General features: G+C 46.8%; 21 protein-coding genes and 1 long non-coding RNA gene across 70 annotated transcripts; 12 read left to right on the top strand and 10 right to left on the bottom strand.

Annotated features, from left to right (window-relative positions):
- The first annotated feature begins 4,257 nt into the window (after positions 1-4,257).
- CAMK2A (calcium/calmodulin dependent protein kinase II alpha) lies at positions 4,258-35,498 on the top strand. Of its 3 annotated transcripts, none has more exons than XM_008501838.2 (19): positions 4,258-4,368; positions 9,917-10,011; positions 12,499-12,558; positions 15,735-15,789; positions 16,100-16,165; positions 17,321-17,393; positions 17,774-17,876; positions 18,354-18,437; positions 18,930-19,024; positions 19,403-19,525; positions 20,229-20,312; positions 21,592-21,634; positions 23,163-23,203; positions 26,824-26,856; positions 27,945-27,993; positions 29,107-29,182; positions 29,975-30,069; positions 30,413-30,650; positions 30,854-35,498. In XM_008501838.2, exons 1-18 carry the CDS (start codon positions 4,307-4,309, stop codon positions 30,643-30,645), a joined length of 1,470 nt encoding a protein of 489 aa, XP_008500060.1. In that variant the 5' UTR covers positions 4,258-4,306; the 3' UTR covers positions 30,646-30,650; positions 30,854-35,498. The 3 variants fall into 3 exon arrangements, with proteins under 3 accessions (XP_008500060.1, XP_008500069.1, XP_030315324.1); XM_030459464.1 differs by having other exon boundaries at positions 4,307-4,368; positions 30,413-30,641; XM_008501847.2 differs by lacking the exon at positions 26,824-26,856.
- A 3,109-nt stretch (positions 35,499-38,607) lies between these two features.
- SLC6A7 (solute carrier family 6 member 7) lies at positions 38,608-49,974 on the bottom strand. Its single transcript, XM_008501858.2, has 14 exons — positions 49,907-49,974; positions 44,989-45,169; positions 44,477-44,608; positions 43,664-43,898; positions 43,070-43,208; positions 42,653-42,787; positions 41,884-41,987; positions 41,178-41,302; positions 40,729-40,841; positions 40,515-40,646; positions 40,045-40,144; positions 39,600-39,700; positions 39,210-39,377; positions 38,608-38,814 (listed from the first exon to the last, which is right to left on the bottom strand). The coding sequence occupies exons 1-14, from the start codon at positions 49,937-49,939 to the stop codon at positions 38,608-38,610; spliced, it is 1,905 nt and encodes a 634-aa protein (XP_008500080.2). The 5' UTR covers positions 49,940-49,974.
- A 5,554-nt stretch (positions 49,975-55,528) lies between these two features.
- On the bottom strand, positions 55,529-65,755 carry CDX1 (caudal type homeobox 1). The gene is made up of 3 exons (XM_008501869.1): positions 65,329-65,755; positions 55,980-56,125; positions 55,529-55,785 (listed from the first exon to the last, which is right to left on the bottom strand). Exons 1-3 carry the CDS (start codon positions 65,753-65,755, stop codon positions 55,579-55,581), a joined length of 780 nt encoding a protein of 259 aa, XP_008500091.1. The 3' UTR covers positions 55,529-55,578.
- Positions 65,756-73,058: 7,303 nt separating this feature from the next.
- PDGFRB (platelet derived growth factor receptor beta) lies at positions 73,059-104,468 on the top strand. Its single transcript, XM_008502211.2, has 23 exons — positions 73,059-73,444; positions 85,900-85,977; positions 86,588-86,884; positions 87,282-87,551; positions 87,837-87,964; positions 88,244-88,418; positions 88,904-89,096; positions 89,284-89,399; positions 89,930-90,056; positions 90,604-90,815; positions 91,542-91,636; positions 91,917-92,049; positions 92,460-92,564; positions 92,675-92,785; positions 93,156-93,309; positions 94,315-94,481; positions 94,598-94,716; positions 95,819-95,941; positions 97,072-97,183; positions 97,472-97,571; positions 97,660-97,765; positions 98,268-98,506; positions 99,204-104,468. The coding sequence occupies exons 2-23, from the start codon at positions 85,917-85,919 to the stop codon at positions 99,352-99,354; spliced, it is 3,294 nt and encodes a 1,097-aa protein (XP_008500433.2). The 5' UTR covers positions 73,059-73,444; positions 85,900-85,916; the 3' UTR covers positions 99,355-104,468.
- Positions 104,469-107,140: 2,672 nt separating this feature from the next.
- On the top strand, positions 107,141-126,106 carry CSF1R (colony stimulating factor 1 receptor). Of its 2 annotated transcripts, none has more exons than XM_008501879.2 (21): positions 107,141-107,296; positions 111,734-111,979; positions 112,782-113,066; positions 113,597-113,733; positions 114,409-114,568; positions 115,556-115,745; positions 116,447-116,562; positions 116,671-116,791; positions 117,153-117,343; positions 117,711-117,823; positions 119,852-119,978; positions 120,468-120,572; positions 120,881-120,991; positions 121,242-121,404; positions 121,942-122,039; positions 122,157-122,275; positions 122,995-123,117; positions 123,241-123,352; positions 123,608-123,707; positions 124,288-124,393; positions 124,736-126,104. In XM_008501879.2, the coding sequence occupies exons 1-21, from the start codon at positions 107,248-107,250 to the stop codon at positions 124,865-124,867; spliced, it is 2,904 nt and encodes a 967-aa protein (XP_008500101.1). In that variant the 5' UTR covers positions 107,141-107,247; the 3' UTR covers positions 124,868-126,104. The 2 variants fall into 2 exon arrangements, with proteins under 2 accessions (XP_008500101.1, XP_030315109.1); XM_030459249.1 differs by having other exon boundaries at positions 107,165-107,296; positions 125,443-126,106.
- Positions 126,107-126,847: 741 nt separating this feature from the next.
- HMGXB3 (HMG-box containing 3) lies at positions 126,848-146,398 on the bottom strand. 3 transcript variants are annotated; one of them, XM_030459147.1, is made up of 20 exons: positions 146,122-146,398; positions 145,337-145,484; positions 144,687-144,861; positions 143,703-144,257; positions 143,099-143,197; positions 141,513-141,644; positions 139,431-139,843; positions 138,897-139,072; positions 138,023-138,120; positions 137,389-137,490; positions 136,776-136,925; positions 134,845-135,146; positions 133,740-133,867; positions 133,006-133,137; positions 132,574-132,758; positions 131,761-131,980; positions 130,548-130,681; positions 130,042-130,158; positions 129,424-129,633; positions 126,850-128,831 (listed from the first exon to the last, which is right to left on the bottom strand). In XM_030459147.1, exons 1-20 carry the CDS (start codon positions 146,228-146,230, stop codon positions 128,361-128,363), a joined length of 4,056 nt encoding a protein of 1,351 aa, XP_030315007.1. In that variant the 5' UTR covers positions 146,231-146,398; the 3' UTR covers positions 126,850-128,360. The 3 variants fall into 3 exon arrangements, with proteins under 3 accessions (XP_030315009.1, XP_030315007.1, XP_030315008.1); XM_030459148.1 differs by having other exon boundaries at positions 128,361-128,831; positions 137,389-137,487; positions 146,122-146,306; XM_030459149.1 differs by lacking the exon at positions 137,389-137,490 and having other exon boundaries at positions 126,848-128,831; positions 146,122-146,363.
- A 17,649-nt stretch (positions 146,399-164,047) lies between these two features.
- Positions 164,048-171,475, bottom strand: LOC103535797 (neuropeptide Y receptor type 2). 2 transcript variants are annotated; one of them, XM_008501901.2, is made up of 2 exons: positions 171,356-171,475; positions 164,048-165,333 (listed from the first exon to the last, which is right to left on the bottom strand). In XM_008501901.2, the coding sequence occupies exon 2, from the start codon at positions 165,293-165,295 to the stop codon at positions 164,132-164,134; it is 1,164 nt and encodes a 387-aa protein (XP_008500123.1). In that variant the 5' UTR covers positions 165,296-165,333; positions 171,356-171,475; the 3' UTR covers positions 164,048-164,131. The 2 variants fall into 2 exon arrangements, 1 of the variants encoding a protein (XP_008500123.1); XR_003988127.1 differs by lacking the exon at positions 164,048-165,333 and adding an exon at positions 168,554-168,679.
- A 10,767-nt stretch (positions 171,476-182,242) lies between these two features.
- Positions 182,243-187,539, top strand: LOC103536093 (nuclear factor 7, brain-like). The gene is given in 9 exon segments (XM_030459044.1): positions 182,243-182,277; positions 182,651-182,752; positions 183,013-183,290; positions 183,855-183,950; positions 185,039-185,272; positions 185,520-185,539; positions 186,290-186,405; positions 186,506-186,858; positions 186,860-187,539. Coding segments are annotated over 7 exon segments (1,284 nt in total). The 5' UTR covers positions 182,243-182,277; positions 182,651-182,752; positions 183,013-183,017; the 3' UTR covers positions 187,052-187,539.
- A 3,523-nt stretch (positions 187,540-191,062) lies between these two features.
- FLT4 (fms related tyrosine kinase 4) lies at positions 191,063-247,370 on the top strand. Its single transcript, XM_030458984.1, is given in 32 exon segments — positions 191,063-191,197; positions 211,789-211,885; positions 217,676-217,906; positions 217,908-217,940; positions 220,490-220,497; positions 221,694-221,806; positions 222,670-222,832; positions 223,082-223,221; positions 223,904-224,072; positions 224,847-224,964; positions 225,576-225,727; positions 226,463-226,625; positions 228,113-228,257; positions 230,775-230,883; positions 231,847-232,206; positions 232,454-232,600; positions 233,253-233,384; positions 233,659-233,765; positions 234,067-234,202; positions 235,005-235,109; positions 236,566-236,679; positions 236,921-237,009; positions 237,314-237,461; positions 237,940-238,034; positions 238,353-238,475; positions 238,898-239,009; positions 239,358-239,457; positions 239,650-239,755; positions 240,676-240,815; positions 241,486-241,606; positions 242,371-242,456; positions 243,795-247,370. Coding segments are annotated over 32 exon segments (4,140 nt in total). The 5' UTR covers positions 191,063-191,139; the 3' UTR covers positions 244,015-247,370.
- On the bottom strand, positions 237,124-239,358 carry LOC115599051. 2 transcript variants are annotated; one of them, XR_003988110.1, is made up of 2 exons: positions 238,957-239,358; positions 237,124-238,388 (listed from the first exon to the last, which is right to left on the bottom strand). It is a non-coding gene; the product is annotated as an uncharacterized LOC115599051 (long non-coding RNA). The 2 variants fall into 2 exon arrangements; XR_003988111.1 differs by having other exon boundaries at positions 237,124-238,152.
- Positions 247,371-250,072: 2,702 nt separating the features above from the next.
- RNF130 (ring finger protein 130) lies at positions 250,073-299,676 on the top strand. 4 transcript variants are annotated; one of them, XM_030458883.1, is made up of 9 exons: positions 250,084-250,649; positions 250,718-251,005; positions 259,088-259,282; positions 270,070-270,320; positions 273,701-273,772; positions 275,542-275,624; positions 281,586-281,682; positions 282,690-282,894; positions 293,298-299,676. In XM_030458883.1, exons 1-9 carry the CDS (start codon positions 250,577-250,579, stop codon positions 293,405-293,407), a joined length of 1,374 nt encoding a protein of 457 aa, XP_030314743.1. In that variant the 5' UTR covers positions 250,084-250,576; the 3' UTR covers positions 293,408-299,676. The 4 variants fall into 4 exon arrangements, with proteins under 4 accessions (XP_030314739.1, XP_030314743.1, XP_030314742.1 ...); XM_030458882.1 differs by lacking the exon at positions 293,298-299,676 and adding exons at positions 284,926-285,019; positions 287,669-287,858 and having other exon boundaries at positions 250,559-251,005; XM_030458879.1 differs by having other exon boundaries at positions 250,073-251,005.
- Positions 299,677-300,926: 1,250 nt separating this feature from the next.
- On the top strand, positions 300,927-322,058 carry TBC1D9B (TBC1 domain family member 9B). Of its 3 annotated transcripts, none has more exons than XM_030458812.1 (22): positions 300,927-301,131; positions 303,202-303,312; positions 304,850-304,968; positions 306,003-306,231; positions 306,838-307,096; positions 307,734-307,941; positions 308,065-308,277; positions 308,447-308,608; positions 309,224-309,374; positions 309,774-309,988; positions 310,617-310,734; positions 311,366-311,651; positions 312,152-312,281; positions 313,461-313,559; positions 314,375-314,443; positions 315,784-316,024; positions 316,392-316,457; positions 316,612-316,683; positions 317,098-317,148; positions 318,192-318,239; positions 318,660-318,766; positions 319,691-322,058. In XM_030458812.1, the coding sequence occupies exons 1-22, from the start codon at positions 301,014-301,016 to the stop codon at positions 320,375-320,377; spliced, it is 3,759 nt and encodes a 1,252-aa protein (XP_030314672.1). In that variant the 5' UTR covers positions 300,927-301,013; the 3' UTR covers positions 320,378-322,058. The 3 variants fall into 3 exon arrangements, with proteins under 3 accessions (XP_030314672.1, XP_030314673.1, XP_030314674.1); XM_030458813.1 differs by having other exon boundaries at positions 300,970-301,131; positions 317,116-317,148; XM_030458814.1 differs by lacking the exon at positions 317,098-317,148 and having other exon boundaries at positions 300,970-301,131.
- A 599-nt stretch (positions 322,059-322,657) lies between these two features.
- MRNIP (MRN complex interacting protein) lies at positions 322,658-326,711 on the top strand. Its single transcript, XM_030458942.1, has 7 exons — positions 322,658-322,717; positions 322,795-322,854; positions 323,357-323,454; positions 324,494-324,563; positions 324,833-324,969; positions 325,234-325,321; positions 325,819-326,711. The coding sequence occupies exons 1-7, from the start codon at positions 322,658-322,660 to the stop codon at positions 326,401-326,403; spliced, it is 1,098 nt and encodes a 365-aa protein (XP_030314802.1). The 3' UTR covers positions 326,404-326,711.
- Positions 326,712-327,004: 293 nt separating this feature from the next.
- Positions 327,005-331,550, bottom strand: SQSTM1 (sequestosome 1). Of its 3 annotated transcripts, none has more exons than XM_030458938.1 (8): positions 331,254-331,550; positions 330,988-331,083; positions 329,948-330,177; positions 329,680-329,836; positions 329,151-329,240; positions 328,396-328,637; positions 327,931-328,138; positions 327,005-327,321 (listed from the first exon to the last, which is right to left on the bottom strand). In XM_030458938.1, the coding sequence occupies exons 1-8, from the start codon at positions 331,429-331,431 to the stop codon at positions 327,164-327,166; spliced, it is 1,359 nt and encodes a 452-aa protein (XP_030314798.1). In that variant the 5' UTR covers positions 331,432-331,550; the 3' UTR covers positions 327,005-327,163. The 3 variants fall into 3 exon arrangements, with proteins under 3 accessions (XP_030314798.1, XP_030314800.1, XP_030314801.1); XM_030458940.1 differs by having other exon boundaries at positions 329,151-329,237; positions 331,254-331,523; XM_030458941.1 differs by lacking the exon at positions 329,151-329,240 and having other exon boundaries at positions 331,254-331,523.
- Positions 331,551-339,406: 7,856 nt separating this feature from the next.
- On the top strand, positions 339,407-387,634 carry MGAT4B (alpha-1,3-mannosyl-glycoprotein 4-beta-N-acetylglucosaminyltransferase B). 2 transcript variants are annotated; one of them, XM_030459189.1, is made up of 15 exons: positions 339,407-339,678; positions 371,945-372,124; positions 372,810-372,950; positions 373,794-373,927; positions 376,462-376,508; positions 379,032-379,145; positions 379,380-379,455; positions 379,793-379,907; positions 380,647-380,777; positions 383,653-383,757; positions 384,201-384,394; positions 384,769-384,847; positions 385,244-385,331; positions 386,431-386,543; positions 386,654-387,634. In XM_030459189.1, exons 1-15 carry the CDS (start codon positions 339,582-339,584, stop codon positions 386,675-386,677), a joined length of 1,638 nt encoding a protein of 545 aa, XP_030315049.1. In that variant the 5' UTR covers positions 339,407-339,581; the 3' UTR covers positions 386,678-387,634. The 2 variants fall into 2 exon arrangements, with proteins under 2 accessions (XP_030315049.1, XP_030315048.1); XM_030459188.1 differs by having other exon boundaries at positions 383,650-383,757.
- A 9,496-nt stretch (positions 387,635-397,130) lies between these two features.
- Positions 397,131-420,896, bottom strand: MAML1 (mastermind like transcriptional coactivator 1). 2 transcript variants are annotated; one of them, XM_030459045.1, is made up of 5 exons: positions 420,437-420,805; positions 409,157-410,560; positions 406,665-406,934; positions 402,851-402,965; positions 397,131-401,563 (listed from the first exon to the last, which is right to left on the bottom strand). In XM_030459045.1, the coding sequence occupies exons 1-5, from the start codon at positions 420,803-420,805 to the stop codon at positions 400,569-400,571; spliced, it is 3,153 nt and encodes a 1,050-aa protein (XP_030314905.1). In that variant the 3' UTR covers positions 397,131-400,568. The 2 variants fall into 2 exon arrangements, with proteins under 2 accessions (XP_030314905.1, XP_030314906.1); XM_030459046.1 differs by having other exon boundaries at positions 400,569-401,563; positions 409,157-410,557; positions 420,437-420,896.
- A 1,939-nt stretch (positions 420,897-422,835) lies between these two features.
- Positions 422,836-442,294, bottom strand: CANX (calnexin). Of its 4 annotated transcripts, none has more exons than XM_030458810.1 (15): positions 442,235-442,294; positions 433,743-433,931; positions 433,166-433,239; positions 432,642-432,700; positions 432,137-432,278; positions 430,847-430,928; positions 429,830-430,022; positions 428,751-428,940; positions 427,918-428,031; positions 427,397-427,553; positions 426,862-427,077; positions 426,326-426,445; positions 426,082-426,220; positions 425,864-425,955; positions 422,836-425,334 (listed from the first exon to the last, which is right to left on the bottom strand). In XM_030458810.1, the coding sequence occupies exons 2-15, from the start codon at positions 433,926-433,928 to the stop codon at positions 425,281-425,283; spliced, it is 1,818 nt and encodes a 605-aa protein (XP_030314670.1). In that variant the 5' UTR covers positions 433,929-433,931; positions 442,235-442,294; the 3' UTR covers positions 422,836-425,280. The 4 variants fall into 4 exon arrangements, with proteins under 4 accessions (XP_030314670.1, XP_030314669.1, XP_030314668.1 ...); XM_030458809.1 differs by lacking the exon at positions 442,235-442,294 and adding an exon at positions 442,187-442,234 and having other exon boundaries at positions 423,953-425,334; XM_030458808.1 differs by lacking the exon at positions 442,235-442,294 and adding an exon at positions 442,074-442,172 and having other exon boundaries at positions 423,953-425,334.
- On the top strand, positions 441,833-442,528 carry LOC115599118 (proline-rich protein 2-like). The gene has a single exon (XM_030459416.1). The coding sequence runs from the start codon at positions 441,833-441,835 to the stop codon at positions 442,526-442,528; it is 696 nt and encodes a 231-aa protein (XP_030315276.1).
- A 17,240-nt stretch (positions 442,529-459,768) lies between these two features.
- LTC4S (leukotriene C4 synthase) lies at positions 459,769-463,786 on the top strand. Its single transcript, XM_008502290.2, has 5 exons — positions 459,769-459,826; positions 460,641-460,740; positions 462,560-462,630; positions 462,854-462,935; positions 463,309-463,786. Exons 1-5 carry the CDS (start codon positions 459,769-459,771, stop codon positions 463,433-463,435), a joined length of 438 nt encoding a protein of 145 aa, XP_008500512.1. The 3' UTR covers positions 463,436-463,786.
- An 8,745-nt stretch (positions 463,787-472,531) lies between these two features.
- Positions 472,532-490,621, top strand: HNRNPH1 (heterogeneous nuclear ribonucleoprotein H1). 28 transcript variants are annotated; one of them, XM_030458905.1, is made up of 16 exons: positions 472,535-472,640; positions 473,245-473,355; positions 481,025-481,084; positions 482,057-482,194; positions 483,458-483,613; positions 483,799-483,942; positions 485,483-485,621; positions 486,619-486,797; positions 487,020-487,091; positions 487,165-487,304; positions 487,481-487,616; positions 487,777-487,860; positions 487,986-488,036; positions 488,417-488,470; positions 489,132-489,224; positions 489,813-490,621. In XM_030458905.1, exons 2-16 carry the CDS (start codon positions 473,307-473,309, stop codon positions 489,935-489,937), a joined length of 1,620 nt encoding a protein of 539 aa, XP_030314765.1. In that variant the 5' UTR covers positions 472,535-472,640; positions 473,245-473,306; the 3' UTR covers positions 489,938-490,621. The 28 variants fall into 28 exon arrangements, with proteins under 28 accessions (XP_030314773.1, XP_030314765.1, XP_030314785.1 ...); XM_030458923.1 differs by lacking the exon at positions 472,535-472,640 and adding an exon at positions 481,752-481,846 and having other exon boundaries at positions 473,054-473,355; XM_030458913.1 differs by lacking the exon at positions 488,417-488,470 and having other exon boundaries at positions 472,532-472,640; positions 487,171-487,304; positions 489,813-490,619.
- Positions 474,169-480,294, bottom strand: LOC103535854 (deoxycytidine kinase). The gene is made up of 7 exons (XM_008501962.2): positions 480,060-480,294; positions 479,144-479,259; positions 478,494-478,687; positions 478,085-478,232; positions 477,467-477,582; positions 475,863-475,962; positions 474,169-474,430 (listed from the first exon to the last, which is right to left on the bottom strand). Exons 1-7 carry the CDS (start codon positions 480,157-480,159, stop codon positions 474,407-474,409), a joined length of 798 nt encoding a protein of 265 aa, XP_008500184.1. The 5' UTR covers positions 480,160-480,294; the 3' UTR covers positions 474,169-474,406.
- Positions 490,622-491,808: 1,187 nt separating the features above from the next.
- RUFY1 (RUN and FYVE domain containing 1) lies at positions 491,809-506,398 on the bottom strand. Of its 3 annotated transcripts, none has more exons than XM_030459114.1 (18): positions 506,161-506,388; positions 502,752-502,925; positions 502,324-502,441; positions 501,590-501,691; positions 501,109-501,232; positions 500,173-500,231; positions 499,385-499,450; positions 498,889-498,958; positions 497,842-497,943; positions 497,289-497,405; positions 496,719-496,886; positions 496,012-496,109; positions 495,416-495,535; positions 494,873-495,002; positions 493,927-494,021; positions 493,458-493,506; positions 493,195-493,272; positions 491,809-492,554 (listed from the first exon to the last, which is right to left on the bottom strand). In XM_030459114.1, the coding sequence occupies exons 2-18, from the start codon at positions 502,906-502,908 to the stop codon at positions 492,411-492,413; spliced, it is 1,797 nt and encodes a 598-aa protein (XP_030314974.1). In that variant the 5' UTR covers positions 502,909-502,925; positions 506,161-506,388; the 3' UTR covers positions 491,809-492,410. The 3 variants fall into 3 exon arrangements, with proteins under 3 accessions (XP_030314974.1, XP_030314975.1, XP_008500213.1); XM_030459115.1 differs by lacking the exon at positions 506,161-506,388 and adding an exon at positions 503,293-503,336 and having other exon boundaries at positions 491,810-492,554; XM_008501991.2 differs by having other exon boundaries at positions 492,267-492,554; positions 506,112-506,398.
- Between the last annotated feature and the right edge of the window lie 56,212 nt (positions 506,399-562,610).

The following is a 562,610-nucleotide window of genomic DNA, read 5'->3' as shown; positions in this document are numbered from 1 at the left end:
CCAGTGAAGCAAGAGCGTGGGGCTGGTCATGGGGGGGGGGTGTGTGACAAGGCTCGGGAAACAGCTGTAGTTTTCATATTTATATAAACGCATCCAAGTTTAGTTATTTTATTTTTTTTTCTTCAAAAATGGAAATTTCCATGAAAACATGTTTGATTTTTCTCCTTTCACTTTTACTAATATCCCCATGAAAAGGTCCGTCTGGTCTTGCTTAATTTCCAGTTTCCTGAGCAGCTGGGATGATGCTGGGTTTGCACAGCCATAGCCCTAGTGTTGAATCTGTGTTCCTCTTTTTTTTTTTTTTTTTTCCCCCAATTAAAAAGGTTGCATTTTGGATTTTTTACAAAAAGAAACAGTTGAAGGAAAGTCTTAATACTTGCCAACAAAGAAGCAGGAGCATCTCTGGGTGCTGAAGACAGCACTTGCCCTTCATGGCTGTATTTGAACATTGGTCTGGGGAGGGGCTGGCTCCCCACCCCACCACTGCTCATTAATGGTCTCTGTGGGAAAATATGCAGCAATGTGCCCAGATCCTGTGTTTTCACACCACTCAAGCTCCTTGGGAGTTCCTGTAAGCTTTGTATTCTAAGGGGTTAATGTGGCTGGTGAGATGCCCAAGCCTGGAGCTCCCTGTCCAGCCCAGAAGAGGTGTTTGCTGAGTGCTCTCCCTCCCAACCTCCCTTCCAAGAACCACGCTAGACCAGGGCTTCTCCAGACCCTGGCTAAGGAGCTGGATGTGAGATGGGGTCCTGCAGACAGGATGGAGCAGGGGGATGCAATGGGGGCCAGCGAGGCTCTGAGCTGGGGGAAAGAGAAAGAAGGGTGGGATGGAGTGGGTGCCCCTGCTCTCTGGGGATGATCCAGCTGGACCTGCCAGATGGAGGAAGTCGGAATTAGCTGGATATTGTTGGGATGGAAATGGGGATGGGGATGTGTGGTCTTGTAGAGTTTTCTCCCCACCCAGAGCTAACATGCAATGGCTCCATGGAGCCACATGGCACCTACTGGGGATCCCCAAGTACTCATGGCCAGGAGGGTCCCTGCCTACAGACCCTGGTGTTGGGGGTAGGGTGTCCTTGGGGACAGCCTGTCCCAGCGAGAAGGATTTTTGCATGGCTTCAGGATCGAGTGCTGGGACCCCTAGGGACAGGGCACCTTTGCAAACACAACCCTAAATGTAAATCAGCTCTTCTCACCACGATATTTTTAAACCTTCCCTAAAAATAACCGCAAAATCAACTTCCCAGAGGACAGCAACTGAGCAGCCCCCAGACCCCAGCTTGCGTGTGAAAACTATCCCGGTAATTTTGGGATCTCAGCACTAGGTAATTCGCAGCCCCCCTGCTTTTGCATGCCTGGCACTGCCGCCAGCTCGCCGGGGCACCGTGCGAGCCCTGTCCCCTGGAGGTGAGGGGAGGGGGGGTATCAAGCCGCAGCCCCCCGGGGACACTCTGGTCCTCCCCTAGCCCCGTGGGGCAGCTTCCCGTCTAGTGGGGGGTTTGGCATCAGACCTCATCCTGGGCCAGTCCCATGCTAGGATGGAGAAACGAAATATCTGCAGGCAGAGCTGCAGCAAGTGTGGGGAGAGCAGGAGGCATGAGTGGGGAGGAAGCCGGGTGACAGAGAGGAGCCACCGGGATGAAGGTCTCCATCAGGCGGCCACATCCGAGCACGGCAGCAGGAGAACAGCTAGGTCTCCAAAGCTCTGCAGGACGAACCTCGGAGTGGCCGGGAGCAGAGACAGCGGCTGGGAGAGACATGCAGAGAGGATCCTGACGCCATTGGGAGCGGGCTGGGGCTGTTACCCTCCCCGGGGACCGGTGGGAGAGCCCCCAGCCCAGAGGGGGAAGGTCCCAGGCACCCCTTGAGTTGTCCCCAGGCTGCTGAGACCGGAGCCTCTCAGCGGTTCCCGCTCGGGAAAACATCATCGGGAAAGCAGAACGTATTCAGCACCCAGAAGCCCGACACCCCCACACCCTCAGAGAGGGAAAAATGCCGAGGAAAAGGAAAAAACCAAACACCTGAATAGAGAGCAGAGCGGGGGGGAGAAACCCTTCCTGGAGAGCAGAGCCTGTGCCAGGCAGCAGAAACCTGGAGGGGAGGAAGGGCCCCCTCGGGGCTTTTGTCACTGTCCCCTGTTCCAGACGAGGGGTGTAGGGGTCTGGGTTCATCGGGGGCTCTGCAGGGAGGAAGGGACGGGTCTCTCCAAGCACGCCGAGTCACGCGTGTGGGGCTGAATGAGTGGGGGCGGGCAAGAGGAGGGGGCAGGTCACACTGCAGCACCCACGGGGACACGTTCCTTAGCGCAGGCAGCTGTATGGGTCTCTTTGGATCCCCGGTGTGGGGAGCTCCCGCCTGAAGGGCTCTTCTTCTTCTAACCCTTCGGTTACGAGGGGCTGCGGGGGTCTGGCAGCAACAAGCCGGAGGAGGAGAGCCCTCCCCCGAGCATCCGGCTGCTCCGGCCCCCGCCGCAGCCTCCTGTCCTCCGGCACGGCCCCGGGGGCGGTGAGTGAAGCCCCCGTTTTGCGTGGGGGTGGGATGAGGAGGAGAGGTGCAGAGGCAGAGATGTTTTGGGGGGACCAACATATCCCCAAAGTAGAGCTGGTGCGTGTGCATTGCCTGCCTGATGGCACGGCCAGGCTGGGTCTGGAGGCCACCAGCCCTTGGGGACAGTGTCTCTGTCCCTGTGCCCGTGGGTGGTAGCTGGGTCCTTTCTCTGTCACCAGAGCAACAGGGTCACCTCTTGCTGGGCCATGCAGGAGCAGAAGGCTGGATGTGGGGACACAAGGTAGGGATGAAGGTGGTGCAATTAATGGAAAAGCCATTAGACCTTTCTCCTCCTCCTCCTCTTCTTCCTCACTCCACCACTTGCTGTCCTCCTCCACTTCCACCTCCTTTCTTCTCTCCCTCTCTCTGCTCCTCCTCCCTCTTCTCTCAAAGATTTTCCCCTATTTTTGTCTGGTTAGAGCCTTTTCTTTTCCTTTTAACCCTTCCATGGCAGCCTGGAAGGGAACTCAATCCATCTCAGCTGCCAAAGGCAATGCCCTCCTGGCTGGTGGTAGGAGTCCCTTTTCCAGGGGGCCATGGGCCCCTGCTGCTGCAAAACCATCCAGAAACGGGGCAAAAGCTTAGAAGAAAGCTCAGAAAGCAGGAGGTTGCAAAGGATGGAGGAGAGGGTGCTGTCTGCCCAGTGTGTGCTGCCAGGGGTCCTGGCAGCAAGGTGTGCTCAGAGGGAAGGCACTCACCTGTGCTCTTGTACTTCATCACTCCACTTTTATTGCCCTTTTTTTTGTTTGTTTGTTTTGTTTTTGGTGCTTTTTTATGTTTAACACAACAGAGGGGTGGCTTAACAGCAAAAAGCCCAAGGAGGAGGGGGGTAGGTCTTTCTCCTACTCCCACCTTGAAATCCCTCCTTTCCACCCTGGCTTGGGCACTGCAGAGACACAGCAGCTGAGGACACACCACTTTTTCTCCCCTTTAGCTCTACCAAGCTGCTTGCCCCATGCCAGGGGGGGGACCCATGGAGTCTGCTCCCCTGGCAGCCCTGAAGGGGACCCAGGGGGGAGAGGAGGGAGTAGGGAGCAGCTTCAGCCCTTCCATGTAGGGCAATCAGGCCCAGCCCCCCACGAGAGCTGGGCAGGTGATGGGACAATCTGGGGACCTGGGGACCTGCCATGGTTTCTCTACCTTCTCCTGACACACTTATGCTCCATCTGCTCCAACTCTCCACATTGTGTCCCCCTGTCCTGCAGCCCCCCAGGACCCAAGGGATGCTACTGCAGGCACGAACAGGGCCTGGATTTTGGGGAAAGTGGGGGGGGAAGCAGTTGCCAGGGTGACAGCATCCTCCTGCAACATGGAAACTACGGTTTCCATGGAAACCCTTTTTGCCCCAGTTATTCTACCACAGCCACATCCTTTCATTTTTCTTTAATATTTGCTTTTTAGCCTTCACCCCACTCCACAGCAGGCAGGTGACCCCTGGACAGCCCCCAGGGCTGGTTCCCCAGCAGGGCCCTGGTCCCCATGGGCGGGTGGAGGGTTTGGGAAGCAGTTGCCCTGGCAACAGAAACAGGGCGTTTCTGGCAGCGGTGGTCGCCATGGGGACGGGGATGCTGACGAAGGCTTGAGAAGGCTGAGAAGACAAATTGCCCTCATCATTATCTCCGGGCTTGTCAATCAAACATATTCCCTTATTTACCTCGGCGAGGAGAGAGTGCCGGGAGCACACGGAGAGGGAGTGAGCGAGAGGAGAGTTGCTTGCCCCAAACTCCGCACTGGGAGGGAGCATTTCCAGCCCTTTGGGATGGCCACCATCACCTGCAATCGCTTCACCGAGGAGTACCAGCTCTTTGAGGAACTGGGCAAGTAAGTTGGAGACGGGGCTGGGATGCTCAGAGCCGTGCCCGGATGGGGAAGAGTCTCTGCGTTGCTGGGAATCACCGGAGGTGGGAAAGGACACAGGCACAGGGGAATGGTGGTGGGGGATCGGGCTATGTCACACCCAGCCCAGCCCTGCCCGTTTCATCCTGTTAGGTGATGGGTGCTCAGGTCACCCCCAGGGTGCTGGAGCTGCTTAGGGACCGAGGGGGCTGCCCCTTCCACGGAAAAGCCGCTCCCGAAAGGGGATGCTGCCGGGTCCCGCGGGAACTTCTCCAGCCAGGAGGAGGGGTGGGAGAGCCGAGGAGGAAAGCCGAAGCAGTGGGTACCCCTCACGTTTTGTTTTTTTTAGGGAATTTTTGTGTGTGGATTCACTGGGGCTTAGCTAGTTCTGTGGGAGACCCAGCCTGCCTGGGGGAACCCCGGAGGCTCTTGGACAGATCCGGCTGTCTCCCACCTCTGTCCCTGTCCCAGCACGGGTTCCCCAGGGCTAAAGCCACAGCTCTTCCTGACCCGGCTCTCAGCCCGGCAGGTCCGTGTGTCACTGCGTGTCACACCGTGCGTGTGTGTGTGTGACTGTGCGTGTGTGCGAGTGTGTGTGTCTGAGTGTGAGTGTGTGTGTGTTTCTGAGTGTGTGTGAGTGTGAGTGTGAGTGTGTGTGTGTGTGCCAGCAGCTCTGCCCATGTACAGTGAGGTGGTCCTGGAGGGCACTGAGCACCTCGGGGGTTGCAGGGGAGTTGGAGTTCAGGTCCTCCATGCAGGGCACAAGGACAATCCATGTCTCACCAAGCATGTGGCTGTGAAACGAGTGCAGAAGTGTGCCTGGTTTTCTTACTGTGCCTTTTTTTAATTAATTTTTTTCGGAGCTGGTGTGTAAATCCAGGGTGCGTGTCTGAATTCCCCTCGGCTCAGTTTGGCGGGACGGTGGGCTTGAGGTGCTGAGCTGGGTGGTTGTGCCTGTGTGCCTGGTGGGAAGCTGTGTCCACCAGCTGGATCCAGCTGGATCCAGCCCCACAGACCCACTTTGCTCAGGTGAAGGGCAGCCTGCACCAAAACCTACCCCTGAACCCATGGGCATGCAGAACAGGGGCAGGGGAGAGAGGAGAGGACAAAGAGGAAAAAATTGAGAGGATTTTGTGCCAGACTGAATGCCATTAATATTCCCCATCCCGATGCGGGGAGCAGGTTGCTGCTCCAAAGTGCAGCTCCTTGGTGGTGAGCAGACCCTCAGTCCCAGGACGTGCCCATCCATCCCCTCAGAGCTGGGGAACTGTGAGGGGCTGGTGGGGAGCAGCAGGTTAGAAAGCAGGTCCTGGAAGTTGGGACAGTGCCAGCCAGCATGGTGGGTTGTGGGGACGGGCACCCTCCAGGGTGCTGGTGGCAACATGGAGTTTGGGACATGCTTTTTCCAGAGATTTCTTGGCTTCTCTGGGCTCTGCGGCTCTGCGGTGGTGGCAGGGTGTGGGCAGGGTGTGGGCAGGAGAGACAGCAGCTGCTGGGTGCCTGCTGGAGGCTGTTGGGCCCTGGCTGGGCAGAGAGGGCTGTGGGGATGTGGAGTGGAGCTCACAGGCCAGGTGTGATGGGGGAAGACCAGGAGGGCTCACGGAGATGGTTGGGGTGTGATACTTTGCTAGATGGGTACTGACATTGCAGAGTGAGCACCCAGACCTGAGGGCTGCCCACATCACCTGGCATCTTGATGTAAAACCACCCCAACAGATGCATTTTATGAATAAAGGAGAAAAGCTGGCACAGTGGCTTGCTAGCTCCCTGAGAACACCAGCTCACCAGACTCCCTTAGGATGCTGCAGGGGCATCCCAGCTCAGCAGGCAGCTCCAGGCAGCATCCCCAGCTCGGAGCATCCCACAGGTCCGGGGACACAAGTACCACCACAGGACTGAGGTGTGTTCCTGTGTTCAGAGCTTCACCGGACTAGTCACAGCGCCATGGAGCTGGTTGGGGATTTTCCACTGGGATGGTTTCCAGCACATCCTGGCACATTCAAAAATCAATGGTTTCCCAGGGGGAAATTTCTGCTTCGTGGGCTTAGAGAGGGAAAGCAGGAGGAAGCGCCGCACCTCTGCTGTGCTGCGGCAGCCGCTCGCGTTGAGCAGCTGCATCCCTCCTCCAGAGAGATGTGAGGCAGGGTGGGCACCCCAGCTGTCTCCCACCCAGACCCCGAAGGGGAGCAGCATCCTGCAGGGGCTCGGAGCAGAAAGGCTCTGTCTTGAGGTTGGTGTTGCCAGGGGACACACATGTGGGGTGTCCCCGAGCCTGGCTGGCAGGAGGGAGGTGCTTAGTGCCAGGCTGCTGCACCCACCCTGCTCCTTTGCCATCTCTTCAGCTGCCACCCACCCTGTCACCTAGGCAAGATGTAGGTGTAGGATGCCACACACCTCATGGTAGCACCATGCTGGGGGGGCAGAGATGGGTCTGCAGAGCATGCCCCATGAAGCATGAGCCCTTGGCACATCTCTGCACCTCCCAGGCATGGAGAGAGGGACATGGAGCTGTAGAAAGCCTGGGCTGTAGCAGCCCCCAGAGAGTGAGGGGGTGCTCTGATCCCCCTCATGCTTGCAGGAGGGGATGGGGTGAAGGGCAGTGGGGGGGAAATACAGGAGAAGATCCTGCCCATGGCCCCTGGAGTAGGACAAACAAGAAGTGCAGCTCCATTGGTGTCTCCAAATCTGCCCCCACGTCAGGTTCAGGGAGAATCTGGAGAAAACAAGGGTGCTGAGAGGTAGGATAAGCCCCTCCACTCCCTGAGCTGCGGGAGGGCTTATTAAAAAGGAAAAAAAAATATATGGAGGAACAAAAAATCCCCAGCCCACACTCTTCTCTCTAGAAAGGAGATAAAATGCCTTGGAGGAGGAGGAGGTGTTGAAGAGAGGGAGGGTGGCAGGAGTGCAGCCAGGAGCTGGAAGGGAAGGTGTGAAAAAGGGAGAAGTGGAGCATCCCGGTGGAAGAGCCACAGCTCAGGGTGGCAGCAGGAGGCCTTGGGGACCAGGCATGAGGTCATGCGTGTCCTGGAAAACCAGGGCACAAGGGCTGCAGGGCTGGGAGCCAGCAGTGCCGGGAGCTAGCAGTGCCAGGTCTAGAGCTGGAGGGACAGGGCTGGCTGCTGATCACCCTGAAATGGCAGCCATAGGAGGGGGACATGGACATGGTTCCTGGCCCTGAGGTGATATACACATCCAGGGCTTAAACTAGGACAGGCTGTCTCATCTGGGATGAATGCTCCATCTCCAAGCTAGGCAGAGATGGGGAACCCCCTCTTCCCCTCGGGGTGGGGTCAGCTCCATCTGAAGAGCCTGTGCCCCAGCAGGGAAGGGAGCCCTGCCATGGCCCATGGCTGAGGAACAGGACTTATCTCCTCCCAAAGGGATTTCTTGCACCAAAATTGGTTGAGGTCCCTGACTGGCACTCCCTGTGCTGCTGTGTGAGCCCCCAGTGCAGGAAAGGTGACTATATCTGTGGGGAATGAGATTCTGGATATATATGAAGTTAGAGGCTGATTTTCGTACCCAGCCTAAGAAGATCTCACATGGGGCTGGGAAGAGCAGGACCAGCCTGGCATGGGGAACAGAACCTGGCTGATGTGAAGTGTCCAGAGGAGTCAAACAGCCAGCACTGGGGGTCCCAGCCAGTAGAGACTCCCTGAAGGACCCAACTGGGACTGGGACAAGACTACGGAGAGTGTGCTGTACCTCTGGGTGTCCTACTCTGCACACAGCGCCCCATGTCCCCACCACTCTCTAAGTTCAAGGGGTCTTGTCTGTGTTTCACAGAGCATTATGGACATCAGCTTTCTGTTAAAGAGGTCTGGAGGAGACAGAGGTCACAAATGCAGCTGGGGGTGTGAAATGCCATGCTCTGCCAGTGCAGTGAAATCCATCCCTGGCTGTCACATCCCACTTCCCATGGCTCCCTCTTCCCTGGTGTTCAGTTTAACTCCAATAAATGGATGAGCAAATGGCTGTGGGCACTGGGACCCAGCATGGCCCGGGCTCTGGGACACCTCCATCCCTCCAACCCCACATCAGGTCCTGCAGCAAAACCCTGCAGCTGGGGTGGAGACCCTGAGCTGGGGCAGTGGGCACGGGGGCTTCTCTGCTTGCTGTGCTCATCCCTTCAGGCTTTTTCCTGAGCTGCAAAAGAAGAACATCTCTTTAGGGGAAAAAATAATAAAGAGGAAACTGGGGTGGAAGAGACCCACAGGAGCCAGCAGGCAATGAGGTATTCCTGGCGGGATGCAGCACCACGGGGCTGGCGATGGCTCCAGCCTCTCTCACCCACAGCAAGCAGGACACGAAGAATTTCCCCCACCCACCCTTTTCCAGTTAATTCCCTCCAGATTACAGGGTTGTTCGCAGCTGGGCTCCTCCAGCAGCCAGGATTCACTGACTGGCAGGCCAGGGAAGGCCGGGAAGTGCTGGGATGCGGTTCCCCCGCTCCCGCCTGCCACGTGCCGGGAGCGATGCTCCGTGCGGCGGCGCTGGGTGCGTGGGCTGCTGGCTCCGCCGGGGCTCCAGCCCCATCCCTCCGCACCCCGCTGCTCGCATGTTCTCCTAAAGATCACATGCAAACCCAAATTGCCCGTCTCTGCCCGCCCCCACCAGTAAAATCAATTATCCGCCGCCTCTCGCCAGCCCGTGGCCTTTTATTCCTCGGCAGGGAGCCGGAGAGGGGCGATGAGGAGCCGGGGGAAGGTGGGGCAGGGGGTGGGATTGCTTTTGATAGTTGTTATTTTAGCGACTGGAAGGATTTGGCAGGAAAGGGAACCTGGTACAAAGGTTGTGCTCAGCAGGGCTGGAGTGTGCGGGTGTTGTGTGCAGTGCTGCAGCTCCCAGCATCACGTCTGCTGGTGCAACGAGCTGGTGGGGCTCATGGTGCAGGGGCAGAGGGGCTTCTCTGGAGCACCCCATGCCTCAAGAGACCCCTGTGTGTTGGTTCATGCGTGTGCAGGCCACAGCATCATCAGTCCCTGCCCTACTCTGGTCCATGCTTGCATGGTCTCCTCTGCTGCCAGAGGTTTGCAGCTGGCAGGGACCTACCCATGGCTGGTGCTTTCACCTGCTTCTGCAAAGTGCAGCTGGGATTGCAAGGTCTGGAGTGTGCAAAGACACATACACAGACCAAAGGCAAATGGTTGAGGTCTGCATGGCAGCTGCAGCCAACCTCGTGTCCCTCAGGAGCCAACCCCCCCCCCTCGCTGCCATTTGCTCCTGGGGGACAGGTAGGACAGAGCCTGGGAGGGAGGGGAGGAAAGTCAGGATGCCCATAGGTATCCCAGAGGAGCACAGGGAATCCTGAATTCATCCCCAGCTCTACGTGTGTCTGCACCTACCATTGCCCAAGGACAGAGGTGCAAGGAAGATCACTAAGAGCCTTCCACATTTTCTCCAAGCCTCTTCTGCAGCCAGCACCCATCCCCATCCCTGTGGCTGCCCCTCACCCCACGGGCACATCAAGGGTGAGCTGTGCCCTTGCCAAGCTGAGCCCCTGACCCTTCCCTCTGGCTTCTTGCCTTCCCAGGGGTGCTTTCTCCATCGTTCGGAGATGTGTGAAGGTGTTGGCAGGACAGGAGTATGCAGCCAAGATCATCAACACCAAGAAGCTCTCTGCTCGAGGTAGGTGCTGGGTTCCAGGATCCCAACCTGCCTGGGGAGGTGTAAGTAGCCCCTGGGACTCTTGCCCCCCAACCTTCACACTATGTTGTGGAAAAACCATGGTTACAACTTTGCAGCAAGTCAAACTGCTGCTAGCCTTGGGTACCAGATAACACAGTTATTTTGGTAGCATCCTCTCCCCAAGAGGGCCCTTGCTGACCTCCTGTCCCCACTCTGAGGGGCTGTGGGGTGTCCTTGCACATCTACTTAATTCAGTGAAATAGGAAGGCCCTTGGGGTGATGTAGATGGTCCCTCATCCCTTGCTGCCATCTAATTAATCGCTCCGATGAAGCACTGGCTGCTTTGCTGCTGGAAGAGGCTCTGGCAGATTTGTCCTGGCTGCTCCTCAGACAGGGATGAGCTGATCGGCACAGAAAAGCTTCATCCAACCCTTGCCCCAGAGGCAAAGATTCCTCTGCCCCCAGGCATCTGCAGAGGAGCCGTAATGAGGAAGATGGTGAGGAGTACCTCTTGGAGCACAGGACGGGTGCCGGGAGCCAGCACCCTGATGGGAGAGTTTAATTAACTCCCTCCCTCGGTTTCTCTCCCTGACACTACTGATCACCTCCGAAGGCAAAAAACGACAGGCAGAAAACAGCGATAAACTCCTTTCTGACCTTAGCCCGGTGCATTGCAACCTTCCTCCCGCAGCGCTCCCCCTCTTTGGGATGCATCCATCCCCATCCTCCGGGGCCGCAGCCGGGGGGGGGGCTGCGGGCAGGGATGCGGTGCTGGCTTCGGCCCCTTCCCGCACATCCCAGCTGGCAGCAAACGCCTCCCGGTTTGCAGGGCTGCAGGATGGAGCATATTGAGCCGCCTTCCTCTGCTCCCTCCTGCCTCCGCTTGCCTGCTCTGGCAGTTTGTCCCTCTCCACCCTCTTCTCGTCAAACCCTCCCCAGTTCTGAAGTGCTAGTGCAGGGGGGTGGCTTCACCCCGGCTGGGAGCAGTCCCCAAAGGGACACAGCCCCTTGCCACAAGCCAAGGACAGGACGGCAGGGGGGAAAGGGGCCAAGGGGAAGGTGAAAGGAGCTGCAAAACATCCCCGTGGGCTGATCCACATCCTCCTGCCTGCCGAGACAGGGAGCTGGTAGGAGAGAAACCGGAATTTTTGTGCTAGGTGGTTGCACAGCTAATACCACAGACTGTCGGGGGGGCAGTGGCTGGGGGGGGCTCAGCCAGGGAGCAGGAACCTGCTCCATAACTGGGATCTTATTCCCCTCTCTTTCCTGGGATCTCTGGCCTCTTCTAAGCAAGCACAGGAGCTTTGCTGGACACCAGCAATTCCAGGCTGCTCCATGGGCCTCCAGCTTGCAGGTGGGGAAACTGAGGCAGACAGTGATCACTGATCAGTGACCTCCTGTGCCAAGCTCCACAGGCATGGGACAGGAGATATTGAACCCTGGGGAAGGCTCCAGCCCCAGCAGGGAATGGGCTTCATATCCTTCATGTCTCAGTGGTGGGAGACACCCAAGTTTGGTTTGATGCAGAGCGAGACTCTGGGGTGCGAAGCTGCAAAGTAAGAGCGATAATGCTGAGAGACAAGCAGCCCCAATTATATCCTCTCTCCTCCCGGCTGCTGGGTTCCTGCTATAGCACAAACTGCCTCCAGACATGGCATTTCCATGCAGGGTGGCTGCATGAAGTATCAGGAGGGAGAAATGTGCAGAGACAGAGAAAAAAAATTATTTGAAAAAATTCATTCTGGACTGTTCCAGCACGGAGGCTTTTCTGGCTCAGCTCAACTTGCTTTGCCCAAAGCTCCATTGTTTCACATCCCCGAGCCTGAGGAAATCCAGAATGAGCAACCTGTGCTGTCTGCTGGGAGACAGGTGCCAGAGTGAAGCACATTTTCAGGTCCAGGGTTTTGCAATGTAGGAGAGTATAAAACTGACATGAAACTGCTGGTTTGGAAAGGGAGCAGAGCAGATAGCCCTGTTTCAGCTTGACATCTCCTGCTTGTCAGCTCTTGTTCAAATTGTACCCATGTGGGGCTAGAAATATCCTTGCTGATGGCTTGTGCTTGGCTGAATAAGAGAAAATGGAGCAGGTGCTGCTGGCAGTGATAACCCAGTCAGCAATGAGGCACTTGGGAGGTAACTGAGGTTGTTCAGCAAAGAGAAAGGAGAGATGAGGGAGAGGAATCATCCAAAGTCCAGGACTGCCCATGGCATCAGTGCCTGGGGGCTGCATCCATGCTGGAATACTGTCCATCAAGCCCTGATGCTGAATATGTCCCCAGACACTTTAGCCAAAAAAACCAAACCAAACTAAAAAAAAAATCCCCAAACAAAGAAACAGAAAAAAAAGATAGGTTTGCTCCTTGCCAACTGGTCTTCTGTCCCTGCAGGTTTCCCATGCTGACAGCTCCTCTGAGAGAGCACAGCATGATTTGAGAGCATTTCATTCCCTTTCCCCAGACCCTAATTTAGGGCCATTGCCTCTTTCAGATCACCAGAAGCTGGAAAGAGAAGCCCGGATCTGCCGCCTCCTGAAGCACCCCAACATTGGTAAGCACACCCTGCTCCCCATAGCAAACCTGCCTGTGCCCCACGTTGGCTCTGCTGCCCTCCTGAGCCCTCGGTGGAGTTGGGGGGGTCCCCATCAATGATTCAGCCCTTCCCACAGCACCCTCATGGGCTCTTTGTCCTTCCCACCACCCCTGAGATAGAGGAGCTTGGTGGCAGCTCCACCCTATTGACTCTCAGTGCTGTCCCTCTTCTTCCTCAGCATCTTCAAATAGGGTCAGGGGGAGAAAAGCCACAGGCTGAGCACAGGGGGGATTGATCTAGGTCCTGCCTAACCCACTCGGCCGTAGCTCCCTCAGGGAGAAGATGGGCCCCAGCAGGATGCAAGGGACTATTTTTACTTCTCTCCTGTGTTCCCCTGCATGCTCCAAAAAGCGGCTGCAGCTTGGAGCAGCAGCAGCAGCAGCACAGGGCGTGTAGGAGGAGCGATGGCGGGGGGGAAGCAAAGACTTTCCCACCAACCGTCCATCTGAGAGTAGCCTCCTTCAGAAAAGCTGTTTCAGGAGAACTCCTGAGCCCCTGCAAAAGACAAAAATAGGCCAGAAAGAGAGAGAGAGGGGAGGAAAACTGCAGTAAAAAAATAATCCCAAACTGCAGCCTGAAGAGTGATGCTGATGCAGGCTGACAGTCCTCAGGGATGGTCTGGCAGCAGAAGTGGGGATGAAAACCCTCTCCCTTCCGCTGCACTCCAAGGTCTGTAGACCCTGATGGGATCCTGCTTCTCCAGCCTCCCCCGGCTGGAGCAGCAGCCAGGGCCTTTCCTCTGCAGCAAAATACACCTGGGCATTGCTGAGTCCTGAAGGAAAGATGCTGTTAAGTCCCTGAATAGTAAGAAATGCTAAAAACAGAGAAATCCACTCCAGGAAGATGCAGCTGGGCCATGCAGCCAGAGGTCTTCAGTCTCTCAGTTTGGCCCCAGCTTTTCCCTACTACTTCCTCCCTTTCCTCTCCATGACCAGCCCGTGGAGCTGGTGGGGTCTCTAAGGACAGAAACATCTCAGCTGCGCTGTGCCTTCTCCTCCTTCCCTGCAGCCTGGGCAGCTGTTTAACCTGCTGAGACTGCGGGCTTAGAGCAAACCTGCAGCACAGGCCTGGAAAGGGTTAATGAGAGGGGATGCGAATGTGCTATTTATACCCAGGAGGCTCTTCTCTCACCTCTCCCTACCCCCACTGCTCCTTCTGCCTGGAAACTTGGGCTGGCAGCAAGCAGCACAAGCAGTTAATTACCCACCCTGGAGCTGGAATGAGCTGTGTTGCTACAGCCCAGCCCTACGGAGTGGAGGAGGCACCACTGACTGCGAGGGGCATCGGGAAGGTGGGGAAAAAGCACTCCCCACCCACCCCTCCCTGGTAGAAGCGGCCCAAAGGCTTTGCTGACTCGGCACAGGAACCCCTGCGTGGGTGCTTGTGGGCAGGTCCGGGTCCCCACAACCCTGCAGCACATCCACGATACTGGATAAGGTACTCAGGAGAGCTGGAGTTTCCCAGAGCTTCGTGTTCTTGCAGGGGAATCTTGGGTTATCAGGAGAAGTGTTAACTCCAGGTAGCCTTCATCTTCTGACTGTCCTGGAGCTGTGTCTCGTTCCTGCCTGTGCTCTTGGTGCCGAGCTGGAGAGGTTTTTGCTGGTGCAGCCTTTTCTGGCTGCGGTTGGTAACAGATACTTGTAGGACCAGGCTATATTTAGGGCAGCTGTTCCTTCTTGCATCTTCTTGGCTCCTGTCAGCCACAGGTGTTGGGGCTTCCCCAAGCAGGGAATGTATCCACACCATCTGCTTGTGGTTCCACTGGATGCACCTCTGGAAGCTTTGGCTTCTCTGGGATCCCAGGCACAACCCCCCCCCCCGACCACTCTCAGGTGAGAAACAGGAGGAAATGTGTTTCTTCCAGCAGAGGAAAGCAGAAGCACTGGGGTTATGTGTCAGGGAAAATCGGAGAGTGGAAACTGGTGTAGGAGAGCAGGGGATGTCTATGGAGCCTGGCAGAGGAGAAAGGTAAAACCACTTGTGTCCATAGACAAGACCATGAGAAATACCCAAAGGAAAGGTGGTGCCTGGCTCAGCAGACCTCTTCTGCCCTGTGTCCTGCCTGAGGTGAGGCCATTCCACTGGCAGTTTGCCTTTGGCAGCTAATGGATCTGCCTGCTGAGCTTGGAGAGAGGGATAGGGCCAGGGCCAGGGGAGTGCCATTTGCCACTGGGAGATAAGAGTGATGCAGTGCAGCATCTGCACTCAACACTGAGGTTGTTATCTCCCCTGGGTCAGACCTAAGTCTGGAAGATGTTTCCATACAGCTGATTGAGCTGCTGTAAAGTGGGCTGGAAGCAAAAATTCCCACCAAATCATTCATCTGAAGGTTTCCTTTTCCCCCCCTGGTTTCCATAGTTTTCAAAGATGTTGAAAGTTATACTGGGCCTTAAATATTTATGGCTGCAAGGAAATCAGAACAAAATGGAATGTGGAAGATGCTGTCTTTGTATATCCTACATGTTTCTGAGCCTATCCCCTCACTGCACATCTACCTGCTAAGCTGTGAGCAGGGATTTGAGCCTGGAGAACCTGAATTCTGCTGCAGAGCAGCAGGTTGGTACCTGGCAAGATGTGCCCAAGGTGTGTGGGTGCCCCTCGGTGTGATGAGCAGGGCAAGATGCCAGCACTGCGGGCAAGGATGGGGAGAGCACTTCCTCTGATGGAAATTTATCCCCCAGTAATTCCTGGATATCTCTGACCCAAGACTCTCAAGGAGAAAAAGAAGGTCATAAGCAGAAAATTAAAAAAAGCCCTGTTTGTGCCAGGGCTGGCAGTACAGCAACCTGGCTGAGCTCTCCCTGCACCCAGACTCTTCTCCTGATGGGCAGAGGGTGGGCTGGGGGCACCTGCAGCCTGCCCAGTGCCCAAGATAGCCCAGCAGCTGTCTGGGACCTCATCCAGTCCCTAATTTGGATGTGACCTTTGAGCCTTGCACCACTGCTTGAGACTGAGGACATGGCTGGGGTCCCCTGTGGAGGAGGGACCCCCCTACCCATAGCAATGGGAAGAGGTGGAATAGCCCTGCTTTGCCCTTCTCTGGCTCCTGGTTGTGCCCAAAGGGCAGCAGAGGTGTTCTTTGGGAGTGGGATGGGAGCCAGGTGTACCCTATAACCCTTCTATCTCTGCTACAGTGAGGCTCCATGACAGCATCTCTGAAGAGGGCCACCACTACCTGATATTTGACCTGTGAGTAATGCTTAAATCTGTCTCCTAATCCACCAGCAGCTGCGTGCTTCTTTCCGGTGGTGACATACCCTGCAGTCCCCCCCCAGGCTGTCCCCCATCCTCCACCTCACCCAGGCCTGTCTCGGGCAGGGTTTGAACCCAGTTTGGGTCCCCCAGACTGGACAGAGGGCAAGTCCCTGCCCTGCACCCCCAACACTGCCCCAATTCACCAGCCTTTTGGGGGCATTTCCAGGGCTGAGGGGGCTGTAAATCAATTCTGACCCCTCATATGCTGCAGGGGCTGAGTGTGAGTCCCCCTGTTTTCTTGCAGGGTCACTGGTGGGGAGCTGTTTGAGGACATTGTGGCCAGGGAGTACTACAGTGAAGCAGATGCCAGGTAAGCGCAGAGACAGCAGGCCAGAGGGGACAGCAGTTGTTCCCTTTGAGCTGCTCCCTCCCAGGGTCCTAAACACCTGGCTTCCTGCAGTATAAGCTTCTTCCACACTGAGAGGTGTTCTACAGTATCTCTGCAGCACCTACTCCTAAACCAGATGTGTAGTGCAAAAAAACCCCCCAAAAACCAAAACAACTAAAACCCCCAAACAAACAGAAAACAACAAACAAAAAAACCCTCTTTTTAACTCCCTCAACTCCCAGGGCTGGTCCTACCTCCAGCAGAGGCAGGAGATGGGCCTCATTTCAGCCCCTCCTTTGGTCCTTGTAGCTTGGCCAGGAGACAGCATTTGCCTCATTTTATTGAGGGGACATGATTTGGCCCTCTCCAGTCTCCAGATATCACTGTGCCTCTTGGCTTTGCTGCTCGGAGTGAGGCATAGCCCATAGAAAGATCCCAGGGGATGATAAACTCTGTGCTGTCTCTGTCTGCATGGAAATATCCCCGATTCCTAGGCAGAAAGCAATCTCATTTAATGGGCTGCCTGCACTCAAGCCACTTACAACCCATCCACTTATTAGTGTCATACAAATAAAATAAAATACATGTAAATGAAGACCTTCTGCCTTCCACACAGCTGCTTTGGAGTAGAAGTGATCATTACCACAGTCTTTTTCCCTTGTTCTCTCATGCATGCAGAAGAGCTGGGCTTTAATGAACTGGATAGAAAGGGAACAGAGGCAGCAAGAGCCACTGGTGTTGGAGGAGGCTGAGTAGAAGGGGCTGAAGTGAGGTTAGCTCCATGTCTGAGGAGCACATCTGCTCTGCCTGGGTTTGGAGGCCAAATCTGGGCTGGTGTTGCATCTCCACTGCCAGTCTCCAGGTCCCCAGTGTTGCTTCCTTGCGGGTCCCCGTGGCCCCCATGCTCCTGCTCACCATGTCTGGGTGTTCAGCAGCTCTGGTGGGGTCTCACTGGGTCACAGCTGCTCTCCATGGGTCTGTGGATTTTGATGGAGGGGGATGCCAGCTGTGCTGTGGGGCTGCTGGTGGGAAGCACGATGAGGAGAAGGGTAAGGGAGGTGAAATGCAGCCAAGTAAAAGTGTCTAAGGAAATTGTCTCCCTGGACACTTCTGTGAGCTTGTTCCTCTATCCTGCAGCCACTGCATCCAGCAGATCCTGGAGGCTGTCCTGCACTGCCACCAGATGGGGGTGGTCCACCGGGATCTGAAGGTAGGAGCTGCAGGGGAAAGGCCTGTGGGAGGAGGTGGGGACCCCATCTGTGATGTAAAACTCTGTGAAGCAATGCTCAGTGTCCTCCAGGGCAGCTGAAACAGTGTAGAGGAATATTCTGTAGGGCTTCTGGAAAGCCATAGAGCCAGGAGCAGCACTGGGGTGAAACTGCACAAGGGAGAGGGGTTAGGGGGGTCCTAGTAGTCCATGGTCCCCTAGCCATCCAGGGACACCAGGATGTGCAGCAGGACAAAGCATTTGGGGAGCTCATCCAGAACCCTGAACTTCCTCCATCCTCTGCTGGGAAATGCCCAACAACAACAGAGCCCTGGGGGGGGGGGGGGTGTTCACTCCTCTCCAACCCACATCTCCTTCTGCAGCCTGAGAACCTGCTGCTGGCATCCAAGCTGAAGGGTGCTGCTGTCAAGCTGGCTGACTTTGGCCTTGCCATCGAGGTGGAGGGGGACCAGCAGGCATGGTTTGGTGAGTAGGACTGTCCTGGGATGGGGCATCCAGGAGGGACACACATCCCAGGGACCTGAACCCTGGGCTATGGGAGCACCCTGTCAGCACCAGCCTGGGAGGCTCAGAGGATGAGGAAGTTTATGGCTTAGCCATACCTCTGGAAACACCTGGTATTGATCCAGGACAGAGGATTCAGGGAGCCCTGGAAATGTCCTGGTGAGCTGGACAGACTGGTGGCAGGGAGAGGAGAGCCTCATACTAGTGCTGGTGCACATCAGAACACCAGAGTCTTCTGCACCATCTTGGGGTATGAATGGGGCAGAGAGCCACAGCTTGCTCTGCTGGCAGGATTTGCAGAGGTTTTTTGGAGGGAGGGTGCCTGTCCCACTGGCTCAGTGGGTGCCAGGGCTCTCGTGGTATCTTGCTGGGCACTGAGTGAGCTGTGTGGGGATGGGGGCTGCCTGCTCATGGTCTGTGACAGGGTGTCTGTCCCAGGTTTCGCTGGCACCCCGGGATACCTCTCCCCTGAGGTGCTCCGGAAGGATCCGTATGGCAAAGCTGTGGACCTGTGGGCTTGTGGTAAGTCCAGTGGGGACTGAGATGCTGGGAGTGGGCTGGGCTGCATGGGAGGAGGCTGTTAACCAAGCTTGGCCAAAGCCACAGTCACCAGACACATCTTGGGAAGGTCAGGGTCAAGGATTCATCCAAGAGGTGGCACATTACCCTGGCTGTCCCATTTTCCCAGCCCAGTGGGACCCTTCTCTGAATTATCAGTCCCCTTGCTATGCACCCAAAGCCCCCAGCCCTACAGGGCACCCAGCTTGAGGCAGTCTGTGGTGGCTGCCAGAGCCATGTGTCTGGTTCAGCCACCTCTCTCCCCAGCTGCTGAGCACATCAGCACAGAGCTGGATCCACCAGCAAGCCTTTTGCTATTTAATTAGGGAGCAAATCCTCCCATTTCCCCAGTTTCTCAATTTCTCTAGTTGAACTGTGCCAGTCCCCAGACTGGGTCTGCCCATAACTTCGGCAATGAACTGATCCCACTGATCCCACATCTCCTCTCCTGGGCAGGTGTTATTCTCTACATCCTACTGGTTGGATATCCACCCTTTTGGGATGAAGACCAGCACCGACTCTACCAGCAGATCAAGGCTGGGGCTTATGATGTGAGTAGGTTTGTCTTGCTCCCCCCTTTCACCATCTCCCCACTCTTCTGCTGTCCTCATGTTGCAGTCAGCTGCCTCAGAAGAGTAACCAGGGCAAGTTAAGACAGACCGGAGCAACTTTCTTTCCTTTGCTCTGGTCACTGGCATGTTTCAGGTCCACTTTGCAGGACAGATGGGTCCCATCCGGAACCTTCCACCTTTCTCCCTCAACCTCTATTCTTGAGTTTTCTAGCTTGCAGCTCTTTCCAGTTTCTACTGGTTCTCCAACCCCCTAGGTAGGAGTAAAATGTTGCAGGAGAACTAACGCAAGTCCAAAGGGACTTCTGCTCTTCCTGTTGCCCCCTGCCATCCCTCACCCCAGTCCCTTTGTTTTGGTAGTTCCCTTCTCCTGAGTGGGACACAGTCACTCCTGAAGCAAAAGATCTCATCAACAAGATGTTGACCATAAACCCGTCCAAGCGCATCACGGCAGCGGAGGCTCTGAAGCACCCCTGGATATCCGTGAGTTTGGTTCCACTCACCAGTTGGGGTCTAAGGTCTAGAGATATAGAGGGTCCTAAGGGGGAGGGAACATCTCACCTGGGGAAGCATGTGTTATTGAACATGCTTCTGGCTCTTTTCTCTATCCTGGGAAGATGTTATTCTGGCATGGGTCCTCCCATTGCTCTCAGAGCAGTCTCTTTCCTGAAGCTTTACAGCAGAGAAAAGGTTGGAGGGTGATTGCAAACAGTCTGCCAGAGTATCTGGTAATGGGAGGCACACCCATATTCCTCACCTTGGTTTCTTGGTGTTACACTGTGCTGTGGGAGCCTTTCCCTGCTGGAAGCAGGCTCGTGTTCATCCATCCATACGCCCATCAGCAGTGCCTGCACCCTACTGCTCCATCTGCCTGTTCTCGTTCTGAATCTGCTCCTAAAGGCAGGAGGAGTCCAAGAGCTTAACCCTGGGACTTCAGTCATGTGCAGGCACTGAGAACGCTGCTAAACATTGAGGGCTTAAGTTAGAGGGCAGCAAACCCACCTCCTTGCAACCCCCTCCCACCAGAGCAGATCCTGCTGTCTCCAGAGCTGCCTGTGAAAGTTTTATCTGCTGCTGTTGTTCATGGCTCTGGCCATGGCTCAGGCACATGTGGGTGTGCAAGAGCAGGGTCAGGGGAGACCCTTCCCCCTTGGCACCTGCTCTGAGTTGGTCTCTCTTCTCCCAGCACCGTGCCACCGTGGCATCATGCATGCACAGGCAGGAGACGGTGGATTGTCTGAAGAAGTTCAACGCTCGGAGGAAGCTGAAGGTAACTCTGATCATCTTCAAGCTGGCTGTGAAATGCATGATCAGGTCATTGGGGAGTGGGGAAGGACAGGTGGGGTGTCTGGATCAGGGTGTGGGGTGATAGTATTGGGGATCTGAGTCATGAAGACGGGAAGAGTCTGAGTGGAGTGGTGGCTGCATCTGGCTGGGGTTCTGAATGCTTAGGGGAAAGCCATGGTGTAGGAAAGCACCAAGTCCCACAGCAGTATCCACCCTGGACACTGGGGTGAGGACTTTCCCACTGGACTCAGTCAAGAAAACAACTCTTTGGGGCAGGATGTGGATCTGAGAAGCCCAGTTGAGACCCTTTTGCCTGATGACCCAGACATGTTGCAGCAATGGGACACAGTCATCTATAGATTGCAAAAAGCTCTGGCTCTCCCACTCTCCTCTTGGACACTGCTGTTTGCTACAGCCTGGCCCCCCTCTGAAACCTCCTGGGACATCCATCTCCTGGGTGCTGCTCAGCCCCAGCTGGCATCAGGGTGCCGGGAAGAGGCTCTGGAAATCCCAATGCTCCTCTGGAGCTGGAGACACAGGAGGTGCTGGTGCTGGTCTGCCCAGCCCTCAGAGCCGTCAGCGCTCCAGGCCTGAACACGATGTGACACAGAGCAGTGTAGCTGCAGGCTACTAATAAGATTATCAAGAAAAGAAACTGGCTATAAACTATTATTACTTTTCAGCTAGACAAGTAATCAAATTAGTTCAGGCGTATACTTCAAAATAGGAATCCATTTCTATAAGTAATTAGTCCAAAGTAATCTCATTATACGCTGAGCAGCTAGTTAGAATCAGCTGGAAAAGGAGAAGCATTTTTATGATGGTTATTTTGCAGTGGTGATCTTTGCGTGGCTCCTGTGAAAAATTCCTGCCCCACTCTTAGCTGGAATGGCTTTAATTGCAATTAAATCCAGTTCTGCTCCTGGTGGGTGCCCTGACCACCAGCTGCCAGCTTTGGTCAGCAGAGCCCTGCTACATGTCAGGCAGGGCAGAACAAGACCAAAATGCACTCGAGGGATATCTAATATCCCTTTAATCTTGGAGGGAAAGCAGTTTTGGAGAATGCAACCTAATGCCCTGGCACTGGAGATACAGAGTCAGGGTACTAAGGGCTGCTTTTGATGTCAGGAGAATATCAAGCCTGTGGGAAGGTGGCTGGAAGACAGGTGACAAGAAGGGCTTTCCTAGGGTTGGGGGGAATGATGGGGATGTGGGGGCTGGGGTCCAGCATGTCTTTTCCTTCTGCTTTCTGTGTCTTTCAGGGAGCTATCCTCACCACCATGCTGGCCACCAGGAATTTCTCTGGTAGGTGCTGTATCCAGGGCTCATCTCCTTGTCTTACAGTGGGCTCAGGGCAAACCCACAGGGTCCCTGCAGAGCCAGCTTTGCCTCGGGTGTTACAGTGGGGCTGAGGTTGCAGCCCGGTGCCTCTGGGGATGTGTGGCATTAGGTTTGTGGTCCAGGCAAGGGCATCTGACACCTCCTGCCAGCTGCAGGCTCCGGGTGCAAGAGAAAAGGTGTCTGGCTGAGGGACGGCCATGTCCAGAGGTTTAGATTTTTGGGGTTTGTATTCAATCAGCTATCTGGCTTGTGGCAGGGTGGGGATGTAGGTACTGGGGGCAGCCAGGGCTCCAGGCAGCTGGTTTTGTGTCCTCCTGGAGGTGTTTGTGGCTCAGGGAGAGCATCCTCTGCAGTAGGAAAGTGTCAGAAAGGTCTCTGGGTGCCACTGCAGCCAGATGGCAGCAGGTTCCCTCATGTCACTCTGCCTCTCCCTAATGGGAGTGAGCCTTCCAGCTGGGATTTCACAGGCAGGGATCCCGGGGGTTCACGGCATGGCACCAGAAATGAACCAGGTGACTGAGGGGCTCATCCGCTCACTGTCACCTCCCCAGCAGAGAGGACAGTCTGGCAGAGGTGCTACACTGGTGGGACCAGCCAAACCTGGCATGTTTGATGGGGCTGGTGGCAGCTGTTTGGCATTAGATGGGTGTTTCGGGGTGCTTCACCAAGGCACCCCAGGAATCGGGTGTAGCAGGAGGGACCTGGGGGCTGCTGGCCCAGCCAGGTGCCCCAGCCACAGCCAGGGTTGGTATCTAAAATGTCGCGGGGGCATCGTGCTGACAGATTTAGCATTTGTGAGCAGCGTGTGGTGGATGGAGGAGCCCGACAGCCCGGAGAGGACAGCGGGCATCAAAGGGCAGGAAATTCAAAAGTATCTCAGGCAGCGCTGCCGGTCCTGCCACAGCCCCTGCACTCCCGGCTGCTCCCCCTGCCCATGCTGGGCAGCAGGGTCCTGCGTGGGGCTGAGATTCTCTGATCCCGTCCGGCTCCGGGAGTGCAGGGGCGGCTTGCCGAGCCCTGGGGGGGCTGGGTCAGAGCCGGCAGTGCTGGGTGGGCACCGGGAAGGCGTCTGCTTTTCATCAGTGTCAGAATGTGGCCCGCAGCTGTCGGGCCGTCGGGCCGGCAGCACATGATCCCGGCAGCGTGGGGCTAAAATTAGAGGGCAGCGGGCGGGCAGCCCATTCCACAGAGCTCCGTCACCAGCGTCCCCCCGGCCGGAGCCGGACGGATCCAAAGGCCCCTCCAGGCTGCCCCCAGGACTCGGCGTGACAGGAGGAGACGGGTCGGGCTTTGGGCCCAGAGACACCGGGCAGAACGGGAAGGTGCCAACGAGGTCACCCCTGAGCTCCTGGGGGCTGGAGAGAGGACAAAACCCCCTGACCGGTGCTGTGGGGTCCCACGGCCCTGCTGCCCGGCACCATGCTGCTGATTCTCGGCCTCCTGGTCTTGGTGCCCTGCCTGGCTCTCTTAATCTCCTTCCTCCTCTCTCCAGGAGGCAAAAGTGGTGGCAACAAGAAGAATGACGGCGTGAAGGTAAGCCTCCTCTCCACGCTGCCTTCTCCACTGGGCTGGCAGTGGGGGGTCTCAGGGTCGTGCCAACCATCCCCGCCACACCCTGTTCTCTAAAGGGCAGCTGTTGGCACAGCTGTTGGCACAGCTGTTGGCCCACCTGTCCCCTTTTGTCCCCATGCCACCAGCTCGGCTCCTGCCAGGACAGGCAGCCCACGGGAGGCTTTGTGAGGGGAACGGGCTCATGCTGGAGGGGTGTGCAGGAGGAATTTGCTGCTATTTCATTGCCTGCACAACATGCTCTCCCCCTGGCTGAACTCAGGGAGGGCTTGAGGCTGAAGCAGAACAGGGGACAAGGGGAGGCAGATCTGGAGCCATGGCTTCAGCCTGTCACCAGCTGCCCAGCATTTTCTGCTCTGCCCAGCACGAGTCCCACTACCATGCGATCTGTGGCTGGTGGGGCTGGGTTTGCCCCCAGCTCCTGTCCCATCCTGTCCCCAAGGACTGGTGTGCTGCCAGGTGATACACCGGGTGCCTTCAACCCTCATGGCAGCACTGCTGGCCCCCTGTGCCCAGTGCAGGCAGGGCAAATGAAGTCGATGATGCTTGACAGAGCAAATATCATGGTGATGCTCTACAAACAAGCCAGTACTTGGCGGACCTTTGTTTCTGGGGCTGCTGAGCCCTCAGGTTCACCTGTCCCTCTGCAGTGGGGCTACAGCTCTTCACCAGGACAAGATGACTCCTGGAAGCTGCCAAACAGCTTCTCCTGCTGATTCTGCTGAGATGTGGCAGTTAGCCATGTGGTGGTTACTCATCTTCTTGCAGGAAGGGATGACCTGTGTGATGGTCCGTCTCTCTCCTTACCTGTTTCCTCCATGAAACAGGCAACAGTGTCAGGCAGAGCTTTGGTAGCCTGACTGCAGCATGGTCACTGTTCTTCCTGTACCACTTTCATTTGGCTGTTAGGCTGTCAGGAGAACAGGGTTTTGGAAGAGGAGAGCCCTCAGCTGGCTTCTTCCCTTCTCAGTCCAAATGGTTAGTGGAGTCAGAGGTCTGGGCTTGTCTTTTCTCCCACTCCTTCCAGACCCAGCAGCTGGAGCAAGCCAAGCTTGCAAGGCTTGAGGCATGAGGCCATGCACAACCCTCCAGACCTGGTCTCAGCTCCACAACAGAGCAATCTGGGAAAGCAGGGTTATTCTGCAATGTGAAGCTGATGGCCTGCACTGCTGTGACAGGACATTGCTTTGGGCCATGGTGTCAGGATACCACATGACTTCCAGGACAGGATTGCTAGTTTTGGACAAAACTGGCACAGAGGAAACAAGTCCTGTGGGAGTCAGAGCAACCCATGTGCCAGCCACTCCTGGCCTGTCCTCTGCTGTTCTGAGGTCCTGGCTGCTTCTGGGAGTCACCAGAGAAGTGGCACCACAGGTAGAGCTGACTCAGTACGAGTTGCTGGAGCATGGGTAAGAGCAATTGGGAGATGTGTTTTTAAGCAGTAAAAGGAGAGACTGGTGGATGAAGGGGCTTCATCAGACATGGTCCTGAATCTAATTTTCTAGCAGAAAGGGACAGCCTTGAATTTCCTCTTTAGCATTGCAGGATGCTGTGGGGAGAGAAGACATTTGCCAGCACAAGTAGAGGAGAAGACAAAGTAGAGTCAAGCTCACTGGGAAGCAGTCATCTCTTTCCATCTTGCTGGAACAGTGAGGCGTGAACCTGGAAACCTTCCTTGAGTGTTTGGGAAGGTGGGAAGGGAACTGTCCTGCCTGTTCAGAGCAGGACCATAAGTTCAGGCCACATGGTGTGCTTCATTGTTGGAAAAATTGCCCCAGTTTGGAGAAACCTGCTGGACTGACTGTCCAGCATGAGAGCAGGCAGGTGCCAGGCAGCCACCCCTGCTGTTCCTACCCAAAGCTATGCAGATAGGCAGCAGGTACCTGGTGCTGCCCCCAGCACAACCCTCTGGCATAGGGATGGTGCCAGTCTTCACCCAGAGGGCTTGAAACGCCCTCCCAAGGAGGTTCTTCCCCTACTGAAAACATTCACGGGACCAAGAATCCCCCTCCAGCTCTGCTCTGAGATCTCTGGGAGGGTCTTTTGGTCCCAGCAGCTTCGATACCTTCACTGCCCTGTGTAGTGTCACATCTCGTCACATTGTAAACTGATGGAATCACTGCCCCATGTCACATCCTGTCCCGTCCTAAATTACTGAGCTCACTGCCCCGTGTTGCATCCTGTTACTGTATGTCCAGACTCGATGCGGTCGCTGCTTTGTGTTGCATTCTGTTGCGTCTCAAATCTCCTCAGTTTACTGCCCCCCTCATATCTTTGGGTAGCAGGAGCCTCCAGCCTTTCCTGCAGACAGCCCAGCTCCTACGGCTCAGTTTCCCACGAGGCTCCTTCCAAAATCCTGAAGCTCCCTCTGCCCTTGTGGACTTCTCTTGGTTTGGTGAAGGAGGGATGAGGATTAATGCAGGACCTAGCTAGGGAGGGGAGAGCTGCACCAGCCCGGGGGGAAGCTCAGTGATGATGCTGGTGGGAACCAGTCAGGATGTGAAGGAGATGTGGAGGAGGAATGGACACCAGCAGCCCGGCCATGCCCCCTAGCTGGTCTCTCCATGGATTTTTCCAAGAAATATGCACTGTGTGTTTCCCTCTGCAGGGCAGGCAGAGCCAGTGCCTCCTTAAATACGGTGGCAAAACCCTTTGTTAACTGGTGCTGCAGGTTCTCCTTCCTGTATGCCAGTCTTCCCTGTCACCTGCTGGGATTCATCCCCTGGGAGCTGGAGGTGGAGAAAAGGCCAGCATGCATGTCCCCCTCTTTGCTGGCTAGGCAGAGATGGGGAGCAGAACACAGCAAGGAAGGAGAGTCCAGAATTAGTTTAGGATTGCGAGCAGAAACGTGTCTGTGGGGTCATCCAAGGCCCGTGTCACTGGGGTTGTTAAAGCCCAGGGGTAGTTGTCAAGGATGGAGATAAACATGTGCATGTGCAAGGTCTTGTCTTTGGAAGAGACTCAGCCTAATTTAAAGCACTGGAACAGTGCTCAGGACAGCTTTCCACCCAGTGTGTCTGCCATGTGGGGTCAGGTACGAGTAGCTGTGCTGGCTTTAAACCAGCTGGCTCAGCACTGCTCTAGGTCCAAAGCCAACAGTGTCTCCACACTATCAGCAACATAGGCAGATGCACCAGACCAGCTCCAAAGTCTGTGAACATCAGGATGGCATCCACCACAGTTCTGTACAGGTGGTGGAGCTGCCTTAGCTTTTCAGCATCCCACTCCTGTTCCTCTGAGCTTGCTGGCCTGGTCACAAAGCCACCAGAGTGGTCATCAGCTCCTAGAGGACTCCCTTTTGAACTAGCCAGATCCTTGGGATGAGCAACAACAGAGATTGAAGCAGGTCAAGAGAGAAAGGTGCCAGCAGGAAGGTGGGGAGGGAGCTGGCATGGCACCACCAGCACTGCAGCCAGCAGCACGTCTCTACAGCAGCACCAGATTGTCCCCCCCCAATGCCTTTCATTTGCTCCTCCATGAGGACCATGAAGGGTGGCTCAGGAGCTGCTGCCTCTCACGTGCCACTCTCTACCTTTCTCACTCTGTGTCTCTTCCTGTTCCATCTCTTCTCCTTGTTTTTCCAGAAAAGAAAGTCCAGTTCCAGCGTTCAGTTAATGGTGAGTGTCCTTCGTCTTCCTCAATGCTGATATTGCTGGGCCTCTCTACATGTTCCAGCTTCCCCCATTTTTGGAAGTTACCTCGGGGTAGGGAAGAAGGGACACCGGGGTTGGAGGGAACATCCTCAAAGCTGTATCACCCACAAACCCCATTAACAGGGTTGGTGCAGGCATTTGCTGGCCACCAGCTGGTGGGAAGCCAGCCCTGGTTCTTGCTGATGGGTTCTCATGCCGTTTCTCCCAGTTCTCCTGACTCAGGTCTGCAGGCTGCATCGGTCCAAGGAGCCTTGGAGAAACACCTTCCATGCCTCTGCGGGGACTGTATGGTCATGGGACACCTTGCCAACCTACATCGGGGTATTATGGGTAATACATAAGCAAGGCTCTGCTGGGAAGAGCTAGCAGAGCCATTGCTCTAGCTCCGCTAGCAGAGTCGCCTTGATGGGGCTCCTGGAGAGAGATGGGGGGTCAGTACCCCCCTCCCCCCAAATCTGTGTAGTGCTCAGCTGTTTCTTGGAAGAGCTGTGTCTCAGCCTTCGGTGGTCCGTGTGGGTCTTGGAAGCACTCTGTTTTATCGTACATTTCTCTCCCTACTCTGCGGTCAGTGTGGTCTCTCACTCCTGCACAGTCCCCTCTTTCTCATCCCAAGCTCCTCCTCGCTGTTTAATTTGTACATCTCTCTTCTTTATCGTACAGTCAACATGGTGTCTTCCACTCCCACACAGCCCCTTTCCCTGCCCCTCCAGCATCGCTCCTAGGAACCCACCAAACCCCCTGGACCTGCCCCATCTCTGTCCCCACAGGCATCGGTAGGAAAGGCAGCGCCGTTCCTACGGGACCCTCCCCAGCCCAGCTCTTGTGCCCTTGGCTACAAGGCGTGGAGGTCAGGAAGGGCTCTGCCAGCACTTGCCCTAGAGCCGTGGTTGAGGATGGGCTGGACCTGCTGGCATTTTCCTTGGTTTCTGTCCGTTGGCACAGTCGAGAGCTGTGGGGTCAGACTCGGGGGGCTGTCGGACACAGGAGCTCAGCCCAGCGTTGGGCCAAGACCCCTCTCACCTCCCCATCTCTCCTTTATGTTCTTTGCTCAGGAATCGTCGGAGAGCACCAACACCACCATCGAGGATGAAGACACCAAAGGTATTTGTGGGGCCACCTGAGAGGGTGGGCAGGCTCTTTCAGAGGGTCACCCTGGGGTCGTTAGTCCAAGATATTGACTACAGCAAAAATCATGACCACTGAGCTGTCTTGGGGCCCTTCAGAAGCATTTTTTATTAGGGTGAAACATCACAAGTTGTTCCACTGCTGGGTCACCACCACAAGCAGCTGGGGCACTGCTGGTGAGGAGAGGAGGCTCCCAAAAAATGGGGATGTTCCATAAAAACAGGCATGGAAATGGCAGAAATCTGCAGGGTAGTAGCCTGGCCTCCTGCTCTTCCAAAATAAACGTCCCTTTGGGAAAAGCCTCCAGGGGGAATCCCTGCCTCCCTCCTGCCAGAGCCAGCTTTCTAAGAATAACCCAGGGAATAATTTATCAGTGCTAATTTGTAAAGCCTCTCAACGAAGCCATCTCAGCACAAAGCAGGATGGGCTTTGGCCTGACATGAGACTTAATAGGACACTTGTCCTCCTGGGGAAGGGCTCCCTGGGAGTGGACACAGAGGCAGGCAGTGTTGGGGATCCCTCTCCTCCTTTCTGCATGACTCCCAGGAACATCCTCCCTCTCCTTTCATTAGCTACAATGAAAAAAAAAAAAAGTCAAGCACGATGCTGATTTGTATTTAAAGCAGAGGTTCATGAATAAGCCCAGAATTATCTCTGACAGCTCCTCCTGAATCCCAGGAAGCCAAACCCACTCTTGCAGCTCCATCTATTCCCAGCTGAGCCAGCAGCTCCCGGGATACCCAGCAGCAGCCACACAGTGCTGTGCCATTTGTGTCCTCCCTTCTTGTGTCTCCTGGGCTGGCTGCCCACGTTACCTGTTCTTCCTCACAGCTGATCTTGTGACAGCTTTTTGTGCTTCACTTTGGAAGCCTTTCCTCTCCAGAAGAGCCCTTCCCAACACCTCTCTCTCAAGTCACTCTCCTGCTTTTTCCTCTGCTCAGTTTCCAGTTTGCCTCCAATGTCCTGTTGTCTGTTTCAGTTGAGAAGTAGATGCACCAATGATAATGCAATGCCAGCACTTTGGGTGTGTTTTCTCTTTTTTTTTTTTTTAATTTTATTTTTTAATTATTTTTCTCTTTAACCCAACAGTACGGAAGCAAGAAATCATTAAAGTCACAGAGCAGCTGATTGAAGCAATAAGCAATGGGGACTTTGAGTCCTACACGTGAGTGTGCCCAGAGGGGTTTTGGGCTGGGGAAGGGGCTCAGCTCCCTGGAGCGGGTGCCCTCAGTGTTACAACACAGCCTGGGAGGTTTTACTGATGGCCCAGGGCATGGAGACCGTTTGAGAGAAGCAGGGGACATAAGTTTCCAAACCCAGTGCTTCTCTCACAGTGAGCTCACCACATCTCTCTGGTCTCTCTGTCATGGAAAAGGACATTTTCTGGTTTGCAGAGAGATGAATAACTGGAACTGTGATTTATGGTGGAAGGAGGAACGTTGCATCCATGGTATTCATTATATCCTGATTGCCCCAGGCTGCTTGGAAGCATAAGTGTGCTGAGCTGGTGCTCCTCAGAGTACACTACTTTTGTGTCCAAGGCCTGATTAATTAGTGATTTCTGAGAGAGTGCAGGTCTTCATCCCTGCCCCAGAGACTCGCAGCAGGGGTATTTTGATACAGAGCAGAGAATATGAATTTTTCCCTACTGATTTTCTTTCTTACAAAGAAGAAGGCAATTTTTTTGGAGGTTTAATTGGAGATAGTGAGCGATGGAGAATTCACCCCCCCTCACTGGGGTTCTGGCTGTACTATGTGGGCTGGAGATGATGTGCGGTGGGCTTCACATAGAGTGCAGGGATGGGGTCAGTCTTCTGCTTGAATTGCTGGTGCAGAGGCTTCTCAAATCCCAGGCTTGAGGAAGTGACCCTCAGCATGAGCTATTTGGGTTTTGCAGGCTCTCATGCTGGAAGCAGTGAGATAACAACTCTTTTCTCCCCTCTTCCCACCTCCCCAGGAAGATGTGTGACCCAGGGATGACTGCTTTTGAGCCTGAGGCACTGGGCAACCTTGTGGAGGGCCTGGATTTCCACCGATTCTACTTTGAAAACCGTAAGCAGCCCCCGTGCCTCCTGAGGGACTCTCCCCCCCTCCCATGGGCCCAGCTGTGTCTTGACCTCCATTCCCTTACTGGAGAGAGGAGGGCAAGGGTGGTTTATGGAGATCTGGAAGATCTAAGCAGGAGGTGAATCAAGCCTCTTGGGTCATCTGGGGCTGGGCTGTATGCAGAGGTGTTGCTTGATTAGGTGCTATCCATGTGGCTCCACCCTGAACCCACCCATCCAGACTTTACCCATGCCCTCCAAGCAGAGAGTTTTACCCAAACATCTCCCTTTCCCAAGCCGCTGCCAAAAGCCATTCAAACTCCTTCCCCCTCTACTTGTCCCTTCTCCAGTGTGGTCCCGGAACAGCAAGCCTGTGCACACAACAATCCTGAACCCCCACATCCACCTGATGGGAGACGAATCTGCCTGCATCGCCTACATCCGCATCACGCAGTACGTGGACGCGGGAGGGATCCCCCGCACCGCTCAGTCCGAGGAGACCCGCATCTGGCACCGCCGGGATGGCAAATGGCAAATTGTCCACTTCCACAGATCTGGGGCACCCTCTGTCCTACCGCAGTAAGCCCTGTGAGGCTCCAGGGATGGGACATGGGGATAGGGAGGGGACGGGGTGGGGTCCTTGTTGTGTGGAGGCCGCGAAGTGGGTGGGATCCTTCCCATAGGATCTGCGGTGGTGGGGAGATGGCTGTGAGGTGGTGCTGGGGAGAGGGGTGCTCTGCTGAAGGGATGGTCGAAGCAACTCTCTCTCTGCTTGGTTTGTGTTTTTGCAGCTGAAGTGTTGGTCCTGCCTGCGTGGGGTTTGTCACTGACTGACTACCAAGGGGAGACCTCCTCTGACATCTTCACCTACGGGACTTTGGCTGTTGGCTCTGCTGCTTGGTTCCCTGCTGGAATAACCCCTCGCTTCTCACCGTGCACACTCAACAGCCCAGCCAGTGCTGTGCAAGCATCCCATCAAACCCCCCATGCCTCCGGGGCCACGCAGCTGTGTCCCTTCCTCTGCATGAACCAACAAGAGAGAAACCATGAACCTAAACCCGAGCATCCGGCTGGCGAGATGATGTGTGCCAGGGTAAAGGCCTCTCCCCCCCAGCTGCATGATGTTGGGACTCCTCACTGCTCAGCACACCTCCTGATTTGGGCTTGGACTCATCATCCGCCTCCATCCTCACCTCTGCTGGGACCCCCCAGGGAAGAGGAGGGCAGGGGGGCTGTTTTGAGCTGCTCTGTGCCACACCCTCCCTGCACACCGGTGGATTTTGCTTTGCTGCTATCAAGGTCCCCATCTGCCCCCATGGCTCCTGCTCACTCCTAACACAAGCTCCTGCTCCCTGGCAGCCTTGGCTGGGGAACTGCAGTTCAAACTCCTTGCAGAGTCCATTTTCCACACACCCCTGGGTGAGGAGGGCAGTGTTTGGATGGGTGAGTAGAGGCTATCTCTTTATTTTCCCTTCCCAGGAGGGTGAGTAGGTTTGTGCCCTGGCTCTGGGCAGCTGCTGTGCTCAGGGGGATGCTCTCCCTCCTTCCTCCCTTCTGCTCTCGGAGCAGGGACTGGTGAAGCTAGGAGAAGAGAGGAGGAGAAAGGCAAGTGCTTCCCAGCACTGCATGGGCACATCTGGGAACTGGGGCTCTCCTGGCCATGCCATGCCATGCCCGTGGCATCACTCCTGCACCCTACTCCTCGCCACCATCACCCATCCTGGATCTATCACTCCAGCAATTTCTTCTGCCCCTCGCATGCAGCCCCAGCACTCCCCCATGCCCGGCTTCCAGGCTGGGATGGGGCCAGCCAAACTGGCCAGGAACTTGGGGCACAAACTTCCCTTGCCCACACGACTCCTTCCAGCAATGACAAGGAATGCAAGCTTTATAAAGTAACAAAACTCTGCAGAATCTGATTGTGCTTCGAAGAAAACAACCGAGCCTTTAGCTGTCTTCTACTTTGAGCGCATGCCTTTTTATAGGGAAAGGAAAACAACCTACTGTGTATTTCGTAACTTGATTTTGAGTATTTGCTGAAATGGATCTTTATGTAATAACTATAAACATTCAACTGTTCTAGGGCAGGGAGGGTGGGGGGATTTTCAGGGGTTGCTGTTTTTTGTCACGTTTACATTTGGTGAGGGGCTGTGCCGCCACGATGCTCCTGCCAGGGGCCCTGCAGGGGCTCATCTCACCCTGTCCTGCAGCAATGAGCAGGCAAAGGCACCCTCACCAGGTGCACCCACTCCCCAGGGTGCTTTCCTGCACCCCTTGGGTCTTCCTGCAAGGCAAACCCAGGTGGTGGCTCTTGTGGAGCCACCAGCACGTGGCTTTCAGGACAGAAGATGTGGCCGGGAAAGGGATTTTGGTCCTGCCATTTGCCATCAGGTAGAGGGCTGAGGATGGGTCTTTTCCTGGCAATTCTTCCATTTCTTGGTCTCTTTTTATCTGACTGGAACCTCTTTGCTCCTTGACATGAGACTCCTGCAGTGCTGCTGCCCTGAGGGACTTTCTAGCTGCACTCTCTTCATCTGCATGGCGTTTAACTTTCTAGGTGGTGTGTGTGTTGAAAAACAAAAGAAATGAACAAAAACTCGCTTGTTTTGGACATAAAAAAAAAGGGAAAAAAAAGAAAAAAAAGAAAAAAAAAAAGGAAATGTTTGAAATGTTTTCTCCGTGTAAATTCTGAGTGTGTATTTTGCCTTTTCTGTGGTTTTGAATGCTTTGCTCTCTGTCAAGGCAGGAAGGGCTGCTGTGTGAAACTTGGCCACATCCTTGCAGACTGCAAAAATATTCTCCCACTGGATGGAGGGGTAGAAATCCAAACTTTTGGGGCATGAGCAGGCCCTGAGAGGTGTTTTTGTGCATCCTGCTGTGCCAGCAGCATGATGGTTGCTTGCTGGCAGTGTGTGTAGGAGACAAGTCACACAGGTTCTATACAGGTGCAAACGTTTGTCCCTGTGCCCTTGGTGGACCTGTGCTGTTTGACTGTGGAGCTGCTTTGGCTTGCAAGAGATGTCCCTGAACCAGGGAAATCCGTGCAGGGAGAGGTTTTGCTTTTAAAGTAGAGTTGGGGTGTTTTTATAGATCTGTTTTTCTTCCTGTAGTTGTGTAGTGCTGAAGTTTTTTTCATTTTTTTAAAGGAAGGACTCAGCTCTTTCACAGTTCTCTCTCTCCCTCTTCAGAGCTGGCTTTGAAGCCAGCCATGGTGAGTGCCTCATCCAGCTCCCAGTGCCCAGGCTCTCTGGGTGTCAGGAGTATTTTGGGGGTCAGTATGAGATGGATGAGGAAGGAGAAGGTCCTGGCAGGAATCATGTGATTTCAACCTGATTTTGAAGCTGCTGATAGTTGCTGACCTCGTGAGGGTAAAGGTGCTCCAACAGCTGCTGCTGAAGGAAGGTCTGGGACAGGGAGTGCAGTGGGGTTTGCTGGGAATGATGGATGAGATGCTGGGGTAGATAAAATCTCTTTTCACTGAGAGCCCACTTTGGGCAGTCGCTGCTAGGGAGGAACATCTTGGTTTCCAGGGAGGCTTTGAGCTGTCTTCTCCTTTTGAGGCTTCCCTCCTGTCATCTCTCCAGGGCCACATGCCTCTGGAGGCAGCTGGATGTCCTTGCAGCACCTAAAATACTCCAAATCATTTCCAAGGAAGCAGAGTCTGGGGTTTCAACTCCTTTCCAGTCTTCCAGTCAAGCTGAAGCCTGACCCAACTTCCCAACTTGCCCGTGTTGGCAGCATTAAGCACCTGCACTTTAGGGGTCTGTTCTGCCTGGTTTCTTTTCCCTACCTTGCCCTGTTTCTCCAGAGCAAGTTCCTGTATTCCCAGGGCATCTCTGAGCAAGCACTGATAAACCACCCCCCTTTCTTTTCATAGCCATGGTGAACAGCTTCTGTTTCTGTCTTCCATCACATTTCCTGATTACTCCTAAATTTGCAAGAAAACTAAAAAAAAAATTAAAAAAAATTCTCCAATTGCCACCATCCTTCTTTGGCACACAGAACCAGGGATGCTGCCCCTTACATCTGCACTTTTAAGCTCTTGGCTCCATTCCTCACATACACTGACTGGCATCACCTCAACAATCCCACCACGGTTCCAGGACATGTTCCCAACAAGTAATATGGATGAAGCCACCTTGTTGGGATGGAGTTCACCACAGATCTGCTGTCCCCATCAGGCTGTGGCATGTTTAATTTCCTAGTACAGACACAGCCTGACCCCCTAGGTCTGTTGGGGTCAAACCAAATTCAGAAGTCCCTCAGACTGATCATCTCTTCCAACACAGGCATATCTGAGGGGAAGCACTGGCTGCAGCTCCCAGCTCTGCAGGTGAGCTCAGGAATCTCCTGTTTTCCCTTCCTGGCTGCCAGAGTCCAGCTCCAGCTGCAAGGTCATTGTTTCTCAGGTCTTGCTGGTGCAGCTACTCTGGAAGAAGAGGAGTCCTGTCCTCTGCTCTTTGCTGAAGGAGCAGGTGCTCTTCTCCTTACCCCAGTCAAGCACAGCCAAGAGAGTTGTCTTTCCCCACCCCGAGTAAATGCCCCATCTGCCAGGCACCAAACCCCCATCTGCTCCCAAACCTGCCTCCCGTTCATTTGGCTTCCACAAGACGATGTCCCCATGGAGCCCCCGAGGTTGGAGCAGGCAACAGCCACCATCTGCCTCCACTTTGAGCTCACTTCTGCAGCCCATGGCAGTGTCACTGGGGAGGAACATCAAACAGCAGTGCCATGTTTGGAAGGGCAGGACCCCCATGGACCAAGAGCTGTCTCATAACCATCTCCTCTGATCACCCCAGGAGCTGAGATAACCCTTCTTTCCCACTGCAGCACACATCTCATGCTGTGCACTGCTCTCTTGATGCAACCACTCTCCTCCTGATAACAGGGAAGTGTCCTGACTGCTATCCATGTCCAAAGGGTCAGGTCTCAGCTCACCCATACCAGACAGGGAAACCCAGGTAGGTGTGAACAGGCTGTGGGAACATCAGAGGAGGAACTGGTGGCCCCTCTCCCCAAAGGGCCACTAACCCTGCCCCTTGGCTGAAGGCCCTCTCACCCACAGGTTGAAGGGGTGGAGGAGAGGGGGCAGTGGAAGGGCTATATGGAGCAGCTCCTTCCTTCTTTGGGTTTTTGTCCCTTTTTTCTAACTGTTGCACAATTTCAGGGCTTTTGTAACATTTTTTTTTTTTTTTTTTGGACAACCGGGGAAAATATGTTAATGGATTAAGAAAAAGATGAGATATCTCATATATTATATATATATACTAAAATATATATATACATACAGGAAATATCTATGGAAATATTTATTTAAGATGATTGCAAAGGATATATTATGATTAAGAGTATACCAAGCTTTGTCACATAATAAAAATTCAGGCCCCGGGGAGGGGTAGCTGCCTGTCCCCTCGTGTCTGTCAGTCCCTGTGGTTGCAGCTGAACCTTTCTCTTCTCTTTTGTAAATGCACCCAAACTGTCAGCAGTGTGACCCTCTTGGATTCAGCTGGGGCTTGATGGGGTAGGGGTGGAGGTGGGAGAGGGGGGGGAGTAGGGACTGAATTAGAATTTTTTCCTTTGTTTTGTTTTTGAGGTTTTTTTGGCTGTGGCTGTGAACAGAGTGATCACTGCTCAGATGGGATGCTCTGTCTGGGGAGGGCAGCAGGGGGGGGCTGGGTGCGGGGTGGGTGCAGGAGGGAGGGCAAGTGTCAGTTTTATTCTTGGTGTTCAAGTGCAATAAATAGCTACCAACTTCTGAGCATGGAAACAGGTGATTCTCTGTCACTGCAGTGACTCAGGCCCGTCTGCCACCGCTTTGTCACCGTGCTCCTGTCCTCAAAAGCACCAAGGCTGGGATAGATCTTTGGGCAGTGGGTGCTTTCCTCCTTCCTGCAGGATGCTGGCACCCTGGGCAGGGGCTGTCCCTGGCCACCAGCATCACCGGGGCTTCAGGAGAGCTTAATGTCACCCCTAGACCTGGCTCACCCCAGCGTGTCCCTTTTCCCAGGGACAGGGGTCCCGCAAGCACCCGGGAGACCCCCTGAGCTGCCAGGGGTTTGGGGGGCAGGGGGATCACAGCCATCTTGGGCAGCCGGCAGAGATTTGGGGGAGCTGATGCTGCAGGAGACAGGACACAGAGCCCAGGATGGATTTGGGCGCTGTCAGTCTCGGACAGTTCAGGCAGGATGGTCCCCTGGGGACGGGCTATGACAATCCCTGCCCCGCACACCCCGGTGCCAGCCGCCGTCCCGCTGCTCCCGGGGGTGTCCCCATCGCCTCCCGCGCTGCCATGAGGCTCAGCCCCAGCAGGTGTCAGCACCAGACCGCTCCTGCCACCGCCGTCACCTCTGTCCTCGGTGTCCCCTCCCCGCTGGTAGCCTCCTTCCCATCGCTCTGCCGTAAAGCATCACTGGCAGCAACTGCCAGGGGAGAGCCCAGAGCACCCTGGGATTACAGCAGGGATTTGGGGAATGTGGCCAGGCTCCAGGCGGGTGGGAAGAGGGCAGAGACGTGCTGCCACTGGGTCAGCTCCAGCAGCCCCAGGCACCTCCATGTCTGTGCAGTGGGGAAGGTGTCAGGATCTCCAGGATGCTCAGGCACATTGTGATACGGCCAGCAGTGATATCATGAACTACCCGACTCCATCACACCTTGCAGATCCCCCCCGTGTGGCCCTCCCAGGGCCCACCCAGCCTGGGCTCCACAGCCAGCACCCACAGCAGTGGCTGGGAAACACCGTGACCTGCCGAGGCCTCCTGCTCAGTAAATAGTGTCAAGGTTAGAGCGAGGGATTCATTGGGGCCATAAATGTTTATGGCAGGCCCTCCTCGCTCCACAGCCGCCACGGCCTCAACTTTCCATCAGCGACACTTTTATGGCTGGGCTCTAATGATTAACCCAGGAGCCAGCAGCCAAAGGTGTTCTGCAGCATGGTGGTGCTGCCAGAGGCCCCTGGGCCCGGGGGAAGCTGGGGCTAGGGGATCCTCATCATCCCCAGGGGTTGCAACCAGAGTGGGGAGGATGTAGAATCACATCCTTCAGTGGTCCTGCAGGGAAAGGGAAGGGCAGAGCTGGCTAGGGAGGGAGCTCAGCATCCCCAGGCATGGAGAGGTGGGCAGGCAGGAGGAGAAGGTGTTGGAGCTGGTTCTATGCTCTCAGAGGGGCAAAGGCAATAATTAAATGTCCTCCACCACAGGGAAGGGATGTTAAGGAAATCCACAGCCTTGTGCCAGGATTCACCCTGGAAGCTCAGCTCACAAGAGCTGTCCCCAGGTCTGTGTGGCTGATGGAGTTAATAGCCCAGCACACTCTGGCCACACACATAATACAGACACAAACTCTGATTTTTCAGCTTATCCTGGGATTTTGGCTTTTCCCTGAAAAGCCCCTCTAGACATGCTCTTCTTGCATGCTGAAAACCACCCCCAATAACCCACACAGAGGCTGTGTCACACACTGCTTTTTAATGACAAGTACACGGGAAAAGGTGCACACAACACCAAAGTAATGGGGACTGGCAGCATTGAGTCCAAACAGCCCCATCCAGCAGCTCACTGCCCACCTTCCCCCCAACCAGCAGCATGGGCAGAAGATGGGGTGTCTGGGACACAGACCCCAGGCTGAGCTACCGCAAAATCAGATGCAGGTTTTGAAACCCAACCTTTCACCTTTCCCAGGGAAAAGCAGCACCCAGGGCTATGGAGATCCATCAGATTCCCCTGGGGGATGTACCCAGGTCTTCTGTGGCACTGGGGTCCAGCTAAGACCTGTCCCTAAGCTTCTGCACACATGGGGAAGAGGTCATCCAGCCTCATCCCTTCCTTCAGGTTGCCCCAGCCCTGCCAGGCACCACAGGGAAGAGCTGCACTCACCTACTGAGGTCCCTGGGGGATCTACAACCTTGGAAAAGCCTGAGCTGGTTTGTTTGCAAAGCCTTTTTTTTTTTTTTCCCTCTTCTAATTGTTTCCCTCTCTCACTTATTAGGTCAGGTTGCTTTATCAGGACACTGCTGTGTGCTGGTTTAGCTGGAGTACCTCTGCATGAGCAGAGCCCACCAGCACGTTCTGTCCTTGGGGGATGGAGGATATTACAGCCCTTTCTCACACGTTTGTGGATTACTGGAGTTAAACAAACATGAGCAGAGAACAGACTAACACCGAGGATCTCCTCCTTCTCCCCATCTCTTGCAGCCTGAGCATTTCACCAGCCTGAAATATCCCAGCAACCTCAGCATCCCTGTATGGGGAGGGCAGGGCTGGGGCCAAGGGTGGGATTTGGACAACCTGGACACTTGCACCAGACACTTGTCATACACACACAGACTTGTCACACAGCTTGTCACACTGAACAGGAACACCGCGGGAGCACCGGAACAGGCAGCAGCTCCGTCTTGGTGGGGCCAGGAGGGTGGTGAGGAGGCTGGCAAAAACCCACCCCAAGCCATCCTGAAGTGCTGCAGTGCAGTCTGTGCAAACTAGGGGGTGGGGTGTGTGTGTGTGTGTGTGAGTGTGAGCCCCTCCCACAGCCCGCGGGGCACCGGGTCCCCTCACATCATGGACTCTTCCTCCTCTATCTCCCGGTCCACCTCGATGGCTGTGTTCTCAAAGCTGGTGATGCCCCCGTATTTCCTCATGTGGACCATCAGTGGCTTAGGGGACTGGCTGCCTGCCAGGCTTGTCACGTACATGCCGGTCCGGTTCTCCTCCATGGAGGGGCCCCAGTCCATGGCGGGCCGGCTGGCTTGCTGGACTCGCTGCCGGGAGACAGGCAGAGGAAGCACAGGAACCCTGCACCTGAAAGCCCCCTTCCCCAGCAGCTCATCCCCTGCTCCCAGATGACAGCCCCAGGGACTGGAAAAGCTCCCCCTGAGGATGGGATGGCGCCCAAAGCTTGTCCTGGAGATTTTTGGGAAGTAGGAGGGGTGGGATGCCCTTGGGAAGTAGAGTGATACAGCACCTGCTTGGATGGAGATGCCCCAGGACACACATCCCTTACACCCCGTGGGCAGCAAGGAGGACTGGGGACACATATCCAGGAAAGAGAATCCAGAAATTGCAGGAGCAAAAGGCTCAGCAGGGGTTCATGGTCACCCACACTCACACACACTTGGGGTGTTCCCCAGCAATGCCAGGCCCCAAAAGCTCCTACCTCCCACAGTGTCCCTTCTTCTCGGAGCACAGCCACCACCATGCCCACAGGAATCATCAGGCAGGAGAGGACTCCCATGAGGATGCCCAAGACCTCAGCCCAGGTAGGGAAGCGGTAGCTGCCATACTCAGAGGGCTGGTACTTGACAATGTTGTACACCAGCAGAGCCTGCAGGATGGGAAGAAAGTGAGAACAGCCTGGAGCCTTCTGAAGGTGTCATGCTCCAAAAAAAAAAAAAAAAAAAAAAATAGGCCTGGAGATGATGGAGAACTCCCAGCAAAATAAAAATGGTGCCTGGGTTAATGCCAGCAGAGTGACTCATTGCAAGGAAGGCCACCCAGGGATGATGGGATCACTGCAGCTCTCCAGCATCTCACGTGGAGCAGTTACCATCATTGTGGCAGGAGACAGGACCATCCAGCAGGCTCTGAAGTAGAACCCTGGTTGGAAGCCCAACATCATGTGGACATCCCGGCAGAATCTTTTCATGCCTGAAAGGAATGAAGGAGTGGGACTCAGAAGCTATGATCACTTCCCCCCAGAGCCAGGTGCCTGTAACAGGCTGCTCTGAACCCACCAGAAGCAGTGGTTTGCACCTTCTACAGCAAAGGCCCTCCCCTCTTAGCTGGGAGATGGAGGAAGGAAGCCCAGCTGGTGCTGTCTGAAGGACCAGGCTCAGCACCCCAAATATCTTTGGGAAAGTGAATCCAGTGATAGCCAAGGAGAAACAAGTGGTTGAAGCAGAGGTGTTTCATGCTATGTTGTGAGGCTGTTGGCTCCCCTAGCCCCTAAACCCCTTTCATACAGACATCCTGCCCTTCCCTGTGTCCCTTACCATAGACACGTGTCACCACGAGGCAGGTGGTGATCACCACCACCATGAGACCAAAGCCAGCACAGTAGTCATCCAGTAGGACCAGCCAGTACATCCCACCCTGTGGAGGCAAAGTACAGTGGCCAGCATCTCCAGGACCATCACCACAATGAACCCCAACCCATGTCCTCCCATGTCCTGAGGACCCATCCTCTTAGCCTCTTTGTGAGCACTGGGGAAAACAAAGGTCAGGTACCCTGAGGAGACATCACTCGCCTTTTGGGGTGGGTGCAGGGGCAGGAATAATGCTGTGCCACTTCCCTTATCCCTCCATCCCAACTCCAGGAAGCCCAGGCTCATCCATCATCTCTCTTCCACTTCATTAACTGATGTGAACACACACATCTCTGCAAACTTGACCCCTGCCCTAAGCACTGCTTAATATGAGGCCTTGGTTGGTGCCTGTGACACATCCAGCCTCACACTCTTACCTCTGTGGTGAGGATGAGCCCCATCAAGAAGAGGGCAATGCAGATGACAGCTGAGAAAGAAGCTTTCTTTGGCCTCAGGTAGTAGGGAAATTCATCTGTCACTGCTGTGACAATGGTCTCCATGAAGGCAAACTGCACCCAAAGGAGAAGAGGGTCCCCTGAGCCCCCCAGGCTGCCTGGGCACCGTGGTGAGCTTGGTGGGCTCTGTCCTTACCTGGCTGTCCAGTCCCAAGGTTAACAGCATGAAGAAGAACAGGAAAGACCAGAATGGAGAAAGGGGGAGCATTGTCATGGCCTGGGGGTACACCACAAAAGCCAGGCCAGGGCCTAGGGGAGGCAAAGGACAGCAGGGTGAAAAGGAGGTGACAGTGCTGGCCACGGGGGGGTGGGTGGAGTGGCATCACAGCAGGGACCTGTTTGGGCTCTTGCAAGATGGTCAGGAAGGTGGAGAGGTGCAGGAGAACCAGCCTGCTCCTTGCTCAGACCTTTATTAGATATCACTTAGCTCTGTTCAAAGTCTGCATGGTAGGAAAATATCCCCCCCCTTCCCTCCCCCCTTCAGCCCTGATACTGACACCCCTGGATGTCTTCCATCTGGAAGAGATGCTCCACAGCACACCTGGGGCAGAGAGTGAAGGAGAAAAGGTCTTTGTTTGGCCTCACCTGCTTTTGCCACCTGGTTAACAGGTACCCCAAGCTCCTGGGACATGTATCCCAAAACAGAGAAGATTGCAAACCCTGCCAGGATGCTGGTGATGGCATTGCCCAGGGTCACTATGAAGGTGTCCCTGTGGAGAAGAGAAAAGACTCTCTGAACTTGCCCACTCCTTCCCAGCTCACACCAGTGCACAGTGGCCTTGCCAGCTCTGGGTGCCAAAGTAAAGTGACCCAGAGCAATTTTCCTCCAGGACATCTCTAGTTATGTACTTTCCGGGTGCAAAAGAGCACTTATCTCATGGCATGGGTTCTTCTGGTGTTCCTCCCAAGCTTGCTTTCCCCAGTTGAGGGGATCAGCCCAAATGTCCCATACTCAGACTCCCCTCTCTGCTGGTGACCTGCAGCCCATGCTCAGGATGGGACAAGCACACAGAACCATCCTCAAATACCCTCATCCTTCAGCCTGCATCCTGCAGCCCAAAATTTCTGTGTTAGGCACAGTGTCTTGATGCATAGGAGAATTTTCTGCCACAAATCCTTCTATCTTGCTTGAGCCCATGCACATAGCCAGGTATCTGTAAGGTGCTTGGGCAAGGAGCAGCACTGGGTGACCACTTGCACCCTGTGCTTCTGCCAGATTTGAACCCACCAGCTGAGCTTTTCATGGCCCCCCTTAGCCCATGATGTTCACAAAACAGCAACTGGCTCCCACCTGTAGATATTCTGATGGAAGGTGTTGTACGAGGCAAAGGTGAGGAGGCCCCCAAAGCCTACCCCAAGGGAGTAGAAAATCTGCAGGGCTGCCTCAATCCACACCTGGGGGAAGGAAACAGGTCTGAGGAGAGCAGGGGTTTGGAAAATTCCTCCAGAGGAACATGAAGTTGGAAATACACTTCTCCAGAGCCCCCAGCATGTCTTCCCCAGGCACCCAAAGCCCATGGGGTCTTTACCTTTCCTTGCTCACACACTCACCATGTTTAGTGGATCATCTGGGTAGAGGAAGGAAGGGCTAATAAGAGCATTTTAGATCCAGCCCAGCAAGGCATTAAACACCCTTGTAAAAGTGGGTGCTCTCTGCTACCAGCACTGCTGCCTCAAGGAACCTCCTCACTCAAAACACCAAAAATTCAGAGCAGACAGATCCACCACAGGCACCCAGCAGCACCCCCAGCCTGTCACAGGGGCTGGGCCAATTCTGCCCATGGTCCTGGTACCCAGGGGATATGGTGAGCACACCATCCCCTGCACAGCCAGACAGAAACAGTTATAGGGCTGGGACAGCTGGGAAGAGCAGTGTGGACAAGGTGTGGAGCAAAGACATTGTTGAAAGGCAAATACTTGTGATCCGGGAGGACTTTGAGTCAGTGAGTGTCCAGAGAAGGTCTGGGAACCATCAAGGGAACCACCTCTGCTGCATGCTGGGGGTGGATGGAGAAAGTTCATTTTTTTGTCTTGAACAAGTGGGATGAGATCCTGCTCACCTTGGAAGACAACAAGTGATCAAACTGGGGTGTGAGGTAAAACTGGATCCCCTTCCAGGCCCCCTCCAAAGTCACCCCACGAATGAGCAGCATCACCAGGATGAGGTATGGGAAGGTGGCAGTGAAGTACACGACCTGTGGGAGAGCAGAACCAGCTGGGAGAGCCAGGAAAGGGAGCACAGCAGGAATACTCCATCCCAGCCCTGCCCATGGGATGGGACATTGCATCATCTGGCATCTCCTTGCAGAGCTGAGGGGTCCTTGGTATGCAAGGGGACCATGGTGCCAACCCAGTCAGTGTCTGGGTGTGCAACCCCCCCCGGCATGGCTCATGTCCAGCTGGTGCTGTGTGTGGGTCTCAGTGTACCAGATGTGCAGAGAACCACAGGCAACCAAGAAAATGGGCCCAGCCCTTACCTTGCCTGAGGATTTGACTCCCTTCAGTATGCACAGATAGACAATAGTCCAAGAAAGGAGCAAGCACAGACACAAGTTCCAGCGGATCATCCCAGGATCCCCGATCCCAGAGCTTCCTTGGATGTGCAGGACGTACCGGCTGGGGAGAGAGGAGAAACCTCAGTGAGTGGCCACAGGGATTACCCATCTTCTTATAGATAGAAACCCTGAGCCCCAGCAAAACCCAACCTTGACAAAAATCTCAGCAATGAGAGAGCAGCGAGGGGCTGGTGGGCATTTGCCAGGGCAAGGGGAGCAGTTGGTGTGATTTCTCCAGCAGACACTGAGACCCCAGAGGGGATGGCTGCATCTTGAGAGAAAATTCCCAGCAGCTTCCAGGCATGGGATTGCATTTCATCCTAACATATCTCCAGATCACTTCCCACATCCTAGCAACATTCATCCCAATGGCTAAACTGAGATATCACCCACAGCTGACCACGAGAGCCCACCCACAGTGCCCGTGAGTCGCAGACCTTCCCCCTTCATCCCATCCCCATCCTCTCCCTGGTTGGAGGCCAACCATGTCCCCACAGCCTGCTCAGACCTCTTTACCTCCAGTATTCCTCACTGGGGCTGACGGTGTTGGTGATGTTGACGGGGAAGGTGTTGTTCCCCGCCTTGATGAGGTGGTGGTCCAGGCACAGGTCAGTGTTCCACCAGTTGCCGCAGTGCTGCCAGGGCAAGTCGCTTGTGAGAGATGCAAAGAGGTAGAAGAGAACATAAGCAATGATCATATTGTAGTAAATGGCCACCAGGGAGACGATGAGGATCGTGCCCATGCCAACGCCTGGAGGAAGGAGAGGGTAAAGAAGGAATGAGCCATCTCTCCAGAGAGGAACCAGCCAAAACCAGGGTTAGGCACTGGGTCTCAGCAGCCACGTGTTTAAGCAGTCAGAGGTTCACCTCAGGGGGAAGCCTCTTATTGCCATAACACTCTCCAGACATGTCTTCTCTGGACTGATGATCTATTGCACCACAGAGATGATTTTACTACAACTTAATATTGAGACTAGAAGTATTTGACTTGGCCATTTTGGTTTTTTAATGCTTTATTCTCACTTTGGTCTTTAAGTCATTGCCCAGCTTTGGTTCTGTATTTTGTACACTAGCTGGCTGAATACTTTTCATACAGTTTCTAGAGCTGGTCCTGACACCCAGACCCTTCAAAGACTGACAGATCTCATACACATCTTGCAGCTACTAAAAGAGTGGACCCAGAAGTCCAACCTGCTCCACCTTCCCCTAGGATTTAACTTTTGGTTCTAACAGGAGCTTTAAGCATCACAGGACACTGCTGCTGGCCTGTGTTCTCACAAAGCACTTCTTCCAGAGGCCCCACAGAAGCTCTGGACTTCACTCACGCACCTTTAAAGAGAGGGCTTATCTTCCAGACAGCAAGTGGCCCCAGGCTGGAGAACTGGCCAAGAGACAGCTCCATGAAGAAGATGGGGATCCCGCAGATGGCCAGCATGATGAAATAAGGAACCAAGAAAGCTCCTGCAAGAAGCAAGCAAAAAAATCCTGAATATAACACAGAGCAAACACCTAAAGCTCATCTGTGATGAGGAGTAAAGTGCATTCAACATCTGTAGCCCTGAGGGTTCTACACAAAAATCTGGAAGACAGCAAGGGGCAGCAGCTCACCAGTCCTGCAGGAGCAAGGGGCAGTGGTTCACCCAGTGCTGTGCTTTCTCCCCACCCCCAACTCTCAATGCCCTACAGAAAGTATGGGGGCAGGAGGAGGCTTCACCCCACAAAAATGAATGTTTCTTCCCAGCTCCAAGAAGTGAAAGGGATATCTATCTCTTCAGAAGCATATCCCACCAACCCTGTTCAGTGAGGGGCAGATGTGGTCATTTTAGAGGATTCCTGAGTACCTCCTCCATTGGTGTAAGCTCTGTAGGGGAACCTCCAGACATTTCCAAGGCCCACACAGTATCCGATGCAGGAGAGGAGGAAATCCAGCCGTCCTGTCCAGTTCCCTCTGTCTTCTGGGCACTCGGAGCCCACGTCCCCGTCCTGGCTGCTGGGGCTCACCAGGAGCTCTGGAGTCACGGGCTGAGCAAGAGAGCAGGGGATGGGAGAGGGAGGGCCCAGGAGGGAGTTAAAACAGGGGATAATGAACAGGAGGAGGGATGGACCATGGGAGCTCATGTGTAAATTTGTGACCATAAATCACAGCTCTGACACTCGTCCTTTGGGGACACCTGGTCCCAGCCACTCTCTGTGCACCACCCCAGTGAACAACCTACTCTGCTGCAGAGCAAAGGATGGGAAGAGATAAAATTCCAAATGGCCAGAGCTCCCTGGGAAAAGGCAGGATGGCCCTGATTCACTCTGGGTGGGAAGGTAAGACACATTTTCGCACGCCAGTTTCTCAAGAAATCCTTTCAAGGGGCTGATATAAACTTTCCTGATCTCCTGCAGTGCATAGACATGAAGAGAGCAGAGGAAGAACCACCACTGGTGTGCAAGGGAGTGCAACACCCCAGCCCCATGTGCCACCATGCTGGGCACTTCACTGCCATTAAATACTCCATGTGTTTTTCACACTTTTCCAACTCCCAGAAGCCTACACCAGTGGGGAGGTAGCATCTCACTCCCAGTTGTCCCTGCTGAGACAGCTCCTTCCAGCTTCCCTAATCTGCCCTGGATGAGAGAGGCACAGGCAGCTCTTCATCAGAGAGGGGGTTAACAGTGTGCTCAGAGCCTGCAGCAGACCCTGTCCTCAGGAGACCAGAGCTGGGAGGTGGCAGCAGAGCCCAGGGGAGGTGGCAGCCACCTCCTTGCCTCCTCCGCTCCGGCCAGGATGAAGGATGCTCCTGCTACTGGTTCCCATGGAGACAGGGAGATGGGCAGACGTGGCTGCAGCTCCCACCATTAGCAGGGTGCACCCCACTCCTCCACCTGCCAGCACCCCAATACTGCCAGCACGCTGTCCCCAAAGGCACTGAGGGCAGAAGCTGACCCATCCCCACCCTGCATGCAGACCCCTCGAGGGATGGGACCAGCTGGGACAAACCATTCCTAGAGTCAACCTGAAACAAACAGCCCCAGCAAAGGGGTTAGGCTAAAATCCACCACTAAAAGCCCATCCCTGGTGGATGCCAACATCGCAAGTTGAGGGTCAGAAGAAAAAGCGTCAAAACCACAAGCTGAAAAGTCAATATGTGACCCAAATATAACCCTGTTGCTATAAAACCGTTGCTACCTGGCAGCCATCCTGCAGCTCTTCAGCACAGCTCCCCAGCTTAGCAACTTCTCCAAACCGTGGTCGTGCCTGCTAATTAACCCAGCACAAACAGCAGGCATGGCCCACAGCAACCTGGATTTGTGGGTGATGGACAGACTGCTCTACAACAGCCATCCTCAACCTTTATTCACCAGCTACAACCTGTATTCACAAAGATCCCTGCCAGGTGGAGACAGGAGCTTTGGAATCATCACAATTCAATCTTCCCCCAAAAATAGTTCCCAGTCCATCACACTGTCTGGCAGCCTCTCACTTTTCAGGTTTGCATCATGAAAAAACAGCAAGCAGTGGAGCTGGGAGGTTATTAAAGCTTCCCAGCTAATTGCTGCACCTCTGCCTGAATCCTAAACAGCTGCAAGAAGGCACCAGTGGAGCTGTGTGATCTGATAAAGTGCAGGTGCCCACCCATCAGATGTAGCATGGAAATCATGTGGACACAGAAGCAACAAAAAGGGAAGAAAGGAAAGCCAGGCCTTTTCCAAACTGTACCTGGCCCAGTGCCCACCTCAGTCCCATTCTCCAAAGGCCATGGGATGTAATTTGTCACCCCTGATGGCTGTTTGCCTTATTAGTATCTTTAGCTGGAGCTCTGCAGTTTAAATCTGGGACCCCAGAACAGAAAGCAGAGACTGCTCAGGAGTCAGATAGTACCCAAGGGTGGTGACATTGTGGTCAGGGTGACACAAGGCGCAGGCAAGGGATGCTGCTGGAAAACCCACACAGAGGCTGCTCCATAACAGATACCCAAAAGTGCCCCCAATAATTGCATTCCCAAAAAATCACAGAAAACCTGCTCTATTTTCCTGACTTAAAACGAGCTGAAAAATGCAGCATTTAAAGATTCCAGCCTATTTTTGTGGCAAAGAGCAGTGAGCTGCACACCTCTTTGCTTCAGGCTGCTGGAAATCTCACATGCCAGCTCAATTCCAGCCCTTTTTTTTTTTTTTTTTTTTTTTTTTAGGATTAATGCTCCCTTTCAGCCTTTGTCATAATGGGAGTTTTCTTTTTCAGCAGCAGCTGAAGTGCTCTAGTGCTACGATATTGCTTCAGTGCTTTCCACCATCATCTGCCATCTTTCAACCCAGGCTCCTCTCTCTCAGTCATAAACAGACAGGGACTAACAGCTCCCTTGGCAACAGCATCCTCTTTGAACACAGCATCACTTTCCATTATTCACCAGAAGATGCTCCCAAAGAAGTCAGCAAAGCCAAGGTCAACCAGAAAAAAAAAGTACTTTAGTCTCTGCCAAGGAAATTGCCCTATGCTAATTATTTTTGGTAAACCAATTTACTTAAACCAGTAAAAAACCTCATCTGCATCCATAAAAAGCCAACTAGATTAAAGTTTTTTTTTTCACTGTATTTTCTCTCCACTCAAAGTGGTCTTGTGGGGTTATTTTGCCAGTGTTTTGTGCGTGGATCACAGGCTTTGATTGGGAGAAATGCCACTCCATGCCAGATTTCTCCCCTGTGGATCCGAGCCCCGTGTGAGCACAGCGTGTCTGCAAAGTCTGAGTCACTCCAGATTACCTCAAACTGCTCGTTAATCTCCTCGAGGAAAAAAAAAAAAAAAAAAAAAAAAAGCAGCAAATCAGCATAAAAATTAATTCAAATGCAATATCACATCAAAAATGAAGTAAATAAAGCCCCTTGAAAGGCTGTGCTAACCCAGGGTTCCCCCAGCACATGCCAGGAGAGGGAGCAAGTGATGCTGGAGCCTGCACAGGGGAGCTGGGAAATTGCTGAGGCTGAAACAAACTCGTTACAGTGATGTCCTGAGTGCAGGGAGCACACAGAGCTGCAGATGATTATGGTCTCTCATCTGAAAAACCTGGGGAAGGTTTTAGGCAGTGTGTGGCAGGCAGGGAAGGGCAGCAGCTCAGTCAGGAGGATGCTGCTTGCCAGCCTTGCCAGGTATGGGAAGGAACAGCCCAAATCCTGGCTCTCACTGCTAGCCCCATGGGCTTTGGTCCATTTCGACCAAATAAACCCCAAGCAAATAAACAAATAAAAGCCATCCTGGAAATACTATTCTGCAAAGCTCAACCTGAAATCCTTAGAGCCCAAGAAAGATCTCCTCTATTAAAAAGGAATTTCCATGTGTCTAAAACACATCTGAGGAGAAGGCTTAAAACCCCCCAGCTCACCAATGGGAAGCAGATCCTAGTGAGAGGGAGAGGAGGGTGTGGGGGTCCTGGGGTGGGTGGTGCATCCAGAGATGTGCAAACTCCTCCTGGGAAGCCCAGTGCCAGCATCAGGCATGGTGGTCCCAAGGTGATGGGTGACTGCAAGCACCAGGTTCACCATCTGGAGCTCAGCAAGAGTAGTTTTGGGTAATGAAAGACAGCAGTGCCCTGAGCAGCACTGGGAATGGAGAATCTAACTCTAGGGGCATCTGCTTTCCATTGCAGCTGACTGCTGTGGGACTGAAGGAATTCCTGAATAAGTGTTACACAGCAGAGGAATTCCAGTATCTCAGAAAGCCTTTGGAAGGAACAAAGACAACTTTTAATGGATCTTGCAGTCACAAAGTCATCTGAAAAAGCAATTCATAGGAAAGGGGGAGAGGGAAGGGCAAGATGATGCTTCCAAATGGCAGCAGAGAAAAGTAGGAAGCCCTAAGGCTGCCAGGGCCATCAGACAGCTGCTGGTTTCCACCAGGCCACTGCTGGCTCTTTTACGTCATGTCCTGCTATCCTCAGAATTTCCTGGCAGGGATGAACGTCTCCCAGGTTTTTGTTCATGTGAAGGCTGATGCAGGCTGGAGTTGCCCTGCCCTGTGTTTAGTGGGCACAGTTTGGCAGAGCTGAAGGGGCTCCCAGCCCTGGGTAGCTGACCAGGATAAGATGGGAAGGGCTGGCACACCAGCTGCATCAGCAGTGTGTCCCCATGCCACCCTCTGCCACCCCACTCCACCATATGGGATGGGTACAAGAAGGAGCTCAGTCCCCGAGGCAGGGGGGACAGGGGCTCAGAGAGCCTGGTGAGAGCAGGGCAGCAGAGGAGGGAACCCGGGATAGGAAAGCCTGAAAGGGTATAAAAAGGGCTCCAGAGCTCAGGGTCCAGCACCACCCAGATCCCTTCAAATCCTAGGGAGGGGACAATTGGAGCTGCAGGTGGGAAAGGCAATGCCCAGCTCCCTGTGCTTATCCTGGCGGGGGAGAACACCTCCTACCACCCGAAGACAGGGCAGTCCCCGGGGCCGGTGACAGCAGAGTTCCAGGGGGTGGTCAGGCTGCCCACGGGTGCCCCCCCACAGCCCGTCCAGACCCCCCCGTGAACCCCGCCAGCAGCCCCGGCTGGAGGGGGGGAGGGATGGGGGGAGCAGGCAGCTGATTGCATCCAGTCAGGAGCAGTCATTACAAAATGCCCCCCATCCCTCTCCCCACCATCCCGCTCCTGCCCCACGCACGCAGACTGCTCCCGGCAGTGCAAAATCTGCCGGGTGCATCCTGAGTGTCCCCGGGCAGGGGACAGCAGGGAGATGATGGCCACACCTTGTCCTCCCCGACTAGGGGGGGGACCCCGCTGCCCGGCTCTCACCTCCCGGAGATGCTGCTGCCGAATCTTCTTCATCCCAGAATCCTGTTGCTATGCGCTCCCCGCTCCGACTCTTTTTTTCCTCTCTTTTTCTCCGCCGAGAGGAAGGGAGGGAGAGGGGGGAGCGGGCGAAGCGATGCCAGGGAAGGAGGGGGTGCCCCTGCCCTGCTGAAGGGGGGGGACGGGGGGAGCAGGGCTGGAGGAAAGGTTTGCCTGGAGTTGAGGATGGCTGAGCGCTGAGGAGGGAGGGAGGCGGGGGCGGCTCTGGGCACGCTGGAGAAGGGCTGTCTGTCAAAGGCACCCCTGCCGAGGGGGGGTCCGGGACCTTGGTCCCCCCCTGCCAGGGCAGCAAGGAAAAACGGCTGCTGCCCTGCTCATGCCACGAATGCATCAGGTCTCTCTAGGGATGGAGCTGACTCTGTAGACACCCTGCTGCTGGGCACTCTGGAGGTCACCAAACAGGGGTGGCAGCGGTGCAAGGGCAGATGCCAGAAGCTCCTAGCATCTTTGTGTCTGGGTCTGAGCTGGTTTTCCTACTGCAGGATGTGGCTGGAGCCTGAGCAGTTGAGAAATGACATCTCCCTGTGCTGCCTGAGCCCAGTGCCCAGCCCAGGGGAGGGGGATGCTCAATGGTCATCAGTCCCTTTGGGAAGGACCAGGCAAAAACAATCCTTAGGCAGGCTTCAAGGTGAGCAGCAAATCGTGGAGCACAGGTCATATCTCAAGGGTTCAGACATCCCTGTTGAGTCAGAAGTGGGATTGTAACTCCCCAAGCCCCAGGGCCATGTGTGCATTTCCCTGTCATGACCAGACAAATGCCCAGTGAGGTGGCAGAGAGTTGACCTTGTAGCTTCAAAGTGGCAAATGTCCCCTGTGGGAACAAACCCAACATGCCCAGGGTCAGTGTGATACCAGCAGAGCTGCTGTTTTCCTCAGGACCCACATTAATGCCTCTTTACCTTGTTAATATCCTCTTGTCCTTTGCTTTCTCCCTGAATAGTCCATCTGGAGGGGTGTGTCCCTTCTCCTTGCAAATGCCCTGTGGTGCTCCAACCTGCCCCAGATCTGCAGGACTCAGGACTGAGCAGGCAGCAATGGGGACATAGAGAACTATTTCAAAGCTGGGACTGAGCAGACCCAGCCTGCCCTATGTGAGAGCAGATCCTCCTGACATTTAATGGCAGTCGTGCTCCTACAGCCCTCCAAGCATTCCTGAAATATTTTCCCGAAAGGAAACAGATCCTGAGGATAAAGATCCATTTCTGCAGAAGCCAACACGATGAAGTGGCTCAGTGTTTGCACAGTGGATTTTTCAGAGCTAACATTTACCCCAGGTTCCCAGTGGGAAAGGAGGAAGGAACAAACTATTATAACCCAAAAAACATCTTTTTTCACACATTCACAACTTCCTCAAACAAAACATCTTTGGGAATTTACACATCCAGGTTTTACTTGCCTTGGACTTACCCATCACTCCTCTGCCTGCTGCGAGGCTCGTGGGGAACATTGAGCCCAGGGCAGGGGACTGTGCCAGGCACTATCCCAGCCTCATCCTTCCTGGTTGGGGCAGGGATGCTTTGTTTGCCTTCCACGCCTGGATCACCCCTTTGCCAGCACGTGTGTCTCCATCCTGATGGGATGCCAGGCAGCACCAGTGCTGCCCACGCTGGGAGAAGGGAGGGCAGCACAGAAGCTGGGGACCATCCTTGCTCACCCTGCTGGGGCAGCCCACTCGTGTCCCAGCTGGGAAGAGGTGAGAAGGTGACAGGCAGAAAGATGGGACTGTGCCCAGATCCGCTCTGCCAGACACGCAGAAGGTGGCAGCAGCACCCTGGTTAGTCACCACCAGGCATTGTGCCATGCTGGAGGCTGCTGGGCCACCTGCTGTGTGGAGCCTTCTTCTGGTGATGATGGTTTCAAGATTTCTCCATGGAAGGGCGCAGACGGGTGGTGGGAGACAGCAGGAAGTGCAGGGGAAGGAACAGGAAGAAACTGCTTGCTGTTGTTTGTTGGGGACAGTCCCCAGGATCCCCTGGCTGTGGGGCTGTCCCCAAGAAGGACCAGGCTCCATGTGGGGCCATGCAACTCGGGAGGCAGCTGCTGCTGCAGGTGCTAAACTCATGTGCCTGTCACCTGCTGAGGGTGCAACTGTCAAGGTGACACGTGTCCAGGATGCTTGGATCAAAGGTCCCAAAGCTGGAGGGAACATGGGGTCCAACAGCTCCTTTCCTGGCACTGAGGGGACCCTGTGGGGCTCAGGCAGATGATGGCTGGAGGAAGTCAGGGGAGGACAAGGGAGTGGGGACACAGCAGATGCATTTCATCACCTGGCCAAGGGGCGTGTGTGTGTGTGTGTTGGGGGAAGGGGTGGCTGGGTGTGTGTGGGTGCATTTATTGCCTCTTCCCGCCAGCACCAGCTCCCTGTGCACACACGGACGCCAGGGACCCAGGGGCACAGCCCACAGCTTGCTGGACTTTTACCCTGTTGTGCAAACAGGCAGGCGCCAGATTAGTGTATCAGTTGGAATTTCATCCCTGTCACTGGCACCAGCAGCCTCTCCAGGCAGACTATGGAGCATCTTCCCTTCAGCCCAGCCCCTGACCCACTATGGGCACCTCAGCACAGCAGGTTAATTTGGGAGATGCACATTTCATTCCCCCCCCCAGGACTCTGTTCCACTTCAAACTTCCCCCTTCAGCAAGACCCTGCAGGCAATGGTGATGCCCTGGGCTGGGTCACCACAATCCCATTCCCTGTCAGGGCAGGAACTCCCCAGCCAATCCCCATGTGGCAATGACAAAATTGGATGTCCCAGGCAGGCAAAGTCCAGTGAAGGAGGAGGAGGCTGCATGTGGAAGAGCCAGGCCCCAGTGTGGGGCTCATGCAGAAAGGGACCTCAGTTTCCTCAGCTCACTGGGCAGGTGACCCATCCAGTCCCATCCCTTTTCGCACATGGCACCAGCTTGTTTGCCACCCTCAGCCTCTTTTAACTCCTGATCCCCCCTGTCCCCTTGCAGGGGTGCATGAGATGGTGATTCCATGCATGGGCAGCCCAGGCACTGTGCCAGGGAGAGCAGGGTCACCAGGGTGCAGCAGTAGGTGCAGCCACTGTTGCAAGATCAAGGAAAAAACCCTTGGCTCCATCCCTCTGTGCAATGCCACCTCATCCAGTCCCTGTTCCTCCATGTCCTCCACCCACAAGGACTTTATCCTGCATCAGATGTCCCTCTACCTGCCCTGTCAGGACACCTCAGCATAAATGTTCCACCTCTTCCCAGAAAATGTTTAGCATGTTTTGGGGCTGGAAGAGACATTTTGAGCAGGGACCCAAGGGCAGCCCCTTGCCCAGTGCCCTGCAGGACCAGGCTGGGATGGAGAGAGCAGAGTGCTGGGCACCAGTGCCAGCTGTCCCAGGCACTATCTCACATCCTCATTCTGTGTTTGCTCTTCTTGGACAAGGAGGATATTCAGCCCGTCAACAGCCATAAAATGAGATTAGAAGCCAGGAGGTGCCAATGGGAGGTGGCCACGTCCGTGGGCAACTGGCCTTGTTCTTTGGCCTCTGCCAGCCCAAACCCCAGCCTCACCCTTTCCTTGGCTGCCCCCAGGGATGTCACTTTGCAGTCACCCAGCACAGCCCATCCTCTTAGAGCAAAGGGATGGGATGTGGCTGTGCCACCACCAGCAGTGCCCCTGTGGGATGGGCACCTGCTGAAGGGGCAGGGCTGCTGCTGCCTTGAGACATCCATCTCCACTCTTTGCCATTATTTTTCTCTTCCCTATGCCAGCTGTGCTTGGGGACACCAGCACTGGTGTGACGCAAGAGCTGGCATCTGTCCCCTGCTGCAGCACCACAGGCTGGGAGGAGAGAGCAACAAACCTGGGATTCCTGCTGGCTTTTATTTTCACCAATGCCTAAAAAATAAAAATGAAAAAACAGTTCTGCCTTATATACACAAGCCCTGAGCCAAAGTCCCAAGCCAATGCAAACATTCATCCTCACCATCCAGCACAGCCAGCAGTGGTGGCTGAGGGAGGTGTCACTTGTCCCCATGGGAGGGAGACACAAACTCTACAAGGGCTGGAGCAGGGTTGTGGTTTCAGCAGGATGGCAGAACCATCCTGAAAAAGCTGCAGTGTGCCTGGGCACCTTGTTTCTCAGCCCAGGAGGGCTGGGAGCAATGGGAGGCTGGAGGTGGAGAGGGCACCCAAGGGATGAGAGGCACAAGTGGTGTTGGGTGTGATGTGGGGCCTCAGCTTGTTCTCTGCAGGTAGCAGAGCACATGTCTGCTACTCCATCTTCCTGGAGCTTGGGGGGACAGTGCTGGGAAAGGCTGTGTAAGGCTTGTGCTCCTTCATCCCTGTCTTGGTCTTCAGAAGCGACAGCCCAGGAGTACCCATGCAGAAGCTGCAGATCCTCCTGTGTCCCAGCTGTGCCCAACTGGCCTTTGGAAAAGCTGGAAGTGGGCTGTAAGTTAATGAAGTGGTCGGGACTCAGCAGGATGAAGGAATGTTTCAGCTGTGGTTCACTGAGAGGAAAAGAGGGATACAGGGCATACAGCAGGTGAGAGGTGGTGCAGTGCATAGAGGAGGGGGGAGATAGGGAAAACAAAACCTGGAGTCCTTTGGGTTTTGAAGAAAATGGGGGGAAAAAATATTTCTCTGTCTTCCTGGAAACCACGTCTCCACCACCTAACACCAAGGCAGGTGTCAGCCCTGCCCTGGCCTGGCAGAGCCCCTGCCCAACCTGGCAGTGCCCGTGTTGGCTGTGCCCCCTTGGAGCAGCACCCAAAGCTCCCCTGCTATCGGCCCTTCTGGATGGCCTGGGGCTGGTTCTTCCACCCCATCCTGATGACAAACCTCCTCGTTCTCCTCTTCCCTACAGGAAGGTGGTCTCAAGTCTCACCAGTGTGATCTGACTCCAGCCTGCCTGTGCCTGTCTCCCTTCTCCCTGTGCTCCAGGTGGAACATGGTGGCCATGGCTCCCTGGGGCTCTGGTGGCTGTAGGGGCAGAGCTGAGGGATCAGGGGCAGGTGCTACTGGGTGGCTGGGACATGTGGGGATTCTCACCAAGGACATGGTCCAGTTCTCCACCATCACTGTGGTTCAAAAGAGAACCCCCTGGCATCCCATGGCTGAGTCCTGCCTGGCTCCCACAGTCCAACTCGCTGTGTCCTTGGCACCTCCCTTCCTGGCACAGCAGTTCTATGAGACCAGCTTGAGTCCAGCCAGGTCTCTTCTCTAGTTCAGTCTTGTTCCAGCTGTCCCAAAAGGCAGCTAGATTGTCAGGAGGACCATGAAGGAGGAGTCCTACCAGCTTCACCTGAAGCACTGTAGGAAAACCATGCTCCTTCACCACCCCTTTCCTTCTGCTGACATTAGGACCTTGCTTTGGGCTACAAATACTAGAGACCAGACTGGTGAGTATTTCCTACAGGACAGCAACATCAGTACTACCTAACCTATGGGTTTTATGTAGGACCAAGCCCACCAGCCCCTCGGGGAGGTCTTGGTGCCACCTCACCCAGTGTCACTGACCGCCCCATCGGTTCATCTGGGGACCATTGTGTCTTTGGGAAGGGGCTGTGACTCCTTCATCCCTGTCCTGGTCTTGGACCATCTGGGCTGTGCTGCATAGTGCTTATCTCTTGGTGTCTGTAGCTGGTGAAGGGGGTTAAGGCATGAATTCCTCCTTGATTGTCAGCGGAGATGAGGAGACGAGGTTTGGGGCGCTATTGGTGCAGAGGCCTCCGATGGGTCCCGGTGTGCCAACAGCTGGAGGGGTGGGTGTGGTGGTGCTGGTGGGCTGGCTTTGCTGCTGCATCTTCTTCTTGTTCACCTTCCTCTCCTTCGCCCTCCGATTTTGAAACCAGATTTTCACCTGCAAAAAAGACAAGGATGGCAATGGAGAGATGGAGGGTGCACAAAGTCAGTGATGACAAACCTCCGGCATCCCAGAGTTTGGAAGAGAAGGGAGATCTGTGGAATGTGGTGAGACCACTGCTACCCACTTGGGCTGCAGCCCTTCCCTTTTCCAGCCAGGATGTGGTTTTCCCAGGACACCAGGGCACTGACCTGCCTCTCAGTAAGCCCCAGGGCCCCGGCCAGCTCGGCCTTGCGGCGGATGGTGATGTAGCGGCTGTAGTGAAATTCCTTCTCCAGCTCCAGGCGCTGGTGGTCTGTGTACACCACCCGGTATTTGTCTTTCGTCCTGGTCTTGCCTAGCAGAAAGAGCAGAGCAAGGGTGAGCTGAGATGCCCAGAAGACAACCAGCCCAATTTTCTTCTCCGTTGACTCCTTCATCATTGATACACATGGGGCTGTGGTGGCCCAGGCTGTGGCTGCGGGGGTGTAGGTGACACCTCGAGGAGGGACACCCATGCCTAGCAGTTTGCCGAGGAACCCTGGTGCTTTCCCCTGCAGAAGAGTCCATAAGCAGCAATAAACACAACTGTGAGTATTTGCTTCTCTACCCAAAATAACAAAATCCTGTTCCAGGGTGTCAGGAGGGATGGAGCTATGCTTTCAGCCAAGCAGCCATTGTCCTTCTGACAGGGAACCCAGTCATTTGTTTGCCTGGCAGACATGTCTGCTCATCTCCTCCTGAATTCCTGCAGTGAGAGCAGTTATGCCATGGGAAGGGGCAGGAGAAAGCCCAGAACAGTTCCACGCATTTCCCCTGGACTGCCCTGGGTGTACCAGCAAGGTCAGAATATTGCTGCTGATGTGGAGAAAGGGATTTCTAGTGACCCAGAAACCCATGTAACCTTGCTTGTAGTCTGGGATCTGCCTGCTGTTCTGTTCATCCATTCCCACTAAGGAGTCCTTGGCACATTGTCTAGTTTTGGCCAAATCAGATGGACATTGAGAAGTCTCAATAATATTATTAAATTCTGACCATCTTTGTAGAAGCAGGAGTTTGCTTGGCACAGAGCAAAACTGCTTCAGAGACTCCAGGGTGCACTCAATCCTAATCAGACTTCAGAGAATCTCCACAGAGCAAAAAGCCAAGCCCTGGGCTATAAACCTGTTGCTCAACCAATTCAGTTTTATCTTTCTCTCCCCTGCTTCCCCATTGCAGGGAGGTGGGGACTTTCCTAAGGTGAAGATATAAGTAAGAGAGGTGGGTCAGGGTGGGCACAGGGGGCATCTGCTCCTGCTGGGACTTGACCCCAGCACAGTGCAGGGCTGGAATTATGCCCACACCACATTCTACCCTTGTTCTTCCCAAGGGATCCCAGTCCTGGCCATGGCTTCCCTGCCCACCCCGAGATGTCCCTGTCCTTCCCAAGGGGTTCCTGCCTCCTCTCACCACCCTGGAGCTGAAGGGGCCATGGGTATGAGAAGAACTTCGGCATCCCAGCCCAGGAGGGACCTGTGTTGAATTTGCTGACACAGCAGTTCCTGTGAGAAACCAGGATCCCTCTGTCTGCTCCAGGCTCAGGGACTCCTACAAGTTTTTCTTCTTTCTCATAAACATTTTCCTTTTTTTAAAATTATTATTTGAAAGCTAAAACGTTTCTAAAGAGATAATTACTTTTAAATTATCTCATTTACAATATTGCTATTTGAATACCACTGCTTGGAGAAAAAAAACACATGGAAAGCAAAGGAACTGACAGATAAAGAGAAAGAAATATTAAAGAATAAAGAAATAAGGAGGTTTGTGAATACCACATCTGCCATGAATTTCAGCAGGAATTATTATTTCCTGCTGCAGCTGTAAATAGATCCATCACAGCTTGGTCTTTGTTATTCCCCCTTCAATGTTCATCCCTGATGAAGCCTCTGCTCTGCCTCAACTCTGGTTGTGCTGTCCCACCCCCATGAGAACTGGGCACATCTCTGCCCATAATCAGGTAGCGAAGACCCAAAACAGTGGGCACAACACCAAGCCAGAGATGGAAAGTTATTCATCTCAACTAATTGCTGTTTTCAGAGATGTTTGCTGAATTAGGGAATGTATTGTAGGTGATTCACCAGGAAAAGAAAAGGATCTGCAAGAAATACTATTGACAATGAATAATTCAGCTACCTTGAATGTGAATGCTGGCTTACACTTAACTCTCTCCTGGGGACTTTTTATGGCTTTGTGAAAGGAAAGAGGAAATTTGGGACCAGATAGCGTGGCTCCTTATGAGGAGCTCTTGTACCTACTGGAAAACCCCTGAGCTGTATCAGGAGCATGGGTGAGCAGAGGTATGGAGCTGCTCCTGCACCTTCAGCCAAGTCCATCAGAGGTGGATTGGGCTGTCCCAGGGCCAGATAGCCCAGAGATGCTGCTGCTGCTGCTGCTGCTGCTGCTGCTGCTGCTGCTGCTGCTGCTGCTGCTTGGGGTGCTGTGGATAGGGTGCCTGGTAATGCCCCTCCTTTTGCTTGGCCCCAAAAGACCAGGCAAAGGAAACTCTCAGTCAAAAGAACCTCTCTGGTAGGGCCAGTGGGAATGGTTTCAGCTTTGGGATCAAGGCAGGGCCTTTGGCTGCATGGGGAGAGGGTATCGTTACCACTGTTAATGTATAACCCTAATAACACTCACCTGAGTTGTGATTAGATAAGGGAATAGCTTTAATGTGCTGTGCAAACCCCAAAGGACGCACTCCTGAGTGTGCACGCACACGCACCCACACAGACAAGGGGGAGATGGGGTCCTGACCCCAGCATGGATCTGTTCCCAGTGGCTGGGGATGCCCTGGACCAGGTCAGGAGCCTGGCAGGGAAAGGAAAATCTAACCAGCTCCCTGTGCCCACAAGCCCAGGCTCTGCATTGTCCCGAGCATGGATGGGGAGGGGTAATGCCCCCTCTTCATCCCTGACCTGCCCAAAGGATGGCTTTCAATAAGAAACCCTGCCCCAAACACCCTAACAGATAGGCTACAGGGTAATGGGGTGTTTTGAGGATGGCATTGAGCAAATTTAGGAAATGCTGGATCAAACCAGGGAGGAAAGAGACTCTGGGCTGGCAGTGGCACCCTGGGCGGAGAAGGAAAACAGTGAAAAAGCAAGAGAGGTTTCATGGCCTTTGGGAGCTTATGTTTTCCCCAGTTCCACAAACAAATGCACCCAGCTCCATGTGTCCAGCACAGCTAAGAGGGGGCCAGGCCAGCTCTGCATGGAGCATCCTTATTCCCCACACCCAGCTCTCCCAGCCCCAGCAGGAGCAGCATGGCTGCCAGCAGCCAGGAGCATAAAACCTGCTGAGTTTTCTAAAGGTCTCCATTTCACAGGTCAGAGCAGCTCCAAATTGCAGCACCACAAACCCTGGCTGAGTAGGAAGCAGCCGTGCAGCCATCAGGGCTCCGATCGCCGGCCGCCGGGATGCCAGCCCAGCATGGTGCCGGCTGTCGCGCCCCGACGCAGAGGTCCCCGAGGCCTGGGGACACGGGCACCTCACACGCTGCTTCCCACGGGAGGTGCTGGCATGAGGGATGGCACCAGCTCCTCGCATGACTGGTACAAAAAGTCTGGGCGAGCTGCTCCCGGAGCCACCCTGTGCAGGCTCACCCTGCTGGCGATGCTCTGGCCGTGCCCTGGCTCCCTCTGAACAGCCTCATCTCCTGTCTGTCTGTCTGTCTGTCTGTACCAGGTGTGTTTCCACCCGTCTGATGAAACTACAGTATTTTACTGCTGGAAAGGTTCCCTCAGCAGTGAGCACTGGGGAGAGAACTTGATGGCACAGGAGTTAAAGTGCAGCCAGATGGGGTGCAAGGCTGTGCAGGATAAAGCTGCTTCATTCTGAATGAGCAGCGGCTGCTTGCAAAGAGGATAAAATCCTCTCATCCCAGAACTGTCAGTGGTCTGTCAGGATTTGACATTTTTCCCCAGGGAAAGCATCAAGGAAAAATTTCCCCCACCCTCAGTGTAACGCAGGCAATGCTACAGATGGAGAAACTGAGGCACAGAAACAGCTCCAAAGCAGTGTGGAGTTCCAGGGTCAGCACTGTGGGCTCTGATCACTGGTGGAACTCCCAGAACAGCTTGATCCCTGGTCCTTCTGCAGCTCCATGAGGGGAATTCTCCAACCCTGCAAAGAGGGGGGCAGCTGGCAGAGCAATACCGCAGGACAGAGACCCCAGGCTGAGGAGAGGGCTGTGCTCAGCTCCTAACAGGCAGGAGCCTCCAGGCTAGCTGTGGTCACCCCATCTGGCAGCCAGATGTGCTCCAGCTGCTCTGTGCAGAGGGGTCGATGCTCCCTCTGCTGAGGCAGCCGTGCTGTGCAGCAGTGGTGCTGATGCTCAGGACACACAGCCCAGCTCCTTCACTGTCCCCAAACTTATTGGACATGGGAACCCCAAAATCTGCACCAGCACAGGCTGAGCTGCCCGACATCCTCCCCCTGCCCCACACTCCCCTGCTCCCCACCTTTCCCCTCCATCTCCAGCAGCGGCCCCAAAGCACACAAGCTCCTCTGTGGCAGGGGAGGGGGATAAACCCAAGCTCCCCACCCTCCCCCAAGTGCTGGGAACCAGCAGGTCTGGGTTTTCACAAGCCCTCCCGTGCATGCTTCAGTATCATCAGCTATTTTTCCCCCCAGCCACAGGAAGCAGAGGAGTGATGGATTGAACGACCAGTGTGGGGAGAAGGACCAGAGCCATGTGGCTTGCTTCATCGCCTCCAGCAAGAAACCAACCCCTCCAGAGGGCAATCCTTCCCTAGATCCCTGCCGGGGATCATTCCTCTGCCAAAGGGCTTCAGAATTAGGCAACTGCCAGATGTCAAAATCTGGGTGAGAGGAGGCACCACCCCTGTAGACAATTTAATGTTTCTGTACTGTGGAGGGAAGGGGAGGCTGGATGAATCCTCACCCAATGGACCTTGCCAAGGCACCCCAGCTCTGCTCCAAGTTGGAGGAATGGGCATTGCCCAGCTGCTGCCTGGGGCTTAGGAGGGCTCAGCACATGGCACAGCCAGGCAGGGCAGCCTGGCAGCTGGGGAGGGACAGAAGCACACAAGGAAGGGCCAAATCAGGAGAGCACAGACTGGTGTGCTGGAGTACAGGCTGGTCCTGGCTGGGCTGCACTGACAGTGCAACAGGACAGGACCAGCTCTGCACCCACACCCACAGGTTGAAGGCACGCTTCCTGCAAGCCTCATCTTTCTCCCAGAAGGTCCAAGTCCCAGGGGGATGATTAGCAGGTTGCCAGCTAGGGCAGCAAGCTGGTGGTTCACCATCACAACCCCTTGTGCTTGGCAACACAACAGGAGATGCTCAACACCAGGGGCAGCAGCCTGGGGCAGGATGTTGGGGCAAGCATTTCCGGGTTCTGTAGTGATTCAACCTTTTATTTTGGCAACTGGCAGATTCCTTCAGTTGTTCCCCTGGTTTTACAAGCCCTGAGGCAAGTGCCACCAGCCAGGCTCCCGTGCCAGGTCAAAGACCATGGCAGCATGGAAGGGCAAGGAGTGCTGGGGCAGCACGTGGGCATCATGTGGGACATCACCTTCACACCAGCCCCACAGCATGAAGAAGGAGGAGGACAGCAAGAAAGTGGTGGTGCTGGCTGGGCACCAGGACTTCTCTCCCCTGTGCAGCCCTGTAAGGTTCAGCCCATCCTTCCTGAGGGGCAGCACAGGGCCCTTATCCAGGGGATCACAAAGCTAACACTGGAGTGGGTGTCCTTGAAGGGTCCCCTCTAGGAAACATCTGCCATTGGCCAGAGGTTTAGAGTATCCCTCTGCTAATCCCAGGGTATTAGCCAGCCAAGCCCATCACGTAGGTACCAGCAGCACTCCAGGGAAGCCCTTTTTGTTCAAGGAAAGTCAATTCTAGGGAAGTTTGAAAGGCCTGTACCTTGGCCAGCAAGCTGAGTGGTCAGCAAATCCCAGCTGGGGCCAGGAGCAGGCTGTGGGTTAATAATTCAAAGGGAGAAGTCTGGTGGGGCCCGATGCACACACACACCGAGTGACCTGGGGGAACAAAGGGGCTTATGGGGGGCAACCATGCCCTAAAGAGGTGTCCCACATACAGGGACTGACCAGGGAAGTGTACTGTCCTCCAGCCACCACCATCACCACAAACCTCATCTGTCTTCGGAAAATGTTCCTCTGAATCATTAATGGGGTTTTTACTCCTTCCTCCCACGTTCATGGACCCCTCTAGTGATGAATGGAGCTGGAAAACTGAGCTGGAAATACTGAAAACTGAGCTGGAAAACTGCACACCCAGTAAATCACCACTTACTCAGACTTGGATCCTCACTATTTGCTCTCCATCACCCCAAAACTTACAACACAAAGTCCCGAGAACATTCACCTCCTGAGAGATGGAACAGTAGCACTTTCACTTACAATATTTAGCACTGAAGCCTTAGCTTGATTAGTGACCTAAAAGCCAGACCCAAGGCAGTATCTGAGGATTTGCATAACTAATGAGCAGAGAGGGAACTTCAAAGTTCAGCCTGCCACTGTTTCCAGCCACCTTCCTGAGCTTTTTATAGAGCCAGGGTGCAATTCACAGGGAAGTTTGCAAATAATTGTGAATAAAGAGGAAGCGTGAGGCTCTGACACACTGCTCATGAAGATTTTTATGAGAAGAAAAAGAGGTGACATCAGAGAGAGATATGAAGCCTGGGGACATCTTCTAGCTTGGTTCCTTTTAACTCCCAATTTCCAGCACCCAGCCCTCCAGCTTCACAATCCCTTCTGCTGCAGGATTATCTTGGCTCACTTGGGTGAGCAACCCAGGTGAAACATGCATGTATTTAGCAACAGGTATATAAAATCATCCCCCTGTAAAGCCTTATTCCACAGTGAGTCACTGGGAGATTTCTCACTGATTTTTTGTTGGGCTCTGGATCCCATTTGCAGAAGCTCCCAGCACACATACATTCCCTGTGTAACATTTTATCTTCGTACCACACAGCTCTTTCCCAAAAGCTTTCCAACTGTGGCCAAGAGCTGTTTATACAAGGCAAGACAGAAAGGGAACCTTAATTTACAACCCTCTGAAGTATTATGATTTATAGCATTCGCAATAAAACTGTTGATGTTTATAGCAAAAAAAAAAAAAAAGTCTACGTATTCATTTCCTACTCCCACTGCCGTGGGATGGGTAGTTAATCAACCCAGACTGATTAAAGTCCAGCTTATTGATTTCAATAAAATGATTCACCTACGAATTTCACCCTCAGATACCTATGTCGAGCCCATCTCTGCCCTGCTCTCTGTCAGGCTTAATGGAGAAAGGCTCTTTTTTTCCTGTTTAAAGGGCACTCCACCATCTCCCAGCATGTGGTCTCACCACCGCTGAATCCAGCAGCCACTCAGCACCAACGGTGCTGGGCTTGGACCTGGCAGAAACACAAGGACAAGTCCTTAATCTGCAAGCACAGGGACCTCGCTGGTCACCCAGACAGGGGAATCACCACAAGAAAGGGGCTTTCAGCCCATGCCTGCACCACTAGGGCTGTGCCAGGGCAGCTCCTCCTCTGAGCACAAGGGGAACAAGGCTGATTTATTTGTCCCTTTGTATGTATTTAATCTAAGAGATACAAACTAAGCAACTAATGATAATTTTTTCAGAATTCAATCAACTCAATTGTCATCTAACTCAATCAGAGGCACTTTCAAGCCCCTTTTATCTCGGCCCCACCACTGGGTGTAAAACCCTGCCCTTGATCCAGAGGAGAGGTGTGCTGCTGTCTTTCTCCCCTCATTAGTTTTCCCTCCCACCTCTCTTCCTCTGAAGAAACCGAAACCTTCAGACCTACAAAACCTGCAGAAGTGGCTGGCCCCATCTGTGTGTGGTGTGATTACCCCCCTTCCACTGCAGGGCAGAGAGAAGCCCCCAGACCCAGCACACCAGTGGGTCTCCATCACTGAGTCCAGAGGGAGGCATTTTTCCTAAATGGGTACATCCAGTGCTTAAAATGGGCCAGAAAATACCAGCCTGCCTCTCCCCTCCACTTTCCAGACCAGGGCTGTTTGTTTCCCATTTTTCAGGATATTTTGCCTTCTTCCCACCACACGGGTCAGGTGAACACAAGGAGCTATTTTCTATGCTGGAAGACCCCTGGCACTTTTGCATAAGCCTCTTACACGAGGATCTCCACACGGGGCTTGGCCATCCCTGTGTGGAGATAGCAGTGAACCAGAAAAACCCTAACACGGTGGACACCTTGTAAAAAAGGATCCCTGTCCCCAGCGCGGGGATATATGAGCAGCGGTGGCCAAAAACTAGCCCGCGAGATGTCCCCAGAGCCACTCCTCCAGTGAGTTTGGTCCCGGCTCTGCGGAGCCCATGGCCGGGAAAGGGAAAGCGGTGGCGGGTCCGGGCAGAGGGTGCCTGCGGGCAGGGGGGGTTCAGGCTGGGCTGACAGCAATGACAGCCTGGAGGAGAAGATGAAAGGGTGCGGGCAGTGCAGGACAAAGGGCCCCGCACCTCACCTCGCTGCCAAAGGAACCGGCCACTATCTCCATGACAAAGCGAAGCCCTTGTCAATTTGGGCTGGCCCCAAGGGGAGACCTGCCCACCCCTTTGAAGTGAGCAGCAGGGCCCCCCCCTCCCACCCCTCCCAGCGCGGGCAGGGGCTGGGGTTACCCAGACGATTCCCCTCATCCCCAGGTCAGGAGTTCAGCAGGGACAGGACCCCGGGGACATGGGGACAGGAGGTGAGGACACCATAGATGCTCGAAGGCCGGGTCGGCGGGCAGGCACCGCTGCAGGGACACCTGCAAACACGGTGCACGGCACACACATGCCCTGCCCACGCACATGGGGCATGCTGCACATGGCATGCACTCACAAGCACCCTCCCTGTAGCACCCTCCCCAAATGCACCTTGCACACACACACACGTCGCACCTTGCACACACACCACAAGTGCATGCACAGACTGCACTGGCACGCACACCTTGCACACCCAGCACGCACGCACCACACCGTGCACCGTCCTCAACACGCTGCACTTCGCAGGCATATGCTGCACGTGCACATTGCCCCGTGCACACTCACCTATACAGCCAAGCCCCCCCATACACACACTGCTTAGGGCACCTTGCACACTCACAGAGCCCCTACAGCACCTCACGGGCATTAAACACACCTTACACACACACATCATGTGCAGCACCTTCCCTCCAGGTACAGACACTCGGCGCCTTCCTTGCACACAGAAACGCACCCATCCCACCGCAGCTGCACACAGGCTCATGGCTGCGGCCCTGTACACGCGAGACAGCCGTCCAGCACCCCTCGGGGGTGGGACAGTACCCCGCTAACCCCGGGGGTATCCGGCTCTGCCCGCCCTACCCAGCCTTCCACCTCGGCCACGGTGTCCCCTTGTTCTTTGGGAACAGGGCAGGCCAAGAGTGCTGTGCTTCTCCGCAGTTCTCTTGCCAGGACAAGGATCGGACCCCGCAGGACTTCAAGCCCTGGGATGGATCCCCTGCGGGGGTGGAGGGTGGAGGGCTTGGAGGGGATCCTTACCGCTGCTGCTGGTGCTGGGAATGCTGCGCCTCATCCACTCGTATGGGGTGCGCCTCTGGGCGTTCGGGGAGAGCTGAGGGACCGAGCTGCTGATGGGGGGAGGCAGGAGTCCAGAGCCCGGGGGCTGGATGGGGTTAAAATCTGGGGGGCTGAATCCAAATTGCCCTGGGCTGGCGGTGGCAGGCGGAGCGGGGGTCCCGTAGGAATGCCAATCCTCCTTGGCTGGGGTGTAGGGAGAGCCCCAGGCTGCCGCCGGCTGCCCGTGGTGAGGGTCGTTGTTAATCCCCGGCACATGGTGGTAGCTGGCGAAGTCCGAGTATTGGGGCGGCCCAGGCACGTAATTCTGGGGGTTGAGGTTGAGGCTGGGATGCCGGACGGGACTGGGATACATGTTGGTGTCCTTATCCAAAAGATAACCTACATACATCTTCCCGGGCCGGCTGGGCGCACATGCTGCGGGAGCCGCCGTGCCGCCGGACCGGGTTTGGGCCGGGGAGGGGAGAGGAGGCGGCCGCCCCTCCTGCGCTCACCTGAGCACCTCGGGGAGCTGCGTCCCGGGGCCAAGCACCTCCCTGCCCACAGGCTTTTATTGGGCCCAACCTCTCGCAGCATTTGCATTGAAAGGCAGGTTTGCATTTCAAAGTGCAGGAACCCCCCGGCGGGAGTGTGGGGGGCGAATTCAAACCTCCCAACCTGGTTGCAGGGGGGCTAAGGCGCCGGGTGATCCCGGGGACCACCAAGGACCCCACGTCCCCTCTGCTGTCACCACCTCATGGCTGTCCCCAAGAGACCCGCTGTGGTCCCTTTGGAGCAGCCAGTTTTGTGTCCCATGGCTGGTGTCACCCACACTGATGCCCCAAGGGAGCCCACCGGTCCCTGCATCCATCAGGGAGCAGGGTGCTTCGGGCTGAGTCCTTGTATTAAAGCCTGTCTGAGGGCAGGGGACAAGCTGTGTTGTGCCTGCAGTGTTGGGGGACACCCAACCCTTGCTCTGGGGTGATGGTTTCCTGTGGTCAGTGTCACAGTCAGCTTGATATGGAAAAGGGGGCTGGTGGGAAGGGAAAGCTCTGGGTACCCCTGCAGTTAGTCCATGCAGGGACAAACCCACCCCTCCAAGCCTGATAGCAAAACTCAGCTTGGTCCCAGCTGTCAGAGGGACAGACAGACAGATGGACAGAGACAGCTGTGTGTAAGGGGAAATAACCTCACCTTGGACCCAATGGGGAGTACCTGGGATCCAGCAGGGCTCCAAGGGGCTCATGACCCTGCAGAAAGAGAAGTTTCTTGTCTTTTTTTGCTCTTAAAGAAGCAAAAAAATCCCCATATGTTTTTTGATAGGGAAAATCGGTTTGTGCTTGAGTGCAAACGGGACCTTGGTAAAGCAGTGTCTGCCTGCAAGGTGGGAGACCAGACACACCTCCATTATGGAGGGGGATGAGGGACCAAGGACCAGCTCTGTGCCATCCAGGCCAGAAAATCCCATCAGCAGCAGTAGGGAGCCTCCTCCCCTCCTACCAACCTCTCCACACCAGTGTCACACGCTGGCTCTGTTGGTCACCACCATGCAGTCACATTCACCATTTGCAGGCTGGCTTTCTCTCCTCAAACCAAAGAACAGCACTGCAGAGGCTCCATGAGGGTGTTTTGTCACCTCCCCGAGGCCACCTCTGCCCTTTCAATCTACACCAGCCCCTTCTACACCAGCTGCAAACATGAGTGGGGTGAGGACTGGGAGGTCCTCAATCTCCAGGAACAGAAACAGCACAGAATGTGACAATGAGAAACAAAACAACCAAAAACCAAACCAAAACCAAAACCAGACAAACAAAAAGCAGGGCAAAAAGAAATTTAGAATTAAATTGAAAAGAGGGGAAAAAAACAAGAGCATTTCAGAGGTATTTCCTGATATGAACCTGGGAAGTGTTTCTGGTGTGCAAACAGAATCGTGGGGTTAAAAGAAAAATGTTAACAAAACCAGGACTCAAGGAGCTCAGTGCATTTGATGCACAACCATTTCTTGCTTCTCTCTCTGCATACAGCAGGTGTCCCCAGCCTTCTCTGGTGGGTTGGGGACAGGGCCCAGGGGCCCCACTCACTTCTACGCCGTCCCTCCCCACAGCATCCTGAGCTCTCCCGTGTTCCTGGAGGGACTGCCATGTCCCTTTGGCGGATTTTGTGAGAGCTCACCATACCCCCCTCGCAGCTGCCATTCCCACCCTGCAATGAAGCATTAGTCCTGGGTGCCTTGTCCCATTGCTCCAGTCCCAGTTCTGGCTGAAAATAGTCACAGATGCCCTGCTGGATCTGCAATTGCAAGGAGATGGGAGCTGGGATGGGATCAAAAAGGGGACAGTAAGACAGAAGGGATCCAGTTTGCAAAAAGGCAGCAGAGTAAAACCCCAGCAATGGTAAATCATCCCCAGAGTTGGCATTGCCTTGACTCTGCCTCCTGAGACCCAGTTCTGCCAGAGGTACCATGAGAGGTGAGCAATATACAGCATCCTCCCTGCTTCCCCAGCACCCTCAGCCCCTCAGCCAGCCTTGCTCCCTTCCTTGTGACAAAGGTGACTGTCTTGACTATCCCACAGGGTGACAATCTCATCTCACTCCACAGCACAGTTCAATTTATCTACCATATAACCCTATCCATTCTGCTTTTTCCCCCAAGGTCTCAGCACAGCCCGAGCTTTGTTTAAACAAAAGTGCCAAGGCCTTCTTCCTCCTCCCATCAGCAAAGAGACACTGGCTCAGAGTGTGTGTGGGGGGGGGGGGGGGGAAAGGAGAAGAAAAGCAGAAAATCCCCTCCTGAGCAGATGGCTGGAGGTGTGGAAGGACGCAGATGGCTTCTGGGTCCCACCCCAGGAGTGGCTGCATTTCAGGGACAGGGGATTCTGGGGTTATTCCTGGCTGTTTCAGTGACAGGAAGCCTGGGCCTCCCTTTCCCTTTTCCCAGCCCATGGACCCAAGGCCAAGGGCTCAGGTGGCTGCTGGGGATCAGGGGGTGCAGGGCTCTGGGGGCAGCACCCAGCACCTGCATCCTCTGCAGCAGGTGAAGGGCTGGGCTGGGTGCAGCATCAGCAGGTGCCTGTGGCAGTGCCGTGAGCTGTACCATGAGCTCCCTCAGCATGGGGAAAAGGTGTAGGGGAAGGCAATTGGTCCACAGAGATCCACCAAAGAGAACCTCCCTCTTTTCCTTTTCTTTGGCCAGTTTTATTGCTGGTGGGGATTATGAAGTTTATGCTGGGGAAGAGCCAGGTGAGGAGTTCTCCATGGGCTCCACAGGGAGCAACCCAGATGCTACTCTGGGGCTGAAGGATGCTGCTGGGGACCCTTGGTGCCACCTACACCTGTGTCCCAGTGGGTGAACTGATCAGAGGCTGCCAGAGCCTTCAGGGTCCCTAGCTGGATCAGAGAAGGTGGCAGTACCTCCACCATCCACTCCAGAGAAGCCCAGCACCACACCCAGCCTGGGTCATTCTAGTCCTCCAGACCTGAGATTTCTGCTGGAAACCAGGCAGATACAGAGGAGAGGGTGCACAGCCAGGAATCCCTCGCCGCTCCCTGGGGCTCGGCTCTGCTATCTGTGATCGAGTGATGCCATCTCCTGGATGCAGAAGGACTGGGGAAGGGAGGACTGGGAGGTCCCCAGGGCCGTGGTTCAAGCATCTATCACACAGATGGAGCAGGTTTGCAGAGGCAGCCATCTACTCCTCCCATGGAGGTGGCACTCACCCTGGGAAACCCAGCCCTGCCTTGTCCTCCAGCTTGCTGTGAACCCCACTATCAGCAGATGGTTTCATCGGGTCAGCTCACATTGGTGGAACTGCCTTGCAGATGACAAGCCCTTGGCCCAGCTCCATCTGCCCTGTTGCAAGCCTCCACGTGCCCTTGGCTTTCCCCAAATGCCTGGACCTCATCTCTGTTGACACTTTTGTCCCCAAGCTGAGAAGGGCTCTACAAGACTGGTCCCCAGAGAGATGGGTGCTGGACCTGGAGAGCCCAACTCAACGTGCTGCCAGCACTGCTGCACAGCCCCCTATCTCCTCTCCAGGGCTCGGGGGTGCTCTGTGGGATCCGGATCAGTTTTCCTGGCAAAATGCAAATGCCACAAGTCTTAGGACTCTCCTCAAGAAGGCGCTGGGAACAGGGACACCCGCTGGCATCTCTTGTTACTTTCCAGTGCTCTCACTGGGTCGGTGATGCGATTACCCCTGGGTGCTCGCCGTGCATCCCGTGGGTGCTGAGCAGGGCTTGTGATGGGAGATACCAGGTCCTCAAGGTGTCCGGGGCCTGGCGGGGAGCATCCTGGCCGTGCTTCACCCCTGCTCAGGCGCTGCATAAGCAAAGGGTTAACGATTCCCACAATTAAGTGGCTGCAGATGTGTGGGAAAGTCTGGGGCGACCGGACGGCATCGCTATTAGTATTCATCCAGGAGCCTGCCGCTGCCTCCCGGGCTCCGCCCAGCGCATTTAATACCGGGGCTCATCCCGGGGGTTAGGGAGAGTGCGTGGGGCGGGGGCAGAAAGGCCCCGAGGCGCAGAGAGGCAGTGGGCAAGCATCCTCCACTGCCTCCTGCAAGTGTCCCAGCCCAGGGATGGGCCAGCATCTGTAGGAACACAGCACTACATGGTGTGCAGCCACCTCCTGACACCACTCTCCCGCTGTGGTATCCATGACCTGCATCTGTGGTGCTGCAGGAGGCTCCCCAGCCCGAGGGGCTCCCCACCGTATGGTCACTCTGGAAGGAGCCCAGCACTTTCTGCCTTCCCTTTCTCCCTGAGCGCTGCTGTCACCCATCACCACCTTGGCAAAGTACAGGGTACGTGGCTCCTCTGGAGGCCAGGGCAGAGGTCTGGAAAAGGCTGGATAAAAAGCCTCTGTCTAGCTCTCCCCAGGGCCTAAGAGCTGGATCCAGGCAGGAGCAAGTGGTGGCAGCTGCCACACTGGATAAGTTTCCCAGATGTGATCCCGTGCTCCCCAGTACTCCTCTCTTGTGATCTGTGTCTTGACACCACATCAGAGAGATGCTGCAGTTCTTGGGCGGACTTGGAGTTGATAGACACCCAAAGGAACTGAAGCCAGGGGTTAATCTGGCTCTCATTAAACCTTTGGAGAAAATGGAAAAGTCAACATCTGCTTCTTCTTTCCTACCTGCCCCTCACCTGCTGGCACACGGGATCTGTCTCTGACTCCAGCCTGGCCATTCCCACCACTGTGTTGGGTCACCTGGCTCTGGTGTCCCCCGTTCACATCAGGCATGGGATATGGCCTTTTCCCTGTGGTCCCAGCTCCACCTGGGATGGGGCAGGATGTCTGAGCATTGCTTTGATTCCAGTGATGCAGAGCAGTCCAAATACTCTGGAGTGCCCCTACCTCAGTGGCTGCTGTCCTCACCAGAAACATTCCACTACGTGACCCCAGGCCCCCTCTAGCACTTGACAACACTGATTGAAGCTGGAATTCTCAGCCCAGAGCAGCTCTGGCAGCCCATACTGCAGCTGTCCCATCCCTGGGGGGATCACAAAGTCCTGCAAACACCTCAAGCGGGGGTGTAGGGACCAAAAATAGAGGTGAGCAATGAAGTGGGGGTGAGGCAGAGGTAGCTGAGTGGCTCTCCTCAGCCCACGCACTTGCACAAGCCAGTCCCTCCGGCTTCAGTGCTTCCTCCGAGCTGGCCTTTCCCAGGAGCTGCCTTAACCCTGATGTGCTGTTCCAAACAGAGTGCATGGCCTGGGATGCTCCCTGAGGACGTGCAGCGCCGGCCGCCGTGTGCTTGCTGGGATGCTGTGGGCTCCCCAGAGCTTCTCCCAGCATCCCAAAACAATGAACCCTGACCTTTGCAGACTTCTCCCAGGAGAGGGTTTTGTTTTTCCTGCTTCCAGACTAGAAGTGGGCATTGAGGTCTCCCATTTGTAGAGGGAGATGGGGGGGAATATGTACCACCTGGGGGATCAAGATGCTCTGCCCTCCAGCATGGTCTGCGCTAGCTTTTCCATCCCCTGCTCATCCCAGATAGCCCATTCCCAGTGCAAGGGAGCCATCAGGATAATACCAGTGGATCTCTCCCTCTCCTGCTTCATCGGGAGCAGTGGTGCTATCCTAGGAGGGGAAGACTGCTGGGAAATATCTCTGTTGAGCTATTCCCAGCAGCTTGGATATCCCCGTGCAAGGACTCATCAGACATGTCTTTATCCTTTGAGAAAAGTATCCGGAAGAGCCATGTGTGCAGCATGTCCCCTCTGCTGCCTGCCCCCCACATAAGCCGCTCTCCCGCTCACCAGCTCCTCTTCTGCACCAGAGACAAGTTGGGCTTTGGGAGTGCAAACAAAACACCCAGACAGGAGGTGATAAGCTGCAATCTCTCAGGCTCATCCACCCAGGGAATCATTAGCTGTGGCCATTGTGCAGGAGTTGGTAGAGGGAGGCAGGAGGGGATGAGTCTGCCTTGCAAACAAGCCAGGGACAGGGATTTCAGCGGCATTGTCTTTATGAGAAGGGCCTTTTTGTTCTTGGAAAGCAAAAAAAAAAAAAAAAAGTTAGAAAGGTATCTCCTCAGGGTAGTCTCCTTTTTCAGGATAGCTGGTGCACTTTTGCAGATTTAATTTGGTTGGAAACAGTGGCAAGAACAGAGGGTCCAAAAGACAGGTTTGATCCAGAGCTTCTGCACCTTCTTACAGCACAGAAGCAAACTGCAAAAAAATTCCCTTACTGACAGAAAATAATGTTTGTCCCATTGAGAGATTCTCAGACACATTATTTGAATTCATCAAGGTGTGGGGAAGATTTAAAGAAGGCTGAGCAGCTGGCATCCACCCCATCAGGGCAGGAGGAGTGCAGGACATCTGAGATGATGTCCTGGCCAAGGTGGGAACTCCTGCCTCCTCTCTCAGCTCTGTGCCCCCCAGCAGCCCAAGCAGCCCCTAGATTACAACCAAACCCACCCTCTGCCACAACACCTCAGTTGCTCAAGAGGCTTTGTTTTTCTTTTTTCCAAGGAAAGAAAACCCAAAAGGACAGAGAGGGTGTGGTGGTGGTCCCCAAGCAGCCGTGGCTGGCCGGGGGTCAGTGCGGTGGGAGGCAGCATGAGGGCACAGCACAGCCCAGGGAGGTGTCCAGGGGGAATACATGGAGTCAGTTCAGTACAGGCCTTCTTTAATAAAAACATGAGTCAGCTGCTGGCGTGGGCAGTGGATTTTCTAAACATCCCCTCATATCCTGAGAAAAGGGAAAAAAAAAATAAAGAAAACGGGAGGGGGGTTGCTTTAAGGGGAAAAGGAAAAAAAGAAAAGAAAAAAAAGGAAAAGAAAAAGAAAAAGAAAAAGAAAAGAAAACAGCAAAACAGGGAAAAAGGCCAGAATTGAAAGCAGACACAGGGAGAGAGCAGCTCCTTCCCTCCAGTTTAAGGAGGCGAGAGCCGGGCTCGTTTCTGCTCCTTTTGTTTCCCGTTAGCCAGGCCCTCACTGTCCCCCTCATCGGCAGCTTGCAGCAGAATTCCCCTCTCCTCGCAGCCTCTTTGCCTTCTCCTCCTTTTTTATTTTTTTTCCCCCCACATAGCGCTGCTCTGCGGGGCTTTACCAGAAAGTTTCACTCTGCGAAGGGTCCCTGCAGAGGGTGGAGGGAGGAAGTCGGAGGGACTCCGCTCCTCATTGGCGAGGCAGCCGCCCTCCTCCTCCTCTTCCCGAGGTCTCTTTTATTTATACACGCACACGCACACGCGTGCACATCCCTCCTCCCGGCCCTTTGCTCCACGCCGGCTCCCAGGCAGCCGGACCCCCTCCCAAGTGGGCTGGGGGCTACCCAGGGCACTGCTGAGATGCACTAAAGGAACTGAGCGAGGGCTTGGCTGCAGCACAGCCCTGGCACAGTCTCGCCTCTCCTTTTTGATTTGATTTTATTATTTTTTTTTCCCCCCCCTTCCTCCCCTCCATTTCTTTCATTCCCTCTCTTTCTCCTTTAAGTGGAAAAGCCCTGCCAGCTGGGGAAGGCTGGGAGGGCAGGGACAGCCTGAGCAGGCAGCAGATAAAGACTGCGGAGGAGGAGAAGAAGGAATTTCGGGACTGCCGGTGCCCGTGGGACGCGCGGCTCAGGCGCTCGCCTGGCGGGACCCTGCCCAAGGTAAGTCCTCACATTGCCAACCCGGGTTCCAGCTCATCTTCCTGCCCTGCTCCAGCTCCCAAGCCTCACTCTGGAGGTTGCACAAACCCCGAGGACCCTCTTCCCAAGCCGCCCTGGTTGCTCCGGATGGGGCTTTGCTCCCCTGCAAGAGATGCCACTCCAAAACACACCTCCAAGGTGTTTTTTTTCGTGGAGAGCAGCTGGGATCTGCTGCATCCTGTGTGAAAAGCTGTCCCATCAGCTCTCACCAGGGCCTGGGGTGGGATGGCTGCAGGAAGCCAGGGGGATGCTTCAGTTGTAGGGCAGGAGAGGGGACCCCATTGTGGGTATGGGATGGGTGAGAACCTGGTAAAACCTTTCTAGGCATGGATGTGGGCAACTCCTCAGGAGATGAGGGACTTCAACAAGTCTTGGAGTGAAGCTGTGTTGGCTCAGTTAGCCCTGACAGCCCAGGAACAGGGGGCTACATGACCTGTGGGGCTTTGGTGCTCATGCTGGGGCCATTGTAGGCTCAGAGCATCCTGCTCCTGCACTCACTTGCTGAAAGGGAAACTTTCAAAGCAGGACTTGGAGTGGGAAGGGTTGTTGTGCTGCTTACTCCAGACCATCCGGGGCTTCTGCTAAAGGAGTGGGCAATTAGCTATAAAAGTCATCAGTTTGGAGTGCAAACCCTGTTTGCAGGGGCTTGGCAGCCCCAAATCTTTTCAGAGGGTCTCACATCAATGACAGGGACAAGCAATGTGGTTCCCTGGTGCTCCCCAGGGTCCATTGAAGGTTGGTTGAAGGGTGACTTACCCCAGCACCCTATGGGACCAAGTGTCTGTGCACCTCATGCTCTCAGGAAAGGGGCAAATTTCAGTCAGGCAGCAGGACTCAGTAGCAAGGACTTGGCTCTGCCTAGCAGAGGGCTTGTGCTGGGCTGGCTTAGAGGGGGAGCCACCAGGTAGTCACTTCAGTTGTCAGACAGCCCTGGGCAAGGTCTGGCATGAGACTTGAAGTCACTCCTTGACTTGCTGTCACTATCCATGAGCAGTGTCCCCAGGCCCAATAGCACTCAGTCATAGAATCATAGAATTGGCTGGGTTGGAAGGGACCTCAGAGATCATCAATCCAGCCCTTGAACCACCGTTGCAGTTCCCAGCCCATGGCACTGAGTGCCACATCCAGTCTCTCTTTAAATATCTCCAGGGATGGAGAATCCACTACTTCCCTGGGCAGCCCATTCCAATGTCTGATCACCCTCTCCGTAAAGAAATTCTTTCTAATATCTAACCTAAACTTCCCCTGGCACAACTTAAGACCCTGCCCTCTTGTCTTGTTGAAAGTCGTCTGAGAAAAGAGCCCAACCCCCCCCTGGCTCCAACCTCCTTTCAGGGAGTTGTAGAGAGTGATGAGGTCTCCCCTGAGCCTCCTCTTCTCCAGGCTGAACACCCCCAGCTCCCTCAGCCTCTCCTCATAGGGTCTGTGCTCGAAAGCACATCCATCCATCAAGAGAATTTGTTGTCTGGGAGAAGCATCATGCCACAGCAACACACCTGCAGCATGCAAAGGGCTTTCCTAGCTCCCCCAAAACATCTACCCCTTCCTCCAGCTCAGCAGCATGGAGGGTCCTTGCTGAAGGAGCAGGCATAGGGACCAAAGCCACCCAGTTACCTGCCCTCTGCTCAGCTCCTGCATCCCTGCCTGGGGCTGGGGCTTCAGGGTACCCCAGATCTGAGTGAGGAGCATGGTCTGTACAGCTGTAATGCTGCACCCAGAGAGGACTTAGCTCGGGCTTGCTCTCCAAAATCCTGTGCATTTCCAGTGGGGTCCCACAGACCACAATGTGGTGCTGGGAAACCCACAGCTCTTCCCGTGGGATGTGGTTAATAGCACGTGGCTGGAGGCAGAGTGAGCAGGAGGGGTGGAGGGAGTGGGTCCTCCCTGGTGAGTGATGCTGAGCACTTCAGCAGGGATGCACACAGAGTGGAAAGGCTCAGAGGGAGCTGGGAGGGTGATGAGAAGCACAGGAGAGGTTACAGAGGACTGGGAGAGGGTTGATGGGGCTTGTTGGTCTCTGGGTGTCCTGGGGAGGTAGTTCACAGTCTTCACGCACGGGAAAGCTCACTGCGAAGGAAAACATCAGCTCTTATGGGAAATGCCTGTAGGTTTAAAGGCATGAGGCTGGGTGCCTTCAGCCTCACAGGTTTCAAAGGACGTGTTGGGCAAACCTCTGGCTGGGGAGACGTGGGCACTGCAGCAGGGTGGTGACCCTATGAGTTCTTTCAGCCTCATTTTTGATGGGTTAGTAATAGGATTTCCAAAGTGTTCTGACCACCACCGTTGTGAAGAGGAGAGCACCAAGCACCAGGGCTAAGGAAGATGAAATTGGTTTTGTGCACCAGAGGAAAGCTGAGGTTAGGAAATGCCCTCTATCTGTGAGAGTGATGTCAGGCAACAATTGACCTTGTCAGCTGGGCATTGCCCAAATGATGGATCAGTGTGACCTGTCACTGCTGGAGGGTGTGGGCAAGGACTTCTGTGGTCCCCACGGGCCCTCTGGCCCCATGTCTGATGCCATGCTGAAGCAGGATGAGATTGCAGGGGTGTTTGAACGGTCAGGCTCCAGTGAAGCCTTCTCCTGGGCTGCAGCAGCAAAGGGCAGGGAGAGGAGGAGCTATGAGGTGGCCAAATCCCTTGGGAGTGCAGCCATGTTCTGCCTTTGGCCCAGAGCTGGAGGGAGCCAGGGACTGCACGGGCTGGGGCTGGCTCGATGCATCCTATCCCTGCAAGGGAGGATCTGGGCCGAAGTCTTTGTGGGGTTTGTTTGTTTTTACTCTAGCCAAGGGAAAGTAATCCCCTGGAGAGGAGCTGCAAGGGGAGGGTATAGACTGGATATTGTTTCCTGAGAGGCTGGAGTGGCTCCAGGAGGCTCCTTCCGCTCCACCAGGCAAATTGGACATAACGAGGCTTGCTTTAGGGGTGCCTATTTCCCCTCCTCCTCTCCCCTGTTGCTTAATTAGGCTCCCTGAGACAAGTACACCTCTGCCCTGCTCCATTCCCACTGGGATGCCTCCTCCTGGAAGTGAAGAGCTTTCCCAGCACCACAAGGGACACGGAGCAGACCTGACAGGGACAGAGACACATCCTGGAGATGGACAGAGTGGTTCTGTGATGGAGTACGCTCTGAGCAAAGGGGTCCCAAAGCTCCATCACCCCCCAGCCTGACAGCAGGAGATGCACAGGGATGCACTGCCCCTCACACCCTCATCCCTGCTTTGTCCTCATCCCTGGGCACACAGCTGGGATGCAGGCAGTGCCACCTCTGCAACTGTAACCTCCTGCAGCCACCAACCTGCAGAGCCAGAGGACCCACGGTTTGGAGAGCCTGTGCTCTGGAGCAGGGAGCTTACAAAAGCTACCATGGAAAGGCTGCTGCCAGGTGTTGGTGCAGTGAGTGGGGTATGTCCTGCACCCATGGATGGATTTATCCTCTCCAGGCCATGGCTGCAGGGCTGCCTTCTTCTCTGTCTCCACTGACACCCATCCTGGGCTCAGCAAGAGCTAGCGTGCAACGAGGCTCACAGGAGGCTGTGGGGAGCAGAAGCAGGAGCTGGGAAAGGTTGGAGAGTGTAGGGATATAACCAGGGCTGTCAAACCCTGGGCTGCAAACCACGAGACAGATGGAGTAAGGTACCTGCTCCCCACTAAAGAAGGGAACTTCTCAGCATGGGCTGCACCAAGGCTGGGTGGGGGGACAAAGCTCCCCAAGCAAGGACTCTGCCCCTCAGTGTGAGGCCTAATCCTGCCCGTCCCTCTGCCTTCCCCCTCCTGGCTTCTCTACCACGCAAAAGAGGCTGTGACTGAAATCTTAATGCTACCGAGACACAGTAATTGGCACCAATTAAATTGCTACATTCATGTTTGAATTGCTTTAACTGGCGAGACACACTGTCTTATTTATACAAAAAAATATGTTTGCTTGTGGGTTTGTTTGAACCGGGGCCAGCAGAAAATACACCATTTTGAGCTCTGCTCTCTGAAAGCACATTCTCCACTGGCAAACTGGAAGTCACCTCGGTTTCAGCCGTTGCCCAGCGAATGGCTGCAGAACAGAAATCCTGCTTTTCTCAGGGCCAGCATGGCAAGAGGGGTCCCTTCCTCTCTCCCCGCAGGCAGCTGCCAAGTTTCCCTCTACAGCCTGGGACCTGTCTGGGAGGATATGGTCTGCTTCAGGAGCTCCTGGGGCGGGGAGCAGGGCTTGGTGCCCATTTTAAAGCTGTGCTGAGGGGGTGCTGGCAGCTGCCAGCCCCGGCACTGAGTCTTGCCTTGGCTTCTCCTCCAGAGGATCCATGGGGATTTAGGAGCAGGGGCTGTTTATGGAGCGTGGGTGCAAGAGGGAGCTCATTTTTGCTCCATGAGTGTGGGGAGAAGAACTGCTGGAGGTTATAAAGGACCCTGTGTGCAGGGTGGCGAGTGTGGCTGGGTAGAGCCCGTCGGTTATCCAAGAGGGAGGTGTCCCTCGTGCAATCTACTGATGCACAGGAGACAAGTGGGCTTTCTGCACCCCTCAAAGCTCTGTTGCTGCCCCCAGGTCTTGCCATTACAAAGAGGTGGCAGCCAGAGGATGTACAATACCCCAGGTGTCAGGAGGGGAGGCAGGGGGTGAGGGTGGCTGTCCCCAGCACTGCAGTTGGACTGTGTCTGAGGGACAGAGGAAGGGGCAGGATCAGCACCAAGAAGTGCACCAGCAGCTGCATTTTGCCCCCTCTGCAGCACCCAAAAGCAGCAGGGCCAAAAAATCAGACAGAGCCCCCTGTGCAAGCAGCCTCTGCCCTTGCACCCTCTCCCACCCTGGTCATGGTAACAGGGACCTCTTGGTGTCCTGCAGATGGGCAATGAGTGCTCTGACCACAGAGCTGGTGAGCATCTAATCCCAGCCACGAGAGCCTAAAACTCCAGAACAAAGCGATTAAGCTCGGGTCCCTCACAGGCAGCCCACAAGAGAAGAGCCAAAGCATCCGTGCAGATTATCTGCTCCTCGATGGACAGACCCATGTCTCAGAGAAATTTTCAGGGTAGGATCGGGTTGCTCATTCTCCACTGGGATGTGGGGCTGGTGAGACCACAACACTGGTTGTTCCTGGGGCTTTGCAAAGCCCCAGCATCCTGTTAGGGCTTAAGGTAGCTCTTTATCTCATCCTGCCTCCATCACTCTCCCCTTGCAGCTGATGATTAGTGGTTAATTAGAGCCTGTTGGGACCTTTGGCTCCAGCCCTGCCCTCACCATAGCAGCAACCCTCAAACTGTGACCATGAGCAGGTGATGGAAATGCCGACATGGTGGTGGGGGGGCTCTTTTAATCTGTTCTTATACCTTGAGTCCCTGGATGAAGGCAGACATGGCTTTCTGGCAGACATGGGGTGATGCCCAGCCAGGATGGTGTCCAGCCCTTGGTCCTGTATTCCCTGCATCCACTCTTCACTCTGCAGGAGGTGAGAAAAGGCAGATGGGCTCTGCTCAGAGAGGCCAGTCCCACATGCCTGGGAGCTGAGAGCTCTAAATGTGCTAGTCTGGGGGTGGAGGGAACAGAGGCTTTTCTACTTGGTCATAGGTGAGTGATGTAGAGAGCTGCATGGGTCCTGGCCTGTGGTTTGGGTGCCCTGCAGCCGTGTCCATAACTCACATTGGTTGTGAAGCAGCATGCTGTGTTCTGAAAATGTCTTTGTTGTCAGGGTTAGGGGCAATGTAGAAGTTGGGGAACAGTTGTGGGCAGCCTCATGGGCTCTTTGGCATGCTTTAGAGCATCCTGCTGGAGAAGGACACTAGAAAAGGCTAAAATTCTTCCATTTGTTCCCCCCCTCTTCTCCAGAGGACGGGTTGCATTGCAAGGGTTGACCCCAAGGCTGAAGCTCTGTTCTCCACACTCAGTGTGAGCATCCCCAGCAGTGCACAACCCCACACTCCAGGGCTGTGACTCCAAAACACTGGCCACCCCCCAGCACCACCATAGACTGGTCCCTGCATCACCATAACCCTGGCACCCACCATGGCCTTCGGGAGATCAAGGTGGTCAGGATTCTGCCAGGGTGAGGAGTGGGTGTTCAGCAAGGCACAGCCAGGCACTACATTGCCCTTGCCCGGCACGTGGCAGCCATTCCTCCCAACACCCCCTTCCCCAGCCCCAGCTCCTCGCTCAGGGTTTTCCCACAGCCTGGGCCAAGCTCCCAGGCTCTGGGGATCATCCCCACAGACCCTGGGGCTCAGCCTTTCCCCCCAAAGCGGAAGCGGGGGAGCATGCGCGGCCGGGAGGCCACGAATCCCAACACTCGGGGCTGGGGAATTATTTATAACGCTGGCCCCTCTCCAAACAGATGTTTCGTTTTATTTTGAACTTGCACTAAATAGGTCACTCGTTTCCTCCATCTCCCATGGGCTCAGAACAGAGGAGGGGATTAGGGGTGAGAGAGGAGGGCTTGCTGTGGTCCCACGTCCCCCCCCCCGTGCCAGCTCCTCACAGCGGTGTGCAGAGCCCATGGAGGGGGTTTGCTGGGTCACACGTGGGGACCCCCTGTGCTCGGAGAGGGAGGATGGCCCCAGCTGAAATAGGGCTGCTTGCCACCCCACCCCGTTCTTCACGTGGTTGACCCCAGGGCTGCTGAATCACACTGCTGGGGCTCAGCGTGGACTCGTCATCCTCCCCAGCAGCTTGCCCCCCTCCTCTGGGGTCATGGTCCTCATTTTCAGCTTTCTGACAGATGCTGTCAGAGCCCGTGATAGCTGGTGGCAGGCTGGCCTGGAGGAGGCTGGCTGTGGCAGCTCTTGTCCTGCCATCTGCTGTGGGACCAATGCCCTCATGGTCACACAACCACCTCCTCCAGGTGCCACCAAAGTCTGGGGTCCTGGGCTGGGGCTCTGGTGGTCTTAGCTCTGCTCTCTGCAGCAGAGACAGCCATCCCCATCTGTGGGCAGAGGCCCTGAGCTCATATTGCCCCAGAGGTGGCATCTGACCCTGCTTTGACTATCTCCTAGAGGGCTTGGGCCACAGCAGAGATTGTGGCTTTAATCACCTCTTCATAGACCAAGTTGTCCTGGCAAAACCTTTCAGAGGGTTCAGACCTTAGTGGCACTGCCTGTGAGTGCTTGCAAAACCTCATCTCTGCCCAACTAGAAGAAACCCCCAAACACAGGCATGTTGTGAACAGGCACCCAGGGCTCTCAGCAATCCACGGTCTCACCAGTGCCTGGGTACAGCCTCGGGACCCCTTGGCACTGGCAGGTGTCCATGTGAGGAGGGTTTTGCCCCCCTACCTTCATCCCTTGGGCAGGGATGGCTTGAGGGACCCCAGGGACTCCCCAACCCCTCTGCTCCTCAGCCTGGTTTCATATTTCATACCTCTGCGTTTTATCAGCAGCTGTTTATGGGTCTGGGGATGACAGGTTCCCCATGTGTGTGCCCTGCCTAATTCCAGCCATGTGCTGGGAAAAAGAAAAAGGGCTCTGTGATGATAATCTGGCCTGTGAGTAAACGCAGTGTCATGGGAGCCGAGGGACCCTGGAGGAGAGATGTTGCAACTCCGGACGGTTCCAGCCAAGGGAAAAAGGAAAAAAAAACAAAAAACCAACCAAGCTGCTCAGTTTTATTTAGATTAAAGGGTGGGAAAGAAGCAGTCGCAGAGGTTGGGGGGAGGGTGGCAGAGGAAAACAGGACAAGCCAAGGAGTTTTGTTGCCGGACAAGCAAGGCTTGGATTTCAGGGGTCACCAGCCTTTGCACAGGGAGCTTTTTGCCTTCAAAAACAGGGGACCATAACCCCCCTCCCTGGCCAGAAGAAGACCTTGCTCCCTGGCTGTGAAGAGCATTGATCCTGAGATCCATACGGGGCTTTTTTTTAATTGCATATGGGCACCCATGATCTCACTTAATGACTCAGATGCACTTAAACAAAGAAGAAATAAAGTGTATTTTACTTTCCCCTAATATGCACCAGATGTCCCTGGCCTGCCTGGCAGGATGGTGGGGCTGGAGAGCATTGTAGGAATGCCTGGAAATGCAGCCCCAGCAAGACAAGGGGCTAGAAATAGAAAGCCAGAAGAAGAGAAAGGACCAGCAGCTGTGTGAGAGGCCTGGCTTCCCCTCTTGACTCCTTCTTTTGCCATGGTTATGCTGGTGCCATCCAAGATGCCCTCATGGGCTGGGATGTCAGCCAGCACCTCTGTCTGGACATGGTTTAGTGGTGGAGTTGGCAGTGCTGGGTCAATGGTTGAACTTGATAATCTTAAAAGTCTTTTCCAACCCAAATCATTCTATGTTTCTATGGCCTGTGCATGCTTGGGGCAGTGAATCAAGAGGGTCTCCTTAGTATGGAGGCTGATCTGTGTAGGTCTCCCATGGTTTCAGGCAATTTCAGGGCTAGAAATGGCTCCATCCCACATGACCCATGCTTGGGGCCTGTGCTCATGCCAGCAGTGGCTGCCATGCACAGAAATGCTCTGTCATGAGCACTGCCCCTTTCACCTGCTGGGAGCAAGCACAAAGGAAGGGGGCTCAGAGGTCTGGCAGGGCAGGCCAAGCAAAGTCAAAGGAAGTTCTTGTCTCGTTACCCAAGAATAGTCAGACTGAGCCCACACAACATATTTTGGGCATTAGCAAAGGCATCTTTGGCTTACTAGGATCCTTAAACAAGAGACAGGTCTGGAGGGAGGGAGCAGTAATAAATCACTGAGGTGTGGGAATGCTTTAGCTCCTTAGCACAGAACTGTGAGGCAGGGAGTAGTGTCAGAGATGGCTGAAGGGTCTTCCCTAAACAAAAGTGGGACTAGCGGAGGCTGGATGAGGCTCTTCCTAGTATCCAAAATCCTGGGCATGGTCCTGCTCCTGCTGCTGAAGTTCCTGTCCAAGCCCATCAGCCACAGAGGCAACAGCCCCGCAGCCACCAGAGAGCAAGAGGGTGGGAGAGGAGGGGTAGGAGAAAGCTCAGATTTGGGACGCAGAAGAAATGAGAGCAAACTGCTCTGGAGAAGCTACAAAGTCATAAGATTGGGAATCATGAGACCTGAATCCTGGTCCTAGCCCAGCTGTGGTCTGGCTGCATGGCCTTGGCAGTGCTGTTTGACCTCCCTGCTCTGTCCTGTCTGTGCTGCAGGGCTCTGCGGGCTCTCAGACCCAGGTTGCCCTCTGCACAGTTCCTGCTGCTGCTCAGGGGTGTTGGGGTCCCCCATTTCTCCCATCACCCCACGCAAAAGTGCAAGGCTGGAGATGTGCAGAGAGGCTTCGGGGATGCCTGGCCCCAACCAGCTGTAGGATATCAGTGCAGCAGTGGGCTGGGACACCCGCCCAGCTCAGCCTGGCCTCTCCTGCACACAGGGCTGGCTGCTCAGGGTGTCCAAAGGAGGTTTTTGAGCCTTGGGTGCATTCCTGTGGCCACACGTGGGGTGTGCCAGCGGGCTGGTGTGATCCTGGTGGGGAGATAAGGACAGACAATGTGGCTGTGTCACCAGGCAGGGACAGTCGCCTAGATCTGTGTCTGGTTTGGACTCAAAACCTTCCCTCTGATGTCCACAATCCCACAGTGCCCAGCTCCAGGCGAGCTGGCAGCAGCATGGAGGCGAGCAGGGACACTGCATGCGACTCCCCTGTCCCATGGTGTGAGTCCCTGCGTGTCCCCAGGGACCTGAGCACCCAGCAGAGCACTGCCATCCCCCCGGGACGTGGGGCTGAGCGTGGGTGTTGGGGTTGCATCTCCCAGCCCGGCCTCCCTGTTAGCCAGCTGACCTCCTGTCTCCTCTTCCAGCCGAATTCCTCTTTTGGAATAATAAACAGTGCAGCTCTGGAGGACAGCCTGCCCTCGCCTCACGGTGCTGGAGAGGGGCAGAGGGAAAGTCACTGAGTGTGATGGAAGGGAGGAGAAGGATGCTGAGGGGTGTAACATAGGGATGGAGAGCTGGGACTTCAGCTGCAAGGTGGGAAGCTGCTGGGGATCTGCAGGGCTGAGTGGAGGGTGGAGGATGTGGGATTGTTGCAGGACCTCCCTGGTCTCCAGGCACATGCCAGAAGGAGTCCCACAGCTTGAAAATGCCGTGGGAAGGATGTAGGAGTCTGATGGGGACCGTGGCACCTTGCTGACCCATGAGGCTGGGAGGAGACAATGCAAGGCAGCTGAGCATTGTGTAGGTGCCTGTGTTTGTGTCCCCAGGTAGGATAACAGCCTGCTTTTCAGACCACGTCAGCTCCTCCTTGTCTGGCACTCACAGGGTTCATCTTGTTGCTCTCGCTGAGAACAAAAGTTGAGACTGAGGAGGGAAGCAAGAAGTGCTCTCAAGGCTGGCAGTGAGCTGGGTGTATTTGCAACCTTTGTGAAATGCCTGTGTGCACCCAAATGTGCAAGCACACGTGTGCCCCGTGACAGGGAGGAAGAAGTTTGTTGTTCTGCTAGCCAGGCTCTGCCTGCATCCTGCAGGGCAACAGAGATCGGTGTCTCCGAGCGTGCCTCTCGCCCTGGCCACAGCAGACAAACAAGGGAGAGGTCACCACTCTTTCTCTGAGAGACGTTGCCTCCCTCCCACTCTGCTCGGGAATCATCTCCAAGAGAAATGCCTTTCTGCAAAACCAGCAGCTTTATTAAAACCAGCTATGAACACAGGGGAGGCAGCCAGGGGCAGCTGGCGGAGGCTGCAGAGCTGTCACTGCTCGATGGAGCAACACCCACGCTCAGCCCAGCACCCACATCCAGCTCCATGGCAGAGCAGTGGTTTGTCCCATCAGTGGAGTGAGGGACCTGTCTGCGTGGGTACAGGAAGCCAAGGTCTCACCTGCAGCAGAGATAACAGAGACAGCCATGAGGCAGCTGGACCTTATCTGCTGGCCGGCAGATATTTGAGTGGGGTGAAAACAGCCTGGCTTGTGCATGCAGGCAAGGAGGGGTGAAAGGAGAGGATCCCAGCTGTCCTTACAACCTTGAACCTTGAATAATGGATGAATCACACACCTCTGTAAAGGAGAAGTAGGAAAAAAAGCTAATTGTTCTGACAGTGCCTCGGGGGACAGTGAGATTAGGTTGTCCATCCTTCTCCTCTCTCCTCAGGTTGGTGCTCTCTGAGGGTGGGAGCAGCGAGGTCACATTCATTTACAGCCTGAATTTCACCTCGGCCCTTTCATCCTACCCACCCCCAGCTCTTCCCAGTAAGAGCTCTCATCCCCTCTGGCAAATACAGAAGAGAGAAGGAGTCACAGAGGGGGGTGCTGGAGGGGAGAGAAGGAAGCTGCTGAATAATCTGGAGACCTGGAAGAATTTGCTGGTAGATCAGACTTTTGCTGAGCCAAAGCAAGAGAATAATAAAAACATCTGACAAGCGCACGTCATTTAAAAACCATTTCCTCCTTAACATCAAGCAGACCAGGAGGCCACTCCAGGGCCAAGAGACAGCAGAACTGCTGGGTAAGAGACAGTGCCTGGGGCCAGGTCAGCAAGCCCTGACTGCCACCAGCCATGCTTGTGCCTGGCAAGCAGCTCCCCAGGGCATCATCCTGGCATCACAGGGAATTCTCCTCAAACTCTGCCTTAGGAGCTGGTTCAAAAAGCCTCTTGTGCTGGGAGAGGGGAGGAGGCAGGAGCTTAGCCCTGGAGTTCTCAAGTCCAGCTCTGTTCTGGAGCATCCCCAAGGTCAGGACTACTGAACTCATTTCCACTCTGACTTTGTCCAGGCATAGAGGAAGCCTTTTCCCCATACTCTTCCACTTGTTAACCTCTTCATTTTGCTTTTTAGAAATACTGATCCCCCTCCTTGCAGGCGTGATGGGGAGGGTTATCTGTCACTATCACATGGGAGACAGATCTGAGTGCTCATAGTTCTCTCTGGACTTATCTGTTCTGGGCTCTCAGTTTGCACCAGGGAGGGATGAAATTGCTCTGTGGAAAGGAATTCTTGAGAAATGTTGATAAAAAGGATTTTTAACTCAAAAGTCCTCTTAAATATTCCCATAAAAATTGAAGAAACATGGGTTTCTTTTGGAGTTTCTTCAGTCTTGTTTCATTTCACTGAAGGAGCAGAAAATTTGGGAGGGTTGGAGGGGGATTTGCTTTCTATCAAGTTTTATCTCACTGGGACTGTGGAAAGGCAAAACTAAGGTTAAAAAAAGAGACAAACAGTAGAGCAGAGGGAGGGAGCAAAGCAGGGCTGTGCAGTGGGGGAGCGGCCCTTTGAGCAGAGATGAGCAAGAGTTGACACAACTGCTGGAGCTTCCAGCAAAATCCAGAGGGAGATGCCTTAGGAAAAGCTTCTACTGCAGATCCAGCATGAGGGGGAACCCACCACCCTACTGGGAGGGAAAGGCTGAACAGTGGAAAGAGATGGAAATTTTCTGAGGTGGAGAAGGGAGGCTGGGTCTTGGGTGGGGGCTTAGTAACCCCCCTGCCCAGGGTGGCTGAGGGGGCTGCTCTGCCAGCTGTCTGAGCTCATCCCACTGTGTTCTTGGCAGGATTTGGCTGCTAAACCATGGAGCTTGTCGTGCTGTGTCTCCCTCTGAAGGCACCTCTCAGGCTCCTCATCCTCACTGGTGAGTGCTGTGGTTGGGGAGGTGTGTACAGGATTGGGGTCTGCATGGGGATAATGCTCATTCCAGGGCAAGGGGGAGGAAAGGGGCAATGCTGTGGGGTGATACAGGGGTGCACAGCATGCTGCGGGCACATCTATGCCCATCTGCTCAAGCTAACACAGTCCTATGGTGGGGTGGTTGTAAAGTCCCCACCTTCTTTCAGAGCCATGTGGAAGGAGGAGACCTTTGCAGAGGCAGCAGTTACCTTGCAGTTACCTTGCAGGTTTGATGCAGGCAGACATGGTTACAGTATAAAACAAGGTTCTCCATCCAGCATTGCCACAGACAGCAAGAGCAACTCTGAATCTTACTAAATCCCATGATGTCTTTCTTCCTCTCCAGTAAGACTTCCAGGAGGTACAGCAAATGATGGGTGATCCACCAAGGTCTGGGTTGACAGGACATTTCTGAGATCCTGTGTTAGGCTACACTAATGAGGGAAAATTCAAGGTTACTTTTCCATAAAGGCTGATACTACAAACCAAATACATTTTCATGAGGCTGTGTTCCAGTTTGCTTCTCCTTGTATTGCAAACAAATCCAATCTGGTCTCATCTCCCTCTTCTTCCAGGTCTGCTGGAGGTAACGTCTGCGAGTAGTGGGCTGCACATCGAACCTGGAGACACTGAGCTTGTCCTCAGCCTTCACAGCACCTTTTCCCTCTTGTGCTATGGGAATGGTGCTTTGTCCTGGGAAAGGGATGGTCAGCCCCTCAGTGCCTCACTGGAGCACCAGGATGGTGTCTTCATGAGCAATCTCACCCTCAGGAATGTGACAGGTCGTCACACTGGGGAGTATGCATGCACCTACAGCCCTGACCAGGCTCCAGAGCCAATGGAGAGGAAAGCCCTGTACATCTATGTTCCAGGTAAGGGACAGCACAACCTTGTCTCTGCATTTCCATGGTGTTTAACATCCAGGAGAAAGAGGGTTTTGAATTATCGTTCTCTCTCCAAGCACCTGGCCTCCCAAAATCCTTCCCCACATTGCAGGAAAGCCCTCACGGCAGGTCATGTCCCTGTAGCATGTCTCTGGTATGCCAGATCATGGGACAGGACCATGTGTGGTGTGTTGGGACAAGTGGTGGGAGAGGTTTGGCAAGCCCAGAGTGTGACAGCTCTACTTTGCCATCCATGTCAAGTAAGGAAGAAGCATTCTACCATCTTGAAGAAAGACCCCTGTGTTGGAGCAGTACTGGAGGAACACAAAGCATCCCTGGTTCAGCTTCAAGCAGCTTTCTGTAACTAGTGTTCCCTCTCCCACAGATCCATCCCTTGTGTTCCTCCCCATAATCAACTCTGAAGAGCTCTTCATCTTCATCACGGGCTACACAGAGGCCATCATCCCATGCCGTGTGACCAACCCACAGATGCAGGTGACCCTCTATGAGAAAAAAGTGGAGAACCCTATCCCAGCTGTTTATGACCCACAACAGGGATTCAAAGGCTTCTTTGAGGATAAGACTTATTTCTGCCGGACAATTGTGGATGACCAGGAGGTGGATTCAGACACCTTCTACGTCTACAGGATCCAGGGTGAGCTGACATTGTCATAGCATTCCTTGGCACCTGCTGTGACTGTTCCTTCAGCCCAATGTCAGGGAGCAGCAAACTCTTCTCCTGTCACCTCAGCAATGTTCCTGATCAATTTGGAGGCTGGAGTCAGTCTTGTCTCCATTAGAGAATGAGTTCTGCTGAAGTATTAGCTCCATCCCTCAGGGAAAAGACTTTTTGATGGCCCATTCCACCCAGGATAAATGGACTGGGTGCCAACTCTTCCCTTCCTTCATGATTCATCCCTTTCTTTCACCTTTCCCACAGTCTCCTCTGTGAACGTCTCCATCAGCGCCGTGCAGACCATTGTGCGTCAGGGTGAAAATGTTACCCTGATGTGCACTGTGAGTGGCAACGAGCTGGTCAACTTCAACTGGGATTATCCCCGCAAGCAAGTGAGTACTTCATCCCCACAGGCTCTGGGCAGCAGCTCCAGCCTTCACACAGATGTCCTGTGGCAATCACTCACCCATCAGTGGCAGAAGCTGTGGGCCGGGATCCCTGGATTAAGGCTGCTCTCTCAGTGGCCTCTCTGCATGTTCTTTGTCCCTGTGGCAGCCAGACTGGGATCCTCTACCCCTTCCTCCTCCCTCCCTCTGAGCCTGGCTCCATAGCTCCAATGACAGAATGTGCTCTTGGCTTCTCAGACTGTATCTCCTGTCCCTGTTGTGCAGGCAGGTAAAACTGTGGAGCCGGTGACTGACTTCCTGCCTGGATCCACCCACGAGATCCGCTCCATCCTTGTCATCCAGAATGCAGAGCTGGAGGACAGCGGGACCTATGTCTGCAATGTCTCTGAGGGCTACCATGAGAAAACAGACCTGAAAGACATCACAGTCCATGTGATTGGTGCGTTGCTGCCTGTGTGCCCAGGGCTGGATGCCCCAGGGTGACACCATCTTCTCTCTGCACAGCCTCCAGCTCTACCCCCTCGTTGCCTTTAGTAACCACAACAAATAGCCTAACCCCTCTATGCCACCCCTGCCCACTTTTTTGCTTCAGAACATCCCAAATCCCCCACTATGGCTTTTGTGACCCTTTAAGACACTTGAGGGAATGGGTCCAGTCCCAAGGTGATGTGCCATCACCTCCCACCTGCATCTGTCCTTTTGTGTGAAGGAACCTGCCCCATCTCCACAACATAAGAACTTTTTCCCTGCATGCTGCACCCACATTCTGCTTGGATGCAACCCTGAAGCCTTTAGGAATGGTTCTGTAGCTGCTCCACCCCTTCTGGATGTTCAGAGTGTTTTGTTCCAGGTCCATGCTTGTCCAAAGGGCTGGAGAGGTCTCTTTTTATCTCTGACACCCTTGTCTCTCCTGTTCCATCTCAGAGCATGGCTTTGTGCGTTTCCACACCCACCTGCCCAGCACTGTGTATGCCGAGGTCCACAAGAGCCACACCATCCAGGTGGAGATGGAGGCCTACCCACAGCCAAGCATTGTGTGGCTGAAGAACAATCAGACACTGACCATGGAAAGCAGCAGTGAGTTCACCATCACCAGCAGGAACCTGTCAGAAACCAGGTAAGCAGTGCAGGGAAGGGGTAATTCACAAAACACACTGCAAATCACAGGCTGGACATGGGTTAAATGCCATTCCATGAGTGGATTTCAAGCATGGCTCAGTCGGGTGGGAGCTGGCTGCCCCAGAATGTTATCAGTCCCCAGGTACCTTTCCACACACATCAGTCATGGACTGTGTCTCCTCCAGGTACCAGACAGCTCTGGTGCTGGTGCGGGTGAAGCAGGAAGAAGGAGGATTTTACACCATCCGGGCTTCCAATGAGGATGATGAGCAGGAGCTGTCCTTCCACCTACAGATAAATGGTGAGGATGGGTGTGCTGACATGGGGTTGAGGAGTGTGGGGGCATTCTCAGGTGATGGCTCCAACCTTTACCACCCTAAGGCTGAAGCCCTGACTCCTCTGACTGGTCCTCCAGAGTGCTTTTGGTTAAAGGAAGAGCACTGAAGCAAGAAGCATGATAACCTGAATTATCTCACACATGGTGTCATAGTAAGGGGACAGGGAGGCAGTGCAGACACAAGCAGCTTGTCCTTCCTGCCCTGGCTCAAGATAGAGCAGAGAAAGGTGGGCAACTCGAATGTCCAGCACTCTCCCCTGTGCTCAAATCTGTTCTCTTAGCAACCTAAATGTGGACAGATCTTCTTCATGACCCCCTCAGACCATTCTGTTGTTGCTGTTAGGTTTCAAAAATAAAGCACAATTGTTGTGATGATTCCTACCTCACTATCTCCTCCTGCCCTGGCCGTGTTAGGGGTACAGTGCAATCATGTTCTGCTTCCATCCTGCAGTCAGGAAGCAGGATTGATTCCCATCATTGTCTCTTGGTTTTAGTGCCAGCCAAAGTGGTGGATCTCAAGGAGAACAGCAGTGCCAGCAGTGGGGAGCAGACTGTAACGTGCTCTGCTGAAGGTATGCCCCAGCCAGAGATCAGCTGGTCTACTTGTAGTGACATCAAATGGTGAGTAGAGTGAGGGAGCCCCTGGGAATGTCTGGACAGCATTTACTAGAATTAATTTATTAGAATTGATTATTTATTATAACTAATTATTCATTTAATAAAGTATAAATTATATTAATTATATATCATTTTAATTCTTATAAATTAATCATTACAATTATTATAATTAATATTTACAATTAAAATTTTATTATTTTATAATATGATTATATAAATAAAATATATAATAATATATAATAAAATATAATATAGTATATATTATGTAACATATAACATAATATATTGGTTTAAATTTTATCATATTTATATATTTCTATAAATATATATTATATAAATATAATATATATTTTTATATACTACATTATATATTTATATATTACATTATATAATAAATAAATGAATTAATATTAATTAATATTAATTAATATAATATATAATATTATATATCATTTTATATAGATATATAGATTATATATATATTTAGACATCCCCTGGTGGCACGTGGTCCCGGCAGCCCCTCAAGTGCCTTTCTCCTCTCCTGGTCCAGGTGCAGCACCAAGGGGCAGCCCACCCGGCTGCTGGGGAACGAGTCTGCAGAGATCAGTCTGCAGACCAACGCCACGTACCAGGAGGAGAGGAGGGTGTTCCGGGTGAACAGCACCCTGCAGCTCCACAGGGTGGACGAGCCCCTGCTCCTGAGGTGCACAGTGCAAAACTTCTTGGGCATCAACTCCCAGGACATCACGCTGGTCCCACACAGTGAGTGCTGGGTGTTTGAAGTGTGAGTGTTTGAAGGAGTGGTGGGGAGCTGGATTTTTCTCTCTATGGCTCCGTCTTGGAGGTGCTGGATGCCAGGACTGTCCCCTGATGGCTGCAGGGCTTGAGGGCAGGAAACCTGGGTATGAAGCCTCCTTCTGGGTTGATCAGGAAAAGCTGCTCCAGGAGGAATCTGGAGTCTTTATGTCCACTGGCCACCGCCACCCTCTTCCCACCACTGGAGGGGTCATCCCTCCAGAGAGTCAAGATGAGAGTTCCTGAGCAGGTCCCTGGTGTCTTGTTATTAGCCCGTGGGTCACTAGATGGTGCCACGGACTCAAACATCCGTGTGCTGCATATCCTAAATATGAGGGAGGATGCTCTAAGGCCAGGCACGGAGCTGCCATAACTGCCCCCTGCAAAACCCCCTGACTCCTTGCACCTTCCCATGGTCAAACCTCTCCCAAGGAGCCCTTCAGCAGTTGTAACAACCCATTGCCCATCGTCCCTGGGGTGCTGTCCCTGCAGGTGCTGGACAGGTCTGCTCCCTCCCAGAGGAGAGCTCAGGACTGTTGTCTGTCGGGGTGGTGTGCACCAGGAGGTGAACAAGGCTAGAGGAGGGAAAAAGGGTTCGGGGACCCCTCTGCGATGCTGTCCCCTCCTTTCCCCAGTGTGCTGAGGCCATGCAGAGGTGGAGGAGACTGAATGCTGTCCTTGTTATTGTTGTAGCCTTGCCATTCAAGGTGGTCATCATCTCTGTCATCCTGGCCTTGCTGATCCTCATTGTCATCTCCCTGATCATCCTGATCGTCCTGTGGCAGAAGGTAGGAGGGTGTTCCCAGACTGCCACGGTTGTTCCCCTGTGTTAGGGTGGTTGGGAGGAACAAAGCTTCTGCTGGCATGGGCTTGACAATGTTCCACCTGTGCCAAGGGCTATGAGCCTCCATCAGCCTCTGCATGCCCCTGGAATCTGTAGGCTAGGTGGGGAATGAGACAATGGCTTCAGGGACAAAAGACTCCCTAACAAAGCTCTTCCATATCCCCCATGCCCTCTCTTACCCTGAGCCTCTCAGATCACTCTCTTCCCTTTGCTGCCCTTTCCAGAAACCTCGCTATGAAATCCGCTGGAAGGTGATTGAGTCAGTCAGCTCTGATGGGCATGAGTACATCTACGTGGATCCCATGCAGCTCCCTTATGACTCCAGCTGGGAAGTACCCAGGGACAAGCTGGTGTTAGGTAAAAGTTCTGCAGATCCCACTGATGGACCCCTGGGGTCAAGTTGTCTGGGGGTAATAGGTTTGGCTTTAGGATTTCCAAAAGAGATATAACTCCCTGGAGATACAAGTGGTCCTGGGACAGCAGGACCATCTGGGACCATAGTAGGAAGCCAGCTGCCCTCTTTGGCATGAACCACTGGGTTATTCCTGGTTATCCTTTCTTGCAGCTGTCAGCTCCTTCCCTTCTCAGCTGTGTGGAAATCAGCTCCAGCCATAAACATCATAGCTCCCAACCATCTCTGTGCCCACCAAGATGACAGCAGAAAAGCTGGTGTGGTTTCAGACAGGGAACTTGTCTTTTCCAAGCTCCTCTCCTCACCTCTCCCTGAGGATCACTGCAAACCTTGTCTTCTCACTGTTTCTTTGCAGGACGCACTCTTGGCTCTGGTGCCTTTGGACGTGTGGTGGAGGCAACAGCCCATGGCCTGAGCCATTCACAGTCTACCATGAAAGTGGCAGTCAAAATGCTCAAGTGTGAGTTGCCTCCACACCATCCCTCTCCCCTATCCAAAAACTGCAAAGTAAACAGTGCCCATGAATCTCTGCTCCTTTCCCTGCTGCTCACACCAACTTCTCCCCAACAGCCACTGCCCGGAGCAGCGAGAAGCAAGCCCTCATGTCTGAGCTGAAGATCATGAGCCATCTGGGACCCCATCTCAACATTGTCAACTTGCTGGGGGCCTGCACCAAAGGAGGTAGCTGAGATTTGGTCACTTCATTTCCTCTTCCTGCTGCCCTGGGCTGTGCTGAGGAGAACTGTCCTCAGAGAGAATAACTCCAGTTTTCTGGTTCAGAATGATTCACCCTTCCCCTAGGAAAGCCTTGTGGAGCTCTGAAAGCCTTTCTTTTTCCAACCTGATTGAAAGAGGAGAAGTGTCTGTTAAGCCCCACCTCCCTTCCCAAACACAGATTTCCAGTTCCAAAAACACTCCGTGTCGGAAAGGCGGCTTTCTCCCTTGGCCCTGCCTAAGTGTCCTGCAATCTGGTGACGTCCCACTGGGATGAAATTTGCTTCCCTGGGGAGCAAGCAGGCCTGGGCTGATGGAGGGTGCTGTCTCCCACCAGGACCTATCTATATCATCACCGAGTACTGCCGCTACGGGGACCTGGTGGATTACCTGCACCGCAACAAGCACAGCTTCCTGCAGTCCTACGGGGACAAGGCCCGCAGGGAGGCAGAGCTCTATGGGAACACCCCCAAGGAGGATCATGTGCAGAGGTACCTGAGAAACAGCACTCTCCTCCTGCCTGGTGCTTACCCCATTCTAGCCCCCGTCAATGAGGGAGGATGGTACTGCTGGGAAGGATGCCTGCGTTTCCTCCTGATCAATAAAATAAATACCAGCCTGGCACTGGGACACAGCTGGGCACTCTATTCCCTTGTAAGACTGGCCCATGTGCCAATCAGCCACCTCCAGACAGATCCTGTCAGACAGGGAGTTACCAGAGGCAATCTGTGTGTCTCAGTCTGTGTGTCTCAAAGGCTGAGTTTGGTAGCACACATGCCAGCAATTCCCTGGCATCCTTAACTTTACTGGCATAACAATAGGTAGCATCGAATGCAGAGATTAGGGGTTTCTTAGCATGTCTTAACACTTGAAGACCTCAGCTCTGCATTTTCAGGGCAGGTGGCATTGCTACTGAATCTGCAGGAGAAGTTCTAGAAGGGGTACAGTTGCACAAGAGGTGCTACAAGGGAAACAGTCCTTCATCTGTCTGCCAGCTGTAAGGGATGGAGGCACTTCAGTGCAGAGAAACTGTCCCATGGGACGTTAGAAAGCAGCATTTCCTTCCAGCACATCAAACCAGTAGTAAAACAGAGCAGTGTTAGCACATCAGAACAAGCTATGCCATGCACTTGCTGCTTGAAGGGAGCTGAGATCCTCGTAAGCACTCAGCACAATCTCCCAAGCTCGAGTGCTGAGCCAAGCCTGTGCTCTGCCAGCCAAGGTGAGCAGGAGAAGTCTTCAGGAGAAGACAGGAGAATATGGCCGGGCTGTTTAAAGTTAGCACTGAGGATACCTGAGATGTTAGGTGGTGGAAGGAGGTCCCCAGTGCTGTTTGCACTTCTTTGCATGCATGATTCAGGGCTTCTTTCCCGGCTGTGTGGGACATTTCAGTGCTGGGGTTAAGGGCTCAGGAACTGCAGTCCCACAAATCATTGCTCCCTCCACTGTGTCTCCTCTCAACTGGATCTGAGCAACCTCTTTGCTTCCTCCCACAGTCACCTCTCCTTGTCTGTTGAGAGCGATGGAGGCTACATGGACATGAGCAAGGATGACTCCCTGGATTATGTGCCCATGTCTGACATGAAGGGTGAAGTCAAATATGCTGACATTGAGTCCTCTAACTATGGCACTCCCTATGAGCTGGACAGCTACTCCCCAGCAGGTACCAACTCAGCCGCAGTGGGAGGGAGAGGTGCTTGAGCGTTGGGCACTGGATGCTTTGCTTGCAGAGACAAATGTGCTGATTAATGCAAATATCCACCTCTGCTTGTCCTCCAGCTCCTGAAAGAACAGACCGGGTGACACTGATAAATGAGTCTCCACTCCTCAGCTACATGGACTTGGTGGGCTTCAGCTTCCAGGTGGCCAATGGGATGGAGTTCCTGGCTTCCAAAAATGTACGTATGCAGCTGGTCCATGATGCCTGCAGCAGTGCAGGGCAGCAATTCCCTGCTGTATCCTGTGGTCAGCTTCTGCTCACTGTCATGGAACACGTCCCTCTGTCCATGCCAACCTCCTCATGGGAGAAGTGGCCGTGCAGCTGAAGAGCTGCTGACCACTTCTCTTTTCAAACACAGCCCTGAGGATCAGCATGACTGTATTTGCACGTGAGAGCTACCCCTGGCTTAGATCAAGCTTCAGATCTCAAATTCCCTGTTGCTGAGCTTCTCCCAGACCATGTGCAGCACAGCTGTGGTGTTATCTCATCCCAGTTTACTGGGATGACCAAACAGTGTTAACTTCCCTGTGCTTGAGGCACTCCACAGCAGAGCTACTGCTCTCCACGGACACCTCTATTGCACCACATGCTCTGAGCCCTCAAGGCCTCATCAGAAGTGCTTGTTCAATGGAAATTAAGCCACCACAGAGGGCCCTGTTCTGTGATTTCCTGAAGTCTGGCTTCGCCCAAGGCAGGCAGTAATATAGCTTGACTGTGTGAAACATCACACAGGGCAGGGATGACATCAGTGATGTGCAGAGAGAAATTCCTGGCTCTCTGCCCCCAGCCAACCAATCTCATCCCCAAAAGTGTGTGGTCAGTGCTCCCTATGGAGCACAGAAGAGGAGCTTGCAGCTTCCTGCAGCTTCCCACAATCATGTTTTACATTGGGGTAATGTCACCATGCTCACTAGTAGTGTCTGGCAAAGTCTTGAACAAACCTCATGGCTGCCTATATGGAAAAATTCCAAAATGCTTTAAAAACAGGAGGCACAAGCTAGGCTGGTGTAACTGATGTCTTTAGACTGCTGGGTTGGATTGTCTACCAGAGCTGGAGACATCCCCTACTGGCTAGCCCACCAGCCCCCTGGCTTGGTCAGCAAAAATGTGGTAGCTCTGTGAGTGGCTTTGGGCCATGGCTGTCCCTAGAGGTGGAGAAGATGCCCTAAATTACATGAGGTGACTCCTGTCCCTGAAAATAAGCTAGTGGTGGACAGGGCTGCTTCCTTGGGCTGTCTTATGGCCACTTGCAGTGAGAGTGCCCTGCCTTCCCCCTGCAGTGTGTGCATCGTGACTTGGCTGCCAGGAACGTCCTCATCTGTGAGGGGAAGCTGGTGAAGATCTGTGACTTTGGCCTGGCAAGGGACATCATGAGGGATTCCAACTACATCTCCAAAGGCAGTGTGAGTACCAGGAGCCATGCAAGCCCCTTCTTCCTAGCTACCTGGGCCTGACACCCTACATGCTCCCCCTGCTCATCACTGTGCCCAGGGGTGGTGACAGGGCAGGAGACGGTGTCAATGCCAACCATCCTGTACCTGTGGAGTAGCAGAACTGCATGACCATAACTCCAGGCTCTTACAGAAGAACCTTGGGCAGTGGCAGCAAAACTGAGGGTTGGACCCTGTCCAGCCCATCACTGGCAGCAATGCCACATCCCCTCCCTGCACAGCAATGAGTCCAGTCCTGAGCTGCAGGTAGGAGGAATACAGGGTTAGGCACTTGGCAGTGCTGCTGTGAGTCAGTGGCCACCCTGGGAACAGGTTCACAGACATCAGTCCTAACCACCAGACCACAGGGTAAGAGGAAGTGTTATCCTGCAAGCAGCTACTTTCCAGAAAGATGTCTCCAAACTTTCGAGGCAGGAGAGGACAAGGCTGTAACTGAGCTTCCCCAGAACCTCCCCAGTGACTTCAACAACAGCATTTCCACTCCAGCCCCAGAGTTTTGGGAATGTGCAGCCCCTAGCAAAGTAGGCCATGTAATTCCCAGAGGCCATGTAATTCCCAGAGAAACTGAGGCTGGAGAAGCTGAGACTGAAATCAGGCCCCTCAAACCTTAATCTCTCTATTCATTTCTCTTCTGTTTTTCTCCCATTTGTATGGGATGGAGGACCAGGACTCAGTGTCTGGGCAAGGAGACCCTCCTGCAGAAGAGCTGGAGTTTTTCAGTCTGCCCTTGGCATATCTGCTTTTCCTTCCAAAACAGGAAATGAAACTGGGCCCCTTTGCAATCTTTCCTGGAGATTATTTTGGTAGTCATTGTGCAAGCAAATCCCAGGAACAGCACAGCCAGTGATGCACACACGCTGGTCAAATGTGGCTCATTTTTGTGTATCACTCTGAGGGAGTAGGAGCAGGAAAAAGCTGGATGTATCTTTTGTCTCTTTTTCAGTCATCCTATAGCTCTCTCCAGCCTGGTCTCAGTTTCCAAAGTCCAGATAGGCCTGGACTTTGGTCATGTTGTAGTGGAGTCATGTGGTGTGGTCATGTAGATGGAGCTGACTCTTCTTGTTCCATTTTTTTCATCTTAGACCTTCTTGCCCCTTAAGTGGATGGCTCCAGAGAGCATCTTCAACAACCTCTACACTACCCTGAGTGATGTTTGGTCCTTTGGGATTCTCCTTTGGGAGATATTCACTCTAGGTAAGTGCCCTGAAGATCACATTCGTGTTTGTAATTCTGATAGCATGTGGGCAGGATCCCTTCCCAGAGACAATAGAAATCCATTTCTAATCCCTACGTCCCAGCCTCACTAGTCAGAGCAGGACTTCATTTCCTGTCTCCTTCTTTCCCATGCTGACATTGCCATTTGGAAGTGAAATGAAACAGGAAAGGTAAAGAAAAAAGAAAATCTTGGTGTGAAATGCATGTTGGCATGTGGATGGCAGGGAATTCACCAGCCTGATTCCCCTGCTCTCCCTTTACATCCAGGAGGGACTCCCTACCCTGAACTGCCCATGAATGAACAGTTCTACAATGCCATCAAACGTGGCTATCGGATGTCCAAACCCACCCATGCCTCTGATGAAATGTAAGTTTGCCCTGGGCCTGTCCTACAGAAGCTTTTCTGCCTCTGTTCCCCCCACACTAACTCATCAGTGCTCTTTCTTTCCTCTTAGCTATGATATCATGCAGAAGTGCTGGGAGGAGAAGTTTGAGATCAGACCATCCTTCTCACAGCTGGTGGTGCTCATGGGAAACCTCTTGGTGGACTGCTACAGAAAGGTGTGCTCAAAGGACCCTGTGCTGGAGGGACAGCAGAGTGTCTGTGCTTTGTGGGTGATGCTGCAATGGTTAGGGCCTCAATCAGGGTTTGGAGACCAGTGATTAGTGCTGTTGTGCCAGAGAATTTTGCTGTAACTAAGGCTGCACTAGTTTGCACAGCCAAAGAACATGGTTTGGGCATCCTGGGCACATTGCTAAGACAATTGGCATCACCAACAGGCAGATGGTATCTCAGCAATTGCAGAAAACAGATCTGGTAGGAGATCAAAAGCCTGCCTCTGACTGTTTGGTATTTGGAGATGTGAAGCTGTGCCCCTGATCTACATCTCAGGAAAATGTTCATTGGTGTCTTTGGTGGAGTCAGGGTAACTGAACCCAGCTAGAAGATGCCATCACCTCTAGAAAAAGTCTAGCAGACAGGAAAAGCAAATATAACACAAGTGCCTTTTCTCCACTCATGAGACCTTTCCCATTTCTTTGCTAACCTGCCCTGCGAGAGCAGAGGTACCAGCAGGTGGATGAAGAGTTCATGAAGAGTGATCACCCCGCTGTTGTCCGCACAAGACCCACAATCCCTGGGCTGAACAACGCCAGGCTCAACCCCAGCTCCCCCCCCAGCAGCATCCTCTACACAGCCGTGCACCAGAACGGGGGCGAGAATGATTATATCATCCCTCTTCCTGACCCCAAACCTGAGGCAATCTGTGATCTCCCTCATGAAGCCTCCATCAGCCGGGCCAGGTGAAAACATCACTTCTGAATATTGTCCCTTCCCCTGACTGTCCTAATCTGAAAATGGGGGCCTCAAGGTGAAATGGGGATGTTCTGCTATGGGAGAGACCAGAGTGGGTTGGGTTCAGCAGGAGAGAAGGAGGGAAATATCATCCCCATCTGAGGTGCTGCAACCTTGTGTGAGCCTGCAGGGATGAAGATCATAGATTCATAGAATCATTGAATGGTTTGGGCTGGAAGGGACCTTAAAGATCATCTGGTTCCAACCTCCCTGCATGGGCAGGGACACCTTCCAGTAAACCAGATTGCCCAAGGCCCCATCCAACCTGGCCTTGAAGAATTCTAGGGATAGGGCTGCCACAACTTCCTTGGGCAACCCATTCTAGTGTCTGACCACTCTCACAGGAAAAAATTTCTTCCAAATGTCTAATCTACATCTCCCCTCTTCAAGTTTTAAACCATTTCCCCTTGTCCTCTCACTACAGAGGAGACAGAGGAGATGAAACAGAGGACCTGGGATGTGAGCTAAGACATGGTGTCATGTCATGTCCCTACACATCAGCAGGTGCAGATGGGGACAAGAGACTCCACTTAGAGAGAACACAGGGCACAAAGGAGCAGGAAACTGACACACTTGGGGAATCCTCTCTCACCAGGATACTAGGGACAAGGCACTCATTTTTCTCTCTTTCTTGTCTCCCTTCAGCTCTACACTGAATGAGGCCAACACATCATCTACAATATCCTGTGACAGCCCCTTGGGCCTTCGCCAGGACGAGGAACAGGAATCTGACCCACAGCTGGGCTGCCAGGAGCTGACCACAGGGCACCAAGAGGTGGAGGAGAGTTTCCTGTAGTCAGAGCTGGGCTAACTCTGGGCTAACTCTCTGCATCTCTGACCCAGGCATAGCAGAGGCCCATGCTTTGCACCTGTACCTTGGGACATCCCCACCTGCCCCAGTATTCCTCCTTCCCTCCCATCTCCCAGTGCTGGGTGGGGAATTAGACTTTTCCCTGTTGTCATCCCCTTTCCCCTTACAAAGAGGTGGCTCAGTGTGTCTGCAGCCTTCCAGATCACTGCCACATCCTCCTCAGTGACCAGACCACGGCAGGAAGGAGACATCTCAGACCAACATCTTCTTTTCAAGTGGAAGGCATGGACTGGATCTCCACAAGAGACACCACTTTCTGCATTGCTAAGATGATACTCCAGCCTCTTCCCCCTCCGTGGCAGTGAGTTTCATCTCCTCTGCACCAGCACTTCGCTGATGGTCTCAGCACCAACCACACTGTGCTTCTGTGAAATGCCACCAGAACAGATGATTTGCTTGGAGTGTGTAGAGAACCTGCTACACCAATCTTCAGGTGCTGGAGATCGAGAGTACTTTGGGTAGTTTCTCCTCCAAGCACAGCCAAGTCCTGGAGAGACCGGTCAGTGTCTCAGAGATCACCATTTTCCTTTCCTGACAGCTCCTCTACGGTGGATAGAGCATCACAAGCACTACAGGTACCCATGGCTCTGGGGCACAGCTCTGCACCCACCTAGAGGGGCTGTCACACCCTGAACATTTTTGTGCCCCAGGGGCAGGCCAGGAACTCAAACTGCTCTCACAATGACTGTTGTAATAGCAAAGAGGGCAGTCCAGTGTTGTTTGTGTCATCTGTGTCGACACTAAGCTAATTATTCTCCACTGAAGATTTAAAGGGAACAAATATATTAATCCACAAGCCAGGGCCAGTATAAGGAAGCAATATGGCTATTCATTAATCTACTGCCACTAAACCCAGCTAATCTGCTGGGAAATCATATAACCCTGCCAGCTGCAAAATCTTTGTGCCTTATCTCTGGGGAGCAAGGGCTCCCTTTTGATAGACTCTTCACCCTGACACCCTTTCTCAGGGTCTCACCAGTCCCTCCTGAGTCATAATAAGACTGTGGGGAGCAATAAGGATGCCAGAACACCAGCTCAGGGACATCTCAAAAGAGAGAGAGGGAGAGAGGCTGGGAAGCTGTTTGGTCACAGATTAACTGTATCTTACACCCTGCTGCTTTCTAGGGACCAGGCACAGCCACTTGCAGGCTGCCAGGGCCACGGATGAAGAAGTGTCATGGGGAACCAAGCAAAGCAAGAGAATCTGGGGAGGTTTCAATTTTCTTGGGAAGTGTTCTGAAGAATAAAAGGGCAGAGAACTTCCTCCTGCTTCTTGCCTCCTTCCTTGCTTCTCACAGGCAGGTCTGGGACTTTTTGTGCTCTCAGCTGCCACCTGAATGAGGGGACTCAGAGCAGGAGGAGCACCATGCTTATGAAATCAGTGGCAGACCCCACTTCTGCAGAGATGAAAGCTAGACCCCAAATGCTATAGCTCTGACACCATAGAAACTAGCAGGTTTTTTTCTGAAAGGGGAAATTTCATCTTGCACAGAGTCTCTTTGCTGCATGCCTCCCCCCCCCCCATAATTAACCACTTTGTTTCCCTCCTCATGCACATCTCTCTGTACATCTTACAAAAAACGCACAGGCAGGTCTACAAATTCAGAAATTCAGTCAGCATCTTGCTAGGGTTCTGACCCCTCAGAGCCACTGAGAATTTTTTATTTTTATTTTTTTTTAATATGAAACTTCTGCCAGAAACCCCCAGGAAAAAGCAGCTTCTGTTTTAAGTGGTTTTAATGCTGCCATTCTTCCAGCTGAAAGAGCAGAGGATGTTTTGTGGGCTGATGTCCTTGGTATAATGTGAACATAAGAAATAGCACTTTTATTGGCAGGAGGTGGAGTATATTTTCAGCCCGTGTGGTTCAGATTCCCCACCATCCATAGGAAACACACTGTGAATGACAACTGTTTTTCCATGCTCTGTTCCTCCTGCTTGTAATGAAGAGCCATCTTCTGTGGCCACAGCTAATGAAATTATCCTGGCTGTGTGGAGAAGCAGTAACTCATAAGATCTTTGGGCTCAGACCACTTTATTTTTCTGACATGTAAGGTGCTTGGTAGGATCCATGCCACTGCAATTTGAGCCCATAGGATGGCATCTCAGATCACCCCAATAACCCCTGTCTGCATCAGCTTCATTTTTAGTATGTCCTTCTCTACCAAAGGTGACCTGGAGTACCAAATACTCCAGGTAAGGTCAAATCTAGACCTTGCATAGGGCATTAACAGTTCTGGTCTGTTCTGGATTTGGCTTGCCTGGTGTAGCTTTGGATAATGTTGGCCTTTTCCCAGCCACAACATACTGGTGGTTTGGAGTCATCCTCTGACCAATCTAAGCACCTACGTCTTTCTGCTTTTCCAGCATTTCTAACCAAGATACTCCCTGTTGTTCCAGACATTGGATCATCAGCACATTTTGTTTAAAAAGCTGTTATTTTAGGGCTGGACTGACTAATAAAAATATTTAAAACTTCTAGCATCAAGTGAAACCCTGGAGAGCTACTTTTTACTGCCTCCATCCAGCCAAAAGATTTTCCCATCAATGAACTCATCCTCGCCATCCCTTTGGCCATTTGCTTATTAACTTCACAAATGCTGTACTAAACTCCATCTTGTACAGATTAATTACTAATCAAATTACTAATTTCTCCATATCATATAGTTTCCATTGTGCTAAAAGAGGAGCCCTGTTTCTTCTCCCTGCTGGGGGAATTCAGGTATCTTGTTGTATTAGCTGGACACTAGCTAGTCTTGGATGCCTACTACATTTTGTCCCATTTGTAGATCTATTGCAGTTATTCTTTGTATAAAAACCTGTTCTGGCTCCTGACAGGGTGCTAACCCCACCTCCCTCTTCCTTCTTAAAGTAGGTACACCAGAGTCTTTGTACAATGGTACCATTCTCCACTGCAGGGAGATGAGACCAAATATTTGGTTTTGGCCCTGTGACTGTAAAGACCAAGCTTTGCACTTTGTGGTACTTTCTTTTCCTTACTCAGCTCTTCCCATCCCATTTAACAAGGGCATGCACACCCACTGCAGTGGGTAGATCTTCTCAGCCAGGGACTGGCAGACAGCTGGGCAAAGCCAACATGTTTTGCTGAGCATCCCTGCAGCTGTCCTCAAAGAGAGGGCTTGGCAGGGCTGAAGCTTGCAGCAGCCCCCAGACAAGCTTTTTTCCCTTGGGAAACCAGCTCCAGCCCCTGGTCTCTCTCTCCCTTCTGCCAACAATCCAGTTCCTGAGTGGTCCAGAGCATGAGGACCAGGAGAAATGGTCAGTTGTTCTGGGCCCCTTAAATTTGGAGCCATAATTTCTTCAGTGAGACTGAAGGGAACAGCTCCCTCTGGGTTTTTAGTTCCAAACAATCAGTATTTTTGTTTGGATTGTGGTTTTGTGTTTAGAGGTGGACCCAAACTGAGCCCCCCCAAAAGGGACACATACCGAAGCTTGAGCCCATCTCTGGTGCAATATCTTTTATTTGTAACTATATTTTACTCTACAGAGCATTGCTATCATCACCAATATAAGCATAATCCTACTGCCAGTCACTATTTCATAGGTACCTAAGTGTATCCCAGAAACTGATGTGACACTCTAGTGTCTCTTTCCACATTGAAGTTGTTTCTCAGACTGATGTGTGCACAGGTTTTAATCCTTTGGTCCTTCTCGGTTTGAGCGTGTTATTGGTTTGTTTGTTTGGTTTTTTTTTAAGTGAGAGTGTCACCTTTAGTGTTTGTGTCGTGTGAAGAAATCTAGAGCACAGTGGACTTTACTTGTAACTAAATTGTCTCTGCTCACCTGCCAAGGGGACCGTGGCAGTGTCCCACGGGGACTGGAGGCAGAAGTGCCGTGCAGATGTGCAGCCAGGGGGAAGTCAGCCAGAAGTGAGAAATGGCTCTGCCCCTTCTTCCCAGACAGGGCTCTGGGCTGGGCTATAGGGTACTGGGCAGTGGGTTAGGGTCTGGCTGTGGGGAAGCTGGACCTATGTAAAGCTGGGCAGATCTGGAGAAGGGGATTTCACAGGCATCCCCCTGTGGGGGATTTTTCTGAAATGGGATGTCAGCTAATGCACTGAGGAGGCCAACCCCAGGCTCCAATGCTCAGGGGTGAGGAAGGCTCCACTCAGGATCAGTGTGTAGCTCAGATCCCAGGAACATTGTGGCCAGTCCACTCCCAGGATGTCCCATGTGGACAGGAGGGCTTTGGGTTGCCAAGCTGTGCTCCCACTTTGAGGGCATGAAAGTTGCCTCTTGGCAGCTCTCTTTTTGGTAGCCTTTGCCCTGGGTGGCTGCTGGAGGTCTTCATAGGGTGCTGGGCATCTCTTGGGCCAGGCACAGTCTTTCCCATAGCAGACCCCAACCCTGCCTGGATTCTGAGAAGTCAGAACTGACTGTAGTGATGGAGACACTGCTGTCTGCAAGACTTGCCCAGGGCAGGCCAGATATTGTTAAAAAATCAGGTTTCCTGGGCCAGCACATGGATAGCTGGGCTCCAAACATAATTCCCATGCTTCAGCCAAAGGGCTGGAGTCTCTGGGACATGCCAAGATGGATCCAGTTTGATTTTTGAAAAGGAAGATGAGCTGCTCCTGTGTAGCTCCAGCAGCATTTTTGAGAGATGACTCTTGCAGGGGTGGGAAGAGGCAGGGAAGGTAAGTTGTGCTGGGAGGCCTGCAGCATCCCATCTCTCCTGGCCATTCCTCCTTCATGGATTACACCAGGACTGCAAAATCTGCCCAAAGTGTGCCCTCTCCCACTCCTGCTGTCCTGGCTTGCTGGAATCATGCTACGACTCTGCAGCATCTCTGAACAGAAGCAGCACCTGTCTCCTTACTGTCTGTCAGAAACCGTCCTGAAGGTAGAGTTAAAAGCAGAGTTCAGACTAAGGTACCAAAGAGTTAACATTTTCCTAGGTTTACAGATGTATTTGTAGGATTTGTAATATGTCACATCTATAGCCATGAGATATTATTTTTATGCTGTAAACTTTTGCAAATACATTTTTAAAGAAAGAGTTTAAAAAATAAAGTTGTTTTTCTTTTTGCAAAGTTCCATCTCTTCTTTTTTATTTCTTTTTTTTTTTTTTTGCCTGGTTCTAGTTCCTCTCTCTCAGATGGGGTTGGGAATACAGCTTAACCATGTCGTGGGTGAAGGCTAAGCATGTTAATACTCTGTGCATGACCCCAGTGCTGAGCAAAAGCCAAGCTGGGAGCCAGGCAGAGAGAAGCACAGCAAGGCAACAGCTGAGCCAGAGACATGGTAAGGAAAAAGGGTCGTGAACAGGGCAGGATCTGCCCCATCTCTCTGGTCACTGACCAGGTTGTGCGTTTTGTTGCACTGGGAGGAGGTGGGCAGGAGGAAGGACTCTGGGAATAGTTCCTATGTGTATCCCCATTGCCTGATGTTTAGGCTCCAAACAAGGGCTTGATGTGCTCCTTGGGAACATCACTGGGTCTGAATTCAGATCAGGGTAGGGATGTGGGGGATGCCAGACAAAACAGTGCTGGGCTGAAGGGCATGGGGGATTTTTCCATGTAAGTTTAATAGTTCAGAGCAATGAGAGAGACTGGAGACTGCAGCAATGGGTCAGGAGTCCCAGCAGGAACCTTGTCCCACTGAGCATCCCCAGGAGGGCCCAGGCCAGCTTGGGGAGCTGTGTGCCCAGGCTATGACTTGTCACCTGTGGACCACTGCCATCAGAGATGCTCTGCAGGGGGCCTTCTCAAAGAGGCTGAGATATTGTTTCCCTTCTCTGTATTAAACCTGTCTGGTTTAATACTTGTTCACGCTGGTGAGTCAGTTCTCTCTGAGCTGGCATTCGTTCCTGGAAAAAGAAAAAAAAATTAAAAAGAAGAAGGAGGGAAACAAACATCCTTTAAAAAGCCCCTTTGGCTTAAAAGGAGGAAAGAATAATCAGCCAGACATCTCCTGTGGCTCAGCCACGTGCCAGCTCCCCATCTCTGGGAAGAAGCCCCCCAGCACACCACACTGCCTCTCCTTCATGTTCTTCTTCCCCACACTCTGCCAGGAAAAACTGCTGAGAGGAAATCTTCTCCAGCCAAACTCTACCTTTCCTTCTCTCTGGACTCCCTTATGCTCTCCAGTGATCCTTCTGGCCAAAACCAAGTGCTCCCTCCACATTCCCATGACTCTTAGTCATCTCCAGCAGCCAGTTGTGCTCTCATCTCCTGGTCTGAAGAACTGCCCTGCTCAGAGAAGTCATTTCCCCTCCTGTTTGCAGAGGGGTAAGGGGCTCTCCTCTGCCTGGCACCTTTGAGTTGGAAGTACGGATTGAACAGCCACCTCAGTGCAGACGTTTTGGAAAAGCCCATCTCTTCCTGCCCACATTTTGCAGCCCGTGTCCCTGCCACCTGCAGCCAGATCCAGCTAAGACAGAGCCCAACAGCTCACCCCAGGCTGAACCTTCCACCCCTGTGCTTCCCAGCACTGCCAAGGGATGGATGAACCTTCCCACCCCAGAGCTGTCGTGAGCCATCATCCACTTCTGCTGCAGCTGGGGTTATCTACAGATAGAGCAGAGAGCAAGGGGCACCCTGTGTCTGAGCTGTCCTGCAAACATTTTGCTGACTTGGGAGTCCCTGCTAGAGCTGTTTTGTTCAAAGTTCCCCTCACCCCCTGTTTTGGAAGAGGCACAGTCAGGGGAGGGTTAACAAAGTGCCTCATGAACGGCTCCCAGCTGCCTTCCATGATGTGAATTAGGACACAGCTTCAAAGGGCCTCCCCACCAGCTGAGGGGGGTGGGTGGGATTTTGGGGAGGAGTGGGTTTTGCTTGGGTCCTGTGGCTGCTGGATGGTGACAGAGCTGCTGTGAGCCCTGGGCTTGCAGGTACAGGGAGAGGAGCAGAGCTGGGATAACCCTGTGTCCCCACAGCTGGGGACAAGGAGGGGGCTGCAGGTGGGACCCAACTCCTCTCCGTGCTGGGGGAGGCAGCAGGGGTGAGTGATCCACAGCTGGGGGAGCTCAGCCTCTGCGCAGGCCTGGAGGAAGGCTTGAGGGAGATCCTGTGTGGCCACAGAACCTCTTTCTGCACCAGGGATCACCCTCTTGGTTAGAACACGGTCATTTGTCATCTTCAGAGGCTTCTTCCCACCTGGGAGCTGCCCTGAGCTGAATCAGCTCTGTGGGACCCTTGTGTGGAGTCGGCCATCTCCCTCTGCGGGCCCTCGGGACGTGCAGCCAGCAAGAGCCCCTGAGGTAAAACTTGTCCTGCTGAGGTAAAATGGAGTTCCCTGACACTGAGGCAGGTCCCAGCCTGGCTCTTTGTGTCCCCAAACAAGTGTGCAGCAGTCCTTGGGGGTTTGGGTGGCAGTAGCCAAGGTGGATCAGGCTTGTCTTGAGCGCTGGCATAATCCCTGCCCGTGGCAGGAGGTTGGAGCTGGATGATCTTTAAAGTCCTTCCCAGCCCAAACCATTCTGTGGTGCAGTAGCCTTTGACAGCCCTGAGGAGTGGTCTGGGGCTGAACCCCTCTCTGAGGAAGGGTCTGTGGTAGGAGGGGGGCTCCAAGAGTGGAGGGCCTTGCAGTGGGATGTGTGCATGGCCCCTTCTCAGTCAAAGGGGTTTGTCACCAGGGATGTCTCAAAGCATTGCTTTTTTTTTTTTTTTTTTTTTTCCCTTCCATTTCAAAAACAAACAAAAAAAAGGGAATTTCTTAACTTGTGGTCAACTCGGAAAGGAGAAGCTCCTGGTGAGGGAGCACTGGGGACAGTGCCCACAAGGAGAGGCACCCACTGGTCGAGAGGATCCTTCAGCTGCCTCCCTGCTCCAGGCTGGGGGCACCACAGACCCTGGGGACATGGGTCCTGCTCTCCTGCTGCTGCTCACCACAGCTGGCAGCTGGCAAGGTAAGTCCACTGGCCCACCAAAGCCTTATGGTGTCTCCATGTCACCCTGGGGTGGGTTTGGTGTGTCAGATGAGGGTTTCTTGGGTGTCTGTTGTCAGTGCTCCATCCCTTCTCGGGCAAGAAGGGGTGACAGCCTCAGTGGGGCTTGGGACAGGGCAATGCTGAAGTTGGACTGATGAACGCTTGGCTCTTGGTGGTGGAGGGTGAAGTTGGGCTTCACACTGTGTCTACCAAAAGCCTGCTGTGGGCTGGGGCAGTCCTGGGGCTACTTCAGGAGGCAGTCACCATTCCTGTGGGCAGGCTCAAGGAGCCTCAGCATGAGCAGGGAGCAGACAAGTGGACATGATTGCTCCATGGCACAGCAGGGAAGAGACACTGGTTTGGATTTTAGTGCAGGCTTGGCTGTAGCAGCTTCCTGAATACCATCCAGAATTGTTTGTCATTACAGAGGGAGGACAAGGGTGGAAAGGGGATGTGTTTCTAGTCTGTCCTGGCTCTGGAGTCAGTGGTACTTTGGTCTTGTTCTTTGGGCTGCCTGCAGCCCTGCCAGGATAAGGCCAAAGGATATGGAAAGCTGCATGTAAAGTAGGGAGATATGAAATAAAACCTTCCCACTGTTTGGGTCTGGGCAGGGGCTAGGACAAAGGAGAGGTTCAGCAGAAATTGTCTCTGAGAAGAACAGCCTCTGAAGTAAGTTTTTGTCCAAATTCAGCCAAAGGTGGAGATGCTCGGGCAGCAGGTGGGAGAGTCAGGAAGGTTGGCTGCATTGGCACCTTTCAGTGTGCCAGGCTCCAGATGTCCAAGTTGCTCTTTTCTGCTGCTCTGTTCTTTTACACTAGTGTTACACCTTGTGATGAAAACAGAACTGAGGCAGCCAAGGAGGGAAAAGTGAATATGCCTGGGTTTTGAGGCTGTGGAGATGACGAAGAGGCTATATCCCATCAACCTCAAGATAGAGTCACTAAGCCTGCTTTGAGGTTTGCAAGCAGACAGAAAACCAGTATTGCTAATCTTGCATGTTAAGTGCTGGCAGCATCTCAGATCTTACGTGATGCTTTCCTTCATTATTGTTTCATTATTTTTTCAAGTTGGCCATTTTCAATAGCTTTGAGCTGAAGCCTGACTCAGCTTCTCATTCCTTCTCCTACTTCTTGACTTGCAAGTGCATCTTCTGAGGGTATGCAGAGTTGAAGAGGTATAATCATTGTGATCTGGACTCCTGCTGGGAGAGTGACAGGGGCTCATATCCCCAAGCAGAGGAAGGATTTGAAACCTGATCAGCTCACATTAGTGTTCTTGGCCATCCTGAGACAGCTTCCTGGGGTTTCTTTTTTCTTCTTGTTTTGGATGAATCTAAATGTCTGAGGTGGAAGCCCCCGGTAGAGATTTAATAAGTATCTTTTTCCCTACCTCCTGCTCTCCCCAGATACTCTAGGTGATTCTGGGGAAAGTGTCCCAGAAACCAAGCTTCTTCTCTCCCATCGTTGAAGAGGGAGCAAGAGGAGCTCAGACCTGATGTGGGCACCTCCCTGGGCCGGATTTTGGCCCAGTTATACTCCAGGACCAAGTCAAGGTCCTGATGATTGTCTTCTGTGGTAAGGCTCTCAAGTCCCTTTCCCTTGCTCTCCTGCACTTCTCCTTCCTCACTATTTCCTAACCCTCAAAGGAAAGCAATGTTTTGGCTGGCATGGGAGAAGCAGGGACTGAGCCTGCAGCTGTAACTCTAGGTCATGGTTACACAACCCATGTGTGGTAAAACCTTTGGCCAGCAGTTACTGGCAAGGCTGCGGAAGCTGCTGGAGAGCAGCAGAGAGACATCCTTGGGCTTCGTGCAAGATTGCACCCTGGTCAGCAGGGAGAGAGCCTCTTCCAGCAGTCCTGCTTCCCCATTCTGGAAAAGGACCCACTGGTCTGACTCATCCACCAGCACACACAGAGTGGGTGCTTGGGTGGCCTTCACCTGGTATTGCCCTGCATTTAGTGTCTCTGCCCCATCTGTCCTCACCTAATTTTTGTGGTGGTTGTCATTGATTGGAGTCTCCAGTGATAGCCTGAAGGCTCCTGGATTCCTGACTGTTATGGAGAGCACCTACCCTCAGCTTTTTGTGGCCATAGCATCTCAGGAGTAACTGGAGGCTGATGACAAGAAGGACACAGAGTGACAGTGGCTCTTGTCTGTGTTGGTCTTGGTTTTGGCCATAGCAGGACCACATGACAACATAGTCTTTTCCTGCATCAGTTTGAATGAAGTTCTGAATCAAAGAGCTTGGCTCCCTTTCTGAATAGGGATGTGAAGGGGTAGCTAAAGCAGAGATTAGGTGAAGGAGGAGCATTCAGTGATAAAGAAGTAAAAACAATAGAAATGTGTCAAGCCCCTCTAGAAGACACAGCTTGGCAAAATAAGAGGAACGTTGTACCTCAGATATGTGGAAAATGTGTCTTTGCAAAGGATCCTGGGATATGTTTTTTCCATTCTGGAAATAAATGAGGCTTTTCTTCTTTCCACAGAAAGATAAAAGCATCATTAAAATACTCAAACCAAACAAACTAAACAAAAACACCACAAGGGAGATAAAATGTCAAATATACCATGCTCCAAAGCTCCCTGATCTCTTCTTCTTCCCACAGGGCCAGTAAGTTTGATCCAGGCCTTGTTTGGGTTTCCTCTGGGCAATTGCAGTGTTGTCATGCTCCACAATGCTCTTCCAGGCCCTTCTTGAGCCTGGTACTCTTGATCCTTCATTGCACAGAAGGAGGCATCAGCCCAAGACTACTTGAATGTTGCACAGGCTCTGGTGTTACAGTCCTGAGCACAGTTGGTAGCACAGGACACACATTTTAGGACATAGACTTCCTCACCAAATAAGCTGTGAACAGGGGTGGATGAGGATGGGTGTCTGCTTCTGCTGGCTGTGTTACAGGCACAGTGTCCAGGGCAGCACCTGGAAACAGGTTTGCTTTAAACTGCTTTTCCTTCTCATGACCATAAGCAGCCTTCTTTCTTCACCCTGCAGCAAGGGCTGGAACATCTGGCCACTTCTGCCCTTTCTCCTGATGGAGATGGAAGTGCAGCTGGAGTAATGGTGTTGCTTTGTCCTCTCCCACTTCCTGATGAGTTAGAGATTTTATGTTCATTTGGACAACAAATCTTTTAACTGAAGAGGTCCTGTGAGTCCAGACCAGTCTGCGTCAGAGTTTGAGGGATCACAAGGACAAACCCAGCCCTTGTTTCTGCTGCCACCACACAAGAGGAGCATAGCCTGCAGTTGCCTGGTGTACAAAGAGCAGCAAATTAAACTGGGCAGCTACTTTTATACTTAGTGCTATTTGAACCTGGGTGTGTGTCCCTTTAAGAGGTGAGAATGGGTTAGCAACTGGGAAGGAAAGCAGAAGTGGGAGAATAGCCCTGGAGAGGGGCCAGAGTGTAGTGCAGAGCCCCCTGCACACAGATAGCCATTTGCAATGTGTTTCCTGTCCTCCCAAAAGGCCTGGCATGGGGTGGTGGTACTGCTTCTTCCCCAGCCCTACAGTACTGATTCATTTCTCACTTCCCCCCACCCTAAATATAGGTGGTGACTCAAAGAACTTGCTGACGCAGCAAAATGGGAAAACTGTTTCCCTCTGACTCCATGGGCTGGAGCAGGACCCTGGTTCCCCTTTATTCAGCCAGCAAAGGAGCCACCTTCCAAGTAGGGTTGGCATCAGAAGTCCAGCTGGGGTGCAGTGCTAGTGTCACCATAGCCTGGTGCTCTGTACACAGATAACTGCAAACTGTGGGCTTTCATGAGCTGTTTAGCTTTTCTGTGCCTCAGTTTCCCACCCCCCAATATAAATAATGATGGCAACTTGCTTCATAATGTATTGATGGTATCTGCAAGGAAAACACACTGTTTGACTCAGGCACAAGCTCTTGTCATTCAAAATCCACTGCCCAGCAACCAAAAAGCCAGCCTGCCCAAAAGGTATGCACTGACCTCCTGCTCTACAGAACTTTTTCCTGTCTGTTCTAGGCCATCACAGCACCAAAGCAACAAAAAGATCCTCCTCCACTGGACTGGATTTCAACTTCACCAAATGGTGCTTAAGCTGAGTTCAGGTCCAGCTCTGCCATAACAGGAAAACTGTTGGAAGAGGCAAAGCCCAACAGGAATAATTTCCAAGCTATTATTTGGTCTAATCAGCTCCAGATTATTTTTTTCTGTATTGTGTTCATATGTGGGGTTCTGTCTCTTCTTTGAAATCCATTCCTTGGAGTATCAGGCCATATTGGTCAGGGATGGAGGATGGCTGGGGTAATGCAAGCCAAAGATCTAGTTTGAATCCCAAGCCCAGTCCCTTCCTGATGTTCAGCAACTCCATGCTCAGCAGTATGAACTCCAGCAGAGCATCATTAGAGATCAGGTTTGCATCCTCACTACTCCTTTTTTTCCTCTGTAGGCTTGGCATCCCCAGTGATCAGCCCTGACCTCCCTGCTCTGGTTGTCAATGTGGGTGATCCAGTGACCTTGCACTGCTCAGGAGAGTCTCAAGTGGAATGGAAAACACGAAAGGAGACATTCAGCAACCACACGAGCAGCACTCTCAGTATCCCCAAGGTCACTTACAGGGATACAGGCACCTATAAGTGTGTTTATGTCAACAGCAGTGACAATGGCATTGCAACCATGCATCTGTTTGTGCGAGGTAAGCAGTGGTTTCCCTCTTCCCATGTAGATGGCCTCTTTCCAGGGAGCACAGCCCTTACACAAGTCCTCTCTATGGCTGTGGTGCTAGGTGTGTTTGGGGGAGCTGTGCAGGCTCCCACTGAAACAGAGGCTCACCCACAACCATGCAAGCCCATATGGAACGGGGATAACAGCTGAATCACTGGGGTAGAGTGCAGAGCATCTGCATATCATGAATATCTGTCTGGCCTGGACCTCTCCCTCTGTTTACTTTGGGTTCTCTTCCTGCAAAAATAGGTATGAAAGTCTTTCCTGTGTTGTAATGAGCAGTGAGATCTGGGAATCAGAAAATGGTATTGTCAGATAAGGGAATGTCACATCAATCACATCTTCATGATGTGACCTGAACCCCAAACATTCTCTTGCCCCAAAAGAATTTATGCTGTGGTAGTTTCACCATGTGAGTTCACCCCTTCCCTTGTACCAGAGATACTATCCTGGGCAGGGAAGCTGTGGGGGCCTGGTGAATAAATCTGCCACTGTGGTGAAAAGTTTGATCAGAGGTAAGCATATTTCTCAGCCTTTCTTGCCCATGTACATCTGTGAGCTGATTGCTGTGCTCTCCTCAAATGCCTTGGCTGGAATTGGGCTTTGTCATGTGAGGGTTTGGAGTCTGAGTCAGGCTGGCCTTGAGCAGAGCTGCCCCAGCATCAACCTCCCACTGGGCAGCCATGCTGGAGACTTGGCTTTGCTGGAATGTGTTTCTCAGCTTTGATGCATTTTCTGATCCCATTCTCTGGCAATCCTTGTGTCCCCCCCAGATCCCAGTAACGTGTGGTACACCCCAACTTTCCGGATCTCTGTGACCAAAGGTGGTGATGCTGAGTTCCCCTGCCTCATCACAGCCCCTGAGTATGGATCCAATGTGACTCTCATAACAGATGATGCCTCTCCTCTCACACCTGGAACCAACTATTCTTTCAGTGCTGAGAAAGGAATAACACTACACAATGTGCACAGCAAGCAGAAGGGCTCTTACCGATGCCAAGCAGTGGTAAATGGAAAAATAGAGCAGTCATCAAGAATAAGACTGATTGTGGAAGAAGGTAAAGGACTGGGGTTGTGGCTGTCCTCAGGGAGACAGCAATAGCTCAGCTGGCCACAGTAGATAGTCAAGGAAAAGTTCGTTACCAGTGGTAGGAAAGATGTCCTGAATTTGCAGTCTTTAAAGGATTTTTAATGGAGGCAAAATTCCATCAGCTTCTCACAAATTGGCTGCTTCATGTGGGACTCCATGAGTTCACCAGTGTTCAAAACTTCAGGCACTATCACAGAACACAGAAAGAAGTCCCCCAATCTCCCTGATGTTCTGCAAGTCCCCAGGCCCTGATGCTCAGAATATGACCATGACAGAAGGTTCATGTTCCCTTGCAACCCACAGTGCTGCCTGCTGTGCTCTCCCCAAACTGTGCTGTTTCCCATAGATGTGTGCACCAAAAAAGAGTGATGATGCATAGAGAAGGAGAAAGCTGAGGGTAAAAAAGCTGAAGAGGATGGAAAGGAGAAGGTAGCATGGTCCTGGGGAGTCTCACATGGGGTCACAGGATTGAATCTTTCCCTGCTTGCCTTTGTGTAGCCCCGGAGAAGCCTGTGTCAGTGATGATGGACCCTATGGACCATGTGAGAATCGTGGGTGAACCTTTCACAGTCACTTGCAGAGTAATTGCTCCTTCCCACAAGTATGACATCAGATGGGTGACAGCAGCAAAGAGTGTAAGTTGTGTACCCTCATGAGGGGACAGAGCTTTCCTGGAAACTGGGAGGCATAAGGTGGTAAGAAGTCACTTGCAGCAAAACCTTGATCTGCCCAACCAAATCTGAGTATGGCCTTGGGATGACACAGAGCTGAGAAACACCTGCCCAGTGTCAGGATCTTGCTGCCAGAGAGAAGGGAAGTGTGTTGTTTCAGCTGAGTTCTTTGAACATGAGAAACAGCATCTTCAAAGAAAATGTTTCTCCACCCAGCTCTGACAGAGTTTATAAAGCTTCAGGACACAAGGTTCCACAGAATAAAGTTATGGGTAGAGAAAAAGAATGCGTTTCAAAATCTCTCTTGTGCTGACCTTTAACTGCTAGATGGTTAAATAAGGTTTGTCTTATTATATCTGATGCCTTCAGTAAGGAGCTGACATACAGGATGTGTTTGGATCTCACAGTATAAGGAAAATTTGCAGTTAGGAGGCCATGATCCTCAGTGCTGTGGAATACCTGCCCTGAACACCTGGGTTTAATGGGCCTCTTGGTCACCATACAGATGGCTTTCAGGGGCTCTATAACAAAGCTCAGTAGCCCAGAACAGGGAGGGGGGTGGGTGTTTTTGTTGTAAGTACTCAGCTCAATCCTTTTTCCTTTCAAGAATGTGCCTGATGTTCCCTCCCTGCCTGACAGGTCAGGACAACCAAAAAGCCCAGCTTTGAAAATGAGAACTACTACATCAGCGACACCCTGTCTGTCCCAGCAGTGACCATGGAAGACAGTGGGAAATACACTTGTATAGCTAACAACTCAGCAGGATTCAGGAGTGCCTCAACAATGCTGCAGGTAGTAGGTAAGTACTTCCCCAAAAGACCAGGAAAGGGTGGACTGAATCAAAGCCTTGAGTATTTGTGGCTTCTGCCTTCATATTTTTCCTAGTTTTGTTGCTGGCAGCATTCTCACTTGTGCCTGAAGGCTCAGATCTGAACTGTGGAGCTGCTACAAAAGGAACAAGTGTTCCTTTCATGTCTTGAGGGACTTTCCCCCTTTTTTTTTTTTTTTTTTTAATTCTGGGTGAAAAATTAGAAAGCTTTTATCAATTTCTGTGCTTATAAAGAGATTTAATGCAAAGAAAAAAATGGAGTAAAGTTATGTCAAAGACCAGGAAGGGCTGCCTAGAAGAAAGTGCAAGCCACAAGAGCAGAGTGTGGATCTTTGTCTCTTCCAGTAACAGATACACATAAGAGCACTCAGGTCTATTTTGTCCTTGTTTTTATCTGAAGATAGAAAATTCATCCTTGCATCTCCTAGGCACCCAAAGCTGCTGTATACCATAGCTCTGAAAGAGGGCTTGGGCTGAGTTGTTTCCAGGTGAGATACCAAGAACTTATCTGAGGGGTCTGACTTCTGCAGTCTTGGCCTCATCACCTAAGAAGAAATTCTTTACAGAGAGGGTAATCAGAAACTGGAATGGGCTGCCCAGGGAGGTGCTGGATTCTCCATTCATGGAGGTTTTTAAGAGGAGACTGAATGTCTGGTAACCATGGTGGCTGTGAATCAAGAGTTGGACTCTTCCAACCCAGATAATTCTGTGATTCTTTTAGGATGGGGCATGTAAAGCCTCTTTCCCATGAGAGTTTACTAAGATTTTCTAGCTCTCCTCAGACAGTTAATCCAAGCTGCTATGGCAAAGAAACTTAAAAGGACTCTTTTGGCAACACAATCTGTGTAATGCCTCATTCCTCCTGCCCTTCCCCATGATAGTCCATTTATAAAGCTGATTTGCGGTAGTTTTGGGTCTCTGGACATGCTGATGGTGATGCTCTCCTCCATCCTGCAGAGAATGGTTATGTGTACCTGACTCCACTGCAAGCCACCAGCCAGGAAGTCACTTTGGGAGAAAGTCTGGAGCTTCAGGTCTATATTGAGGCTTACCCAAAACTTCTTCTCTGGGGCTGGGAGCACACAAACCCCTTGAAGAACTCTAGGAATACCACATTCAAGGATCAAATGATCTCTGGAAACAACTGGTATGTGCTCTCTCTTCTACACTGGACATGGCATGTTTCCAATGATGGTTTCCTTGTGAGACAGGCAGACTCCATGCAATAGCCTGTGGGATCAGAGAAAAATGGTTTTACAGAGGGGAACTGTTCTGCCTTCAGCAAATTGAGGCCAAAAGGAGACGAAGGGGAAGAGAATAATTCAATTTGGTGGGGAGTTCAGGCAATTCCCCTTTCATTTTCTTAGAAACCCAAAATAATCCACGAGAGGAGGTGTGCTACTCAGCAAGCATGATGGCTTTAGGGCAAACTCCTTCTTGCTTTGGGTTCTGAGAAACGAGCTGGGGGCAGAGGGGTATGGGCACTAGGGGCCATGATTTGATGGGCAAAGAAATGGGAGGAATAACTCATTCTGTCACAGGCAGGAAGATCAGCCTCCTCCAGCCTTTCAAAGGCAGTGATTTAGACTTCAGACTTTCTGAGCATTTGCCCACCAGCAGCCTTTCAGAAGTGCTGTGCAGTTGGTGGCAAAAGGTCTTTCCTCTAAGATTAGAGGAAAGAGATCCTCCCTGCTTCTCCTGAAGTATCAAACAGCAGATTCTCCTTGTGGGCTGGGATTGGTGTTAAACCACTTCAGGCCACAGGGAGCAGCAGCCTTTCACTGAGCAGGCTGTGTGAGTGTTTGAGTGTGCTGAGCACAACTTTCTTCAAGGTGTGAATTCCCTCAGGTACAACAACACGCTCTTCCTGAACCGTCTGCAGGAAGGAGAGGGAGGTCTCTATACCTTTCATGCCCTCAACAGTGAGATGAATGCATCAGTTACCTTCAGTATCTCTGTGAAATGTAAGTATCACAGGGGTCCTAGGTGTTTTCTTGCTGCACACAGGGAAAGTAAATCAGAACACAACTGTTCCTCTGGTCATAGCACTCATTTATTTGCCTTCCTGACAGCTCCTCCAAGGGTCTGCAAAATCAAGGTGCCAGCCAATGACTCCAGCATCCTCCAGTGCATGGCCATTGGCTACCCTGCCCCACGTCTTGAGTGGTACCAGTGCCCCATCTACTCTGACAGGTAAGAAATGCCTGCAGAGGCTGAGCATCTTCAACATGGGTGCTTGCCCACAGGTCTGAGGCTCTGCAGAGCACAGGCTCACTGAGCTTTGGTCTGATGGGAGGAAATTGCAGCTGCCTGTGCAGCCCCATTCAAGGAGGGAACTGCTGCCACAACACAGCTGTAGTAGTTAAGGCTCTGTCTATACAGGACTTTAATGTTGAGGGAGAGAGATCTTTTTGCTGGGCACAGAGTACCATGTCTCAGAGCTGTATCCCTAATTTCCAGTGTCTCCTTTCTAGTCTGGTACAGGCACTTCTTCACTTATGAACAACTGTGCTACAGAGAAACACTCATTCTCTCCTCCTTGGTGTTTCTGCAGATACAATGAGGACTACAGGTTGCTACTGAATGACTCCAGTCCCCAGGTGGTGAACATGTTGCCCTTCCATGAGGTGGAAGTGGAGAGTGCCATCCCCTTCCAGGAGCTGGGTGACAATTTCACCTTCTGCTGTGTGGCCATTAACAGAGAGGGGAATGCTTCTGACATGTTTCATTCACTCACCATCACCAGTAAGATTCAAACTGGTAGCTGGGCAGAGTGCAGGGGAAATAGAGGGCTTTTGGTGGCTGATCTTCCTGTGTGTATATTCCTACTGTCTTGCAAGAGAGGTGGACTAGATTCCACAAGCTCTCTGTACTCCCAAGGAGACGGGAGGCTTTGGCATTTGCCAGTCCTAGGAACCATGTAGGAATTGCTGGCTGGGCAGAACTACCTCAGTTCCCAGCAGCTCTTGTGGGTGTCTCTGAGGTCACCACTGGGTTGTGTTGCATACAAGGGAAGCCTAAGTGAACAGCTTAAGAGAAACATTAAAAAATTCTTCTAGACATAGAATTGCAACAGGAATGCTTTACTCATCCCCATTTTTTCCTCCTCCAGGAAACATCATGGCCCCACCAAACAAGCTCTTCAGCCCCATTCTCTACACCTGCATAGGCACATCGGGCCTGCTGCTCCTTCTACTCCTCTTCCTCCTCTACAAGTACAACCAGGTCAGATTCCCTGATGGATAGCAAGGGCTGCAGGGCCTGCCCAGCCTCAGAGCCCACATTGCCTCTGCTGTCAGCCAGGGGCAGGAAGCAATCAGCTTGGACGCGCTAGGCAAGCCGTCTCTCTCACTTCCACTGCCTCCAACTTCCCCCAGGAGTTTCCTCCTGCAGGGCAAGGCTCATGTCCCCAGCTCTCCCACCCTGGTCCTTCAGCCTTGTAGCCCAGAGGTCACTGTGGCTGTTTCTCAGTGCCAGACAAAGGTGCTTATACTGTGCTGTTAATTGCAGCTGGCTCTGCTTTGCTCACCAGGAATCCACAAACCAAATTAAGGAGAAAAAGTGATTTACCACTTGCATCTACTCTTTATTCTCCCCTGTGCTTTATAAAAAGCTGTCTTTATGGGGTAACAGGGTGATTTTAGAAGGTGTTTATCTTCAGGATGACTTGGTCACTATTTTTATACAACAACTTGCCCTGTTTTCTCTGTGCATTTAACTTTCAGCATTTGAATTCCTTCTCAGTTGTTTCCACAAACTATACCAATCAGCAGTCACCTCTGCTTTGTCAGTGGGCCAAAATCTCCTGTTTTTTCAGCTCTTCTTTTGGCACTCTTCCTTTGACAGCCCATTACAGGCTGCAAATTTTGCAGTAGAGTTCTGGTATTGGTTGTCAGAAGATCCATCAGAACCCTCTCCCAAACAAGCATCTACAGCTTTGCAGGCAGAGATGAGCTCTCTTTGGCCAGTAGTCCAGAGAGAGGTGGATGGATGTGTAAGCAAATCTCTGAAGTAGCTTTCTAGGAAGACCTTGCAAGCCCAAGAGAAGAAAATTGTTTTTAAAACTAGTCTTACCTACCTCTGCCATGGGCTGCTTGAGTCATGGCAGACTGCTGCTCTGCTAGGCTGATTGTGGAGCAGAAAACAGCAGTGCTCAGAAAGCAGGCAAAAACAAATACAAAATGTGTGGCATTCTTTGAGGGACCTCCACCAGAAACTGTGCTCTTGGAGCATCCTATCTGGGCCTTTTTGGACAGCCTGCATGGGCACAGATGTTCAGCTCTCAGGAAAAGGAAATAGAAGCAGTGTGGGGGAGGAAACAAACAAACAGATGCTTTGCATCAAAACTGCAGAGCTGTTTGTCCTTTGTGTCTGTGCTAACCTAGTTTGGAATACCTACCCATACACTGCATCCTTCTCTGCAGCTATCCAGGGGAAGTGGTGAGGAGAAGCATTTCAGCACACATCTCCCTGTAGATGGGATGTGAGGTGATTCATCTCAGCCATGGTCACCCCACCCCTGCTTCCCTGTGTCTGCCTGGATGGACCTGAGACCATTTTTGCCACACTGGGGTTCCAGTCCTTGCTTCTCCTTGCACAGGAGCAAAAGCTGCAGACAGAGCTCTGCTGCTAAGCTACTTCACTGCCTTTCCATGTGTTTGTGCTCCCAGCCCTGGTCCTCTCAACATAAATGACAACACTCAGCACAAGCTGGCAGCTGCCTCTGCCCATGAGCTTCTGCACTGCTTCTCTCTGCCTTACCTGGTTACTTCTGCCAGGAGATTCAGGGAAAAGAATAAATGCTTACTTCTCTTTCTCCATTTCTTGTTTTCCCCTGTAAGGGAAGGGGGGCTGGACAATCTCTGCTGTTCTGCTGTGCTCAGCAACCCAAAGTACCAAGGAAGGAGACACAGTGGGGACATCATGTCCCTACTGACCAGCTGGGTACTGTCAGCCCCTGGTCTGGTGCTGGCTCTGCCATCCCAAGTGAGGGTAATAGTTGCTTTCAGTGAAAGAGGCAAGAGCATTCCCATCAGTCGTGGGTGACAGATTAGAAGGACTTTGTAACAGCAAAAGGCCCAGGCTATTCAGACAAAGGCTCTGTCACTCAGTCCAGGTTCAAAGGAAGAAATATTTGATGGGCCAAAAGCCAACTCTTCTCTCTTCCTGCAGGGTGAAAGCTGGAGTGCATGTGAGGACTGGGGACACTCAGGACTTGAGGGACATTGAATAACTGAAGTCTCTTCCTTACAGAAACCCAAATACCAGATACGGTGGAAGATCATTGAGGCCTGTGAAGGGAATAACTACATCTTTATTGATCCAACTCAGCTGCCATACAATGAAAAGTGGGAGTTTCCCAGGAATAACCTACAGTTTGGTAAGAGAACTTCCTTATTGCTTGCCTGGTGGCATACAGTTCATTGCAGATCTTAAACGCTCCAGTGAACAGAGACAAAGCAATTAAGTAATATCTAAAGCTGCATCCAGACATTACAGAAAGATCCTTAACCAGGCCTTGTTGCCCTTTTCCACACAGGGTGGCAAATGCTGGGATATAACCTCCACTGCTCTGAGAAAGGTTGAGAGGATCACAACCCTCCTTTTGCATCTGGGATCATTCCCAATGCATAGAGCTGGCAAGCCCATATTTGAATGGGGCCTTTTTCATACAGTCTTTGCTCACAGTAGAGTTCCCCACAGATGTTAACCAGTTCCTGACTAAGCAATGTGTTGTTTTATCTGGGCTCAGTAGCAATCCCCTCCCACCAGACATCCTCCTCAAGGCTGTGTGCAGGAGAACTGCAAAATTTCTTCCTACAAAGCATCTTGAGCATGCTTTTTTTTTTTTTTTTTTCCCTCTCTGCAGGAAAAACTCTTGGAGCAGGAGCTTTTGGAAAAGTGGTAGAAGCCACTGCTTTTGGCCTTGGCAAAGAAGATTCGGTCCTCAAAGTGGCTGTGAAAATGCTGAAGTGTAAGCCCAGAACAATGTACAAATGCTGAAATCCCCCAGGCTCCTTTGGGCAGGATATAGTGTGTGTTCACCAGATGTGATGGTGCTCCTAGGCTGCAATATCTACTTTTTTATGTTTCCATTACAAGCACTGGGTGCTGGAATCATGCTGCTGTCACATTTGTGGACATGTCTGGCCAAAGGCACAGACAAATGACAGTTTCTTTTCTGTCTCTCCTTCTTGTTCCATCATTGTCTACATTTTTTTCTGTCCTCTTTCCTCTCCCTCCCTCCTTCCTTCACACAGCCCCTCTCCTCTTGTCTTGCAGCATCAGCAGACACAGATGAGCAGGAGGCTCTCATGTCTGAGCTGAAGATCATGAGTCACTTGGGACACCACGAGAACATTGTTAATTTGCTGGGAGCATGTACCAATGGAGGTAGGACCCTACAGCCCTGCTTCCCCCACTGACCCTTCCCATAGTGTTGTCACCCCTCCTCAGTCTCACACCAGAGGCAGCTGATGTGCTCATCAGCCTCTTTTGAACCTATAACTTTGCAAGGGCCCATGGAGTGGCCCTTTCTGGACAGGTGCAGGATGGGTTCTGCTGAGCCTCCCAGGGAAAGCAACCTTTAGGACAGGTCACAGTAATGTCACTTCTTCATGAACCCTTTCTGCCTCTCTTCCAGGCCCAATCCTTGTCATCACAGAGTACTGTCGCTATGGAGATCTGCTGAATTTCCTGAGGAAGAAGGCTGAATCCATAATTATCCAGGATTCTTCTCTGGACACCTCTTTAGACAGCACTGCTGACTACAAAAATGTTGATGTAGAGAAGAAATACATCCGGAGGTAAAAGCAGAGTTCTGGCACTCAAGGGCAGAGCAAGGCTGAAATATTCAGAGGGCTGTGCTGGGGAAAGAGTAAGAAAGATCAGAGGTCTGGGGAAATGCAGAATACCAGCACACAAAAGCCACTGCAGATGGGTGTGTTTAGACTTGGTTGCAGCTCCAAGCTCTTCAAAGTCTGTGACAGCAGTCATTGAATAACCCACAATAAATCCTGGTTTCAGTCCAATCTGCCCTCCCACAGTTTTGAATGAGAATTTTTGGCTTCCTGCACTGTTTTTTAAGACAAGAGACTGAGCACTCCCAATCAGACAGGGACAGTCCCCTGACAAAAGGGGAACAGTATGTGGAACTCCATACCCCAGGGCATGTGGGTCCCCCTTTGGAATCAGTCTCAATGCTGACTTGCCCTTAAGCTTTCAGCTAAGCAACTTCCTGCTGGCAGGGGTGTAGTTTCTTCTCTCAGAGGATGAGGAGAAGGATTGAAAGTACTGCTGGAGGGTTACTAACAGCCTTCTTCCATCTGTTTCATCTGACTCAGTGACAGTGGCTTCTCAAGCCAGGGTTTGGAAACCTATGTTGAAATGAGGCCTGTGTCATCATCATCTTCAGCATCATCAGATTCTGTGCTAGCCAGAGGTGAGTTAAAGGCCCTTTATTGTGGTGACCCTGTCTTGCTTAGCAACAGGGGACCAGCATAGCTCATGTGATCAGCCAGGTTTGCAGGAATGCTAACAATTTTTCTTTGAATTTCAGGGAAAAGCTCAGAGGAAGATGATGAAACCAGGGAGGATCTCCGTCCCCTCAATCTCTCTGACCTGCTACAGTTTTCCAGCCAGGTGGCCCAGGGCATGGCATTCCTTGCATCAAAGAATGTGAGTGCCAAGAGGACAATTGTCCTCTGTTGGAAACAACAGTCCAGCCAGCAGGCAGCATCCATCCTGACCACATAGGGCTTGGGATGTTTTTTGAATGAGGTGGCCAAGCTCAAGCAAGCTTTTGCTGGGAATTTGCCTCTTAGTTCCATGTTTGGTTCAGACCTGCTGGGCTGCAGTGAGCAGTGTTCCCCCAGGAGCCTTTGTCTCCCATGGAAGGCCATCACTGCAGGGGATGTCCATCTTCTAGTCTCAAAATTTTCTGCCCAGCTTTTATATGAGGTCAGGAACTCCTGATGTGAAGTTTCTTGCATTGGCAGTGTCCCCACTGCCCCAGGGACAAGGAACTGAAAGTGGCTGTTGAGCTGTCTGCCAGAGCTGGCTCATTTAGAGTACCAGAGTCATTATATGATTGTTTCAGAGATGAGGGCACTGTGTCAACAGCCCCTGGCTCGGAGCCTCCTCCCATGGGGAAGATGATGGCAACACAAATTATTAAAGGATATAGCTTGAAATGTCACCATGCAAATGAAGTGGTTGAAATGGAGCCCATGCTTCTTGTGCATGACAAGATGCCTCTCACAGGGGCTTTTTAAGCAGTACGTGTTCCTCCTGCCCCTCTAGGTGTTGTTTTGGTGGCAGGCCCAGGCTGCAGGGAATTAGCTGGGACTGCTCAGGGACATTGGCTTGGTCTCAGTTGGATTCTCTTCTCCCCCCAGTGCATCCACCGTGACCTGGCAGCCAGGAACGTGCTTGTCTCAGATGGACGAGTAGCCAAGATTTGTGACTTTGGCCTGGCCCGTGACATCATGAATGACTCCAACTATGTTGTAAAAGGCAATGTAAGTAACTAAAACAGGGACAAGAGAAGGTGTAAGGGTGGGGCATGCCTGGAGCACAAAGGACAGGATTGGGAGCTTAAGCTGCCAGCTTGTCCCATTCTGCAGGGCTCTTTGCTCTTCCAGGCCCGTCTGCCCGTGAAATGGATGGCTCCAGAGAGCATCTTTGACTGCATTTATACAGTGCAGAGTGATGTATGGTCTTATGGCATCCTTCTCTGGGAGATCTTCTCCCTTGGTAAGAAAGAAGCAAGCTTCTAAACCTCTTGTTTTCCGTGGCTTACCACTGCCCTAATGTCTCTGCAGGGAAGTTTCTAAGAAAGGAGTAAGGTTGACAAAAATTTAGGTTTTATCAGAGATATAAACCACAATTATGCTTCCAGAGGGGCAAATAAAAACAACAGATCCTGGACTATTTGTTGTAATCCAGAGCTCTCTGAGCATGAGTAGCACTGGCTGCAGTGTTAAGTGAGCTGATCTGATCCTGTCACAGGTAAAAGTCCATATCCTGGCATGGTGGTGAACAGCAAATTCTACAGCATGGTGAAGCAGGGATACCAGATGGCCAGGCCTGACTTTGCTCCCTTGGAAATGTGAGTGGATGCTCTGACATGCACATAGGGGGTGACAGGGTGGCTGGAGCTGCTGCACAGGGGGTGGGCTGGTAGATGGCACAAGGACCTTGGTCACAGGTCTGCCTGCTGCTCCCAGGCACATCTGCCCTTGACTTTTAGGTTAGATCTTACCAGGCTGCTCTTTCCTCCTGTAGGAAATCAAAACCTGAGCAGTCAGTTGTGATGCTCTGTCCACTGTTTCCTCTGCTTATGGACAGGAAGATGGGAGAGCTCCTGTTACATGTCTACATTCCTGAACTTCATTTTCAATCAGCTACTTTTAACTCTAGGACTATGAGAAGACAAGCCTGAGCAGGCTACAGGGAGGAAATGACTTTAAGTTTTTTAAAAAAAAAAGTACGGGAGGAATAAAGCTCCTTGGTGATAGATCAGTTTACTGTACCCACTTCACATGCACTGACTATGGGTTTTACAGACAGGAAGATGAGGGACTGCTCTGTGTTTTGTGCCTCAAATATAAAGTGCTGCAGGGGAGAGCCTGGGGCTGCAGCTTTGTAGCAGCCCAGTGCAACCCCCCTGTCCCTGTTTGGCTCTGCAGGTACAGCATCATGCAGGCATGCTGGAGCCTGGAGCCCACACAGAGACCCACCTTTGACCAAATCTGCTGCTTTATTCAGAAAGAACTGGAGGAGCACAAGGAGCAGGTAAGGACCTGTGCAGGGGAGAAGGGAAAGGTACTTTCTCCCAGTGTGGAAGTAGCTCCTGGACAATTTTTCTGTAGAGGTCCCTTAACTGATGGGAGCAGTTTAGTGTTCTATGGGCAGCAATACAGGGAGTGATAAGACTGCTAGTGCAGGAGCTGTGCCCTGTTCCCCTGGATGTGCTGTGCTGCCCTGTGACCAGCAATCCAGCAGTTCCACCAAAGCATGGGCATGCCTGTCCTGCCAGCTAGCCATGCCCTGTTGCTAGCTGGTCACCTCTACAGAAATAGATGTCCTACATCCTTGAAGGGACTCTGACACACCCGGGGTGGTTTTGCTTTCAAGGACTACATCAACCTCCCCTCCACTGCTGAGGAAGACAGTGGCTGTGATACCTCTGGCTGCTGTGAGGAGTCCTGCGAGCAAGAGGAGAGTGGTCAGCCCCTTCTCAAGAGCAACAACTATCAGTTCTGTTAGCTGGGACCACCACCCTGGGGTAGATTCCTGTCCTCCTGGCTCTGCAGAGCACATGGTTCTGCTCTGCCCTAGGACATGGACACCTTCTGCTTTGGCTCTCCTCTGTGCTTTCTGAAGTGTGAGTTTTACCAACTCCCTTGCTGAAAGGTTGGTGCTGGAGTGACTCAACACCACGACAACCTGGGGGTTCCCAAGGTCTTACCTCAACACAGCATAGAGTTGCTAGGATGATAACTTGCTCCATCTCTGCAAGGTACAGGGAAGTTCTGCACTGTTTGCCTCCCCACCTCCCAGAAGAGACTGAGGTGTTTGGTTTTCATAGCATTTCTAAAAAAATAAATAAAAAAGCTGCAGCCAAGTTATAGACACTTCCAAAAGTCACTCATGTGACTGAACCCTTGTTCTATGAGCACTTCTTGAACCAAGTGCTGAAGCTGAAACTTCCACACATGAGCAGCAGCCCTGTCTTGGTGGTCCAGCTCTCTTCCCTTTGTCAGTCTGACCCTGGATGGTGCAGAGGCTTTAGCTGTATCTATCATCAAATAATGCATTAACCTCTACATTTCCTCATGCAGCCTTACCTCTCTGCAGCTGATGCTTCTGCAGGGATTGAGTGAACGAGCTGAGGTGACAACCCTAGGGTTCTGTGAACTTGCACCCCAGTAACAGGACAGAGGGACAGTTATTACTCAGGTAAAATACAGAAGTAACCAACGCTCTTCCACATAAGCACTGAACACAAACACAACCCAGGAAATAATGGCAGCTTAAACAGGTCTGGAAATGATCAAAATCATTCAGAAATATGGTAGGATGTTATGTAGCAATTACTGCCTTTGTCATGATTACAGCTGTGCTTTTGTATATATTTGCCTGAGTTTATTTGAACTGTACTACTGAGGTGATTTTTTGTTTTTGTTTTTTCATAAGCTAGGGCCTCATCCTATTAGTACTTAGAAGTAGCTAAAGAGCCTTCTCAACTTCCCCTGTCTTAGTGGGTGAAGGATGAGTATTCTACATAAAAACACTGACAGAGCTCAAGCAACCTCCTGTGTGGCAGGTGGCTTTTGTCATATGAGCAATTAATGGTGGGGGCCACCCCTGATTATATTAAATCTGGTTTTATGCTAACATGAAGTGATTCATTCCTCCTTACTAAATAAAAAGCTAATGCATTTCTATCTTTCAGCATTATAAAAAATAAAATAAGATGTTTAACAAAATGAGTCTCTTCCAGGACATTAAGGACTGTTCTCAGAGGGGAACAGATCAGAGCATGGGTGATGCCCCATCCTCTCACACCCTCCAACTCTGCTCCAGCTCCTCAGACACACTCCTCATTACCAGTTCTCAAAAACCACCCAATATTGTATAATGCAAAAAAACCCCAAACCTTATTAAAAGCAAGGTTTTATAGCACTTTAACTGTCCTGTTCTAGCAGGGACAAATTAAGTAGTCACCATGCATGGATATAATGGGGGAGCAATTTAAATTGTGATGATATAACAGCCCCTGTGTTTGAGACAGGTGTGTGAAGAAAGGCAGTGCAATGACAAGGACAGAGGGGACCTGGTGACCAGTGACTCAAGCTTACTGCAGCAGAATGGCTTAGATGCAGCAGCAGCTCCAGCCCAGGCAGTTAGACATCCTGAAGAGAAATTACTGTCACTTGCAGCAGATTCTCCTATGAAATTCACCTCAAGAGCTGCTGTGTTCAGGGAAAGGCAGAACAAAAGCGGGTAGCTGCCCAATTGCAGAAGATGCTTTCTTGCCACTTAGCTATGTTCATTTTTATGTGATGCTCTGGTGAGGTGGCCCAAGCAAATTCTTGAGCTGCTCCTCTCCAACACCAAGCTCGTCCCCACCAGCAGGGCAGTGCAGACTGGACCTGGGGTGTAAGTGCATACAGTGTTTGTGCCCTTTCCCACTGCAGTCCTCCAGGTCCTGTACATAGAAAATAAGTCTCTTGGCCACAGTTTCACCCCAAAAATTGGAGATAATTTATTAAATTTTATAACTGACTGAAAAAAGTCACTAATGTCTCTTATAATAAGTTAATGTTCTTAACAGAAAAACCCCAAGCCATAATTACTGCATTTGCTGAGAATACATTAACAGTATGGTACTCAATAGATTCCCCTTCACAGAAGGGAGTGTTCAACCACACCACAAGCCTCTGGATCTTCCCCACTGCTCACCCAGACAAAATAAACTCCCTGGATGGCAGCCCAGCATCCCCCTCCTTCCTCTGCAGGTCACAGCAAACACCCAAACACCTTCATCACCAGCAATAGCAAAAGGGAGCTGGCAGCAGGCAACACACACAGCTCTGCACCCACAGCCTCTGTTCTGCATCCAGAGGTCTCAGCCTGACTCCTCTCAAAGAGATGATAAAGCAGCCTGGGCAGTGTGAAACTTCTCTAACCCACACCCTACTGAGTGGGCATGAGCACGGCAAATGCCACCAGGCAGAATGCTGAGATACCCCAGATGGATGCAGCTCTCAGCTGTATTCCCTCCTCTGAGGGGGGAACACCAAACCCTGCATTCATCATTTCTCCTTGGTCCCACAGACAGACTTTGTGATTCTGCTGTAAGGGCAGGACAGCAGAAACTCAAGTGCTCTAACAGAATGGAACTGCTAAAAAAAAAGCCACCAAACCAGTGACCAGGAGGACAGAACACCAGGAGTGTCCTTCCCCTTTCCACAGCCACCACCTCACACAATGCTCATATAGCCATGGGGCTCACCTTGTCAATTCTTAACTTGGAGGACACTTTTCACTCACTGTATGCTTCAACTTCTACAATATTAGTGCTTATGTGAAGGGACAATTCTAGAAACTTTCTGCAGCCAAAGCACCCACAATCCTGGACCCAGGAGTGCAGCCCCCAGGGAGGCTCCCCAGATACAGCAAATTGAAGCTGCACAGCTCCTCCTCGACTAAAGCAGCTTTGCAGCCAATGCACATGAGAGCTCTGCAAGATTTCCAAGCAGGTGACAGTGTCCTAAACGAATCTATTCAGAACATTTTTGTGGAAATCTTAGCTGTCTGCCTTTCACGCCTGCTCCCACACCCCCAGCCCTGCCACCAATATGCACAAAGAAGTCAGCAAGCAAGATTCAAAAATAGAAAACCTGTGCGCTTGACCATGTGTACACCCCACTCCCAGAAACACCTCTCCCTTCTCCACCCACCAGCTGCAAGGAGGGCAACAATCCACACTGCTGAACAGGGGGTCTCTCGCACACCTGGGGAGGCAGTCACAGCCTGCACAAAGGGGGTGACAGACCCATGCTTGCAGCATCTGTAGTGACACTCTGGAAGCACACAGCTCTTTGGTCATTTACAGCAGTCAAAGCCACTAGCATCACACTTCCAACCTGTAAAAAACAATCTCTCCAGCCAGACAGCTGCCCAAACCTTGCAGAAGACGGCCTAGCCCACTCATCCACATGACCAGAGAGAGAAACCAACACTGTTCTGTTACTCAGCAACCCGTGTCATCCTCCTGCCTTCCCTCTTCCCCCTCTTCTGTCTCTGTTTTAATCTCTGCCACTCTCAGCCGGTACAGCGCATCGCGGATCACCACCTCCCCGGGCTGGCAGCTCTGCACGATCTCCTGGATCTGCCTGTTGACAATTTCTCTGCTGGTGAGGAAGTCCACGAGCCTGTTGTAGAGGTAATAGTGCGTGGCGTTCTCGAAGGTGATGGGCCTCTGGCGGATGGTGCTGGTTTTGCTGTCACTGATGGCAGCAATGATGGGGCTGTAAGGCTCCAGCTCTCGGCACAGGGAGATGCAGTGGTGCGGAGCTGTTGGGTCTCGCTGCCCGTCCTGCTCCGAACCCGCGTGGACGATCCGGCGTGCTGCTGATTTGGTGACTGGGTGCTGAATAGAGTGCTCAGCCACAGTCATGTCTAAGCTGTAGTGCTGGTCTAGCAGCTCAGGGCAGGACACATACTGGGAGAGAGAGAGGGAGATGTGCACCAGGTAGAACAAGAAGTGATTTTTCCACAGCTAAGAACAACAACATAAAACTACCAGACTGCTGAACTCCCACCAGCACCACAACCCAGGAGAGAGGCAGGGCTAACTAATTCAGGCTTCTCCTCAGTGCCACAAAGGTGGTTCTGGACACTCCCTCCTTACTCATCTGCCCTCAGAGATAATCCCAAGGCATTAGCAACCTTCTTCCTCTCACATTTCTCAAGTTATAGCAGTAGTTTGAGAGAAACAAGTTGCTGTGTCAAAATAAGTGACGTGCTCCAAAGTTTATGATGTGAAGTGTTACAATGCACTTCCAACACAGCTCCTCCTGTTAAGGAGCATGAACATAAGGCATTAGCTAAGTAACATGTAATGCCTTCCACTGTGCTCAGAAGCTGTGCACTGGCACAGCTGTGAGTTAGAAGACACTCACCAGGTCAGTCTTCAGGCATAACAAAGGTTACAAATATCTCATTTTTTAATTTTTCTTTTAAATTTTAAATTTCATGTGAAACATTTCCACATTGACCTGGCATAGTAGAGTGCAAAGGTGGACATAACTCACCATTGGAGGATCCATGGGGTCAGAGAAGCAGCCCTGGTTCTTCCCCCACATTTGGGAAGTCAGGCCAGGACAGCAGATGTCTGCACACAGTGCCACTGAAGAAGCTGTATCAACAACATACACTGGAGGCCAGTGACGAGAAGAAACCAACAAGTCCACATGATCCCGGGCATTTTCTCCTCTTACTATGTACTTGGAGCCACACACAACCTGAAAAGAAAAATATCAACCTGTGTAATAAAACTATGGGAAAAATATGAATAGTCTTAAAAAAATAAACTATCTTTCAGGTATTTCAGACAATACAGTAACCAGACAGTTGCTTTCTCTACAGATACTCTGGTCCTTCTCCTACACATGCACTTTATCTTGTGATAAAGAGGTGGTTTTAAACTCCATCTCAGCAGCAACATCAAAACCAGACTTCAGATCAACAGTCAACCTTGACACCTCCTGCAGGACTGCTCCAAGCTCCCCCAGGCAATGTTTCATTCCCAAGGCTCAGAGAGGCCCATTTCCTTGCTTCCATTTACTGAAGGAGTGAGCTCCACACTGGTAACTCAGGTAACAGTGAATAGGAAGGTAAGAAAAAGCATTGCTGACTCCAGCCTGTCTTACCTGGTGTGGACACACTTTGTAGATTTTCCCTCCTGTGTGGTGAGCAGAGACTTGTGTGACACTCGTCCCATTCTGCACAAAGTCATATAGAGCCAGGAGGGAGTAGCACAGCTGGTCCTAGAAAAGAGAGGCCCCAGAGAAAGTCTGCAAGTGGCTGATGAGACAGAGAAGGCTGCAGGCAAGGTCTCCCAAATCCTAATTTGCACTTCAACCAACAACTTCCTAATCCCCCACACAGCACTGTGAGGATGACAAGTAATTACACGATGCTGAGTCTGTGACGAGGTAATTACAGGCTTCCTTTCTTCTAGCCCACAAGGGTTCAATTTATTTCACCATGTGTAAAGTTATCCTATAATCTGCAGGCACTCACTTCTAACCCACCCCTGCCCCTAGTGCAGGCAGATGAGAAGTTAATTATCTAAGATTGTGTGTGTGAATGAGGGAAAGGCAGTGAAGAACAGCTCCACTCCTGCAGGCTTCTATGTGGGCAAACAAGCCATTACCTTTGTATCTGAAGCCTCCCAGGGGATGCTGCACTTTGTCAGAAAGCTCTGCAGCTCCTCCTCACTGTAAGAGCTTATCAGCTCAAGCCTCAAGTTTTCTTCCAGAAGGAGCCTCACCAAGGCACTCCCATTGCCTGCACGGAGAGGAAACAAGTCTCAGCTCTCATTCTCAGCAAGGGAAGTCAAAATAATTACTTCTGGAGACTACAAAAGCAGAGATTGCACAACAACCTGCCAGCAAGAGAAAGCTGTGAACAGTCCTATTTCCATAAGCTCATCACAGCCCACACTTCCCCCAAACCCTTTGCTAATGAGGTCACCAGCCTGTGCACTACAGAGCTGCAGACTCCATGAGCACTTGTCCATCTTGTTGTTTGCAACCTTTAAATAACTGGAGTGATTTCTGTATAAACAAGTGACAGAAGAATGCAGAAAAATGTGACTGCAGCCTTAGGATTGAGCATCATACCCTTCACATCTCCTCCCTCCTTCTGCCTCTAGAGCTCCACCTCTATGAAAGCCCATTTAGCCCTTCTGCAGCTCAACCCTAAACCAGCTGCAGCCCTGGCTGCAAAGCCAACTCAGATACTTGTTAAGCTTAAAATGACAGTTTTCTTATTTATAACTGATACCTAAACTGTTAAGGGAACCAGGTGCTAAATAAATTCATCTCTCATGCATCTGAGGTTATCTATTTCATAGTTTCTTGTTACATGCAGCCAAATGCCATGGATATACTGAATGTTGACAACACCCATCAGGACTAACACATCCACCTCCAAGTCTTTTTTCAAGTTCTGTTAAAAACGTATTCAACCCTTTCCTGAGATTGTGATATTGAGGTACCAAGTCCTGCCTGCAGCTTTCACAGTGCAAGTATCAATCTACCATGAAACAAATACTGACCAGCAGTCAGGCTGTGCATGCATCCCTCTGCAATCAGACCATACCTCAATCTCCATGTTCCCCATGTCTCAGGTGTACCAAGAGGTGTGCATTCACCAGTGCATTCAAGCTTCACTGGGCAGACCAAAGCTCAAGCTGCTAAGTATCCTGAAACAGCTGAGCTGACCCCTGCACTCCTGCCTTCTCTCAGCAGATGTGACATTTAAAGAATGATGAAATCACCAATTCTCAATTCTAAACATCACCAGAAGACTGGAGTCACCACCAGGTAAAGAACTCCCTTGATAAGCACAACCTCAGCAGTTACCTGGCACTGCCTGTGCATCCAGGTTCTTGTCCTTCTCAGTGTTGATCACCATTGCTCCTCTCATCAGTGGAGGGAAGAAAGGAGCAACAATAGAGGCATCAAACTTTGTGATGGGAATGCTGGAAGGAAATGCCACCTGCTCAATCACCTCTGTCTCCATCGTTGACCAAAAGTCTTCTACATTCACCTCACTTGATGGCAAGAACTCTGGCCAAGTAAACTAGAAAAAGCAAGAAGCAGACAAGTCAAATACAAATCACAGTTAATTTGATATTTTTGTGTCAGCCTCACTCAAAGCATGAGGACTGCCTAGGAGACTGCTCAGCCAAAATATAATAAGATGACTCTGGGCTCCTAGAGTTGCCCACTATCACTTTCCCTTGGGTGAGAGGCAAAACCATTTGACATAAAATCCAGATGTGCCAGACACTACTAGGAGGGCTTTTTTTCTCTATAGAGAAGACAGGACCTCAAGAAAACTCCTATTGAGGAAAAAAAAGATAAGAATGCCATTGTGTCAAAAAAAGAGAGATAAGTTCAGTAACATTCATTCAGGTCCCTACTGTCAAAGGCTGCTGGACCAAAGCTGTGGTCCAGGAACCAAGGATCTTGTTTACCCCAAACCATATATCAACACCTCTAAGAGGAAGTGCAGGCATCACCACTGCAGCCACATCCTCTTGCCAAGCATCAGCAGAAAACTGCTCACAAAAGCCTCATGTAATTATCATGCATTATGAAGCCCAGAGTCAGCAAAAGCCATTATGATCTGCTTTGAACACAAACAGGATGTGAAGTTTGTGAAAAGCCCACCTCTATATTTTTCAGTGCCAAGACATTTGCCACATTCCTTTGGGCTATCTCCACCTTGGGGGCAATGCCACATATTCCACAGATCATATCGTTGTAATCCCGGACTGTCAGGCATTCAAAGGCCCAGTAGCCATTGCACAGCAGTTCCTGGAGCTGAGCCCTCTCATCAGGGCTCAAGCTTTTTTCTGAAAAGAAAATGTTCCAGTGTTACAGCTTTCACTTCTTAAAGTCAGTGGAGAGGTAGAAGAGCTCTGAGTAGGACTCGGGGAAAAAAAAACCAACCTGTCTTCCAGAGAATTGTTACAAAGACCTGGTCACAGAGGTTGGGTGTAGGAGGTGATTTAATAAGAACACAGAGCAGCAGGAGAGGAAAGTTTTACCATTTGAAGGTCAGAGTTTGGTGTGTCATGGTTAAAATCAAGGAAAACTCACCAGTTTGCTCCTGAACAGAGTCGAGGATATTGCCAACAGCCACTCTGGGATCCTCTCCAAGTTTAATGTGGTCCCGGATTGCAAACAGAAGATCCAAGCTCACCAGCAACTTGTTACCCACATTGAAAAGGCCTGCAGTTAAAAACAAGACAGTTATTGTCCGTAGGGTTATGTGCTAAGAAATATATTCCTTACTGATACACAAACCACTCATACAAGTAAGGCTCAGAGGATAATGGAAACAGATGGATAGTTCTGCTGGACTGCTCCCTTAGCACATTAGCAAGATGAGCTCCTTTCACAGACTTGCCTTTAAATTTAAATAGCTACAAGGAACAGCAGCCAATCCATCTCCTCAGCTCCACGCTGCCTTGCAGGAGGCCACAGTGACTGCCACCTGAGTCTTGTCAGTCAGTGCTCACTGCATGCTGCAGAGAAGTCTGACTGTGACCTCAGGGGTTGCCTTGCAGAACTCAACATCCACCACTTACACAGAGAACCACACCAGTGAAGCAAGGGACACCTTTCCTCATCAAAGCATTTATAATTGTTTTTCTCAAATACGGATTTACTTGCAGAAGAGGTATAATAAGTCAAAAATAATTAAAGTTTAATACACTGAGGCAAGGAATAGGCTTTTCTGTTCAAAGACAATGCCTTGATACAGTTGAAAGGCTTCTGAAGGGTTTAGACTGTAGTCATGCTGTAATTTGGTGTGCTTACATTTTTCCTACCTGTGTAAATATCAGTGAAGCTGTGGAGGGCCAGACACTGGAGGTTCAAGCACACCTTGACCTGAGCTGTAACCACCTGTAATCTATTAGCTGTCAGCAGCCAGCACTCCTGAGGACCAGCAAGGGAACTGTAACAGAAAACAAAAAGGATGACTGACAGTTAAGCCCAGTCCTGCAGTAACTTAAAGTGTTCTAATTAGATCAGTTCATCAGTATGTCTAAGTCAGTTGTCATCATTTCATACCAGAGAAAAACAAACAAACCCCCTACATTTTAAAAGGGATTCCCTGGGAAGAGCCAAGGCACTACTCACATTCTTTAAACAACACTACAGCATCTCACTGTTCTGTAAAAATTACTGGGTTTAAAAAACTATCTCTGCTGGAAAAATCTCAATTAGTACTAGCCTGAGCAAAGCAAACATCCTTAATTGGTATCAAGAATATCTTTTCTGTTCATGAAACAAACACTCAACATTTTGCTGTGGGAAGTGTTTCACTTCAGGATTTCAGCAGCAGAAGGACATTTGACAGACATAGTGAGAAGGTAACCTATGGGCTTTCACACAGATCTAGTTAAGGCAATCTAGCCTATACACAGGCAATTGCTGAAAGTCCTTCATGTTTCTATTTGGATATTTGTTCCAAAAAAGGATTCACACAAGCCCACGCTAAGCCATGAAAAGAATAAAAATGTCATAAGCAAAAAGATACACATAGGAACTACTGAAAACACAAAGAGAGAGAAAAGGGAAATCACATAATGTACATCTATAATCCCACAATTTTACTTCTATCAGCCTCAAAACGTCACCCTGGAAAACAAAGAAGGGATGACTAAGGAAAAGATTCAATTACATCTAGCCTTGGCAGTCACCCTTTGATCAAGCAATCCTGCTGTATGGAAACGGTAACTGACAAACTGGAGAAACAGAAAGAGCTTATGGCAAACCAGCTGAACCTTTGCCACACACAGGTAACTTATTCAGTGTCACACCAACTTCATCACCTAAGAAAGAGGGACTCAAGAGAACATCATTCCAGGCGGGGCTGTAACACAACATCGGCGCGAGGTTGAAAGTCACAAGTCTAAAACTGAATCTTACTTCTGTCCCCCTTTGAACAATGGGCTGTTACAGAGGAGGCACTGCGTAGATGGAGACTCATAGTAGTTTGACCAGGAGGTCTGCTCTATGGTGACTGTCTCCTCACTCACGTTGGACAGGATGAGCCGTGAGCTGTTGAGTTCATGGATGAGCGTGAAGACCTCGGCCAATTCCGACTCGTTCTCTGGGATCTGCACCACCTTGCGCAGCAGCTGCAGGGTGGACTGGTGCTGGATCTCCTTCTGGGATGGGGTTAGGGGCTTGCTGGTGTTCAGCACATCAGGCTGGCCTGGACTGACCTCCTGGAAAGCAAGTTGAATATTCATATATTAAGTAAGCCAAGCATGAGGGATGAAATACTAAGAAGCTTGAAGAGGTCATAAAAGGTAACAAAAACACAGTAACCTTTGTACCCAGATTTGACTTCTCCACTGCTCAATCATTGAGCTTGGACAGCAGTCTCAAGCCTAAGTTACTTTACCAAAAATATTTTATTACAGCTCAGCCTCTCAGAACTCCTGAAATACCACAAGGCCAAAGATTCAGCAGTAAACTGGAGTGTAAGTGCAGAGATGGTGGAGCAAGAGGGTAAGGACAATCACCAACAGGTATATAAATACTTGGAAAATCCTGGCAGTCATTACTGCCTTTCTCCATCAGTTATCGAGCACAGTCTCCTGTATAACATCCTCAGCCAGCCACAGCAGTCTGCATACCTCTCCAGAAGTTAAATGAGAACTAGGGGCTGTGAAGTACAGAATACACTGATCAATTACAATTGATCAGCTACAGTCTTTAGACACAAACACCCAGCAGACTTAATACTCTCAAGACAAAAAGCACAAGAGTACAAATGGGGCTCAGAGGAACAATGAGAACACCAATAGGCTAAATCTGTTCAATCACTTAAACTCTTCTGCCACCATTTCAACCTGGTTTTCTGTCTAGTGTAGCAATGAGATAAATCATCAGTCCAAATCCCAGAGACAATAATGAACTGTGTGATAGGAACAGTAAACACATCTAGAAACAGAAAACAAGAAAGAACTAAATAGAGACAAGCCACATGCCTTTCAAAATGCAAGCTGAGCTAAGCACACTGCTGTTCCCTACATAGCTGCTTATGCAGGAGTTTCACACAGGCCATTTCAGCTTGTTTTGTTTTAAGAACACTACACAAAGTTATGTTCTTCAAAATAAAAAAAAGCAAGTGGAAGGGTCACATTACCACACAGGCTATAACGCAGTCTCTCTAGATGCTGAGTGAGCATTTCAGCAAAGAATAGCTCCTTTTTTTAATTTTATTTTTTTTAAAAACCTAACAATTCTTTATGAAAAAAGCTACTCTTTGAAATTTCAAATGTAAAAACATTCCAAGGAAAAAAAAAAAGAAAAATTCATTATTTACATCCACATAGAAGAGCAGACTACTGAAAAACATCTTTTTACAACAGAAAAAAAACCCCACTAAAACCAGAAATAAATTCAGGCTGGAAGTAACGTTGCAATACAAACCTCTAAAAATAGGAAGCTCAAATAAAACATGTACAAACTAAACTGACATTGGCCACAAACTGGTCCCAAGGCAAAAGCATACTCAGGAGTTTCTTGGCGAAGTCTGAAGTTCAGCAAAGCTGACTCAACAAACATGACTTCAGGGGTGATTTCCCCAGCATGTACTGACACATCCTAGAGTATTTTTAAGCTGCAGAGACATCCAGTGGTAGAGCTGAGTGCACTGCTCTCACTCTCAGCCTGAAGCACCAGTGTTGCAGGAGCTGGACAGCACAAACATCATCACAGGTATTTGCAATAGGACATTACTCAGAAAAACTTACCATAATGAAACAAATTAACATGATCCCACTGGTACTTGTGAACCTCCTTGCCCACCCACAAGAGCCATTTAATGAGACTATTTCAAACCTTACCAGGGATTTTGCTGTTTTCTCAGCTCTGTCTTTGGCAAGATTATATCCACAGCTTGGACAGATTCGTGGCTTGTGCCTGTTTGTGTACACATAACTGCAAGAAGGGTTCTTGCATTTCCCTCTGCCACGTGATGTTGCCAATCCCAGATCCTGAATAACACAAAAAAGATGTTTGCTGACCTTGACTTTTTGATGCCAGGAAGGTTCTAGAGAAGTCTGCTTAAATATAATGTGCCTTTTCACCACTTTGTAACACTTTGTCTCTAAACTAGCAGGCTTTGTCACTTTGCACAGAATATTTTAACTTGCCCTCAACAATTTTGGTGCCAGTTCCACTGAACACAAACACACATTAAACTCAGTCAGAAACCACTCCCTGCTGAACTTAGGGGATGGGGATTACCTTAAGAGGTGAAGAAAAATGCAGTTCTTGGCAAGGTCCCAAGTATGAGTGCAAGAAAGTACAGTCACCCCAGACATACAAAGTACAGACTGTTTCACATTAAGCATGAGATACACTTCTGCAAATCAGTATTACGAAAGTAACAGATTTGTGTCATCCCAGAGATGACACTTTCCATGGTGTAAGTCAGACCATCTGAAAAACTCTCACCAGAGTTAGGGTGCAGCTGTACTTGTAGGAAGGGAATATGTCTGGTTTGACCTCCACTACTTTAACCTGAGATGCCCTGCTGGTCAAAGCACTGCGGAGCTGCTAGAGATTGAAAGCAGAAAAAACACCCATGAGACACCTACTACTGAACACGTACACCCTATAAGCAACACCTAATTAGCATTTTTTATGTCCAAATTTAACATTCATTTAATATCAGAGAACTACAACACGTTGTTTTGCATACAATTCAAACACAAGTATTCCAGAGTCTTGGCATACCCAGTCACACTTCACAGGTGAAAGGCACAGCACTCACTAGTGCATGCCAGGTTATCAAAGTACTAACAGTTCCTCAGAACATCTTCTGGAAGCAGCTGGGAGGTTCTCAAAGCAGCCAACAGAAGGATTGTCCAACAGCATCTCTCTGTTTAATTCCTACACTCAGCCATCAACCATGCACACTGCTTCTGAACCATCTCATAAAAACTCTCCGTCACAGATCTCCTCAGCATAAGGCTGCTACATTTTTGCTTTCTGTATCTTACCACTCAGTTTGTATCTCATCTGGAAAGAAACCAAACAGCCCATCCCCTGGAGAATGCTGTGCATCTGAAGAACAAACCACAGGTACCTTGCGCTCCTCAGCACCCGGCGGCTGCAGAACCGACTGGCCCAATTGTTTCAGTGTACTGGGCTTCAAGCCTGATGTTCTCACAGGGGAATGCTTGTCTTCAGGGAAGGAAAGAAAGCAGCAGGTTAGATATGAGAAAAGAGGTCCTGTTTCATTCTGACATCTTTGGTAAATGTCACCACAGTCATGCCAGATTTTCCCTCTGAACTTGAAATGACCCCAGCAGGTGTTTCACTGCACTCTCAGAGAGAGAGAGAGAGAGAGAGAGACTGTTTTTCCTAGTGTAGGTCACTATTTCCCTTCAGACATATCTTATTATATCTTATTATTATACCTTAGGAAGGATATCGAGGTCCTGGAGCAGGTCCAAAGGAGGTCAACTAAGCTGGTGAAGGAACTTAAGCAAATATCCTATGAAGAGAGGCTGAGGCAGCTGGGGGTGTTCAGCCTGGAGAAGAGGAGGCTCAGGGGAGACCTCGTCACTCTCTACAACTCCCTGAAAGGAGGTTGGAGCCAGGGGGGGGGTTGGGCTCTTTTCCCAGGCAACTCTCAGCAAGACAAGAGGGCAGGGTCTCAAGTTGTGCCAGGGGAGGTTTAGGTTGGAGATTAGAAAGAATTTCTTTATGGAGAGGGTGATCAGACCTTGGAATGGGCTGCCCAGGGAAGTAGTGGATTCTCCATCCCTGGAGATATTTCAAAAGAGACTGGATGTGGCACTCAGTGCCATGGGCTGGGAACTGCAGTGGGAGTGGAGCAAGGGTTGAACTTGATGATCTCTGAGGTCCCTTCCAACCCAGTCGATTCCATGATTATTTGTCAGAGACCACTTCAACGTGGTGAGGAAAGACAACCACACCAGAAGTACTGCTTTTACCAGTATTGACAAAGGCCTGTCTGTTGCTAGGCTGCTCAGTGCTGGCTTCTCTCCCCACGCTGGCTGGTGCAGGCAGGATTGCTCGCATAGGCCTTGCTGCAGCCAGCAAGGAGGGCTTGGGTCTTGGTTTACTCTTTGCTTCTTGTCCTTTGTGTGCAGCAGCTGAAGAATCAATTCTGAAAGACAAGAGCTACAACTGGAAAAAAAAATTCTATGGATTCTCCCTCAGTTTTCTTCTCGTCTGAACTGTGCTTTATTAATACAATAATCACAGCTATTGCAGCAGAAAGGAGAAATAGAAATAGCACTAAGGATACATCTGCTCTGGGACTACAGTTTAAGTGTCCCTTAAAAAAATAAGGGGACAACACAGACAACAATTTCAAAGGAACAACCCAGAATGGGCAGAAAGCAGACAGTAGACAAGACAGATCTTACAGGAAGCACTGCCAACAGCCTTCAATTTCTTGTATCAGTCCTATCAGCACATAACAGCATCACACATTCCCATAAATACACAGAAAACTGACTCACCCCACTGGCTTTTTTGCAGAGGTATTTGGACTTGACCCCTCAGAAGATGGTGGCACCTCCAGCCCTACAGTGTCTTTTTCTGCCTGCTCGGAGGAAGAGTCTCCTTGCCCTTGTTGGCTCTCTTGTCCCAGCACCACTCCAACAGCACTGCCCCTGTCTTCAGCAAGCACATTGTTTGCCAGAAAGTGAGCCTCAGAGACAATCACTTCCTCCCACTCTATCTCCCTCATTTGCCCTCCAGGCACAGCGTTCAGCAGCTGGCTGACAGCTTCAGAGCTTTCCAGGGCAGACTTGGAGGTGCTCTCACTAAGAGCTGCTGGCTCTGGGAACACTGACTGCTGACCTCTTTTAGCTGCTGGAGTTTTGAGAGAGGTGCCTGAATTTGGCTCAGATTTGCTTTTTGGTTGCTTTTCCTAGAAACAAAGAGAGAGTCACATTTCAGAGCTTTAGGCTTCCACAGATAAGTTAGTTCCCTCACATATGCCTGGTCTGCTGAGGCTTATTTAATGCTGGATCAAAACAGAAAAATCCTTCAGTGTTTAAGCAGTGAACTTTACGAGAGCAGAAAGACATCATCTCCTACGACAGCAAAGTCCCTGTTAACATTTCATCTGGCCTTCTGGCCCTTCATGTAGTATTTTTGGATTCTGTTTACTTCAAAGAACCAGTTTTCAACACCCTCAAGTATCACCATTAGCATCAACATCACAAACTCACCCACCACCCTCTGTAGCAAGGACCCACCTCCTACACTCCCCTTTTCACAGCTCTCTGAGGCTCCCTGTTCTTCCACACTATTGAGGAGCCAAAGGGAGAGAGCACTTGTACCTTTGGGATATGTGCATTCAGAAAAGCTTGGAGTTGAGAGAGTCAGGAAACAGAACATTGCTTGGGAAGGTTTGCTGACTTAAATGTTACTTTCTAGATTAAGAATACAGAAATTTCATTACAGTGAAAGAAAATACAGTGCAACACTGAGTAAGTATCAGGAATGGAACTGAGTTTCTGGCTTGATAAACATTAATTCTAAGCTCTCTACAGTGTTCATATTCAGATGAAAAACCTACAATTTTAAAAACCAGACATCTTATAACCTTAGTCCCTTTCATTTCTAAGCAATAGGATGTATTTAGTTTCAGCTCTATGGATGTTATTATCTGTTGAAAAAACAAACTGCTGGTACATGTTTTTCCCAAGGCAAGACACTATAAAAATAAGTGGAAATGTCTATGCAAACAAGTTCCCAGAAGAGCAGAACAAAACTAAAAGCCAGAAAGAAAACTTACTCTAAAATCCTCCAGTTCCAATCAATCTAGGGTTTAAAAGGAGCAGGCATGCTATGTTCTGGCAGTTTTTGCAGTTAACCATCTACCTCCTTCAGCAGGTTTACAGAACAAAAGCTGTGATGCCATCACCTCTGTTTGTACCCTGCCACACAGGATGTGCAGCCATCACTTCAAACACTACAGAGCTCATAAGGTGGCTAAAAAATTCCTTGCCCCTAAATGCTTAATGTATTGGGACACAAAACAAAGGAGGTTCAGAACAAATCCACATAAAGCCACTGAATGTCAGTGCAAATTTTCATACTCAGAACATCCTTTAACTTGTGCCTGAGGTGCAGCTTCAGACAGAGATGTAATGAAGGCACATCTGTTCAGAGCTGACTAATTACCATGATATTGCCAAGGCCTAAGGAGAAAGTGCTTTTTGCTGTACACAGTCACTACAGATGGCAATAATTTAAGTAGTGTAGGAAGGTAGAGAAAGACTTTTCCACTCAAGTCAAATTTCACAACCCCACCAACACCTGGGAATTACCCTTCAGCCAGAGGTCAGAACCTCATGAATGATCAGGCACACAACCATGAGTTAAAAACACCCAACAGCACCTCAGCTTCCACCAGATAACTTTATAGCTAGCTCCCAAAGGATCATACTGGAGCTGAAAATCATTCCTTTTTTCTGTTGAAAAAACAATGTTGAAAGACCACAGGAAACATCAGTTTGTAGAACTCTAAACACAGATAAATTACTACAAAACAAATGGATAAACCAAATCTCTGAGCTGCAGCAAAATACCTTTGGAATCCATTTTCTTCCCAGGAAGTTGCCACATGTTGGGCATTTTGGTGGCTTATGCCTGGTGACATAAGTGAAGGAACAGCCAGGATTGCTGCAATTTCCATGTCCCCTGCGAGTGTAGGTGGTTGTCTGAAACAAGAGTGTCAAGAACTTCTCTGGAGAGCTGGAAAACACTAAGCTGTGCTCACTGCTCCCTTTTTACTTGTAAACACTTTAAAAATCCCCAGCCCTCCATTACTTCTTTCAATGTACCAGCACACAGTTGGATCAGAGGGAGTCAGCACCATAACTACTCCAACTCTAAATGCTCTGTCTACACAAGAGCCTCCATTACTACCAGAATTTAGATCACACTGCAGAGCAGACATGAACAATGCATATGACCTACTAGAGAGGCTAACTTTGCATTTACAGTGATGCAGTAATTCTCTTAAGAGGCAAGATGTGATTAATAGACTCATGTCTATGGGGTGACAAGATTTGAAGACAAGCACTGGTGAGGCAGAGGCAGTTTTCATCAGTAATGTTATTGTATGCAGTGGTCAGGGACTCCCTGGTGCTTTACTGTAACTTGCTGTAACACCAGCAGCACCATCAGGCATGATTTAGAAAGACAAGTACAGCAGAACCTGTCATCTCTACAGGAAAGCAGCATCAACACGTTGAGGTTTTGTCAGTGCAGCACTTGTCAAGATTCTATACTAAACACTCCTGAGGGAGCTGTTGTGCCATAATTCCCTGACCAGGGACATTTTTTTTCTAGAAGTGTTGCTGTTAAAAAAGTGAGACAGTTTAAGGTAGGCACTACCCAGGAACAAAAACCTGGGGTATTTCCATTCTGCCTAAGACACCAGGAGATATATCACATCATATAGCACATCCATGTGCTATAAATATCTGCTGTGTTCCACCAGCAGGAAGCATAGAGGACAGAGTCTGATGCTAGCTCATACAACTGGAGGAGCTGCACTGCTGACTCCATGATGAAGTCCTACAAAGACTACAGGAATCCAGGTGGCTGGAGTGCTAAGGTTAGAAAAACAACACTATTATTCCTCATGCAACAGGATACAACAACTTTTTACAGTGTTCTCAACACCTTGGGGCACTGCCCCTCTCCTGTCACATGGCCTAAGTGACAGCCACCCAGGAGACTGGGCAGCTCTCATCTTCCTGTCACAGATTCTTGCCCTTAAAGGGATGGGCAGTGGCATTTTATGAAGACAAAGATGATTTGTCATGTAGAGGATGTAGATGGCTCCACAGATGCTGAAAAGGACAACAGAGAAACAGCTGTTGGCCAGATGTGCTGTGTCAGCATTATCTAACTCCATCAGTTTCCAAAAACTCCTTGAGGAAGAAGGGAGCAAAACCAAATCCTTGTAAGGCACTCTAGGAAGTCAGAGACCCCTTTGACAAACACAAGGCATAAAACCAGGGAAAACAAATGTATCACCCAACATGGTGACTCCAAACTGGATTATCCCTAAGAGCTGACCCAGAATCGAACCATTCCTACACTAACATCATAAAGACACACATAAAGTAACACATCCATGCCTTAACATAAATTGATTTCTTACCAATTTAATTGATGCTGGGTTCTCCACAACAGAATGAGCTGGCAAAGGTAACATAATAAACTGTGTGGCAGGTGCAGAGGAGCTGCTCTCTTCAGTATTCTAAAATGAAATCAAAGGGAAAATACTGGCAGAAAACAAGAGACATGGTGGCCTGTGCCCCACCCTCTCATGAAAATTGCTACTGAACATGTATCTTAAGGAGTGCTGAGACCAGAATGCAGGAAAGAGAAGCAATCATTTCCTCAAAAACAAACAAAAAACCATTTCCAGCAGCCTTATCAGATCAACACTAGACATTACCAGACTTGTCACAGCTTGACATTAAAAACAGCAAATCAAATTGTTCACAGATTCAGGTTTTCTATGTCCAACATAACCCTTAACACCTCAACTTAAAAGGTTTCCCTTCTACCCCTCTGCAACCAAGAAAAAAGCATCAGAAGCACAGAGGTAACATTTTTTCCTCTCAAAAGCCTTGTAGTCCAATTGTAGAACCCTCCCAAGTACGTTACAAGAAACAATTAAAACCAGCCAGTCAGTTGCCCTCAGACACAAGAGATATCAGCACATGGCATGTGTTAGGGGTGTCACTAGAACAACTTACCCTCCCAGTCACCACTGTCACCACGGACACACCATCTGAAACCTGGGGAGAGGCCACTGCAATGCTGCTGCCTGAGATGTCTGCAGGGCTGCTCACTAGAGTCTCCTCAATGACCACCCGGGCTGTCTGATACTGCTGCCCTTCTATCTCCAAAGAAGCCTCATCCAGGAGGATATCTCCAGCCACCTGCTCTGTCAAGGGCCCAACATAGTGAGAGAGAACCTCTGAGGCGACCACTTCTTCCACAGCATCAGGCTGAGCAAAGGAGGCAGTGTCTTCCCCCAGTCCTTCGATGGTGATGCACTGCTCAGAGATGCCAACCTGGCTGGAGTCCACAGAGAGGAGGTTCTGCACAGCCTCACTCGTGACATTGGGGGAAGCTGTCACCCCTTCAGGTGCTGCCTGGCCTTGTGTCACACACAGTTCCAGGGACTGCCTGTTCCTGTCCTCCTGGAGAGTGGTTTTGGGGATAATGATGTAATCTGCACGAGGAAGAATCTTACGGAAACCTGGGATGTCTGCAACTACTGCAGCTCGAGTGGACATCCTGGAGTTCTGTTGGAAAAAACAGTATGGAATAAATATGGGAAAAGGGATGGATTCAGCTCTCAATCCTGCTGCTTCAGTGCCTGAAGTTCAAATGTTTTCCTGAAGTAGTTTGCTGGGAATTCCTCCACGTGGCAGAGCCAGCAGAATCCCTCTAAGCCCTGGCTGTACCTTACCCTTCACCACCCATCACCCAGAGGACAGGACACAAAAATAACAACCTTCCCTGTCACCAGCTACTAGACTTATTTCTCTTGGATTTCAAAATGTTGTCCCTTGACTGAACAAAGGGAAAAGCAAGAGGTTGTGGGCTCTGGCACCACTTCTTTACAGGCTGTCCCAAGCAGAAACACACACTGGGGTCTGCAGTTAAATGGTTCTCCTACACTTGGTCCTGTGTCAGCCACACAGCAAAGAAATGCCAAGAAGACAACTTACTGGATCCAATCCCTCTTTCTCTAGCTTGGCTTTCTCCAAGTAATAGCTTTTTTCAGCCACACTGAGCAACCTCCAGCTCTCACTGATTTTTTTGTTGATTTCAGATTGAGGGCGGTGGGGGAGCTCTTGCTGGACTTTCAAGTAAATATCATAATAGTAGAGGAGGTAAGCAGATCTGAAACACAACCAGAGACAGAAATGTTAACATCACTTCACAACAGCTCTTTTGGAAAAAGAAAATCTACAAGGTTGGCATTTGTTTCAAGGTCAAAAGACAAGCAGATTACATTCAGTTCTAATTCTAAAGGCAATCCAAAGAAAACAAAGATTCTGAGGAGGAGGAATAAGAAAAAAAGTTCCCATACAGAATCACAGAACTGGCTGGGTTGGAAGGGACCTCAGAGATCATCAAGTCCAACCCTTGATCCACTCCCACTGCAGTTCCCAGCCCATGGCACTGAGTGCCACATCCAGTCTCTTATGAAATACCTCCAGGGGTGGAGAATCCACTACTTCCCTGGGCAGCCCATTCCAATGTCTGATCACCCTCTCTGTAAAGAAATTCTTTCTAATATCCAACCTAAACCTCCCCTGGCACAACTTGAGTCCATGCCCTGCCCAGGAGCCAAGTGAAGACAGAAAGAACCCACCTGGGCTTTTTAGCTTTTTCTCCATGGTCGCCAGTACTTTTGTACTTCTTTTTCTTCTTAGATGGCACTGGTGAGGCACAAGTGTAAGTGTCCTCTATCTCCTCCTTGACCACAGTGACCTCAGTGCCACCGTAGGGAGCCTCCATTGCTACAAACACAGGGTTTATGTTATGTGCTTGCCAGCTCAGGTACTTCTCACACAAAGACTGCTCTTAATCACCTTCATAAACTGACAGCATCACTGCCATGCAGGTTTCACTTTAAATAACCATTAAAATAACTATTTCTCTGGTTTTAGAAGAAAATCCCTTTAGCACGGTGACCTCGGTACCACCGGGTGGGTGCAGACACGCTGCACCTGCACTCACAAGCTGCAGCTCCCCTGGAACCTCCCAGACTGGCAACCCAGCCCCAGCCCCACGGCATCACGGCCACAAACGCCAAGCCGGAGCCCGAATAAGGACGGCGGCCCCGTAATCCTCTTACCCCCCCCCAGATCTCCCGGGATCCCCGCTTAACACCCAGCCCGCTCCAGCCCCCGCGGCGCTGCCAGGCGGGGAGGACACGAGAAGCCCCAGGAGACCGAGGGCAGCGGTGCCCGTGCTGAGCTGCAGCCCCCACGCGGTCACCGGCCCCGGGCAGGCCCAAAGCCACCGCCGGGGGCCCGAACCCGCCACAGCGCCCGGGATGAGGCGGGGCGGGCGGCGGGGCCCCCTCCGGCCCTGCTGAACCTGCCCCTCCCCGGTGCCCCCCCGAGGAAAGGCGCTGGCGCCTGGGTCACTCACCGGGCAGCCCCGGGGAGGAGCGTCCGGACACGCACCGAGCCGCGGTCACGTCCCGGACGGGGCTCGGCGGCGCGGAGGAGGCGACGGCGGAGCTACGGGCCAGCCGCATGGAGAGGAGCGGGGGGAGAGGCTGAGCGAGACGGGCCGCCACGGCATGCTGGGCCGGCGGCCGGGCCGGGCCGGTACCGCGGGGCGGGACAGCGCCGAACCCTGCGGCTCTGCCGCCTCCCGCCGCTCCCGGAAGTGCCGGCGGAATCAGCGTCCGGGTCGCGTCCTGACGGGGAAGGAGCGGGGACGGCGGGGCGGGACGGCGGCCGGCAGGGGTCAGATTTCCCCAGAGTGCGCGAGGGTGGCGGCGCCTCTGCTGGCAGCCGCTCACCTCAGGGCAAGGGCTGAGCAACCAGAGCGCAATTAGAGCGCAGTTATTAGAGCGCAATTAGAGCGCAATTAGCGGGGCGCGGGCGGCTCGGGAGCCCTCTCTGCAGAAGGAGTCGCCCCTTGTTGCTGAGCGGAGCGAGGCCTGGCAGCTCCCCGGAGCAGCGGGGAGGCCGCGGGGCTGAGCTCTGCTCCCCGGCTCCGGGAGGCTCAGCACAGCGAGGTGCTGGGCCCCGCTGCCCCTGTCCCCTCAGGAAGGAACAACTTGAAGTTCAGATCTAGCTGAAAAGCCAAGAAATGGACAGTGCTGGCTGTGAGGCCTGTGCTGGGCACCGAGAGCCCCCAGGGATCTTCTGTCAGGAAACAGAATCGACAGGAAGCTGAACATGAGCCAGCAGTGTGCCCAGGTGGCCAAGGAGGCCAATGGCATCCTGGCCTGGATCAGGAACAGCGTGGCCAGCAGGTCCAAGGAAGGGATTCTGCCCCTGTACTCAGCCCTGGTGAGGCCACAGCTTGAGTCCTGTGTCCAGTTCTGGGCCCCTCAGCTGAGGAAGGAGATCGAGGTCCTGGAGCAGGTCCAAAGGAGGCAACCAGGCTGGTGAAGGGACTCAGGCACAGATCCTATGAGGAGAGGCTGAGGGAGCTGGGGGTGTTCGGCCTGAAGAAGAGGAGGCTCAGGGGAGACCTCATTGCTATCTACAACTCCCTGAAAGGAGGTTGGAGCCAGGGGGGGGTTGGTCTCTTTTCCCAGGCAACTCTCAGCAAGACAAGAGGGCAGGGTCTCAAGTTGTGCCAGGGGAGGTTTAGGTTGGAGATTAGAAAGAATTTCTTTATGGAGAGGGTGATCAGACATTGGAATGGGCTGCCCAGGGAAGTAGTGGATTCTCCGTGTCTGGAGATACTTAAAAAGAGACTGGATGTGGCACTCAGTGCCATGGGCTGGGAACTGCAGTGGGAGTGGAGCAAGGGTTGGACTTGATGATCTCTGAGGTCCCTTCCAACCCAGCCAATTCTATGATTCTATGAAACCTGGCGCTGACACCTGCAGTGGCCGCTCCCAGTTTCCTGGGATTTTGGGGCATTTCCCTCTGAGCTCGAAGAATGAAAGCTTCCCTGCATGGCAAAGTAATTGTTTTCTTGCCCTACAGGACTCTCAACCTGTAACTCTCCTCCTTTGAACCTTCTGGAAAGTGGAATATCGTGCAGCTCTTGCTTTAGCATGCTTTTCAAATTACTTTTTTTTTTTTTTTTTTTTTGCTCTTCATGTCTATTTCTCTGGTTTACGTCATGATTTCTAACTTTAGAGGAGTGTAAACCACGTTGTTTCATGTCTTCTCAGATCTTGGAGAAGCAGAATGAGGGCTCCTCATGTCTAGTAAGTCATTAATAAATGCACAAGTCAGTGATACGACAGCCAGTATTAAATCTGCAACCATTTATTTATTCTCCTGGAGTCTTGCAGTCATTCATCTGCTCTGTTAGTGTTTATGTGCAATAATTGGTGGCAAACTGTCTGTTCTACGTCAAACACTGCATGGTTTCATGTAGTGAAAACACTTTTCCAAAGCTCTGTGTTTTTATCTGGATCAATATGCAACCACTAGCATTTTGTTGGAATTATTACCTAGCCAAATACATGGAAAAAAAAAAAAAAAGGTGATTGGCTTCACAGGACTAAGGAACAACTGGAAAAATGATTTAAGAGAAAAAAATGTGAAAGGAAGCAGGCATATTTCCCTCATCATTGATGGAGGAGTTTCCATGGTGTGCTTGCTGCTCGTGGCCTGAGAAACTCAGAACTCTTTCCTAAATTGGACATTTTGACTCTTTCAAGGACAGAGGCTTTATCTCAGAAAAATGATATTAACAGCATGTAAATCATTTTATATCTGTGTTGTAATAATATTTTGAAGAACAGGGAAGCTGCTGTGCTGCACTGGCTATTGTAAGGCTGAGGAAGGTTGCAAAGGAGGACCTCCTGTGCTGGGGGGAGAGGCACTCTTCCCCCCCTGGACATTTTATTCATCATTACCTCAAGAAATGAAGGGTAACAATGGAGATTTCACAGGGATATCCCTCTTGATTTCCCTGATAAGGTACAAGGGCTGCTTTGAAGACATTCAGAAGACATCCAGGCACTCTGAACTGCAGCAGGTACCAGGGTTTATTTTTGAAGAGCTGACTTCAGAGTCTGCTTAAATGGATGAGAAATTGTAGCAGATTATTACCAGCTTCATCCAGCTCCCTCATCTCCAAAGCTTCCCAGGCTCCATCCCTGCTCCTGTTCAGCCAACACCAATCTTGTCATCCAGGTACTGTGGGGCTTAGGGGTCTTTCCTGACCCTGATTTGACACCATCCCCATGCCAGCCCTCAAGCAGCACCAGCTTCCAAGAGGCTCCCAGGACACCAGCCCCTGAAGCACGAGCTCTGTGAGTGTGGCAGCCAGAGGGAAGAATCTGCCAAGAATTTTGGAGGGGCTCAATTCCACAGTGGAAGTGGAGGGCTTGAAACCCCAGTGGGGAAACCCCAGTGGGAGCTGCTGTGAGGCTCCTCCATGCTGAGGGACACGGGCAGGGAGTTCATAGAATCATAGAACTGGCTGGGTTGGAAGGGACCTCAGAGATCATCAAGTCCAACCTTTGCTCCACTACTGCTGCAGTTCCCAGCCCATGGCACTGAGTGCCACATCCAGTCTCTTTTTAAGTATCTCCAGACACGGAGAATCCACTACTTCCCTGGGCAGCCCATTCCAATGTCTGATCACCCTCTCCATAAAGAAATTCTTTCTAATCTCCAACCTAAACCTCCCCTGGCACAACTTGAGACCCTGCCCTCTTGTCTTGCTGAGAGTTGCCTGGGAAAAGAGCCCAACCCCCCCCTGGCTCCAACCTCCTTTCAGGGAGTTGTAGAGAGTGATGAGGTCTCCCCTGAGCCTCCTCTTCTTCAGGCTGAACACCCCCAGATCCCTCAGCCTCTCCTCATAGGGCCTGTGCTCGAGTCCCTTCACCAGCCCAGTTGCCTCCTTTGGACCTGCTCCAGCACCTCAGTCTCCTTCCTGAGCTGAGGGGCCCAGAACTGGACACAGGACTCAAGCTGTGGCCTCACCAGGGCCGAGTACAGGGGCAGAATCCCTTCCCTGGACCTGCTGGCCACGCTGTTCCTGATCCAGGCCAGGATGCCATTGGCCTTCTTGGCTACCTGGGCACACTGCTGGCTCATGTTCAGCTTCCTGGCAATCCAGACTCCCAGGTCCCTTTCTGCCACTCTGTGCCCAGCCTGGAGCTCCCCATGGGGTTGTTGTGGCCAAAGTGTAGGACCCGGCACTTGTTGAACCTCATCCCATTGGAATCATCCCAACTCTCCAATCTGTCCAGGTCCCTCTGCAGAGCCCTCCTGCCTTCCAGCTGATCCACACTTCCCCCCAGGTTGGTGTCATCTGCAAATTTGCTGATGATGGACTCAATCCCCTCATCTAAATCATCTATAAAGATAGTGAGGTGGGCATCAGCTGCAGTCACCAGGGAGCGCTTTGATGAGTCCTTTTTAAGTTATTTTAAAGCACCCTGAGATTTGCTAGGATGCTGTGGTGGTGACCCTGGGGTCATGCTTTCCTTTTGAGAGCAAAACCACTCAGAACAGGGTCCTCTGTGGCTCTGCCAGAGCTCCCATTTCACCGACCCATCCGTGGTCTTTGTGCTGATAATAACTGCAGCAGCGTGAGAGAGCAGCAGTCTGGAGGACTGGAGACAAAAGAAGCAGCATCTGTCTGCCTGTGGAAGGATAAAGGAGCCCCTTTTCCCTCAGAAATGCTGCAGTGGAGATGTTACTATTTTTAAAACGGCTCCAGTGTAAAAGCAAAAAAAGGGACTTGTATTTCTGATGAATTCTGGTATGTTTGGGAGCTTTCTGCAAGACCAAACATCAGGGATCCTGGAAATGTTAACATTTTCAAACTTTCAAATTATATACACAGGTTTCTGGAGGTTGGGGGTTACCAAGCACCAGAACTGTGGCTCTTAAATGTGCCTGTTCTTATTGAACAGGTAACTCACAGCACAGCATCACCGAAGAAGGAAAAGGGCCAAAACTTAAATATTTTATTTAGGTGACAAAAAGTATCTTCTTGGTTTATCCAAGGGAGTTACCATACCAACCTCTAATTTAATCTTCCTGAATCATAAAAATTTCAGTTTTTCCATGAGACTGCTCTAGCCACACACAGCACTGGGATTTGCTGTGTTTATAAAACAGAACCCACCTTGCTGCTTGGGAATTGCTTTGGTTTCTGAGTCACTATCCAGCCAAATCCCTTCAACAATAGTCAGACTGGCACATATTGTACAGTAAGTGTCATGTGTTTCTTTCCAGAGATTACCTAAAATATTTTAAGGACATCTATTATATTTTAGCTAAAGAATAAAATAGGAGCAGTGGTTCCTATTACCTCTCTATTCTAGTTATTTCAATGCAATTCTTAACAAGGCTTAGGAGTGACCTTCATATTTCAAACTCAAATTTGATCTCTGCAAAATTTTCTGGTAAATGAGGTGTTAAAGTATTATGTTAGGTGATGGGAATAATGGAAGCCATGAGAAATGGCACAGTTAAAATGACTGTGTAGAGAGTTCATGAAGGGGAAGAGAAACCTGGTGATACATTTGTCTGAAATAATGAACCCCACAGAAAAGGCTGGGTAAGCATTCTCCTTCCTTCTGTATTGCAGATAAAGGAGAAGGGGTTGCTTTTGAAACTGAAAATTCTAATTTCATTGAGTTTTGGAAAGTGGAATTGAAGTGTAACCATTCAAAGCTCAGAGGAGGAAAGATCTCCAGCTTTGCTGCCAGCTGGTGACAGAGCAGCACAGTCCATCAGCAAGTATCCAAAGCCTGCTAAAACTTCATGTGGATGAGACATCCATCCAGAAAACTGCATCAGGATAAACAAATAGGAAACAAACAACTTCCTGCTTAAAGTATAAACTCACTGCTAGGTAAAGAGAGGAAATGTGCCCTGAGGCCATCTGAGTCTACTGCAATGGGCTCAGTGCAGCACTGGTGTCTTTTAATGGCTGAGTCTTGACTAGGTCTGACACTTCACAGGGTCCTGTGTATATTTTCTTTAAAATAACATTTTTTCTTTCCCCAGGAGCATCGGGACTGGTGTGGCATTGTCCCTGTTGTAGCTGGAGTTCTCCCCAGAGAGCCAGAAAGATGGTCTTGCCTGAAGAAAGAGAGTTTTCTCCCACTATCTGTAAGTTGTGTAGTAAATGAGAGCAGGAGGCAGAGCCAGCAGAGGGCTGCATGCTGGGCCTGACAGGCAGGTGAATTCTGTCCTTCTGCAGCTGTGCAAATGCTGTTACTTTCCAGTCTTCATGCTGTGCTGCTTTCTCTGTCAGAACATACTGCTTTATTTCATTACAGTTCTGTTAAGTAGCATGTAACATTTCTCTGAAATCAATCAAGATAACTGCCTCCTTTCTGTAATGAACAGGTTAATGGTTTTGCTCCGTGTTGGTTTCTTCCCTGTTCCCAAAGCAATGTGTTTGCTCTGATCCTTTGTGAAGGGCAGAGGGGTGTTTCACTGAGTGATAAATGCATTTATTAGTAAGGAGTGCCCCTTATGAAGGCATCACCTTGTGAAATTAGAGTGTCCTTTGTGCCACGCCTGGTAAGTGTGACAAGCTTGACTTGGTCAGTGTGGTTCAAGAAGGAAAAACTTCTCAAAGACTTTGGCATTTGGGGTTGCAGATCTAATAGGACACATTAGCAACAACAGTGAAACCCAATCAATGGCAGTAATTACTACATGATGTGAGGTGGGTAAATACTGTTTCCCACTCCTCATTTTAATGATAAAAAACCTGAAACATGAAGAGATGGAAAGGAATACCTGCAGACTGATATCTCAGACCCAGTGAAGTCACTAGCTGCTTGACACAGGTCTTTGATTCTAACCCCATCTCAGTCAGTTTTTGGGGCAAGGGGTTGCTGACAGTGTCTACCACTGATGGACCTTCAATAATACCACTAGGAAATCAATCCTCCAGGTTCCCCCTCACTGGTAGAAGGTGGCTGACACCACACTGGTGCTCTGTGACAAGTACCCACGAGCCACCCACCCCAGCAAGGAGGTGGTTTTCTTAAATACAAAAAGCAGCTCCCAACTGTAAAGCACAAAAGGTGTAATCCTGGTCTCTGTGGTGTTAATCTGGTTTCAAACAGAGCAACTGACTGGAGAATCAAGTACCCTGATGGTTCATGTTTTCACTGTGACATTCAGGACAACAGCAGCTCCTGGTGTTTTCTACAGGATAATACCATTACTGAGTGCAGTATGGCTAATCTTGTCTCCACTGAAGGGGAGAGCATCAAAGCTTTAACATCTGCACCTCCTACCTGGTATCTGTCTGCTGTTTCTCTCCTTCCCCCTCCCTGTTCCCTGGTCCATTTTGAGCTGAAACCTTTGCCTTATCACATTCAGCAGTTGCCAGCTGATGACAAGAATTAAAAGAACTTTGAGCTGTGGCTCAGCCTGCATGACAGATAATTTATAAATGTCTGCAACTCTCTGACAAGCAGAACTTGGTGCCAAGGTCTTGTTTCATTTAAGACCTGGGAATGACTTTCCATATTCATCACTCTGGAGGGTCCCCAAACAGACCCTTCACAGCACATTTCACACACACAGACACAGCCAAGCAGCCTCCAGCCATCAAAGCTCCAGTGTCTTACAGAGGTTTTGTGGACTGTGAAGTGGGATGATATCCAGTAATGAAGTCACATCCCCCTGTTTCCCTCTAACAAGTGCTGGCTTGTTTATATGATCCCCTTTGATAATATACTGCAGGGAAGTCCCAGCCAAAGTTGGGGTTTTTTTGTCACACTGTAGGGGCTGCACCTGTTTGTTAATGCCAAAAAGCATCTGTCTCATATTCTTAGCACAGCCACATGTAGAAAGGATGAGCTCTGGATAGCAGTGCCATACCTATAGAACTCAAGAAGTCCTGGTTATTGTAAGGGGGCTACAAACATCCAAAAGAGTTTCTCAGTACAGCAGGTTGAGCTATCCTAATGCATTCAATACAATAGAGATAAGAATTTTTAAATGAGTATAGATGGATAAAACAGTGCATCAACTTACATTTCTGGATTAAAACCAACAGATCTGCACTGAATAACAACCACTGCAACAACAAGAAAATATTAAATTCTATTTTGGAACAGTTTTTTAAACTTGCTTTTATAAATCATCAGTCATATGAATGCATAACTGAAGAATTTTTGCCACAGAACTGGCATTCTGGGGTTTGAGTGGGCACAGTTAAAGGCATGCACATGAGGAAGGAGATTGTTCATTTACTTCTTCTAAAATGGAGCAGGGTACCAAAATTACTAGAATACATGGGAGCATGACCAGACCTGATGAGGAGATTGAAACAAAGGGGAAATAGATGCTAAGAAGCAGAAAGCAGCTCCTCAGAGCAGGATCCATTCATCTGTGGAATGGTTCTGTAAGGAACCAAGGGGAAACCATGACTTGAAACAGAGCACGAAGAGACAGAACAGTAACAAGTGTGCTTGAGGGAACAAGGAGATTCTCTTCTATTTTACAGGACTTTGTGTAGCTGGTGCTCTGCCTGTTAGTGCTTGTTAATGAGAAGTCTCAGCCAGAGATCAGACTGGTGATTTGTCTTTAACAGAGAAGAAATAGGTTAAAAAATCTAGGGGACACACACACACACACACACACAGGAGCCCCAAAGGAAAAAGAGAAAGGGCTGCTGATACTCATAGCTGACATCTTCTGGAGTGTCCTGTGGTGAAGGATAACTTTAAGATACAGTTCCCTAGAAAGCCAACTACCTTCATGCCCCATGGCTCCAAAATTTGTGAAGTGCCAATTGGGTAGAAAGTCTATTTTAACTTTTAAGCCACTTGATGAATTTAAACAAAATTTGACAGAGAGGTCAAGGTGTCCACAGTCTTATGTTTGAGAAGTTTTGTGTAAGAACACAGCAGGCAGAAAGTGCCACTTGTGTGAGCTGACACATAATTAGATACTGACAAGGCAGGCAGGAGGCATAAGGTGATGGGGAAGCCTTCCCTTGAGCTTCCCTCATTCTGGGGCTCTCTGAACTACTTGCAAATATATTTGGTATGATTTGCAACTCACACTTCCACATGGAGAAGTTCAGATTCCTCAGGATAGACTCCAACCTCAGGGGGACATGAATCACTTTGAGACCATCGAATAAAAGGGTCACAAGGGGGAAGGAGGAAGTATTTTGTTTAAGAAAAAGATAAATAAATGTCTCCACTAATAATTGTTGCAACATGGAACACATATTATTGAATACATGACCTGATCATCAAAGTCATGACAGCACTCTGCTTTCTAGCTTCCTAATCTGGCTGTGTAAGTGTTTTGCCTCAGGAAATCACCTGCATGCTGCCCCTAAATGTAATTTTTTGTCTTGCTGATTGCTGAGGTATGTGCACAATGTTGTGAAGCTGCTTTGCAGACAGGGTGCCCCATGCTTCTCTTCAGGCAATTCACTGATGCTGCAGCTCAGAGTTTATCATCTGCCAAAGTGGTTTCAGCAGAGGAAGACACTTTTCCAATTGCATGTCAGGGAGGGAACACAAGACAAAAATTAAAATTGGCTAAAAAAAATTTTTTTTAAATTAACTTCCTTGAAGCAGAAAACACCTATGTTGATATTTCTTTAGAAACTTTCTTTTCCAAACAATTCACAATTGCTTATGGACAGTGGAGCAAAGGCTGTGTTCATCCTCCAGCTGGTGCCCATACTCCACACTGAAAGCAGTAGGTGCTGAAACATTCTGGGCACTGTCACCATTTAAAACCCTCCCACACCTGGATTTACAAATCATTACTTTTTTGAACATCTGGAATAAATACCTTCAAGAATGCAAAATTTGCTTTCCTCTGAGCTTTTAACAACTCTTTTCAAGTAAGTTCTGCCTCCTTAGTACACAACTGATGGAAACATTATTGTTGTAAGATGTGTTTAATCACAATGCTTTTGCTGCAGTAGCACATTTCAGCTGGCACACAAGACATGTTTTACAAGCCTCTGGGTGCTGCACTTGTCCTGTTTCACAAAAGAGGAAAGCAAAGCTCAGCAGTTTAAGATCAGCTCATCTGGGATTTGCAAAGCTGGGAGAGAGAACTAGCTGAAAGGAATTTTACTTTCTGTTCCACAATACAAGGAAATACAATATATGTTATTCTGCAGGGCAATGTAGAAGTAACAATTAACGGGATACCAGGGACAGAAAGAAGTCAGTGCTGCCCCTGTGTTGCTGGTCTGCTGGCAGAGTTGTTTGCTGGGGCACCACTGGATGGAAGAGTAGGAATCCAACCACAGCCTGAAGGTTCCCTGGGCCTGTTTGTAAATGGAGAGGGTAGGGGAATGACTGCCATCCTCACAGCAGAGATGGGGACTGCAGAAAGCTGCCAGGGAGCACAGCAAGTATTCCTTAGGCTGACTCTGAGACACATTAGTGAAGCAACCAGGTCCCTTGTAAGTGATGACTGTGCCCTGTTGCCACTCCTGTCTCTATGTCCTAGAGAACAGGGCCATATGTGTGGTCATGCTGTGGACATATCCAGACCTGCACACACCAGGCAACACTCACAAAGTGCAAAACTTCACATGACTGATGCAACTTGTAGGGAAAACTTTGTCTCATATTTGTTTTCACCTGTAAGGCTTGAAAAATGCTGCAAAGTGCTGCTGCTTTTACCTGTGTTGAAACAGCCACTGATGAGTCAGAACATGGAAATAGCTCTGCTGACAGCAGAACAAAGACCCTGGGTCTCTTGCCATGGTGTAGAGGCAATCACTGTGTCTGGAAAAGAGCAGATCCCAATCATGCATTCCAGTATACAGAGTGATTGCTCAGAAAGTTTCTGCAGAACTTCTTTAACTCCTTCAGTCCTTTTGTTTGCCTGTTGAACACAGAAAGTCCAGGGGAGAGCAGCAAGAACAAACCGAGGTACAGCAAATGAACCCTGAGAGGAAGGACAGAAAAGAATCACTTGATTTAGTCTGGAGAGAGGCATGATAATACCCTTTAAATATGTAAAGGTGTGGTGTAGAAGGTAATAAAGTATTATCTTGTCTGCCAGAAGTAATAGATTGCAGTAAGGGAGATTTATTGCTTAGACATTAGGAAGGGCTCAGAATAGATTGTGCAGGGAGTGGAGGAAATCTCTATCACAAGAGCCTTGGAAGAGGTGAGACAGCATGCAGTCCAGAATGGTTTAGCCAAAGAAATTCCATCTCCCTTTCTTTTATCTCCTATGACATTTTCTTACACTATTCTTACAGTCTGTACATGATTAAATACCCCAGAGCTCTGCTTGGTGAGATTAGCTCATGTCCTTTAATGACAAAACTGCAAAGACCAGGATTCCAAACAAACTATTGGGTCTTAATGATTCAACTTTCACTCATTTGTAAGAAAACAATTGAAATTCCACACAAGGAAGAGCTGCAGTGCCAGGCAAACCTTGCAAAGACCAACAAACCCTGTGCTTTAGCAAGATGTCTTTGCCACTGTAGGAGTCTCGTGTTATTGCACTCCTTGAAGCAACCAACCATATCAATCAGTTCTTGCCATGCTAGGTTTTCTATCTTAGCTTTGCTTAATTGGGTATTGCAGGGTTATCTTGAAGAGTCAAAGTCTGCACTTTGAAACCACGAGGTTCCTTTATCTAACCTAGGAAAGAGAAATGGAATTTAAAAGCAAAGTTGTCAGAAAGAAATGAGACTAAAAATGCTGAACCACTGCATAAATGCATTAGCTGGGCTCCACTTACACAGCCATCAGCTGAGCTCAACCTTGGGGATTAGCTCCCAGCAACTGAAGCCCTAAATTATTGTTTTAATAATCATGTCTAAATTCTTCTCTGAAGTCAACCATCACTGCAGGAAGCAAGTAAAATTTTATTCTGGCCTCATTGCCTGGGTTTGCTATCACTGCATGTACATTCACCAAGCCCTCAGGTTTGTCTGCTTCCTCCCTGGTTTTCCTGTGGAGATCTCTTGCTGATTTCCCTTTTGAAATTTTTTGTTGCTGGTGCTCAGATCTTGGCTGGCAGGAATGCAACCGTGCTGTGTGCTGATTGCAGCTGGCAGGTGGATTAGAGCACATTCAGATGGCTCTGAAATTCCCCTATGAGACAGAAATGGCAGAACAGGGGATTATTTCACCATGAAGAGCCCAGAAGCTGATGCAGACAGTCACGTTGAGGAGATAAGCTGAGGAACCTGCAGATACACAGCACTTTTTCCTTGCGTGAGCCCCTTGATCTTCCAAGCTCAAAGTTTTTGGGATCTGCTGCCAGTTCCCTTCCTCCTCACCTAAACGGGCTGATTTCTCTGAGGTGCAGGATGTTCTCAAATTCTTCCAAAATATGTGGGAGTGACAGTTGCCAAGTAACAAAAACTCCTCACTCTTTTCCTGGAATGCACAGCTCCTCGTTTTCCTGTTTTGCAGAATGGACAGAAGCAGCTGTCATTTAGGATGCTACTCTGGGATCAGGGTCATTTGGACTCCAGTCTTGCCTCTAGATACATCTGTTGGATACAGAGTTCAAGGTGAGTTAGGATCTGACTGTCCCTGTGGCTCTGGACTTCAGAAGCAAAACTGGGGATGGATTTTATGATTCACTGAACTGACTCAGTGACCAGTGTAATGAGATTTCATTAAGAATACAGCAGTGCTACAGCCAGGGAGAGCCAGCCTGACATTTTATCAAGAGGTGTCCTTCCCCCTCACATACTTAAAAGCCCTCATACGACTAAATCAAGGTTGGAACAAAGCTGATAGATCCCACTCCTTCACGGGAATTATGAGCACAATTCATGCCCTTGTGATATTTGTGGAACTGGAGGAGGTCCACAGAAAAACAAACAAGGTGATCGGGGATGAAGAAGCTGCCATAGGAGATGATGTGACTTAATCTAGGAGAACAGAAAGCTGGAGAAGAAGAGCATCTTGTTTAACAAAATGAAGCAAGCACTGAGTGAGCACTACTTCAGCTGCTCTTCAGCAAGAACCACAGTACTGGGACCACAGGGCATTTGCTGAAACTAGTAAGAGGTTGGGTTTAACAGGTAGAAGGCAGTGCTTTTTTACACTATGGGGGATGAACTTCTGGAACTGTCTGCCACAGGAGGCTGTGAAAGCAGACAGAGTTGTCAGGGAAGGAATTCGACAAATTCACAAACAAGAATTCTAGAAACAGATACTAAATTGTGTAGACAGGGATGTCACCTTCATCATCTGTAATGCTGCAGCTGTGGCTGCTGCTAGGGGTGTGAGGGGAGTGGACCACAAAAGTGGCCAAGTTATCATGCCTTTCTTGAATAGCATCTTTCATTGCCCCATTCTAAGACAGAATACTGGACATGATGGATCCAGGTTTGCTGTTATTTTTTACTCACCTCTATTTTGATGGAGGCTCTGCTCTTTCAACACTGCAGCAGGGTTCACTCCCCATTTGATCTTCCCCATCCTAAGCCCAAGAGAGCCAACAATCTACTCCATCTTTCACAGAGAACCACAGTAACCTCAAAATCTCATCCTGGGGTCCATATTCCCCTTAAATAATGCAACCTTGTTCTGTGGCCTAGCATCCTTCTTCCTTCCATGCAGCAGCAAGGAGAAGCACTTGGCAGGTGAGCTCCAGGCGTTCATCCTGGAGGTGAAGTGTCTGAAAGTTTGTGAGACATTAACAGAGTGACACAGAGACAACTCCATGCCTGTGCACTTCAATAAGCTGGTTATAAACAAAAAGATTTCTCCTCTAATGTTCACAGCCTTTGCCACCACACTGGAGTGGGCTGAACTAATGAATGTCTCCTCCTGTGAGCTCCATGAGGCATCCGTACTATTCCTTCTGTACTTATTACACTGAGCAGAACATGGGCCAGAAAAAGCATTCTTTGCTGGCTATAAATCATGAGTGACACTGAGGTATTGCTGTTAGCCACAGAAAAATGCTTTCCTCCCACCATCTCTCCCAGCCCCATGTACACACAGCACTTCAGCAAAGGGTGCTGGGGTGTCTGGCTAGGAAATTAGAGAGGTTGTGTTGTCTATAGATAAATTGGTACCTCCCTCAGCGTGTGAGTGAGTGACTGTCTTTCTCTGATTTGTCCTTTAACTTGCAAAACACTGAGACTAGAGATAACATTGGGGTTTAAAAATGTAGCCTTCTTCCCCTCTTAGGTCCTCCTGAACAAATCCTTTCTCTGAAATGAGCTCAAAGAGAAGATAAATGTTCTGGCAGTAATATGCAGTATTATTTTGGGCACTTGGAAGAATCTCAAGCTAGATAAGAGAAAACTGAAAGGAAGAAAAAGGTCTGGGTTTTCTCTCAAATTCAAGGGACCAAATTGTGCTTGCTCATATGAATCCTTTGGTTTTTTCTGGATTATTGCACTAATTCCTGATTTTCATTGGGTTAGTTGATCCTGAGGCCTTATTTAAAACCCAGCACCTTCAGAGACTCTGGTGGAATCACTCAATAACAAAACCAAAAGACAAAGGCATGCAAAGAAAGCAGCAATTCCACAGCTCCAAACAAAGGCTAATTTGGTATCAGACCATGGTAGCTGCAATAATGATGAGATTAACACCTGATATCAGGGGAAACTGAGCTGTCTGTGCCCAGCAGAATGGCACTCCATCCCCTCTCATATTAGCATACATTAGAGGAACTGCTGCTTTCTAGGATGTATTTTCCTACAGAGCCTTTGTGAAAAGCTCAGAGCAGTGTCTCTGCCAATACATTTTTGGGCATATTGAATAAAATGTGTGTCATTTGGCACTGTTCACTGGGCTGCCATGAGTAATGGGAGAGGGCACATGTAGCTACAGGGCAGAGAGCCCTAAGGGGATGGATGTGGCCCAGGTAGGAGCAGGGTGAAGCACAGGTATTCACACCAGTGTGTCACATCTTGGATTCCAACACAGCCCTGACCAAAGGACCCAGCTCACCTAAATGCTGGCTGTATAATATTGCCTTAGGACAAGGAAAAAAGCCAAACCTTTGCTCTTTTTATGTGCATTAGTTTGTTGCAGACACATAAGCTTTGGAAATCAGGTGTTTTAGAGGTAAAATCACTAGTGCTCAGAGAGCCTTCTGTGTCCAAAGCACAGATTTTGCTCTGCAAATTTCAGTGTTCTTTGTCAAACCTGGAAGTTGGGTAAGAGCCTGTGGGACTCCTGAGAGCTTAGAGCAGCCTGTAGTAGGGAACAACTGTTATTGATGCTGCTGTTTTTAAATTACGATGTTGCCACATCTCAGCTGTTCTTCTGTTTGTCTGGCATGTGAGCAGTGGCTGCATGGGATAGTCAGAGGCATCCCCACCTGTGGTGTCTATTCAGAGTTAATCATCTGTTAGGGATTGCTTAGCAATCAGGAACAGTTCAGTGGTACTTTTAATAATAGAGGATTTGTTTGATTTTACCAGAAAGAGTGTCCTAGCATGAGAAATAGGGTGTTTCTCAGGGAATTCAGAACCCCTTTCCTAAAAGCTGTGAAATATCCTCGGGTCATTTCAGTGAAGCAGCATTTTGAGAAGGATGTCAACAAGAGTCAGAAGGAGCCCTGGAGGAAATTCCTTTGGTCACCAGGAACAACACTGTCTTCCAGACACACTTTGATGAAACACTTGTTCTTTTTTTGTTTTGTCACCATGTTTCTATCTCTGTAATGAAATCCCTTGTCTCTCTCAGCTGTTGGGCCATTGACACAAGTCATTCCTTCCCATGTCATTAACAGCAGGGCCAGTTCTGTGGAGAGGAGCCCAGCTTGGCAGAAATGCACTGCTGCACCTTTGGTAAGGAACAGGCAGTGGGAAGATGCCTGTAGAAATGTCTGTAACTTCTAGAGGTTCTGCCCTTGAAACCAACAGAGCAGGGTCGTACCCTCTCCTGAGCTCTAAATAGGTCAAAAACTTAAAATACTTCTGGTCTTTGGTTTTGTGGTACTGTTCAGGACAGTCAGGCCATCTGTAGTGAAGTGTCAATATTTGGGGAACCTTCACTTCCCACAGATTTCTGTTTTATGAAAACAAATTAATTCCTGTCTTCTTCATAGCCATAACAGGCTGTAACATGTTATTTATTTGTCCAAACCAACCTCTGGTAAGAAGCTTTGTTTTCTTGCTCTTCACCTTCTCTTGTTCTCTTTGGAAGTGGACACCAGGGCCACTTTCCCTCAGCAGAGGCATTGTGGTTTTCCACAGGGACATGTGTACATAACCAAGAGCTGATTTCCCTGCTTGCAGTGGGTGTGGAAGATTGTACCTTTTTCCAATGGGAAGGAAAAAGCAGTAAGCTCACAGGCAGAAATCATCAGTAAAGCTGACAAGGATATTAAATAAAACAAACAGAACTTTGCTGTTACACTTCAAGTAAATAGTTTCTCCTCAGTTTGCTCCAGCACAAAACCCCCTCTGTCCTATAAATACCATTGCCAGTATTCATTTGTGAAAATCTGGCACCTATTTATTTATCTGTCCATTTTTAGTTTAAAAGTCTGGGCCCAAAATTAAACAGTCATTCATAATGTCATTATCTGCCTTGCTCCACAGTCAGATACCATGTGTGGTGTCAGAGGACAAAACCTTTGGCAAGGCCCCTAGAAGAGCAATTTAGCTCCTCATCCATCTCATCTGGCAGCGTGATTGGCTTCCAACCTTGCATTGCTGAATGTTTTATTTTACTTTGGCATATATTATTGAGTGTTAAATTACTTGCTGAAGTGTTTATTGGTAACAGCTTAATTCATTCCACTCATCTAAGCTGCTTTTGAAACAAACATTTCCTTGGAGCTTGATGGAAACACGAGGAGAGTTCCGTGGAAGGATGAATTCTAGAAATGACCAGTTCATTAGGTAGGGACAGAACTTACCAGCAATGTGGACAAGAATATCCTGCTCCTTCCCTCAAGGTGAAAGAGCAAACTTCCCCCATAATGGCCATGGCACTTCATATGGGGAAAGTTTACTTCCTGACAGGACCTTTATAGACCCTGAAGCTCCCTTGGGAAGGAAGCAGAGACCATGTTCTTGTACCTATTTAGGAAAATGAAGCATGGCATCAGAGACCAGAAATCAACAGAGACATTAAAATCCAGTGTGGCAGTCAGAAGCTGAGCTGAAGAACAAGGGCCAGGGGCAGGTCAAGCTGGGGAAGAGGCAGTAGAGCAGGATTTTCAAATATTCTCTGACAACTCATCTCTTGAGGGCTCCAGATGTGACAGCCCAGCAGCCTGATCCAGGCTGGTGTACTCAGTACTGCAAGTCCTCTTACCTCTTGTCCTTGCTCCAGACCTACAAATCAAAGTATTCCTTTTCTTTTTATCTTTAACAAGGAGGTCTGTTGAGTCTCTTTCCTGCATCTGGGAGTTACTTTCCAATCTGATGAACACTGACTTTCAGAGATGACACCAATGATGAGCTGCTGAGATCACAGTAGCAATCAAGCCTCTTTTGATGGCAGAGCTAAAAATATGCTCCCTAGCTGACACAGCCTTAGGGAGGAGAACATATAGTTTGGTTTGAAAGAACACATCTTCCTTTGTCTCTATGTCTTCTTCTGCCAGAAGACATCACATCTGTGACAACCATACAAGCAGGAAACTTTTGTCTTCTGAACTGAAGCATCTGTGTAAAGATCCATACTACCTCCCACCCCTGAAAGAGTCAATCTTTAAAACCCCTCAGTCACCTTGGAGAATGGTGCCATTGGCAGTTTTGCCTCTCTGGTCATGCTGGCACCTGTCAGGTTATTGCATGGCAGAAGCTACATCTTAGAGTCTGGAGGAGATGACCTCTGCCATTGCCCTAGGTTTGGTTTCAGTCCTTTTGATCAGCTGCCCCAGCCCTTTCTTACCTGCTTTTCTACCTGCTGATGTCCTTGCTAAATGAGGTGTCCCCAGAGCCTTGCTTTGGCACTTGGAAACTGTGGTAAGTAGTGTCACTGCCACCTCCTGGGCTTTCTGAGGATGAGAGCTCATCCCATGGGTTGCAAAGGCAGATTGATGCAAACACTGTGCAAGAGATTATGGGTTGCCCAGCCTCAACCTGCACTGGCCCACTCCCTTCCCAGGCATGGAGTGATGGCAGCAACCAGCCCACGTTTGCAGAAGAGTATAGGTCTCCCTTCTCTTGGCATTAGCTGAAGATGGATCATTAAGGCTTTGGGGTAGGAGACATGCAGATGAACAAGCAAGCACAGTAAAGCTGTATTTGTAGTGTGTAGTATGTCAGGGGGTAAAAGGTTGAGCAACCCACTTTTGTAAATGGAAATAGCAAAAAGGGTATATTTTGCTGGCTAAATGAAAGCCTTCTCTGTGTGGTGTTTTTTTGTGCTTCTGCAAGTATAATTTAAAGGCAGAGAAAGAAAAAATTTGTTTGGTCAGACAGAATACACCAGATTTTATTGTTTTGAAAGATACATCAAAGTATTTCTATGTGGCTGCAGTGGCTATATAATGTTTTGGCAACACAATGTCCTGCCAAAAAAAAAAAAGGTATTCACCCAAGACCATGTCTGGGTGCAGTCCTGGAGGTGGATGTCCCAGTGCTAAACCTCTGTGGGCACTGGTCCATTGCCAGGAGTCTGTTTGATGCTCCCATTTAGGGTGTTTGCCCTGAAAATGTACGACCTGCCTCTGACTGAGCCTTCAGTGTGGATGCTTTCTGGCTTGTTCTGGCAACGGAAGAACATCAGGAAGCCATTCCTGTAGTTCTTGTTCATCCATCCATAGAGCAAGGGGTTGACAAATGTAGAGCACATGGCCCCAACGTGGAACACAGTGTACAGGAGTTTGTACTCATGGAAGATAAGGACCAGATCAAGATCGATGGCAAGCTGGAATATATGGAAAGGGAGCCAACAGACAGCAAATACCACGACTACCATCACCAGCATCTTGGTTGTCTTCCTCCTCCTGCACTGGTTTTCATTCCTAGAAGTGGGACTGACGTGGTTTTTCAGCTTGAACCAGATCCTGGTATAGGCATAACAAATAATTGCAAGAGGAAAAACATACTGCAGGAGGAGCATGGAGAGGCTGTAGATTGTGGCATCTCTGTTATTACCAGAAGGCCATTTTTCTGAGCAGACAGCCATTTTGAGGTTGATGGAGGGGATCTCCTCGTAGCGGTACTCTCTGAAGATGGCCAGAGGACATGCTAGGACAGCTGCTGCCAGCCACATGACAGCTATGATGGTGAAGCTGAGCCTCTTGGAAATCCTGCTGTCCAGGTGGAAAACAATACACCTGTACCTATCCAGGGCAATCACTGTTAGGGTGAGTGTGGACACATGGACACTTAGAGCTTGAGCATAAGGGACCAGATGACAAAGAACAGCTCCAAACTTCCACTCATCCAGCAGTGTGTACACTAAGGTGAAAGGCAGACAGAGAGTGTCCACCATCAGATCTGCCAGGGCTAGGTTAGCTATGAAGAAGTTGGTGACAGTCCTCATGGTCTTGTACTTCACTATGATGTAGATGACCAAGGAGTTGCCAATGAAGCCCAGCAGAATGATGAGGGAGTAAGCAGCAATCAGAATGACCTGGACCCCCAGGATCTTAGTGCTGTCCATCATAACACTGCGGGACCCAGAGAGATCCTGGCTAGGACTGACAAATTCCTTGGCATGCCAACCCTCTGGCAGCTTCCCATCCAATGCTGACTTCTCCATGGTGAGGGTGCTGTTGGCTCCCTCCAAAGGTCCCATGCCTGGTCTGAGACTTTCTGTCAGATGGAGAAGGAGGTCTGGAACACAGACACAGCAGAAGAGAGAGTACAGGAGACAGCAGAACATCTGCAAGAACAGAGACTCAAAGGGCATGTTCCACGTGGCATTTGGGGCTTAACAGCAGCAGTAGGGGCATCCTCCTTCCTTCTCCCTGATCCCCTCACCCTTCCTCACACTGCATGGCCTTTCAGGTCTTTTACACCTCCTGTTAGAGCCAATGATCAACTGAATACCAGTTCCCCAAGGAAAGATCAGGGGAAAAATGTAAGTCTTCACAGAAGTTTCTGAGATTCTGTTTATTTGAATTGAATAGTAAAAAATCCCTCAACCATCCAGGGCCAGATTGGTAGGTCCTGAAAAGACCTCCTGCTCATGGACCCCTCTGCACAATGCCTCTCCTGCTCTTCAGGCAAGGCTTTGCAAAACAGGGAAGTTGCTTCAAACAAGACAAAAATTTGGGACCTCTTGGGACTGACAGAAGAAATAGATGCTGGTGTCAGTCATTTTTGATCAAATTTGCTTGCCTGCAAAAATAACTCCTTAAGAATTAGGAAAGGAAAAAAAAAACAGGACACTGTTAAATTCAAGGTGCTTTTTTCCAGCTCCCCATAACCATTATTTCCATATTGTGTACCTGGTTTTTTCCAGTTTATTTCTTACCTCTCTGGGTGCCAGTATCTGTCACCCTGTCTCTGCATGAGTCTCTACCACTGCTCCTGCTAATGCCACCACCCAAATCAACCCAGTGTGACCAGTACCCCCTGCTTCAGACCCCTGGTAACATGGTTAGCATAGCTGATGAGGCTTGATGAGGCAAGCAGACATTCTTTGTGACCAAGCAGGTCACATATTCATTCCTTTTCCCTCATTATCAGGCCCTGAGGGTTCTGAGAAACAAGTAGACCAACCAAACAGTTTTCATCTTCCCCTTCCTGCCAGTCTCAAGGTCCCCAGGTCCCAAGCTGAGTACTTGCTGACCTTGAAGACCCCAGGCAGCCATCCTGGTGTTTGTGACCCTAAAATCAAGCAGTTTCAAGTCCTAAGAGGGATACCGTACAGTGAGGCCCATGACCCCACCACCCCCTGCTTCTGAGGATGGGGCAAGGACCTCATCTTTCTTTATCTGATTTTTAATTATAGATTAGGATTCTGATATTAATACCAAGTATTAAGGTTTGACTTGATCTGCATTGAGGCCAGGTGATGAGAAACTGTAAGATGCATTCTAAATTCTGCATTATGCAACTTGTAGATTGTACTACATTGAGTCTGCTGGTAGAAATCTTGTGCTGTGCCAATCAGAAAACCTGTGTTATGCTAATCACAATATCTGTTAAGGAAATAAAGCTTTAGTGACACTCGGGCATCCTCCAGCTTTGCAGAGGAGGGAGCTCCTGCAGAGATGTTCATGTGCAGGGGGTGGCAAACAGCTGAAGCTGTGAACAAGCCTCCTGCAGAGCTGCTGCTGAGCATCCAGGAGCAAAGAGGCCAGGGAGCCAAAGCCCTGGTGTCAGTGAGCCTCTTGCCTCCTGGTGTTCCAAGGTCTGCTTGAATATGGCTTTGGGAGCAGGGAGCTCGACTGATGAGCCAGAACTGAGTCAGCCTGGAACCCACAGCTGGCGTTTGGTGCTGTTGTAACAGCAGTGTTGTCACTGCTGGGTTTTCATTCAGTCCAAACACGGCAGGAGAAAAGCCAGCTCTGTTACTGGCTCCTCCTCAGCCTCCATGTCTCGGAATGGCTGCCAGGGCATCTTGAGAGGGATGGACATGGCCTCTGGAATATTTCCTCTCCCCAGCACTCTGGGTGGGACCCCTACTCCCACTGCACACTTCAGCAAAAGTCATCACTCTGCCCAAGCAGGGTGGGCTGCAGAGCATCAGATTTTCTCTTTCCTGTGGAGAGAGGGTGTAATGTCCTGACACTGAGAGAGGGAGGCACAGGGCTTTATTTCAGCTGGGCACAGGGGCAGCCTGTTGGGCACTTTCTCAGCCTCCACCAGGAAGGAGTTGCTGTGGGTTTGTGCCAGGGGAGATGAGAGCAGTGCTGAGTGGCCTTCTGCAGGTCCATGCCCTGCAAGCCAAATGTTTAAGGGTTGCCTGTCCTGCAGAAGGAGGAATGCTTTCTGGGAAAAGCACCTCCATTTAAAGTACTTCCTTAAACAAGCAACATAAAATAATGTTGGCAAGATAGTAAAGGTGTCAGCAATTACATTGCAATGAATAATAAATGGCTGTTTGTTCTTTCATGGCTCCTCAGAGCAAGGGCTGTGATTCCTCCTGGGGAGCTGGTCCCAGGAAGCTGCCCAGCTGCCTGTGAACCAGGGCCCCTCTGGTGGCCTGGCAGATGAGCTGCCTGTGGTGAACTGGCCTTGCCTGCATGCTTGCTTTCTCTTGACCTCTCCATGTCCTTTGGTTTGCCTAAATTGTCTGCTGGCCAACTTATGCCATTGATTCCTGTAAATGAATCTGGGTCCAGGTACTGTGATAATGGAGGCTGTATAGCTACTGCTGAGAGGGTAGGGAGGGAGCTTTAAGCAGCAGGAGGTAAAAGTGGCTGAATTTGCTGGAGTGAAGGTTTGCCTAAGGGTCATTTCAGACCTCGATGACACTGCTGCCAGCCCTGGAGCAGTAATCGAACTGGCAAGTGAGGTCCCAACTTCTAAGGCAGGAGGAAGGAGCTAAAAGCTGCCCCATGCAGCCAACACAGTGGAAAATGGAGCAGGGGAACAGTCAGGGCCCTGGGAAGGTGGTACAGCCCCAGCCTTTCCCTGTGTGCTGCTTGGTTTTTTTTATACTTTCTAGTATATACTTTCTAGCTTTCTATTACTTCATCACTATAATTTGTCACTTCCCTTTTCTGTGGCTTGCCTGTCCTGTTGATCTTAGGTACCCAAGTCCTGGCACGAAACCAGTGGACACCCCCTTCCCTTTTTCCCCCATCTCACCCACCAACCAGCTGCCAGTTTCCATGTTCACATCTCAGGCTATTTCCTTTTGCTGGAGACTGGCAGCTACCCATCATCTGAGAGTAGCCAGGAACATCATGATTATTGGAGCTGTTTGCTTCCTAACAAAATGGCCTTAATGGAGTTATTATTTGATTTGGTTTGCCTTTTCTTTTTTCCAAAGGGCGACTATTAAAAATCAATTAAGGCATTTTAATTAAGAGACAAAATGGTCATAATAGAAGTTCCCACTCCAGGGATTGCCTGGAGGTTGCAGGGATGCTGCCAGGAGTCAACCAAGGTCTGTTCCAGCAAGTAATGGAAGTGCTGGCTTATGTGTAGGCTGCTGCCAGGCGTGTGCTTCTGTGCCCAGCAGGCCTGCCAGGCTAGATGGAAAATCCTTGGAGCTGAAAGCCACCTGATTTGGGAGGAACAAAACATCAGTGCAGGCTCAGAATATTATCCTAAGCCCTTTCTTCTCTGCAGACCTCCAGCTGAGGTTTAGCCTGAGGCAGGGCGAGCAATGGCTCCCAACAAGGCAGGGAGAGCTGTGCCAATAGAAAGCAGGGAAGAGGAGGAGGAAGCACAGAGGAGCTGTGAAACATCAACCCTTTGCTGAGCACACCACTGCTGGTGACTGCAAGGGACAGTGGCACCTCAAAACTCTTTTCCTACAGAGGGTTTGGGTTCAGTGCCCTGGGACTTACAGCCACCTCTGCTTCCTGGGGATACCCCAACTCCCTCTGTGTCTCTGTTGAAGCCTCAGGCACACACCAGGCTGGTTCAGATCTGTCAGGGAGCATCCAGACCTAGGAGAGACATCTGCAAAGCCTGGAAGAGTTCAGAAGGCAGTGCTGAAGGAGTGGGCCAGAAAGCTCTATAAAACAGAGCTTGTTAATAAAAATTCCTTTTTTTTGTCCCAGGCAGCGAGACTGAGGTCACTGTAGCCAGCAAACATGCAGCACAGGGACAAGGGGTGCAGAAAAGAGGGAAATAGGAACAAACATTGCTCACAGCATGACTGAGAATTACAATTCTGTCACAGTTATCATTGACTTGAAAGGAGGGAGGGAAGGGACTTGTGCCAGCCTCTGCTCTCTGCTCTGTATCTGGCTAACAGCAGCCACAGACTCTTTTCACTGCAGCACTGGGAAATGCAGGCTGAGGCTTGTGGATATTTTCATGGCTTGGCTCACTGACTTATTCCATGCTGTGTCCTTCCTCCAAAGAAATTCAACTTCATGAAACCCCTTTATCTCCATCAGCCCAGTCTGGAGCATGGAGTCATCCCTATCCCCAGTACCAAATCTGGCAGCTCTCAGATATCTGTCTGTGGCAAAGAGGAACATGGTGGTCACCATGGGGCAAGCCACCTTCTACCACTTTCATATTCCTCTATGGCACTGGAGTGGCATCAGTGTTCAGCCCCACAATACAGCACTTAAAAGAGGAGAACACAGTAAAGTGAGATACAGAGGTTAACCAGCTTGCCAGAGGCCACAGAGCACATCTATGGCAGGGCTGGAACCAGATCCCAAGTTTGCTAACTCCAGCCTCCTGTCCTCACTACCACAGAGGACTCTGCACCTCTCAGGATAAAACCTGAAAATAGATTTCAGGAGCAGCATGAAAATGCAAAGTATGAATGATGGAGGGGAGGGAATTTTGCCTTCTCTGTATGATGGACAGGTTTCAGGGCAAACAGCAGCTCTGGGATGATTTTCTGAAGTCAAAGAGCAGATAGAAATTGTCCCAGGTACTTCCATCTCCAATGAAGGGGTAATTGCCCTCCTATGTCAATACAACAGAAGGGGAGATCCTCTGACCTGCCAAGCATCTGCTTTGTAAATCACCTGTCCTGGTCTGCCCAGTGGTGAAGAAACTTAATGGCATCAGACATACACTGCCACCCCTGAACTTGCAAAGCTCCAGGACCCCAGGGCTGCTCCTGGAGGACCCCAAGACAGAACCAACACTGAAAGACAAAGTGTGAGTAGAAGATTCACCAAGGATTTCCCGTGCTTCATCACTCTACACGTTTGCTTGTCCCTGCATAGGCTGGAGCCACAAAGGATTGCAAAGGGGACAAGTCAAGGAGGATGCCTTAATCACTCAGCTCAGGACGGCATGAGAAAGGTGATGAGAAGAGGCTGGTTTGGAAGGCACACACACTTTCTCCTGGAAATTTCTCCAGTGGAAAGCAGGGGGAAATCATGCAGGGCCTTCTGCCCTGAGGGTCACCCCAGGGGAGCAGAGCAAGGCTGGCTGGGAGACAGAGCTCAGCGGGTGACACTGTGGTGGAGCCACACGAGTTACCAAGGGCTGCAGAAGGGACAAGACAGCCCAGTGGAAGGATCCTGGTTAACCTGGAGAGCCTGTTGCTTCCTGAAATTCAGGGATTCTGGGGTAGCTGAGAAAAGGGAGGGAAATAACAGCCTTACTATCAGAGAACCACCAGAGAGAAAATCCAGTGTCCTGCTTTGGGATGGATCAGAATCTCTGTAGGGGAAATGCAGGCTTCAATAGAACTGGAAGAGGCTCCCTCTGTTCTAGAATTAACATGCAATGAGTGCAGGAAGAATGGAAGCACCAATTTTCCTCCTCCAGTCCCCTGTCTCCCTTCACATCTCTCTGAAGTCACTGATCTCTGGCAGGCAACTGAGTCCCAGCAGTGTGTGCAGTCCCAGCATGGAGGAGCTGACAGGAGGTTCGTGCCAAGAAAAGAGGAAGCAGATTGTGGGAGAGATCAGGATTTCTGACAGCCCCACACCTGCAGCACACTGCTCTGTAGCTGTACATACCTGGTTTCTGCAGGAGGAACCTCACTCAGCATCCTCCTTCCCAGACTCTCTGCTTGGGGACCGTTCAGAACTCTCCTGCCAGTATTTCATGTTGACTTTCTCTATCCCAGCTCTCAGGGCTGCTGGACCCCAAATTCAGTTTCTCAAAGATACTTGGACCTTTTTTGCTCGGACCATGTGGCATGGCTAAGACCTGGCCCCATCTCAGCCCTGCTGCTGGGACAAACCCCAACCCACCTGCAAAGGCCAGAGTGTCCCCCTCCTCCTCCTCCGGGCACCGACCGAGCTCTCACCTCAGTTATTGTCTCATTGCTGGCCGGGATGGAGCACTTCGTCCTCTCCACTCTCTGGGAGTCAACCTGTGGCAAAGGGGTGAAAAGCACTTTTCTGCAACTCTCCTCGGAAAAATGAGGAAGTCAGGCAAGGATGTGGGATGCTGGAGAGTGTTTCATTCCTGGGGGTAGCTTCGTCACCTCACCCCGAGCATCTGGAGAGCACCCTCTTGCAGGGTGAGTGACAGCCCCTGTCTCACAAAGCTGGTTGCTGTGTTAGCTCCTGAATGAGAGGAAGGCAGGGAGCGTGTGTTTAACAAACAGGAACGGAAAGGGGGAGGGAGCCTGCCGCTGCTGTTTATACAGTGTTCAGCCACTGAGGGGCTTCTTGCATCGAGGAGAGAGAAGCTTTTCCACCACCTCCAGTTTCCTCTCCAGGGAGAAGTGGCTGGAGCTGGAGGTCTGCAGGCTCATCATCTGTGCCACTGACCAGGGCAAGTGTCCATCCCCCCTCGCTCTGCAGCTCTCCCATCTGCTCAAGCTTTAAACTTGTTTGGGGCTGGGATGATCTTCTCCAGGGGTGGATCTCCCCCGAAGCAGGAACTCTGCAGGTTGTTCAGCTCAGCAGAGCCTTCACGGACCTTCCTCCTCCTCCTTTGCCTTGGTGCTTCTACTGCACCCTGCACAGAGCAGGCTGCTGATGCAGGACAGGCCTTAAGGTACTCTTGGGATGCAAATAGAAGTAATGCTGAGAGGTTTTAGCCACTTGGCCATATCTGGGTCTGTTCCAGAACCAGATTCAGTGTGGAGTTAGGAGCCTGAGTGAGTTTCTATTCTAAGGTGCTCATCACTGCACAGCTGGAGCAAGCAAGAAGGAGAGGCACAAAACCAGAATCCTCATCTCCAAGTTTGCAAAATTAAGCTCACAAGAGCCCAGGAGAGCACCCTGCAGGTTGCACAGAGAAGCAGAAGCACAGCTTTCTACCTGGCCAAAGGTCTTGCCTTCAAACAGCAGAAGTCAGGTGTGTTCCCAGCATAGGATTTCCACCACTGGCAATGTGTGAGCTTGCAGCTTACCCAGGGTAGGAGATATTCACAGAGACTGGAGAGAAGGGCACTTCTCCTTGGCTTCCAGTTTCTACAGCTAGAAGTTTAACAGAAGAGTCTTACTCTCCACCCTCACAGTGGACTTTGGTTTCCTTTTCTTTGTGAGAACAGAAACAAGGAGGGGTTTCAAGCAACTTTCTGTGCTGCACAAGTCATGAAACATTGAGAAAAAGAAAACACTCCAATGGCTCAGCAGAACAAGGCTCAGCACAGGTGCTGACACCCAGGCAAATCCAACAGCTGTGCTAGCTGGACTTTTGTGTGAGTTTTGTGTCTTCTCCCCCTTTCTTTTCCCTGAGGCTGTTGGTTTAGCTGCTTTGGAAAGCTGAGAGTGGAAGGGAGCAGGACAACACAAACCTACTTAGAAGGGGCCGTTGTTGTCTCCCAGCATTTGAGATAAAGAGCAGTTCTTGAGAAGTGAGTGGTACATGCTGTTCCCTGTGTTCCTGGTGAGTGGGTGCATGGATGGATGGATGCATGGATGCATGGATACTCCTTCTCTCCAGGGTCCTCAGCAGTGGATGGTTGACTTCTGTTTGAGAGATGTTTCTTCTTTGCTCCCTTTCTGGCAAAAGATTTTTCTTGCCCATTCCTCAGAGTCCTTTGCTCCAGCTCCCCATTCTTGTCTTCCCTGGGCTGGAGTAAGATGCCTGGGGAGAAGGCAGTGGTTGGCAGGAGAGAAACTGGCTGCTGCCTGAAGCTGTGAACCTTGGGGTGAATTCCAGTCATTTTTGGCATGTGATGTTTGCTGGATGACAGCAAATGCAAACTCTTCAATCATGAATCAGTAAATCCATGCCCAAGGTCATCCTCTCCCACGGTCTCAGTGGAAAGGGCAGCACCAAACCCTTCAGTGTTTTCAAACACTGATTCACCTCTTTGGTCAGATAACTTGGACAGCCAAAGAACCTCTGTGTGCTTGGCAGAACAGACAGAGCCGGGCAGGGAGGGCTGCCCATTATCTGTGGGGATCTACAAGGTCACCATAAGTGGTACTCCTGTGACACAGAGCAGAAAGGGAAGGTTGAGCTCTGAGCATGCTTGGGGTGTCAGCCCAGCTGGCAGCCACCACACCAGGGTTTGGTCCTTGCTCCCTCCACACTCCCCAGCTCTCTCCCTCTGAGCTGGGTGCTTTTCTAAGCCCTGCAGACACAGGCTGCCTGCCTGCCTGCCTCATCCCACCCAGATACCACATCATTACTGCTGGCACCAAGTGCAGGCAACACAACCCCAGTGCTGCCAGGCCCTCAGCAGCCAAGGGGCACCCTCACCCTCTCGAGGGGTCAAGAGGAGCAGCTGTGGCACAGGCTGTGGCAGCCAGAACACCAAACTGCAGAAAGGCCTCACCATGCAGCTAACAGATCCCAAAGCAGCCAAAGGTTTTTCTAGCCTGAAGTACGAGGATGGTGAAATATGCTGATGGTTCCTTGCATTGTCCTTGGGTGTAGAAGGCTGTGCAGCCCCAAGCAGAGGTGTCAGGACCCACTGTGTGCACCATCATAACCTCCAGCCCTGGGGTATTTGCACACACAGGCTGGTCACACACAAACACCTGCTCATGTGTCCCAGGAGCCTTGTATCCTTTCACACCATTTGAATGGGATCATTTAAAGGACCTGTGCAGCCCCCAAGCCTTCCCCAGTGTCTGGGCTTTGATTAGGCAAAAGTGAGTCTGCTCACCCACTTTTCTGAGAATATAACAATAAATGTTGTGCTCCTGGGCACAAAATTATGTCAAAAAGCTGAGAAATGAGGCAGAGGAGAGGGCTGCCTTTTCATCAGCCCATAATCTGCTCTTCCTCAGAGAGCAGGCAGGTCCTCAGGCTGAGCATCTTGCAGGTGTAAGCCATACTCTGTCACTCAACTTCTGTCAAAAAAAGGCATATCATCTGATTGCTCCCTGGGAGAACTCTAAGAAATCTGTTACCAAGGCTTCCAGATGCTCCAGTTCATCCTGCTTCATCTGGAGCAGCAACACTGACATACTTAAAAAAGCAGCTTTCCATTTTTCAAACATCTGTTTATTCAACCTGCGTGTAACCAAACTATTTCCACTGCTCCTTCCTGTGCTGTCAAGCCAGTATTTTGCTGAGCAGCCTCAGAAACATCAACATAGTGTGGTAACACAAAATCCCTGTTTGCGTTTGAGCTCCAGAGTTCATGGATGCAGAGGATTTAGGAGTCTGTGATGCATTGGGGAACTAAATAAGCCACAAAGCTGCTTGGAGGTGGGAGGGAGGATGGAAAGCTGTGTGCACTCTCTTTGAATACAAAAGAAAAGGAAAGTTTTCATTTTGTACCTGCTTTTTGCCCCCATATCAACGTTTCTGGAATAAGTGGAGGAGCAGAGATAGCTTCAGGGACAAAGTTTTGCTGAAATACCTGATCAATCTGATACCACAATGAGAGGCACCAGGGAAGCAGGAGGAGAGATGAGTTGTTTGGGTTGGACTAGGACTGCTGCAGCTCTGCTCTCCTTCAGGGCAGACAGGGATAGGGACACTGAGTGTGTGTCTTCAAGGAGGGACAGTGAGCCAAGAAAGGAAATACTGTATGGAAAGAGATTAATGGGGTTTGTGTCCTACCAAAGAAGAGTCACATCACTACACTTCAGCTCCTGGCAGAGCTGGGAGTAGATATGGACAGGGCTCCACTCAAGGCAAACACATGGGGCTCATTTAATTATGTTGTTTAGCCACAAGAAGAGTTTACCCCTTACACTCCCTTTCCACCCAGAATCTCCCTCTAACATGCAAAGTCCCCTGGATCATCCTGATCATCCTGACTCCTGGCAGCTAAACAGGGCTCTTGTGGGCAGACACCAGCCCAGAGCTGGCCCCTGCATTCAGCTGCTCTTTCTGCAAGTCACTGCACTCAAAGCTTTGCTCATTTATTAGAGGGTTGTTGCTTGTTGTTTGTGTACTGAGCCAGCTAGAAAACAGCGTCTGCAGAAGAGGATAATTGCAGTCAGATAAGCTCTTCAGAACCAGGATGGCAAAAATATGACATTATGTACACCAGCAGTTTTCTGGATGAACCAGAAACCTGGCTGAGTTTTTGGGGTAGGATTGCATTTTCTGGTCTGTCACAAATTCCCTCTCTGCCTTTGGGCAAATCACTTGAAGTCTATTCTCTGCATGTAAAAAAGATGATAAAAGTGCTTCACCCTGGCACACACAGCAGTGGGCGATGTGCGCCACAGGGGACTGAGCTCTTGGATGTGCAGAGGTGGTGGCAGCCCTGCTGGCACAGCTGAGGGATGACAATTTGACCCCATGGGGTTTTATTCTACATCACCCATCTTGATTAGGCACGTTCTGCAGTCAGGGTCTTTCTCTCACAGGTTGGATACTCCAGCTCCATAGTCCCACAATGAAGTTACAAATTCAGGATCAGTCTGTCACTCTCAGGATGACAAACAGCAGTATAGATGTTGGGCTGATGAGCACACAGAGCTGGGTGGGCTGATGTCTGAGCACCTTTGTAGAAGCAGTAGGATTGCATTTGCTGCTTAACTACCTTGCTCCATCTTTTCTAGCCCCATGGAGACCTACATCAGCTGCCAGCAAGGAGCAGCTCATCCATGCTGTGCTCAGCTCCACGGTGCCAGTGGCAGTGGCAGTGCACACCAGGGCAGGGGGTCAGATCCATTCCTGATATTGATCCAGGGAATCCAGTCAGGCCCGTGTTCCTCAGAAATGTGACTCAGAAGCCACCATCTGATGATGAGAGATAAGTGTGACACTGAGTCTCCCAGGAGAAAGCACAGGGTCCCCAGGGTGTGTGAGGGGAGCACGCATAAGCCGAGCAGGGACCGTGCTAGAAAGCACAAAGCCTTATAAAGGCAATCCTCTGGGTTTGTCCTCCTTTCAGCTCTTCAGGCGATGAAAAGGACAGCTCACAACCATAATTAACTGGAACACACTAATACCACTGAGCTTCTCTGGCCAGCGAATTTGGCATGAGGAGCCTGGGACACTTTCCAAACAACTGCTCAGGGGAGCACGTGCCTGCAATTTATTATTCGCTGAGCTGCTTTTCCTCTCTGCCTCCGCTGAAGAGCTCAGTCCAGGCACATGAGGGAGGTGAGTCTGGAGCCTGCAAATCCACTTTGAAAGCAGTTTCAGGCTGGAGGGAGTAGAGACTTATTTCTCCCTAGGCATTAAAGATATTTAAGGTGCCATGGGAAATACGGCTTTGCACAGCGTTACCTCTGCCACGTGTGGTGCTGAGCTTCCCACAGGGAAAACCACGTTCCTTCATGGTGACATTCACACCAGGCAGGAGGTACACAGCCTCCCGTGACACCCACGTTTGAGGACCACAGCTCTGTGCATTGTCATTTTGCAGAGGAAAGCAGAGGAGTGCAGCCAGCCCTGGCAACTGGAGAAAGGGGAAGGTGGTGGGGGCCCTGGCGCCGTGTCTCCAGGATGGGCTATTTGCTGTTTTGACAGCTGTCCCGGGCTAGGCAGTGCCCCGGGTTATTCCTTGCAAGATGAGGGGTAAGGAGCCTACCAAGCTCCTAGTACAAATAAATCACTGTGAACTTTGAATGGGGAGCAAAGAGCAGGGCTCTAAAAAGATCATTTCATCCCTGTGATAAGATCATCGCTCTCCGTGTGTACTGTGCTGTCAAAACTGGAGGAAGGAGGTGCAGCCTTTTTGAACAAAGATATAGATACTTTAATTATTTCCTTAAAGCAAATAGCTATCTCGCTCAATGGTAACTTAATTTTTTTCACTTTGTTTCTGGCGACCACTTGGGTAATGCTTCAGCCACAGATTTCACTGCGTGGCAATAAGAAAATGGAAGAGGGAAATTTCCCTCTTTGAGCCAAGGTCACAGAGCTGCTTTGAAAACCTGCCTGGGGTCACAGGAGGGTGCCTCCAGGCTGAGGAAGCCAAGCTGCAGTGGCAATGATAGCTTCTCCAAAATGTGTGAGAATTTTTGAGCACACTGTTTCATATTTGGATAGCAAAGTCCAAGGTAGATAGGAAAGGGGAAGGTTTATGCCCAGTCACCTGTACTTTGCAGGAAAGGTTGCACTTGAAATATATTGTTCTTGTGGGGTCTTCTACAGAAACATCCCTTGGCTTTCAAAGGCTGCAGGATGGTAAACTAATTCTCTCCATCTCTGCTGAATGGACTGAAGATTTTTGTATGAGACATCTGGGAGTGCTGCACAGATCTGGGCTCTGAGGCCATCCTTAAAGCAAATAATGAATATTGCAAACAGCCTCAGACCAGCCAGGGGAAAGCAAACTGAGGATGTGATGTGACTCCAGGGCAGGATTTCATGGCTGTGGTTTTCTGACCATGGAATATGGATGACAACCCAGAAAAGACTGGAGCACTTTGGGCAGCCAAGCCTGCCCAGGGAGAACTCATGATCTTTCCCTCATTCCTGCTGTACAAAGCTGAAGTCAGAGACCTTAAAAAAAAAAAAGAAAAAAAAAAGTATCCATATGCTTTAGATCCTGCAGAGGCAGCTCAACACTTGGGTTAATGCTTGGCAGCCTCACCACAAGCCAGGCATCCACATGCAGGAGAGAAGCATTTTGGGGCACCCTACACCTGGGGACCAGGCAACAGGCTGGTTTTGGGGCTGATGTGGGGAAGGCTGAGAGGACAAAGCTGTTTTGGCCAAACCCTGTGCTGTGTGTGGAATATCAGACAGGTTTCATGCATAGCTCTGAATAAACAGGCAAACAAGCAGCAGCCAGAAATGTTAATATTTGCAGAAATCTCTTGGGTTTGGCACCAGGGTGTGGGGAGCTGAAGGAGGCTGGTGGAATGTGAGTGTGGATTCCTGGCTGCCTGGCAGGGCAGTGTGGGGAATGTCACATCTCAGTGTGTCAGACCACCTGGTGGGACAGCTTGAGATGCTTCACATGAAGAGTCCTGGGGAGGGAGGTTGGGCTGAGCAGCTCAGCAGCCATGTGAATCTGTCTCTGAGCATCCCTGAGGAGAAAAAAAAAAAAAAAAAAAAGCCATTATTAAGCAGCACTTATCCTCCTGTGGCTATTCTAGGACCTGTTCCCTACATGCCATCACCAGTGGACTCTGGTTAAACCCTTTCAGAGAGACCTAGTGCCCTCAGAGCCATACAGCACCCAAGAGCTCAGAAAAGGCCCAGGCCCACAGTGCAAACTCCCTGCCCCATGTAGCATGGGTTTGTAGATGGGTTTGCCCATGTTAATCCCCAGCCCTTTGCCTTGGGCTCCCGGACACATGAGGAACAAAACCCCACAAACCTTTAGACCACTGGGATTCCTTGACCTGAGTCCTTTCATGGCATGTTTGGGATGGTTTGAACCTGCTCCATACCTCTCACCATCCCTGTCTGGATCACAGCTGGACCATGGTTACCAGTTCATAGGAGAACTTGGGGCAAGTCTGACACTTTTAGGGACCAAGGCTCTGGCCTTACAGTGGTGTCATTTGAGTCTGAGAAGAAAATACTGGCAAATAATGTCCTACCTTTAGTCACCCTCCCCCTATAGCTATTGATCCAGATACCATATCTCAGAGCATTGCTTCATTTCCTGCTCACTCTTCTAACTGAGTCCTTTAAATCATGTCCCTGCAGCTGAGGTCATGGGGTGATGTGTAATATTCATCAACAGTGATGCAGCTCTTACCTTGACTCACCCCATCCCTTCTTCTTTCACTCTTTTTCTTTCAGTTTGCTGCTTTCCCTTGTCATTTCTTCCTCTCTCCTGTTCTCAGGGCAGGAGAGAGCTGGCATAAGACCACCAAAGCGGAGCCTCCCCAGGTGCAGGCTGCTTTGGGGGATGTGGGATGCTCCCAGACTGACAGTACCATCAGGGATGGACATTGGGCTGGGCTGTCTTCAGGCTGCCCCATCCTCACCCCCACAGAGCTCTTTCCTCAGGGCTTGTGGAAAAGAGCAGATTTAATTCAGTTCATTTCCACCTGTTTTTGGAGAGCTGACATGCAGGACTGAGTATGCAGATCAGAAGTTTCTTCTACTTGTCCATCATTGGGAGGCTGGTGAAGCCCTCCAGCAGCAGGACCCACCACACTCCCCCGTTCATCTCCCTCCATCTGTGAGGCCAAAAGCTGCCTCTGACACCCGATCCATGTTTTCTGCATGGAGCAGAGAAGGGGTTTGGATCCAGCCCATGAGCCTGCAGCCAGGCCCTTCCCGCTCCACACCATCCTTCATCTCCCCAGTGTGTATCATCAGGCTCCCCAAACAGCATTCTCAGGTCTCAGGCCAGAAACTTGGAGCCTCCCAAGAGGAATATGCTAAAAAAAGACAGAAAATCGTTACATTGCCAACTACATTGAGTGCTGAAACGAAGGAGATGCCAGGAGCACTTAAGCAAGAATTCCAGACCCAGGGACGCTCAGGCGTGTGTTTCCAATCTGCAGGCAGGAGACGTGTTCACCGGGGAGTGACTGCCACTCACTGTTAGCTGCAGAGCTTGGAGCTGATGTCCCAGAGAGGAAAATGGCCATGGTGAGGACATTCCTGGCCGTGTTAAAACTTTCTTCTGGGATTGATGGATTAGTGCAGCGTATGGTAAAATGGTGCTGCTTCTCCTTTTGGAGACAGATGATCTGTGCAACACTTGCTTGTCCCTGTGTCGTCCCCCCTTTCAGTTTTATTTGCGTTTACTGCCAGTATCAAAAGCTCTTGGGACATTTCACATGTGTGCCAGCGTTTGCTGCCTTCCCACAGCATTCCAGGGCCCACCATCAGGTGACCACACAGGGATGAAAACCTTTCCTTTCTTTTGCCAACAAGCCTGCAGGCCTCATGATTACTGACCCAAATCTGAAGCTGTGACCCCGAAGCACTGCTCAGACCTGCCCTCTCTAAGCCCCGTGACACAGGGAGCTGGCTCCGTTCCTGCAAGCTGCAGTCCTCCGGCACAAGGAAACTGGAGGAGAACGGGAGGAAAAAGCTTTTTTTAATTTTTTTTTTTAATACCCTGAGGCTCATTTTGGCGCTGCGGTTGCTGAACGCAGGGGTGGTGCAGTTCACCAGGCAGCTCAGCACAGGCACCGCGCAGTGTAGGGGCAGTGCCACGCAATGCACTGCAATGAAATGCAACACGCTGCAATGAAATGCAATGCACTGCAATGAAATGCAACGCACTGTGGTGAAATGCAACGCACTGCGGTGAAATGCAACGCGCTGCAATGAAATGCAACGCGCTGCAATGAAATGCAACGCACTGCAATGAAATGCAACACGCTGCAATGAAATGCAACGCACTGCAATGAAATGCAACGCGCTGCAATGACATGCAACACGCTGCAATGAAATGCAACGCACTGCAATGAAATGCAACGCGCTGCAATGAAATGCAACGCGCTGCAATGAAATGCAATGCACTGCCATGAAATGCAACGCGCTGCAATGAAATGCAACATGCTGCAATGAAATGCAACGCACTGCAATGAAATGCAACACGCTGCAATGAAATGCAATGCACTGCGGTGAAATGCAACGTGCTGCAATGAAATGCAACGCGCCACAATGAAATGCAACGCACTGCGATGCAACATGATGCCATGACACACAACGCAGTGCTGAGCCGGTAAGGGGAAAGGGAAAGGGGGAAACGGGGAAGGGGGAAACGGGGAAACGGGGAAGGGAGGGGAAAGGGGGAAAGGGGGAAAGGGGGAAAGGGGGAAAGGGGGGGAAAGGGGGAAGGGGGAAAAGGGGGAAAGGGGGAAAGGGGGAAAGGGGGAAGGGGGAAAGGGGAAGGGGAGGGGAAGGGGGAAGGGGAAGGGGAAGGGGAGGGGAAGGGGAAGGGGAAGGGAAGGGAGAGGGGAAGGGAGAGGGGAAGGAGAGGGGAAGGAGAGGGGAAGGGAGAGGGGGAAGGGAGAGGGGAAGGGAGAGGGAAGGGAGGGGTAGGGAGGGGAAGGGAGAGGGGAAGGAAGAGGGAAGGGAGAGGGGAAGGGAGAGGGGAAGGGAGAGGGGAAGGGAGAGGGGAAGGGGAAGGGAAGGGGGAAGGGGGAAAAGGAAAGGGTGGGAAGGGGAAGGGTGGGAAGGGGAAGGGGGGGAAAGGGAGGGGGGAAGGGAAGGGGGAAAGGGGGGAGGAAGGGAGCGGAAGGGGGAAAGGGGGGGCAGGGGAAAAGGGAGGAAGGGGAAAGGGGGGAAGGAAAAGGGGGAAGGGAAAAGGGGGGAAGGGGAAAGGGGGAAGGGGAAAGGGGAAAGGGGGAAAGGGGAAGGGGAAAGGGGGAAGAGGAAAGGGGGAAGGGGGGAAGGGGTAAGGGGGATAGGGGAAAAGGGGGGACCAGGGGAAAAGGGGAACAGGGGGGAAGGGGAAGGGGAAGGGGGAAGAGGAAAGGGGGAAGGGGGGAAGGGGGGAAGGGGGAAGGGGGAAGGGGGAAGGGGGAAGGGGAAGGGGGGAAGGGGGAAGGGGAAGGGGAAGGGGAGGGGGAGGGGAAGGGGGGGAAGGGAAGGGGGAAGGGGAAGGGGAAGGGGAAGGGGAAGGGGGGAAAGGGAAGGGGGAAGGGGAAGGGGAAGGGGAAGGGGAAGGGGGAAGGGGAAGGGGGAAGGGGGGAAGGGGAAGGGGAAGGGGGGAAGGGAAGGGGAAGGGGAAGGGGAAGGGGAAGGGGAAGGGAAGGGAAGGGGGAGGGGAAGGAAGGGGAAGGGGAAGGGAAGGGAAGGGCAGCTCCCTACGCTCTCCCTACGCCTACTACGCCCCTTCCCGCACTCGCGTACGTGACCTCGGGGTGAGTGGGAGGGGGCATCGATCCGCCCCGTGATTGGCCGAGGCGGGTGTCAGTCTGCGGGAGGGGCGGGGCTGGGGCTGAAAGTGCGGAGGCCGCGAAGTACGCGGAGCGGAGAGGGGTGCGTGGGTCTGGGTCTGGGTCTGGGTCTGGGTCTGGGTCTGGGTCTGGGTCTGGGTCTGGGGCTGGGGCTGGGGCTGGGGCTGGGGCTGGGGCTGGGGCTGGGGCTGGGGCTGGGGCTGGGGCTGGGGCTACCGCGGGGCCGTGCGTGGGGAGGGAGCTACGCACCCCAGGTTTGTCCCCACCGCGCGGCTGCCTGGGCTGGTGTCTGTGTGTGGCCCGTGTCAGCCCTTCCGTAGGGCTCACGGTCAGGCCCTGTTGGAGCTTGCGAGTGGTTTTGCTGCCGCAGCACTGAAGGGAAGGTTGTTATCCTGCAGCGGGGCTGCCCCTCTGCTGGGACTCGGTTCTGATTCCCGGCGTTTGGGGCTTTCCAGGGCCGGACGCAGCAGCGCGGCACCTGGGCAGGTCCTGTGCGTCCTGACCGAGGTCTGGTAACCAAGCTCTGTCCCAGATCACCCCGCAGGGGCCAGCGTGAGGTGAGGCACAAGTCTGCTGTTGCCCAGAGGAGGGGTATTTGGGGACAGTGGTGGCAGGAGGATCAGGGTGGGACCTGGAGCTGGACTTTGTTATCAAGCATTGGGAGCTGGCTGCCCAGGGGTTGGTTGAGTCACCATCCCTCGAGGTGTTTGGAGGACAGGTTTCGTGGTGGATTTGAAAGAGCTTATGTCTTAAAGGTGTTTTCTAGCCTAAGTGATTCTGTGATTTTTCTCTTTGATTTCTGTCACCTGTGTGCCAGCAGGGATGGCTGGCAGGAGCCAGGACCGGAGCCTGCGGGAGGAGCTGACGTGTGCCATCTGCTGTGACCTCTTCAGCCAGCCCGTCATGCTGGACTGCATGCACCACTTCTGCAAGTCCTGCATCCAGCAGTACTGGGAGAGCTGTGACCACGTCCCCTCCTGTCCCCAGTGTCGCCGCGAGTTCCCCAGCCGGGCTTTCCGCACCCACTACCTGCTGGCGGGGCTGGTGGAGAAGCTGCGGCACTGCGGCTCTGCCGAGCACCAGCACAAGATGCAGGTCAGTGGCTTCTGCTGGGGAAAAGGAGGACAGGCTCCATGTGAGTCCTGCTCAGCCACCATGAGCTCGCCAACCCCTCCCCTCCTAGTCATTTCCCCTGTGTGTGTTTCACCTGGCCTGAGTGCACTGACATCTCTGTCTCTTCCCAGTTCCTTCCCTCTCCCTCTTTGCTTTCAGCTGTCATTGTGATGGTTTCTTTTCTTTCGTTTGTTTTCATCACTGCTGCACCCAGGTTCCATCATAGACTGGTTGTTTCTCATGTAGGGATCATGCAGGCAGGGTTGATGGCTGCTGGAGGGGACAGTCCCTGAGCAAGTAAGAGCACACAGGGTTTAAACCTTCTGCAAGCAGGTATCCCAGGCTGGAGCCTCCACTTTCAAAAACTGAATTTGTTTCTGCATGTGCACACACACACACATATATAGTTCTCTTTCTTCTCCTTACTACTTTTATAAAAAATCCTGTTGCAGCCTTCCTCTAATGCTGGCCTCAGGAACTGGCATTGCTCCTGAATCAACTGAGTAGTGAAATGGTCTCCTCACCTTCTTTTTCTTACTCCTGCAGAAGCACCTGGAGGATGCTTTGCAAGCTCGTCAGAAGGATATGGAGAACTTCTTGCAGAGGAAGCGTGCAGTGCAGGAGGGGATCAGTGGCCTGATGGTAATGCCCTGGGACAGCTGATTGTTTTGTACAGCCTCTGGGTTATGTTTATGGAGGACCTGTCTATCACTTCCACTGAGATATAGCTCAGCTTTCTGTAAAAAGTCTGGACAAATAACTATGTAGAGAGCTGAACAAATTCCCCTGGATCTATGCCAAAGCCCATCACTACTGAATATTCAGTGGGGACTTTGGGAAGAGGCATTGAGGGCTTATTAGTGCAGCGTTTACAAGGCATGTCTGTGCAGCAGAGCTGAAACAGGGTGAGTGGTGAGAGCTGCTGGCTGAGCAGCCTGTTCTGGCCCTGCAGCACTGTCACTTCCTGTCACTGGCACTTGTGCTGGATGGTGAATCTTCAGGTGGACTCAGGGGGAGATGGGTTTCCTGCTGGTGGAAAGGGCTGTGTGTTTTGGGAAATGCTCCTCGAGGAAATAATGAGGGCTAAGGTTGCACTTGGAGATTAAAAGCTTAAAGATTGGGAAAATAAAAAGTCATTGGCTGTTTCTTGTAAACAGGGAGGAAGGCAGTGAGAGGACCAGGAGGTGCTGGAAAAAAGTGACCTCAAAAAAGAGCTGGAAGGGATTTTATCAGCTTTCACTACAGAGATTAGTTTGTGCAGTTCTCCCGTATCTCCCATACAAACAGGAGCACTGGGAGACAGAGGCATCAGAGAAAAAGTGAGTTACCAGTGTTAGGCAGCTCTGCCCAGGGTCTGGTATCATGTGAAGTAAATCCTAACTATCCTGAACAGCTGAGTCTGCAGCTCCAGAAAAGCAAATGAGCTCCAGTCTTGCACACAAGCAGATTCCTGTGGGTGTGGGAGAGGGCTGGAGACTCCCACCATGGCTGTGTGCAAGGATTTCTTGTTAAGGTGACTGAGCCATTTTCAGAGCTCAGGTGCTGTTTCTTTTTTTATTTTTCCTCTTTGGCTCTGCAGCCGTGAAGGTTGTCCTTGTGTCCTGTTCTCCATCCCAAAAGTCATGGCTATGTCTGAAACTCTCTGATTTCCAGGATCCTGTATGGAGAACAGGGGGCCCAGCCATCCTGTGCACTGCTAGGCTCAACTTCTGCCTTTTCACTGTGCCCAGAAGGTGTCTGGGGAGCTGAACTTCAAGATCCGGTCAGAGTTTGCCCGACTTCATCAGATCCTGGAGGAAGAGGAGAGAGCTGTGCTGGCAGAGCTGGCTGAAAAGGAGGAGCAGTCACTGGCACGGCTGCGTGGGGATGTCCACAGGCTGGAGGAGGGGATGGCAGTGCTGCAGAGGGACATAGAGCACATAGAGCAGATCCTCAGCAAGATGGAAGAGGTGTCGTTGCTGGAGGTGAGTGTGCTTGGCTGTGGGATGATGCAGGATCTGAATTTGGGATGGAGGGAGTTTTGGGAGCCTTCCTTCTCCTCTGTCACCCCTGTGAAATTGCCTTGGCCCCAGTGCCCAGGGTGGGGGGGTCCCTGTAATGGGTTTCCTCTCTCTGTGCCTTGTGACAGCAGGAGGCAGGACAGGGAGCTTGTTTGTGCAGCTGCATGAATTGCAGACAGTGACTGCTGATTCTCTCTGCTTCTCACTGCAGGTGGAGAGCCTGGATATCAGGTACGTGTCTGGCATGAAAGAGGCCAATTCTCTTTTCAGGAGCTTATCTCTGTCCCTGGCTGGGACTACATGGGAGAAGAATCTTATCTCATGTTTTAAAAGCATCACAAATTGCTCAGCAAGCTGCTGGTGCTGTGCTTGGTGGGGGCTGGTCTCCAGCACATGTTGAATGCTGTGCCCAGAGAGCATGTGTGTCAGGATGGCTGGGCTGGGAGAGTGGGGGAGACGTGTTGGTTTGGGATGGGTGCAAGAGCTATGCATGCTGCAAGTGGGAGCAAGGCTGGTGCCACAAACTTTGGGTGCCTCTGCTTCTCCCCTCCATTTCTTAGCTTCTTAAAACTCATAGGGCTATAGAAGTGACTCTGAGGTGCAGCTTTGAGGCCGTGAGTAGCTGAGGGACAGAACTGCTGCAGGGGACAGTGTCCTTTCCCCCTCCCTCCCTGGGTGCTGCAGTGGGGTGCAGCCCAGCTCTGCAGCCCACTGCTGGAGTCCTGCTTGGCTGCATTGGGTGCTGGTCTGCCATGAGCCATGGCTCCATGAGCAGTGCTGCCAGGCCTGTCTCAGTCCACAACACTTCTGCCCTGAGCCACTTGCTGTGCTGGGGAGGAACACGCAGCTGCCAGGGAGGTTTGTGTCCTATCTCTTCCATAATCTGTCCCAGGCCATCGTGTGCTGCAGTCCTGACTGCTCTTCCCTCGTGCCTCACTGGTGGCACAGCCAAAGGATTGACTGCCATTCTCTCTGCCCTAGACCCTCAGTGCAGGTTGAGACCCAGCCTGCCTTTGACACGGAGCTCTATAGGGACAGCCATGGTGGCCCCTTGCAGTACATCTTCTGGAGGCAGATGCTGAGGTCCATCTGCCCCGGTGAGCGGATGGGTGGGAGGGATGGATGTGCTGGTGGGGTTGGGGATGCTCTAAGAGGCAATATACAACGGGTAAAATGCTATGTTTGATGACTTTACAGCTCCTGCCCCACTCACCTTCGACCCTGAGTCAGCCCACCCCAACCTGGTCTTCTCCAGAGACCTGACAGCAGTGACAGAGAGGAGCAGAGCCCAGCCTGTCCCCAGCAGCCCCCGGCGCTTCCGTCAGTGTGTCAATGTCCTCAGCTCACAGACCTTTGGCAGTGGCCAACACTACTGGGAGGTCTGGGTGGGCTGCAAAACCAAGTGGGACCTGGGGGTGGCTGCCGAGGCTGTGGACCGGGCAGCAAAGGTCAAGCTGTGTCCTGAGAATGGCTACTGGACACTCCGCCTGAGGAACAGGACTGAGTACTGGGCCACCACCACCCCCTGGGTGCGCCTGACTCCACGCCGTGCCCCCCCGGAAAGTGGGGGTCTTCCTAGACTGCCAGGAGGGCATTGTCACCTTTTTTGATGCTGGGGACATGTCCCACCTCTTCACCTTCCACCAGGTCTCTGCGGAGAGGTACTGCCCCTTCTTCAGCACCTGCTTCAGCGATGGGTTGGAAAATGTGGAGCCCATGTACCTCTGCCACCTTGCCCTGTGAGGGTGGGGGGTTGGCATGCTTTGGGGACACCAGCCTGGCTCCTTGTCACTGCCTGGAGGCCAGTTCTGCACACTTGGATCATGGTGGGTGTTGGGTGATGCTAGTTTGATTTCACTTTTGGCAGGAAGGAGGGGGTAGAGTCTCTTCCCAGCTCCTGTCTGCCCTGCCTACTTTGTGCCATGGGCTGGGGGGCCACACTGCCTGGCAGCTCTCAAAGAACAACCTTCTGTGCCTGAGTATATTGCACGGTGAAGTATGCAGGCTGATTGCACCTTCCATCCCCCCGTACCTCCACTGAAACTCTGTGGAGGAAGTCAGTGGTCCTAGAGCACCGTTAGATACCTCTTGACTGCGGTGTGTGGGCTTCCTCTGATCGCAGGGCTTCACTGGGAAGGGCTCCAGGCTGGCGGCAGAGGGAGCTCCGTGCTTGGCCCGGCCACTGCGGTGCTGCCTCCCTGCGTGCTGCTTATCACCATTAAAGTTCAATAGATCACTGGCTGATGAGTGCTGTGGTGTTGGGATCTGCTGCACTGGGGTGTAGAACAACCTGGGGGCACAGAACAGCTCCCAGCCCAGGCTCTTCCCCCAGCCTAGGAGGGGAAGACAGAAGGGGCTGGGATGGATCTAAACCTGGCTGGTGGGATTGATGGGTGGGAGGGAGGAATGGCGGTGCTGGGCTGAGAGGAACTGTCATTTTTATCACACTCAAGTCCACTCTAGCATCAAAGCAGAGGCCAGGGCTGCCCTGATCCTGAATGCTGTCTGGAGCTTGGGGCTCTGCAGGCATGAAACCCGTCACCCCTCCTGACCTGCCCCAGCACTGGTCAGCAGCAGGCAGCCATCCCTGAAGCATGAGTGGGAGCAGATCTGCCAGGCAGTGTGGGTGTCATCTCCTGTGCCCACTGCTGCCATGTGCTGCATGGGCTGATGTGGTGGCACGGGCTGTGGTGTGTGCTGGTGCCAGTGCTGCCACCTCCTACACCTTCCACTTGACAAAGCTGGAGAGCAGTGAATCCTGCTTGTTCTAAACCCCTGGGTTGAGCAGGCTCCTGAGGAAGCACATCCTTCCTCTTCCTCCTGCCCAGGGGTTTCAGGTCCAAGGCAGACCTGTGTTTCAGGTTATAATGTCCTTGCCTGGCTGTGCCTGCAGGAAGGCTGGGGCAGGCACAGCCCTTGCCCTGCATACACCTCATGGGGCAGCTTCTACCTGCAGAGAAAATGCTGCTCTGAGCTGCCAGCTGGCAAGGAAATGCTGCCTGAAAAACACATTTCACTGATAAACCGTAGCACCGTGGAGCAGTATCCACAAGTGTGGTGTGAACATGGGTGACCAGCTGGGCCTGGCCATGGCTTTGGGCAGAAGAGGATGGGATACCGAGCACCATAGGGGTGAAGTATCCCTCTGCTCCAGCGTCTGGGCTCTGCACCTGCCAGGGCTGCCTCTCCCCACCTACCCCCGGCACCAGGCTGTATTTTCCTTGCAGGTCCCCAGAGCCACCCCAGTGTGCCTTTCCCATAGCTGTGCCTGGAGCTGGGCAGCGTCCAGCAGCTCCTGCCTTGGTCCCCTCTCTGTCTTTATCCTGTGCTTTGGGGAAGCCTTTGCTTCCTCGGGTCCCCCCACGTGCTGGAAGGCGGATAAGATTTTTAAATCAGATCCTTTTGTTTCCCAGGACGGCAACAATGGAAAGGTCCCATCGGTCCCACAGTCACTGTGTTTGTGATGGAAAATTCCCCGCCGTGGTGGGGGGAGCCCTCTCCGGTGTCCTGCCATTAGATGGCAGCATGGGCGGGCTGGTCCCGGACACCAGCGCCTGCACGGTGCCACGTTTGGATTGCAGCGGATGGAGGATGCCAAAATAACTTGATTTTTGGAGCACCAAAGGATCCCCAACACCAGGTCAGACCCTCTGCTCTTCTCGCACTCAGCCCACCCAGGCAGTTCTCGGATCTTGCATCGTCTCCAGTGTCTCAGCAGTGGGATGTGATTCATCCCTCTGCCACTGTCCACACCTCACCACCTTGCTGTGCATCTCTCAGGTGCACGATGACCCCTGATGCTCATGGTGGTCCCCAGTATGGATTCACTGCCATAGCCGGGAGTCCCTCACCTGCCCACCTCTGATCTACTCCACCTCTACAACTCCCTGAAAGGAGGTTGTAGCCAGGGGGAGGTTGGTCTCTTCTCCCAGGCAACTCTCAGCAAGACAAGAGGGCAGGGTCTTAAGTTGTGCCAGGGGAGGTTTAGGTTGGAGATTAGAAAGAATTTCTTTACAGAGAGGGTGATCAGGCATTGGAATGGGCTGCCCAGGGAAGTAGTGGATTCTCCGTGTCTGGAGATATTTCAGAAGAGACTGGATGTGGCACTCAGTGCCATGGGCTGGGAACTGCAGCAGTAGTGGACCAAGGGTTGGACTTGATGATCTCTGAGGTCCCTTCCAACCCAGCTGATTCTATGATTCTATGATCACAGCCCTGGCACTGGGCAGGAGGCTGATCCCACAATTTCAGCTCTTCTCAGTGCTGCCCCTCCGTGCCGTCCTCAGCTCTGGCTCATCACCCCCTCATCATGGCAAGTTTTAAAAAGCTCTGTAACCATGCAGGGCTTTGGACACCCACCTGGGATGGAGGCACACAGCTGCTTTCTGATTCCCCGGGATGGTGGTCAAAGATGAGTGTGCTGAAGAGTGGTGCAACTGGTGCTCTCGGGGTTAAAAACTCACCAACTGGCCTGGGGGTGGTCAGGTAAAATAAACTCAGCGGCTTGGAGCCTCGGAGAGGGACAGGGTGATTTCTTCCACGGGTTTGGCAATGAAAGCCATTGTGCATCTAAGAAGTTTTCGTGCCTTTTTGAAGCCATGAGCACATGGTTCTCATTCGAGCTTTCTCTGCTGTCTGCAAGCCTCCATAATCAATAAGCCCCCGGGGTGCAGCGTGGAGCCCTTTTAATTTCTGCATTCATCCCTGGCCGGGTGTGCAGGTAGCTGCCTGGGGCTGTGCCTGCCGTGCCACCCCACTCCCGAAGCGTTGCCATCGCCTCCCCCCGCAGCTCTGCCCTCGCACCCAGCCGGAGCCGCTGGCCGTGGCACCGATGTGGGGGCCGTGCTGCTGGCAGGCGTGGAGTGGCACTGTCCCGCTGCCAAAGCCACGGCCGTGTGCGTGGGTTTTGAGGTTCACCTGGCAGAGAGGGGCTGTATGTGTCATGTGTGACAGTGCTGGGGGAGGGGGAAACACGCGTGTCAGTGTGGCATATGCCACGTTGCTGGCAGTGCATATGGGTGGACGGGATAAGTGGGGTCCCTAGTGCACCCCTAAATGAGTAGGGGTGCGAGTGCATGCACACCGGTGTGAGAGGGTGCATGTGCATCTGTGCATGTTCCCGAGGGCTGCAGGAGGAGTGGGGAGTGGTGTACAGGGCTGTGTGCCTGCGTGTGTGCAGGCAGATGTGTGATTCGTGTGTTCAGGTCAGGTGTGAGCGGGTATCTGTGTGTGTCCCCTCGGGTGCGAGGGGTCGGGATGTGCACCCAGACACACACAAGAGAGGAGGAGACCTGTGAGCGTGTGTACACAGGTGCGGGTGGGATGCACAGGTGTGCAGAGTGTGTGTTCACATGATTTGCACACAGGTGTGGGCACTTACGTGTCCGAGGGGGGACGGGGAGGGTGCACATCGTTGCGGGACATACTTGCGCCCAGCTGCAGGGGGATGCACACCCATGCAGAGAGGTGAGGGGCACCCATGTGTCCGGGGGGGCACAGGGATGATGCACATCCATGCACACAGGTGCGGGACACGTAGCTGAGGGGGTGCAGCCCCCTCGCCGCTGCCCAGAGCCTCAGGTGGGTTCCCCCCTCACTGCCCCCCACCCGGTCCCGCCCCGCCCGGCCCCGCCCCGCCCCGCCCGGCTCCCCGCGGGCTCGGCAGCGGGCGGCCCGGGCGGGCGGAGGAAAAGGAAGCGGCCCCGGTGCTCCCCGCCTGCCGCCGCCCCTTCGCCGCAGCTGGGGCGCGGCGGGAGCAGAGCTCGGGCGCGGGGCGCTCCGCACCGCATAGCTCCGCGCCGCCCCGCACGGACCTGCCCGCAGCCCCGGAGATGAAGAGAGTTTTCACGCTGCCCCTCTGGCTCTGGCTCGGCATTGTCTCGGAGGCAGGTGAGCGCTGCGGGCTGCCTTGCCCGGCCGGGGCTGCGGGGCTGCTTCGCACCTGTAAGCGCGCTGGGGATGGGGCTGCCCGGAGGGACGGGACCCGGTGCTGGCTGCTTCTGTGTCTGCCAGACGCCGCAGGGACCCGCACTGCCTACTGTGCCGTCCCTCTGCCGGGACGAGGACTGGTTGTGCCCCGGCGCTGCCCGCCGCAGGCTACCCCAGCCCCGACGGGGACCGGCATTGTTCGTCCCGGGTTCCCCCCTCCCCGACGGGGAATGATACAGCCCCCCCTGGGATCCCCTCACCCGGGCACAGACCACCCCGGCTTCCCCATCCCTGACGGGGATGCTCCGTGGTTCCTGCCCGGGTGTCCCCGACGGCTGTGGCAGTGTCCCCGCAGAGTCGTCCCTGCGGAGTCCGGAGCCGCGAGTGAGCTCACCCTGTGCCGTGGGTGCGCTCGCTGCAAGGGTGGAGAAAACACATTGGACTCTTGCAGGAGGGATTTCTCCCTGAGCAGGGAAGCACCCGTCCGGGAAGGGAGCCCGGAGCCCGGCTCCCTGTTTATTTATTTTTTTTCATGCAGAGTCATTAATTTGTGAGCGCCGGGCAGCGCGCTGGGGAGGAGGGTGCAGGACGGTGCCGTCCACCCTCTCCCTGCCAGCTCTACTCTGCCTAGGGAGTCACCCGTAGCAGATCCCAGAGAAATGTTTTCCCTTGCTTCTGGGGTGAAAGACTGTTGGGCAGCAAGTCGAGCCCCTTGGTGATGGTTTGTGTCGGTCAGGTGGTTGCAGGACTACGGCAGAAATGGGGATGCCCTTCCAGAGAGCAGAGACCATGGGGTAGAGCAGAGCTGGGTGGGCAGTGGGGAAGGGGCACCAGCCCCACCAGCTTCCCCCAGGGAATCACTTGCTTCCAGGGGTAAAGCATTTACAGCCCAAATCAGAGTGAGACCGACAGGAAGTTAATAATGCTAGAAGCTTGCGATGTGGGGAGATGATTTTTGGGAGCATAAATAGGATTTTCTGTAGCTTCAGCTCAGTGACTCACTGTCACTGGTGGCATTTGATGCCGTTGTTGAAGTGAGCTCACAAGAGGGCGGCAGGTCTGGCCACAGACCTGCCTTGTGGTATGAACAGCATCACCGGTAGCAGCAGTGTCAACCTGCGCCCACAACGCTGCTGATGGTTCTGGTGCCACGGGGCACAGGACCCATTGGGCTGTTGTAGCTCAGGGAGCCAGCTCCGAGAAGCCGGGCAGCAAGGGACCTGCTGCGGGTGGCATAGCGGCAGGAGCTGCAGCTGTTCAGAGCTTTCTTGTTAGCAATTTGTAAAGCATGGTGTAACTGTTCGCGGGTTCTTTCATCTCCCGGAGGTGCAGGGAGTGGTGCCTGGGAGGCTCGGGCCATCACGGCTGCGAGATGTGTGGGCCTGGACAGTGCAGGGCTGGGCAGAGCTTTGAAGCTCTGCTGCTGCCTGGGATCCGCAGCGACCAAGGGCGATGTGGAGCTCAGCTGGGAGGATCCTGCTCTGGGGATTTGCTCCCTTTTCTTCCATTCTACCAGAGACCAATTTGTCAGTGTGTAAAGAATTCCCAAATTCCTCATTAAGGATAATCCCACCTAGGTGTAAATATTTTCTCCTGTGTCATGATTGTTCCTCACCAGGTTAAACAGGTCAGTGCTCCAAGGGGATGCCATGTGTAGGACCAGGCAGACGTTCAACCCCAGGACATCTTGGGGTGACCCTTTGTGGATCAGAACTGCAGCACGTACTCCCTGAGCCACCATGCTCTGGGCACAGGGCAGCACTGACCACCCCACAGCCAAATAACCCCACTGGGGATGCCATCTTGCTGCTTTCAAGAGCTCGTGCCCTTTGTGCCAGGGAAGGGCCAATGCTTGTGTAGGATTTGAGCTGATTACATTGGCTGCTGCTGCCTTCCCTCCTCCAGGAGCAGGCAAACCTCCCCCTGTCCGGGTGTGTGGACAGCCCCGTGCTGGCTGTGCCAGCAGCAACATTCACCTTCACAGCTGGGATTTGAAGCAGTTGTTTTATTGCAAGCCATAAACATGGGACGTTTCAGCAACACCGTTCCACGCAAAAGCCCAAAAGCATTCAACTAACCCTGATCTGACTTAACCCCATCACTTGTTAGTGCTGAAGCAGAGCCAGGGCCTGCAGGGAGGAGGTGGGTGATGGGAATGGGGACCCCCACGTGCCCTTGTGCCTTTCTGCCTGCCTAGGGATGATTCTGGATGAATGGGCTGCTCTGCCATTTGGCTCAGGCACCCGAGCTCCCTGCCTGCACAAACAGTTTGCTGCTAAGATCAATTTCATGTCTGGTGTGGGGGATATTCCCCTGGCAGCACAATGGCCCTGGCCAGACCAAGCAAGGTGGGAACAGGGGCTTCCTCTGGCATGTCCCACCCTTCTCCGCTGTCCCTCTCCTGTAGGCACATTCCACGTGGGATTGCTGTCCCGGGGGTGTCCCTTGGCCCTGTGTTGGTGTGGTGTTTCCAGGGCAGGCGTGGGAAGGGCAGGTGCTCCCAGTTGGCCAGGAGGGAACAGGCTGTTCTCGGCGTCCTGAGGCAGTTCCTGGGGAGGGAAAGAGAGAGCAGGATCCCACGGGAACAGCAGCAGAAGGGTCTGTGGCCAGGCAGCAGTTTCTCCATTGCTGTACGGGGCATCTGCAGCACTCGGGAGGTTGCTTTGCAGAATGGCTGCTGAGCACCAGGGGTCTTGTGGTGGATCTCTACGTCTGCCCCACCCTCAGCAGCTTTGGGGAGAAATGTGAGCCCTGAAGGCAACACCCATCTCCCCCACCTGCTCCCCATCCCCTCAAGCTGGCACAGCAGAGGTGTTTCCAAATGAACGTGGCATCTTTGCATTCTTCCTGCTGGACTGAAACAGCTCTGAGCAAAGTGGCCATGGAGGAGGCTCCCTCATCCCCAGTTTTGGGGGAGGGTAGTGGGGGTAGATGTATAATTAAACCCAGTGGCAGGGGGAAAGCTGCAATAAGTCCGGGTGGATGGGGGTCCCAGGGGTCCTGTGGGTGTGGGGAGAAGCAGAAAGGGCTGGGATGGCCAGACCCTGCTGGCTGTGCTGCCCATGAAGGGTGGGGAGCTGGAGTGGAGGAGCAGTGGTGGTGGTTTCCATGTGAGGAATGACTAAACATCCCAGGGCTCTTCCGCTGGGGAAGATGGGCTGGGGCATTGCAACAGGGCTGTAAAACCATGGCTGGCCTGCAGAAAGAAGCTCCTGCCAGGTTCCTGTGGTGGGACGATGCAGAGCATGGCAGGGGGCTGGTGGCTTGTTCCATGCTGCTGTGCAGCAGTGGAGCTCATTGCCATGGGGCCTTTTGGGTGCTGTGATATTTGCCTGGGTATGTGGAAAAATTTATGGGTTTGCATGGAGAAAATCCACAGGTGGCTGGTTAAAGCTGAAGCCCCCTTTTCCAACCCTGACTGTGAATGAGGTGCCCAGAACCACATTTCACCTTGACCTGGCCCAGGCAGCTTCTGCAAATCTCCAACTCAGCAAGGGACGTGCAGCCCCCTGAGGGTCCCACACCAGCTGGGTGCCACGGGGGATGATCACAACTGCCTGGTGTGTGCCAGTGTTTGCTGAGGAGGCCAGTGCTGAGCCTTGCCCTGGGCTAGAGCTGGAATTATCTTTTGTCCTTCATTAGGAGAAGAAATACTGCTGCAGCTGCACTGGCATCTAGTGACTGGTTAAATTAATTCCAGGGTTTTTATTGCCTCTGGCTATCCCAGACCTTTGTTTCTTGTTTCATGTTGTTAAAAGGGAGGGTTAACTGGGTCCCAGGGGGGCTTTTTCTCTCTGGTCAAAACAGTTCTGATGTTTTCAGCACGCAGAATTATTGCCCATCTGCGGTGCCTCATTGTTAACGCACAACAGTGGAAGCGGAGATGGCCTGTGGTCAAGTTGGCAAGGAGGGACGAGCCCTTGAGCCCAGTGTGACCCCCTCGTTTTGTTGAGTGGCTGTGGGCAAATTGCTCCATCTCTAGGTGCAAGTTCAGCAGAAGGGGAGTGAAAACCTGGCCCCACGGCAGCTGGTGGCAAAACTCCCACTAAGTTTTATAAGCGGAGAAAATGAAGCGGGGAGTCCCTCCTGGAGTTGTTTCCCTGCTGAGGTAGCAGAAACGGGTTTCAGCCAGTGACTTGTATTTCACCTTACAGCTTCTCCCACGTGTGAATTGTTTTTCTTGCTGTGTTTCTGCCCCCTCCTTCCAGGGTGAGGATCTCCAGCACAGGCGCTGCAGGCCAAACCTGGAGGTGCCGAGGGACAGATGTGATTTGCTAATGAGGGAGGATCAGTTTAGGGGATCAGGAAAAGACTTCAAATCGGGCAAACATAAAGAACAGAGAGGCAGGGAAAGGCAAGAGATACTCCTGGCAAGAGCTATGGTGTCCTCTTGTCTAAGTGTGTAATAACCAGGTGGCTGCTGCTCCTCTGCTGCTGTGCAGTGAAAGGCAGCAAGGACGATGAGGAAGAGCTGGGTGGGTTGGAGACTTTCCTGGTCCTCATTACTGATGGGCAGAGATCTGGAGTGAGCAGAGAAAGAGATGAGGCATGACCTGCCTGCAGCAGCCAGTCCAGATCTGGTTATAATTCTCAGCAGAGCCTGGAAACCCCCAGTGTGGCTGCAGGGGGTTTACCCAGAGGATAAGCTCAGGTCTGCGCTGGGTGTTGGTGCATGCAAAGAATCAGAGCGGCTCAGTGATACTTTTGGGACCTGTTGCTGCCAGCCATGGAGATGAAGGCACCCACCTGCATCCAGGTTAAGCCTTCTGCTGGCCATGTGCTTGCTCCCAGTCCTCCTGCCTGGGTCTGTGGTGGTAGCACCGGTGACACAGGTCCAGCTGCCATCCCACACGGCATGGTGAGGCCACCTGGGCAGGCTGGAGGGACCGGGGCAGCCCCCCTGGGGAAGGGTTAAGTGAAGAGGAGCGGTGCCGATGCCAGGCTGGGTGTCCAGGTTCTCCCTTGGTGGAGGTCAGCGGTGGTTCATGGGAAAGGAAAAATTGGCAGCTGGGCCGGATGTCCCTGCATTTCCCCTCTTCCTGCAGCCGCCTGAACGACGTTCCTTATTTAGCTTTCCTGACGGACAGGAGGAATCTGATGGCGGAAACTGTCACTGCCTGATAACAGCTCAGGGACCCCTTTATGATGGGCGGCACGGCAGGGAACGGGGCAGCGCTGCGCCGGGAGGGGCGGGGCGGGCAGAGGGGGCTGCCCTTTGCACCGGGATTTGGGGAGGAGGGAAGGGCACTGGAAACCCTTCCCTTTGTGCTGGTTTGTGGGCAGCCCCTCAGTGCTATTTTAGAATACTCTCAAGGCCAAAAAGCGGTGGCATATAACTGTTATATTGGGGTTTTTTTCCCTTCTTCTTTTTGGTGAGGCATCTGAGCTGGTGGAAAGGGCCCTTGAGTGGGGAAAGGGAAGGCATGGAGCAAAGCCACCCAGCAAAGGTCTGAGGAGAAGTGATGAGGCTTTCCACTTGCTGCCAGTGAGGACGTGAGGGGCAGCCAGAGCTGGGATGCTTCAGCAGGCACTGGGGGTGATGACCAGTGCCAGGAGTTGAGCACACACATCAATACTGGGACCAGTTCCTGTACAAGGGTGTTTGGACCAACACTGAGATAAGAGATGTTACTGCAACGTTCATTGTCCTCAGCTTTCACTCTGTAGAAGATGGCATCTTGCTGGTGTCTGACCCATTCTCTCATGTGCCCACGGCGATCAGCCCCAAAACCACAAAGGGTCCTGAAATACAGCCCGTATTTCAATGTATCCATTGATTTTTATCTTGCATCTGTGGAGGCCACCAGGCTGCTCCCATACCAATAAAAGCATTGTTTCCATGGCAATTAATGTACTTTGAAAGGGCAGAATGTACAGTGGGACTGTATGTTTTTTAAAGTGCAAGGCATCCCTTGCTGCTGGACTGGACATTGGACCCTTGGTCTGCAGGATGCCCAGCTCCACGTGGCTGTGCTCAGTGTTGGGTGGGGGGCACAGCAAGCCAGGGGGCTACCAAAGGTCACGCTGCAACCTCACAGTCCCAACATCACTGCTCCTCTGCTGCTTGGGGAGTTTTGTTCCTGGGGTGGGGGGGTAAAGCTGCATGCTACATGGTGTGTGTCTGAGGGCTTTGGCTGAGCAGTATTAAAAACCTCCCTGTAAGACTGAAGCCCTTGGTAGGAACCTCCAGGAGTTGTTCCTGTTCTCTGAGCAATCTGTTCTGTGACCTGCTCACCTACCTGAGCATCCCTGCATTGGAGGATTGAGGTTTAGGCAATCAAATTGCTTTTGTGTTTGCTGTCTGTCATCAAGCAGCACAGGCAGCAATGGGAAATGCTGTACCAGTCTGTTTGTGTTCATATATTGCTCTGTCACCGCCACAGGTACGTGCAAGGCATGTGGGAAGGAAGCAGAAGCTTCTGCCCCAAAGCCTGGTGCATATTTCAGGATGAGATACCCATGGGGAATAACAGGGCTTTGCATCCTCCTGGCTATTCTGAGGCAGAAAAAGCAGAAAAAAGTTGTATTGCAAGGTTGTTGGGTTTTTGGTTTTTTTTTTTTTTTTAAATTACACATGCTTCTCATGGTGTTGCTTCCTAGAGTGATGCATGGTTGCCATCACAGTGAGATAATTTCCTGCAGTGCCTTCCTGGGCAGGGGCCATCTCACCCCGTCCCCATCAGGCACTTGCTCTACAGTCAGCAGGGGGAACAAAGGCTTTTTTGGAGGCACTCCATCCCATCTTCAAAGAGGTGTTGAAGGAATTACCATTGGGGAGATGATGTCTCAGGCTGTTCCCAGGCTGTGTCACACTTGTGTCCCCAGGACTGGCACAGTGTCTCTGCTGGGTTGCATTTTTCTGTGCAATCCACCCTTTTCCTCACCCCCCATCCCCAACCCAGCAGCTTCCAGCTGCATGAGGGGACAGGCATGGTCTGGCAGTGTGTAAAATGAAAGAGCAGTAGCAACCAAAACAACTGATGGCCCCAGCCTCGGGAGACGTGGCCGGGCGGTAATGGGATCATGTGGTGTGAGCAGTAGACAAAGGAAGGAAGTTTTTATTACTGGGCCAAGTCCTGGAGTCCTTCAGTTGTATTTAGGCCAATGCCTCAATGACTTCAGTGGAGACTGCTCTGAGTAAAGAGAGGAGAAAGGGCTTCAGCATCTGTTGCAGGGAATTGTGTCACGTGGGAAGCTTATAAAAAAATCTGCAAGCTCATGATGGCTTTCCTGAGCAGCCAGCACTAGGCAGGGAGTGGTGCCCATGTCAGCCTGGCCTCCTGCCTGGGTCACTGTCCTTATTCTCTCTGAGGACACAAAGCACCCATCCTGCAGTGGGTTCACTATTTTGGCCACTAGTTGGGCTTCATGGAGCTTGGCAGAGCACACAGGGCCCAGGCAGGTGCTTCAGTCTGGGCAGTGGCTCCACAGATTTGCGGTTTGTCAACACCCTCACAAAACTCAGGAGACCCACAGAGGGTCTTTGGGTCCTCTATCAGTTTATGGAGGTGTGTGTTCTCTTCATGCAGCAGGGAAGTCTGTGAAATTTTTCCTGGTTTTATGTATTAAAAAAAAAAAAAAAATCTACAGAAAGTGCAGGGCTATGTAGCAGAGCCTGGAAAATTCTCTGAGCTTGGGTCTCCTTCTCTTTGTTTCTCCATTTCTGATACATTGGCATCTGTGAAGATGGATGTTGGATATAGTGACCTAAAAAAATAAATACTGACAAAAGTGAGGGTCAAGTCAGTAGTTTCCACAGACAACAGTAAATCTTGATACTTACTAAGGCAAGAAGGTTGGGCACAAATTGTGGCTTATATTTGGGTTTGGAAATGTCAGCTCAGAGTGATGCCCACCAGAAAAATCCCATCCAGCAGAGGTGATGGCATCCAGTGCCCACATAAATCCATCACCCATGTGGTGGGATGAGCAGGCTCCCCAGGAAGACATAATTTCATCTCAGTGGTCATCATCCCTTCACCATGCTGCAGTGCTTGGCCCTCAGAAAGCAAAGGACAGAAGTTCAATGGTATGTCCCAAAAGAGTGGTGGCCATCTGCCCTGCAGGTTGCTCCCGTGGGAGATGGATGCATTTCACACCAAGAAACTCCCTGTGCTGCTGGGCAGGCAGTGCCTGGTCCTTGTGCTGGGGTGAGACATGAGGGGAGCAACCACCTTGCCTGCAAACTGAGTTACCCAGCAGCACCTTTGTAAAGCAGTTTAGCTAATGTACTGATATGACTCCTCATTTTGTTTGTTGGTTGTTGCCAAACTTACCAGATTTGGCAGGTCTTCTTCGTGCTGGCTCTGGCAGTACCAAGAGTGCTGTGTTGGGACTGGGGCATAGCTTCATCTTCATCTCCTCCCTGATGTCCCACTGCACAAGTGAAGGGGCCATGGTACCCAGTCTTGTTTTGGGCAGGCAGCCTCAGCCCCAGCACGTGTTCCCTCGGGTGACAGTGTCGTGGTGGGATTTTCCCACTTGGTCACTACACTTGCTTGCTTGTGTGGACTAATAGAGGCAACCAGGGTGGTAGCTGGATGTCCCCAGTTTCAACACTGCAAGATGAGTTTTGATGTCCCCCAAACCTCCTGTGGTGTAGGGATGCAGGAAGCTGTCCAATGACCTTGGTCACAGCAGAATTGTCCCCAGGCTGTGATGCCTCCTGCCATGCTGTCTGCATTGCCCAGCATTTCCTCTCCACAACTCTCAGCATTTCACAGTATTTATGGCCACTCCTCACCCTTGGCTGCTTAGACAAATAAAGCCTAATGCAGCCAGAGGCTCTTAATCCCTGGGGCTCTCTGGCCTCCCAGTAATAACAAGGCCTGGGTGGCATTTGAAAGAATGCACTGAGGGAGAAGGGGGAGTGCTGGGATCTATCTGGTACATGGTGGTGAGAATACAAGCCTGCCTGCCTTGAAGATAAGTGGTGTTGGCCGGGCTGAGCTCCTGCTCAGAGGTTAAAGTGGTGATGGAAGGCAGGAGACTCCATGGTGTTGGCCCCGCAATAACCTTTGCCAAAAGAAAACACTTCTTAATACAATAGGAGATTGGAAAAGGGGAAAAAAAAGGAAAATAAACAGGGCCCCATGTGAACTTAGGAAACCTGTGCTGGAGTGGGGAGGCATATGGTGAAAAGGCCTGAGCAGCACCTGGAAAGGCTTCAGCCCCAGGACCTGGTTGTTGGAATGGGAAATAGCCTGTGCCTGAAAGAGCTCCTTGGTCCAATTTGATGCTGAAACAGCCCTACTGCCAAAAATCTTCTCCTGCCTTTGTGGTCCAAGCCAAGGTGTCTTCCCTTTGTTCATGCCTTGCCTTTCCCATGGGGCAGAGGAGGCCATCCCCAGCCTCACCCCATGGTTCCAAGAACCAAGTACCTCGTGGTGACCAAACAGGGACAGCTGAGGAAGTGGCGTGTTGTCTCTTTAGCACAACTTCCCTGGCAGTGCTTGTGCTCCTTCAGTGGAAGTCATCAGCCTGTGTAAACGCTTCCTTCCCATTGCGTCCGCTTGCGTGCTCTCCCTGCTGAGCTGCATGGCATGGGAAGCACCTTGGAATGGGAAAACAACCTCTAAGCATTAACAAGAGAGTAACTGGCTGTTTATGAAACTTGGTAATGCTCTTGTAAGCTATTTTTAAAAAGCAGCATAAAGTGTTCTCGTTTTCTGGCCTTCAGATAGCACCAAAGTCCGATACTGACATTCAGGTTGGGTGCCTTGTGGTAGGAATTGTTCTGTGACATGCAAAGTGTGACATTTCCAACTCAGCTTTTCTTGGAAGAGAATTAAATGAGTTTCATCGCTGTGAGAGTGGTGTTATGTGGAGGTGGAGAGAGAAATCTGTGCAGATGTCAAACAGCCAGCTAATCTCAGTGACGCTGATGCCCCCGTACACTTTGGCTCTCAGAGATGATGATTATCATCTCCTGCTGCAGCAGGTCCTGGCTCGTGGTCACAGCTCTGCGCCAAGAGAAACAGAGAGCGTGTGCATCTGTAATTTACCATCATGTCGTGGGCAGCCCTGCAGGGACAGCTTTCCTCCTGGTGTCCCAAGTCTCTCCATCTTCAAATCTCTCTGCCCAGCAGGGAGCAGACAGAATCACAGCCCCAGGGGTGAGGAGCAACCCAGCAAAGCCCTGTGTGGGGGTAGAGCTTTACTGTGCATTACAGAGCCCGTCCCTCTTGGGGATCCTGCAAAGAGCAGGGTAAGAATTTTATTAACCACGTCAGGGAAGGCTCTGGGTTTGGCCAGCTCCAGCTGCTTTCAGGGATGGCAGGAAGCCAAGCTGTGCAGTGTTTTCTAGGAGGGTTGAAATTTCTTATCTCCTAGGTTGCTGTGGATGCTTTTACAACGGGGAGCTGCACCCTCTGTCCCGCTCATGCAGATGCCAGGAGGGCTCTCAGATCCGCTCAGAGCTCTGCCACAGCCCTCACTGCTTTCGTGTGTCTGACCTCGTACCTGAGCTTTCCTTCCTCTGATGACTGACTCTGCTTTGAAGAGCCTGTGCCTGTGATCTTCCTGATGTGCCCACCCGGGTGGAGGCAGCAGAAGGGGTCGTGCAGATGCTCCCGTGTGCACGTGCGGGTGTGCATGTGGAGGAGGGTCCCTGCTCCCCTGCTCCCCAGGCAGCAGCTCTCTCTCTCTCTCTCTCTGTCATGCCTGTGACTGCTCTTCCCTTTTCTTTTTTATTATTTTTAGGTTATACTCAATGATTGAAAACTCTGCTTTGATGAACAGGAAGTTTAAATTCCTCCTGCTCCGTGCTTGTGCTTCCTACTTTCTGGACCCATCCTCATTTAATGTAGCTTTTTCATGTTGTATTGGCTCAGGGATAAATCCATTTTCTTTGTTCCCTGTTATCCTTCATTAGAAGGAATAAGGATTTCTCCTTTCTTGCTTGAGTGTATTTTTTTCCAAGCCAAGGCAGCCCAGCTCCTGCTGCCCTACCCTCTGTGGCTCAGGCAGGGATGGAGATACAAAGAGGTTGCATGGGGGGCTTGCAGGCTGCCTGGAGCATATGGGGAATTGAAGCCAGGTTTTCCAAGGCCAAGATAATCATCTAATTGCAAAGCTGCTTTCCCCCCTTACCTTGTTCATCAGCTTCCCTCACACTTAGCAGCTGGTGATCAAGTTGAGGATGGGTAGTGCTGCAGAGAACAGGCACTGCCAGATCCAGGGCATCTGTTTGGTTTGAGGGTTCTGAATTGATTTCAGTTCACAGCTAAGTAGCAAGCATCTGGATGTGAATTCCAGGGACATGAAGATGGAAGAGCAGGTCTTTTTTGCTTGGCATGTCCCCAGTCCAGCTGCATTGCTTGCAGACCACTGAATAAACCCAGCAAGGTCAGCCTGGTGGGATACAGGCAGGGTCTGCAAGCTTTGCTTGCAGGGGAGAAACCTGCCCTGAGTGGGACAGGGTGATTTTTTTCAGTGTCTTGCTTGGCCTGTCTATGAGCCAAGAGTCTTGGGAAGTGCTAAATTTCAAAGGGCAGCAATTAAGCCCACACACATCAAGGAAAAAGCAAAGCTGAAATTTGCTTTTTTTCTTTCCAAATGTTGCTGCCCTTTTCTCTCCCTGCTCAGTGCTGACCCTCAGCCTCTGTCTGGCTCCCTGGTCAGCTGGCTCTGCTTCCTCATTTCCCAGTGAGAGTTGGATGATGAGGCCTCACTTAGCTTGAACTCCTTCTTCCCCATCAGCACATCCATGTGTTGCTTCACCTGAGCATGGCCTCTGGGAATGGCTCATGGTGGAGCTGTAGTTAATGGTATCCAAACTGAGGGGGTGCAGAGTCTCTGCTCTCCTCCCCACTGCTTCTCAGGCTTTTCCCTTTCTCTGTGTCTGTGCCAAGTCCTGGTGCCACAGGTGGAAGCCCCTGCCTGGGTGCTGGAGCTGGTTCTGGCTCTGCCTGGGCTTCCACCAGCCTTGGTGTGGGTGTCTGGGGCTCCTGGGAAGGGGACAATGACCTGGTGTGGGCAGGAGGAGCCCTGCTCTGCTTTGGCAATGGGTGTTTTAGGGACTGCTAGACCTGGATGTCTCACCTGGGTCACTGTGTGCAAGAGTTGGTTGTGACTTGGCCTCCAGGAGCTTATTCCTCATTTTCTTAATCTTCCTGTAGGTTTCCCACAGTGGCAAATAACAGTGTCATTTGGTAGTTTTCTTGTCTCATTGTGCAAGCTCTCGTTTCTTCTCAGTGACCACAAATCTCTTTTTAGTGTCCCATGGGTTTGCACCCACTGCTGCCAGAGGTCCTTCAGCCCAGTGTAGCCCCTGGGGTTGCACTTAGATAGACATGGGGTGGAATTAAACTCTGGATCCTGCAATGCTCAGGCAACTCCTGAGCAGTCACCAGTTGGTTAACTGGAGGTAGCAGCAGCACCAGCTTTTCCAGAGCTACCTGCCCAGAGACCCCAAACCCCCAGGGCCCATGTGAGGCTCTCCCAGCCCACTATGGCAATTCATTTGTGCCAGCAATGCTTGCTTGCCAGGTACCAGATTTGGACTGACACCTATTTCACATGATGTGTGGACCGTTCATGGTGTTCCTTCAGGTTAGAGACATAAAGAATGCTGCTAATATCTGTTACTGGTCCCCTAAAGCCATCTGATCCCTCTGCTCTTTCTACACCACGTTAATTACATCCTGCAGGGGCAGAGAATGTGAGCAGGCCAAGATTTTGAAAGACGTAAATTAAAACAGGAAAAGAAGCAACCTGACATTCCTTAAAATGTGGGAGGATAATTTTAATTGAGTTTTTCAAGGGTTTAGCCATGCAGTTAATAGGGGCCACTGGCAGAGGGGTGGCTGTGTATGCTAAGTAGGGTGGCTCACCCCGGGCTCCCGCAGAGCCACGGTGGTGGCAGTGGGAGCTACCACAGGTTTTTTGGCATGTCTGGGGATTTATGCCCTTTGGGGAGTGAATCCTGTGGACAGAATAGGTCTTGTTCCTGGCTGAAGGCACTGGGGTCCCCCTACCCTGCTTGCACATCCCGCCGAGCTGGAGCTGCCCTCCAAAATATCAGGGAGAGGAAGCAATCCTTGGCTTGTTAGTTTCTACAAGGAAATAAAACACACAGATGGCTCGAGCATCCTCTATCTCAAAGGCAGGAAAAGGATTCTCCAGGCAGGAGCAGAGAGCCAACAAACCCAGGGCGATTCAGGGAATGGGGGACCAAACAAAGCGTTGTCTAGCCAGCCCCTGGCAGAGGGGAAACCAACTCTCTGATGTGCAGGAGCATCCCTGGCCCCAGCAAGAGCAGCAAACAGCCTGCTCCCCCGGGGCCTGGGGAGGCTGCTGACAGCAGAGATCCTGGAGGAGGTCTGCAGGGTGGCCCCGGGTGACCTGCTGGCCCAGGCCGGACATGTGGCTACCTGACAGGCTAACTTTGGCTCAGGACGTAGCCGCTCGGGGAGGATGGAGCAGGGAGTGAGCGTGGGGGGAGTGTAGGGAGAGGAAAGACAGCAGGAGACATAAATGCAAACATGGCCTGACAGCCCTGGGGCAGGGGGAGGGGAGGAGGGGAGGAGGAAAAAGCAGGGTAAACCTGGCAGGATGGAGCAGGAAACCGGGCTTGAGCGAGGCCAGGCGATGGTGAGATAGTGCTTCCTGTGGAAGGAGAAAGGCAGACAGATAAACACTGCCAGACTGGAGCTGCTTGACCCCTCTTTGGGATGGTGTCCCTGGGGAATGGGTGGCTGTGCCCAGTGCAGACGAGGGTCTCAAAGGCAGGTGGCAGCATGGTGGGGCAATGGGTGTAGCCATTCTCTGCTGCCTTGGGACAGCTGAAGGCTTGAGAGAGGTGCCCTGATTTAACTCCCTGCCTGGAAGCACCAAGGGACCAGACTGAACAATGCAAGGGTTGCTTTGCTCCTCAGGACAGCTCATCTCTTTCAAAAGTGTCTCCTGCTTTCAAGCACCTCTGTTTGTATTCCCTGATGTGGCTGCTGGCTTGGAATTCCAAAAGCTGAAGAAGCCCAGAGGGCTCACTGCTTTTTGTCACTTTCTGGAGGAGACTGAGAGGAGATCTTATTGCTCTCTTCAGCTACCTCAAGGGAGGTTGGAGGAAAGAGGGAAAAAGCCTCTTCTCCTGAGTGGACTGAGATAGGACCAGAGGCAATGGATGTAAGCTGTGCCACGGGAGGTTTAGGCTAGATGCTAGGAAACATTTTTTTCACTGGGAGGGTTGTCAGGCATTGGGATGGCCCAGGGCAGTGGTGTAGTCACCATCCCTGGAGGGATTTAAGAGGTGTTTGGACCTGGTCCTTAAGGACATGGCTTAGTAGTTAGATTATGGTGTTGGTCAAAGGTTGGACTGGATGACCTTGGAGGTCTCTTCCAGCCCAAAATGTTCTGTGATTCTTTGCCTCATTCCCCATCAGTGCAAATGATTATGAGATTTTTGTGCTTTGCTGGGAAAGAAACAGTTAATCAAAGCTTATGAGCACTGAGAGGCTAAATGAACTTGTTGGGCTGCATGTTGTCTTCTGCTTTTGGTATTGGATAGGAGGGATCAGATGCCAAATAGTGATCACCTCTGTGTTTGTGATTGCTGACTGTAGTTCCTACAGTTATTAATTCCTCCCTGCAGGAGGACAACCTGCCTCAGTGGGAGCAAAGGAGCATCTGATGCTTTGGGAATTTCCTCATAGAGCGTTGAGGGTAACATGTCAGGTCTTGGGGTCCATGGATAAAAATCTCCAGGCAGAGGTGTGTTGTGTCACCATCAGCACAGCCTTCTGTGAGAGAGGGGAAAGGTATGGACCTGGCTTGGACCTGGACAGAGCTGTTGGTGTGTGGAGGTGCAGGGCTGGGACAGTGATGCTGCTGTAGCACAACACAGGCTGAAGAGGGGCTGATCCTGCAGGGAGGAACACAGCCCCTGTGTTTAACCTTTTCAGGGACAGGTCTAAAGGGATGCTTACCACAGAGGAACCCCGTAAAAGAAGGGAGGAGATTCCTTTGCCCTCGATGCAAATGCATGGTTTTGGGGGGCATTTCCATGACCGTTTTTAATGTATTCATTGCTTCAGCTTGTTCCCAGCTGCACTTCAGCACACCACCAGTTCCGAGCAGAACCTGCTCCATGATGGTCCCAGTTCCCAGCGGGGCTGGGGTTCGCCCTGCCCGCTCTCAGGCTGGACACAAAGCACCCGGTGTTCCGTCCTCACGTCGGCCGGAGCCTGTCATTCATTTCTCAGCCTCATGTGATATCTCACCTCTCTGCCAAACAAACCTTCCTCCGCGCTGGCAAGCACCATGAGGAGGAAGAGGAGGAGCTCACAGCCCTGTGTTCAAATTCCCCCCGCTGCTCTGCCAGCTGCCGCTCCTTGCTCCACAGGACATGCTGAGCCACTCCAGCCCACAGCTGGATGCTTGGGGAGGAGGAGTCGCTCCATGGGGGAAACTTCAGCCCTGTAGGTGGGGAGCTGGCACAGCATTGCCTCTGGCACTCGGCCGTGTGTCTGCAAGCATCTGCAGGACCCCTGGTGCCAGGGAGCAGGGCAGGTGGTGATACAGGAGCAGGGGGGCAAGGGGTGGCTGGAGCAGAAAGGGGAAGATGGCACCTGTGGTGCTGGGGTTAGTTCCTACAGGACATGGTGAAATGGTGTTTGTGGAGTTTCACCAGTAAGTTCCCATCTGGAAAGCTGGAGCAGAGGTCTGCAGAGAGGACAGTGCAAGATTTCTCCTCCCTCTCTCCCACTGACAGCTCTTGCTGCTCTTCTGCATCAAAAAGGGTTGTTTAGTCCCTGTTTCCCCACTGCCAATGAGGTACCAGAATGTTATTGTTGGCTCTCCAGCAGCTCTTTGCTCATCTCATAACTATGATGTGTGATTGCATGTTGAAGTGAGTGCCTTCTCCTGCTGGCAAGGGAAGAGCCCATCACTGGATTCTCAGACTGCGGGGGCAGCTTAGGGCAGCCAAGGCTTTGGACTTGGGGGGTAAAACCCAAGGGAAATGGGAGGCAAGATGAGCCACATTGGTTGTCTTGTAGCACTGGGAGGTGGGTACAGGGCATTCAGAGTTCTGTCAAGCCCCAACCAGGGACAGCACAGGGGACCTGCCAGAGCCCAGTGAACTGAAAGAAGCTCATTTGTGGTTCTTTGTGTTGCTGATTCAGGAAAAGGATAAGTTCAGGTGCCCCATCCTGGAGTCTTGGTCTAGGGGTTCAGTTACTTCATACAGACTGGCCAGAAATCCCTCTTGTAGAAAGTGTTCAGCTCTCAAGTTCCTGCCTTGTTTTGTCAGGATGCTCATTGACTGGGAATTTTTGCCTCAATGCAGCAAAGTATTCTGAGAGGGTCAGGGTACCTTCTTGGGGAAAGGACACTTTTTTCCCCTTCCAGCCTCTTGTTTTGCCCCAGTGGGGTGGGCAGGCTGAAGTGGGCTGGGTATGCAAGGTGCAGGGAGACAAGCAGGAGCACAGAACCTCATCTGGACAACTTTTGCTCCATGCATTACATTTTTTCAGTTCTGTTCACAAAACCTCCAACTTAGGTGTCAGGAGTGTGAGCTGTGCTGGTTAGGTGGGGACAGGCTGTGGCCAGAGCCATCCAGTTCAGCGTCGGGGAAGGAAGTCAGCGAGAAGGACAGAGTGTGAACAAAATCCCTCTCCGGAAAGGAGCCCCGTTAATCAGTCAGCGGGGCCGACTCAGCAGGGAGGGAGGGAAGGGGAAGCAGAGAGGGGCTGAGGGGGTGCGCGGGGGCTTGGAGGGAGGATCCGGTGCTGGGCTTCCTGCGAGTGGAAGCAGACACAGAGCAAGAGCCACGTCCATGCCACACCGTGCCATGCCTGGTGTACGTGTGCAGCCTTGGTGCAGGTTTCCAAAGCCATCGCTCACTGTGGCAGTGCTGGCTCTGGCCATGTTGCTCTGCAGTGCTTTAGCTTCCTCTCCCCACATCCCATCAGTCCCCCTCTGTTTATTTTAATATCCAGGCCCCTGGTGAGGTTTTCCCACTTGGTGCTCAAGGTCAGGAACAAAGCTGGAGCCTGTGGGATGCACAGCCTCTGCCAGACACCCTGGGGTGGGTGGCACTCTCCAGGTTGATGGTGGCTTTCCCACCAGGCTGGGAGAGCCCTAAGATGCAGAACACCCATGGGGAGCCTCACTGTGTTGATAGCAGCAGTGATTTCAGGGTGCATAAAGAGGTGGAGGGGGCTGGAGAAAATGAAGGAGCTGCCACTGATAAGGAGAAGACCCTCAGTGCAGCCTGGCCCCTTTCAGAGCCATGTGCTGTGAGATCAAGGCTAAGAAAATTGCTGGGAAATGCACTTCTCTGAAAATAGACAAGGTGTGAGTGGCTGTAGGATCCTGCTTCCTCTCCCCGCATCCCATCAATCCCCCTCTGTTTATTTTAATATCCTGCTGCCAACTTGCTTGGAAACCATCTTGAAAAAACAAAGCTCTCCGGGGCTGCTGCATGCCTTTTTAATTACATTAATGCTTTCTCTGCACAAGGGCCCGAGTTGGTGTGCACGGGAGAGTGGGGTCTGCTTGGAGGGGTGAGGAGATAAAGCTGGAGGTGGGGAAGGAAGGACTTGGAGGAGAGGAGACACTCCATGCTCTGGAGACATCTCCCTCGCGCCTTGGGATTTGACGGAGACACGAACCATCTGCATGTTGGATAGTGGAGATTTAATGGCCAAACCCAGCACCGAGTTCAGCACTGAGGAGGGTGAGACATGGGAGGAGTACAGCAAGGCACGTGCTCCCTTGGAGAGTGAAGGGCAAGGGCAGCAATGAGGTGGATCCATCTGGCAAGCATGGAGAGAGATGGAGAATTTTTGGGGGGAGAGGGTGAGGAGGGAGAAGCTGATTACTTCAAAGATGCTTTTGCAGGCCAGGAATGCCTCTGTGTATCCCCTTTTTCTGGCCTGGATGTCACAGGTGGCTGTGGGCATCCCAAGATGCCAGGTCTGGTGTGGGCTGTTGAGATGAGCAGTGGGTCCCCAGTGTGAGCCAGTGCCTGATGTGGGGAGTACTCAAAGCTCCCTGCAGAGTGGGTCCAGTGAGAAGGCCAGATGGCCACGAGGGACAGCCTGGCACTGGCTGCCAGCAGCAGGAGTGTCCCCAGCCTCGTGCTGTGGTGCTTTCTGAGGGAGCAGTGGTTCCTTTTCCTGTTGTACTCCTGGAGGGCTGCAGACAGGATACATCTGCAGGAATCCCACAGCCTCAACCTGCACAGATCGTACTTTTTCTTTCTTCCCCTCCACCCGCTGGTGTTGTTTGCTAACAGGTCACCGAGCAGCATGTGAAGGGAGGCAGGGGGGTTATTTCTGTGGCTGTTCTGCTCCTCCCAAGCCCAGTGGTGGGGCAGGTGCAGTGCACAGCATTGGCCAAGAGCTCCTGACACCTTGGACCAGTTCCCTGAGTGGCTCAATCAAAGGGGATGGCTCCGGTTCTGAGACCCACTTCAGTGTCTCTCACAGCCAGCCCTTGACTCCCAAGCCAGAGTTTTGGGGATTAGCTTTCTGCCCGCTGCCTGGAGCACCAGCAGGATGAGAGGGGCTGCTGTCCCCAGCCAGCCCTGTGGCCCCCTGCATTGTTCACATTCTGGTCTGAGTAGCATGGGGGTGGCAGGCACCCCTGTCTGCTTGCCGGGGAGATGGACTGATGGCCTGTGGACATCTGGAGAGCAGTGTTTGCTCTGGGATAAAAGTGTCCAGCATTAATAGGAAATGCAGCTTAGCAGTCACTTTCTTCTCCACCCACTCTCTCCCCCAGTCCCTCCCCCCCCCTTTTTTTTTTTTTTTAATAAACCTCGTTGTATTTTGAAGGGATTTTACAAAAAATGTGCTCATTTATTTTCACAGCCCCAGGGCACATTTTTGTGTGTGACATCACATCTGATGTCCCCTCCCTCAGGGAAGGGGAGGCTGGAGGCACAAGGCAGGGTGTCCTCCATGGGGGCCAAGCGCCGCCCGGTTCCAGGGCCACGGTGACACCAACCTGTGTTGAGTGGTGTCTGCAGGATGGGCCATGGGGAGCAGGACCCCCATGCCAGTGAAGGTGTTCCCTGGGCTGATGCCAGGGAAGGGATGATGAAGGGAAAGAGGACGGTGGGAGGTAGTGAGGGGAGATGGCCACCGCCTCCACCGTTGCCATGGGGGCAGCCGCCAGGGACGGCACCTCGGAGCCGCAAGCAAGCGGAGAGGAAGTGAGAGAACAATTGGGGAGAAGAAGGCCGGCAGCCCCGGCCTGGCTGTGCCGAAGTGCCGCTCAGCACATCCCCCACTGCCACATCCCCCTCAGTGGCCTTCCTGGTAGTGGTGGCCCCTGGGCACCTTGGCTTCCCCCCATCCCCGACTCCTCGCACTGCACCTGGTGGCCATCTGGTGTCTCCCAGGGCGGGTTAGGGGTTCTTCGACTTCCATGGCTTGCTTTGCCAAGGGGCTTCCAAGGCCTGCACTCCTCGGGCCATGGGTTTGGAGGAGAGTTGTCATATGACGTTCCTGCTGCTTGTGAAACTCATGGAAACACCTTGTCATCGAGACCTTTCCAGATGTCTGATAAATGAGTTTGAATGTTATGAGGAAAGGAGACAAATGCACTGAACACAGTCACAAAAACTTCAGTTCTGTAGAAAATCGAGCCAGCAACATATTTTTGCATTCTTTTCTTCCTTACCATCTACCTGAGTCACAGCCTCACATTTCACAACTTTTTTTTTTTCTTCTTCTATTTCTGTTTAGTTTGCTTGCTTGTTTTCGCAGTCACCGAGACTTTTCTTTTGAATTATCTCACTTCTCCAGAAGCTGGAATTTTAAGATAAGGATCACAAAGTAATGACAAGTCAACAACACCATGCTAATGAAAAACAACGGGTATGTCTCTGAGTAACCAGTACTTCAAGATGTTTTGCCCATGAGGAACTCTCTCAGGGTTCGTGTCTGGCATGCCGGAGATGCAAGCATCCAAAAAGTGGGACTCTCCCAAACAAAAGCTGGAAGACAAAGTGTGTGAAAATGTGCTTAAACTGCCCATCCTTCAGCCTGGATAATTTCATTCTGGAATGCCTGCCTCGCTGTGGTGTAGGGAAAGGGCTTCTGTTAGTCCCCAATGTTTTGGTTTGTTCAGGTGACTGCCTGTACCTGAGAGTGCTGAGCAGGAGGAGGGCAATCCCATGAATGCTGCTGGCTCCTGCAGCACCTCTGCACAAACACAGGAGTTTTGCATTTGTGGTATCTGGGCAGGTGGATTTTGCCCCTGAAGTAGCAAACTACTTGTGCGCAGAAAAATCTCCCAACAGACTCCCTTCAGTCATAAGATAAGATCAGTTTGAGGCACTGGTCCTGGTGAGGAATGGCCACACCTGAATTCCCTGATTCCTGGTCGTCCACTCTTTTTCTGTCCCTCATTTGTGCAAGTCTGTCTGGGGCTCTCTGGCCGCAGCCCTAGAGCTATTGCTGAAGAGCAGACTCCTGTGAGATGTTTCTTTCAAGAGGCTTTGCCTCTCTCTGGGTTTGTGATGCCAAGATAGCTGCATCCCAGAGTGTTGGGTCCAGACTAGCAGATGTCTGCATCATCCCCGCTCTGCTTTCTCTCCACAGATCTGGTTAGCAGCTATTCTATGACCCCTCCTACTCTTAGTATCACCGAAGAGGAACACATCATCAACACCAAGGATACTCTGAACATCACCTGCAGGTAAGGTTCATGGATCTGCCTAGGCTGCTCTTACCCAGTAAGCACTGGAGCTCCAGGCAAGAAGACCCTACTAGGGACATCTTGTCTGTAGCATGCTTGCAAATTCGCATGACTGACTAGAAATCTGCCACGTTCATCAAGTGTGGATTAATCTAATTAATTAACTGAAAAAGAAGCTGAAAACATCTCAGAGGAGGTGGTGATAACCTTCACTGTAGTCTTGCAGGCAGAAGGGAGATAGAGAAACATTTGCATGAACTTTCTAACTCTCCTTGTCTTTCTCCAATACTGCTTATTCTCACCTCATCAGGGGCTGCAAGGACTGTAGATCTGGCTCTAAATCTGACAGGTCACTTGGGGGAACTCGAGAAATATCCATGGGAGAAGGCAAGGCTGCACTTAGTGGTGTCTGTGAGAGGCTTCCAGCTTTTCTAGGAAGCTGGGATTTAATGCTCTTCCTTGTATGTGTGAAGAGAAGCCAGGTGGATAATTCTGTGAGAGGAGTTGGAGTCTGTCGGGCTGTTTTGGAGACTGTGGCTCTGAGAAGGTAGTTTGGGGACACTTGGCTATACATATTCTCAGCACTACCTTCTGTCTTGGAAAGAAAATTTTAAAAAAGCCACAAGTCGGACAATTGACCAAGGTCAATTTTCCTGATAAAGCTGGAGTTTCCCTTCAGCATTCTTGGGACTGAGTGCTAGAGCCCAGTAGGGGTAGAAAAATCAGTGTGGGCCTCAAATGGGTGTTTCTTGGTGTTATATATAACCATGGAGCGATTACTGCAAACACTTGGCTAGCAGTGTGTTCATGTCCTGTTGCAAACATATTTAACTTTTCCTGGAACAGATGACATTGCTTTTACTTCATGAATCAATTTTTAGCCAGGGGACAGGGACAGAGGAGACCTTGTTGGTGGCCATACTGAACTGATTTCACCCAATCTGAGAAGCTAAGCAGTTGTGGGTTTGTTCATACGATGACCTGAGAACATCTGGGGCTGGCTGCTGGGGACTGGTCCCAGGCTGCTGCTTCCCTAGGGATTGCCACGGAGCTTGGTGCCTGAGAGTGCTGCACGCTATGGAACAGACCTGTTGTCTTGCAGCAGCTTGAGATGGAGGAGCTGACGGATACATGGGACATGCAGAGCCAACTGTGTATTGATCCAAGGCTAAAGGACACACTGAAGTTAGAGGTGTGCTTAAAGAAAGTGTCTTCAGCCAAGCATGAACATACCTGTTAAGCACCATGAAGTGGAAAGCTTTTCTTTTTGGGTAACCCTCCTGGACCAGGAAGGAAAATATTACCTTTTCCCTGTGCACTTGTTTAGGTATCTATTACTATGAGGGAAAATGAGATCTCATTTCCAGTGCAGCCTCTGCACAGTCTGCCCTTGCAGGGAGCATCGTACAAGCTAGAGTCTCTAAAAGTGGCAGCAAGCTCCCAGTTTCCTGCTATAGTGCCAAGACTCATTTTTCTGGCTCACTAGGCAGCATCCATACAGCCTGCTGGTATGGACACAGCTGAGATAAGGAACATCCCTGCACCTGCCTCCCAGGTTCAGGATGAATTGTCCAGGAGAAGAGCAGCAGAACCATCTGCAAACAGTATTAAAATGCATGCACCCTCTGCCCATGTGCTCCATGTGTGCCCCCCAACTCTGCATCCTGCTACCCTGGATGTGCTCTTCTGGGATTGTGCACCCATCTTTACACCATCTGCAGGTAGACAAGTCTCAGCATCTCCTGCATGGCTCCTGTTCTCCCCCTGAGTTCTTAAAACTGTGTTTGTCTAATGTCTTGAGGAAAGGATTTCAACTGTGGGACACTATTGCTCCATTTGAATGAAAAGGAAGTCTTCCTGGACTCTGATCTCTAATTACACCCAGCTGCTTTCCAACCTCTTCTCTGGACCATGGCCCACCCTGGGAAGACTGGCTTGTGTAATGGGAGCTGAAGGGAAAAACATGCAGACCCCAAGAGAACAGGCAAAGGAGAGGATGGTGGGGCAGAGGTAAGGCAGAAAAAGTATTAAATCAAATCCAGGATCCAGGGATTCCCTGCTGAGCATTATGTTGGAGGTGGCTTCAGTTTGACCCTCATCTTCCCTTGATAACAATGTCCTCGGCTGCTTCTTTGAGCTGCCGCTGAAGCCAGGAGCTACAGGCCCTGCTTTGAAAGAAGTACATAGCAGAAAGCTGAGCTCAAAACCCACCCCATTGAGACGTCTCCCTGGAGACCTTTTGAGGCTTCACTCACTGAGTGTGAGAGTCCTGCAGTCAGATGCACTCTCAGGATGCCTTGCAGCAGCCTGGATCCCACACACACCCACAACCCTGCACCCCCCCTTCCTGTCCTGATCAGTGACCACAGTCTGTGTGCCAGGCCATGGGATAAGCAAAGCCTCTGGAGCTGAGCATGATGAGCAGAGACTCAAAGACACAGCACACCCCCAAGGGGCCTCCAGATATAGAGGCTCTGCTTTCACAAATTACATAACATACAGGAAGGTTTTCCCCAGGCAATGCACCCCTGAAAGGCCCAAACAGAGCAAAGGACCAGTGTAGGAGCATTCCCCAATATCCAGCTTGTGCCAGAGCTGGCTAAGAGCCCCAGCAGTGTTTTGATCTAAGCATGTGGCAGAGCAGAGTAAAGGGACTGATGTCCACACAGACAGTGCGTCTTTTATTAGCTCCCATCCCAAGAAGGAAGGAAAGAATATTGTGAATCTCTGCATTGATGCCCTCAGCAGCCTGTTCTGGGGGAAAGAAGAGAGTTCATGCTGTTCTGGCTCATGAATATTGGAGCAGAGCCCACAGGAGTCAGCTGCACAACAGCAGAAATCTCCGGAGGTGTTGACTCGGTCCTGGCTATGCCAACCCAGCCCCATCCCATTCCATCCCATCCTGCAGGTGCTGGGCACTCAGGTGGAGGGAGAGCATCATCCATCTAGAAATAGAAGGGCAAGGTTGGCCTTTGCTGCCCAGAGACTTGTTAATAGAGCTGACTCACAGATGCTTGCAGATGCACAAACCTTTCTCTGGAAAAGAGGAAGTATTTGACCCTGGAGCCCTCTTGGGTCCTGTGAAGGATATGAGCCTGAAGACAAGGCAGTGCTCCTTCATGGCTGCTCCAGAGCAGTGCACAGGGACACACAACACCTGCTCCTTTTTCTTACACGTGTGAGTGCCGTGAACATCCACTGGTGCTGAGGGATCTGTTTTATCCCAGCTAAACCACAAAGCCCCAGCCAGCTTTGCCCATCATAGAATGCTTGGGAACTTCAAAGAGGATTGATGAAAAATAGTGCCAATTGCAACGTCTCCCTTGAAGAGCATCTGTCCTGTACAGATTTAAGAAAACAGCTGTGGAGAAGCCTACAGAGCATCTGTTTCCAGCTGGCATCAGCAGGCTTCACGGCCCAGAGGCATGTTATCACAGAGCTGAAAGAAAACAACTTGGGAACAAATCTTCAAAGGTGACAGGAGGGAGGAAACCATCCAAAACTGCTGCCTGGACCTTCTGCCAAATGCGGAAGAGGGTAGATTCAGACATAAACCCAAGTGACCTGGACCTCCTGTCCTCATCCCAACAGCCTTCTGCTTCTCTTAACACACCAGTGACACTAAATTGGGCTTGCACTGATGCCCACACCTTCTGTGTCCTCACTGAGTTTGGTTGAGTTGTGTGTGATGCAAGGAATGCTTTAGCTTAGGGCTGCCTGCAGGCTGGTCAGCAGGGCTGTTTGCACTGGCCCATCCGTGTTTATATAAATACGTGTCACTCAGCTACTGCTGGCCTTGGTGGTTAATAAAACAAGTGGATCTGATAATGCGTGAAAATCCCAGTGGGTAAACAAACAGAAAGCGGAAGCACTGGAGACCTGTACAATTGCTCTGTCCCATGCAGAGTGCCAAAAATGCCTGAGCAAATGTAAAGGGCTTTGGGGCTCCTTTGCACAGTCAGGGTCTGAACCTCTCAGCTCTGGGTTGAGAGCAGGGCTTAGCCCCATGGTCTGTGCCTGGGATGCAGCAGGTATGGCAGAGGCCATTGAGTGTTACTGGTTTGTTGATCAGGTGTACTATTATTATCCCTGTACATTAATAGGATGGGGAAAATGCAAGAATCTTGTTTTTATTGAAGTGTTTGTGAGACTGATGCTTTGGACAAACCTGCAGGGATTCGTGGACATAAGTTGCTGAAGCCATACTCCCAGGCCTGACTCCGGCACTGATGGCTTTTTTAGTGAATACAGAAGTTTGAGCTGGGTCAGAAGGGCTGCATGACCATCCCCAAGGGGACATCACTGCCTCCAGAGTCTGTCTGCCTGATGACATGGGGACAATGCAGCACACTGTCTCTGAACTCACCCATGGTGTGCTGGGCAGCAGGAGCTGGAAGAGAGCAAAGTCTGCAGGAATATAAATCAGCTGCTGAAAACAGAAACAAAGGGGCAGCTCTTTCCCCCATGCTTGGACAGAAATCCTGTCCTCATTGAGTCTGAGCCATTGTGCCCTCCCGTGGCACCTTATCTCTCTTCCTCCTTGCTGTCCCTTGCTGACTGGATCCAGCTATTGGTGACAGTCACGGTCTGGCTGTGCTTAAAAGCATCTGCCCACAGAGCTGCCCTGGCAGAGGAGCTGCATGTGCCAACGTGCCTTTTCCCAGCTTGCATAATAGATGAACCCGTTTTCCCCTAATAGAGCAAATGTGCTGACAAAAGACCATTTTTACCCCCACAGCTGTCTCTTGCAAGGTCTTCTTTTTTTCCTTTTTTTTTTTTTTTTTTTTTGCACATTCTGAAGTGACTTTCAGCTACTCTGGCAAACTTTCAGATGGGGACGAGGCCTTCCTCTCAAAAGGGCTGTGATTTCACGGACGGAAACTTCCAGCATGGAATAAAAGCTTGTTTTGTTTGTAGTAAACAAGAGCAGTTATATCAAGCTATGGTGGTGTGTGCGTGTGCCTACATGTGCACATGGAAGCCTCCCACTCTGAAGATCCTCAGCTATATATAAATACACATGTGCATGCTCTGTCTGGGGGGGTTCTTGCAGTTCCTGGACTTTTTCCATTTGTCTTTGGTCCACTTGGTGACCAGGCCCTGTGGTTGTGCCTTGTAGTTCAGTGTCTCTGCAGAGGTGGGAAGGGGCGGCAGCCCCAGGCCAGCTGAGGGGTTGAAGGGGCTGCAGGGTGCTGTGCAGAGCAAGGAGGTCCCCTCTCCCATGGCACTGGGGCAGGAAACACCTGGAAACTGGACAGAAAGCGGTCAGCTTGTTTTCTCCTTGCTGTATTTTATCCCTGACTCCCTCCTGCTTTTCTTTCTCCTTTCCAGTCTGCTCTCTTTTCTTCATTCTCCTTCCCACTCCATTCATCACACCACAAGCCCCAGCCAGCAGTTACACTGAGCCAAGAGAACTCATCACATCTGTGTGTTTCCATAATAACTCTGGACCCTTTTAATAACGAGAGGGAATTGAGAATAAATGCCTTTCCCTCAGGACCTTGTGTGGTTCCCTCTCCTGGCATCAGTACCAGTAGGACAAAGTCATGGAAGGGGGAGACCTGCTTGTGAGTGGGCTGATAACTTACAGCTTAGCAGGGCCAGAGAGGTGACCTGGGGATTAGTGAAGATGCCAGCTATCTCCTCATGCCTGTTTTTTCCTTGGAGGATGGCTGTTCCTCCATGCAGCAAACCCACGACCACACATGCAGAGGGACACCAGACAGTTAAATCCCCACCACATCCACCCTGCTTGGCCCAAAGCTAACTCTCCTCTTTGCCCGTATCTAGAGGTCAGCACCCTTTGGAGTGGTCGTGGCCCGGAGGCAAGGTGGATCCTACCTGGAAGGAGAAGGAGACCGAGTTCATGTCCTCAGCAGCTCCCAGCAGCGGGCGGGCAATCCAAGAACAGGACTGCGAGGGGACAGGCACCAAGCCCTACTGCAAAGTCCTGGTGCTGATGGAGACCCAGGCGAACGACACGGGTTATTACCGCTGCTATTACAATACATTGATGCCAAAATCGAGGCACCACAGCAGTCAGTGCCTACGTTTTGTGAGAGGTGAGAGCTGTCCAGGAGCTGCGCTTTCGGGACTGGGGGAGCGAGGGAGGAAGGAGGGGAGCCCAGGGGCAGCCCATGCATAAGCATAACAGCAAAGATTAAAAAAATCCCAATGTGCCCCTGCGTCCCTACCCAGGACAGAGTGTGGCTGCTGCAGGCTTCGGGAGGTGGCCAAGGGCTGGCTCTCTGCACTTGTAGGAACCAATATCCGTCCATTTCTAGGGATGGCAGCAGGTCTGGGATTCAATTATGTTCCAGCCCGGGGGCATCGCTCCAGCCAGGCTGGAATGCAGGAATTTAAGGAGCGAGAGCCAGGCCTCGGAGACGCTCCGCTGCTAAAAAAAGCACAAGAGTTAGCTTCGGGGCAGCTGGGGGCTCTCCGAGATGCTAGCAGCCAGAGGTGGTACTGTTCCATAAAGCTGAGACTGAGGGATGAGGAATGGCACACACATGCTGTGAGCAGCCTCCTCCTGGCAGCCTCGGATGCTCCTCCCCAGGCTGCCTGCACAGGGGCTGCCTGCACAGGCAGGAGACACGTTTGGGAGGAGGAGGAAGAGAGGAGGAGGAAGCCACCAGGCTTGGAGCTGGAACCGACGCTGAGCAAGTGGCTGCAGGGCCAATACTCAGCTTCTCCGTGCCCCAGGGGCTCCTCCTCTGCTGTCTCCCCCACTGCTCGCAGCACACTCCAGCAAGATAAATGAGTGCTGTCCCCTGGAAACAGTTGGCTGAGCTATTTCTCTTTCCACCCCCATTTATTAGTTGGTGCAGTTGTTATAAGCCAGGCAGGTCATGACACAGAAGATGCATATTTCAGAAGTCCTAGGGCAAAGCTGCATTTGCCTCTGCAACTATTCGGAGAAAAAATGCAGGGGCAAATCAGAAAAGCTGGGCAGCTGCCAGAGAGGAATTGAGATCTGTTTGGGCAATTACCTCCTCTTCTAGTGGGCTGTCTTATCCATCCCAAAGCAGGACAGAGCTTCCATGGATCCCAGATATATTGTGAGGAGATATCTGCAAGTTGGACAGGGGTGTTGAGACACTCTGGAGTGTTGGATTAGGATGGAGTCAAAGAGCTCCTTACACACGCTAAAAAAAAGCACAACCTAACAAGCTTACATGCAGGGAGTGCTTTTGCAAATGTTTGATTTTCTTTGTGATCCAGCAAATGCCACTTTGCCCCCTTCTCTCACCTCTGGCCTCATCTGCAGCTCAGCAATGCCTCTCCTGTTTACCAGAGAGCAGCAGGTATGCACGTGTGGTGTAGCTCAGGGGCAATAAATCCCACACTGTCAGGGCCCACGGGACTCACAGTGCTTGTGGACAGCGTGTGTGCAACAGATCCAGCCAACACCTCATGGTGTTGCTGTGCATGTGGCTACACAGCACATGTTCATACTCATTCCCATCAGGCTCTGCCTTGTTATGGCTATCAAGCATCCAGGAAACCTCGGAATCTGCCTTTCCAGACAGGACAGGCTTTCAGGCAGGAGAAGGGACATGTCAGGAAAACCCAGGCATACAGTAACCATAGCCATTGCAGAACATCCAGATAAAGCCCTGCCTGTTCCTGCTGAACTGGGCTGTGATGTGAAAGTGTCCCTTGAGAGTTTGGAAGGGCTGATGTAAGTGTCAGGGATGTTTGGAGACAGCATGATCAGACCAGAGGTTTAACCATCAACTTCATTTCTCATGTTAAGAGCTTGGTGGAATTGCCAGGAACAAAATATCTGTGCTTGGCTGGAAAAATGGGTTCTTCTGTATTTTACCTGCAGCTCAATTCTCAAATGAACTCTTCATGCATATGTCTCATTTCCCACAGGTCTGGTTAGGTGTGTGTTTTATTACAGCTACAGATAGCACTGTAAGCATACAGAATAGCTCATCAGGGTGGAATAGGTTATGTGCAGCCCCCATCTCATAAGGCTGATTATATATTAGTGAAGAAGATGCTAAATTATTCCCATCTGACCCATTAAGACAGCCTTATAGAAAATATGTGATGTGGTCAGCGAGGGGAGTTAGTGCATGAATCAACCTCATTGGCAGCAGAACCAGCCCAGTAAATCAGTTCATTCTTGGCTGCCATCTGAGCTTGGAGAGGAACTTATGGTCTCTCACCTCTGGCAGTTTTGTACCTCCTCCCTTTCATGTGCCCAGGACTTGGGAGAGGAATGAGGAACATGGTCACTCTCAGAAACAAATTTGGTTTCAGAAGACAGCAATCCTGTGGCAGAACAAAACCCCAGGAAGTGAAGATAAGAAGTCTCTGGGCAATCTGTATTCTCATAAGAGCAACACATTTCCTGTGCATGGTTTATTCCACTGAAGCTGTAGAAAAAAAGTGCTTCACCAGAGTAGGTTTTTGCAGCATGACTATCATTGAAGCAACAACTTTATAGATACAAAATTAAAGGAATTTTGTTATGCCCTTAACAGTGGGAACATGGAGTTGGATTAGTTTGTGCCCAAAGTAATTTGAACAGCTATATTCCCAAATGGGGATCATTACCAAATTCTTTGACTTGTCATTTTAGGCAGGCAGCTTTAGGGGTTGGGTAGCAGAGGGAAAGCCTCTGGTTGGAAAACAGATGTCCTGATTCTACAGTCCTTTGAAATCAAGGATTTAGCTGCAATCCAGGTGAATAAATAACAACTGTTAAGGCCACTAGGATAATCTGATCTGTTTCCAGAAAACCAGAAGCCATAAAATCCCCACAGATCCCATCTTTCCATCACATCAAATCCAAGCACTGCCAAGCAGACAGGTGAGGAGGTGCCTCAGCAGCAGCTGCCATGAGGCACTGCAAGACAATCCTCAACCCTTCCACCCTCTGGCCAGCCATGGCTTGAGATACAAGTGTATTTTGCATCTTGGCCTCACCAGCTCTTTCCAGGGTGTCTCAGAAAGAACCAGAAATAGGGTCCATGCTGCTCTGGTAGCTTACCAGCTCTTTGGGACTGGGTTTGTCTTTTTGCTCTGTGTCTGTCATGTTGGGTTAAGGCCAACACATCTCCTTTTATGCTGTCATAAGTTAACCTTTCCACTATAGAGCCACACTTGGACTTTTCTTGTTGGACACAGGCCTGTGAGCCAGATGGGGCAGCCCTTTCTGCAGACACTTCTTGGTGCTAGATCTGCGTGGAGTCCAGTGTTAACACCCCTGGCCTTGCTGAGTCATTTCACTGATTAAATTTGGGTGGTTTTGCCCTTCCTGTCAATATTTGTGCCTGCAGCAGTTGGGAGGCAGCGGGGTGGCAGCCCTGGAAAGCTCAGCTCATCTGTTTATCCGCCGGCCAGGATGGCTGCAGGATGACATCTGAGCACCATTCTGCTGCGGTCCACTTCCTCCCACAGCCCCACACCCTCCCTGCCACCCCCCAGCTGGGCAGGCACTGAGCCCAGGACCAGGACCTGTTGGTTTCACGAAGGGTCAAACTCAGGCAGAGACCTCGAGGGGACCAGGAAAGGGGAGGTCGTTTCCAGCACTGCCCAAATATCACACAAGTGCCTCTCGCTGGCACAGTGCTTGGTGCCTGGCCAGCCCTGCTCCCTTTGCATTCCTGAGCTCCAGGTGTCTCCTCTGACACTCACACATTGCAGATGAGGCTATCCAGCTCAACACAACTCCCTCTGACAAGCTCATGCTGTATTAAAGAAAGCCAGAAAGACTTTTCTTTTTTGTCCCTTCTCCCAATACTGTTCTCAGCTCTGTTTATTTGTTCTTTTCCTTGTGTGTTTTCTTCAGATTTTGAGCAGCCATTTATCAATAAGCCAGGGACCCTCCTCATCAGCAAGAAGGAGAGCACTTGGGTACCATGCCTCGTGTCCATCCCAGATCTTAACGTCACACTAATCTCGGTGAGAGCTCCGACAGTGGGAGATTGGACCAAGATCTATTGCATTTGTTGTGCATTTGTAATTGCCTGAAGGGAAGTGGAACAGGCACTGCCAGGAATGGAAAATGCATGGGATACATTTTCCATGGAAAGTACAAGCCACTGGCTTCCTCGTTTTATTTGCTGGTTGAAGCTGTGCTGTCCAGTTCCCTTGGGCAGACCCCATAGGTTTCCTACCTACCTTGCTTCTCTTCCCTAGAGCTCTATGAAACAAAACAAGTTTTTTTTTTAATCCCATCTCCCCACACCATCCCCTCTTTGCTCTGGTGTCTGAGATCTACAAATCCAGTAGGTGGTCGGTCAGCATCCCCATGAGGGAGGAGGCTGTAGCCCTGGGACTGATGACTAAAAACAACTCCGTTATCAGTTTGCTTGTGCTTTTTTTTTTTTTTTTTTTACAATACAAATACATCCTTCCAGGATGAGTGTTACTATTGTACAAAGGCCTCCAGGGACACTCTGGGGGCCAGGGGCTTTTCTCTTGCCTGGGCAGGACACTACCCAAGGTCAGCACTCATCCCAGTGGGGCTGATGTTTGGGACATCAGCATCAGTTTCCTTAGCTATTACTATAAGTTTCCATTCCTGGAAGTCTCTGGCTCACTCTGCAGACAGGGAAGCTGCTCAATTGCTCGGGGTACAGGGGAGGCCAGGATTCCTAGATGACAAACCCTTATGGGGAGAGAATGGGAGGCCAGCACAGCACCATGCTCTGTCCTTTCTTCCCACAAAAGAGATATGCCAGCCACTGCAAAGCCTGGAAGGGGTGGGGTAGGAATATTGTTGCCTTCTTGTTTCACAGTTGTCAAAATATTAATTTTTACAGCAAAATGCCATCATCCACCCCGATGGGAAAAGCACTTTCTGGGACAACAAGAAGGGAGTGCAGGTACCCACGCACTTGATCAGGGATTCCTTGTTCGTCCAGTGTGAGACTGTCATTGACAAGAAGGTCTTCAAATCCAATTTCTTCATCATCCATATAGCAGGTGAAAATGTGTGAAGATGCAGGGGGGGAGCAGTTTGAATGACTCCAAAGTCCATCAGTGTGGCTCATGGGGTTGTTGTGGTTCTCTCTAGCTACACAGACTCTGCATGGTGCTTTTATCTCTTGTGCTGTGTGCCAGACAAAGATACACCAAGCAGCAGGAGGTCATACTCAAGCTTTCTGTAACTGCATACTCTAAGTATGCAGTTAATAGTTCAGAAATGTCTTTTTGTTGCCTCTTCTGCATCAGGGAGTGAGCTTTATGACATCCAGCTGTATCCCAAGAAAGCCATGGAGCTGCTAGTGGGAGAGAAGCTGGTTTTGAACTGCACGGTGTGGGCTGAGTTCAACTCCGGTGTCCATTTCCAGTGGATTTACCCTGGCAAACAGGTAGCAGCAGCTCTCCATGCACTGAACCACTCTCCTCTGAGTCTTCCCCTACTGCTCCTTCATTGTTCCTCTTTGCATCACTAGCGGGGCCCTGCTTTCATGATCCTAACCATGCTGTGCCCTGAACATCTCGGTCAGAGGGCTTTCCCATTTTTCTGTCCTGAGGCAGAAGGCAGACAGAGGGAAGACCCCTTTTCCTGGCAGAAAGCATTCTCCTTACTGGTGTGTTATTGCTCAGGGGCTCTCCTGGGCAAACACAGGCTTCAGTTTCACCAGTGCAAATCCAGAGCAAACATCCTTGGCTTAAAAGGAGCTGTTGTAGCCACACAGCCCTGGTTACCAAGAGCCTGTGGGGGGCCCCTTCCCTGATGTGTTTTCACCCCGTTGTAACCTCTGGCTCTTGTGAGACAGGGGAATCCCCTGAGGACATGACTGTGTTCACATACCCAGAGGGCTCCCAGTCTCGTTATTGGGCTGCAGATCAGAGCAAAACCTGTGCCAAACTGTGGTGCAGCCTCAGGCAGACAATCACAGAGGGCTCCTTGCCTTTCCAACCCTGAAGAAGGCAGTCAGTGGTGGAGATGCCTGCCTGGGGAGATTCAGTCACTGGGCAGCAAAGCCCATCTGCACAGTCCCATCCTGGTGGTGTCTTTTATCCCCTTTTCTCTGTCATCTCCTGCAGACACAGCGGGCAGTGATAGAGCCTGAGCGCCGGTCCCTGCAGACACACACAGAGCTCTCCAGTATCCTGACCCTGCACAATGTCACCCAGCAGGACCTGGGCAGGTACACCTGCAATGCCTCCAATGAAGCCCAGGCGCTGGAGGAGAGCATCGATGTCATTGTGCATGGTATGGCACCTTCTGCTTCCTCACAGAGCCACAGCCAAGAGCCAAGCTGCAAGCAGAGCAATACCCAGGCTGCTTGGGCAGTGCTTGGCCCAAAGCTCCTCAGTACAGCAGCTCCTGCACCTTCATCCCACTCTGCTTTAGTAAAACCCATCCTTCCTCCAGTCCCTCAGCTCTTCTGCACCCCAGCACCACACTGGGGGTATGATCACAGTCAGCAAGGTGCCAAGATGATGATAGAGAGATGCAAACACCAAATTGGCCTAAATGCCAGTGGGATGGCAGGAAACACAGGTTTTGTGTCCCTGCAGTGGATGCAGAGCTGCTGTGGCATGGCTGGCCTGCGAGACACCCAGCTGCAGGTGCACAAGGCACTGTCAGCACTGCGTGGCTGTCTCCTGGCAGCAGAAATTCGTGGATCAGCACAGCCTCCCTGCAGCTCTGATGGCTCCCAGCAGCAAGGCAGGGGCAGGGGCAGCTCTTCAGCTGCTGGAGTTGCAGTACTGTGCTGGCCTGACCCGCTCCCTTCTGCTTCAGAGAGGGGGCCCTGCCAGCAACAGGGATATGGAAGGAGGCCTGGGGGTTGTATGGGCACATGGGACAATAGAAGATTTTGCTTATTTTTACTTCATTGTTTCAGAGTAGTAATTTTCACTGCACCGCCACAAGCCCCCCCTGTCCTTGATCCTTGCTATCAGGCCCTACGGAGAGCAGCAGAGTTGGGTGACAGCCTGTCCCTTTGTGTTCTCATCTCCATGCTCACCTTTTTTCTTGCAGAAAAGCCCTTTATCAATGTGGAGTGGAGGAGGGGCCCTGTGATAGAAGCCACTGCAGGGATGAAGCTGTGAAGCTGCCCCGTGAAAGTTGTGGCTTACCCCCCACCAGACTTCCAGTGGTAACTCACCTTTCTTAGCCTGAGCCATCTTCTCCTCTCCTCCTCCCCTCTGCCAAGTAGGAAAACTTAGCCTGGCCACCTTGTTAGGTCCCTCTGCAGCCAAGATTGTCCCAAATGTCACTTTTTTCTCTCCCATGGGGGTCATTTCTGTCACCTTTCCTGGCTCTCAGCTGCACAGCTTGGGTTTGGAGAGAGGGGTGAGGTCTAGGGGAGAAGCAACAAAGGTCCTGGCCTGGCTTGGCATCTCTGCACTGTCTGGAAAGGCCCCTGCCCCTCTCATGCCCCTGCAGAAGGAGTCACATCTGTCCACATGAGCAAGAGAAGGGGATAGGTTGTGCACTGCATCATGTTGCACTCTCACCAGAGCTGGCTGGGAGCTTTGCATCTGCACACTGCTCAGGGCAGAGCTACAACATCCCTCACCCCACACACCTCCATGTGAGGCAATGAGCAGACCTGAGCATCACTCAGGTCTGGGGGAAACCCAGGGGTCTCTCAACACTAGCAAGGGGCACCCTGGATGTGTTCTAGTGGGGCCCAGTAACCCCCTGCCCAGCTGCCAGTGGGACACTTCCTCCCCATGGCTGCATTTTCTCTCTGCCTCCCTACAGGTACAAGGACGGGAAGCTAATTCCCAAGCAATCTCAATCTTCAATGCAGATCAAGGATGTGTCGGAGCAGCATGCTGGGACGTACACCCTGGTTCTGCGGAACAGGCTGGCGGGGCTGGAGAAGCACATCAACCTCCAGTTAATTGTCAATGGTAAGGGAGGGGGGACAGGGCTGGGAGGAGAGCACTGAGCCCGTGGCCCCAGCCTTTGGGCTGCTCAGGGACAAAGTCCTCATTGCTGCCCCAAAGCAGTTGGTACCTGCTTCATCTCCTTCCTCCCCATCGCTGAGGGATGCTCTGGGTACAGTCAGGCTGGTTCCTTGTGGCCTGGGTAGGGGGCACAGTTTTGTTCCTGGTTCCATCACTCTGGGCAAGATATGGTCTTGCTCAGTGGCCATTTCCCAGCTGCAGTTGGAAATACTGCTGAGGGTTACCCTGGTAAAGACTTGAGGGCAGGCCTGCTGTATCATACATGAAGCCTGGAGCTGGAGCAGTTCCTCTGGGTGGGAAACTCCCAGGGAGCTTTTCCCCAGCAGAACCTGGTCCCTGTCATGCAGGAGCCATCACCAAAAGTGCTGGAAGTGCTGAAGGAGTTCATCTCCAGCAGGCTTTGCAGCCCTGTGCTGGGGGCTGCCAGACAGTGCTTTGACCCCTGCAGTATCCAGACAGTTGTACTCTGCAGAGAAAGGACAAATGATGTCACTTGAATATACCTAAGTATAACCTGCTCTGCCTCCTCCAGGCCCGAGCTCCCCAGGAGCTGCCCTGGGAGCCATAGTGCTTTAGTGCTCAGTCTTTCTACAGCCAGGCCTGGGGTCGGCTGTGCCTGGCCTGGGGATGCAGCAGCTGAGCCCACGCTCACTCACAGTCTCACTCTGATCCTTGCAGTTCCTCCACGCATCCATGAGAAGGAAGCCTCTTCCCCAAGCATCTACTCCCGGAGGAGCCCCCAGGCCCTCACCTGCACAGTCTATGGCATCCCAGCACCAGAGGTGATCCAGTGGCAGTGGAGGCCATGGATGCCCTGTCGGATGTTCTCCCGACGCAGCCTGTAAGTGTCATTTCTTCTTCCAACACCCACATCTTACCTGGCCACTGCCTTATGGGTTCTTTGTGACTGTGTCACAGACCCCATCTTGCTTTTGCTCTCCCAGCCACAACATGGCAAGAGGGAGACAGCACAAACTGGTAGCTTGGAGCACCATGCATTCACTATTCTTGTGGAGAGGCAGAGTGGAGCCCACCAGAGACACTTGTACTCCACGTGGGAGTTTTGCCCAGCCTGGCTGGTCCCAGACACCAAGGGCTTCCACAGCTTCCCCTATATCCTTGGCCATCTGCATGTGGCAGTGAATGTCCATGGGCTGGTTACACCTCACAGCACCTGCAGTAAACCCACTGACCACTGTGCTAATGGGGAAACTGAGGCAGATTGCAGGAGAAATTGTCACAAGCCCTTGGTGAGACCCTGAGGGCTCACCCCATTCCTGCCCTGAGGTCCCTGTGGGTTTTTCAGTCCTTCATTTTCTGCTGAGGAATGGTGGAAGCAGAAGTGCTGATAGGCAGGGGAGAAGAGCTGCTGTGTGTGGGGAAGAGTTGCTGATCCCAGGGGAAGCACCAGCTTTCTGGCAGCTGCTGGGATGGTTTGCCAGGAGGGTGTTTGTGCCAGCAGTGCTAATAGGTAGGCAGGAAGGGTGCTGGTGCCCTGGGAAGTTGGGGCAGGACCAGGCAGGGCTGCAGTGGCATTTTTTAGCAGCAGCTTCTCAGGAAGCAGGAAAAGGGATGCTAGGGAGTTGTAGCCAGAGCAGTCAGAGTGGAGGACACCAGGGTGGCTGGAGGAAGCCAGGTCCTGCAGCCCTGTGCAGGCTGTTGCTGAGCCAGGGACACTGGAGAGCTCTCCATTGCATGTGAGTGCACTGTGGCCCTGTCAGGAAGCAGAGGGGCCCATGAATTATGAGCACTGTCTCCCAAGGCCACCATATTTCTGCCCAGCATAGCTCCAGAGGATGCAGGAGGCTTCTTTCTGGCTTCCTGTTGTTTACACAGCTCACCGATGTGTTTGCCTTGCTGAGAACTCTGCACTGCCAGCACGCACCCTTGCCACTGCTTTTGGGTGTTCAGATCTGCCTGCCTGGAGTTTTGGGCAGATCCTCCCATCTCCCTGCTCCACCTGCATTTCAGAAGCACCCTGCAGGCTGCAGTATCCTGGGTTCCTGACAGATTAGATTTCTTCTACCCCTTGCCTGCCCTAGCCCCAAATTGGTGCTACCATTCAGAGAAGGATGAAACCATAGACCTGGGGGTGAAGATGCTCCTGGGACAGTAGTGTCCATTCCCTGCCTCAGTTTCCATATCTGCTGATAGTGTTTGTCTCACTAGTGATTGCAGAGCTGTTTAACCAAGAGACCCAGGAAATTTTGCAGTCAGGGGACAGGGGTACCAGTCCTCAGACAAAGCCATTTCTGTTGCCTGCTTCCCAACTGACCCTCTCTCCACCTCTCTCCTCTTTCTCCTGCTCCTCCCTGGCTGCTGGATTAGCAATAGCAGGCACCGGGCAGCAAGGCGGCACCAGAGGGACCGGATGCCTGAGTGCAAGGACTGGAAAGATGTGTCACAGCTGGATGCAGTGAACCCCATCGAGAGCATTGACACCTGGGTGGAGTTCGTGGAGGGGAGGAACAAGGTGAGGCTGTAGCCCTAAGCTCATCCTGAAGTGGGGAGCTGGAAGCAGGAACCCTCTGAGGAATCCTTTGGGATCAACCAGTAAAAGTGGCCTAGAAACGAGCCTGGCAGAGACAGGTTTGGGGAGGGCTTCACACCTCTGCTTCTAAAGAAAACCATAAGTGGCCATTCCCAGCTCTGGGGCACCGTGGTACCAGGCAGCTCCAGGGCCAGGGGCAGCTGTCATCTTTGAGAAATTGCCCTGTGTCCAGAGAGGCTCCCACAGGGGATGACTGGACAGGAGAGTTTACAGTGATTGGTGTTGAATGCAGGGCACCTATCAGGGGACTGCAGGGGCTCCTGTGCCCATTCCTGAGCACTCCTGCTTGAGCTGTTCTGGGAGACACAAACCCCACAGAGGAGAGCAGGAGTTACAGACTGACCAGGAAATCCCTGGCCTCAGGAAAGTGCATATGTGTAGCAGGGCATTTCATCCAGCTGTCCCCATCCCACTGGGACCAGAGTGGTATGGAGATGCTGGTGTTTGTGAGCAAGAGCACATGTGGCCCAGAGAGCCCACCTCTCCATCACAGCATTTCCTCTCTGGAAGGAATATTTCTTCCTTGTTGCAGTGTGTGACCTGCAAACAGCCAGACACTGCTTGCTGCCTGTTTCTTTCTGCCTCTCTGGTAGCCACAAGTGTCAGGTCTATGCCATGACGGGGTTCCTGTTCCCGCTGGTGTCAGGCACCAGCCGCTCGCAGAGGGATGCAGGACAAACAAATGGGCCCCCATTTCCTAAAGTCACTTCCTGTTTTCCTACACACCTCCAAAGGCACTTCCCGTCCCCTGGCCTGGCCAGGAGTTCATCACTCTGCCAAAAGGGTGGCAGGGAAGGGAGAGCCAAGGATTGGTGTCCTCTGGAGGAAGTGAACAGGGGTGGTGGGGGCTCCTGGGTGAGAAGCCCTTGTGTCCCCCTTCACATGTGACTGTTGTCTTAGTCCCTTCTGGTCTTTCCCTTTCTTCCTCATTCTCTTCCTCCTGTTCCACAGCTGTGTCCTTCTCATTCCATCTATTTGGTTGCAACTGTCATGGAGGTGCAACTTAGATTGTGCAGCCTAAAGATGTGCAAGAGCTCTGGGAGAAGAGCTCTTCCACTTGTAATGGGACACTATGTCCTCAAATCTGTTTTCTCTCCCTCTCCATCTCCTTTCTGCCTGTCTTCCCTTACCATCCTCTGTTTTTTATCCTGTCTGGAACAGCCAGCATGAGCCATGGGGTGTGCAGTTCATAGCCATGCACTGCAGGCAGCAGGATGATGTCAAACCCAGAAACCCCGACTCAAACTTAACAGGGCAGATTAGAAGGAAAATCCCGAAGAAACAGGAAAAGCAGCACACAAAAGTGCCAGCAATAGGGTCACTTCAGCTGTATTGAATAACCCCAAGAAACGGAAAAGGCAATGCACAAAAGTAGTAGTAATAAGGTCACTGGAGCTGTATTGAGCACACACAGAATGAATGACTGTTCCTCAAGATGAACACAAGCTAACACCTTGCCACTTAGAATGGAAATGCTTCCCAGAGCCTATGGGATGAATAAGCAAAAGCAAAGGAGTTTCCCTGTAGGAACACACATAATTTTGCATTTTAAACGCTGTCTCATTAGAGGGATTTTTTTCATGTGATTAACTGTCATTTAATCTGGGAGGGAAGAGAAACCCATTTTTCCAACAGCAGATCTCCTCTAAGGGGAGTGCTTGTAACACATTTGGAAGCTCACGTGTGCAGTGTGAGCTGAGAGCAGGAGTACAGCCTTACTGCCCAGCTGCCTTTCCTGGCTTCTCTGGTGACAGCATCCCCTGTGTCCATGATCCCAGGAAAGCAGCCTGGCTGTTTGCCCAATCTTAGTCACATCTTGCTGGAAGAAGGGAAGAGGAAGATTTTAGGACCGTGTCTATATGCACTTGGAATTTAAAGGGAGAAACTGACAGCTCTTCCAGAAGTGGTGAAAGCTGGGATGCTTTCACAGGTTTGATTTCCCTTTATGGATAAAAGGTGTGCTTGCAGGTTTCCACTGAACTCTGTGGGACATTAAATAGCCACTTAACTGCAGAGAGCTTGGGGAATCAAAGCTTTAGTGTCTTTTTCCTTTCTGCTTGCTGTTATAAAGCTTGGCATAAGCTTAGCCATTTCCTCAGCCCTGCATCATGTTCATGTCCCCTTGCTGGGTGCAGGCCTGTCCCCAGACCTGAGGGGCTTAGCAAGAAGTTTGCTCCCATGGAGACTGGGATCCATAAAAAGAAGCAAAGACCAGAAGTAAAACCATGATGCTGTCGCCAGAGCCAAATGATGAGGCTTGAAATGCACAAAGGGCTATTGAATAAGGGGCTACTTTAGCATAACCTTTCCCCAGGTGCAGCTGCCCCCTGGGGCCAGGCTTGCTGTGTGCTTTGCTGTCTGCTAGAGAGCAGCATTGATCCTACTTCTCTTCCCTTTTTCCCTTCCTAACTCCTCCTTTATGCTCTCTTTCCCCATCAGACAGTCAGCAAACTGGCCATCCAGGAGGCCAACGTCTCAGTCATGTACAAGTGTATTGCTTCTAACAAAGTGGGTCGAGATGAGCGACTGATCTACTTCTACGTGACCAGTGAGTACTGGGGACATCCCAGCCGAGCTCTCTGCTTTAAATCCTGCCAGGTCCTGTCAGTCACAGTTAGCACCTTAAACAGTGACTGGGAAGCCAAAGACAGCAGGAAAGCAGAGCAAACCCAGAACTCTGCTGAGTGCCAGAAATCTGAAGCCGTGGCAGCAGATACTGCAGGGAGATCTTGGGGTTAAGACGGCACTGCCTGTGCCTAGGTCCTGGAGCAGCCAGGGAAGGTCCTGGACTGGGGACTGGGGATGTCCTGCTGGCTGAGGCCCAGACATCTCCCTGGACTAGGGATGTGCCTGGTCCAAGAGCATCCTCTAGTGGCACTGCCAGATCCGCTCCCAGGCAGGGTCTTGCTGGCCCGAGACTCCCGACAAAGTCCTCACCAGACTTTGGTGGGGTGCCCCGTGCAGGCAGGAGTCTGTCCCGCCTATTGCTCCATTGAGGAGCCCGCTAAGGGCACAGCAGAGGCTTTCCAGGCAGACCCCAGAAGCCTGGGTTCATGGCCCTCATAAATAGTGCCTGGGCTGGCAGAGCCATCAGTTTTTGTGGAGGGTGAATGATGAACATCTTCAGTTGCTGCTCCAGTAATGTTTTGTGTGTGCACTTGTCCAGCCTGGCTGTGTAGTTTCCCACAAGTGTAAGAGAAAGCATGTGTGCAGTCCAGAATGCTGCAGCTGAGCTGAGAGCAGTAGCAGCCTAATTCTGACCTCCCAGTCTTGCTTCACTTGTGACCCTGTCTTAGTTTGACGCCGGGACTTAGCATGTCCCTTAGCACTTGCTGGGCTTAAGCTGTTGGTTGCTAGCAATCTGTGTGTCACAGTTCTGCTCTAGATTGGTTTCCTTTACCCTGGCTGAGGACAAGGGGGTCCCAGAGAGCTGAGCCCAAGGAGCCAATTTCATTGTGTTTGGTAGCTCAGCCATGAAAACTCATTCACATGTTCATTTCCTTCCTGAAAGCCATTCCAGACGGGTTTGAAATTGAGTCCCAGCCCTCAGAAGAGCCCATAGAGGGGCAGGACCTACAGCTGAGCTGCAATGCAGACAACTACACCTATGAGAACCTGCAGTGGTATCGGCTGAACCTCTCCAAGCTCCACGACGAGGAGGGAAACCCCCTGGTGCTGGACTGCAAGAACGTCCACCACTATGCCACCAAGATGCAGGGCGAGCTGCGCTTCCAGCCTGACTCCAACGATGCAACCTTGCTGCTCACCATCCCCAACATCTCCCTGGGAGATGAGGGAGACTACGTGTGTGAGGTGCAGAACCGGAAGACCCGGGAGAAGCACTGCCACAAGAAATACATCTCTGTGCAGGGTGAGGGTCCACAGGGCAGGCGGGAGTGACAGAGGAGAGCTGGTGCTCTTGCTGCCATCAGCTTCCCAGCTCGTCCCCAGGGGAAGCCATGCAAGCAAGCTAAACTCCAGGTGGCAAAGGCAGGGCACCTGGGTTCTCAAGACACCCTTCAGCAGGGGTCAGAAACCCAAAGCCCCAAGAACACAGATGTTCTTTTGATCAATCAGTTTCCCGTTTTCCCCTCCTCCTCTTTATGCTGCTCCTCCAGCCCTGGAGATCCCCCGCCTCAAGCAGAACCTGACAGACATTTGGGTGAACGTCAGCGACTCCATAGAGATGCGCTGTAAGGTGGACGGCAACCACGTTCCTGAAATCAACTGGTACAAAGATGAGAAACTGGTGGAAGAAGTGTCAGGTACCGTGGGCTGGGGGTAAAGCAGAGGCATCATATCTGGCAGCTGGACAGCTGAGTGCTGCTGGCTTCTGAGAGTTGCTGTGCCCAGGAAAAGGCATCTGTTCACTGAATTGGCTGAACTCTGGTTTTAATCGTGTTCTGTCCCAGTTTGATGCAGTCTCACTAGCCAAATCTATGCCCTAAGGCTTGGCTCAGCACTGTCTGTGCATGTGCACATTCTGCTGGAGAGCAGAGAGATAAATCATTCATTTTCTTACTCCCAGCCCAGTGCTTGGCATCTCTGCTCATGCAGGGACCAACCTAGATCCCATGGAAGGAACATGGGAATGATCCTGGCACACTACAGACTGAAAGGAACAGATGCTGCAGCTGATGCAGGGCTTGATACACCAGCTGGGCTTCCTGGGTACTGTCCCTATCCAGCAATGTCTGGGGAAGTTTCATCCCCCCCATACACTGCCTGGGGAAAGCCCCTCCAGGGTATTTCTGGGGTCATCGGGCCACAGAAGAGAGCTTCTACCAGCTCGTGCAAGTTCATTCTGCAATCTAAAATTAACCAGTTGCAAAATAAGAGCTTTATTTTTGAGCCTGAATGTGTCCCTTATACTAACCCCTGCTCCCTGTGACCACCACAACCCTCTGTGCCTTGCAGGGATTGACCTGGCGGACTTCAACCAGAGGCTGAGCATCCAGAGGGTGAGGGAGGAGGATGCTGGGCTCTACCTGTGCAGTGTCTGCAATGCCAAGGGCTGTGTGAACTCCTCGGCCAGTGTCTCTGTGGAAGGTACCAGACATCCCTGGGGATGCAGGGGTGGGGCAGGAGCATGGCCGTGGTCCCAGGCCTCTTCCCTGTGACACCAGGCAGCAGGAGGCAGTGAAAGCTCCTGAGCTTGCAGCTGGCATGGTGCTCACACTGGAGGATTTGTAGTCCAGAGCATGTGGCTCAGGCAAACTCACCTCCCTTGTCATCCCATATCCTGAAACAGGCCACAAGAGATGGCTGAGCTGGGACACAGAATGGGCATGTCTGAAGCTATGATTTGTCTCCCATCCCACAGGCTCTGATGACAGGACCAATGTGGAGATTGTCATCCTGATTGGGACTGGGGTTATTGCTGTTTTCTTCTGGATCCTCCTTATTCTCATCTTCTGTAACATCAAAAGGGTACGTGGCTGTCTCTGTCGCTGGACAGGGGAGGTGGTTTGGAAGGCTTGGGGCAACACTATTGCTGTGCTGAGGGGCTGTATGACAGCACCTGCTAAAAGGAGGTTGTTGAGTGCTCCTTCAAGTGCTCTCACTGCCTAGGACAGGGTGCATTAAGGGCTATGGTAAAGATGGTGACAAGGAATGGCTTTTGCTGGGGAAGCAGGTCAAGTCAGACAAAGGAGCTAAATTCCATCTGGGAGCCAACAGCCAGTGCTGGGAGAGCATCTGCTTACCCCTTTGTCTTGGCTGATTCCTACAGCCTGCCCATGCAGACATCAAGACAGGTTACCTCTCCATCATCATGGACCCTGGTGAGGTGCCCTTGGAGGAGCAGTGCGAGTACCTGCCCTATGATTCCAGCAAGTGGGAATTCCCACGAGACCGCCTGCGCCTAGGTGAGCTGGGACCCCTCCTGCTACTGCACACTGCAGCCCAGGCTTCCCAACAGCCTTTCAAATTCAGCCTCCAGGTTTCTTGCACTCCTCTGTGTATTTAATGCCTTCTCTTTGCCTCAGGCTTCCTATCTGCTACCCCAGACTATCCCTAAAGCCCAGTTGTGCCTAGGAAATCTCTTCGGGTCTGACTATGGACAGGTCTGAGCCAGCTGTAATCCCAGACTCCCCACATGTACCCACACAGGCATCACTGAGGCCAGGAGACCTCTGGCCATGCTGTAAAACATATCCTTATATTCTTCAACTGGCAATCTGGACAGAATAGCCCAGTACACACCAAGTACCCTGAGTTCAGGACCAGGATTGCATTTGTTATCCTCCTCATACTGAGACACCCAACTGCAGTTTCTTCCCTCTGTCTGGGAGGCTTTAAAGGGCTGCAGACTACCTTTGAGGCACAGAGCAGTGACATTAGCCCTGGCTGTTCTGCTGCAAAATGTCAAGGTTACCTTTCCCACACACTCTGCTTGAGGACAACAAACGGGCTCTCCCTTCTGCAGGGCCATTTCCTTCCTCTGCTTTGTCCATACCAGCTTTTCCTTAGTTTCTTTCATCGTCTTTTCTTCTATTCTCACTGACAGAGCAAGCAGACACCTGGGAAGGGCACATGTTCCACTCCTTCCTTTTCCTTTATGACCCTTTTTCTTCTTCCCATGGTTTCCTGTTGGCTTTTTGTGTTTTCATTCCATTTTGCCTGTCCTGCACCTGCCTGCCATCACACTGCCTCTCTCCTTGCCTTTAGGTAAAGTCCTGGGTCATGGTGCCTTTGGGAAGGTGGTGGAAGCATCAGCATTTGGGATCAATAAAAGTAACAGCTGTGAGACTGTAGCAGTCAAAATGCTGAAAGGTATGTGGAGAGTGAAGCAGAACATTATCAGCCAGGGAATGGCTACCCTGTAAATGTCAGTCTTTTGCATAAGGCATTTGTTAGGGCTCTGGAAAATGTCTTATCTCCCCCAAGTGTTCCTGAGTGCTTCTGCCTGAGCCAGTCCTGAACTAGGGCAGAGGAGCTGGAGCCAGCATTTGAGTTTATGGCTTCTTGGCCTCAACACTTTTGATTCTCTTGGTCTCCCTTCGTGGATACTTCTGCTCCATTCAGCTGCACTAGGAGGCAAGTGGCAGAGCAGACAGCAGGAAATTGGGCAATTCAGCTTTTAGAGCAACTTAGCTCTCTGCAGAGGCAGAGAATGAGATTTGTCTCAAAGGAAGAACTTGAATCCAGAGCCCCTCAGTGGCAGATCACTGAGAGAAGTGTTGCTCCAAATTGCCTCCTTCCAAATGTGCCTGTGTGTCATGTTTGTGGGCCAAGCTCAGAGCTGGGTAAGGAAGCAGGCTGTAGCTCTGAGGGCTAAATTGGCTTTGCACCCAAAGCCTGGTCAATCCAGGGTGAGATTTTAAGCTTTTATAGCCACAATGTCAAACAGGCATCCAGAACATTATTCTGTAATTTGGAACCCAACAAAATACTGAGACAGTCTCTGGCCAGCAGTGGTCTGTATAGGGAAGCTGAGCATGGCTCATCTCAGCACATGTACACATGATCTACACAGCAAGTGCAGAGGGAAGCCTGGGTGTGCAAGGTTGTTTTACAGTCCTTTGAGGCACAGCTCTCATCAGGCCCATCAGCAGCAACTCAAGAGGGTGCTTCTTTCTCTCAGACTAAATTTACAAACTCCCAAGCAGGGCAAAATACATACGGGGGAAGAAGGAAGTATGAAAAAGGCATTAAAAAAACAGAGAACAAACCCTCAGGATAAAACAGAGGATCAAGAGTTGGTGTGAATTAGGCACTTGAAGAGGAGATGCAGCACAGAAAGCTGGCTGGGGCACAATCCTGTGTATGCTATTGGAGAGGAATCATAAAAAGATGTTCTGGGTTTGAGCCGAGACAGCTCCTATCTTTAGTAGTGATCGAAACACTCAGATTCCTTTTGTTTCTATTTTACCTTCAAATTGTTTATGGCTTGTTATTTCTGTTAGAAGGCTGAAAGGGCAGAGATTCAAATGTGTATGTAAGCCTCTAATGATCATTCTTCCAGTAAAGCTATCACAAGGAAGAAATCTGTTGGGCACAGCTTGTGCTGTCCTTTGCTCTGAGTCCCAGTGCATCACAGCTGGGATCCTGGGAGCTCCAGACACAGATCTGACATTTTGTATGGAAGCATGCAATAACAAAATGTACCATGGCTTTGGGGTCACAGCCTCCTCAGCAAGACTCACATTGACACTCTGCTAAGAGAAAGGTGGTGAGGGATGGTGAAAAGCTGTGAGGAGATGTCATGACATGATCTGTGTGTTTCCAGAGGGAGCCACTGCAAGTGAGCACAAGGCACTGATGTCAGAACTGAAGATCCTCATTCACATTGGGAATCACCTCAACGTGGTGAATTTGCTGGGTGCTTGTACCAAACCCAATGGTAAGTATCCCAGGGCAATAGGCTGTGCCTGCTCTCACAGATCAGTGCTTGTCCCCTGTGTCCTTTCTGCTGGCCAAATGTGTGTGTGACCACAGGGACATGTGGGGATGCTATCAGAATGCCTGCATGCACTTAAGGCAGGTGCCACAGCTCAGGGGGGCTGCACATAACATGGCTGGGAGCAAATTCTGACCATCCCAAACCCTTATTTCTGCCCTGATCTTTGGTGTTTTCTCACTAGGTCCACTCATGGTTATTGTTGAGTTCTGCAAGTACGGAAACCTCTCCAACTACCTGCGGACCAAGCGGGAAGGTTTCAGTCCTTACAGGGTAAGTTGCTTCCTTTGCCCCTCGGGACCTGTCCCATGTCTAGGGAAGGAAGACATGTAGCCTGAATCATGGCACAACAATGGGACAAAGATACCCTCTGTTAAGCAGCAGATCCAACTTCACACAGTGATCTTTATTCATGTACACATCAGGGAAATAATTTCTCTCTGCAATGGAAGATAGCTGCTTCCAGGCAGGAGTTACTAAGAACAGGAAAAGACCATGCAGCTTGTGGGTGCAGGGCTTACAGTGTGTGTAGCCTGCTGAGCTGGGTTGTTTTGGATTTTTTTTATCTTCTTGTCAGGAAAAGTCTCCCAGGCTTCGTATTCAGGTCCAGTCCATCGTGGAGGCAGTGAGAGCAGACAGGAGGAGTCGTTCTGGGACCAGTGACAGTGCCATCTTCCACCGCTTCCTGATGCACAAGAGCCCAACAGCACAGCCCATCCAGGAAGGTGAGTACTCCAGCCTTGGCAGGGACCCCTCACCTGGCTTGCCAAAAACATGCCAGATTTGGCTGCCCTGGGGAGTGGGTATGTATGGCATGACAGTGGGGAGCTGGGGCCCAGCCTTGGAGCTGATTCTTTCTCCACTGTTGCATGGCAGTTCCCTGAACAGGACTATTACAGTCATTTGTTGTCTCTTCTAATAGACTCTCAAAACCCAGAAGGGAATAAAACCCTGGGTTTTAGCCTAAAGAAAGAAGTGAGGGAGATCTCACTGGGTCCTGCCTAGCCCAGGAACAATGAGCTGATTCTCAAGGTCACTTCTAGCCCTGTTCCCCAAAACTCTGATGTGTGCTGGAGGCTGGGCTCATGCCCCTCACACTTGAGGGGGTTACTAACATTTCTAGTGGCACTTTCTGCCACTTGAGAAGAAAACTCTCATGGGAGACCTCTCCCTGTCTAATCATTTTATTGTACTCCTGGACAGTGGATGACTTGTGGCAAAGTCCCTTGACAATGGAAGACCTCATCTGCTACAGCTTCCAAGTAGCACGTGGCATGGAATTCCTGGCATCCCGAAAGGTGAGTTCACCCTTTCCTTCACTACCCTCTTCTTTTGTGGTGTGTTTGTCACTTCACAGGTGACATATAGAGGGATTCAGTGATCTGCCTCACACTTGTTAGGAAGTCTGAGATAGCCCTGTGTATACAAAGATAGGAAATTAGTCCTCTTGCCATTTCACCCTCTCATTAACCACCTCCATCTGATATTTTTATCTTTAGCCCCTTTCCACTTACACCATCCCCCCAGTAGAGCTCAGATTCACAAGGGGGGAGGATGCTCTGCTTTTTCTGAGGGTGTCCTTCTGATTTTGCCTCTTCCTCTTTGTGTGCCCTCAGTGTATCCACAGAGACCTAGCAGCTCGCAATATCCTGCTGTCAGAGAACAACGTGGTAAAGATCTGTGACTTTGGCCTGGCCCGGGACATCTACAAGGACCCTGACTATGTCAGAAAAGGCAGCGTGAGTGGCATCTTCTCAAACCCTATACAGATTATGCCCTCTTGATGTGTTCATAAACTATGCTGGGGACAGAATAAACTAACAGAAAGATTAAGTAGGAGGAGCCATTTCTGTGGTTGAACCAGGAACCAGTGGCCTAATGATGCATGTGCTGTCCTCTACCTGCAGAACTTCTTCAGTCCCCTTTCTTCTTCCCCTCAGCCTCATATTAACTTACTCTTATTTTCTTTTTGCATTCTTTCATCCCTCTTTCAGTGTTGACCATCTCTCCTTCTGGCCTAAACAAAACTCCATTCCTCCATGGAAGAGACAAGCAGAGCTATCTGCTCTGGTTTACTTTCATCCCTTTCATGCACCCAAGAAGGGCTGTCCTGGGACAGGTACCTGACTGAACACTTGTGCCTTGCCCCTCTCTCCTGCAGGCTCGGCTCCCACTGAAGTGGATGGCTCCAGAGAGCATCTTTGACAAGGTCTACACTACCCAGAGTGATGTCTGGTCCTTTGGGGTCCTCCTCTGGGAAATATTCTCTCTTGGTGAGTGCTAATGAGCATCACATGCTGCTGAGGGAGGCCTCTCTTCCCATGTAACAGCTTGGTGGGTAAATCTGTGTAGGAGCACAGGTGCTCTGAAGCACCTCTAAGAAGTGAAAAGAAGAGACATTGTTGTAGGCAAAATAAATATGGAGGCAATATCAAACCACAACAGCATGGTGAGGAGACAGGGATGGAGAGGTGGACTCCAGCTCACTGAGGCAGTGGGGATGTCTCAGGACTTGGGCCCTGAATGAGCAGTGACTGTATTTCCCAGGGCTTTGAGATGAAGGGCAGTCTCAGAAGGACTGGTACACTTCACATTCTTTCTCCTCTTCAAACCTCCTCTAGGGGCATCTCCATATCCTGGAGTTCAGATCAACGAGGAGTTCTGCCAGAGGCTCAAAGATGGTACCAGGATGAGAGCTCCAGAGTATGCCACAGCAGAAATGTGAGTCAGAAACCCTATGAATCCCAGCACTGGCCAGAGCCAACCCCCTTCCAGAAAATCCACATGGCCATTGTGCTGGGTGGTGCCAAGCTTTCCTTCAGGATGCAGGTACCTGATGTCCTAACAGGCATCACAGGGGTGGTAGCTGCATAGTGGGTAGGAGGGCCATAAATTCAGCTTCTCTTCTTGCAGTTACCGTATCATGCTGAGCTGCTGGCACGGGGATCCCAAGGAGAGACCAACTTTCTCTGACTTGGTGGAGATACTGGGGAACCTTCTTCAGGAAAATGTCCAACAGGTGAAAATCTCTCTGTGTCCCTACTCAGCTTCATACAACTCTGTCTTCTCCCACTGCTAGCTCCCTCACTGTGCCCTTCCCTGGATCCCTGGCCAGTGCAATACCTTTGCGTAGGCCAAGGGATAACGTAGTTTCCTGGATCACAGAGATCTGTTTTCCAGAGCTACTGGAGAGCAGATTTCTGTGGTAGTCCTCTTGCTGCATAACAAAATCACATCCTAATATAGCTCCAATCCTTGCACAGCAGATACCCTATTGGTTGTCCTTAGTATTTCCATCCTAATTCCCAGATGACTATTTGAAATTTTTCAGCTGAGTCAAGGCCTTGGCACTCCTGCCTCCCACATGCCCACGTAATGAAAAGCAGGATTTCACCAGCATTTCTGAAACTCTGTCCTCAGATCTAAATGTCAGGGCCATGTGAACCAAACAACTGTTCCCTCAGAGCAGTAATTTCTCTGAAACTATTACTAATCACTGTCATGCAGTAACCCACCAGGACTTTAAACTGATTTTAACATGTTCATGACGTTCTATTTCATAAGGCTAAATGTTGAAATATGAGTACTGTCTCTTTGTGATGTCCTTAATTTTAACCTTTCAGCACTAGGTCCCAGCACAGGCATGAGTAAGCCACAGTGACATGCCTCTGGAGCTCAGTGCTCTGACCATTTATGCTACAGAACTGTCAGTACCATAGGACTGGGTTGTTTCCCTGCTCACACCTCCATGCACCCACAGTACACACAGCTACTTAGGACAGAGGGCACAGAAATCTCCAGCCAGATATTTTGTCCCAGAGGAACAAAAGACGAACCAGAATTTTTCCTTCCCAGCTCTGACAGTTTTTGCTTGTAGAGCCCTTTCTTGTGGGAAAGCCCTCCCCTTCTTGTAAGGCCACTCACTGTTCTTCCTGCCAGGAAGGGAAGGATTACATCCCGCTGAACGACTCTCACAGCTCAGAAGATGATGGTTTCTCCCAGGTGCCTTCTTCTGCCCAGCAAAACTCAGATGAAGAGGACTTTGACATGAGGATACGCTGCCACAGCCTAGCAGCAAGGTGAATCCCTCCAGGAAAGAGCAGAGAGAGCTCAGCAGGCAGCCAGCAGCCTGAGCTATGAGGGAGCCTGAGGGATATGGGATAAACCCAGTAGCAAGAGTTTGGAAGAATCCCAGGTGTTCAGGTGTGATCCAAGCACTTAGGCCATAGCACCTTGCTCATAAAAGCAAAATCACTTTCTTTTGCTGCTGAGAAAGAGCCCTTGATGGGTAAGCCCATGGCATTCCTCCTTCTGCCTCCAGCTACATTGCCAGTGCATCACATCCCACTGAAGGCATCCTGCCCCACCAGGTAGGTGTGGAAAGGTGCCAGCTGCCCTTCTGCAGGAGCTTCATCCTATCTGTTCATAACTAACCCAAACAATTAGGCTTAGGCTTCTCATCTCTGGGAAGCTGAGATACTGTGATGGCACACAGGGCATTACTCTGCTTATGCAGAGTGGAGAAGTAATTGGGGCCTCATTCAATCTGAAAGTCTGGGTGCTCCCCACTGCAGAAGTATGGGGTTCAGAGGCCTAAGGTGACCCTATTGCCTACTCAAAACCCACCATTTGGGTCATCTGCCTCCCTGCATACCTTGGCTGTGCAGAGAGGAGGTTGGGTTCAGGTCCTGTTTATCCAGGACATTGACTCTGCTGGTTTTACTGAATACAATATGCTTCTGTTGGCAGATACTACAACTGTGTCTCATTCCCTGGTTGTTTGACGGGAGGAAATCAGATCAGGTGTCCATCCAGGATAAAGACATTTGAAGAGTTTCCAATGACACATACAATGTACAAGGCACACCCGGTGAGTAACATTTGATTGAGCTGGGACAGGGAGCAAAAATATGTTCAGCTGTTTCCTGACACCTTTGCTGTTAAGATCATGGAAGAAAAATCACCCTTCTCTCATGTCAGTGTGTCTGTGTCATTCCTGTTCAGTCTGTCCTGTGCACATTCATTTCTCCACCTGGTGGCTTCTCTACAGCACAGCTCATACTGCCTGAGTGTGAAACAGGGAGGTTAGATACACGAGCAAGGACTATAAAGGACCTCAGAGAAGAGCCTGCTCTTCATCCTTCTCAACTCTCTAAACATGGCCTTGTTAAGCACACCAAAATCTAGCCAGGACTATGTAAATCCAGAGTGCTTGTCTGGACCTTCCCTATCTTGACCCACATGGCAGTGTGCAGTAGGAGTCCTCCCAGCCTCTCTGAATTGGGCTGGTACTCCTATCTTCTAGTAGCAAAATTTAAGTCATACCCTTGGTCTCAGAGGAAAATTCCACATGAGATTTGATGGTAATGCATCTTCTTGGCAGAGAGCACTCTGTTTTTTCCCAAAAGGGGTACTGAACTGCACATACAATCCTACCTTTGTATATACTGCTTTTAAGAAGGCACCTAAGCAAATTTGTTCCAGAGAGACCATGGAGCATGCTGGTAAAGTGCCCCTACTCCTTTTTTTTCATCACAGCAGCACATGATCTCATCTCCTGAATGATCCCTCCTCCTTTCCCACTCTGAGCAGCTCACAGGGATGTTACTGATAACTCCTGTTGCTTCCTTCCAGGACAATCAAACAGACAGTGGGATGGTTCTGGCATCTGAGGAATTTGAGAGGATAGAAAACCGACACAGAAAAGAAGGTGGATTCAGGTACTCCTCAAGTCCAGCCACTCAAACCATCCTGCTGCCAAACATAGTGACACCAGCAGGCACTTCTTGGTGTATCCCTGAACGGTTTGCCTCTTGAGGCTCTCAGCTGGCTGTGGGCCCTGAGCCAAATAACTCCATGGACACGTTAATAAGAGGCAAAATGCATGAAGAGCAGACCTGGCTCCTGCTTCCTACATTTTAAAAATATAAACTCTGTTGCCCATTAAACTGATCAGAACATGTCACAAAGTATAAGAATGTGTCCATTAAGATAATGAAGCACAGTGGATTAACAGTGTTAATAGGTCTCCAAATGCTTATTGACATTTTCCGGTGAAATGTGTCAGGGCTTGTTTAAGCAGTGGCAGGTGGGATGGGTGGAAACTATGTGGCTGCTACCTCCTTCCCCCAGCCCTAACCCATATGGGACAGGGCCCTGATGTGGCATTGCAGAGATGGTACAGGCCTTAGGACTTCACACCTGCTGGCACTGAGTCTGTAAGGTCAAGCTGGCACTCTTGGGTCTGAGGATGCTATGGATGGTTATGTCCTTGCCCTAGGCTTGGGAATTGGGCAAGAACCTCTCCAGGTCATTTCTGCTAGAGAAGGCTGGGACATTGTCTCCATGACAGTGTGTGACAGCGTGTATCCACATGAACCATGTCAGTTCATGTAGACAAGGCCAATCCAAGCTGCTTCCTCACCTTCTCTGCCTCCAAATATCAGATTAGACTGGGAATTGTCTTTTAACTTAGCACTGTGGCCTCTCCGCTGTTGTATCTGTTTCCTGCTTCTTGTTTTTGTCCTCTTCTTCCTAAGGCACATTCCTGTTGTCTCCTACACCATGGGCTACCTGACATCCTGGAAAACACTGCCATTAAACCTCTCCTTAAATATGTCCCTGTCCTTGCTCTTCTGATTTCTTGTTAGTCGCCTGGTATTGATAGATGCTGAGATGGGGCTGCTGATTTCCTTCCACATCATCTTCATCATCTTCGTTTCCCCCACCCTGGCTGTTGGTTTGTATCAGTTTCTGTTGCTCCTGACAGATCTAGGAGCAATAGAAGCAATGTCTCTTGTCTCTCCCAGCCCTTCCCTAGGCTTCCCAAAGGTATCTAGAAGAGCTGAAATAATTCTTGTCATTGAGTTATGTGCAGATTTTTCACAAAACATATGGGCTGCGCTTAGGTTTATAGCAAGTCCTGGTGTGCTTTGAAATGGAGGCATAAATCCATTCCTGAACCTGCCTCTGCTGTGTGCATTAGTAGATGATGTTTCCTGAAACTGGAACTTCCCAGGAATGCTCAGACTGATCTTCTGTGTCTCTCTCCCCCACAGCAGTAAAGGGCCCAGCCGAACCTCAGAGCTGCAAGGGGAACAGTCGGACATGCGGGGCAGATGTCGGCCGTCATACGGGTCCCAGGTCGGAGGCCAGACTTTTTACAACAGTGAATATGGGGAGCTGTCAGAACACTCTGAGGATGGCAGCTGCACCCCACCTGGAGAGGGAGCCAGCCCCCTGGCTCTCCACACTTCCTTCTTCTCTGAGCAGTACTAATGGCATCAGTCCCTGGAGACGCCTGCCAAAGCATCCACCCTCACCCTGCAGGCGCGTCACCCGGGTCACTCAGAGCTTCTTCAGCATACACCCAACTCCAGCAGGGAACCAACTCTGAACGGACGGAGGACACCAATGTCCTTGGAACCACAGCATGATGACCCACACAGCACCTCCAGATGCAGCTTTCCTGTGCAGGGACTGGAGAGGCTCTGCCGATTCCTCATGGTTCTTTTCTGCCTGCAGCTCAGACAGATGCATTCTGCCAGGGAGTGGGTGCCTGTGTTCAGCACTACAGCACCTTCTGCCTAGCATCCAGCCTCCACTCGGATCAGCTTCCCATTCAGAAAGCCCGTTTCAGGTCAGATATAAATAGATCTGTCTTAGTTTCAAGTTTCTTCCTGGTGTGCAGCCTGAATGTTTTTCTTTGGATTGCTTCCTCCTCTTCTCATGATGTCAGCTGCTGAGCTGCAGAACAGAATCAAAGGGAAGAAATCCCTAGTGGTATTAGCAGCAAGAGCAGGACATTTTAAAGAGGTGTATGGAGAGATCCTGAAGGTTCTTTGTAAATGTTGATGCACACTGTTCATTCTGGGCAGGTGCCAGCCTCTCCATCTCCTCTGCAACACCCACACCCCTCTCATCTCTGCTGGGGGAAAATCTTGTCAATTTGCCTTATCACCAGGATTATTTTAGCCATCTCAACACAGCTAGTGCTGAGTAGGTCATCAGCTGATGGCTACAGTCCTCTCAGTGAAATAAATACCAACTCTTTTTGCAGGCTCTGTGCAAAACTGCGTTTCATATACTCTGTACTGGGAGCAGGTTACTCACAGGTCTGCTGCTCTCACCTTCCTGTCTCCCAGAGCAGAGCCAAGATCATTTGTTGCTCCAGTAATAAATTAACAAAAAGCTGTGTTAATTTCAGCTGGCTTCTAAACATAGAGTGAAAATGGGTTGAATGCTGGGAAGAAAAAGATCAAAGTGGTAGGGAGTGAAATGTTTATTTTCAAGTTGCTGCAAGGGTTTGGGAAACAATGGAAGGAACAGAGCTCCAGCAATGATGTGCTCTGAGCTGCATCCGCTTGTGTGTTGGCATCACTGAGCACGTGGAGGGTGGCACCTGGCCAGGGCTCAAGCCCCAGTTCTCCCGGATGGACATTTCTGCACCATCACCTTCCCTGTCACCTGAGTTCCCTGGTGCTCAGGGGGCACTGTCTGCCCAGTGGCTCATCTCCAGTTTCTGACGCAGAGCCAGCAGCACAGTGTACCTCTCTCCTAGAGGACTGAGCAACATTTATTTGCTGTGGAAACATCTCATCACTTGGGCCTTTTGTTTCTGAAAGATACCACAGGAGTTCAGAGCTCTGGGGAACCTCCACAGCCACTCTCTATGGATTTCTGTGCTGCTGTCTCACCACTTCCCACCTACTTTATATCCTGCTCACAATCTGAACGCTCAGACACAGAGCACAGTTCTGTCACCATCAGAGAAGAGGTGGAGAGGCTCATCTGAACAGCTTGTCATCACCTCTTCTCCCATATTCCCATGGCTGGCAATGCTCCTTGCACCAGAACATCTCAACATCCATCTCCTTGCGAACCACACCTCTGTGCACAGAGCCAAGGGTTTGGTTTGGACTTTTAAATAGTGTTTCCTGTCAGACCTATATCTTTCCCAAACTGTATTTCTTTTCCAGCAGAAGGTTTTGTGTTTCCTGATGCGAGCCTGTGAATCCTGATGGATGACTTTCCCAAGACTTAATTACAGTTCTCTGCACAAGTGTAATAGCAAGATTTATTCAGCACATGGGAAAAGCATGCTTGTCATTCAGATTCTCAGCCTGTGCAGAGTGCTCCGTGTTCCCCTCCCTTTTTGTGTTAGCAGGATGACATGGCTATGATTTCCATGGTAAAAAGAGGCACAAAACTGGACCAGCTTGAGCCAAGCTGGCTCAGGACATGGAATTGGAAATTGCATGTGACAATGAATTGCCTGACTCCTACTGGTGTCCCCTGAAGTTGCCAGGAATTTAAACATCTTTAAGTAATTGTTATGACTCAGTAAGAATGCTCTGGCAGGAGATGTTGGAGAGCCAGGCCAAGAAAGCAGGATAGCCAGCAGGGTATAGGCTAGACCAGCTTCTCCTGCCCTGATTTTTGAACTGCTGGTTCCCTTGACTGAAGGAAGGCTGCATATACCCCTTGCTGCTGGGGGTCTCCACTAGCATTTGCATGGATGAAAGGTGACAAACAGCTGAGCTGTATTTTGGCTGCTCACTTGGTGATGTGCATCCACAGGACACAAGCTCTCTTGTTTCCAGTGTTTCACAAACAGTTCTCTGGATAGAAACATCTCCATCTGAAAGAAGTCCTAAGAAAGAGGCCTATCAATTAAATAATAGTTGAAAAATGAGAGTGGGAGGTGGAATTGGGTCCTATTGTATCTGCATCAACAGCATTGCTCCATGGTATGAGCAGACACTGACTCCTCTGCAGACACTCCTGCTGCTGAAGAACAATTGTGGTGTGGGATATTGAAGAGCTGTTGACACAACTGTACTTTCGCTCTCTTAGAAGTGCACTAAAATTAGAGTGTGCAAACCTGATACCCTTCCCCACACTCTTGCATTATTTCTGGAAAATTTTTTTACAGTCTCCAGATAGGCATGAGCATGAAATTAAGCTGGTCTGGTTTGGTTTTAAGATGTGAGGCAAGAGTGGTGTCTGTCTTTCCACAGCAACAAGGGAGTATTTCAATTTTTAAAACCCAGGGTTCAATAATTGTGTGCTCTCACAATGTGCTCTCTGTTGTGTTTTGTTTGGGCTTTTTACTGGAACTCAACATTGAAGCTAAGCTATTTATCCTCCTCCTCCTTTAAAATTACTGTTTCCCCCCCCCCCTGTGCAGAGTCTCAGTTTTCCTTGCAAAGTGTTGGTGTGGAGAGGACATTCCTCCCTTGTGGAAACAAAGCATTGGGTCCCCTCCTTGCAAATACACACGCGTCTCTGAAGAAAAACCTGTGTATCAAGTAACACTTCATTCATATTGCAATATTTTAATCTGGTACCTGTTGTTGCTACAGCAGCATTCAATGTTTCAGTGGGCTGCCTTAGAAGCAAGTAGGTTACAACATGGGTTATGTGTGAGTACAGAAGTGTGGTCTGTGTGTGTGAGTGTTCAGTGGGTGCGTGTGTGGGTGTTTGCTCGGGAGTTTTCCTACCAGTGAGTGAGTGTTTGTAACTCACGTTGAGTCTTGTCTCTGGAAGTTCATGGTTATGTAGCAAACCAGTTAGAACACTGCTTTCTTTCCTCTCCTCCTATAGTACTTGTTTATCCTTTGTCATTAAGAGTTTTGTTGTAATATCTAAATGTGAAAATTAATAAAATCATAACTGGCAGCTGCTCTCTGGTTCCTGGAGGCCACCGCTGCTCTCCCCGGGCAGCCCGACCCTGGCCTAAGCACATTTTGACTTCATGTATTTTTCTACTTTTCCGTTCCTTCGCATTTCTCCGCATCCTCTAGGAAGCAGTTTGCCTTTGTGGCATTTCCATCTCTCCTCTTTTCTCAGGATGAAGCCGTATATACTCTGTATACAGCCTGCTGACAGCACCCAGCCCTTCTCCCCATCGCCATCTCCCCTAGATCCAGGACCCTTTCTCGCCGCCTTGGCGAGATCACAGATCCCCGGGGCTCTCCGGAGCAACCCCGGGATCCCCCTTTTTTTCCCCTCAGCGCACGGAGCTCCCCCCGAGCCCGAGGCGGCTGCCGGCAGGTGGAGCCCCGGCCCCGGCAGTGCCCGGGTTGGGGAAGATGGCGGCGGGGCCGAACGCCGGCCTGAGGCAATGTCAACGGGAAAGCCAAGGGCGGGCGTGAGCCGCGGGCGGGATCTGGGCCGAAGGAAATGTTTTGTGTTTGGGGAGCGCTGGAGATGGCGCATAAATGGATTTATGCTCCGTAGGATCTGCCTGGCTGGGGAACGAGGAGACTGAAGCTTCTGTGCTCATGGAGCATCCCCGGTGTTTTTGCCCCCCGGCTGCTCCTGCCCGGCTGCTGGGCACCGGTGTCCCCGCGTGTGGCACAGAGCAACTGCGTGGGGGCAGTGGGGCCAAGTGGGCAGCTGAGCTGGGTGGCACAGGGAGCTGGGTCCGGCAGATCACCCGTCTGCAGCAGAAATGCAGCCCACGGGAAGCAGGGCTGGGCAACATTAAAAGCAGCCTTTTTCTTGTGGTTAGAAAAAGGAACTGGCAAGTCACCGGCTGGGCCCCTCGGCTATTGTTTTGCTGCTGACATGGCCAGCAAATGTTTTCTCAGTGCTCTGAGATCCTTCTCGGAAGGTCAATGCAGTAACAGCAAGGAATCTTTCAGGCTCTGAGTGCTCTCTGCCCATGTTTGCATCAAAACGGTGCAGAGACAAAAAAAAAAATTAAATACTGTGCAGTAAGAACGAGAGCTCTCAGGGATCCTGCACAGGGCAGTATTGTGTATCTGCTGGGACAGATCTCTGGCTGGGATGAAAGGTTGGGTGAAGCCTTTCGGGTTGGGTGAAACCTTTCGGGTTGGGTGAAGCTTTCAGGGGCCATTAGTGGCATGTGGTTTCTCACCCTGCATTTACCAAGAAGGGCAAAATAAATCAAAAAAAGTGAAAGCAAAAAATTCAGTTGCTGCTTCAGAAACACTTCCTGGATTGCGCTGACATTTCTGTAGATTTCTTCTTAAAAAGTTTCTCAGAGGGTTTTACAGAGCTGCGTGCTACCCGCCTTTGGCAGAACCCAGAGGTCCACTCTGCTGCAAGATGCAGATTTCCAAGCCTGCTGCTTTCCTTGGGAATGGCACAGGTGTCTCCAAGGGCAGGGTTAGACCAAACACTTCCATCTCAATGGAAAATTTTACAGACTGTTCTTTGATGATATTGTCTTACACATGCATGGGACCAGGTGCATCACAAACAGGTAAGCTACAAGGCCTTCCAAAAGAAAATAGTTTAATAAGATGCTGAGGTTAAACACCAGGCTTATCAGAGGTGCCTTCCAGAGTAGATGGGGAGGTCACCCAGGACAGTGTATCCCAAAAGACCAGCAGCACAGCTATCTGTTAATTTAGAAAACATCCTAACCCACAGCTCTGCGGTACTTGTTTTCTTTGCCATAAATAATTTTCTGATAGCTTGCCTTTCAAAATCCCAGAACACCACCTCATTATTTATTATCTCTCTGGTCACAAACAAGATGAAATTCTTAAATCTACAACATTAGTTAAAGACAGAATAATGCATCAAGTCCCGTTTTACAGTATTTCGTGGTATTAATTAAAAACATTTCAGTGTTTGTCAATATGCCAGAAGTAACTCCGAACTGTGTAGGAGTGACCAAATCCTGACGTGGAGGCTGTGCCATCCCTGCCCCAACAGCCCTTTTGGAACTGGACACACTGAACACCTCAACACTTTCTGACACATACAGATTTTTTCTTTTTTTTCCCCAAATATTTCAGACACACTTTAAAACCCCCTTGTGTCTTTTTGATGGCCAGCACCCCTGATCTGGAAATTTAAGAGGTGCCAAGGCACTATGTGAGCCTGTATGTGTCCCTGCAGCTAATGCCTTGAGGACCCGAGGGTCGCTAGAACCAAGCGCTCCTTAGAGTTGCCGGTGAAACCTCAGGAGCAGCCGGGCCGGGGATCCCCAGGGACCACCACATCCCAAGGACCTCCACATCCCAAGGACCTCCACATCCCAAGGACCACCACATCCCAAGGACCAGCACATTCCAGGGACCACCACATCCCAGGGACCTCCACATCCCAAGGACCACCACATCCCAAGGACCACCACATCCCAAGGACCTCCACATCCCAAGGACCACTACATCCCAGGGACCACCACATCCCAGGGACCACCACATCCGTGGCCTCCCCGGACACGCTGCCACGCCCCGGTGACGTCATACCACAAAGCCCCGCCCCGTTCTTAACCCCGCCCCTTTGTAGGCGTGGCTTCCGTCAGCCCCGCCTCTCGACCGCGTGGCGTGGGGCGGGGCGGGGCGCGCCTGCGCAGTGTGGGTCCCGCCGGGCTGCAGTCGAGGCGGCGGGCGCGGAGCCGGCGGCGGGAGGTGGCTGCGGGAAGGCGCGAGGGGCTCCGTCGCCCCCCGGACGAGCCGAGCATGGAGAAGGGGTTACCGACTGCGGCCTCCGGCCTGGCCAGCGGGATGCCCCGCCCGTCGTATTAAATCGGCGGCGAGCTCGGTGAAGCGAAGCGAGGCGGTGCGGCGCGGCGAGGCGAGCCTGAGGCGAGCCTCGCGGCCGTGTGTGAGCGTGACTTGAGGTGTCGGCGGCGGCTCCGGCGGCGTCCTCAGAGCCGGTGCGGGACTGTGCGGGAAAGGGGCCGCGGCGCCGCCCCCGCCTCCTCCCCTCGCCTGGCGGGGCTGAGGCGGGCGGGCGAGCGGGCGGCATGAGCGCGGCTCCTTGAAGGGCCGGCGGAGCAGGGATCGCTCCGGGAGTCGCGGCCGGCGGATCGGACTCTGCTGGGACCTGCCATGAATCCCCTGGCTCCTCCCATGGCATGAGCCCGTGCTCTCCTCCCCCCTCCGCCTGCTTTTGGTCTTTCTCCGCTCCTGGGCTGTCAGATGGGATAAAATACACCCGGGCTGTGTGCGGCTCGGCGCTGCCGCGGGAGGAGCGGCGGAGGCACCCGGTGACGGCCCCTCGGCTCGCCCGGAGTCGAAGATGAGCTGGCGGTGGGTTCGTCAGCACCGGAACGGCTCCTCCGTCCTGCTACTGCTGCTGCTGCTGCTCTGGCACTGCCGGGTCGGTCCGGCCGGCGCAGACAACGCCAGCCAGGCGTATTACACCGCCCTCATCAACGTGACGGTGCTGAGCCCCGAGCGGGGCGGCCCCACGCTGCTGAGGATCGACCGCGGCCGGTACGGGCAGGATTCCCCCAAGGTGGAGGTCAAGGGCCTGCTGGTGGCTCCCGTGCCCATCAACGGAGGTAACGCTGCCCACCCTGCCCTCGGTCCCTTGCTGTCGGGTGCCTCCCTTACGGGGAAGGGGGGGCTGGGCTTTGTCTGAGCTTTGCGGGCTTTCTAGGAAAGCTCTGACAAAAGAGGAGGAAGAACTTGGCCAGAGGAAAATAAATTAAAAAAAAAAAATCCGCGGTCTGTGAGTGCTGGCTTTCATAGCTGCTCAGCAAAGCAGAATGTGTGTTCCAGCATGGATCCCGGTAGGCCCCTCGTCCTGAGCAATGAAGGTGTTATTTCTAAACTAATTACAGAGAGCCAGTAGCGATAGTTAATGGTGTTTGGTTACAGCGTTGATGTGAATGTCAGAGCAGCTGCACGGCTGTCTCACTGTTACAGACGTGCATCTGGATGGCTCTTGCAGCTGCATGAAGTCATGATTGTTCAGTGTACATTTCTTCAAAGTGCTGTTAAGCTGCCCATTGAGGCTTGGAAGGACTAGAGCCATCGAGCTGTTAATCTCATGGCCACAAAAAAATGCACTTTTTTGTGGTACTGAACGCTGTGTAGTGCTTCCATGTAAGTTTTTTTTTTATTAAACAAAGCTGTTGCCCATTCATTGTTTTCTGACAAATGTTGGAATTTATAGAGGATATTATGTTGATTATTGCCTGAAATGAAACCAGTTACTTGAGTCATAATGATGTGTTTTTAGTAGCATCTTATTTTGGAAATCTTTCTTGACATTATCAAAACTGCTATCTTTAAGGAATGGACCACTTGATGGATCAGAGTGGTCCCAACCTGTCTTCTGGAGAGTAAACCTCTCAATAATTCATTAGGTGAAGTAATGTCAGTTAAAACTAGACTTTTAAGTGCTGAATATTTAGAGATTTTTAAAATAATTGATAACAGAGACCCCCTCTAGTACTAAAAGCTTTCTGAGGCTTTACCAAACCGTAAGGTCAGGAAAATGTTTTGATGCTTTTTCAGAACAAAATGCATCCTGCCAGGCAGCCTGCTATAAGCTTCTGGTATGTACGAAGCAGACTGTGCATCAGTAGAAGATTGCCAGTTTCATTGAAGCTTGGTTTCATCAGCTTTGCAAGGTGGTAACTAGAATAAACACTACACTTTATTTTTGCATGTAAGGAAGCAGAAATTGTTGGGGAGAAATACTCTAAGTTGATTTAAATCTGTACTTCAAATCCTACCTTCATGTTGCTCTGAGCATCAGCTGTCATCAAATACTCTCGGTCTTTCCTTCTACTTCCTGGGGTTCCTCACTTAAACACACACCCCAACCACCATGTGAAATCAGGAGGCTGTCCTGAAAGTGTGAGGCACATGGGCACTATTATTGCAAATATTATTTTTAGAGTTTTTTAAACTCCTGCCTTTTAATAGATACAAGGTATCAAAATGCTTGATTTGTTTAGCTCCATTAGTTGTCGATGAAAACTTTTGGTATTAATTACTTTTTAACCTGCTTCTGTAAATCTTTCTGCTTTTTTCTGATATAAAGTAGTGAGGCTGACAGCATTCTCAGTAGAAGCTGTTGGTGAGAGAAGAGATAAAATTCTGAGCAGTTCATAAAGAGTTTACTGCTACATACCATTTGATCAATAATTCAGTGAGAAAGCACAGCAGCAATCACTAAATTGCAGAGCTCAATTTTTCAGTTTTGATGTGCTGCAGTCATTAAAATTTTGCCATCAGTTGTTACAGGGGTTCAGTTTTGCCCCATTTGTCATCAGAAGACTGTTAAAGCAAACACTGCAGCACTTGTCTGTTTTTAAAGTTCTTCTGAGTTGTTCTCTGTGGGTTGTTGTATAGTATACATTTGATTTGAATTTTGTCAGTGTGCTTAAAGATGTCATGTGGTAGAAAAGACTGGAATACTTCATGCTTTTAGTTAAGATGCTCTTGAGCACAGGCTTATGTTTATATTCTTCAGCTTTTTATATCTAGATTTGATAAAAGACAATGCTGTCTTCATGAAAGTAATTGCTCTAATGCCTTTTAATCAACCTGTTAATATTGCTGTAGAAATTGTTTGCAAAATATTTTTTCCAGTAGCTCTTAGCACAAGCAGCTGGCATTGGCCTCTGCTGTTAGAGCAGTAAACACCCTACTCCAGTTCTCATGTATCCTAAGAAGAAAAGGGCTCTCCAAGTGGTGCAAGTATGTTTGAGAATACCTTGACTGTCAGCTTGATGTCAATCATTCACCCATTCATGGGCTATCCCTTGAAATTTCCACAAACGTGGGTGATTTGTTAGCACCTTGATGGCTGGGGCATCTGTTTTTGAGCTGCATTGTCCTTAACGTCACATTTTTGCTTGCTGTGTTAAGATCCCTTACTCATTGCCTGTAGGGAAATAAATAGGTTTACTAATTCAGAATTTAGGGCCAATGATCAGCTGTTGAACCTAAACCATTTTTAAAAGCACAGCCTTTGATTATAAATGTTGAGCTCTGCAGTGTTTTTTGTTAACTCATGTTCTTGAATATGCCCAATATTTTATATACTACTTTTGGAATTTGCCAGTCCCCTGTGATTGTCCATCCATTTCAGTGCAGACTGAGATATTCAGTCGCTTCTGTTTCTTTAGCTAAGGTTCTTTACTCAAATTCAACCTCATCATGTTAATATATGTATTAAAATTCTTTCCCTGTTCTTTTTATAGACCCTTGTATGAAATTGATACTGGCTTTCCAAAGCAATGTTCCCTGGGAAGTGATATGCCAGTAATTCCTGTGACCGCTGGTGAATTTGACTTGTGAAAGTGTAGCTCTAGCAAGCTGTCAGTCCCAGCACCTGTGTTCACAAACCTTTCTGTGTGCATTAAAGGCCTGATAGCACCAGTTTCTCTATTAATCTATTCTTCCACTTCTAGTTCCTTTTCTTAGTTCCTCAAACTTGTTAATCTTTTGTCATGACTTAAATAAATTCTTATTGGAAGAGCGTTTTAAGCAGCTTCTAGATACAAATGCTTGCAAATTATAAAAAAAAAAAAATTAAAAATCTTCCCCTCATTCTGCATGAGGGGACAATAGTGAAGTGCATCTTCACCTCCTGATGCAGCTCTTCTGATAGTTCAAGTTTATCTTGTCTCTTTGGTGAGGCTACTGAGCACTTCTCACTCAATCTCTTACCCTGCTATTTATGACTTTGTGGAACCAGCAGCTTCAGCCCAAACATCTTGCAGTAGGTACTTGTGGCAGGGTCTGGACACGTGCTGTGGATGTGTTCATCCCTGTGCCACTCCAGCAGCCTCTGCTGTTCAGCATCTTTGGTAAGAGGTGCTGGACCTTGGTTGTGGTGCCCTTTGGATGTCAGGCACATTCCTCTGGCTATGACAAGCCAAGCTAGAAGCCATTGAAATCTCACATCCTGGTATAAACTGCAGCACTTTGTGGCTTAGTTCCCTCAAAAATGTTCTCCATGGTGAAGAGGTCACTTCTGTATCTGTCAAAATGAAGATGGAAGTAGGGGGGGAAAAATCTATTTGCACAATGTTAGGGCATGGTTCTGTAACTACAGCATTTTGTAGCATCTGACACTTGATAAACATTTTGTGTGAACAAGTTTTAGCTGCAGAAGGCTTAAAGTGCCAGTTTCCTGGTAACTGCAGAGCTTTAGGTAATTTCAGACATAATTCTATATTCCTTTCTGGCCCAGAATCAAAAATAATAAGCTTTAGGAAAGTACAGCAAGTGAATGTATCAGATACAGAGTTGTGGAAGAAAAATCTTGTGTGTGAATCCCTCCTTTATCGTTGGTTTCATTAGTAGTAATTAATTGATGCCAAAAGTGGAAGTTACATATTGGAGTTGATAGCCGTAATTGTCGAATACTTACTGAGCTAACAAGATTAAATCTGAACTATTAACAGCACTCTTCTCAGCTTCAATGATTTTCTTTTGTTTAACTTCTTCCCTGAAACAAGATTGCCTCTTGTTCAAAGAGTTTCTTCTAGTGCTGAAGCCAGCTTTAGTCAAAGCAATTACCTGAAATAGCTCGTGAAAATAAAATACCACTTTACATAATTCGTTGACACAGCTTTTTAAAAGTGGACATTATAACTGGCTTGAGTAAGGACTGCACTGATAATAACACAAATAGTAATGCTTTGAAAGAGAAAATATGTATTAAATGTATTAAATCCTAATGGGATAGCAAGTAACTAGTGTCCTTCCTTGAATCAGTGCCGCTGTGTTGCTTCTCTAAATTTCCCAGCTGAATTCCTTTTCTGGGAATTTTATCACAGGATTATAATTACTGTGTTTCACTGCTCTGGTAGGCAGGTTTGCTGTGGAGCAGCTGCCTGGGCACTGCCTGCTGCAGGGAGGGAATGCTTTGGAGTGCTGGCTACACAGGACTGTGTCTTCCCCTGTGCTGTTTTCTTTCCCAACAAATCTCTTCATCTGCTGCCCCTCAAAATACTGGTGGTGTCTGTACCTATTGTATTACAGTGATTGAAGGTCAGACTCTAAAATTATTTATGTATAGCTAAGACTGACCAGCTCTGGCAACTGGTGCTGGTCTCAGAGTAGAGTATTAGTTGAGATGCAATCAATATCTAGCTATCTGACCTTTTAAATTTATTTTATTTAAACAAAAGAAAAAAAAAGTAAAAACAAAACAAAGAAAAAACCCAAACAAACAAAAAAACCAAAACCAAAACCCAAACAACCATGGAATAAAATAGTTAATGCCTAGGGTGTGAGATTATTGCACTCTTTTTTTTTCTGAGGAAAGGGGACAAAGTCAATGCAGCCACCTTGGGTGAATGGAAGCATTACAGCTACATTCTAAGCTATTCTAAAAAGCAGTAGTAATAATGCAAGTTGGGCCATCCTGTGTGTTCTGCAAGAGGAAACTGAAGCTCTCCTGAAGCTGAGAACAAATGTGCAGCCAAACTGTACACACTGAAATCGCAGCTGATTCTGCTATAAAGAGGCTCTTCTGAGTTGTTGGGGCTCACAGCAGGAAGGGAGATATTTACAACCACATTGTACATAGTTTTTTAACCCAGCAGGCTGCCACTGCTAGTAGAAAATTGTTTTCTTGCCAGCACATTCATGGTACAGAGGTAGACATGGAGAAAGGAAAAGCAATGTAAATAACTTATATTTTAAATAAGCTAGAAGAGTAGCACACCTGTGGGGAAAAATAATTAGGTGGATTTCTGCGTGCTTGCATCTTCTGAAATTGCAAAATACCACGAGTGGCTTCTGATTGTATCTTTTTATGTGCAAGTTGCTTGTTTCAGAATAACATTAATTTAATGTGAAGTTGCTTTTCATTCTGGTGTGGACATCATCCAGGTAATATTTGCAAGCCTTAGTCTTTTAGATCCTAATTGGACTTTGGACAATGGAGCATAGATGGCATGGTAATGGAGAGCTATTGATGATGATTCTTGCTGACAGTGTTGGTTTATCTGTCCCTCACAGTGCCAGCTGATGTGCCTGGCACGTTAGGTGTATGGCTGATGTTTTATTTTAAGCCAGTTCATTATGCTAGAAGGGTGACTGTGACAGTACTTTGGCTCTTTTTAGAGTGTATTGTCTACTGTAAAGATGGTCAGGAAAACTGATTTTCTACTATTGTCCCTGAACTTTATTTGGTTAAAAATGAAAATATTATAAACATTTCTGTGGTGTAATAGTTTGCTAATGTGAAGACAGTGGGTTGTGACTTTTAATTAACACTTATGTGCCATGCAGTTACTCAGATCAGCTTTATCTTAAATAGATTTTCCTTGAAGTTTTGTGTTAATTAAATAGTGCTAAAGTAATATAGTCATCTTTTAATTTTTCATCAGGACATACTTAATCCACCTCATCAGAAATAACATCCTTGATGCATTTGAGTGGTGTTTGTTAATCTATATCCTGAAAGCTTTTATCTCTTAATATCTTATTTCCTGATCCTGTTGCTCTATCCAGTAATGTTTTGTAGCTCTGTCCTCAGCTGAAAGAGACTTGGATCTTTACCATGGTAGAAAAATTTGAACTGCTTTCTCCAGAGATGTGATTTCTTTTGTCCCTTATTTCTTTCTCTGTTCTTAAGCTAAATTTCAAGCTGTATAAATTCAGAGGTGCATACATAAATTTTTGTAAAAAATGGGATTTTTAGCTTTCAGGCTTGAGAAACTCCTGTCATAGTCTGCTGTTGCTTTCCCCCTCGGGCATATTTTAAGTGAAAATGTTCTGAGCATGGATGGGGGAAGTCTGCATTAAACAGAAAGCTGCTTTTATCTTCACAGCGGACACCGAGATTGGTTGCACAGGTGCCACATTTTGATCATCTTTTCAGACCAGACTATAATTCCTTTTAAAAACATACTGTTCTCTTAAAGTTCAAACTACAAAAAGTGCAGTTGATGCTCCTGTGATCATTGCTGGTCATGATGGCTGTCACTAGTGCTCCAAAACAAATGTGTGGATCAGAGCTAGCTACAAATTTCCAAAGGGATTTGAGTGATAATGTCAGGGCAGTGGAAGAAAATACCCTAAAAAATTCAGCTCCAGGCATCTATGTCTCAGATTTTCCCTGATCCCTGGATAAAACAAAACCACAAACCCAGAAATGCAGCAAATAGCCCTCCATGTCTGAAATGTCTAATACAGGCTTGAAAAACAATTGTGAAGAGGATGTGCTTCTATCTGGCTCCCCACCCTCCTTCCAAGGGAACAGGGAGAGGCACTTCTTGTCCAAATTAAGAGATGCAACAGCTTCCTGTGCAACTGCCACAACAGATTCATCTGCACTGGTTCTCTTCAGGCAACCAAAAGATTCTCATTTTTGTTTCAAAAATGATCCTTTAGCGATCTGAATCTCCTTTGTTACAGGTTTTAACCTGAGCTATGTTAAGCAGAGAATGGTTGAAAAGATCTTTTGTTTCCAGCTGGTATGGTGAACTGTGTATTTTTTGGGTAGACTTCTTGCTGAAATCCCATAGTCTGTGCTGAAAACTCATTTCTTTAAGAACACATTTTAAACTTTATGGGACGCTTCCTTTGAATTGCTCTGAGGATCTGTAATGTTTTCAGAGCTATAATGCAAATATTTTTTTGTTTATGTCTTGAAAAATCATTAGTTATCCCTATCATTTTTAGAAGCCAAAGGTTCTTACACTTTTTGTGTTTGAGAGGCTAAATATATTTGTATTGTAACTTAATGTTGGCTCTAAATTTCTAAAATCCTTTAGTGATAGAAACAGTCTATAAGACTAAACTGCACTTTTCCAGTTGTGTAAACAGAATTGCCTTTCATCACTCTCAGCTGCTGTGCTGAGGAGTTATCTTCTGCATTGCACTTGGGCCTCTTTTGTACATAGCTCTGTGTGGGTTTGGGTTGTTCCAGGATACATTACAGCATCAGAAAGGACAAAAGAGCTTTGCATGCTGTTGAATTCATTTGCCATTTCTGTTACTCTTCCTTTGTACCATCAGTACCTGTTTAGCTGATAACTTGGGGGCCTGTGCAAAACCCTTTTTTTTCTCTCTGAATTTGAATACACTTCTTGTAGACAAAATGTGCAAAGGTAAAAAGCTGATGTTGGCTGCTGGGGTTTTACAAGATCAGCTGTTAATAAAGTCCTTTTTTTACAGTAGCCTGCACATGGCAGATAACTCTGAAATCTTTTCACAACCTCCTTATTGTCAGTAATACTTCCCACTGCAGTGATATTTATGACTACATTAGAAAGAAAAAAGTTATACTCCCCAGAATAGCTGATAAACAGCTGTTTTGTACATTCCTATAGCACATGAACAATATCCTGATGTTTTTCAGCCTGTAGGCAGGTATTGATTCAAATGTAAATTCATTGTTCTAGCTGAACTAGAGTTAAAAATAGCTTGTGTTAGTGAGCCTAATTCTCAGGCATATAGTCACAGCTTTCAGTGCACAAGGTGGTTTTTTAGAGACTTTTTTCATTAGAATGCACTTAGCTTTAGGCTTCATGAGCAAGAGGATAGAGGCTTTGTAGTGCACAACAGTTAGGTAATTCAGCAAAACTTGGAGTTGGTTTTTTTTTTTTGCATTTTTTGCTTGTTTGAACAAATTGCCATCTGTGTAAATGCTTTTCCTGCTTCAGTTGCAGATCGCCTGGGCTGTGACCCTCGAACACGTTTCCAGGTTCCACCAAACACCAAGCAGTGGATTGCTTTACTACAGCGAGGAAACTGCACATTTAGAGAGAAAATCCTGCGTGCAGCTTCCCATAATGCCACAGCTGTGGTCATTTACAACAATATATCCAGTGAAGAACCTGTCACAATGACTCATCAAGGTAAATAAAACAATCTCTTTCACTGTAATTCTTTTTTGCCCAAGTACTTTTGCTGTATAAATTATGGCTAAAGAGCTCTCAGCAGTGCACAAATGATGCCATTTGGAATAGCCTGTTCTCTAATAATGTTTACATGTCTGCAATATAGGAAAACAAGCCACTAATTCTGAAAAGTTATTTTCCTTTAGCATACATTTTATCCAGTGAGAAATGCATTCCTCTGAGGCAGAGACATGGATGCTTTGGAGTGAGGAACTATCTGCAAGATCATACAAGTAATCTATTTCAAACCTTGCTGAAGAAGAAAAGCTAGCATATAATGGAAGGTCTAGAATTTTACAAAGCAGCTTTACCTGGAGAATTCTTATAATATTGTGTCTTCAACTGGCTGTTATAGTAGAGACTATCAAATGCTAACAGTTATAGCAGGATCTTGGGCAATCTTTTGCTTTTTTTTCTTGGTAACAGCTCACAGAGGATTCTCTTTCTGTAACATATCTTTGAGTGCCATACAGGAATCAACCACATTTCATGATTCAGAGAGCAGTTGCCTCTAAGTTGTCTAAAATTACACTATTGCTGGTCTACAGTAGTGATGAGATTCTGGGTTTCTACATTTTTAGGGCTATCTGTAAAATTTTTCTGTTACTAATGAGCTACTTGTGCTGGTGGAGCCTCATACATAAAAATTTTCCATGGCTAAAAATTTTCTCAATTCTGATAGCTGCACTTTTTCATTTTCCCAGGTTTTCTCAATTTGGAATTTTTAGCTTAATCAGAAAATACATATTTCTATTTTGGATGGCTGTACTGATGTTTGATTTTTTTTTTTTCCCCCTAAATATTTTCAGTCACTTTTCTTTAAAAATAGGAGGTTGCTTGGAGACTGGAATTTCCTAATTATTGCTCTGCATATTGTCACACAATTACAATTGTTTTCTTTTATTGAAGTACTGTGGTTCTTTCTCTCTTTTTACAAGGGAAATGTCTTGTGGCTTCTTCTGGTTTAGTGGGGTTTGACCTTCCCAATTCTGCTTACCACAGGAATTTTCCAGGGAGATTTTGACCTCTGTGGAGCAATTCAAAGCCTGTTGTCAAGAAATTTTAATCTTCCTTAGATGTTTTTGCAAGTAATCCGCAGGCAGAAAGTCCCACATTCCAGCAAAAGGCTTTTGAACACCTTCCTTTCGTAGTTTTTTTTGCCACTTCATTTTCTGCTGGTCTGGTACCCTCCAAAACCTTCAGCTCTGGTCTCTTTGCAATACCTGTAAGACTGTGAGGTCTGCATTCTGTTTAGCAATGATTTGTGACTTCAGTGGCCTTGAATGCCTTGTCACAGCAGAGAAGAAGACAAGGACTAACAAAACAGCTCTAGCACTGTTTGCTGTAGTACCTGTTAAATTGTATAATGGGTTTGGTTATCATTTTAATATCTTATTTCTCATAATGCTGTTAGATTTGGCAGGCACTTTCATGGCAGTGGAATGGTGTCTGTCTCTTGTCAGGAAATCTGGTTCACTCTGTGAACCAACTAATACTGCCCTTCAGCATGCTGACTTCCAAATATTTGCTCTTATTCATGGCAAGCTTTAAAAAAATGTAATTGCTGGAGATGATGCATATCTTCTCTTTGAGTATTTGAGGTACTGGTTGCATGAACTCAGACCCTACTATACTAGAACCTCTGTTACAGGTTTGGGCTGTAGGCCCCATCTCAAAATTAGTATTGGAATGTAGGTGTTCAAACTGCAACAGAATAAAAGTGATTATCTAGAACTGAAGTAGCACCTTAGCAGAAGAGGAATATCACTCCCCAGCTTTTGTTTTGATTGCATTATGGTCATGTAAGGGATCTCCTTAGCAATCTGCACTTTGCAGAGCTTCCTATAAATAACTTCCTGTTTGCTTGATGTGAGAACTGCAAGTGTGTGTAACTGAGGTGTAGATGAGTCCTTTGGTGCTGGCCTCAGCACAGGGAGGGTTTGGCTTGCAGTGCTCTCTTTTGGTGGGAATGGTTGGTAGGGGGATGAAGCATAGGCTCATGAATCTGTATCCCACTTGGAATAATGCTTTGAGCCTGTTCAGGCAAATGTGTAGAGCAGTCTTAACCACATTCAGGGCACTCTCTCATTTTCCTTTTTTTGCCTTTTCAACCATATCACTGCTAGTTGGCTTTTTAGGTGGTGAATGACCAACATCATCTGGTGATTAAATATTCAGGTGCTGTAGATCTCTTATCTTTACTATTTTCTGTCCCTAAAGTTCAGGAGTTGAAGCTGTGTGGTTGATAGCTGTTCTGCTGCTGATTCTGTTGGGTGTGTGTTTAAATAGATTTGATACACAGTTTAAAGGAAGGTGAGCCACCAAGTTGGCTTTATTTCTATATGATGCTTAGTGCTCTAGAGTATTCCTCTTTTCATTTAAAAATATATTCTTCACAAGACAATCTTGCTGCTGTGTTATGGTGACCAAGTTCACTGCTCTACATTTTATGTCCATAGACAGGTCAAAATAGACCTCATGTTATTTTATAGCACTGTAACATAATCTTCATACTGCTGCATACTGAGCCTTACAAGTATTCTGTCTTCCTGGTGAAGCAGAGAAGAAAGTGGTGACTGCTGATAACGTACACCCTGTGAATTGCATGCTTCTCTGCTTTGGTATCTGCATGAATTCCAGTCACCAGCTTAGGCAACATCTGTACCAAAAATAAGTAAAATATTGTACAGATTTATGTATGGTGCCCACCTGCAGAGAGGTGATTCCCTATGAAAAGAGCTCAGTAAGCATTTCTCCCCCATGGGATTAATATTTTATCCAAATTATTTTATGCTTGAACACACATTTGAATATTTAATCTTATGTACATTTGTTTGTACACTGCATATTACTAAACAGAATATAAATTCTTTCTGGTAGCCACATAACAACTGTCACTCTTGAATCAGCCTTTGTCAAATGAACAGTTTCTGTTTCTAATATCAGAATGTGCTTTTTCTTATAGTCTCTGCTTCTTTGACTTCAAGTTGAGTTTTAAAGTAGGTATTGACCTTAGGGTTTTGGAAAACTTAAAATATGTATTTCTGTTAATGTTATTTGCAACATTTTCTTTTCCCTGTGTATATTTTTGTATGTATTACTGTGTGTATGTAAAATACATGTATTTTACACATTCTTGTGGATGTCTTATATCAACCTAAAAGAAGGACATATTTCCCAGCATAGGTTATGTTAGCCTATGATATCACTGGCAGGAAGGCAGTTTTATGAGTGCCTTTGCTGTTTCTTATAAGCAGAACAAATAATGTCTAATGTAAAAAAGAGCCTGTGTGATAGAGAAAATATGTAGTGGCTCTCTACTTTACAATCAGTTATGAGAATAGGAAGGAAATGCAGGTGAAATAACTTTTCCTTTTTTTTTTTTTTTTTTTGATTGTGTGTGGTAGAAACAGTCCTGTCAAATACAAGAGAGTTCACATTTAATTGAACTTCCCTATTAAAATACATACTTGTATTTGGGTTTATAGAAGAGCATATAAGCCAAAGAAGCCTCTGAAGTTAAATTTTCATATTCAGAATTTATGGAACAGATATCAACAGAAAAAGATAAACAAATATAGAACAAAGTGTCAAAATTAAGTTGCTGGATTCCAGTAACTGCTGTGCTGAAGAAATTTCCTGATGTATACAACTTCTAATATAACACTTTTTCCAGATGATTTACCTGATACAGGTAAATCTCGTGAAGTCTTTAGCTGCAAACATCTCAAAGATCAATCTTTGTTGCACTCTTGAAGAAAGGATGTGTTTTATTGCCAGAAGGTGTGTGTCTTCCATGGTGTGTGCAGAAGGTGACATTTCCCTGCTGCAGTACTGGGGAGAGCTGCCCAGAGCTGCTCCCAGGAACAGTTTCCTTCCATGGAAAGATTTCTGATTGCCCCTCTGTTTGCTTAAAAAACACACTGACACAGGAAGCAAGGTACTGGCTTCGACTGGTGATAAAACTTGATTTTATGTGGATTATTTTAGGCCACTGGGTCAGAAGCAGGTGGGACAGGAGGTAATTTGGAGTTGTTGCCATCTAATGGCTGTTCCATGTTCTTGCCCTCATCCAGAGTGGGCAGACTGCAGAGATCTGGCAGGAGAAATGCCCCTCTCCTGCAGCACATCTTCCTCTGCTCCTTGCCTTTTCCTCACAAATGTCTTTCTGCAACTGCAAACTGAGCTGATGTGTGAAAGCCATGGCAGGGCACATTGCTGATTATTTAGCACAAACATATGTTGACAAATATTTCAGTTCTACACTAAATCCACAGCAAAAGTTTCTCTGTGTATCCCCAAGACCCGCTTTTAATCCACAGCTCAGATCTATTTTTATTTTGTATTACAAGATTGTTATAATTATTATTAATTTATCCTGCAATATTAGCTAACAGGAAGGTGAGATGAGTCATAAAATTTGAAGCTTTTTAAAAGGCAGAGTAATCAATAGTCTAACTACAGTTTACACATCTTTGATCATTTTATATTGTTCATTGTTTATATTTGCCAATTGAAAATGTGGGGAACAAGTGTCAACATTTTAGTTAACCCTGTTTCCCACTGCATTTCTTAGAGGTGTATAATTCAGAAAAATCTGTCATACAGATGTCTGACACTTTGAGATGTGGAGATGAATGCTTTTGAACCACAGATCCTGGACCTTAAAACAGCACTGATATCTTCAAGATAAGCCAGGGAAGATACTTTACAAAGCTAAGGTACCCCTGTGCCTGACAGAGCTTACCAGTGTTTTTGCATAGTATGTGCTTCATACACAACTGAAATAACAGCAGTTAGGCTCATTTTTCCATATCCAGCTGAAAGGGTAATTAGTTCTGTGACTGCAAAAAGGCCCACGGGACTGTTAGAGACTGTAAGTAATTACATTCTGATTCTTATCCAAAGTGTGAGCTCCAGCAGAGCAATTCCTGAAATCTATGGGATTCAGTAGAATCAAATTTATGATACTAATCTATGAGTATGCTATTTATGAAGCTTTAACAGTGTTTTGTAGTGTCCTTGGGTAAGGCTCTCCTGCTGTTTCTCCTTTGTGCTTTGCTAGCTTTGTTTGGGATAACTGTCCAGATTGATGGATCCGGATGGAAGCTGTCTGTAAATAGAAGAAAATCTGTAAGCATCACAGATTAATTTTCTTAGAAATCCCTGGGATTTTTAGCTTTAACTTCCATTACTGCCAATATGAACTGTTACCCAGAAAGAGCAAAATGGAAGCCACTGGCTAGCACCCAGTCCTGTTACAGATTGCTGCAAGAGTATGGAAAGTTTTCGTTATCCAAATCCAAGTGTCTATTTAAGTGATGAATGGACCAGTAAGGTCTACATTGTATTAATATTGCTGGTTAATCAAGAACGTGACACTGTAATCAGGTGCTTGGACCATAAATTGGGATCTAAGGTAAGAATTTTTGGACATTGGTCAGAAGTATATGTGAAGAAAGGTTGTTTTCAAATGAGTAGAACTATCTTTTGAAGATAAAGATTTACATATTTCAGAAATACATGAAACTGATATTGAGGAACCTTTTCCAGTAGCATATTTTTGCTTTAAAAAAATTAAGATGTGGCAGATGTTTAGGAACTTGTGGGAGGTTTAAAGAATAGGTGGGAGCATCTTGTATCTTAATAGAAGGATTTTTATTACTTTAACAGAGCTAAGTGTCATATGACTTATAACAGGAGATAAAAAGGTGCTCTCTGGGTGAGGCTGAGGAAATGATCTGCAGTGAAGGCCAAGTCCAGTGCCTCTGCTCTGCATGCTGATCCTGTATGGCATCTTGCAGAGACTCCAAGTGTCTTATTTTATTGAGTTGGGTAGGCTGGGTGTAGCAGAGACAATTTGACCTTGTCAGGCTTGAGGAAATGGCAGGAGCATAGAGTTCCACCATCTCCCCTGGATTAGCAAGATTTGGACTTGGGAATTAAGCAGAAGGATTTAGCTGTGACTATTAGTTTGATCTCATGCAGATTTCTCCTTAAGAAATATATGTCTGAGTGTTAGAATAGAGCAATTAGATGGCAAAATAATGTGTCAGCCATTGTAATCTAAATATGGCCCAATAGTTTCCTCTACTGACTTTGCTGTGTAACTCTCCTTTTAGGGAGTTTTTGTCATGGTAGATTATAAAGCTGATGCAAAATTCTGGCAGTAACATTAGCTGGGGCATCATTTTTTGTTTTCTGAAGCAGGGTGGGCACTAGAAAGATCACTTAATGCTTATAAAATTATTTTTCACCCATGAAGTTCATGATTTAATGTGCTAGTGGCTAGTGCAACAATAATCTCATTAGGATTTAATCTTTGTTTTTAAATTAATTGTCACACCCATCTTTGGAAAGCTGCTCTTGCTGTTTCTGTTTTTCTAATTTTGCCTCAATCATTTGCCTGTTTTTCTTAATGGGTGCAGAACTTTCTTGATGTCCATCACATGCCTGTTAGCAGTACAGCAGTGTGTGGTACATTGCAAAATAAAGTGTATGTAATATTTGGAGGGCATAGTGCAGTGCCCTTTCTTAGCTTGGAGAATAAAATCTGTAGAATCTCTCTACTGCAATCCAGAGTTCTGAGTGTTCTTCAGATATAAATTGTCTGTATTGCAATTCACAGTAGCCTGTTCCTTGCTGAACTTGAATATCTACTTCTTTGCCATCTTGGGTTGATAGTCAAAATTCAAGTTTTAACCTTAGAAGCTTTGGGGGTTTTTTTCCAGGCTGTTTTGTGTAGGTTTGTGTAGCAGAGAGGCTTGTGATTTTTGCAAATACCTGCTGGATGTTTTGGGATAGCTGGTTGTTCCACTGGCTGTATCCTGCAACAGCCTGATAGAAGCTCACAGTTTCATATATCACAGCCCTTCCATTTTTAATAGGTGGTGTTTTGACATCTATTCTGTTGTCTGACATTACATAAAATAAGAATCTGAAAGTGTTTACATACAGACAAGAATTCAACTTTTCCAGCATTATGAAGGCAACAGGATGACAAATATTTTAAAATGCTATCCAGTTGCATTTTAAAATCTATGTGTATTCTTGTCATTAAATTCTTGCCTTGCTTAGAAATAACTGATAAATATGGGGGGTTGTAGTTAGAAGTATTGATTTTGGACATCTCCAACAGCATATTTTATTCTTGAAATTGCACTTGTGTGATGACAGCTTGGATATGCTCTTGTTTACATTCTGATTAGATCAAAATAAAAATATGTGCAGCTAGACCTGTTTTAATAACTCTGAAGTTAAGCCAAGGCTCTTCCTCTTGCTGTCTGCTTTTCCAAAAGCCTGTTCTAGAATGTAAGATTTGTTCTTCACAATTAATTTCTCTGTTTTGTATTGGACTAAAATTTCTAGGTATCTGAATAACTTCTGTATGTTTCCCCAGTATTAAGTACTGTGGAATTTATATTTAATAGTTGTACTTTCCAAACCCACCTTCCCTAGCAGTGCAGCTTTGCATACAACTTTTTCCTTTCACTCAACTCACTTTGTGGGTTCCATGGATTATATCCCTTTCCCTGTGTCTTTCTTCTGCATCTTGATGTGCAGCTCAGATGTGTCTTGGTGTTTTCACAGAACTCCTGATCTATCTCTCAAAACTTCACATATAGCCATAGTACTTGTGCTTTCCTGTTTTCTTGGGTGGTGTGTGGGCTCCCAAATTCTGTTGGAATTTTCACTGTTACTTAATCTTAGCCCAAGATTCTGTAGTGTCTTCTCAGTTTTCAAGTCTCTCTTATTCTCTCCCAATGTTACATTACACAGGTTTAGTGATTAGCTGCATCTTCATCCCTTTTCATGCACAGAGTTGTATAACTATCCCAATGAAACATGCAGATGGTAAAATTGCAAGCTAGAGAGAGGTGTCTGGGCTTGGATGACAGTAATGAAATGATTTATATTTACAGGTGTCAGTATTTATCTTAGGCCTAGCTTCTGTCCTAGCTTATTATCTGTGGTTGAGTGTGTGCTTCATTTGTTTTAGTAAGCATTTGAGCTTTTTTTCCTTGGCCACTGTTCTTGGCTGAGAGCATTGCTTTCCATAAGAATATGTAGTAAGACCATATTATAACTCTTATGTACAGTACTATTTTTTGTTTTTATTCACCTGAGGATTTTTTTCCTGCTTAAGTTTCAGAAATGCAAGGTTTCAGGGTGCCTAAAATAAATGAGTTAGTGTCTCCTCCTGCCCCCAATTGTTCTTGAGCAGGAAGCTCTTGCTAAAATTATTTCGGGTGATGCCCCTGACAAAAATATGGATGAACCAAGTCCCAGTTTCCACTGAGCTTCAGTATGTTAAACAGGCACAATTCATTCTTCTTTTCTGCAGTTCTCCTTGGCTCTTGCAGGATCAGAAGCAGCAGAAGCACTTTGGCTGTTCCCAGTTGAGTCATTTGGAATGCAAATCACTTTGCAGCGATGCCAGAGGTTCCCTTTGTGCAGGGCTTTATATAAAATGCATGACAGATTGTCAGCTTTGTCACATTGCCTGGGCAGCAGGGAATAGGTAGAGGCCTTCAGCTTTTGATTCAGACAGAACTGGATTAGTATCGGAAGATCTTAAGTCTGCTTTGCTTTGCAGATAAATGTAAATCATGTCAGAACACTACACTGAGTGCTTCTGATATTTTGATACCAGCATAATTCTTGGGTGCAAATAAATACCTACTGGGGAAGCTTAGCAGAGCATGTGCTCAGGGCAACACAGTCCAGTTCTGCCCCTCTTTTCTCTTTTCTACAAACTAGATGTGAAGGCTGGGGAATACACCAAGCAGGATAAATTACCTGCTCTTGATTGATCTTGCACCATCTCAGCTGCAGGGGTTTGGAGTTGCAGAAGAATGTGCTGCATCTACTTACAGACTCTTGTAGGGATTGTGGCTGCTATTCCTGTAATTAACTGCTGCTAGACTGGGCAAGGACTCTCTTCCCAGCTGGAGAAATAGGAATCCAAGTAGATTTACTCTGAAAACATTGCAGGTGATGGATAAGTACTCATTCAGGAGGAAACACTGACCATATTTTTCCTACTTGCAGCTGTGTTACTACACAAGGCAAAAATTCCTTACTGTCCTTACCATTTCAATTTTAAATAAAGGAAAACCAAAAGTTCTTGGGGCTGTGGAATATTTCAAAGTTATTGTGCAGATCTTAATTTCTGAGATGATCAGCTTTGATTCTTCTGAGTAGCTCTGTCAGCACAGTCCACGACATGACTGTTAGGGAACTGGCTCTGAATACTGAGGAATGTGCCTGTAAAAGTTACTATTTGGCATTGCGAATGGAAAGAGTAATGAGATAACATTTAAGAATGTTGCACAACTCTATTAAAGCTCCCATTTTGGAAAATTATGTCTGTCACCCTGACTTACTGTGCCCTGGGTTTCAAAGATTCTGCTCTTCTGTGACTTCTACATCGTTTTGTGGATAAAATAACTTATTAAAAAACATATTTTGATTAACAGACTTTGAACAAATTCCTTTTGTTAAAATAGGACTTCATGTTCTTTACTGTCATATTGGGTTCTGTGTAACTTAAATTCACTCTAAATCCAGAGGCTTGGTGCTGAAGTTGCTGGCATTATACAGTTCCTCTCTGAGGGAATGTGACTTGGACAAGCAGATGGAGCAAGCAGATGAGCTGACTTTGCAAGCATTTTTAAAAGGGTTTGAGAGGAAGCAAATAGATTTGGATTAGTAAGGAAGATATTAATGAAGGTTTTTTTTCTTTCTGGCTTTGGTTTTCCTATAAACTTTGCTTTCTATGAACTTAGATCAGAATTACCCTGAGCTCAAGCTTCTGTTTTGGGTTGTTTGTTTTTTTTTTTTTTAATGGGGCATCTACTTTTAAAACACAGGGGCTCTCTCTGCTCTGCAGATTATTTTGGTCTTCATCATGTGTTACTGTTTTATTCTCTTGCTATCCTTGTACCAAACCCCTTCTCTTTGGGACAAAAGGTAATCTAGAGGCAAGACATTATGAAAAGCAGGCAGGCTGCACATTCAAAATGGAGCTGATGAATCCCACAGCCGGTTGGTGATGTTATCAAATGTGTCTTTGTATGGGTGATAAAATCAGAACTCAGACTTCTGGCAAGCTTTTTCGTTTCTCTTCTACTTTGCAGCCAGATTTACATGCTTTGCTTTCACTTCTGAGTTGATGTAGGCTGAAGTTTGGCTTTGTTGCTTCTGTGCTGGAATTGTAATTTTCAGGTCCTTCACTACCACGATGGCACATGAAAGCCACATAACCATGCAGGGGAACTTGTGTAACTGCAGAGCAATTTGTACCCAGCACTATGTAAAATAAGACCTATTCAGCAGTATCATTGAACTCCTCTGCTAAATGTTTTTCTGTGAGTTGTCTGCTTAGGTATTCACAGCTTCAAATCTGGAACAAATGTACTTTTGAGAGCTAGTTCTGGCTGCACACAGTAATTATAATGTGGGAAGTACTGTGTAACCACTGCTAGAGATCTGTTACTATGTGTGCAGAGCTGCAGTTTGCCTGTTAATGCCCTAATTTGAAAATCTGGGTTTGAAGGACAAGCCATGAGTTGAGTGCCCAGTAGCATGCTCCATGTGCTAGAGATGGTTTAGATTAAAATCTCCTAAATTCTCAAATGACTGTATATTAGGAAAATCTAGTGAGCAGTGTGCTGTGCTAATTTTAAATGTAAATTAAATGTTTTTCCCTTCTTTTTTTTTTTTTTTTTTTTTTTTTTATATAGGAACTGGAGACATTGTTGCTGTCATGATTACAGAATCAAAGGTTAAGGAGATCCTGAATTACTTGGAAAAGAATATCTCTGTCCTGATGGCAATAGCAGTGGGGTCCCGTGTTCCTCCAAAAAACTTCAGTCGGGGGTCTCTAGTTTTTGTGTCAATATCATTCATTGTTTTGATGATAATTTCTTCAGCATGGTTAATATTTTACTTCATCCAGAAGATTAGGTACACCAGTGCACGTGACAGAAATCAGGTAAGGGGACTCTATTTCTATTTTTTTTAATCTTAAGTTCTAGAGGTGATATTTCTATATATAGGAGTCAGTACAGAACAATGATATTCTAAGGAATATCCATCAAACAAGTGTTCAGAACCTTCCTGTTCCACAGCAGAGCTTATAATCTATAAGGATTTGTATATACAAAGTGTTTTCATCCTGAGCAGCACCAGTAAAAGGTCTTATGACAGGAAAGAATAGAATTGAAGCAAAATATTTGAGGTATGATGAGTATAAATGCAAGTGGAAGATAATCCATGATGGCTGAGTAATAAATACTGTATATAGATTGGGAATGGGAGGCAAGTTTAAATTGTGAATGAACTTGTGCAGTGTAGAGGACCACAGAGCCAGTATTTTTAATTCTCTTTGTGTTCCTAATGATAATAGTTAAGGTAGTTCTGAAAGTATTTCAAAACTGTAACCTGTCATCAATGTTAGGGTAAGAAAAAAGGGATAGAGCTGCTTAGGGATCTGTGTTAGCTTTCAGCTGTGTTCAAGACCACACTTGGCCTAGACTGCATGAATCTTCAGGCATATATTTTAGTTAAAAATTTGTCAAATATGCCTTTTTTTATATTCTTTTTCAACTCTTAATTTAAGAACTGAATTAAGTACAGCCATACTTGGAGATCCTGACTAATTTAAGCCATCACCTCAAATATGGATTAAACTTTAGAAGTAAATGTTTTACTAGTGTGGACTTAATGACCCACTGCCTCCCTAGTGTGCCTTGGCTTTTAAAGAGAAGGGTCAGGAAACCTCAGTAAATCTTCTGTGCTCTCTTTGCCTTTGTAGGAAGCTGCTGCCCTCTAGTCACTGTCCCCAGACTTCCCCCTGAGTTAGGGCTAATACACTGGAGCTCATGGTGAGGCAGTGCTTTGGTGTCTTGTCAAACCTAAAACAAATGCAAACTTATAAAGCCTCTGTTGTGACCCAGGATTTCCTTTTGAGTTTCTATAAATAATGTCTGATGCTGCAGGTCCCATGGGTAAATTTTCCTAAGGTTGTCATTCTTAAATGACCACACTGTAACCAGTACTTAGTGTGGTCCCTGGGGATGGTGAAAGTTTAAATATAACTGTTCCTCAATGAATGTCTGTGGAAGACTAAATTGTGCCCACTGCATCCCCTACATGGTACTAAGGCTTCTTTCAAATGTCCATGATTCAAAACAGTTGCTCCATGGGGAAAGGGCTCTTATGACCTTTTTTCTTTCTTTAGATTTTTACGAAGGTCAGGAGAAACTTGATGAAAATTTTATGTGGTTTAAAAAGCTGGGCTTATTAAACTTTAATACAAAGGTGGCGACAGCTACAGCTTGTTTTTAAAGAGCTTTGAGAGCTTTCACAGAGAGAAGGCTGTACTGTTAGTGATGAAATAACTTGTTTTAGGCTATGATCTTGTTTTCAAGTTATGGCAAGGCACATTTTTTTTTTTAAAAAAAACCCTACATCAAAAACACACTGTGCTTTGTAGATAGTTCAAGTAGATACTGGTATTTCACATCACTGCTCTTGCACACTTCCTCCAGAGGTATGAAACTTATGAATTTGGTGGTGGCCTCTTCCATCAAGGCAGTTCTGGCTTTTAACAGCAAGAATATGCTGTATGCCAATGTCCTAACTTATCAAATTAGCAAATCCTGAGCATTGCCAAAATTAGAAAATGGAAGAGATGGATTTTTTAAGTGGAAGAGATGAACATTATTGTTTAGCAAATTTATTTACATGAGAACATGTTTGTTTTGGAAGATTTTTGCTGAAATATTATGCTTCCTGTCAATCATATGTAGTACGACTAAATATAAATACTGCACACAATTACTTTGTTGGTAGCATTGAACATTTAAGTAACACTTCAGGTTATGCAATGATTTATCTATTCCAGCAGTGTGCCAGTGTGTTCTGTGTCATTAAGTATGCAGGCCAATATCCCTGTTCTAGGACAAGTAATTTAGATTTGCTTAAATTGACCAAATTCTCATGTGTTGAAGTTAGGATGAGATTTCTGACTGCAAGAAGCATATAATTTTCCCATTACTGAGCTTTGGTTCTGTTGCTGCTGCTTTTTCTTCATGGATATATTTCAGTAGTGGAACTGAGTATCTGATTGGTTTTTTTTTTTTTTAATGAGTGCTCTAAAAATTATTAAAATAGGAGTTGTTCTTCTGTGGAAACCATAAATAAAAATGTGCTTCTGTAATTCTAAAATAAAGGTGGTACAGTTGGTTTTGTTGGACTTCTGATATCTTTGTGTTTCTCAAGTAAAAGCAGCCTTTTTAGTTTCATTTTTTATGCAGAGACAGTGTGTTATTCAGGGGGGTGCAGCTTAATGGAGGATTTGATTTTCATTTGTAGAAGGTGGGCACAAAATACACACTTGTTTCAGGCTGTATAGGAGGTTTTGATAGGTGTAGTTTGTTTTCAAGAGCAGCACATCTCTTTCAAAGGCAGAATACTTAGTACAGGTGAGGAATGAAATACATGAACTTGCCGTTTTCCAGTCAGTGTAAACCAAATCTGCTGTCTCAGGTTGCTGAAAGAAGAAGATGGGAGCTTTTTCCCACTCAGTGCCCCATCCTTGGGACCCCATGGACCAGCTGGCAAGCAGCCCTTTGTTGGCTAAGAACTGGGCACTGCAGTAGGAATCAGCTCTGGAACTGCAGAAATGGCTCCTTCCATCCAACAGAAGTGGTCATAAAAACAGCATAAACAACAAAAAATAGCTTGGCCTCAGCGTTCACCTAGAGGTTCATCCTCAAACCAGTATTAGTTTCAGCTTTATTTAAGTCTGTATTGGCTTATTTATATTTCATAACCCATTATTTTTTTCTTTGTGAGATCATGGTGGTTTTGGGTAATAATAAGGAAGAAACTAGGTCACACTGAGAGGATCTCTTCCATCTCGGAATAAGATCAGCCTGCTCAGGGGGAGAAAAAAAATAGTATTCAAGCTTAAGACAAGAGCATGGGGTCTGGTACAGCACAGTGAATAAAAAGCAGTATGAACAGAATATAACAGTAATCATCAGGATGTGTTGCTTCAGCCTTTATTCTGCTGGCTGTGTTTGATTAGGTCTTTTACCCAAATGTTCAATTGCTCTTGTGGACTTTTATACAATTCATGAGGTTTATGCCCATGCTTATTTGTGGGCTATAATATCATGGATTTTTCCTTCCCAAAAAATCTCTTAACTGTGGGCTTTGCTGTGTATGCTTTTTGTCTTGTGTTGGCTTACTGCCATAGTGTGTATTGTGATGTTAATATTGAGCCCAAATAAGTCATTATAAAAGACAGAAATGAAGCTTTATTGTGAGGGTTAATTTGTGTTATCTTCTTTGTCATTTTATTAGCGTCGTCTTGGAGATGCTGCCAAGAAAGCCATCGGTAAATTGACAACCAGGACAGTAAAGAAGGGTGATAAGGTATAATAATAAGATTTTAACTTGGTAAACTTGAGCATTATGTTTAATTTTTGCTGGGGAGTCAATCTCAGTTTTCCCTTTTTCCATCTGATTTATGACCTTGCCCTCTTTGTTGGAAGTTTACTTTGTCCTGTGGCACAGTGTTTTGTGTAACTTTGAGTATCAGTGGATGCTGTAAGTTTGTACATTTCAAACAAGTTTTTCTTCTAAATACTACTTGCACTTCATCTGGCAGCTGTACAGAGCATGGTCTTGTGTGGTAGCTGGCTGGTTGTTTTGCTGGTAGGAGTACATAGGGTAGCACTGGTGGAATTCTGCAAGCTTAGAGTTACTGCATATGTAAGTTGTGTAAAGTAAAAATAAATGTAAAAAACAGGTATTAAAGGACAACCTCTTACATAAGGTATAAATAGCCAGTAAACTGAGGGGGTATATAAACAGGTATTTCGTTCAAGATAGTAAATGTTTGCTCCAGAAGTGTTTCTTGCCAGCACAATGTTTTTTTATGTTAAGCCCTAAACATTTTCCACTTCTATGAGCAGTACTGCTTTTTCTCTGATTCTCAGAGGAAAACCTAGTCACTTAATCTGCTTAATTTTTGCTCTTTAACTTGCAAAAGGCAAGGGAATTCTGGGTATGATGATTTTCAAAAGAAAATTATTTCCTTGGGCCTTTTCAGTGTCATTCCTTTTTATTTTTCTTATCAACACTATCAGCAATGGGAGATTGGAAGGAAGTGATGGAAAAATTTGCTTCTAGAGAGAAGCCAAGGGAAAAAAAATCCTTATTCTTTCTTCATCTCTATGTGGTTTTATTTGAGGACAACACTAAACCATTTCTGTGACACATAGATAGTGGGAACCTTTCCATAGTAAAAGAAAAGATGCTGCTGTCTTGACAGCATAAATTCAGAACTGGCAAGTGATGTGTAGGTTGTGTACAGGCAGTGTGAGATGCATCTGCAGGTGAACAGAGGGTAGGAGGAAACCTGCCCAGGGAGCAGCTGCTGTCATGCTGGGGCTCCTTTCTCTGTCTTGCTAGTGGATTGCTGGCATCTAAAAGAAAAATGAACCTGAACTAAGAGAAGGCACAGCCTGTTTTGTCACAGGCCTAAAATTTTAAGTATTTATATTGTTAATGCCATAGCTACATCCAAATGAAGGTGGCCCTTTATCATTAGCAATTTTAAATTATTGTGTTTAAAGAAAAACAAAATAATAAATTTTGGTAAATGGAGAAAACAGGGAAGGCAATCGTTTGGTGATCCTCATCTTGATATATGGAGAAGAATGGTGATAAATCTGCAAGTAAGCAGCAGACAAAATGTGGGACTACTTTGGAATAAGTAAAAATTGCGTATAGTTCTTACTATACAAGAGAATTCCAGGATCCTTATCCTGTGGGGAAAAAAAAAAAAACCAAACAAAAAACCCCAAACCCAGACAGCTGAATAAAAATATAACTTTTAGCTCCATTCTCAATTAAAACCTTTTAGGAGAATCACCACTGTTTTATAGTGATTCAACTGAATGTCAGAATCATACCTTTAGCTTATGTTTCAGATGGCCATTTACCAGCTCCAAATGAGATCAGAGTTCTGCATGTGTGAGGTACTCAAGTCATGTTGGAATATCATAACCCAGTTGATGCTTTTGTATCTTCTTAGCAACAGCCACTCGGCACAATGCAGTTCATGTACTAGTCACAACTACTTTTACCTTTGTCATAGCCTCAACTCTTGACTTTAGTTTTTGTTCTCTTCATTTTAGGAAACAGACCCAGACTTTGATCACTGTGCTGTTTGCATTGAGAGTTACAAGCAGAACGATGTTGTTCGCATTTTACCCTGCAAGTAAGCTACTGAGGTTGCTTTGTTTGGAAACTAATTTTTTTCTTTTTTTTCTTCCTTTGCTTCATTTTGTTAATATATGAACTGTGATTTGCAGACACATTCATTACATGTTTCCAGCCCTAATAACAGCTACTTTATTTTAGACTCTCATACCAGAAGGTATGAAGGTGGGTGCTGGTGCTGTTATGACAGCAGAGATTAAACAAAAGATTCTTATCCTGAGGATGGGCAGCTTTGGCATAGCAGCAGTGGAGCTTTTATGATTGTAAGGGAGAGGCAAGTGCAGATTTAAGGATGGAGCAGTGGGCTGACACAAAAAACTTCATTATAATGAACCAGGCAGGTACAGCTGCAGGATTTTGCACGGTAGATTTTGCAACACTGGCTGTTGGTATCTGAAACAGTGGAGGAAAAAGAGCAGTCTTTCCAGCCTTCTTATGTCCTCTGCTGTCAGTCAGCTGCTGTGCTATAATCTGCCTTTAGTCTCTCTGGTGTGTGCTGGGCTTGTAGCTGAAGATACTTACTGGGTATTCTGGGTTGGTGCTTAAAATGTAACAGCTTCCTCCTCCCTCTAGGCTTGACATTTACAGGTTCCCAGTTTGTTTCCATTTCACTTCCATTTTTGTATTGCTGCAGTATATTTGCTTATTAAGAAGATGCTTTTAAGTGCTTTCCTACCTGTTGACTGGTTGTGATGAATTGGTACATTTTGGTAGCCTTAACCACTACCAAGGGCATCTTTCCCTTGTATTTTGATAGGCAAAGCTTTCTCTTCATCTGCAGACACAAAAAAATACATGTAAGTTGTGTGGTATATATGCAGCCAAGGTCCAGTAATTTGGCCTGTGCTTGGTATATAAATAGTGCTCTGCATGATACTCTAGAAGCAACAAAGTCACGGTGTTGGAGTCCAGCTTCAGTCATGCTGCAGCACATAAGAGCTCATTATCAGACCTCTAAATCTTCCTGCAGGCTGCTCGGAATAGCCAGAATATTTTTCTTCTAATGCATAATGAGTTTCTATAATCATAAAAGGCAAATGGTATTTTATAGTGTAATGATCAAAACATGTGCGTTCTAATTCTGAAGCCAGAAGTGTAATTCAGTTTCCTGTTCTCTCTTTTCCTTGCTTCTTGGACTGTGGGAAACTGTGAACTGGTTTAGATTCTCAGTGTTGTTTAGTTCCTATACTCTACAAGTGTTTGTTTAGAAACTACCATAAAAAATAGTAGGGAATAGAAGAGCTTAGTCTTGGATCTGTAAAGATGTGAGAGCTTTAGGTCATGCAGATGTGTGTGCCTTTCTTTTCTAGAATTTGTGTTTACTGAAAGATGACATCCTCTGTCCCATAAAAACATATTCCCAAGTGGTAGGTAAATATTCCAGAGATTTATGATGTCCCATACTGCAATCTCAAGTAAAGCTTGCAGATATGAATTAAGCTCTAGTCCTTGGTTTATGTAGATTATTTGGAATTTAGAGGAGGAACTCCTGGAAACTGCACATCAGTTTTTAAACAATGAACTTTTCTTTTAAAAATTGCCTTCTAAGAAAGCTTCACTTGTGCAGTAGCTCAGGGTACTGTGAGTCTCAAGGATGTGAAATGGAGGCTCACAAGTCCCATTCCTCTGCCTTTCTCTTTGATACTGATCAGAGGTCAGAGGGAGATCCTTGCCAATGGATACTGACTCTTCATGTGGAAGGAAATAATCTTCCATGAAGAACACAGTGAACTTCCCTAATCAAACACCTGTCACTGTCCAAGCAACAGATACATTCTTGGTATCATGAGCTGTGATTAGACCATTTAACCAAGATGATAATTCAATTTTTAATTAAAAAAAATTTTTTTTCAAGTCCATTTCCTTCAGACACCTTTTGTGAGCTGCAGTCCTGCTGTCAGGGGTGTTTCCAGCTGTGTCAGGGAGCTGGATGAAGCTGCATCTGGATGCTAACTCAGTGCAGCCTCTCCTACTGCAGTAAAGCAGATATCAAGGCTCTTGTGTAGCTCCTCTGCTCTGTTTTTCACAAGAGTAATAAGATCAGTGAAGATGCAGATTACATTCAAAGGCTTTATGACAACTTTGTTCACTTTCTACTTCCCTTTTTAAAATGTCACTTCTCATCTGCTGCAGTCCATCTTTGAGTTGAGTGCAAAACCATCTTGGCTGGACAGAAACATTGAGGTGAATGCCTTCCATAGGACATTTGTATATTTGTATACAAGGGCCAACTGGTAAATTTCTTATTGCACATAAGACTTTTAGTCTTCAGCATCTGGGATGCTTCTCTCAATCTTGTTTTGGAGATTTAATTCCTTTCTGCTTCCTGATATTTCAACCTCTCATTTTAGTGCAACATGCAAAGTTAGTTTAAAAAAAAAAAAAGCAAAAAAACCCAACCAAACAAAAAATCCACAAAAAGCTGCAAGAGAGTCTCATAATTCAGATGAGGAAATAAATTGCAAGAAAAGGGCTTGACCATGAGGAAGCAAATGAAAGTCTAGAAGTTTTTCTTATGATGCCTGCTGAGTAAGCTGTAATCATTAGACAGTAGGAATCACTGACATATGACATCCCTGCTGCTTTCATCAATTTAAAAGTAACATTTCCCTTTAGTACCACAATTGTTGTCTGCATTTAAGTATAGTCTGTTGCTCTGTGCCTCAGCAGAGAGGAGCCTGGTCTGGGCAGACACACAGCAGGCAAAATCATCAGCTGAGCAAGTTACACCTAAAATTCTTCAGCAAAATGCTGTATTTATGATGTAAAATTGAGACAGGTGGGAAACTGTGGCCACTTTAAATAAAATTCAAAATATTACAAGCAATGCAGTTGACTTTCCATCATTCATTTTGGGCTTCAGAGTGAGAAATATGTTCAGCACCTATAGCTCTTACAGAGGCAGATGTCTATCTGAGGCTTACATGCCTGAGTAAGGAATGTCTCTGTCTTCTGTGAATATTATATAGGTTAAAAATAAGTAGTGTAAGCAAAGGTTAGAAGGATTCTAGCAAAAGAGAAACCTCATGGGCAATTTTCTTTATTCAGATAGTTTTTGCCATCACACTGCTGCATCTAGGACATGAAGAGGGAAAAGTGATCAGAAGGGGTATAGTGTGAAGGACTGAGAGATAAGGGGAGGGGAGAGCAAAGTGACAGGTTAAAGGGAAGCAGAGAGTGACATGGAAGAGGGCAGAAAGATGACTTAAGAAGGAAGAAATTTATAAGGGAGGAAGAGAATTAAAGTAGTGAATATGTTAAAATAAATGCCTCAAGTTAAATTCTTAGTATTTCCTGTAGTGGCCAAGAAGGGGGAAAGTGACAAAAGCAGCTAAGCCAGATTTCCATCAGTTTTATTCTGTGCTGCTGCAAGTAGATATTTTTATTTACTTATTTATTTTAAGAGCAAGTTGATGCCCTATCATCTTAATGCCATCTTTTCCACTTACTGCAGTGCCTTGGCATCACCCCCATTTTCTCTGCTACCTGCTTGCAAGGGCAGCCACTCTTTTCCCCCAGCAGTACTATGTATTTGTGGAAATCACTGCCCTGCCCTGGCGTTCCCTGCTGGGGATGGAAACCTGGTGCTTTCTTCCTTGCTGCAGTGAGCCAGACATCTCTCCTTGGCTGAGCTAGCTGTACCCAGCTGCCTGCAGCAGGGCCAGAAGGACCTGTGTGCTGTTTGCCAGACTGTCTGGGAGGTTTGTACCCCAGGGCAAGGGGAGCAGCTGCCTCCAGCAGTAGCCAAAGATGCCACTTCACACATTGATCAGGTCCCTTGGGTGGGATGCTGCACTGTGAGCAGGGAAGCGTGGTGAGCTCTTGTAAACTCATTCAAGCTTTTCTCCTTGTGTGTCATGTAAATCTGAGGGTGTTACACCATGAAATGAGACCTCCAACTCACTTTTTCTCTATGAAATGCTGCAAAGAAGCCGTGTTGTGCAACAGAGTCAGTGTTAAGATGTTTATTGCAAGCTGGAGGGCAACTGGCTTGGGTATGCTGACATAGTGGAAAAATACCTGCAGGTCACCTGTTTGGAGTTATGCCCACATGGGAGACTCCTTGGATGCTACCAGCCTGGCTGCCAGCTGTGCTCCCTCCATCCCCAAGGTGGAGAAGCAGCAAAAGCAGTGTCACACTTGAGTCCCCAGTGAATGGTTCCTGGAGGGACACTGTCAGCTGCTGTGACCTGGAGCATTTCACTAGGAACTCTTTAGACTGATGGTCTTGGAAAACAGGAGACACAGTTATGAAGGTGGAGAAGGTTTATGATAATAAAAAAATGCAAGGGCTTACCTTGTCAGACTTGAGTATTTAAAAAAAATCATGTCTTTACTATATCTGTTGCTGCATAACTGCTTTTTAACTCTTACAAGCAGAGAAATCCAGACAGAGTCTGAGCCACGTTGATGATTTCAGCAAGCTTTTTAAGGAGTAGATAAACTACCTAAGTGGTAGGCAGAGCCATGCTGATCTAAATCAATAACCTTTGGGGACTTAAACTTTTTTGAAGCACATTAGTAATAATCTCTGAAGGTTTAGGAACTACAAGCAAAGAATTGAGGTCTCAAATATAGTTGGGCTGTTTTGGTGCATTTCAACTATATCAAACTGCTAATGACTCTCTAAAATAACTCATAATATTTGGCAGATGCATGTTGGCATCCATATCAGTTGTCTGCTTCACTTGATCTGAGTGCTTCAACAGCACTGATTAGCTGATAACGAAACATTAAAGCTGTTTTCATACTTCTGTGGAGTCTTGATGTCTGCTGTTTCCCAAAATATTTGATTTTCAAGTTTGTCCTACTCTAAAAAAGATACTTCAGAATCATAAAGGGAAACATAAGCAATTAAAAGCTGTAATCTGCCTAACATAGAAAAATAGCATCTCTCTATGTTTCAGAAAATTTCAAACCCTGTTCTGTCACCTCAGGTTTCTAACCAGTGATTCCTATAGTTCTGTGAGTAATAGAGGGAATGCATTAAGATCTGATAGAAATAGAAGTGAGTCTGTATTTTCAGCAATTATTTGGTCAGTAAGCAGTATATATACCCTGGTTTTCATTATTGCTTTATTGCTAAAAATTTCAGTTCAGCAAAGTGACCAGCTGAGATTCTGCAAGTTTCTATTCCTGCAATATCTGGGATACAATTAAGTTGTTCTGCTCCCTGTCCCTCTTCTGTTGACTGTATTTTGTACTCTCTATGTCTATGCATCTTTAGTTAGTGGGATACACAGCTGTAGCTGACTGGAACCTAATTATTTTGGTGTACATTATCTCCTCCCTCAGTCTTGATACCTATAGACAAAGCAATTATATACTTTCTTTTTCTATGTTTGCTAGAATCCCAAGGGATAGGCAGCAAAGAAGTCCCAAACCCTACACTGAGCTTACTGAGGCCAAGAGCAGCACCCAAGAAAGGAGAGGATGGAGAGCAGAGCAGCTTTATGCTGCCTTGGGGGCATGCATGACCTCTTAGAGACTGATGCCTCAAATAGATGGCAAGGACTCCTTGTTCTGCCACTGCCCCTTCACCTGCTGGTTTCAGAGCACAGCTCTTCACTGGCTCAGCAGCCCTTGTAATTGATGTTCTTTGTCATGATCACCAGTCTGTTGTGTTGAGCTTGCCTGCTCTTGCTGGCTTGTTGCTCTGCAGAAAATACCACTGGAAATGAAAGATCTGGGTTCTTATGGTAAGAAGTTAAATCAATAAAAGGTGGAAAAATTAAATCTTTAAGTGTTTCTTCCTAGGGTAAACTATTGGTAAATGGTGACAACAACTAGCAAGAGGTTTTGATATTTTTTTCATATTACAATCAGCACAAATTGCTCACAATTCTAGAACAAGTTCTGCTAGCTTAATTTAAAAGAAGCTATCTAAAGGTTTGTTAAAGTAGTTCCAATCATATAAAACTGTCAGCAAATTATACATGTGCCTTGTCTGTTCTTCTAGGCATGTTTTCCACAAAGCCTGTGTGGACCCATGGCTTAGTGAGCACTGTACGTGTCCAATGTGTAAACTGAACATTCTGAAGGCACTGGGAATTGTGGTAAGTTACACTGTTGTGAGCTCTTCCTCATGTCTGAGACCTAGAACAGGAAAAATAACTGTAGGGGAGAAAGGGAGAAGTATATTTGGGTACCCTTACTCAGAAAGCATTTGGTTTTTTTTTAAACAATTTCTTTGCTGCTGTTAAAGCTGGTTTGTTGTTCTTTTCCTTAATTTGTAATTGAGAATATATTGTTATATTTGCATTTATATCGATTTCTTGTCTACTAGGTTCTCTGTAATCTATCTCCTCAACTTCTTTCAATTCTTATTTGTTAAATTAACTCTGTAAATCTCTTGTTCTTGTAGTAGCCTCCTTTAGGTACCCTTAAATTTGTTTACACATAAAAAAACCTGGCTGAGGCCAGCAGATTTTCCTCGAGCAGCTCTGGCTTATGGGGTCCCCTAGGACTGCTTTTGTTGGGCAGTTCAAAAAGGGATAGAGGTAAAGAAATTCAAAGAGGATTTTTCCATCTTTCCCATATGAGGAAAAGTTTGTAAGGTGGGAGCAATGCTCTTTTAGAAGAAAGAAATAAGGAAAAAAGAGTCTATCAAGATACTGTCTAAAGCAGGTTTTGAATCTAGCCAGTGGGAATCATCAGGACTCCATTTTAAGCTCTGCCAGTTGCAAATTTGCACACTTTCTAAAGAAATAGTTGCAGAGCTGTTGTGGGTGACCTATTTTTGCGATTAATCACACAGATTTTTAGAGGAATATACAGTAGAATTTGGTGCATGCCATCATTGCTCATAGTAGTGAAATGTGCAAGCAGATATGCTACAAGCAGATTTGAGTCCCTTTTTGAATCTTTATCCTTTTTCTGCTTCTCCCTCCACCTCTTTAGGGTGGGCTGGAGGAGCAGCTGTGGATGGGATTTGCTCATTTCCGAGTTTCTCTCTTGTGTGATCCGAGTACATCCTTGGTGGCTGAATAGGATGTGTGTGGTTTTATTCAATATTCAGGTTTTCTACCGTTGTAACGTGGAATCCCTTGGGGTTTTTTTCCAGCCAAACGTGCCCTGTACAGATAATGTAGCCTTTGACATGGAGAGGCTCACCAGGGGCCAGCCTGCCAGCAGGCGAGCGGCGCTCGGTGACTTTGCCAACGAGGGCTCCCTCAGCCTGGAGCCCCTGCGCACCTCGGGAATGTCACAGCTTCCACAGGATGGGGAGCTCACACCAAGGTCAGGAGAGATCAACATTGCTGTGACAAGTAAGTTTTCTTTGACTTCTGCTATGGTTTGCCTGGGGTGTGGCACTTGCTCTGCTCTAGCTGGGTGCTGCAGGGCCCTGGTGAAAAATGTTTCCCTGCAAGGACAAAAGGTTACCTGGGTGTCTCCAAGAGGCACATGCTCCATATTCAGACCAGTAACTCTAGGTATGACAGTGCCAGCACTTGCATAATTAATGGTATATCCATTTAGACCTTCATGCACAGAACACTGGATGAACTAAAATGGCAACAAAATAAACCTCTTGAATCTGGTAACCAGTAGGAGAAACTGGATTGCCAAAATCATTGCTTACCCTTTCAGAATACTTACATGCAGGAATTTATACAAATAATATTTTAGCTGCTTACTATTTCTGTAGGCAATTTTTTTTTCCCCTGAGAACATTACTACTGGAATTCTGACATCTCTTAGCAGATGGTGTTTCTTACAAAATTTGTGAGTTTAAAAATAAGTATTTGATGTACCAACAACTGAGTATTGTCCAAGTGTTTTATGACATCAGAAAACTGTTCCTGCACTGCTTGCAAGCTGTTATCCATAAAAATAGAATGGGAAATTTCCACTCACTGGATTTTACCTAGAGTTTTTAATGCATAATAGCACTATCATGAATACAATATGTGTGGAGTTGCATCACTTTTCAGTATGAACAGTCCCATTTTGATGCCTAAGTGGTTGTTTTTCTGGCTGATTGCAAAAATAGAATCCATGCAGTACAGCACTCTGATTTTTCTCCTTGTATTTTGCTTACGTGCAACTATGATTTAGATTTTTACCTTAGTGACACTTGTTGGCCACTGACATTTGAGGCAGTGTAACTGAAATAGTCCATTAGTCTGTTTCTGTAGATGCTGGAGCAAAGTTAATGTCTCATTTTAAAAAGTCTCATCTTAGGAAACACAGTCTGTGTCCAGAAATTTCCTTTTTCCTAGAGGAAAAATCCACATACAAAATTATCTGCAAAGCCAGTAAGTCACTTTGCCATGCAGTCCTCAGTATGTGACTTATCTTGTACTCTGTTGAAGAGAGAGCAAATCTGCTGGTGTGTTGCTTTCCTTGTCATGGGTGGGAAAACTCTGATTTTGCCTAAACTTTTCACTGCTTGGTTTTACAGAAGGTTTTTTTTTTACTGTCTATTCCCAACTGTACAACTGCTCTTGCACAGATGGGATGCCAGGGTAAAACAAGAAATAATCAACAACAGCTCATTCTGACAGTGTTTATAAAATAAAGCTTTAGAAAAGACTGTTCAAATGTTTGGATTTTAGGGATGACACACGCATTCCTTGATGCATGAGGGTTAAACTAAAAGCCATATTCTACAAAAGTGTTTGTGCCAAGTTGATCTTGAGGAGGGAGAACTTTGAATAGTGAACATTCTTTAATAGCCTTCTTCATACTGCTTTTTTGGTTTTTTAGTGTGTCTATATGTATGTACTAATGCTGAAATTATTTTTCTGTGTTGTATTCCTGTCTGTTAAAATGAGAACTAAGTATGTTTTACCTTCAAACAAGCTATCCTATTTTCTGTTCTTGTTGTTAGTTGAGTTTATTTAGAAGTAACACTATAGCTTTATTTGGGTGGGAGGCAAAGACTCAAGTGTCCAAGCATACTGGGTGAGCTTATGTGAAGAGCTGCATCTCAGCAAATTTAAACCAACCCTAACTATCTTCTTTCTGACTTGGGGGGGGTGACAGTTTTCATTACATTTTCCTTTGTTCCTGCATTTCACTTTACATTAAGTAATCTTTCTTTATCACTAACCCTTAGGCTCAGCCAGGAAATACTGTTGTGCCATGTTTTTTTTCCACACCTCTCTCCACTTCTTCTTTGCTAGCCTTCTCCAGTCAGTAACTCTGTGGCTAACCTCCTTCTGCTTCACCTCCTGGTGCCACTCATGGCTTAGAAGCCTCTTGCCTTCCTCCAGTGGTGTTTGAGGGAAATATTGGCATCGCTTTGACATAAGCCTTCTCCCACGAGTGATTTCCTCCCTTTCCTTTGTCAACAGAAGAATGGTTTATTATTGCCAGTTTTGGCCTCCTCAGTGCCCTTACACTCTGCTACATGATCATCAAAGCCACAGCTAGCTTGAATGCTAATGAGTAAGTAAATATTCAGATCTTTCTATATAATTCTCGTGGTTATGTGTCATTGGGAAGAAATACTGAGAGAATAGAGAAGCAACAATGTAGTTTCCAAAGAATCAAATGCCTTTTCTGCTGTTCTCAAATGTTAAGTCCCAGTTAGCATTAGGTTCTAGTCTAAGATCTGAAACCCCTCTTAGTTTATATTTAGCTGGATTGTCCAAGGAAATCTTGGAGACATGAGGAAAAGAGAGGATATTTATTTCCAGTGTAGAACAGTAGGTTTCTGCCATTAAATACCCATGTTCAAAATTCACCTGACAGAGCCAAAATTACTACCATTGGCTACCTTTGGCAGTTTTCACCTCAGTTTCATAGCCAAATTTAATATATTAAAATATCTTTATACCTAGTTGGCATACTTTCAGCTAAGAAAAAGGGATTTAAATAGAAAAGGAATTCTGCTCTTAGGAAAGGAAGAGGTGAAAGCAATGAATGAAGTGGCGAGAGCAGAGCAGTCTTCTGACCTCTCATTTTAATATGCTTAAAAATTGCATTCAGAGGAGTACTTAGACATCCATGCTTTCTTAATTATCTTAATTTTCAGACACCCCCAGTTCCCCCCTTTAGACAAGAAATCAGCCAAGCACGTGACTTTTTTTTTTTTTTTTTTAGTTCTCTTTGTGGGCAAGGAGAAATCTGTTCTGCAGATAAATTAACGAGATACATCTGGCTATTTTTGTTTAGGTGTACAGAACATCTGGGCTCATTATATGTATTTTATAATTTATTTATATGGGGGATGGAAAATGTCAACATCTTTTTTGCTTTAATTGCTCTCTGAAAAGTATAAGATGTCCTTCTCAATAAGATGGAAACATGTCTATCTCTAGTGTAAAATTTAAGACTGTCTCAATCTAATCATCTTCAGGAAGTGCTATAGCAAGTTCTTAGAGGTTTTGGTCATTATAGACCCTTGATTAACTCTAATTTGCAAATCTTCCTATCATCCTCTTTCCAGATGCTAATTGCAAAAGGGCTTAATGAAGAAAAGTTTTAGAACCTCAGATAGCCCTATCAAGTCTCCTGATATTTTTTTTTTTTCCTTTTGTCAACATTTTGAAATTGCCACTATTAGACAGCAACTTGGCAACATAGCTGTAGCTGAACATAACAGAACATAACATACAGTTAATCTGTACCAAAAAAATAGCTTGGGAAAACACGGAGCAAGATGAGTTGTGAAACAGGAACGTCTGCATTTCTGGGCCTTTCCACATCATTAGGAAGAAGACAAAGGATATTGCAGTATCATCCAGATGTGAGCACTGATAGCAGTTGCATTTCTGCCTTGCCTTGCAGCTCTTCTTTTTGTTGTCTTTTGCTCAGTCGGATCTATTTTTACTGGAAGGGCAAACTGCTTCCCATTGGCAGGGAGCTGAGGCCTCCAGCAAAGTGTTTTCCTGGTGATGTTCCTGTAGTGCAAAGGCAGGGTGTGATGATGTGGGGAGAGCTCCTTTCCTTAGTGGTGGGAATGAGAATGTGAGCATGTACAAGAGGCAGACTTAAGAAAAATAGCAACCTCAGAAACCAGAGCTGTCAAAAATCACTTAGGTAGCAGGTACCTAGCTGTAGCCTTTAGCCCCAATGGCTTTTTGACTGAATCCTTTGGGATCCAAGCAGCCTCCAGCAGTGCTGCTGGCCTCCCCTACTAATTGTAGACAGTTTGAAAGATGTGTGCATGACACTACTGCTCAGATTTACTGCTTGGTTGACACCTCATGTTCCCCAGTGCCAGACAAAGCATTTGCTGTGCTGAATATCATGCCAAATACACAGCAGCACCCTCTCACTGAGACTTCCATCAAATGTCACAACAGCATACCTGCTTTTATGCTGTTCTTCATGTGAACAGCAGTACAGGCATAGCCTACATCTGTTATGATAGTGTTTCAAGGGAAAGCTGGGATTTTTTTCTTATTAGAAAACACATTAGAAAGCATGAGGCCAGTTAATATGCTGGTACAAATAAAAGGTGCCAAATAGGCTGCATTAAAACTTGCCTAAAAGCATGTCCTGGTCCTTTTTTTTCTGTGTCCTTCCCACTGCTTAAACATGTTTATTTAGAAAAACAGTCCTGGAGTTGTGTGCTCTGGAGTAACTGTGTATGTGTATATTTGTGTGTATGTTTATATACACACACATATACATTTTTAAATAGTTCCTGATAGAGTAAACATTGGCTAAGTGATAAAAAAAACAACAACAGGTGCTGTTTCTTCATCTTGTAATATTAATGCACCAGTACTGTTAAATGCACTAGCTAATAATTGAAAAGGAATAAAGGAAGCACATCTTGCTTTCCTTCTTAGGGAATGGTCAGAAATTTCTGAATAACTGTGTTTTCAAGTCCAAAAAGCACCACTGAGAGAAAGTTTTCAGTAGCAGGTGGAGTTTCCTCAAAAGTTTGGAAGTGCTCAAACCTCTGGCTGTCCTGGATGTTTTACTAGGCCTAGAAGAATGATGTGAGGGAGTAGAGACCTCTCTTAATGCTCTGCTCTTGCATAATTAATAATTTTTCACTAACTTACAGGAGATTTTTTTTTAGTATTGACAGTATTAACTTTAATATAAATTTTTTTTCCTTTTTTTTTCCCTGCCCCACAGAGCAGAATGGTATTGAAGAAACGCTTTCCGGCCGATTGCCTTGGAGAGAGACACCTATTTTTATGCATCATTTATCGATCATGCAGCACAAGCAGTTATTTAGTACATTCTATTTTTTCATAAAATTTGCTGATGCCAAAGCTTTGTATTAAGGAAAACGTGAAGAAATAAAAAAACTTTAATTATGAAATCGTACTCTGTGAGAATTTTTCTTTTTCTTGGGCTTCCTGTGTTCGTGCTTCAGTCTTGACAGCCTTTTGTAAATTTTAGAAGGGGCTTTCATTCCTTGGAATGATTTCATCTTTGCAGATCTGTGTGCTTCTCCTTTCACTCTGGGACATGCAGGCTAACAAGTGGAAACATCACACAGTGCTGTTCTTATGATGCCACTGGGATGACTAACAGGAGCATTACTAGCAGTCACTCCATACCAGCTTGTTAGGAAAAAAGCTGGTGCAAGCATTCGAGTATCTAAGAGGTTTACCTTGACTCCCACTGAGAATTAATTTGAAATATTACTATCCTGTCCATTTCTCCTCATATAACACTCCTGTGTTGCACTAGGATTGCAGAGCTTTTGTCTTCAGGTCAGGCATTGCTGAAGGTTTGCAACACTGTTTTCTCAACATACAAATCAAACCTTTTCTGGCTTTTGCTCTTACCCCACCCTTCTCTCTGATAAAAGTGAAGCTACTCTGAACCACTTCTTCCTTCCTAACACCAAGTGAAAAGGTAGTGTTTCCCCCACTGTCATCTGTGAAACTTCCTTGTGCAGGAGTGACAGGGTTTAGATTTTGTTCAAATTCAGATCATGAAAGATTGATGATGGTCTTGACTGTGGTGTAGGAACTATGCAAACATGTCTCTTCTTGCCATGACTTTTTTTACTGGTGAAGGGGCAGAGGAAAAACATCTCACTGTCCTCACTTAGGCTGTCTCACACAAGTTTACCTCTGCCAGCAGTGTACAAGTGATTTCACAACAGTGAGTTAAGACATGCAGATCTGATTTGTAGCCAAATGCTAATGCTTGAATTAATGGGATGGGTAAATGCAGGTAACAAATCAGTAAGGAAAATATAATTGATAGAAGTTAAAACCTATTCTGCATTTAGTTGTTTATGTTCTTCTCATATCAAGATGTAGGCATTTGAAACTTAATGCTTTCTAATTTAATTAAATGAAGAGAGAACCAATTTTATGGTGAGACTTAATTTTTTTATGTATGAGGAAATAGAGGATTTAATTTAATTTTATTTTTATGTATAGGCACTTTTAGAGTTTAGGAACACAGCCAGAGCCTACATTAAAGTGGTTTCTTAATACTTATCTGTCCAGCAGGCATCAGCTGAGAAGGCAGCTTTTATAATAAGAAAGTGTATGGTATCTTCAGTGTATTTAATAGAATTATTTTTCAGTGTGTCCTTGTGAAATTCTGAAAGAAACATGAAAACAATCAAGCAGTAACTGCCTTTTGAAAGACTGAAAAACCCCATTGGACTTACTCATGAAAAGGGAAAAAAAAAACCCTCAAACATACCTGTGTCTGAGGACTGTCTCCTTGTAAAATGTAGTGTTTGTCAACTGAGCCTTGCTTCCAAACAAGGAGGAATGTGGTTAGAGTATGATTTAGGGTACAGCCTATGAAACAAAAGGGTTTGTTGTGTTGTTTTTTGGTTTTTTTATTCCTCCCCCCCATCTCTCCACAGCCACAGTGAAATTGATGGTAAGTTTGTGTTTGTCTCCTGAAACAAAAATCCATAATTGCTTTTTAATGTTGTCGGGAAGGATGTGCAAGGACAGCCTGGGCAGTGTGGTGTCCCAGATGTACCAGGCACCACAAACAGTTCCAGTTTGTGTTTCTTTTCTAAAACAGCAGCAAAAGAAGCTGAGTGATGCTGGGAACAAAATGGTTGTCAGGGCTTCTTCCCTTCCTATGACAGTGCATTTCCCCTTGTAGAGGATTTATATCATCAAGGGCCATCTTTGTCAGTCTTTTTGAGCCTCTAACAATTGTCTCAACAAAGCATTAATAAAAGCACAGGTGGTATCTGCAATATAAGTTTATCCTGTTAATGGTAGACTCAGCATCATCCTAGAAAGTAATTTGTTTTTCACTCTGGATAGGTGCAAGAAGGAAATTCTGAAATCTTTTATTGCCTGCCATGCTTTTAGATATCCACACAGATGAGATGAGTAATGTTACCCTCACAGGCATGATCACAAGAGTGAGAGGAGAGGGGAAGAGCCAGTCCCTGCTTCCAGATCATAGAATCATAGAATCATAGAATCCTAGGGGTTGGAAGGGACCTCGCAGATGTTGCAAGGATGGCAGGGCTGGGCTGACAGAAGGGTATTAATAGGGTACAGGTCAAGAGGGAACAGCAGTGCCTTGCTGAACAGCTGGCATCCAGGGAAGGACACTTCATGAAGTAATCCTGCCCTCTTGTTCCTTAACCAAGAGGGTGTTTAAAACAGATGGTCTGAGATAGGGAGTGCTCTGATCGGATTTCCACATTAAGGAGCTGAGCAGGGACTGCAGCTTGTGGCAAAAGATGGCCCTGATTAATGACTGAGGACATTAATATATTGCAGATGGAAAAGGAACACCAGGTGATTCTTGCTGCTGATGCACCAGCAATGCTACAGCAATGTCATATCTCTTGAATTTTTGGCCTTGATGTTTTGCCCACTTCTGTAGCAGCAGTAGATGTAAATGGTAGGTATAAAGAACAGTTCCAGGCCAGTATGTTTGGGTTTAGATTCACTACAAGTTATCTGAAAAGTTTTTGTAAGTATTTAATGAAGAATACTGGCAGAGAGCACTGAAGGATTTGTTTTCATGTATTAGAACTGAATGCAGACTTCCCATTTGTTTTCCATACCTAGGGGATAAGTCTTTATCTTTCTTGGTAAGTGCCAAAAAGGAAGAACAGATTCATAAGCTGAATGTAGAACTGTGGATGTTTCTACTTGTCCTTAAAATACATTTATTCAGTAAATTTATCGACTGGACTGATGCCACATTTTTAAACAAGCACTAGCAATTTTCTGCAGTAGGATGAGCAGAGCAGGGTCACTGTGCCCTGCTGATTCTTTCTTTAAGCAATAAGTTGTGAGCAATGAACCGAGCTTATTATTAGAGCACCTGAAGACTGAGTGTTGAAAAGCCCTGCACAGGTGCTGGATTTCCTGCACTGAGTGAGCTGGAGTGAACTGGAGGGGAGAGAGGCATTTAGGAAAAGAATGAATGATGTGTCCCAAAAGCTGGGAGATTTGTGTATGTATGGAAGCATGCAGCCTCCCTGGAAGTGGCTTTTTTTCTTAAGAAGCAAGAGAACATCACAGTAAAGAATTAGAGAGTTGTTGGATATACAGTGTCCTTTTGCATATCAATATAAACTATTGTCAGATGACCTGTCTGCCTGTTGATTAAATCTCCCTCAAATCTGCTGGAGTGGAAGCCTGGGCACACACAGAGGAAATGATGGCCTGGGCTGTCTCCTTCCTAATCCCTTGTTTGATATTTGTGCAATAAAAGCAAAAGCAGCACCAAGCTTGTAGAATCCCCTTTGCTTTGTTACAGCATTGGCTATTCAGTATGTAACATTTCAGCTGTGGAGATGAAACAGCCAATGTCCATGGCTTATTTCAACTGCAAGCAGAAGACTGAGTCATCCCAAAATAAATCATCCTGAGCCATAACACGTTTCAAGATGAATCTTGAAATCAGTTTTTTCTAGTATGATTTTGGAGTATGTTCCCTTTTTTTTGTTTAAAAGCAGGCTATGATCTTCTGCAAGTCATAGTTCCAAGCTTATATTCCCGTAAAAACTCAATTTTTTTGTGTGTTTGATTCTTTGAATCACTGCTTAGTTTTAGAAACCTCTATGTTTGTGAGAGGGTTCAGATCTAGAAAGTTGGTATTCATCATCCCCTGCTTCTGCAATAATCTGATACAGTTCTCTCCTTGCAAACACATGGGTAGATGCTCCTGGCAGAATGAGCAAGTCACTCCTTGCAACATTACTACTAATTCTTCTTCTTTCAGCTAACTGAAAGATCAAAAAGCAATTAATTTGCTTGTGAGAACTTCTTCACAGAGCAAATGGTGGAGTGAGAATGTGTGCTGGCTTTTGGTGATAAAAGAAAGGTTTGGAAGGGGAGTAGGAAACTGGCAGCAGATATGTTTCCCAGCTTCAGTTTGTTGCTGTTCTGAGCAATGATTTGGCCTGGGCACACAATTGCTGTGTAGCTCAGGCCATAGTTTGCTGTAAATTAGCATTGCAGCTTGCAAAATGAGTTTGCATGCCCATCTACAGTGTCTCTGGCTCTTCCAGCCAGTGCTGCTTTGATAAGTGCAAAAGTCATCTTAGCTTTTGCTCTTTCAACAATTCTATGCATTTTTTGCAGTCTATCTTTTTCCTTTCAATTCTACTAAGGACTTCTGTGTAGTTTTGGGTTTTTGTGGGGTTTTTTTTTCTTTTGTCTGAATTTGTCTTTTAGGTGAGTGGGGAAGGAGAAAAGGCATTTTGCACAGTAGTGGTTGAATTCTTCCCTCGTATCTTTTGTAAGCTCTGTATTTCAGAAGGCGATAGGCTGGGCTCAAAATCTGGTAAAGAAAGGATTTAATCATCTAAATTCTGCCAGGGCTAAAACTGCAATCCCCTTAGCATCCTGCTCCACTGATGCCTGAAACTGGAGGCACCTTGGTATGCTGAGTGCCTTCTTGATGAACTTGGAAGCTTTTCAGTTGCCTCCAATTTGGCTCATGTGGCTGCCTGGCATACTGTAATCCAAGCAGCTGAGCTCCCAGCTACTCCCCTGTGGGATCAAGAAACCAAGTAATGAAACGTTTTGGCCAAGGGCCTGATCTGATAGATGCTTTCAGAGAGAACCATTTGTACAGCAGCAGGGCTGGGCTCCTTGCAAAACACACCTGTGGGTTTGGAGAGCCCCAGGAACACCAGGCCACCAAGGGAAAAATGGAACTTCCATCCCCTGTGTTAAGCCATTTGGTGCTCGTTTCAGGTGTCACCAACACTGGAGAAGAGGGTTGGGTCTCCTTTGGTTCTATGTAAGGAAATATGTAGTTCCCTGTTTCTAGAAAGTGATCGTGGGTGAGTAGATGGAGGTTGTTGAGCTCTGGAAGAAGTCAGGCTCTCAGCAGCAACTCTCAAATGATCCCTGGTGACCTTGAGCTCCAGGAGCTCATTCCTTTCACACCCATGCTGGAGTCCTTTGTGCTGGAGCAAGCATAGGGAGCTGGGTGCCAACAGCTCCTGGGTTTCTTAAGGAAGCACGTGCCTGCTCTACAAGGTTGTAAATCAAAAGCAAGCACCAAGTGTGAAACTCCAGCCTGCCCCAGCCTTGCTCAGACTTGACCTGTTTTATCTGAAAGAACCATTTGAGGTGGGATTGTTCATGCGGATGGTTGCTTTGGGCTGGCAAGGGAGCACACGAATGGAGGTGAAGTGTTTCATATGGCTGCTGCTGGTCTGTGTTAAAGGGTGGATATTTTTTTCCACGAACGCTGTGTTTGCAGTTAGCAACTGTGTCTGAGGATGCTTTACTCAGTTCTTACGTTGCTCCCGTGTTTTCCTAACGAGGTTTTGTTCTACTTCTTGTAGGCAGTCACTTCTTTCATCGTAACTCTCTGTCCCCTCGAAGCCTGGTCTACGAGAGCGAGTTCTCAACCATCGAGCCTGCCCTGGACATGTATGATGAGAACAAAACCTGAAAGGAATCCATGCTCCTTCCTGGCCCTTTTCCCGTTTTTTCATTTCTCATTCCTATTGTTGTGTACTCTTTCCATGGATCTCCTTTGTCTGAAGAAGAGCTGCTTTTTCCAGAACACGAACCCACCTTCTCGATTGCACAGATGAAGACCAGACCTGGTGGTTTCTGAGGGTGGCATCTTTGAGCTGACAAAGAGTTGCACGCAAGCAAGATTGTCTGATGGAAATTGCTGAGTGGCAGCACGGGGAGCTGTGTCGGCCCAGCCACAGCGATGCAGAAGAGGTTTTATGGTGGCCCTAAGAGTTTGTGTTGGACTGCAAATGCCTCTCGTACGCAGGCGTCTGCTGCTTCCGTTTCTTTAATTGTCCAGATGGTTGAGTCATGTCAGAAAAGGAACTGGTTGTAGAGGAGATGGTCAGTGACTGGTAAAAGCACTCGTATATCTTGGTCAGTCCATAACCTTACTGTGAAATAGCCCCTTCTGCAAGGGACTAACAAGTGCATTGAGTTTCCTACAACCCACAAAACCCTGGACAATAGCAAGCCAGTCTGATGCTAAAGCTGCAGAGAGGACCTGTATTTGCAGAAAGGTTTCAAGGAACTTGATGCTTATTTTCTTCCTCCACTTTGATTGAAGCAAGAGAGGAATGGCCTACAAAAAATACACTTTTGGTCCTTCTGTGTGTTCAAGTCAAGTGAATCTCTTTCTATAGAGAGGACACTCACAGAACCAGCACTTGATCTACCTGAAAACCATTAGACTTATTGAAATATGCAGTAATCTAATTAGCTTTCTTTCTCACTTAACTTTTTTTGGGGGGTGGAAAGGTTATAAAATCCACTGATTTTTTTTCACTGAAGTTTTTTAAGAGCCAGCATGTTGGCATTACACAGAGAAGAAAGGAGGTAAGCTTCTTATCCCGTTCTCCTGTTGAGATCTGCAACAGTTAAATAACAAACATGTTCTTTAAGCCGTGCCCTTTCCCACTGACATCAATAATGGGGACGCAGAAAGCAGCAGAAGAGAGGAAAGCAGTAACCACTTTGATGCTCTGCAGGAAAAATCAATTTTACCGGCGTGCAACAAAAGCGGTGGGGAAATAAATGTTGTGTGCAGGCTTCTGAATGTTGTGTGCAGGCTTCTGAAGGAGTAATGCAGAAATGGGGAGTGAGAGAGGAACCTCTGGAGTTAAGTCATCCGCAGCATTCCTCAGATGAGCAAACGTGGAGGAACGAGAGCTTCTGCTCTACCTTTTCCTACCAGACAATGCATTCCTGTTCAGTGAATGTTTGGATTTTTTCTCCATTGCAGTCTTAAGTTACTGTAGGTGTAGAAACACATTTGTGTCCTTGTAACATGAAACAAAGCTTCACTCTCTGTATAGGAATCTTGAGAAATCAGTTAAGCCAAAAATGAAAGGTAAGACATACCCTGCCATGCTTTATTTTCATGTGCTTTTGCTACAAGCGGAGGTGTTTTCCCTCCTTTATTATGTTTTTTAATTGTATAGCAGTCTGCTTCACATATATCCTTACCTGATATGTGGTTCAGCTGTGTCTTTAACACAGATGCTCTGGAGAAAAAGAAAAACCAGCTCTGTGGGATGAGGAAATGATCCTCTTTGCCGAGCGTGCTTTGACTTCTGCTGCTGTGCGTCAGCTTTATTTAATCTGGTAATTCAAGAGTGGGTGGTATGAGGTGTAGGGAGTTTTTTCTCGTAATGCCCACGTTCATATTTACCAAATGCACTTTTATTGTCATTCAGCTCGCTCTAGAAACACGCCCCGACCCCAAACTTTTTCAAGAGCACAATTTGAACACCCACTTTCTCCTCCAAAGGTTGCAGAAAACCCCAGCGGGTGTCTCGGGCGGCAGATTGTGGGCAGCATCCTTCCTCTCCTTGGATGTGCAAAGGGGACAGCGGCGGCGAGCCCGGGCAGAGCACCCAAACCCAGCAGGGCTGAGCTGTGCACAGGCCCATACAGGGCTGGGGGATGGCAGAAGGGCTGGTTGAGCAACCCCAGGTTTTGTAACCCCAGCTGTGGGATCAGAGAGGGCAGGCACGTGAGAGCGGGGAGCTTCCGAAAACAAACACCCCGGAGGAGAATCGCCACCTCTCAAGGGTGCCACGGGGCTTGTTTGTACCCGTGGTGGGTTGTCAGGTTACAGTGAACTGGTGAACGCCTGTGTATTCATGGTGAAATAGAAAAATGTCTGGGTGGCTCCAAGAAGAGACACTCAGCCTGGCACAGGGGTTTTCCCTAAGGCCACGGGGAATGTCAGCCGGTCGCGGTTTCGGCACAAAACTAAAACTGGTGGTTTCTCAGCTCCACCTGGGACTGTTTGCACCAGCTGTGTGCCAGAAGATGCAGGAAAGCTAGAAAAGGCATGGAAACTAAACGAAACTTTAGAAAATACAAAGCCCCCAGAGACAGCATAATAAATAAAAAATTGTATTTTGTGATATCTCCTTATTTCTAACCAAACATCTTGATTTTAAGCAGGGGGAGGGAAGGTTTGCCTCTGAGGAGATCAGGGTCTAGCAGAGTGATGTAAAAATGGGTTTGTGTTGTAGCATCTTGGATAAGGGAGCTGACAATTATAATTGACATCCTGGAATTTGGAAAATCTTGCAACACTGGAAAAATTAAAAGTATGATCTCTACACGTTGGGGCGTGCTGTAGCAGGTGTTCTTAGTCATACTTAGGAGGGGGAGGAGGCATCACAGCAACATGAGAGATTTTTCTGGGCTGTGCTGGTAAGTTTGAGGTTTTCCTTTTAATATTTAATTCATATTTAAAAAAAAAAGAAAAAAGCTTGATGAGCATAGTTGTCTTGTTCTCCTGCAGTGGTGCTGTGTATGGTTGAGTCATTTCATAGAAGTAAAATATATTGAAATCTACCAAGAACTGTAAGTTCCAGTAACTTGGAAAATAATTTTTAAGGTTAAAAAAAGTGCTTTTGAAAAAAAGACATTAATTTATGACTTCTGCATATATATAAAAAAGCCTTTATCTCCAACTATTTCCCTAAACTATTTAAACTCTATCATCTCACCTCTTTCCTGACCTCATGTTCTAGGAAAGTTTTGCATGTTCCCATAAGACATTTGTAAAATCAAGGTTTGCTTGTGGTCTTAGAGGATAATTGCCAGTAAAAAAAAAAAAAAAGATTGTAAGTGTGCTTTTTATCTATAATACTAACATTAAGTATTAAATTTGAAGCATGTTAAAATTTACTTAAGGAGATGATTACTCCCTCCAGTGAGCTCATGTGTTGGTATCTGCTTGCACTGTCCCCTTGCTTCTAGGATGCTTGCCTTGGCACCTGAGGATGCTATAGGAATAGCCAGATAGCCTACATAAGCCAAAGAAAGACCAAAAATAGTTTAATAAATGTGTTTAGGACTATATTATGAGACTTCTACTCATCTTCTGTTTTCATTTAACACTCTCATACAAAAGAGTGCAACAGCTTTGGAGACCTGAGAGCTTTACCAGCTACTGAAAAGCAGGGGCATGGGGCATGCTGAGGTTCCAGGACTTGTTTAGCCCAATTTAGGTCTGAGATGATGCCACAGGCATAGGTCATGCGCTGAAGGATGAAGGCACTAGGGCTGAGCTGAAGTTCAGGCAGCTCTGCAGCCTGATTACCAGGGAATGACTTGACTTAATTGTTAAAAATATGTATTTTTCTTGCTTAGCTAATAGTCTAGTTTTTACAGCAGAGACGGGAGCCCAGCAGTGCACAGGCTGAGGCATGGCAGGGCAAGCACGGGAGCCATGGAAACTCCTTGAACTTCACAAATGAAGCTCTGGCTCCTTTCTCACCTCGTGCTACACATCCATCTGTGACCTGATTTTCCAAGCCGAGCTGTGCAGGAGAGTGTGTGATGTGCTATGACAGCTTGCATATGTGTTGTTATATTTAAAGATATCTTCACTTTTCCCTTTTCCTGCTAGACTGGCTGCACCCCAGGTGCCCTTACTGTAAGGGCAGCCTGTGCTCCAGCACTCTGGGTGGACACCAGTGAGCAGGGGAGGGACTAAGAGGGTAAGATGCTCTAGTTGACCAGATGGGGAGGAAAGCAGGAGAAAGGTGGACTGTATCCCTGCAGGTTATTTCTGCTTTGTTTCCAATATCTTTGAAATAATCAATGAGAAAATGTGGTGCCCCCCACAAGGAGCCCAGCCCTCCTCCCGTGACAATAGAGGGGCTCTGGCTGGGCTCCTGTGGCACCCCCAGTTGATGTCCCAACCTGTTGGCCAAAACTCCAACCTCACAGGGGCCTGTCAGGTTTATCTGGTGCCTGTGAAGTGCTGTGAGCTTTTGTAAAACAGCACCTTGTTATCTATGTCAGTTGTTTGATCCTTTTGTTATCCTACTGTTTTTAAAGCCTGTGACGTTCCCAAACTCTCTTTATTCTCACCAGTCAATTCTGCCCTTCTACCCCATCGATTACTACTGGTCTTCTCCTCCTCTTGAGATCTGGGTGAAGGTCCCTGTTGTGCAGGCACCATGCCAGCCAGCCCCTTGAAGGAAATTCATCACCTGGAATAGTGGAGGTTCCTGGTGGGTTGTGCTCAGCCAAAGCAGGCTCCATGGCATGGGGGAATGCTGTATATCCCTGCATGGAGCATCATGTGGCTCCTCAGCCTCCTAGCTTTGTGGAGATGCCCAAGTGAGCAGAGATGGATGTGTAGGTTGTGCAATAATGTCTGAATATTTATTCTTTTTATGGCAATAATGTCCAGTGTGTCTGGGTGGGTGGGGGCCTGTAGTGTAAGGTGTTACCCAAAAATAGTCCCTTCCCTGAAGAGTTAATAATAATTAAGTATTGATATTCCTGCCAAGTAAGAAGTACAAAGGGTTTTATTGAAAGCTGAAGCTATTTCAAGCAATTTCATTGTAAGCCTGAGGTGTAACATGAGCCAGTGTCTTACAGCTGAGGCTGGGTTTTTGCAGCCTAAAAATCTGCTGGATGTGCATGTGAAGGGTCCCTTATTCCTGCCGGGCACAGGCACCCACAGCTTACTACAGCTGAGCCCCTCAGGAGCAAGAAGCATTTTAAACCTTTGCCTGGAGCTCAGCTGTGTGCATCGTTTGCCTTTTTTTTTTTTTTTTCTTTTTTCCCCCACTTATCCCATGCTCCGGGGCTTGTCTTTGGTCTTCAGCTGCCCGAATCCCTCAGGGGGACAAAACCCAAACAGAATCGCTCTGCTGGGCTGTGGAAACGGTACCTGATGGCTGGATTTGCTCTCGATGTCCCATGCCTGTGTCTGTAACACCCTCTGCCTGTCTCGGGCAGTAAAGGCTTCACCTGCCTGCAGCCTTTGCATGTACCCGGGCTGCTCTGGGAGGATCTGGCAGAAAACAGCTCAGCAACCCTCCCCAGGCTTCTGCACAGAAAAGTTGAAAGTAAAGTTGATGTTCTTTGCTGCTCTCAAGCCAGGGAAGTTTAATCAGGCATCTGGGGCCACTGGAGGAAAGCTCCTGTTTGCAGATCCCTGCGGTTCCTGCGTCGCAAGGTCCCAGCCCATCACCTGACTGGGCTTGCTTTGAGTTTGCACTGGAAGGTGCTGGATGAAAAAGGAGCCTGCTTGGTTGCTGCCAGATCAGCAGGTAGATTTTTTTTTCTACCCCCTGTGCCTGGGCTTAACTCCCATCACTGGTAAGATCTGCCACAGAAGTACTACAAAGGGGAACAATATTTCTGAGCAAACTGAGTGATAGTGTCACTCTTCTGCTTATCCAGGCAGCCCTGCTGCACTTTGCAAGTAGATGTTAAATACTACAAGCTTCTCTGTATGACTGTGCCTATTTGGGATCAGCTGCTGAAGGCCATGGCTAACCATGCACAGAATCCACCAGAACGGGATCATTTTATCCCAGCAGAGAGGGGACGTCTCAGCCTTTTGGCTTGGGAGACTGCAGCAAGCAACAACAACAAAATAATTTGTGTGGCTATAAAATGAAAAGTCTGTTTCAACTGGCCTGCTGCAAAGTGGACCACACTGGTGTGACCACATAACCTAAAAATGCCAGCAGCAACAGGGATGCAGGTGGTGTGGTGCCCTCCAGACAATTGGATCTTTCCAGCCCTTGTGAAACTGCAGCTTGACAGCAGCAGAATTTTCTTGACTTGTTTTTGATGTAAGTATAACACTGTATCGTAGTTACGTGGTATATGCCAATATGTTAACAGTGTATACCGATTAGTTAGGGTTTGCTAATGTACTACATTTCAATAAAAAGCAATTTAAAAGTATCGAGTTTGTCAGCCTGGTGCCTGTCAAAATACAGGATGAGAGGGTTGCTCAGTGACTGCCATCTCTCCAGTATTTCTTACACATATATGTGTATATATGTATATATGATAGGACAGTGTGAAACAACATTGCCAAAAGATCCATTTTTCAGAGAGGATTTTTCCCACTCTGCAGGAAATATTGTTTTATTTTGCAACACTAGTGCCTGCAAATCCCAGGCCATTAAGTTTCACAGTGGCTGATGAGCACAGAGGTAACATTAATCCCCTTTCCCACAGCCTGTGCCACCTGAAGGATGGCACATAGGACATGGGAACAGTGATGGGACTGTGGAAGAGAATCCTTCAGCATCTTCCAGTGCCTGAACCCTTCCCACAGCACACTCAGCCTTCAGAAACCACCATGCTGCTCCCAAACACAGCCACACCATCAGGATGAAAGCTCAGCCAGTTAATATATATTTATATTACAGTAGTGTACAAAGACTCCAGCTGGAATTAGGGCATTGCACTAGTAGAGAAGATAGATCACCCCAGTGTTAAGCCTAAAGAAAATTTGACATTCCCACCCTCCTGGGAGCTGGATGATGAGCAAGGAGATGGCAGATATCAGTTTTCTGTGCTGTTGTAATGTTTTCAGAGTTTCCAGGAAGACCTTCTAATGGCTATTAAAACAAGAAGAGTGGGCTTCTGAGTTACTGAGAAGCTGCTCTGCTGCCAAGAGGTGAGAAGGAACCACATCTCCTGCTTGCTGCAAAACCATCCTTGATCTAGAGCCCTACGTGGGCTTTAGAGCTGCAAAATGATAACCTAAATGGAGCCATTTGCCAGGAGAGGGATTACAGCACGGAGGGGAGCATTTTAAAAATTCACCTCAGTTAATGGGGCCGGTTCTGTAGGTCCAGCAGAATTCTCATCTCCTTGACTTAATACTCTGTTTGCTCTTGTCCTATTGGGACGACTTGACATCGCTCTTTTCAGTGGGGACCTTCTTAGCACCCCGGGCTCCGAGAGGCAGAGGAGGGGAGCGCGGGGGTGAAGGGGAGACATTGCGGTGGCACTGGCAGCACTCCGCTAGCGGGGCTCGAACCCCGGACCTCAGCACTGCAGAGCCGCGGCCCTGCCTCCCGCGCCACGGGCACCGCCTGGCACCGCCCCGCTGCCGTGAGGGGGCCGGGCCGCTAGAGGGCGCCCTGGCTGAGGCGCTGCCCCGTGACCCGCCGGCGCGGTCCCGCCGCTTCCCCGGCTCCGCCTCCGCGCTCCGGCCGGGCCCAACCCAGCCCCGCCGGGCCCAGCCCAGCCCCGCCGAGCCGCTCCGCCGCGGCGGGCCCGCCGCGATGTGGCTGGGGCCCGAGGAGGTGCTGCTGGCCGGCGCGCTGTGGGTGACGGAGCGGGCTAACCCCTTCTTCTTGCTCCAGCGCCGGCGGGGACACGGCAAAGGGGGCGGCCTCACCGGTGAGGCGCGGCGGGGCTGAGGGGAGGCTCCGGCCCGGCCCGGCCGCCTCGGGACCGGGGCTGCGCGGCTGAAGGGAAGGCTCCTTCCCTGCTGCCGTGTCCCCGCAGGGCCCAGCCCGGCCCGGGGGGCTGAAGGGCCGCCCCAGGACCGCGGCGCGGGTGCTGACAGGGCGGGGAGGGAGCTGCCCGCCTCGGTACGGCGGCGGCCGCGGGGCTGGAGCCGGGAGAGGAGCGGGATAGGATGCAGGCCCCGCCGGCTGGGGAGAGTCAGGAACGGGCTTTGCCCTCGCTGTAACAACCCCCGGAGAGCCCCCGCCGCCAGGTCCCGGTGCCCGCGGCAGGCGCAGAGGTGTGGGTGCCCCTGTCAGCACCCTGCAGGCTCTGCCTCCGGCCGGGTCTGAGGTGATCGCGGCCAGGGCCGTGCTGCTGTAACTAACGGGGGTGTCGGGCTGGTCTCCTTCTCTTGACGAAAATGGCTTCTTTGTCGGAGTCGGGTTGCCTTGCATTGTTAAGGTGTTTTCTTTGTATCTTTTAATTATCGGCTTTTTTTTTCAAGATTTAGAGGCTGACAGGCGTAGTTTTCAGTTGGTATCTGTATGAAAATCGTGCTGTGCTTGGGCCACAGCTCAGTGACAACTCCTGTGTGCAAGTGCCTGATAGCTGTGTTTGGTGACAGAAGTGGTTAAAATAACATAACTGTAACCAAGGCACAGTGTTAGCAACAGCAAAAAAATCGCCTCACTTTAACGTGCAAAATGCATACACAGTGATGTGAACAATAAACATGTGCTTTGTACATCTGTGAGTTATGCACAACCAATTTCTTGCATTAGCCCTTTCAGCTAGCTATAAATAAATAAATATCCTTAGCATATTTCATCTTCTAATAGTGTTGAAAATGGTTTTTTAATTGTTCTGTTCTTGTAATGTGTGATTTTGCATTTAGACATATCATTCTATTCTAGGATTAGCCAGTTTTTTACAAGAAGAAATGACACCCGGTGCTATTCTGGAAACATTTAAACTGATCTATTCTTAAATGGTTTTAGCTTTGAGCCAGCTTCCTGAACTAGTTTAGCTCAGTGATAGAGTCTTCCTCAGAGCTCCTACGTGTTGAAAGCCACGTGTCCTCCTTAAGGAGCTGTACAACTGCAAGTTGACATTTTAGGGTTAGAATATAGGTATTTAGCCAACCTAGAAAGGTGTGTGAATTGCTGTTGTACTCACGTTCTTAAACGTTGTCTTGTTACTGGTCCATATGTCAGTGTTTGATGCATTCAGAATTGTTATAGGAAGTATTCAAAATTACTTTTTACTGCATACTCCCATGCTCCCTCTCAGTGTTCCTATGTTAGAGAAACTTAACCAGGAGGATGATTCTGTATTGCAAAATTCACTTTCAGTAAAGATGCTCATGGTGCATCAACTAGAATAAGAGAGTGAAGTATCATCTTAGATATTTGATTTAGCTACTGAATACACTTAATTGAAATAAACAGATTTCCTTTAGGAAGTCTGATGGCTGTCAGCATCTCTTCTGGAAGTGCCTGCTTTTTTATTTAAAATCATATCAAAATATTTTAATGTTGATGTTGATTCTCTGCTTTCTTTCTTTGTGCAATAGTGTTCCTAGAAACACCACTGAAACCTGGGAGTACCAGTTTTTCTAGAGCTATTTAATTCAATTTTGGATGAGTTCTCTTACCTGCTTTTTGCATAAGTGATGCTTAAAGATGCAGCATTGAAAGCTCTTCTTTGTTTTGGTTGAGTAGGCTTAGAAATCACTGTTATCAACAGAAGCCCCACTAAGGAAAATACATTTCACCTCTATTAGAAAACTCTGCTAGGAAGGTGCAAGACTCTAAAGAGGGTTAATGGGCATTTTAATTGCCATCCAAACTTTACCCATTACCAGCAGGAGTTGGATTTTCTCAGCCAGTGCCACTGCTCTTCCATCGCAGTGTCTACGAACACTGTAATTTTTCTGTAGTGTTGATCCTGCATTTTTACTCAACCCAGTTGTTTGTTTTGGTATTAAATTGTTTTAATTTTTCTTTCTTTGCCTTCTAGGTCTTCTTGTGGGAACATTAGACGTGGTTTTGGATTCCAGTGCCAGAGTTGCCCCATACCGTATTCTGCACCAGACTCAGGACTCTCAAGTGTACTGGGCAGTGGCCTGTGGTATGGAGTGATGTGATGATCCTCATCAGGGGCTGCATCTGTGTTATTCTGTTGTCTGTCTGGTTCACATGATCCAATTTATTTTGTTCTGCTATTTCTGACATGTAGTAGATGTACTGATACACTATGTCTGTAGAATATATTACAATAGTATTTTTTTAAAAACATCTGTTTTTACTTAAGAAGTGTAACTACTGCATTAGAATACCATGGCTCATCCTTCAAGTAGCAGGAGGTGGACTGTGAATCAGGATTTAAGTCCTGCTGGTTGCTAAAGAGAAAGTATTGTCAGTTCTATTTGTTAGACCAATTTTGTTTTTCTAGTAAGAAGCTTCACTTCTCACTTTGTGGTTGAGATGTAAAATCTGAGCATGAAGTAATCATTTGCAAAGCCCACAGATGATGATGTCTTGTTTTCCCTGCTCTGAATTTCTCCCCAGGCAACCAACACAATATTACCCCTTGCAGAGCTAGTTAAATGCCACAGAAAAGAGGTTTAGAAATTGCTGTGTTTCACAGAAACTCAGTTTCCCTTTTGAGGAGGGAGGTCACAGGGAGGAAGAAAACCAAAACAAAATGGCAGGCTAGAAACTGCTTAAAAGTAGCAGAATATTTAGTGGCTGCACAAAATGAAAATAGGAAATTTTGTATTGTCTTCACAGTCAATGTGTATTTTGTACAATTTCAGTTTATATCCTCTGTATCTCAGTTACTTTGAAGTAACTTTGCAGCATGGTAAAATGAGAGGTTATTAAAAAGCTGAATGGACTTTGCTAAGTTATTATACTTGAATAAATGCATTGTCTTCATCCAAAGTATTTTTAAAATCATATCTGGTTTTCATTTTTTCTGTCAAAGTAAGAATATTGGCATTCACTTAATGTTATAAGATGTATATGGCTCTCTAGTGGGAAAAAATGCTTGTCTTTTATTTCCTTACATATTTACTAATATGTAAATATTAGTGGGCACCACTCTGGTCATGCATGCAGCTTTGGCCTTTCAGTGCTCTGTTCTTAGAACTCTCATTGTAGGAATTGCAGAATTTTTTTCCCTCATGTGTCTCATTCTAATGCTGAGGCCTGGTTTATTTTAGCAGTTTATCTGCTGTCACTTGGTGAGAGGTGCAGCCCATGAAACAAAACTGAATGCAGACATTCTTCCCCTGCCATTGCTGCTGGGCCTGAGGGTGTTTTCCACAACCAAAGCATTCTATAGTTGATCAATTAAAAGCTGCTTCTTGTCTGGAACATAAGAATGCTTCTTGTCTGGGAAAAAAGCTTGTTTTGGTGTGCACTGGCACGTAAGACAATCTGCTGGTGGTGTACTGCTTATCCTTGATGCCAGCAGATACCTTCCATTAGATGTACATATAGTCTTGGTGTACATCAGATATCCCTGACATGTGAATAGTTGGGCGTGGTGATTTCCTGATCTCTGTTTGGTAATTATTAGCTTCTTGCTGTGAACTTGAAGGAAAAAAGACCTTGTTCTAATTTCCTTTCTCTTTGCTCTTCTTGTGACTTTTCACCCTTAGGATCATCTCGTAAAGAGATCACAAAGCACTGGGAGTGGCTGGAGAACAACTTACTGCAGACTCTGTCCATCTTTGACAATGAAGAAGACATCACCACCTTTGTCAAGGGCAAGATACATGTAAGTGACACATTTCCTGGAAGAACCTCCAGATCCTAAGAAGTGGTGGGGAGGTGTTTTGAAGAGTATTTACCCTTGAAAGGGAACGAGCAAGCAAGGGCTCCATTGCAAAGCTTCTCTCTGCTCCGTTTTCAAATGTACATACATTTGGAATTCTCATGGAATGCACCCAGATGTATCAGCCTCATGTTGCAGTCATAACACTGGACAAACATATTTGGAGGGGAGCTTATGAGCAGTAGACCTCAAGGAGCTTAGGATCCTCTTGCTAATTAAAATACAATACCTCTTTAAAATCCTTGCTCATTATACCTTTCATACAGAGAGAATGTTTAACAAGGATTCATCTAGAAACAAGTATAGGAGGGAGAATTCTGTTTTACAAGCAATGTACTTTCCCTGCCATGATGGTATTAAAGGCATCTGAGTTCTAAGGGAACTTCCCCTGACCTCTGAGTCAGACTGGGGTCTCTGCTTGTTGTGCAGTTAACATGCTTCAGATTCCCAGCCCACAAACTCTCCAAAGTAGAAACTTAACAAATTCAGTTCTTTACTGAACAGCAGAAATTTGAGTCTTTTCCTGCACTCCAGTCTGATTCTTCATGTTTTCTATGTCTGTGTGTCATGGCTTTCCTTCTGGTCAGTCAAGTTCTGACAGACTGCACAGACTGCCCTCCTGGCAGATATCTGCTTCCTGTTTAAGAAGCGTGTTTGCAAGTGAAAATAGACTTCATTTCTCCTGCAGGGTGTTCAAAGTTACCAGGGCAGCTGTGAAAACTTCAGACATGAAGTTAACATGAATCATTCATAAAACATGAATCCTTGCTCCATGTGTTCAGGACTGGATCCCAGACTCCCTGGCTGCCCTGTCTACATCTCCATGGTTTCTTTATCATGACAGGAGAAATGATAACTGCTGTGTTGTATTTCTTCTTTCTGTCTTCTGTATTCTGCTGCTGTCACCTTTTGCTGGGTATTAGGTCTATCAGCAGGCAGGTCTCTTCCATTTCTTCTCTCCTCCCATGTCCTTTCAGGGAATTATTGCTGAAGAGAACAAGAATGAGCAGCCCCAGAGTGAGGAGGATCCGGGTAAATTCAAAGAGGCCGAACTGAAGATGCGGAAGCAGTTTGGGATGCCCGAGGTGGAGAAGTTGGTCAATTACTATTCCTGCAGCTATTGGAAGGGCCGTGTGCCCAGGCAGGGTTGGCTGTACCTCACAGTCAATCACCTCTGTTTCTACTCCTTCCTGCTGGGCAAAGAGGGTGAGTTACAAGCCTGCTAGTTGTTTTTTTTTTGCTGTTGGCTCACAATCTTTTTGATGCAATTCATTTTTTTTGTGTGAACTGCTGACAAGTTCTATTCCTCTTAGGAATCCTTTGAGTTCCAGCTCAATGCATAGATCAGTCCTTGCACTCACAGGCACTTCAGTGATGTTCAGACTCAGTGCCTGAGTCATTTTTCAAAGCATTTTTTACATTGTACAAATACACCTGAAGTTTCACTGGATTAGAGAGCCAGGCAGTGTTTTGACTTTTGTGAGTTTTATTTGGAACCACTGCCAGGACCCAGTGTTTGCAAATCTTGAACTGCAAAGAAGGAATGAAAAGTTGAGTAACTGTAATTGAAGGCATTTACTGGATGGGAGATGGTTCTTTTTAGAACTGCATTATTTCTAGTCTGGTTAGTTCCAAAGATTATTTCCAAGTATTTTTGGAGAACCCAGTAAAAGCATGAAGAAAAGAATTGTCCCTGAGTAAGAGGGGAAAAACACTGCTACACTGAGAGCTTACTTACTGCTTGAGCTTCATTTCTGGTTGATTGTTGTTTTGCCTGAAACTATAATAGGTTTTTTGACCTTTTTTTCTTAGTTACACTGGTGATCCAGTGGGTGGATGTGACCCAGCTAGAAAAAAATGCTACACTGCTGTTCCCTGAGTGCATTAAAGTTAGCACAAGGGACAATGAACTTTATTTTTCCATGTTTCTCAACATCAATGAGACATTCAAGCTGATGGAGCAACTGGCAAACATTGCTATGAGGCAGCTACTGGATAATGAGAGCTTCCTACAGGACAAATCCCTTCCAAAGCCCAGGAAGCCCCTTAAGAACATCTCTGCATTAAAAAGGTAAGTGTTCCAGCAGTGAGAAGACAGATAAGAGGAGATTGTAATAATAAATTTGTATTATTGTGTAGCTCCCAGGTGCCACTGGGGTTTTCTCACTCTAAGGCTTCCATCACTTACTTCAGTTATTAACTCTCTGCTTATTCTTTTTGTTTCCATCCCAAATTGGTAGTGAATTCACACCTGCCAACTGAACTCCTGTCTTTCTCATGTGTGACTAGGCACTGTCAGAAGAGAAACTTGAAAATCCCATTTTAAAATAAAAAAAAAAATTTTTTTTCTGAAAGAAGAAAATTACATCAGCCCCTCTGTCTGAAGTTGAAGATTTATAAAAAGTAATAGACTTTTGTATTGTAGTAAATGCTCCTGCTGGGGCACTGTTCTCTGCAGTTTCCAAATTTGATGCAATGTTTAAGTTTTGCAGATATTCCCTTGCAGTGCAGGACAGACCTTACCACTGAAGCATGTATGAAGGTTGAAAGAGGAGTCAGAGAAGGGGTGGCATCTCAATTGGAAAATTAATACTAATCATATGCAGCAGTCTGAAGGTTGTGATTGGAGTGAACACTTAACATTAGTGTTCGAGTGGGTTTTTCAAGTGAGAAAAACTCTCTGTGGACTTCTCTCTGCTTCTCTCCAGGGACCTGGATGCTCGAGCCAAAAATGAGTGCTACCGTGCCACCTTCCGGCTGCCCAAGGATGAATGCCTGGATGGACACACAGACTGTACCTTGTGGACACCATTTAACAAGATGCATATTCCTGGCCAGATGTTTGTATCCAACAATTATATCTGTTTTGCCAGCAAGGCAGAAGAGGCCTGTCATCTCATCATTCCTCTCAGGGAGGTGGGGATTTTTTAGCTGTGTATTAAGGTGCCTTCCTTGTCTTTTGTGTGTGTCTGACTTTGTGCAGTACTTCATAGATAATGGAAAATCTAGATCCAAATGGTCCTTGTCTTTGTCTTCTAGGTGACAATAGTTGAGAAAGCAGATAGTTCCAGTGTCTTGCCCAGCCCTCTGTCCATCAGCACTAAGAGTAAAATGACTTTCTTCTTTGCCAATCTGAGAGACCGTGATTTCTTGGTACAGAGAATCTCTGACTTCTTGCAGAGGACACCATCCAAGAAACCATGCTGCAGTGACAGGGAGTGGAAATGGAATTTGGCTGATCCTGGCTGTGAGGTAGGAAGGAAATAGCTGGGGGAAGCATTTGTCAGCTTTTCAGAGTACTGCTCTGTGTTAGCAGTGCATGTTAACAGTGCTCATTACCAGCAAATGATGCCTCTTTGTTGGACAATTAGCTGAGGAGGGAGGCTGCCTGAGCTCAGCTGCTCTGTGTTCTGTTGTTCAGGAGGTTCCAGAGTTGCCTTCCAGCAGCCCCCTTGCAGTCAGCCCCACGTCTGCTCTCAGCAGTCGACCTGTCAATTTCTGTGCTGGGGAAGTGCCAACAGCCTCGCAGGGACTGCTCAAACTCTTCAGAAGAAATTCCGAGGAGCTTTCAGGACCCAAAGGAGTAAATAATATTTTTTAACTTTAAACCATTAAATAGAAAAGGTTTGCAGTAGGTTGCAGATTTCCTGTCCTGCTCTAAGACTCTTAAAATGCATTTTATCCCTGGTCAGTCCTGCAGTATCACTGCTGTATCTGTCAGTGACAGTGCTGCAGAGATGTAACCTGACCATCAGCTTACTTTATCAGTACTGAGATACCTGAGATAATTGACCAGAGACTGAGAAATTCGGTGTTACTGTGCTTCTGGGATGTAAATTAATGTCTGTGAAGAACTGCTTTTCTTCAGATCAAGGGAGAAGAGAACTGGCATCTCTGCTTCCTAGTAAATTGTCTTAAACCATGGTTCTGCTTGCATTTATGTAATATATATGTATATGTGATGCCATTGCACAGCCCATGTTAGCACTGTGAAGTCTTGTTTTTAAGCAAGGTCAGTCTGGTTTAGGACATGCAGATCAGCAAACACCCTTTTGTTCAGCAGGAAGAAGAAAGGCTTTAAATGTCACAGTGCATTTCTCTTGTGACGTGTAGCCCTGAGTATATACAGAAGAGATGTGTCCTACAAACACAAAAAATGCCTTAATTCACTAAAATGGCCATATTTCTTCCTGTGAAGGCAAAGGAGAAGATGAAGGAAGAGTCTTGGAACATTCATTTCTTTGAATATGGGCGAGGGATGTGTATGTACCGCACTGCCAAGACCAGGGAGCTGGTGCAAAAAGGAATTCCAGAGAATCTCCGTGGAGAGCTGTGGCTCCTTTTCTCAGGTAGGAGGTTGTGCTGGATACTTTGACAGCTGTCAGGAATAAATTGCCTACATGTCTCAAATGAAAACTTAGCTCATTTCAGAACAAACTAATCACAAGTTGATTCCACCTGAATGATGCTTCATGATGTTTTTGCCACGAATGTGGTGATAATATTCCTGAGATGACTTTCTTTATGAACATAGTAGCTTTTTGGTCCCTCCTTTGTCTGTTTTTCAGTGTTAGTACCTAGACTATAAAATGAAGATTTAATAATGAGTGTGTTCCTCTAATTTCATACCTATTTGTAGTTAATGACTTCATGTAATGCTTCCTGGCTGCCTTTCCTCTGGAACTCTGGACATGAAATCTGTATTCCAAAGCTCAAGAAGTGAAGCAGTATTTGTTTGTCATTAACAGGGGCTTGGAATGAGATGGTGACTCATCCTGGTTACTATGCAGATCTTGTGGAAAAGTCAATGGGAAAGTACAACCTTGCTACAGAAGAAATTGAGAGAGATCTGCATCGTTCTATGCCAGAGCATCCTGCCTTCCAGAATGAGCTGGGAATTGCTGCCCTCCGGAGAGTCCTAACAGCTTATGCATTCAGAAATCCAACCATTGGGTACTGCCAGGTAAGAGAGAAGGCTTGGACTTCTTAGCCCTACACAGTGACTGTGACCAACTTGGGCCTTTTCTGCACTCTTGGTTCAGTTTCATGCTCTCTCCGTGGTGGTTTGAGAGTAGGAAAGAACTGGTGGTGTTGCAAGATGTCTTAACTGTCTTTTGAATATAGCATTTAATTATATTTTGCATATTTTTTAGGTCTAATGACAGTATTTTACTAGTTTTTCTGCTAGACCTTTCCCTACTTCAGCCAAAAACATATTCTGGTTTCGTTTAAAAAGACAAATTAAATGAATGATGAAGCACATGGGCAATATATTGAAAATTAAGTCAGTTGCTAATTTGTGAAACAACTTGGTGGAAATTCAGTAATTTTGTGCATTGCAGTGGTATTAGAAGTTCTCATTATGTTCTGATTAATGAAAGTGCTTGTCAGAAGGTAGTTGTGTTTGCTGCCCCCCCAAAAAGAGGAACTGAAACAGATTGACTCAGATACCAGTAAAAGCTGGAAACACATGTGACTTTTAGGGACAGTTTCTCTAAATTCATGCTTTTCAATTTTAGCTCCTCTGTTAATGACAAAGCTTTCATGGACATTTTCATGTTAACTGCATATTTCACTCTGCTTTCTCCTAGGCCATGAACATTGTTACCTCAGTGCTGCTGCTGTACTGCAACGAGGAAGAAGCTTTCTGGCTTCTGGTGGCTTTGTGTGAGCGGATGTTGCCAGATTACTACAACACAAGAGTAGTGGGTGAGTCTTTGCCAAATTTATGCTGGAACCTGGATTTTCAGCTCTAGCTGGTACAACCAGCATCTCTCAGGAACATTTTGTCGTTCAGAAGAAACTGATTGTAGTAATAAGGAAGATGAAGTCACTGAAAATTGTTACCAGGAGGGACCATTAGCAGTCAGGAAGTGTATCTAGAAGAAAATTACTGGGCTGTGTTTTACCCATCTGAATGAGGGATTAAATCTTTGGAATGGGCTCCCAGGAAACTCTGGTGAAAGCACTGCTTTAGGGGCCTTTAAAGTTGGTCTATAGGAAAGAATGTAGTTTGATGTAAATACTATAATACCAGTTAAATCTGCCACTGCTCCTTTCAGGGAAAATGCAGAGATCAATGAGATTGTGTCTCTGCATGCTCTGCAATGTAGGAATAGTCTCTACCTATGTACTTTGTTTTTATTGGGAACGGGGAACAAATCTAAATAAATATCTTAATTTTAGTTCTTGTTTTAAGAGGCTTATATGAAATTAAAGTGCACTTCACACTGATTTGGTTAATAATTGATTAGCTTGGGCATAGTACTATGATACCACTCGTGTAGTACCATGATACCATCAGTCTGAGTTCTGCTGTTGGTTTTGTTTGTTTTCCTAGGTGCATTGGTGGACCAAGGCATCTTTGAAGAACTTACACGAGAGTATCTTCCTCAGCTGTCAGAAAAGATGCAGGACCTGGGAGTGATTTCCACCATCTCCCTTTCCTGGTTTCTCACTCTCTTTCTCAGTGTCATGCCCTTTGAGAGTGCCGTGGTCATTGTTGACTGTTTTTTCTATGAGGGCATCAAGTTTATCCTGCAGCTGTCTTTGGCCATACTTGATGCCAACATGGAGAAGTTGTTGCAGTGCTGTGATGAAGGTGAAGCCATGACTATTCTGGGCAGGTACCATTCACTGTTCTTATTTATAACTGAATAGTAATGGTATCCTTTTAGTCATCATCTCTTTCTACCTCATTCCATTACACAGAAGGTCTCAGATAACACTCTAGGATGCAACTTGAGCTCCAGAGAGGTTTGCTATTGATTTCTGCAACAATTTTTGGCTCAAACATGGAGGAATCCCATTGTTCTGGAATGCTTTGCAGCTTAATGCATTCCTGCTTCTCAGTTTGAATTTGAACTCTGAAGGGTTATTTATCCAAAATTCACAGAACTCTGATTTACTGTTAAAGCCAAAGCCAGATCCAGGCAGGAATCACATTCTAGAAAAAATAAGACTTTTATCAAGTCATAGATTAGTTTCTAGATAATTCAGATTTTTTAGATTAATTTTAGATTAATGACGTAAAGAGATTGGGAGTGATGCATTTAGGGTATTACTTCCTTTTTTTGGACAGTAATCCAGGAGTCTTGCATCTGTTCTGTTTTTTTTTTTCCAACAGATACTTGGACAATGTAGTTAACAAGCAAAGTGTCTCTCCCCCTATTCCCCATCTGCATGCCTTACTGACAAGTGGAGATGACCCACCACTTGAGATTGACATTTTTGAACTCATTAAAACATCCTATGAGGTAGGTTCTGGCTTAGTTTTGTCCAGAAGAGATTTTTCTGTACTAACATCCAGTTTCATACTTTGTGTAGCCTGAATTTGAACAGTGTTCCTTGAGGAGCTCAAGGAGTGTGGGCCCAACCCAATAATTTTCCTGGTTTACATGAGAAGACAAAAGAGTCTCCCCACTACCAGTGGAGACTAAAACAAAGACTAAAAATAGGTAAAAATTGCAGACCAGAGGTTTCTTCCTGTTTTGCAAAGAAAAAAAAAAAAATAATCTCCACTCTTACTTGTATGTGAGGATTGTCAGTGCTAAGGAGTTCAGGAGGGAAATTCAGGGTAAAAATTCAGTGGTATATTGCAGAAACTTGGAAGCATCCTGGTTCACATGCACAGGAATCTTGTTCTGGGATCCACATTAATGTAACAGGGTGGTGACCTGAGAAAGCTACCAATAGTGCTGAGATGTCTCTGCAGATATTTCAGGAGATAATATCTCTGCAGATATTACAGGAGGCTGTACCTCATTGTTCATACTGGGAACAGACTTGCAAGAAATTTAGAACAGAATGATGGAAAGAAAACAGGCAAGAGAACTGCTGTTTGGCAGCTCTCTGCTGCACTGCGAAATGTGGTTTAATTCCCATTCTATTTCCTGTTCTTCATCCTGTCCCCTTCCAGCTACTTAAAGTCAGGCAGATATCATTTTGCTGGGTATTTTGTTTGTTTCTTCAAATCTGCCATCTCTGTTTTTAGTTTCTTTCCTATAAAAAAGTGCCACCAAATGAATCTTACTTGTCTGGCCTTGTCAGCAGAAATGCCTGTTAACTTCTGTGTTTCTGGCTGAATCTCCTTAGGGCCCTGTTAAAAAACAGGGTTGGAAGGAATGACAAGCTGTCAGTTCTCTTATCTTTGTCACACTGCAGGACCTGTATTTCTGCCAGTCCTGACAGGTGTTCTTTAGAAACCTCTGATGTAGGATTTCTCATGAATTTTGATTGACTTCTCTTGCAGGACAGGAATGAATTAGGGAATAGAGCTCAAGTTTTTCTCACCTTTTTGCTGCTGGTAAAAGGCTTCTAAGAGTTTTAGATCAAGTCTGAGGGGACAGTACACTTGTTAAAGCACATGTAGTTGAACAGGGGTTGTTCTTTCTTTTAGGAGATGATGTTGACCTGGTCTGTCTCCTTTCTTGTAGAAATTTAGCAATTTGAAGGCAGATGACATTGAACAAATGCGTTTTAAACAAAGGCTGAAAGTGATCCAGTCTCTGGAGGATACAGCCAAGAAGAGTGTGGTATGTCACTTCCTGATTGAATGAGCTACCAAACAGCATGTTAATGGAATGTGTTTTGCAGTAAGCATCTAGCAAGTCTGTAGCAGATCTGGTTTTAAGTGATTTAAGAATTGCAGTTCATGTGAAAAATAGAACTACTGGCTGGAATAATTTATATTCAGTTTTCTTCTTCACATATTTTTTGTTAAGCTAATAAAATGTGTTAGACTTAGGGTGTGATTGAATCAGATATTTGGCATGGAGGGAGATAAAAACCACTTGTAGGTCTTGTGATTGTCTCTGCTGCCTACTGCTGTCTATTTTACTGCTTGTCTTGAATCTTAGAGAAAAGATATCTGGCATATAATTATTTTCCTGCCACTTAGAAAGTATGCTGGCACGTTGGGAAATTTTAGAGAAAGGTTCATGCTCGAAGAGCTGTATCCATATTCACTGCAATTATCTCCCATATCCTAGGTGGAGAACTTTATTTCATTGTTGTTTTTCAATGTATGTGAATCAAACATAGGAAGATAAAAACAAGAGGGAGGGACAACACAGCCTGCATGGTCAGGTCTGCACAAACAGGAAATAAGTGCAGTAATTTTTTTCTAGCTGCTCAAAATGTCAGCAGTTTCTGCTTTACCAGAAATTGTCTTCCTGACCCGTAGCACATAGCAAGGGCAGCTATTAGAATGGTTATGTTTTGCCTCATGTACTGTGTCATATCTCCTTGCACTCGTTTTCTTTGGTGTTACACAGATTTTTCAGTGAGGCTTATTTAATTTTTCAAACCTTGAAATAAATTGTTCACTCCTTTTTCTCCCCAACTCTAGGTCCGAGCTGTGTCTGGTGACATTGGTTTCTCTATTGAAGAACTAGAAGAGCTGTATGTAGTGTTCAAGGTAAGAAGCCAGAGTGAAGAAGAATGTGTTCTGACACTGAGAGGACAAATACCAAAATAAACTGAAAGGGAAGCAATGGCTTTGCTTTGATTCTTAATCCAGCCTGTCACAAACAGATGTGATGTTCTGTTACAGGTCATTGCACCTGGTGACAGTGAAACTGGCACTATTACTATCCATGATGGTTTTTTTCTTTTGCTTTGTTTTTTCCAAAGATGGCCAAAACACATCTGCAGTATGTGAAAGATGTTTATTCAGAGATTGTGGAGTCAATGGAAAGGAACACAGCACTTACAATAGGGAGGTAGAATGGACTCTGCCTTAATTTTTCTTGTCAGGTTTGCCATTGATTTGCTCTGTAATAGTGACAAAATTGCTTAGGTGCTTTTCTTCTATTTGTCAATGTTTATATTTTTTAAAGAGTGATATTACCTCACTGTAATTATCAAGACCACTAAGATTTTGAACAGAGGCAACAATTCCAGCTGTTTAAACTGCCTTGTTGGAGATAAAACCAGGTGCCAGATTATTTCCTCATGACTGAATTAATCTCTTTGTCACACTGTGATGAAATTACTAGATAATTTTCCTTCCCAATACTTGCCTAATAATAAGGTCCCAGTTTGTATCAGACATTTTTATTATTAGCCCCTTGGTCAACAATTTTACTGCTTGAATTATTTAATTTAATTTTTTTTCTATCAGCCATTTTTACAAAATTCTTTACATGTGGTATCTCAATCTTCTGTAATGAAAAGTGTTGACAGTTTTGAAAATCTCTATTGACAATCAGCTTTGCAAACTCAGTTGCACTGTGCTGTACACCCAGAAAGAGAGGCTTAGTTCTACAGCCTGCATTTTACCTTTATATTAAGGCCTGAGTGTCATTCTGTTCAAACCTAAAATCATGGATTTTTTTGTATTTTTCACTTAAAATTGTTCTTTGGGCATTTTGGGGGAAAAAGCCCTGTCCCTGCATTTCATGCATCTTGTAGTGAATCATAGAATCATAGAACTGGCTGGGTTGGAAGGGACCTCAGAGATCATCAAGTTCAACCCTTGATCCACTATCACTGCAGTTCCCAGCCCATGGCACTGAGTGCCACATCCAGTCTCTTTTGAAATATCTCCAGGGATGGAGAATCCACTACTTCCCTGGGCAGCCCATTCCAATGTCTGATCACCCTCTCTGTGAAGTGAAGTAGCTCTGGGAGTAACGGGGGAGGTAAACACTGAGTTCCGAGATGTCTTTTCTTACTCAGTGCTATTCTTGAGTTGGAACAAAGTCTCCCTACTACTAGTGTAGTAGAATCTGACCCATTAATCCTTTCCCTCCAAAGGCAAAGTACCTGATGAGCTGTTACTGGGGGAACAATCGTGCTGCAGCTGCCCGCCGAGATCAGAGTTTACCCTACCTGGAGCAGTACCGCATAGACATGGAGCAGTTCAAGGAGCTGTTTGTCAGCTTGACCCCCTGGTCCTGTGGCACACACACACCTGTGCTGGCAGGGCGTTTGTTCCGCCTTCTGGATGAGAACAGGGATTCTCTCATTAATTTCAAGGAGTTTGTGACAGGGATGAGTAAGTGGTGGGGTTTTTTTGGAGAGGGTGGAATATCGCAAAAAATTGTTTCTGTCCTTTTCCAAGCAGAGAACTAGGAGGAGATTGTGATGTTTGCACTGTCAGGGGGGGTGGTAACAGCCTTACAGGAAATCTCAAGCAAGCCAAAGAAGCCCTTTTTGCTGCAGGCTCCCATTTTGGGAAACAAAAGGTGGCAAACCAGCAATATGCAGCTTTGCTGTAGGTTTTTTTACTGCTTATACGTGGGGCTTTGTGCAGTTAGCATTTCCTCACTGCTTGTGAACTCCTTCTAGTTTGAGCCTGTGAGCAGAGGGTAACTCTTTGTCATAACTGCCGTTTTCTTAACAGTTTCTTTTTTCCTTCATAGGTGGGATGTACCATGGTGACCTCACTGAAAAACTCAAAGTACTCTACAAACTGCATCTGCCTCCTGGTGAGTGATTGCTTTCATATATTGCTGCTATAGAGCATGGTCTGTTCTAACATGCAATTGAAAGGGGATGCCTCATGAATTTTGCTAATGAAGTGGGTGATAATGCTGTTGAATTAGCTTAGAGACCTTGACATTTCCTTCTCTGTAAATACAGCTCTGAATCCAGAGGAGACAGAGTCTGCTTTGGAGGCCACAAGTTACTTCACAGAGGACGTTACAACAGAAGGTAATACAGCACTGGTGCCTTTACCTGTCAGCTTAGGCAGGAGTTGCAGCATAAATCTTTGTGCTATGAATTGTGACTTTTTGCAAAGCATGCTCCTGTGGTGGTGGTATTTTAAGACTGCCACTGTGTTTGAGTTTTCTGTCCTTGTTGCATGATGGGAAAGAAATTCGGAGCTTGACTGCTCAGTGCCTGCTTCATGCAGGACCCAGCACCCTCTGAAGCACAGTTACAGACTGCTGAGGAGGAGCAGGGTGATTTTACCAGCCCATGTCTCCCACCATGATTTAGGTTTTTCCTGCAAGTCTCATTCTCTCTCTTCTTGTTTTTGTTTCCTTTTCTGTGTCTGTCTGTCTCACCTTTTTTCTGTTCTATCTGGGATATTGACCCCTCAACCCTGCTTTTCTGCTGCTCAAGTATCTCCTTTTGTCTCAGAGCTGGATTTCTGCCTGCACTGTGAGTCTCAAGGTCAGTCCATGGATTATGTGCATTTATTGAGCATGGCTATAATGCTGATATCATCTGCCAGCACCAGATGATGTGCTGTTTTAAATACTTTGAAGTTGCTGCTTCTCTTCTCCCATGACACTCACACTATGAATTCAGTGCTATAAGTAATTAGATACCTTTCAGTATATTTTACCTATTGAGTTTCAACCCTGGCTGAAACAGGTTTTGTCTGTCTCCTTTCAGTGGAGTTTATCTCACCCTGGAAACTGGCAAGTGGAAAATACACACAGAGCAGAGTGTGGGGGGTGTTAGGCTTGCCTGGGTAGGTGACATCTGTGTCTCCTCCAGAGCCTTCTGATTTTATGAACACATGCCACTGGATTGTAAAACTGTTAGTAGAATTATTTGCTGTATTTCTTAAAATACAGTTTTAGAGATTGGGAAATTGAAGGTCAGATTATGTCATTTATGCAAAATGTTTACCAAAATATAATAATGTTCCCAAAAAAAGTGAGTCCATAGTTGTGCTGTTTAGTGCCAGTTGGCTAACTTAGACTGAGCTAAGATTTCCTATGAAGTCCAGTGACAATGTATGGAACCAAAAGCAAAGTTTATGAAGTTAGACTCTGCATGCTACTCCCAAAGTGTCAGTTCAGTCACTAAATAATGAGTGTAGGTATTAGTCACATATGTGCTCAGTGGTGGCTAAGGGTTTTTTCCATTAATTACCTTTTTTTTTTATAATTTTAAGCCATCTTGTTGCTTAGCTGTATTTCATATCTGTGTTTCACCCTCTCTGCTAAGAGTTCTGCTCTCTAACTCAGCTCTGCAGCCAACTTCTTGTGTGGCTTTTTATCCAGTTCATCCCATCAGCCTCCTGCTTCCATCTTGTTCTGTTCACTCCTCCAAACATGATGCAGGAGTCTGAGATCTAACTTCTATTAAATATATTCTTGTATGATTTTTATTTGTGTATGAGTCACTTTATGTTCTTTGTGTGTTGTATTGCTGAAAATCAGCTATTAATAATAATTCTTTTATAATTCCATTGATTTTTTTAGAAACCCAAGAAGATAAAGGAAGGAGAAATGAGAATGGTCCAGAAAAAGGTAATTTCATCATAAACAGACCACATTTTAGGCTTGTCTCATATCATGAACTGCTGTATCAAGGAGACCTTCAATAAGTGTCCCTTGTGGGCAAGGGTAAAGAAGGAAATAAATCTCTCTTATGCCTTGCAGCCCTGACTCTTTCACATACCAAGATCATGACATTTATAAATCATGTTTGGTAATTTGTCCACTCAGAGTTCATTTATGAGATGTCAAGCTGATGCAGCAGTGTTTAGATTTTTGCTCCACTGAGCAGGGTCAGATAAAGCAGCAGAAAACAATGTAACCTTCCTGGCAGATGCTTTCCTGAACTGACCATACAACCTGCTTCCAGCATGATTTTTGCTTGCAAAACTGCACTTTTTAAGTCTGAAACCATTAACAGCCTGATATTAGTGGCTTGGTCTTGCCTTACAGAGGAGAAAGGTACCAGTCCACAGGACTATAGATACTACCTACGAATGTGGGCCAAAGAAAAAGAGTCCAAGAAAGAAACTATTAAAGATCTGCCCAAAATGAGCCAGGTAAGAAGTGAATGTGAAGCTTTCCAGTTCAGTGACTGACAGCTTAGTGGGGGATTCAGCAGTTTGTGCAGCCATTTTGCTGAAACAGGCACACTCAGTTCTCACCCACAGATGGCTGTTCTGGTCTGTTGACCTTTAGAAGCCTCCAATTGCACACGTTTATGGTTGAATTTTATGTTACAAATTCCTCATTGGATTTGGACAAACTGCTTTGTCTTCACCAATCAAATTTATTTGACTATCTGCCCCCCTGACCAGTTCTTCCTATTAAGAGCTGCAGTCTGTGTTTTCCCTCCAGAGCAGGATGTTTCAAATATGCCATCAGTCATACAGACTTGTTCAACTTTTTTGGCTTTGCATTGCCTTGAGTTACACCCACTTGGTGGAAAGCAATGAATGTGGTTACAGCAAAGGGTCTGATGACTGGTGTGCTCTTTTGTCTCTCTTAATTTCTTTGATGGGTGCTACTTAAACTTATTTGGAAGTGCTTAAAAACTGGCCTCAAGAGAGTAGCAGGACAGAGGTAAAACATGAGGTTTTCTCAGATATAAGGGAGTGTTCTCTTCATCTCTCAGAAAATAGCCCACCACTATGAAATTGCTAGCTGTGTCTTAGCTGGTACAGCAGAGAGAGAAGAGTTTGTCTGTATCAGACTGTTCTAAATCAGTAGAATAAGTTGATACTTTGTGGGAAGGCAGATAAACAAGGAGTCAGTCAAACTGGTGCCTGTTGCTTCATCTCTGGAGTGTCCAGGTGGCACTGTTAGTTGTATCTTCTTGTTTTAGGAAGTCCTGCGAGCAGCAGAGTTGGACTCAATCATCCTTATGGGTCTCTTCCAACTTAAGATAGTCTATAATTCTATTTCCTGCCACTATCAACTTTTTTCAGCCTGAAGTATGATTTTTTGGTCTTTGTCTTTTAAAGGAGCAGTTTATAGAGTTATGCAAGACCCTTTACAACATGTTCAGTGAGGACCCCGTGGAGCAGGAGCTGTACCATGCAATTGCCACTGTAGCCAGTCTCCTTCTGCGAATTGGGGAGGTTGGAAAAAAGTTCTCCAACAGGCCCACGAGGAAGTCTGAGGACTGCAAAGCAAACCCAGATCCTGTGAGTGAAGAGGAGTCACCAACATCTGAACAGAGTCAGAATTCAGCAGTGGAGCAGCAACCCCAAGCTGACTGTGAGGACAAAACTTGTGGAGATGCTCAGCCTGAAAAAACACAGCAGGAAAACCAAACTCTAGGAGATGGGTCAGGGGAAGGACAAGGCTCTCCTTTACAGCTGCTATCAGATGATGAAACCAAAGATGACATGTCCATGTCTTCCTACTCCATGGTCAGCACAGGCTCCCTGCAGTGTGAAGACATCGCAGATGACACGGTCCTGGTTGTTTGTGAAGGCAGTAGCTCAGCTGCCAGGTATGGCAGTACCATTGACACTGATTGGTCTATCTCCTTTGAGCAGATCTTGGCTTCCATGCTGACAGAAACAGCCCTTGTAAACTACTTTGAGAAAAAAGTCAACATTCTCCAGAAGATCAAAGATCAGAAGAAGGTAGAGAGGCAGTTCAGTTCATCCAGTGACTATGAACTTTCCTCTGTGTCAGGATGAGTTCAAGAAGGCAGGAATTGTCTTTGGGAGATAAAGCAGGGAGATAATGTGGCAGATGGCAGGATGGTTTGGTATTTTGTGTTTGGGGTTTTTTTTTTTTAATTGTTTAATCCAAGACCAGTAGCTACACAATTATAATAGATTGCAATTGATAAGGGGCTTCTGACAGTGACTTTTGTGTAGGTGCTTCTCTGGCTACCCTGGCTGACCAAATTAGATTTACATTCTCAAGAGCCATTAGAACCTAATAGCCCCTGACATATAGAATTACCACCATAAATTATGCATGTCTGCCTTTTGCTATCTTTTATTTTAATGAAGTTTTATTTCAGATGGTATCTGCTCCTTGCCTGCCCTTGTTTGCTGTAGGTTCCTGGGTAACTTGCACAGCAGATGCAGCCTGGCTGTGAAACCATGTACACCTCTGGCAGCTCCTGCAGTAGCCAAGTGCTTCAGGACCCTGGTCTGTAGTCTTGTAGGTTCTTCAGTGCTGTTCTGTGACTCAGCAGCTGTAATGCAAATGTGCCCCACTGCTCCCAGCACCCCAAGGTCTGAACAGAGGTTCTGCAGGTTTCTTTTGGATGTGATTTTTGCATTTTCATAGTGCATGATCACTTCCTTTTTCCTTCAGCGTCCGGGAGTTTTCAGACAAACCTGGTCTCTAAAACATTTGCTTTTCTGATTCTCTGAAAGCCATTGTGTTTAGTTTGTCTGGGAAGCTACAAGCTCCTTGACTTCAGTGCAGAAGTAATAGAAAATTAACCAATGGGCTTGTGATGGTTACGATGAGGGAATATGTTCCTTAATTAGAGGTCAGTGAATCAGCCTTGTCATGACAGGGCAGTGGCACACAGGTCTGTGGGACTTCCCCTGTCAGTACAGAAAACATTCAGTATTTCTTACTGATTCTCTATTTTCACTGATGGGTCCAGTTTTTAGGAAGACCCCTAAGAATCCTCTGATCAATCAGCCCTGGCAAAAGCTTGGGGCAGGAAGGTGTGCAGGAGGGTAGTGCCACCTGCAGCTGCTCAGTGTGTCCTTTCTGAACAGAGCCTAGCAGTGGGTTTGCCCTTAGGAACTACCACACAGCCAAGGGCATTTGTACCTAAAGAGCCAAAATTTGAAGCAGAATGGCCTTCTGCCATCTGGGACACCTCAATAGACCTCTTTCCAGTTACAAAGTAACTGGGAGACTGACTGACTGCTCTTTTAAATCAGTTCAGACAAGAAAAAACTGAGATCCTTCAGGTGCTGGGTGCAGGTGCTGAGGGAGGAGGCCATGCTGTCCCTACAGGTAAATTCATCTCACTTGTGGCATCTGCCTCCTGGGGCCAGAGCAAGAGCAGCCCCTGCACTGAAGGCAAGGTTTGCCACAGCTTTTGGGGGGTGTGAAGGATGGGGAGGACACGTGAGGTTGGATGTTCCCAGTTGGATGTTCCCTGGTGTGCTGCTCAGTGTTAATCCCCTCCCTCTGACGTTCTCTGTGTGTATTCATAGCTGCTCCACAGCTCTGGTTTATCTGCCTCCTCTTTCCTGTACGAAGAGCAGCCATTAGTAAAATTGCTTTTACTAATTATTCAGTAATTTATTGTAATTTTTTTAAACTACAAATAATACATGTGATTTTACACTGTCTGTCTGCCTTACCCATCAAGTACTCAATAAATGAACCAGAATCCTACAGGCTGCCTGGGCTGCCTTTTATTTCTCTGAGCTCCTGGAACATTGCTTGCTCTTTGCCCCTGGTTATCTAAAAATAGAGAAAAGGAGACGTGGTGTAACTTTTTCTTTCTGTCCTTATTTCTTTCTCCTTCTGTCCTTTTCCCCCCACCCCCCTTTTTTTTTCTTTTCCTTTCTCTTTTTTTTTCTTTTCCTTTCTCTTTTTTTTTTTTTCTTCTCCTCCTTTTCTTAGTTTTTGGGGGTTTTTTTGGTTGTTTCTTTGTTTGTTTTTACCTTCTTTCCTTCAAATTATTATTGTGTATATTTACTTGTACTCAAACCCAGCCAGACGCAGCTCCAGGTAAGTCCAAAGATGGTTCTGCTTCTGCAGCTGCAAACCCGCCGTGTTTCCCCCGGCAGCCCAGGCTAAGAAGCAGCTTGAGAAACAGCCCTGGCTGCAGGAATTGACCCAATGGGTACGTAATGCTCGCGGTCCGGTACCGGCTGAGCCGAGCCGGGCCGGGCCGCGGGATCTCGGCGGACTGTGGGGCAGAGCGGCCGCCTCGCTGGTAGCGGCGGTGTCACGTGTCCGGAAGCGCGCGTTGCCATGGTGAGGGCGGGATGGCGCAGAGGTTCTGGGTGCTGCGGTGCTGCTCCTGCCGCCTCTTCCAGGTGCAGCAGGTGGGTGCACCCCGGGGAGAGGCTGCGGGATGGGGCTGCCGGGACGAGCGGGAATGACCCCCTCTGCGCTCTCCTAGGCCAAGCGGAGCGGGAAGTGGAGCTGTAGCGTCTGCGGCCAGCGGCAGGCGGTGCAGAAGGTGAGGGGCCGGGCTGGGCTGAAGGGGCCGTGGAGAGCCCTGTAGGGTGGCAGTGGGGATCCCTGAAGGGAGGCAGTGGGGAGCCCTGTAGGGTGACAATGAGGAGCCTGAAGGGTGGCAGTGGGGAGCCCTGTAGGGTGGCAGTGGGGAGCCCTGAAGGGTGGCAGTGGGGAGCCCTGTAGAGTGGCAGTGGGGAGCCTGTAGGGTGGCAGTGGGGATCCCTGTAGAGTGGGAGTGGGGAGCCCTGTAGAGTGGCAGTGGGGAGCCCTGTAGAGTGGCAGTGGGGAGCCTGAAGGGTAGCAGTGGGGATCCCTGTAGAGTGGCAGTGGGGAGCCCTGTAGGGTGGCATTGGGGAGCCCTTGCCAGGACATCTCACATCACCCAACTTCACTTAGCACTGCAGTGTTACCTGGGGTGCAGGCTCACGTTGTGCAGTTTCCTTCTGGCTGCTCCCTAAGCTTTGTTTTTATTAATTTTTTTTCTTTCTTTCTTTTTTTTGCAGGTTTATGGCCAAGGGTCTGGCCTGGACTGTAGGCACCATGTGCAGAAGTTAAACTTGCTGCAGGGTGAGGCAGAGGAAGCAGTTGGTTGGACATCATGGTAAAGTGTTTATCTGCTTATTTCTTTTGATGACTTAGAGTTGTGCATCTTCATGCATTAGGTGCCTGTGCCATAAACTGAGGGTTTCTAGCCCTGTTGTAAAGTGTTATTGCTAATAGTGTGGGGTGGCTGGGATTTTTCTTTTTCTCATGAAAATACATGCAGTAAGGTTTGGGTTTGTTGTTTTGGGTTTTTAACTTTGGCCTTATTCATGCTTTGATGACAGACTGATAAGCATCCTCAGCGAAAACATCCTCCACTCTTGGCTGTTGCTACCTCACTGCTGGCACTGGGGTTTCACACTGTGAATCTGCTGAGTAATCACTGCTGCTGTTGATAAGAAGTCTTGTTCAGTGCATTTGGGTGTAATTCCTGCAGAGCTAGAAAATTCTTAGTACACTTTCCTGTTTATTTCATTCCTGAATCTGCTAACAAATTGCCTAATCTTGAACTGGTCTTGAACTGGTCCAGCTTCCTTTTTACTCAAGGTTATTTTCAGAGATCAGCCAAAGCTCATTAGATAACTCAGCTGTGGGTATGCAGTGCTTCAGGGTTAAGCTTTGGGAAGAAAACTCATTTCATGCTTGCTTTATCAAAAAGGGTTGCTGTTTCTAATCCCTCAGAACATTATGAAATTCAAAACATTTTGAAATAACTTTCCTTTTTCCTGGTTGTTGGGGGTATAATTAGTGGGTTCCAGCTGCTGTCCCAAAAGACACACTATTTTATCCCTAATTATGATCAATTAAAATTTACCATTTCGTGATTAGCAGCTTTAGATCAAACTTGCTACTCTGTATAGAAAGGAAGGCTCCCCTCTAATTAGATTTTTTTCAAGTATTTGGGGAATATATCTTGCAAATCCTTTGTTTGACATCTGGTTTACTATTGATCCTTTTTTTACATGACATGCTGCCTATCCAGTGGTGTTATCCCTGCTTTCCATCCAATCCCTTGTGCTGTGGGTGGGTGATTTGAAAATTATAACTCAACAGACAGAAATGTGTTCTAGAACCTCCAGCTTAAACATCTCTTTCAGGTGCACAGAAGAATCAGTAAATGGCAGCAAAAACACAGCAGTGCTGTGTGAAGACAGCTCAGTCCAGCAGGTAAGAAACCTACAAAGCTGAGGGGAATACCAACCCTCAGTGACCTGGGTGAGTTGTGGTGAAATCAGTGATCCCTTTGCAGGGGCTCAGCTGAAATATCATCAGAGAGGCAAAGGGAGGGAGATGGACACAGAAAACCTCTGCTCCTCTGGGATACTGAGCCTGGGAACACAACACAGGCACATGTCCTAAACTGACTTGTCATTCCACAGTGCCAGAAATGAGAACCAGGTATTTTTGCTGGTTTTGGTAATTCCCTGATGTTGCAGGAGGCAAGGGCAGAAGTCAGTCGCTGGAGTAAATATCTGGACAAGGACAGTGAAGATCAGGAAGATGGGGAGGAGGAGGCAGATACAGAGAGGCAACAGTTATGTTCCCAAAGGAAGAACACTGGGGAAGAACAAAGGTACAGAAAGAACTTTTTTTTGTAATTCCTACCCCTGAGTGGTGAGATGAGGTTTAGAGCTGTGTGAGGGAGCTCATCTCTGGTAGCTGAAAAAAGTACAGGTTGCAGTGTATGACCTGAGCTAAGCTGGAATTTTGTATTTGTGGGCAAAACTTCTCTTATTGCTAGAGCCATGCTTTTTAAGAAAGTTTCTGGTAATTTGTGAAAAAAAAAAAATCACATCAGAGCTAATTTGTCCTCTTTGTGCCTGTTTTTCTTTGGCAGGACACACCAGAAGAGCTTTCTTTCCAGTGATGTTCAGGATTATGCAGAGGAAAATGGAGTTTTCCAGCTTGCCTACCCATCCAAAAAGGTTAAAACCACTGAGGTTTTTTAATTGTAGAAAATGCTTCCTGCCAGCAAAACAACCCAGTGTACTCCTGAGCTCTTTTGTGTCATCATAATTTTGAATTATGATTCATTATGATTATGAGCCTTCCTCTGCTCTTCCATTTAAATGACTGGGGACAGGAAGAAAATTTTGTCATGACTTTCTGAGGAGTTTTAGCAAAGCAAAATCATTGCCACCTTGTGTAAGTGGAGTGGTTGCTCCAGACTCCTCTGCCAGCACAGCTGCTCTCTCTCTTTGCTGCTGTGGTAGCTGTGTTACTAATTCCCTCTGATCACCTGCAGTGCCAGTGATGTTGTCCTGAGCCTTTGCAGCTCAGAACTTTTAGGCCCACCCAGAACATCAGCCTCAGCTCTGCCTCAGAGGGTTGGTGAGAATGTGGATGCACATGAAGGACCCAAGAGCTCTTTCTTTGCCTGCTCTGCATGCTGGATTTATAACCAAAATCTTTATTCTTCCAGCACAAGAAATGTTTAGAAGCAGCAGCTGCTGAAGATGGTGGAGATGCTGTTTCTGGAGACACTATGGTTTGTGCTGGCTGTGAGGCCACAGTGCCTGAGGAGAACACACAAACCCCAACTGCTTCTACCAAACCCTCGAAGTGGGAAAAATTTCTCTCATGTTCTGACTACTGTAGTGAAAATGCTGCCAGGGCCGCCTTGTCACCACAGGAGGGCAGTGGAAGGCTGGGGCTAAGCAGCACCACTGCAGCAGATGCTGCTATGGCCAGTAAGTGCTCAGCAGAGGCTGGGAGAACTCTGCCTCAAGGTAGGGACTTTGAATTTCAGCAGTGTATTGCTAGCTCTGAGCAGGTTGCCTCCCAGCTGCCCAGCACCAGTTGCTCAGCTGAGGATGTGTTGTTCAAAGACCCTCGAAGGCAGCTGATAAGGGCAGGATCTGGTGCTCTGGAGCTGACTGCAGGCAGGTGCTCTCTGGATAGCACAGGGAGAGCAAATGTCCTTTACAGTAATGCTGGGCCAAAGTCAAGCAGTGTTTCTTGTGAACACCTCTTCTGCACAGGTGAGGAGTTTGAAGATGATCTCTGAATTCAGGCATTTTGGGTCCTAGTTTCTTCACCTCTATGTTGTATTTTGTATGTTGAGTACTGAAACGAGTTTGACCTGAAGCTGCCTTTACTCTAAGCCTTCCAGAACTGCAATATTAAAGCTGTTTATTTGCTGCATGGCTGTGTCTGAGGGAAGAGTATGAGGGTGGAAAAGACTGTTGCAGTGGGCAAGTATTGGGATTACACAATGTTGTCCAGTGACCTGATCAGCTAGGAGAATGGAAGTATGTCAGCTTAGAGGGAGAAAGCTCCAAGGATTGCTGGCCAGTACAGTTACATTCTTTGATTCCCCATTACAAACTACAGCTACTTTCCCTTCCCACTCCTTAGTTAAGCTCTCCCATGGCAACCATTTCCACCAGAGCTGCAGAACAGGCTTCAGAGCCAGCAAAGCAACTGATTCTTTTCAAAAATGCAGCCCTGGGGGTGTACATGAGGTATGTGCACAAAGGCAGGACCCCAGTTCTGGGCTGCCTCCCTTACTGAGGGAGCTGCTTGATGAATCACAAGCTCTCAGTTAAATGAGAGGAAGAGTTTGGCTCAGCAGTAGTGCTGGGGTACTTAAACACAGGACACTTGCACTCAGCACAGGAAGCATTTATTTTTCCTCCATTCTACAAGTACTTAGGAACATGAGACACAAACCCTTAGGCAGGAAGAAAGATGAACTGCTGGGTAACTCGTACTGCATTGTTTACTTTTAGTTTGAAGGCAAGTGCTTTTTGTTACACAGGGTACTACTACAAGTGAGGTGGCTGCTTGGAGTACTGGATGGCATCTAATGCTGCTCCAATGTCACAGTTCTTTGTCTGCAGGAGTCGAGTGAGCCATCCACCCTCATCAGAGAAGCCCATAGAGAGCATCTGGGACAGAGACTCAATGAGGCGAGGGTCTGCTTCTGTTAGGAGAAGAATGAAGTTGAAATAGTTCACATAATTGGCAAACCAGCCAAGCCCTTAATACCACACAGTAGGTAGGCTGGCACTAATCCTCACATAACTAGCTAAATGCTACAAAACACACCCTCCTTTGTCTCCCAGGAGGGCAGATGTTAGAAATAACCAGCTAAGGAAAGTGCTGAGTCTTGCTGTGGGACTCAATGCAGTTGATGTGTTACATGCCCGGCCTACTGTTAATGGCTCCCCCCAGAAAAATGCTGCTTTAACATCACAGGATGCACTGATCTGCATCCTGGTTTGAAGGGCACTCTTGAAGGGTCCATAGCAAGGATATGGTTTAGGGTTCCACTTTTTGTAATGCTGCTTGAATGGCACAGCAGCTTAAGGACAGAAGTGTTCAAAGACTTTGCTGCCTACATTGAAGAGAAGAACCTGATTGTCCTCAACAGGGCACAAAAGAGCTGCCATATCTGCTGACAAAGTTACAGACAAGTTTAGCTGTAACTTGTGAACTTGGTTTCTACTATCTCTACAAGCAGAGCTATGTTAGGTGAAGTTGGCAGTTCCTGAGTGAAAGTTACTTTGTTAGGAAACCTCCATTTTCATACCTGGTGGGAGATGTGGGTAGAGTGCAGCTTCTCGCAGTCCTGTAGGACCTGGCTGGGGAGGATCCTGTTCATCCAGGGAGCTGGGACCTTCTGTCTCTGGCATCTGCAGAGACTGCAGTTCACCTGTGGAAGGATCCACTTCCTTGGAAGACAAGTGGGTCCAGTCCTCATCACCACCTGAGGAACTGCTGCTGGATTCACTGTTTTCCTGAAACGGACAGAAGAAAAGGTCTGGCTGCTGCAGTGCTTTCCAGGTAAGATGCATGCTCCTACTTATCTGCCTTTATTACAATTAAATTCACAAGAAGTCCCACCACCTTTGCTGTAAGCCTGTAAAGCTTAAGTACTGTGTATCACTTAACCTTCTGACATCTTAATAGTCAACCTCACAATACAGATTATTATCTTCCTTTCTATTAAACCCTCACCACCAAAAATAGTACATTAGTGACATAATTCTTATACCTGGGACTGGAAGCTGGCATCCTCCATTTGTGTGGACACAGGATCTATCACCATGTCTTGTATCTGCTCTGAAACACCATTTACTTCTGAAGCAGAATCTGTGTTACTCCAGTCGGGTTTGGTCTGAACGTTTTGGTTAAGAGTACTGCTGCTTGACTGAGCACTGTTCTCTTGGTTGGGAGAAGCAGGAGTCACTTTGCTTCTCTGTCCTCCATGTTCCACATCAATATCAACTTCAATACCTAGAAATGCATTTCAGATGGAGAAAGTCTTAGGAGATTTTTCCAAAGCTCTGTCCTACAAGAGTGTGGATCAGTCCTAGTCTAAATGCTGTAAAGCTTCTGTAATTCTACAGTTTGCCATATAATATGTTGGGATTAAAATACAAAGCACCAAATAGTCATCTTCCTCTGGACAGAAAAGACAAACATTTAGAAGGTCAGAAATTAACTACATCCACATAAGCCAGGGAAGATCCCAAGTCACTGCTGACTTAAAATTAGTGTTACAGTAGTGACTTGTTGATGAAATCTTCCCTCATTTTCTTCTAAAAGAAGGCTCTGAAAAAGGTACTGAGTGGCTGTGCTAAGCCCAGGCATTGTTAGTACCAGGAGTAAACACTGTTACTGTTCAGCCTTCAAGCCATAGTAGCATGAGGTAGTTCCAGAATCAGGCACAACAGCTGACTGCTGCTCCTGCTACAAGTCCTTTAAGCCAGTCTCAGGGATTAGGATAACAAATGGTAAATCACTTACCCAGGGGGCTCAGAAAAGCTGCAACGCTCTCCCCCACATTCTTTAAGAAGGTGACATTGGGGTCCTGAGGCTGGCTGTTAGTAGAAGCTTCTAGAAAAACAACTTATGTTACCACACATAGAAGCTCAAAGAGAAAGAGCACCGTGAGATCTTGGTGCTCATTTGCTCTCACCCACATACACTTGCACAACAGCAGTATAGAGACAAAAACTAACTCTGAGCTACCTCTGGAACAGAAAACCAGTGGCATTAGCATTGTTAAGGCTCATTAGCCATGCTGAAAGGCAGATATGGAGTGACATGCTTGACCTAACAGCTCGGCTTGGTTTGATTCCAGATAGTCTCTGCATCCTCATCTACTGCATGGGCCCAAGCATGCCTTAAAATAATCCCACTCTGTGCTGAAAGGTGCCAGTGACATTTCAGGCAAACTAGATTAGTTCCTATGTCTACTTTCCCACCCCATGCTGTAGAATCTCTGCTACTCTGCTTCCACCACTACCTTGTTTACCAGAGCACCACCTCTTACCTTCTGCATTGGGTGGACTGGAGGCTGCAGCATTAGTCTGGGCTTGTTCAGAGTTTTGGCACGGAGCTGCAGGGCCAGGATATCCCCAGCAGTGCATCCATGGGAAGGGTGGGCCTCCATGCCTCATTTTACGGAGCCAGCGTCCTCGTGGAAGCCACTGTAAAGGGTAATCTTCCTGTGACTCTGTTCACAGCCAGATTCTCAGTAACTAAAACTTAAACTTGAGTCATATCCCATTCATTAGGTCCCCTCCATTGATTTTGCTCACCTCGAATGGATTTAGCAGTGGGCTCTGAAACATCACCATGTTGTGCTCCTTGTGGATGCCCTTCCCCTCACAGGTGCTACACAGGTCATAATCTGGACAGACAGTGCACTTGAACCTGGCACCCACCACGGGTCCTTCACAGCCATCACAGATCACGTTGGGATGCACCATGTCACGACGAGGCTCCTGGCTGCACTGCGAGCGGTGTTCCCGCCTGCACTCCTTTTTTTCTGTTAAGGAAAGGTAAGGAAACTTTACATCAAGAACCAGGTTACTATTTAAAGGCTGGAAATGAGAGGAAAAGAAAGCACAAACAGCCCTTGTCAGAGCAGTATTAACTTACTAGGTCAGTTTATTTTTACACTGGCTGCCAGACACAAGCTGGGGGCATGCAAGAGAACTTAAAACCAAGTGTGAAGGGGCTTCGCAGATACCTGCTCCTCACACTGAGCATTCCTTAACCTTAACAGTCTCTTGACGTGTGTATCTTGGAGCAGTGCTGCACTGCCCCATTTGGCTTCTCATCCTCCCTTCCTAAGTATCGCAAGAACAAAATGTTTCTGAGAGGGAGTAATGAAGAAATGCCAGGAGTCATAACAGATGAGAACAGGGACTCCAGCACGGGCTGGCATGACTCATTAGATGGACTGCAGATAGAGCTTTGCTGGTATATACCTGAACAGAAGGTCCAGGGAGCAAAAACATCCTGAAAAATAAGCTGGACTGAAGGCTTCTCAACGCATGGTTGTGAATATCAAAGCAACCAGTGCTACTCCAGCATTTCCAGGGAGCCAGGGTGGCAATGGTGTCTTGCACTGGACCAGCCCCAGTGGCAGGGCTAGGAGGAAACCTGTGATCTGTTTACCCTGCCTCAAAGAGAGTTCCCGTTCTGGTATGTCACCTTGCTCTATGTTTAACCTTTCTCCCCGAAGGCTGCAGCCAACACCAGGCTTCTTTCTCCCATTTTCGGAGGCCTGCAGGCGAGCACAGGGGTCACAGCCGGGGACCCGCTACCGCCCTAGGGACCTGCGCGACGTTACCTTTGATGTAAACACGAAAAACGCCGTCCTGCACATAAGGCATCGCCATCCCCAGCTCCTCGTCGGTGGAAAAAGCGATCAGGTCCCCGTCCTCATCTACAGAGGGTAAAGCGGAGGATGAGATGCCCGTCCGGGGGTCACGGGAGATGGGGGAGGGGGGAAGGGGATGGCGGGGACCACCCGGTCACCGAGCAACCCCGAGGCCTTCCCACCCTCCGCGGCAGCGATCTCGGGGCCCGACCCGCGGGAGGAGCCCCCCCGCTCACCTTTGTAGTGCATGCGGAAGGCGGGCGGCGGACCGGCCCGCAGCAGCCCCTGGAAGAGCTCGGCGACTCGGTCATGGATGGCCTGGTAGCTGGCGGGGGGCAGGAGGGTGAAGCGGCGGATCTCACGGGCCGCCTCCTCCTTGCCCAGCAGGTAAGCTTTCACCGTCAGCGACGCCATGGCTGTGGCGCAGCAGGAATTGCCGTCGGGTGATGAACGAGGCGGAACGGGGCGGGCGAGCAGCGATCGGCAGCGGCTGGGCCCGGAGCCGCAGCTTTATAGCGCGGCGGGAGGACCCCGCCCCGGTGGCACAGGCCCCGCCCCCGTGACACCGACTCCGGGACCCGCTGTCCCCAGGCTCCGCCCCGCGGTGTCCCTGCTGCGGGCGGGGGTCCCGTCCGTTCCCGTTACGGTCAGCACGTTACAGCTTTCTGGTTTACCCCCGCCAAACGGTAAACGCTCATTTTTCCAGCGACTGGAAAAATCTGTCACTGCTTACAAGTGTGCCGGTGCTTGCCGGTGTTTGTCGGTGTGTACCGGTGTTAGCCATCTGCCCGGCTCGCCCCCCGTGAGCGGTGCCCACGCCCAGCAGGCAGCCCCAGCGTCCATCAGGGTGGGATCCCAGGTTGTGCAGAGGTTTGGGGGTGCAGGGCTGTGCCGATGCTTGGGCAGCGGGGAGCGAGTGTGGCGATGATTCCTGGGGGGCCACGGGGCCTCCAAGACCCGCGGGTGGGGAAAGAGGACCCCAGGTTCGCACAGGAGGCAGCCCCATTTGAACTGGTCCCTCACCAGCATTCCCCAGGGCATTTGCTATCGCAGCACTTGGCTGTCCTGCTCCTCCTCCTCACCGTCCCCTGAATTCGGGCAAGCAGGGTCAGCCCAGCCAGGTGACAGAGGTGGGGATGTGCCAGGGTGGCAGTAGCCATCCGAGGGGTTTGCATGCTCAGCATAACAAGAATAAATGACTCCAGAGTTAATGCTCTTGTGTGAACCCAGTGTTTTGGAAGGGTGGGCTAAAAATAAAGATACTAGTATAAACATAACTGACATTAAGGAGGATGTTTTGGGGGCTTTCCAAGTTGCTTGGCAGCAGTATTTTTTAGCAGATCAGATAGAGTTGACAGCCCTCTTAATCTGGCCACAGGATAGTCCAGCTGGCAGAACACCCTCTCTGTGCCATCCAAGTGTAATTAAATAATGATGGATCAATGATTATTAGGTTCCCCATTGGTGTTAATTTCCTCTCACCCAAGGGCCTGGCCACTCTGACTCTTAGTGACATATTTTTTAGTTTAAGATAATGAAAGTTAGGAGAACTATGTTGGCATTTATCATCTTCTACAATGAAGAGAAATTTTAATTTCCATGATGGGGAGGTAGTTTCTTGACCTGAAGTATGTATGTTAAACGCTTGGCTTTTCATATAGATACATTTTTGGCATATGTGTGGCAATTTTGATACTGCAACACTTTTCTGGAAAACAGTATTTACAGTGGAAGGGGTTGTCCTTCTAATTTAAGAAATTCTCTAGAAATTTCAGCACCTAGGTATGACATGGCTAATATTCCACCATGAAGTCATGAGTTAAAGTTTAAACATAACCAGATTCAGGTTTAAGCATGTGCAGGGAATGATTCATCAGCTTTCACAGCATGGGATATTGAAAGTTTTAGGCATGCAGTAAAGGTATTGCATTCACCTTCCTTTTCTTTCGCCCCTTTGCTGTGTGTCCTTCCTGAAAATGTTGAAGGAGGTTGCCAATTTGACATCATTTGACATAAAATCAGAACTGTGACTGGCAGCAGCAGGTCAGTCAGAACAGAACACTCCTATCAGCCTTGCCAAGCATCACCCCCAGCATGTCCACCTCGTGTCCTATTTCTGGGGACCTCAACAGCCACTTCTGTCTCAGTTACAGAGCCAGAGATTTTTGGGACCCAGCCCCAGCACGTTAATACCTTAGGCTGCAGTCCTGGACAGGGCTGATTCCTGATTCCCCTTTTCACTACTGCCTGGCTGTTTGAGGAACAGTGGGTTCTCCTTAGATTGCTGGATCTTTCCAAGCCAGTTGTGTTTCTAGATAAATGGAAGCATTTATAATTATCAGGAGGGGCACAACATTTAAACCAGTGTTTTCTTTTGCATGAACTTTAATCCAGTCAGCAAACAGAAGAGGCCAAAAGCCAGAGAGTATTCCCCTTCTCCTGAAGGGCCATGCTGAGTCATGCTCAGCTTTCTGGTTGTGACATCATTTGCTGTGACAAACCAGGAGGAAAACAAGGCTTTCACCAGCCTGCTGGTAGCTTAGCTCACAAATCACGGGACAGGGGTGACTCAGGGAATCCTTTCTTCCTCCTTCTCCTTGAGGCTGGGGATTTCATCCCCAGCCAGCCCCATTCCAGTGCAGACCTCAGACATCACTCTGCTGGCATTCCCCATGTCCCCCAGCCCTGGGATGTGCCTCCAGGAGGTTTCTCAGCCCCCTGGAGAGGTCGATGTGAGAAGCTCTGCTGTACTCCCACATATATTAACTTCAGATGTTTTTCTCTCTGTTTACTGGAGGATTTGGGTTTTGGTATTCTCAGTGTGTACTGGCTGGGGAGATGTTTTCTTTTGGTTCTTTAGGAATCCCATAGCATCACAGCAACCCCCTGCCCAGAAAGGGGTTTGTCAGCCCTAGCTGCTGAGCAGCCAGCCTCACAGAGGGGTATAGCAAAAAACCAACAATGGGGATGGGAGAAAAGGCTGTTTGAGTTTAACATTTCAGTGTTAAGAGAAGGAAGGCTCAAAAAGGAGCAATTATCATCCTTTCAGTGCTTTGCTTTCTCTCTACACCCACTTTGTGCCGGCAAGTGTTTAAAAATATTTAGTGAGATTCTTCCTCCGAGCGTGTGATCACCAGAAATACCCCTTGTGGGCAAACCTTTCGTGTTCTCAGTGAAGTCCTGGTGGGATGAAGGGAGGGGGGGATGTGCAAGCCTTTTCCTTGCTTAGAAGCCACAACAGAGGCTGATGGTGATTTTCCAGAGGGATCGCCAGCAGGTCCAAGGAAGTGATTCTGCCCCTGTACTCAGCCCTGGTGAGGCCACACCTCGAGTCCTGTGTCCAGTTCTGGGCCCCTCAGTTTAGGAAGGATATCGAGGTCCTGGAGCAGGTCCAAAGGAGGGCAACCAGGCTGGTGAAGGGACTCCAGCACAGACCCTATGAGGAGAGGCTGGGGGTGTTCAGCCTGGAGAAGAGGAGGCTCAGGGGAGACCTCATCACTCTCTACAACTCCCTGAAAGGAGGTTGGAGCCAGGGGGGGGTTGGGCTCTTTTCCCAGGCAACTCTCAGCAAGACAAGAGGGCAGGGTCTCAAGTTGTGCCAGGGGAGGTTTAGGTTAGATATTAGAAAGAATTTCTTTACGGAGAGAGTGATCAGACATTGGAATGGGCTGCCCAGGGAAGTAGTGGATTCTCCATCCCTGGAGATATTTAAAAAGAGACTGGATGTGGCACTCAGTGCCATGGTCTAGCAACCACAACGGTGGTTCAAGGCTTGGACTCGATGATCTCTGAGGTCCCTTCCAACCCAGCCAATTCTATGATTCTATGATTCTATAATCCTATGATTCCTTCCCCAAACCATCTCTCCAGCCTGAGGCCCCCATCACTCCAGGTGAGGAGGGGCAGGTTTGGCCCCCACGCACACCCTGACTCCTGCAGATGGGTGCAAGCTGGACCAGGACAGTCCGCACAGAGCCACGGTGCCACACGCTCCTTCCAGAGGCTTCTGGAGAGGTGGAAGATCCTTCAGATGTGCCAGGTCAGGTGCTGGTGACTCAGCCCCATCCCGTGGTGTCTTTTCCCCTCTGCCAGCCCAGCAAAATCCCTGTTTGCTGCCTCTGAAGCAGAAACCTTCCTTCCGCCTTCAACAGTGCAGGCAGTGCCAAGCAGGTTTGGGGTTTTGTTTTGGTTTTTTTTTTTCCTGTCTCATTTTTGAGGTTGAGTCTTTCAGAACAGTAGCTCTGCCCTGTCAGGTGTTTACACAGGCTCCACACCATTTCCCATTGGTGTGAGGAGGAACTTTTAAGGGCAGAAAACTCTGGTCTGGATTTTTAACTTAGGAGCAGATGGGAAAAATGAGTGGAAAAATGGAAAATAAAAGCAGGCATAGAATACAAACCTGTTATGGGTGTCGTGCAAATACATAAGGATTTTGTGTTCCCACAGGTGAGAAGAAACTTTTTGCAGCCTACACTGCTTGCTTGGGGTGAGTGTTCCTTTGGGAACCTGGCTTGGAGCCTTTACCCTGAATTAAAGCATCAGTGTCAACACATGGAGGGTGAGCACCCTGTTGTGATGTTCATCCCTACTGGCTAAGGGGCTTTGGGGAACTTATTTGCTGAAAGTGAAAAAGGCCCTGGTGATGTTTGAACATGGAGACCTATAAAACACACAGGAAATGTAATTAGTTTATTTTATGAGAAAAGAGTAAGCACTCTATGCTTAAAGCAGTGGGGGAAGGACCAAGCCTGACTGGCCAGAGTAAAATGCCAGAGTCAAGCTCTTTAGAAAACTTGATACAATCAGCTATAAATCTGGATTACATTTTATATCTAATCCTAATAAATGTTTTTGCTTTCTAATTTTTATAATGGCCTCAGGACCTGGGGATTGCTATCAGAGCCCCTTATTTATGCAGCCTGCACAGTATTGCCAGAAACAACTGTTCAAAGATCATAAGAGTCCCCTTAAAAACCCTCTTCTGTTTTTTGTTTTTGTTGTGTTTTTTGTTTTTGTTGGGTTTTTTGTTTTTGTTGGGTTTTTTGTTTTTGTTGGGTTTTTTGGTGGTTTTTTTGTTTTGGTTTTTTTTTTTGCTGTTGGGGTTTTGAGTCTTCAGTTCATATTTTAAACTTTGGTCTCCAAAAGGACTGAGGCTCAAAACTTGCTTTTTTAAAACAGAATCAGAGCCAAAATTGGATTAGGGGGGAGGGACTTGAAGAACAAAAGTGGACTTTGCAAGTCTGATTTAAAAATCACAAGGAAGGGCTGACAATTTTGCTTCATCCCCCATTTTTTTCCCAAGGTTTTCATCATGCAAGGGTGATAGAATGCTCATTCATTTCTTCAGACTTTTATGAAGACAAAGTATAACAGCAGAAATTAGATTAAGCTTTAAGCTTGGTAAAGAGTCTAATTAATTGTCTTAGAGAAATTATTAATGTTGTTCTCTTCCCTTCTGCTGCAGACACACTGTGTATCCTGAGCTGTAGGAGTGTTTTGTGCATCTGAAAATAAGCACCCAGCATCTAATGCACTAAACTGTGTCACATTATTTCTCTAAACCCTTCAATGGTGGTAAGATTTCACACGCCTTCCCCACAAGTGTCTCTTACATGTCTGCCACCTCGGGAGGGTATTTGCCATTAATTCCTGTGAATTCTCTGTTGGGTCCTGGGCTTGTCACGTAGATTTACGGCGAGCAAGCAAGCAGGCTGGGTGGGACAGAGCTGCTGCAGCTTTTTGTCCTTATTCTAATGGTGGAAATGTCATTGCTGGTGAGACTGAGCCTTTACCTGCAGCCAAGGAGTGAGGGGCTGGGAGTGCTGGGTGAGGGTCTGAGCCTGGGGACGTGGCTGCTTTCTGTGGAGCCAGTCAAGCACCCAAGGGCTGGACATCTCTGAGCCCCAGGGAGTGCTGCTGGCTCACCTTCTGCAGCTCGTGGTCACTTGGGTGATGCTTTGCAACATCCAAGTGAGGGAGCACAGATGTTCCCAAGAGTGGTGTCCAGAGCATTCCCCACGCTGGGATGTGCAGCAGCCTGTGCTGGGGCTCTGCTGATCCTCCCTGGCTTCTGCTATGGGCATGCACTTCACTTTACATCACTCCCTAATTGATCCAAACATCTCAAACAACAGACTTTGATCACTGGAGGTCACTCCTACAATATTTACTTATCTGACAAATATTTACATATTGAAAGAGCTCCAGGGAATGGAAGATGTCAACATTTACTTGAGGAATTTTGTACCTGTATTCATGGCACAGGAGCTGCCACCTCTCTTTGATCCCAAGAACAGCAGCTGAAGCAGGTTGAGAAAATGGAGTCACCATTTTGAACCCATCCTCTCTCTACATCTGCTTCTGGTCCATAATGAAATAAAGCTGGAGCCATTAGCAGACCAAATGACAAGCAGAATAATTTTAAAATCTTATTTCTTCTGTCCTTCATCTGGGCCAGTATCTGGAGGCCATAACCCCTGAGTGCCAGGTCCTTTGGAAGAGCAATGGTGTCCTTCCAGGCATCACCTTCCACCTGTGATATCCACCTGCCATCGATTTTCCCTCAACATACATTAGATGCTCTTCTCTCTTAACTGGTTGAGGTTTAAGTAAGGTTTAATTTTCAAAAGCCAGCAGCTGCCTCAGAAGAAGCTCCTCTGTAACCTGCTGTGATCAGGTGGACCTGCAGGATTTAATTCTGGGTGGTGACCATTGAAGAGGTTAGCCTGACCAGTGTGGATGCTGTTTCCTGTACCAAGATGAAACATTTCTGTGCAAATGGCAGCAAAGATGCACTGCAGGGCTGCAGGGGCTGCTGTCCCCCAGCTGCATCCTGCACAAACCCCACCCCAGGTGTGCAACCCCCCTGTGTTGGGCCATGGGGACCCCCAGTGCACAGGGGCTGAGCACACCCCTCCCTCCACAGGCACCAGAGCACCCCAAGGGGGTGACAGTTACAGAGGTGACAACACGGGGACAGGAGCACCCTGTGCAGGTGGATGCAGCCCCCCCAGACATGGATAAAGGTGCTCGTGCAATGTGGTCATACACAGACACAGGGACACAGACACAGAGGGACACGTGGAGTTAGGCTGGTGTGAGTGCACACTGGTACATGCAGCCCTGCAGGCTCCCCTGGATAGAGATATTTATGTATGTATAGAAATAACTAAGTACAGGTTTGTGTGTGTACGTGCATGTGTACAACGTGTGTGCATACATTGGTATGAATAAGGCAAGTCTATAGGTATGTACATTGCTGTGTGCAGTGTGCCAAGTGCTCATGGACACACACACACACACGTACACAACACATGTATACACACACATACACACACGTACACACATGTGCACACAAACAAACGTGTACACACATGTGCACGCATGTACACATACCCATATACACACGTGTACACACACAATCACACACATGTACAAAATCACACACAATCACACACTCACAATCACACAATCACACACATCAGAATCACACAATCACACACACATACATACAATCACACACACACACAATCACACACACTCACAGAATCACACACGCAACCACACACATAATCACAGAATCACACACAGAATCACCCACACGCACAATCACACGATCACAATCACACAATCACACAGAATCACACACACAATCACACACAGTCACACATACAATCACACAATCACATACAATCACACAAACGCAACCACACACACACAATCACACACAGTCACAATCACACACAGTCACAATCACACACACACGCAATCACAATCACACAATCACACACACAATCACAATCACAGTCACACAGAATCACACACACAATCACACACAGTCACACATACAATCACACAAACGCAACCACACACACACAATCACACACAGTCACAATCACACACAATCACAACCACACAATCACACACACACAATCACACACAATCACAATCACACACACAATCACAATCACACACAATCACCCACTCACCGTCAATCACACATACACACACACACACTCACAATCAGACAATCACCATCACACAATCACACACACAATCACAATCACACACACACAACCACACACACAATCACCATCACACACAATCACACACACACACAATCACACACACACAATCACACACTCACCATCACACCATCACACCATCACACCATCACAGACACACACACACAATCACCATCACACAATCACTCCATCACACAATCACAGACACACACACACAATCACCATCACACAATCACACCCCCATCCTCCCCCCGCCCCTCCCTCCCCGCTGTTCTCCGTGTTCCCCCGTTCTCCCGCAAGGGGGCGCCCTCCTCCCGTTCCCGCCCCGCCCTTGGCCCCGCCCCAGCCCCGCCCTCGGGCCCCGCCGTGTCCCGGCCCCGCGGCGGGAGCTGTGTGCGGGCGGGCGGGCGGGGGGTTCGCCCCGCTCCGCTCAGCTCCCTTGGCTCCGTTCCGTTCCGCTCCGTGCTCGCCGGGGCCCTCGGGGCCGCCCAGGCCGTGCCGCGCTCGGGACATGCGGCAGCCCCCGCCGGCGAGGAGGCGATGAGGCTCCGCAGCGGCACGGCGCTCACGCTGCTGCTCGGCTGTCTGTGCGCCCTGCTCTCGCTCTCCTGGTACGGAGCCTTCGGCGGGCACAAAGGTAAGGAAGGGGCTCGGCCGCCTCCGCCCCGGGAGCCTGGGGCCCGGCCGCGGCCCCGCCGCCGGCGCTTGAGGCTGGGGTGGGCTCCGGGAGCCGGGCCCGCGGGACTCCGGGGGTCCGGCGGGATCCGGATCCAGGGGAATCCTGCGGGACCCGCGGGATCCGGACCGGGAGGATCCTGCTGGAGTCGCCGGTGTCGGGACCCGCCGGGATCCTGTGCGCCCCTGACCCCGCCGTACCCCTAGACCCGTGGGACCCCCGGTGTGGGCGTGCCCGTTCCCAGCAGGGCGGGAGGTGCCGGGACCGGGGGTCCTTACTCCTCCCCGGGGCACCCACGGAGGGTCGGGGAGCTGTGGGGTGCCGGGTGGACTCTTCTCTGGCTAGGGGTGCAGCGGGCTCCGGTTCGGTGATGTGCTTGTTTGCACTCTCACATTTATGATTAAAAACCTCTGTGGGTGATGGGCACCACGCAGGTTAAATCCTCGTGGGGAGGTGGTGATGGCAGCAACTGGGGAGACCTGTGGGCTGGGGGGGTGTCTGGGGACAGACTGGGGGTGAGGGGAGACCTGAGCAGCTCCTGACACTCGGTGCTGAGACCGGGAAGTTCAGTGTGTGCGGGACAGGTGCAAGGGCTTCAGCTCTTGAATATCGGTGCTGTTTTTGCATCCAGTTGGCATCTACAAAACAGGGGTGCAGGGCCCTGTCCTGTCCTGACAGCAAAGAATCCCGTGCAGGCATCACAGAGATGCTTGCTGCTGTTTTTTCCTGACAACAGAATAGTTGCTTTACCCCGTCCTGTCTCTCACTAAAGCAGTGCATTGGGTTTGTACTGGCCTGGAGAACAGTTCTGGTGGTTAGTTCTGAATCGTATGTCTCACATATGGATGTGCAGCCTCACACCTGTGCTGGTCACTCAGCTCTTCCAGTTCCTGCAGTTTTAGAGGCTGTGAAAGGTGGTGGCTCAGCCATCCAGCCTTTGACCCTCTCTTCCCACTCACCTGTTAAAGCTTTTTTCCCAGCTACAGGTGAGAAGCAGCTTTTGCTGAGTGTCAGATGTGTGGCATACCATGCAGTCACCACAGCTTGTGCCTGGTGCAGGGCTGGCGTCAGGACTGGGGCCTGTGGAGACAGGGAAAGTTATTTTGTCTCTTATGGGCAGGATGACAGGAGTCTGTGGGTGCCCGTCCAGCCCAGCCCCTTCCCTGGCAGCAGGGCAGGGGTGCCTGGGACATGTCATCTCCTGGCAGCTGTAGGCATCTCATGGGTGGCTGCCTGGACTCCTCTGCCTTGTTTGTCAGCTGAAGGGCTCCTCTGTCATGCTGCTAACGTGGTTTAAATCCCGCGGGAGCTGCTTCCCCACAGAGGTTTGGATGATGGGTGCTCATAATGCAGGGGTACCACGGGTGGATCACCAGCTGCAGAGGGATTTTAACTGGAAAAAAAATGTTTGCACAACCAGGTGGTGTTGTCTGTGCTTTCAGCCAGAAATGCTAGATGGGGGGAAGTTGTGCAGGGGCAGAGGAGTGCTCTGAGAGCTGCTTTCTTGTGGTTACTGCTGAGCAGTTGCTTTGCTTGTAGCAGCCTCCCATAAATGAAGTGAAAGCAGCGTGTGTGGTGCTGCTCAGGCTCCCAGCAGCCACTCCTGGCTTCTGAAGCAAGGTGGCCAACACACTAGGCAGGCTCTGCTGTCTGCACTTTGTTGTCCTTTGACTCACTTTTATTTTTTAATGAGTGACTTTCCCCCCTGCTGCTCATTCAAGTGCCAAAATAATAACCTTGGGTACCACTGTCCCTGTCCTTCCCGCTTGGACCCTCCCTGGGACATGCTTTTTCCTCTGGCAGCAACAGATTGTCACTTGCAAGCAGCAATCACCACAACAGGTCACAAATAACCCGGGAGAGGCTGTGTCAGCCCAGCAGGTTTCCGGCTATTATGGTCATTTACGTATCTGGCCATTATTCAGAACAGAGCTGGAGAAGACCTTGAGGGGCCGTCCAGTCCATCTCCTGCCCTGTGCAGGATCAGTGGTAACCAAACCCTTCCTGACAGATGTTTATTGTATTAATTCTTAAAAACCTCCAATGACAGAGATGCCTAAGCACCCTGGGCAGTCTGTTTGACATTTAGCAGCCCTGCCATTAGACTTTTCTTACAACCTGAACAGAAATGTTTTTTCCTTCAGTTTGGTTTCGTGTTTGCTCTTCTTTTTCCATTTATTTGGCACAGGCATGAAGGTTGCTTTGGAACTTGCTGCCGTGTCTCCCCTTATTTGCTGCTAATACAGAATAAACCATGCTGGTTCCTTTTCATTATTTTTTATATGGTTCTATGATTTTTAGGTCATGTATTCTTGGTCTGCAGTGGTCCTTATTACACACTTCTGGACTGTCATCCTTGATGAAAGAGTGATGCTCAGCCTGCTATTGAGGACTAAAATAATTGCCTTATTTTTGCTCAGAAGAATAAGGGGTTACTTCAGGTCTTTTACATACAATGATCCTGTTTATACATCTTGGTATGTTTGCTTTGTACTTTTGCCACAGATGATTCATGTTTAATTTTTTTTCATTTCATTGACCCTTCAGCTGTTCTTCTCCAGAACTTTTCGTGCATTTCATTCCTTGTCTTGTATTTTCTTGGTAATTATTCTTACCAAATCATATTACCTCATGCTTGTCCTTGTTGAACTGCATTCTTTTTTTCAGACTCTTGCTTCTAAAGTGTCAGGATTGTTTTGAATTCTGATCTTGTCCTCCTGCATGCTTGCTCTCCCTCTCAGCTCGGTGTAGCCTTCAAAGGTAGGAATTGCAGTTTCTCTGTTGTTGGCTAAGTCATGGATACAGGAGTTGGTATCAGACCTGGGACAGCTTCTCCTGGAACCTTGACTACTCTGAGCCCCAGGGAGTGCTGCTGGCTCACCTTCTGCAGCTCGTGGTCACTTGGGTGATGCTTTGCAACATCCAAGTAAGGAAGCACAGATGTTCCCAAGAGTGGTGTCCAGAGCATTCCCCACTCTGGGATGTGCAGCAGCCTGTGCTGGGGCTCTGCTGATCCTCCCTGGCTTCGGCTATGGGCATGCACTTCACTTTACATCACTCCCTAATTGATCCAAACATCTCAAACAACAGACTTTGATCACTGGAGGTCACTCCTACAATATTTATTCATCTGACAAATAGCTGTTGAAAAAGCTCCAGGGAATGGAGAATTTCAGCATTTGCTGGAGGAATTTTGTACCTGTGTTCATGGCACAGGAGCTGCCACCTCTGTTTGACCCCAGGAACAGCAAGAGGAGCAGGCTGAGAAAATGGAGTCACTGTTTTGAACCCAACATCTCTGTATTTCTCCTCCTAGTGCATAGTGAAATAAACAGCCCAAAAGACAAGCAGAATAATTTAAAAATCTTATTTCTTCTGTCCTTCATCTGGGCCAGTATCTGGAGGCTATAACCCCTGAGTGCCAGGTCCTTTGGAAGAGCAATGGTGTCCTTCCAGGCATCACCTTCCACCTGTGATATCCACCTGCCATCAATTTTCCCTCAACATACATTAGATGCTCTTCTCTCTTTACTGGTTTTAGGTTTAAGTAAGGTTTAACTTTCAAAAGCCAGCAGCTGCCTCAGAACAGCTCCTCTGTAACCTGCTGTGATCAGGTGGACCTGCAGGATTTAACTCTGGATGTTGACCTGCTGTCAGAGGATCAAGCCATTGAAGAGATTAGCCTGCCCAGTGTGGAGGTTGCAGGAAAGCAGAATGTTTGATGTTTTCCTGACTTTAGATAAGTAACAAGTGCAGATGGGATGATGGTGAAGAAGTTTAACCCACCCGCAATTGGTTTTCTCTTTTTTTTTTTTTTTTCTTTCCAATGATGAAAACTTTTCAGTTCTCATCCATGACAGGAGCTTGCATCCTGGGTGGGTATCTTGGTGCAGATCTGAGCATGGGGGGGTCTCTCTCTTGACTGGTGAAGGGAGTGGGGGGTGGGATGCTGGGGTGTTGGTGATCTCTTGACACCATCTGTACATGGATGTTGCTCCAGTGCATCTCTGGCAGCATTTCCACAGAGAAATCCTGCACGTGGAGGGATGCTCCCCTCGCTTGGGGTGTCCTCTGTGGGAAGCAGACTTTGTCCCAGAGGGATGTTCCTCTGAGCGCATTTACAGAGTCTTCTTACATAATGTGTAAAAGCCATGAACACTAATCTGCTCTGGAAGCATCAGAGTCAAAGCCTGTGATGCTGCTGAATATGAGCCACATCTTGCAGCATGGGGCTGTTCCTTCTGCTTTTCCATTTCTGTTACCTGCACCAGGTTGACTGCAGTTTTTGTAGTTTCTTGGAGGTCTTGGGCACAGGCTGGACAGGTGTGAGTGAAAGCCTTGGTCTGAGCTGAGATAATTTCACTGCAAACCTTGGAAGCATTTGCCAGGAGGGGAGACACTGGGATCAGACCCAGAGTCTGTTTGTGTTGGCTGAGCATGTGCAGTCAGGGACTTGGCTGAGGAACTGGAGTGTTTAGAAATCTGTCACTAAAATGCATGGTGAATAAAAAGATGGAGCATGTCTGAGAGGCTTTACTTAGCCTGTTGGGTGCTCAGCAGACATTGTGGGGATCTGGTGGCTAGAATGCAGCAAACTTTGTAAAATTTTCCTGAGTATGATTCAACCAGATTCATCCCAAGGGTGAGGGACAGCATGGTGTCTGTTGAGAGACATTTGTCAAATCTTTCATTGTCTGTATTTCTCTTTTATTTCTTTGCAGTTTGTATTAGATCTTTAACTGGGGCTCCTGACCTATAGTGTACATGCTCTTTTTGGTGTCCCATCCATCACTGCTCCAGCAATAAGAGCTGTGGTTGTGGATGGTGGAGCTGGAGTTACTGGAAGTGGATGAGGGCTTTCTCCTAACCAGGATGGTGTTTCCCAGCATAGGGGACATAGGTTTGGGTCTTTGCTGTGCCGTATTCCATCTGGTCTTGGGAAAGTCAGTCAGATGGTTTCATGCCTGAGTTCCCATCTGCTCTCTGGGGACAGTGACATCTCTTGTCACAGAGGTTTGGAGGACACAGCCATGCTGCTGACAGCAGTGTCTCTGTTAGGAGAGTGTCTGTGTGTAGGAGAGGAGCAGGCAGAGGAGGTTAACACAAACACACCCAATTACATCAAGTGCTTCTCTTGTTTTACTTCTGTTACAGAACAAACCCCTTTCTCATTTGTGATTCCCTTTGATTCATCTAAAGTAAATCATTGATTTGTGCTTATATCCTGAATGTTCATTGATCATTCACTTAGTGTTTAATGTAAAACACATCTGTAGCTGGCTAGTTTAAGTGAAGCTGCCAGTCATCTCTGGAAAGCTTTGAAGCCTGCTAAGTGATGGAGAAATCTCTTTAGCAATAGAGTGGGCAAGGCTGCTGGCAGGCTGCTGCAGGTGGGCTTGGCTTATCTGCCATTTTCCCTGTTCACAAACCCAAACCAGTCACTAAAATACCAATTTCTCAGTTTGTGGTATAAAGAAACACCAAAAAATATGTGTCCTGGGATGCCTGGCTCAACATAGACATCTACATCCACCCACCACCCTGCAGGAAACCTTTCCACCAGCCTAAAAATATTCGGAGAGAAACTTTGTTTCAGGTGAACGTTTTCCATGTTCTTCCCATGGAAAGACTGGATGTAGGTGTTTGGGTTTTTTTTCTCTCCCTGTGATGGAAAGAGCTTTCTGGAAATAAGGTTTAACCTGAAGACTCATTTTTGTCACTTGCTACTTGTAGGAATGCAGCAATAAATCCTCTTTGTATTGTCAGCGCTCCAAGGAATTTCATGGCTTAGATAGGAGTCCTGTGGTACCAAAAGAGATGTGTAGTCTTCAGAAGCCTTTGTAAATAATCAAAGAAACACTTCCACAACTGAGATATGAGCTATTTAATATATGTGTAATAGCACCATATGTTTGTGTAGCCTGTCTGAAGTGAAAGCATTCTGGCAAGACTAACCCTGCCAGTACTAAGAACTTGACACAGAAGAAGCTGGAGAAGTTTTCTGAGTGAGGACTAAATTGCTGTATTCCTCCCCAAAAGGCAGGTGCTTAAGGGGACAGAGGTAGTGTGCAGTGTCCCCATGCTGGATGTGAAGAAAAAGAACAATATTTGACCCCATGTGTTGCCTGGTGGATGGGTGGACCTGGACAGTGTTGGACTCTCAGACTCATCCAGTGCTGCAGACAAGTGCTGTCAGATGAATTATTCAGTTAATGCTGGTGAAAGCAGTGTGGTGGTCTCCCCCCCTCCTCTCTGTGCCCAGACTGTGATCTTCTGCTTTTATTTGATCTTGCCTTTCATGTTTCAACTATTCCTTTTTCGTGCCATCTCTCAGTGCCCTCCCTCCGGAGCTGGCTTTGACATCTTTTCTCTTTATCTTCCATTTCTCTCTGTTTCCTCCTTCCCTTCTTCTTTTGATATGGCAGAAAAGGACTAGGATGGACATTTGCCCACACATCTCCCTCTCTTAATTTTGTCCAGTTGGAGTCATCCACCATTTGAGGAACTTTACCAGATTGTCACCTATTACTGTGGCTTCATTAATTCCAAGTAATTATTTTGAGGACAAGGTCGATAGATTTTGGTAAAGGTTGGGCAGCCTGGAGAGGAGGTGGTGGTCCTCACACCAGGTGTCAGGGTTGCTCCAAATCCTCTTGGGTCCCAGGGGTGATGGCAAGGCAAAGCCTCTTGGTTCCAACATGGGGATGCTTGCATGGGAATTGGGTATAGGCAGCCAGAGCTCACTCTGCACCTCACTGGTGGAGCTTCAGCTAAATTGAGAGCAAAGCAAGAATCATGCTTGAAAGCAGATTAATATGATAACTTTGAGGAGCAAGTGGTATTTAGGAAAAAAGAATTGGAAATGCAAACTGTAGCTGAGCACAAACTTCATTGTTTGATGGCTGAAATTCTCTGCTGTGTCGTGCCAGTGAATCCACATGAAACGTGTATTTTCCCTGAGTTTAAGAGCTGACCTGGGTGGGGGAGGTAAGTATGCACAATGGTGGATGAGCATAATTAGGACATGGACTGTGGGCTGGCTCTGTATAGATCAGTTTGTGTTTCGTTAATGTCTGGTTCCACCCTGTCTGTCTGTTTTATTAGATTAAATTTATTACTTTCTGAAAGTGCCTCTCCACTGAGCTGAAGTATCTATTTACTGGAAGTATTTGGTTACCATGAAAAAATGTATTTGGCTTGTGTTTGGCAAATATTAACTACTTTCTTCTGTTTCTTTTGAAATGTAATGGTCTGTTTATCTTGGGTATTGATTGCTGAAGGCACTGGTAATTATTTGCTGATTTTGGAAGTAATGATTGTGAAGGTTCAGATTACTTTTGTAGTATTAATCATTTCCCTGGTGTGCTTGTCACAAAGGATGGGATCCCAAAGGATGGGATCTTGGATGGTTCCAGTTGCAATGGGGACATTTACTTTCTGAAACTACGCCACCAGCTTTAAATAACAAAATCATTACTGGTGTTTTGTTCCTGAAACTGAGGAGATCTTTGCAGAGACACAAACCTGGTATTCACAATTAGCTCACAAATTTGCTATTCTGTTGGCCAGGTTTTGGAGTAAAATAAAAAGTAAATTTTATTTCCTTTATACTTTTTCACTCTTTCCAGATTAATTACATGTCCTGTTGGTCTCAGCTCAGGTGCAGGGTTGGTGGGGCCATGGGCTGCCCCTCTCTGGTGGTGGCCTAGCTGCAAAGGAGCTTTGCTTTGTGGAGAGGAGCAGCACTCCAAAAGGGTGTTACACTTGCAAGGAAATGTGCTACCATACAGTGGCACATCTTGCTTTGGGGGAAGGTGAGAAATTGGAAAAGTCTCTGCTGGGAGCTGAGTAATTGGCACCTGCTATTATTGTGTCCCTCCTCCCCCCTTTAATAACTTGTTTATAAAGAGGACTCTCCTACAGATCTCATTACGCAGCCACAAAGTGTTGCTTTTTAAAAAAAATCCATGCATTCTGATTCATGTCAGGTTTAAATACCTACCTCCTCAGGGTCTGACCAGGAGGAGGGATATTTCTGTGTCATACAGGCACCTTTACTTACTGCTGGGCAGACTGTCAGATGCCCATGAGGGGATGAGCAGTGTCCTCACCACGCCTGGAAGGAGATGCAGTTCTTCCATTAATACAAAACCCGGTTGGGGGTTGGAGTGGCTGGGAGGGGAATTTTGTCTTCTTGTTGTTTTAGGCCTTGAAGCAAGGGATTGTGTTGGCTGTTGGAATGGTGTTTGCTTTATCTCCTTTGGAGCTTGCAGAGTGACATACATTACTAGAGAGCATAAAATGTGACGTTTAGCACACACCCCTGGGATCTCTGGTGCGCTGCATCCCACTTCTTCCTCTGCATCAAGTGATTTATTTAATTGGTTTCAACAGTTTCATCCTTGTTCTTTTATGAGTGGCTCATGGTGCAAAAGGAAGCTGGGAACATTTTTGGATCCTGTCCTGAGTTATTTGGTGACTAAGTCTTGCTGAGCTCCATCTCTGTGCAGGTGCAGTAGTGCATCTCCTGCAGGGGATGCAGTGGGAAGAGCCCATCCTCCTCCTCCTCCCAGACCCACTCGTGGGGAAGAAGGAGGAGGAGAGGGCAAAATCACATCATCCGTGACAATTGTTTTTTCATTCTTTTCATTACCTTATAGAATGAAAATGATAAAAGGAGCCTCAGAAAAGAGGGCATTGCAGCAAGCCCTGGCAGGGATGTAATCTCTTTTCTTCGTACCGAGGTATAAAGATAATTCCAATCGGGATTGAAACAGTGGATGGCAAATAATTCTTGAACAATCCGCTTATGGTGTTCCAGGATGCGAATGAAAACCACTAATGGGATAAAGAAGGATCTAGATAATTATCTCGGCTGCATTAAATCCTGTCCTTTCAGGAGAGTACTCTTGTGTGGACACTAATTTCATGTGTATGAGATGCTAAAGCTGACTAGACATTTTCAGAAGTTAGCTGATTCCAAAATAGCTTCCGTCGCTTGGTGACCATCTATCTTTTATCTACCTGGTTGGTCCTAATAAATCTGATTTCTGGTCTCTGCTATCCTGTTCCCTTTCTTCTCCCTCCCTGCAGCAGGTTAAAGCTGTGACACACATTCTCTCCAGGGCGGATTTGAAACCTCCTTCATCCTTTTCTCTTTTCATTTGGTCCACTCTTTTTGGGAGACTTCCTGGGTTTTTTTCTCCCTTTTACAGCTGGCAGTGCTGTTGTTTTAAGTCTGACAGAAGAGCTTCTTGCAATAGTAAGGTATGCAAGACATTTTTTTAGTTTGATCTATTTTTTCTCCGCAGCAAGAGCCCTGCTTTGCAGTGCGGGGGATAGCACTGTGCTCCAAAACAAATCCAGTTGTACAGTTAATGAGGTTCTTGTTGTGGGATCTTTGCTGCCTTTGTGTTTGAACCTAATGGATGCCCTGTGGATGAAGTGGAGGATGGCAGAAAGACAAATGAAAGAGTTTTGTATTAGCACCAACCATGACATTTGGATGAGGCCAGATCAGTTGACAGGGTTCAACGTTATGGGGTCCTCTGCGTTATGGGGTCTCTGTTCTCTGTGAGCCCCTGGCCATAAGAAATCTGCTGGTTGGAGGTTTGGGGGACAGAAATCCTCTTCTAGGAAGCGTTTGCTTCTTCATCATCCCCCATCAGCTGCAGGCAGCTGCCTTTGCCAGCCGTTCTAGGGTCGTTTCTCTCCAGCCTCATACCAAGCAAACTGAGGCAGGGCTGGGCCAGCTGCTGCATCCTTCAGTGAGCCAGGCTGTGCAGCCAACCCCCAGAGCCAGTCTGGGGACTTCAGCTGAGATGGCAGCCCACCAGCCATCCTCCAGCTGGAAGGGGATGTTGAGCAGTCTGCGGGCTGGAGGACAGATGCTGTGCATGGCTGTCTTGTCGGGGAATGGCTCCATCACTCACTGTGTGGAGAGAGCCTAAATGTAGTTCCTCTGCAGCTGGCTCTCTCAAATCACAAGGTTCCCATCTTTTCTTGCTGGCACGGGAGTACAATTAAGGTTCAGATTTCTTTTGGAAGTACAGAAGGGCTTCCTTGCTTTTAATGAGAAGTCAAACAAGAAATGTTGTCCTGTCCAAGGTGGACTTGGGTTTCCAATCTCCTTCATGAAGCACAACCCTCCAAGGAGCTGGTGTGGCTGTTTACACTGGGGACCAGTAGTTGCTCTTGACACCAGATTTGCTATCTGAGCTATCACTTGCCTGTCAGAATCAGAGGATGTCCTTAGAGGCACATGAAGCCCAGCTCCCTGATGCCAGGCTTGGATTTGGGCCAGGTAGCCCACAGAAGGGTCTCTGATATGCAACTAGACAGCACATGCAGATAAGGCACTTGCCTAGTAGGGCTGTGCATAGAGAAGATCCTTGCTGCCTCTGGGAGACCACTTAAGAAATTAATTATATTTAAGAAATATGGTCACCTTTCATCTTGGTGATGTGCTTCTAGAACAGCATTTCTTAAACTAAATCGCTCACATAGAAGAGTCAGCACCAGTGTTTCTCTGCCTCCTGGTCACAGTTACCAGCCCTGTGGCTCTAGGAGCAGGGCTGAACTTTGGCAGTGGTCACTGGTGCAGGCTTTTACCTGGAGTCTGGAGAGTTCTGGCATTTGGCTCCTATAGGTTCCTGTGTAAGGCAAGATACCCATCTTACCTCTGAGGAAACCACCCTTCCCACGTGCTCTGGACTTCCACATAGATCTTAATGTTTGGGGTTTTTTTACCTGGTTCTTGATAACACTGAATGCCCTTTGAATGAACTGTTCACTAAGAAATCTCATTACTTGCTCCTGGTTAAAGGTGTCTGGTTAGCTGAGCTCCTAGTTTTAGTCTCCTTTCCTCAGTGCTGTGGCACCTGGAGATTTTGTGCCACATGTTACCCACACAGAGCATAATAAACTTACCTTCTGCTTGGGTGAGCTGTACCTGGAGAGAAACAGCAGGGTTTTTCTGGATGTCTGCAGAGCTCTCTGTGTGTGCATCGTGCAGGTCACTTATGAAAGGCAAATAATTCCCATCTCTGGCAATCTGTCAAGACAGTGACAAATCACTTAGCCTGAGCACTGTTGTATGTTCCATAACTTCTAAGATGCAGGTTAAGAAATATTGCTGTAATAGTTAAAGGTCAGGTGAAATGATGATGTTAAGCCCTTCATAGCAGCTGTGGGCATCAAAGGAGGTGTTTTAGTGCTGGGATTGAAACTTCAAGCACTCATCTGTTGTTCCAGGGTGCTGGTTAATTATTCTTAAAGCCTTCAAACTGCAGGTGGTCATTTCTGCAGCTATCCCAGATGGTGACTCCGTGGTCCTCAGGAGTCCCAGATGAGAGCAGGATCATCTCCAGTGTGTTCTGACCTGTGCTGGGTGCACAGGGACGTGTTCCACAGCTTCTTCTTGAAGGCTGAGCTCGAAGAAGTGGGTCCCTGGAGGTGGGGCAGTCATCAGTGGCAGAGCTGCCCATTTAAAATACACATCTACTCATTGGCATCATTTAGTGACCAGGTTTGGGTTTGAGGCAGCGGGGTCATTTGCATCAGGCTTACAGATTTGACAGAGAGGAAAAAAGAGAAAATGTTGGCAAGAGAGGGCTCATAGGTGGGTAAAATTCAGATTGCCAAACAGTGCAGAAAAGGTCACGAATTTCTTTTGTCTGCTGCTGTGTAGTGCAGCACCCAGGTGGAAAGGTGTGGATTTATTTGTACGTGCACTCTTTTTAGTTTGGCTTCCAGGAGAAGTCCTTATCTCTTCTGCTGCCAGCTTCCTCTGTGTTGCCCTCTTTCCCTCTGCTCTGCCTACGTTTCTTGGTGTGATTTCAATTATTTATAGTGCTTCTTTTCCCCTTAAATTACTCGGCTGTGTGTGTGCTATTTAAGCAGCTGTCACTTCCTCAGCCCATTCCACTGACAGGTGAAGATCCCTGGGCATACAACTCATTAAGAGCATTTCAGGGCTCTTCAGTGCAGGCAACTATATGTGTAAAATTGCAGCTTGATCTTATGGAAGGTTTTGGTTGCAGCTCTGCAATAATGATCCAGTTGTTAGTGTAGAGTAACAGGAGGGAGCTACTGAGGATAATAAGGGGAGAGGAGGAAGAAGGTTGCAGAAGAACATGGCCCCCCCCCATTTTTATTTTTTTTTCAAAACTTAAGGAGCCTAAAACAAGAGGCATATTCTCCTCTCAGTTACATCAATGTGCGTCTGGAAGAAGCTCATTAATATAATTTAATTTCATTTTGACACGGGCTGATGTCACTGAAAGGAGGTCTTTGGTGGCAGAGAAGCACAGGCTCACTGAGCTGGTCTGATTTCAGAGCCAAGGCAGGGAGAGGCAGGTTTAGCTGTTAATTCATTCCCTCATTTTTACCTCTGCAGGGCCAAGCTTACAGAGGAAGCAGAAACTATTTGTTTAAATCTGTTTCTTCACTGCTGCCACGTTCAAACTGAATTAACTCTCATCCAAAGGAAGCCTGCGCTATAGGAAACATCTGCCACTGTCCAAATTGTGTTTGAGGTCAGAATTAGAATGTATGTAACTGTGCAGCAGTGAGCAATGAATACACAAATCCTGCCCTTTGCCAAGGGTTGTTTTGCCAGACATGATTTGTACCCTTCCCTTGTACCTGTGCGGTTGCACAAATGTGTTACTGGGATGTGAACCAGCACCACGTGTCTCAGGAAATGATGATTATAAGGTGAAGCAGCTTGCTAGAATGTCAAATAGTTCCTTATTTTAGCTTACATTGCTTTGCTTATGTATTTGTATGCTACTGACAGTGTTTCTGGATATCTCAGTAATTGATGTGAGGATGTAATTGTATTCACAGTGCATCTGTTTCAGGGGGCAATATTTATGTGCAATGGCTGCTCCATGAAATATTTGTTCTCTTGGCTCCTCCATCCTGTGAGTTGATGTAAGCTCTCAAGGAAAGTACGAACAATTCTGAGAGCTCTTACAGATAGAGTCCTCACAGATTTTTTGATTGTGGGACTGAAAAGAGCTTTTGAAAAGACAGAACAAGTCTCAATATAGACTGACCAGGGAGAGGCTGGTGCTTTGCTGTATTTGCTAAACTTTCAGTCTGCTAAAATAAGAAAAACTAAAGCTCCTTCTTTACAGAGTATTGTCTGAGGACTGGGGCTCTTGGGGTGTATTTGAGTGCTTCAGCTTCTTTCTGGCTTCATTTTGGGTAAACATTCAAGTTTGGAAAAAAAAACAAAAGTTCAAGTACTTTAAATTGTGTCCCAGCTTTCAGACATATTTGCAAAATAACCTGAGTAGTGACTGACAAAAATTTGCTTGGAGGATGGGTGGGTTGATTCTGCTGCTCTGGAAAGCCAGGCTGAGGAAGGGACAGGAGGACAGGGGTGATAGGTGACACCACAGTCTGCTGTCAGGGCAGGAGAAAGAGGGAGATTTTTATGTTTTGTGGCGCCTCTTTTCCTGCTTTGCAAAAAGCTTCCCTTTTATGTGCCTGAGTAAATGCTTTATAGCACAACTGCTGTGACTTTGAGTAATTCCTTGGAAATTGATGGTGAATTTTGACCACGTACAGCCAGTGTCATCAAGTTCCTGAGGATTCTGCTTTTAGTTTGAGATGTGGTTTTTGACTGCATTTGAATGATTGATTTTATATAAATTCTGAGTATTGGCAAGCTTACAATCATTTCCTCACTTTGTTGGTTTAAGCTCAGTTTTCTAAGGGGCTGGAGCTCTGTCCTTCTTCACAAGTTTCAAACTCATACTCTCTCTTTAGCCCAGCTGGGCCGTGGTATGAAAATCCCAGAGATGATCTCAAATCCTCCAGATACTTTTAAACATAGCCAGGAGGGCAGAACAGAGAAGGTGTTAGTGGCTCTATTGGAGGTCAGTATGAACTCCTGCATCAGGCACAGGTGAATCTTTACCAAAAGCATTCTTTTCATAAAGCCCCATCCACAAGAAATGCTTTAATAAAAACTTCCAGTAGAGTACAGGACACCTTGGTACTGGGTTCCAGCCTGGGGAGAGTTGTGCTGAGGCCAGGAGCAATCTCTGTGCCTGGTCAGCAGCTCAACCCATCCCTCATGAAGTCCTGCCAAGTGCAGAAAATAGACAAGACCAAGTGTTTTTTTATTATTTTTATTTCTCTCCTTCACACCTCTAGCAAGAGTTTAATAGTAATCAGAAAGAAAATAATTGTCATGGTTTGTTGTGGGTTTTTTTGTTGTGGGTTTTTTTTTTTAACCTTTGGTAATGGAGCCATCCATTTCAGTATTCCTACCTATGGCCAATGCCTGCTCTGATTTTCGTTGCTCTGGTGCTTTGCTTTCCTTCGTCACAATCAAGATAATGCAGTACAATATTGCACTAAGAATTTCAGCTATTCAATTACCTTTCAGAAGTTGACTTAATTGGCTCTTTAAGTGATAGCTCTCTATTGTGTGCAATCAGCACGACTCAAGGAGGGAGCAGGAAGAGGATAAGGACTTTGTTTCTAATCAATAAATAAAGGTCTTTGAACTAATACTGCTTGCAATTTGTATCACTGGTTAAATTACACCAAAGATGAGAGTCTGCACATTGTTTGCAGAGCACAGCTATAACAGAGCAATAAACCTTTTCTATCAGCAAGCATGTGGTCTGTTTTATGCCCATGTTTCCAGCAAATCCAGTTCTCCTCTCAAAATTTTTGCCTCCCCAAGTATTAGAGAAAAACAAAACAAAAGTGCTGCAGAGCCTGGCACAGATGGTTTTGGGAAAGTCTAATATGTAATGACTAATCATTTATTTTGCACCTCATAAAGTATGCAAATGAATGTGATACCTGATAATAAATAATTCAAAATGAAGATGGGAAGCAAGGGGAGATTACAGACAGAATAAATATACATTAAGCCAACTTTAAAAAACCAAGCAAACCCAAAAGCCTAAGCTCTCCTCCAAGATGTGGTCCATAGGAACAGCTGCTTCTTGGTTCAGGGAATCCAAGGGACTTTGGGCCAGCAGGATTTCTGAAGTTTGCAGTCAGGATTTGGCCAAAGCCACAGAACTCAAGAGCTGTCACCTTTGCCCGGTTCGGTGGCACCTCAGTTCATCACTGATCTCATTCCTGCCTTGGTTTGGGCAGCTGGAAAACTTTGCCAAGCAGAGATTTTTTTTTCTAGAAATGTGTTTTTTATCCTAGTTACAGTGGGGTAAAAGTGATTGGCTGTTCCATACTTTTTTTTTTTAAGCTAAAATTATTAATCATAATTACTGATTTAGTCCTAATTAAAAATACTTTGAAGCCAGAAAAGTCTTCTTGAGATTGCAAGAAGCACAAGACTGGAAGCCACCTGCAGTTCCCTGCTGCTGCCTGGGGCAATTCCCGTTCCTATCACCTTGGTCCCCTTCCCAGAATCCATCCCCTTCCCAGCAGGTGGGTGGTGGGTAAGAACTCTGCACCCCATTTCCAACACCTGTACACGTGGAAGGTTTCATTTTGTTTGGAGGGACATTCTTTGCTATCTCTGACCAAGCTGGGATTTTAGTTGATTCAATATGCTTCCTCCCCTGCTCCCTGCCCCATCCTGGTAGGAGATGGATGATTGTCCTTCAGTGCCATGTTCTTGCTGCAGTGTAGAGAGGACGATGCTGATCTAGATTTATAATGCTGCACCGAAGGGCAGCGTTGAGACTGTTTCATTTGTCAGCTCGTAGGACTTTTCACAAAACTGTGGAGGTAGACTGAGCTTGCCCTTTTACCAGCTAGAAAAGGTGATGCTGTGGTGTCCTGGTCCAGCTCGGCTTTCAGCGTGTCCTTAAACTGCCAGCAATCCTCTGGCAGACACAGGCTGGTGTCAGGCGCCTTCGTGCCCAGGCACCCCGACAAGGCTGTGTTTGTTAGCAGAGGCTTGGTACAGTCTTGCCTCGGTGGAGAAGTGGCACTGAATGGTCATTTTGTGATGACAGTAATTGCAGCATCCGTGTAGTTTCCCCATCCAAGTGTTTTACTGACGGTCCCAAGTGCTGGATTGATTCCACGCTGACTTTGCAGAGCACCCTATCTATTTACAAGATGCAGTTCCTGCTGGTTTGCTGGTAATTTCATCTGTGTTGAGTTAAGGAAGATAGGGGAAGAAGGGCAAAAGAAACAACTTTTTGATCATTAATTTGCTCCAGTGCTTCTTTTGGCCCTGGGAGGGCCTGTTATGATGAAGTCAGATCTATTTTCACATCTGCCTATGAAGAATGTAGAATTTATCTTTCAAATGAAATTTGCTTTGCTGGGCTGCCAGCAGGTTTCTTTCGAGTAGCTATTTTGGTGAAGTATAACCTGAGAATTTTTATTGGCTTAACACTCAAAATCTAGCCAGGGGAAGGTGGAATATTCATCTGTATTGTATTGGTTTCTCCTGTAATGACACATTACTGTCTGTTGTAAAGAAAACATTCCCCCAGCCCAGGGAGCTTGCCCAGTTATTTTCTGCTTGCTCCATTAGCTTGCACACAGACCTCCTGATTTTTAATGTGCATGTGCTTTTCTACTTGTTTAATCCTGCCAACTGCTCTTCTGGTTGGAAATCCATTTCTATAATGCTGGGTATTACACAAATTTGTTGAAGCTTAATGCAGATGATGAGGGGGGGAAGCAAGGGGGAGAGGTTGGTTTGCACGATCCGGCTGCGCCAACTTTCTGCTTCCCATCAGTCACACGGAGCTGCAGCTCGCTGGGGGTGTAAAATGCAGGCAGTAAAGGAAAATAAAGTTTAAGGAACAACTGGAGTGCTGTAAACATCACTCGGATTTTGATTTACAAAATCCAAGCGCAGCACAAATCGTGTGGCTCGCTGTGCCCTGTGGAAATCTCTCTGTATTCCTTCTTTTGAAAAACTGCCATAACTACTAATCATGGGATCATAGCAGAGAGCCCTTCTGTAAATAGCTTTTTGCTCACCACTGCTGTTTACTATCACTCCCTGCAGCATGGCAATCACAGCTCCTCCTTCATAATGAATTGCAGCAGGGCTGCAGGTGGTGGAGCTTTGCAGCCCTGGGTTTGGGGGGGTTTGTCCTGTGCCTGATGTTTTGGGGACCAGAGCTGAGCTGGGTGAGAGGCATTTCACTCTCCGAGCTCCGTGAGTGATTTGCAGTGTTTGTGTAGCCATTTCCAGCAGAACTGAGGACATCCATGCCTCTCGTGCTCTTCTGGTGGTTTTAATCTGTTGAATTTATCCGTGGCATTTTGCCTGGTGGAGAGCAGTGGGAATGTTGTCAGCAGTGGCAGAGAAGGACGCCAAGCTTCTTTTTTGTTTTTATTATTTCTAGTGTAGCCAGGCAAAGTCCATCCAGGGCCCCACGGCAAGGGTTTAAGTAGCTCTTAAACATGCACATACCCTTTTTTTAAGCAGTGGACTAGGTGACCTGTTCAAAGTTAAGTGTAAGTTTATATACTTCCGACTTAACCATCCAGTTTTATTAAAAATAAAGAAACAAAATAATTCTGGCACACTTTGATAGCTACAGCATTTGGAATCCCTTCAGCTTCTCTCTCTTCTCTTTCCTGATTTGTTCCCAAGAATAATTGCAACACTTTTCTTTTTTAGGACTTTGCCCTAATAATTACATCTGTGAAGATCCGCTGGGATGGGTTATCCCACAAGCAGGATTATGCCCTTAAATGGAAAATAAGCTGCTGCAACAGCCAAAGTTTGGGAAAAAATATTATTGTGGGAAAACTGAGTTGCTTTATGTATTACTGCGTATCGTGGAGCTGCCTGGTCAGGAAATGCTTGTTAGCATAGAGATGAAATGCTAGTGCCCTCTAAACATTCATTGCATTCTTTTTTAATTGTTGTTGAAATGGGAAAACATACCTCTAATAAAATACCATCTCATACACCCTGTGAAAGGGATGGGAGGCATGAGAAAACATTTGAGGGTGATAGGGAGGCTGGTCTTGCTTTATGAATTATTTAATTTAATTACTGGCTTCTGCTCCCTCCCTTTCCCCCCAGGCTGGAGGTGGTGCAGGTCCTCTCCAGGCTGCCCAGCCACTGTCTCTCGGCCAACAATTTGGGCTAAATAATCCAATTAAGCTTTTTAGCTTATATAACTCTCTTGGCTTGAGGCAGCAGCTGGACTGACGGGGATACAAGACACATCTGGAAATACTGTACTAAACATACTGCCATGGCTGGAGCCAAAGCCATTTGGAGAAATTTGCTTGTACGCAGAGGATGTCCTTTGAAAAGCAAAATGTATGTTTGTATGGGCTCTTTGCTGGAGAAGTCAAAGTTGGAGAACACTCCTATCAATAAATCCTTGCCCTGGCTGGGAAACTTAACTGGCTTTTCTCCTCTCCCTTCACCTTTGGAAACTGATCTGGCTCTTCCCCTTCAGTTCTGGAGGATCAGCCAGTCCCCATAGTACACTTACCATAAATAACACGGATGTCTGTGCATTTCAAAGCTGGGAAGGACCTCCAGCATCATTTAGTCTGACTTCTTATCCATCATAGGAGCTGTTTGTTATTTAAACTGTAATGTAACTTGGTGTATAACATAGCTCTGAGGAAATGATTGAGGTGTTTTCTGAGAGTTCATTATAACCCTGCTGATTTATGCTAATGGTTAATCATGCTTACTGTTAGGATGTGGGGAACGTACATCAGCTTGTGGGTTGAGGAGAAGCAATTTTGCATTTCAACTTGTGTGCCCAGCACAAGCTTAGAAAAAACCCAGTGCACGTTTTAGCCTTTCAGATGTCTGTTCTCCAGTTGATATCCCTTACTCTCAGTAGGGAAGTTACCAGCATTAGCAGCAGAATGATTTTCCCTTCATGTGCCGTGGTTATAGCTTCATTTTACAGTCTGCTGTCTGATGTTAGAGAATTTATTTGTCTTTGCAGGTGTGCAAGGCTGGTTTAGCACTCACACCCTGCCTGTTCCTGGGTGCTTGGATGGCTGCCTGCCCGACACCTTCCAAATCTGTGCTGGGGGAGGGGTGTAGAAACACTTCCCCCAAAAAAATCTGGTATCACACACACACAAAGCTTCTGGGTTTGTCCTCGGGAGAACATATGCAGGGAATTAGCTACAGCCAACATGCACAAGCCAGGTTGCAATTGAGTGGTGCCAGTGACAACAGAGGTGGTTTGGCATCATCCAGGATCCCTTCAGTATCTTTGCACAGGCAAGGCTTAGTCTGGTTTGTTATGGAAAACATAAAGTATTTCTTCTGTGTAGTAATTTATAAGGCTTTCAGAATACTACTGCTCTCACCAGGCTTTGGACATGGCCATGGGAGTCTTCTGGCAGTGTCGTCTTATTCATAAAATACCTACATACAGATTTATGATTTATAGTTTATACATTTTTGGTTTTGCCATAGTCATGAAACTAAATAATTAGTTCCCCAAAAGAAGCTGTGTATCTTGAACCACTCCTCTCAACCCATGACAGCAGTAGAGCTCACCTGCCTGTCTTGCTCCTGTTCAGAGATGGGTTTGATGGAGATGATGATGACACAGCTCTGACTTCACTTCTTCCTTCTGTATCTGACAGGCTGTCTGCTCTCTCTTGATGTTTTATCCCTAAAGAGGAAGAAAATTGGATTAGGTTTTCTGCAGCAGCACACAGTGGTGATCCTGGGTAATGAAGCTGATCTCTGCATGGGAAGCTTTGGGAAGCTGGATACCAGGATAAGTTATTAACAGGGGACTCACCCAGGGTGATTTGCTTTATAGATGTCTTATAAAAGCACTCCAAAGGACTGATTGCAAAATGTTTCTTCCTGTGCTAAAATGACAGCTTGTAGTACTAGAAGAGGTGCTGAGCAGCCTGGGTGACCGGTGAGAGACCATTTCCAAAGAGGTGTTCAGATGCATCAGGAGTACCTAAAGTACCCAGGTACAGAAAGAGCCTCCCCAGGCACTACAGTCTGACAGTAAACCTCTTTGTACAGAGGGAACAGCGTCTCAAACTGAGCTCTAAATACTTGTGCTGCAAGTTTTAAGGGCAGTTCAATGGGGCTGAGTTGTGCCTCTTGAGTTCCCAGTGCTGTGCCAGTCCTTGCTGCCCCAAGCATGGGATTTTCCCTGGGTTTTGACCTCCAGGACAGATGGGCTTCAGAGAGCAGGGTCAGGCCCTGAACTGTTGCTCCTGCAGGTGTCATTTGCTGGGATTTTGTGCCATTTACCTCTCTCCATAAGAGCTGTGGCTCAGAGTGTGAAGACCCTCTCCCTCCATCACCTTTGCTGAGCAGCCCTCCAGAGCTCTGTTGCTCTCTCTTGACTTTCCCAAGTTTGAAAAATGTCTAGGCTCTTGGTTTGAGCACCTCAGAAAATCCTCCTTTCCTGGTATAAAACTAACTGATCCACCAATTTCCCCTGGAGGGGTAGGGGAAGTGAGGTGCTGCCAGGGCTGGATGCTGCAGTACTTTGCCCTCCAGGCAGCCCAATTCAATATCATCCTGCGCATGGAAACTCTGGACAACTGAACCACAGCAGCTCACAGAGCAATTAGTATTACCTTATATATGCCACCAGTAAAGGTAATGGGGTGTGAAATAATGAAAACCCAAATGCATTTAAATAGATGTATTCCAAGGAAATGAGAAGCATGAACTGTGTATCTCTGCTCACAGGGAGCCTGGAGTGTCCTCTGCCAGGACTCACCAGCACTTTAGGAACAGTTGTGAAATTAAGCATAAACAGCATGGTTCTGTGGTCCTGGGCTGTGGGAAGCACACCTATTTTTGGAGATGTTAAGCAGCACACTGTAAGGCTGGGTGCATTGTCTTTAAGCTATTAGGTAAATCCAACATTGCAAGGAAGCAAAAGCTCTAGGGATGTGGTTTCACAAGCCATTTAAACTGCTCTCCATTTGGGCTGTTGTCCAAAAGGACATCCTGGTTCCCATATGCTTCCTTTGAACCACTGTTTCAGTCAGTTGGATGATCTGGCTGAAAATTAAGCCCTCATCAAGGAAGCCTAATTTTCCAGCTGGATCAGCCCATGGATACGGTGGGCCAGGGAGCTTTGTGGGTGCTGGTGCCATCTGGAGTGTGGGGAGCAGCCTGCCCATTTTGGTACATCTGGCTTGAGGTCACTGAAAGCCACTGATAACACCCTCAGCACGGGGAGTGAGAGATGCCAGTAACATTTCAGAGCAGCAGCTTGTTGAGAAGCCTTCAGGCATCATTTAATAAGCAACCCAAGGTCTTAGCAGTAGGACACCCACGTAGTCAGCATCCTCTTCCTCCCCCAGCTGTTTATTTTCTACCCTTGAAATGTCCTGCAAGCCCCACCTTGTGCTGTGCCATCTCCAGCATCTGTGCTGTGCAGAGCTGGGATGTTGGAATGCTGGGATAACGCTGCTGCTGGCACAGAGCTGGCAGCTCCACTGCTGGATCCAGATGGGTCTGGAACCACGGCTGGGTTAGTCCCTGCCTTCTCAAATAGGGAGAAGTCAAATAAATGGCTGCAGGTTGCTGCTGCTGGCAAATGGGCAGCTCCATCCAGTTGGTAGTTGCCACGTTGTGTTTTCTGTAAGGAGAAGAGATCAGGGGTTTCTGTGCACTCTAAAGCAAGCAGGGGTGGCTTTGGGGAGGGGGTGCCAGCACTGTTTGAATACCCTTTTCTCAGGTTGTCTTAGCTGCTGAATGAGGAAAGGGAGAAGTGGCTCTGCCTGCTCTCTTAGTGGTGTGTGTTTCTTCCCAGGAATTATCCTAGCATATATAATGAAACAAGAGCCCTCAGACAGCATCAACAGTGATAGTTGGTCTAAGTGTACTGTTTAATGGCTATGTCTTGTTTTTCTCTGGAGAGAAGAAAATGTACCCCATTAAGTACTCATGTTACAAGTCTACACCCTGGGGGATAAATATTTCAAATATTAATGCTGAGAAATTTTTTAAGGGTTCTGTATTTATTTTTTTTAAGTGTTCTGCAAATTATTTAAGACTACTAAAATCTTCAATTCAGATCAGCTCATCCCATGATCAGCACTGTGATGATTTAAAAATCTGCTTCTACCCACCAGCATCAGGTCAGGCACTGGTACAATAGGGAAACTGTAACCTGTTTGCTGCTGCAGGTCTGCAGGTAGGGAAGATGAACAATTTCCATGTACAGTGGAGCAAAGGGAACACTCGAAATATCCTCCCACTCCGATACAGTTGCATGCATTGCAAATGGGTTACCCTGTTGGAAAAAGAAGTCAAACTTGACATGGATTGAAGTTCTCAGCTATTAACATCAGCAGAGCCAAGGACTCTGGCCAGAACTTCTGTGATTTCCTTTATATCCCTCAGACTCAGCATGTGGCTCTAACTTTTCCGTACGTGTTCTCTGATTTATAATGCAGCACTGCTTTGTTTTGCTGTTGTAAAATTCTTTCATGTGCTCAGCCATGCCAAAAGCTTCATATGTTATTGATTACACAAATTACCCCTGTTCCAGGATTTCAGCTCTCTCAGACCAGTGGTAACTTTAGTTGAATGATGAGTAGGATGGTCAATCACACAAGGAGGTGGGAAAATGTCCCAACACTGGCTGATGCTAAGCAATAACCTCACCTTTAAGCTGTAAAGTGGAGCTGCTTTTTCCACCTGCCTCTGCTGCATCTCTCCTGTGATGGGCTGAGCTCGTCCATCAGTGCTGGTGGCTTGTGGTCATTCGTGGGGGGATGATGATGCTGTTGGATTTTAGAAATGTTGGGAGGAGGACTAACAAGAATTTCATTTCGACTCCTTCTCGGGTAATTAGTGACAGCTGCTGCTAGAGAAAGGGTGTGATGATTAACACAGTGACCTTTGCAAAGATCAGCTTCCCTTCTTGGAGCCATTCCTTTCAGATGGACTTGTGAGCCATTAGCACTGGGCACAGAGAGAGATGTGTGGATGCTTTGGGGTTTGGAGGAACAAGGTCTCTGTTTCACTGTTAATTCACTATAATTAGGTTGTAATAAAAAGGAGTTTCCTGTCATCCTGTGAGACATTTGCTCTGCCTCAGGATTTTCTACTTATTTAAAGCTCCAGAGTTGGGCCTTGCCAGGACTCAGGGGAACTGTGTTCTGTGTGCTCCAGACATCAGCTCTTTCTTCAGGGTTGTTTCAGTTCATGAGATTTTACTCACAAGCTTTGGTACTTGTCATGAGAGCAAGGTGAAAGGGAAAGAAATCCAGTTGAGAGGTTTGCAAGTGGTGACAGCCAAGCCAATACACCGGAGTTTTTACTGCATGTGATGGTTTGCAATCCAGTGTGAAGCTGATGGCCACAGGTGACAAGTGAAATGGCAAAGCCAGCACTGAGACTGATGCTCCTGGGCCCCCATGATCCATAGACAAGGCTGCTACAGAGTCCTTGGAGTGCATTTTCAGTACAGGAGAGCAACTTGCTTTCTACTGCTATTGTGTTGCCCATGTCCTTAGGTGCATCTGAGAGCACTTTTCCCTCCCTGTGCCATGGAAAAATGGTGAATTAGGCAAGGGCATCTTCTTTTAAAACATGCTCAGGATTGCTTGCTCAGGACTGACCATACATACAGGCTTCCAGCCTTTCCCATTCCCCTTTTTCCCACTTTTTTTCCCCCCCTCACCCAGGTTTCCCTGTGTGATATTGTCCCTTAAAAATCATGTAGAGCTGCAATTATTTCGAGGTTTAATGACCCATGATTTCTGCAATGCTTTATTTTGTTCACTTTCAGCATGTTTTTATTCCCTAATCAAATAAAGAGTATTAAAAACCCACCAAGAACAAAGCCTTCACTTTCTGTTTGAGAGAAAAATGCTTTGAAAGCTGTATTTGTGCTACACAGGTAAATAATTAGATTGCTAATGAATTAGCTTTGCTTTGAAGAAGAAAGCTACAGTGTTCCTAATTAAGCTGTGAGGAGAGACTGATATTTGCAGTCTTTCTCCCAAAGAATGGGGAAGAGGGCACTGCTCACCCAGATGGGGCAGTGATTTACCCACCTGAGTCTCAGCCCCATCTCGTGGTGCCTCTCTGCTTGCAACACCTTCCAGCTCTTTGAGGTTGTTTAAACTCCTTATTTCAGTGTTTTTCCATGACAGTGAATTCAGAGAAATAATACACTTTCTCTGTGCAACACATTGCCTTTTATCAGTTCCAAATTAATATTTGAATTGAATGGTTACTTCCTATATTTTGAGACAAGGAGAATGGGAACCTGTGATATATTTTCATTATATCCCTCTATTTTACATGCTTTTCATCATCAGCCCTATTATTATGCCTACCCTAAGATGAATAATGTCACATACTTTTTTGCTTTCCTCACAGAGCAGGGTTTTTTTTCAGGCCTTTGATCATTCTCATCACCCTCTTCTAAACCCCCCCTTTTAAGTCTGTAATAATACTTTTTTGGATGAGGTGAACACCGTTCTGGGATTAGGCAGCACCACTTTAATACTGTTATAATCTTCATATTATTATTCCCTAATTATTATTATTCACTAAGCAGACTAACATCTTGTTTGCCTCCCTTTCCACCCCCCTGTTTCTTTTCCCCTGGATTGCTGCTGCCTGCAGAGCAGCATGAAGATACCCTGATGCTCTGCTCTTCCTTTCTAGTTAATATTGTTTAATTAAGAACCATGTGAAACATACCTTGATCCCCCTCCTGATTAATTTGCCTCTCTCAGCTTTGGTGTTGATTTGCTATCCTGTTGCTTTTTCTCTTGGTTGTTTGCTTCTTTTCTGGCTTTGGCAAACTTATCTCCATATCAGCTTTGTATCTGGCTACTTCAGAAATTCATCTCCTGCTCCAGATCCTCACTAAATCTATTGGGTGGTGAGTTTACCAATCCATATGGCTTCCTCTTGGTAGTTAACCTTTTGCTATGATGAAAATTTGCTATTTATTTCCATCTTCTTTCTTTTCCCTCTTCCCTTCTCCTCCTTAGCTGCTTGGCAGCAAAATGAATTGCCATCTGATTTGTCTGCCTGGTTAAATCCTTTGGAAGGGTTGGTAGAACCTTAGTAAAAATCATAAGGACTCTTTCCTTTTGTAGGAGCTGCTGCTGGTTTATACCTGCCAGGGATTTCCTCACCCAACATCATTCTTGTTTGCTGCAGGGTAAAACCCTGGGGACTCTCCATGACCTCAGAGCTCTTTGTATCCTTCTCTGTGATTCATGCCAGGGAGCTGGGCTGCAGGAAGAGATCCCAGACCTGCTCTTCCAGTACCCAAAAAAGCAGTCTGACTGCTTCTGCTGTCTCCTGATCTGAGACATTTTAGCCATAGATGATGGGCATCACTGTTTGCTTTCTGAATTTCTGAGTCTCTGCATCCTTGTTTTGGAGCCTGCATCCTTCCTGCAGCCCCCTGAGGAGCTTTTTGCATCTGGGGGTCAGTACCCCTGTGACTTGCTTTCCTCCTTGGAAGGGGAATTCTAATGTTCAATGTGGCTCAATGTCCCCATACTGGGAGGGAAATACACTCATCCCCATCCCTGAACACTTATAACTTAGGATATTGAATGAAAAAAAAAAAAAAAAAAAAAAAAGGAAAAAAAGCTTATTTTTGAAAGGACCTGTGTGACTGTTGTCTGAATATCTGTCTAGATGTTAAAAGCAAACAGTTGCTCCTACTTTGGAATAATAAAGCACAGGAAATATGTATTTTCCCTTCTGAGGAGTGTGTGCTGAGACTAACATTAGACTCAAGCAAGGAGATGTGCACAGGGAATGTGATCAAAACTTAGTGCTACAAAAGGAAAAAAACAGTGACTTAAGAGTGCCCATGTTCCCTGGGTAGAGACCATCAGCAGAGAGCTGCATTGCATTTCTGTGTCATTACATGGAGCAGTTGAAGGCTGAATTGCTGTTAAATATACCACAGGCACTTATTAAATAGTGATATTTAAAAAGCCCCACAAACACACACACACACCAGATTGCAGCCGGTGGGAGCACCTTCTTTATTTAAGGATTATTTCTTCAGACAGGCTGGCTTTTAATAAGCTTTTTGTGCCAGCTGATGTGGTGGCTCAGTGTGAGGGTGGTGCAGGGGGATGCTCAGACTCAGGGTCAGCACAGGAGCCTCCTTGATGCTGTGTGGGTGCTGGGGAAGGGTCTCTCTTGCTGTTGTCACCCACTGGGGCAGCTAGTGCCTTTTACTGGATAGGGAGGGTGAGTACTGGTTTTTGTAACATGGGGTAGACCCTGGTGCTGCAGAATGGTGCTGCCTGCACTCAGGGTCTGAGTTGGAGCATGGGGTTGGCACTGAGATGTGCTTTGGGGTGGTGGTGACATCAAAATATGTTTTGGGGCCCCAATTCAGGGTACAGCCCACAGTAGGTAGTGACTGAGCTGAAGCAAAGTGTAAACTAAGGACAGAGGATGAACATAAGGGACTAAACCACATCAAACCAGGTTTGAGGGCTGCTTTGACTGTGCCTGTTTTCCCTCCTCCCTGGAAGTGATCAAGGCCAGGATGGATGGGACTGGGAGCAACATGACCTAGGGCAAGGTGTCCCTGCCCATGGCAGGAGGAGTGGGACTCACTTTCTAGTGGTACTGAAGACTGCTTTCTGTGTTATTTTCTGTTGTGGTGTTAACCACAAATTATGACACAATATAATAGGCAAACTTAAAAAGTTTATTTAAAAAACTTTTTTGCTTTAAAAACTTTCTTTTTCTTGCAAAACAAGTATAGACTCTTGTGATGAAGAAACCTGGGGTATATTTTTACAAGCAGCATCTAGAAAATGTCTTTTTTGACTCAGTATCCAGGTGGTTTAGCACACAGTGGAGCTGTAAATGTCAGATAACATTTACTGAATAAAGCATCTGTGTTTGCTGTGTGGTGATGGCACTGCTGAAATGCTTTTTCTTTCTACGGGGATGAATCTGTTCCCAGCAGGGCAGTTGCAACTGCTGGAGGGTTTTGAGAGGTTCACCCTGCCAGATCACGTCCACTCCCTGAAATCTGGCCTTGACTGTGTTTGATTTGTTGCTTGGCCTGTCTTGGTGCTCAGTTCCATAAGACAAACCAAGTTTTCAGTGGCTGCTTATGTCTGAAGCTGCCAAAAATTTATGGTTTTAAAAGATGAGTCTAAGACTGCGAACTGCTGGCTCATGGGAGGGGAGGCAATCTCTCACCTTGCTCATCTTACTGGAGCATGGTTGGTGTTTCTGTAGATTTGAAGGAAAAGACCTGCTCAATTTTCACTGCAAGGGCAGTGGCTTTTTGAGAGGTATATTGGATGCATGTCCTTTCTTTTTCTTTCTGCTACTTAACAGAGTATTTTTAGCATCAGACCTTACCTGTAACTCCATGTACACCCATAGAGTCTCTTCCAGGTGGCTTCTGGGGGGCTGCTTTGGGGTTTTGTTCCTGGTGAGTGTCTAAAGTTTGTCTTTTCCTTCTACAGCCAAATAAGCAAAGGACAATATTTTGCTTTTAGTGGTATAAAATGTTTATTGTGGAGTTATTGCCAAATCTCTCCGTGCCTGTGTGCAAGGTGTCTAACACCTGTAAGCTACACTACCCATCAGATTACCATGTAAAGCAGGACTATCCTTTTTCTTATCTCAGGAGCTGAATTTAATTCGCTGATATGGCACGGGAACTGCTAATATCCATTTTAATGGTCCAGTGAAATTCTGTTAGCAGAACACCCAATGAATGTTGTGATTCAATCAGAGCAATCTAGAGTGTAATGTGTGGAGTGGTGCCAGCATTATGTAAATCATTAAACATCAAAATGTAAAAAACCTCCAACCAACCCTCATTGTCACCCAGCTCCAAGAGCACCTGTCAATGGCTGGGATGGGGTCAGAGGGGAGCTGGAGTGGGATGGCTCTGTAGCTTGGTTCCTTGTGTTTCACCTGTTGTATTTTTGGATAACATTGATGCTGAAATACAGGGGGGGTTCTTTGTGTGCTCTAGAGTCCCTCACTGGCCTTTTTAAGTCCTAGAGGGTAACTTGTTATCAATTAAAGGGGCACTTTAAGTAAAACAAAGGAGCATTGTTGTTGCAGAGAAGTTTTCTGTAGGTGCTTTAGTTTTCTGCTCAATGCCATTTGCATTGTGAACCAGGGACTGACTCCACTTTATTTCTGCTGGTTTGGCCCTGGGAAGTCTAGTAGCCATAAAAGAAAAGGAAAAAAAAAAAGCTCAGTTGTCCCCTAAAGACCACATTTCATAAAGATAAATGGTTTAGAGGTTTGGGGGTTGTTTGTAGTTTTTCAACAAAGACTCTTGAAAGTCTTCCTAATGAGACGCAAATCCAGCTAGCAAAGACTTTGCATTTGCTTTTGAAAAGATTGAATTGGAATGAAATCTCTGGCTTTGGCCATGAGTCTGCTCTGCTGGGAGAGGTTATCTGCAGAGAACAAACTGAAAAGTAATTGGTCCTGAAATACGGATGTGTTTAAGATGCAGCACGGGGTCCCTGGGAGGCTGGAGTACGATTTGTAGCACTAATGCAGAATACAGAATTGTAACATTCCTGACTGTGTGTGTATGTGTGAGACAGAATATCTGTACATTGATGTGGATGACTGTGTGAGATTTCAAGGCTGGGGTTCTCTCAGCACTGGCTTGATTTTCTGCTGGTTTAGGATCAGATTAGGTGTTTTGCTTTCACTCAAAAACTGGAGATGGGTAAGCAGTGTGGGCACAGACATCCCAGACCTCACCTCTGTTGGCAAACATGGTTTGCACTTAGTCACTTAAATCAGAATGAAGCCACAGAATTCTCCATCATGGAGAAATATTTTTTATTAAATAGATGGTGGATGGACCAAAACCTTTGGGAAGGTTGCAGGAATTCAGCTCTGCAGAGCCCATGTGCCCCACCAGCATGTCCATGTCCATGTCTACTGCTGCATCCTGACTGCTAGGAGAGGAGCCTGTTCCAGCCATCCCTGCCTACTGCTTCCCATTGTTGCTCAGGAAACCCAGCACAGGGATCTCAGCTGGAGCCCCCAGCTTAAAAAAAACAAAGCTTGGCAGCTGTGTCCAGGAGCAGCCAGGGTGAGAGAAGAGAGGAGAGGTGGGAGCCATCATTTGGTGAGCCATGCTCAGCCAGATGCTTCCTACAGCCACTGTCCCTTTGCTGCTGGCTGTTCCCAACCCCAGGGATGAATCCCCCCAGATCTGCTCTGGTGAGCACTGGGATGGACAGCTGGGGCTCAGCTGTGCCCAGTGCTGCCTTTCTGGGCCCTCAGAGAGCTGGCTGTATGAATCTGTTCGATGTGTGCTTGGAGACTTACTGCCAGCCTGTTTCTAAAGACAACTTGTGCAAGACCACAGTGTGCTAATATTAGGCATGGCAAGGTGTGAAATGTGCTATTTGCAGGGCACTGGGTGTGTCCAGTCTGTGCTGCTAGGACTGCATGTCCCCATTCCAGAGGGTTTTGGTCTTCCAGGTCTGTCCTGTGGACCATCACATAACACTGACTTTTTTTATTAAGCCAGTGTGTTTTAAGCCTGAAGCAACGTGTTATCTCTCAAGAAAAAATAAGCTGTCTTGTTTTTAATATAGTTATAGCTATGAGTTTTCATCCTGCAGTGCTTGAGTCTGGGGATATTTTAAGAACTCTGCTGTCTTGCACTGGGAGGTAATACAATAAATACATAGGTACAGACTGCTGCAGCTTTGAAAGGTAAGTAAAGGATCTCTGCTGAACTGACACTAGGTAAAAAATTTGTTCAGCCTAATTAGCAGCAAATCACTTTGTGTCCAACCTTGCTTGTAGAGGTGGGAGCCAATTTCCACCTCCCTTATCTCCAGCTGCTTGTTATGGCTTTTCAGAGCCCTCCCTGGCTGAGCAGCTGAGGGCTTTTGTGAGGATGAGGACAGCAGACCCAAACCCATGTGTCATTGCAGACCAACGAGTGCAAAATGACATTACTGGAAATTCATGGGAAACTGTACACCCATCTTGGGCTTTGTTTCAGGCTGTTGAAGCTGTCACCGGAACCAGTCACGATCGATCAGCTTTTAAATTTCATGAAATTTTAATTAAAGAATGGAAAGCTTACAAAGACATCATGAGCACTGGAAATAAATACAATTTCACTTCCAACCATTAGCCAGAAAGCAGCAAATGGTCGACTGCACATCCCCATTGCGGTCTAATGAAAAGTACAGCTCTTGGCTTCAGCAGGCAGGTCATTAGTGACTGAATAATCAGTGGCATTTCCCTTCTAAATCTGACACAAACAAAGTGCAGTGCTCTGGAAAAAAACATTAAGTGCAAAGCCTTGCCTTTACCCTGCTCCAGGTATTGCAGAACAAGGGCTAATGGCAGCCTTTAGCTGTGGTTTGGCTTTGATAGCATCCATAGGGCAGTAACCCCGTGCTAATCCCAAATGCCTTGCACAGACACAGTTTCTGCTGTCATTTTATGCAAACATAGGAGGGTGGGCTTGCTGCTTGCAGGTGTTCACAGATGCAGCTGGTAAAAGATGAAAGTAGGAAAACCTATAATCTAGAGTACTAGGAATCTGAAAAGTGTGTGTGAGAGGTACCAGCAGGTAAAGGCTTAGTTCATCCTGGAGTCAATTTACAGCTTGACTGTGAGTTCCCCTGGCAGCTCACAGACCTGGGTGTTAACTTGTTTTTTCTACAGATTTTCAGATGTTTTCTTGATGGCAGTGGAAAGCACGTGGCACTGCAAAGGAAAAGGAAGGACTGGCCTTGTTTATGTCTATCCCTTGACTTTCTCTGAATAAAGTGTTGTCAGATAGATGGGGTAATCAAATGGCTTTAACTTCCTCTGTGCCCCTGACTTTGAAAATAATGGTGAAAGGTTAATAGGAGACAGAGTGCCTCAGGGAGGTCCCTTGTGTTGCAGCAGTGAGTCTTGAAGAAGGTTCTTTTGGAAGGAAATACCCAGGGAGAAAACTTTTCCTAGGCAAAAGCATTATCAGGAGCTGGACTGGGAAGCACTGTTGTCTTGGAAACTCTGTGCTTTGAGCTGTGTGTGTCTCATCTTCAAAATTCCTTTTTCTTCTTTATGGACCCCAAAATAGAAGTTGTTGATGCAGTCAGTGTATCTTTTTTCAATGGCTCTGTTTTATATTTATCCTGGTGTCAGGAACTCTGATGCAGTATTTTTGGTCATTAGCTCTCTTGGTCCTGTTTGGACTAAGGGTCTACTGTTCAGTGGCTAAATCTGATTTTAGGTGTAGACCTGTGAGTTATGGCCTTATTGAAAACAATGGAATGACCACAGATAAAAATGTATTTTTAAACAATAGTTTCATTAATAATGGGGTAAAAAAATGAGCTGGGAAAGTTCATTAATAGGTAACCAACTCCTCTTCCATCTCTCCTATAGTTGGTTCTGGCTGAAGGCTCTTTAAAAAGGGAATGCTGATAAGGTGTGATCTCAAAACAAAAAGCTGTGTTGCCCTATCAAAAATTTCTTTTTCATATATGACATTTATAGTGCAACCTTAAGGTCCTTGTCCAAACATTTGTATTTATAGAAGCACCCAGGCAGCTATTGCTGTGTGACTCTTTAGCCTGCCTTGTTCCAGAGAGGTCTGATTCCCAAAATCCCTTTTGCCATTAGAATTTGGGATTTTCTGCCACAGCTGGAGGAGGTGCTGTGCCTCCCCTCATTTTGCTGCAGAGCAGCATCCCCTTTGCCATCATCTCACTTTTCCTCACCCGGGGTCATCTGGGAGATGTCCCGTGCCACCTGGAGGAAGTCTTCAAGAATTCTCCCAAATTACCCACGCAAACACCCTCCAACATGTGCTCTTGAAACTCTTCACTTTGTGTACCAAAGTGAGGATTTAAAATATAAAGATATTGTTATTCCTTGAGTTTATTGTGGCTTTAACAGGCAGTGATGACGATGACCATCAGTGCTTTCAGTTTTTTTCCATTTGACTCTGATTCCCTTCTTTTTGCTTCAGTAGTTGCCATCTCACACACCCAAACTTCTGGAACTAGGGTGAGATGCTCATAAAATTAATACCAGCAGCTGACTCCCCTTTTCCAAGTAAATAGTGAAGAACTACCATGCAACTTTTTTCTTTTTTTAAACCTGAGTAAAAGAGAAAAATGGGGGTAACTTTTTAATTGTTGGTTTGCAACTTAAACTTCCCTCTCTCCAACACAACCACTACCAGACCATTGCTCCCTAAATCCCTGTTCTAAGGATTGTGGAGGTTGGGCAGGTATGATGGGCATCACTTTTGCAGTGTGAAACCCTTCAGAGCTCAGAGAAGAAAACTTTTCTCTTTTCCACCCACAGGTGACGTTGTGGACATCTACCAGAGGGAGTTTCTTGCCCTCCGGGACCGACTGCACGCAGCCGAGCAGGAGAGCCTGAAGCGCTCGAAGGAGCTCAACCTGGTCCTGGAGGAGATCAAGAGAGCAATCTCGGAGAAGCAGGCCCTGAGGGATATAAACCGGACCTGGAGCAGCTTATCTGGTGAATAAACAGCCAAGTGAAGGATCTGGGGCTGGTTGGAAGCAGTTGCTAAGGAGGAGGTCGAGAGGTGTGCGTGTGTGTGCAGGGCTGCGGGCAGGACGTGCTCTTCTCTCCCCCGGCGTGAGGAAATTGTGGAGTTGAGAGGGACCTGGGAACTCTTAAATTCTTCTTTAATTGGAGGTGCATATGCATCACTAAAAACTGAGATTTGCCTCTGCTGAGGATATTTGCCAACTTGCTTGCTTACGAGCTTTTTTTTTCCCCTTGCAAGTCATACATGCCATTTCCTATGGCTGTATTGAATCCGTATGGAAAATAGGTATTGGATGAGAGGGGGGAGGAACGAGTTAGGCTGCCTGAGCACCCCTTGCCACATTATTTGTTCTTTTTTTTTTTTTTTAAGTTGCTCAGTTGCAGAAAATTGGATCTCTACTGAAAGATCTGATTTGACCTTCATTTGATCTTCATTCTCTCCCCTCCTTCCCAAATATTTTGAGACTTCTTTCAGGCCCTCATGGCTCCTGCTGAACTTTAATTGGGTTTATGGTAGCATGTTAAAGGTTGGCCTGATTTTTTATAACCCAGCAGTAGTCTCGGGTGGCCAGGCTGCTCTAAAAAGGCTTTTTGCCTTGCGGTCTCTTTCTACCTACCATTCCTTGCAAATGATTCCCTTTTCCTTTTTAAGACGAGACCAAGTTAAAACTGTGGAATATCACCAACAAGAATGTGCTGCACCTCCCCACCATCTTCCATCATTTGCCACATTTGCTGTCAAAGGAGAACAGTCTGCAGCCAGCCGTGCATGTGGGACAGGGGCGCACTGGAGGTAAATGGGAATTAGTGCTGCTTCTGGTGCTCTTCCTCACTTTGGTGCCTGTCCTTCCCCTTTCCTCTGGGCCTGGCTGTGGTATGGAGATGAGCAGGACTGGAGGAAAGGCTGCATGCATCATGCAAGCTTCCTTGTTTTTCTGGCACACGGGGTGGGTAAGCCATGTCACATCTGTGAGTCTACAGGGAAGTGCTGTCTGCTCTCGACGGGCACTAAAATGTCCCCGATGCTTCTGCTAGATGTTTTTTGCTCTCTTCCATCTCCAGAGTGCTCTAAGCTTTGCCTGGAAAGTGGTCAGATGGAAGGACAGTTTGCAGGGTGCTTCATGGAGACTGGAACCAATTTTAGGAGATTAATCCCATCTGGAGTAGGACTTTGAGTACTGGATGATTCCCCCCTGCTCCCAAATCTCAACCCAAATCCTGATTTGTCCCTCCTAAACTGAGGTGCTTCTGGCCATGGGAGGGGTTTGAAGAGCAAAGTGAAGTGCTCTTGAAGTTGCTGTTCAAAGGCTGTGAAGCCCCTTAGGAGACAGGGGGCAGGTTCAGGTGTTTCCTTTGTCATCAGTTTTTTATGGGGAAAAAAAAAGAGTCTGTCTGACTGCCACAGGTGCCATGCCAGCCTGGCACACTGGTGTGCTGCTGGGCAGTACTGGGCTGGGGGATAGGAGTATGGGAATCCTACATGGCCCAAGCACTTACCAAGCTGCTGATCACTACTGGATTTTAATGACAGAGCGTGGCACCAAGCTGGTGAGCCACCAGGCAATTGTTGGAGCAGAGCAAAGCATCTTGTCCCAGCACACACCCTGCTCTAAAATCTCTCCTTGGCTCTGGGCAGTGTCCGTTGTGATGGGAATCCCCAGCGTGAAGCGGGAGGTGCATTCCTACCTCACTGATACCCTCAACTCCCTCATCTCTGAGCTGACTCAGCAGGAGAAGGAAGATTCTGTCATCGTTGTCCTCATTGCTGAGGTAAGATGGAATTCTGCCTCTTTACCCCATGTCTCTGGCCCCTATCCCATCCCATCCCATCCTGCCACCTGCCAGACTGGGTGTCAGGCAGGACAGCTGTCCACCCAGAGGCCAAATCTGCTGCTTGCTGGGGCAGATAAGCCCAACCTTGGGCTGCTGTCTGACTCGTATCTTTAGGTATGTCCTGCCCAAAATAAAACACCAGTTGGGCCAGGGAAGGTCAGGCTGTGAGCAGGCAGACATGGACAGCCGCCAGTGCAACATCTGCATTTATCCTTGTGGTCTAAATCATGACGGCTCTTGCAGGGTGCTTGAATGGTTGTTCTCAACATATGCAGGAGCAGCCCCATGATCATGTCTAAGGGAGCTCTCAGACCTGCTCCTGAAGCTGCTTCATTCCTCTTGTATGCCTGTCAGACAGCACTAACCCCTTCTCCAAACTCAAGAGCCCACTGATTTAGGGATGAGACTAATATGCCTCTTTGTACTCGTGTCTGGAGCCCAGAATCAGTTGCTGAATCCAAGGGCTAAAAAGCCTTGATACATTAATCCCCAAGAGCTGCTTTTATCTAAGGGTTTAGACGGTTATTTTTCTCCATGGCTTTCCCCTTAGGATTATTTTCTTGAGCCTGAAGTGCATTTGTCTTAATTTCCAGAAATCTGGTGAGAAAGATAAACCCCAGTGGTATGTTACTGGGAGTAGAACAAGGATAAATATTTGTCTGAGTTTGCTGCCTGTTTACCCATAATTTGACATTTTAAGTAGAATTTGGCTTTTGGGTCTCTGGCTGGAATTTTGTAGGAGAAGTTGTGTATGGATGGGTGCAGCCTCAAGTGGCTGTCATTTCCCTTTCAGCCAGGACAGGTTTGGTGGCTTTTTACACAGAGGGTGAGTTAAATCATGAGAGGTTTTAAGCAGCTTGACCAAAACTGTCTTCTCTTTAGGACTGCAGTAATTTTTGTTGTTTTTTTAAAATTGACTTGAAAATTGGGTGCACACTGTGATGGCAGCAGATGACTTTCTGTGACAAGAGAAGTGAACAACAAATAAATTCATTCTGATACCATGAAGTGCAGCCTGGTAACAGTGATGGTAGTTGTTGCAACTTACCATCATCAGTGTCCTCTTTTGCTGAGCTTGCTCTTGCAGCTACACAGCATTCTCCTTCCATGCAGTGCCACCCACTGATGTGTCTGCTCTGCCCCTTCCCAAAGTGTTTCCCAGTGTATCTGCACTTGGCATTGCTCATAAGGGCTCTTCAGGCATGGGATAAGTGTAAACAGTGGAGAGGTCTGAACCTGGAGCAGATGCTGGGTAATTTGGAAACACAGGATGAGTGGAGCAACTGAACATCCTTTTGGGGATGGGGACTTCTCATTTCCAAGTGCCACCACTAACCACTGCTGGTGTCACCCAGGGTGACCAGCCTGCCAGGGAGAGTTGGGGGCTCCTTGGCTGCTGGAGGGGAGCCCCAGGGTGAGCTCATCAGCTTGGCTGTCACGAGCCTGCTGTTTCAGCAGCAGCTGGGAGCTTGGAGCAGAGCTGTGTGTTTGTTCCCAAAGCCAGGAGCATCTTTCCTGCCTTTGTTTTTCCCGTTGATATTTTCTTGGCAGCACTGGACTAAGCAATGAGTCCAGCACCAAGAGACTGAGCCCTTTTTGGGAAAGAGACCTTTTTCCTCTTAGAGAAAACCCTCCCTTGTCACCGTTCCAGCTTGGAAGTGCTGTCCTCAGCTTGTGACACATATCCCCAGCATCTCACTTCTCGCCTCTGCCCGGCGCCAGGCACAGCAGCAGCCGGTCACGGCTTCTGTGACACTTGGTCTGCAGATCTGCTCAGCACGGTCCCATGATCCATTCAACCTCTGAAAACTATGCCAGCACCAGGAAACAGGCACAGGTTTCGCTCCCGGGTCTCCTGCCCTTTAGATTTTGTTTTCCCAGTCACTGTGCAGATGGTTTCTGTCCAGTGCCTGTCCCTGTGTTTGTACTTATTTTGCCTGCAGACAGCAGCATGCAGCACAGCTGACTTTTGCCTCCCTCCTGGTACAGGTTGTCAGGTTGGTTGTGGGAACAAGCTGTTGTTTTAGGGAAAAAAGCATCAAAATGAGCCTGAAATTTAAAAACTGCACTCTTATAAATAGACCCCTCTTTTTCACAAGAGAGGTAGAGATCCTTTTCTGCCAAGAGTATTTGCTTGGTTGGAAGCCAGCGTATACAGAGGAAAAAGAGCCCAGAAGTTAACACCTTGTGCAAATGCTTGGTTCTGGAAGAGGCAGAAGTGCCAGGAGAGCACGTGCAGTGTCTTGAGTCCTTTGGGGTCCTTTTGATACCTTTTATTAACACTGGCCACAAAGGAGGGCTCCTAGGAGACCATCAGCATGGGGAGACTGGTTAAACTGGACAAAAAGAGACATGAGGATGGTACAGAGGTGCTGACAGTACCCCTGGGTTGTGTTGAAGGTGATTGCTGACCCCTGGGGGGCACAGGCTGAGGCCTGAAGGATCTAACACTGCTTATGTTTTGTTTTCAGACGGATCCACAGTACACAGCCGGAGTGGCAGACAGTATAAAAAACTTGTAAGCACTTCCAAATGACTACGGCAGAACGGGCTGTGCCTGTAGCGAGGCCAAGGAACAGCTTCATTAAGGAGAAAACACACACTTTTCTGCTTCCCTTTTGTTTTGTTTTTGTTTCTTGTCTGGGTTGTTTTTTGTTTTGGTTTGTTTTTTTCTGTTCTTAACCTCTGGGCTTCCTTTGCTATTGCCGCTTCCACTTTCTGCTTGCTCTAAAACACATCCCCTATGTAGCTTCCATTGGGCTGCTTTGTGCCTTCAGTATTTAACATGTGTTCATGCCATTTCATTTTGCATTTTCTGTCCTGTGGCACTGCAAGAAGAGGGTTTGTTTAGATTTCCAGCTATCCTGGCAATTGACATGGTGTCTAGTGCAGCCCTCTACCTGCTCTGCAGTGTCAGAGCAACTAGGCAGCGTGGTGAGCACACCCAAATGCCTCTGCCTTATTTTGCTTTAAAATCCATGATCTGTTTCTCTTCCTGCTTCAGCCTGTTTTTTCCTTGTTCTGGGAGCTAGTTATATTTGTCTCTCACACTAGCTGCTATTTATGTCCCAGAGCCTTAGTGGCTTTTTGCAGCTTTGTCTGTGGCTGTTTAGGCAGAAGCCAGTGACAGATTAATAACCATGAGCCGGTCCAGGCGTTAACAGCATCAGAGCTTGGAGGCAAAAGGCAGAGAGAGAAGAGGCAGGGACTCCCATCCAGCTCCTGTGATTGCACGTTTCCAAAGGATGGCAGTCTCTGTAAGGAGGAGATGCAAATGGGCAGCACGTCCTCCGAGCACCCTGTGTCCCCAAAGAAATGATGGGAGAGAGGTTGGGATGTCTGCAGGGAGGGTTGTGTCCCTGGGCACTTGCAGAAGAGCTGAAACAAAGCTCTCCATCTTGCTGTGGTGGAGCTGGCAGAGCTCCCCTCCTTCTGCCTGCTGGCAGGAGAACACACTTACCGGGGGATAATGGACTGATTGTCCGATGGATCCTGATGAAATTACTGGGCACTGCTGCTGAGAGTGCTTCTGCGTAAAAGGCCTGAAACTTTAATTGACTTAATGATTTGATTTCTCGCTGTCCCCCCTCTCCAGTGCCTCCTGCCCCTCCCTGATTCACTGAAATTATTTTTCTTCCAAATTGAATTGAGGTGATGTGGGGTCAGGGCAGGCTGAGCTCATATTGCAGGAGGAAGAAAGCCATTGCTGCTTCAGTACAAGTTTTGTCAGCTCAGTGAGAAGCTTCTGTTTCACTGCTGGCTGAAGAGGGGAACTGTATAAAATGTTAGCTGGAAATCTTTCCAGTCTGAAGAAGGGAATTAGGAAGGGAAAAAAAAAAAGTGAGTTTTTGGCATTCCCATTGCTTTGTCTCCCTCTGCCCCATCTCCCATCTCCTGGTTTTGCACAAAGAAAATCAACCTTGCATCAAATATTCCTAAAAAGGACGATGTAAAAATAACTTTTCCCTGCTTATCTCTGGCAGTTACAGTAATCTCTGGGTATTGCTTGCAAGGCTGTTGTTCTTTAAGGGGTTCTTAACCCCATTGTAGGGAAAATAGATGCTGATTTTAAGGGACTTTAGTAGAATTCTTACTGGCTGTCCTAACTACAGCACAGCACAGCACAGTGTTTAAAGTAACTAACCAGAAATGCATAACATAATCTCTGTAAAACAGCTTTTAATTACTGATACATTTGGAAAATCTCTAAATGCTGCCAATGCCAGAGAGTTCTTCCTTTGGTGTCCCACTCTGCAGGTCTGTTTAATCTTGTAGGGAATCCATGATGCTCATGGCTGGTCTTTAAAGCTGATCTGTGTTTTTTCTAAGTGCAATAAATATTGAGCAGCACCTTTTGGAACAAGCTGTGAGATGCTCAGACAGAAGTGAATCCAGATGGTTTCTCAGTGTTTCCACTTTTGCTGTCCCATGGTCCTCTTTCTCATCTGTCCTCGATGCCCTCATAGACCAAAAGATATCTGTGTGACTTATTTTTAAAGCACGTGCTGGGACTCTGTCCCCTCTGCCAATCCCCTGCAAACCATAGTGAGGAGCTTTGTGGTGTTTCCCTTCTTTCTTTACAAACCAGCTTTGTAGGACTGCAGAGAGCAGAAGTTAGAGCACTTCAGTAATTTGGGGGGGATCAGGAAAAATAGTTTGGCTTCTCCTGTGGTGGCAAGAGTCATTTTCTTCTGCTGATGGTGTGCAGCACTTGCACACCTGCAAAGTTCTGTGCTGAAAGGCCAGTGTTCCATCAGCAGTCAGCATGTGTGTGCAGGTGAAAGGAGGAATTTTGGGGGGAGCATGCAAACATGGGGCTTTTAGAGACTGTGGGAGGGAGAGAGCAGCTTTAAAACACAGTGACAGTCCCTGCTGGTGTCCTTTGGTAGGGTCTGGAAGTATATTAGCTGCTGGGAGAGTTTTATCTTGGAGCCTGTATTTTTTGGTTGGTTCTGTGGCTAAGTGTTTACCCAGTGGTTTGGTCTATGACGTGGTGTGTCAGACATGAAAGTATTTGTTTACTGCTGCTTTTCTTCCTCAGATTCCCCAAGGAAATACACTCGGGTCTCCTAGAGGTAATTTCCCCATCTCCACATTTCTATCCTGATTTCTCCCACCTGCGGGAATCCTTTGGGGACCCCAAGGAAAGAGTCAGGTAAGAATCAGTGACCTTAAAAACAAGCATTCCCTGAATTTTTTAGCTGCAGCATCTACCCCTGACTGCAGCAGGGAAGGTCTTTTGGAGGGCCAGGTGAGGCTCTGAAACTTGCTTTTATCCAGGAACTGGAAGGATCTGGTGGGGTGGGTAGTGCAGGGCTTCCCAGTTTAAATGTACCTTCTTTTGGCTCCCCCAAGCAGCCTGGCATCCAGGAGAGTTTGTCTCTTGCAGGTGGAGGACAAAGCAGAACCTTGACTACTGCTTCTTAATGATGTACGCCCAGTCCAAAGGCATCTATTATGTGCAGGTGGGTTTGTGCTGGGGGTCAGGGGGAGGTGGGTGTACCTGTGAGTTCACTGTGGCTTGTACCCAGTTGAGAGAGGGCAAAGAGCGTGTCCAGCTGTGTGATGCAGCAGAGTGGGAGGGGGTTTTAACCAGATAGGTTCAAAAGCTGGGTTTCTGAGATGCTTTAAAGTTGTTTACCTGTTAGATTGGGTGAGAAGAATCTGCTCAAAGCATCTTCCAAAATAAACTAGGTCTGTGCCAAAGCTTCCCTCTGGTCTATGCTGTGATTGCTCTGCACAGAGAGGCTCTTACTGGAACCTGCATGGGTGGCTGGCACTGAGTGTACTTTCCTCTTGCAGCTGGAGGATGATATTGTGGCCAAACCAAACTATCTCAGCACGATGAAGAACTTTGCCTTGCAACAGCCCTCTGAGGAGTGGATGATCCTGGAGTTTTCTCAGCTTGGGTTTATCGGTAACATTCTCCTCTACTCACCCCAGTCCTGGCAAGTGTGGGCACAAGTGCCTGCTGGCTCTTGTAAGCACTTCTGCTCTTCATCCAACAAGTTGTCTCCAAGAGATGGTAAAATACTTCAACTTGATCTCTCCCTGTTTTTGCAATGACCCTTGTGTCTGCACAGGGAGGAAGATCCTCAGAGCTGGTACTCACTCGTAATAAAAATAAACCTGGTCAGTGGCCCAGCTGACAGCCTGCTTAGGCATGACCAGTAGCTTCTAGGCTGGATGGGATCTGGAATTGCCTAACAGTGTGCAAAAGGAAGTTTACTTCAGCACAGAACTATTTTGGGAATTGCAGTACATGGTTCCAGTAGCAGCTTGATCTATTATTTTGCATGCTGGTTTGACTGGCTTAAAACTTCTGGTGTTCAGGGCAGGAAATGGTCTGTCCTGCAGCTGGCCGCATGTTTTTCATCCTTATTTCTCCCTGATGAATGGAAGAGTTTTAGACCTTTTGATCCTGTTGGGACCTGTGAGATACTAATGTTCTAATTCTGCAATGAATATTAAATCCAGAACTGTATGATCAATGCCAGCAGTGCTGGTAATGAAACAGAGCTGCATGCTATTGCCTTTACGTAGAGAGATGGACACACATCCAGCCTCCACAGCCCAGTCTCCCAAGTTTTTTCTTCCCAGCTCTTATTCTTGACCAGTTGATACTGAAGCTGCTCTCTCTTCTCCCTCTTCTGTAGGAAAAATGTTCAAGTCTCTGGATCTGAGCTTGATCGTGGAGTTCATCCTGATGTTCTATAAGGACAAACCCATCGACTGGCTGCTGGATCACATCCTTTGGGTGAAAGTCTGCAACCCTGAGAAAGATGCAGTATGTAAACAACCTCCACTGAAGGGAAACCAATTGTGCAGGGGCAAATATATGCTTGACCTGTGTTCCAGAGATTCTTTTTCTGTGGACTCTGGTGTCCTTGTGGATCATACTGCAGGGTGTCCTGGCAGATTGTATAAGCAAAAGCTTGGGAGTTCAGGCTTTTGTAGCCTGTGGCTGTCAGAAAAAGCATTATTTCTGCATCTAGGCACTAACAGGGTATTCCTCCTCCAGTCCTTGAGGAGAGTAACCATTCACTATTCTGTATTGTTTCTCATTCAGTGAGCTTCTCTCCCTGAAGCCATGCTCTGCTTGCTGACTATAACCCTAGAATAACCCTTTGGCTCTGGGCTCATGTGTTGTACCTGCCTGGAGCTCACATGCAGGCTGCCCAGAGAGCTCACCCCAGATGACCCAAAAGCAAGCCCACCATGTGTAGTGTGTCAGAGTGAAGGCAGAGCACACAAAGGTCTTTCTGGGGTTTCCAGGAGGGTGCAGAGTGGTGAAATGGGCTCCATTTTCATGCTGCCATCTGTTTACAGAGCCAGGTGTGCATGAAATCTTGCTGACAGAAGCTCCCATGCCCTGCAGAGGTGGTTGAGGGACTGAAGCAAATGGGAATGGCAGAGGAGGAGGAGTGTGTGTGTGACAGCAAATGTAAGATGAGCTCACCACCAGTTAGTCCTCTATCTCCTCTCTGAACATATTGTATTTACTCATTCACTCCTTCACCCTCCTCCCCCAGCAGAGAACGAGCAGCAGAGTCCCCCTTACAGAGCTTGGAGCCAGACACTTAGGAGTGACCTCATGGCCACAACTACTTTGTGGTGGCAAATACCAGAGCAAGAGGTTACTCCAGGGGTAAATACTCTACTTATGTGTCAGGAGGAGATGGAGCACCCTCAAGGCTCTGCAAAACTGGGACAAGGATGTGGTTTAATTTGTCCTGATCTTGCTGGCTGAGGCTTTGACGTTGGCTCCAGACCCCTGTGTGCAGCCAAAACAATCTCAGTTGATACTCCTTGTGTCCACCTGGCACACGTGTGGCAAAGCAGTCCCCAGGCCTGCTTGGCAGCCCCCAGGGTCCTCACAGCCACGGATGAAGCTGGAGTGGTGGGATGCTGGGATGGAGCTGGGAAGAATGCTGCAGTTTGTGCTCAACACCCAGCCTCCCAGCTTTAAAATCTTCAGCTTGAGCATTGATTAAACACAGATCCCACTGCACAGGATCATCTTCTCCTTAGCTCTCAGTTTTGCTCATCTACCTGGTGGAGCCAAGGTTTTCCCAGGGGAAGCTGCAAACCTCTTAAACGTGTTGCCTTTTTAAAAATTAACCTACTTTCAGTGTGGATTTCTGGCTCCTTTCCCCCACTGTTTGCATGATTAACTCTGCACATTGCCCTTTCAAACATGACTTTCCCTGGTAAATCCCACTGTGCAGAATCAAATTGGTAGCAGAGAGGATTTGTCTTTTTGATTGGAAGTTTGTTTGACCTGAGCTTTTGGTAAGTGCTTTGCCTGTTCTGGACATATTCTACTCTTCTTTTTTAAACTAATTTTAGATTTACCTGAGGTAGAGCTGTGTGAAAGGATGACCTTGTTACCACCGACTGAGCCATTCCCCCTCCTGGTTAGACTGAGACAATGTTGCTTTCAGCAAATGCTTCTTTAGCAGAAGGGGAAAGAGGAAGAAAGAGAAATCAGGAAATACTGTAGCTCCCTCTGTGTGCCTTTCTCCTCCTCTCCCCATCCAGGCTGAGATCAGACCTGATGCAACTGGAGGTTTCTGGCAATGAGAAGGGTGTCTCTCATTAGCATGGCTAGTTTTAATTTTCTAATGTAATGTGAGCTGGATTAGGGGATTAGCTCCTCAGCAGCTCTCAGGGGTCATGCCTGGAATTTCCCAGCTCTGGGCAGGGTGATGCCCATGTGTGCAGGGCTTGTTGTGTTTGGTGTTCCCCTCTGTGCCCTGCCTGGTGCCAGGCAGACAGTGCCAGTGCCTGGCAGTGGGTTTGCTACTGGGGTTGCTTTTGGGGGGGAGGTTGTGAGAGCAGATAGTGGTAGGGGCGTGCATGTGTTTCTTTTCTTGAAGAAAGCAAAAGTTGGAAAACAAATATCCTCTCCCTCCAGTTTTTAACCCTGTATTTTTGTCCTGCTCCCTCAAACTGAGATAAATGAACTATTTTTAAAATGTCTCCACGCTCTCGGTATTTTTCTCCTTTGTCCTTTTTCCCTTCTCCATTATCTCTCTCCCTCCAACCCATGGAAAAACACGAGCTGGATCCAAGTTGCATCTCCCAAATTTATTTACAGGGTGGGATGGGTGTGAAGCAGTCAAACAGCTCAGACAGTGGCACGTGCCATGCATCTGCCAAACAACATTTGCCAACAAGCTGAAAGCCCTGCCTGGCTGAAGGGAGCCTGTACTTGCTACCTGCTCCCTCAGGCTCTGAATCATCCCAGGACTTGCTGTACCCTCAGACACTGGTGATCTCAAGCCCTGAATTAAAGGGAAAAGGCTTTCTTGTTAAGCCAGGCAAAAAAAAAATGAAACAAAATTCTCTGTCTGTCCCTACCTGACAGCACCCAGAGATTTGCTCAGCATTTGCTAAGCTGTGATTGGCAAGGAGACATTTGGCTCTTAAACCTGGACACTGCAGCTGACCAGCAGAGCCTGGGGGTGGCTGGCCAAGAGTCATAGGCAGGTTCCTCCGGAGTGTGGTTAAAAGCCCTCTTGCCAAATTGAAGCTAAAATAACACAGGAAGGTATAGGGATGGAGAAGCAGGGTTTGTCACTCCTCATGCACTTGTCTGTTCCTCTTGTGACTGCAGAGGTTTCAGCATGGGACACTGAGGGGTTGTCTCTTTTCAGAAGCACTGTGACAGGCAGAAGGCAAACCTGAGGATCCGCTTCAAGCCCTCGCTCTTCCAGCATGTGGGAACCCACTCCTCCTTGGCTGGGAAGATACAGAAGCTGAAGGTGGGTACTGGCTGCCTGTTCAAGCTGCAGACAGCCTTTCTGCCAGGCCTGGCCTGCAGACACCCAGGAACTGGCTGCTTTTGGGTTGGGGACATCAGTGACAGCAGCTGGTGGTATGGTGGCAGCTGGATTTCTATGCATTGGTTGTGGTTTATTTTAAATTACAGTTAGCTCATGTAGCTCCTACTTCTAAGTATGGCAGTGACCAAGAGTCACTGCATGCTTTTAAGCCTTGGTTCTGGTCCTTGCCTGAGTGCTCCTGAGATCCAGCCAAGCATTGCCCTGTCTGGTGCCTTCCTCAGACCACTCCTATCCCTCATGCTTCTGCACTGTGCAAATCAAAAGGTTTAAATATGTGATGTCTTATTGCTGGGACCCCTCTTCCTTATGAGTGAGAGCAGCTCATGACCTTTTTCTGCCCTTTTGCTTTGCATCCACCCAAGGACAAGGATTTTGGCAAGCAGGCCCTGAGGAAAGAGCATGTCAATCCTCCAGCAGAGGTGAGCACTAGCCTGAAAACCTACCAGCACTTCACCCTGGAGAAAGCTTACCTGCGGGAGGACTTCTTCTGGGCCTTCACTCCCACTGCTGGAGACTTCATCAGATTCAGATTCTTCAAACCACTCCGCATTGAAAGGCCAGTGCTTGGGGGAAGTCTGTGGGGAGGACCTGGGGACTGCCTGGAGCATGTGGAGATACTTTCCTTTTACTCTTCTGGCTCATGTTTAATTTCTTACCCATCTCATGCTCGACTGCCCAGGAGTAGGGAACCATGCTCTTCCAGAAGAAAGAAGATAAGCTGACCCTTTTTTGATGGGTCCATGTACATTCCTGCCCCTCTGAGCAATCCATGCTTTAGCTCATCTGGCCCAGAGGGTTTCCTTTCAAACCATGTGCCAGTGGGACTCGTGGGAAGGTGCCTGTCAGCCTTTTAGCAGTGCAGCCAGGGGGAAAGCTGTCACGTCCCCCTTCACTCAATGTGGGTTTCCATGGCTTTGATCTCTCTCACAGGTTCTTCTTCCGCAGTGGGAACATTGAGCACCCAGAGGACAAACTCTTCAATACGACTGTGGAGGTTTTGCCATTTGATGTAAGTGTTGTATTGAGAGGTGAGATGGGGGAGGAGTGGGAAGCAGAAGAGGTTTGAGAGAAGGGAACTGCTTAAAGCCATCAGGAAAAAAAAAATCTTAACAAGACTCAAGTGCTGGCTGGGAGCCAGGGGGTCATGCCTGGTGTGGTACCACCTTGGGGGCAGGGATGCTGTGCTGAGCAGGAGATGGAGGGGATGGAGCTGCAGTGGCAGCAGCAGCATGGGGGCAGCAAATGTCCCCTTGGTTTGGGGCATGAGGCTTGAGGTGCCAGGCAGGAGGATGACATGTCACAGGCTGCTGGTGAGGGCAGTGCTCAGGGGGATTGCTGCTGTTCCTTGGGCATTTTGGGTGGCTCTTACCACTGGCATTGCACAGAGCTCCTCTTCTCCCCACAGAGCCTGCAGTCAGATAAGGAAGCCTTGCAAGAGGGAAGGGGAACAGTCGTCAAATACCGCCGGACACCGGATGGCTACATCCAGATAGGTATAAGCAGGGTGGGGGCTGGCAAGCTGCCTGCTGGGTTTGGTGAGACAGCTCATATGTCCTCACCTTCAAATGAATTAATAATCTTAGTGCTTCTTGCTTGGCAAAGAGTACTTTCTGCTTCCCAGGAGCCAGGTCGGAGCAGGATTTAATCATCATTATCTCCTCTCCACCACTGCCCTCCCCCCTTAGACTGGGTGTCTTCTTCAGGTAGTTCTCAGTCCTGTGTTCTGCCTGCCTCTGCCTAGACCTACAACCAAATTATTCAGATTACCCACTCGAGTACTGTGTCCAGTTCTGGGCCCCTCAGTTTAGGAAGGAGATCGAGGTCCTGGAGCGGGTCCAAAGGAGGGCAACCAGGCTGGTGAAGGGACTCGAGCACAGATCCTATGAGGAGAGGCTGAGGGAGCTGGGGGTGTTCAGCCTGGAGAAGAGGAGGCTCAGAGGAGACCTCATCACTCTCTACAACTCCCTGAAAGGAGGTTGGAGCCAGGGGGAGGTTGGGCTCTTTTCCCAGATGACTTTCAGCAAGACAAGAGGGCATGATCTTAAGTTGTGCCTGGGGAGGTTTAGGTTGGATATTAGAAAGAATTTCTTTAGGGAGAGAGTGATCAGACATTGGAATGGGCTGCCCAGGGAAGTAGTGGATTCTCCGTGTCTGGAGATATTTAAAAAAAGACTGGATGTGGCACTCAGTGCCATAGTCTAGAAACCACAACGGTGGTTCAAGGGTTGGACTTGATGATCTCTAAGGTCCCTTCCAACCCAGCCAATTCTATAATTCTATGATTTGCCTAACCTGGTCTTAAAAACCTCCACAACAGGAAATGTCAGGCTGTCATCACTCTGTTCCCCTCCTTTTGCACAGCTGTGATGTCCAGCCAAATACTCCCTATTTTGTTTTGTTTAGCTGTTTGGGGTTTTTTTTGTTCCCCTAAGTGCAGTATTTTGCACTGACAACCACACTGCTGCTGGTTTTCAGCCCATCTAATGCTGGGGAGCTGCTGGCAGGGGCTGCTATGATGTCTTGTGGTTCCCTCGGGGGGATCCCAGCTGCCTGTTTGCTGTCCCCATGTCACCCATGTCCTCTCCCCACCAGGCTCCTTCTCCAAGGGTGTTGCAGAGGGTGAGGTGGACCCATCCTTCGGGCCTCTGGAGGCCATCAGGCTGTCCATCCAGACCGACTCCCCAGTGTGGATCATCCTCAGCGAGGTAAACTGAGCTTCCCTGGCAGCGGGACAGCTCTGCCCAGGACTGGGACTCTCCATTGCCTGGCCTGGCCTGGCCTCTCTCTCTCTGATCCCAGCCCTCTCTCCTTTCAGATTTTTATCAAAAAAGCAGAGTGACACAGACGCGAGGAAGCGTGGATCCCCGGTCCTGCTCCCTCCTCCCCGCGGCGCCTCGCCCGGGCGCAGGGAGGGCACAGGCCCCAGGGGCTGAGAGGCCTTGGCACAGGGGCTGCCAGGCCGGCACCGCCATGCCTGGCTGGTGCTGCGGGGCCAGGAGCTCATCTTCTCTGGAAGAAGAGCAGAAAGCAAACCCAGCACCCACCCCGTGCAGAGGGACGGTTCTGCTGCCCTCGGGGGGGATGTGGCTGCTGCGTGCATCGCTCAGGCCACGGGGGACGGTTTGGGGTCGGGATGAGCTTTAGCAAGCGTGGGGACAAAAAGCACCTTCAGCCCAGGATGGGGCGATGTCTGGCTGTATCTGGGGACAAAGATGGGGGGATTTGGTCACCTTGAGTCCTGCCAGCCAACCCTGCGGATGCACAAGGATGGGAAGATGGCCGGGGACCGAGGTCTGCATTGCCTTCAGCCAGGCGGTGGTCCTGGCCACAGCTGAGGATGGAGCGAGGGTGAGGATGGACCCTGCTCCAGCTGCAGAGAGATGAATCTGAAGGGGTTGGAGCTATGAGTATGGCAGGGAAAGCAAAACAATAAAATATGCCACACTGTGCCTGCCAGCATCAAACACAGCCCCTTAACTCACGGTGAAGTCTCCAGTGTCTTCATGCCTTGAGATTGAGTGCAGAAATCATCTTTTTAAATAACTATTTCAGTTATTAATTGATGTGACCTTTTTTTTGGGAGGTGGGGGGAGGGAAGGGGAAAGCAGAAGTAGCCCAGTTCAAAGAAATAGTAGGGATTAGTGTAAATCCCAATGTCTCTTCAGCTATACACTGGAATGCATTATACTACTTTATGTGCTGTATTTTTTATTATTGGATACATTTGATTTTTCAAGTACATCTCTCTATATAAATATATAAAATAATGTGCACTGTAATAAAAGCTAAATTTAAACTTTTGATATGGTGATGAGAGTCACGCTCAGCAAGAAGGCCCTTGCTCTGGCTCTGCCTGCCTGTTCCCCACCCCAGCCTGGGTGGGTGTCCCAGGGGACTGGGGACCAGCCAGATCCCCTCAGCCCTAAATGGGGTCATTCCTCAGCACTCACCACTACCTGATACTCCCAAAGCATTGCTTATGCTGGGAAAAGCACTTAGAGCAGCCCAGTGGGAGGCTGATTATTTTTTGCCCCAGCACCACAGGAAAGCTTCACCAGTTATTAAAAAAAGAAAGATGAGTCAGGTTTTTTTCCTCAGCAGGGAGTAATTGAAAGCACTTGGGCACCCATACATCCAAAGATGCACTTGTGGAACAGTTGTCTTTCTTACAAAATATGATCCCTTTTTTTTCTTTTTTTATAGCCACACGCAGCTCAGCAAGGAGCTGCCTGCTTGATGCTTCCCTTAGCTACCTGGGAACCCTGAATTTGCAACAAAGTGGGAAATCCAGACGGGGGCAAAGTCCTGCTGCTGGGTTGGTGGTGGGTGAAGTTGGGACCAAGCCAAAGTCAGTCAAGTCAGTGGCCAACACAGACACTGAACTACAGTCAGGCTGCCTTTTTTCCTAAAATTTGTATATAGCTTTAGACAGGTTTACCCATCCTTTCAAGTTAAACACAGCATCTTTTCCCATGCAACCCTGTCCCCTAACCCTCAAATTCTCTCACACCTGCGTCTCAAGAACCATTGATGATCACAGGTGATCTCTGTTGAGAAAAAAATTTTATTTTTTTAATATCTATCCTGGGTATGATTCTCTAACATGGATCATTACAGCACTAAGGAGCAGTGATGACAGCATGTGGGTCGACTGGTGCTCCAGAAGGCAGAACCAAAGGCATTAGAGGGTTTAGAAAAGACAGTGCTGGAAAACCTGGCAGTGAAGCCTGTCAAAAGGGGTGGAAGCTGGGAGGGAGGGAAATTATCACTGAAGAGAGAAGTGCCAGAACCCACCTTCTTTCAAGGTAAGCACAGAGCTGGGGAGATTCCTGCTGCCATGGGAGTCCCTGCCCTGCACAGTGAGCAGTGGTTTGGGCAGCTGTGGTCACCAGGTGCCGAGCAGCTGTAGGGGCTGTGCCAGCTCTGCCATCCACAGGGAGGAATTGGGGCATCAGAAAATGTGCCAGGAATCCAGCCCGTGCCAGCCCCTCCAGCAGCCAGGCACTGGCACACAGAGGTCCCAGCCTGCATGGGAAGAAAGCACCATCAGACACCCCCAGCCAAGCCAGGGCTTGGTGTCCCCCATCCTGCTCTGAGATGGTGCTGGGGAAGAGCTGGTGTGGCCACAAGCATAGGAGGGAAGGAAACCTGGGCTGGGGGATGCATTCTGCACCTCTGGGTTGGTTTGGGGTGCTCAGGGCCTCAGCCAGGTACTAACCATCCCTGTGCAGCCACCACGTAGCCCTGGAAGTACCTGAAGAGGGTGTAGAGGTAACAGCAGCCCCCACACTGCAGCCAGAGCAGGCTCCCTCCCAGAGAGGGGAGAAGACAAGTCCTGGGGGGGCCGGGGGTCCCTGGACACTGCCAGTGCTGCAGCCCAGCTCCATCACCCATGTCCCTGTTTCCCTCTGCAGGTGGGTTCATGGTCACAAGAACCAAATGCAGATGGACTCAGCTTTAGAACACTGTAGATGTTTTAATAATTTTTCTTCCTTCCCTTCTTGTTCCATGCATGCTGGAGTTGGGGCACTCGTCTATCCCTCCAGAGAAAAGGGAACTTGGCTTTCCCCAAGTCACAGCCTCACAGGTACAGAGGATGAGCCTGAGTTGCAGTGGGATTTAAGAGTGGCTTTTTATTGTTTGTTTAAAATAGAATAAACTACTGTGGAAGGGACCTACAACAATTATCTAGTCCTGGTCCCTGACCAACTCAGGGCTGACCACATAGGGCATGTGGTTTGGACTGGGGTTCCCTCTCCATTCCCCTTACCTTGATGGAAGAAGATTCCAGCAACCCAGAGGAGATGAGGATGGGGAAGTGCCTGGAGCAATTTGCCCTGTTGAGAACCAGAGATGAGCATTAAAACCACATCCTTGTATCTCAGAGATGGGTTAACCAAGGCCAGGGAGATGAGCTGGAGCAACACGTTGGGACAAACTGAAAGGGCTGGGAAGAAGCAGTGTTGGGCTGTGCTGGGCAGAAAAAGCCTTTCCTGTAAAATACAAAATCCTGTAAAATACAAAATCCTGTAAAATACAAAATCCTGTAAAATACAGTATCTGCATTTTATAGAAGAAAAGCACCAAAAAAATGCATAGGTGTCACCTCACCTGCATTCATGTGGGCATTGCAACAAAAAACTGTGGCTGAGGGGAAGTTACGTCTTTGCTGAACCCTGAACAAGTTCTGTCCTGGGTGCCAGCACCTTCACAGACACTGAGTGCAGCTACAGCATCACAGCTGCACGGGTGGAGATTCCTTGACAGGATTTAAGGAATGTTATCCTGGCCTTGAGTGAGCACAGCCCAAATCTGGGTGTCACACAAGCCATGCTCCATGAGGGAGCCTTCTCCCAGATCAAATTCAGCAAAGCTGATCAGATGTTCAGCCAGGTTTTCATCTTTCCTTTTTTCTTTTAGTGACAAAAATACAGATTTTCTGCAAGACATGACGGTGGGAGATGTGCTATAGGAGACAATGGGTTTGTTTCTTGATTTTTCCTACATTTTAGCACTCCCCAGGCAATGTAGTCTTAGATTTGGCCAGAAATTTATCAAGCTTGGGGAACAGAGCCAGACTGGGAGCTGGAAAAAGTCTGAAGATCCTTAGGCTGCACATGCAGTTTGAGCTTCGACAAGGGGAGGCTGCCGGGTTTCCATGAGTGAGCAATAATATCTTCTTCTTCTTTTTTTTTTTTTAATATATCAGACCAACTTATCCATTTGTATCCTTTTCCACAGAGAAAACAAGAGAGGAAAAAGCCCCCAGTGAAGAAATACTTTCTCAAACCTGAGCATCCTGAGGTTGCCTGTGCAGAATGGAGCAGAGGGCTACCCAGCAGGCTGCAATCCCCAGCATCACTGGGCTGACACACAGCTCATTATTCAATTAAAAGCCTCATCAACAGCTACCCAGTAGCAAAGGTTGGTGCCTCCCATGCAGGCTGCCTTTTTGCATTGCAAAAGGCCTGAAGCTGGTGGGTTTTGTCACTCCACAAATGCCTGCAAGCTGGCAAGGAAAAGCAGCTGCTTTTTTCAGGATTTAGTGCTACTCTTCAAAGCAGCTCCAGCCAAGTCCTTTCAGTTGCTTACGAAACAGCACAACTGAAATAAAAGATGGGATCTGGTGCCTGCTGGAAGCCAAAGGGAACTAAGAAGGATTCCAGTTTAGCTCCAGCACTGCTCTCCCCATAGGAACAGAGCAAAAAAAAAGCCAACAATGTAGGGATGGGCCCATAAGTGCTGACTGTCATAGTACAATAACTTAAAACACACACACAAAACAGGAAAACTAAAACCACCATTATAGCTGGTTCTGCCTGGAAGGGCATTTGCTTCAATTTAACAGCAAAACCTTAAAAGCAAATATTATGCTATTAATATAGCTTCAGCTACTCACAGTTTGGAGCCAATATCAATATTAAACTTAATTATTATGATGCATTAATGCTCAGAACCTCTTCCATACAGGCACTAATTTGTAATTTGGCTGTCTGTCATGTAGCATGAGGAAGATTATTGTGGATGCACAGAAAGACTCCAGCCAGAGAAAAGTGCTCCAAACCAAACTCAGACCTCTGCATGCATTAAAAAACCAAAATAAATCTAGAATCAGCAGCAATAAGTGTAAAGGTGACTTCAAAGTGACTTCAGTCTTTCCTGGCAGTGACACTTTGCTCAACTCACATCTAGAGGCAGTGACCACAAACAAATCAAAATCTTACTGAGCTCTGAAGATCCACTCGAATTCAGGGTGACCTCTTGTCTCAGGAGGGGAGATCTTGTACTTCTGTTGAGCACAGATCACCTGCAGCACAAAATAGGCTAAAAAAGAGAAAACCACAGGGATGGTAACAATCCAGCATCTTTTTTTTTTTTTTTTTTTTTTTTTTCAGCTAAGCTTTATCTAGCTTGGAATCAAACTAATGCTTAGAGGGGAAGAGCTGACATTGCCTAGCTTCATAGTTCAGGGCTGTCACACACAGCTTGGAATAAACATGCCATTTATTTCAGGCAGGTACTTTAAATGGATATTTGGGTATCCTAGCACAGCTGATGTCCCATGGAGCCAGCATGCTGGCTGGCACTTTGCATCCTCTCACACCCAGCACACAGCAGCAGAGCCCTTGGTGCTGCTCCCCAGCAGATCAAACACACCCAGGGAAGCCTGGAACACGCAACGAAACCTTAATGAGTCCACACTCCATCTCAGAACCTTCATTTTTTTTTTTTCAATCTTAAGGTTGGTGTTTAGAGTATTAGAGCATTCTCAGCCAGCCTGATGGGAACCTCCAGCACAACCCTGTGGGCACAAAACATTTGTACAAGCAGCATCTGACTTGTGAAGCACTGAGATACTAAGTAAGTCAACTAGGGATGCTTGGAAGTGTGGCAACAGGAGGAAAAAAGAAAGGGAGTGATTATTTCTTCCACTCCATTCATGCAGGGAAGCTCCAAGGCTCCAGCAGTTCCAGGAGCAGCTGTGCTGCCAGTGACAGCTTTGACCTAACCCACACTGCTCCTTTGTACAGTTATAAGGAACATGGAAAGTCACTTCAAAAAACAATGAAAACTTGTTAACAAGATCTGGACTGTTCTGCTTTCAGATGACAGGTCTTACTCCCATGATTACTGAGGTTTAAAGTGTTTATATGTGGGTGCACTACTACACTGCTGCCTTTATTGAAAATGAGAATTTTCATATGGGAGAAATGCAAAGGAGCAAACCAATTACTTTGGTGGCTGTGGCAGTGTGCTGCTAAGTGAGTCACTTGGATCAGCAAGTTCCTAACAGAGCAACTTTTCCAGAGCATTACACAGGGAGACAAGGAGCCAGGCTGCAAGGACTGCCTTGTGGCCTGTCTGATTCTAACAAAGATAAAAGCAGAACAGCAGGAGACAGAAGGGAAAGTAGGGACAGATGCTGCAAGATTAAAGACAAGACAGATCCGTGCATGATGGCAGAAAAGCGTTAGAACATATGTAGAAGAAAAGGGAGTTAGAAACATGAATAATCTGATGCTATGTGACCCATGTATTGCACAGCAAATCATCGTTAAATATACAGACATCCAGTCAGGAAAATGCCCACTTTCTAGCATTTTCCACCCTGTGTGCAGTGACCCAGCCCTAAGCAAGAAGTGCTGGGAGAGAAAAGTGTTGGGAGGAACAAGTTTGCTTTTTCCTTTCTGATTCACATGTAGGATGCTGATTATGGTCAGGAGTGAGGACATTGTCCTGCCCTGAGATGCAGCAGGGTGCAGTGCATTAAGGATGAAGAATCAGCTCCCTGAAGCACCTCTCAAAATGAGGTATTAAGACACCCATTCTGCACAAGCCTTCTCAGCAAAGACTTTTAGGAGAAAGAATTCAATCTACTCTGTGGAACCATTCAAACTATTTTTTTTGTGATTCCTGCTTCAAGGTTAAATGTTTGTGTGGATTCCCACGTGGCTCATAGGGGCTGAGCTCTCCCTGCACCTTGATCCTCAGTGGAAGCATCAGCCAGACCTTCATTCTCTATTTGATTATGTCCACAAACATGTCAAACCATCTCAGAGCTGATACCTGCCACATTTCAGTGAACCCAGCAAATAATCTTTGTGGGGAGTGACAATGACAGTGCATAAGCTTTACTTCCTTTGAAGCCACAAAAAAAAGAGGGAAGGGCTGTGAAAGAAAAACGTGGTAGTTTTGTCCTGTTCTGGTCCAGCACAGAGTTCAGCATGGGGCAGGAGAGCATCTACAGAGCACTAAGCTCAGACCTTTGCTAAACTGAGCATAAATAAATTAAAAAGGGGAAGGTTACTTGAAAGAATGCGGAAACTGAGGCCCCCCCCAAGAAATTAGGAAGCAAAACCAAGAATAAATGAAAATCAGCCACCACTGTACTTAAGCTCTGCCATTACAGTGCACCTGCATCTGGATGTGATGCAGGAGGATGTGTAGAGCACATCTCTACTTCTGTGCTTGGCCTTCTCAGGATGAATCTCATTTCTCTAACACCTTCTTCCCAAATATGCAAGAAAAGGTACTGCACAGCTCTGCAGTCCAGCTGCCATTAGCACACATCCTGCATCCTGGGAGGAAGGACACACTTATGATTTTAAAATTGCTCCTTGGCTTCCCAGGCAGAGACCATAAAACCAGGAAACTTTATCCAGAGGTAGATAATGTTTGCTGTTTATCTGCTGGCTTCACACCTATATGGTTCTGACATCAGACCTGTCAGGTGTCATTGGACTCAAGGATCTTCCATTTGTAGTTAGAGGTATTTCCCTGTAAATAGTTTGAGGGGAAACTACTGATGATAGACTTCTCGAACTCTGTTCTTCAAGTAGCACATCTGAGTTTTAAATAATGCTTGTATTAAGAGATTTATCATCTGATGGCTAAAAATACATCAGGTTGCTCAGAGATTCACATCTGTTTGTAAGCTGCGTTGTGACAGCTCTGTGGTGAATTAATTCAGCAATTAAAAACCCCATAGAACCCTTCCCTTATAGAAATACAAATATTTTGATAAAATGGGGGCTCTATCCACACCCCAGGCAGGGAGCATCCCCTACTTTGACCCTCCTGAAGCCCCATGGGGAGAGGCCTTTGCCCAAAGGACCCACAATTAAACACAAGAGGCAGACAGAGCTTGGCAGCACTCTGCTTGTTTGTAAATGGTCTAAAAAAAAAAAAAAGCATCTATTTAAATTAGTAGATGTTGCCAAGTTTCCTTGAAGAGGTCTCTATTTCTGACCTCTTGGATTAGTTTCCAAATTACTATGTGCTATCAGCTCATCTTGCCACCCACTCTTTGCAGCTAAGCTGTAGGAACTGAACACACAATATCTGTCAGAGGAGAAACACACATGTATGTGATGCTCTTTTCCACATACACACAGAGTATGTATGGCTGGAGACTGACCTCTTCCTGAGCTTATTTATTAAACTGCCTTTATTTTGGCTTCCTGCAGCCACTCCAAGTTACACATTGCCTGCTAACATTCAATTACAGAAAATATTCTAAAGACATTTTATTGATTAAATTGTTTTAAGTTTCAAAGTAAAACTTCAATTTCATTCCCTACTAGGATGCTAGCTTTGAGGTTTGTGAACCATTTCAGTCCCCATTAAACAACAAACCCCTCAGGCCCAACACTGGCAACAGCCAAACACAATTTTACCATGTTGGAAAGCAGCAACTTTCATTCCATGAAGACTCCAAGCAAGATACAGGAACCAAGTTCCACAAAGTTCAATATAATTAAATCAACACTATTATATGAAGGACATTTACCTTGCTCCAGGACTCCCAAAACTGTGACAGTGGCAGCAGTTTGGTTTTGGTTTTGGTTTCTCATGGTGCTGCCTGTGAGCAGATGGGATGAGAGCAGCTGCTCTCCCACAAAGCCTCCTCACTGCCCTGTGCCAACACTTCTTCCCTCTACCCCACCCCAACTCCCCCCACACCACTTTCCAAAGCAGTCACATCAGAAAATTCCTGTTCCAGACAAATGCTTTTTGCTGAACTACCCAACAGCCAAAGTTGTGTGCACAACCTGTAAAATTCTACTAATGATATTTACAGATTTTGGTACCATGATTATGTACTGCCAGCAATTGAAAGGTGATGGGCAATTTTCCAGCTCTTTTATTGCTAGCTTAAATCAGCTATAAAATACCTGAATTATGTTTGAGGTTGTAATAATAATTAACATTCATTTATGAATTAATGACCTGACCTTCTGCTCCTGTTCCAAGTAGCGGAGTTGATAACGTGAAAGATTTTCTAGACTTCAGGCAAAATAACTTTGAAATATCACTTCTGCTACTGGATTCTGAATTTTTTTCTGCCCAATAGAGGTCAGTGCAAAAATGTCACCAGGAGTCTGCTTCTGCCTACCCCACCTCAACAAAAAGTTCAGGCTTTAAAAAGCACTCCCAGATTTGCATTAGCTTCAGGCAAAACACTAACACCAAGGAGGGAAAAATAAAAAAAATTACCAGTTTCTGAGTAACCAGCTGGTTACAAGCTGCCATTGAGTCCTTAAAATCTTTGGAAAAACGTGCATTTCACTTCAACAAGGGAAAGTGTTTTCTGTTTTACTCAGTGTTAATTCAAAATGCAAAGCTCTTAATGGGACAATAAAGCAAATAAAATAAGTACTTCCCAGTTCCCCACAGGCTAGAAGCAGCTCATCCTGCTATTGTTACACACTATTACATTTGGTTCCTTAGAAGCTTTTGAAGTTACAGATCTCCTCTCCCCCCCAGACACAACTCAAAACTTGTGGAGTAGTAAAATGCTCAAAATATACTCAAGATTAAGTTAGGATCCACTTTGTGATCTGCAGGCTCCAAGCTGGGGTCATCAACACAGCAGATATGTAGCAAGATGCCAACTTCAATGCTTGCAGAATGATCCTTCAGTGTTTGAAGTTGATTAAAATCCTTTTTAAGTAAGGGGATGCTTGAAATTAGAGTAAAATGAACAGAAATGTACATGTCACAACAAATCCTTTGCCATCACTACTGCTACATCTGTGATCTGTGGCTGGGAGAGATTTGTGATGTTAGTTTAGAACCTAAGAACCAGATATCACTTGATAAGGGGCACACTTGACAAACAGGAAATCTTGCTTAACTGGCTGAATTCTTGGGTCTGCTGCAACTGCTGATTCATGGTGAGAACTGCTTTGAAATGTTCAACTCCGACTAATTCATCAAGTAGTAACTTGTTAACAGGAACATCCAAACACACACACACCCCACTAAAGCCAGGCTCCTTTGGGCACTCATGGAGACACAATGCTTCCCTTGACTTCTCTTCTAACCAAGACATTTAAGAGTCTTAAGAGGCTCGACAATCCAGCAGAGGCTGGAAGGTCTATTCTGGCATTATTTTCCAGTCTCTTCAACTCACCACATCTACGCAGTGACTTCTGAAACCTCTCAAGGCCTGGTATTTTGAAGGAACCTGCAGATATTTTTGGAACTCTACAGTTTTGCACGAGTAGTCCATAACCTCTTTTTCACTAACAACAACAAAGTCTGCAGTCCTACTTCCTACTTCAATGCCTACACCTGCATTATAAAAACAAACCAAAAGAAACCATAAAAACCAAAACAAGCCAGAAGCAAGGGATGTAGCATAAAGTCTTGTTTTCAAAGGAAAGTTCACCAAGGCCTTATTGTCCAGTTAGGCTGACCAAAAGTGTGTGTGTGGAAATGGAGTCATTTCACTATGAACAACAATGCTGAACTCTGCTCAGCTCACACAAATGTATAAAGTCACACCATGTCTGTTTAATACACTAGCAAAATATTTATTTTATAATGATAAAACAGAAGTGAAGGATTTCTTTTTGGTGCGCACCAGTAATTGTAGTAAAAGAATAAGGGGATTAATGGACTCTTTATACATTTCAATTACAAAAATTCATAAAGGTTAGCATCAAATTCAACTGTTCTCCATTTACAAGCATAAAACTTACCATAATACCCCCCCAAACACATATATAAAGAATTATAGTTTTAAAATCTATAAAAAGTAAAAAATATACAGTCAGAAGATCTAACTCTTATTCAAATCTTTAATATAAAATTGTAAACATTTATTTACACAAAGGAAATGTGTATAACAAAATTTTGAGCACCCTTTTCAATTGAATTGTGGTTTTTGGAAGGCAGTGGATGTTGCACAGTGACACTCTCTCCTTTCCTACCCAACCAAAACCGCAGTTTATAAATAAAGCCATGGGCGGCCGGCCAGGTACAGTTCAGGGGAGAAACATTTTTATTGCTCTGAAGCTGCAGCAAATGGAAAGCCCAAGTGCATATACAGACAGCTACATGTTCAAGGGCAGAAAAGGCAAAGCTCAGCCCTACCCATGCACTTAATGTCCATCTAAACCATATTTTCATTTCCATTGAACTGTCTCCACTTTGTTACAGAGATGCCGTATTTCCAGCAGTCTGATCACATTATGTGGCCAGGGCCCAAAACCAGAAACAGGGACTGTTTGTTCTGTCAGGTTAAATGCTGTTTGGATCCTGCTCACGAATGAAGACTGGTGGGCACTGGAATTCAGATTGCCTAGAATCACACTTAATTTTAGTTCAACAGGACCACGAAAAGGCCCTGTCATCAGTCTAGATACCTTCCTGAACAAACCCTCTGGTCAAGCAGGGCAATATCCACCTTAACTTCCAGAAACAGTGGAGGAAAGAGCACATCTGCATTTTCCTAGATTGCCTTTCTGGTAGTCATAATGCAAAGAGCAGACGTTTTTTTCCTCTAATTAAGGAATCACAACTGGATGGATTGGATTCTGACTTATTCAGAACAACATCTGCATGCAAAACCTGCTGGAAAATGGAGCAGATTTCACCACAAACTAGACAGGGAAGAAAGAAAAGCTGAATCCTACTACCCTGTTATGTCTCTCAAGTGTTTGTAAGGGGGAGAAAAAACTACGTGACGTTGAAGGATGTCACTTGAAATTATGAGGTCCCAAGCACTCCCAACAGGAAGGGAAGGCACACTGGTGCAAAGTTAACCTTTAAAAATAAAAATACAGCAAACACTTCTGCCACTGCCATTGCTAGCTTAATCTATACTCTTCTAACAACATTTACCTTGGACCAGTTTTTGGTTTAACTTACCAGTAAACCAAACTCACTAGCTCTTCTCTTAGATTGCCAGTACAAGAAAAGTTAGCATCAGTTATTTGCATCTCAACTACTTATTCTAGAAAATATCAGAAGTGTCAACAACCCAAGTCACTAACAGCCTCATCTTCCCATCCAAAGCCAATCTTTCGTTATCCTTTCAAAAGCTCTACGAGGGGATTAAATCTGCTTCAGTGAAATTCTATCAGCTGTTCAATGGTGGGAGATCCTCTGATCAACACACATCTTTCACCAACAGTTCAACATGATACAACATCAAATCTGTTCAACAGAGAGCAATTCAACGACACCAGGTAAGTGTGCTGGACACAACCCATGTTCCATGCATATTTGGAAAGAATTAAAAGTATTAGTGTTAAAAAGCAGTTTTTTTAAAAAGTGCAAATTGTCTCATAAAGGAGCTGCAGATACAGTAAAATATTTTCCTTCTTTGAAATTAATGTTATCCTTCACTTCCCTTCACCCACTCTGGAAAAAGCCCTCTTCCATGCATCTCTGCAGTGCAGAAAATTCCTAAAGCATCCAGGCTGCTGAGGGAAATTGCTCTGAAATCATAATGCTGGGTTTGATTAGAAAGTTCAAAGGAGTTTTCCAAAATAGTGGATTTTAAAAGGGAAGAGGTATTTGTGCATTTAAAACAAAAGCTTTCAACTTTATTTTAATTTTAAAATAAAGGTTAAGGCAAGGTGGTTTGTTGGTGGATAGGGTATTTTTTTGGTAGAAAGTAAGGACTTTGGAACACTGACTGTTCCCACTGCAGTTTTTGTCCTTTCTGGGATTGACCCCAACATATGGTAAGAGGTCTCCTTGGGCTGACCTGAAGAACCAGCATCTGCTTCAGGGGTTATTAAAGAAGTAAATCCACCAGTCTGTAGAAAGATTATCAAACTCATAACCCAGTACACACAAAAAAAAACACCAAGAAAAGACCAAGTATTTAAAGGGGGAGACTTCCATATTGGAGCAACCCTGATCCAAGTATTCTCCCAGGCTGCCTGTGCTATTATTGCTGCTAAGGACTTTTCACCTCTCAGCCAAAATCTTCATTTCTCATTTTTATTCAGAAGTGAGAAAGTCTTGTGCTCATTGTGTCATTGCCAGCTTTGGGGAATGAACTGATCTCAAAAGTTAGTTTTACTTTTTACAACAAAGAACACTAGATGAGCTGTCATGAAGCAAAGCCTTCACTTAAATACAACTACCTTTGGAAATAAGTTATGAAGAAACAGGTGCAAAGTAAATGGCTTTACAATTCATGTTAAACCTATATAGTTTAAAAGTTGTCCTGTAAGAAATTCCCCCTTTAAACACAGCAAGGTATAAGCCAAGAACTGTGCCCCTCTACAAAAGAGTGCAAACTGCAGCTTAAAAGACTACAATCTATTAAGACAACTACCTAGACTAACTGGCCAGGTTTTAATACTTTCTTTCATCTATTACCAGCATCTAGAAATATTTACTGTGAAATATCACTTGCTTATTGAGAGTACAGGCACATGCTTCAGCAATGGGGAAAAGAAACAATTCAAAACATTTTGCAAGCATACTCAAGCCCCTTTTCAAACAAAAGGTCAGAAGTTTGATGGACAGGACTATAATACCATGTCAATCTACAAACAAATAACAATTGCAAATAATAGCTGCAGGAGACTAGGCCCTAAAAAAACTTGTGCAACTATCTGCTTACTTTCTGCACTATTTCTGTGGAATTTTGTTTTACTTTTAAATAATTAAAAGATTTAATTTTAGAACACTGCAAGTGAGATTCCTGAAAGGCTGGCTAGGACACACACAGTATTTTTTGACCTGTTCAAGTGTGTGACTCCTTAGAGACACCAAGACAGAGCTCAGAGCCCTGCAGACTCGTGTGGTCACTGCTGCCATGTATCAACACTCTCTGAGAAGTGAGTTGTTGAGAAGTGCCTTTCCCAACCATTTACCTCTAATGCCTGCGAGTCTCAATGCCACAGGTTTTTTTGGTCCAAGTGTTGCTTGTATTTCATGAAATAATTAAGAGAAGTAGAACCCCCACCCCTGGCCCCATTTTAATGAGTCCCTAACAACTCATCCAAATCATTCATCCACTCCTCTGAAGTCCTGTTTTTCAGCAAAGAGTCTATCAGATCTGTGTCACCAGATAAGTTCTGAAGTCCATTATTGCCCGACTGGCCACTGTAGGCAAAAGGCAGCTCTTGACTGGTTGTCCTCACTGGGTACCCTTGACTACAGTGCAGATTACTTCTGTTGGACATTTGCTGATTTGGGTTCTGGTTGAAAGCATTCAGATCTGGAACAGTCTGGTTCATGCCAGGCAGGACTTGCTGTGAGGGTACCTGCTGCTGTGCAGGAGGAGGGTTTGTCCGCTGCTGTGCCCCTAAAGATGAGGACAGCATCTGCCCCGAGACAGCAGCATTCAGAGAGGTCATGGGTCTGCTGGTGCTTAGGCTTACCTGAGGCATTCCTTGGGCAAACTGCTGGTTGGCCATCTTTAGATGAGTTTGCTGCATGTGGAAAGAGGAGCTGGCAGTAAACGGTCCTAAGCCACTGTTTGCTTGTGTCTGGTTGTTAATATTAGGGATACCTTGATGCTGCCAAGATGGATTTTGAGCCCCCATAGCAGCCGGTACTCTCGCCATCTGTGGCTTAGATAAGGTTGGATTCAGTGCACCTTTATTGTGCTGCTGAGATATGCTTGAGTTTGCTAAGGTATTCTGCCCATACCCAGCAGGAACAGCAGCACCCTGGCCCAAGCTGCCTTGTCTCTGCATTGGTGTCTGTCCATTGGCACTTTGGGTTGCATGCTGGGGAACCATCTGTGTCATACCAGAGGCCAAGCTGTATAATCCCCCTCGCTGAATGTTCTGCAGATTGTTGTACTGAGTGACCCCCCGGTCCTGCTGACTGGAGCCCGACTGGAGTGGAGGAACAGAACTGTGTCCAGGTCCCATCTGAATCATGTTCTGGGTCTGAGGAAACATCCGTGGACTGCTGGAGCTGGACTGTCCTAAATTACTGACCCCAGGCATGGCTGAAGATGATCCTGAAATACAAAAAATATTTTGGATATTAAACACCCTGGTTCAACCACAGCCAAAATGGACTTGTAGATGCTACAATCCAGAAAGGAGATGCAGCTGCATTTGTATAAACCAACCTGTGCAACCAACACACACTCAACAGCAGTGCTTAATTGAAGAGTGTCAGTTGTTGCTCCTGTTAGCACCTCCACCTTGATCTCAAACACAGATATACGAATGTCCTAAAAAATCTCAATACCACTTCTAAGAGATCAGCATCACCAATTCGAAAAAATTTAGGCTTTAAAGGCAGGACTCTGATACTTCTTTGTGAACAAAGGTGTACACACATACTTTGAAGTGCATGCATGATGCTAGGCTGCTAAAAAACTACCACCAATGTTAGGATGCAGGGGGAAAGCATCTTACTGGAACAGTACAGTCAAGAGGTAGTACAGATACCATGATTTGGGTTGCAAAAAATAGTTACAATCATCATGAGAAGAAAATAATAGTTTTAATTATACTGATGTTCATTATGGAAAAACATGCTCTAACAGGTGTAATACTGTATTTCTGTAGAAAACTGGCAGGAGAAAAAATGTTTCAATGTGATATTTGAAGAATGCTGTTGTAACACACAATCTTTTAGTACTGGTATCAAGTTTTGCAGCTCAGTAACTAAACCCTGTCACAGCTCTACTAGACACTGAATAGCCATGAACACCATCAGGATGAGAGCATCACATTCCTCTTTGCATCTTTTCCCCTCAGTATTTATTTCTGTGGGAACACAGCAAGCAAAGAAACAAAAAAAAGGGAATAAGCATTTTTTTGTACTTTTAGTTTATGAAAACAGACAAGTGGCTTCTTGATGTAAGGATATTTCAGGTAAAGAAATGAGTTTTTACTGTTCTCTAGTTCCACATTCATAAAGCTATTCCAGCTGACCAGTAACAACCATCTTTAATTTATCAGTGCTAATACATTGCAGACATACCCAGCTCCTTCTCCTACAAAACAAAAACATGCAGAACACTAACATGTAACTTACAACAAGTAAAGGGAAATGGTAGCATAAAAAGGCCTTTAAAACAATGAAGGCACAAAAGAATTCTACACAATTCCTGAGCAATACTAAGACTCAGAAGCTTAAGTTGTCCCAGATACCTGGGAGAGGGGAAGTTGTTCATTTGCAACTGAGCAAGAGTAAACATCTGTAAGACAACCAATTCAGAAAATTTGAAGACACCTTCTTATTCAATATTGATTTTTTTTCTGCCATTATTTCAATTGCCACATTTATTTACCTGTGAACTGCCCAACCTGTTGCTGGTAAGGATTCTGTGGCTGATCCTGATACTGGGGAGGAGGTCGGGTCAGATGCCTCTGCAGCTGCTGCTCCTGCTGCTGCCGCTGTTTCTCCTAGGAAAGGCCCAGTGCAAGGAGATTAGAAGACAAGTCAGGCTGTTTCCATGGGTGAATATCTTGGATAAAAACAAGTTATCTGCATGCTCTCATGCAGAGCTGGTAATTAAAGGGGCTTCAGCAACTGTAAAGTCACTTCAGACCTTTGTTCCCAAGGTTCAAACAGTCCATTTAATCATAGAATCATAGAATCATAGAATTGGCTGGGTTGGAAGGGACCTCAGAGATCATCAAGTCCAACCCTTGATCCACTACTGCTGCAGTTCCCAGCCCATGGCACTGAGTGCCACATCCAGTCTCTTTTTAAATATCTCCAGGGACGGAGAATCCACTGCTTCCCTGGGCAGCCCATTCCAATGTCTGATCACTCTCTCCGTAAAGAAATTCAAAGACTACTCGGAGGCAAAAGGACCAGAGCAGACAATACAGAGACAACTCTTTTTCTAGGTCTTGATTTCAAAACTTAAAACACTATACAAGCCTTATATAGCACAGGTCTTCCAAGAAGATTATGAAAAACTGCAGAGCTACATTTCTAACAGAAGCTTTACAAGTTCTGCTACCACTGTTCAAAACCACTTCAGCCAATCCACTTCAAACAAACCCAACTATTCAAAACAACCTTGCCTCTCTGAAAGCAACCTGTAACTCAATACTCAACCTGTAACTAATATACAGTAAAACCATTTGAGAAATAAACCAAGAAGATTTTCTTTAGGAAACTTTTGGGGAAAATGAAATTTAAAGTCTTGAGGGATAGATACCAACAGGACACTTGGCTCCTGACAGCTTCTGCAGTATAAAACCTGCCAGGCACAGCCTTTCTGGCTCTCCTTCCACATGTATCTTCAACTGGCCTAAAACTCTAAGTTAACCAAGTAGTGATACTTACCTAAAGTGATCCTACTGAGTGATACTTATCTGAAGTTGCACAGGGCACATAAATTCCCTTCCAAGAGTACAGGGGTAAAGACACAAGCAATAAGCCTTTAAAGAAGGGACTAGTCCAATGTAACAAATAGGCTGATCTGCATTGCTACCATCCTTCTGAAATGTCTACAACTAAGAAGCTGTTGAGACATGCAGAGGAATGAAAAGGGCAGGCTGCTTGACAGAAAGACCTGCTACTTGCAGGACCAGTCAAACCTGAAAGAGGCTGACCACAGAAGCCAAGGAGAAATGCCACAGTTCTGAGAGAAATGAAGAATGACAGAACCTGCCTCAGAAAGATTTGAAAAAGAAAAGAAAAGAAAAAGAAAAAGAAAAAGAAAAAGAAAAGAAAAGAAAAAAGAAAGAAAAGAGCAAGAAAAAGAAAGGAAAAAGAGCAGGAAAAAGAAAGGAAAAGAGCAGGAAAAAGAAAGGAAAAAGAGCAGGAAAAAGAGCAGGAAAAAGAGCAGGAAAAAGAGCAGGAAAAAGAGCAGGAAAAAGAGCAGGAAAAAGAGCAGGAAAAAGAGCAGGAAAAAGAGCAGGAAAAAGAAAGGAAAAAGAAAGGAAAAAGAGCAGGAAAAAGAAAGGAAAAAGAAAGGAAAAAGAAAGGAAAAAGAAAGGAAAAAGAAAGGAAAAAGAGCAAGAAAAAGAGCAAGAAAAAGAGCAAGAAAAAGAGCAAGAAAAAGAGCAAGAAAAAGAGCAGGAAAAAGAGCAGGAAAAAGAGCAGGAAAAAGAGCAGGAAAAAGAGCAGGAAAAAGAGCAGGAAAAAGAGCAGGAAAAAGAAAGGAAAAGAAAGGAAAAGAAAGGAAAAGAAAGGAAAAGAAAGGAAAAAGAAAGGAAAAAGAAAGGAAAAAGAAAGGAAAAAGAAAGGAAAAAGAAAGGAAAAAGAAAGGAAAAAGAAAAAGAAAGGAAAAAAGAAAAGGAAAAGAAAAAAAGAGGGAAAAAAAAGAAAAAAAGATGCAGAATATCAAATGCAAAGAAATCTTTAGTGTTTCAGGGAATGGCACTAAAGCTACATGAAACTCCAATTCTCCAGCAAAAGGCAGATGGACTGAACCAGAAATCTTTTCTTAAAACTACATCCTCTATCATGTGTATCCAAAGAAAGAAATACCAAATTAGAATGCTAACAAGATCTAACCTGACTGGGCAGCACAAGGGCAAAAACATGGGAAATGCAATATCCAAGTCTGCTCAGCCCCAGAGCAGCTCAACCCCAGCCACCCAAGCTGGGGAGCTTGAGCTCCCCAGTATCACTACAAGAGATGCAAAAGAGCTCTCCCTGCCTAGGGCAGAGGTTGGAACCAGATGGTCCCTTCCAAGCCAAACCATTCTTTGACAGGATGTTCAGGTAATTTTCTTTAAAACATTGCCAGGCACATTCTTATGTTTTTATCTATGCTAGGTCAAGAACTGAAGGAGTTCCACAATACTGCAGATTCTACTACCCTCTCCCCATTGCAATATACTCCCCAACCAAGATTTCAATTCAGAGGGGACTGTGTAATTTCCTTCTTTCTTAAATAAACTGATGGAAAGCTGTTGCCATGAAATTTAAGGTGGCCACACACATGACCATTACATTCTTTCACTATCTCTGTTTTCCAAACTATTACTCCAGCTAAAATCCTGTCTACCAGAACAACTCCCAGCTCTGAAGCTGAGACCACTGAGATTTATTGCCTTTTAACAGTGCTGAAAATTAAAGAAATGACATATTCTGAACTGTTATTAGTTGAAGGACTCCTGAGCATTTAAATTTTTAATTTATTTTGTTTTTTAATTCTCAGTGGCTTTTTTTTCATTAAGCCACTGACTTTTTTTTTCCAATTATCCTCTAAGACAATGCTTTCTACAGCTCTTTCTTGCCTGCCCCTCCCTTCATTGTCTTCAAAGATAAAACTTCAGCAGTTCAGATCATGACACTTCTTCCCCAAAGATACAAATACCACGTTCTCCCTGGGTCTCACAAATCTTTAAATATTCAGCTTCCCCTTCCTCTGTATCAGACACTGGTAATTTCTCTATATGCACAGTGCCAGTGCCTGCATGGACTTTTAGAAATGCAGAAAAGCACTGATTACAGAAATGACACCCTTTGGGCTGATTCCCAGCTGAAAGACTTGGAGAAGTTTTAAAGCTCAGAAGGTTCTCACAAGGAGCTCATTTCCCTGACAGACTCTAAAGCAGCTTTCTGCAGTCTGATGGACAAAGTTAAATCCTTTTGGCAGGATAAGATAGATTAAGATGGAAGTCAGATGCAGGTGTGTTTTTATTTTCCCCAAATAAAAAAGTGAAAGATGTGTTAAAATTTGAAACATGAACTGCTGTGGATCCCACAGGGCAAAGAGGCAGAAAGCCCAATGAACTTAAGAGTTTATTGCTCATTGCTTTATTATTTAAAGCTTTACAGAACACATCAGCAGTATTCCAAACTTCGATTTTATTTTTGCTATTTGATTTGTGTTTCTTTCTTTAAAAAGTGCAAGTATTGTCCTGTATTTTCACACTACTCAATTCTACTAATTTTATTCTTTTCATTCACCACAGAGCCTTGTAACAACAGAAAAAATAATCCTCAGCAATCAAGTGCTATGTGTTTGAGTTACTTTTATAGAAACATAAAGCAGCAATTGTACTTATGATACCAAAGTGCCCTGCACTCTACATTTCCTTATTTTGTGATGTGATAACTATCTGACAAGATCTCAAATTTTCTTTCAGTCCACCACAGTAAAGCAGCACATGGAGAAAATGACTCCCCCTCACCTGCTCAGCCAAAAGATGTTGCTGTCTCTGCTCCATCAGGAATTGCTGCTTCTGTTGCTCCATGAGCAAGTGCTTTTGTTGCTGCTCCCTCTGCTTCTGCTGGTCCATCAGTATTTGGTGTTGCTTCATCACTACTGCTTGCTGCTGAGTGCTGAGATAAGGGGTGTTGCTGTGGTTACCTGCCATGGAGACATTGGGAGCCTGGGCACTCACCCCAGGGCCCGGGACAGAAACAGGAACACGAGGAACATTAGGAGAAGGGTTTTGATCCTGCAGAAAACAGAAAAACAGAAAGAGGTTGGCCCTCTGGAATTCAGAAACTAGACAGTTACACACAGATGAGGAAAGGCACTTTGTGATGATGACCATGATTTGCATTATTTTGACCATTTTACAGGATAGGAAGAAAGACTTCACAAAGTCTACACCAGGAAGGGAATCATAACCCATCCCAGAAAAGCAGAGATTGACAATTATTGCTCATTTGTACAATTACACTATTTAATAAGAATTACTCAAGTTCCTTATATTTTGAAATTTTGCTGAACAATTTCTTCACTTGTGAACCTTCTGACAGAAAAAAAAGTATGATGCAGTTTCCAGTTCAGCTGATCAAAGACAGCCAAAAATCCATCTATAAAGTACCAGACACATAAGTGACAACTAGGTCAGAAACTCCATAACTTCTGTGTCAAGGTACTTCCCAAAGTCCAGCTCTGACAGGGGAGTCCAGCTCTGTGTACTTCTGCTCAGCCAGAGGAACAGTGCCAGTTCACAAACAGCAGCTTCAGTCAACTTTGATAGCTTTTCAAACACTACATTTCATCATACAAAACACTAAATAAATCGTGCCTCTGCTGTCAACATTAAACTCAACAAGTGTTTATGCCTCCCTTCCTAAAGTTTCTTTTTTTAGGATTTATTTAGTATGGATATTAACATATTTTTCCAGTAATCCAGTCATCACCGTATTCCCCACAGAACAATACTACAACAGATAACCCTGCTAATATTATTATTATTATTATTATTATTATTATTATTATTATTATTATTATTTTCTCATAAGTCTGGGGGTTTTTTGGAAAGTGGAACTTGGAATAAGCAAAAATAATACGGAATGATCATAACTCAAGATCTAATACCCCCTTCTTTGTACCAGCAAACCCATTTGAAAGTTGATAATTCTTATAATTTTTAAGCACAGCTTCATCTCTAATTCAGCTAACTGGTTTGGCTGTTGATTCTCACCCTCTGTAATTTTGTAAGAAATCATGAGCCAAATATAGCTAATGCTGGGCTAAGTTGTTCTGTACGTAAGTTTTGAGATGTTCTCCAGAAGAGGTTGTCAGTATTTCTGTTAATTCAGTTCATGTCAGTGCAGATGCAAGGTCACCCTCATGCTTTCACCCAGAGGGAGATGAGACATGCACAGTCATCTCTGCCCTCCCCCTTCTTATATCAAAATGTCTTTAGACTGTTACTTTTGCCAGCTTGTAAAGAGATTAATTTAATTTTTTTTTTTTGTGTGCCTTATGAAGCACACATTGAGCCAAGATTTTTATTTGGACAGTGTGGTCTTGATCACAGACTAATCAGATCTTTCTCAAGGGTTGTTTTTGTTTTCTTTTGGGAACGTATTAGTAGCTTTGGATCCCCAGCAGCTTTAATAATCCTTATAACAAAGACCTTTTTTTTTTTTTTCCCCAACAAGCCCTCTAGTATATGCATTGAAGGCATATGTTACAGAGTCCCAGCAAGGATACCTCCCTTCACAACCTTCACAACATAAATTTCTACCTGCAACATATCTGTGCTAACAGTTACATGTAAGGCAAAGAAGTATCCTCTGGAATTTTCCTTTACAAGAACACCTGAAGCATTTGCTTCAGGCTGCCCATTATCACTATTACTCATTTTAAAGATTTATTTCTCTCTTAACCCATACTTCCCCCAAAGCCAGGAGACTTACCCAACAACAAATTCTTAGATTTGACAAGCCCCAAGGAAGACCCAAGAAATCAGGAATGTAGCCACCCCTTTCATCTTTTAAAAAAAGCAGCAACCAAAGGCATGCCTTTTTTATAAACTCTGACACAAGTAGGGACTAAAAAGAAGGTACAGAAATCAAAGCTTCTTTGAGAACATTATTAACACTCCAGTTTTACTTTAGGCCAAAGTTTACAAAGCATCTATTTATCTTTGTAAATAGAAGCTTTTATGAAGCACGACATAATTTGTTGACCACAAAATATAGTAAGCTGGAAATCACACACGACCACATGACCTAGAAACAAGTATTAGAAACTGGAAAACTGAGTTCTTGATCCTTATCTCATCTTATTGCATACAATAATCTTTATATTTCCAATCATGTGGCAAGTGTTTTGAAACAACACCAGTGTGTACTCTAGCCTTATTTATCCAGCACCCTCTTGCACAACCTGAAATCTGCTACAAAACAAAAGGTAAGAAAACTCAGAAGCATTCACCTGACTGTGTGGCAGTCGGTAGGTAATGGACTTGGGCTTCAAAAGGATCATCCCATTTTGGTCATCACTCACATGAGGCAGAGGTGCCTGCTGGCGCTGCTGTATGTACAGCATGGGAGTCTTGCTCTGACCAGGGACTGTCACCCCCTGCTCACATTCTGCTTTGTAATGTGAAAGAGGTTTGGTGTTTCCATAGTCTAGCATAGAGCCTTGACTATTCACAGGGTTCTGGTTCAAGCTGTTCTGTTGATGACCCAAAATGTTCACATGGTAATTGCCTGCAGCTCTCGGTGAGCTTTTATTTCCCATGTTAGACATAATGATTTTCTGATTGTTGAAGTCAGGCTGGTAAACTGATGGGCTGGTGGGATTTTCCATGGTATATGGGACAGCCAGTGGACTATGAGATTGTCCAGACTGTTGCCACGTAGACATCTGATTTGTTTGGTGGACTTGTGAAGCTTGCTGCTGGTTCTGTAACATCTGGTCTCTCTTCTGCTTGGCAGCAATCTGCTGCAGTTGATGAGCAGAAGACATTTCTTTGGCACTTCCTGCACCCTTTCCAGGTAACAATACACTGGGGAGAGGCCTCTGGACGTTCTGAGAGTGGTTTGATGCCTGCATCATAGGCTGATTAGGGTTTTCAGTCATTGACTGATTGGAAGGCTGAAACATGGCCTGAGAATTGGCGACCGCTGGGGAAGCGGCACTCACAGGTACAGAGGCAGCACCAATAAATGCTGGACCTGATGAAGTGGATCTCACCTGGGGAGATCCCATCTGTTCCTGTTCAAAGGGTGCTGGGGAAAACTCAGTCTTTATGTTAATATCTTGTGGCAATGGAGTCTGTGCAGCTGAATTTGAAGAATCTGCATCTTTTTTCTCTTCAAAGTCTTCGTTAAAGAGATCCTTCATGTCTTCATCGGGAACCGATCTATTAAGCTCCTCGATAAGTTCCTTCCATTCTTGCTCATTAAGATTAAGATCAGGCATCAAGTTATTCTGAGATATAGAACCCCCTGCTCCAGCAATCATACATGGAAGATCATCTACAGGCTCCTGCTTCAGCTCCTTGTTCAAACTCAGAGGAAATGAGTCCTCAGCATCTCCACTTCCATTCATCTGCAGGCTGGAATCTGGAAGACACTTCTTGCTGATGCCATCGAGCCCCATTGGATGTTTTCCATTAAGCTGCAAGGTATCTCCACTGCCAGATTTTTTGTCAAGATGATGGAGTGGAGACACAGGAGGCATCCCATTGGAAGAACCACTCACTCCACCAAGAGCATCATCACGACGCAGCTTCTTGGACACAGCAAACACATCACCATAGCCATTCTGCTGGTCTCCATTCTGAGGGGAAGCAGCACTATCCAGTTTTCTTTTCACAGTCTCATGGAGCTGCTGGAAAAAGAGGAAAGTTGGAGTTATTTAGTTTTATGTTTCACAGATTAGGACTTTTATTCCTTATCAGACCACTGTCTAGCTCTGAATAAAACATTAAAAAGGCTACATCTTTGCTTTGGTAAGATTTGTATGAGATGACTTCCTTACTATAATCCTTAGGGTAAACTTCAAAAAATATTTACTGTATCAAACAGAGCACTCACCTCCCAACAAAACCAAAAGCTGCCATATACTTTGATAACAGTGTCAAAAAGTTGAGAAAGGGCTGTGAATCAAATATATTATGATTTTTGCTATTCAAAATGAAAAAACTGTGAAGAATGTTAAGATTTAGACTTTAGATGGGAGTAAAAACCTGTATTTTATTTGGCCCACGTACATATGGAATAACTGTTCTGTAAGACAGCTTTATAAAGCAGTCTCTCATTAAAATATTTAGAGAAGAAGATTGTAACTTTTGGAGAAGAACTATATAACATTTTGTATATAGATTTTGTACGCAATCACATTTTTGGCATTACAGCAAAACCAGTTTGTCACTAAGCAACTACTGTTTCACACCTATAAAATGAAATTCACAGTTCAGACAATTCTATCATAGCAGTGCAAGTTTCTTTCTTTCTTTCCTCCTTTCTCCTGGAGCATCATTTGCCAGCTGGCCCTTGCTGTACTGTGACCAGCAGAGCCCCAACCAGCTCAACATTTGGCCTCTCACAGAGCTTGCAAATCCACGTATTCTTTTTCTTGTGGTGCCACCTAGAAGCAAACAGAAGGTACAGCAACCAACCAGAGCTTGAGAGCCCTTTCTTTGTTGGGCTTATTTCCTGGCAGCATTATTTCAAATATAAAGTTCTTTCTAGTGACCTCAAAAACACCTGAAAACAGAATTCAGGGACACATCAAAGATGACTGAACTATTCCTTCCCTCCGACTCATTCTGTAAAAATAAAAAAGCTGTGCTGGGACTACTAACACAAACTTGTAGTGTAGGGACACTGCTCAACCAGAGCAGGGAGCTTGAAGAGCAAAATCTGTCACCACCAGCTTCCCTGACCTCTGCAAAATGCCTTCTACTTCTCAGCAGGGCATGAGGAGAATCTCCCCAAAAAGCCACCCAGCTGTGGAGTGGTTCACCCAACAGTTCTCTCAGATGGCAGAAAACCAGCTCATTAAACAGACCTCAAGACAAGTATGCTTATTTTAATATTACTTGCAGTCTCCACAATGCAGTCCACTGAGCCTTAGGGAATAATGTCTCATCCAAGAACAAATGGGAAACCTCAAGATCTCAGCACTCAAGTTGTATGGAGAGCCAGCATAAATGATCAGAAGAATTCTACAGCACTTGCCTGGGCAACAGCATTCTTCAATATAAGGGCAGAAGGACTCATTCAGTTAATTGTTGTGATTACTTTTTTTTCCAAACAGCCTGGAGTTAGCTCATCTTTGAAAAAAACACTTTTTGTATAATGCTTGCATAGGTAGCAGCAAAATTTTTATCTGAGGGATCCACTGAAGCTATCCAGGAGACTGTGATCTTCTAGGTGGCTCATGGAGACAGCAGAGCAGTGACATCAGCAGAAGACCTCATAGGACAAGGTGAGATGTACATTTGGAGAGGAGGCTGGAACTTGAATTCCCTTAATTTGAACATTAGGTCTACAGTTCTGAGTAGCAGATCTAGAATAAATTTTTCAAATACTAACTTGAAAAAATATTGAATTTTACTTTTTTTTGTAAAATGGCAAAACAACAGAAAGTGATGAAGCCTCAACTCAATTGCAACATTTGATTTTCAGCAAGTTTCCCATTGTTTATTTCATACTCCAACTGGGAACACTGAAGCTCAAGGTAGATGAGTAATTTGCCCAAGGTTGTATGATGGGTCAATCACTCAGTCTGAAAATGGATCCTCCTTTATTTTCATAGAATCATAGAATTGGCTGGGTTGGAAGGGACCTCAGAGATCATCAAGTCCAACCCTTGAACCATCCAGCTGCAGTTCCCAGCCCATGGCACTGAGTGCCACATCCAGGCTCTTTTTAAATATCTCCAGACACGGAGAATCCACTACTTCCCTGGGCAGCCCATTCCAAGGTCTGATCACCCTCTCCATAAAGAAATTCTTTCTAATATCCAACCTAAACCTCCCCTGGCACAACTTGAGACCCTGCCCTCTTGTCTTGCTGAGAGTTGCCTGGGAAAAGAGACCAACCCCCCCCTGGCTCCAACCTCCTTTCAGGGAGTTGTAGAGAGTGATGAGGTCTCCCCTGAGCCTCCTCTTCTCCAGGCTGAACACCCCCAGCTCCCTCAGCCTCTCCTCATAGGATCTGTGCTCGAGTCCCTTCACCAGCCTGGTTGCCCTCCTTTGGACCTGCTCCAGGACCTCGATCTCCTTCCTGAGCTGAGGGGCCCATCAATCATTAGGGAAAAATGCACTACTTGAAAACTGACAAACAAGTAACAACTTAGTTTTGAACACCATATATATTCTTCTCACATTTAAGCTGATTTCTATATTAGAGTAGAATATGTGCCCGTTAGGCTCACTGCTGTAATTCCAATTCACACAGAGAAGTCGAGGCAATTAGGATTTTGGTAGCATAGGCACATGGCTCTTCACAGACTGCAAAACCCACCTGGGTTGCTGAACAAATATTCTGAAAGTTCATCTGTGCTAAGGCATTTGCTACTGTACCACACACACCATTTGCAGTATATATACAACTAACTAGTCTAAAATTAAACCATCCATGCTTATAGGATACACCTACTGTAATCTAAACAAGATACAGACCTCTGATCTCCACTACAGGCTCCTTCTACCAATAAAAAACCTAGGAGCTTTTGTATCTGCATGGGTTTTAATGCTTGTAATGCTCAGATACCTGATTCTTAGTGATAACTTTCCTTTAATTGCTCTAGACAAAGTCCTTCTTTCACCTAAAACTGTATGTAAACAAAACTTTGATAAAGTCACCAATGATGTAGAATTTTGGGGTGACTGCTTCCAGCCTTGCTTCACCTCACCTATATCTAAGATTATTTGAAAGATACCATACCATGTATATGCACAACAGCCAACAGACACATGGGAAGGAGGAAAATCTGCTTATCTTCTATCTCTATCAGAAAAGATTGAGCCCAGTTCATAATCAGGACACAACTTTTGAGGTTTAGAAGCTATATTTGCATGCTTGTTCACATTTCACATTAAAAATATTCAAAGGCATGCTTACATTTCATGGCATTAAGCCTACAATGATATTTATGTTACTGTAGTTAGCTACAATACTGCCAGCCAACCAGCTGAACACTGAACTAGTGTGTTCCATTTGCCCTCTTTGCCTTTATCAAGAAAAGACAGAGCTACAGAAATGTGTAGAAGCCAAAAGTTACAGGTTCCTTCCCCTCTGCCATTAGAAACATAAATCCTGATACCTTCTATCTACTCATGTCTCATTTTGAGTACCAGAACCTGAAAATCTCAAACCAAATACATTCAGATAACTACTCTGCAAATAATGACACTTTCTCCTGTAAAATTCCTTTCTTATATACATTTCTTATGTGCTAGCTCAGTTCCCTATTTCCTAAGAGAAAAATAATAAATTAAGTTATTCCATAATTTGTCTGTGTCTATCCAAATAATCTGGTTTTGGGAGAAAGAATAACAAGGAGCATATGACAAGTCAGACTACAACCTATCTACATATCAAGCTGCTCCAAGAGAGTTCTGGAGGCAAGAAAAACCTGTTCTCTCCTGCCAAAAAAGAAACACTGACAAAGTAAAGCATACCTTGCTACTACCAAAATCCCTTAAGCTTTAGTTTTATAGTCCACTATCATTCTCAAGGCACAGTGGCCCTCTGGTATGCTGCTCATGGTTTCCTTAGCAGAATCAATCAATTTGATTTATTCCACTGTCAAAAGATCACACACAGAAACTCATTCCCATTTTCTCAACCTATCCAACTTTGCAACTTCCAAGAACTCAGCTATTTAGCTATTTCCTAAAACTTTTGCCCCAGAAGTATTTATCCAAAGTATTTCAACCAACAGAGGAAGGGTGCAATGAAAAGAATATAAGCAAGTCTCAGTCCTTTGGCCCAAGACAGGAGACAAAGTTTCTCAAAGAGCCCCTCAAGGGCCACGGGCTGCACATCCTCATCTCACACCATCAGAGCTGCATTTTATTCAAGTGAGCAAAACAGTCCTCGAAATGACAATAAATACTCTTACTTATCCATCACAACAACAGGGGTGTCCAACACAGGCACCTCTGATCATGTCACTCACAGTGTGTACATGCTAATACTAACCTGGGCACAGGACCACAATGCCAGGGATGGAGGCATCTCAGCCCAGTGACAGGGATTCCATCAGAAAATGGGCAGCACTCACTGATAAGATGTATTTTATCATTTTGATAAGATGTATTCTATGTCTTAAGCACACCATTTTTAGGACAACACTGCTCAGCTGTGTTGTGGTCTCAATGTGGGGTCAAGTTGGCAGATTTCACACAACCTGCCCACAAACTATCACAAGAGCCCAACAAGAAACTGGAAAAGCTTTAAAACCTCACCTACAACTTTTGAGTTAGCACTGGCAGAGTTCAAAACTTCAGAGTATGAGGCAGTGCCCTCTTACTGCCTAGGTGGGAAAGGGGCATGAATCCCAATGGTACAAAGTTGTTTGGGTTTTGTTGTTCATGTGTTTTTTCACTTAAAAAGGAAAATATTCTCCCAAGAATCAAAACATCAGTGTGAAACACTCAATTTCCGAAACTAGTTTTAAGTAATATGGAAACAATGACATTTCAGTGTGTTAGAATGTAACAAGCAGGAAAATTTAGTTCACATTGTTTGCCTGAAAGTAAGAAATCCTTCCCAATGCAGATTTTGTCATACTTTGAGTCCCATAGCTGAAGATGGTAAATACATCAAAAAAAAATAGAAATTGTGTGCAAGCTTCACTTTTTCTGAAAAAATACATAGTGAACATTGCAGAAACAAAACTTCTTAAGAATCTGGCTCTTACACTGCACTTTTAGGCTCCATATAATGTTCTGGTCTTGTTTTTTCTAGCACCTGTTAGAGATACTAAAATATTCTTACAGGATTCAATAGAACTTTCATTTTTTGCATTTTATTCAGAGTAATCTTAAAACTTCAGTCTCACGATCAAGTTATGTCTACAAAGATCTGTTATGAAATACCAAAAAGAAACATATAATGCTGGTCATTTTCAAAGACAAAATGCTCTACTACTCCAGAAACATAATAAAAATCTAGTTCTAATATGCCTCCTAGCTAGACCCAGCACTGTCACCTAGCAGGGGACACCAAAACAAAGTATTGATTTTTCTGCCATGGAAGTGGTAGCATTGCAGCACAGTCAAGGTCTCATGAACCAGAGGTTACAGCAGGTCCCCTGCACACCCAGGCTCTCCTCTCCTGCCTGGCCAAGGACAAAAGCAGCAAAGATGACAGACAGACAGACAGACAGACAACCTCTTAAACTGGAACAACAATACAATTACCAGGAATTGCAGAGTATGAATTTCAGACAGAAAACATAATATTTTGACTATACAACATAGTAATGACTCCCCAGGTACTGTGCATCTACCCACAGCTTCCAATACTGCACTGCTCCTGCAAGGAAAGCATTTATTACCCAATGTGTTCCTGCATTCCATGGTGCTGTCAGAACCAAACTGCTGGACTGATTTTCATTCTGACTTTAATTCCAGAAGACTTTTGTGTTTGGGTGACTGCCTGCTGGAGTGAAGAAGGGCTGTGGATATGCAGGTCTATAAATATCCCAAGTCTGCATTAGTCACAAGGGGCAGCTTCTGCTACAGGAATTGTTCTGCTGAATCCAAAAAAAAAAAAATTAAAAAATAAAGCCACTGTGCCTTTAGCTGCAACGCCGGATCCTCCACCTCACTTGAACATAAACAGCAGGAGCAGCTCAGTCACTCCCTGAGCCTTACAATTTAGGAAGCATCTCTGCATATCTAACTAATCTAATAAGGGAAACGTTTCAAACACACAACAATACCTCACACAGAATTCACAGGAGACAAAGAAAAACCTGTCGGAGTTGTTGGGCAACAAACTATCAGACTTGTCAGCAAAAACAAACAATGGTGGCAAGACTACACTGCACTGTAGTTATGTATAAATAAGGTGGAAATAAGTTGCTATTTTTGTGGTAAAACGTCATTTCACAATTTAACACCCCTATACCACAACTGACACAAAAAGGAGGTCTTCTGAACTGTTAGTATAGCAGCCAGAGATTTGTTAGGGGAAAGCTATCAATGCTCATCAGTACAACCCAGGCAATCTATTCCCCTTTATTTATTACTTCAGGTCTTTTCAACCAGGAATCACTGCACTGCTCTCCTCGAATTTCTTTTTAAACTTTTTGCTTGGTGACTTTGCTTAAGTAAGAACTCACCTATTATTTATGTCAAAACTCCTACTGCTCCCAAATAAATGCTGCTCTGCTCTTCAGCTTTAACACAAAGCACTCCCAAAACAGGCCACCAACTACACCTCCTCTGCCCATTCCAGAAATACTGTTTGTGGGTTTGTGGTAGTCCTAGACAAAGCAAGCCAGCTACACAACTGCTCTCAGGTGAGGGAAAAAAAAAACCAGTGAGACACAGGGAGTAGATCTCCTTCCAAGAGACCACATCATAAAACAAGGAGTGGAGATGAAAATCCAGATCTTGCCATTCTCATTCACATGTCAGTGAAACACTTTCTGTTGTGCTCAGTGATATGCTACATTATAATCTGAGAAACATAGGGAAGAATGTCTTTCTGCTGCAGAGAATTTAAACAGCATTATTTAGAATGATTTTTTTTACTGACAGCATTATTTAGAATTAACTTTCTCAAATCAGAACCTGGCAAAGAGGAAAAAAATGTTCTAGGAGACAGGTCCTGTCTCTTACGAAATTACCTGTTTCTCAAAAATACAAGATCAATAAAACAAACAACACATTATCCAAACACTAAGTAGCTTCCACTCTGAACAGTCTTAAACAACAGGAATAGGAAGTAAATGTCAACATCTGCATTTCCTAATAAATAATGGTCTTGTAAAAAATTGGAAGTTTATAATTTTTTTCATCTTTTTCTTCAAATGGGTCTACATGGTGCCACAAATTATCTCAGGTATTTCTGTACCAATGCTGCAATCTCTTGGTTTCTGTGGCTCAAATTTTAGAGCTACTTAGAAAGAAAGCAAAGGAAAGAATCCACCCCTTACTTCTGCTTGCAAGCAAGATGCATCCAGCTTCAGAATCTTAAACAGGCAAGAGACTAATGGAAGAGAAAATATCTGATTTTGGCCACATTAAAAATCACACAAGACATTAAAGAGGAGGTGGTGGTGTTATTCTGTTCCCTGTGACTCTCAGGCATTGGCAGATGATCCAAAATACAGTATCTGGGACTGCACACACTGTCCATGTCTGTGGCACTGCAGCTTCACATCCTTCCCATACAAGCCCTCTGACACAAACCCCTTAGCTTCACATGAGGTGATTTCTCTTTCAAGGATGAAAATAAAAGCTTCATGAACTTCCAACACAAAGTACAAGCTTCCAGGAGAAGGTTAAAAGGCATCTTCCTGAAGAACTCTGCATAGTAACAGTAATGATGGTTGACAGACTGTGTGTTTCACTGATCTACCAGCATTCTCTTGAAAGGAATGTGTCCAAGATATTTTAAAACAAGATAACTTTGGTTTTCATCCAAACTTTATCAAATATTGTAAACCAAACTCGTGTCCTTCCCATACAAGGCACAGGCTTGGTCTTGATAACAACTACATGATTGCTAGAAGTAAAATACCAAGCCCAGAGAGGTATCTTCTATGCCAAAGGAATGAAATCAGCAGCAGAGGTTTTTTTGTTGTTGTTTTTCAAAACCTGAATTACTAAGCAGACCAACTTTATACCCTAGTAACAAGGTGATGAATCAGCAGCAGCAATTAAGCTTACAGTCATGTCTCCCAGGAAGGAAACAGCAGGCCAGCACGAGGAGGAGTCATTCATACACTAAAATCCTCTTCTGTTGTGTAAATTGGCCACTGGCAGCAGCTTCCTGAACAAGGAGGGCTTCCCCAGATGTGCAGTGTCCTTCAGAACCTCACTGCTTTTCAGAGTCTTCATTATAATGGATGCTAATTAGATCAAATCCACATCCAAAGCAATTGAAAATAAAAGACACCAATGAATTAAAGACATCTTTCTTTTAAAAGATCAATATGAAGACTGTGGTGGCAGTTTAAGCAAAAGGATTTGATTTGTTAAGGAGCTCTGTGTGTAACAAAAATATGCATTATTAATGGATAGAGCCCCATATGCAAAAAGCCTTAGAGCATAGACAGGAGATAAATAGGAATCCCATCACGTCTTTGGATAATAAAATACAAGTTTGAGTCTTTTTTTTTTTTTGACAGAAGCTGATATTCAAAATCAGTCTACTAAACACCAACTGCCCAGAAAGTTTAACAGAATCAGTGTCTAGAATGCACAAGTTCTCTCTTCCTCAAGTAGCTTTTGGTATCAACTCCCTGAAGTGCTCTGGGACACAAGTATCATCATCTTCAAAAAAGTCAGCAAGCCCTGGATTCTCACGTGTATTAGCAAGAACAGAAATGATTCTGTTGAATATCATTTCAACTCAATTTGTACATACTATAAACCACACACATTATTTACATTAAAGATGACAATTGAGGCACTCCATGTTTCATTATTTTACATTGTGTCCAGTCACACCCAAATACACAGTAACCTCTACCTGATTCTGATTTAAAAACTGTAATTAACGAGGTCTAAGTCAGCAGAGAATCCCATCCTCCTTCCCTTCTAATCTGACAGAACACACAGAGCATCTTAAAAACTGTTTAATTTATATATTAACCTGGAAATGTCTCAGGTTAATCCAGTATCCCCTTTTACAGACACTCAAAACCATACTGTATCATTTTCATGCTGGCCACCGTGTAGAAACACCCGGTTTTAACACAGGTATTAAGACAGGCAGTATTTAAGAGGTTATCCTACTAACCTACATTACTGACACATTAGTACACAGCAGTATATTTAAAGGGCTCAGAGTAAGTTAAGCAATAACTATCCTGATATACAAACAAGGCTGTATGAATATATCCTGACAACCAGAAATGCTAGAGAAGCCAGAGAAACTAAGCCAGTTTTTAATGGGTGGAGTGGGATTCCCGTGGTGTTCACACCCACTGGAGCGAGAGGCAAATAAGCAGCTGCCTTTCCAATGAAATCCTCCCCAATGCAGACCAGAATTAAAAGACATTATTTGGCTTAAAAATTCTTCCTCAGTAATAAGCATACCCTTATCGAGTGACTCCACTAGACCCTAACAGCTTAAATTAAAAGCATAAACTAGCAAACAATTAAAACAAAAATAAAAATCCAAAGTCACAGCAGCATTCGTGCTCCCTCGACAGATTCTGCAGGAACATTTTAGGTGAATTAACCAATCCACAGAACGCTGCTCTGGATGCCTGTAACCCCCTACAGATCCACCCCCTGGTTTCTCCGTACTCTTCCAACGCCCAAAGGTGACAAGAGCGAAGATAAAACCCCCCGATCAGCTGCTAAGTTGCAGCAGAGCCGGCACAGCCTCCGTGAGGGAACGCCAGCCTCAGCCCTGCCTCCACAGCCACCGCTCCAGCCCCGACAGCTCCTTCTCCCTCCTCCACCCGCCGCCAGGTCCCGGTGCCAGACGGGCACAACCCCGCCGGCCGCCGGCTCCCTCCGCGGCCCCGACCGCCCCATCCCGCGCCCGGGAACCCGCCCCTTACCGCGATCAACGTGCTGCTCCGGCCGTGCTGCTCGCCGCTCGCCGCCTCGGCCTCCAGCCCGTTCGCTCCGGTCCTGTCGGCGCTTCCCGCGACGGCGGCGGCCGGCGGAGGGGGCGCGGGAGGCGGCGGGGCCGGGGGCGGCTGCCGGTGCTTGCCGGCCCGTTTGGCCTTGGCCTGCAGGCAGCGCTGGTGCAGGGCGAAGGTTTGCTGGCGCTCCAGCTCCAGGCGCTCCGGGGACACGGCCTGGTAGCGGGACTCGCAGGCGCTGTGGTGCCGCCGGCAGAGCTCGATGCGCCGGCGGAGCCGCTCCATCACCGCGCTGTGCCGCGGCACCACGAACTCCGCCATGGGGCAGGGGGGCAGCACCATGGACCGGAGAGCGAGGGGGGCGGCCGCCGCCGTTCACCGGCTCCTCACACCGGACCCCGCCATGGCAGGGGCTCCTCCACCGCGGGCCTTCCCTGACCTCCGCCGCTCCTCCCCCCCTCCCGCGGGCCTTACCTAAGCTCCCCGCCTGGCTCTCCCCCGCCCCGGTTCCTCCCCCCCCCCCCCGGCCCGGCGCCCGCTCCGCTCTCCCCCGCCCCACTTCCTCCTTCTCCCCCGAGGCCGGTGCCGCTTCGCTGCTCCCCCCTCTACCTCAGCGCTGCCCAGCGGCCGCTGCACACCCGCCCCGGGGTCCCGGCTGGAGCCCGCTCCGCTCTCCCCGGGCGCGGCTCGGCCCTGCGGCCGCCGCTCTCAGGCACGGGCCGGCCCGAACCCCCGACTCCCCATTGTTATCCGCGCCGCCGCCATCTTGAAATTGTTTTTCCCCTCCAGAGCCGAGTTGAGAATAAATAGGCGGAGCTTCCTGGGTGGGGGGGCACGTCACGCCGCGTCACGCGTCACGCGCCCTGAGGGACACCCCCGCCAGCCAATGGGAAGCCGCGGAAGCGCGAGGCAGGCGAGGGCGGCGGCGCGTGCGGGCAGAGCGGCGGCCCCCGGGGCGCCCTCTGGAGCGTTTAAAAGGCACGCGCAGAGAGGGGGCGGAGCGAAGCGGAGGCATCGCAGCCAATCAGAGGTGTGGGAAGGCGGAGCCAGGGGTGATTGACAGGAGAGGGGGACAGCGGCTCAGCTGCCCGCAGCGGCCCCGGCGGAGGGGCAGAGCGGGGCAGGGTTTGCAGGGAAAATCCTGGGGTTTTGGGGCACACGGAGCTGTGGGAAAACGAGTCTTGAACACCAGAGAAGGGAATCACCTCACAGAGCCGCCAGCTTGTCACCTCTTCCCCTGCCTTCACTTTGAATCGACCCGAGATGAAGACAATGACAAAAAAAGCCCAACAGCAGTGATACTTTTATTGATTAGTTTTTACTTTTTTTTTTTTTTTTCCCAGTTGAATCTACAAGAACCTTTTTGGAATGGACAGGTCTGTCGTGTGAATGAGAGTAGAGGCCCCATTCGGCAACACTACAAACTCAAAATCCCTTTTTGACAGGAGGAGGCAGCAGTGGTGGTAACGGGGGGACAGCTGGGGAGGTGCCACAACCACCACCACCACCAACCACCACCAACACCAACAACAACCACCACACACCAGCCTGGTTAAAGCAGAGCCCTGCTGCTGAGGAAGGGGTGAGCACAGCAAGACACAACCAAACACCGCCACCCACCAACCACCACACACACCACCACCACACACACACCCCCAGTTAAAGCAGAGCCCTGCTGCTGAGGAAGGGGTGAGGACAGCAAGAGACAACCAGAGCTGTATCCCCACTTCCACTTCCAACCATCCCTCCTCAGGCCCAGGACTCAGCCTCAAAACAAGACCCTGGCACTGCATCAGCTCCAGCCTCAAGCTGTGACAACTCATTATGGGGCAGATCCAGGGAGGACAGAGCACACCCAAGGACACCTCTGGAACAGGTTGGTTAGTTAGCTGAAACTCCCTTTTATTGTGCGTCAAGCCCAGGATTAGAAAGAAGACAAAAAACACCACCAAAATCCCAACAACCAACCGAAAAAAAATAGGTTTCAGCATTTCTACTGTCTCGTGTTTCAGAGCCTGTATGCACCCTACTCCCCTAGGGTTCTGCTCTCTCCATGCACACAACACCCCCACGTTCAGACACAGCATCCCCAGCTGAGTAGAACACTCCTTTCAGAAGCTGACACTCAGGTGCAGGGACACAAAGCCCCCAAATGCACCTTCTGGTATTTGTAACAACAGTTTCAAACCTAGTTCATAGGTTACAACTGGACTGCAATACATCCAAACCACAGCTGTGCTTTAAAAGTCCTCAGGATAAGCACATAGCCAGTTTTTCCTCCAAACCTTTAAAAAATGAGAGTGATTCCAAGGTTAAACTCAGCCACCCAAGACAGAAAGCAGGATAAAAGGTAACTTTGGCCTTGTCTATCCATTTTGGAAAGTCTTCATTTATTGTAGTGATTATTTAAAGAAGCATACACTAGGGTATTAAAAAAGCTGTAACATGCAGACAGGAGACCATCAGGAGATTGAGCAAAAGCAAATGTAGTTTTACAATTAGCTTTAATATAATACTAGTTAAAGCTGATGGATGATCTTAAGTTCACTTTTGATGCTTTGAAAGAACACGTATGCAAACAAATTGTTTAGGAATTTAAGGCAATTTGCATATTAGATTAAAAAAAAAACAAACATTGGATTAACAGATTTGTTGTGCTCCAAATGTTAGCTGAATTGAAACCATTTACATCTATTCCATCTCAAAGGACTGAGTCATAAATAGCAGCTGCTCCTTGATAAAAATACAGTCCTGAGAACAAGCTAGTAGCAATGCTTAAGCTATGACATCTTCAGTGTCAGAGTATAAGCTATTTTTGCAATAAGGAGCTGTATTTACCAGGTGTTCAACAGGCAAAGGCATTCTAAACATGCAATAGCTCCCAACAGAAGTCTGAAATTACTTCCAGAATCTTGCTTACAAGAGTTTATTTGCACACTGCAGAGAGATCAAGAAATCCTGCTATGCATTTATGATCACTAAGATTTCAAACACAAGAAAGGGATACAACATGAGGACAGGCAGTGAGATGTTTTACAAAAAAAAAAAAAAGAAAAAAACCAAACAGAAACACCCAAAACCCAAACCAAACCAACAAACAAAAAACCAACCACCACCCCCCAAAAAAAAAAAACCAAAAACCAAAAAACACCATACAAAAAGAAAACCAAACCCACAATCAAAAATGAAGAGTTTTTCAGTAACTGGTTGGATTGTTTGCAAGTAATTGGAACACATTTCCCTCCCCAGCCCCCCACTATACCTATGCTATGACCAAACAACACTGGAGTGTTTAAATTCAGTGCAAGAAGAAAAATCTCAGGACATTTAATTTCACTCTAAACAAAGGCAAAATTTTATCTATCTAGACATCCAAAAGCCAACATATTTGGTACAGTGTAATGAAGTTACATAGATTTCACCCTCAGAGGTATGATCTTGTAGTGATCACCTGCATTCCACAAAAAAAGTGTTTGAAACAGTATAATGTTGTAGACTCAATGCTTTAAAAAATTTATTCAGCTGGAATTGGAACTCCCTAACATTCACAATATAATTTAGGATGCATTTGTTACATGAAGAGCAGATAAAAGACTTAAACAGTTTCACATACCAGTTAAGATATTCCACATGCTCCTTCCCCACCTACAATACTGACATCATGGTGGTTTGTTTTGTTTTTTTTTTTTCTTTTCTCTTTTTTTTTTTGGTTTTGTTTTTGTTTTTTTTTTCTTAACAAATACTCAGTTCAACTTGTCTACCTGACTACCTTGCCCATTCTACAGGAGTAGACATACAGTGATAACAGTGAGAGGAAATGGGACACTGTCCTATCCAGTGTTTGGACCCTGGAAAGGAGTAGGCTGAGCTAGGAAAACAGTTTGATGATGAGCTGAACATGAAGCACTTCAGCAACTGAGGCAAAGCTGCACTCAGAAAAAAGCTGTATAGTCACAGAGAAAGGAAAACAGGGGGAGGGGGGAAGGAGGAAGTATCATAACACCCCCCCCCACCCTCCTGCAACAACCCATTAGCTTTACAAAAAGTTCAAGAACTAACAAAATCCATTATCTTCAAGGTCCAAAGGATTAAATGCCACATTTAGATGACCCACTCCAAATCCCAGATCATTTGTCAACACTTAACAAGGCTTTAGCCATGCATAGTATGCATATTCTATAGACTAACTCCTTCCTTCCACCCCTTCATCTTTCCCCTCCCCACAGAAGAATGAAGGTGATTGGAAAATTTCACAATTGGTTTCCCCTCCCCAGTTCTGTTTTCTTTTGAGGGCAGAAGGGTTGTCAAATACATTGACAACTTTTCCTCAAACAATTAACAAAGTTGAGGGGATATAAAGACATTGGTGCACTTAGGAATTTACGTATTTGTAAAAAAACTAGTTATAAAACTGCATTTTTATAACCTATCACTTTCAAGATTCATTGTTATTTTTCACTAATTAATATATTAAATTAAGCCAAGGTCTGAGATCGGAAAAGCTCTACCAATCTACTTAAAACCAGAAAAGAATATTTAGAACCAAAAATAAAAAGGTTAGTTATGTTACATTCCAAAATCCACAGCCCATTATATTAAATGCATTCTTTCTACAGGAATGATGTTCTTTAAAACAGATGATTGCAAATATTTTACTGCTAGACATTCCATTACATTGGATAGTGTGACTGGAACCTGTGGATGGTGAAATCTTGAGGTTTGTCCAAGTTTCAATGTAAGGTGTCCAAGGTCCTCTCCCAGAACCATGTTTGGAAAAAAAAAATAATAAATCACAGGTCAAGTTCTTACGACTTTTTTCAATCTTTCCTTGGCTTTCTGTTTCTGGGTGATCTATTCACAGTTTCCTCCTCCTGAAAGAAAGTAATCTGTGTAAATGTCAAGGAAACAAAGTCTAAGGATGCCCTTAAAAACATTTTGAAAAAGCCTACAAAGAATCTCCACTTTCAGCTCTCCATTAGGATCCAATGTTACTATCCTTCCCTTCTATACATGGACAGAAATCCTCCCTCTTGTTTTCACAGTGGATGTACACTACCTGCTGAGTGTACTCCACAGCTTCAATCCCCTTAAAATGGGTGGAGTGTTGCTTGAAGTTAAGTCAGCCATTATGTCAGTGTGGAGCACACAAGAGGTCACATCCTGACTGCACACAATTCCCCTCCTCTGACAATACAGTTCCACAGCAGTGCCTCTAGTAAGGTGGCCAGCACTGCACTGCACTTCCTGTTCTGCAGAGTGATTAAATTTTCCACAGCTGTGACTCTGGAAGGGAGTATCACCTGAGCCAGGTTAACTTTTAACATTTTAGTAAAGGCTTGTTCTACACGACTTAAGGAAAAAAAGTCACAAGACTTCCCTCAAGGATTTAAGCACTCTTACCTCTGATGCACGTTTCCTGTCCTCTTCCTCATCCTCTTCCTCCTCCTCTTGACTAGCACTTCCTATATCAGCATCACTTCTCTGCTTCTCTTCTAAGGGAAGTAAAAATAAACCAAACTCATTCTTACTTCTAACATCTTCAGTTCACCACTGGCTTTACTCCATGTCTGCCCATCCTGCTTGTTTACTCCATCAATCTGTTTCAAGATTTTACCTACCTATCTTTTCCTCGTTTGCTTCCTCCTCCTCCTCCTCCTCTTCCTTGTCTCCTTTGTCTTTTTCTTCTTCTTTTTCCTCATCCATCACATCAGGCTGAGGAGCATCAGTCTTTTTGTATTCTGCAGCACTTGGCTGTTTCTAAAAAAATGAATTGTCAAAAACAGGCAATTGAGACATTAAGGCACATTCTGCTGAATTTCTTTTCAAACACTGCCACACCCTGTTATCAGAGGCAAGCATTACCTTCCCAGAACAGCAGAAAAGGACAACAAGGAACACTGGCAAAGCCACAGTGAGGATGTAGACCACCCAAAGCCAGGGACGCTCTTCAGCAGCTGCCATCATCTGGCCCACAACACCAGGCTATAACATTAAAAAAAAAAAAAGTCAATTTTCAACCCATACAGTAAACTGTAGCATTTACTTTAGGCTACAGAATTTTCAAATAGGCTTTTTGCAACTTTGAACATTATATTTCATACCTCAAAACAAAGTTAACCTGCATAAGTACTTTTTCCATAGCAAATTCCATACCATTTACATATTAAAAATTAGGCTACACTCAACAGTTCATCTATCAGAGGAAAAAACCTCACAAAAGAACAGTGAGTGCTCATTGCTACTAACAGCAACTATTAGCATATTATTATTAGGAACTCAGGTTCCAATCTGGTTTAGTATAACCCCTAGCCTTGGTACATATAGATATGTATTGATAAAGAGTGGGACAGAACAGCAATGCTCCTTAGTCAGGACACAATTAAACCTCTATTTCTCACCTCTGCAGCACCATCAGCTGCCTTTTTCAGTCCCCATCCATCATTGGCCCAATCATCAGCCACAGCTCTTTCAGTACAGATGATAAAGTTGTCAAAAAAGATGTCAGAAGTCATTGACCATAACTCAAGTCCCACAGCACTGAAGGGAGTCATCTTGAAAGGTTCCAAGTCTTCAAAGAAATCCGGGTTTGGGATCTTCCTAGGTTTCCATATACCCTATTAAAGACAAAGACATTCAATTTCACCTGCTGTAATACAATTTTTAGTTTTCAGTCCATTTTGAAGGAAGACAAATTAATTGCACTTTGTTGCAATCTCTACAGGTGCAACTCATTAGGTTTTGAGAATCAATTTTCATTTGTGCTAACTTGTAAGTGAAACCAAGTAAGAAAGCACTTTGAACCTGTCCACTTGAAACACACTAAAATCATGGCAGTATTTGTATTCTTAATTACACCTGCTGAATTTAAATAATTCTCCTTTTTGTAAAAGAAATGCTGCATTAGCCAGCAGTTTAAGCAATGAAAACACCAACCTGATAGTTCACATTATCAATCATAGGAGGCTTCCATTTGCCCTTGTAGTTTGGGTTGTCAATCATTGGTCTCTGCCAGGTCCCACAGCCAGGGGCTGTCTCACATTTAGGGTTTGCAATCTGAGGTGCCTCCCATTCACCATCCATATCCTCATCCCTGAAAAAGAAAATTCACAGTTCTGAAGTTGTCTTTGTACAGATTAAAAGACTCAGACAATGTCTGACTTCCAGAAAGATGAAGATTCCTACCACAGAATGGAGATAGTGAAACTTTGTATAGCACAGGTCTGAAGATAAAGACACCACAGAAGGAATGAGGATTTCTAGAAGTAGCTACAAAGCACAGCTCAACAAAAGCCAGTCCCTGAGCACAGCCTTCCCCCTGCTGCTCCTTACAAACATGGTACAACTGCAAGATTCCCATCCCTGCCCTGTTCAGGTTACAGTCACAAAAGAGTTGAAAAGTACACAGGTGAACACAATAAGACAAAACTCTTCAGACCAACAGGCAGTAATCATACCAATCTTCAGGCTTCTCAGCATCAGGGTCTGCTACATATTCTGGTTCATCATCCAGCCAGCCCTCTGGTTTCACAGCATTTTCATCTGCTATTTTTGCAGGAGCATCCTCATCCCTGGAAAACAGAATATTACATATTAACACAGAATGCATAGAAGTTCTCAGCCCCAAGGCATGATTCTATAGGCTCTGAGCAAGTCTCCATATCTAGACAACCAGGCAGTTTCACTTTGGATAGGGAAAGCATGACACCCTGATTTCCTAACAGAGCTGCCCTGCAATCTGTTACCAATAGATGAGCCTCATGGCACAGTCATGGTGCCAACTGCATGGTAATATTTGTTTCTTTAAAACCAGCCTGGAAAGGAGGTATTACAGAAATCTCCTATCTTGCTGCAAACACACATTTGAGTTTGGAATTGAGTCTATGATTCACAAAGCACAGGTTCAGACAGAAACCCAGTTATCAGTTTCTGATTTAGGCTGATATTTCAGTCACTTCTAACTGTACATCTACTACAAACACCTGACAGTTACACCTTTTGCAGCTCATTTTTTGATCTTGTATAGAATGAAAGCATCAGCTAGCAGAGCTCTTTCAGGAAAACTTTTATCTGTGGCCAGCACAGTAGCACTAAACAGTAATTCCCAGAAGACACAGATTGTGCCTGCTTTTCTCTACTGAACTGCTGCTTAGATGCCTGAAATGATTTGTGTTTTGATTACAAGGGTGAGACTCTAAACCTTCTCTAAGTCACCTGAAATAGATTTTTTTGATCAAGACCAAGTTAGGAGGTTAAGGTTTCCCTCAATCCCACCCATCCAACAGCTTACCAGTCATCTGGTTTGACAGCATCTGGGTCTGGAATTTTTGGTCTCTCATCCCAATCCTCAGGCTTCTGGTCATTTGGGTCCTCAATCTCTCGAGGTGGATTCACAGGAGGAGACATATCATTCAGCAAATTCCCACTGTTGACAACCGTTTGATCAACCAGTATTTCAAAACTATTATCAGGATTCAAGACTATAAGGAGAAAAGTTCAGGTAGACATTACAAATGCAATACAAAGTGTGTATTCAAAGCATCACTCGTTGCCATTGTACAACTAAAACTTCAGCAATTCAAGCTACCACCCAGGCAACAACTGCCTTAAAGAACTGTTAAGAGCCTTTCACCTTATACCAAAGTGTAACTAGTGATGATGAACCACATCACACCTTGTGAGAATAACATTTAATTGCAGGAATCCTATTTTATATATGCTAGAAGAACAAGTAAGCTTGTAGAGTGAATTACTAGTTACCACAGCAAGTTGATTTTGACACATTAAGTACTGCCTTAGTAGTAAGAATGTATACATTTCAATTTTGCTCAAGAATCTCTGTTACTGACTCTCACTTCTTTCTCTACTGCTGCCTCTGTGGAAAAAAAAGCAAGAGAGAATCTCCTAAGCACTCCCTGAAAGACTGTAGTCATAGCTAAGATACAAGACCAGACACTGTACTTTAAGAATGACAAGAGTTTGACTGGTACTATGAAAGGATCATCACTCCAAGCCTAAAGCCCAGTATAACCCAAATTACTATGGACCAGCACTCAAGAAGTTTAAAGATGTTGGTAATTTTTTTTTATATACTTAATGTATCAAGTTACTTATGACTGCTCTGAAATTCAGTTCTTCTTTTATTAACTTCAAGGTCTCATGACCTCTCTTACATGAATCAAGACTTATTGCAAGGAAGAAATGAGCCTTTGTTTAACCAGATCAGCTTTTTCATTCAGAGCGTTCAAGTGATTTTCAGTTGTACACTGTGTTAAAACAAATATTTAGTTGCTCATCTGGCTCATTTTATGAGCTTTATATTCAGGAAATGTAGTAGTGGTTATTATGCATGGTTAACAGTCCCCATACCCAGAGTATAAAGATGGGTTTTCTTATCAGTAAAGTAAGTTTTCAGGTCTGCATCTGGACGCTTTGCATGCTTCTCCTCATATTTGCCAGTCTTGGGGTTTTTGTGCCGGAAGATGAAGTGCAGTTTGTAGTCCTCTCCACATTTGTCAGGGCCAAACATGATTGTATAAGGAGTTTTGTCATGGAACTGATCCTTTAAGAACAATGTAAAACTTCATTATTATTATTTTGAAATACAAATCAGTCACCACCTGGTATAAAAACTCCCAATTCATTAGAAGTTTCTCTCCAACTTGAGAAATACCAGAGAAATACCCACACTAAAGCTTCTATCATGATTAAAAGGCTCCAGAGGTAACACTGGAATTATCCCAGGCACTTGAATTTGTACCTTTGATCTTTACTTTCTGGAAGGAAAAGAGCAGCTATTCAGGTGTTATCAAAAAGATAAGTAGCAACCACAATGTCTCAGTGTATCTCTAGATTATAATAAAGGATTTTGAAAGCTATCAGCATAGAACTATCAGGAGTAATAATGACCAACTAGCTAGTCCAGTGGGTTTCCTTCACACAAAGTGATAAGCAGCATCAAAAGAGAGGCCAAGTTGTATTTAGTGTGCACACTTACAACTGGTGCATTGTCTCAATCTGAGAGTTAAGATAAAATATGGAATCTTCCTTCTGGGCAACAGATTACTGAGGTTTCTCCTCATACTTTGGCTAGTCTCATAAGATACCTCCTCTTCAAACCTAGAACCTTGGGAATTCTTAATTCTTGCACACTGTCAACTGCAAAGGTCTAGAAATGCTCAGCTAGTAGGGAACCCTGGAGTTTTCATTCAATAGGCCAGATTTCCCTATTTATCCTCTCCAATCAGAAACTGCTGAGTGGAACATACTTTGGAGGTCAGGCCCTAAACATGCCCCACTGCCTTAACTGAAGATGTTTCTTCAGCAGGATGCAAAATGGAAAAGCTTTCTTTCATGGCTAATACTCCAAGTGGCAGCATTACTCACCAGGTTCAATTCAGGGGTTTTTGAAAGCAATTTCACATAGGCCCCACCACACTCTATTCCATTTTGGAAATTTACTTCATACCTAATTGTAGTTTTGGACAGAAAAGGGAAAAACATGAGAAAGAGTTACTTCTGAAAGACAACTTTCAAGTACAGATTGTGAATCAGACTTTTGTTGGTTTTTTTTAAAATCACATGCCCAGTGAATATTAAAAATACACAGCACACTCTAAGGACTAAGAAATATTTCATAAGGGCCTGAGAAATGAGAGAAACTGTGGATTTAGAAGACTTAACCTGTCAAAAAGGATTAAATTGAGTACTAGTCTAGAAGATTATGATCCAGAAGTAGAGAAAAAAGCTTCCCAATATGTAAGACAACAGAGATTAATGAAAGACAGACAACTCAGTTTGCAAGACCACCAAAGCAACAACAACTGGATCCTAGAAGTAGCCCCTTTAGTATTATAAGCATACAACAGTATATTTAGGGATGTAAAGGAGTCTGAAAAGGGCAAAACATCTCTGTCAGGAATAGGCTAAGTAGTTTTGATCCTCCCTCAATGCCAGCAGCTGGAGCAAATGACCACTGGGACTTATTTTTAGTCTTATATTTTGAGTCAAAACTAAACAGTCACACACAGCAAGTGACTAATCATTATTAAACAAAGAATAAGCTAATTCATATTTGCACAAGATAAAGTAGGCAATAATCCACAATCCAACTGATTTCCCACCACCCCCTTCTTGCTAGTATACACGTGCAAGTACCTACTTCTACATCAGTCATGGCCAAATAGAGCTGGACAAGCTGTTCATCTTACATGAGAAATTAATTAAGACAAAGTAAGGAGGATATAAGTGCATCTTTACCACTCTGTCTACTCTACCTTACTTCACTGCATAAGAAGATGCAGATGCACTGACCTACATACAGACCAGCTTTTGTCCAAAGGAACAACTTTCACAATTAGCAGTACAAAAGTCAGTTGCCTGATCTTGTTACTACAATTAAATCAAGTGCCCCAAGGAGCCCCAAGACAGGTTACCAAGTCTGGTTTTCATAGACTTTTTTCTTTTTCAGGCTTCAGGGGAACCCATACTGTTCACAGCTTCCCACTTTTGGAATCTGGGTTGCTATTTTACTCTTACTTCAACAGGATAATAATAGGTTACAGTATCTTGTGTCATCCAGACCCCCCCAGTCAACAAGACCTGTTACAGAATTAACCTCAGCCTGCTGTCATGTCACCCTTGAAGTAACAGAACACAAATCTCTCCTTTACTTACTGTATAATAAGGGGTTTGGTATCAAACACAAAAGGCTTTGAAAGTTTGGATGAAATTGCATGATGCTTGGCTCGGGTTACCAACACAAGCCCTTTGTCTCCTGGAAGCTTTGTGTCCTTCATGTCTTGGACTTCCCATTTACCTAGAGAAAAATTAACCAAACATCATTCAAATTTATTCAAGACAGTCTTTGTTTAGCCCATTTTTGAACAAGACAGTCAGCATTTTGCAGTAATGCCCTATAAAGTATCTTATTAAGGTACTGATATAACATCTTCACTACTTCAAAATCTCCAAGTAGGTGTTTTGTCCAAATCAGAACTACACTTACTGGCTCTTAGGCATATAAACATTCCTCTCACCCTCTTTAGTGAAAAACAACTTTTAACTGGGAAACAGAAACAAAGATTTTCACCTCTTCTTGAGATATGACAAAAGATGTGAGAAGTGTCTGACAGATGATGTCCAAATTTTGGATTATATCCAAAATCTGGGTTGGACTCACCATCATATTTGGAAATTTCATCATCTGTATCATCTTTTTTGGCTTTGGACAGGATCCATCTACAAGACAGACATCCAATGGTCAGAAAAACATACTTTTTTTTTTCCCCCCCTGAAAATCTTGTCCTTAAGGTAAGATACCCCTTGCTGTCCTATGACTACATCCCAGTCTCTTGATCCCCAATGTGTTCAATCCCCAAACCTGCAATATTTTCTGCATTTGCCTCTTCCCACCCCCCAAAGTCACACCATGGTCTCAGTCTTTTCCTCTTGTAAAAAAAATGACCTAAAGTCAGATGAGAATTAAAATATTACACACTTACAGCTTACCTCCCCTTTGTTACCAGAACTTAAGGAAATACTATTTTAGCTCAGCACTTTTAGCAGCCAGTCCAATACAGCCATGCTGCAATCATCACCAACCACTGCCCCTTGATTCTGTTTTGAATAGCCCAGGCTCTAGGAGGGTTTCATTGCCTTTCACCATTTTCTAAAATTATCTGCTGTCCTTTAGATTGTACTCACCCATCCAAAGTTCCTTTATCAAAGGATTCCACAAAATACACCTCACCAGTTGGGACTGGGGGCCTGTAGGTAACCTATGGGAGAAGTGAGGCATTAATACACCTTTCAAGGCACATTCTCTACTCTAAAGAAATACAGGCATATAGAGCTCACATTCTGTCCTGCCAACACTCAGGTACAACTTACCTGGAACATCCTTGTAGCAAACACAGAAGTTATGTAAATATTGCTGTTTGTGCCAAGCCCATGTGCTCAACTGTAACTACAACATAAGTACACATCTAGCTAGAAACATCAGCATTACCTCCTGATAATCACATCAAATGGCAGGTTTCAAGAGTGGATCTAAGTTTGCAGAAAGAACATGGGGGACATGAGGACAGAAGTGAAGCAGCTAGGCTTAATTCCAAGCCCTGCTCCCAGATAACATATTAAATAACATCACAAAAAATGCCACTGTTTGAGGCTGGGGCAGCTATCAAATGAATGTTAGCAAAGTAAAGACAACGCTGATCAGGCTGACAGGAGCTACAATATAAGCATCAATTCAACTTTTAAAAGAAGTTCAATGCCAAACCTTTGGAGTTGGAGGAGGAGTGCTTGTTTCAGGCTTCAGCTCTTCTGCCTCCTCAATCCCATCATCCAAGTCATCTTCAATATCAACAACATCATCACCCTCATTGTCATCATCCATATCATGTGCTTGGACAGCAAGAGTTCCAAGAGCCAGCAGGGTCACACAGAGTAGCCATCTCAGCTCCATGATCTCAATAAGACAAGGAAAAGAGGTCAGGCCAGCACTTCACACAGAATGAAGCATTGCTTCTTGATAAAAGAACAACATGCAAGATCAAATGTAAAGTGCCTTGTCATCCCATTGAAAGACAAGTGCAAACTTATCTTGCCAGTTCTGTTATTTACTGCAGTTGGCTGCTTGAGACAGCTCTAAAGGTGCAGAGGAGTGCAATGTAAAACTGAAGGATTTAATACAAACCCAACCCTGCATGCAAGGCCTGCAGAAGTGTCAGAATTTTGGTCTAACAGAGCTCTGCCAGACTGCATGAGTGGAACAGCAGACACATGTACACAACACCACAACCTACGTAACCACAAAAGCCTAAGTAAATAATAATAAAAAACAACCCACAAACAGAAAACCCAACTGTTTCTTGCTTCTGAAGGACTTTAAATTCCTTCAATGTCAAACTGAACTTTCCATTTGGTTCAGGAACTGAACTACAACTAGCAAGCTCTTTCAAGCAGAGTAATCTACAGAGTAATCAATCCTCTCTCTCCTGGTCAGTATTTTTTTGTGCTTTCATCTGCAGGACACTGGCATTTTCAATTATCAGTCCCCTTTCTTCAGGTTTTATTCTGGAATTACTAAGAGTCATAGATACTACAGACATGTCTACAAGCAGTCGAGATCACTGAGGCAGACGCAGGAAAAAACTTCCTCCTGTTTAACAGTTTTCATTTGATTCCTCTTTTTATGATCTCTAATAGGATGACCAAAGAATAAGGATCTGGTAACAGAGGCTTTACAGAATTAATACCAAAGTTCAACTAATTTATAAAGTGCCCAGCCCATTGTGACACCTAAAATATGGTAGATCTTGGCAAGCTGTAGCTCAAAAGATTTTATAAGTGCAATGCATTTCAATTCTACTTTCTTGCTAGAAAAGCTACAAGATCACTGCACTTTTAAGTTGATAAGGAAGGCAACAACTTCTAGCATGCTGCTCATAGTTTTATCTCCCCAAAAGAAACCCACAAGAACAACCTGTGCCTTGCTCATTTTTTCTCCTTTCAATCACATTCCAAATTTTTCTTCCAATACCAGGGCTGTAACTGAGACCAATACTTTTGGCAAAAGTAAGTAAAAAACTAAACACCCCCTCCTTCCCTTACACTCCTGCCTCAGGGTGTAGCCCTGCAGACTTACAAACATAACTCAAGCAGAGTTAATAGTGCCTGTAGGGGACTCAGTTCACACTAGAAAACAAACTTTCAACTTTCCAAAGCATGTTTAGGCAACTAAAAGAATCCACAGTCTTAAAGGCTTATCAACACTGCCCAGTACTTCAAAACTACGCTGCATACCAGATCTACCATTCTTGGATTACTCTTTAACTCACTGCTAACAACAGAGGGGATGTTTTATAACTACAACAAAACTATTTTAAAGACTTGTGCTGAGGTGATGTCCAGTTTCTCATTACAGCAACATGCAGTTGCAGCCAGTTTTCTAGCAATAGTGATGGCCCTGATATTATGCTCTAAATTCATGCTCATGGTTCAGGCAACTGCACCAAAACACCTCTGAGCCAAAAGGACACAGCTGACAAAAAACTTTCAATTGTTGTTACATATGAGCAAAGCTTTCTTGCTTAATGGACAGTATACAGCCAAAATTGAAAACAGTTACAGATGTGACAGCAGCTCATAGCTCTTACTACTAATGTGGGAACCACAACACAAAACCAAGGAATGAAACTTGTCAAGCAAACATTGGTACCCTTGGAAATTCAAGTTCCTCTTGCACACATAATAAACCCATGCTCCCCCATCATAAAAACCAGTACAGAAAACAAGACCCTGAAACTTCATTTGAAAGAATTGATTTCTGGGGCTCTAGATGTGCCCTGTGTGACAGGAACAACTACATGAGACAGCACAAGAACACCATTCCAAGGGAAAGGTTGCATTTTGTTTTACCTTATTATCAACCAGACCTCCCACACATTTTTAACAGAGATAAATTCAGTAAGATTTCACCCCAAGTTTTATAACTGTGTTCAAAGTGAACTATGCAGACAGAGCCACCATTTCATCAATTGGAACGTGATACAAGGAAATTAATCTTTAAAATACATCAAGGTTAAAGATAAGCCAATCCTTTCCTTCTAAGAGGAAGGTGTTTCTCCATACCTCCTCTCAAGCCTGTGCAAAGGATATTAATGATTTAGCACACAAGTAATCCCTTTAGTAATCTCACCACTGGTCAACATGCAATGAAGTTTTGTTGAAATAACTTAATCACCCTGCTTGAGGCCAGTACCAACTCCATACATAATTACTTACTTCACAAGCCCATCTCAACTGCAATCCTTCGGAAGTATTTGTCAGCTGCAAATGGACTTTGGCAAATGCTAGCATGTAAGTGGCAAATCCACCTCCCTTCATTCATACAAGGCTGCTCCATATATTCTTCTACCAAAGCATCCTAGGGAAACCAGACAATTCTACCAGTGACCCACCCAGCATGGAGCAGGACCTGTCACTCTGCACATCTGTGCAGCCACAGGTATCTCCTCAGTAGTTCTACATTTACCTGTTATTGCTCTGGCTGAATTTGAGGTCTGAGAAGCCTTACTGCAAGCTAGATGTACAACCAGCTCAAGTTACCAAGCAAGCTTCCCCCCCCCCCAAAAAAAAAAAAAAGTTGTAACAACAAAGAGAAGCTAATCCAGTTTCATGCCCTTGACTCTTCATAGACATTGGCAAACAGTATTCACAAGTTTGTATCTCTACAGAGAGCTGTTTAAGACACCTCTTACACATTAAACCTGACTCAAATTCAACATAAGCTACCATTCATACACACTGAGTAAAGATTACTATCTCCTGCTACTACCAGTTGACATGCCAATCACCTTACTCTAGCTTGTATATTGCTACAGGTTAATAATGAAATTTTAAGAAATAAAAAAACATTATGTTCTGTAGTGGGAGGAGCCATTCTTGCTCCTGAAGCTCGACGAGCTGCTGGTCTCTTCCAGGACTCCAGCCACCACACAGCGCTTCCAGGGTAGAAGTGTAGCAGGAAGAGCCTTTCTTGCTCCAGAGGCTCGACGAGCTGCTGGCCTCTCCATGCCTCGCACCAGAGTGAGCTGAGGTGCCTTCTGTGGGTGTGTGTCCCACCTTTATTGGCCCCCTGGTAATAGGGGGCCTGCCCTAACCAGGCACAGGTGGACTCACACCCACTCCCTGGCAACTCGAGGTACCTGGTTTATCTTATTTCTCTACACTGTTCTTTAGAAGACAAATTTAAGTGAAGCACGTTTTGATATTTAAAAAGCTACCTCTATCCATAATGGATGTACTGCTAGGGGAGAAAATTTCAGCTTCACTTCACACAGTCCTTAGGGACACATCATAAACATGACTATGCCCTAGTAAATTAGGTTATTTCTAAACAGAAGATATATGGGAAGGGGAATGGGAGAGAAACTCAGGTTTTGTATAAAACAGGGGAGCTTTAAGTTGCTGGCAACTACCAGTGTTCAATTAGTCACCTAACATGTAGTGTAGCCTTCAGATGCTACCTACTCTGTTGCCAAATTTCTCTCCTGAAGAAGCATCCAACTTCCAAGCAATTATCAGTAGGCATTTTTGACTCTGCCTTCACATCCCTTCTTTAGGTTTAACTGTGTAATATTTCTAAAGGTTAGTGTATTTCTGATCATGGAACTGCTGAAAACCTTTAACAAAGGAACCCTTTCATAATAGGCAAGAGCTTCTGACATCTCCATTCTGCTTCAGTACAACCCTCATTTTCACCCTAACGTTTCAAGTCAGAGATAACTAAAACTTCATCTGTAGGGTTTTTTTTTTCCACTAATGCATTCAGACACTGACAGACCCTTTGGATCGACAGAAAAACTAACTCTACTGTACTCTGTAACACCAAAGCACTAACTATGAAGAGAGTTGAAGACTGTCTCCATGCTAAACCAGCTTCTACACTAGAAAATTTATAGCCAACATTTAAGCTAACATTAAGTCACCTGCCTGTCAAAAGGCTGAGGCATTTTCCCCCAAAATTTCCATGAGCACTGAAAACAGACACCCGGAGCAGCCCCACTATGGAAGCTTTACTCAGTAAAACTAAACCAAATTTCAGTGGGATTCAGAGAGAGGATCAACTTCTTCACATAGAAGTGGCAACTCTTAAAATGTAGGGCTAAGTGATTGCTACCTTTGGATTTCAAAGCTTTGAAGGAAGTCATGCAGCTTCAGAGATCTATTTTTATTTAGAACTCTTTTCACTGGGCATAAAGGGGAAAGTTCTTAATTATGGGCATGACATTGGAAACACCTGACCCACCCAGAAGGCAGTTGTCATCCTTCTCTAACATGTGTGTCCTGGGAAAGGACAGACAGTGAAAGGGCCCACACAAAGGATGGTAAAGTCCTTCTACCATACTTCCAGAACATACCATTTAGAAAGTAACTTCCCTGTCAGGTCAAACAGCCTGCAAAACCAGTTTAATCATCTCCTTGGTTACTAATCTATTGGAGTGGTTCATCAAGCCAGCTCTTAACACTGCATATTTCAGAATGTATAACTACATTTGAATTGCTACTGGCTACCTAGTTTACTACTTAATTTTTTTTTTCAGATGGAACAAGTCATTAAAAATCAGTTACTATGAACTACACCTCAGTAATTTAACTGGGAGAGCAGTTGTTTCTATTTCAGCAGCATCTGAAGTGACAGCTGAATGACTTAAATATAGAAGAATAAAAATTGTTAACAAAGTCCTGTGTTCCAAATGCTTGATTTCAGCATGGTATTTACAGTGGAAGCACACCAGTAAAAACAAGCACAACGTGTCCTCATGCAAGGCAAGAATTATGGAACAAAAACTTAAAGGCACAAAAGTAAAGAAATTCATCACAATACACACACAAGAAAACCCCAAAACCCACACAAGAAACCAAGAACAGTAAGGCTGAGACAGATACCCATTTTCCCTCTCAAATGACATTTTTATGGTTTCTGAGCAAAGGTTTGTAGTCCACTAGTTCCATGTCAGAACTACAGAATAGCAGAGGAAACCTTTCCTACATCTCACACTACCTTCCACATCCTGGCTCCTCTGCGGTGCCAGGGTAACTGTTTACACAGCTTCATGATGAACCAGCAGCTGGTTTAAGATGGCTCGAAGTCCTCTTCCCATGTTATTTTAACCCTGAATCAATACCCCAGTCCAATCCAGCTTGCAAAGGCAAAAACTGTTGCAGCATGACAAGGGAAAGTACTGTAACACAAAGTAAGTAGCCAAGGATAAATGAAATTAAGCTGTTGGCAGCAAAGTCAGCCTAATGCCATAATTTCATGTGCAGTACTATCATCTATGCTTGTTTAAGACAGATCTGTCTTTAGGCAGATTTGGGAGACCTATAGCAAAGCTCAAAAACTAACTGTATAGCCAAACACTCATTTCAACAGCCAGTACACTATTTTTATATATATATATTTATATTTATATATAAAGCACCTATCACCATATTGATAACCATTCTTTGGAACCACTCTGACAGCAGAGGTAAGAACATCACCCCTCATCACCTCTCAGAAAGACCATAAAATTATGTTCAACCTTATATGTAGCCATTTGTATCACGCAGGCAACACTTCTTCTCTTCCCATGCCTGCTTTTGCAGCAAAGCAGCTTCAGCATTTGGAAGATTCTGCCTTTAACATTGTAACTCCATGAATGGCAGACAAGGCTGAACTGCAAACAGCCTTCCTCACAAGTGGCCACAGGCAGAAGCCTGGGAGGTGGTTTGTGTAAATGTGTCCCCCCGTCTCTCTTTTTTTCTTTTCCTTTTTCTTTTCCTTTTTTAGGAGGGCGTGGCTGGGATAGACTCCTATGATTTGTGGCAAGTCTCCTCCAAAGGATTAGCCAAACTTCATCTGGAGAGCTCAACAGTTTCACAGAAAAAGCTGCCTTCTGTTTTGGGTTTAAGGAGCACAAACCAGGCAAAAGATTAGGTGTGAAAGGTGACAGAAACAAAGCTTGTTTTTAATAAGCATTCCAAATATGCCACTTTCTAAAAATAATGTACAACAACAGCACAGATACTGTAAGGGAGAAAACACCATGTACTGCCTGTCAGCAAAGCAATCATTCCTGCAGAACTAGAAGTCCTTGGAGGGCAAAGACAGAACTGGAAGGCTTTTTGACCATGAAACAGATGGGTTGCTAGAACAATTACATTAAGTGGGGGAGAGATCAGAAGGTGCCTCAAGATCTTTCAAGACCATCATGCCTAAAAATCAATTCAAGTTTGTCCTGCTCTAGAACTGATGCCAGCAAGAACAGGCTGCTGCCATGATCACCACTACAGGCTGAAAAATGAAAGGCCAGAAAAGGAAGTAAAAGCCAGGGCTCAGTACAAGTCACAGCATATTCACCATAAAGGATTTATTCTTTTACTTAGGGGGAAGTGCTGCAGCACATCAAATGAGGGTAACCTAAGGGAAGCTGCAAGCTTTCCTACTGTTCTGTGTTTGGCTTCCCTTCCTAGGAGGGCAGCTGATACCAGGAAGCAGTTTACATCTTGCACACAGCTTGGGATATTGTCTGTGAATTGTAAAAGTATTCCCTTCATACCATTTTAAAAATCCAAGAAATGCCAAGATTTAATATAAACATGAAGTTTAACTTAAACCTTTTCCTAGTTTCATGAGGTGCTTTGGATAAACCCATATAATGTGAGCCAATCAACAGTAAGGTTTCTGAAGTCATTTAGAGTGGATCAATTTGAAATTAAAGTAGTATATTTCAACCTCTATTTAACCAGTAGTTATATGTATTACATCATACATTATTACAGTTCCACTGCCTCCTTGCAGTATTCCAGCAACAACCCAAGTCACAGTGGGCAAGACATCCCATAAAACCAACGTGTCAGTAGCCATATAAACATCCCACAGTTAGAAATACATTACACTACTACAGACAAGTTTCCAGACATCTAACATTCTAAACGAGTTCCAGAGTTTTCCATGATGCAGAAACACTGCAGCATTAATTACATTGACACTAATAATAATATAGTCTGGACCTTCACCATTACTAATACTGCTATTAATATGTCATCTTCCCTTCACAACCAAATCACATGCAGTGTTTCCCTTTCTACAGCCTAGAAAGTTCTTAACCACAAAACTGCATGTGAGAGTTCACCCTTAGAATCAGTACAGGCAAGCAAGAAGTAGGCTACTTGCATTTTAATTCAAATGTGTAGGTTGTTTCCATTTTAGAAGTACACAATACAATCCCCAGCCACAAACAAGAACTGAAATGTCATTTCTGTATTATTTTGAAGGCACCCAGTGTAAATTATATTCAGGTGGGAAAAATCAAAGCACAGTAATTTTAAGTCCTCCAAACTCTCAGGCCTTGCTGCTGCAGATTCCTGCTCTGCACTTCACCTTTGCCATTCCTGCTGCTCAAGGGCCACATCTCCCCCAGCTCTTGGGCCTCCAGTCCAGAACCTTGAACACCTCATTTCCAGAGACTTCTACTCCCCCTGGCACAACCCAAGCCACACACTATGCTCTACACCCACCCCCCTTGGGAGTTCAGAGGGCTCACAGGAAGCATCTTTAGATTTCCACACCTTAGTGGCCGACATTAGAACAGGAAGCTTGGTAAAACCCAACTCACACGCCAACCCACATCCACCTCAAAGCTGCTCCCCGTCCCACCCCATCGGGGGCGCGGGGCAACAAGAGGCTCAGTCGGCCCCGTTCCAGCCGCGACCCTGCCCCCAGGTCCTAGAACTTACCAGAAGACCCGCCGCTCCCCGCCAGGCCTCTCAGAGGCCTACAGGGGCCAAGCGAGAGCCGGCGGGACCCGCAGCAGCCCCATGCCCGCCCGCAGCCTCAGAGCCTCCCGGGGTACGGCCGCTCTTCTCTCCCCTCCTCCCGGGGGTCCACACCTCCCCCTACCCCCAGGGACCCGCCGCCCTCCCTGCCCCACGCCGCACACACGCAGGGGCCTCCCGTCACCCCCCACTCCCGAGGCCTCGCATCATCCCATCCCACCCCCCCCTCCAGGCCCTACCCACCGCACGCCCCCCGGCAGGCCCGGCTCCCCCGCCGCCTCACCCCGCCAATCCCCCGGCATGCCCCGCGGGAGGGCCCGCTCCCGCACCGCAGTGGTCGCGGAGCGGGTGGGGGTCACGGCGGGCCGGGGCACAGGGGAGAAGGGGACACTCACCCCCCGCAGCGCCGCGCAGCCCCGTCCGCCGCCCCCGGCCTCCCCTCACCTCCGTCACGTGTCCCCGCACCCAGCGCCGCCGCCGCCGCCCGCCTATCTGCCGCCCGCCAGCCCCGCCCCCGGCCCACCTCGCTGCTCCTCTCCCATTGGCGGAGAGAACTCCCCGCGGCCCGCCCCGCCGCCCGTCCGGCGCTCCGATTGGTTTTTACCGCAGTCGCTCAAACGCGTGCCCGCCTCAAAACCCGCCCCAACGGCGCTGCCCTTCGTGGAGCGCTCTTATTGGCTGGCGGGTTTGCAGGAAGTGTTGGCTGATTGGCCGCCCCTGGGAAGGCCGTTGAAATGAGGGCGGGGTCTCAGCGGCTCCCAGCCCAGGGGCGCTGCGGTGCCTGACAGGGCCGCCCGGCGCCAGGGGCTGAGGCGGAGCCGGACCCGTTCCCGTTCCCCGTCTGTCGCCTCACGGTGTCCCCGCCGCAAGGACGGGCGTGGGGAGGGGATGATGGGGACCCTCGCCCCGCTGCTGCCAAAGGCCCTGAGTCGAGACCCCAGCAGACGGGGGAGGTTCTCCGGGCGCAGCGGAGGAGCCCTGGGTCTGCAGAAGGCTCTCCCTGGGGGGGTCTGTCCGGGAAGGCCACTGCCTGGCACAGTGCCTGAGCACCCTGGTATTAAACAGTAAATACAGCGTTGCTTCTGCCGTCTCTGTTCTTAGCTCCTTGGAAACGGTATTCGCATGTGCCTGGCTGCTCAGAGAATTCAGCGTATCGAGTGGTTTTTGCTTAATTAAAAGCTGAAGTTCTGAGAACACCATAAAAGCTGACACACGGTCCAGTGGGTCTAGAAGAACATCACAGAGCTGCTGTGACAGCTGCTTATTGAAAGGCCTTGTTTAATGTTAGAAGCTGTGATGTGTTTCCAGAATTAACATGTATTTCTGTAGAGGTGAAACGGTGTTAATGCTCAGCACTTACTGATCTGAACAAGTACAGGAGCGTTAAGGGAAGTGCAGAAGAACTGTCCCTGCTGTGCTGGTTTGGAAGGAGAGGACGGAGGAGACACTGGGCTTGCATGGAGGCAAGGAACCATCAGAGGAAGGAACCATCAAAGGAAGAAAGGAACCATCAGAGGAAGGAAGGAACCATCAGAGGAAGGAACCATCAGAGGAAGGAACCATCAGAAGAAGGAACCATCAGAGGAAGGAAGGAACCATCAGAAGAAGGAACCATCAGAGAAAGGAACCATCAGAGGAAGGTTAAACTTCAGGAGTCCCCTTCTGCTGCTGTGTACCTGTGGCTGCATGGGATGGCTGGCAGTGAACATGGCCCTGCCAGGAGGAAAATCACTCCTGTTACCTCATCAGTAACACTGCTTTAAGTTGTATCTGAGCTGTTCCAGCTGAGCACAGTTAACTGGAAAGCTGTATCAGAATGAACCCGTTTAAAGCAAGCCCCTGTGTGGGCTGGGGGCTGCAGCCTGTTCCAGCAGATAGGAGGTGTTCTGCAGGAAGAACAGATTCAGTATTGCTAGGAGTGGCTGAAGAAGGAAGAAAGGGGGGGGGGGAGGTGGGTTGTAAACATAAATCTGTTCTGAGTTGATGCAATGAGTCAGCAACATAAATATCCCCACAGAGAAAATTCCTCTGTGTTAGGACAATGCAAGCAGGGCCCTGGCGTTCAGAAATGAGGCTCAGCATAATTGAAACCAGCAAATCCCTGTTTACACTGAAGTTTGGAATCAGGCACTCACATATTTCCAGAAAGCCACCAAGCTGGCTCCTAAACCTCTCTCCTGAGAGAGCTACACCCAGGGACTGAAGATGCAGACAGACTGGCAGGGAGGCAGCCACAAGCAGCAGGCAGCACAGGAGATAACAAGTGCTTTAAATAAGATAGTAAAAACCCCACAGGAGGATGCTTTAAAGGGTAACAAAGCAGTATAATTTAGCAGGCTGTCTCCCCAATCTAGGCAAAATCAACTTTTTCACACAGGTATCTTCCAAGTCTCTCTTTTGAAACAGGTTATTAACTCCAGCATAACTCACGGGATAGTTTGATGCTATTGCTGCAATCACAGAAGCACCAGGAAGTCAAATACACACACGCATGCCTGTCACACATCCCTCCCTTTCTCTCCCACCCTTTCCCAAAAAAGCAGACATTCCCTCCTTCCTTTTACAACCTGCTGAATCATAGCACAGGCAGGCAGCCCTGAAACCTGCTCCTGCCTCTGCTGCTTTGTCATCCAGGGCAGCACAACAGTTAAAAAAATAAATAAATAAAATGAAAGTAACTGCTAAAAGCATATCCTGTGCTTTGCTTTTGAGATGTTTGAATTTAGGTAGTAGGAATACAAAATCAGCACAAGAGAGAGAGAGAATCCAGAAAGAAAATAAAAAGAGATGAAAAAGAAGAAAAAAAAAAGAGAGGAGAGGGGAAAAGAAGAGAGGAGAGGAGAGGAGAGGAGAGGAGAGGAGAGGAGAGGAGAGGAGAGGAGAGGAGGAGAGGAGAGGAGAGGAGAGGAGAGGAGAGGAGAGGAGAGGAGAGGAGAGGAGAGGAGAGGAGAGGAGAGGAGAGGAGAGGAGAGGAGAGAGAAGGAAAGGGATAAAGGAAACAGAAGAAACATGCACAGAGGTTTAACTGCTTTGGCAGCTGAGAAGGGGATATTTTTAGAGCAGACTACAAACCATCACCAGGGCAAGGCAATGAAAGAAAGAGGGATGGCAGACACCACATGGCAAACAATGTCAAATAAGCCCATTTAGGTGTTTCATGCTTTGCTGTAGGAGATTTGCCTCTTCCCACATTCCACTGATAAATGCTTGGGAAGCTTCCTCTGATTTGGGGTCAGAGGTGAGAGGCAATCCTCAGTTTATTAGTGAACCACAGCTTTAAAAAACTTTAAAAAATCTTTAAAAAACTTTTTCTGTCCTGTTACCAGACAGCAAAACCTCCTATTCTTCCAGCTGATACCTTTCATTCTTATTTCCCTCTAACCTATCTCCAAAGAGTTCTTCCTTAATCTGAAGAATTCCCCCTTCCTTAATCCCTGCAGGACATTGCCGGATCAATAAAGCACTCCTTGCATTTCGAGGAGATTTTCAGATCCGTTTTCAGATCCGACCTTTTCAGATCCATTCTTCTCTGGAAAACTGGCAAGAAGTGAGTGGAAAATGAAGCAGGTCAGAGCTGTGGTGCCTTAGTGACACCACAGTGACAGAGAGCAGGCAGCCAACTCAGATCACCAGCAGGAGAACACTGACTTTTGCTCTTTCAAACTTTGAACTGCAGGAGGGAAGACAAACTCTCAGCTCTGTACGGGGCAATGTCCATGTGCCCTGGTTCACTTTTCATTGAAAACACATTTCTTTACAATGTCATCTGTAGAGAGCACTCGAGAGAAGAATGGGAAAAGATTCACTGATCTTAGCAAAATGGGGAGGGTGTCTAAAGGAAATAATAAAATCCTGCAGTTTCGACATAATTAGTTTCGAGCTAATAAAGGTGAATGTAAGAAGTGTTATAAATTAATTGTTATAAAAGGAGGAAAATAAGTACAAAAAGGGAAAAGGAACAGATAACCAGAAGCAGTGCATTAGCAGATGGATGGGAGGAGGCAAGGGAGACACAGCACTGAGGTGGAAGAAGATGACCCATCCACCTGACACCATTCCCACAAGTTCCTGGAAAGAGGAACTTTACATTCCCCAGGAGTCCCCACTCACCCCTTGGCTTCAAGGGACACAAATGCCTCCAGCCCCACAGGACAACCCAGGCATTTGGCATCAAATGCAGCCCCAGGGTAGCTGAGAGGGCTACAACACAGTGCCCCCCACCCCCCTTGGCAGCTCCCTGCCTCCCCCACTGCCTTCTCTTAAAAAACGTAAAAATTTTGGCAGAGTTGCTGCATTCCTGAAATGCTCCTGTGAACAGCACAAGGCCACCTCACACCCCTTGCTCCTCCTAATCCCATCCTAATTGCTCAAGTCAATAAACAGGGAATTAGCAGCACTTAACTCGGTGACCTCTCTGGACACGCTGCTCCCCCCCTTGCAGCCATCAGCTCCTGGCACTGAGAGGCTGGATCACAAAAGACAAATATTTCAGTTATTTTGGTGAGTCTTGGTCCTGTCTGACCAAAAGCCTCTCGTTATCACTTTTAAGGAAGCTAGAACCCCAGATGTAGGTGGTACTCAGCATGCTGGGGTTTTTTTAATACTCTTGTACTGTTTCCACTAAAATCTCAGGTGGTTTTGCACAGAACCCATTTCTCTTTGTATCAGCAACCTTCTGCCTTCCGTGTCACTTCCTCCTTCATCCTCCATGGCTTCTCTGTGGCTGGAGCTGGCACCTGCCCCAGCTGAAAACAAACTCACCAGAAAGACACATGGTTTGATCTCAGCTGGACGAGCAGGATTGACTTTTTTAGGAGCAACACAGATGTAGGTATGCTTGAACAACTTGTTAAATTGAATCTCTGACACCCACTGTAACTGCTGATGAAGGCAGGTTTGTGCTGGAATCAGTCAGAACAGCCAAGGTGGGACTTTTGTCCTATTCAGCTGTCCCTGCCATGGTGTGTCCAGGCAAGCTGTGGGGTATTTAAACACGGTGAAACTGTTACTTTGGCAGCTGGTTGGGTGACTAGCAGAGGTGGGGACAGCAAAAACCTCATGAGGGGGCTCCTGGTGAGATCGTGCTGTACCGTGGGGTTCCTGAGGTCAGGACACTCCATACAGCTGCCCAGAACTGCAGGAAGTACCCCAGGCCCCTAAGGCTGCTGTGGAAATCAGGGTAAAGGAGGAGTTTGCCTTGGTTGATGAGGGCTGGGTTAAAAATCAGTTAATGAGTCTGTACATCCATAAATCCATGGATCCTGATGATCACAGCACAGCTGCACTGCAGCCAACAGGGATTTCATTTCATGTGCACTCACTGTATCCCTATTAACCACTTGGTCATATGTTCCAGCTGCAGGGCAGGGTGACTTTGCAAATTTAGCTCCCCCTGTGAAAACAACAACAGTGCTGGAGAGTCCCTGCCCAAGGGAGGGGTCCATGTGGGGATGGTCCATGCCTATGGTCACTGCAGGGAGGTTTCTGCAGATGGAGGGGCAAGATAACTCAGTGTGTGCTGGCTGATTAATCCATGTCTCAGTTAGAACTTGAATTTGGTCTTAATCGGGTGAAAATATTTCCTTATATATGTAAGAGCCCTTTCCTGACACCACCTTCTAAACTTACAAACCCACCCAGGTCCCTGCAGAAGCTGCAGCCACCAGCAGCTCCAGTTCTTTCACATCCCTTGGCCTGGGCAGTGCTGCTCCCTCCTGGCTGCTTGGCCAGGAGGCCACCTCGCACGGTGTCTGTTTCCTTCCACTGCCTGGGGTATTCCCAGCCGTTCCTGGTGGGAAAGTAGCCTGCACAGTCAGAGACATTTTGCCTCCAGTAGCAGCCAGAAGATCTCCATCACATTCATCCCAGGCTGGGATCCCTCCTCTCACAGTCAGGACACTGCTTGCTGTGCCCCGGGAGCTGCATTGCTGACAAATCTGCTGCTCGGTGCCTGCTTCTGCATCCCAGCCCCGAGAGACCACCCTCACCTTCTAATTCTGATAGTTTTCTTTTCCTGTCTTGTATAGCTCTTGCTCAGAGAAAACAAGCAAACAACAAACAAACCCCGTACACTTATTTCTGGAAGAAAATGATAGCAAAGCTCTCTTGGAAGGCTGCAATCCCCTCGCTTCCCTAAGGACAGCAGAAGGAGAGGCTCGTTCTGCTGTTACTCCCCCGGGAAGGTCCTGCTGAACGCCCACTGTTCACATTTGCAGCTCCCCACTGCCTTCTGGTGGTAAAAATGAATTAAAATCTCCCTCCCGGCCCGGGCTTTCCCCCGGAACCGGTGCCACACTCGTGTGCTGGAGGTGTAGTTTGGGACCCCCATCTCGCACCCCTCCCTGCAGAGTCCCTCTGAGATTCCTCCTCTATTTTTTTTTCTTATTTTTCTTCAGAAAACGGCTTCATTCTATGCAAGAAACGAAGGTGGGGAATAAGCAAACCCTGTGTCTGTAAGGCTCTAACTCTGCCTCCGGGAATGAAGCACATGTCCAACATTTCTCTGCCTCGCAGGGGCTCCTGGCAGCCCTGAGCACTGCAGGCACCTCCAGGGCTCTCTCTTGCCCAGTGTGAGCTGGTTGGGAATGGTGAATGGATTTCCATCCCTGGTTGCCAGGAGCAAAGCAACCAGGAGTGAAGGGTTTATAGGATTTGCTGATGCTTGCAATTGTGATAGTCATCTCCTAGGAAAGGATTAGCTACTGGAGGTGGTCTGGAGGTTGTCCTGTGTGTGCATGGCCTCTGAAGGACATTGTCACCACCGTAGCAAATGGCTGCCAAGCTGTGCTGTAACCGAGGCTGCCAGAGAATCAGCACAGATGCAGCAGCAGGACGAAGAGGAGGACCTTGGCCAGCCCCTTCCAGCCCATTGCGTGGAGTTGTGTGAAAGTCAGGGTGACCTTGGCAGCTCTAACCTGGTGGTCTGCCAGAGCCTTTTGTAGGAATATGCTGCATTTTCTTGCACTGCTGTGGCTGACAATACTAAGATGTTACTGTGCTGTATGTGGTCCTGCCCTCATTTGAATGATTACAGAGGAAAATTTCCTTGGGTTTGCTGGTTCCTGTCAGCCTGAACTCTTGCCCAAAAAAACATCTGATAATGGGCAAAAGGTATGCAACTTGAGGAGGTTCTTTCATTTGAGTATCAGTGTTAATGTTGTACCTGAGCTGACTGCTCCCAGAAGCTTCCTGAAGGGTGAACCTGAGACACAGCCTCTGGTGCCCATAATGTCTTTGTAGACATCTGAAAACCCTTTGGATGGGAAGCCAAGGCTGTCTGTGTCACCAGCAAGTGCCCAGGAGAGCTCTGCCACCCTACCCAGAGACAGCCAAGGGCTGTGCTGTGGAGCTGCTTGTGCATGACACAACAGAGACAAGGGACCTGATGACTCTGTTTTTTCTTGTACTAACACCAAACACATCTGTCTGTACTGACTCACACCCAGGCAATTGCAGAGCTTGTCCTCTGTCCTAAACCTTTTTAGGCTTACCTAAAAAAGAAAAACAGTTTGGGGTTTGCTGCTGGTTTTTTAGGGGGACACGAAAAGAGAAAGTGCTAAGCATTATTTCAGAAATCAAATAACTTTTTTTAAAGCAGATTCAGGCAAGAGCACATGAACCAGAGATGTATTTAAGCAAGAGTCTGGAATCCACTGGGTTTTCTTCCTGTGATTAGCACGGCCCTAAGGATGTGATGTTCTCACTGTTCTTTCTTTTCTGTCCTGAGGTTAAATTTGCCCCAGTTTCCAGTGAAGCCTGCTGAAAAGCTGTAAATTGTTAAAAACCCCTAAACATGGCTGTTCTAATACTGTTTCCAGGGAAGATAGTGAGTCATGGATTGAAAAGCAGCATTGTGGCTGTGTGCAAGTGCAACAAGGGGTACAGTATTCTCTGCAGAGTTAGAAGATGCAGAAGCTTTCTCATGTAGAAACCCAAGAGAATGTGGGGTGGGGGTTATTTCAGAACTGGCTGGCTATTAAAAAATCAAACAGAAGCTGGGGGACGAGAGGACTCCTTTGATGTGTGGGCTGATAGGAAAATGAAGGTAGTCTAGTGGCAGTCACAGAAAATATCTGCTTGGCACAAGAGTGCAAGGAATGGTTAAGGTTACGCAAGAGAAACTCAACAACCTTTGCTCTCATTTTCAAGTCAAGTAGCTTCGAGTTAGATCTTATCACTCAAGACTTGAATTAATCACGGACTGAGTATTATAACTGAAAGAAATACATCAAATTGTAGAGACAAGCTGCTACCAAGCTCAATGGGAACTCAAAAGAAGGAGAAGGAACAAAGAGATAGGTCTGATAAAGACTAATAAAAATCTCAGCTGTGGCCTCAGGGAATGCTGCTGTTTTCAAACACAAATTCCAGAGGGAAAACCATAGTGCTTCAGTTTTCCATCAAGTAACCAGGCTAGGGAAGAGCTGGAATTCTTTAGCCTCGCTGAAGTGAGCAGGCTTGCAGCTGAGCTGCCTCCTTGGTTGTTTTCTTAGAAACTGGAGGATAACTCTCTGGTGAGTATCAAACAAGCTCACTATTTTGCTATTACATTTCCAGTTAATTGCTTTTATTTATTCTAAACCTTTGCCCCATTAGACTCTTTTTTTTACAAGTGTCTATATGTGAAACTGGGATCAGCCACTGCCTCACTTTATAAAAGCAAATCATTAGCTGCCTTTTTTATTTGGGGATGGTTTAATCTAAAGCTTTGTCCTGTGAACAGGTACATTTTAATCTGATCATCAACTCAGTGACAAGGGTCTTTCCTGTTATTCCCACTGGATGACCCCTGTCCAAGACAGAAGTGGACTGAGCTACAAGCTTGCCCTAATCCTAGATAGCTTTTTGTCAGAGGTTGATTTCTGATACCATTTTGCAAGGCATCTAAAAAAAAAATCAAAGATATCCTCCTCTGTTTATGAATATTAAGATGTAGATCTGAGGCAAACTCAGAAAAATCCTCAGATTAAATTTAACATGAAACCTGTTTCTATTTCTTTATAAATTTTTAACTAATTACTAAATCAGGGTCTGCTTTACAGATTTGCATAGATTTATATATATAGATAGATAGATAGATACACTTGTGTAACTATATTTATAACAAATCTGTATCTATAAGATAAGAACTTATATATACTAAAAATACACATAATTTTAAAAAGTTTGTATATATCTGTATAGGAAACCCAAATACAGGGTTAAGAAGATCACTGGTACAAGAAATATACTGAAAGGGTTGATTATTATAGGACTTTGGGAAGAATTTTAACTTATTTTCACTGGTGTTAAAAAAGGATGTTCTGCAAATAGCAGCTGAGCACATTTATCTATTGGAAATATTGAACCTCTGGAAATTATGGGTAGAGATTTTCCTGTTTCCTGTAGCAATTGCCTAAACACTGGTCCCTGGTAAGTCCTGTACCAACAGACTGGATTGTATATTCCTGAGTAGCCACATCCTTTTCTGACAGAAGTTAAACATTTCAGAAACTAGTAGTGTCCTAATACAACCTCTCACAAAAAACTTGAATTAAGGTGTCAGGGTTTAACACTGGCCCGGCAATTAAACCAGATAACAGACGCTCTCTATTAATCTCTCCTCCTTGATAAAGAAAGGAGAGAGAATAAGGGAGAGAGACTTATGGGTTGGAAACTAAACTACACAACTTTAATGAACAGTAATGATAAATAGGTAAAATTACTAAATATATACAAATATACAGGAAAATGGAAACCACATTCCTCCCTCCTTTCCCCCAATAACTCTCACATCACCACCGAGGCTGCAGGGCAGCCCTGGGAAAGTCCAGGCTGGCCTCCTGGAGTCGGCAGCAGTCGGGAACCAGAGGCAGGAACACACAGGTATGGGCTGGCACGGATCAGGACCACAGGCAGATGAATGGACGGGATCCTTCCAGGATGCTGGGTGAAGGAAGGGAAGAAGGGAAATCGGGAAATCCAGAAGTCTGGAAATCTAGAAATCTGGCTCGGCCCTCGTGATGCCTCAAATTTATACTGAGTGTGATGTATATGGGATGGAATACTCTGTTTGGTCAATTCTGGCATCTATCTTGTCTGTTCCTCCCCAAAGGAGGGCTCAGGTGGGATCTCTTTATCCTCCTGGATGGTAAAATGTTTTCCTCAGAGCTGAGCAGTGTCCTTGGCTCTGCATACCAGTCTCTGGCAGTAACTATAAACATCAAGTGTTATCAATCCTAGAAGCACACACTGTCTGAGAAACTTGCTGTTAATTTCAGCAAGTGCAACTACTTACAAGAGACTTGGCTAAAAGCAAAAGTACAAGACAGAAAATCACCTTTATCCTGGCCCAAACCAGGACATAAGGATAAATCTGTAAGGACCTTACTGTCTGCTTGACATCCATCCTGCAATTCATCAGACACAATACAAGATTTTTCCTTGCAGCATAATCTGTTGTGGGAGAGACTGATCCTTCAAGTTATTATGAGGAGAGGCTGAGGGAGCTGGGGCTGTTCAGCCTGAGGAAGAGGAGGCTCAGGGGAGACCTCATTGCTCTCTACAACTACCTGAAAGGAGGATGGAGCCAGGCAGGGGTTGGTCTCTTTTCCCAGGCAACTCTCAAAAAGACAAGAGGGCATGGTCTTAAATTGTGCCGGGGGAAGTTCAGATTGGATATTAGAAAGAATTTTTTCACGGAAAGGGTGATCAGACATTGGAACGGGCTGCCTGGGGAGGTGGTGGACTCTTCGTCCCTGGAGACATTTAAAAAGCGACTCGATATGGCACTCAGTGCCATGGTCTAGTGACTGTGGCGGTAGCTGATCAAGGGTTGGACTCGATGATCTCTGAGGTCCCTTCCAACCCAGCCTATTCTATGATTCTATGAAGTTATATATTTGTGTTCTCCTCCAGGTGCCCTTTTCCAAACAGAGCTTCATGCTGAAGTTCCCATTCTCTTGTCCATATTCACTGGTGCAGGGATTTTCCTTGCTTTGGTGGTTGTAGCCAGTCCCAGAAACTCTCTGGCTGCTTCAGAACTCTCACATCTTGCTTGCAGTAGAAAGTCTGGCAGATGGGCAGCTGTAAACAAGAAGCAATTACTGGTTTGGTGATGTCAATGAATTAAAATCCTATTTGGCTTCTTCCTTGGTCCAGGCATATCCTTAGAGCACTGAATTATATCAGCAAATGATGAGCAGTTACACGGGTTATTGCTAATTCTCTTTCTGTGGCGTGTGGCTTAGTGAAAGATCTTATAAAAAGATTGTGAGACACGAGTGCTCATCTTGGGAAATTGCAGGAATTTGAGGCTGAGCTCCCTTAAATCTCTCTCTTGTATAATCTGCTTTTCTTTTTTTTTATTATTGACTTTTTTTAAAAAATTTTTTTTTCTAGTGCTGCTATTCCTACTGCCACATGTTCAGTTGTCATATGGATACCAGAGCTCTTTTGTCCTCTCAAAGGGCTGGGCAAATTATTCATTGGTATTTGCAGAACTATAGCAACAGCCAAAAATTTAAGAGGGGTATTCAGGATGAGAAGACCAAAACAGTCAGTAAAGTGCCCAAGCACTTTGTGTATGGTCAGCACTGAAAGCATGCAGGGCATTGCCTCACTTTGGGATCTCTGCAGGTGCTAAAAAGCACAAAATTGCAATGTAAAACTGTGATGACCAGCACTTACATCAGAGCTTTCAAATAGTAAAGACCACACTCTTGTTTACTATGTTCAACTCTGCTTTGCCACCCCAAAAAAACACTACTGTGCTCCTGCAGAGGCAGGAGAGGGATGCTGTCCTGCAGGGAAAAGCTGCATTGAGAATTTTCTTAGTGGAAGTGGCTGCCATGCAAAGTTACTGGGCAGTGTCCCCAGTTCTGTGCAGTGTGGAGATGGATGCTGGAAAATGGGCTTCCTTAAGTGGGATTCAAGAAGCAGCAGGATCCACGCCCAGTGAAATACTTCTTGTGGAAGGTCTATTAGAAATCCTCAAGTTACAGGAGGTTCTCTCTGCCTTTTTCCCCAGCAGACTTCCAGTACAGCTCTAACCAGGAGCTTAAGAACTGCCTGGGGTCACTCAATGAATCCTCTTCTTGTCACCTCCAGGTTTTGGGAGGCAGATAATCTGCAAAGTCCCAGCACTTAATTGCCATTCCAGCTTCCCAGTGGTTAAAAGGAAGGGTGTGTAGGCAAGTTTGGAATTTAGCACTGTTTCTGTTCATTCTATTCTTTCACACAATTGCATCAGGCAACCGTTTCACCTGGAACCCTAAAAATAAACCCAGCTTGTTTTAAAGCAATTCCATTGTCCCAGTGTGACTGCAGTTTCTCACCTTTCACAAAAGCTCCTTGTTCTTGATGAACTCATCAGCTGCTTCTCAAAGGCCTCTGGGAAGATCAAGATCTTCTAACTTAGAGCCCCTGTCTGTCTGTCCTGGTTTCCCATAACTCAGCCCCTTCCTGCCTGGCTCTCTGGGCCAGCACCTCCATAGCTGGAGATCAGAAGGTTCTGGAATGAAGACTGATGGATCCCTGGTCCCAGTGGTACCTCCAGCATTGCTCCAGCACAGCTTCACAAGCCAGGAGTGGGCACAAAGACTCAGAACATTCCACTTCTGATGCCCCCCTCTGCAGTTCAGGCAAATTCCTCCCCCTCTTCCCCACGTGTGAAAGCCAAGTGTGAGGTTTCATCCAGCAGAATTGTCTTTGCCTCAGACAGCAATTGGCAAGTGGAATGTGGGACATTGGTCTCCTGGTGAGCACAAAGCCTGGAGTGTCAGAGGAGGAGTCTCAGCCAGATAAACGTCTCAGTGAGCTGTTTCCAAGAGACTGGCTAAGGAACATTGGGCTAGATAGGGGCTGTCCCCAGACAATAGTATCCCCTGTGCTTACAGAAGAAATGTTGAAGAAATATTCCTGAAGCTTGAATCTACAGACTGGAAACTCCAGGACCATGTAAGGAACACCAACGTGTTCCTTTTGCCACCTAGGACTGGACTGCCACCTGAGGAAGAAGGATCCTTAGGACCATCAGATCTTCAGGTGGTGATAACTCTTGATCTCCCTCTCTCTCTCTTTCTCTGTCCCTCTTTACAGACTTGCCAAATCTTCACTCACTCACTTCATGTTGTTTGCTCTATTTGCTCTCCACCAAATAAAACTTTCCCTGCACCCAACCCTTCATCTCTGGGCTTTGCTTTTACAGGATCTGAACAGTAAGTTACATTGACCACATAACACCATCATAACACCAAGGGGCTCTTCTTTGCAGGGAACCTCCCAGGAATGCCAGTCTGCTTCCTAGGAAATGCCTCTCTGTCTCTCCCCAGTGCCCTGCCCAGCTCTATCTTATAACCAGGCAGGGCTGGCCAGCACCAGGCTTTCTATTTCAAGCCAGATAGAAAAGCAAAATAGCTCTAGTTCTTCACTCCTATAATTTATGGAAAGACAAGCTGCACTCCATGACCATTCCTCAGCCTTTGAGGTATTTGGATGTGTTCTGTAGCACTGCAATTTTTTTCCCCATATCATTATAGGATAACACTAAGTGTGTGTTAATAGAAGATGTGCCAAAGATGTTTGAAAGGCTTGTTTGTCCCTCTGCAAAGGGAATTCCTCCCATTCCCTGTCATATGCACTTATCACTCCAGAGATTCATCCTTCTTTTAGCTTGAAAGAAGTGCAGTTGCCTTTCTGACATTGCTCTTTTGTATTTATTTCTGACATTCTGCTGAAAAGGGAATAGGAAAATTGGCAAAACGTGGAAAGCAGTTTACTCTTGTGACAATAACAGAAGGCAGGACAAGAGATGGGTTTAATTTGCCTGTTTTAATATCTTTAACAGATGTTGACTATAAGAAAGGGATATTATTCATTTGCATGTACGAGTGCCTTTTATTAATGAGTTAAGGGGAGACTTTTGGTATGGCCTCTATACTGATATGCCCTCTAGTCAGATTTAAGATGCCATGCAGATAAAGCTCATCAAACTCCTTCAGAAGAAAACTTAAAAAAAGATTTATCCAAATTATCCCTAAATGAGTAAATGTACCCATTTATGTCGTTTCCCAAAGACTCAGCTTTCCATCATGCTTTTTAGAGAATGGCTTTGAATGTTTTCCCTGATTTATCTTTAAAGTGGAGCCCTTTACATAGGTGTCACTCAAGCAGAGGTTTTAAGCAGCCCAGAGACTGGTTTGGTCCTTAGAAATTTTGCTATAATTAATCATTTGAGAACCTTTACATGACATCTTTGATACACTACAGATGTAGGAATCTCAGGAATATCTAGCTCAACAGGCTAACACACATCCCTGATATATACTGAGCTTGTACTCCAAGGGATGCTTTCCATAATGCCAGCTTGGATGTTGCTGGCAAAACTGGCCACCTGCTATTTCAGTGCCTGGGAGGAGGAGCCTCTGTACAGATGCACATTTTAGGAACACATGGTAATTCTTGTCATACAAATCTTTTAAGCTTATTGCAAAACGCAGAACCCAGGACATATTTTGGCAAGTCCAGGAGATCTGAGGCAGCTTGTGTCCTGCTGGGAGCTCTGGTGGGAACAGCAGGGCAGAGATGGTCTGCAGATGTCCTCACTTCCTAGGAATGGCTACACATGGCCAACAGCATCTCTGAAAGACATGAAATTATGCACTGGCCTTTTTTGCCGTGTTTTAACCCTGTCCTTCCTCTTACAGCTGCAAAATATAGGAATTCCAGGAATACCTCACCGCATGATGGTCTGACTTAACAGAAGGCTCTGCAGGCATGGTAGGGTAGGAAGGTTTTGTTGCCAGCCCCACTGTCCCATCCTTCAGGAATTATTAGCTGAACACAGCAAGAGTCTCAGGGCTGAGCTCTCTTTCCCTCTCCTGAGCTAAAAATCCTCATTTTCTTTTCTGTGGCTTTTCATTCTTTTGAACCAAAAAAACCCCAAACCTCTTTTTTTCTCTTTTTTCCCGGCACAGCTGTTAGAAAGGCACTAATTGTTCTCTCAAGCAATTTCACAGTCACGGGTTTGGGTGTGCTCAGTGGCTGCAAAAGAACTGAAAGGAAAAGGAAGCACAAAAGGCAACGACATTAGAAAATCCTTCCCTACTTTTACAGTACGTTTAGAAGGACAAGGAGCCTCAATGCTTCACAGCTGAAAGGTGAGTGGCAGAGCTGCAAAATGTTCTTTCTTCCTCTAACAGAAAGCTCTTGGCCCATTGTACTCTCATGAAAAACATTTCTACAGGGATGTTCTTGCCTGTAATGGTGCTGGACTCGGTGCTGCTGGCTTTTCCTTGCCCTGCTGCTCCTGGGCAATAATAGGTAAACAAATTCTGCAGCTGCTTCAAACTCCTCCAAGCCTTTTGTGTTGTTTGCTTTGTTTCCCAAGATTTTTAAAATCCTGACTGGTGTTGCAATCCAGCTCAGAGTGCAGCCCTCCAGTGGCAATTAAGGGGCAGAAAGGAATGCCCCTTAATGCCTGTGAGAAGAGGTGGCAGAGCCAACCAGGGGCACAGATAAACACCTGTAGCTGTGACTCAGTTGGGCAGTGCCAGGTCCAGCTGCCTGTGAATCAAGGCCATGGAACTTGGAAAGCAGAATCCACAGCAGGGAGTGAGAGTGGGGGTCAGGGTTTCATTGCCTCTTGCTCAGCAGCTCCATCCCCAGCTGAGCCTGGGACCACAGAACTCATCTTTGTATAGGAGCAAACCCCTGTCAGACTTGGAGAGTGAGTTTTTGCAGTATGGTTGTTCCAGTGTCATTGCAGGCAGATGATGACAGCAGTGAGGTCTTCTTCTTGTCTCCCCACCCCTTCTGCCCCTCTCATCCCATTGAACCCAGGGATGCAGTGGCCATGCAGCCAGCAAGCAGGTCTCCCTTTGCTTGCAGAGCAGAGAGTTTTCTGTTCCATCAGCAGTGTGATGAGTCCCCATTCAGCTGTACAGTTGTTAGATTGGTTACAAACAGCATGAAGGTGCTGGAGGCCAGGAACTTTGTCTGTCAGCTGGAGCCTGCTGTAGCACCCCCCACACTGGGATACTGGTGGTCACCGTGGTTTTCAGGATGATGAGGCTGTCCAGCACTCACAGTCTGATCATCAGAGAGCATTTGGTGCTGAAAGGAGGGCATCTGGGTCTGCTCCTTGCAAACACCAAGTGAAAATGGAAAGATGGCAAGTTCTAAAGGTGACAAAGAGGGACAGAAAAAACATTGTGCCCTTCAGGAGGTGAAGACGACTTGAAAAATTATGCTTATGGGTGAGAAAGGAGGAGGGGAGAGGCATCTGTTATTTATTTATTCATTCACGTTTCCACTACCCTTTATTATATTTAGACTACACTAGATGATACTAGAAGTATTTTGCATTTAATGATGATCTGGGGAGTGAGAGTGCTGTATGGCAGCCTTGACAGCTCCTCCTGGCCCAGGTTTCTTTACACATCTTTTTGCAGTTTTGGATGCAGGTTATGCTGCATTTCCATCCAATGGAGGTGGAAGCTCAGACCTTTTTGTTCAGTTGCTTTCCTTTATCTTTTCTTTTGCTAGCAAGCTGCAGTCAGACAGGAGCAGAGGGAAATCAAATGTCATTAAGCACTGCAAGACCTCAGCCCTTTTGGAGCTGACACAGTAGAGTCTTTCATTTCTTTGACAGCTGAATGAGAGGAAACAAAACACAATGTTCCTCATATTTCTAAACAGTTGCTGGAATGAAAAAGGATCAGTTCTGAGATGAAAGAAGCTGTGAGATTAATCTCACAGCTGGTGCTTGAAAAATGGTGGTTTCCATGTTTGGTATTAGGAGAAATAATAAGCTGGGACGTGGGTATTGCTTCCCTGGGTGCCTTTATCACTTATAGAGAGGCAGAAAACTCGAACCAGCTTGCTGCTTCTTAGAAAGCCTACCAAGGACATAAGGCATACAATGTAATTTCTGTAAACTGCTTTAATCTGATCTTGGTTTCTGTAATAGTGACGTTTAGTGATCACTTTGTCTTAATCCAAATTTCTTTTTCCCTGGTCCAAAGGGAAAATTCTCCAAATGAAGGGACAAGAAGGAAACAAAGCTGCCAGGCTCAGCAGCTCACGGTCGTGCCAGCTTTGCATTCTTAGACAGGAATTAGCCAAGTGGGTCTCTCTTGACATGTGAAAACATCTTTTCCCTTTTGTTATGTCCTGATGAATTTTGCAGGTTTTTACACATATAACTCTCTCCGGTGTTTACGATTAGAGTTAATTTGGCTGAGGTTTAATCAGAAGCCTTAATGCTTCAATGCCTTATTACTTCCTTAACACTGGAAACTCCCAGCTCTTTTGTTGTCCAACAGTCATTCTGTAGGACCCTTTGTAAATAAAGCATCACAGTGCAAGACAGATACATATCTTTAAGAGTTTAGCACATCCTGTCTTACCACTGCAGTGGGTTTTCCACCTGGGGGCTCTAGTTGATGCTGTCTCAATCGTACTGTGCCCAGCACCTGCTTCCCAGAGTCCCTGCACCCAGTGATGGGTGCCCTGAATGCTGCTGTCCTGATGCTGAAGAGGTGCAGAACAGCCCAAGCAGAGCTGTGGTTTCTCATGCAACATCAGCAAGAGGGATGTGTCTTGCCCCTTCTTTAGGAACAGTTTTAAACTCGAGACCCCAGGGGGAGTCGATTGCTGGGCTGTTGGGATTTGTCCCCCCATTCAGCTCCCAGTTCCCCTCTCTCATCTTTTACACTTTAGCTCTCTGCTAGTTTCCCATTTACTCATAACTCATTCCAGCAAAAAGGGAGGGTGGGAACGGAAATACTTCAACAGATTCATCTCTGCTGCTTTATAGTTGATAACTGCCAAGCCAGACTCCTCCTGGTTTTAAGAACCACATACAGACCTTCCCTCTTCATTAGAACAAACCTATGCTGCCATCTACCACTGCCAGCCGCCGCATCAGCAAGTATTAAAGCTGGCCAGAGGAGCTTCTGATCAAGAAATCAAATTTTCTAGGCTCTGGAAGAGTCAATATGTTGGATCAGATTCATCTGCTGGCTGCTGTGACAGTCCTGGGAGTTGTGGAGCAAGGTAGGGACCATGGGATGCACACACACAAATATTTGCCAGCTCAGTCTACTGTACCTCCACTGATTTCCTTTCATTTCCATATTTATTTTCTGTTGTTGCTTTGGCATTTCTCAGCTTTTCAGACAGTGGACTGATAGCTTGTCTGGGTTTTGAAACATACCCAACAAAATAAGTGCCTGGGAAGCCCTTCCTCTGAACTGACTCATTGCTTTAGTTCCAAATTTCTTGCTAGATCTTCTCCTCTGCAAACATGGATAATTTCTTTCTTTGAGAAATGGGTTTACAGCAGCTCCTGAGGTTCTTGTAGGCTTTGGCATACAACGAGCATCGGAGGGGAAATGTGGAAGGACAGGCTGCAGAGAGTTACATGGAACATCTCTCAGCTGTGGTTCCACATTGCATGACAATTCAGTTCAGTGTCTGGGTGTCTTATCTGGCGCATGAGTTTCCTCCTTACTCAGGATTTAAAAGGGGGAAAAAATAAAGATTAAAAAAACCCTTTAAAGTGGCAGTAACAAAGCATCTGAACTGTGTAAAAAAATCTGTAGCTGATCCAGGATCTGTTAATTAGGCAAGAGGGGAAGCAGGGATCTGCTGGAGGTGTGCACATACTCCTCACCTCACTGTTACACCAGGTCATCCCTTTTCCTAGTCTGAAACAATCTGGGATTTTTCTCCATCTTTCTCTGTTCTGCAGGGGTTGCAAGGTTAGAAAGAGACCACAGAACTCTTTCCCTGACCTCTGGCAGTGTGCTGTTCCCACCGTGCCCAGCCAGAGGACTGACTACTGCTCCTTTCCTCTCTTTTGCTGCAGCCTACTTCTTTCTCCAGGTGATCTATGCCAGGAGGATGTTTGGCATTTCTCCACCAAAGATCTCAGGCCCACCTGAATTCGAGAGGGTCTTTCGAGCACAGTAAGAACCTCGTCTTACAAGATGCTTTCCAGATCTCATGTCTAATGGCATGCTTTGTATCCCCTGCTTTGCCATTTATTCCTCAGGACTGTAATTCAGTTATTCACCTCCCTTGGGATTAAGTTCATAGGTTTTAGAGGGAGCATTGAGACTGTTGGCTAGTAAGTCCTAAACACACCAGCCATTGCTGAGAGAAACCTACCAGAAATCTCTGGTGTGGAATGTAGGGCTGATACAGACATAATTGTGTGACCCTGAGTCTAAGGTTGGTTTTAGCCAAGCAGTGTCAAAGCCTCAGGCAGCTTCAGCCCTTCTCTGAACCCCACTTAGTGGGAAGGACAAAGTGCCAGAGACATCTCTGCTAAGCTGGTACAGAGGCAGCCACAATGCAACATCCCTGCTGTGACTTCTAGGGCTGCAATGGGGAGGGAACTGAGAGGGAGAAAGTTTCCACTTTTGCTGTAGTGGACCATTAAAAAAAACAAACAAACAAACTGGCAGAAGTTTCTGTGTCCAGTTCTGAGTGTCCAGTTCTGGGCCCCTCAGTTCAGGAAGGAGATTGAGGTCCTGGAGCAGGTCCAAAGGAGGGCAACCAGGCTGTTGAAGGGACTCGAGCACAGATCCTATGAGGAGAGGCTGAGGGAGCTGGGGGTGTTCAGCCTGGAGAAGAGGAGGCTCAGGGGAGACCTCATCACTCTCTACAACTCCCTGAAAGGAGGTTGGAGCCAGGGGGGGGTTGGGCTCTTTTGCCAGACGACTTTCAACAAGACAAGAGGGCAGGGTCTCAAGTTGTGCCAGGGGAGGTTTAGGTTGGAGATTGGAAAGAATTTCTTTATGGAGAGGGTGATCAGACCTTGGAATGGGCTGCCCAGGGAAGTAGTGGATTCTCCATGTCTGGAGATATTTAAAAAGAGCCTGGATGTGGCACTCAGTGCCATGGGCTGGGAACTGCAGTGGGAGTGGATCAAGGGTTGGACTTGATGATCTCTGAGGTCCCTTCCAACCCAGCCAGTTCTATGATTCTATGATTCTAAGGAGCAGGATCCCTCCAGACACCTCCTTCTCTGATCCTTTGCCAGCCTAGACTCAGCCTTATCCAGCATCTCTTGGTGGTACTACTTTTCCTTTAGGTGGTCAGGGCATGATGTACAAACAACCCAAACAGCTAAGTGCTCCCTCCCACTTCTGCATGAAGTGCAAGCTGCTTTGGCTCTACCTGCTTAAGATGGGGCAAACATTCCTTGCAGCTTTGGGGCTTTTACTGCATATATATATATATATATATATATACACACACAGCATATATGCATATATATATATATATATATATATAAAATGCCTATCACCACCATAAACATTCCTTGGAACCACTCTGACAGCAGAGGTAAGAACAGGAGTCAGCCTGTTAGTATCTCAGTACTTCCATTTCCAACCAATTAAAAAAAAAACAACAAAAACCCCACAAGACTTTGCTGCCAGCCTGCCTGGCTGGTGTTTAACACTGCTACTCTGCCAGGGTTGGAGGGAAGCACTGCTCCACTCAGGGAGGGGCAGTGGGGGTGGTTCAAGGAACCTTTCTGTGCACAGTCTGATTTGGACATGTTTTACTTAATTTCTTGTGCCCTAGAGGCTTTGTTCCTTGCATGATTTGATTCCTGTGAACAAAGGTGGAACGGGAACTGCACAGGAAGGTGCAAGCCTGGAGTATTTTATGGTGAAATCAGCTCTAAAAAGCAAAAGCCTCTGGAAACTGGTAGGGGAAGCAAAAAAGAAAGATATTCCTCTTCCCCTTGTTTATAACCCTCCTCTTTCCTGCCAGGGTGAATTCCTCTGAGTATTTTCCCATTTTTCTGGCAGTTCTGTGGCAAGCTGGACTCTTCTTCCACCAAGGTGAGAAACTCGCATTACCTGGTTTGTCACTGGATCTGTTCCCCTCAGTGCTGACTCAGTCCTCAAGTCCTGCTCACCCTCCAAACAAAAAATTCTGTCTCTGATGGGAGGATAGAGCCAGAGGACCCAGAGCCTCTGTTCCTTCACTTTGGGCTTCCTGCTTGGCTCAAAGTAGCTCTAAAAAGCCTCTGGAGATGGTCACTGTGATCTCTCTCAACTGCAGGTCTGGCTGCAGCCTTGGGGCTGCTCTATATCTGCTCTCGTTACTGCTACTTCATGGGATACAAGGAATCATCCTCAGAAAGGTAAAAGCCTCTGCCAGCATGGGGTACATGGTAACCCCTGGGGGTTTGCATCTGGGGACATAACGTGCTTTGGGGAAGCTCAGGGCTCCCTTTTGGCTACTTCGGGGTCCCTACATGACTCAGCTTTGGGCAAAACACGGGCATGGGTAAAGGGCTGGGGCCAGAGACAGACACAGGGCAAGGCTGGAGCTGCCCCGAGCCTTCATGGGTGTATGTGTGTTCCCTAAAGATGGGAGCAGGGCACAGGACCCCATGCAAAGGATAGGGGACAGCCAGGGGCTGCCTTCCCACCCTGCTTCTCCAGGGAGAAAGGGACCATTCCCAGGTGAGAGCAGCAGTGCTTGATCTCAGCAGGATCCTTCTCTCCTTTCAGGCTCGTCCCATTATACATCAGCAGTGGAGTTCTCTGGATTCTCATTGCAGCATCAGCTCTGGGCATCTTGCATTTCTTCCTCTCTCACTACGTGGGGCTGAACATCCTCCAGCTTCTCCCAGTGTGACCTGTTCCTTTGTCCCTCGTTGTTGTTCTCACCTTCAAGCCCTGCTCCCTCCTGTCCAGAGTAACAGACTGGCTGTACCTACCACAGCACAATCAACAAATCCACCCTCACCTGACTTTTTAACACCTCCCTCCCTGTTGCTCGGCACCGGCACGAACTGCTGAGCATTTTGGGAGGTGTTTTTCCTCTGCAGTACTCTTTGTGCCCTATCTGCCAGCTCCCTCATGACTGATGTGGAAAAAAAAAAAAAAAAGCTCCAATACAAGGAGAAGGTTAGAAAAAATGGACACATAAAAGCAAACTTATCTCAGCCTGAACTTCCCAGTGAGCTGACACAGGGAAGTGCCATGTGTTCCCCTTCCTCCAGCAGCTCTGCCTTCAGCCCAGGCACTAACCGTGGGTTCATGCCAGTTTTCCAGGGACAACACCTAAGAAAGGTATTTGTTTGAAACCAGGTGTGGGCTAAGGCATAACAAAAGAGCTGGGGAATGAACAGGAGCAGCCAACATGTGAAGTCTGTTGGTGCCCTCATGATGGTCATTAGCCATTGCCTCTGGGTCATGTTTTAAATCAGACTGTGCAAACTTATCACCACCACCACATCTAGAACTTCAAACACTGCTGAGCAACAACATACACAAATAAAAAAGCACAGATGTTGTTGTGCTGGGTGTCTCCTTCTGGGTCTGAAATTAGCAGTAAACAAAACCACGGGTGTTTGGAGCAAGGCATCTGCCTCAGTTTCCACTCTGTGCAGTGCTGTGCAGCCTGGGACCCTGCATCCTGCTGGAAGAGAGCTCTGAGTGGGAAGCAGCTGCATTTCAGAGGTGCCCAGCTCCTCGACTGGGAGCTGAGCTGCTCAGCAACAAACAGTGGTCCCTGTGGGGTGGTTTGTCTGGTCTCAGGTGCCCTTCTGGTCTTGGTCTGCCTGTGGCAGGAAGAATTTGCTTCTCACGGAGCCCAGTGTTCACAGTGCTGATGGTTTTAGCCATTACTCTGCTCACGTTGGTGACACAGCTCAGAAAAGAGCAGCAGTGCTCCGTGCCATCCTCACAGGGGAACTTCATGCCAAACCCAGAGAGCAAAAATAACTGCATTAACATGCTGCCAGTCTAACCACATTTTAAAGCCTGCCATCCTTCCCTCCCTTCCCAAGCAGTTTGTACATCTAGACAGTAAGAACAAAAGGAAGGGGGGGGGGGGAGGTTCAAAGCAATTTATTTTTCACATTGTTTCATTTTCTTCCCTCCATTTTAAATTGGCTTATCAAGCAAAGCCCCCAGTTAATGTCCCTTTTAGTTTCTCCTGCCTTGGAGTCGTGCTGCTGTGGTGAAGTTGGCAAACACTGCAGGGGTAAGCTTAAATCCAAAGAAAAATAACTGTATAGCACTTGACACGGCAAAGTTTCACTGCAGTAGGACCTGGTCCTCCCAGGTCACAGCAAAATAAACAACAACAATTTTTTTTTTTTTTCCTAGCAGCTTTGGTAACTTGCTTTGGAAACAGCTGAGTGTAATTTAACTCTGGCTGTGCCTTAGCAAAGCTAGGGAGGAAGAGACGTGGCATCTGCCCTGATGAGATTTTACTTGGCCTTTATATTTCAGCACATCCCACCATCTCCTTAAGTTTATTCTCCATCCTCAACTTTTTACCAGCATAACCAGTCACCTCCCAGAGGGTTTGTACAGAAGGACCAGGCCCAGCTGCTGGTGCTTTATGTCAAAACCCTGCTGTCTCAGCTTAGCCCAGGCTGCTGCTCACCAGTTCTCCAGACACCACCTCCACCTTTTACCCTGCAACCAGTTTTCTAACCCTGCTGCATCAGCCCAGAGCCACTCGCTACCCACCTCAGCCCCCCCTTGTCTCAGCTCCGTGTGTGACAGGGCTGCAGAATGAGCCAGAGGAGGGAAGTTAATGATTCAGCAGCGAGGCTGTGGTAAGAGGCTTCTTCCGCTGGATGCACAGACCATTAAACTCCTGGTGCAGCACAGCCAGGCTGCGGCTCTGGCTGCCCCACGTCTCCAGCTCTGCCATGGGAAACCTGCCCAACACATCTGGCCCTTCGAACAAATCCCAGAGGGGTCGTTTCAGGTGCCTCTAGCAGAAGGAAATCTCCTCCCCTGCACTCAGGGATCATTACTCTGCTACTTCCTCACTGTCGTCAAAGAAAATCTCTTTGCACCGGACCGCGGCTCAAGGACTCAGGCGGGGTATTTAGGATTTACCCGATTCAAAATGCAGCCGCCGCTCAGCACCTTGGCGCTGCATGAAACCACTTTGCCCTCCGGCACCTCCCGCAGAGATGCTGAGCAGCCAGGTTTGGACTGGCAGGGTGTGTGCCGGCGGGTACCGGCTCTGCCGTCGCACCCCAAGGGGACTCTCTCCGGGATCCCCATCCAGCTGGAGTGACGAGTTGAACGGCAATCCAGCCGTGGGCTGACCCACGAAACCAGCTCAGCTCCCCCCACGTGGGGATGTGTGCTCTGGTTTTTCCGCTGCTCAGCTGATGCGGGGAGGGCCGGATGCGGGGCACGGCCGGGCGGGGAGGCGGCAGCGGAACTTCGGGCTGTGCTTTGGAACCTCCCGAGGCCCCGGCTCTGGTCCGGTCCGGCCCGCCTCCGGTTCCCATCGGGAGAGGGCGCCGGTGTCACACGGCTGCGGCCGCGGGGACCAAGGGACGGGGATGTTCGGGGGACCGGCTGCCAGCTGCTCCCGGACCTGTGCCAGAGATACGGGGTCACTGCACCCCAAGGGGTGCCCAGGGCTGCTACAACAGGCAGAACCATGGCAGCACCCGTGCACAAACCCCCCTACTTCAGGTTTCATCTGTACAGGGACAGGCTGTGGTATGAAGAGCACACGGTCTTAAGTTGCGCCGGGGAAGGTTTAGGTTGGAGATTAGAAAGAATTTCTTTACCGAGAGAGTGATCAGACATTGGAATGGGCTGCCCAGGGAAGTAGTGGATTCTCCGTGTCTGGAGATATTTAAAAAGAGACTGGATGTGGCACTCAGTGCCATGGGCTGGGAACTGCAACGGTAGTGGATCAAGGGTTGGACTTGATGATCTCTGAGGTCCCTTCCAACCCAGTCTATTCTATGATTCTATGAAGATTATTGGCGTGGGGAAGTCCTGGAGCCTCACGGAAATGGGTCCTGGATGAGCTTACAACAGGCAGAAGAGCTTCCTGTAAGCGCTTTGTGGATTCCCGTCCTCCCTCCTCCTTCCTCCCCTTGCGGCTGCCGGTTCAGTATCAGCAATGGGGAGGGGAAAGTTTGGCACCAGATATTTGGAAGCAAATTGAAATACAGCTGCAGCCTCCCAAGCAAAGCAGCCAGCTGGGTGGTAGGTAGGCCAACAGAGAGCAAAGGAAACCTGCAGAACCAGCGAGAATTTTTTTATCGCAAGAAACACAGGGTTTGTAAACAAGTTCCCGTCCCTGATGGGGCTTGTTCCCACGCCAGCAGTGACGATTAAACTCTCATCTGCTGCAGGGACACCCAGCGTGTCTGTCTCCACCTAGCCAGGTTCCTATGTCAAGGTTTTTTACGTAGTTGCAGAAGTCTGTAGCTTGTTTTTATCTTGAAAACTTCAAAGACACCCATATGTACTTTCCATCGTGTGATGGTTCGTGCAGGATTGGTGCACAGAGGGGTCTGGTGTGCAGACACCACCGGGTTTACACACAGCTCCCAGCACCAAAACGCTGTGCTCTGGGACCAGGGAAAAATTGCCAACTACACCAACACCTTCAGTCCTGAGGAAGAGCAATCCAGGCCCTACAGAGCATGGAACATGGCTTGGTGGGATTGACTCTGGAATTTCTCTAGGAAACAGCCCGAATAACTTTCATTGAGGGTGTGTTTGGGAGGGGAAGGGCCCAGGGGGCTGGGAGAAGAGGCTACAACTGGTGGCCCTGGCTTTGTGGCAATGTCGTGTCACCCAGGTTTCCATAGCACCAGAATCCGTAACTTGGGGCCAAGAAGAGGGAGAGAAGTAGGTCAGACTGGGCTAACAATGCCCAGACATGTCTATCTACAGCTCAGCCTGATCTGAGAAAGGCAATGAAACAAAGGGGAAAGAGAGGGAAGAGAGGGAAAAAACAAAACAAAACAAAACAAAAAACCAAAACAAAAAAACACACCCAACCCCAAAGTAAAACACAAAGTGTTCATAGTTTGTACAGTGCAGTTTCTTTCCCTGAGAAAAATAAGGACCTTTTAAAGCCACCTTTGTGTATCAGTATTGAGAGTCTAAGGCTAGCATCCACCTCCTGCCCATCTGACAGCAGACTACAAGGGAATTCAAATGCTAATTTGGAGCCAGGCTTCTCAATGGGTCTTTATTTCTCTAGCAGTTCCAGGATCAGAGCTCTGGGGAACCAGTGAGCTGGAGCTGCTAGGATGCAAGTCTCCAGACCAGTACTGGGGGACACTTTCCTTTCCTCTCTCCCTGTTGTCTTACTTTTACTTGTTTACATTCAAGTGACTTGAAGGGCAAGGGAAAAGAAAAGCCTTCTCCTTGGAGTTGTGTAATTGACGTAACTGTGGTAGTGACCCAATTCACATGCTGAGTCTGCAGAGGCTTCACTGGACACATGACAGTGTTTCAGTCATTTTGAGTGATGTATCCATCAATGCCAAAACTGAGGAGAACAGTGTGGGCAGTAAGACCCAGAACCCTCTTGATCTGGGTAAACAGATGGATACAGATCCACAGGGTGCACAACAGAGCAAGATCAGAGGCAGGAGTGCTCTGGGGGAATGGGAGGCTGTTGGTACAAGAGGAGAACCCTCACTGGAGAGACAGAGATGGATTGGGTTGAAAAGTGTGGCTCTGGCTGCCATGTGTCATACTTGTTTTAAGAACATGGTGTTTGGCTTGAACACTCACTGCTGGAGAACAGACACAGCCATGGATGGAAGTGCAGGGTGTTCCAGAGGCCTGGGAGAGCTGCCCCTGGCCTGCAGACAAACATTCACTTTATATTACCACAGGCCACAGCCCTATACAGTAAAAACCATTCCTGGGTTTGACAGTGGGATAAAATCCAAGCAACAACAAAGCTATTTGCCACTTTGTATGTTAACAGATTGAGACAGGAAACTGTGAAAATCCACAGTCTAAGGTTACAATTTGCCTCATCCTCATCAGTTTTACACCTCCTAGTAGTTATCACTTGTAAACACTAAGAAAGCACCAAGACTTCATCTTTCCTCTGGTGACAGAGCCACAGTACACACAAGGCACACAGGGCTTAGTGTCCCCTTTTGTGAATGCCCTCACTCCACAGGAAAACCCAGACTTTTGCTATGGTAGGTTAGGAGAGTGTGTGCCTCATTCCAGCCTTCCCTGATGCTGTGCCTCTCTCTCTCCAGGGATTTTTAGTGTCTAAGAACTAAAGGTAAAAGTTAGGTAGGAAGACCAAAAGTACAGTCAGCATTCAGGAAGACTCAGAGCACTCCTGGAGTGAGAGAATAAAAGAAGATCTGTGCCAGCAGCATGCACATCAGCTGCGTTGCTTTGACATTGCAATACTTGACAGAGAAAGCTGGGTCATGCCAAACAGCTAAGACAACATCAGACAACCTGCAAAGGCTGGAAGTCGGGCATCATCACGTCAGCAGGAATGAAATCAGAGCTGGTGCAGTCACTGCTCCTGAGCCTGCTGTTGGTGAGTGGCTAAACTAGGCTCCATTTCATGAACATGGGTGGCTACAATAACAAGAGCTCAGGCAGGGTGTTATCTGCCCTGATCCAGCAACTCAGTTCTCAAACAGGGTTCAGTCACCCCACGGTACTTACAGCTTTACAGCTCAATCTCTTTCTGGGAGGGAATAACAAAATGTGGATGAGGCTCATTGCAATGGATGCAAATGGACACTTTTGCCCATTTACCTCCTGGCTTCTGCAAGGCTGAACTGCCAAAGAGCTGTAAATGTTCTGCCTGAGTGAGAAAACCTGGGAGAACAGCCTGATGAGCTCAGCACAGCACTGGACAGCCAGATGGCTTCTGGCTCAGAGCTGACTCATGCCCACCCTGTTCAATCAGACAAAAGATGCAGATTAATATGATGGGAGCAGACACCTCTTCTGCTGCTGTAGTGGCATTCACAGCAAGGAGATAGCTGTAGCCATAAAGATCAGAAGCTATTTTGCCAACGGCCATAATTATAATGCTGCAAACCTGATGGTAACAGGCCTGAGTTACACTAGTGATCAGAAAAGCATCAAACAGGTCAGCTCCCAGGATGTCAGAACAGAAGCACTCCTTCTCTCTGAGCTGTGACAAAGGATGGTGGGCATAAGCTGTGGGTGAGATGGGAAAGGGAATGGGAAAGGTGATAGATTCAGACAGTGCAGCAGTGACCTCAGAGAGAAGGAGGGACTTGGGTATCTGCTTTACACCAGGGCTGTGTCCATCAGCCTCTGTCTCCACTTGGTTTCCAGCCCAGCTTGGCACCTCAAAGAACTACAGGTTAGGGAAGGTGGGGAACATGAGCTCCTGGGCACACCACCTGCTGCACAATGCTGCACACCCCCATTTTCACAGTAGTGAATAAAGACAGCAAAATAAAAAGGAAGAAAATAAAGGTGAAGTGTAGCCAAAAAGCCTCTTAAATTGCCCAAAGCAAAAGCTAGAGGGAGGCTGCATTAGCAAAGCTGCAAATTGGCAGCATTAGCAGATGATGAATGTAGCCATGCCAGCTAATAATGTGGAACACACATCATTCATATTTAACAGCATTCTTTACCTGGTATTTGTCACAGCATCACAGCTAGAGGCTGTTTCTAAAGCTATGGGTAGCAACTGAAAGATTATTATTGAATTCTAGAGGTTTTGACTGGAGGTCACACATACAGAGAAACCTACAAAGCATTGGTACTATAAGACTTCCACACATTCCCTGGTTTTCAGACCTCAGATGATGAAGCAGCTCAGCTGCTCGCAGTGTTTGTTGAGAGTTAATCAGGTTTGCAGGTTACCTGTAAGATCCTGAGTTATCCATGGTTATGCAGACACAAGGAACATGCAGCACACATAGCTGAGACATGAGGGATGAAGCTCATGATGGAGGCAGAAGAACAAAGGGGTAGCATCCAGCTAGGAAAGGAAGAAAGGGAAGGCACATGACAGGGATGGGGTCAGGCTGGTGGATAATGAGTTCTGTCATCTTTTCAGAGCAGACATTTAAACTCTGATCAGTGTTCTCCCTGAAACAGCAAATGCTGACCCATAAAACAGTTATTGGCAATTATTTTTTGCGTTGCAATTGTATGTCCAAAACCTACCCAGAGACCAGCATCTGCATCACTTCCAGACGGGTGAAGTGCCTCCACACACGTTGAGATGCCTGGAAAACTCTTGGAGCAGAGCTACAGATTTTCACTCTTATTTTCTTGGACAGTGAAATTCTGGGGAAGAACAAAACCCTTTTAGAGAAAACCAAGTACCAGAAGCTGTAGCCTGAGTTGCTGTCAGACATGATACTGTTCATCTGTTTCTGCTGGAGAGGAAGTTAGAGGTCAAGCTGACACCATGAAACAAAGAAGGCAGATAAACTGATGATGCTTGAGATCTTAAAATCATGGAAGCAAGACCTGGAAGTTTGTGTGTGTAGAATACATAGGTAGTTGTTCCCTTGCTCGAGAAACCTCAAAAATTCCAGCATCGGATGTTTCCTACAATATTTTTATCCTCTCTTATTCTTTGCAAGTGTGTTGGCTACCTTTAGTTGCAATAGCACTTACCAGAGCTGGGCTCTATGGAAAAGGGTTAACAATTGCTGATAACAATAACTCCAATTGTTATTGTAATCTTTCAAATACCACCTCTAACTATATGGCTAACTATAGCTCTTCTTGTAACTGTTTATGCTTTTGCCTGTGTGTAGTCACATTCTTCCCCTGGAGTGTCAGCACCCAAATTCCTGTTGGATGTGTCAGGTTACAAGGCAGGCAAGTATTTTGCCTACACTTAACAGCAGTTACAAATTTGCAAGAAAGTCGTGTGACCTTTCTCCTAACACTGGACGGATTCGCATGTAGCAAAACTTCTTCCTGGTGTGAACACAGGATGCTTTGAATTTCCTAAGAGAGCTCTGAAGAGAAAACGTGTGCCAGAATGGTGTTTAACTACAATAAACACAGAATCGGGGACATTTTGAGTGAACCAGGCTTTATTTATGACTGAAAATTAGATAGCAAGAAATCAGCCAGCACAGCTCACTTCAAAGACACTGAGTGACGTGAGTTAATGCGTGACACAATGCGTGAAACACAGAGAACTCATTTTCCCTCATTATTCAAATGCCGTAATAGGGGCTAAGAAGACCGATCGGACCAATAAAACGATACATAGTAAATGTACCCTGGTCTACGGTTATTAATATGAAATAAAAGACAAAAAATATCAGTAACTCACTGTGAGAAAGGCAAAGGCTTCAATAAGGATTAGCAATGGGATTCGCTTCCCACAGACCACTCAGAAACAAAGCTGGGAGAAGCTGCCACACCTCCTCAGTCCTAAGGTCACCGCTTCTCTGTGCAATCGCACAGCTGTTTTAATTTAAATTTGTTTTAGCTAATGGTTCATTGTAACAGTATTTTGCAGAGGGATTGGTCTGGTCAGGCGCAGGGCCAAGGGACTTGCAGGTACCAAGCCAGAGAGTGACCATTCTTATCACCGGGACACCCGGAGATCTCCGCTCAGCCCGAGATCCAGCTCAGAAACCTGCGAGCATCTCAGCCCAAACAAACAAACAAACAGTCCCTCTGAAGGCACGATCCGGAACGCTGGGGGTTGCCAGGTTTTCAGCCACAGCCGTTACCATCCACACTGTTTGCATTTCCGCGCCAGGAGCTGCAAACGGCGTCACTCGAACGGAGCGAGGCCACCCAGGGGAGGGTCCCCCCGGCAGCCCAGAACGCGGCTTGCCGACCCTCCCGCAGGCCTGCCGAGCCGCGCTGCCCTTCGCTCCTTCCGCCGCCGCCTCCGGGGCTGGCAGCGCGGCCTAACCCCTCCCAAGCCTCCCGGCGGAGCGGCCCGCGGCCTCCTCCCCGCGGGACCAGCCCGCTCCCTGCCGTGTCCCCCCCCGCCGCGGCGGGAGGCGGAGCCCAGCCCACCTGACGACGGCGGGCGCTGCTGCAGTGCGCGGAGCCGCCGATCCCAGCTGGCCGCCGGAGCTCCGCGGCCGCAGCCCGCTGTGAGGAGGGGTGCCGGAGGCGGGGGGGGGGGGGGGGAAAGAGAAGGCGGGGAGGGAGAGCGATCGGCGCGGCGGGCGGGGAGGGACAAAGCCGCCGCCATGTTTGGGTAGAAAAACAGGCGAGGCGGGACCTGGAGCAGGGGCCAGGAGGGGGAGCCCGTCCCGGTGTGCGGGCAGGGGGGGAGCACAGGGGTTCCCCGCAACCCCTCGGTCGTTACCGGGTGCCCCAGGCCCGAGGGGCCGCGCTCCTGACCCCCCCCCCCCGCCACTACCCCCCCTTCCCTCACGGCGCTCCCCCCGCGCGGCCGCGTGACGTGACTCGCTGGTTCAATTTGTCGCGCTGCCATTGGCTGGCGGCCCGTGAGGGAGCAGGGGCGGGCGGCGCGTGACGTCAGGGCGCTGCGCAGCGCGGCCCGCGGCTATTTATAGGGGCGGAGGGGCTGCGCAGAAGGAGCGAGCAGGCGGGTCGGGCCCGGACAGGCAGGCGGCTTCTATCGCGCCTCATCCCCCCGAGAGCGGGGGAAAAACGTCCCGAAAAGCCCCGATCTGCCTCCGCTGGAGCGTCTCTTCGGCGGCCGCTGAGCTTTTGTTTCCGTTTGCGCAGCGCCCGAGCGCCCCCGTTGAGCTTTGTCTTGTCCCGGCCTCTGTGGGGAAGGCGCGGCCAAGATGGATCCTTGCCACACTGAGGAGACCGAGGGCGAGATCCCCGGTTTGGGTAAGGCCCGGAGGCGGCGGCGCGGGGGGTGGGGGTGGGGCGGCGGCGAGGAGGGAAACGCGGGGGTGGTGGGGGTGGGGCAGTACGGCCAGGCCGCTGCGGGTGGGGGAGGGGCGGCCTGTCGGTCGGGCCCATCCGTTCCAGGGCCCCGGAGGCGCTGACCTCCCCCCCCCTGTCTGGGCCGCGATGGGGTCGCGGTTCCCGGTGAGGACGGCCCTGGTGGCGGTAGAGGCCCTGGTGGCGGTGGCCCGGCCGGGCCCTGCCGGGTGGCGGCCTCGCGGCGCGGCCGCATGCGCAGCTCCCCTCCCCCCCCGCCGCGTGCGTGGTGGCGGCCGTGGCGCTGTGGGGGCTGCGGGGCCCGAGGCGGGGACTGCTCCCGGCGGCGGGGAGCAGCGCTGGGCCTGCGGTCCGGCCGGCTCTCTCGCTGCCTCCTGGTACCGGAGGGAGGGGGAGGAGTTGTCGTGTAGTCGGTGCGGGGGGGAGGGCGGCGGGGGGAGACCGTAAACAAGGTACGATTAAATTACAGTTTATTGCAGGTGTAACCCTTGCGACTACACCACTGTCCATCTTAAATAGCGTAAATCCTGTGATAACAGCGATTCAATAAAGCAGAAGTTTAAAGTAAAGGTTTCTGGACGCCATAACAGTCTCGGTCTTAAAATGCTGAACTCTGGCAGTTACTGCAAAACAACCCGGCCTCAGCGCCTGCTATCGCTGTCGACTGGGTTGTTAGCAGCTGATAACCGGTTAACTACTCAGTCAGTAAAGTCAGTTCTTAGTCAATACTATTTTAAAGTCTTTATTAAATAGCTGAGAATATACACAAAGTTATCAAAGAACCCCAAAGTCGTTCAGTTTAACTATATGAAATATAGCAAAACCCATACAGGTGAGAAAAGCAAAATAACAAACGAAAAACCCCCAAACCATATTTTGCATTTCAGTCTTGCCTTAAAAAGCTATACAGGCTTAGTATTGTCAGGGAACACACGTTGTTAGGTTTAACTTCTGAAATATAGGGATTTGTCAATTCACATTAATTTTCATCCTCTTAAGAAGTCAGGAAAGATTTAACCTGTGAAAACAAAAAGCATATATATTTGATATGTTAAAAGAGAAACTAAATCACCAGTGTTTTTTCTTGGAAAACAAATGGTTTGTTGCTGTATTGTAGGGATTGTTCTCACCCTACATATAAATTACCACTTGAAATAATGCTGGGTAGAGCAGAAGGTTGTGAACCCAAGATTTGCAAGTTTGTTACTATCGAGTAACTTAATTGCTTAAAAATGAGTACTTATAAAAGGTAGCTTGTGGGATGTTTTGCAGAATGTTGCTTCATTAAATAAATTTGTTTTTTTTTTACATTAGCAAGCTCCTTTGTAGGAAAAGTTTTCTAAAAATTGAAGCCAAAGATCTGTATAGCAGCTAACAGCAGAGCCAATTGTTCTGTGTGCTGAGTGGTGAAGGGAGTTGAGTGAAGACAACATGGGAAGATGCATTTGAAGTGGGGAAAGTTTAAAGATGGATGAGTGTAGCCTGGTTTGTGCCTCTAAGCTGTTAATTTCTGGTTTCTGTAAGGATATAACTAAACATAAATCTCCACAATCAAATACTCTGCTCAGCTCCCCATTTATAAAGATATATTTAATTGGGGGAATCAAGTGTGGCTTGAAGCAGTTGCTTCCATTGGTAACCTAGAACAAGATTTGAGAGGGCACATTTTGCCACTTTACAGTAGTCTTGGTTTGTGTCCCAGTGAGTGAAATAAGTAATGTTACAGCTCTGCTTGGAGGGTTGGGTATGAGCCTGGTGTCTTTAAGGAGGTTAGTTTTGGGTTTGTTTTTTTTCTGCTGTGCACCTAGTGGAGACAATTTCTCCAAATGGAGAAAGGTTGGCAGTTTCCTAAGTCTTGACTTTCCTTGTAGTTGGCAAATGCCATTTTGACTCAAGAAACCTATTTATTATCACCTTGTTTCCTCAGGGTGACTTTCCCTCCCAGCTAGTGTCACTTCATGCATTTACAACTCTGTACAAGTTACCTCTGTTGTGTGTTACCACAACACAAGTTATTGGATGTGTTGTGCTCTGTCCAGGAAGAGCACAGATCCCTAGAATGTGAGGAGGGGGCATAAATAGCACTGAGCTGACAGCAGTTTTTCTGAAGACAACATGGCTGACATGAATTGGACAGAATTCTGTAAACTATTTCTTGAATAGTGTGGCAGTGCAGACTTGGCAGAGTAGTCTGACAACTCTGTTTGTGGTGTACTTGCATCTGCTGCAAGTTTTCCCTTGAACTGTGAGGATGAGGGGTTCCTTATTTTTTAATTTTTTTTTAGTAAACATAAGAGCATTTTTTGCAGCCATGTAGCTTCTGAAATCTGAAGGAAACAAGTTGCAGGAGCCTCAGGCAAGCATTTCATCACAATTTTTAAGCATGTATAGTGGTAATAATGGCATTGCAGAAGAAAAGGAGATGTGAGGAAATGTTACTTAATCCTTACCTTACTGATCAAGTACTCCTGTTTAATCTTATCATTCTTAAAATCTTCACTCACATCCAGAACTAGAATGGGAATTTCTTTAAGGTTCTCAAAATCAACTCTGTTAGATGGAAGAACAAAATGGCAGTAAAAGCAGTACAAATTACTATCTATAAAACTATCCTGATCTTCAGTTGCTTTCCAGACTATCCTGAGGGTGCAGAATTATGCAGATTACCACACGAGCCCAAGATGTTAATGCTGATGCCCATGATATTAATATAAAGCCCAAGTCAAATCTGTCCTTAATTGCTCTTGTATAACCCAGTACAATATTATGTCACTGTAGCTGTAATTTATTTCCCAAATCTGGCCTTTCATATTTGTTTTTATTGTTCAAGTACAATAATACCTGGGGATTTTTTTGTACAAGTAAAGGAAGGAGTTTATGCTTCTTACCTTGAATTTCATTGTTACAGAATCAATGAACTAGAAATGTGATTTTGATGAGGAAGTATTTTTTTAAATTACCACTTCTGTCACATCCACCCCTTTCCAGTTAACTGCTAATCCATTTAGTATGATGCAGTTTTAAAGCTTCCTTTCATGGTGATGACCTCTTTAACAGGTTATAAGACTGGTATTTAAAATGTCTTGGAGATAAGCAACACTTTCTTTACTACAGGTTAGGAGCAAAAGGCAACAGTAGTTTTTCTTTCTGTGTGTGAAAGCCATTTCTAAAAAGCAGGAAGTGTGCTGAACAACACTTTGTTATAGACTTGAGTGTTCTATGAAAAATACAGGAAATGCTTGCTCACAAGTTTTGAAAGAGTACACAATGTAAACATTCCCCAAGTTCTTCAATATTCAGTTACTTCTATGTGCTAAGCTAATCTTACGTGAAACCTAGGGACGTAGATGTGACTGATAATGTACTTTTCCTGGAATTGTTATGCTTCCCATTCAGTAGAGTAGTACTCAAAAATATTCCAGGCTCTTGTAGGATAAAAGTCTAGACTCTGCTTTCACATTTACAGATTTCTCTAGACAGGAAAGCTAGAAAAGGAAGATGGAAGGAAGGTATGCAGAAATCACTTAGCTGCTCACTGGTTTCTTGTGTCTAAACAGTGCCTGCCAAAAGCTTTTGAGTATTGTTTATTTTGAAGCAAAGATCAATGTATAAACCTTGCAGTCATGCAGGTTGAAAGGTAGTTGGGACCTTGTCCTCTCTTACTCAGAATTGGAAGCTGCTTATTAGGTAACTTATGTGATTGGCCACTGAACACTTTCAACTCTGTCCTGTTCTGTATACTTCCAGGAAACAAAATTCACATCCTTGCTGCATAACACATAAATTCCCAGTTGAAGCCAATGCTTAGCAAAGGCTTTAAATTAGATGAAGTTCCATCTTTTGGTAATATTTTTTCCCTGACAAAATGATCACCTCGCTGCATGTAACAGTGTAATCATTTCTGTGCCTAGAAACCTGGAGTGCATATAAAGATAATCCCAACTTTGTGTGAACCTAGTCTTAAACTTTTAGTTTTATCCCTTATCAACTTAAACATATGGTAGGAAAGATAGTTGCCTCTAAGTTTAAACTTGCTGCAGAAACTGATTCATACCTCATAGTCCTTTCATGAAGCCAGGCTTCATGTTTGTAGTGGAGATTTTCCAAATACTCAAGTTCAATTCCTTGCTCTTCTTCTCTTCCCCTCATCTGTAGCCTTTCCATGCATTTCTGAAGGAAAAAAAAGCCTGGTCACTAGTAATGTTTTGAAGGCTCAATCTGCTAAATAGCTCAACTAGTTCTTTAATAGCAGGAGTTCTAGATATCAGCAAGTATTAATTTAAAATGCTTGGCTGAATATATATTAGTTAAATCCAGTAACTTCCCTTTAAAAATAAAAGCCAAACTTGATCCACTAAAAGATCATCTTCAGTTCATAACTGTATGGCAAGGGAAGTCCATCTTTATTCAGAAGTTCACTTCCAGCTTTGGATCCTTATTGGGAGTGGTAGGTATTGGCAAGGGTAGCGAGGCCTTTCCCAACTGTGACAGTTCTGTCATCAGTATGGTAGCTCAGAAGTCAGAGTATTTAATCTGGTCTCTGAATGAAATCTGAATTCATAATTCCCATTATGTTTAGGGTGGATGGGAGCTAATTCAATGTTAGTCATTGAAGTATTAACCCTCGTAAGCTCCTGGAAACAAAAGTTGGAGCTGAAAAGAGTGAACATACCTGAGGTGTGGTTCTTAGGTAGATCATGCCATCCAGTTCTAGATCTGATTCAAACTGATTCAAAAGCCATGTGTGCCAGTCCTGGTAAATAGCCCACTCTGTTTCATTAATGTTTCCAGACTCAAACAGGTTAGATGCAAATACATATCTGCAATGAAAGGCAGTGGTCATTCTTGGCATGAGGTTAAGTTAACTATAAACCCACTTTTTTTGTTAAAATCAGAATCATGATACTGAAAGAATCTGTTCACTCGTATCTGTGCTGTACTCTCAATACCATCCAGTTCTTACTGCTGAATCAGACCTGTTCCTTGCAAATAGTTTTACCAGAAGTGTTTCTCCAGCTCCCTGTCTTTAAGCATAAGGAGCTGGAGCTTTTAATCTGAGCTCGTGTTTTTAGAATAATTACCTGTCACTGTACACAGATCTCTCAAAAAATTGCACTGGATGTTCAGCTTCCCGTAGCTTGGCTGAGAGAGGTTTTAACTGTGCTCTTACTCTACTTAAGCAAGCATAAGTCTGAAATGTGTAAGCCCATCTTGAGGGTTTATCATAGAGCATTTGAAGTAGATTTCCTCCACTCTTCTGAGATGTTGAGAGTTCCTAGGGGACAAAAGAGAACTTAGTACTGGCACATCTGCAGGATTTTACTCCCCCCCCCCTTTTTTTTTTTCAGTCCAGAAATCTATGTTAAAGCAAGATTTGTGGCCTTGAATTTTTTTTGTTTTGTTTTGCTTTGTTTTGGTTTCTGGAAAATGCTTAAGCACAGGAATAGGGGTTTGTTTCTCATCATAGTCTTCATGAGATCTCTAGAACAGGTTGTTCATTAGAGTTCTAGGCTTTAATGTGAGTCTTGTGGAGAAGGGGTGGTTATTTGTAACCTACATTCCATATCTGTCTAAAGAGCATTTACAGTTGGGTCAGCTGGTGTAATGGTGAAGATGACTGGATAGTGCAGACTCCTTATAGCTGAATTTTTGGGATGGCTCCCTGGCCAACCACTGCACCTTCTTGTGCCCCTTCCCTACTCCTGGAGCTCCCCAAATTCAGCACACCCACCTCACATTCATCCTCGACTGTCTGGATGTTGCACCACTTGGCGATGGGTTCTGGGATGATCTCCCACTCATCACTGTGCTGCTCTAGGAGCCTGACAAATGTTGATTTCCCTGCAGCTGAACAAGATGGGAAAAGTTCAGAGCGTGTGGATGAGGCTGGATTTACTGATTCCAGTTGTGAGGCAAGGTTAGAGGTGCGCGGGGACCCCGCGGACAGGCTTTGGGGTGCTGCGAGCAGAGCTGGGCGCTGGGAAGGGCAGGAGGAGCTGCTTGCTAGGGCACCTTCGGAGAAAACAACTCTTTAATCTCCGGCGCCAGAAGGCCGAGCCGGCGATAAGGAGGTGGCGGAGGCTGCGCGCCATTTCAGGAGCAGAGGGAGGCTGAGGCGGGGGCGGGGCCTCGCTCATTGTTCGGGGAGGGGCTGCCGCGCGTGCGCGGCCCTGTGGCGCGGGGGAACGCAGCCGCGCGTGCGCAGCGCGAGCTGGTCCCGGCGGGTGGGGCGAGTGGGGGAGATTCGGCCCGGGCGCGCTTAAAGCGGCTTCGCGCTGCCAGAGCACGACCCTCGGTACCGAGCCCGGTCCCGGAACGGGCAGGGAGCGAGGGAACGGCCCCGCGAGCGGGCGGAGGGGCTCCGGTGAGCCCCGGGAGGAAGGGATGTTTGTTCTCTTAAAGCACACCCAGAAGCTGTTAGCCACGAACGGGGATATCTGGGCCCTGGGCAAGGCGATGGCGTCAGTTTCTGACTATCGCCGGGAGTGCCCCCCTCCCTTCTCCCTCAGCGAGATCCCATCTTTCCGTAGAGGTGGTGGGCAAGAAGCCGCTCCTCTCCTAAAGCATCTCCTCCGCCCTCTCCGGGCGCTCCTCTGCCTTCTCCCCCTACCCCCGGTCCCTATTCCGTTCCCCGCGGCCGTGCTCACCGATGTTCCCCTCAATGGAAATCTTCCTGAGGCGCTTCTGGAAGCTGGAGTCGAGGGAACCGGCGAGGCTGTGGCAGTGCCGCTTTGCAGGGGTGGACATGGCGCCGAGCGGGAGCACACGGAGCTCTCGGCTGCTCCAGCCCACTTAAAGTCTCCCGCCAGTCGGGGGGCGGGTTGGCTGCTTCCCGCCACCCCTCCCCGGGAGGAGGCGGAGGCGCTGCCCCCTCCCCCGCCCTGGCGGGATGGCGACCGATCCCTCCTGCTCCCGCCCGGCCGTTGTCTTCAGGGCGTTTGAAACGCGTGTTCACAAGTGAAATCAAGCCAGAGCGGCTTTGTTCAGGAAGTTTCCGCAAAACGGTTCCAGTCACTCACCTGATTTGCATTGACTGATTTGCATTTGTTTATCCATGTTGCTTGATTTGCAGATGTGAAGTTTAGAGTTTGTTGGGGTTTTTTGTTTTTTTTTTTTTCGTCCAAAAGTTTCTAGGTTTTGGGGGGAGGTAGTGGTGCGGATTGGTATCTGTTAAACAAAACATTTCGCAGTTATGTAAGGGCTGAGGCCATGCAAATTGTCAGTGTTGGTAGTTACTGAAAAGGAAGCACGCATGGGTGAAAGGTTTGATAATGCTTTTTGGCTCCACAATTCCTGTGTCAGTGTTGAAGTGCCTGGGGCTTCACTGAGTTTCATAACTCCTGCATCTGGGCGGGCAAGTAGGAACTTGTTCTTTCCAAAGTAATGAAAGGGGGTGGGAAATTCTCAGCTGGTGGGTTTTATGGGTGCAAGTATCCAGGGCTGTGTGGCCACAGTTCCTCCTGCAGCTTTCTGTTACCTCTGTAATAATGAGGTTCAGGGGGAAATCGAGCTAGGTCTGGTGTGTTTGGAGGAGACGGGAGGGAGTTATATTTTTCTTTATGATAATTATGACACATGTCTCTTCTTTCCCCATCTCCTACAAACACACCAGGCTTCAGTGACCGAAGCGAGCAGATTGTTTCACGTGGGGTAGCGTCAGCCTTTGAAGCTGGTAAGTGATAGTTCCCGCGCTTCTCCTTGTCCAGCCAGACTCCTTACTCACTCTCCGTGCTTGTGTGTGTGTGGGGGAGCGAATGTCGGTAGCGGGGACCGCTCCCTCCACCACCCCCCCTCTCTCCGCGCACTCCGGCGGCCCCGGGTGGGAGGGCGGGAGGGTCGCGGGCCACGCGTGGCGTGAAGAGCGGCGCTGAGAGGCGCGTGCGGGCAGGCCCGTCCCGCCCTGAGCGCGGGAGACGGCGCCGGGGCTTTGTTGAGCGGGGCAGGCAGGGGACGCATGCGCAGAGGGCGGGGGGGCCGGTGGGCCATAGACTAGCGAGGACGCATGCGCAACCTGGCGGGAGCGAGTCGGGCGGCCATACCACAGAGCATGCGCGGGGGCGGGGCTGGAGCCCGCCGGGTCCTCGCGCACGCGCCCCGCACCTCATCCCGCCGCCACGCCGCATCCCGCACGGTGTCCCGGCGGCCCGAGCTCTGACGGCGAACGCTCGCCACACGCCGCTCTCCTGCCGGCCACGGGTGCTGGGCGCGTCGGTGGGGACAGCCAGTCGTCGGGCCCACCAAGGCGGTGTCTGGGTCCGGGGTTCTTTGTGCGGCGGAAGGGCCGGCCCAGCGGAAGCGGGAAGTACCCGCCGCCATTTCCTAGCGCGCTCTCGCCACAGGCTCGCCCGCTCGCTGCCGCCTGACTGGGAGTAGGCGCTCTCCGGACAGCGGATCAGGCTCGGAGCCCTAGAACCACCGCGGAGCCCCACCATGTGTGCGTGCGGGGATGGGGCTGGGCGCGGGCCGGGGGGCGGGCCGGGAGAGGCTCCGTGTGTGTGAGGCGGGCAGCGGTCCGAGGTAGAGGAGGCTCGGGGGCGGGCGGGCAGGCAGGCACAGGCCGAGGGGGCCGCCGGGCGCTCTGAGGGGGTGCGGGTGGCGGCCGTGTTGTGCGGCGTCTCAAAGGGCTTGCTTTGGTCTTCTCCAGCAACCACAGAAGCTGAGACGGAGCAGAGCCTCACCCCCAACGTGATGCTCAACACGGAGAGCACCGAGGGATATGTGGTGAAAGTCAGGGGGCTGCCTTGGTCCTGCTCCACTGAGGAAGTGCAGAGGTTTTTTTCCGGTAAGTAGAACTGTTGGGGAATTGGGGTGTGGGAGAGAGGCTGATTTGTGTTGTCAATGCTGGATTCCTTGAGTGTACACAATGGATGAGACACTTGACTAGAAAGTGGAGCTTATAATGCAACAAGTGTCTCAGTTAAGATGCAGCATGAAAAGGTAGGATTGTGCTAACAGGAACTAGAGAAAAAGGAGCTTAACCTGTCTGGGATAGTCACAACTCCCTTAGATTCATTTACAACCAGAAGACACAAACTTCCATTTCAAAGTAAACGTCAAAATTCTTGTTTCAGGTTAAACTGGATCAATAGAGTTTTTGGTGCTGCCCTACTAGGCTCAGTTGCATTACATACATAATGTGTCATATCATTCCCCCAGCTTAATATGTTTTAATAAGTTGTGGTGCTAAATACATAGGTTCTTCAGTGGCTGGAAATTTTAAGGCTTCTTCAGGAATTCAGCACATTTGGCTTTGTTTTGATTAGTTCATTATGCTTGCACTGATAATATTCTTTGTGCTGATGAGAAAGTTAAGGTCAGCAGCTAGCACATGTCACTTGTCCTGAGTCAGGAAAACTTTGTTATATACAATGTACACTTAATAGAATCTAGAAAGTTAGGAGGGGAGGGATCTCAAAAGATAATCTAGTCCAACCCCCTCTGCCTGTTCTGTGCTGGACTCTTCAAGTAGTTCCCTGCCCTTCTTGAACTGAGGGGAGCAGAACTGGACACAATATTCCAGATGTGGCCTCACCAGGGCAGAGTAGAGGGGAAGGAGAACTTCTCTTTACCTACAACCACCCCCTTCTATTGCACCCCAGGATGCCATTGGTTTTCTTGGCCTCCAGGGCTCATGGTCAGCCTTCTATCTGCCAGCACTTCCAGGTCCCTTTCATGTATGCTGCTCTCCCCAACTATACTGCTACCTGGGGTTGTTCTTTCCCAGATACAGGACTCTACACTGTCTCTTGTTGTAATATATTAAATTTTTCCCTGCCCCACTCTCCAGTCTGTCCAGGTCCCTCTGAGTGGCAGCACAAAACACATTTATCTGTAGTATTTTTCTACTTTTCAGACTTAAAGGGAATTTAAGTTCAGTTCATCCTTTAGTTTATTGTTCACTGTAAAAGCTGTAACAAGAATACCACTGGTTTGGGCTTCTTAATGTGCCTCGTGTTGTTAGTTTTTACCTTGTAGCACATCTGAAACTTCTAAAGTCACCGTGTTCCTGTAGTGATTAAATCTGGCTTTTCTGTTTCATTTGCAGATTGCAAAATTCTGAATGGGGCTCTGGGCATCCGTTTCATCTACACCAGGGAGGGCAGACCCAGTGGAGAAGCATTTGCTGAACTTGAATCAGAGGAGGATGTGAAATTGGCCCTGAAAAAAGACAGAGAGACAATGGGACACAGATACGTTGAAGGTTTGACTCAGTTCATCTAGTAACTGATTAAAAGTGTGTTTGGGGTGTTGGTTAATTACGTTTGTCTCTTTAAAATGCATGTGAAATGACAAATGGGCTTGTATATCCTAAGCTCATTTCTAGGCAGATTGCTTTTAAAACTCTTGTGTATTCTGGGATGCATTAATTCTGAGTGCCTTTTACAGTTTTCAAGTCAAACAACGTTGAAATGGATTGGGTTCTGAAGCATACTGGTCCCAACAGCCCTGATACAGCTAATGATGGTTTTGTACGTCTTAGAGGACTCCCATTTGGCTGTAGTAAAGAAGAAATTGTACAGTTCTTTTCAGGTATGTGAGGTAAAAGTTGTAGCTGTAGCACTATTGATCTATGCTAAAAAACCACAACAGCTCGCCATGGATTGCCCAGCAGTACTTCCAACAGGATACTGATAGGTGTTAAAAAAAGGCAATTCTTCATTAGTTACCTGGGTTTGAGACATCAGTTCCTGAAGTTCTTGTTCATTAAATAGTTGAGGAAACTCCAGAAAGCTGTTTAAATTTACAGTTAGTGGGACATACTGTTCCAAGTAAGGAAGAGAGCAGAAAACGAGTGTCTTGTTATCTAAATTAAAAGTGAGTAATTGAGTTGGAGCACATCTCCATCCACAGTCCTGGCTGCTTCACCCTGTGCAGTGAAGGATGTAGAACATGCTTACTGCTGGGCTCAGCACAAGGAGCAGGATCTGAGGATGGGCATGCATTGTGCCTGTGATGTTTAATGTGTGTAGAATTAACATTAAGCAAAAGTCCAGGAAAAAACCCCAAAAACACTGCCACCACCTAAAAAACCCCAACGTGAAAAACCTGCTGGAACTCTACCCAAGTACAGATTCCCCCTCTCCCCTTTTCCCTTCATAGGGGGCAAAAAAAAGCCCCTTGATATTGCATAGCTTGACATTTTTGTGGATGAAGAGATACAGTTTTGTGTTGACTCATTCTCACTTTTTTTGCAGCTGTTGCATATTTTAGGAACTGGAATACTATTACAAATGCCTAAGAACCAAATCTGTTTTATCTAGGATTTAAATTAGTAGTAGATTTCTAAATGCAACTGTTAAAATTAGCTTGGAATATTTTGCCATAACAAGGTATAACTGAGCTTACTGTTTTACTTTTAAATACAGTAGAAATACTTCCAATTTTACAACTTCAGAGCTTTTTTTTATTATTATTATTTTTTATTGATATGTTGTCAACAAGAGCAATTCCTAAGCATGTGCATTTTAACTTGTTTCTTACATGGTTGATTCAAGCTTTAAAAACTGTTAATGTGCTTAATGTACAAAATGTGCCTCTTCTGTTCAGAAACTAATACTTCTGAAATTACTTCATGATTTTTTCTTACTTAAGCACCCCCTAAAGTTTAAAAAAATTAATGCCAAAACTCAATGTTTGCGTAAGACTGAAGTTTACATGAGTGATTCCTAGTAAAAAAAAAAAACGCTGCATATAAAGCTGTTTGATTTGCTTTGTTCAAATTATAATTACAAGTTCATCTTGAATACTTTCACAGAATTGAAGAGGTTTGTAATACGTGAACTTCTTAATGCACCCTGTACTAGATGCTTTATCTGAGGAGTTGTCCCTGACACTCGGAACACTCAATTTTCTGTGCTCTGCAGGGTGGGTTAAGAAGGTTAACTGAATGGTATGTGATGGTGGATCTTTCTGTTGACATGCTTTTTCTTCTGCTGTTCTGGAATCAACATACCATTCACTTACAAGTGTTGAAAATTCTGGTGTATATAAAGCTTTAAGAAAAACTCATGACTGGGCTTGTGATGTTAATATTGCCCCCCTACTGGGGTTATTTGTCCTTGGGTTGAAGGGTTGGAAATCGTGCCAAATGGGATAACATTGCCGGTGGACTTCCAGGGGAGGAGTACGGGGGAGGCCTTCGTGCAGTTTGCTTCACAGGAAATAGCTGAAAAGGCTCTAAAGAAACACAAGGAAAGAATAGGGCACAGGTGGGGATGGATGGTTGGTTGGCTATGTCACTTTTCTTATGGTAAACAATTAAATCCATATTCTCTCTTCTGAAAGTGTTAACATCTGAATAGAAATAGTATTTTGGTCTGTAACTCTGTGAAAAGTAAAGGTACTGCTAACGTGTATGGCACAGACTGTTTTGATTGACCCAAAATAGAAGATTAAATTGTTCTAAGTTTAAAGTGTGCTTTGGAAACTTGATAATGCTGGAGGAGTGCAAAACTGATAGCTTGAAAGCAACAAAGTTGAGAGACTATGGCTTTAACTTCTTAAATAGCACCAATTATACCTTTAGCTCTAAAGACATGCACAGTACTCTTATTACCATAAGAAAATGTGATAACTTTCTAAACTTGTTTTATAAGTTGAAATGTAACAAATTTTCTTACTGTATTAATCTTCAATGTAATAAGCATAGCTTTCAAGAAATTGTCACAAAGGTGTTTTGGTTTTTTTTTTCTATTTTACTTGTGACTCTTTTTCACTGAGGCATGCACTTCTTGCCTACGCTGAATCACTGAAGCGTAGGCTGGGTTCACAAGTACATGCAGAACTTTTTGTAGCATCCTGGTGGGTTAAAATCTTGGTGGAGATCAGGTTTTTAACCCTCTGTTTACACTCCCACAAGTGCTGAGTTGAGCGGACCTCAGTCCCTCCTTTGTTTTTTGACTAACACTTGAAATTGGGGGGAGGAGGGCGGGGAATCAATATTGCTCCCCCACCCTTAAGGTTGGGATACTCTGAAGTATGAGGAGCACATAAACCCTTCAGTAACTGTAATTTCTTGAAAATACACTGATTTGAAAGTAACGTAGGACTTATATAATACGTCATTGCCTACATAATGTAAAGAAACCTGGCTTAAAATACGCTGCCAGTTTTGAGGCTATGACTAAGTGGCTTGTTTAATCTAAAGTTGTGAGGTGTTTGTGGAAGGGACTGAAGACTGACTTCTTCCTGTGGAAACACTCGTAGGTACATTGAGATCTTCAAGAGCAGTCGAGCAGAAGTGCGCACTCACTACGACCCTCCACGCAAGCTCTTGGCCATGCAGAGACCCGGTCCTTACGACAGACCTGGTCTTACCCGGGGATATAACAGTCTTGGTAGAGGAAGTAGCTTGGAAAGAATGAGGCGTGGAGCTTACGGAGGAGGTAAGTATATGATGTCCAAGAGGGAGCTGCTTAACTGAGAAGCAGCAACACTTGGACCCTGGTATTGTCTTCTCTGATTTGTAATTGCTGGTTTGTATGTGTCCTTGGCTTTATTTCTTCTAGAAGAATCTGAGCTTTCTAATAGTAGCTGTCTGCAGTGTGTTCATGTATATTTGGATCTCTCTGTGGTTGAAATGAACATGTTGTCCAATCTATTTATAGGTTATGGAGGTTATGATGACTACAATGGGTATAATGATGGCTATGGTTTTGGGTCTGATAGATTTGGAAGAGGTAAGATTGCTCTAATAGGAATAGTAACTGACCTTTCGACACGTGTCAAAAGAAACTAAAATACATCTGAAAGACCTAGAATGGACTCTTTTCTCTGCAGGAATGTCGGACCACAGATACGGCGACGGGACGTCCACCTTCCAGAGCACGACCGGCCACTGCGTCCACATGAGAGGTCTGCCTTACAGAGCTACAGAGAATGACATCTATAACGTGAGTTCCAGACCTGCCCATCCCCTAAGTGCATGGCTTTGAGAGCCTGTGATGGCTGTTGGACGTGTCAGCTGCATGGCAGCTAACAAGTGTCCTGTTAGAGAAAAGAAGGGCTTGCTGTAGGACTGAGCTGTTGCATTGGTGCGTTTTAATCTGTGTGACTGTTTCGCATGTAGTTCTTCTCACCTCTGAACCCTGTAAGAGTACACATTGAAATCGGACCAGATGGCAGAGTAACTGGGGAGGCAGACGTGGAATTTGCTACTCATGAGGATGCAGTGGCTGCCATGTCCAAAGACAAAGCAAATATGCGTAAGTATGACCGAGGATACAGTGCTCTAGAGAAAGAACAGCACTGCTGTGTAGTGCCTCTGCTGTAACTGGAATGCCAGAGGTTTTATTGCAGCCTTACTTGCAGTGAGGCAAACTGAGCATGGGTCTGGTGTGAAATGGCAAAATTTTCTTCTTTCAGAACACAGATACGTAGAACTCTTCTTGAATTCTACAGCAGGAGGAACTGGTGGTGCCTATGGCAGTCAGATGATGGGAGCAATGGGTATGTGTAACAGTGCACTTCTAAGCAAGCACTTGCTATTTAACAAAGCTGGCTAATTTTATACAGCTCCTGCTTATTCTGTGCCTGGCATAAAAACTGAAATTCATTCTGTCTTAATCACACAGTCAAGGAATCGGAAGGGGTAGTCCAAGATTGGAACACTAGCACATTGGCAGGTATATATAAACTTTTTGAGAATACCTTTGAACAATTAATAGGTTGAATAAACTGTGTTGCTGAATGTGTGTGGGGTGTGTGTGTGATGGGGTGAGTGATTCCTGGGAGTGTGCTGGTGTGGGAGTGAAGCAGGTGATGCCTCCATTTTTTCCCTCTCCCCCCAGTCCCTTTTTTTTTGAGACCAGAACATAGTCTGGTGATGGAGGGTGTATCTGTTGCATGTGATATGCCATTCAAGCCTGATCTTGGTGGTGGGAGAAAATCTGTTTGGAATTAGGAGAAGCTGAATTGTTCTAGCAAGTTGCAAAATTGCTTGAGGATCTAAAATGTGTGTTTGCAACACAAGTCTAAATGACCTTTTGCTGTTGTGTATGTAAAGCAGATACCCTTCTTGATACCCGACTTGCCTGGTTTCTTGGAGATTATGGTGGAGGTTGGTTTGGAGGGTTTCTTGAGGGTGGTGGGATGTGTATGTGTAGATAAAAGCACCATAAAAGGAGCAGTGTATTATGAAATATTTGAAGTCTAATGCTGATAGTTTACCTATGGAGAAGTTCTTGTTGGGAATATAGACAAGTGATGAGGTGAAGAGCAGCAGAAGCTTAGGTAGAGATCTCTTAGAGCACTGCTGTGATGTACAAGCAGTGTGTAACAGCCATTAGTCTCTGTCAGGACTTGTCTGCAAATGAGTAACTCCAGTTAATGGGTGGGCAGAGGGATGGGTACTGTCATGGGCAGCAGTCCTGTGTGAGGGCACTTGGAGCCAAGTTTAAGTCTGTCAAAAGTGCTTATTATATAGGATATAGCAGCTTGATCTATAGAAACTAAAAATAAACCCTTGTAGTCAGTGTTACACAGTTGCAAGTGCTTGGTGTAATTTTAAAAGCTTTGGTTGCCACTCAGTTACAGGAATGGCTTTAGAAACTTGCAGGCTTTGAGCTTGCTTAGGTGATACACCAGGGAAGGAAGTTACCTGGGTGAGAGCCAGCTAGTGCCAGAGTATGAGGGCTGTTGGCCAGGTGAGGGGTGGGTTTGTTGATCATGAGCAGACCTTGACAGGCAAGTTCTGAATGTTTTTATTCTTAACTTAAAAGGAAGCCAATCCAGTTATGGTGGTCCAGCTAACCAGCAATTGAGTGGGGGTTATGGAGGAGGATATGGTGGCCAAAGCAGCATGAGTGGATATGGTAAGAGCATTTCTTCACCGTTTTTAGGTGGGTGAGGGGGGGGTGGTTTAGCATGCCTTACAGTGCTGTTTGCCCCTGTTAAAGGGCTCTTGTACAGATGGGCAGCATAAGCCCTGAAAGTTTTAAGGCTTGATTGTTGTAAATGTTAAAACTAATGGAAAATTGGAGGGGAAGAGTTTTAAAGTGGGAACTTGGAGCTTAGGGGGAAAACGTGGGAGATTTATTCTGAAAGGGGGAGGAAACGCCAGTCTCCAAACTTGTAACTGCTCTGTACAGAAGCTGGAGACAACCCTAGTTTTAAAACTCCATTCAGTACAAACCGGGGAAGGCGTGTGGGGGCGGCTGGGTGCTCGTCACTGCCAGTGACCAAGCAGAGGATTCAGAAAAAGGGGGGCAGGACAGACCTGTCTCTTTGATTGAACAATCACTGAACTTCTTTTTGGGTACGGCGCTGTAAACTGACACTTTGCAGTATTGGGCACAGTAGATGGTGTTTACGCGGTGGCCCAGCAAGGACAGGCGTTGGGGGAATGCTGCTACGAGTCGGCCTGAGCCAGCTGTGAACCCGCTGTCGGTTTTCCCCCTCAGACCCCGGGAGCCAGGGCGCCATGAACAGCAGTTATTACAGCAGCGGGAACCGCGCCTCCATGGGAGTGAACGGCATGGGCGGCATGTCCAACATGTCCAACATGAGTGGTGGCTGGGGAATGTAACCAATCGCTGACTTTTGGTCAAAATCTTTTTTTTAAAAAACAAACAAAAAAAAATACAAACAAAAAACTAAGTTTAACAGTTTTGCAATACGAGCTTGTGATTTATGCTTTACTGTAAGTGAAATTCAGGATTGTTATTTTAAAACCTTTCAGGTTCAGTATTTTTGAACATACGGAAATGAACATTCATCTAGGATGTAATAACCAAGTTGAGTAAAGACTATAACTGTTAAACAATTTCGAGCGTTTCTCAAGTTAGTTTTGTTGTAGGAGTGTATTTAAGCAGTAAGCGTATTTAGGTTAAAGCTGTTTGAATTACGTTAAATGTTGCTCTTATACCATATTACATCCAACACTGTTTTGAATACATGTTGAAAGAGACATGCTTTTTTGTAAAGAAACAATATAGGAGCTGTGTCTGAAATTCAAAGTGAACATTTGGCATGTTAGTTCTAGTTTCTTTCTTTTAATATCCTGTAAGGCACGTTAAAAGCTTTTTTTTTTTTAAGTTAATGGGGGAAACGTGTTGAGACGCAATACGGCTACTTTAGGATTTTGGTCTTGGTGTTCGTATAAAATTCTGAGGCCTTGATTTAATCTTTCATTGTATTGTGATTTCCTTTTTAGGTGTATTGCGCTAAGTGAAACTTGTTAAATAAATCTTCCTTTTAAAAACTGGAACTCACTCCTTATTGACTTCCAACTTCTGTGGTGTTAGTTCCATGTGCAGAAGTGTCACTGTGTTTCCCTGTCCTCAGTGATTGTAGCACCCTAATGCGCGCCTGCCCATAGCATTGTGACTGCTCCTAACAACCATTCTCACCTAAATGATGTTAAAGTGACAATTATTTCTCAGCCAGGGGAGGAGAGTGAAGAAAAGAAGCACCTCTGGGTGCTGGGAGTGTGTGGGTTTGAAAGTGCCAGAAGGCTGCAACGTGAGCAGGGGTATTGGCAAAGGGGGGCTGAGGGGTGATTCTGTACTTAATTGTAGGTGGCTCTTTGGAGCCAGTGTGCTGCATTAATGTTGCAGCTCAGTGCAACCATGTTTCAATAAATTCACCTTGTCAACCCTCACGCTTAAAGATGTGATTTTATAAGCAGCTGTTAACAATTCCTGAGCAGTAGAACTTCTGCATCAGCTTCCATGCACTAAATTTATTTGCTCTTTCCATGTAATCATTCCTTTGAGGTCCCTTTCTACAGTGAAGAAAACCCCACCACTTTTTGCAGCAGTGGAGCTTTGGAAAGGGTTAAATCCTGATCACTTTGTTCTGCAGCCACTGGTGTCTCTGGGCTGTTAAACTGCTTCATTACCTGGGTCCCAGCACAGGGCTCTGTCCCTGCTGAGCTCCCACCAGGCCTGGGGGGAACTGAACAGCCCCACGGCAGCACAGGGATCTCACCTGGCCTTGAGCTGTTCTCTGTGAAGCCTTTGAAAGGAAACAGCCTGTGTGCAATTGTGTGCTCACTTCAGTGTTAGCAGTAATGTGTAGGTGTCACCTCCCTCCTCTGACACCTCATGTGACAAGCTGCTTTCTGCCCTGTCCTGCCTGAGCCCAAGTGGCCTTGCTCAGGCTATAAGCATCTTTAGCAGCTCAGTATCACCTTCCACAGCCCTGTTGTGTCTCAGGGCCTGTCAGAGCAAGCTGTCACTTCCCACATTCCTGAGGAAATAGGGAAAGTTACCTCTGCAGAGCACTGACCTGGGCACCTTCTGGGAGAACACCGTGAGTGTGTGTTCTGGTCAGTTATTCTGGGGGTGTATCAGCTACCTCCAACTTAAGCCCTGAACCTGTGTAGCAGTACAGGAACATTCCCTTCTGGGCCCTGTGATGGGCAGCTGTTAAAAATCAGAACTTCACTCTTGCTGTCAGTTCTTGCAAAAGGTTTTATTGTGTAACTACTGCACTGTGGTCACAGCGACTTTCAGAACAACTACAAGGTGTAGGTTTTAGACTCCACAGTGAACTGAAGGCACATTCATTGACACTCCTCATAAAGCTCTTTCTCTATAGACAATTCATAAATTGACTTTTCTTCTCTGTACTTTGAGCAAATACAAAACTGTACACAGCCAGTGAAACTCACAGGAGCACCTACAGTGACAACACAGAGGGACTGCAGTTAATGTGTAGACAGACATTGAAGAATAGATGGATCAAATAAAGTTAGAAATGCCATATACAAATTTTAATACAAATATCTATAAAAATCAGAAAAAGTAAATCTGCATTTTAGTTTTCAAACAGAACTTCAAGGGAAATTACAGTCAACATAATTGTCTTACTTATTCCAGTTGGAGAAACATTAGCTTGCATAATCCCTAAAAATTATTTTAGACTGCTCTGTCCTACACTGGAATTACTAAAGAGACCAGACAGCCTGCTGCATAGAAGATGCCTGGAACTCAGAATTAACAGAATAATGGCTACTTCTCCAATGTTAAAGTGGTCCAGTCAAGGTTATGAAAACCTTAGGAAGAATTAGATGAACACCGTTGAAGGAGTAAAGTGTGACAAGTGTCACAAACACGGACAGGTTTGGGGTATGATGGCAGTGCAAGTTCATTACTGGAACACGTGTTGCAGAAGATGTCCCCACAGTTTCTGCAGTGATGCTACAAAACAAAAAGTTAGAATAAGCTCATCTGCCTAAAAACTGAGCAGCACTGAGGAGATAGATGAGACCTTAAAGCTTTTGGAAGTGCACTGACATCACCCTCTGCTTCCCAAGAGGCTCAGCCCTCCCAGCAGTGGTTCCTCCTGTGCAGAGGACTGATCCCTGCACAGCTTGGCTTCCCTCTGGTACCAAGAGTTGAGCAGGCCTGGCTGGGGCTGGGGCAGCTGCTCTGCTGCCTTTTTGCAGCTCCCTGGCACAGCTTGCATGGATTGCCAGCTCAGCACTGGGGAGATCTGGTGCCTGGGCTGCCAGGCTCCTGTGCAGGCACCCCGAGCTGTCCCAAACACTGGGGCAGGGCCCCAGAAGCAGTTCCCTGACACTGAAAGGCCCTGAGCATGGGCCTGTGAGCACCCAGTCCTCCTCACACAGGGTAGGGAGGTGAAACACAGGGAGAGAACACAGCCCATGACAGCTCCCTACCCAAACAGAATGTTATTTTTAGGATGGGAAATACAAAATAACCTGTACATAGTTAACATGCCAACAAAATCTGGGATAGTGTCAGCCTTCCCTATCAAACTAGGCAATAGCACAAGTTTTGTTTCCTGTGACAAAAGGAAAAAACCACTGAGCAATACCTTCCTTCTTGAGATAGAGAATTCCTTTTCACATTGCTTGCAGTGTGTTGCTTCATCATCCTTCAGCCAGGTATGGCCCTAGAACATTATAATAAAAACCTCACTGTACACACAAATATATCAAACAAAATTCAAAGGCATCTTACCAGCACTGCTGGTGCTTTTGAAAAGCCATTTGTTAAAGTAGGATGATCATGATGAAGTTTGTTGGTGTTAAATGAAATGCGTATCTTTAGCCAAACTATCCATGAGATTCAGAATACCTTTAGTGCTTTATTTACTTCTTTAATGTCTTCCATCTTCAACTTTGACCTGGAAAAAAAAATATTCCCTCTGCAGGACTTTGCATTCAGTTGTATTGAATTTTACCTGCCATTTCACTGTGCAGCCACTGAATTTAAACTCTAATTCTACAGTCAGCTCCCTCTTACAACTCTGAACCACTCAGTGGCACCAGGAAGCTTTGTCACCTTGGGGCTTGCCCCCTTATCAGTATATTCAGAAGAATGTGGCAGAAGCACAGTTCCAGTCTAAGAACTATGTATTTACTGTATTGTTTCTTATCTCAGCCATCTTACTCTTATTTTATGTTCCTATGTATAGTAGCTGTCTCCTAAAATTCTCATGTTTATTGATTTTTATAACTGGATGCATTTTAAAATTATTTGTATTAGTTTGATACCCCATCCTCCAGGTTAAGTCACTTACAGGAGTTCAACTCCTAAAACTTACTGGCTGAGGTGAAGTCCCATTTCTTGAAGAGCTTGCTCCTGCTCCTCACAGACTTTCTCTAACTGCTGTTTCTCATCTTGAAGTTTTCTCAGTTCCTAAAAAATGAAGCACAAAATCAAGGACATTTTTTTTGTGCTAGGTTTGATTTATAACCAGGATCTGGAAGTCTACCCAAACTACCCAAGCATGTCAAAAGAAACAAGCTCTTTTACAAGACCACCTATGTCTAAGGTTTGATTTTTAGAATCATGTAGCTGAACTACCCAGGTGTTCTTGTAGAGCACAAACAATGAAGTAATTTAATGTTATTTTCCAGAAAGAGAGGAGGATTTTCAGGCTTTAAACAACTTTTTGAGCATAGCTGGAATGCAGCACTCCTATGCCCACATATGAGCACACAGACAGATACTGGTGTACAATTGTGCCTTCAAAATCTAAACTGCTTGACACACAGGAGCAAAACCTCTTCTGATTAACAAGAATATTCGTGGTCAAAAAGTAAACTGTGTTCTTTTCAGTGCTGGAAAACATATCCTTATGGCATAAAACTGAAAGACCTCATGCTGTCACTGAAAGCTCTGAACTTGCTACTTCCTACCTGAGCAGGGGTATCTCACCTGGAGAAACCAGCTGATGGGACAGCTGATCAGCTTTTTGTCCCCAGCTACCCCAGCTTGGCTTCAGCTGACTGAGAAATGGCTCAGATGCTGGTGCAGCCAAGGCAGGGCAGAGAGAAACCTCCTCAGATACCTCTAGCTTGGCTGTTCCTGTTGCCTGAGCCCTGTTCTGGCATTTCACATGCAGGCTTGTGTCATACCAGCCAAGTTTGAAACCACCCAGAGGAAAGTTGTACAGAAGAAATACCCTACTACAGATACAAACACTGCACTGGTTCTAAGTCAGTTTTAATCCTGCTGAACACTGGGCAAGTTTGCACTGTGTGTACCTTTTTCAGTCCTTCCATTTGTTGCAATTCTGTTTTAAGCAGAGCCGTAGCATCCTTCTCTTGGTGTAGTTCTCTTTGCAAAGTTTGTCTTTGTTCCTTTTCAGATTTTAACTCCTTTTCCAGAGTTGAGCTGTTTAAAAATAATTCACCCTAAAAAACCTTATAGCAGAAATATATCCTATACTGCTTAAGGAGACCTCTGGTATCAAAAGAAACCTTGTCCAAAACAGGGCAAAAGCTAGAGTGGTGTTCTGAGAAAGGAAAGAACAGGGATGTTATGGCAACAGACATCAGAAACTATATTAGCATTTTTAGGTCACAGAGTTTAAAAAGAAAAAAAATGCTGGAAAAAGCATTTCAAAATTCTCTGCTCTCTATAGAGAAGTGCTGGGCCTTCCTACTGCTCTCATACTGCTGTCAATGCTTGCTGAAACCAATATGATCCAAACCTTACCCCTCTTTAGATCTTAGCACAAAAGGAGAAGAAAGCATTTATTAATGAAACGGCAGAAGGGAAGGAAAGAACTTGATCAGATTAAATACCATTTGCTGTCCATCTGGGACATCTGTTGCCTACAAGTGTCAAGCCTGCCAGCAAGCTCTTCCTTCATCTTGTTGCATCTTTCTTCTGCAGCCTGCTTTGCCTTTTCCGCATGCTGCAATCTACAGAGTAAGGAACAGGTACATGAGTTGTCAGTTCACATGCTTCTTACTTCCACCCTCTCATTCTGTTTTTTTTTTTTTTGAGATTTACCATACAGAACTTACTAAGAGATTGAACTGAAAATGGCAGTGGAGAAAAAAGACAACACTTTTGAAAGCACCTGTTTCTGCAAGAAAAAAAACAAAACCCAAAAGTGTGAGGCATACTCAGTCCTAAACTAAAATGGCTGTGATTTTAAACAGCCTGCCTATGGAAAGAGCTTTGGTTTCCAAAAGGGTCAATTATGGGTATGTTTGTCTGGGAAAAGAGAACAGGCAAGAGCAGAGGGTGATCAGGATGAGAAAGGACAAAGAACATCATGCCAGCACACATGCCCAAACGTCTGTAAGGGTGTATGGAAGGTCATCCTGTAAAGGTTTCAGTTGGAAACTTTCTACTGACTTCAGTGTTGACTTCTTGAGCTTGTGATTATTACCTCTCTTCCATTTGTTTCATAGAGGACATCATCTCATTTGTTTTTCCTTCAAATGAGGATATTGCTTCTGTTTTCTGTTGTAATGAACATTCTGCATTCTGTAGGAATAAGTGAACATTCCAGGTAATACATTTGAGTTTTCTAAAAGACAAAGTGTTGGAGTTTAATGAAAAGCTGCCCCTAGATAAGGAATGTTTAGTTTGTTACAGGCCATGCCTGGGTCTGACTGGAATGTACAAACAAAATGCTGATAATACCAGAGCAGACATTCTTCAACTTTTTTAGAGCTCAGAAAAAAACTTCATGGTACTAAGCTTTCACCCATGATGTGGTCAGCTACAAGCCAGAAGTCTTTTCCTCAGAAGGAAGCTTGAAGAATTGCATTACCAGATTAAATCAAACAGTGTAAGAATGTGTATTGTTACTATTATGATTTTAATATAACTGTGCTCAGTGGGCACAGAACCAGGGAGCTGCAAAAAAAAAAAAACAAAACAAAACAAACCATACCATAAAAACTGAGAGAAATCCCCTCTGAATTTCTGGCACCAGGTATGGGAGGGTCAGCCCAGTTAAATTCCTGATATCAGCAGAAACAAGCTTTGTATATTTTGTGTGAACACTACTCCTCCATCACTTCCCCTCAGAAATGCCTACTGGAGTATTTTTTGTCCAGCTGCTCTTTCTCTTCCCCACTATGTACATACCTGGGATTTATGAAACATCTGCAAATTAATGGCCTTCACTTCTTCTAATTGTTGGCGAAGTGCAACTAAAGTGTCTTGTTTTTCATGAGTATCTTTCTCCAGAAGTTTCATTGCAATTTCCATTTCTGTCTTCATTCCAATTTGGAGCTCCAACTCCTTCTCTAGTTCCTTACAAAGAGATTTCCTAGTTCATGCTATGTAGTCAGATGTCAGGGATAAGCATTTCCAAAATCCATGCAATCCTTGCATAAACTGTGTGTCACCCCTGAGTCTGATTTTACAGAGGAGTCAAATCTCAGAGAACACCTTAAGTCAGTAAGACCAAAATGCTATTCCAGCCCTCCAGACCAGAGGAAGGGTGCAGATCTGCTGGAACAAAGTGTAGAGCTCAGTGTGTAACTTAGGGACTGTCAAATGAAACATTTCTCCTGGCAGCTGGATTTGGGGCTGACTTAGAGCCACAGATCTAAGTCTCTGCTGTAACAACACTGGTAGGTTCAGCAAGTATCTTGTATTTGTAATGCTACCTTAACAGAGACAGAATCCTGTATCTTTTGTTAATTGCCTTACCAGCCTGATTTTTTTTTCTTCTTTCAGCTGTTTCCAGACATCACTGTACATTTCATCAAGACCCTGTCGTGACTGCTTATAAGTATCCAATTCCACTTGTGTATCCTCTTTTGTTACCTACAAAAAAACATCAGCAGAAAAGCCATGAGATCACAAAGCTATGTATTTGAAGTAAACCTTAAGATTTTGGGTGTGTCCCAGCATTCCTACATGCTATTTCAAGTAAAATCCTATTATTTCACAATAAATGAGTGGGTAAATGTTAATAAGCTGACATTTCCAAAAAACAGTGAAAATAAAAATAAACTATTCTAATACTTCTAATGCTTTCTCTCTTCTGTAAATATAGGTTTAAGTGTGTAGTACAGAACAACAAAATCTAACACCTGTGCATACTATACAAAAGAGCAGTGATCTACACAGTAACATGCTAACCTTTCCTAGCATTCCAGTTCAAAGTCCTTTTGAGAGCACTAACTACAGATGCTCAAAAGAAATAATTTATTTTAAGGCTCCTCATCATCTTTAAACAGGTTGCAAACAGGTTGCCCACCTCTACACTTTTTTCACTCCGTTCACGAATTAATTCATTCTGTTGTTTTAATTGCTGCTGCTCTTCCTGAAGGGATCCAATCCGGTCAGTTGCTGCTGCAAGCTGTTTACATAGAGAACATATTTATTATATTAACACATCATTTGGAGGCACTCTAAAGTTAGTATCTCAGCCTTTGCAGCAGGTGTGCTGCTCACTTCCCCTTTCGACACTTTCATTTCCCCTAGAAGCTTCCTGACCTTTTTGAAGCCCTACTCACTGTACAGCCCAAATTAATAAACCCACCACATTTGTTCAGTTGACTTCTGCTTCATGTCCACATCAATTATTTTTAAATATCAACTGTGTAAAGAAACACAGCCTAGTGTAAAAGGCTGAAATCCACCACAGATCTATGATCTGCAGTATTCGTTCTGGTATGAACCAAAAGTCAAGGTTGAGATTCACTGGTGGAACCTTATGGCATTTTCATGTGGAGATACCCCCAAAAGTAAGAAGTTGGACTACACACTCTGACCTCACATATACTGTAATATAAACAAACTGTAAACCACCACCACAAGAAAACCAAAAATCCCATTATCATACATGCTGCTGGGTTCTATTTCAGTTCCTGCCTAGCAAAGGTTTCCTAATTGAAGTGTGATTCTTTTCCTGAGCTCTGCTTACGTCATGGCAAATACACATCTATGTGCAGAAGGACAGAGGGACAAGTCATGTTCATTACAGTGGTATGATTACTTTTAGGTGGAGACACCACTGCAAGATAAGAACTGGATTAAGGAAACCTGTCTGACAAATAAAGTGTCTTGTTTTTCATGAGTATCTCTCTCCAGAACTTTCATTGCAATTTCCATTGCCCAAAAGCTTTTTAACAGCTAACGAAGTGTAGAAGCTTTCCACAGAGCTTTCTCCACACGCCAGTCCTACCAATCCCACATCCTTCATTAGTATCAACTCAAATATTAGGTCTAAGGTATATTCTTAGTGAGTTTTGCCTCTGATAGAAAACAACTACAAGAAACATTTAACAGACCAGGCACAAACCTCTTCCTGGAGTTTTGAATTGGTCTTTTCTAAACAGTCTATTTTGTTCTGAAGATCTGCAACTGTGCAACTGGAGCAAGAAAAAGAGAAGCATAAAAACAATAAAAGAAGTTCCAGTGCTCAACATTTATTCCTACCTTCAATCAGATTTTTACTATCTTGTATTTGTGCATAGTGAAATACTTTGGTACACTCTTCCTCTAAAGAATGAAAGTCCAGATTCACTTGTAATAATTTAATCTTGAAAAATTAGCTCCAAAATCTTTTGTTAATCAATAATAAGTCTCAAAAAAAGTCAACTATTACTGTTTTCTGAACTGCATATGCCATCAGAAGAGTAAGACTACAAAGTAAAACTAAGATTTTGGGAAATAACAAGAAAACACATTTCAGTATTGACAATAATCTACCAGAGTGACAGCAGAGACAGTCAAACTCATACTGGAAAGGCTAAACAGGACAAGTGTCTGTACATTAAAAGAAATTAAAACCCCACCTTAGATGTCGGTTAAGTTCTTCCACATAATGCTTCTGGTCAAGGACAGCTGTAATCCCTCCATCTCTAGTTGTAAAAGACAGAATTTATTGATTGAGAAGAACCTCCTTAATTCTAAAGTGCTAGTTTGTACTATGGTTTTCAACACAGATTTGCAAACAGAATTGAAAACTTTTCTTATAAAGATATTTAAGGGTTGGACTCGATGATCTCTGAGGTCCCTTCCAACCCAGCCAATTCTATGATTTGTGCCTGAGCCAGACCAGAAGCACTGGGGAAATGAAGCAGCTGAACAGTAAAGTGCTCTGAAGTTGAAGAAGCACAAAACTATGAAGTCCTCCCCATTCACTACAGTGATGCAGTCTGCAATTTACCTAACATTTTACCTTCAAGTATGTTTTTTCTTTCACAACTGATCTCTTCCACAAAGATATCTACTTATGTGAGAGCATTTCTGAAACTGTGTAAAAGGAAAGCAGTGACCTGGTAGTGAGTGACTTCCCAGATCACATTTCCTAGAACACAGTAACAACACAACCTAGAATTCTGGGTGCTTCTGATTTGGTACCAGGTTAAGACACAAACTCACCACACTGTGCTGTTAAAACTACCATGAGCTCAAACTTTGACAGTTAGTGCTTTTGTTCAGCTAACAAAATGCACTTTGGATTATCTTTTTTTGATGATTAACAGAGTTTAAGATCTCTTGCACTCCTGTGCTCCTACAGAAGAACAGGCTTGCTCTACAAAAATACAAAGATTTAGAATTAATAATTCACCATACATACTGTTTGCCATCACTGTCCTGTGTTTCCTTCAGGTACAAGGAAAAATCAATCACTCCAACCTGAAAAATACATTGAAGGCATTAAGACACCTTCACAGTGCAACTCTGTGTTGCAGCAGGCATTACTTTATTTTTAGAAAATGGTAAACATCTGAAGTTTAAGTTAGAAAGGCAGATAATTCCATATTCTTGCCCTCCCTTGGCTCCAGGAAAAAAAAAAAAAAAAAAGAACCTCACTCACACTTTCTAAACCCAAGCACAGAATCTTAGGGATATATGACATTGAGTTCTTATAAATACATTAATAGTTAGCCATGTTCATAATTTGTAGAACAGGCAGCACAATGTCAACATTATTTTCTGAACATTATCTTGTCATGAACAAAAAGGTTAATAAGAATAAAATTCTAGCAATGTACATTTTTAATTCAGAGAGAGAGTTAGACTTCTGCAGTGCTACTGACACATTTTGTCAAAGTTTACCTAGTTCAAAAATAAAACAGACTGGCTGAAAGAGGATGTGGTCTCAAATGACAAGATCCTCTCAACACATTAAGCAGAGATTCATGTGAGGCATCTATTTGTTTGCCTTACAAATACCTCAAAACATTCCTTATACTCCTGGTTTGTTTCATCAAAGCAGCTGAGGTATCTGAGACCATTGCTTGCCCCCACCCAAGCCAAAAGGAAATGACCATTCCTTCTCAAAACAAAAGCTCCCACAAGTCCCTAGAATCTTGGTCTTGACAAAGTATCTCTTGCCATTAGCTTAGTTCATCCAATTTTGGTTTATCATTAGACATTCAAATGTCTTCATCTGTAAACAACGGCAAACCCAGGCTGCAGACCCCATTTAAGAATTCTAAAGTATTTATGGATGTGCTTATGTCTACTGGAATCTTACACAGAGTGATCTTATTTAAGCTTTAATCTTCACCTGGGAGTCCAAGTCTTCTCCTTTCAAGCAAAGGTTTGCATCAATCACATTCAGTCCAACAAGCAGACCCACAATGACTGCTCCTTCCTCCTCCATCATCAACGCATCAGGTTCATAAAATTCACTATGAAGAAATAGTGAATTTATTCACTATTAATAGGAGAAATATAGTATGGCATCACTGCACATCACAACAATTCTAATGATGCTGCCATAACTGAAATCATATAAATAGTGAGGTAGTCCATATAAAGCTATCCCTCTTTTCTAATTTACTGCACAAAATGGAAGATGCAGAACTCTCACAGAAAATACTTGTTTCTCTGTAGGTTGACTGCGAAAACAGTGAACAACTTGAATCTCTGCAGGTTGCATGGAAAAGCTTAAACTGGTCAATTAATAACTGGTCAATTAATGACCCCCAGCAATGCAAGGTTGCAGTGATTCAGTGAATGCAATCTACTCATGTCTGTACTGTTACCTTAATAGATGCTTATGGTCCAAGAGTACTTTGAGATAATCTGCCAGCTTCTTTTGCATGAGTGCAAGATAAAGCCAAGCCCTTCCCCTTCCTACAGCAGTCCTACAATGAAAAAAATGCATGTTTTGGTACAACAAAAAAGGATTGTTAACTAGATTTTTACATTTCATTCCTCCCTTTACAATGTTTTCTCTCTCGAACACAGAAGTGTAGGAGTAAATTACATTGCTTCAGTGAAGGGAAAGTATATTGTAAAATCTTCCTATTTTGGAAAGATACAGATTTTCAGCTACTACCAGATACCAGATACCACCATTGATACCATAGTATCAATATCATAGTATCAATACATAGTATCCTAGTACTAGGATACATCCTAGACTTCATGGTCCTGAATTATACAGATGAAATACTACCAGCACACACACAAAGCAGACAAAGCCATAAAAGTGAAGGAAAGAAGAGGAAAGAAAATATCCATGAAGACCCTACAGCTATTTTAGCAAGCTTACAGACGTTTCAAAATGTTTTTTTTTAATCTAACAGCTTTGCTTGAATCAGAAGCACAGAGTGTTTTGTGATGTCCTCCTCAGCTCTTGGAGGATATCAACAATATATGCTATTTTTCTTTCTGGGAACAAAATCTCCTTAAGCAAGAGGAAAGGTGATGTAAAGGATTCGCTTTAGCAGCAGTGTAAGTGAAATAAATGCATCAGCCCCAACAATCAACTTACTTCAGCTCTGGCAGGTTTTTAACACTGGTTGCTATATCTGATGCTTCAGGACAAAGTTTTTCCACTAGCTCCAAAGGACCAAAAAATGATTTGTTCTGTCCAATAAAAGTCTTCTTCACTATAGGAAGTACACAGAGAAGTTTGTGAGGAATAGTGGCAACCTTCCAACTCCCAAATCACAAATTTTACCTTTTGTTATCCTTTCTCTTACCAACCCCTATCATGTGAATGAAAAGGGGGCATTAAACCACCGTGATGGTTTCGGAGGTACAAAATACAGGTTATATTAGTAGGTGACAACACAGTTGTATCTCTAACAGGGATTAGCATCATAAGGTGGATGTGATTAACTTTAATGTCGGGTGAGCCAGGACACAGACAATTTATCTGCCTCTCCTGCGTGGCAGCTGCGGGGAGTGGGTGCCCACCTTTCAGTCCGTGCTTGAGGCAGTGCTCCAGCACCACGAAGAACTGCTGCAAGGGAGGGAAATCAGAGTCCAGGGTCCGGCCCAGGCTCAGGGCCGACTGGATGAGAATTTTGATGCTGAGCTTCATCATGTTCATGAGGTTGGCACGCTCCTCCATGCTGTGGTACCGCGCACCTGGGGACACGGCACACAGACACAGACACAGACACACACGGACACAGACACACACAGACACAGACACAGACACAGACAGAGGGATGGAGACAGAAACGCTGTTTTTAGAAACGCGCTCCCGAGCCCTGACAACGCTGACAGGAGCGCTGCCGCCCCGCCTCGTCTCCATCTTGCGGGGCTGAGCGGCTGGAGCAGAGCCGGGTGCAGGACACGGTCCGGGGGAATCGTCAAGAACCGACACGGGGAGCCCCGCTGCTCCGGCCCTGCCATCCCCAGCACCCTCCGCCCGCGGGGGGACACGGCACATCCCCACCTCCCCCCTTCCTTTTCCCCCGGGGCTGTCGTCGCCACAGCGGGGGTCCCGTACCTGTGCGGCGGGGCGGGCACCCCCACCACCGGCTGAGGAGACCCCGCCCCGCCCGCGTTACCACGGCAACGGCACACGCATTCCCCCCTGCCCCGCCCCGCCGCCACTCTCGCGAGAGTGAGACTGCCCCGCACCGCGCCGCGCCGGCCGCCATTTTATGAAGAGTTTCTGGCGCGGGGTTCGGCCGTGGGCAGCGCATCCCCTCAGCCCTCCCGCCGGGAAGGTAGCGCTGCTCCTCCCCGCCCAGGCCCGACAGGCTCTTCTTGACACCTGCAGGAGGGCGAGACAAAAAGAAGCTGCCGGCGACCACGTTTTATCTCCGGTCAACAATAGGTTCTGACAGGATGCCAATTGCAGGCCCGAGGTGGCCTAAACCACCTGCTGAGGGCCCTGCGGGTCACCTGCGGATCAAACCTGGTCATGTTCCCGTGCTGTAATAGCAGTTGCTGAAGACCAACAGGTAGCCCCCATGTCAGATAAGACTGTTAACAGTGTTTCTAACACCATGCAAAAGTCTCTTTGGGTACCGATTTTCCATTGTTTTCCTTTTTGTGCTCATAACTGAGGATTAAAACTGAAAATAGCCTTCTCTAGAGGAGTGAAAACAGGAAGTCACCCCCATCAACTCTTAATCACAAAGCACACAGTCCCGTCAGTGTCCTGTTGTATCAATCCCTACAGTCAGGGAAGTGGATGCCTCAAAACTGCATATGATGTCTTCAGAGAGACAGGGTTAAAAGGGCTGTCACACTGTCAGGTTACACATCAGGAACAGGAAGTAAGCTGACTGCCAAAGCAGAAAAATCTGTTGGTTTCTTTGGGTATTGGGGTGTTTCAGTAGCAAAGCCAACATATTTTTGAATTTTAAAATACTGTGAATAAAAGGTTCTTTATGAACTGGAATTGAAACATTGTCTTAGTAAGAGTTTGTGTTAAGCTAAATAATCACTTGAACAATATTTTTTAGACTGTTGAAAATTTACACAGTCAAGTACATTTTTTGCAAACCTCTGGACAAGTTGGTACATGTGAAATAGGGAGGTATTAGAGACATTATCGAAGCCCAGCCTCAAGGATTAGGAATTGAGTTAGCTAAGTGCTAAAGATCACAAACATGCTGCAGTCTTTAGAAGAATGCAGTCACACTGCCTGGTAGCTGTTTACCATAATTATTCACCACAAAAGTCAGAAAACACTGAAGCACAAAGAAAAGCTACCAGCTCATCATCTCTTGGTCTTTAAGACTGAAAGTCTGTCTTGATTTGTACTCTTCAAATTTGTAGCTCCTTGCCTCCTCTTCAAGGCAGGAGATAGTTTCTTCAGTAGCAGACACTGGTTTTATGATGTGCCTTTCTGAACATCCAACTGACAGCACAATGTGCTGAACAGTTTACATCAGATCCACAGAGATGAAGTAGCAAGCAGAGGTTACAAAAACCTCTGGAAAAACATGGCAGTAGGGAACAAGTTGCAAGTTTTCCACAAGTGGTCTTGCTGGCCTCAGCTTATTTCTTAAAAATACCTGAATTTATAGTGCTTGGTCAAAGCACTCGATCAAAGGCAATAAAGAACAGGTAGAACAGGTAATTTAGTGACTGTTCATATTTCATATGTAAGTTATGAACAGATTTTTCATATGTAATTTTCCATATAATTCATCAATGTATTATCCAAATACTTTGAACAATTTGGGAAGGTAGTGTTGTATTCCCTTACATTAATCCAAAAGTTGATGGTAAAAGTTCCATTAAGTGTGGTAGCTCCATTTCAAGCAGAAGAACATTTTGTTCCCTACCCCTCACCAAATGCTGTACGTTGTTTTGAATTACATCTATTCACAGCATTATTCCAAATACAACTGAAGAAAATGGGATATTCTGCCCACAGGCAGGTCAGATCCCAGTTCAAGATGGGCATTCAGAAAACAAATTTGTGAGATGTTTGGTGTGGGAAACAGAAGAATCTAGGTCTTTCTGGACAGACAATCTTAAACTCTTAACTATGCAACACTGAGGAATTTTTATAGAAAAAAAAAAAGTCCATCAGCTGTAACTTACTTCATGCAGTCACAATTCATCCCCACAGAACTCCAGCTTGATTACTTAATATCATAAAAATAAAAAGGTCACCATCTGTTAGCAAAATGATCAAGCACTTATCCAAGAGCCTGGGGTACAGGACTCCAGGCCCAATTTCTGCTACATTTGACCAGTCTTATTCCCAGCATCACTGAGATTTGATTTCCGTATGAATTCAACTAAAGAATTCCATCAGAATTCAACCTTTAAATTCTAAGAGAGCTGTTCCATAAATCTCTGTGAATCCTGATGTCAAATAAAGCAAGCTGGGGATAAAGAGAAGGCATTTTTAGCATAGTTAGAAATAATTTATAACACATCTGTATCTTATTTCACTTGTCCACTTTCTGACAAGAAGCCTCTACGAGAAGTGCAGTCTGGGTCTGTCTCTGAACCAGCCCAACTAAGAAGGAAAACTAATGGACTGGATCACCTACTGCTGCTGAGGTGAACTTTTAAGGGAGAGGGAGAAAACGAATCAAATTAAAACCTACTGCACAGAACTAAAGTAAATTTCCCCAAACACATAAAAAAGTTTAGGGTTCTTCCGATTCTAATCCATTTTGCCGAGTTCTACATCTGTGTCGTTTGTATCATTTTGCTTAAAGAGAAAGTTGCAGCATCAGATTTAAAAAAACCTAAAGTCATAAACACGCATGGCTGGCACTCATCAACAGCACTTACGGAGCAAGCTTATTTGGGCACCATAAAAGCAAGTTTACTAAATAAACATGACCATACTTGTTTTTGCGGTGCTGTCAGTGCTGACTGGTTTGGGTATGAGTCCTACCAAAGATGCAGACTTCAGAGCGTTGCCATAGCTCAGCGCCAAGTTTTCCGAGGCTTTCTTGGCCAGCGACAGGATGGGTGCAGACCACCTCCCTTCTTCCGTTTTCTCTTTTTCCTCGTTTTTCAGCTCAGCCGCGGCGGGGATCTGGGTTTTGTCAATAATCTCGAAGTCTTCCTTCACTTCCGCGGCGGTCGCTGAGCAGCTCTCCCCTTCAGCCATCTTTGACTTGTCATATGACACCAGTCATGAGCAATCGAGCAGACAGACCTGCTCCTGATGCTTCCCTGACTGCTTCCCTGCTTCCTGCCTGCTTCCCTGCCTGCTTCCCTGGCTGCTTCCCTGCTTCCTGACTGCTTCCCTGCCGCCTTGCCTGCTTCCCCGCTTCCCTGATTGCTTCCCTGCTTCCTGACTGCTTCCCTGCCTGCTTCCCTGCTTTCCTGGCTGCTTCCCTGCTTCCTGATTGCTTCCCTGCCTCCCTACCTGCTTCCCTGCCTGCTTCCCTGCCTTCCTGCCTGCCTCCTGCCTAGTTCCCTGCCTGCTTCCCTGCTTCCTGACTGCTTCCCTGCCTTCTTACCTGCTTCCTTGCTTCCCTGCCTGCTTCCTCCCTGCTTCCCTGACTGCTTCCTGCCTGCTTCCCTGCTTCCCTGCCTGCTTCCCTACTTCCCTGCCTGCTTCCCTGCTTCCTGGCTGCCTCCCTGCCTCCCTGCCTGCTTCTTTGCTTCCCTACCTGCTTCCCTGCCTCCCTGCCTGCTTCCTGACTTCTTCCCTGCTTCCCTGACTGCTTCCCTGCAGGTACCCAAGAGCCAGCTGAACCATTTTCGAGCAGCTGCACGGACCATGGGACCAGCACTTCCAGAACTGAGCAGTTTTCTTACTGTTAAAGTTTACTTACACTTAAAGACTCGGGGGTGAAAGACGACCAAAGAGTTGACTTTTCAGCAAGAGAGTATCAGATACACCCTTTACAGGTTTTTGTTGCTGTGTTCCCAAACATGATTTCAATTAGAAAATTTATAGAATCTTTGGAAATCCCAGATTTTGGCAGTTAAGTTGTGACAACTTGAAGACAACTTTATCACTCTGCCAATAATTCAAGTCATCGTGGCTTGATTCAAATGATGGCAGGTTCCCTCTTGTGAAAATTTTTGCTTGCATCACTGACATTACAAAATAATTGTAGTCAATAAAGCTACTTCATTAATGTATTTGAGCTGTGTCTGATAAAATAAAATGATGGGAAACTGAAATTAACCTAATATGAAAATTTGACTTTAATATCTTAATATACCTTTGGATATCTCAAAATATGGATGTAGCTATTAATTCATGGCTCAGTAACCATTTTTCCATTCAGAAACTGTAGGCACCAGACATACATCACTCAGCCATCAGATAGCAGATGATGCATATTAACTTTTGTTGCTACCCAGAACAAAGTTTTGTTTGTTTTTTTGTTTGTTTTAAGAAATATAAGAGCAGGAGGGAATAGGATCAGTTTCAGTAGTCTTGCATCAGAACAAACCTTCAGGTCTATATCTTACTTATTTTCTTAGCACAAGCTACTTTAAGATTGATTCTGTCCTCTTGGCTTCTCAAACACTGAAAATTTATCAACTTTCCTTCTAAAAAAGAAATGTTCGTGGAAGTTCTTATATTTTTGTTGTGAATTCAGAGGTCAGCAGCCTCTTATTCACTCATGATTCATGTGAGCTAAGTATAGGCTTTAAGCTAATTTTGCTGAAAAGTGGCAGAGGTTTTACTCCATCTGGTGGGCTCCAGCAGTGTTTGCCCGTGTTTATAAGGAAGTAGCCAGCAGCTCCGCAGGTTGTTGCTGTCTTGCAGGGGATTATACAGATAGAGAGCTGTGTTTGACTTGAGAAGAACTTGATATTGATTTTCTGCCTTCTACTATCCATGCAATATTAGTCAGGGAAATATTTGCTATAGAAGCAAAGCAGAATTCTAAGCATTGAAATAACTTTTCTGCTTCCACATATCTGGAGAATAGGGCATCATGGATTTGTGATTGGGAAAAGAAAAGCAAGGCCAGACTCCTGTTTATCTCTCAGTGTGTTGTTTCCATCAGGTAATGACAGGTTGGGCTCCCTATAAAGCCTTGCAATTTGCTACTCTGTAAAAATATGAAGTGAAACTGATACAGAGTCTGTCATAATTTTTCCTTATATTACTGTGAAAGAAACATTTGATCATTTTCTTTCAGGTGTTGGCTGAGATCAAATAAAAAACATTTTACTGTGGTATTCATTTTTTTGTTGTTGTTTTGTTTTGGGTTTTTTTGTTTGTTTATTTGGTTGTGTGTTTTTTGCTACACAGGCAAATGAGGCTTCACTTATGAATAAGCAAGAAGTCTTGTAACATGCTAAGTGAGCCCTAAGGTAAAGCAATTTGTTTTGTTTACAAAATACAATTTTTTGAGGAGTAGTTTAGGGCAGCCAAGGAGGGTGTCATTTATAGAGGATACAGTTTTAAGCATGTTGGAAGAAAAAAGGCGTGTGTGTAACTTTGGATTCACAAATTTCTCAAAGAGGGGCACTAAGCATGAATAACACCATTCATTTTAGCTCTGAGAGTGGGCTCATTTTATTTCTGTCTTCTGTGGATGATGTTTCACTGCCGTGGTCTCTTTTCAGATCACTAGTCCAGCTCTTGTTACTCGCATGAAGATGAGAAGTGTTTTCTTTTGAAAGCCAAATGTATGGCTTGTCTAGATCTGCCAGGGTACATAAATGTCAATTCTGTGTAATCACTAAATAGAATTTTTGAGACTGTTAGGGCTCACTGAAAAGTTAATCAGGTAACTAAGTGACCCACTTACTACTCTTTGCTTTTTCTAACCTTAGAACTCAAGAAGATGGTTCTAAAGAAAAAGTATAATCATGAAGCTGAGCTGGGTGAATTTTTGTTCCTTTTTAATGCAGATCTTGCAGGGCCTTGTTTGGTTTTACTGTGTCATATCCTCACCCCCCCGATCTTCTTAACAGTTTTAGCTGTTGTTCTACCTCTAGTGCAGTTAATTAATTTTTTTTAATATTATTTCCAGGTCATTCTGTCAGCATACCTATAATGAATCAAAGCAATCAGTACTTTTTTTTTTTTTTTTTAAAAAAAAAGCATAACTTTCTTCTCCCTAATCTGAATGTACCAGTTAGTGCCATTCTTGAGGAACAGAAAATAAATTCCTTGTTACCAGTGCAAGAATCAGCTGTTTGAAGCTCAGTTCAAAGGTCATTAGAGTCCCTAAGAGGAAATAGAAATAATATTAGGTGGAAATATGTGTCATTGTATTAAATAGAGGAAGAAGTAGACTAGAATATTGAAGAGAAACTTGCATTAGATATTGGAATGGAATGAAAAGAACAGCAATAGAACTCAGTTAAGACCAAATACTCACCAGATGTTTATTAAATGACAGTCTAAGGAGAAGTGTAGTGTATGTGTTGTTCTACTCTGAAATATTGCATGCTTTTGAGAAAGAAATAAAAATCAGCTTTTAGTAGGAGTATAGTGGACTGGAATATGGAGCATTAGGAAGTAAAACCACCACACCGATTTTTCTTTGTGTTATTTACCATGTCTGTTGGCAGTGTAAAAAGGGAGGCAGCAAGGAGAAAACTTCCCACTAGGTGACACTGCGGTTCTGCTTTATTCTCAGCTCAGCACCTGACGTACCCCGAGAGCTTCCTTGGTGTGAAGCTACCAAGGAATAAACAAATCTGTCATAAGGTGTCACCTTCCCAGCAGGTGCTCTGCATGTCAGGTGTTTGTGGTAGCCTTAAAATACCTCGTGGATTTTTCTTGGAACAAAGTTTTTAAAATAGGCAAAGAAAGAAGTTAAGGCAGTCACCTGAGCAAGCCCTGAAGCTGTGGTGCCCTGAGGTATGAGGTGTGCTAATGGGAAACATCTGGGGAAAAGTATTTGATGATTAGATGATTATTGATGATTTAGATGAGGGGATTGAGTCCATCATCAGCAAATTTGCAGGTGACACTAAGCTGGGGGGCAGTGTGGATCAGCTGGAAGGCAGGAGGGCTCTGCAGAGGGACCTGGACAGACTGGAGAGTTGGGCTGATCCCAAGGGGATGAGGTTTAACATGGCCAAGTGCTGGGTCCTGCACTTTGTCCACAACAACCCCATGAGGAGCTCCAGGCTGGGGACAGAGTGGCAGAAAGGGACCTGGGAGTTTGGATTGCCAGGAAGCTGAACATGAGCCAGCAGTGTGCCCAGGTGGCCAAGAAGGCCAATGGCATCCTGGCCTGTATCAGGAACAGCGTGGCCAGCAGGTCCAAGGAAGTGATTCTGCCCCTGTACTCGGCCTTGGTGAGGCCACAGCTCGAGTACTGTGTCCAGTTCTGGGCCTCTCAGTTTAGGAAGGAGATTGAGGTCCTGGAGCAGGTCCAAAGGAGGGTAACCAGGCTGGTGAAGGGACTCCAGCACAGTCCCTATGAGGAGAGGCTGAGGGAGCTGGGGCTGTTCAGGCTGGAGAAGAGGAGGCTCAGGGGAGACCTCATCACTCTCTACAACTCCCTGAAAGGAGGTTGGAGCCAGGGGGGGGGTTGGTCTCTTTTCCCAGGCAACTCTCAGCAAGACAAGAGGGCAGGGTCTCAAGTTGTGCCAGGGGAGGTTTAGGTTGGATATTAGAAAGAATTTCTTTATGGAGAGGGTGATCAGACATTGGAATGGGCTGCTCAGGGAAGTAGTGGATTCTCCATCCCTGGAGATATTTCAAAAGAGACTGGATGTGGCACTCAGGGCCATGGGCTGGGAACCACGGGGGGAGTGGATCAAGGGTTGGACTTGATGATCTCTGAGGTCCCTTCCAACCCAGTCGATTCTATGATTCTATGAAAGTAGTTGCTTGGTTAGGTTTTGTGGAAGGTTCAGCTTGTGCCTCTTGGGTTTGTGTCCAGGAAGATTCCCTGATGTAACCCGAGCTGCTAATGAATTCAGAGTCATTTGTCAGTTCTAGAGTTTCATGTATGGTGGTGAAATGCTGAGTATTTTACAAAAGGTATCGATCTCTTAAAAGTTGCTGCATAATGTTCCAAGCACTTTGCAAGAAGCAGGAAGTTTCATGAATGGCCTAGTTTGGTCTGCTCTATGGACCAAATTGGAAACCACCTATTTGAACAGTGTAATTTATAGATTTCATGACCTATTTTTGGGGAACATTTTTCATGGCTTATCTGTTTGGGGTTTTTTGGTTGTGTTTTTCTTTGTCTCTATTTTTTTTTTGTGTGTGTGTATGTGTGTGGGTTGTTTTGTTTTGTTGTTTTTTTTTTTTTTTTAACTTGGTTTTGTTTTTTAGGGGGATTTTGGTGGTGCTTTTTTTCCATCTTGGCTCTTACTAGCTTGACTGTTTTCTAATATTGCATGCAGACAATTTTGGATTGAGTATAATTTGAGGATTTTATAAAAGTGGTGTAAACCAACTGGACTGAAGGAATTATAGATGGGATTACAGGCTGAATTCTAGTAAGATATGAATGCAGCATCTTTGGAATGTGCTGACAGATGTAATGCAGTTTTCAACTAACACAGATGAGAATACTCACAAATGACTTAATTAGCTGAAGAGCTAATGGTGTTCTATTGTAATAGAAATCTTGCAAATTGCAGAATAAATCATTGCTGGATGTTATAAGCCAGTGAAATACACTTATGTACTCCCTAGAAAAGTCTAGAAAAACACATGCTACATAAAACGTGTGCTACTTAGTTTAGTCATATATTTTAAGAGAAAATATCAGAATTTAATTAAAAATTTAATCTGTTATCCAAGGCAGCTGAGAAAAATTGAGACTTCTACTTGAGAGGATTTTTCCTTCCAGTAACATGGCATGTCTTGCTGTAATGTGGCTACAGAAAATTGTAAGGCAATTCCACAAACAACTGAAGTCTTATAAATGAGTCACAAATTATTATTCTTTCACATTTATTCTATTTAGAGCCTCAGTTTATACTGTTTCTGTGTTTATACTGTTAACCTTTTAACCTTGAATGGTGCTGATGTTATCATATGGACATATGCAGCTTGCTTCCTTACTTACTGACAAACCAAGGAAGCATTACAGATTTTTCAGCTAGAAAAAGTTGTAAAGGTCATAATGCTAAGAAGGTTTTGTGTCCTACAGGTGGGATTAACAGAAGTTTATACCACAGCAAAGTTCTGTTGACACCCAGCCTAATGGAACAGAGATCTCTTTGAACTATCTCCAGTCATCAAGAGTTCCTTTTTAGACAGAAGAGCTCCTCCTTAGGGCTGAACTTTAAAAGCACACAAAGATGAAAGTTACAGAATTTATCAAATGATGAAAGAGACATAATTTATAATAACCAGGGTGGCAATAAAAAAGTGTAATAATGGTTTCAATGAGATCAAGTGGAGAACATGAATCTTTTTTAGGTGAAACTTGTATGACATTTTGAGGTGTGTGAAAGAAGAGACCTCTAATTGAATTGCCACTTTGTGCACGTGGGGAGAGAAAGACACCTCTGGTAGATGGCTGTGTGTTGTTAACAGACAGTACTAATTGGCATCCAGCTATTAAGAGACAGTGTCTTCCCATCTCTCCCTTTCCTCTTTGTTCTATTAATTCCAGAAGATTTTACACATTGCCCTGAATTTTGTTTGGAAATATGGTATTAGTAAATGTAGAAAAAAGTTCTAGCCTTGTATTTGAATGATCTTCCACTTCTAAAAACCAGAACACTCCCAGACCATGTCTGCAGCTGGCACTATTGACTGAAGCAGGGAAGAAAAACGTAAATAGTCATATAAACTAAAGCTAAACAGTCTTTTTATTTTCAAAGAAACATAAATGTTTTTTTCTAAAAGTATAACAAGAGCAATAAAAAAATCCTGTCATTCTCCACAAGTTACATTTTCAGGCTGTGATCTTGTCAGATTTCATAAACTCCAAGCTCCAGTACTGCCAGGAGAAGTTGGTATTGATCTCCCTTGAGTCAATGCTTCATAATGGTTTAGGGCACAAAGCCACACAAGGTGTGAACTTTTACATAATCCTGAGGCCCCACTTTAGCCTTTAACTACTTCAGGGTTCTATATGAAACCTGAAAATAATGAAGGAAAATCTCTCTCTTGTTTCACAGTATTGTAATGCTGCCTTAGAACTTTTGTAAAAGGATGGCATTTCTGGTGTATCTCCAAATGTTCCAGATATGATGGTTCTTGCCAGCCAGGCATCTGCTTCCAGGATAAGCAAATCTCAGTTTTCCTACTAATGTTTTATTTGCTTCTGAAAATAAAGCTGACAAGTAGTTTCAGGTAAAGGAGAAAACCTGAGTATGCTGCTGAGAAAGATGAGTATATGGGATATAAAGGCAGTCACAGCTGGTTTCCTTTTAGTTGTGAATTGAAAGATCATTGAAGAGCTGCATGGGTCAGAAATACAGTTGTTCTTTATTTTTGGAAAAAAAATGTCTTTATACATAGGACAAATACTACTTGATTAAAATACTTCACAGCTCAATGCTAAGTCATACTGCATTTTACTCATAAGGAGAAGCCTTATGGCTAAGATACTCCAGTGGGACTTGGAATATCATTGTTCTCTTCCTAGATCTGTTGTAGTTTATTTATCTTGCAGTGCTTACACTGTTTATGGTTCAGAACTTTGCCTTAGTATTCTTTCCACAAAGTTGTCACTATCTTCATTTTGTCTGCTTAGACTTGAGGGTTTTTGGAACAGGGACATCTCAGGTAGAAAGGAGGGCAACCAGGCTGGTGAAGGGACTCCAGCACAGACCCTATGAAGAGAGGCTGAGGGAGCTGGGGGTGTTCAGCCTGAAGAAGAGGAGGCTCAGGGGAGACCTCATCACTCTCTACAACTCCCTGAAAGGAGGTTGGAGCCAGGGGGGGGTTGGTCTCTTTTGCCAGACGACTTTCAACAAGACAAGAGGGCAGGGTCTTAAGTTGTGCCAGGGGAAGTTTAGATTAGATATTAGAAAGAATTTCTTTATGGAGAGGGTGATCAGACCTTGGAATGGGCTGCCCAGGGAAGTAGTGGATTCTCCATCCCTGGAGATATTTAAAAAGAGACTGGATGTGGCACTCAGTGCCATGGTCTAGCAACCGCAACGGTGGTTCAAGGGTTGGACTCGATGATCTCTGAGGTCCCTTCCAACCCAGCCAATTCTAGGATTCTATGATCTTACTGTATGATGACACATAAATGCATATCTCATGCCGGGCACAATCAGAGCTAATGTGGTTTGGGTAAGCAGATGTACATTTAATGCCACTGCATTAAAAAAAATAGTAAAGTGCTGTTTCAAAATGTAGAGGACTAGGACTGTGTGATAACAGAGGAAAGGTCTAATCTTTTTCCCTTATATGATTGACTTAGTGTGTTTTCTCACCCTTGTGCCCATATTTTATAAAAAACCATTACAGAAAAAAATCAGCTTAATTCCTGAGGCATTGCCACAGTTTTAGCAAAAGACCAACTTTTTTTTTTTTTTTTTTTTAATGGAAATTCAGCTGCTGTGAGAAACATGTGGTACCAACAGTCAGCTCTGACTCAATAGCTGGCATATAGCCCTACGCATCTGCTGAGTAAGCTGTTATTCCTGAGTTTGCAATTCAATGGCTTACATTTGGTTGGAAAAATTAATAGTGATGTGATAATACAGTTTTGTGGCTTCTTTTTACCTGGTGTATTTCTCCCACCTAACATCTTTCTTTTAGTACCAGCCTAATACAGAAATTACAAACAGTGGTCTCTTTTTTAGTACCTGACAATCTCTCATGCACCTGTTTCTTCTGATTTATCCACTGGACTATGAAGGACAAAATAAACCTGATGTTATGTTTTTGATGATGATAATAGGAAATATTAGGAAAAAGGAACTATGCTTTTATAGAATTAGCAGTTTTTGCTGAGCTGAACTCTTGTCTCTCAAAATTCCCAGACCTTTCAGTCTTAAAAAGGGCAAAATATTTTGCAGAAAAGCTACATTGTAAAATAGGAAAATGAAATAGAGATTTAATGGCTTTTTACATTTTGGTTTACCCTGATACAATCAAGTTTTATCCTTATTTTGAAATGCTGTAGCAAGGCATGGAATTACTTTAAAAAGAGCTCAGTCTGCTGCTATCTCTGCATTTGCAAAGAAACTTAGGAAATCAAACTTTAGGAAACCTTATTTTAATTTAGTTCTGAGTCTCGAGTTCATTACTGTCACTAAGACACTCAGATTTAGCTTGACTTAAATGTCAGAAAATATTATTCAGGTGTGGAAGACACCAAAGATCAGAGCTAACTCCTGTATTGAATCTTAATTAGCAAGGAGACCATGGGAAACTCAAGAGGCTTCTATGAACTGAGAAAACAACCGTGGCATTCTCTGGTTGGCTTTGGTTATTTGTTGCTGACTCTGATCTCCAATGATGATCTGCAAAGAGCTCTGATTCTGGCTCACATAAAAATTGGTTTGCTTTCATATTTGTCTGTTAAATCATTCTTAACTCTGGAGGGACCATCACCTCATAAGAGGCACTTTATTTCCCATTGTGTGAGTTAGAGTTTAGACAACAACATCACAACACAAAGCTTCTTTCTCCTCTGCAGCTCAGTGTGCTTGGTGTTAAATACACATTCTATGCATTGAAACTATTTTTTTTTAAACAATCAGCAGGTTTTGTGCCTCATTATCTTTAGAAAATATTACAATATTTTTAATAGATGTAATAAACAAATAGCTGGGAAATGGGCTATTGCATTATCCTTTGCTCGAGATAAGACCACAGGCCATGTCATACTTAACAGACCCATCTGGCATCTGGGAAAAAAAAAAAGAAAAGAACTTTGTCTTCTGGCTTTTCTTCTTTGATATTTGCTCTTGGCAGGATTATTTCTAATTAGATTGTTCCTTTTCCTAATCTTAGGAGGGACACACACGGTGAGTGAACAAGCAGCTCTTGCATCTGAGCTGCAGCTAATAAAGTGCAAATTCTTGCTGAAACTGTGGCTAAATTTAAATTTTTAAGAAGTCCATTGTCACGACTTATTAAACAATTTCCCTCTGTTATGTGAGGGCATTATGGGAGCAATCTGTGAAAGACTCTGTATGAACTTCAAATTCCTTGGACTTGGGTTATGGTAAATCTTAGGAATTTACAGGGTCACCTTGAAAAATACTTAAAGCACTCAGAACTCTTGGGTGAGTTTAGCTTTTATTTGAGACATGTAAAAATGTTACCATGTACTTACAGAAGGAAATTCCATGCCCTCATGGCATGCACTGTATTGAAAAGTTGTGTGATTAATGGATGTGATTAACAACAAATGTGATTAACATTTGTTGGCTGGTGAAAGTGATGCTTGGAGAGGATGAGATCAACTTTTCATTATAAAGTTGATCAGTCAGCATTCTGGTTGCCTGTAGCATACAAAACTTGATTATTTTGTGTTACTGAAGCTTCTATTTATGATGATGCAGGAACAGGTGTGGAAGATTTCAGTTAGTGCTGAACTGGCATTTTTATACAGAATGGAGCTGGTGCAAACTTGTAATTTTCAGATTGCAGGAAGGTTTGTATTCTGTGTTTTATTTTCATCTCAGGATAGGAATCAATGCACTTTCTAAAGCAAGTTCTTAATCCAGCTTTCTTTGACACATGGCTGAAAAAATTGTCTATGATCATGCAACACAGTTTTTCTAGTGGCTGCTTTGCTGTGTAAAACTTCATTCTGGTGTATTGTGGCCATCTTCAGATATGTAGCTACAGGTCCTTTGAGAAACAAAATATACAGGACATCTTGAATACTGTTGATTTTACTTCTGAGGTTTTACCTCTAGAGAAGTTTAACATAACAGTTAATGATTTACAGAAAACTTTTAAAATTGTTTTCTGGTTAACTGAGTCCAGGATGTTCTGAGTGAAGGTAAGAAGTCACACTCTGTGTGTTTGCAGACCTCAGGTCTCCCCTGAGCCTCCTCTTCTCCAGGCTGAACACCCCCAGCTCCCTCAGCCTCTCCTCATAGGGTCTGTGCTCAAGTCCCTTCACCAGCCTGGTTGCCCTCCTTTGGACCTGCTCCAGGACCTCGATATCCTTCCTGAACTGAGGGGCCCAGAACTGGACACAGTACTCGAGGTGTGGCCTCACCAGGGCTGAGTACAGGGGCAGAATCACTTCCCTGGACCTGCTGGCCACGCTGTTCCGGATACAGGCCAGGATGCCATTGGCCTTCTTGGCCACCTGGGCACACTGCTGGCTCATGTTCAGCTTCCTGTCAATCCAGACTCCCAGGTCCCTTTCTGCCTGGCTGCTCTCAGCCACTCTGTCCCCAGCCTGTAGCGCTGCATGGGGTTGTTGTGGCCATTATGTCTGTATTTGTAGGAGAGGTCATTCACTTGTAGCCTGTGACTGCCAACTCTTCACTTCAAGAATAGATTATTGACCCTTTTCTACCACTTCTATTATTATAAAACTTTTTTTTTTTTTTTTTTTTGCTGTTGGTGAAGAAGCCATTCAAAAATAATTCTGGCAGGGTAGCTAAAGCCCTGTAAGTCACATGCTATTTTAGCTTTTTATCTTATCAAATTCAGGAGGTGAAAGTGATATAGTAATGAAAAGTCAGAAGGGGGAGAAGTGGATCAATATATTGCTAAATTCTTATTGAAATTCTCATGCTTAAACTGTTCTGGGTGGTTTTATTTCTGCTTAACATTTGCTGAGTAAAAGTCATTGCCCTAGAGATGCAGGATTTATTGACACATAGAGATGAAAATGATTAGCTAAAAGGTTTCTACACGAAGAGAATCAAAATCAACTGAAATGCTACAGGGCAGCTCATATACAGTAGGCTGAGCAATTTTAAATAAGTTATTAATGGTCAAAGCTAAAAGTTGACCTTATTATTATTACACCAATTGTTTATACTTTACTTCCTCTGCAGAGACCCTAAAATTCAGAGAAAAAGTTTCATGTATTTATATATAGCTTTATATATCCTGTACACACACACAGACATTTTGCTTGCTAGAGTTCATAAAGCCATTGATACATTTTCATAAATTTACTAAGTACCTGTTAATTTATTTGCAGATTCCAGCTTTTCAAGAACTGACTTTATAGAATGTTCCTGCAGTCCTGACACAGGTAAAGCTCTATGACAATGTAGTCTGATTCATTAGGAATCATGCTCAGTCATTTTTCATTTGATTTCATATGCCCCAAACTAGGTGTATTGCTGGAGTGTATTTAGCTTTTCAAACATCTGAAAGGATGGTTTGGCTTCCAGTGCCTGTGAGTCTGCCAGCAGGACTGGGCAGAACTTCTGCTTTTTGGCCTCCTGAAGAGCAGGCTGTGTCTTCAGACTTGACTTTCTCTTGATTTTGTACAGGTGGAGTATAGTTTAACTGTCAGGCAGATCAAACTGAAAGATGGTTTGGTTCTCTCAGAATTCAAATACAAGGAAAAAGTCATTCTTTACTTAGATGGCATTCAAAGGAATTTACTAATCCTACCAATGCTGCTTACAATTCCAGTATCACTACATTTTTAGTGATAAACTCTAATAGGCCACATTTTAGCTTCCCTCATGCAGTTTCTGAGTGGACAGTCATCTTTACACATGGTTCTGAAGGAAATCCATGGTACTTTGTAAGAACACACTGTGTTCCCACCCCAGCATGCTCCACAAATGCTCCAAGGGCACTTCTTGTTGTGGAAGCTGGAATGTGCAAAAGGTGCTCAAAATGGTGTCCTGGTGGTCCTTAGAATCACAACTGGTTTTCAGGAAAAGGTGTCTTGCTGTTCAGCTTGTCTTGACTAAGGACAGGGCTTTATATATCTTACTGTTTCTCATCATTAAATCTGGAGTGTTTTATGCACAAACTGCTAAGTAAAAATGATTAAATACAACCCACAGTTCAGAGAAAATGAGATGAGAGATTACCTGACACCAGACAAACCTGGAAGTATTGAATAATTATGTATATTGTTGCAGGAAATGTATAAAATTCTATTCTAGATTTTATGCAGGTTTTTGAGCTCTGAGCAGGTTTTATTTTCAAGTAGAAATTATTAAATATAATTTTTCAATGCTTTTATATGATTAATTTAACAGGCTGATCTTTCTTTGAGTACATGATAAAACCCATCCACAGTGGTGAGCTATATATGGAGAGTTTTATTGCTGCAGTGCTTGATGAAATTATTCTTTGGAAAATTATAGAGAGTCAATGAATAATTCAAGGAAAAGAATAAAACACAATCTAATGAACTGTGTACGATTGAACTTTGACATTATTGCAGTAATGTGTATATACAAACCTCTCTGTTATTCTGGAAAAAAGGTTCAAGTAGAGCTTAATTTTTATAAGAGATGTTTTCACACTTAACTTATCTGGGAGGAAAAGCCTCAATTAATTTCCTGTCCATACTGAATTACTGGGCTATGAAAAAATAATTAATAAGCTCTCTAATAGATGCTTTAGACTGGTGTGGTAGAGTCTCTGTTCCCATCATCTTGTATAACTCCTGACAGAAGGGTGGGGTAAGAAGAATGGGCACACCCAAAAGCTTTCACACCTTCTTACAATCCCACAGTCCCACAGCAACAGGGAGTGGGGCAAGAGAAGGACATTTCCTACTCCAGAAGGTTAAAGCCTGGTTAGTGCCACACTCCTGCTCTGAACCTCCCCCAGGATTTTGTGCTCCCACCCTCCCAACTGTGCAGCTTAGTACAGGAGTGATGTGAATACCTGTATTATCTTCATGTTATGCAAGTTTTGACTTTGGAGACAGTTTTAGGCAAAAAGCTCCATCACTTCAATGGTCTTTGAGCCTGGGAAAAAGACAGAATCAAAATCAAGCCCACCCTCTATTTCAAACAGCTGCAGCAGTTTCAGATTCTCCATCTTAAAAAACCCCAAAGTTCTATGGCTCCCCTCCCAGTAATTTCTTACAAATATATAAAATACGTATATTATTTATATTTATATTTATATATGTATGTTGTTTGGTATATAACATGATGTCACTTCTTCAGTGGCTGTAAGTCCCTGTAAGTAAAGCCACTGTTTGCAGGAGGTGGATAGGAATTTACTCCAGCTGGTGGCTTATGATTACCTTTAGCAAACCCAGAGCATTCTCTGTTAGCCAGAGGTTTTAGGTTCTGATTTCAGTGGAGCTGTTCAGCTTGCTCCAGGTGGGGACCTGCCTGGCTCCCACTACTCTTTCTTTCAGCTTTATTTAAAAAAAAATAAAAAAAATTACAGCACGCAGAAGAAAAAAACTGTGAACTCGATATGTTGATCAATGTCATCAGGTTTCCTGTAGATTAACTGATCTTTAGTTTCAGAACCTTTTCTTGCTTCCCCCTTGCTACAGATCCCCAGCTCTTAGGTTTGTCCCTAACTGGAAGTGTATGAAGAATCTGACTGGAGCTGTGTCAGACATGTGCCATGGTGCTGTGATGCTGTTGATGTCCCTCACTGAAGACAGTTCACACAGTACTCTAAAAAGAATGTAAATGAGAGTAGGATCAAGCCTTTTCCTGATTGTGTTGCCTTTTTTCAGAAAAAGGAAAAAGGGATGATGAAAAGTCAGATAAGTAGTATTCTCATTTTTCTGTAAAAGTCATGAGTATTTTCTTGAAATGGCCTTCTGGCTTATTATAAAACTCCACAATTTTTATTTTTAGTTTCTTTTCGTGACTAATTGTAGTTTCACAAAAATGGAAATTTATCAGTGTGTGGGAATTGATCTGCACTCATTTTTGTTCTTTTCCCTGTTCAATTTGAGGATCTGCATGTTGATGCACTCTTTCTGAATTAATGTTTATTTCAGTAAGCTGAGGGAATTGTTATGATTACTATGAAAGGTGCTGGTATATATGTAAATGAAATGCAGTGGAGTAGGAGAAAGAAACAAATTTGTATTGGAATTCAAGGATAAGTTACCCTGGTCAAAGCTTCTAGGCAAATATTATTTCATATATCAGAGCTACTTCCTCCTTGTCTTAATGAATTCTTGTACTGTCAATTTGTGAAAGGGAAATTGAACACCAACATTAGTTTCATCATAGTCACCTGATATGCTACTGAAATATTTTCAGTTGCACAAAGTGTAATGTAAGTGCACTTTAAGGAATCCAGGGACACAATTGTGTCCTTGCTGGCAGTGCATGATGATTGGATGTTTTAAGACTCCTCTTTACAGCAAAATTTGAGTTATCATCTAGTCCAGACCCTTCTTAGTCTGCAGAGAAACAAATAGTCCTTCTTAAAGAATTTTCATAATTCATATTTCATCTTCATAATTGGGAATAAGTAGCAAGAAATAATGAACAGAGATTATTCATGAGGCAATCCTACATTTGGAATTGTGTCATTTTAAGAGAGAAACTACCTGCACACAGATGAAATTCATTAACATTAAGAGCAGGTTTGAGTAAGACTGATACTCTTCATAGAGGTGAGCTGTATATAATAAAAAGATATATTTTTACTGAAAAAATGAGGTATACATGGATCAAGGTCCTGAATATTTGAGGGTACTGGACATAATTCATTTTTCATTCTACTTTTTTTTTTTCTTTTTTCCTTTTTTTTTTTCCCTAATTAACAGGAGGGAAACTGAGGCAGAGAAATGACAGGATTAATTTGTGATGTACCTGCTTATCAGGAAACTGTGAATTCAGGTTTCTTCTGCTAGGTCATCTGATGTGTCCTTTCTCAGAGTAGAAGTAATTTGAATAATGAGAAAAAGACTTAAATATTTATTATGCATCTCTCTTAAAATGTTTAAATGGGCTCTTGAAATGGTGTTGGGTTGTGAGAGGTGGCTTATTACTGTTAAATATGGTGAGCTATGATGGGTCAGATAAAACAGGGTGCTGTGATCAGTTGAAAATCCAGATTTTAAAGTGCAACTATTTTTTATTTCACTTGATTTTGTTTGCAAATATTTTACTTTGATAAACCACTTAAAAAAGTTGTTTTAGGAAACCTGGTTCTTTTGTTAGAATACAGGGAATGCATCTTTTTTATTTGAAATCTTGTTTCTCTGTGAATTCCTTTGATACTTGCAGCATGTACCACACACAGTGAGATCAGTTATCAAAAAGGTGACTTTCTAATGCAAGTTAAAGGCTGAAATGATGAATTTCACATCTGTTAAACAGACTTAATTTCTGGTGACATTATAAACTGAAAAGGGCAACAAGCTCCTTTTTCATCACAGATCTTTCCAAAACAGATTACAATCTAGAATGTGTTCAGAATTGAAAGTAAAGCATCCCCAAACTGCTGAGAGATCTGAAGAACTCAAGTTACCCTGTTAGGGCAAGACTAGCTGAGTTTTTGGGCTATGTTTTGGCTCACTATCTTGAAAGTTCTTGCTGGATTCAGTTTTATAATTCCAAAGCTTGGCTCTTGGAGCAGATCATTGGTATCAGTAACCTCTGGTAACATGAGCTATATCCTACCTGACAAAAGTTAGGCTCATGTTCTGCATGATTGAAGGATATGAACATGAAAAACACCTCTTAATCATAATTTAACATTGGCATAGCCAAATTCTAAATTCCTTATCTCATGGCAAGCATGGAAGTATTGTTGGTGTAAAATTTGAAGGAAGCATTGGGAAGTCATAATTGACTTCATGGTATAAGAAAAAATCTGTAGAATCAAGCTGGCAAAACATCCTTTTTTTCAAAGAATGCTGCATAATGAAATACCTGCAGGTTTGATATATTCTTTAATAATTACTTTGAAACAGAACTCCTTAATGCTTTATGATTTCTTTTTATCAAAATCTGCCCCATCTCTTTTATGCCCAAACCCTTTTCTCTCTTCAAGGAAGAGATTCTAGATTGACTATTTCTACCTCTCTGATGAGTATGTTGTAGAACACATCTAATATTTTATTTTTTTTTTCCCCTTACAGAAGATGAGGTATATTCCACCTTTGCAGATAAAATTAATCTGGAAAGGAGTTTTAATAATTTGTTATTATTATATGGATTTCTAAACTATAGTCTACAAGCTACTGGTTAAAATACATTGTCCTGGACAGACTTCCAAGTCTTTGATTTAGTGATATTTTCAAAGAGATCATGATTGTTTAAAATCTTTCTAGTAAGAAATACCATTATGGAATAGGCTTAGGCCATTTGTTTATCTTGTGGTTTATATAATCTGCACCAACTCTGTTCTACATTTTTAAAGGAGTGCTTTCTCTTCCAAAAAATAACTGTTCATTTTATGTAAGAGCCAGCTCTGGATTATGAACCACTGGAAATTAACAAGGTAGCATCTGTGGAACAGCCTCAGATCCTCTTCAGGATTGAAGAGTTATTGTTTCTCTGAACTGGGGGTCACACGGGTCAGGAAAACATGGTCATAAAGGCACCAAACAATTATTTCCAGGACTGCATAGCTGAGAAGCAAAACAAGAATTCCAGAAGAAATGTTCTTTTTAACACATTTCTACTAAATAAAAACACACTGCAAAGTCAGGGCTAAGAAAAAGATAGAAAGAAAAGCTCTAGTTACAGAAGCTTACTGATTTTCCAACATGATTATTTTGTAGTTCACTTCACTCCAACCATTTTCTTCTAACATATGCACATCCTCACAATTCCTTTTGTAAATATCAGCCCTGATAACCACTCAGGAAAGTGCCATTTGTTTTTCACATATGTAGCTATGAGCTCAGTCACGGGCCTGGCATTGCTCTGGTATAAATATGACTTCAAGTTGCTTTGAAGATTGGAGGAAACACAACCCAACATTTTGAAAATAAAGATTCAATAACTATCACTTAGAGGAATGTGTGACAATCCTTGTGCCTTTTGAATGTGGGGATGTCATTAATGGGGAAATCTGTGTGGTTGAATCTTCAGCATAGTGTTACTTTGATCATAGATTTTCCCTTGGAAATTATTTCTTCCTTCCATTTTTTTTCTCCAGAGGATATTGGTTCTGCCTTTCACCTTACACTTGTGCCTTGTAGACTTTAATTAAAACACCTTTTTCAGAACAGAAGGGAAATTATAAGTATGAAATTTTAATGAAATGCTTATTTTTATGAAATATTCATCCTTTTTTTATTCTAGTCTACATCATTCTTTGTCATTTTGGTCCAGCAGGTGCTTGAAGGGCTTTTATTTTCTATTTTCAATGAAAGTTTGATGTTATTTGATGTAAATAGATTCTGACAAGCTAAGGGTATAGCTGGGTCATGCCAAAGGTAGTCACCCAGAGGAGAGTTTCTCTGGGAAGTGCTGTCATTCTCCTTTCCCTTGCAGCCAATCATTTAGTAGGCAAGATGGTATCACTCTTGTTTAATAAAATAAGTGTTACACTGAAGAAGCAACAAAGAATCTTGCAATATTTCCATCTGCTTTTAGCACAGAGAGAAGTGTAATGCATTTGCCCAACATTTGCATTGCTATCACCAGTTCTTGAAGAATCAAACATAGCAACAGGTTTTGAGCTCTGTCCAAATAATTCTGCTTCAGCATCACATGGGTGAGCAGAAGCTAACGTCCTTCTGCTCAGATGTCCTTTTCAGAGTCTTGCAGGGTTTATTTCTGAGAGTCCCTCTTTTTTTTCAGAGCATTAAGTCTGATTCTGTCCTATCTCTTGGCTGCTTCCTGAACCTTTCATGCCTTCTATCATCTAAGCAGTTTCAATCTTTCTGGGATTTTTCTCACTAATGTCTGACAGTAGTAGAAGGAAAGCGCTGGTGAGGCCACACCTTGAGTCCTGTGTCCAGTTCTGGGCCCCTCAGTTCAGGAAGGATATCGAGGTCCTGGAGCAGGTCCAAAGGAGGCAACCAGGCTGGTGAAGGGACTCCAGCACAGATCCTATGAGGAGAGGCTGAGGGAGCTGGGGGTGTTCAGCCTAAAGAAGAGGAGGCTCAGGGGAGACCTCATCACTCTCTACAACTCCCTGAAAGGAGGTTGGAGCCAGGGGGGGGGTTGGTCTCTTTTCCCAGGCAACTCTCAGCAAGACAAGAGGGCAGGGTCTCAAGTTGTGCCAGGGGAGGTTTAGGTTGGATATTAGAAAGAATTTCTTTATGGAGAGAGTGATCAGGCATTGGAATGGGCTGCCCAGGGAAGTAGTGGATTCTCCGTGTCTGGAGATATTTCAAAAGAGACTGGATGTGGCACTCAGTGCTATAGTCTAGAAACCGCAACAGTGGTTCAAAGAGTGGACTTGATGATCTCTGAAGTCCCTTCCAAACCAGCCAATTCTATGATTCTATGAAAGGCTGAGTAAAGAGAAATGGAAAATTAATTTTCTGTGATTTTTAAAAAAATGTTCAGTAGGAAAGAACATTATGGAACATTCAGACAGAGTGACTTGAAAATGAAAAATCACAGTACTTGTCTTTAAAGCAAAGAAGAGCTTGGTGCTCTGATCAGGAATAACCAAATGGGAGAGACTTCTGTAAGACCAAAGCAAAGGGGAGGATTGTATTGTCTAAGACATTTTCTTCTCTGAGAAATCCAATGGATTCTGTCTGACTCAGGAGAAAGTGTAGAAGTCTGGATTCTTCTTTAGTCTTCACTTTAGCAAATACTCATCCAAAGTAGTGGCAGAACTAAAACCTTCAACCATGACATTGTTCTCAAATTCTCATAAAATACACTGCTTTTTTTCTCTCATCATATCATGTCAAGACAGTGTAAACATCAATGCCATTTAATGAACTATGATGCCAGCTCATTGGTTCCAGGCAATGACATTTTAGTTAGCTCTACTATACAAAGATTAATATTAGCATGATCACTTTATCTGATTATTATTTTTTAAGATGTTGCAATTTTATAGACATTGTATAAATAAATTTTATTTGTTCTTCTTCTTCTTGCAAGCACAGTTCCCTAATATTAAATCTTCCAACATCCTGCATCCTTTCTATCAGGGTGTGCTGTTGCTGAGCAACACCAGATTTGCTCTTTAAAATTATCCAGGTTTCTTTCACCAGCTTTGTGAGTTGGTGCAGCAGGGAAGCAGTAAGATGTTTTAATGCTTTAAAAATATATGCAATTTTTGTTCAAACTATTTATTATCATGGCTTGCATTTGGGCCATGACACATGACTATGTGGCTGTGTCTTTTAAAAAAATAGAGTTTCACATAATTTTTTAATGCTGCTACAGGGTTTTTTGTAATTATATAACTGTACTTGTATAACATACATTAACTCCTTAGATATAAGTTCAAGAAGAGAGAAAAAATAAAACATGGATGTAGTTAGGAAAGTTCTTCTTATGAAGATTTTTAATTGATTTTTTTCCCTAACACATATTTATTTCTGCTTTCTGAATGGTGTCTGTGTGTGGATTGTTTATAGTTGGAACTTCAAGATAATTTACCCTGCTCGTCAATCCTGCTACCCCTCAACTGTCCAGATACCACAGAAGTTGGCAAAATATTTCTTTTATAACTGAGTGCTGTAGGAATTACTTTTCTGTAGATTAAGTACTTTTAAGTACTTCACCGTGGGATGGAGTTTTAAACCTTGACCACAGGACCATGCAAATCACAAATGTTTAATTCTTCAGTGTCAGTTTTAAATGACAGTGGCAAAAACTTTCACTTGTAATAAGTACTTTATTTAATTGATCATGTGAACAATGTGGCCATTACTAGCACTGTGATAAAATGTAAGATTTGCACATATGGTGAAAAGGGTTGGACTTGATGATCTCAGAGGTCCCTTCCAACCCAACTGATTCTATGATTCTATGAAAAGTGCTCCTCTGACCCTTCCATTCATGTCTGAGCCTTGAGACTCTGAGATCAACTCAACCATTTCTACAGAAGGAAGCATATGCAAAAAAGGAGGCTCTTCTTAAATAAATGGACCTAAGTTTTGATAGGATTTGGCATTGCTGGTGGAATCTCAAGCAAAAACTCCAAACCTTGGGCACAAGAGAGGGGAGAGGGCTGTGTGTGCCTTCCTGCTCTTCCATGGGAGTGCTGTGGAGAGAAGTCTGGAGCAGTCTGGAGCCATGCTTGCACATAGCTTGAGAGCTGTTTACCAGGAGCTGAGTCTCTTTGATCAATGTCCTTTCCTGTGTTCAGCAAAAAGGAGTGTTTGCATGAGTTTAACCCACCAGTACAGGAGCTGAGGGAACAATCAGTGCCAGTAAACTTGGAAATGGAGCTGAAGTTTCAGGCACAGAAAGGAAGAGACAAGGCTGCAGCTTCATACTTGCACTCAGCTGATTTTCAGCTCCCTGTTACTAAGCAGAACAGTTATCTTCAGCTCATGCACTTCACTCTCAGCTGCATATGTCCACTCTTCTCCAATGTTAGTGCTTGTGGAGCTATGCAATTTGACTAAAAATGAGTATTTGGAGGGGTTTTGCTGGGTTAGTTTCCAGTTGCATAAGTTCCCTTATCAGACTTGCTGTGCAACCTTGAGAGAACGAAAGGCAGCATCAGAGAGGCAGTGAGAAGTAGTTTCATCAGGAGGGGAATTCAGAAGTCCCCCATTTCACTGGCAGACTGGATTTCTGCTGGATTAAAGCAGCCGTGTAACCATGGCCACAGATCTCATAGGATAGCTAAAGGATTTTACAGGTCTTCTCTATGCTTTTCTGCAAAGCTTGTAAATACCTGCTTTGCAAAGGAATAGTGTTGCAAGAACCTTGTGTGTGAACTTCTGGAGGTTTATGGGACTTTTTTGTTGTTTGTATGATAAGAGAAGAGGGAGTTCTGGGGAGACATATTTGCATAAACCAATAGTACAGCTGTCAGCTGAACACACATGGAGGAGAATCTTGGTACATCTCTTCTCCATCACAGCTTCCTTCTTACTGAAGCTCTTCTCGTGTGCTCAAGTCCATATAATGATTAGGCATCAATTTTAAACTAAAAGGAGAGAAAATTAACCCCCTGAAAGATAAAAATAATGCACGTCCAGAACACAGAAGGCTGGAAGAAATGCTTTGGCAGTCATTGCAGAAGAGGCAAGGAAGAAGAGCACAGCAAATAAGGATCAAAAAATGTTGATTACCACATTTTTAAATCTCTGAGAGCTCCTTGAAAATGTTGACCCAAGCAGAGATTACACTGAAGAGAAACAAAAGGTGGTAATTACTTAGGAGCTAATAAATCCAAGAAGGAAGAAAACAATACTATCAGGGGAAAGTGTTAAAATGATGTGCAAAGGATGAAAGGATATTTTAAGTCCAGATGTTCCTTTATGAATTTATGGAAGATGAGCCTGCTTTTGAATAGCACTTTGAAAGCTCTCCAAGGAGAGAAAAAAAATTTAAAATTCTGTAATTCTAATATAGTTGTGAGAAGTCTTTTTGTTAATCAGGTCTCAGAAGGATGTTCTCAAATACAGCTAGGTATTTCTCTTTAAGAATCTCATTTCCAGTGATCCAAAAAAAAAAGTAATGGTTACAATTAGGTTACTGACTAGGTACACCACAGCTGATGACACTAACAGGTTGTATCTCTATGTGCTCGCTTTGCTGTGGTCTTCTTGTTGTGATTTCTGTCCACCTTTCTCTTAGCTCTGCATGGATGTTAAGTTTTCTTTGGACAGAGAAAGTTTTTTGATTCTGTGTTGCTACAGAAGTCTCATGTTTGGCTCAGTTTGGCTGCTTTGGACTCCTGACTCTCACTGATCCAATTTATCAAATGGAGTGACAGTAATTCCATTAAGTTGAACAGCAAGTTGGAGAAAAGAAGTCGACTAAAAAGTGAGCCATCCAGACTCAAAAAGCATTAGAGCAAATGAATAGAACTTAGTGTTTATTATTGAAAAAAAAAATCTAAGGTTTTGTAAAGGCCATCTCTTTATAAGATGCTAAACACAAGCAAATCCAACGTGCTTTGCTGGGTCATAGCATCTTGAAAGAAAAAAAAAAGCATAAATCCATGCAGTGGACCTGAGAAGTGACATTAGTCTTGTTCCTCTGGATGAAAAACAAAGTTTAGAGTACTCTCTGTGTTCTAAAGAAGGCTTTGTCAGCCACATTGTACTTAGTTTCCTTCTCACTGGGGCACTGAAGGTTCTTACATTCGGCCAATATCTCAGTCAACACTTTTCAAAAGCTGACAATTTTTTTCGTGTCATTTGTTTACATTTTCCCATTAGCAGAGTACCAAGTCTTAAAGACAGACCATGGCCAGATAATTATCAATTTAGTAACTGGAACAGTGAACTGAAAGTGGAGGAAGAGTTTTCTGATAAATGAGGCTGTTGTTCTTTACTCAATTGCTTAAGGGATTTGAAGCTTCTGGCATACTGATGAGCAACCTTCAGCAGGTCAGAAGGGTAGGTCACAGATTTTGTCTGGTGTGCTTCAACTCTTATGAAATCAAATTGCATCCACTCAGCTAAGTGAACTTAGGCTTAGTGTAAAACATATTGCAGAGCATTCAAGAAAATATTTTTTTTCTCAATTACATGAAAATGAAGCTAGCGAAAGTCTCGAGTGATGAAGGATTTTTTAATGACATGCTTGATATTTCAGGATCTTTAATTTCAGTTTTTGAAAGTCACAAGTAGCTATGAATGCTGCACATCATTATCTAGAACAAAAACTTCATGATTTCCCTGAGCACATCCTGGAAATAATGATCAGTTCCTGCCTACAGAAGATAACAAACAACAAATATTGTACTGTAGAAAGAATGAAATTTTGCACTGAAGCACTTGCCTCATGACTCTTAATTTGCACATTATTCAGATGGTATCTAAAAGGATATTTATTTATACACCAAAAGTTAAACTCATTAAAAAGCACCACCACACAGACAAAACAAGATGTATATTTATTTTCCAAAATCTCATTAAATGCAGATATTTCTTCTACATTTCCCTTCATAATAATGAAGCACATACAGAGTTTCTTTCTGCTGGCACTGAACAATGAATTTTTTAAAATGAGGTGTACAGTTCTTACAGACACAACTGGTAGGACAAATGTATTCTGCCTCCCCTTCTGCTTTTGCCTTAATGATCTGCCAAGGACTCTGCAACACCTGGCCTGATCTCCTTGTTCAGATGTAAGTATAACTTGAACACATTGTAAAAATATACAGTATTATTAGTTGGAAGGGAGCATGAGAAATAATAATAACAAAGGCTTTAAAATATAAGATTTCTCCTTGAATTAGTTTCATCTTAATGTTTATATAACTCCAAACAGCACCAGATCACAGAAAGGCAGGTTGAAATATGTCAGTCATGTTGCTTCCTTAGCAGCATCACATTCCATGGCCCTGCCTGGGATGTGTTTGTATTTGTTCACATTTCAGCAACTGCTTCATAGTAAACCTGTACTAACAGCTCAGCTTTACACTGTGAGTTCTTGCAAGTGAGTCAGCTCATCCTTACCAAGTGTTGCACTGAACACTCAAAGGCTCAAACTTAGATTTCAGGGCCCCAAATTCTCATCCTCTTATTTGTGAAGAGTTCTCCCTGATACATCAACTCATCTTAAACTGGCAAAGTAAATGTTGTCCTGAAAAAGGCTTCCAGATTTTGTCTCTTTTTTTTCCTCATGCTTATGTTTAGAAAGTGTGGAATCTTTGTTAGTTTTAGAACTTCTGATTTACATTTAAAGTGTGCCTGTTAATCATGCTCCCCTCATAAAGTAGGAGGGAGTTTAAACTGTGTGAAAAGTAAAAAGCTGTCTGGTTAATTTCTGTATGTCCTTTACTCTGGGTAAATGGAAGATAAAGTTCCTAACACATTGATACACACAATTTCTAATATGTGGAGAATCAGAATTACATGGAGGAGGTGTTATTTCTGGACCTGGGTTTTTATCTGCTGTTATCAGTGGCAAAATTCTCTCAGAAGAACTGGCCCTCAGATTTCCTAATCAGTTATTTTTCTTAAATACTTTTTAAAAACATCTCATGGATCTATTAGCAATCAAAAATAAAGTGCATGATCTTTACATACTTGACTTATCTAAATGCTTTGGCCTACCCTCAAAAGGCTCTCTTTTTTCAAAGTTTTTTTAAACTGGAAGGACATTTTAAATTCCTCCTAGTATGAGTAATCAGACTAAAGTCTGGCAAGTGTTTGTACATTGCAAAAAAGATAAACAAAGTGTGCAACTTCCAAAAGTTTTTTTTTCCTCTTTCTCCTTCTCCTGAAAGAGTCTGTAATTTTATTCAAAGAACAACATCAAAGAAGAAAAAAGTTAAATCTGTTCTCTCTCCTCACTTTTAGGGACTTGTTAATGTGACAGTAATATTTATTTTTGGCTTCTTGAATTCTCTGCAGAATCACATCAGTATTCATCTATGATAGTTTTTTGAACAGATGTTCAAACTAGAGGTCTTTAGTGGAAATCTATGATTAATACCCAGGTCTGCCCAAAGTGTCCTGGAAAAAAATCTATTGTCTGTAACTGTGATCTAAGTATCTCTCTAAGTTCTTTATAGCTCAGTCTCCATTTCAGAGGGAAAATAGTGGATTAGGTAGTGAGAGTTACACTTCTTCATTTTCTATTATTAAAATAAAAGTATTATCTCATTAGTATGTGAGGATGAATTCATCAGTAGGGCTTGATGACTAATGAAAAAGTTAACTTTTTATCCTCCTAGAACTGCAATTTCCATATTCCAAGAACACTTCATCAGGACCAGTGTGGCAGTTCCTGCTTCTCTTTTCCCAAGTACCACCAGGCAACATCACTTTCTGAAGATTATGGAAGAATTTCTGTCACTGTGTGATGTGAATGTCTCTCACTGTGACCAGCCCAGCATCTGTGCAGATGTGATGAAAGGGTGCTTCACACAGGGAACTGTACAGAATATGCTGAGGCATCAGAATCTTAAAAGAAGGGAGGGGTATTGTGTGCAGAGGAGATCTCTGTTTCTCTTCTAAGTTTTACTTCTTACTAGATTGAGAGTTACTTCATTTTACACAGATCATCAGCCTGTAATAAGGATTTGCTGTGCAGGGCTCATGACCTTTGCCTTAAAAACTGTTATTGAGTTTCTTTCTAGTGATGAAGTGTTCACTGCTAAGAAACAGTCCTGAGCATGATGATAAAATATTGCAAATGCCAAGTTGGGGCTGTACATCTCCCAAGGAGGTATTTTTCACACCGGAAATATCTTCTGCTGAAATACTCCCAGTTGGCCTAATTAAACCTGGGAAGCAACTGAATGCCACATTTGGCATCTTTATGTTCTCGTGCTCTTAACCTATGTGTGCATTTAGGCTTCAGTAAAGGACCTGATAACTTTAAAATTGCAGAAATACACCTTGAGTCCTGTGCCCAGTTCTGGGCCCCTCAGCTCAGGAAGGATATCGAGGTCCTGGAGCAGGTCCAAAGGAGGGCAACCAGGCTGGTGAAGGGACTCCAGCACAGACCCTATGAGGAGAGGCTGAGGGAGCTGGGGGTGTTCAGCCTGGAGAAGAGGAGGCTCAGGGGAGACCTCATCACTCTCTACAACTCCCTGAAAGGAGGTTGGAGCCAGGGGGGGGTTGGGCTCTTTTCCCAGGCAACTCTCAGCTTAAGGTTGTGTCATAAGCAGGACAGTGACCTCTAATGGCAAATAAGCAACTCACATGATGAATTGCTAAGACTTTTCTCATTATAATTTTAATGAAACTTTATTTTTCTACTTTTCCTCAGGGCCCACAGTAGGCAAAGGCAGAGAAATAGTCACCTAAGGCAGCAAACCCCAGGCGGGATCTGCTGCCAGAGCACTGGCAAACTCCTGCTGCTGCCTCAGGAGAAGGCAGGGTGTAAAACGTTGTCATTTCAGGTGTGAGTGCAGGAAACCCCTCAAAAAAATCTGTTGCCCCATGTTATGTTATCTCATCCCTTTGAAGGGTGCCAGAGGCAGACAAGTGTTACTCCCTTTCCAGATCTCTGGCCAATTTTCCCCTCCTTTCTTCCTCTGCTGGGAAAGGTGTGACTCAGTCACTGTCCTTCCAGATGCCAGCATTTCTTCCTTCTGTTCCTGTGCTGAGAAGCCCTGGGCCAGTTTTATCTTTACTAAAGCAGCACTGTGAGTGCTCTACAGGTACAGGTCCTGTCTAGACTACAGCTGAGAAATGTGAGACAGGCATTGATCTGCTTGATGCCAGAGAAAAAAACCTCTGATAACCTTTTCTTTTTCTAGTTAAACATGACAAACCTACATTTCTCTATGTAAAATCTTTACTAGCACAAATTCAACTCTAATCTAATACACACAAATAACAGCTTGATGACAATTTTGAACTTTCTATGTAATATTCCCTTTAGCCTTCATAATACTATTTGAATAGGGATAATGCAGGAAATGCATGTGGGTAGATGACATACAGATGTACCACGTCTGGATCTTTCAGCATCACTTGCAGTCTGGTGCAGACAGTGCTCAGCAGTGCCAACACTAACATGGTGTCTGTTTTGCACTTTTGGAGCATAATCATCAGGTCAAGATGAGAAACATTTGTCAGGGTGGAATTGGATCAAAGTAAACCTTCACATTACTTGCCCAATCTGATCCTTAGCTTTCTGGGCAACAGAGTTTGAATTTTTCACTTTTAGCTGTGAGGGAAACTGGAAACAGTTTGGCCAGAAAATTTCCCAGAACACCCTAACCAGAGCTGCTCTGCTCCTCAACTTTTTTGGTGAAACTGACACTTTCTCTCAGGAATTTTTTTCTTTTCTTTCTTTCTTTCTTTTTTTTTTTTTTTTTTTTTCTGCAGCTCACATCTTGATTATTCTTCCAGCTGGTAACAATTTTATTTTGCCACTTGTTGTGCTACACAGATACAGGCTGCAGATTTTGAAAGCATCTGAGAAGTCAGGTTTTTTTTTTTTCACAATTATTTCCAATCTGACTGAAATCTTGTGAAAATGAAAAAATTTGTGATTTCAGCCTTACTTTAAAAATGGATCTCAAAGAGCAGACTGTTTCCTGCACATATCACTGTTTAGATAAGCCCCTGGGAACAAGTCAGATGTTTTCAGTATTATATTTAATGATGATGTTTTACACTATAAATAAGCAATGTCCATGCATTAGAGACTGCTAATCAGTAGACTGGAGAACCTTCATCAAAATAACTGCATGCCTATAGTGTTTTGTTTTAGTTTGGGGTTTTTTTTGCAGTAACAATAACAGTGTTACAGGTTGATGGCAACCTACCTGGAAGAAGAGACTAAATTATGTGAAATAATCATTGGTATTCCAGATTAGAATTATCCTGTTTAATTTGATTAAAAAGCAAAGCACAAATGAAGATTTTTATATACAGTTTGTAGAGTTGGATAATTTGGAACCTTCACTGTGGTCTTCTCAAAAAGGTTCTCTGAGTAGCAGAGGCCTTAAGCATCTTTCTTCTGGGTATCACTGTAGGGTCATTCAGCCAACAGAGTGTTAAATTCCTCTGAACCCATCCTTCAATTAAACTTTTCTTTAGTAATTTTTTGAATCCCAAATTCCTGGGGAATGTTGCAGACAATGTCATCAGATTTTTTAAATCTTTGCTATGACAAAACTTAGCAGAGGAAGCAAATTGTCCTGCATTTGTTCCATTAGGACGAGTAGAACTTCGACAAGTATCCCTGATTTTGTGATAGATGATGATCTCTTGTAAAGATTTTATAATGTGGAACTTGAATGTTTTGCAAAGGGTTTCTTGTAAAAGAAAGCTTTAAAAACCACTAAGAAATGTTGTGACTTTAAAAATGTATTTGCAGCCATAAAGTGATACAATACCCAAAGACACAGATCAGTCACACAAGATTATTTAGGCAACATGACTTCATCTTCTAAGTTCTTAGAAGTTTTCTATAATGCAAGCATCCATATGCACTATTTAAAAGACAGAGAAAATTAATCTGTGATAGAAGTTTTGTGTAGGTTTTACATTGTACCCCAGATTCTGATGACAGCTTGTGCTCTTTGCATGAAAGGCAAGAGAGTTCAAATTAAGGACAGTAACCACTTGGAGGCTTAAACAGTCTACACACAACAAAATTCTGCAATTAACCTTAAAATCTGCCTCTGCAGAACTGCAGATTAATTGGTTTTATCTCCATCAACCATGAACAAGCAATATACTGCATTGGAAAAAAGAACAGGAGATTTCATCATAGCAATGAGTTGGATTCTTAGTGGATCTGTAACAGGAATTTAAATCCTGTAATTCTTCACAAACCTGAATCTCCAGTTCACTGTGTATGATCCTCAAGAAATTCTTCATCTGTTCAAATCCCGTAGCAAAGAAGATGGACAGAAATGTCTTGTTTGACAACTATATATTTTTTAGAAACACTTTTAACTCACTGACCTAACTAACACTACGGAACAAGAAGGCAGTATGATAATCACAGGTTATCACAGTCACTGATGAGTTAGAAGAACTGTTAAATTTGTCAAAAAAATTTTAATTTTTTTTGTTGGTACATGCTGCAGAATTTCAGATAGAATTGAAAAAGAAACTTGATTTGTTGTACCACAGAATAATGACACATGTTGTCCCCACTTGAGTAATTCTTCAGGAAATTAGCACAGATTTACAAAGGAGAAAATAATTGTTTTATTCCTTACAGTAACAGAAATTCAGGAATGATGACTGAGGACAGTTGGAAAGCCCTTCCTCCTTGCTGCCATTCTGGCATGTAAAAACGTTCAGAGAATGATGAGACTAACAGAACAAAGTTTATAGTTTTTCATTATTGACATCTAGGTGCCACCTAGCAAGGATTAAGTAGTAAGCACAAAGGACAACAGTAAATAGAAGCATTCTGCCTGAAATAAAGTGCTAATAGAGATGTCCCAAATGGTCTTCCTGTGGATTTCTGGAATAAGGCTGAGTAGTTCAGATAAGGCAACCTGAAGTGAGGTGTTACAACTTGAGTATAAAAGGCAAAGTTTTTCTATCAGTTCCCTCAAAGGTCTAACTGGTGGAGTTACACCCAGAGTTGGCGAATTAGGCCTTTTAGTAAAAATCACAGATGTGCAGCAAAGCCTAAATACGTTGCTTCCAATCTGTTCCATCCATTTGTACCTCTGGAAGCCCCCTTGACAAAACAAAGGGAACACAACACCTGGTATTCCAAGCAGATTAAAAGCTACGGTTGACAAAACAGGAGAAACTTTTAAAATGATTTCTAGGAAACTATAATAGGAGTTGCAGTTTAACACACATGTAATAAAAAGTTGCATTTTTATATACCTGAACATTTTATGGAATTTTGAGGTGTTGTATTTGAAGACTGTCCACTGCAGCTCTGAAGTTTATCAAGTATGAATTTGTAGGTCTCATGCTGAGGGATAAGTGTGATGTGACCATTTTTCTGCCTTTCTGCTTGAAACAACCAGATTTATTTGAAATGGGCAAGTTATTCTATTCAATCTGTTCACAGCACCTCTCTTCCTACTTTCATACTTGGCTGCCATTACCATTAATGGGAGGTATGCACATAGAGAGGAAATTAAATGTCTTAATTTTCTTGCATCTGGTAGACAGCTGTAGTTGAGAAGCATGCCATACAGGAGACTGAGTAAGGAACAGCATTTCCTTTTATATGCTGATTCCTTCTGAAATAAATACAGGCTATGGAATCAAGTGTTTCAATATCCAACTACTGCTGAAAATTTTACAGCTAATCCCCCAGACAGAGTGTTTGACAGGAATTACCTGTTTCGTTTCCCCAAACCACTGTTTTTGGTTTCTCTATGCAGATTACTGTTCAAAAGGCACCATGGACAAGTTGAAATAGTACATGGCAGCTTGGGAACATCCCAAGCATGATTGGGCAGAGTTAGTCTGGGAAAAAGATGTTCTTTCTCTAGTTTGTGCATAGATTTCTGGTGAATCTATAGTGTTTGCAGTTTTTCTAAACCTGAGACAGCAGCACAATTTTCCTATACCACCTCTGTGCCCAAAGAGCTAAAATGAGTTGAGGATTATTAAAAATTGCCTGTAACAGTATCAGATTCATAGCACCAGAGATCAAGCCTGCTCATTCATAGAGAGAAACAGCTTAAGCAGCATCACACAAACTGACACTGATCTGCCCACAGCTGGTTCAGAAACTTTGTTTCTGTGCACACTCAGGAAAACACATTTTAGGATCAAACACATAATAAGGACCAAACTACAACAAGTTAAGAGGGTGATCCAGGGCCTGTCGAAGTCAGTGGATACTACTGATGTTGGTGAACCCAATGTTTCTCTCAGGATGAAATTTCATTACCAGATTGAGCTGATGGATGAATTGCCACTGATCTGTTTTATTCTTCAGCCAGCCCAGGGCAGAAGGTGGGACAGAGTTTTCCAGTGACAACTCATTTCTAAATTGGATTAAATTTTATATGGAGCTACATCCTTACACAGCAGTGACAGTACAATAGGGATGTAGAAAGCAATTTATTGCACTGTCATACGAATGAGAAAAATATTTTATTCACCAAAGATACCAAATTTCTCTCTGGTCTAGCACATGTCTTTCCATGCCCTGTAATCACCATAGTAAAGCTGCAGCAACATTCCTAGCACCCTGGGCAGTATGGATGTGTAATAAAACTTGTTCTTTACCCAAAAGACTTCAATATCTGATCAGGAAAAAATAAGCTTTAACCTTAAGTAACCCTTTTCTTCCAACTCCTCACTCAGACTAGTAAATCTAAGTTCCCTCACAGAATCCCTAATTACTTCTAAGTTTTTCCATTTATGGGTACAATTTTCTTTAATTTTTGTTGGCTGTGGTAAGATAATGTTGATGTCTTTATTTTCAGTGTGCACAAATACTCTCATTATTTGTCAGTTTTTGTGTGGCTTTAAAGAACTGCTGCTTTACAAGTGAAGAGTCAGACTTCAGAGAGTGGCCAACGTGTGCTGTCCAACTGACTGTGAACATTTTGCAAATTACATTTTATGAAGATTAATCTCAAAGGGAAAGTGGGCACTGACAATTCATCAGAGTGGTATGTGGTTCTTTTTGCTTTGGACTCAAATAGGCCACAGTGGCAGATATATCATCTGAGTTACATAATGAATTTGTCACTTTTAATTCTATTTGGGAAGATTTGTAGAAATTAGAGCTTGATGATTTGGGACTCAGTCTGTACATAGTGTTCTTGTTGCACAGAGGGAAGAATAAAAAGCCTTGTTTTAGGACTTGGCTGGTTGTCCTCCTGCCTGGGATGGTTTTCTCCATTCCAAGTGTTTTTCTCTAGTAGAATTATGGATGATAAAAGTGAAACAGAAGTAGAAACTACTAATTGGCAACTTGACCTTAAAGACCAGAAGTGACCATGAATGAACTGAAAACTATTTCTACAAGAGTAAATACCTAATTCTTCTCTCACAGGGGTGTAATCAGAAAAACTAGAATCCAAGTGTAGTGATTCGGGTAAAAAGAAAAAAAAATAACCAGCAGCATCAAGTTTTCACTGGTTCCTGTATGATGCTGTGTTTAGTGGGACATGGTAAGGGATATGTCAGGCTTAAGACTCAGTATAACAGCAGTGGGTAATCTCTAGAATTTAACAATTTAAACAAGTACAGCCCAGAAATGCCTTGTTCCATTTGAAAGATGGGATCCTTAGTGATTTTAAGCTAGCTATGCAAAATCCAGTTATTATTAAACAAATGTTTACCAGAACAGTTTCACTGAAGTTAGTCTGAGCATCTTTGAAGCAGATTTCAGTTAACTTTTCTCACTTTTCCTTGTTTGTACCATGCATTTTATTGTCCCATCTTATTCTGTGCATAGCCTGAGAATGGCAGGCAGCTGACAAGGATTTCTGCTATAAACATCATTTTTTCATAGTTTCCAGTGAATACAGAGCTTCAGGGATTCTGAGTGCCTTGGCATAAGGTGGGGTAAAAGATACATCATGTTTGCAGGGTGTTAGTATTCCTCTGTGATGATGCCAGTGTGCCTCTGCTTTCCTGTGGGGATGCTCTGTTCCAGAACAAGATTTCAAGTCCTTTATTCTTATTCTGCAGAAAGCAGATACAGGACAATACTCAGGATATGATACTTGTTCATCTGTATTTATCCTAGTCAAGATATGCTGACAAGTTTTTAAACAGCATGGAAAAGCCAGAAGGTTTTCTCTGTTTTCAGCTTCTATATGTGAATCTTAAAATCCCATGCTAGAACATGTGGTGTTGTAGGTGATGCTCTTTAAAGACAACTGTTCTCTTACATACCTGATGTGATTAAAAAAAACTCTATAGAACAAAACAAAGCCACACTATTACAGTTTGTGTCTTATCTTTCTTAAATCTCTCAGAGGCTCTTTTCAGCCTTGATGTATTGTCTGGATCTCCAGAGACAGCTCATGAACCTTGGCTTCCTATTTATTCTTTGCCTACTTCTAATTTTACTTCATACTAGCACCTAATTCTCTGTGCCAGCTATTTGTAATACATCTCTATTAATGAAGCAAAACTGAGCAGAACAAGAAACTTCTTACAAATCCCCTCATGCTGTTCCTTTGCCTGCATCCTGTCACCTTGTAGCTGCTTCTCTGCTCACACTGTTGACACTGAAACCTTTAGAGGCAAGGCTGGTTTTTATTCCACGTTTGCCCAGCACAGGGGTAATCTTTCCTTGCACTCCAGCTACTGCTATCATGTATTTGCACAATAGTAATGAAGAAAGGTTCTAATACTTCAGAGAATAAAGAAAGGTGGAAAAATATAGTTAAAAAGAAGGATTGTAGTGATGTAGGATTCATAGAGACTGAAGTCAAAAGATGGAAGAATGGGCTGGAGGTCATCAAACCTGTTACCTGACTTCATATACATTTCACAGGAGTGTGACTTTATGTCCAAATAATTATCAGATCATTCTACTTTATTATTAATTTTTAATTAAAAAAAACAAAAACCAAGGTTTCAGAAGAGTATATTTATCTTTGCAGAGAACTTTCAATATAATAAAAAGGTAGCACCTGAATCAGTTATCTGTGTCTATCAGGACTACTCTGGTCACAAAAAGAAAGGGAAACAAGGGAAAGAGTAAAACTGTCTGATCCCATTGTACACTCAGACCTGATTAAGGTTTTAGATAAGATTATGAAAGTCACTCTACACAAATATAATAAAATTGAAGACTTTCTGTGGGCATAACAAAGACTTTTAAACTCATATTGCAATCAAATAGCCAATCTCACTAAAAACATCCCCCTGACTGAGAGTCACAAATACCAGATTAAAATCTGAACTAAAATGATCATAAACTAAAATAAAAATAGTGATTATTACAGTGGGATGGGGCAAAAGACAGTTCTTTTAAACAGATGGATGCTGCTGTCTAAGATGGGGTTATGATTAACTCCAGCCAGGAACAAATGAGTGATGCTCATTTTCATTGGACTTCACAAAAAACATTGGGGAGATAATTTAAATCACATGAATCCAACTGAACCCAGCTATCCTTTTCATCCCTTGTAAAGTTAGTAAAAAAAAAATAAATTATAGACCGAAATGAAACATTTCCAATCAATTTGCCAGTGCAATTCATGCCCTGTCAAGAAGAGGAATTGCCACAGAACTAAGAAATCCCTTCTGTTGATCCCATCACATTTTGGAGGCTGGAGGGAAATGTCACTGGCCACGGCCAGCAAAATTTCCAGAAACCTCACTGAGAAACTGATTGGGTTTGAGAAGAAAGAATAAGTATAAGACTAATTCCATAGGAATTCTGTCACTTCTCACTAAACCAAGCAAATAATAGGAGCCTTTCAGTTGAATTTCATTAAATTTTGGATCTAGCCTTATACAAATATAATGTTTCATCGGGTATCACAAAACACTTAAGTAGATCTGTCTTTGAGAGGATGTTTATACTGCTTGAAATATAGTACTGACAGGAATAAAGACTCTGAATTGTAGCTGGCTTAAATGAAAAAGTTTCTGTATCTCTTTTCTTATGGAATCATTTTACCACTTTCAGTGAAAAGCCAATCTCTGTAGGTTTTTGGCAAAATTTACTGGCAAAATCAGTAGGTTCCCCAATATATTCTACAGATCCCAATAACATTTCCATGAAACCTTGTTAATTCATCCTACTTCAAAATCTTTGGTTGCTTAATCAACAGAGCAAAATGGGTTTGCAATGCAACCTTTCTAGTAGCTGAAACCTGTAACAGAACTGTTGAACTCCAAGGCAGGAATAACAGAATTAAATTCTAAAGGCTCTCTCTGATGGTGGCTGCCAGACTGAAGGCCTCAAGTAGCTTTAAAAGCTGCTACTCCAGTCTTGAGAGATCTTCTGTCTGAGGGAGCTGGACCCTATTCCTTGCATAATAAGTTTAGTTTTATCACATGTTCTGAAATGTTTCACTGGCAATTTGAGTTCAGGACTCACAAATCATAGGTTCTCATCCAGCTACTGAAATTCGTAGATTTTCCTTATGGAAAATGTATGTTATCCACATAGCTTTCTGTTGCTATGGCTGGAGATGGGAGTAGAATTTTGCAGCACTTCTCTGGGCTTGAGAGATGTTGATTTGCCCAGAACTGTAGCAGTGAAAAGTGTCTGCACAACCAGTTGTCCTAGATGAGAAGCAATAGAATAGAACATAAAATATGGAAAATATGTAAAATATGTAAAATATGGGCTGTATTGCAACTTTGCAAATCAGGCAGTAAAAATCTATTCTAAAAAGTCACTTTGAAAATGTGATTAAAAGTTATTTATTTAGTTTTTGTTCAGGGCCAAAATACAAATCCAGTTACACTTGGGGGTGACTGTCTCTGCTGTGAGACTTTCTGTAAAAATCCTCATGGGTCAACTTATCTCCAGTATGATTCCATGGTATTAAACTCTGTCAAATGTTCTTAGCAGACACACAAAAAGGACAGGAGGTAATTTGTGGTGTCAAAGCTTTATAACATGTAATCCTCTGCGAGGATTTGTTATTTTATAAAAGTGATGGTTGTCACTTCAGTAGCTTTAGTGTTTTCTAGACTTGTGGCTGAAGCATCTGAAGTAATTCCTTGCAGGGCTCAGGGCTGTTTGTTGGCTGGGGGACTGGGTGAATGCTGTTGCTGGGAAACTGAGAGAGAGACAGAAGGAAAATGTGGCAGGTGGAAGCAGCATGTGGAAATGGTGGTGTTCCCTTTTGTTTTTAACAAGATTTCCCTGGTTTTCTTATTAATATGTACCTGTAGCAGTCTATCAATAGACTGTTTGAGGAAAGAGGTACTTGGCTAGCATTAGAAAGTTAGTGTGGTCAAAGCACAATGAAGTTAGATTTCTAGATTTCAAATAAATTGTTAAATTCTTGCCCTAATATTAGGGAAGAAAATGCTGCATGTGTTCCGAGAGCAAGGTGAATATGTAGCTAGTTACTATTCACATTATTTACTTGGGATGGAGGACCTCAGATTTTTATGAGAAGATTGCCAAGAAAGCATCTTGGCCATCATTCCAGACAGAGTCTGCAGATGCTACAGGTGTATAAATAAATTAAAAAAAAAAAAAAAAAGAAGGATAAAAAAGAGGGACAGAAGCTGTATTGGAAACTATTTCTGTTGGCAGGAGAGGGGTGTAGTGCTGGGTGCATTATGACTGTGCTAATGGAACAAGCATTTTTAAAAAGAAGACAGAAAGAGATAAAGAATACAAGAATTTTCTTTTAGAATAAATATGTGTAAAATGTCTGGCATCCTGCTGTGGGCTAAATCAAGGTCCTCCAGATTAAAAAAGCAAGATAAATTTGCCTAAAAGACTGAAACACCCTGCACGAGTTTGTAGGATTTATATTCCCCAGAGGCTGGACACCAAAAGAAACCTCATTTCTTAATGGCAGAGCCCAGTATAAGATGGCAAATAACTTTTTGGGGTTATAGACAGCTGAGATTTCTTCTCTTTTTTCTCTTTGAGTTTCCCCCAACTAATGCAGGATCTACAGGGAGTAAAAGTCAATATGTTTGTTGCTGTGTTTGGACTAAAACCAGCAGAGATCTGTAGGGAGTATAAACTTTAATTTTAGATATCCACTCCAATGATACAGATCTTTATGATCTTCTAAGGGACACACTGACCTAGAATGTTACAGAAACTTTCCTTCTGTTGTTTATTTACTTTTTGTTGGTGGTGGTTGTACTCGTGTAACAGTGAAAGAAAAGTTCATTTTTAAGTTGTAGAGATTACAGTAAAAGAGCTGAGAACCTTCACATGGGAAGGAATATGCTAAGAAAAGTAATGCAGCGCTACAGACTGGGGACAGAGTGGTTGGAGAGCAGCCAGGCAGAAAGGGACCTGGGAGTCTGGATTGACAGGAAGCTGAACATGAGCCAGCAGTGTGCCCAGGTAGCCAAGAAGGCCAATGGCATCCTGGCCTGGATCAGGAACAGTGTCACCAGCAGGTCCAAGGAGGTGATTCTGCCCCTGTACTCAGCCCTGGTAAGGTCACACCTTGAGTACTGTGTCCAGTTCTGGGCCCCTCAGTTCAAGAAGGAGATTGAGGTCCTCGAACAGGTCCAAAGGAGGCAACCAGGCTGTTGAAGGGACTTGAGCACAGACCCTATGAGGAGAGGCTGAGGGAGCTGGGGGTGTTCAGCCTGGAGAAGAGGAGGCTCAGGGGAGACCTCATCACTCTCTACAACTCCCTGAAAGGAGGTTGGAGCCAGGGGGGGGTTGGGCTCTTTTCCCAGGCAACTCTCAGCAAGACAAGAGGGCAGGGTCTCAAGTTGTGCCGGGGGAGGTTTAGGTTGGAGATTAGAAAGAATTTCTTTATGGAGAGGGTGATCAGACCTTGGAATGGGCTGCCCAGGGAAGTAGTGGATTCTCCGTGTCTGGAGATATTTAAAAAGCGACTCCATATGGCACTCAGTGCCATAGTCTAGTGACTGTGGCGGTAGTTGATCAAGGGTTGGACTCGATGATCTCTGAGGTCCCTTCCAACCCAGCCTATTCTATGATTCTATGATTCTATGAAAATCTAAGTATTCCATGATTTCCTTCATGTGCTGTCAAGGACTTACAGTTTATCTCTTCTGAAAACGATGAGGTTGTATGGGGTACATTGGCTTCTGTAACTCATTGCTAAAGTCAGATTATGGGAGACAGTAGCTGTGCCAGCATGGAACATACAATATGTAAGATGTATATGTTGACCTATGTAATTATTACTGGAAAACAAGGATTTTCCACTGAATCCAGCAGGATCTTCTACCAGAAGTCAGTGGGACAGAACTAGGCAAAATGTCCAGATGAGATGCACTTATGAGATTTACATTTGCTTGGAGAGGAGGCAGATCCTCCTTTAAAAAAAAAATAAAAAAGGTGTCAAACATGACCCAGTGAATATAAATGAAGGGAGAAATTGCTGTCCATCTGCAGCTGCTAAATCTCCATGCTGCCAACCTTACTCTGAACTAAAATCAATAGGACTATTCAAAGGGCAAGGTAATGCTCACCATAATGCAGTAGCTTGCTAAAATACATTAAAAGCAGTTTCTGGGGACCTGTTAAACTTGTGCAAGTGCTGATGACAAATAACACAGTGAATAAAACATCTTTTACATACATTTATTTCAAATCCTTCTGGTTTTCAAGCTTCACTCTTTAGGTAGAGTTTTTATGATCCCCTTGGTATAATACAAATATGACTATTGCTTTGCTAGCATAGGTACTGTTATTCAAACCTCCTATTTCTGTACACCAAAAATAACTCCAAACCAAGTTTATGTCCAAAATTCACGAAACCTTATGAGGTCATATACATTTGGAGTGATGCCCAGCATATGCATAGCCAGCTTTCAGGATGGTGAAAGTGCTAATACATGTAAAATCTATTCCATCAGATTCAGCCAAGACATGCCCATGAGCACAGAGTGATGCAAAAATAAGTAGGTGTCAATTAAAGGCAGTAGGAAGTCACTGGAGTGGAGGCAGTCTGCTGCTTTCTTCCAGGTGCAAACCCACTGAATGACATATCCACAGGTCATCTGCTTCTCAGAAAGCATGGCAAGGGGAAATCTGGCTTGTGTTGTGGCTTATTGGCAGAATTTCTGCAGAAAATGAATCAAAGTGGCACAAGCAATCATTAATGGAAACCTTCTGAGTTTCCTTTGGCTTCTGCAACACTGCTGCCTCGAGCCATGCCAAAGGAAGCGTATCAGAAATGTCATTATCCATGACATGGGAGGGGATGAAATCCTGTGGCATCACCACTCTGTGCCATTTAGCAAGCCCACTTGAAGAAGCTGCCTTGATAGAAGCTGCAGTGCCAGGCTCAGTGCTTTGTGAGCCTGGATGCAAACACTGCTGGCAGATAAACCATAGGATCAGAGAGAGGGAGAGAAGCTGCTGGGAGCTGCACAAGCTATGTGAGAATCTTGTTGTCAGGGTCACACTCAGGTCACGTCAGGTGGCAGATTTCAGAAAATAACTTTAAATTTTAAAAGGTCTGAATTGCAAATACTTGCACTTGATTTGGGGAACTGAAACAATAGTATATAAATGTCCCTGACTGCTTTAGGTTGTTCTCCTTTTCAGGTGGTGACAGTAAATTCTTGTAAAGAAACCTCAATTATTCACCTTTAGGGAATCTGAAGAAGTGTCCCCCAAACTTACAAACATTGTGTTAGAGAATCTTTTTAAGCAGTAGAATTTTTGACCGTGATGCATGGCCTCTCAGCCTTATCTTATTCTTTTAACATAGAATTTTGCCTAGAAGCTTTTGTAGGTAAGAGCAGGTAACACTATCTACATTTTCTATATGGAAAATTAAAGAATAGAGCTTGATAGCTGGATTTGCAGTTATTTGTGAAAATTCCATGGAGTCAGATGTCCAGGTGCCCATAAAAATCTCATCCTGCATGACTTACCTAAGGTCACAAGGAAAGTCTGTGGCAGAACAGGAATTTAAGCCAGATCTCCTGACTCTCTTAAACAACACCACATTTACCCTGAATTAAGGCAGACTTTTTCAGCTAGAGATTGCTGAGCATCTCTGGTTTTAGGACAGTAAAGTGCATGTCTGCTTCAGCTTCTTAGATGGCAAACCCAAGGGGTTAAGATTAACTTGCTCATACCATTCTAATTCAGATATTTAATTCAGCTGCCTGCAAGAGGACCTCTGAGTCTGTGAATAATGAGTAAAATTACACTGTGAAGAGAGTTCAGGACTGAGGATGCTCTGACTGCCCTCTCCAGGCTCCACTGAGTATATTGGGTGTCCAGACTACTTGTGTTAGGTTGTTGCCTGAAGTGAAGTCCTGGGGAATATAAAAGTTGGTATCTGGCTCCCTGAAGAGAAGAAGAGGTGAAGCCTTGAAATGAAATAGGTTTTTACTCAGCATGTTTTGGAGGAGCTGATTAGAAAACAATTAATTTCAAGCTAAACATAATAACTGCAGCAAGCTATTGAGTACAAATAATGTGAAAAAACCTCAGGGAAAGCCCTTTTAATACTACAAAGATATTTATTCTAATATATAAAGAAATAAATTTATTAAAGATGGATCATTTTAGAAAGCTGAGCTTTATTCATTATCTTTATGTATAAGTGTGCCACATTATGTACTGTACTTTAATTAGGGTAGGTGATTCAGTTAAGTGATCAGTCAGAAGATTTATTTATAACAGCTGTCATCCAAAATATGAGAAAAGAAAACCAGGAACAATTAGTGCTTCTTTTAGCTCTTCCTTAAATGCTCTATTTTTAAATGAGGACTCTGCTGTTAAGGCTTTAGTGTTATTTCCTTTATTTTGTCATTAAAGTAGGCATTCTACCCATTGTACTCAGTTCTTTAATAGTCTGATTCTAAGTTTATTGTTGTAAATCAACATCTTTGACTAATTTGTCCAGACCATAATTGCAGCCAGTGCAAAGAGTTAAGGGAGGTGTCCTGATTGTTTATTGCAGGGCTGAGAAAGTGCAGGGCTCAACCTTGTCCCTCACAATTACATGGTTCCAAAAAAAGCTTCTGACAGGCATTACTCAGAGCAAGTTCCTACCCTGAAGTTTGCTTTTGATAAATCTAAGGTTTTATACCAGAAGAAACGGCAGCTGAAATTACAATTGATTAGAAGATTGATTCAGTAATTGATATTCCTCTTTGGATTCATAAAATATATAAAAGTTGCATTAAAAGAGCCACTGATCATATTCTGAATAAAATGGACAAATTGGAATTTTGGGGGAGACGTTTGTTCAAGGCACTATAGTGGATTCACTGAAAAGCCACCTCACTTCAGAGAGAGCCAATGATTGTGTTTTAAACTGTCTGACTTTCCTCAAAGGTAAGCAAAATCACTGCACAGCCAGGGGGGCTGCTGCTTCCAGACACTTAGATAAAGTACCCAGTTAGTCACATGTGTAGAAACTCAGTGCTCTCTGGAGGTAGCTGTCAGTATTATAATTTAATCACCCTGGGATCTGCTATGGGAAATGATAAGACATGAGGAGAATAGTTCATTCTATGTAAAATGTCATGGAAAAAATGAACACGAGGCTGCAGATGAAAGTGAAAAATTCACAAAGTGAAAAGAATGTCTGTACTCAGTGTGAACATAATCTCCCCAACTTTTAATCCCTGCGCTTCCATTTCAGAGTTAAATAGCACTGAAATTCAGAATATCAATACCAAACTTACAGGCTGCTCCAATTCTTTAAGTCCTAAGTGTCCTCAAAGGTTTGAATGCCTGCAGAGAATTAAAAAAAAAAAAAAGAAAAAAAAGAAAAAAAAAAGAAAAAAAAAAAGAAAAAAAGAAAGAAAGAAAGAAAGAAAGAAAAAGAGTGTGCTGTGCTTGAATCATGGCTTCTTCAAGGAACTGTCTTTTAGTTCAGTGCCCCCCAGAGAGGAGGCTGTGGGAGGATACAGAGACACACCTATATGCTGGGCATATGCCAACACCTGGCCATGTGCCTGGGGTAGTGAGGAGCCTCCAGATCCCTCACACCCAGGTAAAGTCACACTCAAGCAGCAGCAGCTTCTTCAGCCAAAATGATGGCAACAGACACTCTGGGTCTCTCTGAAGCAAGACCCTTAATCTCGCAGGCAGATTCTTTTAAGCACCAGCTTGGCTACACCTGTTCCCAACACTTCCTCCCTGCCATGGGTAAATTTCCAAGAGTCTGTGACCCAGCACTGCTTGGTTTCCCCAGGGCCCTGCAGCATTGCCTGCCCTGCAGCTGCCCTGCTGCCTAATGGTGCAGTCATGCTCTGAGCTGACAGGTGGTGCGAATGTAAGTGAGCAAGGAGAAATAATAAAAAGGGATCTAAAGAGCTCAGAAATGCATGCAGGAAGCAAAATGAGATTCAAACTGGAGAAGTTCGAGCTAATATATCTGGAGGAAATAATAAATTTGGTTCTGATGAGCTCGATAGCAGAAATGTGAAAGGAATTCAGAGATGACCGACGAGAATGAATACCAGGCAAGACAGAGCAGCTTCTGCAGAAAGAAGAATAGCACTAAGTGGGCAGTCCTGTAGCTCTTATTCAGCTAATATGAGGGGATCAAGTTATTGCAGAATCTGTTCCTATTCTCATCCCAATAAAAAGTATAATTACTGTTCAGATGAGCAGGTAATGAGGACAACTCAAAGGGAAAGAAGGATAGGAACTGACTGAACTCAGGTGGAGGAAGCCACGGGAAATGCTGCTGTTTGAATCTGTCAGTGATTCCACTGTCCATTCACAATGTTAATATAAATGCAGCTATATATAAATTATGCATTCTTGGAAGATGATTTTAGGTGACTAGGAAGCTGAGCATCTGTTCTGGAGGTGAATAAAATGGCAGCTGATCTCATTGTCAGAAAGGCAGCATGTTTATTTCCAAACTTTTTGTTTGACACTTGGCTGGGTCTCAGCGTGGATGATGCAAATAACATATTTTGAGAAGTGCATCCCAGTATTTGAAACACATGCATGTCTGATTTAAACTCTTTTGCCACAAATTGATCATGCCAGCTGTTGGGAAATGCTCACCAGTAACCATATGTTGCAATCAAGATAAGCAATTACTGTATGTCATACATGTTCTAAATTAAACAGGAAAAGCTCATGGTTTTAAGGTAAGAATCCTCAGGAAAAATATTATACCATTTACTCTGTACACCAGTTATTAGAGAGCATCATTGCTAATTAATACCAGCATTCCTGCTTTGTGCTGATGCTGCTGAGATCGTGAGAGATCACGAAACCAAATAACAAAATGTCATTTCATACCCTTGGGTTGCAATTCCATGTCTCTGCAGGAATCTTACCCCAGCAAGAACGGGATGAGGCTGTGTTTGTGTTATTATTATTTCTGCTTCACAATTGTTGTTTTAATTGTGACTGAGAACTCATCCATTTGTTAACAATTTGGGATTTTGTTAAAGGTGTGGCAGTCAATGTGAGCTGTTTTGGAAGAAAACAGTTGGAACAAATTACATTGATTGCTCTATAGAATTAATCAAGATGCCAATAAAAACAAGAGTACAGAATCAGGCTGTTTCTACAACAGTAGGAGACAGGACCAGAATGTTTTTGTGGAAGTTTTCTCTGTATTACTTTATGAAGTTGTTGAGAGCTGTGTTTAGTGCTGTTGTTCCACCAGCCTCCAGTGTAATGAAGCCCAGGTTTGCTGGAACACTTGATTCCTGCTCTTTGTGAGCCTCCAATGTTGTTTACCCTTACATGAGTTTATTCTGGTTCTCCCTCTTGCTTTCCTGACAGTAGTGCACTTTGGGTAGATAAAGTGAAATAAGTGCTCTTTTGATGAAGTGAAAGAGTTTAGTGCAGAAGGAAGAAACTACACAAATGAAATGCAACAAAAAAGAAACCCAATCTCAAGGGTGTGGGTGTGTTTTTAACCATCCTCATTTGGATATCCCTTTCTTCTAATGCAGAAATGTAAATAAATCAGCTTCACAATAGTGTTCCAAAGGTGAGAAATATGGGTAAAGTAATATGCATCTTGCTTTTAATGAGGAACACAGGGTTTGGGATTGTAATGTGGGATGTTCTGTCAAGAGTATCTAGCAGCCTTCCAAGTAGAATCACTTTTACAATGGCTTCTGAAATAGAGTATAGAATCATAGAATCATAGAATCGACTGGGTTGGAAGGGAACTCAGAGATCATCAAGTCCAACCCTTGATCCACTACTGCTGCAGTTCCCAGCCCATGGCACTGAGTGCCACATCCAGGCTCTTTTTAAGTATCTCCAGGGACGAAGAATCCACTACTTCCCTGGGCAGCCCATTCCAATGTCTGATCACCCTCTCCATAAAGAAATTCTTTCTAATATTCAACCTAAACCTCCCCTGGCACAACTCGAGACCGTGTCTGTAGACACTCCCTGAACAATTGTTTTTACATAAATGTTGCAGTATGGCAAATACAGAGATTTAAGAATCACTGATTGCTTCGACACCATTGTTAACACTTGATGTAGGAAGTTGCTGTCCTTATCCTCCAACCATGTATGTGTTTCCCTTGAGCTGAAGGAGATTTTCCTCTAGTTAATATGCAAAAGCAGGCACACCACTGAGTTGCCTGTAATCTACCTTGTGCAAGGCCATGGGTCTTGGAAAGGCTTGATGTAGTACATACAAGCTGCCTTTAAAGAGATGGCTGACCATATAATATGGTTTTAATTACTAAATTATATCCAGAATATGTAAAAAAGGTGTTTTTATTTGTGTGTGCTGAAAGAGATGTTCAAAATGATCTTAAATAGAATAGTAAATCCTGATGGGGCCTTGTGGTTCTTGAGGAAGACTCAAACCTCATGGCTTTTTATTTCACAAGTGGTGAATATTGCCCCCTGGTATAACTCTTCTTTGCATTTGGTGTGCAGTAAGTTTGGGACTTGTTTAATAAACAGCTCACAGAGCTGTTGAATTTTGTATTTTGCATTCATAGTGTTTCTTCTTAATTTTGAGATAATAATCTTAGATAGTCAAATAGATCAGGGAGGAAAAAATACTTTTTATGCAGTCAAATCCTCTGAATGGGTATTTTCTAATTGGTTTAGAAAGCAGCTTGCCATTGCCTTGGAGAACACTGAGAACATCAGGGTGTTGGAGTCTTCAGAGATCATGGCTCTTTCACTGAAGCTCTGAAACAGGAGCTGAGCCATGCTGAAAATCTAACTCCCTAGGTAGATGCTATGAACTCATGGAAATTAGTGCCCCAAATCCCCCCAGAACGGGACCATGTTCTAATCACAACACACTGAGCCCTGGCCATGATCAAATCTTCTACTTCTGAACTGTTCTATTCAGTCCCTGTGCTACTGTGTCTTTACAGTTCAGTTTGAGGCTCTAGATAAGCAATTGCAGGGCAGTTCTGAATGAAAAGCTAAAAATAATTATATTGGGGATATCTCAAAAAAATTTTTAGGTAGTTACAGAAGAAATTCCTCTCCCACCCTCTTGAAATGTGAGCATTATAATAACATATATGGCAAAGGAAAGCATCTGTATCAACACCTCCTAACATAAATGAACGGAAATACTGACTTTGCCTACTATTATTATAAAGGTTGTTAGGACTGCTAATAAAATGTTTCTTAAGCTCCACAGCTAGATGGGTTTCCTGTGGAATTGTCTAAACCCTTCCAATGCTAACTGTTTTCAATATTAAGAAAAGTATTTGCAGAACTTCTGTACCAGAATAAGGCCACCTTTCCCAGGAAATACAGCTCCAGTTACAGTTGTATTGAAAAAAGGCCAAAAGGGCCAGAGCAGAGCACTTATAGACACATTTCCTTGTCATATGTGGAATGCTAAATTACTTCTGATGTGCAGCACTTGTGTTTAGAATTGAATTTGCAATGGGAAGCTTACTGGAGCAGGACCAGCAAAAGGATACTAGCAAAAGTGCATGAAGAGAGACTCCTACACCCCTTGCCACTCAAAACCTTTCTACCCCACATCCACAGAGCACTTTATTTTCTCTTGGGTTCTTGTCTCTTTTCCAAAGCCCACAGGCTGCCTCGCCCTTCATCTTCCTGAATTCTTTACCATTTTCTGGCAGCCATCTGCTGTGTCTCAGTCGGAAATGTCTGCTCTGTCTTCATTTTAAAAACCCCGACTTTATCTTCCAGTTCTGTTGAAAAGGAGAGCACATCCTAGGTTGGTGTTCATGGGAAGTTGTATCCTTCTCTCCATAGCCATAACAACGTGCCCGGAGAGGAAACAGGCAAATCCAAGAGCAGCTTGCAGAACAGAAAGGGAAAGAGCCTTCAAACAGTCTTTTATTCAAACCCAAATTGCTTGCTGAACTTTTAGCTCAATTTTAACGTCCCTTGATGCCGTATTTTAAAATAAATAGACAGTGTTTTTTCATTAGTATTACCCAGCCTTCTCTTCCTGCTGTTGCCATGATGTTCCAAGCAGTCCTGCAGTGGGTATGTGAGAGGTCTTAATCTCTGCAGATTGGTGACAATAACAATCTCGCTGGTCACTCAGTTTAAACAATTTAAAATACCATGTCAGGAATGAAAAAATATTAATCACTGCACAGCTAAAAAGAGTTCCTTGCAAGAAGCCTGAAATTGTGGATTCAAAAGCCTGCTATGGGGATGGTACTGAAAAGGAGAAAACCTTTGCCATGAAATCCAATGTCAAATTAGCAGTTAATGAGAGATCCCATGGTTTCTGAGTGCAGGTCCTTGGGGCTCAACTTCTCTTTTGCTTGAAGAGAAACAAAGTGGTAGTATTTGGATATTTTAGGATAACTTAAATATAAAAACTGAACAAAGTAGTTCCTTGTCATTATGACATAAGTGGCAGGTTGTCTAAACTGCATTTCATGATTATGAAAGCAGAGACTAACTTTTCTTTTGTAATTAACCTCATTGGAGTTAAGACATGAGCATGGTTGACCTTGAAACAAGAATCAATATTTTTTTTGCTTGAGTATATGAGTATTTAGCATGCTAGAGGAACATTTTCCCTTTTTTGTTTCTCAGATCATTTAAAATACAATTTGATCAACACCTAATGTGAAGTGAGATGTAAGAAAGGACTGACTGTAGATGTTTAATCTAAGTTGCATGTTCTTTCACTGTTCTGATGTACCAAATTACCAAACCTTGTAACAGTGAGCAAATGTTTATCCAAGTGTAATGCAGATTCATTATGGTGGTGTTAGATTATGTTTTGAGGAAATGGTTTCATGGTCCGTTGAGACTTGGGTTTATTCCTGATTTTTCAGCTGACCTGCTGTTTGAATGCAGGCAAGTTATACCCTTACTCTCTGACAGTGATTTTCTTACTGTTCCTCGTGTGGTGTTTATATAAACAGTAAGATGCTTACAAAAGAGTGAGTCAGTTACTGTATTTAATAGGATTTAGCACAATATGATCTGGTCTTGTTTGAATCTGCTTGGCATTACAGTGATTCAAATAATTGCTTATAATCATGGCTCTTAATTCACTGCAGTTGCCAATGCACATTTTTTGGGGGAATCTGTATATTAATCCTCTCTTATACTGATATTCCTTTAATGAGGTTGAACTGCAAAATTCAAATCTAGTTATTCAATGGCCTCAGATTGAGAGCTACTTAGTTTAGGCCTTTGTAAAGGTCAGAGGAATGGGAATACCAGTTTCTGTAGTAACACTGGTCACCAGTAGCTCAGGTAACACTTCAGCACTCCCTTCAGTTTGAGGGTAGAATTTTTAAGGACTTGCAAATATTTACCACTTTTTAGTTTCCATTAGATGTGTATTTTGTTTTGAAAATGATTTCCCTTTTCCCCTCCTGATTGCAGTGCCCAATTAAAAACAGGACAATATCAACTTAATGAGAAACTTCAAGTTTTTACCACAGTATAGCAATGTCTGTGCTAAAATTACATTTAAAAGATGAAGTCAGGTGGAACACCATCCATAAGCAAGATCAGTGTAGCATTGGAATAGGGAAATTTCAAACTTGTAAAAGAATGAAGCAATTCTTCATGTTTGTAACCTTGGAAAAGATGGCATTTTAGAAATAGTTTGGTTATAAGGAGCAATTTCTTTCCTCTCCCATGGAACACAGCAGCTATTATCTATGATACAATGCCAACTGGAGGAAGCAATACTGCAGATTTCATGAAAACAATAAAATCTCTCTCCTTTTCCCTTCATTCCTCAAAACCAGGATTGCTCATATTTCTGATACTTACATATCCAGTAGCAAATACTGTTTGAATAATGACTTAAAATAAAAAGATGGAGTCATGGAGATGGTATTTGTTGCTCACTAGGAAGAGATCCTTTTTCCATGTGAACAAAATCAGATTTGTGTATGGCTTGTGCTACAGCTACATTTCCCCTTTTGCTCTGCAGTTCAGAATCAGCATTATTTACAGAACTGCTTCTTGTTAAGACAGTGGCTCAGAAATCTAGAAAAAACCTATTCAGAGACTACCAGGAGTATGGCTCTTAGGTTAAGAATTGCTGCTAGCATTAGTGCCTGAGTGGTCTGTAACATCCCTGAACTACGATAAACCAGGGAGAAGACTTCTAATTGTGTGCTTTTGTTTAGCTTCTGTAAATAGAATAGAGTTTTGGTTTTACTACTATTAGGAAATGGCTGTAATACTGAAGCTATAAAGATCCTACATACATTTTAGCACTCTATATGTACATGAGAAATCCCACAATTACCATCAGACTCAATTATTAATTTAACTCCTGACAGTTGACATGAGAAATATGACACATCTATAATATTTCTCTAAGAGAGGATATGATTCAGAAGAATATTTGGCTCCTTTTAAAATATTTAATTGGCATCACTTTTAGAACCAAAGGCGTTGATTCTGTTCCTTATTTTGTGCATTTGCTTTTGTGTGTACACAACTGTGGTGAAAGCAGGTTTTACAAAAGGAAGGTACAGAGATTAGAAACTGATCAGTTTCAAGAATCCTCCCCAGTATCACGCACATTGGTACATCCACATCCTGCACAACGTGGACTTCTTGCAAAACCTGCCAGGCACAGAATGAAATCCCTCTTATGAGGACAGCTGGAGAGTTATGCAACTTCAGGAGGATTATGCAGATGTGTGTATTCTGTGAAGTTGTCTGATAGATTACGAGCCTGTGTAGGTTTGATTTAAAAAGGAAAACAACTTAATTCTCTTCTGTAGTGAATGGAATGTTTCCAGAGAAGGCCAGAAGCCTGTAGTCTGCAGAACTGATAGAGCCTGACTGAGGGATGCATAGACCTATTTTTGGACTAGCAGTGAGAGTCCAGCCATGTTCAGAGAGATGCTTTATTCTGTACTCTATTCAGTGCAAGTTGTGTTCTCAGTCTCTACAGAACTCACTTGAAACTCAGTATAGAGTGATTATTTCTAATTTGGTCCTATTTAAATCTTCTAGTAATATACCACCTCATGATGATGGATTATTTAGTTATATTAAAATGTAAAACATGAAGTAAACGTGTTCTGTCAGTAATTGCATCAGTTGTAATTTTATTGGAAATCTTTGAACATGGTTGTACTCAGGCACTGCCCTATCAGAACTGCATGTAGCAATCATCTTCAGCATCTAAACAGGAATGCTGGAAGCACATATGCAAAGTGAAAGGCACAGCTATTTCTGGTGGCTGATGGCTCTGTCCATTCAACCAAAACGTGCCTTCTAGCTGGAGAAAACTGCATGGAGCCCTGCAGGTCTGCTGGGCTGTTTTCAGAAGTGCTTTGGAGAAATGAACAGGCCTTGCACTTGTGAACACAGACAGATCAGAAATTAAAGAGTATTTCCTGCTTTTAAAGAATTCATCTTTGACACAGAAGACAGACGGATGCTTTTGAAGTAAAGTAATTCACATAGAGCACTGCCTAAAGAAGAGAGGACCAGAAGTTGCTAGAGGTGGAAATGGTTGTTGAGGAATGCAAAGCATATGTACTTTGATCACTGATACAGTATCCCTGGAGTAGTATCACATCATTACTGGGAGCATGGAAACAAATCCATGAAATACCACACTGCAGTTGGTTAACTATTTTGAAACACAAGCAGCCCCCAAAGCCCCAAATTACAACACAAAGGGTGAGGAAATAAACTATACTGCATTTAGTAGGCATATTTCATATTTTTCACTTATTTCTGTGTTTAGGGTTTCTCTTCTATCCAACTATGATGCACTTTAAATAATTGTTACCAACTCCATGTTAGAGACTGGGACACTATAAGCACAGCAGGCTGAAATAATTCAAAAATGTGTTGCCAGTAGGTGATTCTGATTGTATTAACATCCATTTCACATGAGGGTCACAGCTCTGAGTTCAGTGAATTTACTCTTGATTTATGTGTCTATAAAGGACAGGAACAATCATAAGATATTCCCTGTGATACTCTGAAATCAATACAAAGAACCAAAGAACAAGGAAAGCTGCTAACAAGCTTTCAGGTCATGGACTGAGCACTGCAGTCTACTTGTTAGCCATTGGTTGAAAGTGGAGCAAAAACCAGCTATAAATTTGCTAAACATTAGTTACCTGTTTGAAAATGATTTTATTACATTTGTGAAATGAAGAAGGTCATTAGAAACATCCAGATTTCCCCTTTGTTCCCTTGGGGAACTGAAATGTCTACTGTGTGATTTACCTTTGCTGCACCAAGGCAGCTTTCTACAGCTTTGGATTTTCAGGTGAAAATTGTTTTTTATGATGCTTTTTAAAATTATTACTATGTTTCTTTACATTTCCATTTCTGTGAACTTGCTTTATCATTTCCACTAAACTGGACTTTCTTAAGCTGCAACAATTTTTGTAAACCCCAGGTTTTATTAGTTTATAAGGCAAACATATAATGTGTTTACCCAAGTTAGAGCAATTCATATTGCAGGTTATAGCCTAACATGTCATTTGGAGAATAAGACAAAGAAGAGCCAGAAACATTTAGGTCTTTTACTGCATGTGTTTCAATAATAGCCCTGGGCTTACTAGAGATTTTCCATGTTATTTTCCTTTGATGCTAGTGTGACACAATTTATAGTACAGTTAGGAGTGCCAGTTCACACTCAAATAGCTTCTGTTCTGGGATTAAAAAGAAAATAGAGTTAGGATTCACTTTCTGTGCTACAAAGGTGAATTGGAATTATTGTATTTGTAGTCCTTTTCTTGGGTTGTCTTAGTGAAAAATAGTGCAAGAGGCTTGCTTTCAAGTATTTCTGAAGAATCCCTGCCCTCATGCCTTCATCTGAATGAGTAAAGGATTAGGTAGAGCTTCCATGTGCAATGTCTCATAAGTTGGCAGGCTTAAAGACTGGAGCTAAAGAAAATGCAAAATTCAAGATATATCTCCTTTTGTCAGGTGGAAAATGCACATTCCCAAAAGTTTTCCTCCTCTTGACTGCCTGGGAAGTGTTTTCCTTTACCTTTTGGGCACTGGTGACCTCCCCCCTGATTTGGCAATTCTCACTGAGTCAAATTACAGGAACCTTCTGAGCTTGTTTGACTTGAGGCTGCAGATATTCCATATTGGACAAGATCCCAGTAATCTGCTGTGCTTTTCCTTCTGTGTTACTTATATACATAAAGAGCAGCCACAGAAATGATACAATTTCTGTGGCTGATGAAGAACCATCTCAAAATGTAGGATCCTGGATTGCAGTAAATTTTTCTAAACCTAATTTGCAAGGACATTTCTGCTCAAACCCAGTGCTAGCATATGAACTAAATGTTTCTGCCATTGCTTAAAGCTTAAACTCATCTCTGAAGATGCAATTATTTATGGTTTTCTCCCTTTCAGCTTTATGGCTCCCAGAAAGCATTATTAAGGATAAAGAAAACAGCTAAGTTGCAAATACCCAGCATCTCTCGAGGTGGTAGTGTAGGCGGTGAGAAGGAAGAAGGGAAATAGCTTGAGACTTCTGTTGTTAAAGGAAATAATTATTCAGATAAATTGTTTGTAAATGTAAAGAATAAATACTGTTTGAAAAGTGTGTCTACAAGTACTAGATAAGGATTGCACGGGTGGGTATTTGAAAGATAATACCAGCTGTTAAGGTTTTGGGATGGAAATCTTTATTTTTCTACTTGTTTCACTGAAATGCTGTATTGAACTTTGGAGTTAGGCAGGTCACTTTCTTCACTGTCTTACTAACTCAATAGACCTCAGTCTCCACTGAGCCTTCTAGGCATCACTTCAATAAAAATATACAAATAATGTTTCTGAGGCTGGAAAAACTCCCAGTCTATTTTAAATGGGTATTTGTTTTTAGTGAAGATAGAAATTACTAAGAAGTCCTATTATCAGTGCTGCAGCTGCAAAACAGGCAACTGGAAAGTAGAATTTGTTTTATTTAGAGAGATGACTAGATATAAAGGTCTTGATAAAGCTTAATTTAAAGAAACTACTTATGTTTCTTAACTCCTCTATTTTGTGAAAAAATCCTATTTCTTATCTGTATGCCATTAGATTTATAAAGAAATATTTCAGATGCATTTTCTGGTAGTTGTAAAGAATACTTCCAGTTTTTTCTTAATATATACTCTTTATGTGTATACTTACTCACTAAAACAATGCCTAGACTGAACAACAGATAAATGCTGTCAGCAGTGGGTGAATCAGTGAAAATGTTTGGTGTGGTTTTTCTGGAGGGTGAAGAAATCTGCATGGCTGAAATGCTTCTGAGCTGGTTTCTTTCTGGCTGAGCAATTTGTAAATATGGCTGGTTGAAACTGCTCCATCAAAATTATTTCTCAACAATAAATTAATATGTTGACTAGAAACATGTTTTTCCTCCAGAAATGCTTCTTCTGGAAGATGTTGATTCTTCCCTTTTTAAAAAGTCATGGGGCACAAAGCCAAAATATTTCTGGCAAACTTACTAAATGTTTTTCAGAGAAAATTATGCATAGATAGATTTGCACAGGGGGAAAAAAAAATCCCACACCCTTGATTGGGGCCTGGTTACCTTAAGCTGCCTTTACAGGTAAAGCTGACAGTGAAAGTGATGTCCCAGAGGGTGACAGATCTTGTGGCCATTTAACTTTTGTTCTGAATCACAAATCTGAACTTGGTGACTTGCCCAAATTTGTGGCATAATAAGATGGTAAATAAGCTCTGTCTCTCTGTAAGGACTGAAGCCTGCTGCTAGGCACAGTAGGAATGTTTTATTGTTACTTGATGTTTCTGAGATGTCAGACCTAGGAGAGTCATTTTGGCACCAGATTGACATGAACAATATGAAGAAGGGTAGAACAAGTGTTGAAAAAGGTTTGGTTAGTTCAGTGACTCCATTTTCTTCCCTCAAAATAGATATCTCATAAATTGGAAAGGAACTGGTTAGTAACAAATGAGAATTCTTCAAGAGGGAAATCAAATGTCCCAGTACTAATTAGTTGAAATTAAGATCATTCAAATATTTATATAGGGAAAGCAAGTATTCCGGGAACATGCTGGGATAAATCACGTGGCTGGAATATTAATAGCGAGGCAATAAATCTGCACAGAAAGAATCAAGGTGAAAACGGAGGGGAGGGATTGTACTATTTATCAAAAGTCAATTATACAAGCAGTTAAATACAGATGGTTAGGGAAAGAAGTGGTAATAATGAAATTTTATGTGTTATGCTGACAGAGAAGATGTAAAGGGGAATTAAGGTGGAGCATTTACCGTGGGCCACAAAATCGGGACAAGTGGCTGAACCACAGAATACAGAAGAAGGTGAAGGAAACTTGGATCCATTCCCCTCGTTCTGTTACTTCCTTCCTTGAGCCTGAATTCCCGTGTGTGTGCAGTTCAGCTCCAAGCCTGTGGTCAGGAAGGAGCTTTGGGCCCTGAGCAGAAGGAATTTGAAGCTGAGTTTGGACCAGTTTGCATCCTGAGGACTGTGAGCAGACAGTCAGTTACCTCCTCAGGTGATGCTGTGCCCTTGGGAGAAGGCACAGTGCTGCAGCCCAGCACCTCCCCTCCCAGCCCAACTAATACAGGGAAAGGATTGATTTCCCCTTGAAAACAGCAAGAGATCTTAGAAATCTCAAATATCTTAGAATTCTCAGATGGGAAATCTCAGGTTTCTCATTGCAAGGTGCAGCTATGTGTCTTTTGAACACTTTCATTTAGCAAAATTAAATGTTGAGAGAACATCACCACAGGGAAGGTCTGACTGCAGTTTATAGAGATGCATCCTCCCTAGATCAGGAGCTGAGAACACAAACTTGGTGCAGACAAGAAGATCTGTAAATCCAAGGAAATCCTCAGGCAGTCTGTGCTGCACTCCATATTGGTTTCAGTCACAGTGCTGCTTGGAGCTCAGCTAGCTTGTGTGAAGCTGCTTTGGATGTTTCAGCATAAGCTTCTAGAACACCTTTCCTGGGTATTTTTTCAGGACACAAAGTCTAATTTTCTGCTTTTTCTAAGCCTGCCTCCAGTAAAGCAAACATCTGTGTGACTGTAGTCATGTTTGGCAGCAGCACAGTCGTATCCTCAGATGAAACTATCATAGCACAGTTGCAGTATCTAATCCTCCTCCCTTCAATGCTGTGAGATAAACATAACCTGACTTTGCACCAATTAATTTAGAGGTTTGTGGACTATGAGTAACGCAGCAATACATACATTTCACATTGAGTTTTTCCAGTTCATTCTCAAAATCTGAGGCATCCTGCTGGAGACACCCATAGCAAGGCCTTAGCATAGCAACCCAGGCAGTGACCTTAGCTGTATGTGCCAGGAATCCTGGGCAAATAGCTTAGGGAATGGGAAAGGACTAGTTTTGAGGAGGGCACTCCCCTGAATTTCTGTTCTCTAATGGTGCAAGAGCAGGGATGTAAGAACCTCTTGTCTTGAATTTCACTCATTCAGGCTCTGTGGTGCCTGGCTTGCTTTGGGCAACTTCCTCAGGGTCAAACATGGATTCATTTTTCTCTGGAAGGATAATGGGCCCAGCACTGTGCCATGTGGCACATCCTCAGTTGGTCTAAATCAGCATCATGAATCTATTGCAGAAAATCTTGGCTCTTCTCAAGTCAATGGCAAAACTCTCACTGACTTCAGTGGGGGATCAGGATTTATTCCAGCAAGTTCAGAGGAAGCACAGTTTTCACCAACTGCAGAGGTGGCGCCATTGGTTTGCACTTGTTCTCTGCTTGGTTTTGTTTAAGAGACAATTCTAAAAGAAAGTTGTAAAAGACCTCCACCAACCCCTGAAGCCCATGGAGCTTTTGGGTCTTGGCCCTATGTGATAAGTTAATAACATGTGCACATAGAATTTGGTTTCTGCAAATAAATAAACTTCTACATGAAGGCAATTACTGATTCTTTTTTATTTAGATCATTACTCTGCAGTACAGCTGTTAGCCATATTAAAGCATATTTTCTAACCTCCAATATTTTCAAGAATAAAAATGAATCTTAATGGGTGGAACTATTTAATGGGGTGTTTTGTATTTCTATAACATACCCTGTATCCTTTATTTTTCTGAATGCATCATGTACAAATAAGAACTTTGATTTCAAACACAAGGCCAACCTGACTCCCTTTCAAGTTTTATGAGCAGAAGTTATTTCAATTTGAGCAGGATAGGATGGATGGAACATAAAAAAGCCACATCATCAGCTTAAAATACAAGTCCAATAAAAACGAAGTTGGAACTTTACCAGCTGTGTACTGATGAAAGTATATGAGATTTTAAGTAAGAGAAGCTGCTCAATATGGACTCACAAACAAAACAAAACAAAAAATGAGCCAAGAGAAAAACAAACCAAAAGGAGGAACTGGGAGAAGCCTGGTGCAGACAGCAATCCCAAGCAGAGGTCATTTGAAAAGATGTCTGAATGTAATGTGCAAATTGATCTACTCCAATATTCAGACTAATCTTTCCCTTCTTATCCTTAATTAATATATTATAATACATGCTGGGACAGCCTGTGGTAGGTCAGGACATGGGCTGGAGAGGACAGTGAGAGCACAAGAAGGGCCATTAGGATTCTGCAAGGTTAAAGTGGGAAAACCAGCAAATGATCCTCATAATGTAACAGCTGAGTAAATATATACAGTATCTGTAAGGAATAAGCAGTGTGGCATTTATCCTGGCCATATGGAAAATAATACAACTTGTTTTTTCCCCATAAAGGCCACTCTTGGTTATTTATTTATTTATTCATTTATTTTTAAATCTTCTTATTTGTTGTATTTATAGTATTCCTGAATGCTTTTAGGGTCTATCTCTCCATTTGCAGATATCTAATATAAGATGGCAATGCAGCAAGTAATTTCAGTCTTATTAGCAACTAGTCTAAACCTTTTTTCTCCTGTGAAATGGATGCTTGGAGCAGTTTACTGGATCAGATCAAGATCTCTGATCAGGAAATGCTCATGTTGGTGGCACTTTCTCCATTTGGCTCCTTGCTTTCAACGGCAAACCCAAGACTCCAACAAAAGTCATGCCAAGGTGCTTTAAGTTTGCCCAGTCTGGCTCTGGTTTCCTTTGAACATCACTTTCCATGTGAATTCACCGACCGGAGCCGGGGACCACGCAGCCCACGGGCCTCGGTAGCAGCCGGGCTGGGTCCCCGCTCCC

The sequence above is a fragment of the Calypte anna genome, chromosome 13 (assembly GCF_003957555.1).
Source record: "Calypte anna isolate BGI_N300 chromosome 13, bCalAnn1_v1.p, whole genome shotgun sequence".
NCBI lineage: Eukaryota > Metazoa > Chordata > Aves > Apodiformes > Trochilidae > Calypte > Calypte anna.
The sequence above is the reverse complement of the archived record's forward strand: the minus strand, read 5'-3'. Positions and strand labels throughout refer to the sequence as shown.

What these genes read in the sequence shown, in the direction of transcription:
- CAMK2A (XM_008501838.2), top strand. Translation starts at nt 4,307, where the DNA reads ATGGCCACCATCACCTGCAATCGCTTCACCGAGGAGTACCAGCTCTTT. An exon ending in CCTGAAGCACCCCAACATTG is followed by an intron (nt 12,559 to 15,734) that starts GTAAGCACACCC and finishes TCTCTGCTACAG; the next exon opens with TGAGGCTCCATGACAGCATC. An exon ending in CACTACCTGATATTTGACCT is followed by an intron (nt 15,790 to 16,099) that starts GTGAGTAATGCT and finishes GTTTTCTTGCAG; the next exon opens with GGTCACTGGTGGGGAGCTGT.
- SLC6A7 (XM_008501858.2), bottom strand. Translation starts at nt 49,939, where the DNA reads ATGAAGAAGATTCGGCAGCAGCATCTCCGGGAG. An exon ending in CGTGGTGACACGTGTCTATG is followed by an intron (nt 39,701 to 40,044) that starts GTAAGGGACACA and finishes CATTCCTTTCAG; the next exon opens with GCATGAAAAGATTCTGCCGG. An exon ending in AAGAAGGGACACTGTGGGAG is followed by an intron (nt 38,815 to 39,209) that starts GTAGGAGCTTTT and finishes GTCTCCCGGCAG; the next exon opens with CGAGTCCAGCAAGCCAGCCG.
- CDX1 (XM_008501869.1), bottom strand. Translation starts at nt 65,755, where the DNA reads ATGTATGTAGGTTATCTTTTGGATAAGGACACCAACATGTATCCCAGT. An exon ending in TCCCAGCACCAGCAGCAGCG is followed by an intron (nt 56,126 to 65,328) that starts GTAAGGATCCCC and finishes TCTTTCTGCTAG; the next exon opens with GCAAGACCAGGACGAAAGAC. An exon ending in TGGGGCTTACTGAGAGGCAG is followed by an intron (nt 55,786 to 55,979) that starts GTCAGTGCCCTG and finishes TCTTTTTTGCAG; the next exon opens with GTGAAAATCTGGTTTCAAAA.
- PDGFRB (XM_008502211.2), top strand. Translation starts at nt 85,917, where the DNA reads ATGGAGCTTGTCGTGCTGTGTCTCCCTCTGAAGGCACCTCTCAGGCTC. An exon ending in ACTACATCTCCAAAGGCAGT is followed by an intron (nt 95,942 to 97,071) that starts GTGAGTACCAGG and finishes TTTTCATCTTAG; the next exon opens with ACCTTCTTGCCCCTTAAGTG. An exon ending in ACCCATGCCTCTGATGAAAT is followed by an intron (nt 97,572 to 97,659) that starts GTAAGTTTGCCC and finishes CTTTCCTCTTAG; the next exon opens with CTATGATATCATGCAGAAGT.
- CSF1R (XM_008501879.2), top strand. Translation starts at nt 107,248, where the DNA reads ATGGGTCCTGCTCTCCTGCTGCTGCTCACCACAGCTGGCAGCTGGCAA. An exon ending in GGCTGTGAAAATGCTGAAGT is followed by an intron (nt 120,573 to 120,880) that starts GTAAGCCCAGAA and finishes CTTGTCTTGCAG; the next exon opens with CATCAGCAGACACAGATGAG. An exon ending in ACTATGTTGTAAAAGGCAAT is followed by an intron (nt 123,118 to 123,240) that starts GTAAGTAACTAA and finishes TTGCTCTTCCAG; the next exon opens with GCCCGTCTGCCCGTGAAATG.
- HMGXB3 (XM_030459147.1), bottom strand. Translation starts at nt 146,230, where the DNA reads ATGCGGCTGGCCCGTAGCTCCGCCGTCGCCTCCTCCGCGCCGCCGAGC. An exon ending in GAAAAAGCTAAAAAGCCCAG is followed by an intron (nt 144,862 to 145,336) that starts GTGGGTTCTTTC and finishes GTTGTGTTTCAG; the next exon opens with ATCTGCTTACCTCCTCTACT. An exon ending in AGAAAACAGCAAAATCCCTG is followed by an intron (nt 135,147 to 136,775) that starts GTAAGGTTTGAA and finishes CTTGCTTTCCAG; the next exon opens with GAGGTCAGTCCAGGCCAGCC.
- LOC103535797 (XM_008501901.2), bottom strand. Translation starts at nt 165,295, where the DNA reads ATGGGACCTTTGGAGGGAGCCAACAGCACCCTCACCATGGAGAAGTCA.
- RNF130 (XM_030458883.1), top strand. Translation starts at nt 250,577, where the DNA reads ATGAGCCCGTGCTCTCCTCCCCCCTCCGCCTGCTTTTGGTCTTTCTCC. An exon ending in GTTCGCATTTTACCCTGCAA is followed by an intron (nt 275,625 to 281,585) that starts GTAAGCTACTGA and finishes CTGTTCTTCTAG; the next exon opens with GCATGTTTTCCACAAAGCCT. An exon ending in GATCAACATTGCTGTGACAA is followed by an intron (nt 282,895 to 293,297) that starts GTAAGTTTTCTT and finishes TACTTCTTGTAG; the next exon opens with GCAGTCACTTCTTTCATCGT.
- TBC1D9B (XM_030458812.1), top strand. Translation starts at nt 301,014, where the DNA reads ATGTGGCTGGGGCCCGAGGAGGTGCTGCTGGCCGGCGCGCTGTGGGTG. An exon ending in AGCTTTCAGGACCCAAAGGA is followed by an intron (nt 308,609 to 309,223) that starts GTAAATAATATT and finishes CTTCCTGTGAAG; the next exon opens with GCAAAGGAGAAGATGAAGGA. An exon ending in AGAGGACGTTACAACAGAAG is followed by an intron (nt 316,684 to 317,097) that starts GTAATACAGCAC and finishes CTGCTGCTCAAG; the next exon opens with TATCTCCTTTTGTCTCAGAG.
- MRNIP (XM_030458942.1), top strand. Translation starts at nt 322,658, where the DNA reads ATGGCGCAGAGGTTCTGGGTGCTGCGGTGCTGCTCCTGCCGCCTCTTC. An exon ending in GCCTCTTCCAGGTGCAGCAG is followed by an intron (nt 322,718 to 322,794) that starts GTGGGTGCACCC and finishes GCGCTCTCCTAG; the next exon opens with GCCAAGCGGAGCGGGAAGTG. An exon ending in AGCGGCAGGCGGTGCAGAAG is followed by an intron (nt 322,855 to 323,356) that starts GTGAGGGGCCGG and finishes TTTTTTTTGCAG; the next exon opens with GTTTATGGCCAAGGGTCTGG.
- SQSTM1 (XM_030458938.1), bottom strand. Translation starts at nt 331,431, where the DNA reads ATGGCGTCGCTGACGGTGAAAGCTTACCTGCTGGGCAAGGAGGAGGCG. An exon ending in CAGTCCACCCAATGCAGAAG is followed by an intron (nt 329,241 to 329,679) that starts GTAAGAGGTGGT and finishes TTGTTTTTCTAG; the next exon opens with AAGCTTCTACTAACAGCCAG. An exon ending in AGCTTTTCTGAGCCCCCTGG is followed by an intron (nt 328,638 to 329,150) that starts GTAAGTGATTTA and finishes ATGCATTTCTAG; the next exon opens with GTATTGAAGTTGATATTGAT.
- MGAT4B (XM_030459188.1), top strand. Translation starts at nt 339,582, where the DNA reads ATGAGGCTCCGCAGCGGCACGGCGCTCACGCTGCTGCTCGGCTGTCTG. An exon ending in GGAAGATACAGAAGCTGAAG is followed by an intron (nt 383,758 to 384,200) that starts GTGGGTACTGGC and finishes CATCCACCCAAG; the next exon opens with GACAAGGATTTTGGCAAGCA. An exon ending in GGATGGCTACATCCAGATAG is followed by an intron (nt 385,332 to 386,430) that starts GTATAAGCAGGG and finishes TCTCCCCACCAG; the next exon opens with GCTCCTTCTCCAAGGGTGTT.
- MAML1 (XM_030459045.1), bottom strand. Translation starts at nt 420,805, where the DNA reads ATGGTGCTGCCCCCCTGCCCCATGGCGGAGTTCGTGGTGCCGCGGCAC. An exon ending in GGAGCAGCACGTTGATCGCG is followed by an intron (nt 410,561 to 420,436) that starts GTAAGGGGCGGG and finishes CTCTTTTTCCAG; the next exon opens with CAGCTCCATGAGACTGTGAA. An exon ending in AACATCTTTTGGCTGAGCAG is followed by an intron (nt 402,966 to 406,664) that starts GTGAGGGGGAGT and finishes GGCCTTTCCTAG; the next exon opens with GAGAAACAGCGGCAGCAGCA.
- CANX (XM_030458810.1), bottom strand. Translation starts at nt 433,928, where the DNA reads ATGGAGCTGAGATGGCTACTCTGTGTGACCCTGCTGGCTCTTGGAACT. An exon ending in TGAAATTTCCAAATATGATG is followed by an intron (nt 432,279 to 432,641) that starts GTGAGTCCAACC and finishes ATTTTTCTCTAG; the next exon opens with GTAAATGGGAAGTCCAAGAC. An exon ending in AGCAAACGAGGAAAAGATAG is followed by an intron (nt 425,956 to 426,081) that starts GTAGGTAAAATC and finishes TACTTCCCTTAG; the next exon opens with AAGAGAAGCAGAGAAGTGAT.
- LOC115599118 (XM_030459416.1), top strand. Translation starts at nt 441,833, where the DNA reads ATGCCCGCCCGCAGCCTCAGAGCCTCCCGGGGTACGGCCGCTCTTCTC.
- LTC4S (XM_008502290.2), top strand. Translation starts at nt 459,769, where the DNA reads ATGTTGGATCAGATTCATCTGCTGGCTGCTGTGACAGTCCTGGGAGTT. An exon ending in GAGAGGGTCTTTCGAGCACA is followed by an intron (nt 460,741 to 462,559) that starts GTAAGAACCTCG and finishes CTTTCCTGCCAG; the next exon opens with GGTGAATTCCTCTGAGTATT. An exon ending in AAGGAATCATCCTCAGAAAG is followed by an intron (nt 462,936 to 463,308) that starts GTAAAAGCCTCT and finishes CTCTCCTTTCAG; the next exon opens with GCTCGTCCCATTATACATCA.
- HNRNPH1 (XM_030458905.1), top strand. Translation starts at nt 473,307, where the DNA reads ATGGATCCTTGCCACACTGAGGAGACCGAGGGCGAGATCCCCGGTTTG. An exon ending in AATTGTACAGTTCTTTTCAG is followed by an intron (nt 483,943 to 485,482) that starts GTATGTGAGGTA and finishes CTTGGGTTGAAG; the next exon opens with GGTTGGAAATCGTGCCAAAT. An exon ending in CAGAGAATGACATCTATAAC is followed by an intron (nt 487,305 to 487,480) that starts GTGAGTTCCAGA and finishes TTTCGCATGTAG; the next exon opens with TTCTTCTCACCTCTGAACCC.
- LOC103535854 (XM_008501962.2), bottom strand. Translation starts at nt 480,159, where the DNA reads ATGTCCACCCCTGCAAAGCGGCACTGCCACAGCCTCGCCGGTTCCCTC. An exon ending in ACCTAAGAACCACACCTCAG is followed by an intron (nt 477,583 to 478,084) that starts GTATGTTCACTC and finishes TTTTTCCTTCAG; the next exon opens with AAATGCATGGAAAGGCTACA. An exon ending in CTTCATGAAAGGACTATGAG is followed by an intron (nt 475,963 to 477,466) that starts GTATGAATCAGT and finishes TCCATCTAACAG; the next exon opens with AGTTGATTTTGAGAACCTTA.
- RUFY1 (XM_008501991.2), bottom strand. Translation starts at nt 506,379, where the DNA reads ATGGCTGAAGGGGAGAGCTGCTCAGCGACCGCCGCGGAAGTGAAGGAA. An exon ending in AAATGGAAGGACTGAAAAAG is followed by an intron (nt 494,022 to 494,872) that starts GTACACACAGTG and finishes TTCATTTTTTAG; the next exon opens with GAACTGAGAAAACTTCAAGA. An exon ending in ATGGGACTTCACCTCAGCCA is followed by an intron (nt 493,507 to 493,926) that starts GTAAGTTTTAGG and finishes TTTTTTTTCCAG; the next exon opens with GTCAAAGTTGAAGATGGAAG.